Below are 431,659 nucleotides of genomic sequence, written 5' to 3'. Positions count from 1 at the left end.
ATGGTTGGAACTCCAAGGCAGTAGGGCAAGGGAACCAAGAGAGTTCTGCCTGCTGAGAGGTCACCACTCGTGCACTTGTTGTTGTTCTTGAGTCACTAAGTCGTGTTCGACTCTTTGTGACCACATGGACTGCAGCACGCCAGGCCTCCCAGTCCCTCACTATCTCCCAGAGTTTACCTAAGTTCATGTTCATTGAATCGGTGATACCATCCAACCATCTCATCCTCTGTTGCCCTCTTTTCCTTCTGCCTTCAATCTTCCCCAAGATCAGGGTCTTTTCCAATGAGTTGGCTGTTCACATCAGGTGGCCCAAGTATTGGAGCTTCAGCTTCAGCATCAGTCTTTTCAATGAGTATTCAGGGTTGATTTTATTTTGGATTGACTAGTTTGATCTCCTTGCTGTCCAAGGGACTCTGAAGAGTCTTCTCCAACACCACAGTTCAAAAGCATCAATTCTTTGGCCATCTGCCTTCTTTATGGTCCAACTCTCACATCCATACATAACTACTGGAAAGACCATAGCTTTAACTATACAGACTTCTGTCGGCAGAGAGATGTCTTTGCTTCTTAATACACTGTCTAGATCCCTGGGTCGGGAAGATCCCCTGGAGAAGGAAATGGCAACCCACTCCAGTACTCTTGTCTGGAAAATCCCATGGACTAAGAAGCCTAGTAGGCTACAGTCCATGGGGTCTCAAAGAGTCGGACACAACTGAGTGATTTCACTTTCAGGTTTCTCATGGGCTTCCGTGATGGCTCAGAAAGTAAAGAATATGCCCACAATGTGGAAGAACTTGGGTTGGGTAGATCCCCCAGAGAAAGGAATGGCAACCTACTTCAGTATTCTTACCTGGAGAATTCCATGCACAGAGGAACCTGGTGAGCTACAGTCTGTGGAGTCGCAAACAGCTGGACATGACCGAGAGACTCATACACACACACACACACACACACACACACACACACGGTTTGTCATAGCTTTCCATCCAAGAATCAACTGTCTTCTAATTTCATGCCTGTAGTCATCATCTGCAGTGATTTTAGACCCAAGAAGAGAAAATCTATTGCTGTTTCCACCTTTTCCCCTTCTATTTGCCATGAAGTGATGGAACTGGATATTCATTTTTTTAATATTGAGTTTTTAAGATGACTTTTTCACTCTCCTCTTTCACCCTCATCAAAAGGCTCTTTAGTTCCTCTTCACTTTCTGCCATTAATGTGGTATCATCTGTATATCTGAGGTTGTTGATATTTCTCCTGGTAATCTTGATTCCAGCTTATAAATCATCCAACCCAGCATTTACCATGATGTACTCTGCATAGATGTTAAATAAACGGGGTCACAATATACAGCCTTGTTGTATTCCTTTCTCAGTTTTGAACCAGTCAGTTGTTTCATATAGTTTATTCCACTTATTTATTTGCATACAATTTGCATATGGCCAACAGTTGGGTGACATGTTGTCCAACATCTGAATGGCCCCCACCCGCCTCCTTTCTGTTTATACCCCTTCCCTCCAGTAAGCTTTACTCAGATGCAGAGCTCTCTCTCACATCCTCAGGGGCCAACCTTGCCCTTCCCCAGACCCTCTGCTCCCTGATCTCTCAGACTCAGGCCACCCCATGTTTATAAACATTAGCCTTTCCCCTCACCTCCTTCGGCTTTCCTATAAATACCCTAGCTCTGAGTTTTGGATACCTCCCAGGAGGTAATGAGATAAGGGGCCAGCTGAGGAATCAGTCAGCAGCTCTGGGAGGAGCTTTCTGGTAGCGTGAGCCTCTGGGGATGGCAGGGTTCCTCCTTCAGAGTAGCCAAGGACTTGTGGATTTTAATAGATTTAATAGGATTTAATAGATGTACTTGCTACCTTTGTGTCTGAGGTGTGCGTAGAAGGTTATAATCACCCCAGGGCTTTGTCCTGTCTGGCTCATTAATTCAGACCCATCTTTGTTCAGGGTTTGCCAGACAAAGAATTTCCTTCACCTAGAATCCTGCTTTCTGTAGACCAAAAAGGAAGACAAGCTGTGTCCAGGGTTGAGAGAGGGAAATGAAAAGAGGGGCATCCCAAGGAGTTCCCTGGTGGCCCAGGAGTTATGATTTAGGCATTCACTATGGTGGCCCAGGTTCAATCCCTGGTCAAGGAGCTGAGACCCCACAAACCAAAGAGCATAAACAAAAAGTAAGAGAGGCAGTCCAAAAAACCAGACTGCTTATCAAAAACCACAGAAGATCAAGTTCTTTTGTCCCCTTACAGTGAGACTGGCCCCTCCAAGCTCTCCAAGATTAGAAATCAGGAGTTACTATGCTGTTCTCCATTACTGTGAAAAACAGCATCTCACCTACACATCCTGATGCTTCTCCCTCTAGAGGGTCCTGAGCATTGACAATTGCTGGAACAGAAGATACTATACTGTCTGGACAGATAGGCCTGCAGGGACACAACATGGGACCAGATCTGCTGGTATCGGGGTTTTCTCTTCTCTCCATCCTCTGCCTTTGGGGAATTGCTTCACTTATCCTGAGACCTGGCACCCCAAGAAAGACCCCAACAGATGGAGTCAAATCTAGTCATTGAACAGTGGTCTGAAGTGAAGTGGAAAGTCCTCCAAGATCACATAGCCAGTCAACACTGGAGTTGGGACCCAGACTATCTACTCTGGGAATCTCTCCTTGCTCCTCAGGTGAGTCTCCATGCTCATCTGGAAGGATCAATAAGGAGATACTCCCTGAGGCCAGGGATGCTGAATGCAGGACCAAACCCAGTTGGGAAGGCACTTGTTCCAGCCTGAATCCTTGATTTCTCTCTGGATTCAAGGATTCCCTTTTTCATGGGAAGAGCTCTGGCCCACAGCACCCTGGGCAGAGGTTAGTATTCTTGAGCCTAGAGGAGACATCCAGAAATAGATGGGAGAGTGTCACATTTCTGAGCAGCTGTGTGGGAGAGATACAAGAGCTGTGGGATTTGACAGTATAAAAAAGAAACCTGCCCTCCCCTCCCCTGGTGACTGTCACTGGAGACCAACACCAGCTTCCAAGTGCCGGAGAAAGTCTAGGTAAGGGGCACACTACCCTCCTTCTGGGTACTGGGCAAAAGCTCTTTCTGAAACAGGAGCTTTGGGGTGTTAGTGGTAGAGTCATAGCAATCATTAGGAAAACTTTCAGGAAACTTTTTATCTTTGTCTGTTCATGTTGCTATAACAAAAATACAACAGAGCGGGCAACTTATCAACAACAAACATCCATTTTTAATAGTTCTGGAGACTGGAGGCTGAAAGTTTGAGATCTGGGTGCCACCCTGGTAAGATGAAGGCATTTTCCTGGTTCATAGCCAGTACCTCCCCACTGGTCCTCACAGGTTGGAAGCTGCTAGGGAGCTCTGTGGGGTCTTTTATTACAAGAACAAAATTCCAGTCATTAGGCCTAATGAACTAATGAACTGATGATTTCCCCATGACTCACCTTCTAATCGGAGAAGGCAATGGCACCCCACTCCAGTACTCTTGCCTGGAAAACCCCATGGATGGAGGAGCCTGGTAGGCTGCAGTCCATGGGGTCGCTAAGAGTCGGACATGACTGAGCGACTTCACTTTCACTTTCATGCATTGGAGAAGGAAATGGCAATCCACTCCAGTGTTCTTGCCTGGAGAATCCCAGGGATGGGGGAGCCTGGTGGGCTGCCATCTATGGGGTCGTACAGAGTTGGACACGACTGAAGCGACTTAGCAGCAGCAGCAGCAGCACCCTCTAATACCATCACATCAGGCATTCGGGTTCCAGCATTTGAATTTTGTGGAGATACATTCACACTTTTGCACATTGGATGGAGAACTTTGGGATACTTAGGGAGGTTTGAGACCATTGGGTGATTTGGAGGTTTCTAGGAAGGAATTTCGGAGAAGGCAATGACACCCCACTCCAGTACTCTTGCCTGGAAAATACCATGGATGGAGGAGCCTGGTAGGCTGCAGTCCATGGGGTCACTAAGAGTTGGACACGACTGAGCGACTTCACTTTCACTTTTCACTTTCATGCATTGGAGAAAGAAATGGCAGCCCACTCCAGTGTTCTTGCCTGGAGAATCCCAGGGATGGGGGAGCCTGGTGGGCTGCCCTCTATGGGGTCGCACAGAGTTGGACACGACTGAAGTGACTTAGCAGCAGCAGCAGCAGGAAGGAATTTGGAACTACATCCACAGTATAGAATGTTCATCACAGGCCTGGATGAGGGGAAACCAACAAGAGAAGTGCCCTGAGCAGGATGACAGGAAGGACAGAAGGACAGCATCTGGGAGAGGAAAAGGGGTTGCCAGTGCCTCCACTTCCTGGCCTCCCAGGCCCTCCCCAACACTCTGACCCCCACACCAAACATGAAATTTTATGTCACCACAGTGTAGCATCCCCCGACACCCTGGTTGGAGACATGGCTTCTAGGTCTGGGTCTGAAACCACCTTCTTGCTTCTCCAGGCTCTTCAAAGCCTCCCTTCTTCATATAGAGGTCACATGTTCCCAGGACTCCTAAGTGGCAGGCCCTGAACTTTCAGATCCTTGTTTCTAAGAGCCAGAACCCCGAAGAGGCCAAGAGCAGAGTCTGCCAGGAGAGCAGAGAGAAGTCCCCTTTGGAGAGTGAGTCTGCTTGCCCTCCTGCTAGAGAGAGAAGAAAAGGTAGTGAATGGTCAGCAGGGCCAGGGGAAGTCAAAGCAAGGAAGGAGGGGCAGAAGGGTGACTCACTTGACACAGACTCGCATCTCGGCCTCTTCCTCCCTGCAACAGACAGCACAGTGAGGCCTCCCACAGTGAGGCCTCCATGTAGACAAACCCTCACACCGCAAACTTCCCTTCCCACCAAGCCCTGGCAAAGCCACGTCCCAACTCAATCCAGCTTTCCCTTCCAAATACACTTCTGACTTCCATTCCTCCTCCTTCTGCCAAGAAATCTTCCCCGTTTGCCTTTCCATCCCTGCCCCACCCTGGCCCCAATCACTTGGTCCCTGCCTCAGCACTGGGGAATAGCACACGTGTGTCCTGTCAGCCCCACCGCACCCAGGGCCTCCTGAGATCTGAAGCCGCACTCCTGCCACTTTCCTCTGCTTAGCGTCCTCCTTAACCAGGTATTTTGGTCTATTAGACTGTATAGCAGAAGAAAATTTTGAGGACATTTAGAGAATCATCTGAGAATATTCACACATGCAGTGAACACCATAGGGCTTTATCTGAGTGGCTGAACCTGAGACACAAAGAAAATAACTTCAGCTAATTTCTGGCCTTCAACTTCCCCATTAATCACATGGGTCTCTTGAAAGGCCCTGGACATTTAAATCAACCAGGGATCTCCTGCCAGTCTTGCTTCCCTCATGCACGGCTCACCACCCAGATAGGTGCAGTTAAAGTGGGTGCAGATGTGATTAATGCTGGAGAGAGTCACCAGGCTGTGGGTTTCATTCTGGAAGAAATCAGTAACCACGAAGACTTCATGTGGGGGGGATCAGCACCTCACGCTCCTTAGGAAAGACAGACAGGTCCTGGATCGGGGTCCCAAAGCAAGTCCTTAGGGAGAAGAAGGTGGTATTACCAAAACTGTAGGCCACCGCCTCATTCAGGGAGCTGGAGGCAAACTGGCCAACCGGATAGAGTCTCACAGCCTTTTGGGTTCAAAGCGAATTGTGTGCACACCATGGAACACCACTGCCCAGGTTCCCTGCTGCAGCCCCCACTACCCCACAGCAGCTGCAGGGCCTGGATCAGGTAGAAATGCAGGGCCTTGAAGTGGAACTGGTTCATGTAGGACTCCCAGGAGACACCGCCAGTCCTCATAGCCTCGTTCAGCTTCTGGTGCAAAGTGTTGGATGAGTTGGTATAGAGCACAATGGTGATTCCATGCTGGCTTTTGAAGCTCGGAGGCAGGCTGAGCCCTGGACTTTTTTGCTCCCAGTACTTCCCAGCTGTCACCCAGGCATCCCACAGCCAGGTATGGTGGACCATCTCCCTCTGTAGCAGATGGACTGCCACCTCCTCCATCTCTTCCGAGCAGCCCACACAGGAATCATCAAAGGTGTCTGGAGCCAGATCCAGGTCCTTGGAGGTAACACCCTGGGCATATGGAGAAAAGAAAGAGAGGAGCCACACAGGAAAGCATGTAAATTCAGGGTACTGAACAGAGGTCCTGTGGGCAGATCAGTTCAGAAATACAAAATCTCATTTCTATGCTCAAATATCTAGAGTGTGAAATTTGTCAAGAGTTCAAAAACTTAAATAATAGGCACTGAAGTCAGACAGATATGGGTTCAATCCTGAATTCTCCAGCTACTGACTGTGAGATCTTGGGCAAGTCTCTTAACTTTTCTGGGCTTCAGGTTCTCCCCCTATACACTGAGAATACTTCCAACCTCATAGAGTTATTGTCAGGACCGTGTATAGATCCTCTTTGTTTACTAACTAAGAGGAGTCATCTATCATTAGAGAGGTTCCTGCACTTGGGACGTGGGGCTGGATGACGTCCAAGCACCTTTCTGGCTCTGAGACTCACTGAGCAGATAACATACAAATATACAATCAATCTCCAATGACCTGATCCCATGCCCAGCCTCTGACTCTTTCCCTCTCCCACACAGGTGTGTAGACACCACACCAGGTCCCTGTCAGCTCTGAGACTCAGTCCTCTCCTGCTCTGGAAGCCTGCATCCTCCAACCTGGGGTGGGAGTGGGGAGGAGGTCAAGCTCTAGTCTGGGAGGGGTTACAGGAGGGTTGTACACAGGTAACCCTAAGGAGAGTGTGTCGACTGGGCCACGGGTGGGAGATGGGAAGTGATAGGAGAAAGCTGGGGGCTGTCCCGAGGGAGGAGGGAAAGAAGGAAGGGAGGGTCACAGGATCAGTGGCTGGAGGTGGGGTTCTGGGAGATGGACTGGGAACTTGGGGCTCCCTGCAGTGATCCTGAGAGGAAGAGGGTTCAGAGGATGACATCCTAGAGAAGCATCCCTGGGAGGGATCTTTGAGGAGTCAGGCCCCAGGTTCCCTGCCTCCACAAGTGTTCCCTTTGCTGCAGCAGAAGGCTCTCCCCAGTTACCTGCCCATGGCTGCCGAGGGTGTGGAGGCTGAGGCAGCTTAGGTGATCAGCAGAGCCGCCAGCATTATCCTCAGAGACACTTGGAGAGTGAGATCCAGCTAAGGGTGGGACCAGCGATGGTGGCGTCTCAGTTTTGCTGAGATGGTGACAGAGACTTGGAGCCTTTCTTCTCTGGTGTGAGGGGTCCCTGGCCCAGGACTTGGCTGGACAGGGCACGGGCAGGTCCAAGAGCGTGTCTAAGTGAGTGGGTGTGGTTGGATTATAACATTCCAACACCTCCACCCCAGCACCTTAGTCTCTGTTCCCGGTCACCTGGTTCCTGGAGGGCTTAGAGCCACCTGCACAGGAATGATAAAGGCGGGGGTGGGGATTGAGGGGGGGAGGGGATTTAGCTTTACTCAAGTGGCAACCCACTCCAGTATTTTTGCCTGGAGAATCTCGTGGGCAGAGGAGTCTGGTGGGCTGCTATCCATGGGGTCGCACAGAGTTGGTCACGACTGAAGCGACTTAGCATGCATGCATGCATTGGAGAAGGAAATGGCAACCCACTCCAGTGTTCTTGCCTGGAGAATCCCAGGGACGGAGGAGCCTGGTGGGCTGCCGTCTATGGGGTCGCACAGAGTCGGACACGACTGAAGTGACTTAGCAGCAGCAAAAGTCAGGAGGGGCCTGAAGTCAGAGACCCAACTGGAGGTGGCCCAGGCCTATTAGAAGGAAGAGTCAGCTCTAACCCTAGGATGGAACTGTTTCTTTGACTTGCTTTTTGTTGCTTCAGTTTTTATAATTATACATGAAATCCTGCCTCAGAGAACCCTGCTCTTCAGTTTGACTATTAAAGTACCTCTGTTCAGCTCACAGGAAAATAATCTAACCCCTATGCCAGTGAATGGCTGCAAAAAAAGAAGAGATTAACATATCCTTTCCACAGGCTAGGCATTTCCTCCGAGATGTTTTGTAAAACTAAGGACTCTTTTTACTTTACTTCTGCCCAGCCTCTCCCTCTCTGTTTTGCCTTTTTACTTTATTCCTCACCTCTCTTTCTCTGCCCTAGAAAAAAAACCTCGCAATACAGACCCCTATAAGATAGTTAGTTGAGACATTAGTCTGCCACTTTCTTGGTCAGCTGCCTTTCCACATAAAGTCGTATTCCTTGTCTCAGCACTTCCTTTCTCAGTTTATTGAGCTGCTGGGTGGCTAGCAGAGCGACCTTGGATTTGGTAATAGGCCAAGAACAGGAAGGAGCACTGAAAGTTCTGGGTGGCAGGCCCTGATGTCTGCTCAGGAGCTGCAGTGTCTCCAGTCCCCTGTGTCCCGCAGATCTACAAAGTCCATGGCTAACTATAGCCCCCCACCCAGGCAGTAACCAGATACCTCCCTTCCCTAATGACAGACACCCTGTGGGAGCAGAGCTGAGAACTATAACTCCCCTTCCCTTGGACTGTGAGGTGTTTCTCCAGGACCTTCTTTGTCTCCTAGCAAGACCAAGGCTAGAGCAAGAGAATTGTGAAATGTGTTTTTCCCTTGGGTGGCCTGTGACCGCTGTGGCCCAGCCTCCACACCATAAGTATGAAGGGACCAAGAGAGTTATACCTGCTGAGAGTTCACCTCTTGTGTGCTCCTTGATTTGCATACAATTTGCATATGGTCAACTCCTTGGGTCACATGTACTCCAGCATTGGAGAGGCCCCCACACTTCTCCTTTCTCTTTAAGCCCTTTCCCTTCAGTAAGCCTTGCCCAGATGCAGAGCTCTCTCTCACATCCTCAGGGGCCAGCCTCGCCCCTCCACAGACCCTCAGTCTCCTGACTCTCAGACTCAGGTGACCTATGTTTATAAACACTAGCCTTTCCCCTCACCTCCCTGGGCTTGCCTATAAATACCCTAGCTCTGTGTTTTGGATGCCCCCTGGGAGGTAAAGGCAGAAGGGACCAGTGAGGAATCAGTCAGCAGCTCCGGGAAGAGCTTTCCAGCAACATGAGCTTCTGGGGTGGCAGGGTTCCTCTTTCAGAGTGGCCAAGGACCTGGGGGTCCAGAAACCAGGATTTAAGAGATGTGCCTGCTACCTGCTGTGTCTGAGAAGGGCACAGAAGGTTAAACTCACCCCAGGGACTTGTCCTGGTCTGGCTCATTAATTTAGCCTTATCTTTGTTCCCCACCCCCTTAGGTTGCCAGACAAATAAAAAATTTCACCTAGAATCCAATTTTCCAGAAATTCTTCCTGTAGATCAAAAAGGAGGAAAAACTGTCCAGGCTTAGAGGAGGGTAGGGATGGAGGTGAAAAGAGGCATATTCCAGGGAGTTCCCTGGTGCCATAGTAGTCAGGATTTCAGGCTTTCAACTGCTATGGCCTAGGTTCAGTCCCTGGTTAGGGAAATGAAATCCCACAAACCATAAAGCATGATAAAACAAAGAAGAAGAAGAGAGGTAGTCCCAAAACCGGACTGCTTGTCAGGCAAACACAACAAATCCAGACGAGTTCTTTCATCCCCTTCTAATTTAGACTGGCTTCCCCAAAGCACTCCAAGATTAGAAAATCAGGAGTCACTCTGCTCTTCTCCATTATTGTGAAAAAACAGCAACTCATCTACATATCCTGCCTGCCTCTCCCCCTAGAGGGTCCTGAGCATTGACAATTGCTGGAACAGAAAATACTATACTGTCTGGACAGATAGGCCTGCAGGGACACAACACAGGACCAGGTCTGCTGGTATCAGGGTTTTCTCCTCTCTCCATCCTCTGGCTTTGGGGAATTGCTTCACTTATCCTGAGACCTGGCACCCCAAGAAAGACCCCAAGAGATGGAGTCAAATCTAGTCATTGAACAGTGGTCTACAGTCAAGTGGAAAGTCCTCCAAGATCACATGACCTGTCAGCACTGGAGCTAGGACTCAGATTCTCTACCCAGAAATCTCTACTTACTCCTCAGGTGAGTCTCCATCACCTGCAAGGATCAATAAGGAGATACTCCCTGAGGTCAGGGATGCTGAATGCAGGAGCAAACCCAATTAGGAGACAGCTGGATCTTTGATTTCTCTCTGGGTTCAGAGATTCGTTTTTCATGGGAAGAGCTCTGGCCCAGAGCACCCTGGGCAGAGGCTAGTTTCCTGAGCCTAGAAGAGATATCCAGAAATAGACGGGAGAGTGTCACATTTCTGAGCAGCTGTGTGGGAAAGGTACAAGGGGTGGTATAAAAGAGAAACTTGCCCTCCCCCTCCCCTGGAGGCTGTCACTGGAGACCAACACCAGCTCCCAAGCCCCGGAGAAAGTCTAGGTAAGGGGCACACTACCCTCCTCCTGGGTACTGAGCAAGAAAAGCTGCTTCTGAAATGCAAAATTTGGAGTGTTATTGGGAGAGTTATAGCAATCATTAAGAAAAGGTTCAAGAAATCTTTTGTCTGTTCAGACTGCTATAACAAAAATACCACAGACAGGGTATCTTATCAACAACAAACATATATATCAAAGAGTTCTGGAGGGAGGGTGAAAGTCTGAGATCAGGGTGGTAGCCTGGTCAGATGAGGGCTGTATTCCTGGTCACTTCCCCACTGGGCCCTCACAAGTTGAAAAAGTTAGCGAGCTCGGTGGGGTGTCTTTTATAAGAATAGCAATACCAGTCATGAGGGCTCATGAACAATGAACTAATGATCTCTCAAAGGCCCCACCTTCTAATACCATCACATCAGGCATTAGGGGTCCAGCCTGTGAATTTTGGGGAGACACAAACATGCAGACCATTGCATATTTGACAAAGAGGTCTGAGATACTAAGGGAGGCTGAGGCCATTGGGAAACTTGGAGACTTCTAGGGAGGGATTTGGAGTCACAGGCCCAGTAGGGCTTCCTGGGTGGTGCTGGTGGTAAAAATCCCTCTGCCAATGCAGGAGACCCAAGGTCATGGGTTAAATCCCTGCATTAGGAACATCCCCTGGAGTAGGAAATGGCAACCCGCTCCAGTATTCTTGCCTGGAAAATTCCATGGACAGAGAAGCCTGACAGGCTATAATCTATGGGGTTACAAAGAGTTGGACAGGACTGAGCAACTACGCACAGATTTACGTCATAGTTTTAATGCTTTTGGCCCCAAAACCATTTTGAAACTTCTAGGGAGTTCACACAAAACAAGATTAAAGTAAACTAGAAAACACTCCCAGTAGGGGATGTTCATCATGGGCCTGGATGAAGGGAAACCGACAAGAGAGGTGTCCTGAGCAGGATGACAGGAAGGACAGAAGGGCAGCAGCTGGGAGAAGAAAAGGAGTTGCCAGTGCCTCCACTTCCTGACCTTCCAGGGCCTCTCCACCACTCTGGCCCCACACCATGACCCCAAAACTTGTCCCTAAGCCATCAATCCACATGCTCTGCAGGGGTCTCCATTATTAGAGATACCCAGAAAGCCTCTCAGACTTGCAGCAAACATGCCAGGAGGCCTCATGTGTGCCTGGCCTTGGGCTGAGTCCCAGGGACACAGAGTGGGTCATATCCAGTCCTGCTGTCAAGGAACTCACAGCTCAGGAGGGGAGGCAGACTCGGAAGGCAGCACAGTGTGATTAGCACAGTGACAGAGGAAAGCGCAGGGTGATTCAGGAGGCCGGAGGAGTCAGAGGGCTTCCTGGAGGAGGTGGCCCCTGAGCTACTCCTTGAAGAGTGGGTAGCAGGAGAAGGGCAGCCCCAGCACGTGGAGGGAAGCAGCAGTGCCTCATCTGGGACTTTGTGCTGTGCCATCCATGTGAAGCAAGGGTGGAAGGGCATGAGGCTGAAGAGGTCTGGGAGGGCCAGGTCACAGAGGGCTTCAAACGCCAGCACTCTGTCCTGAGGGTAAGAGGGAAGTTTTGTTTTGTTATATTGCCTTTTTTTTTTTTCTTTCTTGTAGTGTTCTCATCCCTTCCCTCATAATTTTCATGTCTGTATTTTGAGATGTTTCTCCCAGAGAGGTTTAGCACAGAGGATTCTGAAGCAAGTGAGGAACATGACCAGCTGTGCTTCAGACTCATTGTTCTCCCTGCGCCAGGGGAGCCTGGAATTGCAGGGCTGACAGTGGAGGCAGGGAGACCAGGGAGGAGGCAGGAGCTGACTGGAGCCTTGGTGGGGGGAAAGGGAAAGGAAGGGGAAAGGGAAGGACCATCAAAGATGAACTCATACTGTGCACAGCACTACTTGGTAACCAATTTAGTGTTCGACGAGTGAATGGAAAGTCACAGAAAGTAACCTTCTTGGGTGACTGGATGAATAACAAGGATGGTGGATAACATGACACTTTTCTGATGGAAAATTCAGAGGAACTACCTTGAGCTGGATGAAGCCCAAAGAGAAATTCATCACAAGGATCCCACGGTATTTCTCGCTACCCAAAGGCCAGAAGTGGAAACCCAAGGAAGTGCCTCACTCTGCCTGTGCTTTGGCTTCAAGCCACTCTCTTTGCTCCTCAGCACTCCCTTCTTCTTTCCCCAGGGACCTCATCTCTCCCTGACTTCAGCACACCTGTGATTCTCAAATGTCTCCTGTTGTCCATTCTGCACCTTCTCAGACATTGGCCCCTGGAGAGTCCACACAGGACAAACTGAACTGACCCCCAAACCTGATCATTTATTCGGTACATTTTTCAATTGATCATCTACTATGTGTTGAGATGAGCAAGATGAGATTTCAAAGTGTAGTCTGCTTTGCTCTGTATTTCCAGCTTAGAGCATGGGAACCTGAGTGTGAGCCTTGATTTCCCCCATCTCATCTCCTAAACCTCATCAGATACCATGTCCAGTAAATTCTACATCGTAAGGCAGGGTCCACTCTCACTGCCAATACCTTAGTCAGGCCACATGATTCAGTGTCCTCGGTCTGACTTCATAATTCTCCTTCCCTATTCCAAGCCTCTGAAATCTTTTATTTCTGTGTTTCTGCAGGACAGAGACAGGACAATGGAGGGGCAGTGGGAGATACAGTTGGCTTCATGTTTTCACTGCATGACCATTTTGCTGTGGGCCACAAAATCTCAGCGGCATGCAAACATTTATTCTCATGCTCCTGGGTCTTCAGGTTGACTGTAGATGGCCTAAAGTGAGCTTGGATGGGCAGCTCTGCCTCAGGCTGCCAGCCTGCCTCAGCTGGCTGCCTTCTTGCTGTGGGCTGGGCCCACATCTGCTCCTCTGGGGCCCAGGCTGGAGGAACAGTTCTGGGCTATGTTCTGATGGTCTCTGACCCAAAAAGAAGGTTTTCTCTCTGGTTTGGGTTCCCTCCAAAGCAGACCTAGAGGCAAGGACTTGGGTGTAGTGATCTTATTTGCAAGGTGGTCTCAGGAAGTACAAATAAAGGAGTGGCAAAGTGAGACAGAGAAGAGAGACAAGTGCCCCTGCAAAAAGTGTGTGACCACTGTGGTCAACTGTGTCTCTCTGGGGACCCTCTGTGGACCAGGGAATCTGACGTTCCACCCTCATTGAGTGAGATTTGTTCCTGGGAACATTAAATCTCCTGCACTTTGGGGCTGCCCTGAGCAAGCCCTCAAGGTGATGCAGAAAGGCTTGGACACAGGAATATATGGAGCACTAGGAGTGGGAAGCTGTCAGATGCTTGAGAATTATTCATTGCTCCTGTATTTCATCCTGAAGATGAGCTGAGGTGATACTGTGAATCAGCAGTGGCAGGCATCCATCTATTATTAATAATATAAAATCCCAGGAAGGACTCCGAGTGTCTCACTTAGGTCATGTGTCCAAATGTGAACCAATCACAATGACCAGGGCATTAGAGCACCAGTTTGGGGTCATGTATTCCCCTCATGAGGGTACACAGTTAGGAAAGCCCCCAGTGAACACATGGACTGAATTTTCCTCAAGAAGAGGCTTTATTATAGAAGTTCAGGTTTATTGGGTGGATTCCAAAAGACCACAAGAGTTCAAGTAGCTTTTTGCTGCTATATACTCTGCCCATTCGCATTCTATCCTGGAACTAGGGAGCAGTATTTCATACTTTAGTCCCCATTGTGATGCCATTTTCAATTCTATCTACTCCATATCTCCTCTAAACAGCTCATCACTTAAACCCACTCCTGGTGCAAATGTGTCTCCATCAGGCTCTTTGGCTTCTTGTAACATACATCACATGCTACTTGAAATTCCTCACTCCAGCTCCGTCTCCACCTTAAAAGAGTTTAAAGAAGTAGGGATATGGGTTTTGCTTTTGCTTTGTGATCACAATTTTATCCTCAGCTCCTGGCACATTATAGGATGCTCAAGAATTTTCTGTTGAGAGGCTTCCTTGGTGGCTCAGTGATAAAGGATCCACCTGCCAATGCAGAAGACACAGTTTTGATCCCTGATCTGGGAAGATTCTTGATCCCTGATCGTATGGTGCACAAGGCAACTAAGCCCGTGCACCACAACTCCTGAACCTGTGCTCTGGAGGCTGGGTACGGCAACTACTGAAGCCCTAGTGCCCTAGAGCCCATGCTCCACAACAAGAAAAGTGACTGCAGTGAGAGGCCTGAATAGCATAACTAGAGAGTAACCCCTGCTCGCCGTGAGGAGAGAAGAGCCCCTGTAGCAATGAAGACCCAGCGCAGCCAAATATAACCTAATAAATTATTATTATTTCTTTAAGAATTTTGTTGAATGAATGAGTAAGCAGGTTTTGAGGGAGGGAAGATAAGGAGTTCAGTTTGGAACATGTTAAATTTGATTAAAAAAAAAAAAAAAAAAACAACCTGCTGTTAACTCCCTTGCCCAGAGAGTCTAACACCTCAATTTAAACTGTGAATTGGCAGTATTAAGATCTTAGACTGGGAAACATAAAATTATAGCCACAGAACATTCCCATGTCCTAGGGTCATTGATCTATCAAAATTTAGGCCCCACCAAAACTCCAATACTTTGGCCACCTCATGCAACGAGTTGACTCACTGGAAAAGAGTCTGATGCTGGGAAAGATTGGGGGTGGGAGGAGAAGGGGACGAAAGAGAATGAGATGGCTGGATGGCATCACTGACTTGATGGACATGAGTTTGAGTGAACTCCGGGAGTTGGTGATGGACAGGGAGGCCTGGCGTGCTGTGATTCATGGGGTCGCAAAGAGTCGGACACGACTGAGCGACTGAACTGAACTGAACTGAACTGAAGAGCCAGAGGGGATCAGGGAGCAGGGATGCTTAACCTAAGCAAGACTAGAATGGGTGCACATCCACCCTGAGAGTTGTGTAAGGTCTATGTGAACGCACACAGATCCATCTTCTGAGAAGTTTCAGTTTTCATCAGATTTCCAAAGATAAAAAAGCACTAACTATATTATGGTTGGGATAAAAGAAGGAAAACAGAAATACCTGAGAATCTGCTGATATGCGCCTAGAGTATCTCTGCCAGGATGACAGGAAGTGGGAACACTGGTACCTCTGGGGAGAGGGGATGGGGTTGAGGAATCAGAGAGGACATTTCACTGCATGCCTTGTGGACTACAAATTATGAAAAAAGAAAATGTACTGCCTTTTGGAAACTTAAAAATATTAAAAAATAAAGCTATGGGGGTTCCCTGGCAGTCCAGTGCTTAGGACTCTGCAGTTTCACTGCTGAGGGCCTGGGGTTCCATCCCAAATTGGGGAATTTACCTCTTGGCTCACTAGCAGGATGAATCATAACGTTATTTTTCTTCTGGCCACACCTCACGGCTTGTGTGTGTGTGCTTAGACACACACACACACAAGCCGTGAGGTGTTCAGTTCAGTCGCTCAGTCGTGTCTGACTCTGCGACCCCAAGGACTGCAGCATGCCAGGCTCCCCCCAAAAATAACACTACAATTCATCTTGTTAGTGAGCCAAGAGGTAAATTAGAAACTAGATACCATTCGCGCCCACCAGTTCAATGGAAATTAAGAGATTCATAATGGCCAGTGTTGGCAAAGACTTAAAGAAAAGGGCACTTTTGTCCACTGTTGGTGGGAGGTGAAGAAGGACATTTTGGATGGCAACTTGGCAGTGGCTACCTAAAGGAACACTATTGAGATCCTTTAAATATCACCTTGGTATCTTTCCTTTAAAAATATGCAGACAAGTAGACAAGGATTTATATACACAACTGATCACTGCAATATCACGTGTGATATCAAAGACTGAGGAAAAAACACTAAGTGCCCGTCAATAAGGAAATGGTTAAATAAATTATGGACTAACTCTACTGTGAAATTCCGTGCTGCCATTATAACGAACAAGGTAGATATGCATGTATGACATGGAAGGAAGTTTATGGTACATTATTTCCTGGGAAAATGTTGTAGAATGTGTATGTATAAGCATGTTTCCTTTTTTTTTTTTTGAAAAAAGTGACAATAAGAAACCAAAAATAGGCTGCACAGAGAAAACTATGTGTGTATATATACTTAAATATTGTATTATTTGTATATACATCAATAAAGGTCATGAAGGGTCCCACTACCAGGGAAACAGCAGGCCTGGGTAATAGTGAGAAGGGGACATGGAGGGAGAAGAGGAAATGGGGCCTTGGGCGCTGTGACTCATTCATATACAACGAGCAAGCGTTACTTGGTAATAAACAGAAATGAACAAGCACCACCAACTTGGAAACTGTTCCGATCTTGACCCAAAGCTGGAACACCTTCCTGGAGCCCTGCTCTGAGCCTGTCCCTGGGGTCCTGCTGTGGCCTCACCAGCTGACCACTGCTGGATCTGCCCTGTTCCAGCATCAGGTCCCCATGAGGGGAAGCCCGGACCTCTCACTGTGAAAGCTGAGCTCCTTCAAGACTGACCCCAAGCTTTCCAACATTCCCACCCTGCACCTGCCACATTAGAAAAAGTGTCTTTCACTCTTTACATCATGAGAGTTCCTGCCTCAGTACTTTTCCTGTTCCCATTCCTGACGCCCCTAACATCTTTCCCTCTCCAGACTCCAGTTTTTTCTCTCCCACCTCCATAGACTGAAGCCTTATTCTCCTCTTTATCCCGTAAGACCTTAGTCACATGCTGCCTCCTCCAGGAAGTTTTGTATGTTCCTTCCAGCAAGAAGGGTCCTCTCTTCTGAGCCTCCATTTCTATGCTGTGACCCTGTGTCAAGCAGTGTAAGTGACCCAGACCAGGTATCAATTCATGTTTTTTGTTTGTTTGTTTATGTATTTAGGCTGCGCTGGTCTTACTCGCGGCACCCAGGGTCCTCCACCTTCACTGTGGCAGGTGGGATCTTTTTAGTTGCAGCACGTGAACTCTCAGTTGCAGCAGGTGGGATCTAGTTCCCTGACCAAGGATCAAACCTGGATCCCCTACATTGGGAGAGTGGAGTCTTAGCCACTGGACCACCAGGAAGTCCCAATTAGTGTTTATTGAACTGTACAGATTCTCTCTTTCCAGGTGAGGAAACTGAGGCCCAGAGAGTGACTTGACCAGGATCATCTCCAACATGCAGAGCCCTGCCATGATGTCTCTGTTGCTTGTGTCCATGGGCCTCATGGAAGCACTTCAGGTATGGTCATCCTCTGCTGTCCCCATCCCCCAGCTGCTGGCTTCTGAACTCTGCCGGATGCTTCCTTTGGGGATGGCTCAGTCTGAGGGGACAGCCCTGGAGCCCAGTCTCAGGGCATCCACTGCTGGTAGTTCCCAATTCCCCTCCCCTCCAGGGCTTCCCTTGTGGCTCAGCTGGTAAACAATCTGCCTACAGTGTGGGAGACCTGGGTTTGAAAGATCGCCTGGAGAAGGGAAAGGCTACCCCCTCCAGTATTCTGGCCTGGAGAAGTCCATGGACTGTATACTCCATTGGGTCTCAAAGAGCTGGACACCACTGAGCAACTTTCACTTCATTCCCCTCCAAGTGTGTTTGGGGCTCTTCATCTCTCTCAGCTCAGTGGAGGTGGGAGCTGAAAAACAGGGCTCCTGTTCTCCTGGGGCCTAACCTCTCAATCCTTGCTGCTCTCCGTCTCACAGGCCCAGAGCCACCCTGTTATACGAAGAGACCTCCTCACTCGAGAAATGCCCCTAGACATGGCCCTGGCCTCCTTTGATGACCAGTATGCTGGCTGTGCCACAGCCATGAGGGCTGCTCTCCCGGAACTCAACCGCACAGAGTTCCAGGCCAACAAAGTGTACGCTGATGGCTGGGCGCAGGCAAGCAGCCAGTGGCGGGAGCGCCAGGCCTGGGGGCCTGAGTGGGGTGTCAGCCCTACCCGTCTGCTTGCCCCCCTGGGCTTCCGAGAAGAGCACGGGGTGGCCCTCCTGGCTTACACAGCCAACAGCCCCTTGCACAAGGAATTCAACGCGGCTGTGCGTGAGGCGGGTCGCTCCCGGGCCCACTACCTCCAGCACTTCTCCTTCAAGACACTTCATTTCCTGCTGACTGAAGCCCTGCAGCTGCTGAGCAGCGGCCAGCGTCCACCCCAGTGCCACCAGGTGTTCCGAGGGGTGCAGGGCCTGCGCTTCCGGCCAGCGGGGCCCGGAGCCACCGTCAGGCTGGGGGGCTTTGCCTCCGCGTCCCTGCAGAATGCTGCAGCCCAGCACTTTGGGGAAGACACCTTCTTTGGCATCTGGACATGCCTTGGGGCCCCAATCAAGGGCTACTCCTTCTTCCCTGGGGAGGAGGAGGTGCTGATCCCTCCCTTTGAGACCTTCCAGGTGATCAACGCCAGCAGGCCAGCCCAGGGCCCCTCCCGCATCTACCTCCGAGCCCTGGGCAAGCGCAGCTCATACAACTGCGAGTACATCAAAGGTGAGCAGGGCACATGTCAGCAAGCAGAGGTGCACAAGGTGGGCTTCCTGGCCCATTTCCAGGGGACACAAACACAGATGTAAAAATCAGTGAGGAGGAACTCATTCTGTTCCCAGCCCCTCCACCCCTTCCATCCAAGGGGAGACATAACCTTCCTTACCTGGAGGTGTCTAAGCCAGAGTTGGCCTTGCCTGCTAGGAGACAGAAGAGGGTTTTCTGACCAGCACAGGTATTTTTGGCCATTTGAGGGCCAAACAGAATTGATCAGGCTTCTCTCTCAGCTGGAAGCTGCTGCCAGAAATGAGTGTGGGCCCCCATCCCTGTTTTCCGAGAGGAGTGTGTTTTCTTGACTAAGCAGAAAGCTTGGGCTATGTGTGTACTGGGTCAAGGTGACGGTGAGGTGGTGAGATAGCATTTGGGTGCCATGTCCCTAAGTACTAGTTTGGGCTCTGGCAGGTCTCGGGTGCTTTCCTCTCCACCATCCCAGGACAAGCCAGAGGAGTAATCATGAGGATGGGCCCAGGTCCTTAGTCATTGAAGGGGATGTGGGCTGCTGGCCCTGGTTAAGGGATGCCCAGGGGCTTGTGAGGTTGCTTTCCTAGTAAGAGGCAGGCTGTTGGCTGGATCCACCAACCATATCTCAAGTGGGAATAGGTCCATTGTGGCTTCAGATCCCACCGTGGACAGCATCACGAGCACACATGAGTTGATGGAAGGTGACGAAGACAGGCAAAGAACATAAACTAGCCCCTCTTTGGCTGGGACAAGACAAGGGAGAAGGAGCGGAGGGTGCGGCATGGAGGCAAAGTTACAGGTCAAGGGAGGGGAAGGAGAGCCCAGACCACCCTGGCTTTGAGGGCTGGGGCCTTCCTGGCCCCGCTGCTCATGGGTCTAGTCAAACCCAGGCGAGGGTGGTCCCAATGTTAGGAAGCAGAATTAGGGGAAAAGGCACCAGTTTCTCCGAGAGCTAGTCAGGGAGGTGCTCTGGGGTCCCTTTCGGTCCTGAGAGCTATTGAGCCTTTGATTCTTTGCTGTTTTCTTTCCTGCAGACAAGCAGTGCAAGTCTGAGCGCTGCCGTCTGGATAACTCGGGTAAGGGCCGCAGGCATCGGCGGGACTCTGTTTGGAGATGAGCTGACTGCCCTGGGTCTGGGTCTGAGTCCCTCTCCTGGGTGAACATCCCCCTCAAATGAAAAACAACCCTCTTTTGATTCAAAAAAAAAAATTAGACTTTCTTAAGCAGACACCTGTGGAGATTGCTAACCTTTCCCACAGGGTGTATACGTGGGATACGTAGGGTTGCTACCTGGTGAGCTGTCACACCTGCTCCCCTCCACCCTGGCCTGGGGCCGGCCCCTCCTTCACAGGAGGTCACTGATCAGACCCCAGAGAGCTCCAGGCTACACTGAGGTGACAGTGGGAAGGGCCACACCACAAAGTACTCCCCAGGCCTTCTCCTCCTTCTGCTGGGGAGCCCTCGGTCTATAACTGTGCTCAGAACTCCCTCAGACCGCCTCCCCAGGTCAAGGTCAGGTCATGGGTGCTGGAGACCTGGGCTCTAACCCATGCTCTGCCCCAACTCTGTAACCAATCTTTCCTGCTCTGGGCGTCAGTTTCCCTATCTGTATCATAAGCATATTGGACTCGATGGTCCCCAGATTCTCTGTGGCCATGACTCTTTCCTTGAACACCTGCCGGCCCAGGCTTGCCTGAGGTATCACCTCTCCAGCTGGGAACAGGCCATTCTCAGGGAAGAAATCACAGCTGCTCCTCACCCTGGGGTCCTGCCTCCTCCCTCGGGCTCTGGGAACAGTGGGCAGGAAGGAGCCTCAGCCTCCACTCTGCTCCCACCCTTCTCCATGACACAGTACCATTCAGGGTTCCGGGCACATGAGTCCTCACTGTGACCCGATGGTGCAGGTACTGGCATCACCCCTGTTCCCTGGATGAGAGCAGAGGCACAAGAGCTGAAGCAGCCGGCCCCACACATGGACCAGCAAGGGATGGGGCCCAGACAGCCTGGCCCTGGAGCCCAACCCTGAGCCGCCACACCAGGCTGGCCCCCACCTCACGTTATCCTTACTGCACAATAATCGACTGCAAGGAGGTGGGACAGGAAATACTGGCCTCATTACACAACCAAGCGAGAGACAGACGTGACTTGCTCCAGACGACAGAGTGAGTTAGTGGCAAAGTCAAGAGCAGCCAGGTCTCCAGCTTCCAATCCGGCTTGAGTTCTGATAATGTCATTTCAGGCACTGGGAAAGCTTAGGATTCCCACTCCCCACCCCCCACTCCCCTCCACCAGTGCCTCTCCCACCAGAGTGGGCAGACGAGAAAAGATCAGCATCACCAGATCCCACTCAGATCTCTATCGCACTTCATCCCAACCTGCAGCGCCAGTTGTCAACAGGAGGCTGGGGCACAGACTAATGACCTCTGGAAGGGAACTGGGACTCTCCTTGTCTCTTCATCTCTGTCTACCTTTCTCCCTAAATTCTTCCTCACTTTGTCCCTGAATCTCTCTGCCTCTGTTTTCCCTGCAGCTGTGGGTCAGAGCCCCCTTTCTGCAGTCCGGTCCCTTCTACTGCTGCTCTGGCTCCTTGTTGGGGAAGTCTTTCCAGAGAGTCCGGGCCTCCTCTAATCCATCAGCCACTGAACAGCTCTGCCTGTCGCCTCTGCCCAACATGAGGATGTCAGCCACATGCGTGCTCTGAGTGTGGCCAAGATCCGGGGTAACTCCATCTGCAGGAAACTCTGGGACCTTCTCTGGCGGCTGCCGGGCCTGCTAGCAGGAAGAAGAAAAGTGGGGACTGAGCCTCTCCCAGGGGTCTAGGAGTCAGATGCTGAATAGAGGTGGGGGGACTACAGGACAGGTAATCACTCACCTGGAGATAGATTATAGTAGTTCAGAGGTGGGGTGATTCGGGAGAAAAGTACTTGGCCGTGGTATTCACTGATGTTATTCAAATGCCTTCCATGGGCACCTGGACAGCTCCTCTTCGCTCTTCCCAGAAGCCTTCTCTGACCTCTCCTCCCTGCTAGATTAGGGGCCCTGCCTCTGGTCTCCCATCTCCAACTATGAGCTTCTGAGGGCAGGGACCATGTGCGAGGTATGCAGGTGGTACCGGAAAACACGTGGAAGTCAGAAAGGAATAAACACCTTGTGAATGGCTGGTCCCTGTCCTGCCCCTACCTTAGGCACCTTCAAGCTCTCTGGATGTCACTGTGTGACGCTCACACAGTGAGTACGCAGATGGACTGGACCTAAATCCAGAGAGGAGAGAGCAGGAAAACAGCAGAGAGACCTTTAGGGATCTCAATCAAATGCCAATCATTTTCTTGTCAGCAGAGATGTAATTTCCACTCCGATTCATGGGTCCTCAGGTCCCTAAGAGGCTGGATTACAAACTTGCACCACCAAGGGCCCTAAGGGTAAGACAGGACATGGAGGAGGTGCAAGGCACACAGTACTTTATTATGAGTTGGAGCTTTGGGGCCAAGTCCTCATGTGGCCTCCTGCTGTGGAAAGTGGACCAGGAACCCTGAGTCCCCAGTCACCTTTCCTGAGCCCCTAGACAGGGTCAGGTTAGACCAAGTCTCAGTAACAGCAGCGACAGAGGAAGGAAGAGAAGACAGGAAATGGGGCAGTGCTGTCATGCCTGCAAGCTCCCCACTGAAAGTGCCTAAGCTCAGCACTGAAGTTCAGTTCTGTCTCTCCCAAACTGCACTTTGATCTTGATCCTTCTCAGAGTTCCTCCTCTGCAGGAATCAGGGGAGCAGCAAGCTCTGATTTCCCTTAGAGCTTAGAGTGCAGAGGAGATGATGAATACTCCTGGTCCGGGAAGTTAGTGGTGCTGAAGAGAGGACGTCCCAGGCTTGAGGCCCAGTGGAGAGACGCCGGGTGGCCTGAGGGTTGACCACCACCTGGCCTGGCTGATCCATCCCCATCTGGAGGTGCTGTGGCTGCAGCAGACCCCCGGGTCTCACAGGGCCTGCATCAGCACCAGAAGGCTCATGACCAGAGCCATGGAGAAGAAGATGCCCAGGAAGAAACGATCCATGACACGGGCCAGGCGCTTCCAGTCCTCATGGCGGCGCTGGGCAGCCCGGTGGCTGTGGAAGGCGTTGGCGATGGTGGCCACGTGACGCAGTAGGGCTTCCTGACGGCACAGACACCGGGGCTCATGGCAGGGACCTGCTGGGGGGCCAGTGCCTCTGTCGGGAGGCTGCGGACTGGGCAATGACTCAGGTGGTCTAGACTGCCCACAGGGCTCCCCTCGTTCCCGCACACACAGGCCCCGTGCCAGGCGTCCTAGCAGGAGGGCCCGAGCCCAGGCTGGCACAGGACGGGCACTGGGACCACAGTAATGCAGGTTCATGATAAGGATGGTAAGCGCTGTGGAGAATGTGACCATGGTCATGGTGGCCATGTAGTACTTTCCTGCAAAAGGGAGAAATGGAACTGAGGCCCAAAACAAGAGCTCAGGGGGCCAGAGCTCCCCAGCTGCCTGAACACAAGGAGGAATGAGCTCATCCCCCATCAGGCTCTCAGGACCCTCGAAGTAAAATGGAAGAAAGTGGGAAGGAGGTAAGGGCCAAGAGCTCCCCTCCCACAGCCCCACGTCTGGTTCTCAGAAGCTTTCTGCTCCCTGGTTGATGCCCTCACTGCTAAAGCCTGGACTCACCCGCAGTCCCCTGAAAGTCACACCCTTAAATAGAACCACCATGACCTGGGCAAGATACAATAGAACCTTCCTGGTGGATTCCCAGGTGGCGCTAGTGGTAAAGAACCCCCTGCCAATGCTGGAGACATAAGAGACTCCCCTTCGATCCTGGGTCGGGAAGATTTCCAGGAGGATGGCATGGCAACCCACTCTAGTATTCTTGCCTGGAGAATCCCATGGAGAGAGAAGTCTGGCAGGCTACAGTCACACAGAGTCGGACACGACTGAAGTGACTTAGCATGCATGCACACAGGTCGGTGGTGCTGCTCCCCTGAGTTAATAAATGTCAAGTGTTCAAGAGAAAGCCTGGCATGTAGTGAGAACTTAAGACGTTTCGCCTATTATTCTAATACTGGGAAATGTCGATCATCCTCCAATAAGTCCTTGAGTAAAGACCAACTCCTGGACTTCCCAGGTGGCACAAGTGGATAAGAATCCACCTGCCAATGCAGAGGGCATGAGTTCCATCCCTGGTCCAGGAAGATTCCACATGCTGCCGAGCAACTAAGCCCGTGTGCCACAACTACTGAAATCTGCGTGCTCTAGGGCCCGCAAAAAAGAGTGGCCTCCACTTTCCGCAGCTAGAGAAAGCCCTCATGCACCAGTGAAGACCCAGCACAGCCATAAATAAATAAAATTAAAAAACCAAAAAAGACCAACTCCTTCCTCCGCCCCTACAAGTGGGGGAGGGCTATTTTCCCCAGAAGGGGCCTATCTCTTCCCCCTCTATCTCAGAACGAGGCCGGGCCCCAAGATGCTCAGCGGGGCCCCTCGGTTGACCCAGGCTGGTCCGGCTGCGGCCCCCGCACCTGTGGAGGGCCGCATACGCCAGCCCCCGGGGTCGGGGGCAACCTCCCCGCCAGCCCCTCCCTGGCCACCCTGGGGCCCCCGGAGCTCACCGATGAGCGGCACGCTCTCTGCCGGTGGCATGCTCTCGGCCAGGATCAGCTGGAAGACGGTGAGCGCCAGCAGCACGGTGACGCCCAGCGACACCTTCTCGCCCGAGTCCGCGGGCAGGTGGAAGGCGAGCGGCGCCAGCAGCGAGATGAGCACGCAGGGCAGCAGCAGGTTGCACACGTAGGCGGCGGCGCGGCGGCGCAGCAGCAGCGTGAAGGTCACGTCCGGGTAGGGCTCGGAGCAGCAGCCGTAGGTGAGCACGCGCCGCCGGGCCGGCATGCCCAGCACGCGCCACTCCACGTTCTCCACGAAGTCGGCCAGGCTGGCGGCGGCGCCGCGCGGCCTAACGTCCAGCTGGTGCCCGCCGTGCGTCCACGAGCCGAAGGTCAGGCCGCAGCGCTGCGCGTCGAACGGGAAGGCCGACACGTCCACGCGGCAGGAGCTGCGCGTGATGGCTGGCGAGTCCCAGCGCACGGCGCCGTCGTGCCGCAGGACCACGTTGGTGCTGGCCGAGGCCGGGGCCTGCGCGTCCGCCCTGTGGGCAGGGGTTGGGGGTGTGGGCTCCCTGAGGCGCCGCGGCGTTGGATGTCGGGGCTGACTCTTGGAGGGGGTGCGACTCCAACCCTCTGGGGGACTCACAGAGGGCCCTCTGTGTCTTTGGAGGCCTAATGGGGCCAGAGCCTGCAGGGCCCAGAACGAGACAGGTCTAGCCCTAAAGGGGACGCGGGGTGCAGGGTAACTTTTCCTGGGTGCCATCTGCAAAGCATCTGGAGGGGCCCTGGGCAAAATGTTTGGACTCAGGCCCAGAAGGGTGAAATGTGACATAAAGAGGTGCATGTGTCCCAGAACCCTGGCTGCGAGGGATATAGGAACTAATCCTGAACTGCACAGAGGGTTCCTGGGAGACATTCAGCCTGGGTTGGCTTGGGGGTGCTATCAAGGGACTGTGAGGTCCCTCCAGTAGGTTGTTGCCATGAGCTGCGGTGTCAGGAAGGCCTCCTGCACCACACAGCCACCACTGCCAACTCCTTCCTGGCAGTTTAGACGGCTCCCAGGTCTATGCTTACTGGGCACCCTAGAGTCAGGTTTGGTGTGGAGGATGGGGAAATAAGTGCATCCCCAGAGCCAAGGGCATCTCTTGGGTGGAGGGGAGGGACCCGGGCAGATAGTACTTGTTATAGAGTACGATGTCCGGCCTCCACACGAGACTGCTGGGGATGCGGATGGCATCCAGACCACCATAGGTGTCAGGGTCCCATCGTAGGTAGGCGTCTGTCCACTCCTGTCGGATCCACAGGTACAGGGTCAGCACCTGATTTCGCTCATCCTAATTGGGGGCAGAGAGCGGGCATAGATGTGGACACATGTCTGTGCATACCCTGCTCTGTGTGTGCACACTCAACTGCAGAGCTCTGGTCAGCACGCCCAGACCCGACTTGCCCACACAGTCCAGTCCTCCCAGTCTTGCTGTGTGACCTTGGCAGGCCCTTCTCCTCTGGGCCTGAGTTTCCTCGGCAGTTACATGGGTGGTAATCTCTGCTAGTCAGGAACTCGAGTGTGCAAGTATTGGGCACATTGTGGATACCCAATGGTTAATAGCCAACAGTTGGTAGCTGTTATATTAATGTTTCCAGGAAAGAATTGTTTGGAGAGTAATCCTAGTCTCCCATACCCCATTCCTTTATTATTTTTTTTTAACCTCGCCACGCAGCATGCAGGATCTTAGTTTTCTGACCAGAGACAGAATCCATACTCTGCTGCAGTGGAAGCTTGGAGTTTAACCACTGAACCGCTAGGGAAGTTCCTCGTCCCCCATTCCTTTCCCATTCCTTCCTCCTCCAACCATTCCAGCACACACTGTGGTTGTACAGCAACGCACCATATCGATGATCTGGGACAGTGTCACCTCCAGGGTTACATTCAGGGCCTGTTCTGTGTCTGCCACAGGTCTCAGGGCACTTGTGTAGTTGGCAAAGAGGTCTCGGAACAGCTTGTGTGCCAGCCTGCCCTCGGCTCCCAAGCACTCTGGAGGACCAGTAAGAAGGGGTGTCCACAGAGGCCCCAGAGCAGGGGCCTCGGCTCACACCCTCTATTCTCCACAACACTGAGGCTCTGTCAGTGCCTTCACTGTCTAACTGTCCCTGTTCTCTGTCTCTAGTTCTTCCCGCCTGCCTCTGGGGACAGATGCTATGAGGCTGTAGTGTGAATAGTTACTGTCTTCTGAAGCAAGGCTGATGGATTTCTTCTCCACCTGCCCCTTCCTAAGGACCTGGATTCTGCCTGTCCCACCACAGATGCTGGAGGGGCCCCATTAGACCACAAGAGTCCCAGGCGCCACATAGCATGGGGGATGTTAGTTCCCGAACAGGGATCAAACCCATGGTCCCTGCACTGTGAGCGCTGTCTTAACCACTGGACCACCAGGGAAGCTCCTGAGAGATCAAGCTTTTAAAGAGACAAATTCGACTAGATCAGTAGCTGCTTGAAAGAAAGTGAAAGTGTTAGTTGCTCAGTCTTGTCCAACTCTTTGCGACCCCATGGACTGTAGCTTGCCAGGCTCCTCTGTCCGTGGGATTCTCCAGGCAAGAATACTGGAGTGGGTTGTCATTCCCTTCTCCAGGGGATCTATCTTCCCGACCCAGGAATAGAACCTGGGTCTCCTGCACTGCAGGCAGATTGTTTACTGTCTGAGCCATGGCTCCCCAGGCCTGCTAGATAAAGCCCCAACTCACCCTTCACGATCTGGTCTGCCTGGCTTTTCCCACCCTATCCCTGGGAGCGACCCCCCTCAACCGCTCCCACCCCAGCTAGGCAAGCCCCATCTTGCCCTCTTCAGCTCCCACTCTTCCGAACTTTTCAAATGGAGCTTTTTCCCAGCACAGGAATGAAGAGAGAGCACGTGGAGAGACATTTGGGGAGGATAGGAAGAACAGCAATGCCCACAGAAGCCAGGACCAGTCTACTGAGCTTCATACCTGGAAGGAGTGGGAGCAGGAGCAGAAGGCCCAGGCTGGAGACAGAGAGGCCAAGGCTGAGGTGGTGGCTCCCGGGGCCCATGGCCTTGCCACAGCCAGAGGAGGGGCAGATATCTGGGAGTGAGCCTCCTGGCCTGACCTGTGGCAACGCCAGGCCCTGCTGGCAAGGGTGGCGTGGACAGTCCCTGGAAGTCAGAAGGAAGACTGGGATCTCTGTTGGGTCCAGTTAACCTCCAGGGAGCCCTGCAGCCCTTCCAGCTACCTCACCCTCCTATTTGTACCTGCCCTGGAATTTAAGTACGTAGGCCTTGGCATCTACTGTTTCTCCTTCTCTGCTGGTCTTTGCCTCTTCTGGCCTCTGCCCTGTTCTCTGCCCGCTCACCCGTCTATTTCTTGCTCTCCATCCCTCTGTAACTCTTTCTTGGTCTCTGCCTCCCTGACCCTGGTCTTCCTCTTTGCACTTTCTCTTCTTTTCTCCTACCTCTGTTTCAGCCTCCTGGACTTCCTTAAGGCCTTCCCCTCACCTGACTGGGTGAGCCTGGTGCATTCTTAGCAGTACAGGGGGCCGGGACTCTGTCCCTCCGAGGCATAGGACAGCAGGCCCGGCCCCCTTTTCCTTTTATTAGCTTAATTACAGAGTTGGGACACCTGTGTCCATGGGAACAGAGCAACTGAAACTGACACCTCAGGTCACTGGGACCTGAATTATTCAAATTCTGTAAGGTAGCACTCAGGTGTAGCTCAGGCCCAACTTGGGGGGGTTGGAGATTCCAGGGTCAGAATCTGCAGGAGACTGGGGCTTAAAGGTGTGAGCGGACAGGGCCTGTGGATGGCAACTGTCCCCACAGCTCTGTCATCTTTGCTGAGTTCTTTTTTTTAAAAAAAAATTTACTTCTTTATCTGACTGCACCCAAGTCTTAGTTGAGGCATGCAAGATCTTTCTTAGTTGTGGCATGTCAAATCTAATTCCCTGGCCAGGGATCAAATCTCATGGACAGAGGAGACTGGTGGGCTACAGTCCATGGGGTCACAAAGTCAGGCACCACTGAGTGGCTTTAAAAATAACACAGAAGTATATGTAATATGATCTAAGAAATGAGGATTGAAAAATGAAAGAGCAAGTGGACTATCAAGAATGAACAGTATTCAAGAATGAGCAGGTAGATTTCTCTTCCCATTCTGTCTAGTTTCTCTGAGACTCCAATTAAATATATATTTAATTAATTTAATTTTTATTAATTTATTTAAATTAATATATTAGACACAGATGAAGAGGCAATTAATGAATTCAGAGACAGATGAAGAAATTACCAAAATACAACACAGGGAGACAAAAAGAAAATGAGTTTAGGAAACAGGAAAGAATCTGAAAGAATGTGTTAAATATATATTTAATTGGAGTCTCAGAGGAACTAGAAAGCATGGGGAGACCCAACACTAAAGAAATGAGAGATGAGAGGAGAAAGAGAGGAATCAAAATCGAAACAAACAGAAAACAAATAATAAAGTGTTTAAGTCGGCTTCCCTGATATCTCAGTTGGTTAAGAATCCACCTGCAATGCAGGAGACCCCAGTTCGATTCCTGGCTTGGAAAGATCCACTGGAGAAGGGATAGGCTACCCACTCCAGTATTCCTGGGCTTCCCTTGTGGCTCTGCTGGTAAAGAATCCTTCTGCAATGCAGGAGACCTGGGTTTGATCCCTGGGTTGGGAAGATCCCCTGGACAAGAGAAAGGCTGGCTACCCACTCCAGTATTCTGGCCTAGAGAATTCCATGGGGTCCATGGGGTCACAAAGAGTCTGACACGACTGAGCGACTTTCACTTCACAAATTTAAAGTCAACTTACCAATATTTACATTAAAGTAAATGGCCTAAATACACTAATTAAAAGGCAGGGGTTGTAACACCATTAAGAGAATGAAAATACAAGCTAGAGATTGGAAGAAAATATTTACAAATCACATCGTCAACAAAGGACTTGTATCCAGAACCTGTAAAAATTTCTCAAAACTGAACAATAATAAACTATATCAGATTTTAAAATGAGCAAGAAATTTAAAAACAACACAAGAACACACACAAAAGAAAAAAAACTGGGCAAAGAAATTTGGGCATTTAAACAAAAGATAAGAACTGCCGATAAACACATGAAAAGTGGACATAATTATATATTAGAGACATTCAAATTAAAATATCAGTTGAGATACTCCATATTTATTAGAATAGCTTAAATAAAAATATTAACTATGCCAATTGCTGGAGAGGTTGTGAAGCTACTGCAACTTTCATATATGGGTTGTGAGAATGCAAAAATGGCGCAGCCACACTGGAAAAAGGTCTGGCAGTTTACTGGAATGTTATGCATATCTTAGCCATATGACCCAGGAATCCAATGCTTAGAGAAGTAACAACTTTTATGGTCACACAAAGTTCATGCATGAATGTTTATAGCAGCTCTATTCATAATTGCCAAACCTATAAACAAACAAAATGTTCTTCAGTGAGTGAGTGGATAAAAAACTGGTAAAGCCAAACAATGGAATATTTAGTATTCATTGCTAAGAAGAAATGAGCTATTAAGCTATGAAAAGACATGGAGGAACCTTAAATGCATGTTATTAAGTGAAAGAAGACAGTTTGAAAGAGCTGCATCCTATATGATTCCAACTATATGACATTCTGAAAAAGGCAAAACTATGAAGATAGTAGGAAGTTCAGTAGTTGGCAGGAGTTTCAGGAGACTATGGGAGAAGACTCAACAGAAAACAGAATTTTTAGGGCAGTGAAAAGACTTTATACTCTCTATATGGTAAACACTTTCTATACCATAATGATGGATACATGTCTTTATACATCTTTCTAAACCCATAGAACTGACAACACTAAGCATCATCACATGTAAAGTACACTATGCACTTTGACTAATGAAGATGTATCAATGTAGGTTCATCAAATGTAACAAAATGCTACTGGGGGAAACTATGCATGTGCTGGGGCAATGGGTTTATGGAAAATCTCTGTGCTTTCCACTCAATTTTGCTGTGAATCCAAAACTGCTCTAAAAATAATAAAATCTTAATAAAAAATTTTTTTAAAAAAGGGATGAAGTACTGATTTATGCTATCAGATGGGGATTCCCTGGTGGCTCAGTGGTAAAGAATCTACCTGCCAGTGAAGGAGACTCAGGTTTGATCCCTGGGTTGGGAAGATCCCGTGGAGAAGGAAATGGCAACCCACTCCAGTTTTCTTTCTTGCCTGGGAAATACCATGGACAGAGGAGCCTGGTGGGCTACAGTCCGTGGGGGTCACAAGAGTTGGATATGACATAGAGACTAAACAACAACAACATAATACAGATGAACCCTGAAAACATACTAAGTGAAAGAATCAGATATTGTATGAGTCCATTTACATTACATTGTATAAAACAAAACTATAGTTTAGGAGAACATGTTGCCAGGAATAAGGGATAGGAAGAGGGTCACTGTAAAGAGATAGGAAAAGGGAGATTTGAGGGGTAATGAAACATTTTGTATACTGATTGTGGGGTGTTATACAAATGTGTATGTGTTAAAATTAACAATTGCACACCAAGTGAATCTTCTCATATAATAATTTAGAAAATAGTTTGTACATAATTAATAAAATCCAGGGTTATTGTACTTGCCAAAGGGGAGACAATGAGAGTTCCCTGGGAGTCCGGTGTTTAGGACTCCATGTTTCCAGTGCAAGGGGCACAGGTTTGATCCCTGGTAGGGCCAAAACAACTGGAAGAAGCACAAGCTGGAATCAAGATTGCCGGGAGAAATATCAATAACCTCAGATATGCAGATGACACCACTCTTATGGCAGAAAGTGAAGAGGAACTAAAAAGCCTCTTGATGAAAGTGAAGAGAAAAAAAAAAGAAACTAAAAAAAAAAAAGAGAGAGTGGCTGAGATGTGGGAACCCTTATTCCTGATTCCAGATTTTTGGACTGGAATGTACTCCAGTGAGTCCGGTTCTCATTGTAGTACAGCGGTCCACCACTCTGCGCCTTTACTGTGGTGTGGGGGCTGTGAGAGCCTGCTCAGTCTGTCCATGGAACTTGAAGGGCTTAATTACGATTCTGGAGGTTGTGATGTTGAATAAAAAGCATATTAATAAAAAGTGAAAGAGGAGAGTGAGAAGGTTGGCTTGAAGCTCAACATTCAGAAACAAAGATCATGGCATCTGGTCCCATCACTTCATGGGAAATAGATGGGGAAACAGTGGAAACAGTGTCAGACTTTATTTTGGGGGGCTCCAAAATCACTGCAGATCCTGATTGCAGCCATGAAATTAAAAGACGCTTACTCCTTGGAAGGAAAGTTATGACCAACCTAGATAGTGTATTAAAAAGCAGAGACGTTACTCTGCCAACAAAGGTCCATCTAGTCAAGGCTATGGTTTTTCCAGTGGTCATGTATGGATGTGAGAGTTGGACTGTGAAGAAAGCTGATCGCCGAAGAATTGATGCTTTTGAACTGTGGTGCTGGAGAAGACTCTTGAGAGTCCCTTGGACTGCAAGGAGATCCAACCAGTCTATTCTAAAGGAGATCAATCCTGGGTGTTCATTGGAAGGACTGATGCTAAAGCTGAAACTCCAATACTTTGGCCACCTCATGCAACGAGTTGACTCCCTGGAAAAGACTCTGATGCTGGGAGGGATTGGGGGCGGGAGGAGAAGGGGACGACCGAGAATGAGATGGCGGGATGGCATCACCGACTCGATGGACATGAGTTTGAGTGAACTCTGGGAGTTGGTGATGGACAGGGAGGCCTGGCGTGCTGTGATTCATGGGGTTGCAAAGAGTCGGACACGACTGAGCGACTGAACTGAACTGAGGGCCAAAACAAAAACAAAGGTGGACAACATGACACAAGAGTGAGTGGTAGATGTGTGGGGTAAAAGATGCATTCTTCTTTCTGTACCATTTTCATCAGCAGTTATTCAACCTTTTGGGGGCACAAGGTTGTCTTACACTCAAATTACACTTAAAAATAACATTTTGCAGCAGAATACCTTTAGAGCAAAATAAAGGCTAAATTCAAGAGTGCTTCAAAACACTTGGAAATAGCACCTGCATAAATTAACTGAATCAGTTATAGAAAAATTGGTATGTTTACCTGAAAAAAAAAGTTGAAATATTTCTTATATATAATGTTTAGGGGTGAAAATGTTAGTTTGAAAAAACAATTATAAAAATTGGTAATTTTTTAAAAGCCATGATGAAAAAAAAAGAAAAAACACCTTAATGATAAGTGATTTAAGCCTCTATTTTGAAAATACTGGGCTTCCCTGATAGCTCAGTTGGTCAAGAATCCATCTGCAATGCACGAGACCCTGGTTCGATTCCTGGGTCGGGAAGATTCACTGGAGAAGGGATAGGCTACCCTATCCAGTATTCTTGGGCTTACCTTGTGGCTCAGCTGGTCAAGAATTCACCTGCAATGTGAGAGACCTGGGTTTGATCCCTGAGTTGGCAAGACACCCTGGAGAAGGGAAAGGCAACCCACTCCAGTATTCTGGCCTGGATAATTCCATTCCTGTATAGTCCATGGGTTTGCAAAAAGTCAGACATGACTGAGCCACTTTCACTTTTAAAAATACTGAATCATATATAAAAAGGAATGTGCCATAATTAATTTTGGCATGATTATTAGGTGGAAGCTTGATGGAAACGTTATAAAGGATAAATGAGGCTGATAACAACTGAATCAACAATCTTAACATCACTAAAAGTGGGACAACGAGACAGTGTCTTCCCAAGTGATGAAAAACAGCACCACTAATGAGGACCGTGAGTCTAATCAAGTCTCTAGATCTAACCAGTGGTATGTAGCAAGTAAGGGAGGTAGAGGCACAGTCAGTCAAATCTAGAAGCCCTGGCCCTCTATACTAAAGGACGAACATCTCAGGTACTGCATCAAATAAAGGGCATTTTAAAAAGAGAGAGAATTTATCAACCAAATGTGGGCCCTGTTTAGATCCTGATTCAATTAAATCAACTGTAATAAAATTTTACTTCTGAGACAACTGGGAAAGTTTGAAAATGAGGATATTAGTTAATATTCAAGAATTATTGTTAATTGTATTAGGTATAACAATGGTATTATATTTATAAAAATTTATGGTAGGAATGCTTTTGTATTGATGAAATGATGATCTCCCTTAGAAATCCCATCGGGGTGGGTAGAAATAAGAAGGGGGTAAAGATCAAGATTAAATTAAGACATCACTTTACTTTTGTATGGGTGAAAATTTCTACAGTAAGATTTTTTAAAAAACCCTTAGGAAAGCAGGAGAAATGAATTTTTAAAGCACAAGTTAATATATTACAATATAGAACTCCAGTAAAACCATTAAGTCTGACAACTGGTTCTTTAAGAGACAACAAATAAAAAAATCTGAAATTTTCTAGAAATACAAAGTAACAAAATGAGTCAAACACCTAAAAATTACGTTGGCTCTGATGATGCCTGATCTCCGGGCTTCTGTTAACATTATTTTGGCATTATTCCAGCATTGTGTGGAGGAAATACTTATTTTGCACATTGTATGAGTTTGTGAATTCTACAGCTTTCTGTTGGGTGTTGAAACAACTAATTCTTATTTTTATATTTTTGAGAAATTAAAAAATTTAAATGTATATTTCAATGTAGTTTGAAATATAGAAGACTGTTCATCTTTTTAAAAATTTTTTTATTTTTTGCTGTGCTGGGTCTCTGATGCTGCCGCGAGCTGGGTTACTCTCTAGCGGTGGTGCGTGGGCTTTTCATTGTGGTGGCTTCTCCTTGTGTCGGCTTGTCTTGTGGAGCATGGGCTCTGCGGCACTCGGGTTTCGGTGGTTGCAGCTCTGGGGCTCTAGTACACAGGCTCAATAGTTGTGGCGCATACACTTAGTTGCTCTGTGGCATGTGGGATCTTCCCAGATCAGGGATTGAACCTGTGTCTCCTGTACTGGGAGACACCAGTACCACCGAGTCACCAGGGAAGCACTGTTCATCTTTATCATGCACTTTGAACTGCGAGCCTATTCTCTGTGATGCAGTATAGCTGCAATGATAAATATTTGAGATTTTTTTTTTTTAAAGGAAAAACCTGTCCTGCGGATGGTGATTGCAGCCATGAAATTAAAAGATGCTTGCTCCTTGGAAGGAAAGTTATGACCAACCTAGAAAGCATATTAAAAAAGCAGAGACATTACTTTGCCAACAAAGGTCCATCTAGTCAAGGCTATGGTTTTTCTGGTAGTCATGTATGGATGTGAGAGTTGGACTATAAAGCAAGCTGAGCACTGAAGAATTGATGCTTTTGAACTGTGGTGTTTGACAAGACTCTTGAGAGTCCCGTGGATTGCAAGGAGACCCAACCAGTCCATCCTAAAGGAGATCAGTCCTGGGTGTTCATTGGAGGGACTGATGTTGAAGCTGAAATTCCAATACTTTGGCCACCTGATGCGAAGAGCTGACTCATTTGAAAAGACCCTGATGCTGGGAAAGATTGAGGGCAGGAGGAGAAGGGGAGGACAGAGGATGAGACGGCTAGATGGCATCACCGACTTGATGGACATGGGTTTGGGTGGACTCCAGGAGTTGGTGATGGAGAGGGAGGTCTGGCGTGCTGCTGTTCATGGGGTCACAAAGAGTCGGATACGACTGAGCTGAACTGAAGAGGAAATACTGCCCATATTCACGGTTCTTAACACTTCTAAAGGCTAACCACTTTTATAGTATTGCCTTTTCACAAAACACCGCTGGTGAGGAAACGGAACAAATCCTTAGAAGGGCAGCAGTGCTCTGTGACTCACTTGCTCAGGTTCAGTCAGTGACGGAGGGAGATTCCCAGCTGAGTAACCCTTGTCCTCAGGGACCCAAGGGAAAGGGAAACCCCAGCTACCAGGAAGATCTACTCAGTTTTCTCATCTCCTCAGCGTCCCAGAAATCTCTGGCCTAATCCTAACTGGAAATTGCTCAATAAGAGAACCAACCCACCAGCCTACTTACTACTCATCAGCCTCATTTGGTCCCTCTCAAGAACAGCCCTGTGAAGCAGCATATCAGGATCATTATCTCCTTTACACAGTGGAAACTGAGGTGAAATGGCAAGGTTTAAAAAACCCCAGAGCAGAAGAGCAAAGAGGCTTTGAATACTAAGTATATTCCACTTGGCAATTTGAAACCCTGCCCCACCCCCCACTGGGAGTCCAAACACATATAAATAAATGTACAGCAGTCAGGATTCATCAATCTCAAACCCCTCACACCCAAATTGACCCTTATAAACCTGGCCTTTGATCTAGTCTGCAACTATTCTCCCATTAACCCACGCCAGTCTCCCCCTTTAGACTGCAAATTAAACAAGGCCATCATAAAGCTCCTTGGGACAACAAGGCTCAAAAACACCAAAGAAAGCCAATACCAGGTATGCTATAAACATTTCATTTTATTTTTTTTAAGAAAGTAGCTTCAGAAAAAGAGGAAAATAATCTAGATCGTTTATATATATATATATATACTTTTTAATAAAAACCTTTACATAATCTTCATGCATAAAGACCCAGGCATGGCTATGTTGTCCGTGATAGCCCACACACCAGCAGTCTCCAGTGGTTACCTGGGGCTCCCCATAGCTGGTTACAGTGTAGCGAAGGCCCTCTGCCTGTCCCTGAAGCTCAGCTTCCTGCCTGCCTCAGTGAGGGCTTTACCTTCTGCGACTGTAGATGGAGGGTGGGAAATGCTTTGGGCTGGAATGGGAGGGAAAGAGGGCTACCCGATCTACCATGTTTCATTGAAACTCCAGGCAAATCCAGGCAAGAGGCCTTGCCAGATGACTGAAAACCAGGCACCAAAATGAGTTCTGGGAGTTTCCCAGAGACAGGGAGTATGAGACCAAGGGCTCCTGCACAGCTAGTTCTGGTGTTCACGGAACATTCAAGGCAGGAAGAACAATCAAGCCTTGAAGCCCCACGGCTCCATAGCAGGCACTCACTTCTACCTTAAATGAGTCAGAAAGACCCTGTTCTGCTTCCTCAGTTCAACCCTCTCCTGATTCCAAGTCATGCAAAGCATCAATCTACTCCAGAGACAGATTCTCTTCCTTCTGTGGATAGTTCACTTGTTAAGGAAGGTGCTAGGTCCACACATTTGTCCCAGCACCTGCCTCACTCCTTCTAAAGAGTTCGAGGATAAAAGAGCAGTAGGAGCAGGGTAGCAGGTTGGCATTGAGAGTCACAAGATTCAGAATGGCTGAGGGAGGAAAAGGATTCCCTGGTTCTTTGAGGAATTCTGCCAAAGGTGCTTTATTGACCATTTCTAAAATGGAAAAAAACAAGAATGGCTCTTGAGGATGGTAAAAACAGACTTGGCTCCTTTTTTGGGGGTTCCAAAAGCCCTTATGCTATGTTTAGTAGTAAGAAAGCCCTGAACAACTGGAAGTTGCTGCTTGGGCAGCAGGAAAGGAGGGGAGATTCCACAGCCAAGCCAGAGAACGGCAAACAGGGCAGTCAACTCGATGCAGGAGCCCTCTGTGTGGTGAGTGTGAACAAGCATGTGAGTGTGGTGGGAGGAGCCCAGGGCTCACTGGCTCCCGACAGTCAGTTCCCGCAGGTAGGACTGTGTGAGGCTGCGCAGTTCCTCCAAGGCATAGTCCTCAGGCATGGGGAGCCGGCCAATGTGGGGAGCCAACAGGCGCAAAGGGACTCGCTGAGGGTCTGGCGTTGAGTCGGAGGTTGCATCAGGGGCATGCTGAAGGCTCAGTACCACCCGCAGCAGGTTGGCTACACGTTTGGCCATGTCTGGAGAAAAGAGCAGAGTGAGCACCAAACGAAGGGGTGAGGCAGGGATATAATAATCACAAAGACAGGCAGTGAGCAGGCAGGCAGGGAGAGGAGGCGAGAGGCTGACCTGACTGAGCCAGGCGGTCCTTGGCATTGTAACACTGGATTTGCTCTATCCTGTTGCACAGTGAGGTCACTTTGGTATGCAACTGCTCGAGTTCATAACCTGAGCAATCCACCTACAAAGAAGCAGGGAAACCAATTAGGCCAAAAGGAACTCACATCACTCCAATCCTATCCATAGACTGGCTATGCAACCCTCTGAAACGAGAGTGAGGTGAGGGAAGGGAAAACCCAAGAAGCTGGCTGGCAATGTCATGTTCCCACCATCTAGCCTAGTTGTTGAAGATAAGACAGGATCTTAGCAATACACAACAGGAAAGCAATATAGTGTATAGGGCCTAGGACTGGGCAAGCTGTGAAATCACCATTCATGAACCATGTAATTAGCAAGCTTCAACATAGCACCAAAAATCTATATAAATCTGGGTCAGAGACATGGTATTGACTTAAGAGCACAACAGTGAGAGGTGGAGCCCAAACTAGCACTTAATTTAGGTCTTCTGACTCCAACTAAGAATTAGCACTTGATTATTAATGTAGATATCAACAGGAACTGTGACTTTGTTATCAACAGAAATCACTTCCTTTCCTATTACATTACAGTTGTTTAGTCGCTAAGTCGTGCCTGACTTCTCTGACCCCATGGACTGTAGCCCACCAGGCTCCTCTATCCATGGGATTTCCCAGGCAAGAATACTGGAGTGGGTTGCCATTTCCTCCTAGAGGGGATCTTCCCAACCCAGGGATCAAACCCACATCTCCTGCACTGGCGGGCGCACCATGGGCTTCCCTGGTATTACAGCTGTTGGTAATCTTTAAGTATTTCAAAATTACAGTGCTAGAGCTTCTTATTTAGGATGTTAATAAAGCACTTATTACATAGCACAAGTTTTTAATATTTTGATAATTCTATCTTAATATAATTGCTTTATTTTGTAATCCTATATATTTATATCTTAGGTGTTTAAAAATATTAGAGATCCATCCATAGGTGCCACCAGAATGCCCCCATAACACTTTCAATTTAAAACATACCAAATATTATGTGAAAAATTATCTACGCTAAATCTCTGATCTTTACTGGATCTCTCAACCCAAAGCTTCTCCCTTAAAACTAGTGGAAAAGGGGAGGACAAGGGGAGGGGACTGACTAAGGACAAGTCTTTGGCATGTCCACTACACACTACTGAGCAATAAGCCACAAAAAAATGTTTCAAGTTTTGATAGAGCTGTCATAATAGCTACATCAAATCTGCTTCATCAAAACACCCCTCCTGCACTGACAGTGCTCTGTCTGTCAGTGAGTTTTTCAAGTTTTTGCTCAAGCCTTTGGCTGTCTCGCTGGCTTTATGGGCCAGGGAAAAAAAACTAGGCCATGGTTTAAGGAGCCCAGGTACCTGCTGTATATGACGGAGCATTTCAATGACCCGAATGTAGTCCAGGTAAACAAGCCCAGATGTTTCCCAGTCCTGGATTAGGCCACTGCGCTCCAGAGGTGCCAGGTCTTCCAAGAACCCCTTCAGGTAGTCATAGTTCTCGTTAATAATGGCATCTGAAGAAACAAAATATTGACCGAAACTGTACAGAGGAAGGAGATGGCAGAAATCCAAGACAGGATGAAAAGGAAAATTATGTTGGGTCAGACTTGAGAATTACAGTAGATATTTCAAAATTCTCTTAAAGAAATTGTAAAGAATTTCTGGTTTCAGTTTCCCATATAGCTATCTCTGGTGTTGCTGAATGAAACTCTCTAAACAATAAGCTTAACACAGTTACATCAAGAATATTCCTGGCAGATGGGGATTTAACAGATATTGCTGTTGACCTCTGCCCCTCACCCTCACTAAGCATCTTTTGCACAGGGAGCTTTTACAAAGTGTGATCTGATTCAAGTCTGCCATGCTCTGTACTGATCACTGTCCCTGGTTTGACTCATCATGGGCTCAGATGTTTGAAGAACTGGGGGTGATTCCAGGAGACACAGACCCTAGTCCGAAGAACTCACCAGAAGCTAAGTGCCGGATGACGAGTTTGTGGCACCTATTCCAGTGTCCTGCTTTAAATAAATAGAGGGCCTCCAAGTGCTTGTCGGATTCCATGTGTGCTCGCACTGCTTTGGCCTCATGAATCCATTCAGCGGGCACACAAAGTTTCTCAGTCAGGAAAGTCTCCTTAGCCCAAGATTCAGGGGTCTCCAACAGCTGGCAGTGCCGGGTAAGCAGCTCTCGAACAGCCTTCTCCCGCGTGCTATAAGAGGAAACATCAGCTGGGAAAAATCTCATCCTTACCGATGGAGAAGGCTGCTTCAGATGGCTCAAAGTGGCCCCTGAGGCAGTCTCCGAAACTGCAGGTGCTGACCCATAGAGGACCATCTCAAGCTTCACTTAAGGTGACATACCAGCATTAATTTTTAAAATGAAATAAAACAGAAGCACATTGTATTTTCATGGTCAAATCAGTCTGAGGATGAATACTCTTGGGAAGGTTGTCCACTGCCCCCTAAAGGCTTTGTCCTCACTGGCCCCTTTCTCTTTTCTAACTGTACTGGAATATAGTTGATGTTGTACAATGTTTGGTGTACAGCAAAATGATTCAGTTATACATGCACATATGTTCATTCTTTTTTAATTTTTCTCATATAGGTCATCACAGAATATTGAGCAGAGTTCAGTGTACTATACGGCAGGTCCTTGTTGCTTATCCATCTTATATACAGTAGAGTGTATGTGTGTGTTCATCCCAGCAGGCTCATTTCTTTGTTTCCTTTCTAGTAACAGGAGATAAAGGATGAGATAAGGGAATTCTGGACCCACCGAGCAATCCTCTGCAGTTCATTCCCAACCTCCTCTCTGCCCTTTGTCCCACATGGTCAGTGTAAGTAAACAAAGTTGATAGTTCTACAACGTAAAGTCCCTTCCAGGTCTTGTTTTTTCCCTTATAGCCATCAGCCTTCCTAATTCATTTTCTCTTCAGTCCTAGACTTAGGCTAAACTCACTCTTTCTGCTCTTAAATCCACTTAAAGAGATTTCTTCTTTGGGCCAAAGGATATCTCATTTTAATTTCAGATCAAAGCTATTCTCATCTTAGATTCTTTTGCCAACGCCTAGGCTTTTTAAGAACTCCCAGTCTCAGGACAACTGCCTCCTTTTCTCCTCCTCTTTAGGAAACAGGATCTGCTTCCCCACAGTCAGTCATCAATCATCCTGTCAGCCAGCCTTCTACCATGTGAAATTCTCCAAAAGTATATTTAAATAAACTCAGAGGGCAATTCTGGGATCATTTTGCCTCCTGGTAAGGAGGAAGAGGAAAGAGAAATTCCTTAAAGGGAAGGTTTTTCTGGATGCTTTATATTTTTATTTTTAATTTCATAGTCACCTTTGAACAGAGATTAGCAATATTATGATTTTGCAGATTAAAAAACTGAGGCCTAGAGACTATCTTGACTCTAAGTCAAAAATGAGTAAGCTTTACCCTAGGTCAAAGTGAGTACATGGTGGAGCCAGAATTTAGAAAGACCGGACTACAAAACAACAACTTTCCATGCCCTACGGCATGACAGATAGTATAGTACAATGATTAAGAGCACAGACTCTGAGTACCTTGAGCTGAAAGCCTCACTCTGCCATTTACTAGCTATGTGATCTTGAACAAAAGTTATCTAATCTCGCTATGCCTTGAGCTGCTCATCTATAAACAGACAATAAGAATGTCTATCTCACAGGTTCATTATCACCATTAAACAAGTTAATATATTTAAAGTACTTACAACAGAATATAAAGATATATAAAAGCATTATATAAATTATATAACAAAGCATTGTGTTAAGTGGTTTTGTTCTTAGTAATATGCCATGCCGCTACCAATAACAAAAAACCTCCGGCTTTACACAGTTCACAGCAGGGAGTAAAGGTGTTTCTCTGGTTTTCATTCAGGACGGAGAACCAAAACATTAAGCATCTGGGCAAGATTGTATTGGTAAATAGGTAAACACAACACTATCAAACTTGAGGAATGGATGGCAAGGGAAGGGAGAAAGCCAGTGGACAGAGACAAAGAAGGGGCACTCCTTGCCAACCTTTACAGATCCACTGAAGCAACGCAGCCAGCATTATTTCTGCATAATTCTAAACATACAACATTCAAGGAATTTGTGCCTAAGTTAATGGGATTTTTCCACCCAGGTATATCCTTCCTTTCCACTTAATTATTTCCCATACCAATTTAATAGGTGTTTAGACTTGATTCCTTTGTTGCCCTGTTGGGCGAGAGGCACCCAGTACATCTGATGGCTTCTCACTCACCTTGAGTTGTCAATGTGCAGGAGGACAAAGATGGCCCACTCCCAAAGGCCCTCACTCTCCAGTTGGCCAGCATAACTGGCCTGCAACACACCCTCACACTGCTCTGAGAGATGGGTATAGTTAAGAGCCCGCAGCACCTCCCACAAGTGCCAGCTTAGGCGATAGTCCAAAGGATCCGCAGTTATGCTTCGAGGCTCCAGCAGCTGGTTGAGGTCATAATGTCTGCAAAGCAGAATGTGCTGAGTTACCAAACCCACCTGCACTGGATAGGTTAACTCTTTCAGCCATAGCTTAGAAAACAATAAAGGCAAGTACCCTAGAGCAGAAGCATCATAAGCCTTACAGTCTTCCTCCTCTAGGTTTAGCCAGATTACAGATCCTACCAAAAACCAAGGAACTTCCCTTCTTAGGCTCCCCTAAGTCTGCTGGTATTTCTTTGGTCTATTTTTACCATCCTGGTCCAGGAAGTCTTCACAACTTTCACCCTTTCATTAATTATAGTGTCTTTTCCTCAACCATTTAAAAAAGTTTAAGTTTCCTTAGCATCTTTCACATTGTTCTACTATCTGAAGTTGCTGAAGTGCTACTTCACCTGTTATCTGAACACCTGACTAGTCTTAGTGATGGTTATGATGGTTATTTCCTTCCTTTTGCTTACAGTTGGTATTATTCTTTATATAGAAATCCAAGTACCCAAGGTTTGAAAGTCTCCCCAAGGCTTTTGCTTTTTCTTCTGCAAGGGGCCCAGGGATCTCAATGATTCTGGACCAGTCTGTGTGTGATGTCCTTAACTTCCAAATCCCAGACCGTAAGAACAGTAAGAATGAAGATCCCACACCCATAAGCTTCAAAGATCTGGGCGTTGGTTTACCAACCAAAGTGTTTCCGTTTCACCTAAGATCCCAGACAGTTTACAAGTACCTACACCTCGCCAAGTAATGAGTAGTTTTTCTTGCCCAGTACTGTCAAACTGAACTTTGTGTGACAATGGAAATGTTCTATAATCTGCTTTGACCAATAAGATAGCCACTAACCATGTGTGGCTATTAAACACTTGAAATATGGCTAGTGCGAATGAGTAATTAAACTAAGAAGGATTTACTATCTCAGTCTGGCTTTGGTTTCTGTTTCTGGCACATTGAGATAGATGCTTTTCTTCCTCTTTTCTTTTTTGACAGTAAAAGAGGTGACATACAATAACTATATTTAGAATGTAGTACAATTTTTCCAAGTTCAAACACATATATACACCTGTGAAACTACCACCAAGCTCAAGATAACAAGCCAACCCATCACCTCCAAAAGGTTCCAGAAGCCCCTCTGTGACTCCTCTCTCCTGCCTATCCCTACACCTACTCTTCCCAGGCAACAACTGATTCCTCTATCATTATAGATTAGTTTGCATTTTACAGTTTTATATAAATTGAAATAAAACAGTAGGTATAATTTGGGGAAGAAGTTTTTTTGTCTCATCTCTTCAAAACTAAGTAAAAGTACTTTATAATTCGCCATGCTGTTGTGTGTTATCAACAGTTACTGGTGAGATAGTATTCCATTGTAGAGATGTACCACAATTGGCTTATCTAATCACCTACTGATGGAAATTTGGGCTGTTTTCTGTTTTGAACCTTTACAAATAAAACTGCTATCAACACATACATAGACATTGCTCTCAGGTAAATACGTAGGAGTAGAATGACAGAATCATACGTATGTAGGTGTATGTTCAACTTTTTTTTAGCTGCCAAGCTCTTTCCCCAAGTGCCAGTATTATTTACATTTTTCCCCAGCAGTATTGAGAATTTCAATTGCTCCACATCCATGATGACATTTGCTAAAGGTCTTTTAAAAATTCTAACCATTCTAACTGATGGGTAGTGGCATCGCATGACAGCTTTAATTTGCATGTCCCTGATGTCTACTGATGTTAAACAACTTTTCAAGGGCTTGACATGTAGATCTTCTTTGGTGAAGCATCTTTGAAATATTTTCCCATTTTTAAATTGGACTGTTCTCTTATTATTGAGTTCAAAGAGTTCTTTACATGTTCTGGATTAAAGTTCTTTATCAGATATATGAATTGCAAATATATTCTCCCAATCTGTGGCTTGCCTTTTCAATCTCTTACAGACATTAAAAAAGAATAAGGACAAGTTACAAATAACTTTGTGCCAATAAATCTGGTGACTTTGGTGAAACAGAAAAATTCCTTAGGAAAAACAAATGAACAAAACTGACTCAAGAAAAAAACTATTACAACATAAAAAAGAGCTATTAGATACCTCCATTAAAGTGGGCAGGGGAGCAAAAGATTTCAACAGACATTTTAGGAAGAAAATGTTAAATAAACACATGAAAAAATGGTTGCCATCATTAGGTATTATGGAAATGCAAATTAAAACTCAATTTTAGTTATGTGTATTTTACCACAATAAGAGTCTATTATTCTAGAATTAGTATAGTTAATTTAAAAGAAAGTATGTAAAGAACTGAAGTGAGATGTGAGCTACTACTTCTGACTGGAGAAAACTGCTCAGTGTTTCTGACGTAAGGTAAAAAGACAGCTCTGAGATAGTTTAAATTATTTGATTAGATATAATAACATGTTAATATATTAATTTCTTATTAAGCACACAAAAATGAGACACCACTATATGCACACTAAAATGATAAAAGTTTTAAAAGCCAATAATAACAAATTTTGAGGAGGATTTGGAGCAATTACAGATCTTGATGGGACTTTTAGATACAAGTGGTCACAGCAGCTTTATTCTTAATATCTTAAGACAAAAAAAACTGTTCACTAACGAATGAATAAAAATTAAATTTCTGATATACATATTAACATGGATAAATCTCAAAATCACCATGTTGGGTTAAAAAAAAAGCAGGCACAAAAGATAACAAAAGTAATTACAAAAGATTAGCAAAAGTAATCGACAATAATGAAAAGTCAGTAGTTGTCTGGGGTGTGGACTGACTGCAAAGGGACATGAGGGAACTTTTGGAGGGTAACGTAAATGCTATCCAGATAGTAACGGTAGTTACATTATATTAAAAAAATATCAAACCACATACTTTATTATCAATATATATAAACTGTATCTCATTGAAGTTGATTAAAATTTTGCTTTTTAAAAATTTTTATTAAAATATAATTGTTTTAAAATGTAAATTTTTAGATTTCTAATTCTAGTTCCCATGATCTTTGAACTCCATTACTGTTTTATTTTGTGATTAATATAATCTTATGTCTTATGGCAATTTAATCACATATAAAAGGGAAAGAACTCCCTAAGGTTCATGGAGCCCTCAAGTGATTATATCACATGATTTACCTGTCACTGTAGAGTTTTAGAAGGTGAAAGCAGACATCTTGAAGAGGTCTCTGTGAGTCTTGCTCCTCCTCTACCACATATCCAGAGCCCTCCAGGTATGAGGGAAGTGGACAGCGGGCATATCTGTCGCCCTCAGAGGTATTCTGAAGTTAAGAATTTGATAAAACAATACATCAGCTGCAAGTGTGTTTCACTAGATGATACTATGTCTCAGTTACTCAGACATGTATTAAGAATGATGTGACATCCGCTAAAGGAGTGTTTCAAGGATTTTAAACTTCATTACACTCAGTTTTTTTTTTAGTGTTCTTTTTTCCCTGACAAATAATTCTGGCAAATGATATCAAAGACAATAAAAATTAACAGTAAGAAAAGAACCAAATAATGGCACTAAAAACATTAAGAATACTTTAACCTCCAAATAGACAAGGAATATGAAATATTAATATAATGATATGTAGAGGCAAATTTCAGATGTGTTAATTTGGGGCTATACTAAACATAAGGTCAGGCTGTAGCTCAGGGAATTCCTGAAGGAATAAAACAGCATTAGGAATGAAGAAAAACCCTCTGATGTTGGTGCAGGAAAACAGTAGTAAGAAAATAAATTATGGGCTTCCCTGATGGTCCAGTGGTTAAGGGTCTGTCTTGCAAGGCAGAAGTCACTGGTTCAATCCCTGGTCCAAGAAGATCCCACATGGCAAGAGGCAGCTGAGCCCATGTGTCACAACTACTGAAGCTCACATGCCTTAGAGCCTGTGTTCCACAAGAGAAGCCACCGCAATGAGAAGCCCGCACACTGCAACTAAGGAGTAGCCTCCACTCGCCCAACTAGAGAAAGCCTGAGTGAAGCAACAAAGACCCAGCGTAGCAAAAAATAATAAAATCACTTAAAAAAAGAGAGTAAATTGTGGAAACTCATTGTATTAAGCAAAACAGAAGCAGATATTTGAAGAAATTTCCCATCAGATTTCCGGTGTCCATTTCAATTTTACAGTAATTTCAAAAAAGTAGTTAGAAAAAAGTATTGTGAAGTGTGATTTGATGGGTTTTTTTTTTCCTCTGGATTACTTTTCTAGTAAAACCAGAACTCCTACCAGGACTCGTGCTTAGTTCTACTGGATACATGTACCTGAAATGCTTCTTCATACATGCTGAGCGCCTTGGAAATGGAAGCTGTTGGTGGAAGCAAATACCAAAGATGGACAGCCAGGGAGCGTTTCCAATCCAACTGGGAGCACACATTGATTTGCTTCTGCTCTGAGAGCTGCCACACCTGCAGGAGGCAAAATCACCACCACAGGTCTATATTATATGTTACCTTGTTACTGCCCAGGCCTGCACGCTGCTAACTTATTCAAGTTGCATTTTAAATGATTTAAATAGCAGTGTTAACGGCCAAGATATAAACTACACAGTTCCCTGGTGGCAGGTGACTGGGTAGACTCAATAGGGGGCACTTAGACAGTAAGTGTGCTGAGAAGTGATGAGAACCACTCACTGCCCACAGTGGCCAACTTTTTAAGATGTGAATAAATTCTGATCAGTGAATATGTTTCTGGAAATTGATGGCAAGCAAAACAGGTAGGCAGCAAGAAAACTGGCTTAAAGTCATTATGACACATCACACATAAAATGAAAGAGAAGTGGCTATTAAAAAAAGAGAGGCCAAACAACATGAAAAAGTATCCATATTCAGTAAGTTTCCAAGAAAAGTTGCAGAACTGTTTATAATTCTATTTGAATATATACAAGTATAAATGTGCATGCATATATGTCAGAATATACTTAAAATATGTTTAGAAAGACAGATAACGAATTATGTTGTTTATCACTATGATAGGGGATATGGCAAATTTTAACATTTTAATTTCTATACAACCAGTATTTTCTTCCCCCACAATGTACATACTGTACCTTTCTAATTTGAAAATATTTCTGCTCAAAGTTAAATACAAGTTGCTTAGTTATAGGTAACAATGTGCAACTTAAAAGATAGCTCTTTGCCTTAACTTCAGGCAATTCTGAATCTATGAGAAAATTTATGTGAGTTCACAAGAAAAGAGGAAAATACCGGTTTTCCAGCCAAGAGGGCAAAGATGCGCAGTCTCTCCTCCTGGATGAAGCAGTCAGCCTGGAGTTGATGCCAATCCACCAGCTGCATAGTAAGCAGCTCACGGACTGACTGGCTGCCAACCAATTGGGATAAAAGAAGAGCAAGACGATGATCACCTACAAGAGAAACAGAAGTTCTCTGGTGATGCTGAGAATTTATAGACTTGGAAAAACACTTAGGGGCATTATCTTATTTCTTCTGGCCCCCAGAAACACCTCTGACTGCTTTTGGCAGTCGTGCTGAAAGACTGAGTAGAAAAGTTTTGACTAGGGTAGAAAATCTTCAAAGTAGCTTAACCTAGTTACATACAGACTGTATAGTACACAGAGAATTAGACAATAAATTAAGAGAATAATTTTTTGTTTCATCCCTAACTGACCTCCTTAAAGTCAATGCTCCTTTTCCTTGTCCTTTTGTTTTTGGATATGGGTCAGTGCTTACATGACTAAAGTACTGTCCTGCCCAGAAACTAAGGCTCTCATCACAAAGCGTTTCCTTCACACACTAGAGACACCTGGAGGAAAGAAATCATGCGTCAGGAACACATCTGGAAATGTGTTAATACGTTGAGCCGTCTCCCTGATTACCTGTATGCAAGTAACCAAAACATGACTGGACTATGATTCACACAGTAAATGTTGCAGCCCATTTGACCATGAGCGGCTAGTATTCTAAATGAATCACAATAAAGGAAAAAAGGTTATTTCTGTGTATCTACTGGACAAATTCTGAGAAGAAACTGGTATATCATATCTTGATTCAATCACTAAGGTCATCTATCTTGGCTCTGATCAACCAATTTAGCTTCCGCCATTCACATGGACTTTCCTTAATGACAAGAACATGTACTTGAACAAATGGAAGGAGTTTAGAAAACTTCAAGTTGATTTTATGTATGGTGTGATGTAAGGATCTAAATTCATCTTTTGAAGTGAACATTCAACTATTCCAATATTATTTGTTGAAAAGATTGTCCTTTTCACATTTAAACTATCTTGGCACTTTTGGCAAAACTCAACTGATTGTAAGAACAAGAGTTTTATATTTGGATTCTCATTTCTGTTCCATTGATGTGAATGTTCATCCTTATACTGATTTCACATTGCTGTGACTGCTGTCCCCAATCTTAGGGTGAAATCATCCCGTCTTTTCAACATTAAGTATGATGTCAGATGCAGTTAGATTTGCTTTGATATCAGGACAATAACGTTGCCATAGGTGAGGTAAAAAGTGCTCCCTCCTATTTTCTGGAACAGTTGTAGAATATTGGTATTCTTTCTTTCATCTTGAAGCAATGTACGGCTTGCAGTGTCTTAGTTCCCTGACCAAGGACTGAACCTGGGCCCTTGGCAGTGAGAGCCTGGAGTCCTAACCACTGGACTGACAGGGAATTCCTTCGTATTCTTTCTTCTTTTAAAAGCTTAAGTGTATTCACCAGGGAAGACATCTGGGCCTGAGCTTTTCTAAGTGAAGATTGCAAATTACTAATTAAACTTCTTACAGATGTATTTAGATTTTCTACTTTTTCTTGAGTTTCGATAATTATACCTTCCTAGGAATTTTCAATTTCATCCAAGTTGTTGCATTTGTTGACACAGAATTTCTCATAGTATTTCCTTTTCTGTAGTAGTGATGGTCACCCTTTCATTCCTATTTTTGGCAATGTATCTTTCCTCTTTTTTTCACTGTCAGTGTAGTTAAAAGATTTATAAACTTTCTTGATCTTTTCAAAAAACTAATTTTGGTTTTTATCAATTCCTCTACTGTTTCTATGTTTTCATTATCACTGAATTCTGTTCTAATCTTTAATATTTCCTCCTTCTTCTACCTTTGGGTTTAGTTTTCTCTTCTTTTGCTAATTCCTCAACATAGAAGCTTAGATTATTAATTTGAGGAGTCTCTTAAGTAATGCTTCTTATTGACAGTGTTTTAAGTATTCTATATTCTTGACTTTGTTTAGTTAGTTCTCTACCAATTATTGAAAGTGGAGGTAGGAAGTGAAACAAAAGTTTTTAATAAGCTGAAACATAGTGCCTTGTCAAAAGCTTAATCTTAGGGTAAGAAAAAAAGGGGGAGGAAAAGTAGAGTTTGTGAATGAATAAATCTAAGGACCTGACTTCCAGCAATCCTCTTCTACTCACGTCTATGTGTTATCTCTTAAATGGTTTATAATCTTTATAACTTAATAGAAGGTCAATCCTGAAGATGAGTTTTCATTGTATAAATGTATGATGACTACCTAAGCCACAAGTTGAAAATAAACCCAGTTGATGGCTCCAATTAGTTGGCTTCAGTAAACAAGGTTTCAATAAAGTTTGATCAAGGATTTAATTATATACATATTAAACTGAACTATGTCATACTTTAATCCTATCAAGATTTTAATCTAGACATTTAGTAACTACTTGCTGAATGCCTCTCACTAATTAATGTGGAACTACACACACACATATATGTATGAGAAGTCCAAAAATTAAACTTCTATATGTTTATTTGAATGAAATAAGTGAATCAGTGCAAGACATATATGTTTAAGAAGTTCAGTAGGGGGACCTAAATGTCGAAAGAAATCTGCTAACATGGCACATTTTATGTATGAAAGAATATTAAGAAGTATTTGACTACAATATCTATATAACATTTGCAATGTATTACATGAAAAAAAAACAGAATGCAAAAAAATATATATAACAGGATACTATCTTAAAATAATACACGCATATGTTGCTCTGTATGCACATATTTATATATACTCTCTATATATTACAAAGTAAACATTTTAAATACAAACTGCACATTGAAATGTTTGCAGTGAATAGTAGTAAAGGATTTAGGTGATTTTGGTTTACTACTCTGTGCTTATCTGCATTTTCTACTTTTACTGCAAATGCATGTATAGCATATAAAATTAAAATAACTTTAATTAAAATTTAAGATTATAAAAGGAAAACCAGAAGGCACAGTTCCTATCTATTTTGGAGAAACCAGCAATCTTGCTGGGAAGTTTATACTTAATATTCAGGTTAGAAGAAAAGGGCAAACCCACAGTTAAGGGGTAGGGACAGTGAACAGGAAGTAGGCAGAAGTGCAGAGGACTGTATGTCCTACCTGACTGCTGGGCCAGGGAGCAGGCCTCACTGATTCTCTTGCCTGTGAGGTAGCTGAAGACAGCCTCCATAGGGTTGTCTTTTCGCGTCAAAGAGACTTCTTCCTCAATTTGAGGTGAGGCAGTATTAGAGAGCCAGCGAGAAAAAGCTCTCCTTCGCTCCAGAATCTGAATGTATTCACTGGGCTCATCCAGCTGGCTATCAAGCTCCTTCAGGTGGCCCCACAGAGCTTCGCATAATGTCCATGTTAGGCTCCAGTGCTTCACAACTAAGAAATGGACAGAAAAACAATGCAATGACACAAAGTCATACAATAACTACAGAGAGGGGATCACTTTAATTATGGCATTAAAAATACATCAGTTAATGAATACCCCCAACAACAGAGTTGCTTTCTCTGTCTGCATCTCACTCAGCTGTGTCTTACAAGCTCCAGAGGTGTGTGGTAGAACTGCCTGCTTACTCCATGCTCCCATGGTACTTACAAACAAATCTAACTCTATGCTCCTTTAAACATACTGTTCTGTTCTGTTCTGTTCAGTCGCTCAGTCGTGTCCGACTCTTTGCGACCCCGTGGACTGTAGCCTACCAGGCTTCTCCATCCATGGGATTCTCCAGGCAATAATACTGGAGTGGGTTACCTAATTACGGCTAATATAGTCTCAAACGATGGAGAAAAATCCTCTGATTTGATCAAATTTTGTTCACAAATGATTAATTAAGAAATAGACAGTGCTCTAAGAACTTGTGATGGATTAATCTCTGCTAAAGCCTAACAATTTAGCGAGCCTAAATGATACTGTTCAAATGTCCTCAAGAGTAAACCAACTCTATCTACACAATATAACTACGATAGCTACCATCTTCATTTCACAGATGAGGAAACTGAGATATGGAACTTTAAGTGACTTGCTCAAAATTACAGGCAAAATGTAACAGAGCCAGGATTCAAATTCAAGTAATTGGAGTCTAATTCTTAATCACTATGCTATACTGCCCATGGTGAAGGAAAACAAAAAGGGAGCACTGTTTACCACTTTATGCTATTCACAAGTATGCACTGGGATGATGACTCACATATTTGAAGAGACGAGACAACTGAAGCAAATACAAAGAAATGAACATAAGCAAGCTCCAAAATGTGTGGTACGGAACATTCTAAAATAGTACAAATTTTGCAATAAAAGTGATGTGAACTGATGTGTGAAACATGTAATTTTTCTACATGTTAAATTTTTCTAATTTTCCTTGAAATTAAGTGTCCAAATTAGAAAAGCCCTTAATCAAAGTACGGGTTCAGAAAGACATGGTCACAATCATTATAGAAAGGTAATAGTGAGAAAGGTCAGGGAGAGAAGTCATAATCACCAAAGTTGTTGGGAAGAACAAGTGGGACTTGAATTAGACACAGAAGAATGAGTAGGACTTAGGTAGGAACTCTATGTTCTCTGGGTGGGGTAAGAGATCTAATTTCATAAATTCATACATTACAGTTCCTCTAAAGTGATGATAAAGAAACGATAGGATTTCTCCCTGCTTGAGATTCTGTTCATCACAACTCAACTACAGATTAAGTCCAAGCTCAGGCATCCACCCACTGCACTGGCATGAGGAAATACATCCAGGTATGAACGTATGGTGCTATTACTGTTCCTGGGACATCAAAGGTTAGACGCATAGCCCATACTCACTTTGTGGTTCCAATAAATCTCCTGATGCTTCCTTAATCCAATCTGCATAGTCATGGATGACAGCAACTCCCGGATTGGGGACAATAAGAGGACACAGCTCATCCACGTGAACAGTGCTATGTTTTAATTTAAGCTCCAGAGATGTCTGGTATAATTGCAGGTCTTTGTCCAGCTTCTTTTGCCTCAAACTAAGTTTTTCCAAGTGAACTTTGAATGGAGACTCAGTTAGGCTACAAGGGCAAATAACAAATAAGACAGAAAATAAAGACAGATGGCAGAATGTTCCTACAATAAAATCTTTCTTTTTATAGAATTACAATATTGGATACAAACATCCCACTGTGACTTTAAAGAAATTCTGCTTCCTAATATCAAACTATAAAGGATTATCCACAGTTTATACATTTACCTTATTAGGTCAAAGATACAGAGAAGGTGCTTTATTGAGAATATACCTTATATGTGAAGAAATTACAAATATCTTAAATGAGAAAATGGAAAAATGACTAATGCGATAAAAAGGATGAAAACTCAAGGAATGCTACAGCAATTAGCTTTGGGTCTGTTATCTTTTCCAACTGAAGTTTAACCATTAGGTAAGAATTAATATATCCTTCATACCTTGATGATACAAATGGAGTTATTAATGGCAAGTTATTAACAGTTATCATTAGGTAAGTATTACATAATTTTTAATTTAGCCAATAAAACTGTGCTAAGAATATATCTAGAAAATCACAAAGTGGAGCCCCGACTTTGTGTCTCCTGGTGATGAAAAGCTTTTGTTCACCTACCACATTGCCATTCTCAAAAACATAAGGAAATGTGACTCACGATTTAACAGCTACTGGATTAGGCAGGAATCCATATTCCATACAGTCAGCAATCTGATGATTTTCCAGTTCCAGAGAACCACTCAGCTGTTCTCCACTATTAGCGAGTGTCCAGTTGGGGCCCCAACCAACCCGAAATGATCGTCCCATAAATAGGGCCATGTCCATAAGGAGCTTCCCCTTTCCATAGGTGACAGACTTTTTAAGAGGGACTAGGCCTGGTTGTCTGCGTGTACCCACTGTTTTCAATGGAAACTCAGGGGCTGGGCTGGGCACCGTAAACACAGAAGTCAGGGGTGGAGGGACAGACCAAGGGGATGTGGACGGGATATTCATCAACGACGACGTTCTGGGAGTACGACATTCTTGTAAAGAGGCACTTGGTGAAAGAAAAGTTCCACTTGTAAATTTTGATTGTAGTAACCCACTTACTAAAATAAGGAGGAAAAAAAGACTATTAGAAAATACAGCCTATTGATTCTTGAACAATAACAACCAGCAAGGCTGAAATTATAATTTTATTAAACTATCAATAATTAAATCAGATATAGATGACTAGAAGCATGTTATATCAGACTGCAGAAATAATTTTCACATGGGAAATCAAGACAGGAATTCTAATGATGATGTCAACAACAACACTACTGCTAGTATTTAAAATCTATCTAGCACTTATCTGAAGCAGACTCTATATAATCCATTTGTATACACTGTTTCATTTCATCCTTCAATAACTTTAAATGAAGAACATTGCAGTCCTCATTTTACAGATGAGAAAACTGGGCTCAGTTAAGTGACTTGTCCAAATCTACAAAGCTACTAAGTGGCAGTACTGACAGATAAACCCAGGTAAATCTGACACCAATGCTCATGCCCTTATCAAAATGCAAATATTTCCTCTTTAGTCAATATAATAAAAGTTGGCAAGATCAAAACTCAAAATTCCTACCACTCCAGCGCTCAATGCTAGAATTAAGAAACCAAACCCACTGAGATATCTTCTAATTGCATATATGCCTTTCAGGAGGATAGTTTTTGTTACTTTTGCCTGCTTTTCAATTTTATTTACTTCCTGTCTAAAGCAAGGAAATCGCTGATTGAAGTATGAGATTTTCATGTAGTGTTCATCATGGAAAAGCTTATAAACGTTTAACTGATGTTTCATTAAAGCATTTTTTAAAGGAAAGTTAATAAGGGTACTCAAAAGAATTGAAAAACAGTTTTTAAGGCAACATAACATATCCCTTCCTGGTAGGTCCTCTGGCTCTCAAAATGTTTTGAAATTATACCTGCTTAACTCTTTTATTGATATCAATACTCTAGCTCCAATCCCACATAATTATAAGTCCACTAGAAGAGATAAGAAAAGCTTTAAAATAGAACAGGAAATTGCTTTCCTGGAAATTCGGCAAATTTCAGGGGAAAGCAAAAATCTGAAAAGTTTTGTACATGACAGGAAACAACATTTGCCCCTAGAAAACAATAAGGATAGTGTTAGAATTGCACAAAGAGTAGAGTACAGAACAACTTGTTGATTCTTCTAAGGTCTGATAAAAATTAGGAGAACTGAGCTTACTATCTAAGGCACACTCATAAGCAAGCAAATAAAAACAAACCCCTAAACAAAACACAAACGCTTTTTTTTCCCATACAACTTTTGCATCTGCACCCATGATCATAGTTTGGAGTTGTTTGCTACAGAAGTTGACTCAGCTTAGAAGAAATGTGAAAAGCCAGACTTTACAGCCTTCTTGTAAAAGAGCATCTTTTACAGTACCTAATGAATGAGGTTTTGATGAGTGAGTTGCTGAGATGGGGAGCCTGGGAGAACATATTTCTTGAGAAGTATCTGCTTTAGAAGGAAGGCGAGTGATGCGCTGATCCAGGACCGCATCTACATCTTCTTCATCAGCAAGCAGTGATGCTTTCATGATCTAAAAAAGCAATATCTATAGAATGAATGTGCTCCCCCAAATCCAAAGGCCATAAAAGAAAAACGCAGCTTACAACAACCAATTAAAAAGCTCTGCCTCAGGTCAAGTCCAGAGCTAGTACATTTGTGTGACTAACTCTGTTACACTGTATGTACCTGAAGGACAGAAGTTATATAAAACTGGCACACAGCAGCAGCTTACCTATTTGCTGAATGAATTTTAAAGTCAAATATAAGCCAAAGGCTAAATTCATAATATGACAAAAGGCATAGGCAAGGAGAAATTGAGACAGCTTAAAGAAACTTGTAATTACAATTAAAAAAACCAAAACACTTCTGTGGAGCACTTTCCAGAGCCTCAAAACCTCTCTGTAAATGAAGTTCATATTTTATAGAGAAAAATCAGTGCTCACAGATGTTAAACGGCTTGCCTAAAGTCACACAGTAATAGTTACAAAACTGGGCCTAGAATCTAGGTTTTCTGAATCTCAAGATAGCCTTCCTTCCACCAATGGCAAAATGACGCCTGAACATGGGCCATATTCCTGTTTTTTTCTCATTCCAGTGACCGTTCAATGCCCTTAAGGGACTAATGAAAGAAAACGCCTGGTATTAAGAAAGGAAGATGAATACTAGTTTGGGTTCTTATAATAAGGGTGGGTTAGGACTTCACCTGTAACACATGTGGATTAATTCCCAGTGAAGATGCAATGTGTGTTGAGGCGGACACGGGTTCCTGATCCTCAGGCACGCTCTCTTCTAACATGGATTCCGAAACTGGCTCCTGGGTGATATCTACCATGTCACTGTCCAGTTCCACAACCCTCCCTAACTGCTCCACCTCTGGGCTCTGGCTCTGTAGACAGCAGAAAGATCAGGGAAGCAGCATTAAATGATACCAGATAGACACAGAGCTTCTAGACCATATTTACTTTATTCAAAATATGATATAACAACATTAGATTCTGCCCATTCTATCATAATGTAAGGTAATATATTTGCTAGAGTATTGAAGAACAATTTCCCCAAAACTCCTCTATTATTACTTGGGATCCAAATGAAGATTCATGGAATTACCCTTTCATAATATTATGGTCTGGAGCCTGGACCTAAGCCAGCACACATACTGAAAAAATAGTCAACCTGAGACTATGATTATGCCTTACTTGATTTAGTTAGCAACTATAATTTTCTGATTTATACAGAGTTACCATGACCTCACAGTGCCTTGCAGCCAGACGCCATGGGGAAGATAGAATAAAAGACACAAATATCAAAGTCTCTAGTACCTTTGCATTTTCTTAAAAGCATTTAGAAATAAATTTCTAGTTATCACAAACACAATTTTGGGCCTGGAATTTATTTTTTGGGAGGCTGAACCCTAAGGTTAGCTCCACCTGTGCAGTATCACATGGAATATTGTATCAGATGAAGAATGTGTTTCCCAAAAGAAAAAACAAAGTACTACTAGGAACAATTTTAATCTGGGAATAGTTCTTTTAGGTGTTTTAAATGTGTCAAGAGTTAGATTTACAATTATTAGGGAGTTTTAAAGATATAGTCATGATTAACAGTCTATGGTTTAAAAAGGTAAACATTTATAAAGCTGAAACATACTGTAAAATTGGCTCAATGCAAATTCACATTAAATATGTCCTAAACTCACACATGATCTGGTAAAATGTTAACAAATGGCTATGCTAATTTATGAAACATTCTCAAAGCTAAAAGTTGTTCTACCTATTTTTCTTTCATAATATATCATCTGTAGATTACTAACCTTCCACAATTTCTGGTTTGTCTTTCATGAGTGGCCTGTTTCACAGTAAACTTCAAATGGATCCAATTATACAATAGGTGGTTATAAAAAAGTTTCGTGATTTCTTTGAACCAAGAAATGACCATTAGTGTAACTTTTTAAACTTTATCTTCAATAGTATATTATCTATTACTCCCCTGAAATCCTTTAACAAACATCCTTACTAAAAGAATGACTACTGCCATCTATAACTGTAGAAATGTTGAGGTGCTGGATATGTAGTGAATTGTTACTTAAGTTGTGAACAATCCCTAAAGACTGCTCTAACAAAACTGGAGGCTAAATGGTTAAAAGACAAAAGTGATATATATATTTAAACCTATTGGGGAGGCTACAGGCAAGATACTTTGATGCTTTAAAATTCTAAAAAAAAAAAAAAAGAAATTGAAAACCCTGGTGACGATCCTCCCATTATTAATTACAGGAATTAGAAGAACATTCCAATGCCCCCCTGGAATGTTCATTTTTAACCAATTCACTTTAAAGAAAGTTATAAGATTCCCCATCCTCTGTCAAAATGTCAGGGTACTCTTTTCTGTTGGGCTCCCATAATACCTTGTCTATACCTATTTCACACAATGTATGTTATAATTTCATGTATATATTATTTTTGTCCCACCAGATTGTAAACGCTTGAAAGCAGATATAGCCTACTATTTTCTGTATCTAACACTAACCACATTGTTAAATTCACCACATTTACTTATTTAATGCAGTGCCTGCCACACAGGAGCAAAGGCTAGTAACTATGAAAGGATAAGGAGCAAGTATAGATGAGAGGAGAGGGAGGAGGAGGAGAGTTTCAATTTACTATACTATTCAACAAAGGACTAATAGTAACGAAAAGGTGCTCATTTAGAACACTTTTAGAAGCAAACTGGTAGGATTTTATCAAAGTCTGGAGACTGAGGGACTCAAGACTATCTTTAAGAATGCTATGCAATCAAGGTTTTATTTGCTTCATCCTCATGCACTGACTTCAAAACTAGTATCATCTAGTAAGTAGATGGGGGAAGTGAATTACTGTTAAACTATGAGGACCTGGTAAACTCCTAGAACCCTCATGTGTGAATTTTAAGTATACCTAAGTAACTACAATAAACTACCCCAAAAGACGTTATTTTCTGAGAAATCTTTGGAGATCAGGTTCTTCTTCAGAGCCAGCCCTAGAAAGAAAAGCAGACTAATAAAAAACTGGTGACACAGAAGAAACTGAGTAAGGAAAGAAGGGTGTAGGGGTGAGGAGTTGAGAGGCCCATTACAAATACTAAGTAAATAGACAATATCTCGTAAAATGACTTTCTTTAGATATATGGAAGGTGAGGTTTCAGGACTGAAACCTTTAAAGTTTTTAGAAACTTCCACTCTTCAACAGGATAAATTTAGATAGCTGCCACTTCATTTCCTTTTTTTTAAGTAAATACAAGATAAAACATAATTTTCTTCTGAATTCTAATCCTTTTTTTCCCTTTAAACAGTTTTTACAGTTATTTGAATGTGCTTATCGAGAGAACAATGCTAAGTTCTGAGCAAGTCCACTAGTGTGCCTTGACGGGACTGAACACAAGTTATACTGCAGTATAAGGCTGAGGTAAAAAGCTACATGTCTCTCTACCTCAGTGCTAAAGATCTGGAGCCTTCTGACAGTTTTGAAACCAGGCTGCACATATCTCAATTACCTGGGGGAAAACATTTAAGATATAAATATGCCTGAGCCCCAATGCCAGACACATGGAATCAAAGTTCTCCAAGGTACTTATGCAATCAGCTGAACTCTGCATTTCAGATCAGCGTTTTAGAACAAATGCTCCAACTACCCAACAAATGTTTCTACAACTGACCTAATTCATCTGTGGTTAAGGTTTTTCTGCCTTTTCTCTAACTTAATAGAAGGGGAGTTCTCTGGTGGTCTAATGTTTAGGGTCTGTTTTCTGGTTGCTTAGATTCACCTGCTTTTTTAGGAACAAAGCAGGATTTAAGAATGAACTGCAAAGAGGGGACTGAGGAGATTATATAATAGATAGTAGGATACATGTAATCATTAAACAAAACTATGTATCTTCCTAATGCCTTACTGAAGGCCCAACCCTTGCCCCAAGTCAGAGAAAAATAGCTATAACAGACCTAAAGAACACAGTATCACAGAAATCAATCTCTTTAGGGAGCCGGGTGACAGTCATCTTGTTGCTGGGATGAGAAGACTGCTGTTTCCAGTTTATTCAGATGGCTCAGGTTATTTTCCTCATGCCAAGTAAAAGGTAGCTTCTGTTGCTAATAACTTGAAAACTGCGCAGCCACTGGCATTTCTCCTATCATGATGCAGGTCACTAGGCATTAGGACAAAAAAGTTCTCCAGAGCTCCCTGTTTCTCCTCTAACACATTAGCCCAAATATCTAAACAAGTCTACCCATTTCTCCCTTCTGCATTCAAAAGGAGGACCATCCACTTCCTCAATCAAATGAGATTATCTGAAAAAGACACCTACTCACAATATTCTCTTTGCCCATCTTGATCCTTACCACCTCCCTTAATCCTAGAACCTTGTTCTCCTGAAATTTTCTGGTGCTCAGTTTTTAAGACTCTTACCTACTGCAGTGCCATCACAAGATTTTATAGTTATTTACTATTTGCATTCTGGAAATTAAAGAGCCTAAAAATCACTGATGGCCAACACTGTATAAATTGGATCTGTCCACAAGATGAAGCTTTTCTTTTTCAACTGTATCTTTAGGACCCTACATATTACTTTTATTGGGAGAAAAGAGGGTTATCTGATTCTTATCCTAAGAAATACATACATTGTAAGATTAAAAACCATGTTGTACCATGCATTATACAAAGCATATGATTCAGACAAAATGAATATGGGTAACTGGAAAATCAAGTTCATTTACAGCATTTTTTTAGTTCGGAAGAGATGTACTCTAAATAGAGGGATATTCTAAATGCTATAATTATAAACATAAGAGTCAACATATTTCCCATTTCCCACTGATACCATATCCTCCCCCTCCCCCATACACGCAAACATGAACATATATACACAAAAATCTCAAGAAAGTTGCCTCCCAAAAAATTATTTAATCAATCATAAAAATCACACATTTCAGCAGCCATAAGAATTGTAGCGTGGAAAATTCCAAAGATCCTGCTTTTAGCAGCTGAGAGGTAGAGGGTGCTTTACATAGAAATTTTGCATCAAATTCTCTTCTTTGAAGGAATATGGCAGCAGAGGAAAAAAAATGTTATAACTTGATTGAATATAAACAACATCCAAATGAAAGTAAAACTCATTTTTATGAGTCAGCAAAGAAACTACCTGATATTTAAATTACAAACCTTTCCTTACAAGGACAAAAGGTTTATATTGGCTTAACAATACCGAAAGAGTATGATACAAGTAATTACAATAAATAATGCAGCCCCTACTCTCCCCAAGCCAAGTAATTCACTTATATTGTAAAGCTTATGCATTTTCATAAAGATTATGTATTGTTAAAATACAAATATTAAGAGATTACCTGAAGTATAAGCAAACACCTTGAGAAAAATGGAGTTAAAAATCCTTGCAGAAAGCTAACTGAACTTTTAAAAAATCATGGAGGTAACAAGATTAAACTGCACATTAGGTAGTCAACAAAAGTAGGATTTACTTTGCATTAACCCACACAAGCAAAATACTATCTTAAATTGATCACTGAGCACAGAATTCAGCAAGTCCAAATGAAAAGAGAGGGAGGTGTTTAAGAATGACAATCTGTAGAAGGAATGATCCAAACAGCAAAATTCTTTAAATCTCTCAAGTAAACACCAGATGCTAGTACCACCTCATGCCCTCCCCCTTGTACTTCTCTTAACGTGACTGCCAATACATTTGTACTCTTCAAAGTTCGAGGGGTCATAGAACAGCTCTGTACTAGCTGAATGACTTGCTTTCAACTTCTGTATCATGGACTCCATTCAAACTCATTGTCCCGTCTCTACCTGGGGTGGAGGTGCTGGTTTGCCATTAAGAGCCATCTGGAATGGGGTGGCCTGGCCTGCAGGAGGTAAAGGGGCAGTCTTCAACTTCTTTGTACTAGTTTTGGATGGCCGTTCCTCCTCCTCTTCATCAGAATCCTGAAGACCATACTTAGAAAAATGAGAGACCTAAGGAGGAGAAGAATCCAACAAAATCAATTTCAAAACTGTTATATTCAGAAAGGCTGCAATCTCGCAGAATTAGCTTTAAAAAAAGAATAATGGAGAGGGAGATCAAAGTATTTAAAGCACAGTTAAATGTCACCTAACCACATTTTATTGTTTCTCTAAGATTTAGATGGTGTCTGGTAGGTGAACTAGTTGCTCATATAATTATCAACATTAATGCAGAAAAAAATATCCCAAAGAGCCATTACTATTTTTACATATATATACTGCCCAATTGTTCTCAACCTACACAAAGGCCTTCAACAAGCTAAATAATCCAACTGGTCCAGAAGAATCCACTGGACTAAACTAGCAAGGAATGGAGCAAGTCAACTTCTACACCCTAGAAATCTTTAAAAAAAGAACAATTATTTGGGAAGAACTGATTTATCAAGAGACAAAAATTCTGCCTGATATCCCCAAATTAGAAAAACCACACCAAAGAAGTGTATCTAAGTAGTCATAAGACTGGATGTAGAATTTTAATCATGTGCTCATGAAGTTTATTAATAGCTCTGTATTGCTCTGGGGTTTAATGAGATGTGTAATTTGAAGTAAAGTACGGTGTATCTTTAAATCAATCTTTACATCTTTTTCTAATCTGTAAAAGCAATTTAATAAAAGATCTCTTCTAACTCTAACTTTTTTGTCAGTTTATCAGAACTATGTAACTTATATACTATACACCGTTTATAATTTCTAACTACAGTTTATGAGAACAAGGTTAAACAACTATACCTTAAACACCCAAGAACCCGTTTCAGGACGGTACTCTTTGAACTGAGCTCCCTGTTTCCTTGAAACTGCTTCCAATCTTCCCTCATAGTTGATATCAGCAAGTCGATCTGGGCTCTTTATTAAACAACGAGATGTTTTATCTGTTGGCCAAACTCCATCCAATGTAACTTCAGCCTTTCTGTAATGTACAATCAAGTAAAATGTAAATGTTTCATATTTATGACCAGAAAGCCAAGTAACATCTATATATACAGCAAAAAAAGTACCTGTGTTCCTTTGAATTATTCCACAGATGTTTCATAAACCTGAGTCTTGGCTCCAAACGTAGTTAGCCTTAAGAGTAAGGAATTACCCTCATATCAACTAGCTAAATATCTGGTTCAAGAGCGTCAAACTCCACTTATTTCAAACTACCATGGCACATCAATTATTTACAATTTGATTTTAATAACTCTTAAGCCATATATCCTTGACCAAGTCTAGGGCCAAGACCTAAATCTTACTGAAGGTCTTATACTAAATACTGTACTCTGTGAAAACAACAGTAATAATAGCAGCAACTACCACTAATGACAAAAGCTTGCAGAATGAGATATGAGGAGCATCACAGTATTAACATTAACCATTAAATGAGTGTGAATTGATAATAGTAATGGTAATGTATTCCTTCTAATAGCAACATCTGAGATTAAGGACTGTGCCCTTATTCATTCAGTATGCCTTGCATCTAGTACAGTGATTACCACATAAAAACAGATAAGTTTTAACATTATTTTCTATTGCGGTAAGAAGGTATAATATATCACTATTCTACTACTCCTATGAATCTGACACTCTAGATGCCTCAAATCATGTGACTCTCAGTAATTTTCTTTCTGCAGCTGGTTTAAATCACTAGCATAATGTCCTGAAGGTTCATCCATTCTGCAGCATGTGAAAGTTTCCTTCCTTTTTAAGACTAATATTCCATGGTGTGTATATACATTTTGTTTATTCATGGACACTTGGGTTTCTTGTATCTCTTGACTATTATCAATAGTGCTGCGGTGAATATGGGTATGTATATTTTTCAAGACTCTGTTTTCAACTGCTTTGGATACATACCCAGAAGTGGAAATGCTGGATCACTCCTAATTTCTGAGGAACCATATACTCTTTCAAAACAGCTGCACCACATTTTATATTCTCACCAAAATACACAAAGGTTCCAGTTTCTCCATACTCTTGCAAAAATGTTATTTTTCTTTTAAATTAACCTCCTAATGGGTTATCATCAATGTTGAGCATCTTTTTATATGCTTTGTCTATCATATTGTATATCCAAGTCCTCTGACCATTTTTAATTGCTTTTTTTAAAAATTGTTTTTTAAATAGTTCCTCATATTCTGGATATTAATCCTCACACTAGAGACATGGTTTGCTGACTTTTCATTCTGTTGATTGAGTTCTTTGATGTACAGAAGTTTTAAATTTTGATGTGAAAGTCAAGTTGCTCAGTCATGTCTGACTCTTTGTGACCCCATGGACTGTAGCCTACCATGGGATTATCCAGGCAAGAGTACTGGACTGGGTTGCCATTTCCTTCTCCAGAGGATCTTCCTGACCCAGGGATTGAACCTGGGTCTCCCGCATTGTAGGCAGATGCTTTACCGTCTGAGCCACCAGAGAAGCCCTAAAAATTTTGATGTAGTCTATTTTCTCTATTTGCTGTCTATGCATTTAGTATCATAGACAGGAATCTTGTCAAATATAGTGTGAAACATATTTACCTTTTTTTTTTTAATATAGTTTTAAGTCTTACGCTTTAGGTCTTTGATCAATTTTGAATTAATTTTTATTTATGGCGTAAGGTAATCATCCAATTTCATTCTTCTGTTATGGATATCCAGTTCTCCCAAAACTATTTGTTGAAGAAACTGTTCTTTCCCCATTGCATGGTCTTGACAACTCTTCAACATTTAACCATCTATGTGAGGTCTCCTGTGTGGGCTCTCTAATATGTGGGGGCTCTCTGTTCTGTTCCATATACGTCTGTCTTTATGACAGTAACATACTGTTTCAGTTACTGTACCTTTGTTTTCAAGTCAGAAAGTCTGATTCCTCCAGCTTTGTTGTTTTTTAAGGGTAATTTGACTGCTCATGGTACCATTGAGATTCTTCACATTTTAGGATCATTTTTCCTATTTCTGCAAATGCTGCAGATGGGGTTTTGATAGGGATTGCATTAAGTCAGTAGGCTGCTTAGGGTAGCATGGATATCTTAACAATTGTAGGTTCTACAATCCATGAACATGGTATATCTTTTCATTTATTTGCCTTCTTTCTCTTAACAATGTTTTGTAATTTTCAGTGTACAAATTTTTTGCCTCTTTGGTTTATTTCTAAAGTATCTTATTCTTTGTGATGCCAATATAAACAAAAATGTTTTCATAACTACCTTTTCAGATTGTCAATGTACAGAAACTCAACTGATTTTATTGTGTTGATTTTGCATCTTGCTATATTTGTTCATTAGCTGTAAGTTATTTTGTGTAGAATTTTTAGGCTTTCTACATGTAAGATCACATCATCTGTAAAGAGAGATAACGTCTCTTTCCAATTTGAATATTTTAAATCTTTATCTTAACTGCTTTGGTTAAGACTTACAGTATTATGTTGAATGCTGGTGGCATTACTGTCTTATTCCTGATCTCACAGGAAAAGCTCTCAGTCTTTAACTACAGAAGATTCCCTGGAGAAGGAAATGGCAATCTACTTTAGTATTCTTGCCTGGAGAATTCCATAGGCAGAGAAGCCTGGTGGGCTACAACCCATGGGCAGGAAACAACTGAGTGACTAACACGTTCTCTTCTTTTTATGATGTTCACTGAGGAAAGAAGAGAAACAAAAGGCAAAGAAGAAAGGGAAAGATATACCCAACTGAATGCAGAGTTCCAGAGAACAGTGATGAGATGAGGACTTCTTCAATGAACAATACAAAGAAATAGAGGAAAACAATAGAATGGGAAAGACTAGAGATCTCTTCAAGAAAATTAGAGATACCAAGGGAACATTTCATGCAAGGATGAGCACAATAAAAGACAGAAACGAAATATACAAGCAGCTCCTGCAGCTCAATTCCAGAAAAATAAATGACCCAATCAAAAAATGGGCCAAAGAACTAAACAGACATTTCTTCAAAGAAGACATAACCATGGCTAACAAACACATGAAAAAATGCTCAACATCCCTCATAATCAGAGAGATGCAAATCAAAACCACAATGAGATACCATTTCACACCAGTCAGAACGGCTGCTATCCAAAAGTCTACATGCAATAAATGCTGGAGAGGATGTGGAGAGAAAGGAACCGTCTTACACTGTTGGTGGGAATGCAAACTAGTACAGCCACTACGGAGAACAGTGTGGAGATTCCTCAAAAAACTGGAAATAGAACTGCCATATGATCCAGCAATCGCACTTCTGGGCACACACACTGAGGAAACCAGAATTGAAAGAGACATGTACTCCAATGTTCATTGCAGCACTGTTTATAATAGCCAGGACATGGAAGCAACCTAGATGTCCATATGCAGACGAATGGATAAGAAAGCTTTGGTACGTATACACAATGGAGTATTATTCAGCCATTAAAAAGAATACATTTGAATCAGTTCTAATGAGGTGGATGAAACTGGAGCCTATTATGCAGAGTGAAGTAAGCCAGAAAGAAAAACACCAATACAGTATACTAACGCATATATATGGAATTTAGAAAGATGCAAATGATAACCCTGTATACAAGATAGCAAAAGAGACACAGATGTATAGAACAGTCTTTGGGACTCTGTGGGAGAGGGTGAGAGTGGGATGATTTGGGAGAATGGCACTGAAACACGTATGTTGTCATATGTGAAACAAATCACTAGTTCAGGGTCGATGCATGTTATAGGATGCTCGGGGCTGGCATGCGGGGATGACCCAGAGGGAGGATAAAGGGAGGAGGGAGGTGGGAGGGGGGTTCAGGAGGGGGAACTTATGTAAACCCGGGGCGAATTCATGTCAATATATGGCAAAACCAACCAATATAATATTGTAAAATAATTTGCCTCCAATAAAAAATAAATTACAAAAAGAAAAAAAGACAGAAACGGCAAGAACCTAAAAGAACAGAAGAGATTAAGAAGAGGTGGCAAGAATACAAAGAACTCTACAAAAAAGATCTTAGTGATTCAGATAACTAAGATGGTGGAGTCATTAACCTAGAGCCAGACATCCTAGAGTGTGAAGTCAAGTGGGCCTTAGGAAGCATTACTACGAACAAAGCTAGTGGAGGTGATGTAATTCTAGCTGAGCTTTTAAAATTCTAAAAGATGATGCTGTTAAAGTGCTATACTCAATATGTCAGCAAATTTGGAAAACTCAGCTAGTGGCCCAGGATTGGAAGAAGATTAGTTTTTATTCCAATCACAGAGATAGGCAATGCCAAAAAATGTTCACACTACCATACAATTGTGCTCATTTCACATGGTTATGCTCAAAATTCTTCAAGCTAGGCTTCAGCAGCACTTGATCTGAGAATTTTCAGATGTACAAGCTGGATTTAGAAAAGGCAGAGGAACCAGCAATCAAATTGCCAACATCCACTGAAAAAGCAAGAGAGTTCCAGAAAAACATCTATTTCTGCATCATTGACTATGCTAAAGCCTTTGACTGTGTAGATCACTACAAACTGGAAAATTCTTAAGAGATGGGAATACCGGACCACCTTATCTGCCACCTGAGAAACATATATATATGTCAAGAAGCAACAGTTAGAGCTGGACAGGAACTAATAGATTGTTCAAACTTGGGAAAAGAGTATGTCAAGGCTGTATACTGTCACCCTGCTTATTTAACTTATATGTGGAGTAAGTACATCATGCAAAATGCTCGGCTAGACGAATTTCAAGCTGGACTCAAGACTGCTGGGAGAAAAATCAACAACCTCTGATATACAGATGATACCACTCTAATGGCAGAAAACAAAGAGGAACTAAAGAGCCTCTTCATGAAGGTAAAAGAGAAGAATGAAAATGCTGGCTTAAAACTCAACATTCAAAAAGCTAAGATCATGGCATCCGGTCCCAGCATTTCATGGCAAACAGACGGGGAAAAAGGGGAAACAGTGGCAGATTTTATTTTGTTTGGCTCCAAACACACTGTGGACGGTGACTGCAGCCACAAAATTAAGACACCTGCTCCCTGAAAGAAAAGCTATGACAAACCTAGGCAGCGTATTAAAAAAGCAGAGCCATCACTTTGCTGACAAAGGTCCATATAGTCAAAGCTAAGGTTTTTCCAGGAGTCACCATGTATGGATGTGAGAGTTGGACCTAAGGAAGGCTGAGCGCTGAAGAATTGATGCTTCTGAATTGTAGTGCTGGAGAAGCCTCTTGAGACCCTTGCACAACAAGGAGATCAAACTAGTCAATATAAAGGAAATCAACCCTGAATATTCATTGGAAGGACTGAAGCTCCAATACTTTGGCCACCTGATGTGAAGAGAAAAATCACTGGAAAAATAACCTAATGCTGGGAAAGACTGAAGGCAGGAAGAAAAGGAAGGGACAGAGAATGAGAAGGTTGGATGGCATCACTCAACTCAATGTGAAAGACAGGGAAGCCTGACGTGCTACAATGAGGTCGCAAAGAGTAGGACGTGACTTAGCGACTGAACAAGAACAAATGATGTCCACTGTGGGTTTTTCTAACATGGCTTTTATTATGCTTAGTAGTTTCCTTCTAACTCTATTTTCTATCATGAATAGTGCTAAATCTTGTCTAGTGCTTTTTCTGCATCAACAGTGATGATCATGTGGCTTTCTTTTTTTGTCCTGTCAATGTGATGCATTACATTCATCAATTTTTATATGTTAAGCCATCTGTGCATTTCAGAAACAAATTCTATTTGGTCATGGAGTGTAATCCAGTTGATGCACCACTGAATTCTGTTTGATAGTTATTTTGTTGAGGGCATTTACATTAATATATATTAAACATATTGGTCTGTAGTCTTCTTTTCTTACAGTACCTTTATTTAGCTTTGGACTCAGGGAAATGTTTCCCTCACAGAATTAGTTAGAAATGCTCCCTCTTCTATTTTGGGGAAGAGTTTAAAGAAGAATTTATACCAGTTCTCCACAAATGTTTGGTAAACTTCACCAGTGAAGCCATCTGGTCCAGGGCTTTGGTGGAGCTGGAGGAGCAGGGGATATTGATTATTAATTCAATTTCCTTATTAGTTTCAGGGTTCTTCAGATCTTCTGTTTCTTCCTGGTTCAATCTCAGTGGGTTGTGAACATAAAGGATTTTAACTATGGCTCTCTGACCTGGCCTGCATTAGAAGCTAGTATCTCACACTAAAGATACAGAACAAGAGTTAAGTACAATCACAGCAGAAACAAGGGGAAAAAAATACTATTACAGGACTTTTCTGGTGGCACACTGGAAAAGAATCCACCTGCCAATGCAGGGGACATGAGTTCGATCACTGGTCCAAGAAGATTCCACATGCCATGGAGCAACTAGAGCACCGCAATTACTGAGCCGACATGCCACAATTACTGAAGCCTGTGTGCTCTAAGGCTCACAAGCCACAATTACTGAGCCCACGTGCCACAACTACTGAAGCCCATGCACCTAGAGCCTGTGTTCTGCAACACAGAAGCCACCACAATGAGAAGTCGATGCACCGCAGTGAAGAGTAGCCCCCAATCACTGCAAGAAAAGAAAGCCCGCGTGCAGCAATGAAGACCCAGTGCAACCAAAAATAAAATAATTAAAAAAAGAAGAAAAATACTACTAAAAAGTATTTTCCAAAAGGTTTTGTAAACAATTGGATCTGATAATATTAGGGAAAGGAGTCAAAAAAGTAAAAGTGTAGCATTTCTTTATCACTTATACTTTTTATTGCTTTGGCTTCACTGGGTCTCTGTTGCTGCACACAGGCTTTCTCTAACTGTGGTGAGCGGGAGCTACTCTCTAGTTGCAGTGTGCAGGCCTCTCATTGTGGTCCCTTCTCTTGTGGAGTATGAGTTCTGGATGCACGGCCTTCAGTAATTGTGGCTCATGGGCTCTAGAGCACAGGCTCAGTAGTCGTGGCACATGGGCTTAGTTGCCAAGCACCATGAGGGATCTTAGTTTCCGGACCAGGTATCAAACCTGTGTCCCCTGCATTAGCATGCAGATTCTTAACCTCTGGACCACCAGGAAGTCCCATATCGTTTATATATTTAAGTGAAAGCACAGAAATAATAATCATATACAGTAATCACATAGTGAATAAGTCTAAGAGACAAGTTGCAGGAAAATGTATATAATATTAATACACCTGTGTTAACACAGAAAAATTGTGATTTAGCTGATTAGCTGTTAAATATATAAATAAATTCATACCTATTTAGTCCTTCACCCACAGGTGGTTTTTGGTTATCATCTAAGTAGACAATCACTTCTTTCCTTCGGATATGTACAATGTCATCTAAATTTAGATTTGTCAAATTCACATCTCCTTCAAAATAGATTGAACCATAACCTATAAATCAAAGCAAAGAGTTAGAAACTCGTCCTATATAGAGGGCAAATACCCACTTTATACTTCCAGTGAAGGAGAAAGCAGCTTTAAACATTAATCAATATTTTAAATCACCCAGCAATTCCTTGAATGAATTATTTCATCTGTAATATTAGAAGGTGACATCGAATACACTGTTACCTGGCCTAACATGCATTTTTACAGTACTTATGTTATCCTCAAAGAAGCCTTTTAAAATCTCTTCCCAAGTATCTGTATGCACGCGTGCATGCGTGTTAAGCTGTTTTAGTGTGTCTGACTCTGTGTGACCCTATGGACAATAGCCTGCCAGGCTCCTCTGTCCATGGGATTCTCCAGGTAAGAATACTGGAGTGGGTTGCCATGTCCTCCCTCCAGGGAATCTTTCCAACCCAGGGATCAAACCCGCCTCTCTGAGAACTCCTGCACTGGGGGATGGGTTCTTTACCACTAGTACCACCTGGGAAGCCCTAAGTATCTGTATGGCTCCTATATAAGCAACCCTTGGCACCTAGCCTACAGTATGAATTAAAATACTTGAGCTCTTCTTTTAATACAATACAGAAAGATGAGATCTTTCTTCCCCAAGAAAATTTTATCTGTAATAACAACAATATGAAACAACTTAATTATTACCCATCTCATTAATTCTCTCAGTATTTGTTGTTTACAGTATTTTAATTGTAGAAAATTGCTCCCAAAAAGAAAAAAAAAGAAAATTGCAATGAGCCAAATATTTGCCAAACAGTATTAAAAAGTTTTAGTCTTTTTATTACTTGTTAATCAAAGTGTCCATTCAGGCCAAGGTGGTCCAAATGTAGGTAAAACACAAATTTAGCTATCAAGCACTTCCTTCCCTTAATTACAAAGACAAGGTACAGATTTCTGGCTTATACACTGCTAACTCCTAAATTCAGACTCACCTTTACGACCAATAGTGAAGTCAGAGACAATGCACTCTCCTTTTTCATTGGTAATTTTAGCAAGATCGTCCATGGATGGAATAGTATAGTAGCCAACCTTGGTGAGAATGATGCCTATGACAAAAAAAACCAAAAATATAGTACTAGTTGTGACTGACATCAGTTAGAGGAATTTTTAGCAATATTTATTTCACTTTTTCATTGTAAAAAAATTTTTAGAGTGGATAATTTAAAAAATTACCTGATATAATCAGTAAATACATTACTATATAAAAAGAAAATATATAGGAATAAAGCACTTTTTCCAAACTGGTTTTCTTTTCTGCTCACCCCTGACCCCAGATGATTTTTTTAAGAAACACTATTCCTAAGAGAAACCAAATATTTAAAAAAAAAAACAAGTATTTAAAAAAACTTACTTACATGGTTAAGTAAGTTTGGAGAATATACGTGTGACAGTATATTACACATTCTTAAAACTCACGGAAATCAAGATGAAAAATCCTGCATGAGAAAGTCATGCAGACAAATGGAAACTTAAAGGTCTACATTAATGTTATTTTAGAAGGTACTAACTAGGTAGTCCCTTGTACCGCAAGAAGATCCAACCAGTCCATTCTAAGGGAGATCGATCCTGGGTGTTCATTGGAAGGACTGATGCTAAAGCTGAAACTGCAATACTTTGGCCACCTCATGCGACGAGTTGACTCACTGGAAAAGACTCTGATGCTGGGAAAGGTTGGGGGCGGGAGGAGAAGGGGACGACCGAGAATGAGATGGCGGGATGGCATCACCGACTCTGTGGACATGAGTTTGAGTGAACTCCGGGAATTGGTGATGGACAGGGAGGCCTGGCGTGCTGTGATTCATGGGGTCGCAGAGAGTCGGACACGACTGAGCGACTGAATTGAACGAGGTAGACAGCAGAAGAAATTGAAGAAAATACAGCATGAGTATGCTTGCTCTAACCACTCCTGTTCCATTAACAGGCAGAGATCAGGCTAACTTGCTTTCTGAGAAAGGCCCATACAAGTGTTTAAGGCCCATATAAGATTAAATTAGTCTCTAGCAATGCCCACTCAATATGCTTAAGTTTTAGAGGGTTGTTACAGTGTTCTTGATACTGGAATTCTAAATTGGGAGGCAACAAAGGAGGTCAGTGAAAAAACTAGAAACAACCTAAAAAAATCTTGACTGAGCATTTAAGATGTAGTATCATAATGAACTCATGTAGGTGTCTAAATACAAACAGAGATAACACAGGACTCTTAATGTTAAAGAATAAAGTTGTTTCTTTAGTGTACCATGTAACCAGAAGATATATACAAAGGCAATAAGATAATCAGACACAGAAGAAGTTTATAGACACATTAATATATACTGCAAAATAATCCCAAAAGTTCACTAAGAGAATGGAGAAACTAAATTTGTCATATTTATATAATGCAATGCTGCTGCTGTGAAGTCGCTTCAGTCATGTCCGACTCTGTGCGACCCCACGGACAGCAGCCCACCAGGCTCCCCCATCCCCGGGATTCTCCAGGCAAGAACACTGGAGTGGGTTGCAATTTCCTTCTCCAATGCGTGAAACTGAAAAGTGAAACTGAGGTCGAAAAGTCGTGTCCGACTGAGTGACCCCATGGACTGCAGCCTACCAGGCTCCTCCATCCATGGGATTTTCTAGGCAAGAGTACTGGAGTGGCTTGCCATTGCCTTCTCCGAATGCAATGCTACATGGTAATAAAAAAGAACCAAATGCTGATAAATATACATCATGGATAAAATCTCCTAAGAAAATGCACCTGCCAATGCAGGGGACACAGGTTTGATCCCTGGTCTGGGAAGATCCCACATGCTTCAGGGCAACTAAGCCTGTGCACCACAGCTACTGTGTGCCACAACTACTGAAGCCAGCATGCCTTAGAGCCTGTGCTCTCCAGCAAGAGAAGCACCACAATGAGAAGCCTGTGCAGCCACCACAACTAGAGAGTATCCCCAGCTTGCTGCAACTAGAGAAAGCCCGTGTGCAACAAGACCCAGTGCAGCCAAAAATAAGCAAATAATTAAATTAAAAAATATATATATTAAAAAAAAAAACAACAGGAAAGGGAATTCCCTGGCAATCCAGTGGTTAGGATTCTGTGCTGTCACTGCTGAGGGCAGGGTTAGATCCCTGCTTGGGGAACGAAAATCCTACAAGTCGTGTGTCGTGGCCAAAACTTAAAAAAAAAAAAGAACTAGGAAGAACTGATCTACGTGACAGAAACCAGACTATGGTTGATTTCTGGAGATGGGAACACAAAGGAACTTTCCAGGGTTAAAGAAATATTCTCTCTTGAGTGTATGTGTTTGTATATATGTGTGTATATATATGTCTAAATTTGTTGAAATGAACACTTAAGACCTATATACTTCATTATATGTAAACTGTATCTCAGTTAAAAGGGGAAGGGAAAATGTAATATTGTCAAAACCCAAATGAGGTAAGTCAGCAGAGAAAAAAGGCAAACTTTAAGCATCCCATCAAGATACTTCAATCTTATAGTTTATGCTATGTCACAGATTAGTTGGCATAAACTAGTCAGTTCATTGTTGGGGACAAAAAAGAAAAACACAGAACTGAAGTGATAATAACAAAACAACCACTAACATTTGAATGCCTACTCTAGTCTGGCATTATGGTCTGTATACTTTAATTCAAATCTCAAAAATCGCGTAAGTAATTACTGCTATAATTTTAATTAGAAAAATGAATAGGCAATCTATGTGAATTTATGAAGCCAGAAAAAGTTATAAGGATAGTCCCTCTTGCTACAAAACTTGGAGTATTTAAAATATAACAGGATAATTAACGAAATGAATTTTGACTACTCCAAAGGTACAAAACGATGTGAATTCCAAATCAACCAAAGCCTTATTGACAAATGTTCAAATGTTAACTTTCATAAAAATGCAATAAAAAATATTTAGAAGTTCAGATAGCTAACTTCTATTATGATGAAAATATGGGATCAATAAGAGGTCTCAAATGACTGGTAAGAGATCTGAATCTGACCTGCCGGATGTATATGGTAAGTATTATTTTCGATTTCTTCTCGGTCATCCTGCAGTGACTCCTCATGAAAAGAGGTCTCTTCACTGCTTCCTTCCAGTCCATTTCTCAAGGCAGCACGCATGTTTAATGCAACGATGGTATCATCTACACTGCTGCTGTTATGTTTATTTCCAGCACTTTCTGGGGTTTGAGGAATGGGTTTGGCAATAGGGTTAGTATAAAAACGTGACACAAGAGAATCATCTTCTCCATCCTGCTGATGATTCTCATCCACTGGTTTGCTCAGAAAACTGAATCTGAAAAGGGAGAAAGTAAACAAATACTATTTTAGCCCCTGTAGTAAAATAGCAACAATCAATCATTACTAGGCCTTCATTAAGTATCTGACACTGTTCTATGTAATTCCATGTATTAAAAATTCACTTAATACTTACGGTAATCCTATAAAATAGGCTGCTATCATTCTTTGTATTTTACAGAAAACTCAGACACAGAAAAATAATCTGTCAAGGTCACAAAGCTGTAAGCGCTAGAATTAGCACTATAACCCATGAAGACTGCAGATTCCATGACTTTAACTGATCTATTTTAATGAATAAATGAATCTGAGTATCACAATTTTTAGCTTAAAGAGGGGAGGGAGTATCTACTATGTGGGGGTCAAATAATCAATAGAGAATTTCATAATATAAAACTGAAAAAATTTTAATTTTTAATATTATAATCAATAGAGTATTAGAAAATGCTTCATTATTGAAAAATCAAACTAAAATTTTATCCAAAGAGGAAAAAATAGGAGTGCAAAGATATATATACAAGGATTTTTCACTGAAGCGTTACTTTGAATACAGGAACAACAAAATAATCTAAATATCCTCTAAAATAGAGAACTGACTGAATTATCTTACATTCATAATAATGGTTATAGAGTCACTTAAAAAGAGGCAGGTCAGCCATACCATGTTGACAGCCATGTTGATAGTAAATGGCTACAGAATATCATTTCATTCATAATCACTATAATATTTAAGAATATATTCAATAAATAAATTTCTAAACCATTAGAAAATATGCTGAACTACTAAGGATTACTGTATATATTTGTACTTTCTCCTTTATATATTTCTATACTGCTTTGAGGGGGGAGTTGGTTACAGTTGTTGTATATCACTTTAATAATTATCACAAACAAAACCTTATTTTAAGAGGGGTAGGGGAGTCACATGCATGCTAACCCTGTCGAAAACGACATACATGGATACCAAAAAAGTTTTGCAGAACTGAATCAGAAAAAAAATAATTTCAGTGTCTATAGTACTTAAGAGGTAAATATATGACATAACTTCTAGTTGCTCATATGCCGTTGTACTTCCAACTTCGTAAAATTTCTTGAATGAATAAATACTAAGCTCAGAATCTCTTCTAAATGAGAACAAGGCTCTCGACCAGAAATAACCCAAAAAAGCATTCAGTTTACCTCTCTCCATTTTCTGGATAATCAGATGGTGAAGCCAGATCTTCTGAATCACGATTAACAGGAGAGAACAGACTGCTATTGTTAAGGTTTTTCAAAACCAACTTCTTAATGCTCTTCCTATAAACAGAGACCAAAAGAAAAAAAAAAAGAACTCAGGCACACAAAATTACACTAAAGACTATCTTAAAACTTCAAGTGGGAAAGGGAACTCTTATTCAACTCATGTGCATTTAACACTGGCTTAACAAGTTCAGTACACCAACTCAGCTCATAAATAAATAACCAGAACATAAGGTCTCAACTATATTACACTTTTGGTGTTTAGAAGAATAAGCTAATTAAGCACATCAAAACCAAGTAAGAAATACGCTTCAACTCCATAAGAATTTGTCTAGACACTAGTTTACTCCCTACACTGTCATGCATTTCAATTATTTTTCTACATGCCTTTTTTCTCTTTAAAAAACATTAAAAAATTTTTTTTGGCACTCAGGATTTATGACTGCTCCTGCATAGAACTTGGCATGTTGTTTTGAAAGAAGACTGTTATTTGACTCTTTTGCAATCCCATGGACTAGAGCCCACTAGGCTCCTCTGTCCATGGGATTTGCCAGGCAATAATACGGGAGTGGGTTGCCATTTCCTTCTCCAGGGGATCTTCCCGACCCAGGGATCAAACCCATGTCTCCTGTGTTGGCAGGTGGATTCTTTACCACTGAACCACCAGGGAAGCCACTGAAGGAAGATATGTTTAAATAAGAAAGGTTTCTTTAAAAAAAGACAAGAAAGAGGGGTAAAAACCTCTGCTATCCAATGATGTAAATGACCATGAATATCTAAAACATTCAAGTTTGTGTACAATAGGTTTTACTTAAAACAAGAACCTCTATAGTATACCAGCTTTAAGTAGAAAAAACATATAAAATGATCTTAATCAACCTCCATTTTAAAAGTCACTGAATTAACTAATACACTCCATTCCCTCTTTTTAAAGAAAAAAACCAACCATTGGGAATTCCCTGGGGGTCCAGTGATTACACTCTGAGCTTCCAGTGCATGGATTCAATCTCTGGTTGAGGCACTAGCTCCAGCATGCTGTGTGGTGTGGCCGAAAAAAAAACACATTGTGGTGTTTGTTCCTTACTTAGGTATGCTAAGTATACTCCTCAATGTAATGGTGCTATTAAATAAATATTAAGTAAGCCAATGAAAGAGGCAATTGACAACAAAAAATTATTACTTTCATGAAAAATAAAACTTGCCCTTCTATTGATGGTAGACTAAGTAACGAGGACTAATTCTCCTAGGGGGGATCACCAGAAAACTCAGAATTCTTTCCAGGCATGAAGAGTCAACAAGATGGTAAAAAAATGACAGTACCAGTAATTTGAGGGGACACTGGCACAGGGAGGTGTCCTGTACTTGGGGTTGCTTTTCTCCTGGAGACTTTTCTGATTCCAAGGGCAAGGCTAAGAGGCTGATGGTGAGCTTGACCAGTCTTGTGGGACTAAAAAGGCAGAGACTAGAATCTAGAGCCACCAAGGGAGTGAGGCATAGTGGATGTCACTGATTTTGTGTTGGGACCTGGAAACTCTCTACCCCTGCAGTTAAGAGAGAACTAAAAATGAAAAGCACAAGGTGTGAAGCTCAGCGTTCACTCATCTCAGTAAGCACCTGTCATTAAAAAACTCTTAAGATCAATATCAGCTTCCTTGAACTCATTACTGTCAGTTTTCTTCAAAGAAGATAAATGTCCAATAAGCACATAAGATATGCAACATCATAAAGGGGATGCAAATTACAAGGATGAGGTACCACTTCACCCCCACTAGGATGACTGTTATAAGCTGACAGACAAACCAGAAAACAAGTGCTGACAAGGGTATGGAGAAAATGAAAACAATGTGCATTGCTGGAGGTAATGGTACAGCTGCTGTGGAAAACAGTTTGGCAGTTCTTTAAAGGGTTAAGTATAGGGGCTTCCCTGGTGGTCCGGTGGTTAAGAATCTGCTTTGCAATGCAAGGGACACGGGTTCAATAACTGGTCGGGGAAGATGCCACATGCCACAGAGCAATTAAGTCTGTGCACCACAACTACTAAAGCCCAAGAACACTAGAGCCTACGGTCTGCAACAAGAAAAGCCACTGCATTAAGAAGCCTGAGTACCACAACCAAAGGGTAGTCGCCAATCTTCCCAACTAGAGAAACCCTGCTCACAGCAACAAAGACTCAGTGCAGCCAATAAATAAATAAATTCTATTAAAAAAAAAGGGGGGGTTAAGTACAGAATTAATGTATAACCAAACAATTTCAGTCGTAGGTATATAACCAAGAGAACTGAAACCAGGGACTCTGTACTTGTACATCAACCTTCACAGCAGCACTACTCACACAGCTAAAAGGTGGAAACAACCCAAATGTCCATCAATAGATGGAACGGATAAACAAAATGTGGGATAATCATGGGGTGGAACATTATTCAGCCTTAAAAAAGAATGAAGTTTTGATACATGCTACAACTCAAAAGTGAAAAAAAGTAAAGAACCTTTAAAATATTATGCCAAGTAAAATAATCCAAACATGAAAATTCTGCATGATTCCCTGCACATGTGGTATCTAAAATAGGCAAATTCTTACAGATAGAAAATAATATAGAGGTTAAAAGGGACTAGAGGAAGAAGAAATTAGAGAATTATTGCATGGCAGTAAGTTCTGGAAATACTAGTGGTGGTAGTTATACATTATAAATATACTTAACATCACTGAATTGTACTTGACAGAACCCATATTTTACCATTTAAACCATTTTCATGTATATCTTACCACAATAAAAATTAGTAAGTAAAATAACAAAAAAGACCACAAAAATCTCCATGTTAAGCATTTATACTCTTAAATAACTCAAGACTCAAAAAACTATGAAAATCAGAAAGCATTTATCATATAATTATTATTTGAATGTTAAGAGTACTTCATATCAAAACTTGTAGAGTATAAACAGAGCTGAACTATTAATAAAAGGGAAACTTATATTTCTAAAGCATGTATTTGGAAAGAAGCAAAGTGAAAAAAGTGAGCATTGATTTAAACAAAGGACACAAAACAAATACCATAAAAAGGGGGGGTTAAAAATAAAATTGAACATTAGTGAAAATATGATAAATTAAAATTAATGAAAAAGGAACACAGACTAGAGAGCATCAGTAATGCCAGAAGGTTAGGTCTTTGAAATGTTAAATGAAACTGGCAGAACCCTGACCACACTGCTACAATGAGAAGGCACAAACCACCACGTCAGGAACGAGCAGAGACATTCCTACAGATTCCACTAAGATAAAAAAGAGAGAAAGGATATTTTTAAACAATTTTATGCCAATAAGTTTGGAATTTTAATGAGCTGAAATGAATATTGTAAGAACTTGTCAAAAGTGACACAAAAAATGAAAAAGCTTAAGTTCTATAAAGTCAACAATTAAAATGAAACACCTTACTGCAAACAGTATCTTCACTAGTATCCAACATTTAATGGGGGAAAGGAGAAGCCTATCTTACACCAAGCCTCCCAGAAAAGAGGAAATGATCCAATTTGTTTGTGAGGTCAGCATAACTTTTATACCAAAACTGGGTCAGAAAATTATAAGAAAGGAGCACCCAAGTCAATTTAAATCAGAAACACAGAAGGCAAAAAAAAAAAAATCCTGGAAAAAATTTTACACAGTGAATCCTACAAGCAAGTTACTAAACACTATCAAGAACTTTGGAAAGGAATTAGGAGCCAACATGAAAGGGTTCCTGTTGGCCAAAGAAAAAACAACCTGATCAGCACAGAAAATAACAGCTGCAATGGACAGAAATGTAACAAACAGGGGTGAAGGAGGTGGGGAGAGTGAAGAAGATGGTTTAATTAAATGCTTCACATGAAGAACACGTGACTAGAAAGCAAGGAACTTAAACACAGAATATAAAAACAGTGTCAGGCAAATAGGGGGCTAACTTAGTAAATACAAAACAGAATACCATTCGGTCAGGTCATGTTTCAAATAAACACTGACAAGAAAGCACGAAAATAAAATTCTGTTTGAAAAAAATATATGTGTATTTAAAACCATAAACATATCAAAACACTCCCCCGCCTGACAGTTCTCCGAATCCATCTTCAGTTTAAACAACACATCCTCAGACAAGCTTTCCTTCATTATTCTATACTGGTTTCTCCTACAGTGGCAATCTCTACTTCCTTCTGTAACCTTTCTCTCTTCTCCCAGAGACTGTGACAGAGGAATGTGTCTGGTTCACAGCTGTATCTCCAGAGCCCATCACACTTGAACATAGTAGTTTGTGATAAATGTCTGCTGAATAAAGGAATGAACAGAGGTATTAAAGAATATTTCTAATTCTCTCATTCAGAATAAAGAAAATTAATGGCTTGTTCTATAGAAAATTTCCTCTGACTAGGATGTAAAGGCAAAAGAAAAGGCACAACACCAGTAAGGTTCTCACACTTGTCAAGCTATCAAATTCATCTTGCACAGCAAACTGAGTACAGTGCTAGTGCTGGCCATCAGAATTTTCTGCCATCTACATTTTTCACAGAACTAGAACAAAAAATTTCACAATTCATACGGAAACACAAAAGACCCCGAACAGCCAAAGTAGTCTTCAGTTCAGTTCAGTTCAGTTCAGTCGCTCAGTCGTGTCCGACTCTCCGCGACCCCATGAATCACAGCACGCCAGGCCTCCCTGTCCATCACCAACTCCCGGAGTACACTCAAACTCATGTCCACAGAGTCGGTGATGCCATCCAGCCATCTCATTCTCCGTCGTCCCCTTCTCCTCCCGCCCCCAACCTTTCCCAGCATCAGAGTCTTTTCCAGTGAGTCAACTCGTCGCATGAGGTGGCCAAAGTATTGCAGTTTCAGCTTTAGCATCAGTCCCTCCAATGAACATCCAGGATTGATCTCCTTTAGAATGGACTGGTTGGATCTCCTTGCAGTATAAGGGACTCTCAAGAGTCTTCTCCAACACCACAGTTCAAAAGCATCGATTCTTCGGCGATCAGCCTTCTTCACAGTCCAACTCTCACATCCATACATGACCACGGGAAAAACCATTGCCTTGACTAGACGGACCTTGGTTGGCAAAGTAATGTCTCTGCTTTTTAATATACTATCAAGGTTGGTCATAACTTTCCTTCCAAGGAGCAAGTGTCTTTTAATTTCATGGCTGCAATCAGCATCTGCAGTGATTTTCTGCTTCATTGACTATGCCAAAGCCTTTGACTGTGTGGATCACAATAAACTGTGGAACATTCTGAAAGAGATGGGAATCCCAGACCACCTGACCTGCCTCTTGAGAAACCTGTATGCAGGTCAGGAAGCAACAGTTAGAACTGGACATGGAACAACAGACTGGTTCCAAATAGGAAAAGGTGTACGTCAAGGTTGTATATTGTCACCTTGCTTATTTAACTTACATGCAGAGTACATCATGAGGAACGCTGGGCTGGAAGAAGCACAAGCTGGGATCAAGATTGCTGGGAGAAATATCAATAACCTCAGATATGCAGATGACACCACCCTTAGGGCAGAAAGTGAAGAGGAACTCAAAAGCCTCTTGATGAAAGTGAAAGAGGAGAGTGAAAAGGTTGGTTTGAAGCTCAACATTCAGAAAACAAAGATCATGGCATCTGAACTCAAAAGCCTCTTGATGAAAGTGAAAGAGGAGAGTGAAAAGGTTGGTTTGAAGCTCAACATTCAGAAAACAAAGATCATGGCATCTGGTCCCATCACTTCATGGGAAATAGATGGAAAAAAAAGTAGTCTTAAGAAAGAAGAATGGAGCTGGAGGAATCAACCTTCCTGACTACAGATTATACTACAAAGCTATAGTCATCAAGACACTATGTTACTGGCACAAAAACAGAAATATAGACCAATGGAACAAGTTAAAAAGCCCAGAAATAAACCCATGCATCTATGGGTACCTTATTTTTGACAAAGGAGGCAAGAATACACAATGGGGCAAAGATAGCCTCTTATGGTACTTGGAAAACTGGACAGCTACATGTACAATAATGAAATTAGAATACTTCTTAACACCATACACAAAGATAAACTCAAAATGGACCCGAAATAAGACCAGAAACTATAAAACTCTTAGAGGAAAACAGACGGAACACTCGATGACATATATCAAAGCAAGATTCTCTATGACCCACCTCCTAGAGTAAATAAAAAATAAAATAAATAAATAAAATAAAGCAAATAGATGGGGAAACAGTGCAAAGAGTGGCAGACTTTATTTTGGGGGCTCCAAAATCACTGCAGATGGTGACTGCAGCCATGAAATTAAAAGACACTTACTCCTTGCAAGCAAAGTCATGACCAAACTAGAGAGCATATTAAAAAGCAGACATTACTTTGCCAACAAAGGTCTGTCTCATCAAGGCTATGGTTTTTCCAGTGGTCATGTATGGATGTGAGAGTTGGACTATAAAAAAAAGCTGAGCACTGAAGAATTGATGCTTTTGAACTGTAGCGTTGGAGACTTTTGAGAGTCCCTTGGACTGCAAAGAGATCCAACCAGTCCATCCTAAAGGAAATCAGTCCTGAATATTCACTGGAAGGACTGATGCTGAAGCTGAAACTCCAATACTCTGACCACCTGATGTGAAGACTCTTAATTCTGGGAAAGACTGAAGGCAGGAGAAGAAGGGGATGACAGAGGATGAGATGGTTGGATGGTAACACCGCCGTGATGGACATGAGTTTGAGTAGCCTCTGGAAGCTGGTGATGGACAGGGAAGCTTAGGATGCTGAAGTCCATGGGGTTGCAAAGAATCAGACATGACTGAGCAAGTGAACCGAACTGAACTGAAACAGTGAAGATGTGCTTACAGAAGTAATGGAAGGTCAGTTCTTAGAGGGCCTTATATACCATTATAAGCAACTTGGCTTTTATAGGTTGAAGTATGAACCACTCACTACTGAGTTTTGGACAGAAGAATGACATGGTCTGATTTACATTTTAAAAGAATCACTATTAACTGTATTTCAGAACAGAATGCAAAGAAACAAGGATAAAAGCAGAAAGATTAGTTAGGAGAATATTGTAATATTCAATCAAGAGATGATGGTGCCCTGGATTAAGGTAATTAGTGGCAGTGAATGTGGTATGAATTGGTCAGATTCTGGATAATTTTTAAGGGTAGAACAAAGATGTGCTGAAGGCTTAGATGTCAGGTGTACGATAAAAATCAATGATGATTCCAAAAATTTTGGCCTGAGCAACTAGAGTGATAGAAAAGGAATTATGTGCAATAGGAAGGGCTTTGGGTGGAACAGCTTTGAAGGAGATGATCAGGAGTTCATTCAATTTTGGACACATTAATTTTGAAACAAATGTAAGTGGAGATGTTGAGTATAACTGGATATTGGATATAAGACTCTGAAGTTTGGGAGAGGTCCAGGCTGGAGATAAATGTTTGAGAATTAGATTATAGATATTAAATCACTTTGGAACTGAATAAAGATAATGAGATCAAGAGTTGAGTCTAGGAATCAGGAAGAAGAGGGAGGAACCAGCAAGGGAGACAGGAGGAGCAACTAGTAAAGTAGGAGTAAAACTAGAAATATGACTGCAGCCGTGAAATTAAAAGACTTGCTCCTTGGAAGAAAAGCTATGACAAATCTAGACAGCATATTAAAAAGCAGAAACATTACTTTCCAGACAAAAGTCCATATAGTTAAAGTTATGGTTTTTCCAGTAGTCATGTACAGATGTGAGAGCTGTACCATAAAGAAGGCTGAGCATGGAAAAATTGATGCTTTCGAACTGTGGTGTTGGAGAAGACTTCAGAGAGTCCCCTAGACTGCAAGAAGATCAGTCCTGAATATTCACTGCAGGACTGATACTGAAGCTGAAGCTCCAAAACTTTGACCACCTAATGCAAAGAGCCAACTCACTTGAAAAGACCCTGATGCTGGGAAAGACAGAAGGCAGGAGAAGGATAGGACAGAGGAGGAGATGGTTGGATGGCCTCACCCACTCAATGGACAGATGTTTCAGCAAGTTCTGGGAGACGGTAAACGACAGGGAAGCCTAGTGTGCTGCAGTCCATGGGGTCACAAAGGGTAGGACACGACTTAGCAACTGAACAACAACAACAAAACTAGAGAAGTAAATCAAGGAGACGTGACAGGTGAACCGTGTACTTCTGATACATTAAGACTGTTACCACCACCACAGAAGCAGAAACCAAGAAGGGGATATGGTGTTAACAGCAAAATGTCTGCCTTTCCACTCCAATTCCCTCTATTTGTATATCATACTTGTAGATTATAAGACTTGGTGATACTGCCCTGAAAGTCACTGATCTGATGATTGGACTAAACAAGGTGAACCTAAGCCCTTTTTATCTACTCTGTACCAAACAATGTGTTAAATGCTGGGGACATAAATAAGAATAATACACACAGTCTCTGCCTTCAAAATAATCCAATGATATTCTAAGAAATGTATAAAATTGGGCTTTCTGTTTCTTAAGTAGCAGCCCACTATACTCTTATGGGGACAAAAAGGAGTGATAATTTTTCATACTTTCTTAAGACTCATAGACAAAGAACTACAAGAGATTAACTCTTATTTTACCCACAAAGTCTTTAAAAAAAAAAAAAACGCTTTATGATTACAAAAGTACTTGGTGTTTGAAAAAAGCCTGTGTGTGTGTATGTATATGTGTACATTACTTCTAGAAAAATAAACTTTGAAATGAAATGCCCTAAAATTACATCTCCAGATGGTAACTATTGTTAATACTTTGGTATGTATTTTTCTTCAGTTTTTCCCCCTATGTATACATACCAACACTCTGCTAAGGCATGTGTGTATACTTTATAATTTTCAATATTTACCAACTCTTCTATATACTTTCCTGTGTTCTGTGTAATTATTATTATTTAATATCTGTATTACGAGAATTGAAACAAATGTGTGTGTGTATGTATATATTATATATATATATATATGTATATTACAGAAAGAGAGAGGTTTTTTCTTAACGAGTTTGGCCAATCTGAGTTGTAAAAAAAATAATATATTCTCGAATGGAGAGAGTAGCATGTAAACATATACACTATCATATGTAAAACATAAACTCACTTGGGCATGAACGCTCCATTGGCTAAGGATGGTTCATCGTCATCCAGTCCATCAAAAAGATGTGACTTGGCTGTGCCTGTTGTTTGTAAAGCCTTCGGTCGGACTCTGGTGGCAGGGCGGGGTGTCAGTTTATAATGAGTAGGTGTAGTGAGAGCCTTCTGGGCTGCTGGATTTGTTGGTTTCAATCTCTGAAAAACAATTCAAGTTTAATTCAAGTATGGTACTGGCCCTAAAAACCAGAAGACTAGCTTTCACATCTTATCTCTGCCATTCACCAGCTAGATACCTCTTGGAGTCTCAGCTCCCAGAACACAAGGGTTTCTCACCCAACTTTGTATGAATGTGTGCATGCTAATTAAACTGCCTTTATTTCTCTACAACTGATTTTCATTCATCTAACCAGCCCCATTTCAAATGGGTTTGACTTGTTTCAAAACTTAATCGAGATTTTCCATTTGAAGTGCTTCACAAATCAAAATGTCTTAACAGAACATATTAATATACCTTGTGCATTTCTCTTCATCTTATAAAAGAAAAGAAAAGCTTGCAATTGTTTTGCTTTCTAAAACAAAGATGACAATATTTATGTTCATTTTAAGAAAATATAACATCAAAATTCTAAGCTTAATTATTTTTATTAAATTATTGCTTATTATTTAATGAAATAAAACATCTTCAAGAAAAACTGAGACACAGCCATAAACAACTTTTATGCAATATTAATCACTGAAAAATGTACAGACATTAACTTAAAGAAACCCTTTGCCTCCTAATTTCTCTCTTTATCTCTTGGCAAGCATGAATCTACTGTGTATTCTAGACATTTTATATAAATGGAATCATTGTCTTTATGTTTCGCCTAACTTAGCATTGTTTTCAAGATTCATTCACACTGTAGCATGTATTGTTAGTTCATTCCATTTTATGTGTGAAATGATATTCCATCATATAGATATACAACATTGTGTTTATCCATTCATCAGCTGATGCACTCTATTACTGCATATACTAAACTAAAGCTGGGTAAATTTAATAATGTACAAGTCTGATCGTCCTCATTAGATAGCAAGCTCTGAGAGAAAATATTCTTGTTTATTTTCATTAGGTACCTTCAGTGCCGAACACAATGACTAGTCAGACATAAATGACTAAATAATATTGTATACTGAGCAACTTATTTTAATTCTCAACACTGAACAGAATTACTATTGCCATTTTACAGATGAAATTCAGAGAGGCAAAAAGAGATGCCCAACATTTCACAGACTGTAAGTGGTAAAATAAGGATTAAATGGACCAAACACTACTTTTAATGCCACACCACAGTGAGCAGGAGATCATTTCTAGAGCCTACGAGACTAAGACAATGCTATGTAGAAATCAGGAGAAAAAAATTTTGATTGACCATTTAAGACATGATGTTAAAAAAAAAGAAAGACATTATGATGCTAGAGAAATCAGCCTCCAAGAACCTTAGTTTGCTCAACTATAAGAGTATAATATCTGATTTATTTCAGGGCTCAGCCTTAAAAAGCCTCAGCCTTCACCTCAGTCTAACACTCATTTTCACTGTCATGCTGCCTTCCAGATACAAAAATAATTTAGTTTTTTTGTACCCCTGGCCTACTGAAAAGCATAAAATAACCCAACACAAGATTGTAAAGCAATTGTCCGCCAATCAAAATTAAGTTAAAAAAAAATTACACCTAAGTTTTCCTATTCTGCAAACTGATTTTATTGAAACTTCCTTAAATTTACCTCTTCTTTCTTCTTAGGGTCTGACATGGGATTCCGGAAGAGAGGAGAGTCTCCGAAAGGTGAGTATGTCAGACTATTGATGTGCTGTTGGAGAACAGCCTGCTGGGCAGCAGAAGCATTTGGATCTGTCAAAGCTTTGTAAAAAAGGAAAGAAAAGGCAAGACGTCAGTCCGAGGATCCAGTGCCTTAAATCAAGAGACTCCCCTCAAGACTCCCTTTAAAATGTTCAGACTAACTCAGTAGCATTACTGGTAGAGAGCTGAGGAGCAAACTGTGAAGAAAATCAAACAATCTAAAACATCAAAGATATGAGGAGCATTTCACAAAAGACAACACATAAAATTTTACTGTATTCGTTATTGTTAATAATCAAAGAAATGTAAACCACAACAAACTTGAAGACATTTTTATCTACTTCATTATCAATGGCAAAGCTGTATAAAAAGGGATACAGTATGACTTTCAGCACACTGCAAATTGGTTTAATTGGTCTAAAAGAAACAATGACAGTACATAGAGCAAGTATTGCTTTTATATTTTTTAACCTAATAATTTCAATCATGGAAATTTAACCCAAAGACTGAATTAAACTAGAAAGAAAATAAAGAAATGTTTGCAAGTGTTCACCGAACATTATCTGCAATAGTCAAGACTTGGAAACAACCTATGTCCGACACTAAGTTAACACTTGCAAAAATCATGATTCATCAACATGATGGATTAAGTAGATATTAAAAATGACAATGTGGGAATAAGTTATCTTTGATTTAATAAGTAAAAAATTCCAGAATAAAAAATATTAAGTACATTGAGAACATAGAGGAAGAAAAGTAGCAAACAAAAGTGAAAATGGCTATATTTTGTCCTTATATGAGACAGGAACAACGATCTACAATTGTACACAGTAAAAAGAAACGAGCAACAAGCAGTCCCACAACTATTTGCACTGCACCTTGACTGATGAAGAAACTTCTTTGCGAGATAAATATTTCAAAACCAAATACTGATAAAAAATAAAATCAGTGATTTCATTTTTAGGCATAAAATACGTTTTTCTTTATAAACATTTAAAATAAGGCTAAACCCAAAATATGATAAAATAATTAATATAAAGGGGGTACCATAAACAAAAAGATTTTGGAAAATTTAAAACAGGGGGGAGAAAGACAAGAGTAGCACCACCAGCAAACCTAGAACAGAAAATTAAAGTAAAATTAATGAAAAGGAGGTAGATCCACCTTTGTCAAATTGAGCCTTTCTTAAAAGTGGATGTATTCACTCAATACTAAAACACTGTATGTTGATGTATAAGGAGAGAGTACAAATTTGCTCAGGAGTGTAAAACCCAGGGGAGATGGCATTTGAAGATCATAAATTGTCTGTGCTCAGAAAGTTCCTAAATCCAATTTCAGACTACTGCTGAGAAAAATATATAGGAAGTAGCTTTTGATACACAGGGCCGCACAATAACATGATGCATGATGTTTTTCTATGGACTACACAGCAAGAATGAAGAAAGTCTGAATACTTTTATTAAAGAACTCTAATATTCACTAATCAGTTTGTCACCTGACAATCAATTATGTATTAAAATAAAATAAAAAAAACACTGATCAGGACCAGCATTTAACAAGTATAGGTCACCTTTCCTGGGCATGCTCAAATAAAAACTTCCTCAGCTAATCCAAACATAATTAGGAATGTGTGCAAGGATGTCTTTATTTCTGTATGATTAAATATAAAATCCACTCTATGTTAACTAGATTATTTCAAAAACAGAAAAGAGAGCTGATTAGTTAGCAAAAATAAGAGAACAAGCAAACATAAGCATGAGTGAAGCTACCATTGATTGATGTTACAGTTCTGGTCATAAAAGTTGAAAACATGTCAAAAAATCACATCATGATCAAATGATTAGAGACAGAAGGATTAAAAATCAAGTTTTCTGAGAACAGAAGAAATTAATACTTTAATTGAAAGAAAGGCAATAGGGTTACCACAAAGAAACTGTAGGAGACTGATCTTGTTTGGGTTTAAGAGGTTAAAAGTAGAACCCCTCTAGGCTCCTCTGTCCATGGGATTTCCCAGCAAGAATACTTAAGTAGGTTGCCATTTCCCACTCTAAAAGTAGAACCACTGAGTTGAAACTCTAAAAAGGCAGGTTTTGGTTTCTAAACAACCGGAACAATGTACTGGACTGACATGTAAAGAAGCCACCACAGCTGAGGCTTTTAAGTAAGAGACTCCAACAAGCTCTAAAGCACCTTTCAGATCCTGTGATGCAAAGATGTGCATTCTAAATCAATATACCTACATTTAAATGGGCAGTAACACTACTATATGTAACTACAATATCAAATTCATGTCAGGAACTTTTAACTGGCTTAGGGAAAAGATGGTAATTAAAAAAACAATCAAAAGCTGTCTAAGTAAAAATAGCAGGTTATGATATTTGTGCTACCTCTTACCGAAATAAAAACTAAGGAAAAGAAATAAAACTTAAATATCTTTTATGATAAAACTTATTTTAATCTTCACACAGAAATTAAGAGTTCTAATTAACCTCTAGGACCTCCACAGACCTAATTAAAATCTATGGTTAAAACAAAGTAAATTATTTACATAACACATAATGACAAAGAATATGAAGGTGTAAATGAACAGATAAGAAAACATAACAAATGTCTAGGGAAAGAAGTGGACACAGTGATAAAGCAGAAGAAAGTAAACTGTATCTCGGATAATAGTCAAAAGGGGGACTTTCTACTTTAATCCCAGAAAGCTTAGTGATTTAAGAATACTACATTTGAGAAAGTGAGACTGTGAAAAAATTATCAATACAAAGTATACATACAAAACAACTACTCTACCGTGTCATCTTCCTAATCAGAGTTTTAAAGAAAAATTGCATCTAAGAACAGGATGCTTAAAAGAAGGAACTTTCAGAGAATGAGAAAAACAATAAAAATCCAAAAAGATGATTTAGAAGATAATAAAAAACCTTGTAGAAAGTAGAAACAAGAGTTTAAAAAAAAATCAAACATTAGGACAGAAAAGGTCTGTGAATTCTCTGGCAGTCCAGTGGTTAGGACTCAGCATCCTCACTACTGGGACCCTCGTTTGAAATGTGGTTGGGGAACTAAGATGCCACAAGACTCACAGTGTGGCCAAAAAATAGAAAAGGGATAAGCAAATCACAGAAACTTCAGAACAAAGAGACAATCCTAAATGTTTGTGGGGGTGGGGGAAAAGAGTTTCAGAAAGGCATGAAACTTACCAGTAACGGTTAACATAAGAAATACAATCAAAGTTCTAAGGGTGAATTACTTTCACACCAGAATTTCATAGTAAGTGTGTGGAACAAATGAAGATGCTTTCAGAACTGTAAGCAGTCAAAGTTTATCTTTCACATAACTTTAACTTGTCACATTCCAGAAAATTTAGGAAATAAAGAGAAAAAACCTATATCCCAGACCTATCAGTTTCCAGTGAGTAGACTTGAAGGGAATATCCCAGAGTAATGCTGAAGGCCTAGGGAGTGAACAGAGTTCATACTGCTGCAGGACAGAGAGATCAAAGAATGAGGTAAAAGAATTCTGATACCACCCTTAAGAATTTGGACTAATGTAAGGTGATATGGGCAGGTAACACAAGGGACGGAGAAGGCAATGGCAAGCCACTCCAGTACTATTGCTTAGAAAATCCCATGGATGGAGGAGCCTGGTGGTCTGCAGTCCATGGGGTCGCTAAGGGTCGGACACGACTGAGCAACTTCACTTTCACTTTTTACTTTCACACATTGGAGAAGGAAATGGCAACCCACTCCAGGGTTCTTGCCTGGAGAATCCCAGGGACGGGGGAGCCTGGTGGGCTTCCGTCTATGGGGTCACACAGAGTCGGACACGACTGAAGTGACTTAGCAGCAGCAGCAGCAACACAAGGGAAAAAAAATAATTAGAAGTTCCAGGAGAGAGAAATAGCTGTATGAGAACAACTTATGTGGCTAAGTAGCACAATGTTTTCACAGTTATAATAAAATGCTGTGTTCCTTTACAACTTTTATTCTTTCCCCCCAAAAAAGAAGACTTGTAAGCATTAGGAGAAAGTACTTTATTAATATAAAAATATAAACAGGGCAAAGAAATGAGAGAAAAAGAAGGGTAAGGAAGGGTACTATTAGCCTTACTTGATCACGGAGACTCAAGAAATACTATTTCCTAGTTGACAGAGTAAGAAAAGTATGTAAGGACATGGCTTAAATTTGCAAAGGCATCCCAAAATGTGAAACATGAGGATTCTATCTCTCCTTCATCCATCTCAGTTACTCTGTATCTGCCGGGTGATATCAGTTTTTTATTTTTGGTAAAATATAATTTTCTTTAAAATAAGGTATTTAAGGGACTTCCCTGATGGTCCAGTGGTTAAGACTCTGAGCTTCCAACTCTAGGGATGCAGGTTCAATCCCTGATCAGGGAACTAAGATCCCACATTCCACACTGTGTGGCCAAGAAAATTAAAAAAAAAAGAAACAAAAGGAAATGGAAATTAAAAAAAAAAACCACCAAGATGTGTAAGTCACAAAGTAAGTTAATTTTAAGCTAGAAATAATAAGTGGCAGGCAGACATCACAAAAACTGGGAAGGGATATTCAAATGAATGAAATATGAAAAACTTCAATAGATAAAACTTAAGGAATTCAGTACACATAGATATACTGGGAGAAGTGAATAAAGAACAGAGGTGATCAGTGAGTTACATTCTCATCTATCATTAAAAAGTTAAATATATGTAGACTTAAGCAAAATACAGCAATATAAACACATCACTTACAGATATGAACTTATTTATACAGCAGATCAATTAAAAGCTGCAATAAAAGTGGTTTCTTTGGGGGCGTAAGCCTAGAAGTAAGGAAGCGGGCAACACCAGGATCTATTGTTAAGTCATTCCACACTACATGATTGTTTAATGACATGTATGTATGTACCACTTAAGGAAGGACAGAATAGGGTAGTGTGAAAATTCTAGTCAGCAAGTTAAGTATTAGCAAGAAACAAACCAAGAAAAGCCTTCTAAAGTGACTGACACTTACCTACTGGGGCCTGGGGGGCTCCAAAGCCCAAAGTGGCTGTCGTTGTATTAAATCCAGGGGCCCCAAAGGCTCCTGTACCAAGGGGCCCTCCAAGCTTAGGTTGGTTGTTCCCAAACAAAGATGCCTGTCCAGCACCAAGAGCTATGGAGACAAGAGGAAAGAAAAGCGCCACAGAGGATCCTTTGAATGTTATGTCAGAGGTCAGTTACTTAAAAATATAATACATTTGGAAACTTCATAATAAACGCTCATTTCAACAAAAAAAGCTAATACAGTAAATGCTACCTATATCCCAGGCACTGTGCTGAGATAGATATGTCAGAGGCAAAATACTTAACCTCTCTGTGCTTCAGCTTCCTCAACTATAACATGAGATAATACATAGCTTAGATATTTATCCTAAGATTAAAATAATACACACATATTAAACATTTAGGAATCTGGTAGAGACTAACATCCATTAAACATTAGCTACTATCATCTCATTTAACCTTTACAAATCTGAAGTAGGAACTATTATCCCTATTTTACAGAAGAGAAAATGGAAGGTTTAATAAATTAGTTCAAAGTCACAAATGTAGTAAGTGGTAAAATCAGAGTTCAAATCTCAATGCATCTGACAATCAGCCAGGGCTCTTAACTGCTGCTGTATAGTAAAAACAGATTTGTAAAGAATTTTAAAATTGTCATTTCTCCTTAAATTTCAGCATCTGCAAATCAAAACACTCAACTGAACCAATTAAAGCCTAATGAATCGTGTTTATGAACTCTGTTGTTGGTAGTGATTTCTTTAAAGTGTAAAATGGGAAGAATTCAGTTTTATAATAAGCTACTGGCATAAATTAAAGGTATTTTTCCACTAGCCTGCCACTCTCAAAAAAATTACAGTTACTGGCAATTTGGAAGATCTGAAGTTCCTTTCAACATATCAATGCTTCCTGACAGAGATATGGTTTACCAGGAAAATCACTTCAAACATATATACTAGGGATATCAAAAATATTGAATGGAAACTGCTGTGAGATGCAACCAGCAAAAAGGACAGGCAGTTTATACTCAGAGAAGCATACAATATAAATTAATGAGGGTGACTCTAAAACGGACAAAACATTCCCTAACTGTTCAACCTCATTAATAACGTTAAGAAGATAACAATACAGCAATGGGATTATTTCATCTTAAAAAACCCAGTTTTGAAACAGGGAATAAGACTTAACCCATTAGAAATTTGTGAAAATCTGAAGAAAAACTAAAAATATATTATTCCTTCAAAGGACATAGCTTACAGCAAACATTTCAGGATTCTTCCCCCCCACCCCAGATAACAAACACCTCCTAACCCCTAAATAAAAGCTTAGATAAAACCTGAATATATAAAACGGATCAAAATTTCTGTTCTGGATGGGCGTGTATTTGCATTAGCCCTGAAGGAAGAAGAATCAGGAAACAGTCTCAAAATCACTGTTATTTCAGTAAAGCTTATAAAATAATAAAAATGCATAATAAAAGGACTTACACAAGTTGAGGGATATGCTGATGTGATGTCAATTTATGAAATGTGTCATATTCATGATTTATTGTAGGAATCATAAAGAAGATATACTGGGGGCACCATGGTAACATGCTCTTAAAAACTCCAAGTATGCTCAAGGAATAAGTAAAAATATTTTCCTTTGAGACCTTCGAATGAATGTCAGAATGTAATTATATATATCAGAATGTCAGAACACATTAGTTTTGCGTAGATTATTCTGTATATCTTAGTCTAACAAACTTTACTAAATCCCACATAGCAGGAGAGTGGGTTTGATCCCTGGGTCGGGAAGATCCCCTGGAGAAGGTAATGGCAACCCACTCCACTATTCTTGCCTGGAGAATTCTATGGATAGAGGAGCCTGGCAGGCTATACTCCATGGGTCGTAAATGGTCAGACACAACTGAGTGACTAAGACACACACACCCCCTTAAACTTATCACTACTTCATGGAAAATATTAAAAACTAAAACTCCTTAGTAATATTACTAAGCAATTACCAAGAAAATGGCATACTGCTCATATCCTTGTGAAACAGTTACTATCCCTGTGAAACAAGAAACTGACCCACCCACAATTTAATGAGTGTTCCTTAATCTGAGCACACTGGAAGAAAAAAAAAATTCAAGTCAAAGAATACTATAACATTTTATATTGATTGGTCACTTAAATCTAAGTGTACAAAAAATTTATGTATTTGTACATTTAAGGTTTCTATAGCCTACTAGTCATGAAGTACCCAAAGGCCTATGTTACATGAAAATGTACTTGAGGCATGAGTTTGAATCTCTATCACTCAAAGCAAGAAGCTATATAAGAATACCCATTTAGCTAGTTGAGTTCAGTTGCTCAGTCGTGTCCAACTCTTTGCAACCCCATGGACTGCAGCATGCCAGGCTTCCCTGTCCATCACCATCTCCTGGTGTTTGCTCAAACTCATGTCCATCAGGTCGGTGATGCCATCCAACCATCTTGCCTTCTGTCATCCCCTTCTCCTCCTGCCTTCAATCTTTCCAAGCATCAGGGTCTTTTCCAAGGAGTCAGTTCTTCACATCAGGTGGCCAAAGTATTGGAGTTTCAGCTTCAGTATCAGTCCTTCCAATGAATATTCAGGACTGATTTCCTTTAGGATGGACTGGTTGGATCTCCTTGCAGTCCAAGGGACTCTCAAGAGTCTTCTCCAATACCACAGTTCAAAAGCATCAATTCTTCAGTGCTCACCTTTATAGTCCAACTCTCATATCCATACATGACTACTGGAAAAACCACAGCTTTGACTACACAGACCTTTGTCAGCAAAGTAATGTCTCTGCTTTTTAATATGCTATCTAGGTTGATCATAGCTTTTCTTCCAAGGAGCAATCGTCTTTTAATTTCATGGCTGCAGTCACCATCTGCAGTGATTTTGGAGCCCCCCAAAATAAAGTCTCTCGCTGTTTCCATTGTTTCCCCATCTATTAGCCATGAAGCGACGGGACAGGATGCCATGACTTAGTTTTTTAAATGTTGAGTTTTAAACCAACTGTTTCTCTCTCCTCTTTCACTTTCATCAAAAGGCTCTTTAGTTCTTCACTTTCTGCCATAAGGGTGGTGTCATCTGCATATCTGAGGTTATTGATATTTCTCCCGGTAAGCTTGATTCCAGTTTGCACTTCATCCAGCCCAGCATTTCGCATGATGTACTCAGTATATAAGTTAAATAAGCAGGGTGACAATATACAACCTTAACGTACTCCTTTCCCAATTGGGAACCAGTCTGTTGTTCCATGTCCAGTTTTAACTGTTGTTTCCTGACCTGCATACAGGTTTCTCAGGAGGCAGGTAAGGTGGTCTGGTATTCCCATCTCTTTAAGAATTTTCCACAATTTATTGTGATCCACATAGTCAAAGGCTTAATATTTCCTTCAAACAAGGGAAATGTTGGTAAAGAACATTTCCAACTGCTGATATGATAGCTGACAAGCTCAGCTGTTAAAGAATCTGCCTGTAATGCAGGAGACCCCAGTTCGATTCCTGTGTTGGGAAGATCCGCTGGAGAAGGGATAGGCTACCCACTCCAGTATTCTGGCCTGGAGAATTACATGAACTATATATAGTCCATGGGGTTGCAATGAGTCAGACACAACTGAGTAATTTTCACTTTCCCTAAAACATAGTCCAAAGCTACAATGTTATTCTAATTCTGATATCATGCAATGCAGAATTCACTAATGAGGATACACATATCTAATAGTATCTAGACACATTCCTCTCAAAGACAAAGGCCTGCTTTAGCAGATGTAACCATCAAAGAATTTCAATAGTGTGTACTCAGTGATCACAATTCTCGTTTCCCTGTATCATCTATTGGTGCTATGATTAGGGGTGTAAAGTTCTTTGTTGACTGTATTTGGTTTTCAGTTTCTATGGGCAAGGCATCAACTAGGACTATGTAACAGCAATGAAAATGAGATTCACTGTCTGTGAGGCTCAACTATTCAAGGAAAACCAAATATATTCAAACAAACAAAAAGACTGAGATATTACATTACTGTGGAACAGAAGACAACAGCATCAAGAAAAGACTTATAGACCACTTTATAATCTTGTACTACAGAATAAGTACTGCAAATCATAGTCTGCAAGACCCAGAAACCAAAGTGGAGAGAATGACAACTTTTGACCACATAAAAATAAAACTGGTACATTAAGATACCATAAACAAAATTAAATGATAAAGACAGAGTGGAAATATCTGATAACAGACATTGGAGTAGCACCTGACCCAAGCTTAGGTTTACAGTTGATAAACTTGAGTCAAAACTACCTTGAAACAGCCCACACCAAAGCTAATCTTCCTCTGGGATTAGACAAGAACACTGATGTCAGAAGTTATATTCTGCTTAAGAAACACATTGTACAAAAACCCACAGATTTTTAGTTTTCATTTCTTGCAAAATATGTTTTGGAATTTGAGTAAGCTCAAAAGCTCAAAAAGTTTTCCATACAACCAAAAAGATTTAATATCCATAATATATAAAACATTATCAAAAGTAAACAAAGATCAAATATAAATAGAGAACTGAAAGATGCAAACAGCCAGTAAACATACACAAAGGTATCCCTCACTGGTAATCAGCGCAGTGCAAATCAGAACTACCACCTTTCACTATCATTCACACAAAGGTGAAGAAAACAAACAATATGGAAAGGGTATGAAACAGGGAGCATTTTTATAAAATATGAGCAAAAATGCAAACTGGCATTCTTTGTGGAAGGCAAATTAAGATTAGCAAGACTGACCAAAATTCAAAAATATGTGTATCTTCTGACAATTCCCAATTCAACCCTAGAGTAACACTACCATACACAAAATTATATAACAAAGATGTTCACTACTGCACTGCTAATAAAATGATTCAAATGGCCATCAATAGGAGAAAAGTTAAACAAATTATGGTATATGTAAGTACTCATGTGTTATGTGTGTGTGTGTGTGTATATGTACACAATGGAACACTTAATAGTTATTTTTAATGAAATGAGTTAGATCTACATATACCAACCCAAAGAAAAAATACATGCCCAAAATGTCATGGGAAATGAAAAAAAAAAAAATGAAACAAAGAATACAGAATAAGGAAGCTGCTTTCAGTTTGAAACATTTTTGACCACAGCACATAATATGAAACACACTAAGACCCAAAACACACACATATATAAAACTAAAACTTAAATCAATATTTAACCTTGCAACATACAATGATTTTTTAATTCTAGTTCATTTTAAAGAATGTTGGTTGCAATGAACTACATTAATATTATATCACCTGATATATCTTAGCCTTTGGTTTAAAAAAAACTGGTGTAGGACATGGCTTCCTTTCAAGAATATCACAAAAATTCTCTATATAAAACACATACAGCATACAAACATACATTTGTGTATATACATATATGAAAAGTGTATACAAAGAAGTCTGACAATATACATGCCAAACTTTCAATAGCTGTTACTTCACTACTGGGAAGTGTGGGCTTTTCATGTTACTCCTGTTACTGACTTTTCAAGGCCTTATATCTTTTATTTTAAAAAGAAAACAAAGGGAAACAGTTCAGAGTGTACAAAATGAGGTTCTATTAAAAAGGATATGACAGATAACTGGATAATAGAAGCAGAGACCACAGAAATAAATGATTTGCAACTAAATGACTCACTCATGGTCAGATGAATTAGGAAAGTAGACAAACCTATAAGCACTTACTCATTTTTATAACCATCACCCTCTCCAACTGTTTAAAACAGCTGGGCACGTAGAAGGAACAACGTCTTCAAAGGCGTTGAAAAATAATTACCAATGGCAGGAATGGAGACAAAGGTTTGACATTTTAGGTCTATAACAAAGTGAGAAGAATGGAAAAGCATGCAAAGACCTTGCAAAACCTCAATCTATATGTTAATTATTTCAGCATGTGCTCTTACTGCTGCATTATTATTAGGGTAATAAAGCTTACTTAACAGTTCAGGGACTCAGGAACTTGTCATCATACTGACAGGTCTCACATTAAGTACTGAAAATCCCAGGGAGACCAGGACTATCAGAGAACATTTTGTAGAAAAGGAATGAATACACAGCTTCTAAGATAAATAAGTCAGTGTTTTAAAGCCTGGTAAAGCATATGGGAATGTTTTATAAATCCGTTTGTGAAAATGAAAATCTGTTGGCCTCTTATTTTCATACATATGATGAAACTGAAGTCTTAAGTTCCAGCAGTTAGAAAGCCAAGTTGTATCACTTGCTAAATCTCACGGTACAATTCCTTACCTGTTCCAAATCCTGCACCAAGTCCAGTTCCCAGAGTGCCAGGTCCTGGTTTACTTCCAAAAATACTATTCCCACTGGTATTTGTGCCGAATCCTAGAAGGACAAAAGAGTGAGTAGACTGTACTTTAACACAATTCTCAATTTCCTGTACAAGGGAATTTAAAACAAAGCAGTCTGACCGTAAGTTTTGCATCCTTTCATTTTTTGACATCTAGAAATCCTAAATGGCAGGCTAATTTAACTTAAAATTTTTTTTTGATAACCATAAATAGACCCCACAGTCTTCCTATTTACTTAATTATATTTTAGACTTAATTCAGTATAGGATAATACCCAATATTAAAGCAAAGTGATTGTGCTTGAGCTTGGGGAACATTCCCAAAGCCTCCATTGTTCTTTTTAAATTTAGTTAATTTATTTGGCTGCCTCAGGTCTCAGATGTAGCTTGTCATGTGGGATTCTTAGTTACCTGACTACAGATCAAATCCACATCCCTGGACCACGAGAAAAGTCCTCTCAAAGCCTCCATTCTATGTTTCATGCTTAATTAAAAGAAGAAGAAAAATAATCCCCTCAAATTTTCACTGAAAAATAAGACAGTCAACCGAGACACTTCACTGAACCTAAAGATTCTCGCTAAGTGAAGATTACCTATAAAAATCTCTACAGTAGGCTTTGTTTTGAACAGATGGACCTTGTATGGATAGTAATGTGTGGCTGTAATCACACATTGAGAAACTTTAATGGTGTCAAATTCAATTAGCTTATAGGAGCAAGCAAAGACTCAGCTAGCTAACAGTAAAAAAAGATAACGAATAATATCTATGAATAACTTTGAGTTGAATTATTTCATTATCAGAGGTGATGGAGAGGTAAACAAAACCATCCTTTCACTGTGACCCATTGTTGGTAGAAAATCCTGTGATTCCCTTCTAAAATCCACAGGTCTCCCCACAAAGACACGTACATATCACACTACTGCTGCTATTATCTCTCTTTTGTTCACATATGTCCACACTTTCTGTGTTCCTTTTGGAGCTAAACATCAACAAAACAGCTAATGAACATACCATTAATTTATTTTGATAAGAGGGGAAAAACTAACCACTGGCCAGCAAATTCTGTTTGTGAAACATTTGAAGTCTTCTATAAAGATATCATGGAAGTGAACAAGTTAAAAACATTAGAATAAAGTGTTTTGGAATATATATCAGTGTCACCAACTAAGAATATTTTACTGTGTCATGCCAGTTTTGAATTTACATCTAAATTAAAAATGCAAAGAAAAAAGTTTAATTAAACAGTTAAAAACATACTTCTAATGTCATTTAAAAATCTAAGCAAGTAATCTGACATACTTCCAATATATTTAACTCATGCATTCACTAAATCTTTTCAATTGTCTTAATAGCTATGCCACAAAAATGGAGTACTGCCTGCTCAAGCACAATCAATTTTCTTTAAAGAAAAACAGAACAAAACAAAAATGTACTGGAGATGTTCCGTACAGAATATGTACTGGAATACATAAATACAAAAATGTACAGAATATGTACTGGAGATGTTCTTTGTTTTTCTGAGTAAAAATTTTACCAAAAAAGATCTTCTAGTCCCATAAACAGCAGAAAAAAAGATACTCGTGAACTACCTCAAACCCACAGGAGGGAAATAAGTCCCAACTTACACTGTTTATACCACACATTTCCACAGATTCTCACTGACAAAGGTTTATCAACTCAGTTATTTCAAAACAACTTTAAGTTAAAATTAAGAACAATTAATCAACAATCAGTTAATTTACAACAGAAGAGCCAAGAATATACAATGGAGAAAGGACAGTCTCTTCAATCAATGGCACTAGGAAAACTGGACAACCGCACGTAAAAGAATAAAACTGGACCATTATCTTACACCATAAACAAAATGGATTAAAGCCCTGAACACAAGATTGAAATCATAAAATTCCCAGAAGGAAGCATAGGGGGTAAGTTCCTCTATATCTGATTTGGTCCTGATTTTTGGATCTAACACTAAAAGCAAAAGCAACAAAAGAAAAATAAATAAGTGGTACTATAACTGAAAAGCTTCTGCACAGCAAAGGAAACCACAACAAAATGAAAAGGCAATCTACTGAATGGGAGAAAATATTTGCACATCATATATATGATATGTGGCTAAAATTCAAACTACATAAAGAATTCACACAACGTAATGGCAAAAAACAATTAAAAAAATGCAATGAGGACAGGAACAGACGTCTTTCTAAATACTATATACAGAAGACCAACAGGTACATGAAAAGATGCTTAACATAGCTAATCACCAGTGAAATCCAAATTAAAGCCAATGACATCAGCTCACCGTTGTCAAAACTACTACTACCTAAAAAGACAACAAATAGTAAGTGCTGGTGAGAATGTGGAGAAAAGGGGGACCCTTCCTACAACGTTGGTGCGAATGTATGGTGCGGCCATGATGGAAAACAGTATAGTATGGTAGGTCCTCAAAAAATTAAAAATAGAACTACCATACAGTTCAGCAATTCCACTCCTGGGTATATACCCAAAGAAAATGAAAACACTAATTTGAAAAGAAATATGTACCTCAATATTCACAGCAGCATTATTTACTATAGCCAAGATACGGAAGCAACCTAAATGCACATCGATAGATGAATGGGTAAAGAAAACATGGTATATATGTGTAATAAAATATTGTTTAGCCACAAAATACAACGAAAACTTTGCATCTGTGTAACATGGAGAGAACTTATGGACATAATGCTAGGTGAATTAAGAAAGGCAAAGAAAATCAAATATAGATAAGTGACAGAAGACAAAGACAAGTGTTCTCACTTATTTTTGGAATCTTAAAAAACAAAATCACCACCAACAAAAATAAGCTCACTAACACAGAGAACAGATCAGTGGTTGTCAAAGGCAGAGGATGGGTGATAGGCAAAATGGGTGAAGGAGAGTCAAAAGGGGCAAACTTAGAGCTATAAAATAACTCCTGGGATTTTAAGGCATAGCGTGCTGACTATAGTTAAAAATACTGCACTGCATATCTGAAAGTTGCTAACAGAGTAGATATATATGGTTTTTCCAGTGGTCATGTATGGATGTGAGAGATGGACTATGAAGAAAGCTGAGCGCCGAAGAATTGATGCTTTTATTTATTTTTTAATTGATGCTTTTAAACTGTGGTGTTGGAGAAGACTTTTGAGAGTCCCCTGGACTGCAGGGAGATTAAACCATCCTAAAGGAGCCCTGGATTTCCTAAAGGAAATCAGTCCTGAATATTCATTGGAAGGACTGATGCTGAAGCTGAACCTCCAATACTTTGGCCACCTGATGTGAAGAACTGACTCCCTGGAAAAGTCCCGATGCTGGGAAAGACTCAGGGCGGGAGGAGAAGGAGATGACAGAGTATGAGATGGTTGGATGGCATCACCGACTCAATGGACATGAGTCTGAGTAAACTCTGGGAGTTGGTGATGGACAGGGAGGCCTGGCGTGCTTCAGTTCACGGAGTTGCAAAGAGCCGGAGACGACTGAGCAACTGAACTGAACTGAAGAAGTAGGAGATCTTAGAATTTTCATCACGAGAAAAAAAAATTTCTACCGATGATAGACATTACTCAGACTTATTGTGGTAAACATTTCACAATATATACAAATATTTGACTATTTACATTAAGCATCTGAAATATAATGTAATGACAATTATGTACCAATTTTTTAAAAAGCTTAAAAAAAAAAAACAGATGTTTATGTACAAATAGCTCAAACCTTACCCATGTAGCATGAATAACCAATAATTTACTCAAAGCTCCAGGAGCTGGTGATGGACAGGGAGGCCTTGCATGCTGCAGTTCATGGGATCGCAAAGGGTTGGACACAACTGAGCAACTGAACTGAACACTCAAAAGATCAATACACAAAAGACCTTCAACCTCTCTAAACTGTTGCTCACCAGTGCTGACATCCTGCCTGTAATTTCTCTCCTAAAACAATTCTATTCTATCCCTTTCATTCAGAAACCGACATTGTCATATACTCAATCTTAAACTAGTCCTTGTTAGGAATAATTACTAAAAAAAGGAACAGATGACTCTAAAGAATGACTTAAGGGTGTGGTAACATCAATTGTAGCAAGTATTTCAACCTTTTAAACTCTGGATTTATCATTACCATAATGAAACACAATCCCGTACTGGGTAACATGCTACTAACAATGATATAACAATGCTACAAATCTTCGTGCAACCTTATTCCATTTCCAGATTTGTTATATGTTATTATGCTTCCAAATCAGAAGAATATCTCTGCCCACAACATCAAACTGACAGCTTCCCAAGACAAAAGGAATATCAAAGAAAGTCTCACCTAGATCTGGATCCCTCTACAGTGGTAATGGAATGATTAAGTTCACCCAAAACAAAATCTGTCACCCTGTAATCTGTATTCCTTGGGAGTCTTTCCTCTCAGGGCTTATTCATTAATAAACTCTTAGTGGACATCTACTCTATGCCAGGTACTAGGTCAGCATTAAGGATTAAAAAAAAAAAAAGGACAATTCAGCACGCAAGTTAGTGAGGCACATCAAATAAAGATGAGAGTTTTCATTTCCAAATCAAGTAGTCTACACAAATACCTTGTCAGATAGAAAATATATTTAAATCTGAACATCAAGTGTGCTACCAAAAAAACATGCATTTTCAAAGGGAACAAAATTACCTCTTAAGGGGGAGAAAAAAATCATAGATATAAAATAGTTTATGCAGTTGGGATGGGAGGGAGGTTCAAGAGGGAGGGCATATATAGTTACAACTGATTCAAGTTGTTGTATGGCAGAAACCAACACAACACTGTAAAGCAACTATCCTCAATTAAAAACGGTTTATGGTCTTCCAAAGAGCCACAGTACATAAACAAATTACGCAGAATATACGTGGTATTAAGATTTCATGAGGTGAGAAGATGATTAATAAGGGGGAAAAAGGTCTACAAAGGATCCCTGGGGAAAAGGGAGTGACAGTGATTTAAAAAGGCTGAAAAACACTGATTTAACCCTTAAGTATCTTTTTCATCTTATTTCATAGATAAGAAACAAATACACAAAACTGATATCCATGCTAACCAAGTCCACTGGCTCAAGACCATTCTTTCATATAGTACAGACAAAAAGGTAGAATGTCTATAGGTAGAATGATAAACATTACTAGGAGTGAATGAACAACTTCACTCTTCACACTTCACTTTATAACAATGAAAGGGGTTATGAAAATCAAATCAAATATTAATACATTAATTTAAGAACTGGTACCTGACAAAGATTTATCCCCTTCACATAGCTCCTCTTTCTATGAAAACATATACCATTCCAATGGATATTTAACACAGCCTCTTTTTCCAGTACATGATCATTTAAAAAACTCACTGAAAAAATTTAACTGCTGACTTAAGGCAAATAACCATATGTTTCTACTCATCTCCCACTAGATATCCAGAGTCTAATGTTATGTCTGGTACGTGAAATACTTTAAAGAAGTATTTCAATCACTATTTCCTTTGTTAATGAAATGAACTTTCCATAACTGATTTATTTTGATTCACTCAAAATATGGTGAATCTGTTTGAAAACTTACTTAGGTAGTTATAGTTAAAATAATAATGTTTCTATTAAACAAATTAAAAAATTTCCAGCACATCTCTGAAGAGTAGATAAGGTTTGTTTTTCTGTCATTCAATCTTACCTGCTATTGTCCAATTTTTTTTCCAAAGCATATGTATTCAAAATAAAACATTTTTGCCAACTATAGGAAAACTACTGAACAATCCCTCAAATCAGAAGGGCTTCAACTTTCAGTAAGAATCATTAAATCTCAAAAAACAACAAAACACAAAACAACAACAAAAAGTTTAAAAAGGAATCATCAAATCTCATCTGTTCACTACCTCCCTGTGTGAAAGAACTTGGTCTAAAACAATGTGTTATCTCAACTAAAGGTGCTTCACTTTTTGTTTCTCAATTATTGATGAGGTAATCCAACAAAAATGCTTTCTTATTTTGAAAATAATCTACCTCCATTAGAGGACCAACATTCTGCAAGATACCTCTACTGCATCCATTAAACATTCCATTTTATCCAAAGCAGGGAGTCAAAAGAATATAAATTAGTTAAGGCAATTTATATCTCTTCTAGGCATCTTAACCCAAGTCCTTGAGTTTAAACTTTTCCCTCTGGTAATCTCCTACCAAGCCAGAGCTTACCTGCGAATTTTAAAATATTCCCAATAATATGAATCAGGAGAATGATGTGTGGTATAGTCAGTGTAACTTTAAGAGAGTCAAACCTGCTTTTTGTATGTACCAAAATTGGAAGTGTTTGTATTGGTTCCTAAAGTCAGGGTTGGTTTGTTACCAAAGAGCCCGCCACTGGTTGTACCAAATGAAGGAGCACTGGTTGTGCTGGTTCCAAACGTAGTAAGCTTGTTATTTCCAAACAGGGTCTAAAAAGAACATAATACAGGAAAATTTTAAGTAGTATGTAAGACATACTCTAAACAGTAAATAGATAAATCAGGTATACTGGACTGGGTGTGTGGTAAGGGAGAGAAGATGTCATAATTTTTATGAAAAAGGTATGAAGAGGGATGAATAACGGCTCTCAGAAAAACATCTAATCTGAGCAAGATTAACAAAACAGAATGCTCCTAGCCTGAGAAGTTAATGATAACACCTCACCAAACGAAGTATTTCAATGAGACAAAAAAATAAATAACAAAGCAATCAAATTATTTTTTACCTGGTAACAAAAATGTTACCATGTATTGAATACGCCAGCAGAAAGTTACAGTAAAAAATTTAAACAAGCTGCAATATGGATGAACCTTGAAAACATTTTGCTAAGTAAAAGAAATCAGTCACCAAAGATGTGATTCCATTTACATGAAATATACAGAATAGGTAAATACATATACAGCTGATCTGAACTGACTGGGGGAAAAAGAGAAGTGACTATTAATGGGGATGACGTTTCTTTTTTAGGGTGACAAATATGTTCTAAAATTGACTATGAATAGTTGCACAATCTGTGAATAAGCTAGAAACCACAGAATTTTAAACTTCAAAAGGGTGAATTGTACGGCAAGTGGATTACACCCCAATAAAGTTGTTTAAAAAAATAAGAACTTTCTGAAGCATTTTTTAAAGATAATCTTCTCAGTTTCTCACCTCAAATAAGATATAACAGATTTCAATCTCCATGAAAACTACCACATGATTTGGTGATTAAAAAAAAAAAAAAAAAAAACCTAGAGTCCAAAGCCTTTTATAATGGACACATAATACAGACACCTGCTGCTGCTGCTGCTGCTAAGTCACTTCAGTCGTGTCCGACTCTGTGTGACCCCATAGACGGAAGCCCACCAGGCTCCCCCGTCCCTGGGATTCTCCAGGCAAGAACACTGGAGTGGGTTGCCATTTCCTTCTCCAATGTGTGAAAGTGGAAAGTGAAAAGTGAAAGTGAAGTCGCTCAGTCGTGTCCGACCCTTAGCGACCCCACGGACTGCAGCCTACCAGGCTCCTCCATCCATGGGATTTTCTAGGCAATAGTACTGGAGTGGCTTGCCATTGCCTTCTCCGAATACAGACACCTAGTTTCTTTAAAAGGTATTTACTATTGTTTTTTAAGTCAAGTGTACTCCTAAATAGTAATGTCTTCCTTAAATGACGTAACAAGAAAAAAAAAAATTCAGTTAAGCCTCCAGCAGCATGAAAACCTTAAGAATAAAATTTCAGTAACTTGATCAACACCAAAAATATATAATTAACAAATATGATACCAACTTATCACCCAAAACAGAAGGTAGAAACAGAATTTAAAATGATCTGATTTTAAGGGCTAAAGAATCTCAACTTAGACTCAACAATTTAACCAACGGGAATGTTTAGTTCAGAAGAGACAAGTTTCAAAAAGAACCTAGTTTCTGAAAATAAACCAATTATAAAGTTACCTATTTTTTGGTACTAAATAGCTTTCAGTTACTATCAGTATCAAATCATACAATATTACTCCCCCAAAATACTCGAAAGACAGATTTTGCTTTTCTTAAATTCAGCATTCTTTTTTATTTTGTGGGGTTTTTTTGTTTTTTGGCTGTGCCATGTGGCTTATGGGATCTTAGTTCTACAACAAGGGATTGGAATCCCCGGGCAGTGAAACAGAGTCTTAACCACTGGACCACCAGGAAATTCCCAAAAGACAAATCTAGAGGCTTTAAATACATTTTCAAATTACAGCGAACTGTAAAAACCTACCGAACCAACAGCACCAAATCCAGTATTGGTCTGCCCAAAGAGACTAGCTCCTGTTCCAAATGCTGTCCCAGTGCTGGTGTTTGTAGCTGTCCCAAAAAGACCTCCTGGTTGTGAGGCTTGGGTTACTCCAAATAGACCCTGAAAAAGGTGATCTAGATTACAAGATATCCTAAAATAGTCAGTTGTCTTTAGAATATTAATAATAGTTGCCATTTTTCCAAGTTTATATGACAGATATATAGAAGCCTCATTACTTAGCTCTGCAAATAAGACCTGTTTCCTTACCATGGTGTTGGTGCTTGGCTGTCCCAGTGTACTGGTATTACCAAAGGAAAAACCAGTGGTCTGGGTGGTTGTGGGCTGGGCAAATGGTTTGCTAAAGAGGCTGGTAGTTTGATTCTGCTGGCCAAAGAGACCACCGGGATTTGTTCCAAATCCAGTTGTACCTTTCAAGAAAAAATAAATGGGAAGGTTGGGGGGCTGGGCAGAATGCTAATCCTCACAGTATCTAGTTTCTGCCAATAGTCTACTGATTACATACCTAAATTACACTACATTCATTTACTACTCAAACTGGATAACCACTTCATTTTTCATCCTCCACCTAATTCCAGATTAGGTTCAGACTAATTCCTACAATAATACTCTGATCTTAAGAACCCAGTCTGGGCTAAGTAATCTTTCTTTGTGAGCTGACAGATTTTTGTCTCTTTTACAAAGATAACACACTACACTTAAAATGTATGTGGGTACTTTAACCTTGTTGGAGTAAGTTTTTCTTCAGAACCGGGGCTTTATCTTTATAGCAATGTATCGAGCATAGGATACAACACAATAGTAGCATTTAATGAATATGTGGCTAATTTAAATCAAAGAATACTAAAATGGAAAAGAATACAAATGCCACTTAAATATGTATTCATTTGTATATGTATCTCTATAGAAGAATATCTGCTTGTTTCTACAGAAGCAAACTGGTGGCTAGAGGTAAAAAAAGGATGTTTGGTGATGTACTTTTTGTATTTTTTAAATTTTGTATCATATATATGTATTACTTTCCCCAAAGTAATACTTTTATAAAGTAATTTAGTAACCATCCTAGAATTCCCTCTTTCATATCCCACATCAAATCAATCCATAAATAAATCTTGTCAGCTGTACATTCAAACTTGTTTCAGAATCTGACATTTTTACCAATCACCACAGCACCCTTCTCTTCAAGTCACCACCACCTTTCATGTAGATAGGGCAACAGCTTTTCTAACTGACTTGTTTCCACCCTTGCCCCCATTCAACATGCTTAATACAGCAGCCTTCAGAATGATCTTTTATTCATAATCATATGCTTTACCTGAACCCTCTAATAGCTTCCAGAATCAATCATTCAAATCTTGACAATGGCCTACAAAGCCCTATGAAGTTCCTTACATCCTCCAGTATTTCCCCTTGTCCTCTCCTATTTGGCAAAAACTCAGGATTTTTAGACTTCTAGTTTCCTCTGGCTGGAATTCCCCCAGAAATCTGTATAGCTTTATCTTTCGTCTTCAGACAGGTCACTGATCAAACTTCACCTATCAGTGAAGCCCTTCTTAACCATATACACTTAATACTATTATTTCTCCCCGCCCATACAGACATATCAGGTATTTTCTATTCTTCAGGACCCCTGAATCATTTTTCTCCATAGCACTTAAACACAAAAATGACAATTATGTATTACTTTTAGTTGTGCATCTCTCCTCAAAAGGGCCCAATATGATGTCAAGTGCTTACTAGTTCCAAAGGCTGTTTTGTTCTGACCGTATGCAAAGCCTGAATTTGTTGTGGAAGAGCTGAAGAGTCCTGTTGCACTGGAGGTGGCTGGAGAAGACCCAAACAAGCCAGTCGTGGTACCTGCTCCCACCTGATTCTGTGGGCCTTTCCGGTTGGCCTGATAATCCTCTAAACGAAGCTCCTAGAGTACGGGGAAACATTTTCCAAATATATACACAGTCAAAAAAATTACTTAGGCGACTAAAGACTCGAATTTAGTATTCAATTTCTATGTTCAAAAGGAACCATGATTTAAAAAACAGAAAACTATGGAATGGTTAACTTATTATAATTATAGAAAAATATTTTCAGTAGCGTATAATGGACATTAAAATCCATACCATAATTACCATGAAAACTACAGGCCAAACAAGCAACCACATCTTAATTTCAATTTTCTTTTATAGACAATACTACTTTCATTTAGACAATAATCCTATCTACTTACAGCCCAAATGTGAAGATTAGCTGATTAAAAGATGGAGGATACTGAGAAATTCAGAAAATTTAGGAAAAGAAGCAACAAAGTTTAACAGTTCTGTCTCACAAGTAAGTGGGTTTCTGTACACTTCAAAGAAGCAAGCACAATTTGGGATGCAGAAGACAATCAGAGATGGCAGTTAAAATGTACAACAAACAATTACACAGCCATAATGAACCACCTCATGCAACATGGATAAACCTCACAATCTTGACAGACACACTTAAGAGCACACAAGATCCCATTTATATAAAGTTAAAAAATGGGCAAAACATGGGCAGTCAGGATAGTGGTTACCTCTGGGAGGGGAGGACTGTGACTTCTGGCAGGGCCAAAGGGGACATTAGGGATGCTGGCAATGATTTATGTCTTGATTTGGAGCCTGATTACATGGACGTATTCACTTAGTAAAACTTACTGTGCTACATACTTATGAATTTGCATGAGTCTACTAAAAACACACGCATGTGCATACATTGCCCAGAGCAGTATGAGGAACCAATCAGAGCAGACTATTAGTAAACTATACTGGTACATACAAGCTGAATATCATCCTTGTTTAAAATAACCAATAAATAATATATTAATTAAAAAAAAACTGGTTAGTTTTTTACATAAATCCTAAAACATAATCAGAAACATTTTAAAAAGCTGCTCCCTAATAGAATCAAAAGGTTAGGGTGATACTCTGTAATGCATTTTACTGACCTCTAGTGACTTGCTTTCATATTCTTTCATAGCAGTAATACACTGGTGCTTGGTACTGATGTTAGTGCTAACTCCAGCTTTAACCATAGTATCAGTACCAGTTGGAGGCTGCAAAGGAAGATAAAAGTAACTCTGAAAGTCCAAAGCAAATGTTTAAGTTCAAGCTTTATAACCCTACTCTCCCAGACACAATTCTTCAACTACTGAACTCTGTAACCAGTCCCCTAGGTCTTTTACTGAACAAGACAGTTTTAACAGTGCTTGATTAAATACATTTCTAATCTCACCTTTTATTAAGGTTATTGCATAAGTCAATCTCAGTAACCATTATCAAAAATTCAGAGAATTAAAACAAACAAACAAAAAAACAACTCAGAGATTAATCCCATAACCAAGCCATCCAATTATCTACTAAAATATACTTAATAATATATGCATAAGGAAAGCTTTATCCAATTTACCCAATATATACATTTAACCTCTATTTCTGAGTTTTAACTCCTATTCTGCTCTGAAGTGTCTGCTTTATGACTATCGTTGCATTTAAGAAATATGGAAGCCTGGTTTTTCCTCCTATAAGCTTATGAGGCAAAGGTACTAGTAACTAAAGATTCCTACTTGTAATGTCAGTTTTCTCAATTACTGTACTTTCCAAGAAACAACAGACAATATTTTTCACTATCATTTACATTTAAGTTTAAATTCAAGATTCTAACTTCAGCAATATGAATTAACTACTTTGCCTAAGAAATTATTTATCTTCTGGAGTAAATTTTAACAAGTTTTTCCAATCCCTATTTTTGCCAGAGATTTCCATTAGGCTAACTGCACTGCCAGCCTATCTTAAGAATCTCCCAAGCAATCACATCAAGTGGTATCTTGCATCAAGTGGTAGTCCATAGATTTTCATAAGCAAAATCTTTCATTCTCTCTATCCAAATTTTCTCTAAAAAGCTGAAGAAAACACTAAACTCTATTGCCTCAATCTGCCATTTCACCAACCAAAATTTTGTTTCTAATTGGCACATAGAATACTGAGATATACCATACAGCTCCTTAAAGAGTCCTTTCAGTGATTTTTACAGTTTGCCCCATCATTCTTTATTTCTATAAAGAAATGTTTGACCATTCAAAGGTCAATTATGAACACTGTAAATACAAGTTGAATCTTGTACTAGCTTTTTCCCGTTTTTTAGCCATGGCATGGTTTGCAGAATCTCAGTTCCCTGACCAGGGACTAAACCCAGGCTGACAGTGAAAACCTGGAATCCTAACCACTAAGCCATCAGGGAACTCCTGATGCTAGCTACTTTAATCAACCTTATAAATACAAATTTAATTGGTTTGATTATAATTCAAATATAAACTATAACCTAGATATATGTTTCATGATTTTCCCTGTCTTGTTGTTTAGTTGCTAAGTTATACCAGACTCTTTTGGGACCCAAGGACTGTTGCCCGTCAGGCTCCTCTGTCCATGGGATTTACAAGTATTACCAGATACCGTTCTTAACACATTTCAGGAAGAGCGAGACTAACCTATGCATAACAGGAAAGAGAGGAAATTTTATAATTCATCCTGCAAAAAAATATACAGGAGACAAAAATACTCCACAAAGACTGGAAAATACTTACGTTAAACTTAATAGTAGTCCCAGTAGGAGCAGCTGTAAAACTACTTGGCCCAAAGAGAGAGCCAGATGTGCTACCAAAAGGATTAGAGGTGGTATTTGTAGTTCCAAAAAGTCCCCCACTGCTGGTACTTGTCCCAAAATCTATAAATTAGAAAGAAAAATGGGACAGTAACAGTAAAGAATTTAAGAATCTGTAAGCTATCTTGGAATTGGGCTGTGGCATTAGAGCAGCATTACTTTCAAATCTCTCAAGCAAGTACCTTCAAATGGATATTGCACGCGTGCACACACACACACACATACAGTTAGTTCTAGGCTCAAAACTCTGAAGTAGAACAAAATCTGACTCTTTTAGTCAGCTAAGTGTCCATAAAGTCCTTCTTGGGCATACTCACACAACAAGCTGAAAGAAACAGTACTCTTGTTTCATCAAATATTTTATCTCATTTCTCTTGGTAAGACCATACGCTGAATGAACTTGTCTTCCTGACAATGTCTTATCACAACAGTGAAACATAGAAATGGTCCAATTAGGGTAATCAAACATAGGTTAATACAAAATTTCACCCAGAAAAATAATTTAGAAAAATCAGTAGGCATGTTGATCATTTACAGAGGTAAATCTACTTTTCCAAAAAGCTGAGTTTTAAGTAATTACATAACAGAGAATGTAACTGCTATCTAAATATATTTTTCTAAATATAAAATACTACTTCTAAAGAAATTACACATGGTATCAGAAATAGCAGTAAGCAATACAAAGTTATCTGCCAATACAATAACACCCTAATACCAAGTTAAGGGGAATGGGATTTCTCACAAGCAGTCAACTATTTCTTTTCTAAAAACATGTCCTAAAACATAGTTTAAAGTAAACAGGCACATCTCTTTTGAATGAGTATTTTAGAATGCATTTTATACCATCATGGTTAAATATTTCAACATCCCCTCAAACAACTTTCCCTTTATAAAATAATGACACCTGATTAACTTATTCTGCCATATTAGTGGTAGAATGGCATCAACTCACAGGGCACACCTGTGCAACTAGCAGCGTTTCTGCCTCAAAGAACTGTGTAACGTATCCCTGGGCCGCATTTAGACTTAAAGAGAAAGAAGCCACCAATTAAACAAATTGGCCATGGCTCGGACACCACTGAGCGACTGAACTGAAGGAATGGAGACATAACTATGTCACATCCAGTACTTATCATTTCTGCATTAGTCTCTTCAAACCAGAAGTGAAACAAAGGAAGAAGGTGCCCCTGCTGTATATTATGGTTGACTACACACATTTTCCTTGAAATTCTTCCTTCTTGATACCTATGAAGTACTCTGACCTGGCCTTTCATCTTATTCTCTGGTCATTCTGTATCAGGTGCCTCTTCCTCTGCATATTCCTTAAATACCAGTCTTCCTCAGACTTCCATTCTTGGAGAGATGTACATAACCCCTTCCTTTCCAGCCTATTAAAACTTTTCAATACATTTTGAAGTTTTCCTCTCCCCATGTTTTTGCTGTCTGGTGAGAAAAGGGGGTAGATGAACACAGGAAAAAGGAGAAGAGAGAACACATTCAATAAGAAAATCAAACTGTTAGAGGCAGAAGTCCAAAGATTTACTACTTACTCCCAAAGCCTGTTGGCTTATTTTGTGCAAAGGCATTGTTTTGGGATGAGAAGAGGCTGGTTCCTGTGCTTGCAGTTCCAAACAAGCTATTTGATGTTCCCGTTGATGTGCCAAATCCAAAGCCAGTGCTTGTGGAGGTAGCTGGCTGGCTAAATGAATTGGTACCAAATAAGCCTCCTGGAGAGATACGGTGGGGGGGGGGGGGGGGTTGCGGGGAAGAGTTACACAGATTGGAGTCACTAAATGAAATCCTATACCAGCTATGAATAAACCAATTATATTCCAAATAAAATCCCTTATTCCAAATAGAATCCCTACCTGGTTTTGTCTGTGAATTTCCAAACAGGCCTCCAGTATTGTTACTAGAACCAAATGCCGATGTTCCAAATGCCCCTCCACTAGTAGTGCCAAATCCAGTATCTGATAAAGCAAATTCCAGAAACAAAATAAAATCTAAACCAGGTCAATGTTTAAAAGTTTCCTGGTCTGAAAATTAGTAACAAATTATAACTTTCTGATAAAAGAGCCAATTAATAACAATAAGTACATTCTACCAAGGATCAGAAAACCAAGAACATTCAAAATTTATTTCTACTTTTTAGAAAATTTTAACAAGATTTTATCCTGGTCATTTTTCAAGTTATTATAAAGATTAAAGTATAAATTAATTCCTACCTACAACTACTGGAGTGGATTTGTTCCTAATAACAGCTTAAATTTTTACTCCTTCATTTGTTATTTTTTAAAACTTACTCTGCCCAAATGTTGAAGTTGTGCCAAAGCCACCAGTGCCACCCCCAAAGGGTGTTCCAAATGACTTATTAAACATCTTCAAAATCTTCAGAAAACTGGAAAGAAGAAAAAATTATCACTTTTTAAAGACCATAAAATGCAGTGGAATTTTTTTCAGAAAATGTATCATTCTACAAGTTTAACTAGGCCTATTCAAACTGTAACACAATGTTCAATATCCTAAAATTCTATATGATAAAACAGACTTTGTAAAACTGAGCTAAATTGAATCAGTACCATAATGTGCAATTAAACCTTGTATCGCACCCACAACCATCCCTTTAAAACAATGTCTTCTGACCTTTTAAAAACTTAAGCCCCCCTTTAATAAAGACATCAGGTCTACTATGCACTATTTTGGTATTCCCCATGTAGGAAGTTATGCAGAATACTCCTTAAAAATTACAATGACACTCTGCTATCCCAATCTGAGAAGTAAATTTTTTGTCAGGCTTTATTTTCAATAGTTTGCACTGTAAAAAGTTCTTCCCTGTATTTTTTGGTATATAAATATTGTAATATTGTTCTTCAAACTATGTACACCCCCTCCTCCCATCTCTAAACCTGAGAGATTCTGGTGCCCTGACATTCAGAGATTACTTCTGAACACTATTCTCTATGGTCCCCTGCTACTTCTGGGAATATTACAGAAAACTTTTGGTCAAAACCTCCATTCCACATGAATGAGCCCCCTAAAATATCCAAACTGTGCACATGGTCACTTAATGCACTCAAAGTTTTTTCCCCCCTAGATTTGAATGAAAACAAGGTAAAGGTACATTTTTACAAAAAAGTAAACACTTCCCGCCCCGGTCAATAAATTTTCCTTAAATTTAAAACATCTGCTACCACTTACCTGCCAGCAGACAAGAAAATAATGAGTAAAAGTCAAACTGAAAGTCATACAGCCGTGTCCCACTCTGTGAGACCCCATGGACTATGAAGTCCATGGAATTCTCCAGGCCAGAATACCAGAGTGGATAGCCTTTCCCTTCTCCAGGGGATCTTCCCAACCCAGGGATCAAACCCAGGTCTCCCACACTGCAGGCAGATTCTTTACCAGCTGAGCCACAAGGGAAGCCTTAAGTAAACTCTTTTAATACTAAAACTCAGAAAATAGACAATCATGCTCATTTAGATTGTGACAGGTATTACGGCCTTTCTATTATTTACACATAATAAAACACTTTTTTTCTTCTAGTAAAATCATATGTCTCATTCATATAATAGGATTAAATGTAACATGCTGAGGTGTGCCCACAATGTTTGAGTCCCATTAGCACTTTGGTATTCCAACACCCCCAACACTGTGTGCAACATTGGAAAAGATGAAATAAACACTTTTACAGAAAGCAGCGTTCTGCCCCCCTCCCATATTTCCCTAAAAAAAAAATTTCCAACACTTACTTCTTTATCCCAACACCCAGGAATTTAATAACTTCTTCAGTTAAACAGAGTTCACTGAAACCAGTAGTTCAAGAGGGCGACATCAGAATTAGATGCAAGTTTTTCTAACTACAACCCCTTATACCCCATTCCAGAAGTCAGAAACCAAAATGCCCAGGATTAGGATGGAGGCATTTGTATTCTGAAAGCCTCCTCAAATGATTCTAATGCATTTCCTTGGAACTGGGGGCTGTATTTCAAGTATTCCATCATTTCTCCTTCAGTAGTAAGATGTAGTTGAATTTTCCTGACTTTTCAATCTACCAGGTGTCACAAAGTGATGAACTGGACCTTTACCGTATCAATTGGTGACTCGCCCTTTCAGGGGAAATAATTCTTGGAAGTACTAAACAGTTCATTCAGAACTGACAGTTGTGCTGGGGTCAGATGTCTGGACCAATTCATTTTGATTGTTCTCTCTCTCATACTGCAGTCTTGGGTCACAGGCCCTACAGACAAAGGAAATTCACTTTCCTTTATCTGGCTGACTAAAATTTTTCACCCATCACCAACCAATAAGGCAAAAACTGAGTTCTAATACCATTATCATGCTAAATCTGCCATTCATTTTCTTATTCAACCCTATAAACAGCAATCTATTCATGTAAATCTGATATCCTCCACAGAGCAGACATGTCAGGACTCAAATCCTCATATAGAAGATTTCTATCAGTCCGGGTTTCAGTGGTACTAGGTTCTACAGACCAAATCCACAACTTCTAATGATCAAAATTTGATTTCTAGTAGTCTTATCCTAATATACAAACCTAGCATCACACATATACTCCACAAAAGAATTTTAAGTAGTAGTAAAATATCCTGAGAAATATATCACAGTTTATAAGCTCTTACAGGTTATCTCAACAACCCTAAAAGGTGGGGTTATGCCTCATCACCTGTATTTTACAGATGAGGGAACAGGATCAGGTGTTCAACAAGTTTCCCCAAGGTCAAAGAAGGGATAAGCAGTAGCACCCCAGTTTAACCTCCGACTTCCCATGGACACCCTCAATCCTAGGATGGAAGATACTAAGCAACAAGCAAGAACATGTGCAGTATATTAAGAAAATTCATCTGTTCCAGACTCAAGAAAAAGGCCAATACAGTTTAGACTCTTGGAAAAAAGGCTTCTCACTCAAGCTCAGCCTGTCTTTATGGTTCTGGCAAGGATGAGCTTGGCTTACTCTCAAGTCTGATCATACTGGGATTCTTAGTGTTTTTTAAAAAATTATCCCCATGGAAGCAAACCAAGATTTTACAAACAGCCTCATTATTTTTATCATGATTGCTAGAAATTAAAGAATAGCTATTAAACCCTTTGCACTTCAAATAAATCAATTTCCTGACTCTGCTATGAAATGTCAGTGACTCAGTAAAAAATGCCCCCTCTCCCCTCTAACCCTTGCCCCTACCAAACAATCTACTAATTCACTCTTCAAAATCTAGCTCAGGGACTTTCCTGGTGGCCCAGTGGCTAAGACTGCTCCCAATGCAGGGGGTCCAGGTCTGATCCCTGGTCAGGGAACTAGATCCCACATGCCGCCCTCGCACCACAACTAGAGAAGCCTGCACGCCACAACGAAGACCCAGAGCAGCCTAGATAAATAAATAAATAAAAATGTTTTTTTAAAAAATAAAAAACACCTAGCTCAAATGTCATCTCTTCTAGAAGCTCTTCTTAACTCCCGTTACTAATTAGTCACTCCTTTGGGCTTCCATAGCACAGTATGATTTATTTACACGTATCTGTCTTCACTCTCTCTACCATGAACCCTGTGATAACACCAACTACACAGATCTCCCTTGAGGACTGAAGGATTTGTTGTCCCAGCTGCTGAGACGTACTACCAAAAGACGGCTTTCAGCTGTCGGTCCTCTTCAGAACTGCCTCTAATGAAGACAGTTGCCTCACCAAGGGTCAGATCCTCTTCAGAGGACCTTTGTCAGCAAAGTGATGTCTCTGCTCTTTAACATGCTCTCAAGGTCTGTCATAGCTCTTCAGGGGACAGACCATATCTAAAAGCCAGATATCTTTGTTCCAGCTTAGGATAACTCTGAAGGGTGATTTCAGCTTCATAGCCTACATGGATTGGCTGAGGCCTTCATTAAGATACTATCACAACTCAGTTTCTCCCTCAGCCCATTCTACTTCCTTCACTTCTTTCCCACAAGTGGTGATCCCAAGTGCACTCTCTAATAAAACTCATGCAGGATTATTTCCAATTCAGAGTCTGCTTCCCGAAGACGTCAACCTCTCAACCTCCCGCAACACAACCTGCAACACACAATGAACTCCAGGATAGGAACAGTACCATTTGTTTACTATCCCAGAACCTAACAAGCAGTCTGAAACACAGTTGTTCTCATTTTCTAAATTAAAGGCAATCACCACGAATGTGCTTTTAAAACTCAGTCTGAATGATCAAGTTACTTTAGAAGTAATTTCTAACTTAAAAATAAAATTATGCTAGATTAATTCTCACAATGAAAGGAAGCTGTGAAAGGAAAGATTCTTGGTAGAATTTTTCATCCAATTCTAATTAGGATTTTTCATCTAATGAGGTTGCTAAAAATAAGAGGTCATAAAATGGCAGGATACAACCAGCAGACACTTCTTTGGCCTGTATATATATACATATATATGTATATGTGGGTGTGTGTGTATATATATATATATATAGTATATTATACATACACATATGTATTTTAAAATGTTTATGTATATGTATATATTATCTTAAACTAGCTGATAACATTTAAAATAGGGATATATTATCATTGTCATGTGGCAGTGGATGAGAGGGGAGTTTGGGAGAGAATGGATAGATGTGTATGTATGGCTGAGTCCCTTTGCTGTTCACCTGAAACTATCACAACACTGTTAATCGGCTACACACAATACAGAATGTTTTTGGTGTTAAAAAAAAATTAAAATATTGCAAAAACAAGAATGGGTTATTTGTGTACCTCTCCTGTCTGGCCTTAACACCAAGCTCAGTTTCCCTCATATGATAAACACATAATGTACTTGTCAGTTTATTATGTAATGATGTCATCAACCTTAAATTACTCAACTAAAGTAGTGAATCAGGGCACTCAGCTAAGTATGTACCCAGGATATGGTGTATCAACAATAAGGCATCATCAAAACATTTGAACAAAGTTACCCTAAAAGAATTATTTCAAGTAAAAGATATTCAACAAAAGAAAGGAAGTTGCAAAAAGATAAAACTGGCAGATTCTTTATGTAAAATAGAAAAGATAAATTATTTATAGATACAAATATACATATAAAAGACTAGTAAAACACATGAAGGTGGTTACCTCTGGAGAGAGGAAGGGATATAAGACATGGGGCAGAGAATTCAGAGGATCCAAACTTTTCAGTAATGTTTACTTCCTCTATTAACAATAACAAATGACCTACAGGATGCAGATATTTACATTAACTCTATTTCCATTTAAAAAATCTATTCAAAAAAAGAAAAAGAAGTAATCCAAGTGACTGAATGGTGTGGAACTTCTAAATTCATTCAGGTTTAAAGGCAAAGCACATATTCAAGTCTTTATCCTTTCAAATATATTAACCTGTGCCAAACTGAAATCCTCCTAGAATAAATACTAGCTAAAATTTTACTTCTTACTGTGTCCCAAGCACTGTGCTAAGTGTGTTTTTTTAACGAATTATCTCTTATAAACATCCCCCAAAATCCAATGAAATAGGTGTTTTTAATCCCTATTTTACAAATGGCGAAACTGAGACAGAAATAACTTGCCCCAAATCACAAAGCTATTATTAACTCCAAAAGCTATGTTCTGAGAGTCCACAGAGTCCAGACTGCCTTAAGAAAGAATACTGACAACTAAAGGGAAATGACTTTGCACTCACTACAAATAGGGAACCTGTGAGACCAAAACTTGGCAGTATTGATCCAGCATCATTAGAAGAAAGAGACACTTCTCTGGCAAATATAGGAGATCTAGTCACCAGGAAGGTAATCTCTATGAATCAACAATTTAGAAGATATTGCCATGATTTGAATGAACTTTCCTACAAAGATGAACCACTTCTCTTACGGATGAACTGACTTATTTTCATTGCAATTCTTCTCTTTTTGGTATATAAGACATACTTAGAAAGAATAAATTAAAATGCAATAGTACTATATGGAAAGAAGCAATGTCCTTAAATTTACTGTTCTCTATGTTCAATCTTCTAAGTGATAATTCAGACTGTCAGATACAAGAAAGAGGTAGCCTTAATAACAGATAACAGTAGTCCAGTATTCCCCACTGTCCCAACTAAAGCTCAATTAACTGATGTTCAATTTTTGTGAACTTTGTGCACTCTGGGTTCAACAACAAAACTGTTTTCTTCCAGAAAAGTGGTGGACAGACCCTGAAACATGGTAACACCCAGTCAACTGCCAACTTTAAGTGCTATCTGAATGACTAAGCAAGTTTGCTGCTCTCTGACAACAGAAAATTACACAAATGGGAAGTAATTTTTTCTTTCCACTTCATTGAGTTCCTTTGTATCAAACTCAGTAAAGAGCAAAAACATTGTTAGTTAGATAAATGGACTAGTATAGTACTTTAGTTTACAAAGTACTTTTTCATACAGTCTCTCATCTTCACAGAAGTCTAAAAGACAGAAATTATCATCCACAGAAAACTGAAGTGAATGACATAATTTTTGCCTTGGGTGGGAGAGGAGGGATGGGAGTTGGTAAGAACTTCAGGTAAAAGAGTGGCTTATCCTTTTTTTTAAGAGTGGCTTATTCTTAACCACCTAATAACATATCCCAGCAAAACCACCCACTATTCTCTTGTTTTACAGTCTCCTTCTTGTGCCTGATCCCCAGATCAAGCCATACCCTTTGCTGTTGTTGTTTTTAGTCACTCAGTCTTGTCTGACTCTTTTGTGACCCCATGGACTGTAGCCCATCAGGCTCCTCTGTCCAGGGGATTTCCCAGGCAAGAATACTGTAGTGGCTTGCCATTTCCTTCTCCATACTTTTTTTTTTATAACATTCATTTTCTCTCTAAAAACTATGTCCCCTTCTCTTTCTAAAAATTGCTACTCAAGCCTCATCTGCCTCAACATGACAGTCCCAGATTACACCCTTCAGACTCCTATCAGTATAAAAATACTTCCCCTCTCCAACCCTGATTACATAAACTAATGCCTCCCAGCTGTTTGTAGTTATGGAATATATTTGCTGTCATACCATAAGCTTGAGTGTGTAAGCTGTTTGCTACCCTAGTAAAAAGTATCGTGATTTCCCTCAATTTCTCCCATTAGTGTGTAAAATTAATTTAAAATAATCCAGAGTACCTAATATAGCTCCTTCCTCATAGTTCTGAGTAGCATTTTTCACCCCCTTAAAACTCATTTTACAAATGGAAGTAGTGAAGCGTCCATTCGTCTTAGAGACAAATCTGTATTTAAAACTCTCTGCCATTTAGTCAGAAGGCAATGGCAAACCACTCCAGTACTCTTGCCTAGAAAATCCCATGGATGGAGGAGCCTGGTGGGCTGCAGTCCGTGGGGTCGCTAAGTGTCGGATACGACTGAGCGACTTCACTTTCACTTTTCACTTTCACACACTGGAGAAGGAAATGGTAACCCACTCCAGTGTTCTTGCCTGGAGAATCCCAGGGACGGGGGAGCCTGGTGGGCTTCCGTCTATGGGGTCACACAGAGTTGGACATGACTGAAGTGACTTAGCAGCAGCAGCAGCCATTTAGTATGTTTGCAATTCTCTGTGAATCTAAAATTAAGTCAAAATAAAAAGGTAAAGAAGGAACAAAAACCGCTGCTACTTGCTACTCGGTAATTGTAGTTATGATATTCAACCTCAGATCTCAATTTCTATACCTTAACGATAGGGATTATACAGCCTATGCCAAAGGATTGTTGGGAGAACAAAGATGCCTCAAACTAGAGCTCCTCAAGAGCAGATTTCAGTCTAGTTTTACAATATTTTAAATTAGAAAATCAATCACGCTAAACTTTGATCAGTGCCAAGCCAGAACTCCATACATAATATGACTTATTTCCCAATACTGCTGGTGTCACCTACTGACCATTTAAAACAACCATGAAGCACTACAGCAAAAATTAAAACAATTACCTCCCCAAACAATATACTAAGGACACTGATTATTCATTCACTTCTGCTCATCTCACATTTGCAGCCTCATTTCTAACTACTCACATTAATATATAAGTTGTATGTATTTATGTTTGGTCATACTGGGTCTTTGTTGCTGCCCAAGAGTTTTCTCTAGTTGCAGTGTACAGGGGCTACTCTTCTCATTGCAGTGGTTTCTCTTGTTGCAGAGCTACAGAGCATGGGCTCTACATATATGGGCTCAGTGGCTGTGGCTAAGGGTCTAGTTGCTACAAAGCATGTGGAATTTTCCTGGACCAAGGATCGAATCCAGTGTCCCCTGCACTGGCAGGTGGATTCTTAACCACTGGATCACCAGGGAAATCCTCACATCTTTTTAATTTACAAAACCATTTGCCTATTTCTTAAGCTTATTCCATCTAGCAAGAAGGTTAGGTGTGCAGATACTAGTAATCTTTGTGTAAAAGAAGTACATGGAAGTAGTCTAAACAAAGGTGTGAAGTGATGAGCAATTCTGATACATACTCATGAAGGATGAACTATTTTCTTCCTGAACAGGCTAATTCAGGCAATTATATTCCCCTTGATCAGAAGTGCCGTTCATAAAACAGACAGCACAAAAGCTGTTCTGGTGAAGTAAAGAGGGATGGGGACACAACAGAACCTCATCAGTGAACACTTTCAAAGAAGCTTATGGCTGTATGAACCAAGCGTGAAAAATCACTGTCTTAGATTAGTGGTTCTCAAGGCTCCTAGAAGTCCCCAAAACCTTTTTCAGGGGGCCCATGAAGTAAAAGCTATTTTTATAATAATCCTAACACATTATTTGTCTTTTTGAAAAAACTGCTGGGATGTCCCTAGTTGTTCAGTGCTAATAATGCAGGGGGTGCAAATTCGATCCCTGGACATTGAATTAAAATCCCACATGCCCCATGGCCAAAAGATTAAAAAAACTATATATTAAAAAACAAAAACTGTGCTGACCTCTGCACCTAACGGTATATAAAACTGCTAGAACGGAACACAAAACAATAGCCCCAAACTGTAGAGTCACTGGATTCTTCACTGCCACTCACTCACAGCACACATAAAAACCTACTTTCTTGAATGTCCTTGATAGAGCAGTAAATTATTGACTGTATTAACTCAACATTTCAGGGCACATCGTTTCAATATTGTGTACAATTATTCTGGGGGATGAAGTGGGAAATACTCAAAAGCACTTCTACATGTTGAACTAGAAGGGCTGCCTCAACGAAAAACAGTTGGGTGATTACTTGTGAATACAAAGTGGAACCAACAGATTTTTCTTCATGGAACACCATTTTCACTTCAAAGAATAAATGACAAACTATGTTTACTTAGATTTGAAGCAAAAATTGGAACCTTGAAAACCTGTGTATGCCACTACGAGCTTGTTAGTGTCCCAATTTTTAAAAGACTTACCTAATGAAATGTGTGGCAATATAAGCAAACGTAAATATGTCAACATTTGGAAGAGCTGCATGACTCAGTGAATCGATGATTCCCTTGTTGTTGTTTAGTCCCTAAGTCATGTCTGACTCTTTTGCAATTCCATGGACTGTAGCCTGCCAGTCTCCTCTGTCCATGAGATTTTCCAGGTAAGAATACTGGAGTGGGTTGCCATTTCCTTCTCCAGGGAACCTTCTTGACCCAGGGATTGAACCCGCTGTCTCCTGCATTGGCAGGATTCTTTACCACTGAGCCACCTGGGAAGCCCAATGATTCCTAATGACCAATATATGATGTCATAAAATCATGCTCGGGTAAACACCCATTCAAAGTGCAAGACAGACCAATGAATTTTAATGTAAACATTGTACAAAAGTTCAGGTTTGAGTGTAGTGTCAAAGGAGAAATCTACAATTATGTGAAAATTGTAGAAGTTATTAAAGCACTTTTTCCAGGACTTCCCTGATGGTCCAATGGTTAAGACTCCACACTCCCAGTGTAGGTGGCACAGGTTCAATCCCTGGTCAGGGAGCTAAGATTCCACATGCTGCCCAGTGCAGCCAATAAATAAATAAAATAATAAATCATTCCTCCCTTTTCCAATTACTATGTACCTGTATGAGGCTGGATTTTCTTCATATACGTCAACTAAAATAACTACCAACCATCTGAATGCATAAAATCTGCAAACTCAGTGGTCTTCTGTTAAGTCAGACATTAAAAAGATTTGCAAAAATGCAAAACAATGCTACTTCATCACTAAATTTTTTATTTTCATAAAGTTGTTATTTATATTAGCAAAATATTTAAATCAATCAATCTTTTCAAAATTGGTCTGTTTCTAGTAAATATTAAGCCACATAAACAGAAGCTGTTCAGAGTCTGCAATGATTCTTAAAAATATAAAGGAGTCCCAAGACCTCAAACTTGAACTGTTAAAGCCCCCTTCTAACCGTCTGACTCCAGTTTCACATCTTCCAACTCACCCTACTACCTCCGAGCTTCACTCTTAGGACCAGATATAGCATCCCATTTCAAGTACAAGCTCTTTTGCCTTCTTCCACAAAAAATGAAATAAATATCGCTCTATTTACCCAATGACCTATCCCCTTTCAAACAGGACTCTAATTTCTCCTATCTCAGAGAAAGGGAGGCTACCACAGCCAAGAAAGGAGGAACTAATGAAAGCAACTCTAGTACTCTTTTTAGCTTCCCATCCCACATTTTGACAATTTAAGGGTTTACAAGGATATCTTAACCAAATGCAACTTATTAGCTGACTCCACAAACACAGACAAAGTATGATAAAGGTAAGACTTTTTTATTGAAATATTGGGAACGTTCTCTGTAGATCAGCAGTCTCACTGAGGGGCAGTTTTGTCTCCCAAGTAACATTTGACAATGTTTGAAGACATTCTTGATTGTTAAATTTTGGGGAGGGGGTATTACAATTATCTAATCGGTAAAATACAATACATAAATGAAAAATACTTAGGTTCAATTCTAAACACACAGAATGTGCCAAATTTTCAAGAAATGTTGTTTATAAACTTTGTCTCTAATACCTATCGTTAAATCTCTAAATTTCTTATTCCCTTAAGCTTTGAACAGATTGCATAACAGATTACGGATGTGATCTTTATTTACTGGAAATTTAACATCAGTATTACTACCCCTTACTTCCTAAGGTTACTTGCTACTATAAAAATATCACAACGAAGTAACATTTCCAAGCTATGAATTTGGTTCCCTAAAAGATGTACTTGTTATTAGCGGTCAAGGAGCAAGTGGACATGAATAGTCAGGTATCAAAGTACAACATAACACACAAATGGTATGGGTCCTCTTATCTGGGCCTGGTATTTCTGGAGTACACAAATACCTAGCCTCTTTACAGACTATTTTTAGGTTTAACTCCTCCAATTTGTTTCTCCATTCAGGCAAGCACACTTACTGAGGGCCTACTATGTGAAAAACAAACTGAATACAAGACAAAACATTTTTTACCAGTCTAATAAAAAGACACAGCTGAAATACAAAATGACTGATCTCATAAACAGAAGTATCAAATAAGTGTTATAGAAGGCTGCAGGGGAAAGAATGCCAGGAGAGGCTTCCCAAAAGAGAAAATGACACAGAAAACACACCCTGTTCACCTCTTAGTATTAAGACTACAGTTCTCTTCTGCTCTTATACACTACATTTCTCAATTTTTGCTTCGTCATCAAAACAAGAAGAAAGTGAGGAGTCAAAAAATAAATTTATCAAAAGTATTTCCCAGGACTTCCTTCCTGTCCAACTTCTGGTTTGTTTTCTATATATCCAAACTTCAACAAGTTCCAAACACACCATCTATCATAACAAGTGTTTCTTTCTGAATTTATAAAACTATCACAGGGAATGATCACTGCTCTCTTCTTTCTTCCATAGCTGCTTCTCCCAAAATAGTTTAATTTCCTCACCTTATTCTATTAGTTTTCAAATTCGGTAAGAGAGGAGTTATGAGTCCCAAGATACAAGAAGTACCAAATGACTGCTATGTATCTTTCTAAGTCTTGTTTATATTTCCTGTTTTCTATTTCAACTCTACTGTAGCTCACTAACTGGACCCTTTCTTCTGAATCCTCAGCAGCTGACACAAATAAAAATTTCTGACCTAGATCAGGAAACTAGCCACTGATATGTAGCCTTATCAATTCATTCCCAATACATGATACCCCTGATGTTCTTCAATTTTTAACTTTAGTTCTCATGGTCTAGGCTAGGGTTCCACTAACGAAGCCTTTGCCTTACGGTGAACTGGGCGGGTAGTAACCAAATCGGAAACGATATTGAAAACTAGGTTTCTGCTTCCAACTACTCAATGTCACCATCTTAACCCCTCCACTTTTCTGAAGGGAATCCTCGGTAATGGGGGGCTAGAACGCCCAGAGAGGGCGGTATAGTAGAAAAATTTCCGGCACTTTCTAGTACTGTTTCTTCTCCGGGCCTCAGTTTCTCCACCTATGAAACTTGCACGTGATATGGGGTAGGGGAATTGACTTAATTTCCAAGGTCCTTATGGCTAGAGTAAGTAATCCAGAAGCCTCATCGTGTTTCTCGTCTAGCTTTATGTGGGACACGTGGGAGAACAAAAAGTAAGGTTTTACTCCATTAAACGACCTTAATTCTCAGATACAGTTTTAATAAGCTCACAAACTCCCGACCCACTCACCCTCCCCTGGGGTTGCAAATTTCCCCTTGGAGAAGCCAAAGCAAATAAAGGCCAATCCCACACGATGATCAGGGAAGTGCTGAGGAAACCGCCCCTCAGGGTTTCCCACCTAATCCCACCTCAGGGCCTGCCCAACTAACCACTGACGGGCAAATGAATGAGTACAACCTGCTAGAGAAACGCTCACTCAAGGGAGGCTTCAACCCGAGACCCCCGGGCCCAGAACCCACAGAGAGCGATACCTCAGAGCCTGAAGGGCCGCCAGGCCTCGAGGCCCGTAGGTCGCGGACCCCGCCCCCTCCCTCAGGGCAGAAGGTGCGCGCTAGGGCGCGAGACTCGGGCGCGGAGAGGGCCTGGGACGCCCCGCGCACCCGCCCTCCCAGAGTGGAGGAGGAGCCTGCCGGTCTCCGGCCTCCACCACGCCGGCTCCCGACTTACCGCGGTGCGGTGGGGGAGGGGATGTGTCAGAGTGAGGGCCTAGGCCGGACCACCACCCGCCGCTCAAGAGAGCAGCGCGCGGCAGCCACGAAACCGTCGCCGCCGCCGCCGCCGCCGCCACAGCCGCCGCCACCACCGATACCGACCGCCGCTCCGGGCGCAGCGCGTAGAGGGCCAGACTGCGTCACACGCCGCCCGCCGTCAGAGGCTCGCTGCGAGCGCTCCGCCCTCGCAGTCTGCGCATTGGCAGACGCCGCCGCCACTCTACATCCGCCCAGTTAGTCATTGGACCACGGGTCTTTTGAAACCGAACGTGACGGCTGTCTTTGGGAGACTGGAGAGGGGGAAGAGGCGGGACCGAAGGAATTAGGGGAAGGAAAGAGGAGGGGCGGTAAGGAGGGGAATGGAGTGCCGCCCCTCGTCGCTGCTGTTGGCTGGGAGAGAGTAGTGACGTCACACAGGGCCCCTCGAAGTGGGCTGGTGAGTGGCTACATCGGGCGGAGGGTGGCATAAGGGTGATGACGCTATGCCGAGGCTCCGCCCCTTCTTTGGAGCGTAGACACCCAGACTGCTGAGACTCGGGCCAATCAGAGTGAAGCTCCAGGATGGCATGGTAACTGTTCTACCCTTCCTTTGCCTCAGTCCGCGGGTGGTCATGGGAAAGTTCTCCTGTCGTCCGACCTTCATTTCCTGCCCAGACCACGTGCGGAGCTGGAGGGTCAGCCTAGGAGGTCTATCTGCGTAGCTCGCCTGCACCTGCTCCAAGGCCTCCAAACCTGGCCTTCTTGTTTCCTGACCCATACCAGCCCAACCTAACCTCTCCCTCTCTGAATCCGTAGAATAGACATTGGGAGGTTAGTGATGCCCTAAGGGAATGGCTCAGCTTAGGGTTTGGTACGAATTACAATTCTTGGGACTTCTTTCCCACCTGCAGTTTAGGAACCCCTAAAGTTCTAATTTAAATGTTTCCACCTCCTCTGGGATACTTTTGTGGATTAGTCTGTCCCAGCGAGTTGGGGTGCTGCTTGGGCAGGCCTCTGTTTCAGCTTTGTTTCTTTGTATTGTGTTACTTACTTTCTTAGGGTTAGGGTGGGGCTCTTGGAGGTTAGAGCTTCATTTTCAAATTGGTGTTTCTTCCCCCCAGGGTCTAGCCCAGAGCAGGAGACAGATTATCTCAAAGGGGTGAGTTGAACCTGTTCTGGAAACTAGATCTAGTGACTAAATGGAAAGTGAAAGTGAAAGTCGCTCAGTCTGACACTTTGCGACCCCATGGACTATACAGTCCATAGAATTCTCCAGTCCGAAATATTGGAGTGGGTAGCTCTTTCACTTCTCCAGAGGATCTTCCCAACCCAGGGATCAGACCCATGTCTCCCGTATTGCAGGGGACTCTTTACCAGCTGAACCACAAGGGAAGCCCCAAGTGACTAAAGGTTCCACACAAAATAACTGTGCTCAGAAAGCAGAACCTATTAGGATTACCACTCCACCGCCCCCTCCTCCTGGGACATTACTACAAGATTGAAATGAGCTCTGCCCAAAACATGGATAAAGCTAAATTGCAGGTTTTCAGTGGTGGCAAGGGATTCCGTTCCGTTCCGTTCCATCGCTCAGTCGTGTCCGACTTTTTGCGACCCCGTGAACTGTAGCCTACCAGGCTTCTCCGTCCATGGGATTCTCCAGGCAAGAATACTGGAGTGGGTTACCGTTTCCTTCTCCAGGGGATCTTCCCGACCCAGGGATTAGAGATACTTAAAAAGTGGAGTAGTTGTAAAGATAAGATAATGGGTGGGAGAAACCTAGTACATTGTAGTTGTTCAGTAGATTCCTGAAGGAAGAAAAAAGTAAATATATGGATGATCAAATAGTAAAGCTAAACTTCTGACTCCAGACACCTTCCCCTAACTCCTCCATCAAAGTATTACTCCTTTCCCTTCACCCTCCCTTGCCTGTGCTCAGCATCAGAAAGTCATTAGGTTTCCCTGGAAGGTTACAGCAACTTCCTCACTGCCCTCCTGAATCTTTGATTGCTCACTTTCCAATCCTAACCCAATTCTGTTTAAGCCTCTTCTCTACTTACTTATTTTGATGACCCTGAGGCCAGGTTCACTTTAAATGTTTGATGCAGAAATGAGTGAATTACTTTCTTAAGTAGAAGTATGGGATTTTTGAGTCAGAGAACCCTGCCTTTAAATCTGAGCCCAGCCGTGTATTAGCTGTATGAACTTGGGGAAATTTCTTAACCCTTCTGAACCTCAGTTTTCTTGTCGGTAAAATGGCGATAATAAACTTGCCTTACAGAGCTGTGAGAATTAAATGAAGTAAGGCATATGGTACACCGGTACCCTCAATAAATAGTAGGTATTATTTGTATTCTTTAAAAAGCTTAAGAAACTCCCATTCTAAGACATGGACTCTGACACAGACAGGAAGCTCAGAGATGTGCCTTATATGAGTGAGTATTTCAGTCCAGGTGTGCAGAAGCTGAGCCTCTTAAGTAGTGTATACTTACTGGAAGATTGGAAGAGGAGACATTGGACAAGAAGTGCTCCAGAAGGAATTTACTATCACTGTGGTAATTTCTAAGTAGAAGAACCTCTTGTTACCTACTACGCTGGTAGGCGTGTGGCCCACAGGCTCATCATTCCAAGGGACTTCTGCCCCAGGAAGGACTTCTTTGTGGGCCAAGGCTTCCTGGGTCCACATACTCTTACTCTGCCTAATTCTGATAACACTCCTTTTGATTGTCATCATCTTCCTTCTTCCCCTGTAAAGCCAAGGAGTTTGGCGCATGTTCACAAAAGTTTGCTGAGCCAGGTTTTGTCCTGAGTATCAGGAGCTCAGAGATGTCCCCTGCTCAACATTGCACTGACCAAGAGAGACAAAGCTAAGTAAAATCCATTCTATTCTAGGAGCTCTCAGTCTTTTTTACACACATCCTGAGAACTGACTCTGTGCAGCTCTCCAGGAGGGAGACAGACCTGTAAGGACTAAAGAATCATGAAAGAGCAAGAGACTTTCTTCCAGTGAGATGATTCTCCATTTCTTATATGGTACACTGGAAAGAGCAGCACAGTTAGAGTCAAACAGATGTAAGTTCAGGTCCTAGATCTGCCACTTTTTAGATCTTGTACCAATTATTTAATTATTCTATACCCCGGTTTCCTTGTTTATAAAGTGGGCACAACAATTATCAAATCTGATCATAGAATTTGCAAAGGATTGGGCCCCTGTGTGGCACATAGTAAGCATACAGTAAATGTGATTTCCTTTTTGTTTTCCTATAACTTGATAAGGAGGGGTGATGTTTATAAATGACATATAACTACATTTATCAATATATAAATCTTTTGTGAATATCTTTGATTTTTAACTAGAGCATTTAATCAATTGCATTTAATGAATTTACTGGTATATTTATGATTTTATCTAACATTTTAGACTTTCTGTTTCCTCCAGATGTTCTGTTTCTCTTCTTTTTAAAATATATTTTTAAAATTTTTGTTTCTTTGGTAAGAATAACTGCCATTTACTGAGGCCCAGCTCTTTGCCAGATTTTTAAATTGAAATATAATTTTCATAATATAGCATTCACCAATTTGAAGTGTACAATTCAGAGGTTTTTAGTATATTTGCAAGGCTGTGCAATCACCACCACTATATAATTCCAAAACATTTTAATAATCCCAAAAAGAAACCCCAGACCCATTAGCAATAATGTCCCATCTCCCTTTCCTACCAGCTCCTGGCAATTTACTAATCTTCTTTCTGTCTCAATGGATTTATCTATTCTGGACATTTTATATAAATGGAATCATAAAATCCATGGCCTTTGTGTCTGATTTCTTTCACTTAGCATAATGTTTTCAAGGTTCATCCAAGTTTTAGCATACATCAGTACTTCATTCCTTTTTATAAGTAGGATAATATTCCATTTTATGAATAAACCATATTTTGTTTATGCATTCATGAGTTGTTTCCACCATAAATAATGATTATTCCACTATGAATAATACTGCTGTGGACATTCTTGGACAAGTTTCTTGTGGACATGTGTTTTTAATTCTCTTATGTTTATCAGTTCAGTTCAGTTCAGTCGCTCAGTCGTGTCCGACTCTCCGCGACCCCATGAATCACAGCACGCCAGGCCTCCCTGTCCATCACCAACTCCCGGAGTTCACTCAAACTCATGTCCATCAAGTCGGTGATGCCATCCAGCCATCTCATTCTCGGTCGTCCCCTTCTCCTCCCGCCCCCAACCCTTCCCAGCATCAGAGACTTTTCCAGTGAATCAACTCGTCGCATGAGGTGGCCAAAGTATTGCAGTTTATACCTAGGAGTAAATTTGCTATAGGGTCATATAGTAACTCTATGTTTAACTTACAGAGCTGCCAAACTGTTTTCCAAGTGGCTGTACCATTTTACATTCCCACCAATGAAGTATGAGGGTTTTAATCTCTCCGCATCTTTTCCAATACTTGTAATTTTCTTTTTTTCTTCCTTTTTTTAAATCATAGCAATGCTAGAGGGTGTGAAATGGCATCTCACTGTGGGGTTTTCTTAATACATTTCCCTAATGACTAATGATGTTGACCATCTTTTCATGTGTTTATTGGCTATTTAAATCTCCTTTCTTGCAGTCTTGGATTATTTCATTTTTCTTCCTGCATCAGTTTGGAAACTAAATTATTTTTCTATTATTTTAGTGATAGCCTTAGAAGTTACCTCATGCATTTCTAACTTACTAAGGTGTCATGCTAATCAATACCTTTATAGGAAGGGTAGACTTTGCTGAGACAAGGAAAAGATGAATTCCAGGCCAGATGAACAGGGAGAACAGAGATGTAGGACCAGAAAAGAGCCCAGTGTATCCATGGGTGCAAACTGGGACTTCGTCTTAGAAGTGATAGGAGCCAAAGAATGTTCTGCAGAACATTGAAGATGTAATTGCTATCTGAGGCAGAGTGGAGTTAGAGCAAGATGGGTGAGCATAGGGTGAGTAGTTTAAAGCCATCCAAGAAAGATGTCTCTGCCCTGAAAAAATTTCTAAGAACAAAGAACACTCCTCTTCAACCCAGGAAGACTTTCCTGAGGCTGCCTAGGAGGCAGGGCAGAGTTTGGCCTGATGTGGCCAGATGCTTTCACACTGCCTCTGTCTCTGCCACTTCACCTAGCTCCAAGCCATGCTCCCTCTGCCTCCACCCTCTATCCCCAACAGTCATTCTTCAGTGGCCTTTCTTGCAGTTCCTAAATCTCTTCTTGATATATCTAAATTCTGCCCATCCTTCAAAATCCAGTTCAATGAAACCAATCCAGCAAATGTTTTCTGTGCTCCTACTGTATGCCTGTCCCGAACTGAGCTGAGAGATTCAGAAATAAATGAAATAGATGGAGGTTCTGTCCTTAAATGAGCTCCCAGGAAGATGGAGGGAATAAGCAGCAAGTTATTTTGCTTTATCGTGGTCAGAGCCCTAATAAGGGTGTGATGAAAAGTCATCAGAGACTGCCTGTGGAGTGGGCAGATCATGGGGATAGGGAGAGATAAGGAGAAAGTTAAGTAGAGTTAAAGTTAAGAGTTAAGTGTAAGAGGTGAGTACAGTTAAAATATGTGGTTGCTGGAACAGAGGAGGACCAGATTATGAAAGATGTTGAATACTGCACTAAGGAGCTTGCTCTAGATCCTAAAGGGCATGTGTATGTGCATGCTAAGTCACTTCAGTTGTGTCCGACTCTTTGTGACTCTATAGACTATAGCCCACCAGGCTTCTCTGTCCATGGGATTCTCCGGGCAAGAATACTGGAGTGGGTTGCCATGCTCTCCTCCAGGGGATCTTCCAGACCCAGGGATTGAACCTGCATCTCTTATGTCTCCTGCATTGGCAGGCAGGTTCTTTACTACTAGTGACATCTGGGAAGCCCCCAAAGCAATGAGGATTTACTAATTTGCTGCAGGGGCCAGATGTGATCAGCTCTGTGTCATTAAAAGAGCCAATGTGACTGTAAAGGGGAAGATGATGGAGAGGTCGGAGGGTAGTGAATGAGATAGCCTACAGGGAGCATTCCTTGACAACTACAACCCACATTCACTTCCCCTGTTCTGCACCCCCTGCCCCCCCCCCCAGCTCTGCACCACCTCATGCTCCGGAAAACAAATTCTCAGACAGCTTGGACTATCTGGTATGCGTATGTGCAAAGGGGATTGGAGCAGTGATCATGGCTAAGACCTTAAAGATGGTGGTGGTGTTTCAGGCACAGGTCTCTTTGGGGTATGTCTAGGCACCAGGTAAACCAACTGGGAGGTCAGGCAACACTGGAAAGCTTCAACAGCAGCAGCTATTTGGGCAATGGACAAATGCCAGTTCAGCAAACACAGTGCCTCCTGAGTGAGGGTAAGACTAGATACTTAGATGCTTATTCAACTTCTTTGTAAAATGGCTTTCATCAAACTTAGCTCACCAGATTATTAAGCATATCAACTAAGAGAATGCATATGAAATCCCTGGCACATAGTAAGAACTTATCTTTTTCTTCCACTTTTCTGCATATAAATCAAGTAGGAGTCAGTTATTCAAACTGACAGTGGAGGAAACAGATTCAGACAGGATCAGTGACTGCTGAGGTCAGACAATTCAGAAAAGGCTCAATCAAGACAAGTTCCTGCTGTAGCTGACACATTTAGCTGTAGTTAACATGGTATATTAAGTACCTTCCACATACCTGGCATGTATGTTATCTAATTCTTACAACAGCCCTATAATGTGGATATTCCTAAAACCATTTTAGAGATGAGGAAACTGAGACTCCAGACTGTATGATTGGGGAATCGCCTGAATCACCAGATAATTAAAGGCCAATTAGAGTGCCTCAAGTTTCAGGCATTAGAGGTAGTCTAGAGGCGGGGAGAAAGGACCCAGCCCCAGGGAATAGTACTTAGAGCCAAAGGAACAGATAAGGGGTTAAGACAGGAAGCAAGGGCCAGGAGCAGGCATGTGTGGGTTGGAGCTAGACAAAGAGGATGACAGGAAGCCCCAAGGAAGAAAACCTAAATCGTTTTCAAAACTAAATAGGAGTGGTTCTTTCAGTAAAGTTTTAGTAATTGCTCACTTGCCCTGGGACCTTAAAGGACAGGGTTGGGGAGAATTCAAGTCAAGAAAAGTAGTTTTTAATAAGACACCTTCCTTGTAGATTTGAAGCCCCCAGGGGTGAGCAGGATATCTCTGGGTCCCCCACCATTGCTCAGCTCAGGGCTTGCCACAGAAAGGGCCTAGGCTGAGTAAATGAACAAGAGTGAATGCACACAAAAGGGCCCTGGAAAGTTAATCAAACCTGGGCCTCTGTTTCCCCTTCTACGAAGTGATGATGATAGCTTCCTTGTGGGATTAACAGTATATAGTGATTAAGGGCAGAGAAGGCAGTGGTAACCCACTCCAGTACTCTTGCCTGGAAAATCCCATGGACAGAGGAGCCTGGTAGGCTGCAGTCCATGGGGTCACAAAGAGTCGGATACGACTGAGTGACTTCACTTTCACTTTTCACTTTCATGCATTGAAGGAAATGGCAACCCACTCCAGTGTTCTTGCCTGGAGAATCCCAGGGACAGGAGAGCCTGGTGGGCTGCTGTCTATGGGGTTGCACAGTGTCAGACATGACTGAAGCGACTTAGCAGCAGCAGCAGCAGCAGTGATTAAGGGAATACCCTTAGGTGCTAGACTGAGTCCTGGTCCTGACACTTGCTAGCTGTGCGATTAGGTAACTTGGCTTCTCTGTTTTCCATTGGTGAAATGGAGATATTAATAGTATCTACCACATAGGGCTTTTATGAGGATTAAATGGGATAACACATAAAATATAGAAGAGTGCTTGGGACACAAGAGGTGCTCAAAATGTGTGGGTTTACATGGGAACGATGTGATGGAAACAGTGTCTACCTCAGGCGTCCCGCACCGCTGCTTGTGCTCAGACAACCCCACATTGTAACTAGAGGAGGGGTTGCTGGCCCCTTCAACCTTTTTCCCCTGTTGAGGTAGGATGGTCTTTATAAAGGTAGCCACGAGTCCCCCTCAGGGGTCCGTCAGGATGGGGAAGGAAGCCTGACTGGGGGCTGGTTTCTGGGGATCAGCCCTGACTGTGAAGGAAAGGGACTGGGCAAAGGAAGGAGATCAGCTCTCTGTCTTATGACAGATGTGACCAGGCGCCCTCTCCTGATCAAGGGCAGGAATAGCTCTGGCCCAGAGTTTCGGGGGTGGGCCCCACGGGATCTCACTCCTTACTATATGCTCTTCCCTTTGCTGAAATGCCCCGATTGGGTTCTGTGGAGTAAAGTTTAGGGGAGGGGTTCCGAGGCTGGGGCCAAACTGGTTTAGTGTTTTAAAAGGGCGAAGCTGGATAATTCGTCTAGATTGGGGTGAGAGGTAAATAGACACCGGGGTCAGGAAATGAGAGAATTCTGGGCCTTCCTGAATTAACTGTATGTTCTTTCAACAGGTGATGGAACGCTGCTGAGAGGTAAGGTGACAAGGTGGCTTATCCAGCGTGTCAAACCCAGTTGTCCGAGGCTCTTCCGGCTGCCCCCACGCAGCCGGAATTAGTGGGGCAGACCAGGGCTGGATCGGCATGGCATGAGGGGACGCCAGATTAAGGGGGGCAGCTCTGGGTCCTGGACCGCCGAAGCGGGGAGGGGCCAGCAGAGCAATTGGGCTCAGTTTCCTTGCCAAGTTCCGCCTCGAGCGCGCCGGCCCCGCCCCCGCCGTTCCCGCTCCGCCCCGCCCCCTGCCGCTCGCCCCCCGGGCCGGGCCTGGGTTTGCCCCCCGTGCTCCCGGCTCCCGGCCTGCGCCGGCGCGGCCTCTTCGCCGCCGCAGCCTGGGTGAGTATGGGGATGGGTGTTCCGGGCTGCCGGGCAGCCCCACTTAGGGGAGCTCGGTCACGCGGTCTGGCCTCCGCAGGGCCCGGCCCCAGGCTGTGGGGGTCCCGCCGCCTGCCCAGGAACCGCTGCTCTCCTCTCCTGGCTGGCTGAGCTGACCCCTTTCCCCTCTGCTCCCCGACATGGGCCCGATGTGCCGGAGTGAGCTCTCCCCGCTTCACTCCGCAGCGACTTCTGGTCCAGATTCTACCAGGAGGGAGGTGCGGGGTGCTTTGCAACCCCATGGATGAGTTTCAAATCCCAGCTCTGCCAGTCATTAGCCTATGACCTTGAGCGAGTGTTAACCTCCTTGAGCCTCACTTTCCTCTTCTGTAAAATGGAAATATACAGGCTATAGTGCCTACCTCGTAGAGTTATATTGTGAGGATTGAAAGAAACAATGTATATCTAGTTCTGAGCAGGGTGTCTAGTACTCATCCAATAAGTGTGGATTTTGGACTGGATCCTGAAAAGGTGTTTGGGGATCTCTGGAAATAAACTAGGGATACTCCTGAGTTCTTGCCGGGAGAATCCCAGGGACGGGGAAGCCTGGTGGGCTTCCGTCTGTGGGGTTGCACAGAGTCGGACACGACTGAAGTGACTTAGCACTCCTGAGAAAGCAGTTTTCAATGAAGTGGTACCTGTGTAGAGGTTAGGGTTGACTGGGGCTGAACAGCTGCCCTTCAGATAGGGAGCTCCCTGTCCTGAGGCCTGGGAGAGTAGAATGACCCAGTTGGTATGGACTTATTAGTAATCCACATCACACAATCCCATGTTGTATAACTGTGAAAACAGGCCCAGAGTGGTTAGGTGACTTGCCCAAGGTCACACAGCTAAAAGGGAGGTTTGGTATACCTCCAAGAAATGGAACAGACTATTCCTGAAACCTTATCATCCCCTGCCTTAGGCAGTGCCTATTCATTCCCTGAGGATCTACTCTTCAGTTTGGGGGTCCCAGTGATTCCTGAGTGATCCAGAGCAGCTGGCTTCAGGCAGGGATGTTGGAAAGGGGCACTAGTACCATTACAACCACAGAATTTGGATTTGGGCTGGGTGGGGAAGGTCTTTGGGGATGATCCAAACAGTGTCAGAATGTGCTTGATTTGGGAGGGCCACCAGAGCCACTTCCACCACTCCCTGGGAAGCATCTGACCCCCCGGAAGTACTGGAGCTTAAGCAGTTGGGTCAGGCTGCCTGACTGAGCCTGGCAGAGAGGTGGGTGGAGGAAGATGGATGAGAGGCATATCCACCTAGCATTTTCCAGATTCCAGGAGGAGGCTGGCCTCCAGGAGGTCAGGGTTCTTCCTGAGGGCGGGGCCAGGCAGAGCTGGGGCTTGATCTCCAGGCCAGGCCCTGGAGTCCAGAAGGGCGGGCTCTTTGTTTATCTGAGTCAGCCATAGTTTGGCAACAGGATGCCTAGGTTCTGAGGATGGTTTTCCCTCAGGCTCAGCATGTCGTTTTGAGACTGGACCTTCCTCTCTCTGTGTCTTGGTTTCTCTGTCTTTAAAATGGGAACAGGGCTAACTCATCTATATAGGATTTGGTTTTTTTTTTAGCTTTTTTCCTCCTAGGGACAGTTTCCCCTTCTCTTTCCCCTCCTAACCTGACCCTTCTGCCCAGAGCTCTGGCCCAGGGAGGAGGGGATCAAGGAAGGCCAGAGTGCAGTGTGTGATGTTGAGTGCCATGTCTTCTCACTGCTGGCTCTTCCTTCTATTTGCTGTGTGACCCTGAGCAGGGTCCTGCCAGTCTCTTGGCCACAATGTCCTCTCCTATGCCCTGGGGTTGGGGCTGGACTAGGATTGCTGGTGTATACTTGGCTGGTAGTATAAGGCCTGACCCTAGATATCCTCAGCTCATTGGAGGGGGGCAGACCTCAGACCTCACCTGGTTTCTGGAGGAGAGTGGACAGGCCCCTGGGGACTGGGAAGCCTCCAGAAGCTGACCAGGCAGCTCTCTTCAGCAAACAGCAAGCCTAGGCTAGCACCAGGCCTGATGCTGCAAAGTCTTTCAGTCTCAAAACACGTGAGGCAGTGGGTGGGGACAGGCAGGGGGTTGGTGTTCTGTTGGCTTCCATGGAGTCCTTGCCACTGTGGACTGCGGTGCAGGCACACAGAGCACACAGAGCCTGGGAAGGGACTGAAGGTGCAGAAAGGTCCTGAGCCAATGGATGAAGCAGCGAGAGCCGATGGGAAGCCCTGAAACATGGAGGCTCCAAGGTCTGGGGGAGGAGATGCGCCATTCTGACCACTAGGAGGTTTTAGGATTGGTTCCTGAAACAAGAGAGACTAGTTCAACCAGCTCCTGTCAAGCCAGGCATAGGGATGAAAAGTTTTCCTGACTTACTCAGGCTTCATCTTAGCATAGATTTGGTTCATTCTTTCCTCTGAAATGGAGGGTGAATGTTCTCATGGGAGTCTGGGTCCATCTTCCTCGTCCTGGGCAGTAGCTGTCCAAGCTTAGGGGCTCGGTGGCTTCCTTCTCAGATTCCCCCCACCCCACAGCTAAGCTGAGGACTGAGCACAAAGGCTGGCTTCCCCACTGAGTACCAGCCTCACTACCTTGGGCCCTGACAGCACACCACTCCATCCCCAGGTCTGACAAGATGTACCAGGTCCCACTGCCGCTGGACCGGGATGGGACCCTGGTCCGGCTCCGCTTCACCCTGGTGGCCCTGGTCACGGTCTGCTGTCCACTTGTCGCCTTCCTCTTCTGCATCCTCTGGTCCCTGCTCTTCCACTTCAAGGAGACTACGGCCACACACTGTGGGGTAGGGTTTGTTGCGGGGGGTGGGTGCTTTGATACCTTGTATTCAGGCCTAATCAGATCTGTTTTGAATCCTGAATCTCTTGTAACAGAATTAGCCATCACACATTACTGGGCTGCTGGGGGGTACCTGCAAATGGAGGTCCCAAGGACTAGTCTCCCTCCACCTTTCAGGGAGGTCATTGGGGGCCAGGGTCCCTAAAGTTGGGCAGCTCCAGAACCCAGAACCCAATCCTTCCTTCACAGAGGGGCAGATTCAGCAGCCCCAGGGTTTTCTGGATGGTAGAGTATAAGACTGGGGTAGAGGGCACGTGGGGCTTCTTAGTGTGGCTCTGTTGTGGGCTGTGCCTGTCTCTATGGGAATGTGATTATGTAAGTGTGTGTGTTAACTGTGAGGGACATGACTATAATGGCTTTGATTGGGGTCTGTGTGTGAGAGAGACTATATCTGTTCCTGTCTGACTGGGGACCTGATTATATGTGTATACATGGGTTTTCTGGGGTAGGTTCCATGACCTCTGAGGTTCCCTAGGTGGCCATATACCCTCTTGGATAGGGATATGGGATGTTGGGCTAGGAAGAAAGTTGTGAGGTCTTTCTCTGTAGATTATTGGAGTAAATGGGGAAGACCTCTGTGAACCTTTATTATCTTCCTAGTTCATCCGCTGACTCTGTATTACTTGAGACTCAGGGACAGCCTCACTTTCCCCATGTCTAAAATGGGGTTGAGAATTCCTGTTCTCCTCCTTCTCAGGGTTAGTGTAGAACTCCAGGTAGAGGAGATGGGAAGATGGTCTGGGAAATATGAAGCGTGAGGAGCAGAAGGAGGAAGAGGAAAAGGAGACTGTCAAGTTGGAAGACAGGGCAGGAGAGAAAGTTAGCCAAGGGTCTCTAAGTGGGAAAGAGGACATGAACCCTTGGACTTGCCTCACAGAGAGCTCAGAACACCCCCAAATAGCTGAGCTTCCCACCTTCGTATAAAGAGCATCTGCTCGAGAATATGGGGTACAACCCCGACTGGGATCTGATTAGCAGGTGTGAGGGTCCACTTCATTTGTTCGTATGTCTTGAAGTTTTTCTTCTTCTTGATTTGTCAGTGGTTGGATGTGGGCCTTGAGTTGGCAGCCAGTCTGGTGAGACTTAGAACTTGGAGCCATCAGAAAGAACAGGACTGGAAGAAAAAGGGATGACCAGTTGATCTGAAGCAGAGGATCAGAAAGGATTCATCCAACAGCCTCTCCTGACCTGGGTCTCACTTTAGATAATGCATCCAATATTCATTTACCCTGGCCAACTCCTCTTCATCTTGCAAAACCCTTCTCAGGTGTCTTTTCTTTCAGAAAGGCTTCTCTAGCCTCCATGGGGCAAGGTTAATCACTCCTTCCTCTGAGTGCTCATAGAACTCGTGTTCTCTTATACTGTTCTGTCACACTATATTTGTGTCTCTCTTTCCTATTAGGCTGGGAGCTCCTTGAAGGTGGGCATTGCGTCTGAATCAGAAAATATTTGTTGAATAAATGGATAGGACCCCTGCCTCCCACCCCAACACACAGCAGCCCATTGCCCTGGGAAAAGGAAGGCATGATATAATGCAGTCATAGTCCATAGAGGAAATTATAATATTTTTATGGCAAATGGAGTTAGATGGAATAGGCTGTTTGCTCTGGTCCTTGTGGCAGACTCCAAGGGATAATGGGATCAATAACCTCAGCATACTTATAACCCATTCTCAGCATACTCCTTGGGGAGCTAAGGCATAGGTAGCTGCTGGAAGGGTACTTGGCCTCTCTTGGGCAGGACTAGGCCTAGGGATCCCAGGGGTATTTTGTCCCTACTCCCTGGGAGTACTGTGATGGATCCACATGGAGATTTTCATATATGATCTGGATTTCTCACCCAGATACTAAAGAAGTATCTTTAGTCTGTAATTAGATGATTTTGCCTCTGCTTGCACGTCCCCAGTGATGGGGGGGCTTCTCTCCTTTCCAGGCAGCCGATTCCAAGGAGACTTAGTAACTAACAAATAGCAAGCTCTTTCTTACAGTGAGCACACCCTTTCTTTCTGGTGGGTGTCTGCCCTAGCTCTGGCTCTGCTTTGAGACCCTTGGAGCTACTTTTTCCACCTAGCTTCCAGACAGCCCTGCAGAGATGGGAAGGCAGTAATGCAGGGTCCCTTGAGTTTTTTCTTTTTAGGTAGCATGGTTCCGAGTCCGTCAGGCAATCCTTATAAGACATATGCCCCTGGGCTTAGCCCAGTTGATCTCTATTCTCTTCGAGGCCCTGATCTGGGCACAGGACTTCCTATGGCCTGAACAGTGCAGCCCCAAACAGGACTGTTCTATTCCTGTTACTGGTTGTTAGACCTCTGTGAATGCAGCCTGCGTTGCCACTAGCTGTTTCTGCACAGGTGTAGGCTGGACACTGATACCTCGTGTTCAGCCCCCTCCAGATCTCTTTTGGATAATATTATTATTCCTGAATCTATTGTTTAAGATTAGCTAGCTCTCTGATGGGGCCCAGCAGACATATTCAGTCCTGCTCCAACACAAAGGGGCTAAATCCTATTCTGCTTTCTCCCTTTCCCTTCCCAGAAACCTGCTTACATCCCTGGACCCTACCCTCAGAAAAGTCCCCACCCCCATCTCTGGCAAAGGGATCTGCTGTGGGCTGACCTTGGCAGCTATCACTTCTTACCTTTGCAGAGTGTTCTGGGATTTATGACACGGCCTTGTTGGTCCTGGGAAGGCTGTGTGCCTCAGCAGACGTGGAGATCTGGGCACTGTGGGCGGGAGGCAGGCCCTAGGGAACTGGGGGTGGGACCCTGAAGTCTTAGAGCAGTCTCAGTCTGGCTGGAGCCCTCAACCCAAGCCCCGGATCCTTCAGCACCCAGTGTGAGTGTAGCTTCATGCGCCTACCCCCTACCCCAGTTCCCCGAAACTGAGCTGGTCTAGTGTGGACTGGGGGTCCCTTAATGGAGGGAGGTCTGATTCCCGTGGGGAGATTTGGTTCTAGGCCTTTTAATCCAAAGCCATCTCCATCTGCCCCCCAGAAGGAAGCCCAGCTTGAAGGGTCATGGTGGTCAAGGGGAGTCAGGGAGGGCATTCTCTGTCCAGGAGGAGAAGGGAGCAGAAAAAACCCACCCCCTCAGTCTGGGTCTCTGTTTCCTGGGTCTGGCCCAGCACGGCAGGCTCAACCTGAGCAGAGAAGAATCCCATGACCCCCAGATTCCTGAAAACCTGGAATTGGGTGACATGGTCTTCTCAGAGAGGAAGGAGATAGAACTCTGGACCACCGGAGAGACCCTGGTATCTTGGGGGTCAGGGTACTGCTGGCCTGAGGCTTGGATCATTCTGAGCCTGGGGGTGGGATGGCTGATAGCCTGTGGTCCCATTGAATAGGTTCTGGGCCCTCCCATTGTTCCTAGTTGAACTTGGGTGAAGAGCAGGAATGTGGTCAGACAGGGTCAGTAGGAGAGCTTGGGCCACCCTGAGCCAAGGGTCCTTTGTCTGGGTTACTTGGCCTGAAGAAGGCCTTGGCTTGGAGACTTAAGCTGTCATGTGGCAAGAGGCCTTAGTCCTAATGTTTGATCCTTGCATAGTTCTGGGCCTTGGTCTTCCCTTCTGTGATATGGGAATAATAATAATAAGCCTTCCATCCTCTGACCCTTTTCCTGAGTGGTTATGAGGGTCATAGGAATGAGGCAGGCCATCAGAACCTCCATGTCCAGGCCACTGGAAGCCTCGATTCTCCAGACTCTTCCAGAGGTGAACCTGCCAGACCAGTGTGCCAAGGGGACTCCTATGAGCTGACCCTGCCTCTCTACTGCCCTGCCCCTTCCCCTGTACCTCCTCGTCTGCACTTTTCTTTTTCCTTTATGCCCTTCCTACTCTTTTGACTCTACCTCTTCCCTGTCCTCTGAGGAGCTCGCTCTAGACAATGCCCCACTTTCCCAGGCCCAGGTACCCCCAGCAGGCCCCAGGTTGTGTCCCTTGCCCTGCCTGAGCACCCCTCCCTACAGGATGTTCTCTGCGGCCTCCCAGCCCCTGGACCCCGATGGGCCTGTGTTCCGGCTCCGCTTCAAAGCCATGGTCTCATGGGTCATCACTTTCCCTGTGTTCGGCTTCTTCTTCTGCGTCATCTGGTCTCTGGTGTTCCACTTTGAGTACACGGTGGCCACTGACTGTGGGGTGAGTGCCAGGCTCCCCAGCGCCTGGGTCAGGACCAGTTCAAGAGATGGCACTAAGGGTCAATGTCAGAGTCAGAGAGAAGGCAGAGGGTGAGAGGTGAGGGGGATGAAAAAGGATGGCTGGGGCGGCAGTGGGGGGGAGTCAGGGGGTGTGTTCTCGGGGGAGAGAGAATCAGGGAAAGTAGAGTCACCGTCCTCCAAGAGTAGAAGTGGACTGTAGAGGGTGCAAGGTGGCAGAAGGGGAGGCGGGGGAAGGGAAGAGAGAGGGAACAGGCAGGAGAGATCTCAAGAGGGAGAAGAGGGCTGAAGAAAGACCGGACTGGAAAGGAAGCCAGGACTGTGGGCTAAGATGAGGCCAGGAGTGAGGAGAAGTAGCGAGTGGCTCTAGCCCAGACCAGAGGTCTGACCTGAGAAGACCCCAGCCCTGCCCTGGGTTCTTCTAGCTTGGTTTCTCCTCTGGCAGTCTCAGGCCCCACAACCTGTATCCTCAGAGCTCTGCCAGCTGGAAACCTAGAAGGAGCCCCTGCTTCTAAGAGCAGTCCACCAAGCCTTTCCTGAGGGCCCAGAGGGACGCAGGTTCTGTATCAGGGGCATGGAGTTGAACATGGACTTGCCCTTAGCATCTGTGCAGGAGACAGACTTAGGCACAGATGTTCCCAGCACTGTGAGATGAGATTCCTTCTGTGATAAAAGGAGCACAGAGATGGTGGGTTCAGAAGCTCTTCACCCAGTTCAGAAATCAGAGACTTCCTTCCTGGTGGGGGTGGCGTGGGTGGGAATTGTTGCTGTGGGGATGAAGAAGGATTTTCATGAGTGCCAGGTTGACAACTTTTGATTTTATCCAGGGGACAATGGGGAGCTTTGGAAAGATTTTAAGCAGGAAAGGGACATGATCAGATTTGAGGTTTAGAAGACCATTCTGGCTCCTGCGTGCAGAATAGATTTAAGGGCAGCAGGGCAAGAGCAGGGTACAGGGGTTTAGTTCATGGTACAGGAGGTTCCAGAGCTGAGATGGGGACTATGAGGTTAGAGAAGAGGGGATGGAGTTCAGAGAAGAGTAGCAGGTAAGTTCAGGTAGGAATGGGAGCTGTGAACATATAGCGGTTAGTACTCTGTGTTGTGATAGGAATAGGAGTTTTTATCCAGTTGGCAAGGGATGAGGAGAAGGATGGGTGGTAGGAAATAAAGAAAAGTCATCCACAAAAGTCAGGGGACTTTTATCTGAGGCCAAAAGAATGAATCTCTAATGGTGAAACATGAGATGCTATGATAAGGAAGTTTTTGGACCCCCTCCCTTTATACCGTGTGAATTTCTGATTTGCTGCCCTGCCATGGATCCACTGAGCCATGTCCTCCAAGCCAAAGGGTTTCTACTCTTGGGGAAAGGAATTGTGCTCCCATCTCTCAGTACTCTTAGCCCTGGACTTTTTGGGGAAGGGGATTTGGGTACTGTGTACCTGGGCTCTGATAGCTCCTATGTTGCTTGTTGCTAGCATAGTTGGTGAGTGGGGAACGTTAGTACTTGGGATGGCAGGGGTGAATATGAGTATCTATACCTGATTATGTGTGTGTGTGTGAGTTTGAGTGAGTTGATGAGGGAGGCAGTTCTTACTCTTTGAATGCTGTGCCCACCTCTAACCTGGGAGGAGCTTGCGAGGATGGGACGAGTAGCCACAGGTCCCTAATTCTCTAATCCTCCTGAGGCATCCCCCCAAACTCTGTGTCATCTCTACCCTTTACCTATTTCCCAGCATCAGTCAGGGCTCTGGGCCCTTGAGTGCTCTGGGCTCTCCCAGCCAAGCCTTAGATGTTGGTACAGTTCTCCTTAAAGAAGCTGAGGTTGGGGCAGGAGTTTTCAGAATGAATATTCTAGGAAGTGAAGACAACACTCCCACTAACCCTACACAGGGGACCTACCCAGAGAAGCAGGAAAATCAAGTGAAGAGGCTTTGAGGTCTCAGAAGTGTCCAGTCCAGATATGACTCCCACCTGTCACTCAGAAGCTGGCCTTCCCATGGTCAGTAGCCACATAGATCACACCTTTTTTTTGCAGGCTTTTCAGGAAAATTTGTCTTCTGAAAACCATTGCTTATACTCACTGCAGATGCCTTGCATACATTATATTTAGTATTCACCATCACCCTGCAAGGCAGGTGATATCCCTATTTTGCCAATGAGGAAGTTAAAGCTCAGAGAGGTAAAGTGACTTGTTCAAGGTCACCCTGCTAAGAAAGGCAGAGCTGGGATGCACACCCATTGCCTCCAAGCTGCCTCATCACTGAATATCTGAGACTGATCTTGAGCTTTGGTATCTCAAGCTGTACCTTGAGAGCATCACCCTCTCTCTGAAAGCTCTGCATTCAGCTGCCTTTGACAGTGCTGGGGGGGAAATCCACCTCCTTTACTGTGAAGGCTTGAGAAGGCTCTGGTTGGTCCCGACCCAGGCCCTCCCTGGCCCTGTGAGCTGCTTCCATCATTGCCTGCCTTCCCAGCCACTCTGGGATCCATTCAGCATCCCCACTGGCAGACAGGAAGGGATCATTCAGAAATCCATCTCTGAAGACTAGTCCTGCTATCATCACAGCAGGGTCATTCCCTCTCTGGGTTTCTGGGCTCTGGTACTGCTCTGGCTCTTGTTGAAGGTCTAAGAGAGTCCACAGAAAGTGTGGGCAACAGACTGGTAACTTCCATAGTTATGGAATCCTTTAGAAATGCAGATTTTCAGATTCCAGACCTTCTGCATTCTCACACAATCCCAGATGAGTCGTATGCATATTACAGCTTGAGGTGTACTGCTCTAGGCACTGGAGTCTAAGAGATCCTCCTCCATTCAAGGTCTTCCTGTTCCCATCAAAACTACTGTTTGCCTACCCCTCATTCTCTCACTTTCTCATATAAACAACACACCAGCCCTTGCAGTTGTGTGATATTATCTCCTCTTTCCTCAGCTTTAAAGAATGACATTTCAGTTACTTAAGAAATGAGGAATTCCAGGCTTTGAGAAAAATGGATGAGAGATATACATAAGAACAGGGTCATTTTCTTAGACTACACTAGGTTAGGAACACCTGCTTTCTTCAGCATGATCAGAATGGAGGTATTCTTCTGGCCCAGCTCCTTTGGGATCTCCCAGCACCCTCTATTGCCTTGCTACCCCTGACCAGAAGAACAAGTGAACTGAAAGCAGTCAGGAAAGGCTCAGTTAGGAAGTGAATCCAGCTCTGTCCCAAGGAGGCTCAGATGTTTCCGTCCTTGGGACCGAATCTGGGATGCTGGGCTCATGGACCCTCCCATAGTTCCTTATCCAGGTCACAGCCCAGTGCTGTGGGCTCAGAGAACATCTGAACCTGGCTGTAGCTTTCCCAGCCATCTGTAGGGAGATGGAGACGGTCCCACTCTGCACCCGCACGAACCCCAGGTTGGCTGGGGAGTCAGAGGCAGGCACAGGAGGGTCTGGGACCTGGAAGGGGAGGTCTCCCTGGAGAGCTGTGAAGCTCTGAAGGAGGACTTCCCGGAGGGAGGGGACTGGAGCAGAACCTTCTGTGTGTCAAGGTGATTATCGGGAGAGAAAGATCTCAAGGTGGGCAGGGCATCAGGGGGTCAGCGCCCAGATGGGTCACAACTCCCTAGGTGCCCAATTACCTGCCGTCGGTGAGCTCGGCCATCGGCGGAGAGGTGCCCCAGCGCTACGTGTGGCGCTTCTGCATCGGTCTGCACTCGGCGCCCCGCTTCTTGGTGGCCTTCGCCTACTGGAACCACTACCTCAGCTGCACCTCCCCGTGTGCCGGCTACCGCCCACTTTGCCGCCTCAACTTCGGCCTCAATGTCGTGGAGAACATCGCACTGCTAGTGCTCACCTATGTCTCCTCTTCAGAGGACTTCAGTGGGTGTCCAGACAAGGGAAGAAGGAGCGGGGAAGGGTTCGGGGAAGGGATGTCCTTGCCTCCTCCCTGCCCGGGACCTCCCGACATGGGGCTTTGGGTGCTCCCTGCAGTGCGTGCTCCCAACCCTCCTCTCTCCCTCCAGCTATCCATGAAAATGCTTTCATTGTGTTCATCGCCTCATCCCTCAGTCACATGCTCCTCACCTGCATCCTCTGGCGGCTGACCAAGAAGCACACAGTAAGTCAAGAGGTACGGTCTACCCCTAGTCGGGCTCCAGGCGGCCCAGAGGACAATCAAGGACACTCGTCCTCAGGATGTGGGTAACGGTGAGGTGGAAACTGGAGTTCTGTGGTGAACTGGGGCTAGGGCTGGACTTGGGGACGGGGGAGGGTGATGGGTCAGAATCTGGGGTGGTTTGGGTAGTGTGAGGACCTGGAGAACATTTCTAATAGAGATGGAGGCTCCATTTGGGAGTAGAGGGAGGCGCAGCACCTAGGCTGCAGCAGGTTAGGAGCACCGAGTTCTGGTCTGTGGCCTGTAATCGTTCCAGTCTCTCCCCCCGCCACTCCCCCCGCCACTTCTCTTCTCCCCACAGTTTCTGGAGGTGTTGGGTTGGTAGATAACTCCAGGTAACTTACTCTGTCCCCCTGAAATGTGAGGGACCCACTGCCTCATTGGCCTCATTACACCCCCAAATGCAGGGCTATGAAATGCCCATCATTCCTGCTGCCCATGCCTGTGTCCCCTTCCATGACCAAGGATGGTAAGACTCAGCCCAGGAGTTGGGGCCAAGAGGGGAGACTGTCCACACACATCTAACAAGCTGCAGAATGATCACAGAGCTCATCCCCTAGGACCGCAAGTCCTACAACTGGAAACAGCGGCTCTTCATCATCAACTTCATCTCCTTCTTCACGGCTCTGGCTGTCTACTTTCGTCACAACATGTACTGTGAGGCTGGAGGTGAGACCAGGCGAGGATTCCTGGGTGGTCACAGTGGCTCTGGGATGGCTGTGATGCTTCCTGTGTCATGTGTGATAGGGCAATGATCTTGGGGACTGCCTACCATTGTGTTCCAGACTTTGTGTAGTGATGCGGTGGTGGTGGTAATCTAGCCAGAGGCCGCTGGAGGGTAGAGAAGGAAGCTGATCAGGCCCTGTTCCTTGTGTCCTTGCCACAGTATACACCATTTTTGCCATCCTGGAGTACACGGTCGTCCTGACAAACATGGCATTCCACATGACAGCGTGGTGGGACTTCGGGAACAAGGAGCTACTCATTACCTCCCAGCCTGAGGAAAAACGATTCTAAACCCTTCTCTCCTGCTGGGGAGGAGGCCCACTGCCCAGAAACTAGGAGCAAGATACCACTCTGGCCTTCCCTCACCCTCTGTGTCTTCTCTGAGCCCTACTGAAACTAGGGGAGAGGGGAAGGAGGGAGGAAGGGCCCAGGACAAGGTTTCACCCAGCCCTGCTGGGTTCTTCTTCCCCCACTCCACGTGTAGGCACAGAGGCCTTTAAGCAGCACCACTTGTACCTGAGAAGCCCCAAGAAGCTGAGCTGGCAGGAGAGCTCCACCATCTGGTGCTAAAAAAAGTCCTGAGGTTCATAACCACCATCCGGTTCTTGGCCTTTACATAGCCACCTCTCGCTGAGGTCAGGGACCACTGAGCAGTGGCTGCTACCAGAAAACCACAGCCATTTCTCCCCATGGGGTCATTCACTCGACTCGTGCTAATCATATGCTCTGCACACTCAGGCCTGTGACCACAGGCCCTCACTGTTTGCCCAGGTGTCCTAGTCCTGACTTCACCTCTGATTTGGTGTGTACCCTTCCCTAGCTGTGCCTCCACATGTCCATGTGGATGAAGCGGAGGTGCAGTGGGGTAGGGGGGCTGTATGATTTCCGAGGGCTCTGCCATTCTGCTTCTCCCTGTGGAGGTGGTAGTGAAGTAGTGAGTCACTCAGTCGTGTCCGACTCTTGCGACCCCATGGACTGTAGCCTGCAAGGTTCCTCTGTCCATGGGATTCTCCAGGCAAGAATACTGGAGTGGGTTGCCATGAGGTGGTATTCTGTACCTAAAGGCTGACCTCCAGAAAAAGCCCTGGCACAGCATGTATTTCCCTTCCCTCATGAAATTGCTGACTTAAGACTCTTCCCTTCTGGCAAAGGTGCCAGGTAGAGGGGTCAGAGGCACAGATTCCTACCCCGAAACGGGCTCTCCGGTGTTCTCCCAACCTCCCTCCTGCCTCAGGCCCTGTGCTGTTTGGGTTGTACATTTTATTTCAAAGGGAAATAAATTTTTTTTGTCAACAGTCTGGGCTAGGCCTGTTTGGAGGCTCATCTGTTTAATGGAACTGAGGTGGGGAACAGGCTCCAGGACGGAGGGAATAGTCTATGAGTGGTATCATTCCATGTGGCATCCCTCCCCACCCCACCCCCGCCAAACACACTTAGGCCTTAGTCTCTCCTACAGTCTAAGCCGATTTTGATGAGCAGGAGTGACTTTCTCTGTAGTGACTCCACGTTTGGAAGCTGTGATACCTGGGAAAGCCTTAGGTTGAGGCAAAGGCCTGAGTGCTAGCCCCAACTCTGTCAGTAAAGCTTTGTCCCCGTGGGGGTATAAGGGGACAGTTCTCAGGTGCATGACTGTGAGAGCACCTACCTGCAGGCTGATGACTCAACCTCTCCCTTTCTGAGCCTTAGATAAGGAAGTTATTCCTCTTGCTTTGCATCCGACTACTGCAGAATCTGTGGCTGGGCCCCAGGACAAGACTGGGGCCCCTCCAAGGGAGCCCATAGCTTTGTTAGGGAAATTGGGGGGTGGGGGGACCACAATGAAGTCTATTGTCCCCTGTCCCCTCTTGCAGGAAACAAAAGGCTCCCAGTCTCTGGGGAGCCCTAGCCCATGCTTGGTCCCTGCCCAACCCCCAATGCCCAGCACACAGGGAGGAGCCAGGGCCATTGGAGACAGGAGGTTTTATTGATGCTGATGGGGGTAGGAGGGGCCCCCAGGAGCCCGGAGGGAGTGGGGGTGGGGCTGAATCAGTCAGCAGATGCTAAGGCTTGGGCACATGAGGGTAGGTTAGGGCACATTCATCTTAGGATTCTGTGGCTCCTTCTCTGGGGCAGGGAGAGCGCATCATGAGGGCGGAGCAATCGAAGAGCAGCGAGGGAGAGGTTAGGGATGGCAGAGCGCTCCTAACCTGAGAGAAGGCACCACAATAGGCAGCAACATCTGGTCAGTAGGGGGAAGTGGGGAGGGGGCACCTGGTTGGCTTCTTGGGGAGGGGCCCGTCCTCGGCCTGGGTGAGCTCTCAAGAATACCTGGTCTTCCCAAGCAGAGTGGGGCAGGGCCCAATGCCCCTCTCCCTGTGGGCCTCCTTCAGGAGAAAAAGGCACTCAGGGAGCCCCATTGGCAAGGGGTGCCAGAATTAGTCCTTAAGGCACAGCTGGGGGCAGACAAGGCGCCAAGGCACAAAGGCACAACTGGTTGTGGGGGGGGCAGGGGCAGCCTCCAAGCTGAGTGCCAGGGTCACAAGAGGACACAGGACCGCCCACGCTTGACAGGCGTGGGGTTGAGCACAGCCCGGACAGCCTCAGCAAACACTTCCTTGACGCCGTCCTGCTGCAGGGCCGAGCACTCGAGGTAGCGCACGGCGTGGATCTGCTTGGCCAGTGCCTGGCCCTGCTGCGGCGTGATGGGCGCCTGGCCCTGCTCCTTCAGGCGCCGCAGGGTGTCAGGCTGGGCTCTCAGGTCCTTCTTGGTGCCCACCAGAAGGATGGGCACATCAGGGCAGTGGTGGCACACCTCTGGATGCCACTTGTGCCGCACATTCTCATAGGAGGGTGGGCTGGCAATGGAGAAACAGATGACAAACACGTTGGTCTGAGGGTAGGAGAGTGTGCGGAGGCGGTCGTACTCCTCCTGGCCCGCTGTGTCCCACAGGTTCAGGTTCACCGTGCGTCCGTCCACTGCACTCTGGGCGCTGTAATTGTCGAACACTGTGGGGATGTACTCCTTGGGGAAGGCGTTGGTTGTGTAGCAGATGAGCAGGCATGTCTTGCCCACGGCTCCATCGCCCACCACCACACACTTGATGCTCTGCATCGTGGGTGCAGCTGGAGGCTGTGCCTCCTTCCTGTTCTGGGCCCCTCTGGATGCAGTGACCTATGGACAGACGAGAGGGATACTCTCGGTTAGGGAGTCCTGGGAAGAAAGGATGGGGGCATACAGAGGGGAACCAGCTCCAGTTCTCTTAACCTGACACCATCCTGCAATCCCATCAAGAGAGACCACAGACAGACAGACACAAAATGGGAGACAGGTCCTGAGACCAAGCAAGGATGCTCAAGAATAAGGAGGCTGGCACTAATGTGCAATATATTATGTGAAGCTAAGTTCTGATGCCAGACTGACTAAGGTCAAAATCTGGTTCTGTTATCTCCTAGCTTTATGACATATTACTTAACCTCTCTATGTCTCATTTTCCTAATCTGTAAAATGGGGATGAAATAATACCTACTTCATTGGGTTGTTGTGAGGATTATATACATTAACACATGTAAAGCATTTAGTACAGGGTCTGGTCATAATAAGCATTCAATAAGTATTAGCTACTTTTATTTTTTCTCCAGGAAGTTCTGACACAAAAGGACGGTGCACACGTGTAAGGATCTACTAGACCCTCTATCAGGTATGCACCCCTCCCACTGAGTAGACTGGAGAGGGCTTCTGGCACCGGTCACTCTGAGATGCAGCCACAGGTGGAGCCTCCCATCTCAGGGCCCACCAGCCCTAGAGCACTGACGCTTCAGTTCCAAATATGACATCTTGGCTACTGACTGCAAACCGAAATGTGTAATGACAAACCTGTTGAGTAAGGGCCACAATTCTCTAGGCAGCTGCCCTATCTCAAACTAGGGTGCCCTGGGAATGGTGAAAAGGAGGGAGAGCTTACCCCATCATTCTTGGAAGCATGGGAAACCCTATCTGGCCACACAGAGCCAGGCTGGCGACTCGGTGCAGGGGAACACTGGAGATAGAGCCAAGGCTGGGATTTGGTCTGGAATCTGGGTGTGCAATGATGAGCGAGGCAGAGGCTGGGGGTCCCAGACATCTGCATCTTCTCTCAAGGGGGGCTAAAGCCCAGTCAAGAGGGATGAACAGAAGAATAGGACAAAAATTTGATTTTCCCCTTAATCTTCTATCCTTTTCCTGAGACCATGGCCTGTGCCTCTGAAGAATCTGAGGGGCTTCTGGACTTTTGGGCACTGAACACAGTGTTATTAAGTACTATCACTGAGAAGACATGCTGGTATCAGACTGGTCAGGGATTCTAATCGCAGATCCAACAACTAGTCAAATATGATTCTCAGGCAACATATTTAAGTTTCCTAAGCCTCAAATTTTCTCATCTGTAAGATGGGGACAGAGCTGGTGAGAGTATAAAATAAGCTAACATGTAGAGCGTGTTTGGCATGAGGCGTGGCACACAGGAAGTGGCAAATAAGTCAGCTGCTGTAATTATCTGTGGGGTAAGTTTGAGAGGAGTCCCCGTTCCAACCATCACCTGGTCACCTCTGCAGCTCACAGGGCCTTGAGGTGAGGAACTGCTCTTCCGAATTCTGGAACAGAACAGAGCTTCCGGAAACCCTGTGATTATTTATACTGCTGTGGCAAGGGTAGTCCTCTAATTGACTACTTCCTCTCAGCCACGGGGGACTTTTTCTGGCTAGTATGTGACTTCCTTTCCCTGCAGCTCTCTCACAACCAGGTCCCTGCTCCCTGGGAGGGGACAGCTCTGTGTATGACAGTATGACACACCCAGTTCTCTCAGCCATCTCCTGCTCCACCCAAGCGCTATCATCCCTGGCCCATCTTCTCCATTTCACTTCATACACAGCAAAACCGGACCCTGGTCTGCCAACCCTTATCCTCCAACCTGTCTCCTCAACTATTGGTCCCAAAGCCTCAAAAATTAAATTTGGAGGGGGCAGGGGGACTCCACCACTGGAAAGTAGAAAAGGAATTCTGGTGGTGTGGAACCTGAATAGAATCCAGGGCTTGGTCCCTCCCAGCTCCCCCTCCCAGGCCCCAGCTTCCCCTGGGACCAGCTGGGAGGGAAGTGAGTTCATTCTATGAGGCTGCCTCTCTGGCTTACAGTAAAAATATTTCCATCTTATTTGCATGAATAAATGTGTGTTCAACCTCAGGAGAGTGGATAGAGGGCCTCAAGGGTAAGGGTCCAGAAAGAAGACAAGGACCCTCTACGGCACTTGAGAATTTGGACTGGAAGTCAAGAGAACTCAGCCAAGTCCGAGCCCCAGGGCTGCTCTGCTGCCAACTCACTGCAACCAAGCAAGAGGCACTTACCCTCTCTGGGCCTCAATTTCCCAATCTGTGAAATGGAGAGAAAAAAGCCTGTGCAGGGATACTAAGTGGATGAGATGAGACATTAGGGAGCCTGGGGGCAGGGGACAAGATGATGGAGATAGGAAAGGCCCCTGGGAGCACAGGGTGGGGGTGGGAAGGTTGAGTCAGTCAGCAAATGCCTAAGACCTTGGAACCTGAGCCCAAGTCAGGGCACTCTCATGTTCTCAGGATTCTGTGGCTTCTTCCTCGGGGGAGAAGAGACAGCATCTTGGGGAGGGGGGTGTTGGTGCCATTCCTCGTGTCCACTGGAAGGTTGAGGAGAACCCAGCATCTCGAAGAGCAGGTGCTCTCTAGGCCTGTAAATCTTTAGCTGCACACAAAGCAGGGGAGTGGGCATGGCTGTGTGACCAGGAACTCCTCCCCTCGAGCCCAGCACTGGGCTGGCCCAGGCAGGAAGGCAAGCAGGGGACTCTGGCCGACAGTCACAAGGCCTGAGAGACCAGAAGTACAGCTGGCTCCAGGCAGCTTTCTAGGGAGGGGTTATCAACCAGCAATCAGTAAATCAGCCCTCAAAGGAGCGAGGAGGGAGCAGGAAGCTTCCGGGCTGCTGAGGGAACAGGGACTGACACCGGAAAAGGATCACGAGGGAGGTAGTGTCCAGAAACAGGCAGGGCAGAGGCAGTATAACATAGGGCCAAGGGCACCAGATCCCTGACTGACCTCCTGGGATCACCTGCTGACTCTACCCCTTGATTAAAAGCCCTCTACGGTACAACCCTTTACAGATCACATGGTATTACATTTTTTCAACCTTCTAACAACTCATTGGTACTATTCATACTTACAGATGAGGAAATAAACCCAGAGCAGTTAAAATAACTCAATATCACACAGCTAGTCAGCACAGGACCCAACATAGACCCCCCCCCTTTTTTTAAACACAGACCCCAATTTTGCAATCCAAAGCCCTGTGTTTTCCTCAGTGTGTCACAGAGCCTCCAAGTGACCCTTACCAGCTGACTTTGTGACCTTAAGCCAATAACTCACTTCCCTTCCTGGAACCTCAGTTTCTTCATTTGTATGACAGGCATGATAAAACTCACCCTCCCTGTCTCAAAGGGCAGCAGTAAGGATTCCAAGCACAGGGATGAACATGCTTTATAAACTTGGAAGTGGGCTGCACAGAGAAGGTGGCAAAGACAAAGCCTTTCATACCAAGAGGCTGGAATCACTGAGTACACAGGTGCTTGAGAGGTGGCGGCAGCTCAATTCTCCCCATTCAGGGATAGTTCAGACCCTTATCCCCTCTCCCAGGGCAACTCTTTTCTCTGACACCTATGGCCTGAACTGGGTCAAATAAGTTCCCATAGCTCATTTAAGGAGGGTGCATGCTCAAAAGGTAGGATCCAGCCTATAACATGCAAGATAAAGGAACAGTTAATGCTGTAGGAGGCCAGACAAGGACAATGGCCTGCCTAGGGTTGGGGGATCACTGTAACTTATTCACTAGGTCACTTAAAAAAAAAAAAAAGAACTTTTGTTTAGTATGTAAATAAATGTTTGCAGATGAGTATAGTCTTAGCCATATTATAATGACTTGTTCTGGCTTTCTATTCCCGGCTTAATTCAGATCATGCCTGGTCCCTCATCTTGGCTTTCAGAGTTCTTCATAATCTGGCAAAGGTTTTGGAGTCAGATAAAGAATCCGCTTGCAACGCAAGAGACACAGGAGACTTGGGTTCGGCCCCTGGGTCAAGATCCCCTGGAGAAGTTAATGGCAACTGCTCCAGTATTCTTGCCTGGAGAATTACTTGGATAGAGGGGCTGGGCAGGCTGCAGTCCAAGGGGTCACAAAGAGTTGGACACAACTGAGTGACTGAGCACTTTACACATTCCACAGAGCTGGGTTTACATCCTAGTTCTGCCATGATGAGCTAGGGAATAGTATCAACCTTATAAGGCTGTTATATGGATGAAGTGCGTTGATACACAATGTGTATGTACTAAGCAGGTACTCTGAAGTGGGAGTTCCCTGCTCCAGAGGGGTCTTCACTGTCCTATGTAAACAGTCCAGGATCATTCTGGCCTCTGAACTTTTCCTATTGTTCTTCTCTCTGCTGCCACTCCTTCTCCCCTCTCAAATCTTCCTGACTCAAGGCCTAGCTTAAGTCTCATGGTCCCATGAGGCTACTGAATTCTCCTTTCTTTGAACTTCCACAGTATGGCCACCCTTGTAACCCTTCTTTGGCTGAGTCACTCTCCTGCTGCAGTAGTCACATACAAGTTCCTTAGCTTGTGGATGCCCTCCTGACCAATACTGAAGCTTGACCTCCTCAACTCCCCCACCAAAAAGCTAAGTACAGGCTTCTGATCTGCTTGCTTCTGTTTCAGTTACTGAGATCTGCATAAACAGGTCAGAAGCCCAGAACTGGACTGACACCTCCATAGTCCAGACTGCAGTGCTGAATCTTACTGGACAGGGGTGACAGCCAAAAGCTTTGACTGGGATAGGCAAGAATCTTTCCTCCCAGTACCAGTTTGACCTGGCTCCTGCAGGGAGCCACAGTCCAAGGGGCTCAGTCTATCAGAGCATAGTCCCCAGAGCCTAGCCTGTATCCAGTGGGGCCTGGTCTTGGGGTGTGGCCCAGGCAGGCCCAGAATGGGGGAGGGAAAGGAAGTAGCGTATTGCCAGATTGCCAGAACTCTGTGGCAGTTGTAGCAGGGGAAGTGTCCCAACTGGGAGTGGGGGAGGGGAGGAATAGGCCCTAAGAGCCGGGGGAGTATGAAGGCAGTGGGAACTTACTGGAGCCTTCTAATCTGCCTCCCTGACACGGGAGATCCCCTCCTGCAGTCCTCCCTGAAACTCATCCTAACTATAATTCATCACTCGGGGTATTCTGATCCTAGGCTGTGGCCACATCACTCAGATCCTCTCCATAAGCAGCCTCCACGTTCTCTTCCGTAAAACACATCAAGTAGCCATATTCACTGTCCTGGTGGGAATCCAGCATTTCTCCCCCATTTCCGCCCTCAGTCCACCACTCAGCAACTCAGAAGACTCCAACTGCCTCAAAGGATCCCCTAATTTGTCCTCCAGAGCCAAGCACCACTGCCACCTCCTCCAGGGAAGTTTCTTTGTAAACCACCCAAGTCACAAATGACTTATCCCATCCAAACTCTGGGTCCTGATTTTCTCACAGGTGCATTCTATCTCAGTCACGTGGAAGCTTATCTGAATCTCTTGTCACTAGACAGGGAGGACCTAGAGGGTAAGGTCCTGGCCATGTCTTCCTGGGCACGCAGTGGCTGTCAGTAAATAGCTGAATGAACTCAATCTGTCCTTCATGTCTTTGCACATAGGAGTTCCTCTTCCTGGAATTCTGCTCCCCTTCCACTGTCACCCCACTCCACAGCCTCTTAGTCCTTCAGGGCCTGGTTCCATTCCCCAGCTTCTCAAGGACACCATCCCTTCTTCTGCCCCACCTCCCCCAGTACTGTTATTTAGGTTCATTGTGCTGAACTAACGCGAGCTTCATGAGGAGGGAAGTCTGTCCTGCCTACTTCTACAAGCCCAGCAGAGAGCTGAGCAAAAGCTGCAGACTGACACACACCTCCTCTCTCATCAATTCAGACTTTGATTCTGGGAAGAAGGAAGAGCCTCCAGGCCCAGGAGACACCAAACAAGGGTAACTAACTTCCTCCCCTTGAGGAGTATGCTTTAGGGTAACTGAGGGAGTGCCCTGCCCCTCAGCTGGAAGAGTGAGAGGGGTTGGAGCAGGCATAGCTCTAGTCCAGTGGAGATGAGGAAGATGGGTAGGAAAAGTGGTACTGATGAGGCTAAGGGCTGGGAATATCTGAAACCCAGGGCTGGTCAAAGATGAGGTCAGGGTCACGGTCATGGTCAGTGTTAGAAACAGCTTCAGAAGTTCTGCCAGTCTGTCTGTTTGTTTGAAGGGGGGAGTAGGAGAGGGATGGTACGAAGAGGCTCAAAGGGGCTGCAGCTGGGCTAGCAGGAGGAAGCTGGGGGAGACATGAGGTCAGCATGGGGCTGGGACCAAGCCAAGGGCTGAGTCTTGCTTTTTCTTCCCCTTCTCCCATCAGCAGGGACAGAACCCGAGACAGCCTAGTTCCCAGCCTTTAAAAAAAAAAAAAAAATTCACGCTGGAGAATTCTCCACCTCTTGCCATTCTCCACCCTTTAGCCCCCGTGGAGGATCCTGCACACTGCACACAGAGTAGGAGATGGACGGAGTTGAATCTACCCACTAGGGATCGGGGAGGAGGAGGGTACAAGACAGCTATAGCTGGGAGGGCTGTGGGAGGCTGGGACCCTTTCACTCAGTCCCAGCTCCTCCCCTTCTCCTCCTGGTGCCTGAGCACCTGGGGTGCTCCACACACAGCCAGCCCCAGGGCCAGTGCAGCAGGCTGGGGGAGCTAAGGAGGCTGTCCCCCTCCCCCACCAGGCAGCACAGAGGAAGGCTGAACATTTGCTTCCTCCTCCTTCCTCCTCCCCACTAACAGCAGCTCAGCAGTCCTGGGGCCCCACGGAAGGCCCGTGAAGTGGCACTTCCTTTGCCTCTGCTCATTTCACACGATGCTGTACAGAAGTGCCATCCTCCCAATCCTGCCTCCCCACCTGAAAATACCCACAGAGACCCAGGGCTGCCCAATCACTTCAACACCGCCCCAGACCTGAGGGGGTTTCCACAAGGGAAAAAAACATCAGGGAGGAAACTCCGGCATCTAGTTTCCACTGTTAGTGGGGCAGAGCTGGAGTCGGGCATCGGGTACTCCCCCATGTTGCTGTCCCCTGGCAAAGCCCCTGACTCTCTGGCCTCTTCTCTTGTGCTTTGGGGAAAGGGGCCACACACCCAGACAGCTACTTAGACCTGTTCAAGGTGGGGTCCAGAGTCGGGGGCACTGCTCTGAGGAGCCTCTTGAGGGAAGGAGAGTCAGAGCTATCAGTATTCCGTATGTTCTTTGGAGCTATTGATAGGCAACTCCTTACTTCTGAAGCTGAGCCACAAAAGAGAAAGCTGATGAGAGTTATACACAGGATTGCGAGCAAATCCAGGACAAGGACCTGGGTCTCCTGACCTCCAGCCTGGGAATGGGCCGATGGCTCTGACCTCATTCAGGATGACCCTACCATGGTTTATCCCTTCAGGAAATGGGTCAAAGGAGCCAGGTCGACATCTGAGCCTGTTTTGCTTCCAGGCCCTCATGCCTAGCCAGTGCTGGGACATCCGTGATTAAGAACTGACATTACTGGACCAGCTGAGGAGAGCCTTCTCTAGGCTTGAGCTCTGGGGGAGATGCCCTACCCCCATGACATGAGGACAAAAGAGGAAGCTGGACCCTGGACAGGAAAACCAATCTGTTCTGACGAGGCAGCCCAGGCTTTATCTTTGGTTTCCCTCTTCACGGAACCCTATGAGCCTCACTGTATATACACAGTGTATACTCACAGGTATACACTGTGTATGCAGGAGGGGTCTTTAGTCTGGGGCCCCATCTTCTTTTCAGCTGCTCAGCTACCTGCATTCTAGTATCTTCCCAACTGTCCCACTACAGCCACAACCTCTCAAATCTTCCTGCTCATGAACCCCTAAAAACTTACACCAGTCACTTCAGCTGCCATAACATCTTGCCAGAAACAACTCTCCGTACCCTAGACTCTCAACCAGGATCTTGGCCTGAGTCACTTCTCTTCATGTCAAGACCCTGACCATAGTTTTTTTAGCCAAGACCTCAATGGCAGCCTCCTATAGCAGGTACATATTCCTCACCCCCACCCTCTGCAAAATATTTCCCCACTTAGATTCCTCCCACCTTGGTTATATTTTTCCGGTGGTGACTTTCATGTAATTAGTTCAAACTTCAGTGGGGCCAGGTCTTGTCTGGGAGAACCCCTGTTTCATCCATCCTATCTTTACTCTTATAATCCTGTTGGTTGCTCAGTTATCTAAGTACTGGTTTGATACGTGGGAAGTCAGGACTCCTGGGCGGTTTTTTAACTGAGCCCTGATGCTGGGAAATTCCTTGCATATATGTCCTCCCCTGAGCTGGGATTTTTATGTAGGTCCCTGGGACTTCCTGCTGGGGCCAAACCTCTATACCTCCCAGAATGTCAGTAGGACAGACAGGAGTGCGGAGGAAGAAACAATCATGGGAACAAGACAATTGTGAGAAGGGAAGGAGACATAATGGGGTACAGGAATGGTCCTTAAACCTAGCTGTGCTTGGGAATCCCACAAAAGTAGCACTTGCTCTCCTCTACTTCTCTTCTTCTAGTGGAGAGAAATGATTAAGAGTAGACCTGAGAAGGCAGAGGGAAGCAGGATCTCTCAGCATGCATCCCAAAGGCTTGAGAAAGGAGCTCTAGAATGGGGACAGCAAGGCTTACAAACAGCCAGGCTGGATTTCAGTTAGACTCCGAAGAAATTCCCGAAAGAGAGGGAATAGGCTCTTAGGTGAGAGGGGGAGTATTAAGAATGCCTGAGGAAGAGGGTTAAGCAGAACTCTAGAGAGCTTCCTGGTCACCAAGGCCTTGATGCAGCCTAGGGCACATGGGAATCTGGCCTGGGCAGGCCCTGGAAGCAGCAGGAAAGAGCAGGCAGACACCTTTGCCTCATACCCCTCTTTTTTTCCTCAACTGGAACTAAGACATTTAAGATTGGAGTTAAACCAGCCATAGTCTTCCCTCTTGAACCCTGCACTTTCCTTCCATCACACCTAGCTGACCCGGTCCCCTTCTCCCCACCAGGCAGTGCTGGAACCAGTGAGCAGTGGAGTCAGGGACCTTTAGGCTGTCCCCCAGGCTCCAGGCCTGGGCTTTTGACCAAGCACCTAAGGGTCTGGTGCTTGGCCTCTATTTCCCATGGCCTCTCTCACCAGCCCTATTCAATACTGTGTCACTCTACCCTGATACTCCGAATGCTATAGACTGCTTCCTCCTACCTAACCACAACCTCACCCACTGCAGGTTCCCTTCATTCTGCTGGCTGAGGGCAGTTATTTTGTCTCCAAAAGATAAAGATTTGTACGTGCAGACACTCGCACACAAATACACATCGACAGAGGTTTTCCAAACCCTTCATCACTTTTATCAAGGGGAGGCTGCAGCCCGCCTCTCTAAACTAGGGTGGTCTGAAAGGTTCCCCAAAGCTGGAGATTTGTTACTGAAAGGGAAGGAGAAGACAGGGATCCATCAAAGTGAGGGCAGACAGAAGAATCAAGAGAGTGGATATGTGTGCAGGAGCCAGAAGCTGGGCAAGGAAGGGAGCAGGGAGGCCACAGGGAGAGGACAAGGATGGACAGAGAAGCAGGGCAGGGGAGAGGTTAGGGGCCAGGCGTGACTGTGTGTTTGGGGAAAAAGCAACTGAAGAGGATGAGAAAAGACGGTGAGAGAGGGTTCGAGGGTAGAGTCTGAAGAAGGAATAGAGGAAGACAGAATGAGAACCTGTAGAATTCAGGGACTAACAACGGCGGGGAGGGAAGACTAGGAGCTGGCTCCTCATCGTTTTCCAAGGCTAGAGTCTTTGTGGCCTTCCAGAAGCCCTATTCTCTCCATCTCCTAAAGACAGTCCTGCTCTCAGTGAGGCCCTCTCGCTAAGGAAGATCAGCACCTCCGAGTAACAAACAGACCTTCCACTTCTGTAACAGGGGAAGACCTGGTTCCTTTCCTTCCTCCGTCTACCCCGCCAAAGAGCAGTGCCAGGCATCGGCCAGCTAGGCACAGCCGATGTTTGCTCACTACAATAATTGTTTCTCCATTCCAGGGATGGAGAGGTTATACTTCACACAGAAACACACAGAGAGAAGCACTGGGGTCGGCCGGGGCTCCCCCACCCTCCTGAGCACAGAGGACCCTTGGGCTGCAGTCTGGACCCGCCTCGATCTTACAGGGAAGGAGCTCCTTCTCCGCAGCCCAGGGCTTCAGAGGCAATAGACAGCCTCTCTACCTCACAAGTGTCACAACTGCCAAAACAGTTCTCTAGCCCAGGGGCCCCTTCCCCTCAACACACTTCAGAACAGCCCTCCCGCAACTCCTGGGGGCACCCCATCTCTGAGTCCCATCTCCCTGCTCTGAGCTCTTCCCCTCAGAGACTTTTCTCTCGGAACGGGAGCCCCTCCGACCTCGGGAGTCCCTGGCGGCTCCCGGGGGCCGGTGCCGCCGCCATCGGTACAGGAACCCCCACCCTCCCGGAGCCGTCGCCGGCTCGCAGTGGCCCGTGCCCGTCCCCGCCCCGCCCGGCCGGCCGCGCCCGCCCAACTTGGAGCGAGCCGAGCACCTCCCGCCGCGGCCTCCCGAAGCCACACTTCCCGGGCCTGCGCTCGCGTCCAGTCCCGGGCCGGCCGGGCCCCCTTTCCCCGGACCCTCAGCCCGCCGGCCGGTGCCGGGCCTCACCTGGTGCCCTCCCCGCGGCGGGGGAGCTGGGGGCGGCGGCAGCGGCGCGGGGCTCGAGAAGGAAGTGAGAGCGGGAGGCCGGAGGAAGTGGGGGGGGCGGGCCGCCGGCGGGGCGGGGCGCGGAGCGGGCGGGGCCGGGGCGGGGCCCGACCAGGAAGTCCGCGGGCCGGCGCCCCCCGCCCCGGGCGGCCCCCGGCCGGTCGGGCCGGCCGGGTGCTGGGCTCCCTCGCCCCAGCCCCTTCTGAGGCCCTTAGGTCAGGGCGCCCAAGGTCAGTCCTCCCAGTCTCCTTGCCACCCTCACCCCAGCAGAGGCCCTAGCCTGGGCGCTTGGGTTTTGTCCCCTTCTCACCGTATCTCGCCCCCACCCACCCCTGCGCGAAGATGCTGAGAACGGGCGCCCCCAGGCCTGGTGCCTTCAGTCAAGCCTGGGATCAAGCGATGGCCCAGGCTGGGATGTGGCCAGAATGGGTCCGGCTGGGACAGTCCCCACCCCTGCCCCGAGCCCCGGGGGAGCGCGGGGTGGCGGTGATTCAGCAGTGGGAAGGCCCCAGACCCCTGGGAAGGGTGCGGAGACTGGGGGAAGGGGAGCTGGCGTCAGCACCCGGGGAAAGACAAGATCAGCAGAGGCGCAGGCGGAGCCGCGGGCCCCAAAAACAGGATGTCGTGTCGTCGTTCCGCACCCGGCGGCTCCGCGCGCCTGGGCTCCGGGGAAGAGGCGGAGCGAGGCCAGGACGTGGGGCTCCCCTCGCCCCCTCTTCTCGCTGGGGCGCGCAATTGCTTGGGACAGAAGGGCCGCACCCAGTCCTGAATCCTGCCGGGCCCCTGGGGACGAGCGGGTGGGCGGACTCGTGGGCGCCCTCTGGTGCTTCTGCTCCTCCTAGGCCTTGCGCGTGGAGCTCAGACTTGAGAAAATATTCTTCGTCCAACACAAACTTTCTGAGTGCCTACCACGTGGAGGGCTGCGTGCTAGGTGCTGTGGAGGGAAACAGAGACGTTAAGGAAAGGCTCCTTGTCTCCAAGAGGCTTTCCAGAGAAAGAGGAAGAACAACTCCTAGAATAAACTGTTCAACTTTTCTGAGCCTCCATTCTATCTTTGGCAATATAGAATAACATCCCCTTCATCCTGTAGTTGTGAAGATGCGAATGGATGTAAAAGGCCTGCTGCCAGTGGCAGGCTCACAGTAAACACTCAACAAATGCTTTTTTTCCTCTTTTAAAAAATCATGTTAATGTAAGAATGAGTTCCCAAAACACAACGTGCCTGCCCACATCTTTGGGTCTTTGTGCATTGTATTCCTTCCGCCTAACTTCTGTATTGACTGTCAGGCAAAACAGACTGAGCCTTTCACAATCTGTCCTTAATGGACCACTGCCTCCAAAAAGACACAGACACAGACACACACACACACACACGCCACCTCTGCCTTGCACTTGGTAGTCTCTCCCAGTGCTGTCTAGTCGAAATGTGAGCCACATATGTAACTTAAAATTTTCTAGTGCTGACATTTTTATAAAAAGTAAAAAGAAGAAATTTCCTGGGGGTTCAGTAGTTAGGACTCCACCCTTCCATTGCAGGGGGCACCTGTTCAATCCCTGGTCAGGGAACTAAGACCCCACCAGCTGTAAGTCCTTCCCCCAATTAAATTAAAAAGAAACAGGTAAATTTTAATTTTACTAATATATTTTTCTTAGCCCAACATATGCAAAATATTGTCATTCAACTTCAACATGTAATCAGTATAAAAATTATTGATTATGAAAATGAATAGGCTATTTTACATTCTTTTTGTGTGCTAAGTCTTTGAAATCTAGTGTATGTTTTACACTTAGAGTACATCTGAATTTTAGCTAGATACATTTCAAATGCTTGATGGTACATGTAGCTAGTGGGCATGGGAACAGAGATGTTAAAGTCTCCATTAGATTCAGGCTGGTAAATGCCTGAGTGGATGAATTCATACTCCATGACTTTTTCTTCTCAAGCATCCTCAGAACCTCCAGGCAGAATTTGGGTCTCTCTCCTCCCTCTCCACAACACTTGGGACATACTCCTCTCTGTGGAGGAGAAGAAACCAAGAAAGACAAGGGAAAAATCTGATTTCCCTCCATATTCTAATGGGAGCCCATGGCTGGTGCTTGGCATCTGATGATGACGGAAGCATTGTGAGTTCCCATTAAAGACAGGGTTCAGTGGAGGACCACATAATAAAATGGCTTTCATGAAGCCATTAAAAATTGTGTCCTAGAACAAAGGTTTCTGAACTGTGTTTCTAAAGTTCTCTTCCTAGGACTTGAGGGTGGGAAAATAGTGGGGCTCTGGCCTTCCTTCCCTTCAACTAGAATTGGTTTGCTTTTATCTAACTTATATACTAGTGTTCTGAATAAAAGTCTCATTAAAAAAGAAAGTTTTCTGCAAAAATATTTGAAAGTCAATTTTAGAAGCATAGCGGTATGGATTGGCAGCCTGGGATGACTGCATTTCCTAAGGCATTGGTCTTGTTCATGCCTGGTCCTGGTTCAGCTTGCTTAGGTGGGAGAACCTGACTTGGCCATGAGAATGTCACGATCTAATGGGATCCGGGACTGCTACATATCAAGCTAATCCCAGACAAGGAAAGGGCCCTGGGCTAGTCTTCAGAAGAACTGAAGTCTAGTCCTGGCTCAGTCAGACTGGCTTGTGAGACTTTAGACGAGGTCTTGCCTTACTCTGGGTCCCAGAATCCTCCACTGGAAAGCAAGGAGTTGAACCAAGATGATACGTTTGAGCTGTGACCTTCTATGATACGTTCTTTAAAATAGTCATTAAGTAATTAAGGTTTATGCATGTAACATATTGCTCATACTTCTTTAATACCATTTAGGTCATCTTGCTTTGTGCTCCAGTTAATTGTATCTGTGTCTAATGTCTGCCTTCTCCACTAAATATATGTCCTTTGAGTTTGTGTTTGATTCATCTCAGTGTCCACCCACTGGGCCTGGCATAGACAGGCCTGAGCACACATTTGCCTTCAGTATATTGTGGAACAAAACTGCCTTAATAACACATAACTAATATGTATGGAAGCGTCAGAGGCCAGGTGAGTTGAGGCTACTTTTATGGCATGGGTTTAGGAAGGGCCAATAAGGCCAGAGGAGAGGGAGACAGGTAGACAGGTGGAGTGTCTACAAAGGCTTCTTGGAGGAAGAAGATGAGACAAAGGGGGTGGGAAGAGGGCACAGCCCCAGACAGGCTGTTTCTCTCGTTTGCTTTCCCTGAATAGGTGAATCCTTGGTAGACAGTGTACATTTGTGTTCACAAGCAGCTGAGAGAAAAGGTCACTGAGCTAGGACATTTAGAAGTGAGACAACATATGAAAGGACTTGGTGAGGTTGGATAGAGAGGTTAGAGACAGGTTCTGGAGGCAAACGGTCCCGGATTCAAATCCTGGTTGTACCACTTACCTTGTGGTGTTTGACAAGTCACATGACCTCTCTTATTCATTCCTTAAACACATATTTATTGAAAACCTCTGGGCCAGGTATAGTGTCACATGCCAGTGGTGCAGTGGTGAAAACAAAAAGACAAGCCCCTATCCTGATGTAACTAGCGAGGAAGATAAATCTTAAACAGGTAATGATTCAAAAGTACAGAGTGCTGTAACAGTATATGATAGAGCCATTTAGTTTCATTTTAAAATCGGAATGACAATACTGTGTACTTTGTGGGATTATGAGGATTCAGTGAAATAAGTAAGTCAAGAGTCTAGCAGATTGCCCAGGGTACAATGAATAAACATTAATTTCTCCATTCACTCATGTTGTTTTCAAGTTATTCCCCCTGCTAATTTTTCCTTCTTTCTCAAGGTCAAATGCTAAAGCTGACTCAGTTCCCCTAAAAGCACAAGATGGAGACAGAAAGGAGGAGAAAGGCCCTCACTGGTCTCACCCCTGCCCTGATGTTTTCCAAATGGGTCTTTCCAGCCTGGTCCTCCCTGAGTTCCAGCTGCTATAGCCCACCAGTGGCACATAGGATCTTCTGCTCAGTCCTAGTCCCAGCCTCTTCAAGCTAACCCTAAGTCTGAAAGTCTTAGTCGCTCAGTCGTGTCCAGCTCTTTGCGACACGTGGACTGTAGCCCACCAGGCTCCTCTGTTCGTGGGATTCTTCAGGCAAGAATACTTGAGTGGGTAGTCATTCCCTTCTCTAGGGGATCTTCCTGACTCAGGTCTCCTGCTTTGTAGGTTCATACTTTACAGTCTGAGACAACATATCTGAGCTCTTTTTCTCTGATGTGGCTCCAGGGACTCAACTGTCTTGATTCCCTGTTCTTCCCTTTCTCAACCTGCCTGAGTAGAAATGGGAGTCTCCCCCTCTTTACTCTTCTTATTGCTACCGCCAACCAGTCCATTCTAAAGGAGATCAATCCTGGGTGTTCATTGGAAGGACTGATGCTAAAGCTGAAACTCCAATACTTTGGCCACCTCATGCGACGAGTTGACTCACTGGAAAAGAGTCTGATGCTGGGAGGGACTGGGGGTGGGAGGAGACGGGGACGACAGAGAATGAGATGGCTGGATGGCATCACCGACTCGATGGACATGAGTTTGAGTGAACTCCGGGAGTTGGTGATGGACAGGGAGGCCTGACGTGCTGTGATTCATGGGGTCGCAAAGAGTCGGACACGACTGAGCGACTGAACTGAACTGAAAGATAAACACAATGTCTCATTTCATGAAATGAGAACATGATGGACAGAACAGGAGATAGCAGAAAGAACAAATGGGAAGTGGCAAATGAAACAAATTTCTGGAGTCGTATCCTCTGATCCATTGTATCCTCTGATCCATTGTTCTTGATTCCCTCTAAGGAAATAACTGGATGGGGGGAGGGGGGAACTAAGCACATGCCCAATCCTTCAGGAGTGTCCTTCCTCTCAGACAGGCAGTACAATAGTTGTCCTGTTTGCCTCCAGGACACCTTTGCTTCTTTGAGATTCTCCAAACCTGGTGGTACCCCGGTCATCTGGCATACTCCCCTCTGGGAAATTCTTTCTTCTTCAGCCCTGGTATGTTCCAGGAGTGGCTCAGCTCGCCCAGAGTCATGCAGCAGAGCCAGGATGTGAATCTAGGCAGTGTGACTCCAGACACCTTCCTCTTCCCTCAGTGCTTGTACACAGCCTCTCTGACTGCTGTAGGCAGTTCCTTGTGTAATTCTGTGTTCCTTCACCTGCCCCATATCAATTTCTCTCAAGACATTATCAACAAGTTCTAATTACTCTTCATCTATATATTTCCCCTAAAAACGGAGCTCTTTGTGGGTAGGAACTGTGTTGTTACAAACAAGGGTTCAGTAGATGTTAAATGAATGAATGAACATTGGCATTAAGAGTCTAGGACCGCTTCTCAAAGGGAGATGATTCTCTTTGTGAAGCTGGCCTGGAAATAATTGTTAGAAGCCAAGATTTCTTTCCTCATTCCCTACTCAGCCAGACTTTGGGCAGCTTCTTAGTGATAGCTGTACTTGCCATTTTTGGACACCAGGGAGCAGCACTGATAGATAATACAGCCTAAACTTAACGGATTCCTAAACTTTTCTGAGCACATTTTGGACTCTTTAGCACACTTCTACTGAAGAGTCTCACTTTCCAGATGAAAGCTATTGGTAATCAGAAACCCTCTGGTATAGAGAAAGGACAGCTAAGCTACTATAAAGAACACACATCATTCAATCATTCATTTTTATGAGTACCAGCTCTGTACTGAGTACAGTCCTAGCCTGAGAGTATACAATGGTAAATGAAGTCTTTGATGAGCTCAGAAGCTAATGGAGAAGACAGATACTTACTGCTGCTGCTGCTAAGTCACTTCAGTCGTGTCCGACTCTGTGTGACCCCATAGACGGAAGCCCACCAGGCTCCCCCGTCCCTGGGATTCTCCAGGCAAGAACACTGGAGTGGGTTGCCATTTCCTTCTCCAATGTGTGAAAGTGAAAAGTGAAAGTGAAGTCGCTCAGTCGTGTCCGACCCTTAGCAACCCCATGGACTACAGCCTACCAGGCTCCTCCATCCATGGGATTTTCTAGGCAATAGTACTGGAGTGGCTTGCCATTGCCTTCTCCGACAGGTACTTACTAGATAATCATAATTTAGCTATTTAAGTACCCTAAGGTATAGCAGAAGACTGGAGAGACAAGGTAAGTCAAGGACGGATTCAAAAGAAGGAAGGTGACTTTTGAGCTGATTTTATTATTTTTTGACAAATCATAGCTTTTAGTTCATGCTATACTGTCACCAGTGGTCAAGGCATGGCTGATTTATACCACTTGAACTGAGAATTGAAGGGTGGGGAGGAAATCCCAAAGGAGAAAGAGAACATGATAAAATTCATCTTCTTAGGTTTAGTTTCTTCATCAGTAGAATAAGTGTAGCCTCTGACTTATCTAGCAGAGGTCTTGTGAGGGAGAGATAGGATAATAGATGTGAAAGCTCTTGCAAATAGTGGAATAGAGGCATAAAAATTGTTAATTAGTTTGATTTAGCCAACATCTGCCGAATGTAGAGTGATGCAAGGGAGATAATCTTGGCATATGGTAAAGGCTTGGTATATAGGTTTTAAGAAAACACTGAGGGGACTTCTCTGATGGTCCAGTGGTTAAGAATCTGCTTTCCAAAACAGGGGACTCGTATTTGATCCCTGGCTGGGAAACTAAGCCTGTGTGCTGCAACTAGAGAAGCCCTCACACACCTTAACTAGAGAAAACCCACATGTGGCAGCGAAGACCCAGTGCAGCCAAAAAACCCAACATTAAAAAAAAAAGACACAGATGAAAAAACAAAGCAAAACCAATCTCTTGGTTTCCTCCTGAGACTCACAATGTGGTGAGGGGCTCTTATGGAGGCTGCACTTACATGAGAACACAATGTAAGGTCAATTGAGGTGAGAGTCAAAGCTTCTGATCCAGGAAGATCCATGAGGTCTCAGGTTTTTCCTACCTTGCTGTGCGGTGCTTAGTCACACTGCACTCTTCGCAATCCCATGGACTATAGCCTGCCAGGCTCCTCTGTCCACAGGGATTCTCCAAGCAAGGATACTGGAGTGGGTTGCCATTCCCTTCTCTAGGAGATCTTCCCAACCCAGGGACTGAACACAGGTCTCCTACATGGCTGGTGGATTTTTTACCAATTGAGCTACCAGGGAAGTCCTTTCCTACCTTATAGAATATTAAAGCTGAACTGGATCAATAACCTGGTACCTACCCATCCTATAGTTGGGGAGACTGAAATCCAGAGGGAAACTAGTTTTTCTGATGTCACATCATGATCTGGGAGTCAGAGATGAGACAAGAATGTTTCTCCCGTTGTTCAGGCCATGGTTTTTGCTTTCAGACACCATTTATTTTTAATTGTGGTAAAATGCACATAACATGAAATTTACATTTTAAGTGTGTTAAGTACATTCATATTGTTTGGCAATCAATTTCCAGAGCTCTTTTCATCCTGCAAAATGGAAACTATATCTTAAACAACAATTCCCTATTGTCCCTTCCCCTCAGCCCTAGTGACCACTATCCTACTTTCTGTGTCTATGAATTTCACTACTCTAGGAAACTTATATCACTGGTGGTAAAGAACTTGCCTGCCAATGCAGGAGATGTAAGAGATGCAGGTTCAAGCCCTGAGTCAGTAAAAAAGATCCCCTTGAGGAGGCATGGCAACCCACTCCAGTGTTCTTGTCTGGAGAATCCCATGAACAGAGGAACCTGGTGGGCTACAGTCCATAAAGTCTCAAAGAGTCGGACACGCCTGAAGTGACTTAGCATGAGGCACGAGGAACCTTATATAAGTGGAATCATATAGTATTTGTCCTTCTGTGACTAGCTTATTTCACTTAGCATAATGTCCTTAAGGTTCACTCGTGTTGTAGCATATAGAATTTTCTTCCTTTTTAAAGCTGAATAATAGTCCATTGCATATATATATATATATATAGTCATTAATTTATGGAAATTTGCTTGTGTTGCTCCCACCTTTCAGGTATTGTGAATAGTGCTGCTATGAAAATGAATGTACAAATATCTCTTTGGGACCCTGCTTTCAATTTCTTTTGGCATATGCCCAGAAGTGGAATTGCTGCAGCATATGGTAATTCTATTTTTAGTTCCCAGACACCATTTTAGCCTCACAGGAAGTGCAACAGGCTCTGAGAGTCTCAAGGTCTTGGTGTGAACTGGTAATAGACTCTTGCTTCCTGCCTCCAAGACCCCAGCTCTTTGTACCAAATGGGTTTTGCACCCATACCCCCAAAGAAACCACATGGTAGCTAAGAGAAATGATGCACTTGAATTTAAAAGAGTTGTATTAAGCTTGATTTACTTTCCTCTTTTCTTTTGTGTTCTCTTAGACAAATGAGTGCACAGGCAGGTGGACTGGCTCCGGGAGAAATTACAAACTTATAGTCTGAGATCAATTTAGGCTGCAGATATGCTTTATGTGGCCTATAAATGGTTTCATACCTTTAGAGGGCTGTATCATTTTTTTGTCTTTAATATTTTTTTAATTTAATTTTTATTTTATATCGGTGTATAACTGACTTACAATGTTGTGTTCATTTCAGGTGTACAGCAAAGTGTACATATATACTTTGTTCAGTTGTACATACACATATAGCCATTCTTTTTCAGATTCTTTTCCCATAAAGGTTATTACAGAATATTTTTTTTACAAGGGGCTCACCAGTTTTCCCAGCTCAATATCTCTCATAATCAGAGAAATGCAAATCAAAACCACAATGAGACACCATTTCACACCAGTCAGAATGGCTGCTATCCAAAAGTCTACATGCAATAAATGCTGGAGAGGGTGTGGAGAAAAGGGAACCCTCTTACACTGTTGGTGGGAATGCAAACTAGTACAGCCACTATGGAGAACAATGTGGAGATTCCTCAAAAAATTGGAAATAGAACTGCCATATGATCCAGCAATCGCACTCCTGGGCATACACACCGAGGAAACCAGAATTGAAAGAGACACATGTACTCCAATGTTCATTGCAGCACTGTTTATAATAGCCAGGACATGGAAGCAATCTAGATGTCCATCTGCAGATGAATGGATAAGAAAGCTTTGGTACATATACACAACGGAGTATTTTTCAGCCATCAAAAAGAATGCCTTTGAATCAGTTTTAATGAGGTGGATGAAACTGGAGCCTATTATACAGAGTGAAGTAAGCCAGAAAGAAAAATATCAATACAGTATACTAACGCATATATATGGAATTTAGAAAGATGGTAACCTTAACCCTGTATGGTGGTGGTGGTGGTGGTTCCGTCGCTCAGTCGCGTCCGACTCTCTGCGACCCCGTGGACTGTAGCCTACCAGGCTTCTCCGTCCATGGGATTCTCCAGGCAAGAATACTGGAATGGGTTACCATTTCCTTCTCCAGGGGATCTTCCCAACCCAGGGATCGAACCCGGGTCTCCGGCATTGGAGGGAGACGCCTTAACCTCTGAGCCACCAGGGAAGCCCTATACGAGACTGCAAAAGAGACATAGGTATATAGAACAGTCTTTGGAACTCTGTGGGAGAGGGTGAAGGTGGGATGATTGGGGAGAATGGCATTGTAGCATGTATATTATCATATGTGACCAGTCCAGGTTCGACGCATGATACAGGATGCTTGGGGCTGGTGCACAGGGATGACCTGGAGGGAGGATATGGGGAAGAGGGAGGTGGGAGGGGGGTTCAAGAAAGGGAACACATGTACACCCGGGGCGGAATGGTGTCAGTGTATGGCAAAACCAACCAATATATCGATGTAAGGTAATTTGCCTCCAATTAAAAAAAAAAATTTCCTCTGAAAAAAAAAATTTTTTTTATAAATTTTAAAAAATAATTTAAAAAATTTATTTTTGACTGTGCTGGGTATTCATTACTGCGCAGGCTTTTTTTTCTAGTTGTAGAGAGTGGGGGCTACTCTCCAGTTGTAGTACGCAGGCTTCTCATTGCAGTGGCTTCTCTTGTTGCTGAGCTTGGGCTCTAGGGCCGGCTCAGTAATTGCAATTTTGGGCTCTAGAGCATGTGTATTTGTGACTCAGTCATGTCAGACTCTTTGTGATCCCATGGACTGTAGCCTGCAAGGCTCCTCTGTCTATGGGCTTCTCCAGGCAAGAATACTGGAGTGAGTTGCCATTTCCTACTCCAGAGAATCTTTCCCACCCAGGGATCAAACTTGAACCTCCTGCATTGACGGTCAGATTCTTTACCATTCTATTCCATCGCTCAGTTGTGTCCGACTCTTTGCAACCCTGTGGACTGTAGCCTACCAGGCTTCTCTGTCCATGGGATTCTCCAGGCAACAATACTGGAGTGGGTTATCGTTTCCTTCTCCAGGGCATCTTCCCAACCCAGGGATCGAACCCGGGTCTCCTGCATTGGAGGCAGACGCTTTAACCTCTGAGCCACCAGGGAAGCCTCCTTTACCATTGAGTCGGTAGTTATAGAAGGTTGAGTAGAGTTCCCTGTGTTATACACAGGTCCTTGTTGATAAAGGGGCTATATCAATTAAAAGTCCAGACTTCCATCTTCTCTTAAAGATGATCCAGCAATACTGAGTCCATCTTCCTGCCTGCTGCCAGGGTGCCTCAGTCCCTACCGCTCCTTATTACTCTCATCTACTTCTTTCAATAATATTAGCTATTTTCCCACTTTTCTGTTTGAGTTTAAGGCTCTGAGACTATCAGGGGCTTATCTTCTGTTAGGGCAAGTTTTCCAACATACAGTTGATACTCAATAAATATTTGTACAATCAAATGAATTAACTTATGTCAACCAGCCTTTGTGAGCACTTACTGTGACTGGATGGCCATTTCCCAGAGATGAATAAAGCACAGGCCCTAACCTCTGTAAAGTCATAATCCTGCGGGGTGGTGGAAGACAGATATGTGTAAAGTCCAATTATGGACTTGAGGTGGCTGAGTAGGAGTTTCTGGAGAAGATCTTAAACTGTATCTTTCAAAAAATATATATTTATTCATTTATTTGCCTGTGCTGGGTCTTGGATGCAGCATGTGGGATCTTCTATTTTTGTCACAGCACACAGGATCTTTAAGTTGCAGAATGTGGAATCTAGTTCCCTTACCAGGGATCAAACCCAGGCCCCCTGCCTTGGGAGTGCAGGGTCTCAGCCACTGGACCACCTGGGAAGTCCCTTGAATTGTATCTGGAAGAATGAGAAGTCAGCCATGTGAGGGAGTTGATAGGGTGCCCTGGAGGGGAAGAGAGTGTTTTAGGTAGAAGCCACAGTAGCTAGGAGGGCTGGGAGGTGGCTGAGATTCCATGTGCTTGAGGAACTTAAGACCAGTGTGATTGAAGTTTAATAAGAGAGTGGGGAGAGTGGTAGTAGATGACGTCGGAGGTGTATTTTTATATTAACAGTCTAACTCTTAAGCCCGGCAGCTGTTGGGCAAATCCGTGTTCCCGATCTTCAGAGGGCTTGCTCAGAACAGGTAGCTGGCTTAGCACTGTCAGGGGAGGGCTGGGGCCTAATCCCTTCTCCTGCCGCCGGTGCCAAGGACAGGGCAGGGCACAGAGCAGGTTTCAGTAAAGATCTGCTGACAGCACACTTGAGAAGAGAACAGGAAGTGCAGGCTCTGTTGAGGGAGGCCCAGACGCTTCTCCCTCTTTATAGGGGCGCTCGTTCTCAAGTCGCTAACACCCTCAAGCCACACACAGAGCTGGGAGAGTGAGATGCAGGGAGGAACCTACTCGGGCCCTACCGGCAAAAACCTCAGAGGGGAGGGGGTTGGGGGACGGATAGGAAAACGGGTTGAGAGTTAGGGAGGGCATCCTACTTAGGCTGGATGGCGAGGGCGGGAGAGGAGGTCAGGAAGGCAGATATGGGGCCCTTTGGCCATTTAGGAATGTGTGGGGCAATTTTACCTGTAGTGGTTTGGACGCTTCGTTTTGTTTTCTGGCATCATTCCTTCTGAAAACACTAGCAGGCCCCAATGGGCCTCCCCTCGCGGCGGGTAATCGCTCTAATTCCCCAGCCCTCTGCAAAGGGGCAGGGCCTCCCAACGAGCTCGGATCCGGGCCGCAGCACCTAGCTTTGCCCGCCAGGGGCCGCTGCACAGGGGTGACTAAGCGCGCGGGTTCCTAAGCTGCAGAGAGGCGGAAGCCGATTGGCTGCGGGGCGCGGCGAAAGGGGCGGAGCCTGGGATGCCGGCCGGGAATAGGGGGCTGGGAACGCGCCCCCGGCTGAACCGGGCCGGGTCGTTGTCGCCTCGGGCAGTACCGGGCGGCAGTCGTAGTGTCCAGGCCCTCTGCCCTGCCCGGCTGTAGAACTGAGGCGAGTGGATCGGCACCGAGGCCCGGAGACCCGGGCTACTGTCATCGCCGCCGCCGCCCCAGGCCTGGGTTACCTGAGCGACTTGCGTGTCAGGGCCCGCCAGCCCGTCCGTTTGCGGGCGGTTAGCACGGGAGAGACTCTAGTGGGCGAAAGGGAGGCTTGGGACCCGACCCTTGGCTGGGGAGAGGGATCCTAGCGGAGACTAGCGCGGGCCGGGAGAGCCCTCCGGGGTCTGCGGGCGCCGGGCGGCTGCCTACAGCAGGTTATTCCGGGATAAGCCCGGCGCTGGGGCGGGCCCGGGCTTCGCTGGGGGCCGGGCGGCGCGGGGCGGGCCTGCGGGAGAGCACGCCCCCGCCCGCCCCGGGCCCGCCCCGCGCCTCCCGCCCGCACGCCCGCGAGCCTCTATCCCGGGCCTGGCCCGTGCGCGTCCGCCTGCTGAACCTGGGCACCGCCGGCCGGGGCACGGGACTGGGCGGGATCGCTGACCTCGGCCTTGGAGGCCTGGGATCCCCGAGCCGCCCGCGCCCGCCGGGGCCTGGGAGTCGCACGCCCTCCCCGAACCTGCGCTGCTCGCGGATCCCCGGCGGGGCGAAGCCAAGTGCCCCCTTCTTCTCCTCCTTTCTCTCCCTCCCCCACTCCGGTGCCCGCGGGAGGTCCCGCCCGCTCACCCCCTCCCCAAGGGGTGTAGCCGGCTGCGGAGCGGACAGCGGCTCCGCGGCCACCTTGTGTCCAAACTCTCCGGAAGCGGCCCGAGCTGACAGGGCACTCAGGCCGTCTCAGCTCCAGCGGACCCACAGTTGGGCCGGAGACGCCGGCCTTCCTCTGGCTCCCAAACTTGGAGCACTTGACCTTTGGCTGTCGGAGGAGGCAGACTCGCGGGTGGCTGGACAGCTGCGGCATCTCGAGGGCATCTTGCCTGGGGTTCCAGGACCGAGCTCCCGACTTTGCCTCTGAGATCCTGAAGTGTCTCCATCAGGCGCATGTTGACTGAGACCTGGAGTCATGGATGTGTGCGCTCGTCTTGCCCTGTGGCTCCTTTGGGGGCTCCTCCTGCATCATGGCCAGAGCCTCAGCCAAAGCCACAGCGAGAAGGCGGCAGGCTCGGGGGCCAATTCTGAGGAGTCCACTGCAGCAGGTAAGGCCTTGCCACGGGGAAGAACTGAGTTGCCCAAGTGGGGAAGTTTGAACAGTCGGTTTCTACACTTGCGATTGATGAAGGACCCACTCATGGCACTGCCAGTTCTTAGGAGTCCAGGGAGTTCTTTCCGTTCAGGAGCTACTGCTGATGTCTTTGTCTCTTGAACAACTTTCTTCATCCCTCAAGATGTCTTTTGTTGGCAGAGAAAGGCGGTTTGCTTCTGGCGCACCTTGGCCTTTCAGATCAGCAAGTCAAGACCCTGTTTCAGGACTACTTGTCTGGAATAATGGCCTGGGCAGATGATAAGTCTATTGCTCTTGGCCAGTTTCAGCACTTGGCAGTACAGGGGAGGTTGAGGCTACTTGGACTGGGCAGGGAAAGTCAGGACTGAGCCAGCTTTATTACTCTGTAAATTAGTATTGAGGTGTGCCTTTCTATTTCAGTGATCGTGGGAACCCGATTTCCTCCCTGCCCTTAGGTAATCTGCTGTCTCCTAGCTGTGCCCATTTGAAATATCAAAGAAGTTCCTTAGATGGAATGCTGTTTACCACTAGGGAGTTAAATGGACTTTTCTTGACATAGGCATGATATAATTCCTGGGACCACTTGTTGACTTACTCTGTTTCTTCTGACTGATGATGGTAGGAGTTCTGCGATATTTTTGATCTGTCCTGGTTTTTCCTGTGTACTCATCGAGCCTTGTCAAAAAAGTAGAAGCCCTGGTGCTCTGCTGCAAGTAAAAAAAAAAAGCACTTTTAAAATTCAGTTGTTTTACACAAGGCTTAGAAGAAATCCAGTTTTTTACCCTCATGTCTCTCACCCTGTCACTGGGATCTGCCCAAAGCAGTGGGCTGCAGAGTAAGGAGAGTTTATAGCTGGGTTCTTTCTATGGGTGGGCAAGCTCAAGTGAGGGGTCGCCTCAGTGAAGACCCATTGATATAAGGGGGAAAAGGAAGTGTCATGGTGGCCAGGAAGTTTCATGGATGGATTCCTGGGCTGGCTTTGTGGTAGACCCTTTCTTTGGTAATCCCCCTTTAAGTTCCTTGACTGGGCTGGGTGTGATTATAGGTACCCCAAGGGTTGACTTACAAGTGAGGCCAGAAGTTGCCTTTATGTATAAGCATGGCACCTAGGATGTGGCTTTGAAGATAGGACCTCTTTGCATATTAATCCTGTTTCTCCACACATCGGCTCCTTGGCCCCTGAAACTAACTGAAAGCTTGGTTCTCATTGGGCTATGAAGGGGAAGACTAGTAGGCCGATGTAGGTCAAACTGTGAAGAAGACCTGAGGAGCATTTCTGCTTTCCCAGTGACATCCCTGTTTGTAACTAATAATATGTTCCTTTTCCACCGTAAAATATGAGTGCCTGATATAAAATGAATATATATATATATTTTTTTTGGTCAGTGAGGAAGAGTTCTGTATTTTAGACATGTGCTACAAGGGATGAAGTTTTGAATTTAATCACTAGCTAGCTGTCAGGAAGATTTGTGTGTTTGCGTATGCCACAGGCAAGAGGCATTCCTCATCTCTCATAACCACCCCCCGAATGAAGCTTACAGAGACAGCCCTCCACACAATGTATTTTAGAGGCCTGGTGGTGTTGATTATACTAAAGCTTCTCTTTTGGTTTTTTTCTTCCTCTCAGTTCAGAAATTACTTTCTGTTGTCACAATAATATTGAATCCCAGGCAGGAAATCTTAGAGACCCAGGTGCTGGGAACGGCTATGGTTTGTGGTAAACTGGAGGCCCCAGCACTGTCGTTCTGGTAGGTTGTCCCTTTGCGCCTGTCTGGGACTTTGTCTCCGACTCAGATAGGAACTTGTTTTTGCAGAGAGATAGTCTGGGCTCATGGACTGGATTTGGTGAGGAGCTTTTTACACAGCCTTTCGATTCCCTTGTATCCTCAGAACACAGGAGTTTTACTTAGCCTTAAAACAGCCACTTTTCTAAGTCAGATTCAACATATCTAGTCAATTTGTATGTTTTCTAAAGTTTGTATGTTACAACCACACAGCTATTTTTCCCCACAAAAGTCTTGCAAATGCTCAATTAGAATGTGGGGCAGGTGGTATTATCCCCGTTTTTATTGTTGAAGAAACTGGGTCCTATACTCAGTTTTCTAATCTTAAGACCTAGCCTTCTTCCGACTTCGCAGGCCCTGCCCTGTTAAAGGAGCACTAAACAAGGGCAAGAGAATGTTAGTTTCGTCCTGGTGAGTTAGTGGGCCCTAGTGAAAGATCCAATAAAAGGGCTGTATTTTTCTCCTCTGGAGGTTCTTCTGCAGGGGCCAGAAAATTGCACTTTTTGTCTTCTTGGATGTATATGCCTATCATAAAGGTCTGACTCTCTAGGGAAGGCAGTGCTCTGCTAGGAGAACTTACTGAACTGTAGAGAGGCCATTCCCGTCATCTCTGACTCTTCGGTGTCTATATACCCGGCTGTGCTAAATCACTTTTTCAGTAAAGATCTGTGCTTGATGGTGGTGCTGCTCTGGGGCTGGCACTTGTGAAACTGGCCTGAAATTGATGCTTGGAACCTCCCTTAGTCACTGGACTCCTTGTCTCTAGAAACTCAAAATGTTTCCTGCAGAATGTGTGTGAGGGGTCCCATGTGAGTCTGGAGTTGTGACTGCCAGTGTTGGTTGAGGGCCTCTACTCAGGAACTGTGGTTTGACTCAGCAGAGCTAGAACAGGGCCTTGGAGGAAAGGCATCTAGGCAGTCTACGGAGTGCAGGTTGGCTTCTCAATCAACTGCTAATGGAGTGGGAGGCCAGAGTCCTGCCTACCCACCCAGCTAGCTGCTGCTGCCTCCAAGGCTATAAATGGCCTGGCCATCTTGGTGGCTATGCTAATTTTAGCTGAGGGTAGCTCCCGGAACTGGATTGGGGCCAAGAGCAGGTGGGTGGGGCTTGGCTGAGACTAATATTGGGGGATGGGCAGAGGGTCACTCTAATCCTAGGGCAGCTAGGACATCATCTACACCCACACCTCAGCTTTGACAGTCATCCTTAACTAGGTTAATTTATTTAGCAAACATTGGCCAGTGCCAGTTCATGTGCTCTTTGTTCAGCAAATATTTGAGTGTCTGCTCTGGGCCAGGCTCTGTGTTTGGTGTTAGGAGTTTATTTATTTAAATGTTTGTTTGTTTGCTTATTTATTTACCTGACTGCGCTGGGTCTTAGTTGTGGCATGTGGTGGGATCTTTGATCTTTGTTGGGGCGTGTGCCATCTTTAGTTGCTGTATTCGAGCTCTTAGTTGCAGTATGCAAACTCTCAGTTGTGGCATGTAGGATCTAGTTCCCTGACCAGGGGTGGAACCCTGGTCCCCTGCATTGGGAGTCTTAGCCACTGGACCACCAGGGAAGTTCTGGTGTTGGGATGAACAAAACGGACATGTTCTCTGGCCTCATGGAGTTTGCAGTCTAGTGGGGAGATAGAAAATAAATAAATAAACGTAGTATCTTGTGGTAAGTCCTGTGGAAGAAAACATGGAGTGCTGTTGCAGAGAATGAGAGGAGGAGAGAGAGCTAGCTAAAGTAGGAACCTAGTGCCTGGTAAGACATTAATAACATCACCAACATCAACAGTAATAGCAACTGACATTTTTTAGTGCTTACTGTGTGGCAGGCACTATTCCAAACATTTTATTTCTTTTAATTCTTAAAACCATTCTGTGTGCTTGGTATTATCTCTGTTTTATAAGTAAGGAAATGAAATCATAAAGAGGTCAAGTAACTTGTCCAAGGTTGTGCAGATAGTAGGGAATAGAGCCAGAATTTGAACACTGGCAGTCTGACTCTTCTCCCCACCTCCACCTCAGCCACTAGGTTATACACTCTTTCAAAACTTCGTGAGAAAGGCTATAGTAGAGGTGTGATATATATATATATACAAAAGACTCTGTGGGAAGCCCAGAGGAGCAAGTGACTAACCCTGCCTGGGAGAGCTGGGGGAGGCTTCTCAGTTTCCTCCCTAATTTTTCTCAGATCTTGAGGAGATAAAAAGTGGTTGCCTAACTCAAAAGTTTAGAGGTGGAAACATCAGTTAGTTCAACTTATTTTTTACATGTGAGGAAACTGATGTCCAGAGGGGCATTACACAGAAATTCCATAGTGGGTTATTAGTAGAACTAGACAAAGACATTTGAGTCAGGGACCCAGGCTTAATCAGTTATTCACACCGCAAGTCCAATCGGAAGGAACCTAGGGCTACAGAGAAGTCTAGTTTGGGAGTGGGGGTGGGGATATATATTTAGAGAATATTAAATACAACATAATACACAGGTTTAATGAAACAAGCAGGGAAGACATTGTAGGCTAAGGATTAAAAGCGCTCTGCGTGGGCTGAGCTAGGCTAAGGTGGCTGGGGAGGGCTTCCTGGAAGGAGGGGTTGGGCGGAGGCAAAAGAGAACCTGGTGGGGAGTAGTCTGACTTGGGGATTGTTGGAGGAAAGGAGGTATTGTAAAGGTCTGGATCACCAGTGTGAGCACACGGGGTCTCTTTGGCGGCTGAACAATAACTGGGCAGAGTTGCTTCATAGTTGGCCAACTACCTCACGTGGAGGCCAGTAGACAGGAAGATTGCAGTCACGTGTGATCTGTGGCAGGTCTGATAACTTCTATAATTTTGAAGTAATGATGATCATGTATAATATTTGGAGATGTCTTCACCAATATGATGTGGCATGGGAATGTCTGTAATTTCTGTTGGTGACAAAATCGTAGGTGGTGCTAATAATATTGTGGTTGGTTTTAATATATAATTGAAGGAAATGCTAACTTTCAGTAAGAGAATACTGAAAATAAGATATAATTTCTTTCCCATTCAAATTCAAAAGCCCTTCTGAATTCTTCTCATGGTCTCCTTAGGAATGTGGAGCCTTCATCCTAAGAACTCCTGTTCTCTGACAAGAAGGGGATGAGGTCTTACGGGGAGGGTTTCCTAGGTCTCCAAAGGACTTGGCTTTGAGCCCCAAGGGGCCCTTCATTTCCTGCTGAGTGGCTTTGAGATACAGTCCTGAGTGACTGCATGGGCATACTGTGGTATACTACCCTTTGTGAGAAATGATTCTCCAGGAAACCCTGTAGCTCTGACTGTCACACTTTTTGGGAGAGAGAAAGAACAAACTGGGTCTCCAACAGAGCTTTCTTTTTTTGGTTACTGCTAATTAAAAAAAAAAAATTATGATCTATGAAGATATACAACTAAATATAAAGAATAATGCATTGAATACCCATGTGCTACAACACAGTTTAAGAAGTCAACTAATAATGGTACAGAGCTTTCTTTATTACCTCTGGATACTAGATATAAAATTCTAATGTAACACATGGCACATTGTACAGATGTTTGCTCTCTTGCAAGTGTACGCTCTTTGTGGAAGAAGGGAGGAGGGGTTGTACTTTGTCTATCTCTGTTTTTATTGGGCCCAACCTAAAACCTCTATTAAAACTTTAGAAAAGCTGGAATCAGGGCCTGTTTGAATAGATTGCATTTTCTCTCTTCCTTTCAAACCTTTTCGTATATCTTGGTACCCTTTCTGGGCTTTTCCTCACCACTTGGAGGTGTTGCTCACCCAGAGTACTCTGTATTTTCATCAAAGCTCAGATCTGTTTTCCCTTTTCAATGTATCGTTTTATGTTATCCTTAAGTTTGAAAGTAGGTAGAGCTGTTTTTATTATTATGCCTGTTTTTTTTTTTTTTTGACTGCGCCACACAGCAGGCAGGATCTTAGTTCCCTGACCAGGAATTGAACCCATGCTCCCTGCAGTGGAAGCATGGAGTCCTACCACTGGACCATCAGGGAATTCCCATTAAGCCTATTTTAAAGGTGAAGGATTTATAGCTGAGAAAATTGTGTTGTTGGTCACATAGCTAAAAAGTGACAGGCTCAGAACCCTAACTCTGGGGATCAGTGTATCTAGCCCTTGTTGTTTTTATCAAAACACTTTATCTGTCAATGTATCCTTAACCAGTCTGGCTTGCAGAGCTTAACCTCAATGATCTGGCCATCCTGTGCTTAGTCGCTCAGTCGTGTTTGACTCTTTGTGACCCCATGGACTTTTGCCTGTTAGGCTCCTCTGTCCATGGGGATTCTCCAGGCAAGAATACTAGAGTGGGTTGCCATGCCCTCCTCCAGGGGATCGAACCCAGGTCTTCTGCATTGCAGGCAGATTCTTCATCATCTGAGCCACCAGGGAAGCCCCGGTCTGGCCTTAGCTATGTTAACAGAGGGGTTTGAATAGTCTAGTCACCTATCACAAAGTGCTGCTCTGGAGAATGGTGGAGTCTATAATCTGATCAATCATGCTACCCTGTTGGAGTTTTCTGTGTATGTGCCCGGCCTCCTTGATATAAACTCCTCAAGGGTTAGGACAAAAAACTTATAGCAAAAGGCTGCTGTTGCTGCTGCTAAGTCGCTTCAGTCGTGTCCAATTCTTAGCGACCCTGGGGACTGCAGCCCACCAGGCTCCTCTGTCCATGGGATTTTCCAGGTAAGAGTACTGGAGTGGGGTGCCATTGCCTTCTCCGCTAGCAAAAGGCTAGGCATGTGGTATACTTTACATATTGTAGAGGTTGTAAAACTGAATTGGCGGGGATTTATTGTCTGGTTCTGTTTCTACTGTAGGTTACTAGGCACTTGCTTAGAAATTGAAAAGATTTTCCTTTGAAAGGGTTAGATAAAGTTGTAGAAATAAACTTTACTTCTTTAGAAAGTTCACTGCTCACTTTTTCGGAATTCCCTGATGGTTCACTGATTAGGACTTGGCACTTTCACTGGCGGGGTCTGGATTCAGTCCCTAGTTCTGATCTCTGGTCGGGGATCTAAGATCCCTCAAGCTGTACGGTGAGGCAAAACAAACGAACAAAAAGAATTTCTCATTTTTTGCTTTTGTTAAAAAAGTCATTCAGATCAGTTTGAGTGCAACAGCCTCACTTCACTTGGAAGAAGTTTGTCTAGGATTTTAAAGAAACCAGACTTTTGTTGTTGCAGCCCTTACCAAGAGAATGCAGTTAAAAGTAGCTGGAAACTATCTGATTCCAGAAAGGACTTATGTGTAATGGGGAGGAGAAAGTGGGGAATTGAGTGGGTGGGCCTGGGTAGAAGCGTAGATGAGATGATTAACTTTGGTTGTCAGAAGGATCTAAATTGGCCATAGTCAACAGACTTAAATATCTGGATCTAGGGGAGCTTCAGAGTTCCAGCTCTGTGGGCCTTGTAGAAGGTAAGTCACTTCACCTGTCTCAGCCTTAGTTTTTTTCATTTGTAGAAAGGGCAAAACCTTAAGGAATAGATTTGTAGTGAGGATCAATTGAGATAACATGTGATGAAAGGGCTTTATAAACTCTAAAGTACTGCACAATTAGGGATAGTTGGGTACACTCACCTCAGGTTTGGAGAAGGCAATGGCAACCCACTCCATTACTCTTGCCTGGAAAATCCCAGGGACGGGGCTGCCGGCTGTGGGGTCACACAGAGTCGGACATGACTGAAGCGACTTAGCAGCAGCAGCACCTCAGGTTTATGAGCCTGAAAAGTCTTGGTCAGAACCTGAGTGTTTTATGGTTGTTGTTCGGTCGCTTAAGTCGTGTCCGACTCTTTGCGACCCCATTGTCTGCAGCACTTCAGGCTTCCCTGTCCTTCAGTATCTCCCAGAGTTTGTTCAGATTCATGTCTACTGATGCTATCTAACCATCTCATCTTCTGCTGCCCCCTTCTTCTTTTGCCTTTAGTCTTTTCCAGCATCAGGGTCTTTTCCAATGAGTCGACTCTTTGCATTAGGTGGCCGGAGTGTTGGAGCTTCAGCTCCTTTTGGTGGCACCTTTCTAATGGAAGTTACTTCTCTGAACCTGCTGCAGTTCATATTTTACTTCAGGTGTACCCTCCAGATTTATATGGATTCTGGGAGTGGACAAATTAGACCGTTAACTCAAGGCTTACTCTAGGCCACAGGAACGCTGTTGATAATGTCTGGGTGCTAGTATTTCACTTCATTTCCGGCCTATACCCCCTTCCTTTTACCGGCTGTAACCACTTCCCTAGCCCCACCTGCAGACTTGAAATGGCTGACCAGATTGGCCTAGTCCCTACCTGTGTTGATGCATAACAAATTATCCCCAAATGTAGAGGCTTAAAATAGTCAACATTTATTAGATTCAATTTCTGTGGGTTGGGAATCTGAGTGCTGTTTAGCCGGGTGCCTCTGGCTCAAGGTCTCTCATGAGGCTGTAGTCAGGTTGTTGGGCTGGAGCTGAAGGCTCATTGCAGGGAGAGTATTTGCTTTCAAGCTCATTTATGTTGTTGGTAGGCCTTGGGCCCTTGCCTCATGGGCCTTGGCACTGGGCTGCCTCATGACATGATAGTTAGCTTTCCCTAGGACAAGTGATGTAAGAGGGAGTGCCCACTGTGGAAGCTGTAGTCTTTTCATCACCTAATCTTGCAATTGATGTGCCACAACTTCTACCATATTCTGTATGTTAGTAGCAAGTCAGTAAGTCTAGCGTGAACTCAAGGTGAAAGTGAAAGTTTAGTTTGTGACCCCATGGATTGTAGACTTCCAGGCTTCTCCGTCCACAGGATTTTCCAGGCAAGAGTACTGGAGTGGGTTGCCATTTCCTTCTCCAGAGGATCTTCCCAACCCAGGGATCGAACCCAGGTCTCCCATATTGTAGGCAGACACTTAACGTCTGAGCCACCAGGGAAGTCCCTTGCTAGAGTTAAGTCCTCGCTTAAGCTTAAATACGCCCTTCTACTCCCAAGGGATTATACAATGGCGTGAATACCAAGAGGGTAGGGATCACTGGGGGCCATCATAGAGGATGCCTGTGACATCATTCTAGGGCCATGATCTTGGGAACATGATCTTGGCTTCTGGGTGCTGAGTCCTCTGAACTTTTCTCTGACTTCTTTTGCCTGCTCCTTAGAGTCTTGTGGAGTCTTTCTATACTTCCTTTGGTGGTATGTCTGTTTGGTTCATGTATGACTTCATTGCTTTGACATGTAGAGTTGACATGGCCCTTCTGTCTGTATTCCTTCCTTGTTTTAAACCCAGTTCTAAACTAGATTTTTATTCTAGGTTCTAGCCATGTCTCCCAACTCCTTGTTTGGTACGTTCAGTTCTGGAGCTCATTGTATAGCCACTGACCTTGGAGCTTTCACTTTCCCAATTTGACTTCGGAGAGCTAGACATATTAGTGCCATTGAACTGGGACTTACACAGTGACAGCTGAAAAACTTACTCTGACCTTTTGGGTTGTTGGTGTTGGGTGCCAGGACTTCACATCCTAATATGTCAGAGTTGGCAGGGCTTTTAAGTACCATTGCTCCTAAATTCCTCAACTGACATATGACAGGAACAGATTTGCCCAAGGTCTCAGTTGGGGCTGTAATCTAATTTTGTCTGATTATCATTCACATGCTGTTCTCACTCTGTGGTGGAGCCTCTTTACCCTAATGCAGCTGGTTTGGGTTGTTAGGTCTGAGACCCATACAGAGGAGGAGCAGAAAGCAGTTCACAATACTGTATAGTGTTCACAGAAATTGCACTGGGCAGAATTGGGGGTATGTCAAGTCAGCGCTGCTTCTGAGGAGCTTCCCTGCCTGGCTCGGGAGCTTTTATGTGAGGCACAGCAAAAGAAGCTCAGTAATACCTGTGGCATATGGTGACTAATAACTGCATTCTACACTCCACTGGCAATCTGAGTTCAAAGCAAGGAGAGATCTGTTTGTTGGGATGTACAGAGCAGACTTCCTGAAGGAGGTGGGTCAGAGTGCTGCACCAAGATTGTCACCATTGTTTGGCTCAGCTGGTTGCATGATATATAGATTTGGGACCTCCACAGGCAGGGTAAATTATCTAAAGCCCTGTGGGGTTGCTCGTGATCACCTGGAAAGTGCCAAGGGGGTGCTTTCTGAGCACTGAGAATTTGACAAAAGTCATGCCTCTTTTGGCACAACTTGCTAAGGCAGGTGAGACTTGAATAGGGATGGCTGTGGTCCTGTCGTGTTGATCAGAGTGCAGCAGATTTATGTCAATGAGAGGCCTGCAAGGAAAAACCTGAAATGAGTCAACAGCACTGTACTTTTGTTTTCTGCTGGGGAGTTTGGACTGGAGATGGTGTGGGCTGTAAAACCCCTCTGGGGTGGTAGTTTCCTTCTGGGCCCAGACTGCTTGCCCACTTCGTCTTCCTCTGTTCCTCTCTCATTCTGGCCTAGTGAGATTTTTCCTTTGTCCTGGTCTGCAGAACGCACCTTATCCTGCTTCTCTTTTGTCTTTATTTACAGATATCATTTTTCTGCCTCCCAGAGTGTCCTCCCCTCTCCTCCCTAACCTCTCAGTCGTCTGTGAAGTGTTCCCTGCCATCTCTGGACTCCAGTAGCACTTGCTATCTACAACAAACACTCTGTGTGCGCTTCTCACCCTGCTGATGCCACTTAAAACAAGAGATAGCCTGATGTGGAATCAAGAGCGCTGGGCATGACTCGAGTCCTTACTGGCATCACAACCCAAACTTGAGTCTCCTCCCTTGAAAATGGGATTAAAATTTGTATGAAGTGGTTGTATAGCTTTTAAAGCCTTTTTTGTTTGTTTGTTTGTTTTTTGCATATTTTCTTCTCTCTTGAGGGTAAGAGCTGTGTCTATTTTTTTTAACCATAGCACCCATCCTTAGTATCTATCACAGCATGGATCAGAGGGTTATGTGCCTAGTAGATATCTGTTGAATAAATGGATGAATGATAATGAGTTGATCTTGGGACCAAATAGTCATGGAGGGAGAGTGCCAAGTAAATTGATATCAGTTCCTAGGAAAAACTTCGATGAGGGTGCTTTGAGGTAAGGGGTAGAGTTCACGTGGGCCCTTTCTGAGAAGTTCTGTAGGCATTCAGTGTTCTTCTACTGCCTGCTACTTCATCCCTATTTATTGAGTACCTACTGAAGCTGCACTTGGAGATAGTTATCAGTCACACTGACAGCTCAGGGGGGTGGGTCCCCTTGACTCTGGCTGGCAGTTTCTATTTGCCACAGCACTGGCTGCCCTGAGACAGTGGCTGTCGTAGGAGTGGAGCAGGGCTGAGCTCCTGGAGGCCTGATATGAGACCTGAGGCAGGGCTTCCTTGGGCCCTGCTGCTGTCTGCCTGCGGTTCCATGGACCCTGTGGGTTTACCACAGAGCAAGCGTGAGGCAGCCGAATGAACAGAACTACTCTCCTTAGCCTGTCCTGTGGGATGGAGAAGGGAGGCTTCTTTCATATTGGGCTTGTTGTGCAGTAGGGAGGTAGGATAGTCTGGTGAAGATCACTGGTGTTTTAAATGTTGTCTCTGATTCTGAGAACTCCCTGGGCCTCAGAGAACTCCAGCCTGAGCAGACATCACACCAGCTTTCCTTCAGGACACCGGGGAGGCGCCTCTAGGGAGAACTGGTAAAGGAGCAAAGGCCTAAGAGAGCCAGCTGTGCTGTCAGCATGGCCCAACCCAGATGAACCTGTCCCTTTCTCTGTGAGCCACGTTTACAGAGCTCCTGGCTGCCTTGTATTGAGTTCTGGCCACAGTAATGACCAGAAATCTCACTGGCTGGCAGGCCTGAGGCAGGCAGGCAGGCTTCCAAATCTCATATGCTTCTGATTTTCTCCAGTGAGATTCAGTAGCTCTGCTCCTGATTGGCCTCTCTCGGTTATCTCAGGGCTCTCATGAAGCTCTCAGAACTCTCATCACCACTGTGTATGTTAAAACAAATGTGCTAGTGTTTTCCAAGTTCCCAGAGCCAGCGTCTAGAATGCAGAGACCAGGGGAGCTGGGTGCACTTCAGGTATAACACATACACAGGTTAGAAAGCAGCTTGTGTCTGTGTGTGTACCTGGGTATTCAGACTTCAGGTCTTATTTCAAGAAACCTTTGCTGACAAGGGCAAAGTTCGCTGGAGCTCATATTGCGTATCACTAAAGAGATAAGGGTGTAATTAAGACAACTCAAATAACTTCAATGATAAGAATGGAGATGATAGCTACCATTTATTGAGCACCTGTTGTAGGCACTGGGGTGGGTACTTTACATATGTGCAACAGTCCTTAAAGGTGGGCATTTTTCTCATTGTGTAGATGGGGAAACTGTAACTCTGAGAATTTAAGTAATTTTCACAAGATGACTAAGCCAGGATTTAAATTTTAGGTTTTTCTGACCCAAAGGCCAATGCTGTTTCTGTTTTTGTTTAATAACTGTAGGAGAGAAGGAGATACCTATATGAATTTTAGTGGAGATGTGCATTTGGATTAAAAAGTATACAGCTTATCAGACCATTAGTGGCATTAGTTTGTTCTGTCACCTAAGTGGCCTGGAATAAACTGGGATTAGAATTTGTAGGAGATGGGAGAGGAGTGAGAAAGTGCATTCACTTATACATTCTATATGGGAGCCTCACACTGGTGAAGAGTATAGCTCAGAGTGCTATGTATTCAGTCTCTAGCCTCCAAAAGTAGCATTATGGTTGAGCTCTTGTGGATATAAGCTTTGGGATAGGGTCTCTGTGTGTGTGTATATATATATATATATATATATAATTCTTCACCTCTTCAGTTAATGTTTAATATGTGTCTTATACCCTGCCTGGGAAGAGGATTAAGTATAATAGGGAAGTTAGATGTGTACCGTTGTTTTTCTTTATCCTAATAAGAGTGCCTCTTTATTGAGCACATACTCTATACCAGGACTGGGTTAAATACTTTCACATACATGATCTTGTTTAATCCTCACAATGGGTCTCCCATTTTATAGCTTATCACGTAAGGCAATCTAGGTTCAGTAACCTATGGTCCTGTTGGAAAATGGGATCACCTCCACCAGGAGAGGTCAGGGTTGCTGTATGGAGGAGGAAGCGGCGGGTCTTCAGGTACTCCAGGCAGAAATGGAATGTTTCCTCTGGCTGGGAAGCATTCCACCCAGAGGAAGTGTCATGAATAAAGTCATGGAGTGGGACAAAGTGAAGAGCCTTTGGGACATTAGCTAGTCCAGGTTGGCTAGAGAGTAGCACTTATGAAGGAGAGTACTATAAAATAAGGCAAAAAAAAAAAAAAAAGACTGAGGAATGATAATGGAGAACCTCAATGTCAGGCTAAAGAGTTCAGACTTGACTGTGTAGGCACTAAGTAGTCCTTGCAGGTGTTGAGTAGAGGAAAGACATGACGTGAGTTTTGCTTTGAATGAGTTTTCTGATGCCCAAAGAAGTCAAGGGGTTTGTCTAAGGTCACACAGGAACTACTTGGTGGATTCTAAGTCTGAGAATCCAGATCTCTTGCTTTTACCTGTTAAGCTTCCTAACAAAGCTGGGCCTTTACTGCAAGAAAATCAGAGACTTGAAGATAGGGAAACCTGGATTTAGCAACAGGCTTTGCCATTTTCCATTTGTGAGACCTTAAACAGGTTGCTCTTTCTCTGAGCCTTAGTTTCCAAATTTGCAGTAAAGAGAGTATTAATCTCTATGTCATAGAGACAATGGAAGATAAGGCACTTTATAAAACCCTCAGGTGCTGTGTGAGGGTGTTATTCTAGGATTTTGACTTGGTTTAGAGCCATGTGTATAGTGAGTATTTTGGCCCAGTGAGAGCAAACTTTAAACTCGCAGTTTTTTGTGGAAGGTCTTTCATTTTAGGCTTCCTCGGCAACTAACTTACGGGGCTTTCAGATCTGGGAACCTGCTAAGTTTTCCCACAGTCACACATCTCTAATCTTCTAGTGTGAAATGAAGTTGCAGAAGAAACATTAAGTGATTTATATCCTTTCAGGTGTTCTTGGCTTGAGAGAAGGTGATTATTATCCCTCTTCCCCAGGCTCTTCTACCAGCCTTCAGCTTCTACCATCCTTCAAGGTCCGTGGGGGCAGAGTGCTAGCTGACTTTAGGCTATGTTTTGAGGGAAAACTCCTGCTAGACTAGAGTAAGCCCTGGCTTGGGACCGAGGTGCCCAGGTGCATCTGTTGGTCAAAGCTAGTGCCTGGAGTCCTCTTGTGGTCATCTTTTTGGTTAGCACACATGTTCCTGAGTCCTCTTGAAATGGGGAAGAGGCTGCTTGTGTATCATCAGGTAACAGGTCTGGTCTGTGATTGTGTCCACTCATTGTCATAGGAGCAGGCCTGAAACTGGCCATCTTGTCTGATGTTTCGTCATACACCTTCTCAAGGTTTTCTGATTAATAAAATTCCTGTTTACTGTTTTGTAGCTTCTGTCTTAAAGCATTTTTTCCCCACTGTTTTTCTTGAACCTTTTTTTCGTTTTCTTCCCTCTTTCTAGATTAGTCCTCTTGAATCTTCATGGCTTTCTTTATGAAAAATCTAGTTTACTAAAAAAGAACACTAGACTAGGAATTTGCTTGGGCTGTGATACTGTTGACCTTTTTGGGCCTCAGTTTCCCCATGCCTGGTCTTTGGGGGAATAACAGAACCTATCTCACAAGGTCAGTGCATGCAGATTTTATAAGATAATGTGAGAAGTGTTTAGTCTTATACAAATGTGAGTAATTTATTATCATTAGTTTTCCTTTTCTGAATTATCTGATCATGTATACAGTTCTCTGGTTTTCCCCCTCTTTTTACTACCTTATGTCTCCTAGGTTCTCACTTTTCCTTAAAACCTTGCTTTTTAACTCTTAATGATGATCAGAAAAGTATGGCCACACCTGGTATGGTTGTAAGGCAGAGGGCTGAGCCTTAGGGAAAGTGACATTTATTGGTTTTTGAGTATAGCATCTTATCATTAACTTGAACAAGACTCTTTATCCCTCTGTGCCTCAGTTTTTACATTTGCCCCCTGTGTACCGTGCAGCTTGATTCTTGTGAGCTTTAAGTCATTTTCGTTTTGGAGAATCCCCCTTTAAAATACAAGTGTTACTGGATTGAGGGTACCCTTGAAGTGAGAATCTGGGGTGGAGGATAGAGCCTTCAAGAGGGCAGTTCTTAGTTTACTAATGCAAGAAAGGTGTCAAGGGCTCAGGCGTATTTGATGCTGCCTCTCTTACAGCCCACACCTGGCTTCTCTTCCTAAGCTGAGCTTGTGCCTGTGCTTTCAGCCAGAAGTCAGAGGTAGGTGAGGCCTGATTCCCCCAGGAATTCAGTGATAAAAATTAGGGCACTTGAGCAGATCTAATTGGCTGAACTGAGTGAAGGTCAGAGGCTTTCCCTGGGGGCTCCTTTTAATCTCCTGTGGTTATAGACTTTTCAGGTTGGACTAATTAAAATGTTGGCAGCTGGACTCAATACTTTCCTTGCATTAGGTCCTGCTCCAGCCTCCTGGAGTACCAAATGTTGGCATGGGGTTGTCTTTCCTGGGGAACTGAGGAGTGGGTTTTCATGTCTTCATCTAATGAAAGGCGTGATGATGTAATAATATTTGTCCAGAATGGGATACCACACATTTCATGGTGGAGAGAGATGTAGGCTGAGACCTGGATCCAGGTATGCCTGGATTTGCTACTCTCCAGACCTCCAAAGTGCTCTTTCAGGTCAGCTGTCTGTTCTGTTAGCCCCCAGTGTGCTTTGCTCTGTTAGCTGGCAAGTAATTCCCATAGCACTGGGGTAGTCTTCCCTTTCATGCATTCCTGTTCTAACCAGAAAAAGGGATATGGATATTTATTAAGTCCTGCCATGTGCCAGGTCAGGGGTGGTGTTTCACACAGCTGTCTCTTGAGATATGGCCGTATCTTTTCATAATGCCCATTTTATAGATGAGAAAATACTCATAAAAGGAAAATAATTTGTTTGATTGTCATTACAGCCTGTAAGCAGCTGAACCAGAATTCAAACCCATGTCTCTCTCAAAGCCTCTAGTTACCTTCCTAAGGCAGCACAATTTCATATCCTATCTTTCTTTTAAAAAGTAATTAATTAATTAGGCTGTGATGGAGCTTCATTGTGTCACGTGGGATCTTTCCTGTGTGGCAGGGGCTTAGTTGTGGTAGGCAGGCTTAGTTGCTCCATGGCTATGGGATCTTAGTTTCCCAACCAGGGTTCGAACCCGTGTCCCCAGCATTGCAAGGCAGATTCTTAACCACTAGACCACCAGGGAAGTCCCTCCTATCTTTCTAAACTGAGCAAATTTCTTGCCTCTGGAAAGTCTTATCCAATTCCTACAGCCAGAATTATTTTCTTTCCAGAGCACTCTGCCCTTCACTCTATTCTGGCTGATACCCAGTGAGGCATGGATATACTTCTCTCACTTGACTGCTCCCACTCCTGCAAGGTATGGTACTCAGGATGTGTTCACCAAAAACCCAAAGGAAGTTGTGTTGAAATTTCAGTCATTCTGACAGACTGGTAAAGGGGAGGCTTGGGGCGTAGTCTTGGCTCATTCCCACAGAAAGTCAGGTCTCTCTCTTCTTGGTTTGCCCCAGTGTGCTGTGTTATTCTGGAGACAGTAGGGCCTTCTAGACAAGATGCTTTTTGGGTTCCCAAGGAGCAGGCATCTCTTAATTCAGGTCCCTTTCCGTGGTGTCTGGCTTTATAGTTTCTTTCTTATAGTCTCCCTGTGATTAATAAGAGTTAGAGCAGTGCTCCCTGGAGTACCGTGGTGTGACAGAGCCCTTGGCCTGGCTGTGGTTGCTGGAATATTCCTGCTGACTGCGGATACTTGGGTTCGTTTTGCAAAGAGCAGGCTAAGTTACTAACCCTGTATTTGGGTCTTATGGTTTCTGCAGCCTTTGCCTACTGGTCTGCCTCATTTCATAGGATAAAGACTTTCTTAAAGAAGGCAAGCCTGTGAAGGCATTTTTATAAGTTGAATTATCTTTCTCTTGACTTGAAACACATTATAAAAGTACTTTTGTGCCTTTTTCTGTGCATGTAACGTATATATTTAGTGTTTAACATCAAACGTTTGTTCTTTTGGGAATAAATGGCAAATTAGAACATAACAAAGCATAAACACCTTTAACAGGAAAAAGTAATAAAATATTAATGATAATCAAAATAAATTCCAAAATAAATAGGCTGAAACACAGTGTTCTTTGTTCTGTTTAGATGCAATGGGAAATCTGAAATAGCATAATCAAACGGAATGATGTAGATCATGACATGACACCATTTTATTGCTCCACTATTAAGAATAGATATGAGATGTCCTTAGGCCAAGGGGAGAAGAATGCATTCTGGGACTAGAGAGAACTGTTCCAGGACTAGGGTTCGTTCCACTACTCATTTGTGTCTAAGGACACAAGTAACTAGTCAATACTTTCTGCGTGCCTGTTTCCATGTTAAATGAAAGCAATACCTACGTTGTTTAATTTTATGAGGATTAAATAAGACAATGTATGTAAAGTGTTTTGTAAACCCTCAAGTACTGTTGTAGTCATACTCAGTGGGTGCCTGCTGCTGCTGCTAAGTCGCTTCAGTCGTGTCCGACTCTGTGTGACCCCATAGATGGAAGCCCACCAGGCTCCCCCGTCCCTGGGATTCTCCAGGCAAGAACACTGGAGTGGGTTGCCATTGCCTTCTCCAATGTGTGAAAGTGAAAAGTGAAAGTGAAGTCGCTCAGTCGTGTCCGACCCATAGCGACCCCAGGGACTGCAGCCTACCAGGCTCCTCTGTCCATGGGATTCTCCAGGCAAGAGTACTGGAGTGGGGTAGTGGGTGCCTGGGTATGTGCTAAGTGATTTCAGTCGTGTCTTATTCTTTGCAACCCTGTGGACCGTGGCCCACCAGGCTCCTCTGTCCATGGGATTCTCTGGGTGACAATACTGGAGTGGGTTGCCATTCCTTCCTTCAGAGGAATCTTCCTGATCCAGGCATGGAACTTGCTTCTCTTATGTCTCCTGCATTGGCGGGCAGATTCTTTACCATTAGCACCGCCTGGGAAGATGTATACTCAGTGGGTGACTGGAGCCAATTTGCTAGCACTACCAGAAAGCTTTTGGTTTAAGATGTGGCTTCCCGGGTGGCTCAGACGATAAGGAATCTGCCTGCAATGTGAGAGACCTGGGTTCGATCCCTGAGGTGGGAAGATACCCTGGAGGAGGGCATGGCAACCCACTCCAGTATTCTCACGTGGAGAATCCCCATGGACAGAGGAGCCTGGTGGGCTGCAGTCCCTGGGGTCTCAAAGAGTCGGACATGACTGAGCAACTAAGCACAGCACATGGCTTAAACCTGTGACATAGATGGGAAGAAGAGTGCTGAGTTGATGAATAAGTCATTGCATGCTGTTTGGGCAGCACCTTAGAGGAATTCCTGTGAGGTGAGGGGAGCGGCCACACTCATCCCTTCCTTCTGTATCTGTTGAGTCCTGCCTGGTGGAGGAGAAACAAATACAGATGTGTCCCTATTAAATGTGTGGTATGCTAAATACAGAGGATTCTTGGCTTAGGAATGAAAGCACCTTAAAAACAGGAGTTTTTGTCAGTTTTATACCCTGCTATGTTTTTACTCAAGAGTGGTGCTTGGCACATAGTAGGCTCTCAGTAAATATTTGTGGAAAGAAAGGCTGAGTTTTGGAATCAGACAGACTGGGTTAATACGTGGGCTGTGCCCTTCATCAGCCCCTTCCCTGAGCAAATTGCTTAATCTCTCTGATGCTCAGTTTCCTCCTTTCTCAAATGGGACTAGGATCAGCTCTCATGGAGGAGTTTTGGGGGAATTTTATTTATTTTTTTTAAGTAAAAGTTTTAAAACTTTTGTGCAAGTCCTAGTAACTGCTCAGTGGAAGGTAGTTCCCTTTGATTTCCCTTCCTGGTTTGCAAAGTATAATGGGAGCAGGGAGGATGAAGCAGATCTGCTCAGGGAGTCTGGCTAATGACTTCACAGGTTTGACCTCACCGTGTCTTTCTAATGTGTGAGATTAGAGTTTTTGGTATTATTTCCCCACAAATGGAAGTCCTTGGGATTGAGCAGGAGTGTTGGAATGAATATGCTTTGCTTCTGTGTTTCCCATGGTCTTGGTGGGAGGACTGGCTCTTGTCTTTCAAGGCAAGGTAATGTTTGCATTTCTGGTTTGTGCAGAGGCTGTTTCCAGAAAGAGTAGTTTACCCTGGGGAGTCTGGACTCACCTGATTTGGATTAGGCTCACCCCCCACCACACACACACCCCCTCAGTTATTGTTAGTTATAGCCTTTGAAAGGTGCCCTCGGCTTGACTTCTGTTCCGGATCAGTTATAAATTCTCACAGAACTTGGAGCAGAGTGTGTTTGCATGAGTTAATCAGGTATTTACGAGTTGACCTTTGCTAGTAAAAACCTAATTTTCCCTTATGCCTGAGTGACTCCGGTAGGCTGAGGGCCTCGTTCTGAGACATTCCTGGAACTGTTGGACGCTGCCGCAGGTTTCCCTGCCCTTTTCCTACGTGCACAAGACCAGTGGGGTCTATTTGCCCTTCAGCAAGGGTGGTCAGCACCTCTCCCTTTTAGCCTGTGACACTGGACATATCACTGTCCTTTTCTTTTATCGACATTTAGACTTCAGAGCTTTCTCTTCTGGTTTAATTTCTTGGAGGATGAATAAGCAAGGAGGAATTGTCTGGCCATCAGACAACTGACTTGAAGCCACTTGGCAAGAAGTGGGTGAAGAACATGTTTCCGGACAGGGGTAGTCAGGCATTGGGTAATTTAGGGCTAGTTTGGAGGTTAAGTGGACCTGCCTTTTAGAATAGAGTTTGTAGGTGCTCTGGCTGTGTCCTCAGTGCCCTCCTTGGGGACCTGAGCATTGCCACAAGGGAGATCTCACATGTGAGCTTGAGGAAAGGAGATGGAGGGAAGAAAAGGAACTTTGCTGAGCTGTTGCTTTATGCTAGGTGCTTTAGAACAACTATTTCCTTTAATTTTTACAGCAACCTGGTGAAGATAACAGGTGAAGTCCCTAGAATTTCAGCAGCTTTCCCAAGGTCACAGAGCTAGTGAATGATAATGGTAATTTGTTGTATGTTAAGATGCCACATACCAAGTTTCTTTTTTTAAGTACTTTATATTTAGCACTCACCACCATCCTATAAAAGATTATTATTACTTCTGCATTACAAATGAGGAAACAGGGAATTAGAGAACTTTGGTTACTTGATAAAGATCACTCATCTAGCAATAGCGGCACAGGGACTTGAATCCAAAATTCTGTGATTTTGGAGAATTCCCTGGTGGTCCATTGGTTAGGACTCTGTGCTCTAGTTGTCAAGGGCCCTGGTTCAGTCCTTGATCAGGGAACTAAGATCCCATAAGCGGCATGACTGAAACAAAACAACCCCCTCCCTACCACCAATAATTCTGTGATTATAAAGCTTGTTCTTTGATGTCCATGTCACTGTAGCTAGAAGAGTAGGATTCAAATACAGAGTCATAAGAGCAAGGTTCATGTCTTATTCCATCTCTGCATCCTTATAATCTATAATGCGCCTATCATATTATTAGCACTCAGTAAATGTTTGCCATGAAATCCAGCTCTGCTCTCCCCCGTTATCCCTGGTTGCTGATTACATCCTGCCCCAGCATCTTGGCCTGGCTGTCTTCTCTCCAGTCTGGCCTTACCTTCCCTGCCCATTGTGGTGGCCCTGACCTCCTAGCACACAGCGTCTGAACCACCTCTGTTGCTCTCTTGCTTCTTCACCCCTCTTTGCCTGGCTCTTGATTTTTGCTGCCACCATTTGTTCTCCAGCCCCCTTCAATTCTGTCTGTTCTTTTCTCTGACTAATCCCAGACTAGCCCTATCCAAACTATAATCTTCTAAATCTGTGCCATATCATTTGGTGCCTAATTAACTATGCTGTTTCACCTTCTAATTGTTTCATGGACATTAATCTTCTCTCCAGCTAGCTTGTGATAATCATATTATAATGACCCCTCAGATTAATTGGTGCTTCACACTTTTCAAAGCACTTTCCTATTTAAGACTTGTTTTTTTTTTTTTTTTTTGATTGTCATGTCAATAGCAAACCTGTGAAATTTGATGAAAGGAATTTGTTATTTCTAGATTATAGCAGAAAAAACAAATGCAAAGAAGGCAGATGACTTCCCAAGGTCACATAACTAATTAGGGGCAGAACTGAGACTAGGTCTTTGGTCTGCTGATTTCTGGCTTGGTGTTTTGTGCCTTCCACATTTGCGTTTCTCCCTGGCATTTCTCCTTCTACCTTCAAGGGCCATCCAAGGAAGAATATCTATGTTTAGGTTTTTAGAAGGCTTGATTGGCGACCTGGGGAATGGTGGAGTGGGCTAGATAGCAATCTCAGGTACTTCTTGCTAGTGTCAGTACCCTGGGTTGCTACTGCCTAAGAGAGATTCTGCCCCAGAGCTACTAGGATTAATGTTAAACTGAAAAGCATTTATTTATTTTGAGTGGCCAGAGCATTTTCTCATGGACAACCAGGAAATAGTTGGGGTGGGATGTGTGATGCTGGCCAGTTTTGTGTCCTGCAATGGCATGAACTTTGGAAGCGTGCAGACCCTGAGTTTAAAATCTGGCTTTGCCATTGTTTATTAGCCTCGTGACCCCAGGCAAAACATTAATCTGTTTGAGCCTTGAAAGTGAAGTCACTCAGTCATGTCTGACTCTGCGATCCCATGGACTGTATGTAGCCTACGAGGCTCCTCCGTCCATGGGATTTTCCGGGCATGAGTACTGGAGTGGGTTGCCATTTCTTTCTCCAGGGGATCTTTCCAACCCAGGGATCGAACCCAGGTCTCCCGCATTGCAAGCAGATGCTTTTATCATCTGAGCCATGAGGGAAGCTTTGTATGAGCCTTAGGGCTGTTGTGAGAATATAATTAAAGGCCACATAGTGGCCCTTAAGAAAAGAAGTATTTGTTGGTGGCTTTTGGCTCAGATGGTAAAGCATCTGCCTACAATGAGGGAGACCCGGGTTCAATCCCTGGGTTGGGAAGATTTCCTGGAGAAGGAAATAGCAACCCACTCCAGTATTCTTGCCTGGAAAATTCCATAGACGGAGGAGCCTGGTAGGCTACAGTCCATGGGGTCGCAAAGAGTCAGATATGACTGAGCGACTTCACTTTCTTTCACTTTATTGTCAATATAGCTATAAATATAAAGCATGATGAGCCTGGGGAAGATGTGCTCATGACCCTTGCAGGTTACTCCTCATGGCTTGAGTTCCAGGCTTCAGTGATGATATGCCTGCTACACTGTAGCCTTTTGGCTGACAGGGCTGAGCTTGAATGCTGAGCCCAAAGTCTCCAGTGCCTCCTGAGGGCAATAAAAACAGCTTGTGGATAGATAGGGGATGGCTTCAGGGTCGGACTTTGGGAGTTAAATCTTTGTTGCTTTTCTGAAAGACTTTGGCATTAGAATGGTTGCTTTGGAAAAGTTGAGAAACCCACTTGTTATTGAGAGATTTTTGTTATTTCTGAAACCAGATTTTGTTCCAAAATTATTTGTTAAATACTTCTCTATTCTTCTTGAACTCCTGTCCCTACCCCAAAGGAAAGAAACCAAATTCATATTGTTGTGTGATGCCTGTGTCTTTGGTCTCCCTGGCCACCCAGCTTCTAGCTCTTCTCAGAGATAGCACAACTCCAAACTGCTGCAAGAGAGGTCATTCAGCCCCTTGCCCCCTGCTCCACCCATGCCTGATTTGTACTGTAGGAGAAACAGAATAGGTACACATGGACCTTATTTATAAGGAAGTTTGCTTTCTCTTGGCTTCCCTGATAGCTCAGTTGGTAAAGAATCCACCTGCAATGCAGGAGAGCCCGGTTTGATTCCTGGATCGGGAAGATCTGCTTTCTCACTGGGGACTTTCAACGGCTTGATACAGGGAATAACTAGAAAATGAGAACAAGGGAACATAACTCATTGCTAAAATGGCAGGTTTGTATGGCTGTAGGATCGGGGGGAAGGCTTCCTGGAAGGGCAGGAAGGGGCAGTTGGATATAGAAACAGTTGCTTCTGAGTTTTTCCTTTTAGAATATGATGCCATGAGCCATTCATCTTTTTCTTAAAATTGAGATGAAATTCACATAACATAAAATTAACCATTTGCATATGCAATTCAGTGATATTTAGTACATTCACAGTGTTTTATAACTACCATGTCTATCTGGTTCCAAACCATGTTCATAACCCCACAGGAAACCCATACCCATGAAGTAGTTGCTCCTGTTTCTCCCTCTCCCCTCCCCTTGCAGTCACCAATCTGTGTTATGTCTCTATGTATTTATCCCTCTTCTGGACATTTTGTATAAATGAAGTCATATTTCTGACTTTTTGTGTTTGGCTTCTTTTACTGTAGTGTAATATTTTGGAAGTTCATCCATGTTGTAGTATGCAGAATGAAGCAGTGCTTCATCCCTTTCTATGGGTAGCTAATATTCCATTGTATGTATATACCACAATTTATTTACTCATCTGTTGTTAGACATTTGGGCTGCTTCCACCTTTTGACTGTTGTAAGTAGTGCTGCTAAAAACGTGTGTACACGTACTTGTTTGAGTGCCTATTTTCAGTTCTTTTGGGTATACACTAGGAGTAGAATTGTTGGGTCATATGATAATTCTATGTTTAAGTTTTTGAGGAACTGCCAAACTATTTTCCATTGTGGCTGAACCACTTTATACTCCCACCAGCATTATACAGGGGTCCATTTTCTCTTCATTCTCACCAACATTTGTTGATTTCTGTTTTTTTTTTTTTTTTAATTATCATCCTAGTGGGTATGAAATGGTATCTCATTATGGTTTTGATTTGTGTTTCCCCGATGACTAATGATTTTGAACATCTTTTCCTATATTTGTATATTTGGTATATCACTTAGGGAGAAATTTTTATCCATTTTAAAGATGGGTTTTGTCTTTTTGTTATTGAATTGTGTTATGGTTAACTTTATGTGTGAACTTGCTTAGGCTAAGGGATGCCTAGATAACTGATAAAACATTATTTCTGGGTGTATTTGTGAGGGTATCTTTGGAATCTATGAGCAGTTGCATCAGTAGACTGATTAAAGAAGATCACCCTTGGGACGTCCCTGGTAATTCAGTGGCTAAGACTCTGTGCTCCCAAATGTAGGGGGCATGAGTTTGATCCCTGGTCAGGGAACTAGATCCCACATGCCACAGCTAAGACCTGGCACAGACAAATAAATAAATATATATTTAAAATAAAATCACCATTAGCGGTGCTGGTGGGCATAATCTAGTCCATGGAGGGTCTGAATAGAACAGAGAGGAGGAGGGTGAGTTTATTCTTACTATTTGAGCTGATACATCCGTTTTCTCCTGTGCGCATATGACGGAGCTCCTGGCTTTTGGATTCAGACTGGGGCTTATACCATCACTGCTCGTACTCCCTCAACCCCCTCCCATTCTCAGGCCTTTTGACTTGGTCTGAATTATACTACCAGCTTCCTGGTTCTCAAGATTACCGGTGGCAGAGCATGGGAATTTTTGACCTCCATGATTGTGTGAGTCAATTCCCATAATAAATCTCTTATATATGTATCTACATATATGCTTATCCTATTGGTTCTGTTTCTCTGGAGAACTCTAATATAAAATTTTGGATACTAGATCTTTTATAAAAATATTATTTGGGGGAAAACCTTCCTTGACCTAAAAATCACTCACTGATAATAGACACAGAAAACAAACATATAGTTACCAAAGGGGAAAGATGGGGAGAAAGATAAATTGGGAATTTGGGGTTAACAGATACATACTACTATACATAAAATAGATAAATAACAAGGACTTACTATATAGCATAGGGAACTACGTTCGATATCTTATAATAATCTATTATGGAGAAGAATATGAAAAAGATATATATATATATATCAATTTGCTATATACCTGAAACATTGTAAATCACCACAACTTCTGAAAAAATAATCACTCACTGATCTTTCAATATTCGTAGATCTTTCATGTCTTTTCAGCCTATGCTTATGTTTTTCCTTTTGTCTCGAATATCCCTCCCTCCTTCTCTGGTGACTGAAATGATAATTGTTCTTCTAGCTTCAGGTCAAATGTCACCTCCCCTGTGACGCTCTCCCAGGCCCTTTTTTCTTCTTCCAGTAGTTAGATGCCTTCTGTGAAAATTGCTATAATGTACACTTTTTCATTGTCTGCTTCAAACCACTAGATTGTATTTTGAGAGTCAGAGATTGCATTCTGATTGCTTTCTGTCCTTATCACCTAGCATATGCCTGGTATATCAGTTCAGTTCAGTTCAGTCGCTCAGTCGTGTCCGACTCTCCGCGACCCCATGAATCACAGCACGCCAGGCCTCCCTGTCCATCACCAACTCCCGGAGTACACTCAAACTCATGTCCACAGAGTCGGTGATGCCATCCAGCCATCTCATTCTCCGTCGTCCCCTTCTCCTCCCGCCCCCAACCTTTCCCAGCATCAGAGTCTTTTCCAGTGAGTCAACTCGTCGCATGAGGTGGCCAAAGTATTGCAGTTTCAGCTTTAGCATCAGTCCCTCCAATGAACATCCAGGATTGATCTCCTTTAGAATGGACTGGTTGGATCTCCTTGCAGTATAAGGGACTCTCAAGAGTCTTCTCCAACACCACAGTTCAAAGGCATCGATTCTTCGGCGATCAGCCTTCTTCACAGTCCAACTCTCACAACCATACATGACCACGGGAAAAACCATTGCCTTGACTAGACGGACCTTGGTTGGCAAAGTAATGTCTCTGCTTTTTAATATACTATCAAGGTTGGTCATAACTTTCCTTCCAAGGAGCAAGCGTCTTTTAATTTCATGGCTGCAATCAGCATCTGCAGTGATTTTGGAGCCCAAAAAAACAAAGTCTGACACTGTTTCCACTGTTTTTCCATCTATTTCCCATGAAGTGATGGGACCAGATGCCATGATCTTTGTTTTCTGAATGTTGAGCTTCAAACCAACCTTTTCACTCTCCTCTTTCACTTTCATCAAGAGGCTTTTGAGTTCCTCTTCACTTTCTGCCATAAGGGTAGTGTCATCTGCATATCTGAGGTTATTGATATTTCTCCCAGCAATCTTGACTCCAGCTTGTGCTTCTTCCAGCCCAGCGTTCCTCATGATGTACTCTGCATATAAGTTAAATAAGCAAGGTGACAATATACAACCTTGACGTACACCTTTTCCTATTTGGAACCAGTCTGTTGTTCCATGTCCAGTTCTAACTGTTGCTTCCTGACCTGCATACAGGTTTCTCAAGAGGCAGGTCAGGTGGTCTGGTATGCCCATCTCTTTCAGAATGTTCCACAGTTTATTGTGATCCACACAGTCAAAGGCTTTGGCATAGTCAATGAAGCAGAAATAGATGTTTTTCTGAAACTCTCTTGCTTTCTCCATGATCCAGCGGATGTTGGCAATTTGATCTCTGGTGCCTCTGCCTTTTCTAAAACCTGCTTGAACATCTGGGAGTTCACGGTTTACATATTGCTGAAGCCTGGCTTGGAGAATTTTGAGCATGACTTTGCTAGCGTGTGAGATGAGGGCAATTGTCCGGTAGTTTGAGCATTCTTTGGCATTGCCTTTCTTTGGGATTGGAATGAAGACTGACCTCTTCCAGTCCTGTGGCCACTGCTGAGTTTTCCAAATCTGCTGGCATATTGAGTGCAGCACTTTCACAGCATCATCTTTCAAGACTTGTAATAGCTCAACTGGAATTCCATCACCTCCACTAGCTTTGTTAGTAGTGATGCTTTCTAAGGCCCACTTGACTTCACATTCCAAGATGTCTGGCTCTAGGTCAGTGATCACGTTATCGTGACTATCTTGGTCGGGAAGATCTTTTTTGTACAGTTCTTCTGTGTATTCTTGCCACCTCTTCTTAATATCTTCTGCTTCTGTTAGGTCCATACCATTTCTGTCCTTTATCGAGCCCATCTTTGCATGAAATGTTCCCTTGGAATCTCTAATTTTCTTGAAGAGGTCTCTTGTTTTTCCTATTCTGTTGTTTTCCTCTATTTCTTTGCATTGATCACTGAGGAAGTCTTTCTTATCTCTCCTTGCTATTCTTTGGAACTCTGCATTCAGATGCTTATATCTTTCCTTTTCTCCTTTGCTTTTCGCTTCTCTTCTTTTCACAGCTATTTGTAAGGCCTCCTCAGACAGCCATTTCGCTCTTTTGCATTTCTTTTCCATGGGGATGGTCTTGTTCCCTGTCTCCTGTACAATGTCACGAACCTCCATCCAGAGTTCATCAGGCACTCTATCTATCAGATCTAGTCCCTTAAATCTATTTCTCACTTCCACTGTATAATCATAAGGGATTTGATTGAGGTCATATCTGAATGGTCTAGTGGTTTTCCCTACTTTCTTCAATTTCAGTCTGAACTTCGCAATAAGGAGTTCATGATCTGAGCCACAGTCAGCTCCTGGTCTTGTTTTTGCTAACTGTATACAGCTTCTCCATCTTTGGCTACAAAGAATATAATCAATCTGATTTCGGTGTTGACCATCTGGTGATGTCCATGTGTAGAGTCTTCTCTTGTGTTGTTGGAAGAGGGTGTTTGCTATGACCAGTGAATTCTCTTGACAAAACTCTATTAGCCTGGTATATAGTGGATGTTAATAAATGCTGAATGAAATGAACATTGACTGGCATTTGAGTGTAGACTATAGACTTAGCAGAAATGGTGTAGAGGGGATCAGTTGGGGATGCATGAGAATTATTCATTCATGTAATAAATATTAAGGCATTACTGTGTGCCAGGAACTCTGCTAGGCACTTGATATATAATAGAAATAAGAATAATAGTCCCTGTTGTCTTATAGTCAAATAGGAAGATAGAAAATAAATGAGTAGACATGTAACATAATTTCAGGTAGTAATAAGTTCTAGAAAACAAAATAAAGGTGCAAAGGCTTACAGTGATGAGGGTACTATTTTAGGTAGAGTGGTCATAGAAAGCCTCTCATTGCATGGCTCTTTAAGTCAATTCACTGGGGTCTGGACCAAAAATCAGAGGATCTGGGTTCTTCTTCTGTCTCTGTACCTTTGTGACTTAGCATAATTACTTACATTTCAAGGTTGGAGTTTCCTTGTGTATAAAAGGTGGGCAGAAATCCCTGTCTTGGGATTATGGGGAGAATTCAGTGAGCTAATGGGCGTTGAAAGTTAATGGACACTTTCTTAAGTGGTGATAGCCTAATGCTTGGCTCTTCCTTTCCTGAGTCAAGAGAATGAGTGAGTGATGTGGGAGCCAGCCAGGTGTTTTCAGCACCTTGAAGACCAAGGGACTGGCTTACAGTAGAAACTGCTTTGTCACCTTATTCAGAACACTGGCTGATGAAGCCCTCATTCAGGGGCTGGATTGTTGTTCAGTCGCTTAGCCGTGCCTGACTCTTTGCACCCCCATGAACTGCGGCACGCCAGGCCTCCCTGTCCTTCACCATCTCCCAGAGCTTGCTCAAACTCATGTCCATTGAGTCGGTGATGCCATCCAACCATCTTGTTCTCTGTCGTCTCCTTCTCCTCCTGCCTTCAGTCTTTCACAGCATCAGGGTCTTTCCCAATGAGTCAGTTCTTCGAATCAGCTGGTCAAAGTACTGGAGCTTCAGCCTTAGCATCAGTCCTTCCTATGAATATTCAAGACTTATTTCCTTTAGGATTGACTGGTTTGATTGCCTCGAAGTCCAAGGGACTCTCAAGAATATTCTCCAACACCACAGTTCTCACCACACTGAGAGTGAAACCCATACTCCAAGTGGGGCTCTATGTAAGTTGGCAAAATGCTGGAGAGGGTGTGGAGAGAATGGTTGGTGAGAATGTACCTTGGTACAGCCTCTGTGGAGAACAATATGCAAGTTCCTTAAAAAACTAAAAATAGAGCTATCATATGACCCTGCAATCCCACTCCTGGACAAAAACATGGTCTGAAAGGATACATACCCCGCTATGTTCATTGCAGCACTGTTTACAATAGCCAAGACATGGAAACAACCTAAATGTCCATCAGCAGATGAATGGATAAAGAAGATGTGGTACATACATACAATGGCGTATCACTCAGCCATTAGAAAGAATGAAATAATGCCATTTGCAACAACATGAATGGGCATAGAGATTGTCATACTGAGTGAAGTGAATTAGAGAAGGAAAAATATTGTATGACATCCCATACCTGTGGAATGAAGAAGAAATGATATAAGTGAACTTATTTACAAAACAGAAACACTCACAGACTTAGAGAATGAACTTATAGTTGCAGTGAGGTATAGGCGGAAGTGATAGGACGTTTGGGATCAACATGTACACACTGCTATATTTAAAATGGATAATACACAAGGACATACTGTATAGCTCATGGAACTCTGCTCAATGTTATGTGGCAACCTGGATGGGAGGGGAATTTGGGGAAAAGTGGATATGTGTGTATGTATGGCTGAGTTCCTTTGCTATACACCTGAACTATCACAACATTGTTAATAGGCTAAACGCCTATACAAAATAAAGTCATTAAAAAAATAAAAAAGAGAATAGCTTAGAAAATTTGAAGTGTGTTTAGCTCAGCCCCCAGGAATAAAAATGTCATTATTCTCCAGTGCGGTGCTTGTGTTCTTTCTCTTTTTCTTTTACTCTTGCTCTGTCTCATTTTGACCTTATTTCCTGCTATGTCTGAATCCAACAAAAGGGAGTTATAGTGATCAATGGGCTTCCCAGGTGGCGCTAGTGGTAAAGAACACACCTGTCAATGCAGGAGATGTAAGAGACACAGGTTTGATCCCTGGGTCGGGAAGATCCCCTGGAGGAGAGCATGGCAACCCACTCCAGTATTCTTGCCTGGAGAATTCCATGGACAGAGGAGCCTGGTGGGCTACAGTCCATAGGGTTGCAAAGAGTCAGACATGACTGCAAAGACTTAACACGCATGTCCACACAGTGATCGGCAGTCCTCCAGAAACATTTAGATTGAACTGCTTGCTTTGAGTTCAGCTTTTTGCTGTACTTTGGGCCACAGAAGAGACTGAAACATGGTCTCTATTATTGTTTGGGGGGAATGGGCAAATCAGAAAATTTCTTAACTAGTTGGAGAGCAACTGAATATAAAACATAAAAGGAGAGAATAGTGTGGACTGGAGTAATTTAAGACGACTTTCTGAAGGAGATGGTGCTTGAATAGGCCTTAAGTATAGAATGAATAGATTTAGATTAGTGGTTCTTTTTCATGCTTCTTTAATGAAGTCTTCTCCCACCCCCATATCCTGATATGACTTTTCTTTTGATGTCCCTTAGCTCTTTTTTGGACTTCATTTGTGCCATTAACACATGTTATTATAAGCATTGGGGTGTATTGCAGCGGTTAAAAAGACAGACTTTGGAGTCAGACTTTGTGGATTTAAATCATGGCTCTATTTACTAGCTGTGTGACTTTAGGCAAGTTATTTAACTCTTAAAAGCCTTGATTTCCCCATCTACAAAGTGGGAATGATACTTACATAAGGTTGTTTTGATGATTAAAAGAGATAATCTCTGTATAGGTCTTGGTGCAGTGTCTGATCCCTTGTAAACATCTATTAAATATTAGCTGTAATTGTTCTAATTATTTTATTCTAGATCAGCACTGTTCAGTAGAACTTTCTGTAATGATCGGAATGTTCTATATCTTTACTGTCCAATATAGTAGCCACTAGCTAAGATAGTAGCCACTGGGCTTCTGCAGGTGTGCTGACCATGGAAGGTCCTGACAGTGAGAAAGGCAGAAGAGTGAGTTAAAGTGTTTTAAAAGGTAATTTCGCCCATCTCTAGTTGAGCATAGAATTACCATATGAACCGGCAATTCCACTTATAGGTATATACTCTTGAGAACTGAAAACATGTGTATATAAAAACTTTTACACAAATGTTCATAGTAGCATTATTCGTAATAGCTAAAAAGTGGAGACAACTCAGGTGTTCATCAACTGATGAATAAAGAAGATGTGATATATCCATATCAGTTCAGTTCAGTTGCTCAGTTGTGTCCGACTCTTTGTGACCCCATGAATCACAGCATGCCAGGCCCCCCTGTCCATCACCAACTCCCGGAGTTCACTCAAACTCATGTCCATCAAGTTGGTGATGCCATCCAGCCATATAATTGAATATTATTCAACTGTAAGATGGAATGACGTACTGATACATGCTACAATGTGGATGAACCCTGAAAACATTATGCTTGGTGAAAAGGTCACATATTATATGATCCATCTAAATGAAATGCCCAAGATAGGTATCTATATCTATGTCTATATATATTTAGAGAGAGAGAAAGAAAACAGAGTGGGCTAGAGGGTAGGCAGAATGGGGAGTGACTGCTAGTGGATATGGGGTTTCTTTTGGGGGTGATAAAAATGTTCTGAAATTAGATTGTGGTAATGGCTTCACAACTTCTGTGAGTATACTGAAAACCGCTGAATTATGTACTTTAAGTGGATGAATTGTGTCTAAACAAAAACTTAGATAATTTGGTTGTGCTAAAAACTGTTGGTTTTAACACAGTTGTAAAAAGTTATAATTTATTTTCTTTTCTGATTGGAAGTTTCCCCCCTGGACCTCAGCCCACCAAGGTGAGGACTTAGGGGCCTGTTCCCAGTTTGAGATGTGAGCCTGAACAGGATTATAGGCATGGGCTCACCAGTGGGTGGCTGGAGGGTGCAGCATAGTCCTGCTTTGGTTCAAGGGGACTTTTCCTGCCTTTGGCTGGGATGGGCACGGATGAGTCACCCTCTGTAGCGTGAGGGATGTGGGATGTGAAGAAGGAGCCGTCATCTCCTTTCTAATGACATCCTGAGTGTCACATAGTGGTAGGCCAAATATAGGTGCCGAACCATTTGGCCTGAATTCTTTATGGAGAATTCCCTGGGAACCAGCTGAGGACATGGAGAAAGAGAGATAATCTCAGCCTGTGGGAAAGGTGAAACCAGGTGAGAAGTGCCAGTGACAGATCCACTTTTCACCTTTTCACAGATGATCCACTGAAAGCTCAAGGGAAGTTGATTTTCTTTTTCTTCACGTGGTAAACAGCTATTGGTGGATTACCCTGTGGCTGGTCCATGGGTCTTGTGCTCAAGGAGTTCCCAAACACACCCAGGAGATGAAACAGACAGCTCAGATGTCAAGAAGCTTCCAGGGAATGGTTCAGACAGGATTGTGCACAGCCAAAGGAGGGAGAGATGGCTGTGAGGTTGGTAATAAGAGAGTAAGTCTGAACCTAGGGCCCCAGGAGGGTAGCATGTTCTGGGTGGGGACTGCAGGGAGAGTAAGGCAGGTACATTCTTGTCCTTACACTTCCTGTCCTGTTTGTTACACTTCCTGTTCATTTTTGCGCTACAACAAACAGGCCTTTGTGCTCCTGATCTGTGCTGGGCAAAACTGGAGACACTGGCGTTATGAGAGCTGAGCCCTGTCTCTAGAAGTGCTTACTGTGTTGGAGGAGACAGACCTGGAGACAGTTAATTCTAATGGCATGGATCATGGTGTGTAATAGACAGGGATGGACTTGGTGTGTAAGGCTGCAGGCTGACTGACTCTGACTTGGGATTAGGTAAGAAAGTGAAAAAAAGTGAAAGTGAAGTCGCTCAGTCGTGTCCGACTCTTTGCGAAGGCTACCCTTAAATAAGCCCTGAGACAGGCCTTGGTGGAGAATCTTCTTACTATCATTGCCAAAAGATGAAGTAGAGGTACAGAATTCTTCTCTTTTTTTTGGGTGTAGGCTGCCTTAGAGGTCTTTCATTTGCTCTCAGATTTGACAAAAGAATAGAGGATCTGTGTTCGGGAAAAGCTCTCTGTCTCCCTGCCACCCCTTCAGGCAGTGCTGAGCTGACTGCAGAAGGCCCTTGTCTGTCCTGCACTTGTTCCATTGCTGTTTTGGAAAGATGAAGCTTGAGAGGTGCCAGAGCTATGCCAGTTGCTATGGGGCCGGAAACAGGTGAGGCTTCTAGCCCTGTTGAGTTTAGGAGTAAGGGGTTTGTCGTCTTCAGCCAACTTAAGGCCTGCCTTTGCAGTGAAACTGGATAAGTAGTCCACACAGCTTGTTTTTCATTTGGGGCTATTTTCAGCCCTGGAGCCCAGCAAGGTAGAATGATTGAGATGCTTTTGTGGGGTTCAGGCTTTTGCTAGACCCTATTTGCCAGGATATGGGCCCAGCCATTTCCCAGGAGATAGCTTTTCTAAACAAGTAGTGCTAAAAGGAAGGAGGCTTTCCTTCCTTCTCAATGGGGAGCATAGGAAATGTGACGGTGGGTGTTCAGTTTAATATTCCAACCCAGGTTCTCCATGGAGATGTAGTGTAGTTTGGAACATTGCCATATGGTGTCTCAAGCAGTTTTGAGGAACTCTTCTGGATCCTTCTTATATTTTTCTGGTTACTTCGATGGCCCAGCTCTGCTATGGGAGGAGCTCTGTACATGTGTAGACCTGCTGCTGGCCAGGGACTTGATCTCTTCTGTGTCTGCATGTCTGTAAGGCTAGCTGAGCAGATGGCTTGGCCTTGCTGTACTGGCAAGTGACCCATCAGTGGTCTGTGTCCAGTAATCTTCTTGGGAGTTCCCTATTTAGTGAGTGCTTACTGGGTCCAGGCAGCTATCGTGGGTACCATGCTAGATGCTGATGTTCCATCAAAGAAGCCTCAGATAAGATCATCGTCTTACTCTTGAGGCTTAACACAGTACTCAACACTTAAATAAATACTTGTGGTTTAATAGATGTTGGGTTTTCTTTTCTTTTCTTTTTTAAATAGGAACTCAGAAGGGGTATGAGAAGGGAGCTAGCAGTTGAATGCCTACTGTGTTCAGGTACTGTGTTAAGACGTACTGTGTTTCAGACGTTTACTTCTTTCCTTAACTTTCCTTTACTTTTTTCCTTAACTTTTTATTTTGTAATGGAGTATAGCTGATTAACAATGTTGTAATAGTGTCAGGTGAACAGAGAACCAACTCAGCCAAATGTATACATATTGATTTCCCCCCAAACTCCCCTCCCATCTAGGTTGCCATATAACATTGAGCAGAGTTCCATGTGCTATACAGTAGGTCCTTGTTGGTTACCCATTTTAAAAATTGCAGTTGGGTACATGTCTATCCCAACTCCCTAACTACCCTTCCCCTCACCCTTCCCTCTCCCTACTCCCTAGCAACCATGTTTGTTCTCTAAGCACAATTTACTTTATTTATTTTTTAATTGAATTTACAGAATTTTGTTGTTTTCTGTCAAATGTCAAGACATTTACTTTTTTAAAAACAATTTTCCGAGATCATTATTGTTGTCAGTATCTTACAGATGAACAACTGAGAGGCTAAATTACTAGGCCAAGCTAACTTTCTCTTAGCCTCATCTAGCCTCTTTCTTCGGAGAAGGCAATGGCAAGCCACTCCAGTACTCTTGCCTAGAAAATCCCATGGATGGAGGAGCCTGGTAGGCTGCAGTCCGTGGGGTCGCTAAGGGTCGGACACGACTGAGTGATTTCACTTTCACTTTTCACTTTCACACATTGGAGAAGGAAATGGCAACCCACTCCAGTGTTCTTGCCTGGAGAATCCCAGGGACGGGGGAGCCTGGTGGGCTTCCATCTATGGGGTCACACAGAGTCGGACACGACTGAAGTGACTTAGCAGCAGCAGCCTCTTTCTTGATGATCTGGCCTCTTATCCTGGCAGATGCCTAATAGGATACAAGTGCCTTGTTTTTAGTATTGTGTGGGTGAGTGGGGCTAGTCTGGGCCTTTTCTAGGTGAACATCTGTATCCTGGACTAGATGTTGCTGGTATAGATAAAGATAATAGTGTGTAATCTTGAGGAATGACCATCTAATGGGAGAGATAGGTAGATATTATAGGGTGGTAGGTGTTAAAGGAATTATAGAAGTACAGAGGGACCCTTTTACTTTGTGAGGGATGCTGTGAGCAGGGACTTTTACTCTGAGGCCTTCTGTACCTGTTTTTGTTTGTTTGTTTGTTTTTACCTACAGCTCTTCCCTTACCACCTGTTCAGTTCAGTTCAGTTCAGTCGCTCAGTCGTATCCAACTCCTTGCAATGCCATGGACTGCAGCACGCCAGGCTTCTCTGTCCATTACCAACTCCCGGAGTTTATACAAACTCATGTCCATTAAGTGGGTGATGCCATCCAACCATCTCATCCTTTGTCGTCCCCTTCTCCTCCTGCCTTCAGTCTTTCCCAGCGTCAAGGTCTTTTCAAATGAGTCAGTTCTTTACATCAGGTAGCCAAAGTATTGGAGTTTCAGCTTCAATATCAGTCCTTCCAAAGAACACCCAGGACTGATCTCCTTTAGGATGGACTGGTTGGATCTCCTTGCAGTCTGAGGGACTCTCAAAAGTCTTCTCCAACACCACAGTTCAAAAGCATCAATTCTTCGGTGTTTAGCTTTCTTTATAGTCCAGCTCTCACATCCATACATGATTACTGGAAAAACCATAGCTTTGACTAGATGGACCTTTGTTGGCAAAGTAATGTCTCAGGTTTTTAATATGCTGTCTAGGTTGGTCATAACTTTCCTTCCAAGCAGTAAGTGTCTTTTAATTTCATGGCTGCAGTCACCACCTGCAGTGATTTTGGAGCCCGAAAAAATAAAGTCAGCCACTGTTTCCCCTGCTTCTCCATTTATTTGCCATGAAGTGATGGGACTGGATGGCATGATCTTTGTTTTCTGAATGTTGAGCTTCAAGCCAATTTTTTCACTCTCCTCTTCCACTTTCATCAAGAGGCTCTTTAGTTTTTCATTTTCTGCCCTAAGGGTGGTGTCATCTGCATATCTGAGGTTATTGATATTTCTCCTGGCAATCTTGATTCCAGTTTGTGCTTCATCCAGCCCAGCGTTTCTCATGATGTCCTCTGCATATAAGTTAAATAAGCAGGGTGACAATATACAGCCTTGACGTACTCCTTTTCCTATTTGGAACCAGTCTGTTGTTCCATGTCCAGTTCTAACTGTTGCTTCCTGACCTGCATACAGAGTTCTCAAGACCATCTCAGTTTCGCGAGTTTTACCTTGTCGTCGAGACTTAATCCTTGAGACTAGGTGCAGGTGCTTTTTTTTTTTTTTTAACCTTTTTGCTTCTCAATATCTGACCTGGGCTGTGTCAGTTAATTGTCTCCAGACCTCAGTTGCATATCTGTAAAGTGAGACTAATGATAGCTGGGTATATTACAGTCTGAAAGCAGGGGCCAGTCCAGGTGGTGATATTTGGAGGTCTACCTACTTTCCAATTCTGTGATCTTATCCTTCTAGTCCTAATATAGGGTGGGGCATCCAGCAGGCTCTGAATTTGGTTTGTCACAGAGACTGCTGAGAGTGTTTTATAGCACTTCAAAAGCCTAAGACTTTTCTCCATCACCCCTGTTAGTCCCAGCAACACTGACAGAAGCTCTTGATTTCTCTTTGGACTGAGTCAGACTTTCTAGCCTGACAGTTAAGATTTGACTTAGATTTTAAGCACAAGGGGATATTGTATTTAAGTGCGTTTTCTCTTGTAGTTTCCTTCATTATCATCTTGGTCAACATAGGTGATGGTTTCTTTATTTTGCTTCTGAAAGTCATGGCTTAGGCAATGGGGATTGGGACCCCATAGGACTTTAGCCTCTCCAGGCTTTGGGTTGGAAGTCTAAAGCTCCATGAAATACTCTGCACAATACCCACTTGAGCTCTAAACTTGTATTAATATAATAAAATACACAACTTTGTTAAGATTTGGGGAGGGGGTCTCAAGGGGCCTCGGGGGATGTCACAGGAACTCCGAGTGATAGTTAAGTCCACCATTAATCAAACAAAAGTTAATGATAATATTGATAATAAAAACAATACTGTTAATGCTATGATAAAAATCAAATGTATATTGAGTATGTATGTGTTAGATATAATTCTGCACTTACCTTGTTCTCACAATAGTCAGTGAGGTAGATATTGTTATTCTCATTTTATAAATGATGAATCTAAGATCACATATCTAGTAATTGGTGTAATTGGGTTGTTGTTTAGTCGCTAAGTCCTGTATGACTCTTTTGTGATCCCATGGACTGTAGTCTGCCAGGCTCCTCTGTCCATGAGATTTCTCAGGCAGGAATACTGGGATGGGTTGCCATTTCCTTCTCCAGGGGATCTTCTCAACCCAGGGAATGAACCTGCATCTCTTACATTGGCAGGAGAATTCTTTACCGCTGAGCCACCAGGGAAGCCTGGTGGAATTGGGACTCAACCTAATTGGAAATTTCATGTTCTAATTCCAAAGTCTATGTTGCTGTTTCCCCAGTGATATGGATATATGCTTATATTCTGTGGGCCAGGCTGCCTCTTTGGGAGGAAGGATGTGGTTACAGGCTGTCTCTTCCTTAGTACCTGGGTTATTTATTTTCAATGCCCACTGAGTGGCAGGCACTGTTTAGATACCAGGGGCACTGATTTTACTAATTCATAGTTTTATTCAATAAAAAGTTGGTATATCATAAAGTTAAGAGCATTGAACTAGATCCAGAATCCTGGCTCCACTTCTTAATAGCTTTGTGACCTTGGACAAGTTATTCAACTTCTTTTAAATGGATTAATATGCTTAAAGCTCTTCAAACAGTGCCTGGCACAGAGTAAGTGGTCAATATATGTTCAGTTCAGTCGCTCAGTTGTGTCCGACTCTTTGCGACCCCATGAATCACAGCACGCCAGGTCTCCCTGTCCATCACCAACTCCCGGAGTTCACTCAAACTCATGTCCATCGAGTGGGTGATGCCATCCAGCCATCTCATTCTCTGTTATCCCCTTCTCCTCCCGCCCCCAATCCCTCCCAGCATCAGAGTCTTTTCCAGGGAGTCAACTCGTCGCATGAGGTGGCCAAAGTATTGGAGTTTCAGCTTTAGCATCAGTCCTTCCAATGAACACCCAGGATTGATCTCCTTTAGAATGGACTGGTTGGATCTCCTTGCAGTCCAAGGGACTCTCAAGAGTCTTCTCCAACACCACAGTTCAAAAGCATCAATTCTTCGGCGATCAGCTTTCTTCACAGTCCAACTCTCACATCCATACATGACCACGGGAAAAACCATAGCCTTGACTAGACGGACCTTTGTTGGCAAAGTAATGTCTCTGCTTTTTAATATGCTATCTAGGTTGGTCATAACTTTCCTTCCAAGGAGTAAGCATCTTTTAATTTCATGGCTGCAATCAGTATCTGCAGTGATTTTGGAGCCCAAAAAATGAAGTCTGACATTGTTTCCACTGTTTCCCCATGTATTTCCCATGAAGTGATGGGACCAGATGCCATGATCTTTGTTTTCTGAATGTTGAACTTCAAGCCAACCTTTTCACTCTCCTCTTTCACTTTCATCAAGAGGTTTTTTGGTTCCTCTTCACTTTCTGCCATAAGGGTGGTGTCATCTTCATATTAATATTTCTCCTGGCAATCTTGATTCCAGCTTGTGCTTCTTCCAGCCCAGCGTTCCTCATGATGTACTCTGCATATAAGCTAAATAAGCAAGGTGACAATATACAGCCTTGACGTACTCCTTTTCCTATTTGGAACCAGTCTGTTGTTCCATGTCCAGTTCTAACTGTTGCTTCCTGACCTGCATACAAGTTTCTCAAAAGGCAGGTCAGGTGGTCTGGTATTCTCATCTCTTTCAGAATGGTTCACATTTTATTGTGATCCACACAGTCAAAAGCTTTGGCATAGCCAATGAAGCAGAAATAGATGTTTTTCTGGAACTCTCTTGCTTTCTCCATGATCCAGCGGATGTTGGCAATTTGATCTCTGGTGCCTCTGTCTTTTCTAAAACCTGCTTGAACATCTGGAAGTTCATGGTTCACATATTGCTGAAGCCTGGCTTGAAGAATTTTGAGCATGACTTTACTAGTGTGTGAGATGAGTGCAATTGTGCGGTAGTTTGAGCATTCTTTGGCATTGCCTTTCTTTGGGATTGGAATGAAGACTGACCTTTGCCAGTCCTGTGGCCACCGCTGAGTTTTCCAAATTTGCTGGTGTATTGAGTGCAGCACTTTCACAGCATCATCTTTCAGGATTTGAAATAGCTCAGCTGGAATTCCATCACCTCCACTAGCTTTGTTCGTAGTGATGCTTTCTAAGGCCCACTTCACATTCCACACACACCTGGCTCTAGGTGAGTGATCACGCCATTGTGATTATCTTGGTCGTGAAGATCTTTTTTGTACAGTTCTTCTGTGTATTCTTGCCTCCTCTTCTTAATATCTTCTGCTTCTGTTCTGTCCATACCATTTCTGTCCTTTATCGAGCCCATCTTTGCATGAAATGTTCCCTTGGTATCTCTAATTTTCTTGAAGAGGTCTCTTGTTTTTCCTATTCTGTTGTTTTCCTCTATTTCTTTGCATTGATTGCTGAGGAAGGCTTTCTTATCTCTCCTTGCTATTCTTTGGAACTCTGCATTCAGATGCTTATATTTGTCCTTTTGTCCTTTGCTTTTCGCTTTTCTTCTTTTCACAGCTATTTGTAAGGCCTCCTCAGACAGCCATTTTGCTTTTTTGCATTTCTTTTCCATGGGGATGGTCTTGGTCCCTGTGTCCTGTACAATGTCACGAACCTCTGTCCAGAGTTCATCAGGCACTCTATCTATCAGATCTAGTCCCTTAAATCTATTTCTCACTTCCACTGTATAATCATAATGGATTTGATTTAGGTCATACCTGAATGGTCTAGTGATTTTCCCTACTTTCTTCAATTTCAGTCTGAACTTGGCAATAAGGAGTTCATGATCTGAGCCACAGTCAGCTCCTGGTCTTGTTTTTGCTAACTGTATAGAGCGTCTCCATCTTTGGCTGCAAAGAATATAATCAGTCTGATCTTGGTGTTGACCATCTGGTGATGTCCCTGTGTAGAGTCTTCTCTTGTGTTGTTGGAAGAGGGTGTTTGCTATGACCAGTGCGTTCTCTTGGCAAAACTCTATTAGCCTTTGCCCTGCTTCATTCCGTGCTACAAGGCCAAATTTTCCTGTTACTCCAGGTGTTTCTTGACTTCCTACTTTTGCATTCCAATCCCCTATAATGAAAAAGACATCTTTTTTGGGTGTTAGTTCTAAAAGGTCTTGTAGGTCTTCAGAGAACCATTCAACTTCGGCTTCTTCAGCGTTACTGGTTGGGGCATAGGCTTGGATTACTGTAATATTGAGTCGTTTGCCTTGGAAACGAACAGAAATCATTCTGTCGTTTTTGAGATTGCATCCAAGTACTGCATTTCGGACTTTTTGTTGACCATGATGGCTACTCCATTTCTTCTAAGGGATTCCTGCCCACAGTAGTAGATATAATGGTCATCTGCATTAAATTCACCCATTCCAGTCCATTTTAGTTCACTGATTCCTAGAATGTCTACGTTCACTCTTGCCATCTCCTGTTTGACCACTTCCAATTTGCCTTGATTCATCGACACATTGAAATCATAATCACATAAAACTAGTTGATCTGATCACATGGACCACAGCCCTGTCTAACTCAATGAAACTAAGCCATGCTGTGTGGGGCCACCCAAGACGGGCGGGTCATGGTGGAGAGGTCTGACAGAATGTGGTCCACTGGAGAAGGGAATGGCAAACCACTTAAGTATACTTGCCTTGAGAACCCCTTGAACAGTATGAAAAGGCAAAATGATAGGATACTGAATGAGGAATTTCCCCGGTCGGTAGGTACCCAGTATGCTACTGGAGATCAGTGGAGAAATAACTCCAGAAAGAATGAAGGGATGGAGCCAAAGCAAAACCAATACCCAGTTGTGGATGTGACTGGTGATAGAAGCAAGGTCCGATGCTGTAAAGAGAAATATTGCATAGGAACCTGGAATGTTAGGTCCATGAATCAAGGCAAATTGGAAGTGGTCAATATATGTTAGCTGTTAATAATATGATTTCTAAATTGAGGGCTAATAAACGTATCAAGCTGTGGGAATACAGTGGTAAACTGATCATCTCAATCCTGTCCTTAAAGAATTTGTAGTCTAGTGAGGAAGATAGATTTTTAAACAAATGTTTAGAAATACACTGAGTGCTCCAAAGAAGTGTAAGGTGTGGTGGGTTCCTGTACAGAGGGGCCTAATACCAACTGGGGACTCAGGATTCTGAGTCATGAGTAGGGGAACAGCACAAGCTGTGGGGCCTGACACCCTGGGTCCAAATCCTGGCTGTGCCATTATTTAACTGTGCTACTTTGGGCAAGTTATGAGATTTAATTAGCTTGTGCCTTTTATCTGAATATGAGGAAAATAATAGTATCTATCTCACAAGGTGTTACGAGGATTGGTAAGTGATATTTGCAAAGTGCTTATGGCAGTGCCTGGCACATAAGTACTCTGTGTATATGTTAAATAGATACATTTATGGGCTTTCCTGCTGGCTCAGATGGTAAAGAATCCACCTGCAATGAGGGAGACGTGGGTTCCATCCCTGGGTTGGGAGGATCCCCTGGAGAAGGGAACATCTACCCATTCTGGCCTGGAGAATTCCATGGACTGTATAGTCTACGGGATCACAAAGTGACTTTCACACAGGTAGTGCTAGTGGTAAAAATCTGCCTGCCAATACAGGAGATGTAAGATGAGGGTTCCATCCCTGGAGGAGGGCATGGCAACCTACTCCAGTATTCTTGCCTGGAGAATCCCAAGGACAGAGGAGCCTGGCGGGCTACAGTTCATGGGGTCACTAAGAGTTGGATATGACTGAAGCAACTTAGCACACACATACACACATACATTTCCGCTTTTTAGAGCATAAATCTTGGCATTCCTTTCTAAAAAACCCTTTATTAACTTGTCCTACCTTGTAGGTCAAAGTCCAAGTTCTTTACTGTGGTATACAGTAGGATGGTGATATTTTCCTGGAATAGTCCTTGTTTACAGCTCTTTTTCTGGTTCTCTTTTCTTTCAGAAGTGAACCTGTTTAGATCATAAATTATGTGGCCACCCCATATGAAGCTTTCCATGATCTGACCCCTTGGTATTGTTCTAGTCTCATCTTTTGACATTGCTCTGCTAACACCTTATCAAAGTGTTTCTGTGAGTTACTTGTCATTCCTGAAAGACATTCTTTTTTTTTTTCCCTTTTCTTCAGTTCTGAGCCTTTGCATATGCTGTTCCCTCTATCTGGAATGACCTATTTCTTTCACCTCCAATTTTCTTGTGCTCCCACTGCCCTCCTGGTATACCTACTCATTCTTCATGGTATACTTCAATTATCTTCCCTGTGAAGACTTGGCCTTGCATTCCAATCTTGGTTGTTGTTTTCTCTTCTGTACCAATACTGTAATTAGTATAGCTCTCCATTATGATTCTAATCACCATTGGACTGCAGATGTTTACTTTTATTTCCTTCTACCAGATTTTGAGTTGCTAGAGGGCAGGGACCAATTTTTTTATTTCTTTAATTTGAAAGAATATTTCACTATTCTTTATTTCATTAAAAAATGAAGTTATTGCATACATACAATAAAATGAATGAAATGCTTGATGAATTTTTACATATGTGTATCCAACCAGTCCATTCTAAAGGAAATCAGTCCTGGGTGTTCATTGGAAGGACTGATGCTAAAGCTGAAACTCCAGTACTTTGGCCACTTCATGCGATGAGTTGACTCCCTGAAAAAGACTCTGATGCTGGGAGGGATTGGGGGCGGGAGGAGAAGGGGACGACAGAGAATGAGATGGCTGGATGGCATCACCCACTCGATGGACATGAGTTTGAGTGAACTCCGGGAGTTGGTGATGGACAGGGAGGCCTGGCGTGCTGTGATTCATGGGGTCGCAAAGAGTCGGACACGACTGAGCGACTGAACTCAACTGAACTGATACCCATTTAACTACCAGCCAGATCAAGAGCCTGGTGGGCTGCCGTCTATGGGGTCACACAGAGTTGGACACGACTGAAGTGACTTAGCAGCAGCAGCAGATCAAGATACAGATACACTTCTGCAGCTTCAGAGTTTAGCATAGAGGCTAGCAAACAGCCTGTGTACGGTAGCTGATAATAAATATTTTAGGCTTGATGGGCCATACGGTTTTTGTTGAAGTGGCAGGTTGTTGGAGGAAAGCAGTCACAGACAATATGCAAATAATCATGCATGGCTGTGTTCCAGTAAAATTTTATTCTAAAAAACAGGTGTTCGGCCAGGTTGGCCTGAGGGCCACAGTTTGCTCATTTCTTATCTAGCATAAGTACCCAAGGATAAAATAGAAACTCAGTAAATGTCTGTTGAATTGTAGATAAAGACCTTGATCTCCAAAACCCTTTTCTTGATTTTCCAGTAGCGGACCAGTTTGTATCTCCAGAGTAGGGCTGTGCTTTGAGAGGTATTTCTTGAGACAGGTTGCCTTTCCCAAGTTGTTCATATTCATCAGGGATTAAAAATGTCATCCCTTCCAGCACAATTTTGGTGACCTGTGGTCTATGGAAATTGGAGATCCATGAAACAGTAAAGGGTTTATTTGTGTGAATCCCTCATAATTCCTTGAAGCTGTGAACTGTTTCTTATTTGTTTTGTCCTTAGGGCCCAGCTAGCATAAGGTCTTAGACAGAGATGCTTATTAAATATTTGTTTTTTAACCAATGAATGAATTTAAGTTGCTTTCAGTATGTCAGTAGCCTAATGGAAATTGTATACGTGCGTACAATTTAAGCGTCTGCTTGTTTCAATTGTGCCAGTGCTGTGTGGCAACACTAGTTTCCTCATGCTGATTGGTACTTTGAGTGGCAGTTGATGGCATCATAGGACATAAACCTGTCCAGTGAGTGAATGACCTTGGACACAAGTACAGAGCCAAAATAAGCAACTGGTAGCTGGGCCCTGTGCTTGAAGGCCTACATGTTTACTTTCACTTTCTTGCTCGTTTAGCATCAAAGCCAGGATAGAGAGATGTGTGATTTCACAATATTGTTATGAAGTTCTGGTAATTGTAGATGGTTGGTTAAAGCCTGAACCAGCATTTTGAAAAGAAAAAGTAGTGATAATAAATACAGCTGGGAATGTTGAATTATTTCTCAATAAATGTGCTTTGTTTATATAGACAGAGTCATTCAAAACATGAGCTATGAAAGGAAAATGAAGTGTTGATAAAAAGAATGGGTCCTATTATTTCTGAGTCAAGAACAGGCATCTAAACCCTGTCGTTAACACTAAACTTTTTCCCCTAATGGTTGACCTTCATCACAGCATGTTTTACCTATTGTTTTCATTTGGGACTTGTAGTTTAAAGACCTAGATCCAAAGTTCAAGGTAAATTTTCAGTGATCTCTAGGACACTTTCCCATTACCTGCCCGCCCCCCAGCTCCCAAACACACACACACTAAAGCTGGTCAGGCACACAGAGATTGCCCACCCAGTGGCCCTTACTTCCCACTGCCTCCCATGTCTTAACAGAATTTCTGTGTATTTTCTGAGGATTGGAAGGGATTGGCGTGAAGATTAAGGTGGGGTGGGGGTTGAGGAACTTTACTGTCAAGAAAAAAAGGCAAATTCTCTCCCTAGTGGTCCTAGAAATAATGATACATATGTATGATAAGAATATAAAGGATTTCAATCTCTTATTTTCTTTGATCCTCATTACTAGCCCTGTTTGCACAAGGGTAAGATGCGGCTCAGAGGGTACTTTCTCTAAGGTGTCACACTGCTGTTAAGGCAGCAGAGCCAAGATGTGACACCAGGCTGTCTTACCCAGGTATCCGTGTTCCTTATAATGCAGGAGTGGTTTTGAAACTGTTTCAAGGTGTCATAGGGTTTCTCAGAGGTGCCTCAGGAATTACCTGAGGGAGAGGTGAGTCATGAAGAGAGCTCTGGACTTTTCTTACATATCACAACTGTAACTCTACTCAGCTTATTTTTTAACTTAAAAAAACACATTTTTTATTATGGAAAAATTTGAACATGTCTAAAACTAGAGAGGCAGTATAATGAACCCCGATGCGTCTGTTACTCTCCATATACAATTACATACTCATGGCTAATCTTATCACTCTTGTTTCATTTTATTCTCCCACCCCCTTGGATTATTTTGAAGTAAATTCAAGACATATCATTTCATTCACAAACATTTTAGTGAAAAAATAAGCAAAATATTGGGTTAGCCCAATATCATTGTTATGCTTAAGAATATAACAATAATCACTAATGTCATCAACCGGTGTTTAAATTTTTCATGACTCAAAAATTTTTTTTTTAAATTGGTTGATTCATATTAGTATCCAAAGAAGTTCTACACATTGACTCATCTAAATCCTGAGTCTCATCTAATCCATAACCTTCCCCCTCTTTCTTTTCTTTTCCTTACAACTTTATATTAAAGAAACTGAGCCATTTGTCCTGAAGAGTTTCCCACTTTTCGGATTTTGCTGATTCTCTCTCTTGTCGTTATGCAGTCACTAAGTTGTGTCCGAATCTTTGCAACCCCATGAACTGCAGCACTCCAGGCTTCCCTGTCCTTCACCATCTTCCAGAGCTTGCTCAAACTTGTGGCCATTGAGTCAGTGATGCAGTCCAACCATCTCCTCCTCTGTTACCCCCTTCTCCTCTTGCCCATCAGTCTTTCCCAGCATCAGAGTCTTTTCCAGTGAGTTGACAGTTTGCAGCAGGTGGCCAAAGTATTGGAGCTTCAGTTTCAGCATTAGTCCCTCCAGTGAATATTCAGGGTTGATTTCCTTCAGGATTGACTGGTTTGATCTGCTTGCTGTTCAAGGGACTCCTGAGAGTCTTTTCCAGCACCACAATTCGAAAGCATTAATTCTTCGGTGCTCAGCCTTCTTTATGGCATTTAATATGTCCCTAAGCCCTCTATATTGTCTATAAATTTATTTATTTATTTTTTTTACATCTATACAGCACATTTTATTTATCCATTCAGTCTTAGCTCAAAATTGTTAACAAAAATAGGTAGTGGGTCAGATTTAACCCAAATGGGGTGTGGGGGCTATGGGGAGTAATCATTTGCTGATTTATTCAATAACTCATCCTAGCTTTGTTTCACTGACTGAACTTTGACACAATACATATTCAATGCCAACTATGTGTCAGATCTCTGCCAGGGAAAGAAAATGCAAAGATAAATGTAACGGAGCCTCTGTCCTCAAAAGGTCTACATACATTCAATAGTTTCCTGTAATAGAAATTTAACAAGTAGTTGCCTGTCATCTGCTATACACATAGCATGATGTTGTGAGAAACTTAGTCCTTAAATCTTTCCCAGCCTTTTTGGGAGATAGGACATGGCCATATTAGTTACCTATTGCTATGCAACAAGTTATCCAAAACTAAGCAACTTAGAAAAACACACATTTATTATCTTACAGTTTCTGTGGATCAGGAATTCATTCATAGTTTAACTGGGTACTCTGGCCTAGGGTCACACAACTGAAATCAAAGGTGTTAGTTAACTGCCTTCTCACCTCGAAGCTCAACTGGGAAAGAATCTGTTCCCAGGCTCACTCAGGCTGTTAGCAGAATTCATTAACTTTTCAGTGGTTCTAGGAGTGAAGGTACCAGCTTCTTGCTTAGCATCTGGAGGCCTCTCTCAGCTCTTAAAGGCTACCCTGAACTCCATGCCTCCAAGCATGACTGCTTATTTCCTCAATGATAGCAATGGAGAAGGCAATGGCAAGCCACTCCAGTACTATTGCCTAGAAAATCCCATGGATGGAGGAGCCTGGTAGGCTGCAGTCCGTGGGGTCGCTAAGGGTCGGACACGACTGAGCGACTTCACTTTCACTTTTCACCTTCACACATTGGAGAAGGAAATGGCAACCCACTCCAGTGTTCTTGCCTGGAGAATCCCAGGGACGGGGGAGCCTGGTGGGCTTCCATCTATGGGGTCGCACAGAGTCGGACACGACTGAAGTGACTCAGCAGCAGCAGCAGCAGCATAATCAAGGGAGTAACATCCCATTGCTTGCATGTATGTGCATGCTCAGTCGTGTCTGACTGTTTGCGACCCCAAGGACTGTAGCTCACTAGGATCCCCAGTCCGGGATTTTCCAGGCAAGAATACTGGAATGGGTTGCCATTTCCTACTCCAGGTATAAATTTAGTATTTGAATCTTAAGGCTTGATCAGATTCAGAATCAATAATTTCCTTCCTTCTTTCTTCTCTCTTTCCTTTTTTTGAAAATATGTTTATTTTCAAATATCTGATTTTCTATTTGTAATGTTAAGATTGAGGAAGAGTTCACTTTATCTATTCATTAAAATATTCCCTATCAGCTTTTTGTCAGTGATTTTAGGAGCCATTGATGGTTACTTTATCAGCAGAGACATTACTTAACCAACAAAGGTCCGTCTAGTCAAGGCTATGGTTTTTCCAGTGGTCATATATGGATGTGAGAGTTGGACTGTGAAGAAAGCTGAGCGCAGAAGAATTGATGCTTTTGAACTGTGGTGTTGGAGAAGACTCTTGAGAGTCCCTTGGCCTGCAAGGAGATCCCACCAGTCCATCCTAAAGGAGATCAGTCCTGGGTGTTCATTGGAAGGACTGATGCTGAAGCTGAAACTCCAATACTTTGGCCACCTGACGTGAAGAGCTGACTCATTGGAAAAGACCCTGATGCTGGGAGAGATTGGGGGCAGGAGGAGAAGGGACAACAGAGGATGAGATGGCTGGATGGCATCACCGACTCGATGGACATGAGTTTGGGTAAACTCTGGGAGTTGGTGATGGACAGGGAGGCCTGGCATGCTGTGATTCATGGGGTCGCAGAGTCAGACATGACTGAGCGGCTGAACTGAACTTAACTGATGTTTCTGCCTAGATCCATTACTTTATTAGAGACCTAATTAGATGTAGATATTGAAACTTCTAATCGGGTTTAATTTGAACTGCATTTGAAAAATACATTGTTTGAAACAATGTTTAAATTTTGTTTAAAAATAGTTTGAAGACTATCTGTTTGTAGTTGTTCTCTAAAAGCACCAGTTAGGACAGGAACTAGGAGCTATGAAATGAGGACAGTGACTGTAACTAATTTGTAAGACTTTTTAAACTTCTTCACTTGCTCATGTGTGTTGTTTTTGACCTATAGTCTTTCCCAACCCAGCAGTTAAACCCTTAACAACAAAAAGGGCCTGTACATTTTAACTATTGAAGTATGAGATAAATGGAGTGACAGTTTAAACCTAGACCCTGGCTTGGGGTAGGAAGGACGGGGCAGAGTTAGAGTTCTGCCTTAATAAGCAAAAAGTGAAAGTGAAAGTGTTAGTTGCTCATTGTGTCCGTCTCTTTGCAACCCCATGGACTGTAACCCACCAGGCTCCTCTGTCTATGGGATTCTCAAGGCAAGAATACTGGAGTGGGTTACTATTTCCTTCTCCAGGGGATCTTCCTGACCCAGGGATTGAACCTGGGTCTCCTGCATTGCAGGCAGATTCTTTACCATCTGAGCCCCCAGGCAAAGGAAGCAGTTAAGTCCCTGGCGCCCGTGAAGCCTGAGGAGCTTGCAAAACGGCCTTGGGTGCATCTAAGATGAAATACTCCTAGCTGAGAATGGGAAGACTGAACCCTTTATCCTTAGCTCTTTATTCCACAGCATGAGGGGACTCCCTCATCTGTCCAGAGGGCCTGGCTGGCCAAGCCTCAGTTGTGTCACATCTGACATGTTTCAGAGCCAGAGTCCTGGTAGCTGTGTTTAGGGCTGACTCTTAGGCATTCTAAACTGATAACCTCAGGACAACCTGAGGGCTCCCTATTTTGGCTTTGTTCTAAGGAAGGCCAAGGGCATGAACCTCTTAGCAAAAACTATGGCTGATCCTTAGCTGGCAATACCTTGTCACTCTGGCTAACGAGAAGACTTTCGGTGAAGCACTTGGTGTTCTCTAGCCTTTGCAGAGGTCACCGGCAGACAAGGCAGGGGAGTAAGGCCTTAATTAGCTAGGGACTGCTGGAGCAAAGCCATTTGGCAGTCTTACCTCAGCTCCTCAGTGGGACTGGCTCCTTCCCCTAGTGACAGTGCAAATGTACTCTCCTTTTTTAGTTTTTGATCTCTGAGAGATCACTCTTCTTCTGTGAGCTTCAAGACATTTGTGTGCAGGGTGGTTCAAGGCTGATTAAAAGTCGGATAGGTGGTATGACAAAAATTCCTTCCATCTGTGCAGGGCTTTTAAACCACTGAAGCACATTTTATTTCATTTGTTCCAGACCAATAGTTCTGTGTTTTGCAGATGAGAAAATTGAAGCCCAGAAAGGAGAAGTAACAAAAATTATAGCTAATTAGATTCTGGATTCCCAGACTGGTGTTCTTTCTACCGATATATGTAGGACAAGGAGAAAGGAGGAGGATGGTAAATGAAATTGAGTGACTTTTATTGATATGTGTGAGGCACTATATAAGGTGCTTGGCTTAGTTTTCTCAGAAAGTTTTATGGTGAAAAATGTTACCACTCTGAATCCCAGAGTGGTTAAGTGACAGTTAAGATCATACAGCTAAGAAGGAGTGTGCCTGGATTCAGATCTGTTTGACCTTGAAGTCTGTGTCTATCATTAAACTATATTCCTTGACAGTTGTTTATTCTAAAGGCATTACTGAGCTGCAAATGCAGTGCTGGGTATGAAGGATATGAGGAAGCTTACGTTTTGCTGATCTCTGCCTTCATGGAACTCAATTTGGTGACGCTCACTGCTCTGATAGAGGGGATGGGGACAAAGGGGTAGATAGAGAGGTGGGGGCAGTGGGCACCAGAGGACCCCTCATTTTTGGTGGGATAGGAAGGCTTCCGGGAGAAGTTGGTACCTTAGTCTCGTGATGAAGGACATGAGCCCTGGGGTTGATCTGCCTGGGTCCCATCACTTGCTAATAATACTTTGGGTAAGTTACTTAACCTCTCTGAGCTTACTTCCTGACCTCTAACTTGGAGATAATCATATTATCCATGTCATAGGGCTGTTGTGATGCTTACGATGCGATAACCCATGTCAAGCATTTAACAGATTGCCTGCCTACAATGCAGGAGACCTAGGTTCGATCCCTGGTTTGGGAAGATCCCCTGGAGAAGGGAACAGCTACCCCCTCCAGTATTCTGGCCTGGAGAATACAGTCGCAAAGAGTCAGACATGACTGAGCGACTTTTACTTTCTGACACACAATAAACTATCATTATTTGTCAGCCATTATAATTCTCATTGTCTAAGATGTGTTTTGGAGAAGGCAATGGCAAGCCACTGCAGTACTCTTGCCTAGAAAATCCCATGGATGGAGGAGCCTGGTAGGCTGCAGTCCCTGGGGTTGCTATGGGTCGGACACGACTGAGCAACTTCACTTTCACACATTGGAGAAGGAAATGGAAACCCACTCCAGTGTTCTTGCCTGGAAAATCCCAGGGACGGGGGAGCCTGGTGGGCTTCCGTCTATGGGGTCACACAGAGTCGGACACGACTGAAGTGACTTAGCAGCAGCAGCAGCAAGATGTGTTTTTCCAATCATCAACTTGTGGGGACAAATGAAACCAGGCTGTCTTAGGACCTCTTATTGTCAATGGAGTGGGGCTTTATTTAGGTGATTTCAAAGATTTCTTTCTTAAAATTCTGTCAAAGTAAAAACTGCCTGGTCTGTTTCCCGGAGGGCAACTGGCAAGTAACTTTGTATCTGGCAACAACCTGACCTCGTTTGTACTCCCTGAAGCCATCTCTGGTTGGCCCCTGTAAGTGCCATATACCTGAAAAAGACCCCTCTTTTCTGCTATCTCTTCATTGGATAGTCTGGAAGCTGGCCTCCTATAGAAACTGGTCTTTCCCCCTAGAGCTGATGTCCTTCATCTCTAGACCCGCCAAGGTACCAACTTCTCTGGGAAGCCTTACCTAACAGCTTCCCCTGCCACAGTGATTAGGGTCCCCCTGAGCTCCCATTACCCCCATCCTTCTCTCTATCCCTGTTTTCCTAGTCCCTCCATCATAGTAGTGAGCGTCACCTAATTATGAGTTCCATGAAAGCAGAGATTGCTAAAGCTTATGCTTCCTTGTATCCCTTGTACCTAACATTTCACCTGAAACTCAATGAAGATTTTTTAGAATGAACAGCTGTCAAGAAATATAGTATAATGATGGCTTATAATAATGACACAGGCTTTAAAGTCAAACAGACTTAGATCTGAATCTAGGCTAATCTTCCTACAAATTTATTGTGATGGAGAAAGTAATGTAGTTTTAGTAGTCCAAGTGGTCTAGGGATTCTCTCCTACTGTAGGATCCTGTCCACTTTGGGTAACGGTGGAGTAACAGCACCTTTATATATTTTACAGTGTACTCTTTTAAAATAAGTGTTCTTTAGAGCATCACTGTCATATGAAAAGACAATAAGTATTAGTCTTTAAAAGACCTTTGAGGTCAAGTTTGGAAAAGCTGGGAGTCTGTAATATGGTAAGAAAAGATATGCAGAGTTTTGTACATTTAAAAAAAATTGAAGTGTAAATAATTCTACATTAAAAAAAAGAAACTCAATTTCATTTCCTTTGTTTATTTAATTTTCCGGCTGTGCTGGGCCTCTTTTGCTGTGTGCAGGCTTTCTCTTGTTGTGCAGAGCGGGGGCTGCTCTCTAGTTGCGGTGCATGGGCTTCTCATTGTGGTGGCTTCTGTTGTTGTGGAGCACAGACTCTAGGCACACAGGCTTCGGTAGTTTAGTTGCTCTTCTGCATGTGGAATCTTCCTGGACCAGGGATTGAACCCATGTCCCCTGCACTGGCAGGTGGATTCTTATCCACTGTACTACCAGGGAAGTCCTAATTCTACATGTTTTGATCATGGAATCGCCGCTCCATCTTTGATAGTTCATAAAATGCCAGTGTTCCGTGACACACACGAGGTAAAATGAGCGCAAAGTGGCTCCCTAATTTTCTGTTAGCTGGGCTTGAAGAGGTAGAATGGTATATTGTCCTTTGACTGGCAGAGTACCTCCAGGACGCCCCTTTTCATAGACTGAGGGATTGTTATAGAAAGCTAGAGATCTTGGTTAATCCACAAGTCCCTGGTTATGTCCCTGACTCAATGGTAGGAGATTTAGCTAGTAAAGCCTCTGTAGTTGGCCTTGCTTGCAGCTTCTAGAGGGGGAGGTCAGCACTCTACTCTGAGGAAATAATATTGAGTTCAGTCAGAGAACTATCTGTATTCTGTCTTGTTAATTACAGCTGGTCGAGAAGTGGGTTGGGTAGGCAGGGGTTGCATTCAATATTTCAGTCTTATGGAGTTCTGGGTTCCAGTTTCACTTTGCTTTAAGTGAGGTACTTCTACCGTCTCAACCTTGGTTTCCTTATTTATTTATTTTAACTTTACATTATTGTATTGATTTTGCCATACATTGACATGAATCTGCCCCGGGTGTACATGTGTCCCCCATCTTGAACCCCCCTCCCACCTCCCTCCCCATCCCATCCCTCTGGTTCATCCCAGTACACTAGCCCCGAGCATCCTGTATCATGCATCGAATCTGGACTGGCGATTCGTTTCACATATGATAATATACATGTTTCAGTGCCATTCTCCCAAATCATCCCACCCCCGCCCTCTCCCACAGAGTCCAAAAGACTGTTCTATACGTATATCTGTGTCTCTTTTGCTGTCTCATATACAGGGTTATCGTTACCATCTTTCTAAATTCCATATATATGCGTTAGTATACTGTATTGGTGTTTTTCTTTCTGGCTTACTTCACTCTGTATAATAGGCTCCAGTTTCATCCACCTCATTAGAACTGATTCAAATGTATTCTTTTTAATGGCTGAGTAAGACACTTACTCCTTGGAAGGAAAGTTATGACCAACCTTGATAGTATATTAAAAAGCAGAGACATTACTTTGCCAACAAAGGTCTGTCTAGTCAAGGCTATGGTTTTTCCCATGGTCATGTGTGAATGTGAGAGTTGGACTGTGAAGAAAGCTGATCGCTGAAGAATTGATGCTTTTGAACTGTGGTGTTGGAGAAGACTCTTGAGAGTCCCTTGGACTGCAAGGAGATCCAACCAGTCCATTCTAAAGGAGATCAATCCTGGGTGTTCATTGGAAGGACTGATGCTGAAGCTGAAACTCCAATACTTTGGCCACCTCATGCGACGAGTTGACTCACTGGAAAAGACTGATGCTGGGAAAGGTTGGGGGCGGGAGGAGAAGGGGACGACAGAGAATGAGATGGCTGTATGGCATCACCGACTTGATGGACATGAGTTTGAGTGAACTCCGGGAGTTGGTGATGGACAGGGAGACCTGGCGTGCTGTGATTCATGGGGTCGTGCAGAGTCGGACATGACTGAGTGACTGAACTGAACTGAACTGAATACTCCATTGTGTAAATGTACCACAGCTTTCTTATCCATTCGTCTGTAGATGGACATCTAGGTTGCTTCCATGTCCTGGCTATTATAAACAGTGCTGTGATGAACATTGGAGTACATGTGTCTCTTTCAATTCTGGTTTCCTCGGTGGTTTCCTTATTTAAAGATGCAGAAGTTGTGTTAGATTGATTACATTCAATATATATTTATTAAACATTTACTGTGATCCAGTCATTGTTCTAGGGTGATGGGAATGTAGTGATGGGAAAGCAGACCCTGCCTCAGGAACTTAATCTAGTAGAGATGATTACATTATATGAGTATGGAAGTGTGTGTTATAGATTAAGATTTTAGTAGTCGAGGGAAGGCAGACATTTGTATGAGTCACTGTAGTCTAGGTGGCTTCCTGGAGATGGTGTGACTTAGTCTCCAAAAATGTAAAGCTTTTGTATTGCAGAAGTTCAGGGAGGCATTTGGATGTGCAGGTGACCTGAGTGCAGGTAGGAGTGAATAGCCAGTGCTCAGGAGAAGGTGATATCCTGTACTACTCTTAGCCGTGGCATCTCCCATGGGCATTCTGCTGAGGGGACTTGTTTCCGGGGCAGTTGAAGATATCACTGCCAGAGAGAACTTGCAGCTAAGGACAGAGGGAGGGGCTGGGCAGAAGTGGATTGTTATTGTGGGTAGGAGGAAAGGATCATAACTGATGAAGTCAGAAGTTAAAAGGAGAGGGAACCAGGGAGTTGAAGAACATGAAATGGGTCAGGGTAACAGTTCATGTCTCAGGCTATGAATGACAGAGGACTTGAAACCTGAAAATGTATATATATAATTTCTTTCCATGTGTCAAGCACTGTTAGCATTTTTAATGCTAAGCTTATTTAATATTTAATTCTTTTTTCATTATTTAATTCTTAGTAGTATGTCTAATCTTTATATTCAATACCAGCTCTAAGAGGGTAGGTACTATTATTTTCCTGTTTTAAAGGTGAGAAAACTGAGACCTGGAGAATTTAAATAATTTGCTCAAACTCATATGGTTGATAAATGATGAAGTTAAGATTCATGCTTGGGTGATATTTTTTCCAGTCTGCTCTTTAAACATTTTTTTTTAAATATTTATTTATTATTTATTTGCCTGCATCGGTCTTAGTTGTGGCACATGGGATCCCCGATCTTCGTTGTCTGTGGGATCTTTAGTTGCATCTCAGCTGCGACATGTGAACTCTTAGTTGCGGCATGTGGGATGTAGTTTCCTGATCAGGGATCAGACCTGGGCCCCCTGCATTGGGAGCGAGGAGTCATAATCACTGGACCACCAAGGAAGTCCCCAGAGTCCTTGCTCTTAATCACCATGTTACACAGTTTTAGGCCATCATATATCACACAGTGAGAAGCCACCATACATTTCTGGCTAGTGAGGTAACTTTTTGTAGGTGGTGTAGTGCAGGGCAATTTCCTAAGGAAGCTTGGAATTGAAGGCAAAAAAACTTGTCACAGTTGTAATAATTGTCTCAGTTGCTTCTGAAGGTGTAGAAAGATGGTATTTCACAAATTACTTTCTGAGATGGATCAGGTAGTTCCCGGTGCTACCTCTAATTTCAGCCCATTTTAGAAACCATTTTCCAAATAATTTTAATCTGTAGGAATCTCTCCTGTCCCCTGCCTATTCCAGGCAGAGGGGCCCCAGGAATCAGATCAGGAATACCTCTTCTGGAGTCAAGAGTTCAAGCAGCATCTGGAAGCATTTGCAAGAGGGGAAGTTGAAGACTTCCTGTTGACATCAGAGTTTGCTCTCCTGATATGGGGGGGGGGGATCCCCTGTTATAATTGATAGTGAACCTGATTGCTATTTTTTTTTTTTTAAGATTTTGATTGATTTATTTGGCTGTTCTGGGTCTTTGTTGCTGTGCAGACTTTCTCTAGTTGCAGCAAGTGAGGGCTACTCTCTAGTTATGATGTGTGGGCTTCTCATTGCCGTGGCTTCTCTTATGCACCTTCTCTAGGCACACAGCTTCAGTAGTTGTAGCTCTTGGGCTCTAGAGCACAGTCTCAGTACTTGTGGCACGTGGGTTTAGTTGCTCCATGGCATGTGGGATCTTGCCTGACCAGGGATCAAACCCATGTCTCCTGCATTCGTAGGTAGATTCTTTACCACTGAGCTACCAGGGAAGCCCCCTGATTGCTCATCTTGAGATACTGGGCAAGTGTGCTGAGTTACAGAGATGTGACATGATCCTTGTCTTTGAGCCATCCACAAATTACTGAGAAGAAGATAAGCGCATAAGAAAGTACAATTAATATAGTATCACAAGTGCTGCAATAGAGGGACGTAGAAAAACTTACTAAGAGAGAAAGGAAGGAGGGTCTAAATGCTTGGCAAAGAAGGAGTTAGCGTAGGCTTCAGAGAGATTCAATCTGGGTCTTTAAGAGTGACCAGAATTGTGCCTGGCAGAGAGGGTCCTGGAATGCATTCTGTGCATTGTAAATGTGGAAGTGCATTCATATTCAGGGAATGGCGAGTTGTTCATCGTGCTGGACTGCTTGGGAGGAAATCTGAATGGTGAAGACCTTAAATCCTATCGGAGTTGAGCTTTCCTGTAGATATTTAAGATGGAGAATGTCATGGTCAGAGTGGTGTTTTAGAACATCTCTGACGCCTATGCTTAGGAGGATTAGAATGGATTGATTAAACCAGAGGCAGGGAAACCAGCCAGAAGACTGTTGCAGTATCAAATGATGAGGTTGGAACCAAGGCAGCAGTCATGGGTGTTGATTTAAATTGTGTGACTAAAGGAAGAAATGTTAGATATCTGGGTATTGTGTGTTCAGTCGCTTCAGTCATGTCTGGCTGTTTGTTGACCCTAGGGAATGTACCCCATCAGGCTCCTCTGTCCATGGGATTCTCCAGACAAAAATAGTGGGGTGGGTTGCCATGCCAGGGGAATCTTCCTGAACCAGGGGTTGAACCTGTGTCTCTTACATCTCCTGCATTGGCAGGTGGGTTCTTTACCACTAGTGCCACTTGGGAAGCACTGTGATGCTATTAACACATGAAATACAGGCTGGAGAGCTGGTTTAGGGAAGTTAATGAAAAAGCTGGCTTAAAACTCAACACACTAAAACTCTACAACTAAAAAGCCTCTTGATGAAAGTGAAAGAGGAGAGTGAAAAGGTTGGCTTGAAGCTCAACATTCAGAAAACAAAGATCATGGCATCTGGTCCCATCACTTCATGGGAAATACATGGGGAAATAGTGGAAATAGTGTCAGACTTTATTTTTTGGGGCTCCAAAATCACTGCAGATGCTGATTGCAGCCATGCAATTAAAAGACGCTTACTCCTTGGAAGGAAAGTTATGACCAACCTTGATAGCATATTAAAAAGCAGAGACATTACTTTGCCAACAAAGGTCTGTCTAGTCAAGGCTATGGTTTTTCCAGTGGTCATGTATGGATGTGAGAGTTGGACTGTGAAGAAAGCTGATCGCCGAAGAATTGATGCTTTTGAACTGTGGTGTTGGAGAAGACTCTTGAGAGTCCCTTGGACTGCAAGGAGATCAATCCTGGGTGTTCATTGGAAGGACTGATGCTGAAACTGAAACTCCAGTACTTTGGCCACCTCATGCGATGAGTTGACTCACTGGAAAAGACTCTGATGCTGGGAAGGATTGGGGGCGGGAGGAGACGGGGATGACAGAGAACGAGATGGCTGGATGGCATCACCAGCTCGATGGACATGAGTTTGAGTGAACTCCGGGAGTTGGTGATGGACAGGGAGGCCTGGCGTGCTGTGATTCATGGGGTTGCAAAGAATCGGACACGACTTAGTGACTGAACTGAACTGAACTGAAAACTCAACATTCAAAAAACTAAGATCATCGCATCCAGTGTCATCACCTCATGGCAAATAGGTGGGGAAACAATGGAAATAGTGACAGACTTTCTTTTCTTGCACTCCAAAATCACTGCATATGGTGACTGCAGCCATGAAATTAAAAGACACTTTCCTTGGAAGAAAAGCTATGACAAACATAGACAGCATATTAAAAAGCCGAGACATTACTTGCCGACAAAGGTCCATCTAGTCAAAGCTGTGGTTTTCCAGTAGTCATGATGAATGTGAGAGTTGGACCATAAAGAAAGCTGAGTGCCAAAGAATTGATGCTTTTGAACTGTGGTGTTGGAGAAGACTCTTGAGAGTCCCTTGGACTGCAAGGAGATCCAACCAGTCCATCCTAAAGGAAATCAACCCTGAATATTCATTGGAAGGACTGATGCTGCAGCTGAAACTCCAATACTTTGGCCACCTGATGTGAAGAACTGACTCCTTGGAAAAGACCTTGATGCTGGGAAAGACTGAAGGCAGGAGGAGAAAGGGAATGACAGAGAATGAGATGGTTGGATGGCATCACCGACTTGATGGACATGAGTTTGAGCAAGCTCCAGGAGTTGGTGAAGGACAGGGAAGCCTGGCATGCTGCAGTCCATGGGGTTGCAAAGAGTTGGACACAACTGAGTGATTAAACTGAACTGAACTGAATGTTAATTTTGAGATGCTCATGGGTGACATTCAGGAGAATTCCCTGGTGGCTCAGATGATAAAGACTCTGCCTGCAATGCAGGAGACCCATGTTCGATCCCTGGGTCGGGAAGGTCCCTTGGAGAAGGAAATGGCAGCCAGTCCAGTATTTTTGCCTGGAGAATTCCATGGACAGAGGATCCTGGAAGGCTATAGTCCAAGGGTTCACGAAGAGTCAGACAGGACTGAGTGACTGTCTAGCACTCACTTGGGAAGATAGGAGTTTTGGAGTTCCTGAGAGGGGTAAGATTGATCGTAGATATAGGAAGGATGACTTCTAAGTGAGAACGGGAACCAGAGGAACAGTTGAAATTGCTTGAGTAAAACCCAAAAAATGGGAATGAAAGGGGACTGCGGGTAGGCCTCAGAGGAACTCTGATATGTGTAGCCAGAAAAGTTGGGAAAGGCGTCTGAGGAGGAGCAGAGAGGTAGGAGAAAGTATCGTCTGGGAAGCCAGGAATGAGAAGAGTTTGTAAAAGGAAGTGAGTGTTTATTGGAGCTGAGAACAAGTGGGGTGAGCCCTGAAACGGGGTTGCTGGGTCATTGGTGACTGGGTGAGGGCAGTTTCAGTGAAGGAGTAGAGACAGAAGCTAGATTGCTGTGGCTTAGGGAGTGAATGTGAGGTGAGGATCTAGAGGCAGCAAGCACAGACTTCTCTTTTGAGAAATGTAGTGGTAAGAGAAAGAAGGAAAGAGAGTAATATTTTGAAGAGGAACCAGGGGAGACAGGCTCAAAGATTTTGTTTTTTTCAGAGTTGGGGAGTGGAATGGGGACCTGAGCTGGTATAGGTTGCGGGACAAGACATAGAGGAAGGTGGTCAAGTAAAGGTGCTGTGGCTCTCTGAATGCTCCGTATTGTTGTGGGATCCCTAAACTGTGGTGCTTCGCTGAAGCCTGCAGTCACTAGAAGGAGTGTAGGGTAGACAAGAGAGACCTTGACATTCATAACAATTAATGATAGCACCATGTATTGAGTAACCTCTGTATGCAAGGCATTTTTCTAGATATATCTAAACAGTAGATGCAATTCTAACACCACAACTCCTAGAAATTAAGTATTGTTGCCATTTTGCAGAGGCGGAAACAGATAAGTTGAGCATACAATTAGTGGTGGAGCCAAAGTTTCAGCCCAGGCTTGTGAAACTGCAGGATGTGTTCTTTCTACTCCACAGTGCTGTCTTTTCTGTTAGTAACTCAATGCTGAGACTCTGAGGAGGGCTGGAAGGGAGAGTAGGGATGGATGGGCCGGAGGGACAAAGGTAGGGTTCAGAAAGAAAGTGAAAGTAAAAGTCACTCAGTCATGTCCAACTCTTTGTGACCCCATGGACTATACAGTCCATGGAATTCTCTAGGCCAGAATACTGAAGTGGGTAGCCTTTCCCTTCTCCAAGGGATCTTCAGTCTTATGGAGTTCCAAACCAGAAATCGAACCGGGGTCTCCTTCATTGCAGGTGGATTCTTTACCAACTGAGCTATCAGGGAAGCCAGGGTTCAGAAGTTGATCCTAACTTGGAAGGAACACAACTTAATCTCTGAATGAAGAAGAAAGATCTTGGTCTGGCCTTGCCCTGCCTTCTTTCTGCTTAGCCAGTGGCTTCAGTGACTGCAGGCTTTCACTCTCTTTTTCTCCATCTTTCTGTAACTTCCTACCAGAGCCTCTGAGGTCCCAGCTGCTGCCTGTTATTGATGGTTTATAGAGAAAAAAAAATACCACCTCTAAGCCCAAAGGGCTTATCCTTTCCAACAAGCTACCTGAGAGGAATTAGTGAGCCGTAGGATGGCGCTGTCTTTGGCACAGGGCAGTCTTCTTCCTGAAGTACTTCTATTTGAAATGAATAAGTTTGGATTGGTGGAAGGATCAAAACAATGAAAATTAGAAGATTTGATTTCCAGCCTAAGTGATTGCCCTGGTTACCTTGGGCAAGTCGCCTCCTCCATGTTTATTTACTTGACATAAGGTAGGGACTGTTTTACTCAGCCCTGTATCCCACATACCTGGTATATGGCCTGACTGAGGTGGTGTCCTAAGTAAGTTTATTGTGAAATAAGTTAATTTGCTCCTTTGTTGAATGAGGGAATTGGACCTTTTAATTTCTAAAAGTCATTCAATTCTAAGTGTATAGTTCTATGAAGATTGATATGCTTTAATTATAGATTAATAAGTACAGTCATTTATTTAGCATTTGCTTTTTGCCCAGGCACTGTGTGAGGTGCTTTACATATTTATTTTATTTAGATGATTTTTTAAATTTAAAACTTTTGTTTGGTCCTTTAGAACTATTATGGATCCTTGGGCAATAAACTCATGAGGACAGTATCTATGCCTGTTTACTACTGTTTAACTCTAGTGCTAAGCACAGTGCTGAGCATGTGATGAGTACTCAGCGAGTATTTGTTGAACAAATGAATGAACAGATGTAATATTATTGCAACAATCGTGTAACATAGCTAGTATTAGCCCCATCTTACAGATAAGAAAATTGAGGTTCACAAGTCATGGAACTAGTAGGTGGCTAAGATGGAGGATGGAGGATTCAAACCCAATTCTAACTCTAAAATTGGTGCCTTTACCACTTAACACCACAGTGCTTTCACTTATCTTCTATTTTATTTGAAAATTTGAAAGGAAGGAAGGGAATTGAGGGCTTGGAGGTGGGGTTAGAGGTTGGGCACTGAAGTTTAAATATTCATGGTAAGAGTTGACAAGTATTTCAAGCACCTTAAGAAAACAAAGAGGCTATAATAGCAGTTACTATTCACTGGGTAATTCATTTATTGAGTAATGAGTAAATGGCAATTAAAAACCACTTTAACAATTTTAATTATCATCTGTTAACTGATGATTATCAAATTTGTGTGTCTAGTGCAGATGTTTCCTCTGAACTTTAACCTTGCATATCCAGTCCCTTAATTGACATTCTGGATGTCTAACTGGCATTTTAATTTAACAGGTTCACACTTAACATTCACTCTTGTCAGCAGATCCTATTGGTTCTACTTTTAAAATACATCAACAGTTAGATACTTTTTAGTGCCTCTGCTCCTACCACCTTGATCCAAGCTACCATTGTCTGTTGCCTGGAGAAATAATAGCCTCTTGATTGGTTTCCTGCTTCTGCCCTTGCCTGCCTACAGTTCAGAGCAGCCAGAGCAATCCTTTCAAACGTAAATCCAGTCATATAGATCAGCATCCTTTAGAGGTTTCCCATATCTCTTGGAGAACAAGCCAAAGTCCTTAGAGTGACCAGGCTCCAGTTACCTGGCTTATCCTCCTCTCCACCTGCTTGCCCTGCCCCATTGGCTTCCTCACTCTCTTTTGAGCAAGGCAGGTATGATTGTGCCTCCTTGGCATTTGTTCTCCCCTCTTTCCCCTCTGTATTCCTCAGTCATTCTATTAAAAAATAGCAAACCCTCCCCTATAGCACACCTTAATCTCTATTCTCATTAATTTTTCTCTATAGCGTTTATCATTTTCTAAACATATTTGTTTGTCAGGTCCTTTACTTTGCCCCCTGCTCCCTGTCAGTTCCATAAGAACAGTTATTTTTGTTCATTGCTGAATCCTCAGTGACTGACACATGACATATGCTTAGTAAATATTTGTTAAATGAAATATTCTGGGTCAGGTACACAGGTAGATGCTTTATATATATTTGTTTAATTTTCTTCACAACAATCCTGCAAAATATTCCCATTTTACAAATGAGGAAAGTTATGTGCCTAGGATTGCATGGCTAGAAAGTTGAAAGCCTAGATCTGTTCCACTTAAAACATTGCCAAACTCAAGTAAAATATTTTAGGAGAATGGAGTCTAAATATTATTTCTTTGCTTCTGAATGGAGTGTTTAAACCATAGGCCTAGAAACCAGAAGAAAGGCAAAGACTGAATGCCCAAATTGGGCATTGTTCATTCACTCAAATGGAAGCACACTGATACTTGTGATGCTGCTGCAGTTAGAAGCCTAAGGTACCTGGAAAAAGGCCTTTGTGTGAGGTCTTCCTGTGTACCACTTTGACACACTTTTGGCTTGTATATGCAGAAAATCAGAAGAGTTTTATGATAATTTGAAAAATTTTCTCCCCTACTCCCTGGGAAAGGCCTTCTTTCCCTATTTTGGAATAGCATTAAGGTTATTTTGGGCTTATTGCTTCATATCACTTTTCTTTCCTGAGGTTTAATGTCATCCAGGGTCAAAGTGCAAATCATCTTCAGGGTGTCCTGTAGTGTGACTTTCTTTGTGGTATGGTGACTGAGAAGGCCTAGATCAGAGCTGTTCCCAAAGTAAGATGAGACTGTAGTCAGAGCTATCTCCAGGGTCAAATGTGTCTGGGTTCACATGCCATCCTAATAGAGGTACATCATTCTTTCAGAAAGGAGTGTGAAGGAGAATGGGACCAGGAGCCAACCCCTCAGCTGACTGGGATATAGTGTATCTCTCTCCTAAGTCTCAGGTACCAGTAACTTTTCTCCCAAATTTTAAAAAATTGTGATAAAATACACATAAGATTTACCATCTTAATCATGAAGTGCATAGTTCAGAAGTATTAAATACATTCATAATGTTGTGTGATTACCATCATCACCATCCCTATAGCTCTTTTCTTCTTGTAAAACAGAAACTCTGTACCCATTTCAATAGTAACTCCCCATTCCCATTTCTCCCCAGGCCTGCAACCACCATTCTGCTTCCCGTCTGATTTTGACAATGTACTCTGAGGCCTACATATCAATAACTTTGAACCTAGTGAAGCTCTGGGCTTATAGGAGGCTCAGACAGAGGGAGCAGAAGTGGATTATTCAGGGTAAAGTTCTTCTTAGTAATATGACAGAAGTAGAAGAGGAGGAGGTAGAGAAACGTCATCCTGTGGTATGATATGAGCAGTGATGTAGCCAGAGAACAGTGAAGAGCAAAGTGTGGCTCAGAGTGGTCCCCAGGGTAAAATGAGACTGTGAGCAGTGCTGTTCCCAGGAAATAATGAAAATAGGATGAGAATTTTCCTCAGGGTAGGATAAGCAGACGGGGGAAAGTGTATGGGGGTGACAATACCATTACCAGGGTGAGAGAAGGAAAAGAGCATGTGGGAGCAGTTCCAGGTACCAAGGGAAACATAATGAGAGGGAAAGGATTTTAGGCAACATGTTTAGATTAGGGGAGGGAACAAGCAGATGCCAGGTTGTAGAGAGCTTTATGTGTCGTATTCAGGGTTTGAAACTTCCTTGGGCAAAGCAGAGCCACTGAAAAGTTTTAAGAGACAGACAGGGTAAAATTTGCTTCTGGTCAATATGACCTATGTTCCCAGTGGAGGTCAGGTCAGGAAAGGCTAGAAGAGAGGATGGCAGCCACAGGACTCCAGGCAGGTGTGGGTAGAGCCTGACCTCAGTGAAATCACAGAGGCTTTCCTGGACCTCATCCAAAACTAAGAACTTCAGTGGCTGCACAACATTGGGAATATACTGGAATATACTATATGCCACTGAACTGTTCACTTAAAAATGTTACTGTTACAAAACTAAGAACCTCATCCTGCCTCAGTCTTTGTAGGACTTGGCCTGATGTTCTATGACTGATTTTTTTTTTTCTGTAAGGGTTCGTCCTGGTGGTGGTCCTGGGGAGTCCAGGTTGGAACTAGGCATAGCAGGAGGGATTTGAGTACAATCCCTGATCTCTCTTTCTCTTTTGATTTATTTTTGTCTGGGCTGTCTTCACTGCTGCTGTGCGGGCTTTCCTCTAGTTGCAGCAACTGGGGGCTGCCCTTCCTCGTGGTGTGAGGTCTTATTGCAGCTGCTCTAGAGCACAGGCTCTAGGCTCACAGGCTTCAATAGTTTCAGTGTGTGGGCTCAATAGTCCTGGTTTCTGGGCTCTTAATAGTTGTGGCACCAGGCTTAGTTGCTCCTCAGCATGTGGGATCTTCCTGGACCAGGGATTGAACCCGTGTCTCCTGCAGTGGCAGGCAGGTTCTTTACTGCTGAGCCACCAAGGAAGCCCCATGTTCTCTTTTTGTCCATCCTTCCTACTGGCTGCCATAGTCATCTGTCTTTTATGTTTGTTTGTTTTTACTTTATTTATTATTATTTTTTTTTACATTTCACTGAAAATATTTTATTGGCCTTTTGGATAGAAACGGGAATTTATTTGCCAGGAAGGATGATCCCATCATACTTCTGCTGGAACCAGCGCATGACCTCCTCTTTGCTGATTCTGTGTTTGACCCCAGTGCAGCCTGTCCTGCGCTTCTTGTCTGTGATACTGAAACCTGGCCTACCCAGCACCACGTAGAAGTCCAGGCTGTAGATACCGATGCTTGGGTCATACTTGATTCCTAGATCGATGTGTTCTTGGATCCCAAAGCCAAAGTTTCCGGTATCTGAGAAGTTATTTTTTCTTAACTCGTACTCTCGCACCTTTAGACCTTTCTCCAGGATTTCTTCTGCCTTGGCCCCACGGACGGTACAGTGGACGGCAATCTTTTCATTTCTCCTGATGCCGAAGGATCTGACAGTGTATCTAGCTTTGGAGAACCCTGGGGTCTGGCCCGTGAGCTGCTCCAGCACCTTGGCTGCCCTGGTCAGCCTGTCTCCGCTCTCCCCGACGCAGATGTTGAGGCAGAGCTTGCGGATGCGAAGTTCCCGCATGGGGTTCTCCTTCTCACCTTGATCCTGCGCCATGACGGGAAACAGGAAGAGAGGGTGAGGTTTCCACCCCAGGGCTTGTTTTTACTTTAAAAACAAATTTACTTACCTGTTTGGCTGCACTGGGTGTTTGTTGTGTCATGCAAAAGTCTTTGTTGCAGCCTGTGGGATCTAGTTCCCTCACCAGAGATAGAACCCAGGCCCCCTGCATTGGGAGCACAGAGTCTTAGCCACTGAACCACTGGAAAAGTTCCCATAGTCATGTTTCTAACAAGTTATCTAACCCCTGCCTTTCTCTGCTAAGAAATCTCTGTTGCTTTCCCATTCTCTGCATATTATAAAATCCAGCCTTTGATGGAATCTGGTTTCATGACATTCCATGATATGACTCCTGCGTATTTTCTTGTAAATATCTTGCTTGTTTTTATTCATGCTTTACTCATTCATCTTGCTTGAATATCTTCCTGCCGTTTCTATCTGGTAAACTCATCCTTCTATACTATCCTCCAGTGTTACCACTGTTTTGAAGCCTTCTCTGTTCTCCCATCATAGACAGACAGTCCCTTCCAGTGTTATTCTTCCATTAAGTTGATTATTTCTCTCTGTTAATTATCTCACCGCCTTGTCATTGCCACATAGATTGGGAGTTTTTCAAACACAGGTGCCCTACAGGTTTTTTTTTCTGTGCTCCTGTGACAGTACTGCCCAGAGACAGCTCTCATCGTTTCTTTCTTTTTTTAAAAAAGGAGTGTTTATTTCTAGACCATAGAAATTGTTGGCCTTACTTAGCCCTAATTTCTCCTTCCCAGGTGATCGTCTGAATTCTCTCATGTATTGTCAATGCATTTATTGAGGTGAAAGTCACATAAACATAAAATTAATCATTTTAAATTGAGCGATTCAGTGCCATTTGGTGCTTCTACAGTGTTGTATACAACAACCACCTCTGTCTAGTTCTGAAACAGTTCCATCACTCCACAGTAAAACACCTCACCAGTTAGCAGTTTCTCCTCATTTCTCCCTCCCCCGGCAGCTATCAGTCTGCATTTTTGTCTTGATGGGTTTACTTATTCTGGATGTTTTATATAGAGTCATACGATATGTGGCCTTTTATTTCTGGCTGCTTTGCGTGCATGTGTGCTCAATCAGTCACTCAGTTGTGTCTGACTCTTTGTGACCTCATGGACTGTAGCCTACCAGGCTCCTCTGTCCATGAGATTTCCCAGGCAAGAATACTGGAGTGGATTGCCATTTTCTTTTCCAGGCGATCTTCCCAACCCAGGGACCTAACCATGTCTCTTGCATCTCCTGCACTGGCAGGTGGATTCTTTACCACTGCGCCACCTGGGAAGCCCCCTGACTTCTTTAACTTAGCATAAAATTTTGTAGCATGGATCAGCATGTCATTCTTTTTTTTTTCTTTTTAAAGTTTTTTGTTATTGTTGTGGTAAAATATATAGTGTACAATTAGCGATTTTAACCATTTTAAAGTGTATAACTCTGTTGCAATAATTACATTCACACTGTTGTGCAACCATCATCACTATCTATTTGCAAAACTTTTTCATCATCCCAGACAGAAACTCTTTACCCATTAAGCAATAACTCCCCATTTTCCCCTCCTCCTAGATATTGTTAGATTCTAATCTACTTTCTGTCTCCATGAATTTGTCTATTCTAGATATTTCATATAAGTGGAATCATACAATTTATATCCTTTTGTGTCTGGCTTTATTTCCTTAAGAATAATGTTTATAAGGTTCTTCCATGTTGTAGTATGTACCAGAACAATTTTTTCCTTTATATGGCTGGAAAATGCCACAACTTGTCTATCCATACATCTGGTGATGGATGCTTTGGTTGTTTCCACTTTTTGGCTATTGTGAATAGTGCTGCTGTGGACATGCATGTACATGTACTTGTATGAGTACCAGTTTTCAACTCTTCTGGCTATATACCTTGGAGTAGAATTGTGGAGTTACATGGTAATATATGTTTAACTTCTTGAGAGACTGCCAAAACTATTTTCCATAGCAACTGCACCATTTCACATTCCTATCAGCAAATATAAGGGTTCCATTTCTTTATATCTTTGCCAACACTTGCTATTTTTTGGTTTATTTGTTTTAATTACAGCTATCTTAATGGGTGTGAAGTGACATTTTATTGTGGTTTTCATTTGCATTTCCCTAATGCTAATAATGTTGAGCATCTTTTCATGTACTTGTTGGCTGTGTATATGTCTTGTTTGGAGCAGTGTCTGTTCAGGTCCTTTATTTGTTTAAAATTAGGTTGTCTGTCTTTTTGTGGTTGAATTGTTAGAATTTTTTATATATTCTGGATACTAGACCCTCATCAAATACATGGTTTGTAAATATTCCTTCCCCTTCTGTAGATTGATTTTTCACTTTCTTAATAATGTTCTTTGATGCACAGTAGTTTTTAATTTTTATGGAGTCATATTTATCTATTTTTTCTTCTGTTGCTCATGCCTTTTATATCATATTTAAGAATCCAATGCCAAATCTAAGGCAGTGAAGATTATTCCTGTTTTCCTGTTTTCTTCTAAGAGTTTTATGGGTTTATCTCTTGGGTTGTTGATCCACTTTGAATTAATTTTTGCCTATAGTGTAAGCCTAATGTACTTTTAAACTCTGAATGTATGCTTTTGGGGTTTTTCTAGTCAGTAATGATTTTTGGATCTTCAGATTCCAATAGTTACAGAAATTGTATTAGTTGCTGTTAGCTGAGTTGCAGCTTCTCTTATCATAGGTATAACTTAGGAGTCATTTCTTCTTCCTTAGATAAGGTCTATCTACTGATACGCATTTGATAGTTGAAGGGCTACTTTGAGAGTAAGGCTACTGACTTTGTGTTGCCAGTCAGTTGAGTGACACACCCTTATGTGTGGACAGTGGGATGCTGTGCTATGAACTTGTCTGTATCTCAGGCTATGTGGAAAGCAGCAGGGTGAGGCCTTACTGGAACAAAGCAAAGTTGGCAGGGGTCAGGGGAACAATGCTGTCAGGTGGCAAGTCTGTACTGAGCCTGGTCAGGTTCCCAGCCTTGTGCATGACTCGCTGAGAACTATGCAAAGCAGTAATGAGGAATAAAAAGGTATAATTTGGAGACAGAAGCCTTGATTTCAAATTCGATGACTGCAGGTCATCCTCTCTCTGGGCCTCAGTGTCTTCAAGGTGAATGCCGACCTCACTGGGTGGTTTTGTTTTTGGAGATCAGGTAAGGTTATCAATGGAAACTGTAAAATCCCATGTAATTTTGGGAATGTAATGTGAAATCAAGGAGAAGAGTAAGTCTACTGGGAGCATTTTTTTTTTCTTTTTTAAAAATTCTTTTCCCAACTGTGATTTATAGTAAAGGTTTGAGGTTTATTGACCAAATGGAGGTTTTTCAATATTTTTTTGCAAATAATTTTAAATTTGTTGTGACTCTTTTGAAAGTGACAGAAAGACAATTCATGCTGACTTATAAGAGGGACTTAAGACTGAAGTAACTAAAAAGCCATTTACTTTTAGACACAGCAAGATCCAGGGACTTGAATGATGTCATTTGGACCTAATCTCTCTCCTCTTGGCTTGGCTTTTCTTTGTTTTGGTCTTAGGCAGGCTCCACCCATGTAGTGGCAAAGATAGTTATCAGCCTTGGGTATGTAATCTACCAGCTAAGCAACCACTTTTGGAAAGATAATACCTCTTTCCTGATGGTGCTGGCAGTCCTAGGTGTGATTTTGGCTTGAGTCATTTGCCCACCCTAAAGTATTACTGTGGCTGGAAGAATGCTGGACTTTCATTAGCCAACAGTTATATTATACTCATGGAACCCAGGGATCAGGGTCAGCTCCTCTGGAGTCATGTGAACTGAGAGCAGGGGAGGGATGGTTCCCTCAGGGAAGATCAAGGTGCATGTACTTACAGAGGGCAAGGGCTTTCCTAGTAGCTCAGACGGTAAAGCGTCTGCCTACAATGCGGGATACCCGGGTTCGATCCCTGGGTCGGAAAGATCCCCTGGAGAAGGAAATGGCAATCCACTCCAGTAATCTTGCCTGGAAAATCCCATGGACCAAGGAGCCTGCTAGGCTACAGTCCATGGGGTCGCAAAGAGTTGGACACGACTCAGCAACTTCAGTTTCAGGGAGGTGGGGAAATAATTAAATCAGCAAAATTCACAGATGTCTGCTTCATAATTGAGCCATTAAAGTTTTGTTTTTTTTTAAATGCTTTTAATGTTTAAAACTCAACAAAGTAGAGCTGCTCTGCTTGAAGAAGTCAATCATATCAAGATACCTTAGTGGGAGGAGGGATCTGCAGAGCATAATTTGAAAACTGCTAGACAATTTGTCCAACAAATACTTGTTTGAGATGTGATATTTTCTGAATCCTTTCTTCCTTTCTGGCTTTTTTGTAGAAGAGATTGTATTTTTCTTCAAATCTTGGAGAGTATAGACTTCCCTGGTCGTTCAATGGTAAAGAATACACCTGCCAATGCAGGAGATATGAGTTCCATCCCTGATCCTGGAAGATCCCACATGCTGCGGGGCAGCTAAGCCCATGGGCCAGAACTACTGAGCCCACATTCTCTAGAGCCTGAGTGCTGCAACAAGAGAAGCCCGTGCACTGCAACTCGAGTGTAGCTCCTGCTCGCCACAACTAGGGAAAGCCCACATACAGCAATGAAGACCCAGAGCAGCCAAAAAAAATTAAAATTAAAAAGAAAATCTGAGAGAGTGAGGTTAGTAGCAGAGCCAATCACTGCTGGGGGTTGAAGATGCCAAGGACCTTGCTTAACCTGGACACCAAACTGTACTTTTTTGGTTTTTTAAGCCATGAGCCTTTCAAATGTGAACAGGGACTCCTGGAAAACAGGAGGAAGTGGCTTCATAATGTATTGGTTAATGTGAGTGATGAAATATATTTGTATCCTCAGCATTTTGCAAGGACTCAGGGTGCTAGAATGTATGGTGCCGTGAGCTGGATTCTGTATTGGAAATTGTGTGAGGGGGGAAAGCAGCCCCTCATCCGCCAGCCAGGTCATCAGGCAGCCAACAACTGACCTTTTTTAATGTGCTAAAATTCATGTAACATAAAATTTGCCATTCTAAAGTATACAATTTAGTGGATTTAAACATTTTTGTGCAACATCTCACTATGTAATTCCAGAACACTTTCATCATCCCTATTAAACAGTCACTCTGGAGTCCCTGGCAACCACTAATCTACTTCCCACCTCTGTGGATTTGCCTGTTCTAGACATTTCATGTAAATGGAATCATGTCTAGCTTCACTTAGTGTAATGTTAGCATATATTTACCTAATTATTTTCTTATGATACTTTTTAGAAGTAGAATTATCCCACAGACCTATCCTCAAAGTATAATTGGGATGGACATACTCAACAGTTGGAGTAGCACCCACATCAGATCCTTGACCTATCAAATAAGAGCTAAGTGGAGAAGGCCAAGTGGAAGCTTTTGAAACTGTTGCTTTCTCCTCTGGCCAAGATGGTGAATCAAAAGCAGTATTACATTCTGTGAGGGTTGATGGAGATTAGTACTACCATTAAGGATATTATGAATACAGGGGTGTTGGTGTCTCTTATGTCTACATTTAATTAAGTAGTCTGCCCACTTCGCAAAACTGGATGGATTCTGGCGACCCTCAACTTTAGTAAATTTCATTTAGTAGACTCAATTATGACTGCTGGATAGATATGGTATCTTTCCTAAAGCAGATCAGTTTGGTATGTGGGTATTGATTTGGTGAATGTGTTCTTTTCTATCTCAGTTGGAAAAAAGACCAAAAACAGTTTGTATTCATGTGGTACAGATATCATTACACCTTCATAGTTTTGCTGAAGGCTATGTAAACATTTCCAAACTTTTCCTTTTTTCATAATATAGTCAGAAGAGACTTGGACCATTTGGCCATCTCATAGAACATCACTTTGATCTATTACTTTGACAGCATCACGCTAAGCACACAGCATGCGTAAGAGGAGATTAGCTCACAGAGGCCTTGGTAAGATACATGTCCTCCACAGTGGGTAAGTGGGTACTGCCACATTCTTTGCCAAAGTCAGTGTATTTTGTTTTTAAATATGTCCACAGATTGTTTAATACTCGTCCCATCAAGAGGTAGAACCTAATTCTTCTCTTTTAACTCAGCTAGACCCAAGTAACTCAATTCTAACAAGTAGAATAAAGTGAAAGTGATGCTGTATGAACAACAAAAGAACAACAGAAAGAGTCCAAAATGCAGTACTTTGGTGCAGTCTCAAAAACAACAGAATGATCTCTGTTCTTTCCCAAGGAAAGCCATTCAATATCACAGTAATCCAAGTCTGTGCCCCAACCAGTAATGCTGAAGAAGCTGAAGTTGAATGGTTCTATGAAGACCTACAAGACCGTCTAGAACTAGCACCCAAAAAAGATGTCCTTTTCATCATGGGGGACTGGAATGCAAAAGCAGGTCAAGAGATACCTGGAGTAACAGGCAAATTTGGCCTTGGAGAACAAAATGAAGTAGGGCAAAGGCTAACAGAGTTTTGCCAAGAGAACACACTGGTCATAGCAAACACCCTCTTCCAACAACACAAGAGAAGACTCTACACATGAATTTCACCAGATGATCAATACTGAAATCAGACTGATTATATTCTTTGCAGTCGAATATGGAGAAGCTCTGTACAGTCAGCAAAAATAAGACCTGGAGCTGACTGTGGCTTAGATCATGAACTGCTGCTGCTGCTAAGTTGCTTCAGTTGTGTCCGACTCTGTGCAACCCCATAGGCGACAGCCCACCAGGCTCCCCTGTTCCTTGGATTCTCCAGGCAAGAATACTGGAGTGGGTTGTCATTTCCTTCTCCAGTGCATGAAAGTGAAAAGTGAAAGTGAAGTTGCTCAGTCGTGTCTGACTCTTAGCGACCCCATGGACTGCAGCCTACTAGGTTCTTCTGTCCATGGGATTTTCCAAGCAAGAGTACTGGAGTGGGGTGCCATTGCCTTCTCCTTAATTTAAAGCAGAGATGCTCAAAGTATGGTCCCCTGATCATGAACTCCTTATTGCCAAATTCAGACTTAAGTTGAAGAAAGTAGGGAAAACCACTAGCCCATTCAGGTATGATCTAAATCAAATCCCTTAGGATTATACAGTGGATGTGACAAATAGATTCAAGGGATTAGATCTGATAGACAGAGTGCCTGAAGAACTATGGATGGAGGTTCGTGACATTGTACAGGAGGCAGTGATCAAGACCATCCCCAAGAAAAAGAAATACAAAAAGGCAAAATGGTTGTCTGACGAGGCCTTACAAGTAGCTGAGAAAAGAATAGACACTAAAGGCAGAGGAGAAAAGGAAAGATATACCCATTTGAATGCAGAGTTCCAAAGAATAGCAAGGAGAGATAAGAAAGCCTTCCTCAGTGATCAACGCAAAGAAATAGAGGAAAACAATAGAATGGGAAGACAAGATCTCTTCAAGAAAATTAGAGATACCAAGGGAACATTTCATGCAAAGATGGGCACAAAAAAGGACAGAAATGATATGAGCCTAATAGAAGCATAAGATATTAAGAAGAGGTGGCAAGAATACACAGAAAAACTACACAAAAAAGATTTTAATGACCCAGATAACCACAATGGTATGATCACTCACCTCAAGCCAGACATCCTGGAATGCAAAGTCAAGTGGGCCTTAGGAAGCATCACTATGAACAAAGCTTGTGGAGGTGATGGAATGCCAGTTGAGCTATTTCAAATCCTAAAAGATGATGCTGTAAAAGTGCTGCACTCAATATGTCAGCAAATTTGGAAAACTCAGCAGTGGCCACAGGACTGGAAAAGGTCAGTTTTCATTCCAATCCATAAGAAAGGCAATATGCCAAAGAATGTTCAAATTACCGCACAGTTGCACTCATCTCACATGCTAGCAAAGTAATGCTCAAAATTCTCCAAGCCAGGCTTCAGCAGTACGTGAACCGAGACATTCCAGATGTTCAACCTGGATTTAGAAAAGGCAGAGGCACCAGAGATCAAATTGCCAACGTCCACTGGACCATCGAAAAAGCGAGAGAATACCAGCAAAACATCTACTTCTGCTTTATTGATTACACCAAAGCCTTTGACTGTGTAGATCATAACAAACTGTGGAAAATTCTGAAATAGATGGGGATACCAAACCACCTGACCTGCCTCCTGAGAAGTCTGTATGCAGGTCAAGAAGCAACAGTTAGAACTGGACATGGAACAACAGACTGGTTCCAAATCGGGAAAGAAGTACGTTAAGGCTGTATATTGTCACCCTGCTTATTTAACTTACATGCAGAGTACATCATGCAAAATGCCAGGCTGGATGAAGCACAAGCTGGAATCAAGATTGCCAGAAGAAATATCAATAACCTCAGATATGCAGATGACACCACCCTTATGGCAGAAAGTGAAGAAGAAGTAAAGAGCCTCTTGATGAAAGTGAAAGAGGAGAGTGAAAAAGCTGGCCTAAAACTTAACATTAAAAAAATGAAGATCATGGCATCTGGTCCCATCACTTCATGGCAAATAGATGGGGAAACAGTGGAAGCCGTGAGAGACTTTATTTTTTGGGGCTCCAAAATCATTGCAGATGGTGATTGCAGCCATGAAATTAAAAGACGCTTACTCCTTGGAAGAAAAGTTATGACCAACCTAGACAGCATATTAAAAAGCAGAGATATTACTTTGCCAACAAAGGTCCATCTAGTCACAGCTATGGTCTGTTCAAGTAGTCATGTATGGATGTGAGAGTTGGACCATAAAGGAAGCTAAGCACTGAACAATTGATGCTTTTGAACTGTGGTGTTGGAAAAGACTCTTGTCAGAGTCCCTTGGACTGCAAGGAGATCCAACCAGTCCATCCTAAAAGATTTCCTAAAGGAAATCAGTCCTGAATATTCATTGGAAGGACTGATGCTGAAACTGAAAATCTAATACTTTGGCCATCTGTTGTGAAGAACTGACTCCTTGGAAAAGACCCTGATGCTGGGAAAGATTGAAGGCAGGAGGAGAAGGGGATGGCAGAGGATGAGATGGTTGGATGGCGTCTCTAACTCGATAGATGTGCGTTTGAGCAAGTTCCGGGAATTGGTGATGGACAGGGAAGCCTGGCGTGCTGAGTCCATGAGGTTGTAAAGGGGTGGACATGACTAAACAACTGAACTGCACTGAACTGATGTATGACTTCAATGACTAGGTCATAAAAGGTACTACCGTTTGTTTGTCTCAGTGTCTCTTGGAGCACTAACTCTGGTAGAAGTCCACTCATGTATTGTGAGCACACTGAAGCAGGCTATGCAACTGCCCACTTGGAGAAGAACTAAGGCTTCCTGACCACACCCAGCACTGATTTGCTAGGAGTATGAGTGAACCATCTTTTTTTTTAAAATTTTTATTGGAGTATAGTTGATTTGTAATGTTGTGTTAATTTCTGCTGTACAGCAAAGTGAATCAGTTATACGTATACCCCCCTTCTTTTAAGATTCTTTCCCTACATAGGTCATTATAGAGTACTGAGTTGAGTTCCCTGTGGTATACAGTAGTTCCGTATTTGTTATCTAGTAGTATGTATTCTTGCCTGGAGAATCCCAGGGACAGGGGAGCCTGGTGGGCTTCCATCTGTGGGGTCACACAGAGTCGGACACGACTGAAGTGACTTAGCAGCAGCAGCAGCAGCAGTATGTATATGTCAGTCCTAATCTCCCAATATTTCCCTCATTCCCATTTATACCCTGGTAAGTATAAGTTTGTTTTCTACATCAGTGATTTGATTTCTGTTTTGTAAATATGTTCATTTGTACCATTTTTTATATTCCATATATAAACAATATCATATATTTGTCTTTCACTTCACTTAGTATGATAATCCCTAGGTCCTTCCCCATTGCGGCAAACGGCATTATTTCATCCTCTTTTATGACTGAGTAATATTCCACTGTATAGATGTATTGTATCTGCTTTGTCCATTCCTCTGTTGATGAACATTTAGGTTGCTTCCATGTCTTGGCTATTGTAAACAGTGCTTCAGTGAGTGTTGGGGTGCATGTATCCTTTAGGATTATGGTTTTCTCTGGATATTTGCCTAGGAGTGAGATTGCTGGATTATATGTAGTTCTATTTTTAAGTTTTTTAAGGAACCTCCATACTTTACTCCATAGCAGTTGTACCAATTTACATTCCCATGAACAGTGTAGAAGGATTTCTTTTGCTCCACACCCTCTCCAGCATTTCTTGTTTGTAGACTTTTTGACGATGACCATTCTGACCAGTGTGAGGTAATACCTCACTGTGGTTTTGAGTTGCATTTTTCTTATATTTAGTGGTGTTGAGCATCTTTTCATGTGCTTTTTGGCAATCTATATGTCTTCTTTGGAAAAATATTAATTTTGGTCTGCCCATTTTTTGATTAGCTTGTTTGTTTCTTTGACATAGAGCTGTATGAGCTGTTTGTGTATTTTAGAGATTAATCCCATGTGGGTTGCATCATTTGCAAATATTTGCTCCCATTCTGTGGGTTGTCTTTTCATTTTGTTTATAGTTTCCTTTGCTGTGCAGTAGCTTTTAACTAGGTTCCATTTGTTTATTTTTGTTTTTATTTCCATTACTGTGGGAGGTGGATACAAAATGATATTGCTGCTCTTTATGCTAAAGAGTGTTCTTCCTATGTTTTCCTCTGAGAGTTTTATAGTGTTCAGCCTTACATTTAGGTCTTTGATCCATTTTGAGTTTGTTTTTGTGTATGTTGTTAGAGAGTGTTCTAATTTCTTTCTTTCTTTCTTTTTTTAAATGTGTAACTGTCCAGTTTCCCCAGCACCACTTATTGAAGAGACTTTTTCTCCATTGATATTCTTGCTTCAATGTAATGGGTTAGTTGACCATAGGTGTGTAGGTTTATCTCTGTGCTTTCTGTCTTGTTCCATTGATCTGTATTTCTATTTTTGTGCCAGTATCATACTGTTTTGATTACTGTAGCTTTGTAGTATAGTCTGAAGTCAGGGTGTCTGATTCCTCCAACTCTGTTTTTCTTTCTCAGAATTGCTTTGGCTATTTGGAGATCTTTTGTGCTTCCATATAAATTTTAGAATTTTTTTGTTCTAGTTCTATGAAAAATGCCATTGGTAATTTGATCAGTTCAGTTCAGTCGCTCAGTTGTGTCCGACTCTCCGCGACCCCATGGATCACAGCACGCCAGGCCTCCCTGTCCATCACCAACTCCCGGAGTTCACTCAAACTCATGTCCACAGAGTCGGTGATGCCATCCAGCCATCTCATTCTCTGTCATCCCCTTCTCCTCCCGTCCCCAAACTTTCCCAGCATCAGAGTCTTTTCCATTGAGTCAACTCGTCGCATGAGGTGGCCAAAGTATTGGAGTTTCAGCTTTAGCATCAGTCCTTCCAGTGAACACCCAGGATTGATCTCCTTTAGAATGGACTGGTTGGATTTCCCTGCAGTACAGGGACTCTCAAGAGTCTTCTCCAACACCACAGTTCAAAAGCATCAATTCTTCGGCGATCAGTTTTCTTCACAGTCCAACTCTCACATCCATACATGACCACGGGAAAAACCATAGCCTTGACTAGATGGACCTTTGTTGGCAAAGAAATGTCTCTGCCTTTTAATATACTATCGAGGTTGGTCATAACTTTCCTTCCAAGGAGTAAGCGTCTTTTAATTTCATGGCTGCAATCAGTATCTGCAGTGATTTTGGAGCCCCCCAAAATAAAGTCTGACACTGTTTCCACTGTTTTTCCATCTATTTCCCATGAAGTGATGGGAATATAAATCAAAGGTTGTATTTAGAAACCTTTTATAAGGTTTTTCATTGAGAAGAATTGAGCTCGAAGTCCAGCAAAGACTATCTTGTGTGAATAATACTATCAGCAGCTGTGATTAGAGAATCTGCAGGCCAAACAAAGCCTTGCTTAGATGCTTCATCTGTTCTTGTCCTGTGTGGATAACCATCTCTCTTCCAATAAGAGTTTGTATCTAAGTAAATCAAGAATGGAACCGTAGAGTGGAGGTTATAGGTCTGTGCCTTCCTGCCATTCTGTAGCCCACCAGAAGCACTGCAGTGAGCAAGACACCACCTAACAGGCTTCATTAAGTGAGGATTTACTTTGGGGAGTTGACAAAAAGATGGAGTCACGCTACCTTTTTCAAATTCTGGACTCCTTGTTTTATTAGTTGTGTATTCTTAAGCATGCTTATTTTAAACTCTCTGTGTCATTTCTCTTATGTTAAATAGGAGAATGGTATCCAATATATATGGTTGTTATGAAAAATTAGTTAATCCATATAAAGTGCTTAGGATAGTATCTGCACATATGAAGTGCTCAATGAATATTTGTTAGTATTTCACTTTTTGAAGGTTCAGATTTTGTTAGTACACTGAGAATATTTACCTCTTCAAGCAGACTCTTTTAACTAAGTTCATGAGGCTAATTATATAAAAACCTCAAGAATGCCTGTGATATGGTTTGTTGGTATGACCAGTGCGTTTTTACTGTTGGATGGTGAACATGGAATCTAGATTTGGGGCTTTAGTTAGATGAATCCAGTGTTTTGTGTATAATGCCAAGGTAGCTAAAATGAATGTTTATTACCTCTTCCTGTATTTAAGAATTTCTCCACTTAAAATGTTAGACATTTACTTTCAGCCTCTTTTGTAGTTCACCATAGGGACTTCCCTGTTGGCTCAGATGGTAAAGTGTCTGCCTACAATGTGGGAGACCCGGGTTCGATCCCTGGGTCTGGAAGATCCTCTGGAGAAGGAAATGGCAACCCACTCCAGTACTCTTGCCTGGAAAATCCCGTGGACGGAGGAGCCTGGTAGTCTACAATCCATGGGGTCGCAAAGAGTTAGATACAGCTGAGTGATTAAACTTTCAACTTTCAGAGGTTCTTTTGGTCTGCTCCGCTCACCATGGACTGACTCTGAAGTGCTGGTGGTGCAGGGAAGCAGGGACTGCGGTGGTGGTGGTGGTGTGTGTAGCAGGATTGAGATTCTGGGGCAGCAGTGGAGTGGTGTTGCAGGCTGGATCATAGTGGCCAGGGACAGTGGACGTTGGCAGTGGAGGCAGAGGTGTCCTGACCAGACTAGTTCTGCTTCCTGTTTTTAGGTATTATTTTTGACATCCATTCCTGGGTTTTCCACTTCTCCAGGTGAGTGGGATGTTCTTAAAATGGTGTTTTTTTTTTTTTTTTCTGCTTAGACTATGCAGAATTAGTTTTAGTTGTTGAATTTACCAGCTAAGTTTTTCCTGCAACTAAGGACTCTGGCTGATACTGATCCAAGCTGATGCATTCATCTCATACCTGATGCATTCATATCACAGTAGGGATGGAAAGCAACTGGAATGTTTTAACTTCATTGGCTCCCTCTCTCTTTTTTTTGGTTTTTCTCTCTTTTTCACAGTGTTAGGGTCACTATTCCCAGGGTCTACGGTTGTGCCTGGTATATAAGAGATGCTCAGTAAAACAGTGAAATGAGTGAGTATTGGGTTCATTCTGCCAGTGAACCTATTTGTATATTGGCTGGTATGTGTATTTGTGACTCTGCTATTTCTCAGCTTCCACAGCTATCCAAAGCTCCCTGATGAAGTACAGACTTTTTCTTTAGGTGTATTAATACATATGTAACCCTCCATAACAGTTTCATTTTACTGGCTTGGGGGCTGTTTTATCTTTTAAACTCATTTGGCTTATCTGTGCTCTGTGGACTTTTTAGTTTAGCCTTGGGATGCATGATTATCTGTGATTGTGTGTTGCATGTATGTATGTGTGTAGAGCATACACAAAGTGCTGACAAGGACTTAAATCCTTTCCTGGCATTTTGGAAGCCATAATTTCCTGAGTCTTCCTTATGAGGTTTTTTGTGGAGTAAAGAAAAGACCATACGCCCACAGACAGTTCTGTATATGTGTGTATTTAAATCTAATAACTTGATGACTTTAAGTAGGTAAGTTTTCTGCAGATGTCCTGCTTTTCCACTGATGATGGTGTGAGATTGGGAAAGGCAAAAAATACAGGTCCCTTAACTCCCTTATCTGTTCTCTCTTCTTTTTCCTTTGTTCCAGGTCTTCTCTTGAAGAAACTGTAAGGGAACTGACAGTTTGCACCCACATTCTGGTTGTTTGCTTATATTCACTGAGACCCTCCTTGGGGGCCATAGGATAAGGCCCTTCTGATGCTGGACTTGAGAGGTTGAGGTGGCCTGTTCTCTGTTCCTAAGGGTTCCTTCCTGGTGGAGTGGCTTAGGCTGGTGGCAGAGGGCAGTATACCAGAGATCCTTCTCTCTCCATCTCTAGAACACAGTGTTGTAGACTTTGTGTTCTCACAAATCAGGGCTGGGACTTTGTGAGTAAGCTCATCAAGAGGCAGGATCATCTGGCCTTCCCTTCTTGAGTTTCAGATGTATTCAAAAGAAATAAGCCTAGAGGGTGGTGACTTGTCCAAGGTGACGCAGTCAGGGCTCAAGTGAGCATCTAAATATATTCTCAAGGGCAAACCAAAGTCCTGTGAACACTGAGCCCCATCTTAGGTCTCCTGTAACATAAAGCTAGCAGGGTTGGGGAGGGTGAATGATTTATTCTGCAGTTTCCTTCCCTGAATCGTATGAAGGGTCAACACCTTAGTTCTTATTGCTCTGGTTTGCTCCACACTTCACTGCAGAGTGGACCCCATTCTGCAGTCTTTGGTCTGGAACACACCCCAGTCCTAAGTTGCCTGTCTTGGTCCATAGGTTACCAAGTTTATAGACAACAATCCTGTGCCTCTGTAGACAGGTGACGGTGATTAATAGAGCTCAAGTTCTGGGAGAGTCTCAGCTCTTCCCCTACCTCCCCACTCCCAGCAGCCTGCCTGCTTGTAATTTCCTCAGTGCTCAGACAGCTCGAGAGAGAATGGAAACAGGGCAATATGCCCATCCCCTTTTAGGAGGTAAGGCAGGCCCAATTATTTATGAGTAACCTCTGGCCTTGTGGGTCTCTGTGCTATATTAGGTCAAGTGAAAGTGCTCAGTACTTAGGAGGAAATAATAGCCTTCTGCCCTAAGTAGGACTTTTTTTTTTTAAAAAGTAAACCTATGTTGGACCCTCACTGTATGAAATACACTGAACTAGGCCCTTTGAATGTGTTATCTCAACCTTCTCTACAACCTTGTGAGATAGGCATTATTATTTTTTTTTTCCAAATATTTATCTGTTTATTTGACTGCATCGTGGAATCTCTTGTTGCAACGCATGGACTGTCTAGTTGTGGCATGAGTGCTTAGTACCTGTGGCGCTAGCTTAGTTGCTCCATGGCATGTGGGATCTTGGTTCCCCAATCAGGGATCAAACCTGCATCCCCTGCATTGCAAGGCAGATTCTTAACCACTGGACCACCAGAGAAGTCCCTATTTTTGTTATTTTATAGAAGAGATTACTAGAACTCCTCTATAAAATTGACTAAGTAACCTACTGTCACACAGCTAGACAACACTTGAATCTAGGCCTTCTGATCTTGTTTTTCCTAAATTACAGTAAAGTTTACAACTTTCTTTAGTAAATTATCCTTGGGGGCACCTGTATTATTGAATGAGCCCATTTGGCTCAGAGAAATGGGGGTAAACCTGAAGGGAGGGGGAGAAGCCCTGTCAGTCTGCGAGCATCAGAGGGAACTCAGTGGTTGGCTATAGCAGGATGGCACCTAGCATAGGCCTGTGTGCCCTTAGTGAACTTGAGTCAGATAGTGGCTGTCCTGTAGGCTAATAAACCATATTCCTTAGCTTGGCATTTAAGGTACTCCAAGATCGACGAAGAATTGATGCTTTTGAACTGTAGTGTTGGAGAAGACTCTTGAGAGTCCCTTGGACTGCAAGGAGATCCAACCAGTCCATTCTAAAGGAGATCAATCCTGGCTGTTCACTGGAAGGACTGATGCTAAAGCTGAAACTCCAATACTTTGGCCACCTCATGCAAAGAGTTGACTCCCTGGAAAAGACTCTGTTGCTGGGAGGGATTGGGGGCGGGAGGAGAAGGGGACGACAGAGAGTGAGATGGCGGGATGGCATCACCGACTCGATGGACATGAGTTTGAGTGAACTCTGGGAGTTGGTGATGGACAGGGAGGCCTGGCGTGCTGTGGTTCATGGGGTCACAAAGAGTCGGACACAACTGAGCGACTGAACTGAACTGAACTGAAGGTGAGATTTCTGCTTTATAACTCCTTTAAAAACATTAGAAACAAATATGTTTTAAAAATGTTTGGCTGCATGGGCTTTTCTCTATTAGTGGCGACTGAGAGCTACTCTCTAGTTGTGGTGTTCATGTTTCTCATTGTGGTGGCTTCTCTTGGAGCACGGACTCTAGGGCGCACAGGCTTCAGCTGTTGTGGCATGTGGGCTCAGTAGTTGTGGCTCCTGGTTTCTAGAGCACAGGCTTGGTAGTTGTGGCATGTGGGCTTAGTTGCTGCTTGACATGTGGGATCCTCCTGTATCAGAGATCAAATGCAAGCCTCCTGCATTGGCAAGGGGACTCTTTACCACTGAGCTACCAGGGAAGTCCCATAACTCCTACTTTATCTCTTCTTACTACTTCCTGTGACACAAACTGTTCTTTTTCCTATTGTTTATCAAATCTGCTGTCATCTTCGACGTATTTGTAGGCTCTATTAAGATTCGAGTCAAGAAGTAAACTTTGACAGCTTAGGGCTGAGTAGACAGTTTTGAATCCCCAATCACTCCAGAGTCATTTTGTACTGGAGCTCTCTCATTCCTTCATTCATGTGTTCAGTCATTCTAACATTGGGCTTTCCCTCTGTGCCAGGTACTGCACTAGGCCCTGGGAATCAGCATAATGAACAAGACAGAGGTGGTTCCTGCTCTGCTAGAGCTTACAGTGTAGCAGAGAAGGCAAAAATGAAGCAGATAATCACAGTGAAGTCTGATGACTTATGCAGTGGAAAATAGGGCATGTGATGAGAGGGTACACATTGCAGGGGAACTTAATATTGTTTAGGGGGTCGGAAAAGACCTCAACACTACCTTAGTAGTTGACATTTAAATTGAGACCTGAAAATTGAGAAAAAATACCTAAGTAATGGGGCTCAGAAAGGCAAATTCTAGGCCACAAGTAGAATATATGCAGAGACTCAGAGGCCAGTGATAGGGAGAAGGCCGCATCCATGTTGGTTCCTTCATTAAGCAATCATTTACAGCTGGTGGCTTATGTTGTGCACTGTGCTAGTGTCTGGGGACATACAAAACAATCAGACATGGTCTCTACCTGCCCTGGAGACACTCAGGTGTGGTGGCGTTACTCCTTGGTAACCAGGGTGCTAAGGTCATCCTAGGTCTTGGAGTCAGTCTCCTGGGTCTCATGTGACAAGACTTAACACCTTTAGTGGCAGTGCCTGCCCTTGAGTATTTGACCCACCTGTCAAGCGAAGAGGATGTAGACCTCAGCTGCAAACTTGTAGCATTTGCTTTCATCCCTGGCTTCACACTTACCAGATCCTTGGTTAATCTGTGTTCATCTACAGACTCGAGGTTGATGGAGGTCAAGAAATTGGCTTTTACCCCAGCCGGAGCATATAAGAGGCTTTCTGGCTAAGATGGAGTTACAATGGTTGTCAGGGTTCTGTGTCCCTGGTGCCTTGTATTTATTAGCTGACTTGATTGTGTGGTCTCAGGCCCATCCATTGTCTTGATTGCATCTTTGGTAGTGTTTTACCTCTGATTTTCTGAGCTGTGGCTCCGCTTATGGACAGAAGTCTCAGTAGCTAGCTGCCTTGGATTGTGCATTGCCTTACTTCAGGGTGTACTGTTTATATAGACTGTGTTGTGAATGGGTCACCCCTCCCTAATTGTGTCCCAGTGCTTTGTTGTGGCTAGGTAAGGGGAAGAGAGTTATTTAAATTCTGACTGTGTGCCTCGGGCTAGTGGTTTATATTCTTTACTTCCTTTGATAATCTCAGTAATTCTCTGAGGTAAATGCATTGTTCTTCTTGTTTACAGATGAGAAAGTTCTCTAGTGAGTGGTGCCTTGGGATTAGAGCTTGGGTCTGACTGAAGTCCGTGCTTCTCTCCCTCTCCCAGCTGTTTCCCAGCGTGGTCATAGACTTCAGGTCTTGTGTGTCATCTTGTTTCCATGGCTTCCTTGGCCTTGTCTGATTTGACTTATCTGTCTGGCCGCCCTGTGTCAGTAATCTAACGATCCTCAGCCTGGCTGAGGCTCAGGAATGTGTCCTGCTTCAGAGATGCTCTAGAGTCATTTTTTTCCCATCTAAAATTTATTTTTGTGTTTAGCAGGAGGCAACGATATAATTGTAGCTAGTCATTTTAAAGGATAAGTCAGCTCTGGTTTTGTTGGGCGGCCTTTCTCACTCCAGCTCCCATAGCGTTCTCAGTAGGACAGAGGCTGGGGATGGCTCACTGAAGATGAGTTTGGGTGAAAAAGGCATTAGATCTGGGCTTGGGTGATGGGATGAGATTCCTTCAGCCTTTCTGAGTTGCATGGCTGTTAGGGTTGGTTGGCTCTTTGTAAATTAGAATTTAATGTCCCTTTGAGCGGTTCTTGTTTTTCCCTTTTAGGAGAGGACATGCCTCTTCCCTTGGGGTGTCTGGAGCTGCTGACCTTAGAGTGGGAAGGGCTTTTCCTTCCTGGAGTTGTCAGGGGTGTGTGTGGTGTGGGAGAGGGCTGTGTCAGGCAGAGTCTGGGGAAGGCGGGAGGGGAGTGGTGGTGTGTATTCACTGCTTCACTTGCTTTTCTGTACTCTTTCCTTCCTTCCTTACTCTTGGCACTCTGCAGTCCTGTTTGAGAAGCAGGATCTCAGTAACAGAAGGCCTCTGGACTCACCTTGCTTGTGCTCCAACTCCCCCAGACTGCTTGCAGGTCCTGAATTCTGTTCCCTCTGTCCTTTCCATCCCTAGAAAAGAGGGAAGATGTCCTTTGTGTCTTCTCTGCTCCATGTTTGCCTCCTCATCATTTCAAGACTCAGTTTATATACACTGGGTCTCTGTTGTGGCGTGTGGGCTTCTCCAGCTATTGCGCTTGGACTCTCTAGTTGTGGTGTGCAGGCTTAGTTGCTCTGCAGCGTGTGGAATCTTAGTGCCCTGACTAGGAATCAAACCAGCATCCCCTGCATTGAAAGGCAGATTCTTGACCACTGGACCACCAGGGGAGTCCCTGAAGACTCAGTTTAGACGTTACCTCTCCAGTGACTTGCCTTTAAGTGCTTCTCTCTGTGGAGGTAGGCACCCCTACTTTTGTGCCCCCATGGCACTCTGTACAGGCCTCCGTTGCACCGTGTTCCTCACTGCTTCCCTGTCCACATCTTGAGCCTCTTAAGAGCAAGAGTCTGAGTTGGTTTCATCTCTCTTTAGCAGGCACAGGGCCAGGGGGAGACTAGAATATCAAGAAATTTGAACTGAATTACATTGATGCCTGAATTAGATGGCTGTACAACTATCCTGTGTACCTGTATAAACTAAAAAAGGATTCTCTTGCATAATTCACTGTATTGTGTTATCTTCTAGGCCCCATAGTCTTTCAAACATGCACTGCAGTAGCTGAGTTCCAGAGAGAACAGTGTCATGCTCTATAGATGTTATCTTTGCCTGCTTTGCCCTTCACCTTACAGTGTTCTTCTAGGCCCCTGGGCCTGATCCAGGGAATGAATAGGGAGGAAATGCCAGAAATGAGCCACTCTTGGCATCCTGAATCCTTAATTTGCAGGTTTGGTCTTGCGGGGCAGTGCAAGGTGAGAAAATGGAAATGAACCTGTTCCCTGTAATAGCAGCTGAACTGGTCACCATCACTGTTGCTGCAGCAGTCACAGCCCTAAGGCACTCACTCCCCTTACTGTCTTCTGGGTCTGAGACAATCAGTTCTTCTACATTAGCTCACTTGGCTCACCCTGCGATTTCTCACAGGACTGAGAGCCTGAAACAAGTCCTATTACACTTGTTTTTCTACCATCATCAGGCCACAGACTGAGGTTGTTTATTCCTATCCTTTCATTTTATAGGGGATGAAATTGAAGTTCACAGTGACATGTGACTGGCTCATGGTCATGTGACTAGTAAGTGTCAGTTGAGGCTAGACACCAGTCATCCAGCTCCCTGCAGAGTGTTCTCTTCCCTGTGCCTCATTGCCTCGAATATCAGTTTCCTCTTTCTATTTGTAATTCCTGTAGATTGTGAACTTGGTGGGGGTGAGGGAGCCAGGAAACTTGATATCTTTTCCTTCTGTCACTCCCTCCTCCTGCACAGGCTGGGCGGAGAAGACATTCAGGGAAGATGTGGCGAAGCACTGAACAGAAAACTAAATTGGCCCAGGAAGACCTCATGGGCTAAGCCAGAGGGAGACTAAAGAAAGAAGATGACTCCCAGTTTCACTGGAATATCTTTGGTTTTGGTGATGATTCCTGTGGTTTGGCTTTCCTAGTGTTAAACGCAACCTTGGCTGGAGCATGGGAGAGATGTGGTTTGTAACCCTGGTGTTTTATCTGGTGAAAGCCAGATCTGTAATGAAACTTCTGGGAGAATACCACATCTCAGCCCCTGAGGATGCCTTCAGGTTTTCAGGCCCCTCCCTTGCTCTCCAGTAGCAATCATAGGACATAGAGATGAGGTGCAGCCTTGCTGGCTCCATTACAAGTAGCTAACATTGCTTGAGTGCTTGCTGTGATTTAGGGAACTGTTTTAGGGATTTCAAAAATTCTCTTAATCCTCACAATCCTCCCTGAGTAGTTACTACAATTTTTTCGAGCCTTTTAAATTGACTTTATTGAGATATTGTTTACATAGAGTAAAATGCACTCATTTTAAGTGTTCAGTTTGAGTTTTGATAAATATATGCTGCTAAGTCACTTCAGTCGTGTCCGACTCTGTGCGACCCCATAGACGGCAGCCCACCAGGCTCCCCCGTCCCTGGGATTCTCCAGGCAAGAACACTGGAGTGGGTTGCCATTTCCTTCTCCAATGCGTGAAAGTGAAAAGTGAAAGTGAAGGCACTCAGTCGTGTCCGAACCTTAGCGACCCCACGGACTGCAGCCTAGCAGGCTCCTCCATCCATGGGATTTTCCAGGCAAGAGTACTGGAGTGGCTTGCCATTGCCTTCTCAGTTTGATAAATATATACACCTCTGTAAAAATATATATATCTTCCCTGCAATCAAGGTACAGAGTGCTTCCATCAGTGGGTACTATTATTGTCTTCATTCTACAAGGAGGAATCTGAGATACAGAGGACTTAAAGGATTTATTCAAGGTCTCATGGCTTGTGATAAAATCAGGATTTGAACCCAGGCTGTCTGACTCCAGAGCCCATGGTCTTAACTGCTGTGCTATTCTGCCTTCCAGCTCTTCTTTTGCGGTCCAGCCATTGCCTGTCTTGCCCTGCTGCATTAAGTAATTAAGTGCATTAAGTGCACTCCTTAAGTGCATTAAGGAGTAAGATGACATAGGCTTAACGTCTAAGCCCTAAAGGGGTCTTGAGGAGCATGAAGCCCGGAGGTAGGCAGTGGGGAGGGATGAGACAGCTATAAGTACCCCTAGAATCTCAAGACCAAAGTGGGCAGAACTACTATGCTCAGCCTTTGCCTCTCCAGGCCTATGAAGAATGGGGTGGACTAGGGAGCCTGCTAACAAGGGTGTAATATAATGTCTGAAAAAGGGCCTGGCTCCAAGGCTTACAGAACAAGATATAGAAATATAGATGATAAGACACAGTAGTCTCATATGCTCTGAGACTGCTGTCTGTGGTAGGCTACAGCAAAAGGCACTGGGCACTATAAGGGCAACATAGACAGGCCAGAGTATATGTAAAGGAGGTGAGATGGAGAGGGGCCTTGAAGTCTAGTGCTTTGAAGAGGAGTTGAAGGAGCCAGGTTTGGAATTCCTGGAGAAAATGTAATCATTGTCTTCCTGTCCTTGAAAGGCTGTTCTTTGGAAGATAAAAAAAAAATACCTTATTTTTCTGTGTGGCTCCAGAAGGCATAACTACACCCTTTTGGGTGGACCAGTGTAGCATACTTTGGAAAAATTAAAGTGCAGTGAATATGAAATACCTCATCAGCTTGTCATTTGCTTGAAGTACAAATAAGGTCAAATGTCTTTCCAATATGAAGATTAATTTCTTGAATGACTGACATTATCAGGAAATTTAGTATGTTTCTCTTGGGGCTTTTTGTCCCCCCTCTTTCTGTTTGTAAAACTATGCAAGAAATCTAAGAGGTCAGGCTTAGTTCCAGATAGAGGACTGGAGAATTGTATTGTTCTGGTTGTGGGCCCCATATTTTAGCTTCTGCTGATGATAACACAGTGTGGCTTTTAAAAACGGACTTTGCATGGAATGTTGTTTCCTTATTTAGTGTAGCCGTGAGGACTTGGTTCTGCGTAAGTGACAGTGGTTCTTTGAGGAAGGATGATGGTTCTCCTTGAGTGTCACTTGGCCTGGGCTCTGCGGTGCTTGACGCCTCTAAGTCATGTCCATATGTACTATCCACTGGAGAAGGGAGCCCGTTCAGTCTCTAGTTGGCTGGGTCTTGAAGTGTTTCATAGCCAGCCTTCTTCCATGATCATTTGGGTTATGGTATTGAGTTTGGAACACCCATTCGAACTTTCTCTTTCCTCAGGAGTGAGTACTTACTATAGGCTGTTACTGCCTCTTCCTTCCTTTAACTTGACTTAAAATCTCAGTCAGTCTGAGAAATTCTAATAGTATTGAACCTCAAAGGAAAGGTGGTCATGGTTTCAGTCTTTGTTCCTGGGGGCATTTGAACCCTGTGTATATTCGTATTCATTTTCCCCAGTTTTGCATACCAAAGGGTATTGGGAATGGTCTTTGCCAAGTCACAGATCCTGTTGCATCCTTTTCCTCAAAGGTGACGTGTGCCTACTTGCCTTGTATTTATCTAGTTGCTGCTGCTGAGTCGCTTCAGCCATGTCCGACTCTGTGCAATCCCATAGACGGCAGGCCACCAGGCTCCGCTGTCCCTGGGATTCTCCAGGCAAGAACACTGGAGTGGATTGCCATTGCCTTCTCCAATGTGTGAAAGTGAAAAGTGAAAGTGAAGTCGTTCAGTCGTGTCCAACTCTTAGCAACCCCATGGACTGCAGCCTACCAGGTTCCTCCATCCGTGGAGTTTTCCAGGCAAGAGTACTGGAGTGGGGTGCTATTGCCTTCTCCGATTTATCTAGTTAATGGGGGCTAAAAAAGCCCCTCAGGCACAGTGATGTGCCCCAAGATGACTTGATGTTTCTAAGACAGAGAGGGGCTGATAACTTTTAAAATGGCCATTTTTCTGTAACTAAAGTAGTTTGAATTGTTGTTTAATCCAGGCCTTAATACACATAGAAGATTTTTTTTTTTTAAATACTGTAACTCCTGGTCACTGGAGTGGGCCACACAGAGATAGGAGTGCTTTGACATTACAGCTGTTAAACAGACTAGCAGCCTGGGGCCACTGTGAGGAAATGCTGAATTCCTTAATATGATAAGACCACCATCCAGAATGAGTAAGGTTAGCATTAGAAGATGTAAGAAGGGGCAGCTGGACCATGTCATCTGAGCCTCGATCTTGAAACCCTTTCGTCCATGGAAGGACTCTTACTAAACATCTGTGCTGTTAATACCACCATACTAGCTTCAGGAAGTTACTGCTTTCCTTTTATGTTTAGGTCCAAGTTGAGTATAGGAACTTTTTTTTTACACTATCATGTAACTGAGTCCTACACAAAATTTAGACGACAATTTTTTATAGACTCAGACATGGCAATAGAACTCTAAACATAATTATTGAAACTAGAGAGTCTGGCTTATAAAATGTGGTTTGATATCTGAGGCTTTCAGAAGATTGGTAGTGCCATCACAGTTATCTGGTGATGGGATGGAAGAAAGATGAGAAATGGATGTGGGTTAGGAGGCATTTCATCTGAAAAGCACTTCTAGCTCTGAGATTCTATGAGTCTTCTAGGCTTTTCAGTCCTGCAAATTCTAGAACTGACTTTGTGCAGTGATTCCTGGAAATCTTATGGGCCCAACAGGGGGTCAGTAAAGTGGGTGATATGATGCAGTTGAGGCTATCACTGACCTCACTTCTCCGTTGTCCCCTCAGCTGCTCTCCCCTTAAGCCAGAGAAATGCAGATATGAAATAGAGCCTCTTGTGTTTTGTGTGGGGCTTCCCCAGTGGCTCAGTGGTAAAGAATCTGCCTGCAATGCAGGAGCCACAGGAGACACAGGTTTGATCCCTGGATTGGGAAGACCCCCTGGAGTAGGAAATGGCAACCGACTCCAATATTCTTGCTTGTAAAGTTCCGTGAGCAGAGGAGCCTGGTGGGCTACAGTCCATGGGGCTGCGAAGAGTCGGACACAACTGAGCGACTGAGCCACCATGTTATGTATGCTTTATACAGTTAAAAAAACCCATAGCCTTGTATTTTGTCCATGATGTTGCTCTGTCCTTTTCTCATTTGACCCCTTACACAGCTTGTGAAATGGGCAAGAAAGTGCTCATTCAACTCTTTTTCAATTCAGTTCAGTTGCTTAGTCGTGTCCCAATCTTTGCGACCCCATGGACCGCAGCATGCCAGGCCTCCCTGTCCATCACCAACTCCTGGAGTCTACCCAAACTCATATCCATTGAGTCGGTGATACCATCCAACCATCTATCCTCTGTTGTCCCCTTCTTCTCTTGCCCTCAATCTTTCCCAGCATCAGGGTCTTTTCAAATGAGTCAGCTCTTCACATCAGGTGGACAAACTATTGGAGTTTCAGCTTCAACATCAGTCCTCCCAATGAACACTCAGGACTGATCTCCTTTAGGATGGACTGGTTGGATCTCCTTGCAGTCCAAAGGACTCTCAAAAGTCTTCTCCAATACCATAGTTCAAAAGCATCAATTCTTTGGAGCTCAGCTTTCTTTATAGTCAAACTCTCACATCCATACATGACTACTGGTAAAACCATAGCCTTGACTAGACAGACCTTTGTTGACAAAGTAATGTCTCTGCTGTTTAATATGCTGTCTAGCTTGGTCATAACTTTCCTTTCAAGGAGTAAGCGTCTTTTAATTTCATGGCTGCAGTCACCATCTGCAGTGATTTTGGAGCCCCCCAAAATAAAGTCAGCCACTGTTTCCACTGTTTCCCCATCTATTTCCCATGAAGTGATGGGACCAGATGCCATGATCTTTGTTTTCTGAATGTTGAGCTTCAAGCCAACTTTTTCACTCTCTTCTTTTACTTTCATCAAGAGACTTTTTAGTTCCTCTTCACTTTCTGCCATAATGGTGGTGTCATCTGCATATCTGAGGTTATTGATATTTCTCCTGGCAATCATGGTTTCAGCTTGTGCTTCGTCCAACCCAGCGTTTCTCGTGATGTACTCTGCATATAAGTTAAATAAGCAGGGTGAAAATATACAGCCTTGATGTACTCCTTTTCCTATTTGTAACCAGTCTGTTGTTCCATGTCCAGTTCTGACTGTTGTTTCCTGACCTGCATACAGGTTCCTCAAGAGGCAGGTCAGGTGGTCTGGTATTCCCATCTCTTTCAGAATTTTCCACAGTTTATTGTGATCCACACAGTCAAAGGCTTTGACATAGTCAACGAAGCAGAAATAAATGTTTTTCTGGAACTCTCTTGCTTTTTTGGTGATCCAGCAGATGTTGGCAATTTGATTTCTGGTTCCTCTGCCTTTTCTAAATCTTGAAGATCTGGAAGTTCACAGTTCATGTATTGCTGAAGCCTGGCTTGGAGAATTTTGAGCATTACTTTACTGGCATTTGAGATGAGTGCAATTGCGTGGTAGTTTGAGCATTCTTTGGCATTGCCTTTCTTTGGGATGGAAATGAAAACTGACCTTTCTAGTCCTTGTGGCCACTGCTGAGTTTTCCAAATTTGCTGACATATTGAGTGCAGCACTTTCACAACATCATCTTTTAGGATTTGAAATAGCTTAGCTGGAATTCCATCACCTCCACTAGCTTTGTTCGTAGTGATGCTTCCTAAGGTCCACTTGACTTCATATTCCAGGATCTCTGGCTCTAGGTGAGTGATCACACCATTATGATTATCTGGGTTGTGAAGATCTTTTTTGTAAACTCTTTTTTAAACTCTTTTAGAGGTGAAGAAATTGAGGTCCAAAAAAGTTAAGCAACTTGCTTGTCTGAATTACAATGCTAGATGACTGTTATCCTTAGTACTTTTAATACATATTGTTGAATAAATGAATGAAGCAAAACTGGAGCCTACATTCTGTTTGCTTGGCCAGTATTTTGCTACTGTATTATTCTGAGCCCTCTGGGTGCTTTCTGTGGGCAACTTTAGGACTGGCTGGGTTTTGCTGCCCTTTCCTTTGGAATTCCCTCATTCCATAGCTGAAGCTGTGTGCACTCGTTGGAAAGCATCATCCCAATTGTGTTCCCTACAAAGTGGGAAGGGAAAAACACTCCACCCACCGTGATTCTTTTTTTGTTACTTGTTTTCTGGGATCTTCATGTTATTGGTGACAAGAGTGACTCATAGACTTCACTATGTGATTTTCTTGGTTAAGGGAACTTTTTCCTTAGCTCTAGAAGAAATTAATTAATAGTTACGTGTGATTAAGGCACAGGTGTTCAGCAACTTTACCCAGTACACAAGAGTCCTCTCTTCTAGCTAAGGTCAGATACATTACTTTGGTTTGGTAAAATTTTGTAGCCACTTTGTGCTTAGCTATGTGTTAGGTACTGTAGGAGAAGTCCTTGGGGTAAGAGGCTCAGAGTTAAGCTTTAGAGATAAGGCACATCTATAAACAAGAAAATAATGTGAGACAGTTTTTAATAAAATATGAAAATCAAATTGTATACCTATAAATATTTAAACATGGAGAACAAGTCATAAGGGGCTTAGATGGTATACTGTGTAGAAAGAGTGTGTGCTTTAGTATTGTGGCTCATTGACAAGTTAACCCTCTGAACTATTAATACTTTTCTCTTTTCTGTGATATGGGCATAGTAATAGCAGTCTTATAATGTTGTGAAGATCAAATGATGTTTAATGAGTCTAAAGTACCTGCATTCAGTTCAGTTCAGTTCAGTTGCTCAGTCGTGTCCGACTCTTTGCAACCCCATGAATCACAGCACACCAGGCCTCCCTCTCCATCACCAACTCCCGGAGTTCACTCAAACCCATGTCCATCGAGTCGGTGATGCCATCCAGCCATCTCATTCTCTGTCGTCCCCGTCTCCTCCTGCCCCCAGTCCCTCCCAGCATCAGTCTTTTCCAGTGAGTCAACTCTTCGCATGAGGTGGCCAAAGTATTGGAGTTTCAGCTTTAGCATCAGTCCTTCCAATGAACACCCAGGATTGATCTCCTTTAGAATGGACTGGTTGGATCTCCTTGCAGTCCAAGGGACTCTCGAGTCTTCTCCAACACCACAGTTCAAAAGCATCAATTCTTCAGCAATCAGCTTTCTTCACAGTCCAACTCTCACCTGCATAATGTCTGATATATGGTGGTCATACAACCAGTGGTAATTCCCTCCTCCCCCTTTCCAGGAGCCTTCCTAGAGGAGCTAAGCCTGAAAGGTTGATTTGGATTTGGGGGCAGGAAAGAGTGGAAGAAGGGTGATGGGAAAAGGAGGAATGGGAATGGTCAGGTCCCGTGAATATATCAGTCTGGTGGGAGTGGAGGGCACATGAGAGAAGCAGTGAGGAGTAACGCTAAAGAAACAGAAGTTTAGGCTTTATTTAAAGGAGATGTTATCATGGGAAGGGAAGGTGTTTTTTTTTTTTTTTTTTGGAGCTCTGTATACTGGTGTGTATATATGTATAGAAAAGCCCTTTTTATACTCTGCAGTGTAGTATAGTAGCTAGGAGTTTGGGTTCTGGAGCCAGACTCAGTTCAGTTCAGTCACTCAGTCGTGTCCGACTCTTTGTGACCCCATGAATCACAGCATGCCAGGCCTATCTGTCTCTAAATGCTACCACTTAGTTTACTTCTCTGTGCCTTAGTTTCTTGATCTGAAAACTGAAGGTGATAATAATGATACCTTGTAAGGTTGTTGTGATGAATGAGATAAAAAGTAAAAACTGCTAGAATAGTAATTGTCACATAGTACTACATACATGTTAGCTGCTATAATTATTGTTGTTTGTTGTTGTTTTAGTTGCTAAGTTGTATCCGACTCTTTGCAACCCCATGAACCCTAGTAGCCTGGCAGTCTGCCAGTATCCTCTGTCCATGGGATTTCTCAGGCAAGAATACTGGAGTGGGTTACCATTTCCTTCTCCAATAATTATTGTAAGTATTCTTTAAATGAAAGAAAACTTTTTGAACTTTGATAATTAAAAAAAAGGCTGATCTATTAACTGAGGGGTTGGCATCTGTACTTTGAAGACCTCTGTTCTAGTTAATGAAGAGTCATTAGTGTGGTGAACCTGCAAAAGTGGTGATAAACAAGATCTGATTGGAGGTGCAGGCTGAAGAAGAGAGAGGAGAATTGGCAGTGGGCTTGGAATGTGGAGCTTGGGCTTGGGTTTTAGGGTGTGTCCACATGAAATCATCTAGGATAATAGATTTGTTGCATTTGGAGGCAATTCTTGGTGGAGTTAGGCAGTGAAGTGTAGGCCTTGGGCAGCCTTGTCAAAGAACTTGAGTTCTGGTGAGGGAGATGCACAGTACCCACAGTAAACAGTGTTGCCATAGGAAAAACATGACTGCACATTTTTTTGAGTAAGTAAATGTCCAAATAAAATAGGGTGATTGAGGACTGTAGGAAACTGGAAGGTGTCCCCAGAGGACACAGTAGGTGGATTGGGCTTGAAGGTTGGTTAGGGTATGATTACTGGGAACTTCAGGGAGGTGAGAATGGATATAGAATATGATCAAGTTAGTAGCCAAACTGGGACCCAGTTTCTCTATTCCAGAGCAGCGCTCCTTAACTAGCCACTTGTTTGTAGACTGTGTATGGTGATCTCATCATGTGAACTGCAAAAGTAGCTCCCATTTTCCGAGAAGTGTGGTCTGTGGTGCTCAGATGGCACATTGCTAGCTTCTTTGCAGATTTTCAAGTCCCACAAGGGCCAGGCTGAACTGGCATTCTGTGGGGCTGGGGTGGGGTATGGAAAAGGAGTAGTTACTCTTTTTCCATTTGGATAGGGCTTCAGGAAAGGGTCTGAGAACCTGATCCCTCCCCCACCCCATGCTTTTTTTCCAGTGCTGCCTGTGCTGTGTGCCCAGGCTGGGCCTTGCTGGAACATGGGTTTGGTGATGGGGCGGTAGGGTGGCAGGGACTACTGAATTTGGAGCTTCCCTTGAATGAACTGTGGTTTGGTATGAGTTGTTTGCTTTGCTCTGTGTTTGTGCAGCACTTAAAGGACTTTTATACTCATCCTTGGCTTGCTCAAGGTTAAATCACTAAAGGTTGCATTTGAATGGAACAATTTCTCATATTGGCTGGCTTTAAGTTTTAAGTCTTAAGACCATTAATGGTGGTTTCCACCAGCAGAGCTCTTTGTGAGATAAGGTGGCTCTGGTTTCTGTGGGAGGCTGTGTGCAAGGCAGGAAGAAGTGTGTGAGGGCAAGATAGAGAAACCTCTTGCAGAGTCTCAAGCTTATGCTCAGAGCTTTGCATCTGTTTGCGTGCAGGGTAGAGCTTGGGCCATTACAGAGTTTGATGAGCTTTACCTGAAGGAGATGCCCCAGAAGGGTAATATAGTTTTTGAAGCAACCAGGGCTATAGCGTATTCCTTTTATCCCAAGGCAACACCTCTGCTAGGAACCTAGGCCACGCTGCACGGCTTGGCAGAGTCCTAACCACTGGATCTCCAGGGAATTCCCAACCTAGGACTCTTTAGTTTGTCCTTAGAGACCTCTCCAGTCCTGTCTGTGCAGGACTCAAGCATCCAGCATTCCAGCATCCAGATGTTCCATATTCTCTAAGGCCAAGTCAATGGCCAATCATTCTTCTCTGGGAAGCCTTTCCCTGCCCCTGAAAGGAGAATTTCTCATCTTGCTTCCACAGAACTTGGTATTTCCCTTGATTTTAGCCCTTTTTTTTTTAATATCCTGATTGCCTGCTGTCTCCACTAGAAGGTAAGGTTTTGTTCTTGTTTTTCTGGTAAATCTATTGATTGTTTTTTTAATAGAAAAAGATTATTTACTGCTGAACATAACTCTTTCCAAAAGGAACCTCAGGACAACTCAAGTTTCTAAAAAATTTTTTGAAATAGGTGAAAAAATATATCAAATAACAAACATACCTTTCCTTCATGCTTCCTTTCTGTGTAACGCACATAGTTATATTACTAAGACTTGAAGAACACAAATTATCACTTGTTTATATAAAACTCACATAAGCATTAGAAGCAAATGAGTTAGTAAAAAGATGGCTTTGTCTACAACAATGGAGTATAAACTAAAACTTATGCTTTTTGAAGGCAGAAGTTGTTGTTGGTGTGTGTGTGTGTCTAGCACCTGAGTTGTATAAGAGGTAAACATCAATAATGAAGAATGAAGCAATGAATGATTTAAGATTTTTCGATGGATTTTTAGTTCTTTTCCTTATTAAAAGCTCAAGACCTCAGCTGCATTGATCTTGATTGGGCGTTAGGCTGGGGCTAAATTTGATGTCTCCTGTGCAGACTTAAGAATCATTTGAAATGTTCTCCCCTAATAGGGCATTTCTCCCTGGCCTTTCCTTTTTCAGTGTTTCTCTCTTTTCTTTAATTGCTGTTTAAACATCTGCATGCTGAGGATGAACTGATGGAGGAGAATGTTTCCCTGAGGACATGGTGTCTAATAAGCAGTCAAGGCTCTGTGGTTGATTAACTCACTGGTTGAATCACTGGCTTTGAGGCATCAAGGGAGGGAGCATGGGTATATGTAAGGAGAGTCTGAGAACTCTGTGCGCAGGTGCAGTGGGTGGTGGAGGGAATGCAGTGATAGGAGTGATGGTAAGATGAAAAGAGAATGTTCAGAGAAGTCTAGAGTTTTAATTTTTTTTTTTCTTGTTTTAATTTTATTTATTTATTTGCATTACAATAGTTTAATATGAACAATCAGAACTAATTAACAGTATAACAATATTTTACAACTGAAATAATTAAAATAAACTATAAAATTACTACATAAAACAGGTCTGATCTAGCTTATTTACTTTCTATAATCTCTTCAGTGCTGCAAAACCATTTATTTATTTATTTTTTTTTTCATGTTTTAATAAACACTTCGTCTTTTTGTATTGCTTTTTTTTTCATCACAATAATAGAAATATAACATCATATATCACTGTAAAACACATTTCCACATAAATGCTGATAAGCACAAAATATTTTTCATCATTTACATTTTAACTGTAATAATATATGGCAGAATTAAAGCTGCATCCATCATGAGTCTAACTCACCTTGCTGTAATGAATTTTTAAATGTAATGGTTTCTGTCGCAAAGTAAAATCATACATAATGTCTAGTGACACAGTACGCTGGTGGATGGGTGGATTTGGAAAATGGAAATGCAACTTCATTTTTAATTAGATTTATAAACTTCACCACCTCCACCTCCAGCCAGCTTCCCAACCCTCCCTCCCACCACCATTATTTATTTATTTATTTTTTTAAAATGAGGCTTTTAATTAATGTTTGACAGAGCTGATTCAGGTTGAATAGACTAAATTTCTTTAAACAAACTTACTTATACTCCAGAGTCCTTTAAAAACTTAATAGCATTTATACATTGAAGGTATTTGATTTTCTTGTAACTAGCACTTCAAATGCAACAAGCATTTGAAGCAACAAGCATTTGACCCAACAAGTAAAACTTTCTACAGTTCATAACTTTTATAAATAAAATAAATTAAATGTACAGTGAATAAATTCTCTGAAATATTTCAATATTTCTGCAGGTTTAGTAACATCGTAAAATACATTTCAACTAAAATTCACAAATCTAAAAACCAGTTAGGCATTTTTAGGCGTTTTAAGTTGGAAATGAAGACCAATGTTACATCGTAATATGCCAATTACAAATAGCACTTCAAATAGCAAATACTACAGTTTGTCCCAAACTTTAAAAACTATTCATGAACTCCACACTGAACTATTGATGGCTATGAGAATTGTTTCCTAGCCTTTTTGAAAATTTCAACCCATTTATGTTTAAGGTAATTATTGATAAGTACGATCCCGTAGCCATTTTCTTTATTACTTTGGGTTCAAGTTTATACACTCTTTCTGTGTTTCCTGTCTAGAGAAGATCCTTTAGCATTTGTTGGAGAGCTGGTTTGGTGATGCTGAATTCCCTCAGCTTTTGCTTGTCTGTAAAGCTTTTGATTTCTCCTTCATATTTGAATGAGATCCTTGCTGGGTATAGTAATCTGGGCTGTAGGGTATTTTCTTTCATCACTTTAAGTATGTCTTGCCACTCCCTTCTGGCCTGAAGAGTTTCTGTTGAAAGATCAGCTGTTATCCTTATGGGAATCCCCTTATGTGTTATTTGCTGCTTTTCCCTTGCTGCTTTTAATATTTGTTCTTTGTGTTTGATCTTTGTTAATTTGATTAATATGTGTCTTGGAGTATTTCGCCTTGGGTTTATCCTGTTGGGGACTCTCTGGGTTTCTTGGACTTGGGTGATTATTTCTTTCCCTATTTTAGGGAAGTTTTCAACTATTATCTCCTCAAGTATTCTCTCATGGTCTTTCTTTTTGTCTTCTTCTTCTGGGACTCCTATGATTCGAATGTTGGAGCGTTTAACATTGTCCCAGAGGGCTCTAATATTGTCCTCATTTCTTTTAATTCGTTTTTCTTTTTTCCTCTCTGTTTCATTTATTTCTATAATTTTATCTTCTAGTTCGCTAATCCTGTCTTCTGCCTCTGTTATTCTATTGTTTGTTCCCTCCAGAGTGTTTCTGATCTCATCTATTGCATTATTCATTGTATATTGACTCTTTTTTATTTCTTCTAAGTCCTTATTAAATCTTTCTTGCAACTTCTCAATCCTTTTCTCCAGGTTATTTATCTGTAACTCCATTTTGCTTTCAAGATTTTGAATCATTTTCACCATCAAAATTTGAAATTCTTTATCAGGTAGATTCCCTATATCTTCTTCTTTTGTTTGTGTTGGTGGGCAATTATCTTGTTCCTTTACTTGCTGGGTATTTCTCTGCCTCTTCATCTTGCTTATATTGCTTTGCTTGGGGTGGCCTTTCCCTCTTCTTGCAGTTTGTGGAGTTCTCTTTATTATGTAGTTTCTTCGCTGTGTGTGGGGTTGGACGGGTGACTTGTCCGGGTTCCCTGGTTAGGGAGGCATGTGTCAGTGTTCTGGTGGGTGGAGCTTGATTTCTTCTCTTTCCTTTAGAAGACAATGGCTGCTTTTCTGGGAGCCTGATGTCCTCTGCCAGTATTCAGAAGTTGTTCTGTGGACTTTACTCCGCATTCAAATGTTCTTTTGATGAATTTGTGGGGAAGAAAGTGGTCTCGCCGTCTTATCCCTCCGCCATCTTGTTCCTTCCTCCCCAGAACACTGGATTCTTATATTCCACTTGATCGTGGAGTACCTCTTCCCAGCTGCTCCAGCAAGGCGCAGCCGCTGTACCTTACCTTGGACAAGGGGTATCTCCTCAAGGCCGCCCCTCCTGCTTTGAATGTGGATCAGCTCCTCTCGGCCCTCCGGTGCCCAAGCAGCCACCGCCTCCTGGACGTGGTACAGCTCCTCTCGGCCACCGCCCTAACCCTGGGTGTGGGGCAGCTCCTCTCAGCCACGATTCTGCACGTGGTCGGTTGCGCCGGGAGCCGGGCGTCTCTCGCGTCTGCGCCGCCGGGAGCCGGGCGTCTCTCGCGTCTGCGCCGCCGGGAGCCGGGCGTCTCTCGCGTCTGCGCCGCCGGGAGCCGGGCGTCTCTCGCGTCTGCGCCGCCGGGAGCCGGGCGTCTCTCGCGTCTGCGCCGCCGGGAGCCGGGCGTCTCTCGCGTCTGCGCCGCCGGGAGCCGGGCGTCTCTCGCGTCTGCGCCGCCGGGAGCCGGGCGTCTCTCGCGTCTGCGCCGCCGGGAGCCGGGCGTCTCTCGCGTCTGCGCCGCCGGGAGCCGGGCGTCTCTCGCGTCTGCGCCGCCGGGAGCCGGGCGTCTCTCGCGTCAAGTCTAGAGTTTTAAACTCTTCCTCAGTACCGTCAGTTGGATTTTCCTGATCTAGAGTCAGAGGAGGTTAGTAGAAAGAGCAGAAGTCAAGAGACTTGACTTTCTTCTGCCGCCAGCTCGTATCTAGGACAAATTGCTGCTACTCTATTGTTCTCATTTTTCTTATTTGTCAAGTGGGATTTGGGAATCTCTGCCCTGCCTGATTCCCTTGACTGTAGGGAGGATTGGTGAGATGTTGGATGAGAAAGCTCTGCAGAACAGAGGTGCCCTTATCAGAGCAGGAGAAAAGTATAATGTCTGTGGTCACCGTTGCATCTTTTCTCACCAGAGTCTTCTTGTCTCTGGAGGAAACAGCTATTGTAGCCCAGTTCTTGATGTTCAGGTTTCTCTGACCTTTCTGTGCTCTCCAGCCTCTTGATAGTCATTCTTCATTTCAGTTGTCCCAGCAAGGCCCTCCATTGCCTCTGACCTCCCTCTATCAGAGCCCTAACCAAGGTGCCTTGGCATTGCCTATTTGGAAGTGGCTATTAAGAGTATAGGCTCTAAATAGGGAACCCTCCTACACTGTTGGTGGGAATGTAAATTGGTGCAGCCACTATGAAAAACAGTATGGAGGTTCCTGAAAAAACTAAAAATAGAGTTGCCATATGATCCAGCAGTCTCATTCCTGGGAATATATCCAAACAAAACTATACTTCAAAAAGATACATGCACCCCTATGTTCATAGCAGCACAATACACAATAGTCAAGACATGAAAACAACCTAATTGTCCATCAAAAGATCAATGGATGAAGAAGATGTGGTACAATGGAACACTCCTCAACCATAAAAGGAATGAAATAATGCCATTTACAGCAACATAGATGGACCTAGTGGAGAAGGAAATGGCAACCCACTCCAGTGTTCTTGCCTGGAGAATCCCAGGGATGGGGGAGCCTGGTGGGCTTCCATCTATGGGGTCACACAGAGTCGGACACGACTGAAGTGACTTAGCAGCAGCAGCAGATGGACCTAGAGATTATTATACTAAGTTACGTAAGTCAGAAAAAGATAAACATCATATGATATCACTTATATGTGGAATATAAAGTAGGATATAAATGAACTTATTTACAAAACAGACTGACTGACGGATGGCTTGGAAGTTTGGGATTAGCAGAGACAAACTATTATATACAGAATGGATAAACAATGAGGTTCTTCTGTATAGCACAGGGAACTAGTATATTCAATATCCTGTGATAAACCATAATTGAAAAAAATATGTAAAAGAACATATATATATACCTGAATCACATTGCTGTAAAGTAGAAATGAACACAGCATTGTAAATCAACTATACTTGATAAATTAAAAAAAAAAAAGAGTATGAGCTCTAGAGTCAAGCTGCCTGGGTTTGAATCCTTACTTTTACAACTTACTTGCTGTGTGCTCTTAAGCAAGTTACTCAGTCTCTTTGTGCCTTATTTTCCTATCTGTACATGAGAATAATAGTAATGATGTCGGAATTCCATGGTGGTCCAGTGGTTGAGACTCAGTGCTTTCTGTGGCTGGGTTTAATCCTTGGTAGGGGAATAATGATCCTGCAAGCCATGCAGCACAACCAAAAACAAAAAAAAAACAAACAAAAACAAAACCGTAACCACCTCACTAAGTTCTTGTGTAAATTAAATGCAGCAGTATACGTGGAGAGCTTAGAATAGCACTTGCCATATTAGTAAGCATTCAAAATTGTTGTGTTGTTACAATAATTACTTAACTCTCCAGTCTCTGATTGGAACGCCAGTAGGCCAGGAGCGTATCTGTTTCCTCACTGTATCCCATAGGATTGGAACAGCAGACATTTGCTAAGAATTTCTGGAAGGAGAGTTTAAGTGCGAATACTGGATTCCCTGGTGGCCAGGCGGTAAAGAATCCACCTGCAGTGCAGGAGATGTGGGTTCAATCCCTGGGTCAGGAAGATCCCCTTGAGTGGGAAATGACAACCCGATCCAGAATTCCTGCCTGGGAAATCCCATGGACGGGGAAGGCTGTTGGGCTACAGTCCATGGGGTTGCAAAGAGTTGGACACAACTGAGCAACAACAATTTGATTTGCCATATATAGTACTAACTTTGTGACTGTGACCAAGAGACTTGTCTTCTCTAAGCCCTAGTTTCCACGTCTGTTAAATGGCAGTCATGGTCCTTGTCATGCAGGGCTGATGTGAAGATCGAATATATATGAACTGCTAGGAATTGGGTAAATATAGTTCCCTCCATACCCATGAGCTGTGTAGAATGGGGGCCTAGGAATCTGCCAATTACTATTGTACCCCTTCGTGGCCTGCTGAACCGAGGACTGCTCCTGCAGTGATGTTTTCTGGATATTTTGACTTAGGACAGAAGAAGGAAGCATTACCTTGGGATTTCCCTTAGCGTTTCCGGCCTTTTCTGTCTGTTTTCCCTGATTGTTCTCCTTTGGATTCTAAGTTCCTAGAATAGCCCGAATATTTTTCTACCTCTTAGTTTCCCGAAGTCTTAAGCAACCAGACCACTTTTATTTTGGCTCCTCTAAGCTTACTCTGTTTGGCCCTTGTCATTCTTCATTAGCTATTAGTATGTCCTGCTTATTTTCAGTTTCCTGACATGTATTTTTTTCAAGGCCAAAATAGCACCCAAATCATCTGAGGCAGATCCCTTTATCTTGCTCACTCTAACTAGTGGGAAGCACACTGGCCTGTGAGGTAGAAGACCCGAGTTCCAGTGCTGGCTGTGACACAAGTCTAGCTGTATGACTTTGGGCAAGGCTCTTTCCCTCTCTGGGGCTCAGACACCTCATCGTTAAAGTGAAGGATTTGAACGAAGTAAGTGATTTCTAAGGATCTTTAAATTCTATGGTGTGAGTTTGGTCAAGTCATTTTTCTTTTTGGGGTAGTCTTAGCTTCCTCATCTGTAAAACTAAGTGGGTTGGCCTGAATAATTTATAGTCAATTCTAGGTCTTAGTCTTTCTTTTTTTTTCTGCCTGTATTACTTTCTAGAGCATTTCTGTGACAGTTAACAGCTGTGGACAGGAAACGCTTGAACACTTCTAACTTGGCAAAGATTGCTACTCCCTCTGAACCTCATCCCAGCCCATTTCCTGTGTTTACAACGTTTGGGTTTTTCGCTTAGTGACAGGCCTGACAGGTCATACTCCAGTTCTGTCTCCATGGCCTGGTGCAGGGTAGACCAAAGTGAGTACTAATTTGGAAGTTGAGAGACAGGATTTCAGTCTCCACTCAGCTGTGTGACCTTAGGCAAATGACCTTGCCTCTTAGGGTTCAGTATCTTTGTCTGTAAAACCAAAGAATTTAACTAGTGAGTCTTTCTGGCTCTGATATTATAGGATATGGATATTTGCCTCCTTCTTTTAATTCCCCCGAAGCACCCTTTGTTTAGCCTGTTTTTTCCACATCCTCCACCCTGGAAGGGACCCTGGGGAGCTCCCTTCACATTTCCCATGTGAGATAAAATAAGAGTAAGAAAGAAAGTCAAACCGGTATCTCAGGCCCAAACTGGCAGCAAAAAGGAGTTGAGGTGGAAGGCTGGTGTGACTGAATTGCCTAACAAGCCAGCTGTATGGTGGGTAACCAAGTGGGCACCAATATGTGTTTATTCTTATCAAGACTCTGTAGATAGATAATATCCCAGTTCCACCCCTCCTTTCACCGTTTATGTGACTTGAGTAGATGATGTAGTGTATCTGGACCTCAGTTTCCTCATCTTATATTGGGGATAATAAAGGTATCAATTCGTGGAATAATAAAAGAGACACCATATGTAGAAGTCGCAGCATAGTTCCTGTCTTGTTCAGCCTCCTTTTCTCCCTTAGGTAGTTATAATGTCCTTAATTCTGTTCTTGCGGAAATAGTGGTAGGACTCTCAAGTCGCACTCCAGAGGAGCTCACAGGCCACCTGGGATATAATTCAATTATGAGCAGAAGAAACCTTATGAGGTGATGCCTTGCCCAGACTGGGCTCAGTGCTCTGACCTGGAGTGGTTCAAGAAGCTTTCATGATGGAGATGGACTTTCCCTGGGCCTTGAAGGGCCAGCAAGCCTTCAATGTGAAGAGCTGGGGGGAGAGTATGGTAGCTACCCACCTACATCCTCTGTCAAGCTGGAGCTTTGGATAGGTCAGTTTCACATACATCTCTTCCTTCTCCCATTCAGCTAGGTAGTTATTATTTAAGAGATTTATTTTTAAGTTCTTAAGAGAAAAAAAAATTTAAGGCAGTAAGAAGATATAACATTTATCTAGGCCAAACTAGTTTTACTTTAATCAGTGGGCAAGGTAAAGTTTGCTTGCATAATTTTAAATACTTAGAACATTGTGGTTTTTATGCCACATTTTACAGATGAAGAAACTGCCTCCAAAAGGTTGAGCAACTTTTTCAGGTCAGTGTTAATAAGTTACAATGACAAGTCAAAGGAGCTCTTCATGATAATTTATCATAGTCAAAGCCGGGTTAGGAGATATGTATAATTTAGCAGTTCTCAGTTCTGTGTGTTCACCCAAGTTTTCAGTAATCTGTAATAGTGCTTATTTTTCTGAGATGGCCATCTTATTCCTGGCTTGCACCCTATATTCACCTCTTGCTTTTAGTAGAAGTTTCCAGTTCTCTAGATCTCCAGTTCTACTGTTGACTTAAATTCTACCTCCTTACCTAAACTTAGAACCCTTAATTTTTTTTCCCAAATATTGATCAAGCACATACTATATGTTATATATACCTAGAGATGGATGCAAATACTGGTGTCTGTTTGGATCTTTTAGTGTAGTAATTAGACAATTAGACAAAAACCACTTGATAGTAATCAAACGCTATGTGCCATGTATGCTTTATTGGAAGTATTATACTTTAGATGTAGTAACTCACTTAATTTGCACAACTTTATGAGGTAGGTACATATTATTTTCTACTTGTTTTAAGATAATGAAATGAGAAGTCTTCCCTGGTTGTCCAGTGGTTAGGACTCTGTGCTTCCACTGCAGGGTCCTGGGTGTGTTTCCTTGTTGGGGAACTAGGTAGGATTTCCACAAGCTGTTCACTGCAACCAAAAAAAAAAAAAACAAAAACAGTGAAAATGAAATGAGGCATCAAGAGGTTGTCATTGATCTAAGTGTGATGGAGGGCAGCACAGGGGATACGAGAACACAAGAGGGGCTCTAATCTAACCCTGGGAGATGCAGTACAGAGACCCGTTAGAGGAACTGGAAAAAGCCTGAACAGAATCATGAAATTTGAGTAGGAGTTAGTCAGGTGAAGAATGGGGCAAGGATATTGCAGGCAGAGGGTACATCATGTACAAAGCTGCAAAGTGAGTCTCCTTTTTTGTTTTATTTATGGAATTGAAAGTGGTTTAGTGTAGTGGGAGCGTGGGTGTGTGTGAGTGAGTGGTGAGGGATAAGGCTAGAGAACTTGGTTAGGGACCACCTCTTGAAGAACCTTGTATGGTTTGTTATTTTATATTCATTATATGAGCCATAGGTTTCCATTGGTTTCCAGTCTTGGGGATTTGAAGACCTGTAAAGGTCCTTGAGGAGTGTCTTGTGAATCCATGTTATTTCTACAGTCATTTTTCAGTTGGGGGTTACTAAAAGTACAGCTATTATTTATGGAGCTTTTTTGAATTACTCATTAAAAAAAAAGCTAGGAATCACAGTTTTAGGAATTTGGGAGTACTGCAAAGAATTTTTTTAATTAAAATTTTTGTTGAGATAATTATAGATTTGCCATTTTAAGAAATAATATAGGGAGATCACTGGGAAACTTTGTGCAACTTCCCCCACAGTAACATTTTGATAAACTGTAGTACAATATCACAACCAGAATATTGACATTGGCACAACCCACTGATCTTGTTCAGATTTCCTCAGTTTTACATGTACTTGTATGCGTGTTTGTGTGTACCAAGTTCCAGTCCAATACCATAAGGATTATTCGTATTGTTGTTCTAGTTTTTCTTTTTTTAACTGCTCACATGGCTTGTGAGATCTTAGTTTCCCAAGTGGGGATGGAACCTGGGCCCTTGACAGTTAATGCACTGAGTCCTAACCACCGAACCAACAGAGTTCCTTCATGTTGTCCTTCTATAATCACACCCTTCCCTCCCATTCCCTTCCATGTCCCTAATCCCTCTACTCTTCATTTCTAAAATTCTGTCCTTTAAAAAATGTTACATAAATAGAATCATGAGTTTGTAACCTTTTGGAATTGGCTCTTTTTACTCAGCATAATTCCCTGGGACTTCACCCAAGTAGTTATGTGAATCATTCCTTCATTCCTGTTTATTGCTGAGTAGTATGTAAGTACTAGAGTGTTACCGAATGAAGGACATATAGACCTATTCCAGTTTTTGGCTATTACATGTAAAGCTTCTGTGAATATTTGTGTATAGGTTTTTATGGTAACCTATAAGTGATTTTATTCAAGATTGTGGTCTAGTCAGATCTGAATTTTATAAAAATTATACTGACTGCTTTGGTGGAGGTTGAGTTTAAGCGAAACTATAGCAGAGATGGAGAAATCAGTGAGGAAGCTACTGTAGTAACCCATGCAAGACTCATCGAGCCCTGAGCTCTGTTCTCTGTGATGGAATGTGCTTTGCCAGAGAGGCCTTTCCTCAGAAATCGCATCAGGCTTGTGCACATGAGGGATCAGGGTCAGGGAGCCTGGACTGTGAGGAGGCTCAGGTACGCCTCGTTGCTCATAGTCCCTGTTCAGAGGAACTACTCTGCTACCATAGCTGAGAACTGCATAGGGTGAGGAAGGGCTGTGAACCTGATTCTTGGAATGATCCTTCAGACTTCCAGGTTTTTCAGTAGGTGTTCTTGATTATCTTCTCTTAAGAAAATAGGAAGGGGGGGTCAGTTAGCTTACTCGTATTGTCCAAGTGGTCGATTACATGGGGCAGAAAGATGGTGAGAAGCTCTGTCCTAGTCCTGGTCTCTTTTGGAGCCTAGGAATGTGTTCTCTGGTAAGCCAGCCAGCAATGGGTCTGGGAGACTTGAGGATGACCTCTTATTGCTATGGAAACTGGAATACACATTGTTTTTACCCCACGCCATGGTGTGCCTTGCTCCTCAGTGTTTATATCTTCAAGGCATTTATCACTGTGCTCTTGGGGCTGCTGTGATAAGCACTGATTGTTGGGAGCCAGCTCCACTTCTGAACCTGAGGGTGTAATCCTAGAGGATCTACTAATAGGCTGGACATCTGCCCTGGGCACTGTGCAGAGTCCCTATCTGGGCAGGTCCTTGGAACCTACTCCATCATTGTTAGAAAACTCTTCCTAGCAGAACACTCTTTTGAGTTGTTTGTAATTATTTTTTTGGCCATCTCAGACTCTGACAAGTACTGGCCAGGACACAGGAATGTTTGGGTCAGGCTCCAGGTCAGAGAATTTGGGGTGGCTTTTGAACAAGTGTGTGTTGAATTTCTCTGGGACTGTCATACTTCTTGGCTCAGATACCTTTAGAATGTAAAGAGTGTAAAGACCTGTGGTGTTTAGGACCCCAGAGCTGAGAAAGCAGATCTTCCAAATCTGTCCACAGCTTTCAGTCGTCACTAGGCCAGGTGCTGTGTTGTCCAGCCCTGGGCCAGAAACAAGGGATGCCAGAAAAATCAGACTCCTCTTGCTGTAGTTGGGAACATCAGACTAACAGGTAAAAAGCAAAGACTAGAGAACTGACAAATGAATGATTGACATTTTAATAGCGGTTTACTGTTTTTAAAGAACTTTACTGATTTTTCAGACAAGAAAATTAATCCTTAGGAGTAGTCAGAGTATAGGAAAGTTGAATTCAAAGACCTCCGTCTACCACTTCTGTTATTCAGTATTTATTTTAATAATTTAGGGTAGGAATGGAGGGGACCCAGGCGTATACACTGGGAGTCAGAACAACAGGAAGGCTCCTGCACCAGAAGCCTCAGTTATTGAGGTCATGGCCTGCTTGGTGGGGTCTAACTTTGAGGATTAGCCATCTTATTCTGGAAAGAGGCTTCTTGTTAGATCAAAATTTGAAGAAAAGAATACTGGGAGGAGGAAGATGGTAGAAATGGGACACAAAGGGGTGACTGAGTGCCCTCCTAGTGTCTTTTAAACTTTGTTTCTAAGTCCTAGTAGAGAAGGGGCCTTTGGCCAGTGCTGGGCAATGAAGAAGTTAAGGCAAACCCAGGAAGTTCTATTTTACTCTTCTTAGGGAGTGGCACAAGCTCAATTAGGGGTTCTGTGATTGCCCTTAATAGACAAAAAGAACCCGATGGAACCCATCCTGCCCACCCCCCACCCCCTGCTTTGTTGGCCTTGGAGAGTAAGAGTTAGTAGTTCTAAGAAGCCCTGTTACAAAGGCCCCTCTTGGTCTATCAGCCGTAATCTTGCTACATACATGGCATAGAAGTTGGTGAGGGCTCTCCCACTAGTCAGAATGGCTCTCATTAAAAAGATGACAAATAAAAAATGCTGGAAATGGTATGGAGAAAAGGAAACCCTCCTACACTGTGAGCGGGAATGTAAGTTGATGCCGTCACTATGGAGAACAGTATGGTGGTTCTTGAAAAAACTAAAATAGAGTTATCATGTGACCCAGCAATCTCACTCCTGGGTGTATATCTAGGAAAAAGCTATAATTCAAAAAGATACACGCACTTTTAGCAATAGCCAAGGTATGGGAACAACCTAAATGTCCATTGACAGATGAATGGATAGAGACGATGTGGTATCCATATGCAATGGAGTACTACTCAGCCATAAAAAGAATGAAGTAATGCCATTTGCAGCAACCTGGATGGACTAGAGGGTATCACACTAAGTGAAGTAAGTCATAAAGAGAAAGACCAATACCATCTGACATCACTTCTATGTGGAATCTAAAATATGACACTCATGAACTTATCTATGAAACAGAAACAGACTCACAGACATAGAGAACAGACTTGTATGCGTCAAGGGGAAGGTGGGTAGGGGATGGATAGATTGGGAATTTGGGATTAGCAGATTCAAACTATTATATATAGGATGGCTAACCACTGAGGTCCTGTTGTAAAGCACAGGGAACTATATTCAATATCCTGTGTTAAACCATCAAATTATGTATATATATAAAATCATAATTTTATACATAAAATTATATGTGTCTGTACATATATATATATATACACAGCTGAATTACTTTGCTATACAGCAGAAATCAAAACAACATTGTAAATCAACTATATGTCAATGAAATAAATTAAAAAAAGAAGTTAGTGAATCTTCTAATCTGGTTCTGACACTGCTTTGCCAGCCCACCTAGGGCAGAACAAACCCATTTCATGGCCTCAGTTTCCTACTCTAGTTGTAAAGTGAGCAGTGGCCCTTAATACCCACCAAAGCTCTTCTAACTCTGCCATGTAGAGTTAGAGTATGATGAGGGATCCCATTATCTGTTTCACCTGTTCTTTGCCAGGAGCTTTTGCACGACTGGCAAAAAAACCCCCTTTGACTTGGAATCTTTTAATAAATCAAATTGTGTGAGATGCTGTGCTCCTTGCTCTTGGGTTGCTTTGCTTGGATAGCCTTTGCTTCTACCCCCACTGTCTTCTACCTGTTGTTCAGGCTGTGCTGTCTCCTGTCACTCTGGTCTCTTGACCCTGTACCATATTCTACTTTGTGTCTTTGTAACACATGAATTATGGTCATTCTAGTACTTTCTGTGAGCAAGAACTGTATTTATTCATCTCTGATTTTTCTCCTTTGTGTAGCAAATTCTTTTGGGTATTTATTTGCTTATTCAGCAGATGTTTATTGAAGCCCAGCTTTTGTACTAGGTGCTAGAAGCTAGGATTCAGCCATGAAGATAGCCATGATTCCTGAAGCAATGGCACTTACAGTGTAGTGAGGAAGACAAATATTTAGCAAAGTATCACATAATCACGATTGTGAAAAATGTTAGACATGAAAAATATAGAGTACTTTGGGGAATATCTAATGTGGGCTTAAACTAGTTTGGGAAAGAAGATAAATCAAAGAAGATTCTTGGAAGAAGGAAATGTTTAAGCTGAGATTAGCAGTATGAGTCAGAATGTGCAGGTTAAGAAAGAGAAAAGCCTTTCATATAAAAGGAATTCTAGGTGGTTTTTAACCTGGGCTAGACATTAGCATCATCAAATAAAAGAGTATATGAAGCAACTGGACTGGTGTCTCATCCTTGTGCTTACTGATGGGAGTATAAAGTGATATGACTGCTTTGGAAAACAGTTTGTCAGTTACTTAAAAAGGTAAGCATGCCCTTGTTGTGTAACCCAGCAGTTTAAGTGGAACTTAAAGAAAAGAAAGCACCTCATTTTCACTCAAGAAAAATGAAAACAAGTGTCCACACAAAGATTTATACACTAATATTAATAGCACTTTATTTGTAACAGCTAGAAATAGGTTAATGGATAAGCAAGTGTATATCCATTCAATGAAATCCTACTCAGCAATAAATTGGAGCAAACTACTGATTCATGTGATAGCAGGGTTGAATCTTAAATCACATTGAACAAAAGCCAAACACAAAAGGCTACAGAGTTATGATTACATTTATTTGAAGTTCTAGAACAGGCAAGTGAAAGTCTCTGTCGTGTCCAACTCTTTGCAACCCCATAGACTGTAGCCAGCCAGGCTCCTCGGTCCATGGAATTCTCCAGGCCAGAATACTGGAGTGGGTAGCCGTTCCCTCCTCCAGGGGATCTTCCCAACCCAGGGATCGAACCCAGGTCTCCCACATTGCAGGCAGATTCTTTACTGTTTGAGCCACCAGGGAAGCCCAGAACAGGCTAAACTAATTTCTAATGATAGAAATCAGATCCGTGACTGTGTGGGGAAGAGGATGAAGGTTGAAACTGAGGAACTGAGTGGGAGCATTTTGTGACAGTGGAAGTGTTCTAGATCTTAAACAGGTTAGTGTTACATGAGTGTTTATGTTTGTCAAACACATTGAACTGTTTACACTTAAAATTTGGGACATTTTATTGTGTGCAACTGTACCCTGAAAATACCCATGCTCCATTTTAATAAATGTCAACAAAAAGGTAAAACTTCCCTATGATGTTGAAAGTCAGAATAGTGATTACCACTGTGGGGTCATGGTGGTACTGATTGGAGAGGGGCAAGGGGAGGGAGTCTTCCTAGAGTGTTAGGAATGCTCTATATCTTGATTTTTGTGGAAGGTTAAAGGATATATATATATTATATATAATTATATAAATATAAATTTATATAATTATAAACTTATACATAATATATACATATTAATTGATCCTTATATTTTTAAAATTTAGTGATTGATGGATTTATGGCTGCATTGGGTCTTTGTTGCTGTTCATGGGCTTTCTCTAGTTGAAGCAAGCCGGGGCTGCTCTCTAGTTGCCGTGCCCAGGCTTCTCATTGTGGTGGCTTCTCTTGTTGTGGAATATGGGCTCTACAGCGCTGGCTCAGCAGTGGTGGTGCAGAGACTCAGTTGCCCTGCAGCATGTGGGATCTTCCTGGAAGAGTGACTGAACTTGTGTCCCTTGCCTTGGCAGGTGGATTCTTAACCACTGGACCATCAGGGAAGTCTGGTCCTTAGGTTTATTTGTGCACTTTACTTTATGTGTGTTATTTCTATTTATTTTTTAAGTATTTATTTATTTGGCTGTGTCAAGTCTTAGTTGTGGTGCGTGGGATCTTTCGTTGCAGTGCGCAGATTCTCTAATTGTGGCACGCAGACTTAGCTGCTCTGTGGCATGTAGAATCCTCTCGGACCAGGGATCGAACCTGAGTTCTCCACATTGCAAGGTGGATTCTTAACCAACAGACCACCAAGGAAGTCCCCTGTGTGTGTTATTTCTTAATTAAAGAAGAAAAAGGAAAAAACCCTGCCCCTAAACCCATACCTCGGTCTCAACCGTAGAGATACTGGGGCCTTGGTGTCAGCAGTTTAAGAGCTCATTAAGTGATTCTAATACGCTGCCAGAGCTGAGAATCCCTGTGCTGTGTAGAAAGGAGAGAAGAAACTTGACCCATCAAAGAAGGGTTACACGAAGCAGGAGAAGTTGCTGAACATGAGACCAGAAAGGTAGCAGGTGACAGATTGTTCTGGGCCTGGCAGATCACAGTAGGGAAGTTGAACTTTATCTTAAGAATAATGAAAAGCGTTTGAAGGGTTGTAGGAAGTGAGAGGACTTGTGCAGATGTGCAGCTGGTATGCACTAGCACTGCCTATAGCCAGCATTCCTCTTGACTGCTAATTAAGTATTTAGAATATTTCTGCTGAGAGTGCTATGTGGGGAATGAGGTTTGAAATAGTTGAGGAATCTTGAACTGGGTTTGGTGACTGAATGAATGTGTGGAGTGAGGGAGTGAGAGGTTAAGGTTTCTGACACAAACAACTGGTGAAGTAGGAAGTTTGGGGGAAAGGGAATGAGTTGAGGTTTAGACATTATGAGTTGAAGTGCCTCTTGGACATCCACACGGAGATGTTTAGTAGGTAGCTGGAGTCTGGGTTTCTGTGGGCCAAAAGTGAAACTTGAACCAGAAACATCATTTTGTTTTTTGGGAGTTGGTAATACCTAGTAATTTCTTCAAATGGTAGTTGAAGCTATGAGGAGAAATAAGAAGAGAGTGCAGTATGAGAAGAGACTAGAACTAAACCCAAATTCTTTGAAACTCCAACGTTTAATAGTCAGGTAGAAAGGAGAAGTCTGTACATGAAGAAAGGCCAAGATTCATTCATTTGTTCATTCATACGTGCAGCAAATCTACATTGAATACCTAATATGTGCCAGGCACTGTATGAGTCCCTGAGGATACTGCAGCGTACAAAAAAAGTCCCTGCTTGTGAACCTTACATCTATTGGAGGGAGACAGACAATAAGCAAATCAGTGAACAAATGTATCATGTGAGATACATGTGAGATACACTTGTAGTAGGTGCTACATTCAGTTCAGTTCAGTTGCATTCGACTCTTTGCGACCCCAGGGACTGCAACACGCCAGGCCTCTGTGTCCATCACCAACTCCCGGAGCTTGCTCAAACCCATGTCCATAGAGTCAGTGATGCCATCCAACATCTCATCCTCTGTCGTCCCCTTCTCCTCCTGCCTTCAATCTTTCCCAGCATTAGGGTCTTTTCCAAGAAATCAGTTCTTCTCATCAGGTGGCCAAAGTATTAGAGTTTCAGCTTCAGCATTAGTCCTTCCAAGGAATATTCAGGACTGGTTTCCTTTAGGATTGACTGGTTTGATCTTGCAGTCCAAGGGACTCTCAAGAGTCTTCTCCAGATTCTTGGGTTCTTTTGAACACTACAGTTCAAAAACATCAGTTCTTTGGTGCTCAGCTTTCTTCGTAGTCCAACTCTCACATCTATACACGACTACTAGAAAAACCATAGCTTTGACTAGATGGACCTTTGTCAGCAAAGTAATGTCTCTGTTTTTTAATATGCTGTCTAGGTTGGTCATAATTTTCTTCCAAGGAGCTAGCATCACTTAATTTCATGGCTGCAGTCACCATCTGCAGTGATTTTGGAGCCAAAGAAAAATAAAGTCTCTCACATTGACACATCATAATACCCAAAGTTCTTGGTTTACCCTAGGGTTCACTCTTGATGCTATATAGGTTATTTTTGATGTGTTCTCTCTTGGAGGAGAAATGAGCATGGTCAGAAGCCTTTTGGGTTAACGTTGCTTGGTTAGCTGAAACTGGTACCAGCTTTTTCCAGAAGGAAAGCTCTTCTCAATTCCTGCCTCCTGCTGAGAAGAGCTGGGCCTCTTCATGAATATGAGGATGTGATGTTCTAATTGGGGCTTGCCAGGTGGCTCAGTGGTAAAGAATCCGCCTGCCAATGCAGGAGACACAGGAGATGTGGGTTCAGTCTCTGGGTTGGGAAGATCCCCTGGAGGAGGAAATGGCAATCCACTCCAGTATTCTTGCCTAGAAAATTCCAGGAACAGAGGAGCCTGGTGGGCTACAGTCCACAGGGTTGCAAAGAGTCAGAGACAACTGAGCAACTGAGCATGATGTTCTAACAGGGACAGGGACATCCCTCAGGTAGGCTGGGTTTTACACAGCCCAGGAGTCTGACGCCTCTTTCCTCTGTGGTTAGGCCTGCTATGTACTGTATTCCAGGGGGGACCTTTCATGCCAGTTCCAGGTCCCAAGACAGTTCCCCTTCTCAGCCTTTACATTTTTGTCTAGATGGTCCTCTGCTCTCCTTCCAGTCCTATCCTCATTCTAAGTTCCAGGCTGTTTTACCTCTGCAACCTCATGGTCTTAATCAAATCTGAACGTCTTCTCAGGGTTCATGCTCTCAGTCTTACACTCTTTTGAGCCCTTTCTAAGGGTAAGTGTGGATTCTGATCCCATCAGAGTCACTGCAGAGCCTGAGTGAAGGGGGAGAAATTATTTTTAGAGTTGAAGCCCCTGTTTGTAAAATTTAGTCATTCCCAGATTCTCCTCAGCTTCCAGCCAAGTGCAGAGGAACAGTCTGATCAGTGTCCTTCTCTCTCTCTGCTGTCTTCTGACGGCTGTTTCTCACTTCTTTCCCTCTGAAGGCTCTGGTTTGCGTGCCTTCAGATATGTGTTCTCTGGGGATGAGTTAGTGTTTATGATGAGACATGAAAGTGGCTGGGAGAGGGAGAGGCATTAGGTGGATACTGGATATTGATGATGGGAATTGGGAGGCTACACTCAAGAATTCTCCTGTCTTTTGGGGAGATATGGTTTGTTATGAATCCATTCATTCAAGCATTCATTCATTCAGCCAGCATTTACTGATTTCATACTTGACAAGGTGGTTTATTAGGATAGTGCCATACTGGGCCCTGGGGGATAGAGTGAGTCAAATTTAGTCCTTGCCCTTTTCTGGCTGTGGCATGCGAACAACTCAGAGCATGCGAATTAATATAACAGAGTTAGGTACAGAGTGCTTGGAGCACAGAGCAGTAGATGATTAGGCCTGTCTAGAGAACAGAGCTATGGCAAGCCACTCCAGTACTCTTTGCCTAGAAAATCCCATGGATGGAGGAGCCTGGTAGGCTGCAGTCCGTGGGGTCGCTAAGGGTCGGACACGACTGAGCGACTTCACTTTCACTTTTCACTTTCACACATTGGAGAAGGAAATGGCAACCCACTCCAGTGTTCTTGCCTGGAGAATCCCAGGGAGGTGGAAGCCTGGTGGGCTTCCATCTATGGGGTCACACAGGGTCGGACACGACTGAAGTGACTCAGCAGCAGCAGCAGCAGCAGAGAACAGAGCGGAGCTCTGATGTGAGGGAAAGGTCTTTGTCACTTTGTCTGCCCGTGGCTCACAAAGTGTGGTCTGCAGACCACTGGGGGCCACCAGGGTCTTTCGGGGGGTCCAGAAGGTCAAAGCCATCTTAATAATAATACTAAGATACTATTTGCTTTCCCCATCCTGTGTACATTTGCACTGTTGGTGCAGAAGAACTTAGTAGGTAAAATTGCTGGCATCTTAACAGGAATCAAGACTGTAACAAAATTGTGCCAGTAATCATTGCATCCCTCCGCTCCATGCACTGTCAGATTTTTAAAGTTTTTAATAGAGAATTAAAAATTTTTATAATTTTATTGAATTGTCTCTGCAGTATTCTGTGTGATACAACAGGAAGTACACTTTAAGCACTTATGCTGCATATCGAAGCCTGATGTTTATCTCAAGGAAATGCATTTGTGCAGTTGAGCCGAACTACCTCACTTTTTCAGGGAACACTGTTTTTACTTGAAAGAATAACTGACAAATCGCAATTACTGAGACCTGTGTTTTTGGCAGACATTTTCTTGAAAATGAATGAAGCAAGTTGCTACTTTAAGAATAACTGGTAGTATTTGTTGCCAGTGATAAACTTCCAGCTTTTAATTGAAAATAAAAGTTTCAGAAAACTTGTATCTGCCACAGTAAGCTTGACAGCTTCCCTAGATTTACAGCTTTTTTTTTTTATAATTGTGATTATTTTGATATTGTATAAATGAACTGTGTCAAATTTGGAAACTCTGCTTAACTCGTTGAATCACTAGTTTCCAAATGATTATATGTTGTTTCAGAATCACCCACGGATAAAAGATCCATTCACAGTGCAAGATAGATGATGGATTTTACTGTGACAGAGTACAAAAAGTTCACCTGTATAGTTTCAGATTTCACATTGTAACCTTTAACAAACCTACTACTTGTTGAAGTTTTGGTGAAGTATCAGAGAAGACTGACCACAATTATCTGAAAGATTATTAAAATACTCCTGCTTTTCCAACTGCATATCCATGTTTTGATTGAAGGCAAAACAACACACTGAATGCAGAAATAGATACAATAAGGCTGTAACAGCTGTTTCTATCAAGCCAGACATTTATAAGGAGATTTATAAAAACGTGTAACAGTCCCACTCTGCTTATGAATTTTTTTGCAGAAAACAATTATTTTTTCATAAAATATGCTTCTATAACATATATGGGTTTATATTTTAATTTCTAATATAGTAAATATCAATCAGTTTGGGGATTTTCAGTTTTTAAGTGTAAAAAGGGGTCCTTTGGAGCCCAAAAAAATAAAATCTGACACTGTTTCCCCATCTATTTCCCATGAAGTGATGGGACCAGATGCCATGATCTTTGTTTTCTGAATGTTGAGCTTCAAGCCAACCTTTTCACTCTCCTCTTTCACTTTCATCAAGAGTCTTTTGAGTTCCTCTTCACTTTCTGCCATAAGGGTGGTGTCATCTGTATATCTGACGTTATTGATATTTCTCCCGACAATCTTGATTCCAGCTTGTGCTTCTTCCAGCCCAGCGTTCCTCATGATGTACTCTGCATAGAAGTTAAATAAGCAGGGTGACAATATACAACCTTGACGTACTCCTTTTCCTATTTGGAACCAGTCTGTTGTTCCTTGTCCAGTTCTAACTGTTGCTTCCTGACCTGCATACAGATTTCTCAAGAGGCAGGTCAGGTGGTCTGGTATTCCCATTTTTGGGCTCCAAAATCACTGCAGATGCTGATTGCAGCCAGGAAATTAAAAGACGCTTACTCCTTGGAAGGAAAGTTATGACCAACCTAGAACATATTAAAAAGCAGAGACATATTTTGCCAACAAAGGTCCGTCTAGTGAAGGCTATGGTTTTTCCCGTAGGCTATGGTTTTTCCCGTGGTCATGTATGGATGTGAGAGTTGCACTGTGAAGAAAGCTGATCTCCAAAGAATTGATGCTTTTGAACCGTGGTGCTGGAGAAGACTCTTGAGAGTCCCTTGTACTGCAAGGAAATCCAACCAGTCCATTCTAAAGGAGATCAGTCCTGGGTGTTCATTGGAAGGACACATGCTAAAGCTGAAACTCCAATACTTTGGCCACCTCATGCGATGAGTTGACTCACTGGAAAAGATTCTGATGCTGGGAGGGATTGGGGGCGGGAGGAGAAGGGGACGACCGAGAATGAGATGGTTGGATGGCATCACTGACTCGATGGACATGATTTTGTGTGAACTCCGGGAGTTGGTGATGGACAGGGAGGCCTGGCGTGCTGTGATTCATGGGGTCACAAAGAGTCGGATATGACTGAGTGACTGAACTGAACTGAACTGAAGATTAAAAAAGTTAAACTTGGTCCTGTGCTCTTCTCTCTACCTAAAATTCTCTTTTCTGCCTCCAAAAATCCCTTAAATGATGTGGAACTAGTATTTAGTTATTCATTCAAAAAACATTTGTTGAACATCTATCAAGAACCTGGCTTTTTCTTGCTGCTGGGTTCATGGTCCCAAGCCATTATGGGGAAGATGGGTTAAACAATTGTAACACTGTATGTGAAAGAGGAGACTGAAAAAGCTGGCTTAAAACTAATTTAAAAAACTAAGATCATGGCATCCGGTCCTATCACTCCTGGCAAATAGATGGAGAAACCATGGAAACAGTGACAGACTTTATTTTCTTGGCCTCTAAAATCACTGTGGATGGTGACTGTAGCCATGGAATTAAAAGATGCTCCTTGGAAGAAAAGCTCTGACCAACCTAGACAGCATATTAAAAAGCAGAGACATTACTTTGCTGATAAAGGTCCATATAGTAAAAGCTCTGGTTTTTCCAGTAGTCATGTATGGATGTGAGAGCTGGACCATAAAGAAAGCTGAGTGCTGAAGAATTGATGCTTTTGAACTGCGGTTCTGGAGAAGACTCTTGAGAGTTCCTTGGACTGCACGGAGATCCAACCAGTCAGTCCTGAAGGAAATCAGTCCTGAATATTCATCGGCAGGACTGATGCTGAAACGGAAGCTCCAGTACTTTGGCCACCTGAGGCAAAGAACCTTGGAAAAGACCTGATGCTGGGAAAGATTGAAGGCAGGAGGAGAAGGGGATGACAGAGGATGAGATGGTTGGATGGCATCACCAACTCAATGGACATGAATTTGAGCAAACTCTGGGAGATGGTGAAGGACAGGGAAGCCTGGCATGCTGTAGTCCATGGGGTCGCAAAGAGTTTGACAGGACTGATCGGCTGAACAACGACAACACTGTGTGATACACGTTACCAGTGATAGACATGTAAATACTGGGGGAAGACAGGCTATTGTCAGACACTCACTTGCCATCTCACCTAGGAACATTCTTTTGAGCAATTTGATTGGACTGTACTTCCTTTATTTGGCTCTTTATGGTCCATAGAGGGAAAGTGGCTGAAGTTAGCAAAAGATGGGAACTGTTCACTTGCCAGTCTGGCAGGAAAGAAGGAGATAACAAATGTATTAAGTGTCAATTTCATGTAAGCCCTCTGCTAAGTGCTTTAACAATTGTTATCTTACCTAATTCTCACAAAAACCGTATGCAACAGAATTAATTATCCTTATTTTGAAAGTGAGATATTGGAGGCTGGGAAAAGTTAAACAACTTGTCCAATATCATATGGTTGTAACTGATGAAGCCAGAATTTTGACATATGTATTTTGACTCCAAGGGCAGGGCTCTTGCACTGTAGTAATAATGTGTTGCTAAATGTGTGGAGTTTTAAAGGTAATTTCCAGATGGGTTGTGAAACCTTGCCAGGTTGGAATGTGTTACGAAAGATAGTAAAGATCTCAGGAAGGAGAGAGAGAGAGCATAGACAATGCTCCATTGAAGGGATTTTTTGTGAATTTTGTCTGACATGATTTTTCTGGACAGGATTCTATGGCAGTATAGGGCATCAAGACTTTGTATTCCCTTATCCTCAATTCCTTTTATCTTTCTGAGTGCCAGATGATTCCAGAAGCAAAAGTCACCTGTCTATCTGATCAGGTTACAAACTAGAGCCTGATGTTTGAAGCCCAAACTTGTTGGACCTGTTGTAGGCCAATCAGGCCCAGCCTGGAGACCCCAGTCCCTAGAGCATGGTAAACTATTTCCATTATTTTTAAAAGCCTAATAGAACTGCTTTACTTCAGATAATCCTGTGTGTGGATACAGGCTAGTTAAAAGATTTGATTTCTTTGTTTTGGGTGAAAAATCTGTTGATCCAGTGTGTTTCAGTTGTACTACCTAGGGAGCTCTAGAAATGATGTCAGCAAAGTATGGTCCAAGGTCCAAATCCAGCCCACTATCTGTTTTTGTAAATAAAGTTTTATTGAAGCACAGTTGAGTTCTCTTACTCATATTTTGTCTTTGGCTGCTTTTGTGTTCAATGACAGAGTTACATAGCTGCAACAGAGACTGTATGGCCCATAAATCCTGAGTTGTTTACTGTCTGGACTTTTACCGAAGAGGTTGTTGACTCCTAGCGTAACCTCAATTCTTTCTATTATGGCACTTAGCACTTGGTATTTTAATTGCCTATTTCCCCCACTTTTTTTTCTTTCAAATCTAATATATTATGTTTTGAGGCATTTCATACCCACAGTATAGTGGAAAAGACAGGCATGAGCACATATAATTTAAATATGAGTCAATAAATGCTGTAATAAAATCATGTACAGCAACACTGTGAGGCTCACCCAAGCTGGTCCTGGCAGAGTCCCTCGCTTTTATAACTGAGCTCCTTGAGAGCGAAGATGAAGTCTGCTTCATCTCTTCATCCCCTGGGATGATTATAGACCCTGACATATAAACAGTATTCAATAAATGTTGTTTGAATGGGCATATCATATGCTGATCAAAAAAGCTCTTTTAGGCAATTATATATGCCTTTGAATACAGGAATAAGGGAAGGAAGGTGTTATGTTGGTTATGCTAATCTCAGTGCTGTGTGCTTCATCTCCGAACTAGTCATTACTTACTGCAGTTTGTTTGGGATAAGTAGTGGATAGGAGTCCATGAATGAAGCAGTCGTGTTAAGAGCTCTTGTTGGTGAGGAAATTAGAAACAGTGCCTTAATTTGGGGCTATTTTCTACTCTTTTCCCTCAGTATCCACCACACCTTTACTCCACCTTCCATTTCCTGCTCCAGCTTGCCAGGACAGAGGTAGAGGAACATAGGGTCTATGGAGGTACTTATTTCTTTTGTATGCATACTATTTATCTTACTTTTTTCTTTTATAAAGCCATTTTTTCAGTGTGGTTCTTATCAGCATTACCATCTGTGGCTTCCAGAAGATACAACTAACTTAAAGCTATCTGGTTACCTTGGTGTGAAGGCAGGCAGGTGAAGTGCTGGCCTGGGAGTCAGTAGACCTGGGCTCTTGTGCCTCTGTAGTGGCTTTTGAGTTGGGATACATCCGTTAACATCTGTGAGCTTCAATATTCAACACATTTTTATTGAGTTACATCTGAGACTTAAAAAATTTAATATTTATACCCCTTCTCATTTTGAAAAGGATTTGAGTGACTAGCAAGTGATAGAGAGGTGACCTGTCCGATCTTGTCTCTGTTTCTGACCAGCAGATAAGTAAATGGTTAGACGGATGAGAGCATTTCGGGTCTCTGATCGGGGCTTTCTGGAAGGCTTCACAGCCACAGCTTCTTCACCTTGTTCTTGCTTCCTCTTCTGTGACTACTTCTATTTGGGAAATCAGGATCTTTCTTCCATCTTCTTTGGGGATGATTTGAAGAGTATTTTGCCTAGAAAGTAGTCATCAAGATCAAGGTCAAAAGAAAAGAGGAATTTTACACTCTAGGAATTGAAAGAAGTGCCAAAAACTTTAGTTACAATGTCTTTTTCAAATAGTGAACTTGAAGCCTGAAGAAGGGAAGTGATCTCCTTAGAGTCACATTATAGAGCTACAGCTAGATTCCAGGCTCTTTCTGCTAGGCGTTTTCCAGGTTCATGAGAGGATTAGGTGTCATGAAATGGACTGGGTGGTTTTGTTGCTGTGTGACTGTATGGTGGTGGGCAGAGGAAGCGTCTCTCCACACCGGCCATGCGGCTGTGTCAGGTATGCTCAGGACCTTAGATGTCTAACAGGTAGACAGCTGAAGGCTGTCTCGGAGAAGGCATAAGATGTGAAGGGTTTTCCTAGTTAGCCTGTGACTGGCTATGTATGTATGTATTATGTATGTGTATGTATGTATGTATTATGTATGTGGGCAGTGACAAAGTGGACAAAGAGGAAAACTGTGTAGCACTCTGGCATCGGGACAAATGGGCTGTTTTCCTATTTCTAGAAAGATTGTATTAATTCACATTTATTTGTTGTTTCTTTTGAATATGTATTTCTTTGATTACTAGTGAGACCTTTTCCTGTGTTCATTGATTATTTGTATTCTCTCTCACTTGTATTTTTTTTTCTTGTTATTTATTCATATTCTTTGTGTAGATCCCAGTGTATTCCTAGTCCTATGCTTGACTTCCCTGCCAAGAAACTATTAGGATAATAAAGAATTGTTCCTAAATTGGGAAGACAGTTGATAAGAAACACTCTTCTCGCTGTTAAGTGGAGTCAGGTGTTAGAATCTAGGGACAGTGAGACAGGTGGGTAATAAAACTGGGCGGCAGCCCCCTGTAACATCGTCTCTTGCTTTCCCTGTACAGAGTTTTGCCGGATCGACAAGCCCCTGTGCCACAGTGAGGATGAGAAGCTCAGCTTTGATGCAGTCCGCAGCATCCACAAGCTGATGGATGATGATGCCAATGGTGACGTGGATGTGGAAGAAAGTGATGAGGTGAGCTCCCTCACACTGCGTGGCTCTCTTCTCTTCCTGTGCAAACAGTTCCTGAAGCTGTCTAGACAGACTTTTCCCTGGGGAGAGGTGTTCTTGCTATTGGCTTGTTCTCTAGGGTTGCATCCCTACCAGGGAAGGTGATTCTCAGCAGAGCAGCCTCGAGGAGCTGGCCTATCAGAGAGCAGGCCTTACCTCTGTCTGTGTCTGGACCGGGCCCCGTCTGCCTACCAGCTGGAAGCACAACACTGACGAGCTGTGCTGTTTGAGAGGGAGAGGGAACCCTGAGGCTGGTCTGTACAGTTTGCCTGCATCCTTATTGTACTCCTGTTGTAGGTGGAGGGCTCCCATCTGTCCTAACTCTGTGTTCAACCCTGTGCTGGCATGTGGAGGAGAAGGCAAGGCAGTCAGATTTGCCCTTTGGAAACTTATACTCTGTTTGTGAAAAAGAGACAGAGGTTCCTAGAAAGGTAATTCTGAATTCCAGGCTGCAAGTGCTAGAAGTCAGTTGAGTGGTCCAGACAGCAAGAGTGAGAGGAATCTCTGGATGGAAGAGCTCTGTTATTTTTTCACCTTTGGGCATTACTACAACTCCAGTTCCACAGAGCCCAGAGTACAAAGTCATCATGTGTGAGAAGATTTAAAACTTTCAGTTGTTTTTGGGCTCAACTTGAGCCAGCACTTTGGTGAAGCTGCCAAGTTATGCCAAATCTCTAGTAGTGATATGGTGTATATCTCGAGGGAGGTGGTAATTCTGGTCTCTCCTTCGTGCTGGTTAGTCCACTTTTAAATTTTGAATTCAGTTTTGGATTTCACCTTGTCAGAAACATCTTGAAGCAGTGAAAGCCTGCACAGAGGAGTGACATGACTGATGAGGGCTGTGGAAACCATGAAATGGAGAGCATTCAGTACAATTCAGTGTCTATAATTATCTATTAAATATGTGCCAGGCACTGTTCTAGACGTGGGGAATGTGACGGTAAATACATATAATTACATAGCGATACATCCATCCTTGTATAATTTACAATCTAATGAAGAAACTTTAACCTGGAAAAGAAAAGATTCAGATAATATAATTCCTATCTTCAAATGAAATAGAAGTGGAGGAATCAGGCTTGAAGATGATAATGGTTAGCAATGAAATTCTTACTCTATGCCAGGCACCGTGTTAAGCTCTTTGCATAGTTACTCTTTTAAGTTTATTAACAGCCTTATGGAGTTGGTATTATCGTCAAGGACTGGAACTTTGGAAAGGTTAAGCATTTCATTCAAGGACACACTGAGGATGAGCACAGATCTGATTTCAAAGCCTATGCTGTTAAGTACTGCTGTATTGTGTCTCTTATTCTAAGGGCAGAACCAGGACCACTGTGGGGAAAGTAAAATATAGGCATATTCTTCTGGAGTAAAGAATCGCCTAACAGTGCTATCTTGTCATAATAGAGGCTTCCTTGGTAGGTAGATAGTGAACTCCCTGTCACTAAAGATTGGCAAGTAGAACACAAACCTCCACTGACTGGTCTACCGAGGGGATCCTTGTATCAGGTTGAACTAGATAATGTCTAATGAGAGGAGAAAAATGGACTTCCTAGAGGAAACGTCAGAGAAGGCAATGGCAACCCACTCCAGTACTCTTGCCTGGAAAATCCCATGGACAGAGGAGCCTGGTAGGCCGCAGTCCATGGGGTTGCTAGGAGACTGAGTGACTTCACTTTCACTTTTCACTTTCATGTATTGGAGAAGGAAATGGCAACCCACTCCAGTGTTCTTGCCTGGAGAATCCCAGGGACAGGGGAGCCTGGTGGGCTGCCGTCTATGGGGTCACACAGAGTCGGACACGACTGAAGCGACGCAGCAGCAGCAGAGGAAACGTAGAATTGGGATAGAGTGGAAAGGGATGGGCAGCCTGAGCAGTAGGAAGGAGTGTGAGCAGAGATGTGGAGGCAGGAAGAAGCATGGTTGGTAGGTTTGGTCGGACAGAGTACTGTGGTAGAAAACCACAGGACGAAGACCTGAGAAGGAAAGGGGGCCAGGCAACAGGCTGAGACACGTATACGATCTGGCAGCTGTAGGTTTTTAAGGACAACAGCCAAGATGAACATATCTGAGCTTTTGGTCACATCTCGAAGTGTCACTGACTTTCAAAGGACCCAAATTTTATTTGTCTGTGCTGGGAATAGTGCCATGTTCCCGGTGGTGAGAGAGGCTGAGAGGTTTCCTGAGGTCTCTCCGAGGACCTGGCCACCCGACTGGGAGGTGCGTGGCCCCACAGTCAAGGTGATGTGTTCCGAGATGCACACATTCCTGGATATCTTTGTCATCTGCTCCTCTTTCTTTTTTCACTTTACGCTGAATTACTTTGTCAATGAGGGGAGGAAGAAAATGTTCTTTTTAGAGGAATGTACCACAACAAAAAGCTCATCAGCACAAACTGTTCTAAAATAACACAAAAGCTGTCACCCTGCTCTTCCCTGTGCCAGTGGTGAGCTGTTCTTTTTCAGCGGAGCTTCTGCCTGCCTGGGCTTCTTCATCTGCTCTCCCTGCAGTCTCGGGCCTCTGGTGGGCAAAGGGGCCTGCCAGTCTGGGTTTCTCATGGTCAGTTATAAGCTACTTCCTTTTTGAAACAGATAGTCGTGGTAGCAAAGTCTATGTGTTTAAGACAATCTCAACATATACGGAGTTCAGGATCTAACTATACCTATTGGGTGGACAGCTCAGAGCTTGGAACATTGGTTTATGGACTCCGAGACAGCAGAGATGAAACCCTGGTTGTGCTGGTGATCAAGGACCTGAGATTTTTATGACCCATTTAACAGAGCTGCTGATTACCCAAGGAGCCTAGTAGCAGTCTACAAGGATACTATATTCAGGCCTCATTTATTCAGCCTCGTATCAGTAAGTTTTTCAGATAACTGAACTATAACCTGATTTCTAGATATTTAAAAATTTTAGCCATTCTTGAGATCAGGTCTCCTTCTTACAGACTATTGTGAACAGTCTTCACTTTCTTTGGATAGTTCGGAGCAGGTCTGCACAGCCTCTTGCACTGTTACTCTAGTGCCCGCATTCCCGTATGCATTGAGGTGATCTCTTTTTATAGTTTCCTGTCTCTTCTTTGATTCATTCTCATTTCTAATTGTTCTATCTCTGCTGCTGCTGCTGCTGCTAAGTCACTTCAGTCGTGTCCGACTCTGTGTGACCCCATAGACGGAAGCCCACCAGGCTCCCCCGTCCCTGGGATTCTCCAGGCTATGAGCTATGAAATTAAACTTATAGTACACTGACATTCAGCCACCATTTTACAGAAAATATGTAGTCATTTGTGTGGAGGAAGCCAGTTTGGCTTCTCAAGCGCCATCCTTGCTTGCTTTTATCCTAGACAAGGATTGAGGGACCTTCAGATGGGTAAGATGGCACTGTTGACACTGGTGTCCTCCTTGTAAGGCTGATAGGGAGTTCTCGCAGGCTGGCAGGGTGGGATTTCATGACCTGTGTTCTACTGAGACCTCTGGTGGAGACACTGCCTTTGGGCAAAGGATTTGCAGCCATGGTATGGCACTTCAGCCTGTCCTGACAGTCTGAGGTGTGTAGACAAGAGCCTTGCTAAAAACACTGGCCCCTTGACTGGACCAGACAGTTTGAGGGCAGTTTTATTTTCTTCTGTGGCGCCTATATAGAAAATAAAGGACATTTGTTTAGCCATTAAACAATTCTTATTGTCATATGGATGATAAACAAGCATATGAAAACATACTCAATATTGTTAACCACTAAGGGAAGTACAAATTAAAACCACAATGAGATATCACTACACACCTCTTTTCAGTTCCGTTCAGTTCAGTTCAGTCGCTCAGTCGTGTCCGACTCTCTGTGACCCCATGAATCACAGCACGCCAGGCCTCCCTGTCCATCACCAACTCCTGGAGTTCACTCAAAAACCCATGTCCACAGAGTCGGTGATGCCATCCAGCCGTCTCATTCTCAGTCGTCCCCTTCTCCTCCCGCCCCCAACCTTTCCCAGCATCAGAGTCTTTTCCAGTGAGTCAACTCGTCGCATGAGGTGGCCAAAGTATTGCAGTTTCAGCTTTAGCATCAGTCCTTCCAATGAACACCCAGGATCGATCTCCCTTAGAATGGACTGGTTGGATCTCCTTGCGGTACAAGGGACTCTCAAGAGTCTTCTCCAACACCACAGTTCAAAAGCATCAATTCTTTGGCGATCAGCTTTCTTCACAGTCCAACTCTCACATCCATACATGACCACGGGAAAAACCATAGCCTTGACTAGACGGACCTTTGTTGGCAAAGTAATGTCTCTACTTTTTAATATATTATCAAGGTTGGTCATAACTTTCCTTCCAAGGAGTAAGCGTCTTTTAATTTCATGGCTGCAATCAGCATCCGCAGGGTGGCTGAAATTAAAAAGTGGTCAACACCAAGTACCATGTGATGAGGAAGAGTCACTTGAACTCTTACAGAGATTTTTATAAAGCTGAACAACATAATTTAATACATGTCTCAGCATTTCTACTTCTAGGTATTTACCCCATAGATAAATGAAAGTTTATATTTGTACCAAAACCTGTACACAAATGTTTTAGCAGCTTTACTCATTATCACCAAAGATTGGACACAAATCAGATGTCATTCAATATGTGAATGGAGAAAACAAACTTTGGAAAACTACTTAGCAGTAGAAGAAGTGAACTGCTGATGCACACAGCATAGAGGAATCTCAAAGGCATTATGCCGAGGGAAGGAAGCCATCTCGAATAGTTACATACTGTTAATATATGATAACATCTAATGACTTTCTGGGAAACTATAGAAATGGAGGCCAGATCAGTGGATACCTGGGATAAGGGATATGGGGTGGGTTTGATTATGAAGGGACAGCATGAGGGAATTTTTTTGGTAATAGAATTGTCCTGTGTCTGTGTTGTGGGGCAGTTATAAGAACTTACATATATACTAAAACTCATAAGAAGATATTCTGCCTCCCCCCCACTACAGTTAATTTAATCATATGTTAATTAAGAAAAGTGTTCCTAGCATACCAATGACACACAATTCAAGCTCAATGAATGCTAATTATTGCTGCTTTTCTGTTTTCTCTATACTTCCAGGAAAGCTACCTACATCTGACACTTGTATTTTAATGTTTGTGTGTGTAATGACTGACTAATATCACTGTAGCAAGCATGCTGTTAGACTGGGGTGGTAGTCTTACACAAGGGTGTGATCACACATTTTGGGGAGGTGAAGATATATAGGTTAGTAAGAGCCTGGGAAGCTGTAATGCCACAGGACTGGAAAAGGTAAGTTTTCATTCCAATCCAAAAGAAAGACAATGCCAAAGAATGTTCAAACTACTGCATAATTGCACTCATTTCACACATGAGTAAAGTAATGCTGAAAATTCTCCAAACTAGGCTTCAACAGTACATGAACCAAGAAATTCCAGATATTCAAGCTGGATTTAGAAAAGGCAGAGGAACCAGAGAGCAAATTGCCAACATCTGTTGGATCATAGAAAAAGCAAGAGAATTCCAGAAACACATCTACTTCTGCTTCATTGACTACGCTAAAGCCTCTGACTGTGTGGATCACGACAAACTGGATGGGAATACCAGACCACCTTACCTGCCTCCTGAGAAACCTGTATGCAGTTCAAGAAGCAACAGTTAGAACCAGACATGGAACAACGGACTGGTTCCAAATTGGGAAAGGAGTACATCAAGGCTGTATACTGTCACCTTGCTTATTTAACTTATATGCAGAGTACATCATGCGAAATGCCAGGCTGGATGAAACTCAAGCTGAAATCAAGATTGCCAGGAGAAATATCAATAACCTCAGATACGCTGATGAGACCACCCTTATGGCAGAAAGTGAAGAGAAACTAGAGAGTCTCTTGATGAAAGTGAAAGAGGAGAGTGAAAAAGCTGGTTTAAAACTCAGCATTCAAAAAAGTAAGGTCATAGCATCCAGTCCCATCACTTCGTGGCAAATAGATGGGTAAACAATGGAAACAGTGAGAGACTTTATTTTCTTGGGCTCAAAAATCACTGCAGATGGTGACTGCAGCCATGAAATTAAAAGAATGTTGCTCCTTAGAAGAAAAACTATGACCAATCTAGACAGCATATTAAAAAGAAGAGACATTGGTTTGCTGACAAAGGTCCATATAGTCAAAGCTATGGTTTGTTCCAGTATTCATGTATGGATGTGAGAGTTGGACCATAAAGAAAGCTGACTGCCAAAGAATTGATGCTTTTGAACTGTGGTGTTGGAGAAGACTCTTGAGAGTTCCTTGGACTGCAGGGAGATCCAACCAGTCCATCCTAGAGGAAATCAGCCCTGAATATTCATTGGGAGGACTGATAATGAAACTGAAGCTCCAATACTTTGGCCACCTGATTCGAAGAACTGACTCATTGGAAAAGACGCTGATGATGGTAAAGATTGAAGGCTGGAGAAGGGGAATGACAGAGGATGAGATGGTTGGATGGCATTGCCGACTCAGTGGACAAGCGTTTGAGCAAGCTCTGGGAGTTGGTGAAGGACAGGGAAGCCTGGTGTGCTGCAGTCCATGGGGTCTCAGAGAGTCAGACACGATTGAGTGACTGAACTGAACTGGGAAGTTGCAGAATATACTTAAGCTTCCGTTAGTGCCTGTTGTGTCTGCTGTAGGGTATAGCATGGGGTTAAGGGCTTGTGCTGCAGAGTCACACAGACTTAGGTTTAAACCTGGCTCTCCCTTTACCAGGAGAAGGCAATGGCACCCCACTCCAGTACTCTTGCCTGGAAAATCCCATGGACAGAGGAGCCTGGTAGGCTGCAGTCCATGGGGTCGCTAAGAGTCAGACACGACTGAGCGACTTCACTTTCACTTTTCACTTTCATGCATTGGAGAAGGCAATGGCAACCTACTCCAGTGTTCTTGCCTGGAGAATCCCAGGGACGGGGGAGCCTGGTGGGCTGCTGTCTATGGGGTCGCCCAGAGTCAGACATGACTGAAGCAACTTAGCAGAAGCAGCTCCCTTTATCATCTGTGGAAACTTTGAGAAGTTAATCTCTTTAAGCATCAGTTTCCTCAGTAGAAGTGGAGTGATGTTAGTCACCTCATGAAGTTATAGCAAAGATTAAATGAAATAATGTACATAGGGACTTCCCTGGTGATCCAATGGCTAAGACTGCATGCTGCCAATGCAGGGGGCCCAGGTTTGATCGCTGGTCAGGGACTAGGTCCCACATGCTGCAACTAAAGGTCCCACATGCTGCACCCAAAGATCCCTCATGCTGCAAGAAGGATCAAAGGTCCTGTGTGCTGTAACTGAGACCCAGCACAGCCGAATAAATGAAGATTAAAAGAGAAATAGTGCATATAAAACACTTAGTGCAATGCCTGGCATATAGAAGAGTCTCCATGAGTTTTTGTTGTTATCTTCAGAAAGAGCATGCATTTTGATACAGATAGGCCTGTGTTCAAAATTTGGTTTTGCCTCTTATTGGCTATGTGACAAATAGGCAAATCACTTCACCTCTTTGAGCCTCAGTTATTCAGCTATTAATATTTGAAGAGGGCGACTCTCTGCATGGTTGTTGTAAGAAGTTAATGTATGCAAAGCACCAAGCACAAAGGCTGGCATATGATAGGTTCCAAAGTCATGTTTTATCCCTCCCTCAACATGATGATACAGATAGTGAGGGCTAGCCTGTATTGTCGGAGAAGGCAATGGCAAGCCACTCCAGTACTCTTGCCTAGAAAATCCCATGGATGGAGGAGCCTGGTAGGCTGCAGTCCGTGGGGTCGCTATGGGTCGGACATGACTGAGCGACTTCACTTTCACTTTTCACTTTCACACATTGGAGAAGGAAATGGCAACCCACTCCAGTGTTCTTGCCTGGAGAATCCCAGGGATGGGGGAGCCTGGTGGGCTTCTGTCTATGGGGTCACACAGAGTCGGACACGACTGAAGTGACTTAGCAGCAGCAGCAGCAGCAGCCTGTATTGTAAGAATTCCAAATCAGTTCCCTCATCATCCCAGGGCACCAATGCATTCAACTCTGGGAGCCACCCCCAGCAGCTTGGCCGACGTGCCGAGAGCCAGGCCACTGCAGGAGGTAGTTCATCCAAGTGGCTGATGTTAAGGGAAGCGGGGAGTGATAGAGCAGGGACACATGTTTCTAGGGGCCACAGCTTCTCTGTCAGCTCACTCAGCCTCCTGCCTATGCCTTTATTTTTTGAAAAGGTCTAGGTGAGAACTTGTAATTTCCTCCTACCTATTTGGAAAGCTAGAGGATTTGGAACAAGGCTGTGTTGTGGTAGGGTCATCAGATCTCCTTGACTCCAGCAGGATGAAAGTTGACTTGCTCCTTACCTGTTTTAAATTGTTCTATCAAGAGGCATGCCAGGTCCTCGGAGGCTGTGAGAGTTGGGGAAGAATGGACTCTGGCCCCAGGTGGAACCAGGCCTGGGTGAACTAAACCCTAAGAGGGGCAACTGGCAGTTCCACTTGCAGATAGCCAGAGGATCAGTAGGAATGAACTAGAGGGGCAGTGGTCCATAAGGCCCTGTGTGCTTCTAGCACAGAGCCAGTGCTGTAGCCAGTATGCGCTAATTTGGATGAAGTTAAGTAGCTGCATTATGCTCATAAGTTATCATCATGACTAATAGTAATTGTTCCCTCCTCAGGCTTGGGACCTCATTTCTTTGTATCTGGGTAGCTGTGTACTCTTCTCAGTATTCCCTTGCCTCTAGTTTCTCCTCCACCAGCACATGTCCATGCTGTCAGTGATCTTCCTAAGGTACATTTGAGTTTCCTTATATTTTTCTAACCAGTGACTGAAGCCAGGCCATGGCAATAAAAGCACTGAGTCCTAACCACCGGACCCCCAGGGAATTTCCCAGCCTTAGACACATCTACCACTCTGATCTGACACTTGTCTTTCTTTGGGTCATAGTCATTCTGTGTTTATTCCAGGTGCCTTTGCTCAGATAGTTCTCCTTTCTGGGAATTAAGTTCTCATATCCCTTTCTGGTTCTGTCTGTTTCAGTCTTAGATGTCCTCTGGAATACCCCTGGCTCACTTTTCGTGAACCTTCCCTGACTTTCTCACCCCTCTGATCTCTCTCATCTCAGTATGAACTCCTGCAGTGCAGTCTCCATCGCTCATTTAGCACTTTATTAGAGTGACTTGCTTTGTACCCTGATGATTTTGATTGTATTATTGCCTAAAAATTTGCCTTTTGCACTACTACTGGAATTTCTAGAGCACCGCTCTGAACCTTAGTCTACCTTGTGAAGGGAGTAGGGTGGAAAAGGAGCACTCATAGAATGTACCAAGTCCTCTGCCGGCTGAGTACATAAACGGTTTCATTTACTTCTCAACCACTCTAAGAGCTAGGTTTTATTAACTCTGTATAGAGATGATGAAATGATAGGAGAGTGGCCTGCCTTCACTTACTAAACTAAGTTCTGACGTGCCTATCAGTGCTCCTGCAGTCTGACTTTAGCTCACCTGACTAGTCCTTGTTACCCTGCTCTCTCTTACTCTATGCTGCAGCCATCTCAAACATGCTCCTAGTATCACTATGCCTTTGCTCCAGATAAATCCTCACCTGGGCATCACTCTGCCTCCCAGTTTTGCCTGTGAGAATTCTACTTGTCCACCAAGGCCTAGATCAGGATTTTTCAGCTGCAAGCATTATTCACATTTTGGGCCAGATTGTAGGATATTTAGCACCACCCCTACACACTGGCTGCTAATAGCAGCCACCATGTTCCCAACCCCATCAAATTGTGATAACCCAAAAGTTTTTTTTATCACCAATTGTCAATTGGCTTCTCAGGTGGTGCAGTGGTAAAGAATCTGCCTGCCAGTGCAGGAGACGAGAGAGACGAGGGTTCAATCTCTGGGTTGGAAAGATCCCCTGGAGGAGGAAATGGCAACCTGCTTCAGTATTCTTGCCTGGAAATTTTCCATGGGCAGAGAGGCCTGGTGGGCTGCAGTCTGTGCACATATCAGTTGCCCTGGGGGAATAGAATTTCTCCCAGTTGAGAACTACTGGCCCTAGATTAAATGTTTTCTCCAAGAAATCCTATTTGTTCTCCTACATTGGGAAGTAATCCTTCCTCTCCCATGCTCCAGAGTACTGGGTGTGAAGCCCTCATCTGGCATATTGCTCTGCTCTATATTGTAATTAGTTGGGTTCATCTGTCTGTCCTACCAGATTGTGAGTGCCTCCAATAATAGGAACCTGGTCTCATCCATCACTGCTTCTCCCCCAGTGCTTGTCGCAGGGCCTTACACACAAAGGTGATGAGTTGTGTATTTTTTATTTGAAAGCAAAGATCCTATCTTATTGCTGTGTGCTCCTTAAATTGTTCCTCTGGGGCAAGTGAGAATATAGAGTTAGCTGGTCAGTGATGTGGGGGACAGGGTGCTTCTGACTTGGGAGTTCCTGGCCAGGATAGCAGCTAAGGCAATGGTGGGCTGTGTCTAGGGGTTGCTAGGGTCTGGGTTCCAGCCGTGTTTGGGACCCCTTCCTTGCCCCTCTGCCCTGTTCTGTGAATCACATACAGAATCTGAATGGAGATAAAATCACTATAGTCAAAACATTAGGACAGACTTAGAGAAAGACATACAAGAGGTGTATTGTTTAAGAAAAGAAGACACTGAGACTGCTGAAAGGCTGTGTGACTAAGCAAAGAAATGCACAGGCACTGGAGCAAGAAAAATTAGGGTTTTAGGTGTACTTTCACCAATTAATAGTTGTATGACCTTGGAAAGTTCTCTGTAAGCTTACGTTTCCTAGATGTCAAATAGGGATAGTAATCCTTACCTTGAAAGATTATGGCAAAGATGAAATGACCTCGTGTATAGAGAGTCCCCAGCCTGTGGTTTAGTTGCCAGCAGTTGTATTACTACTTTTTCTACTCCTACATGGCTGTGATGGTGCTGGGTACTTCACTCACATGATCTTTACAAGAAACCTCTACTGTGGGGTAGATAGTAATTTTTCCATACAACTGGTAAGGAAACTGAGACTGAAGTAGCTCATAGTTATCTATTTTTTAGGGTTATTACAACTCAGATCTGCCTCAGGCTGATGAAAGTATTTCAGACTTGTGATCGTACACCTCTGTGATTTTGCTAAATACACTTGAGTTGTATACAAAGTTGGTAGTGAATTATAACTCAGTGAAGATGCTAAAAAAGTAAAAGTGTCACTACATTGGTTGAAGTAGTGGTCACCTCCAACTTGCCTTTCTCTAGCCCAACCCATAAGAATCCCTAGGGCTCTATAAAAAAACACATTGAAAACCCTGTTGACTTCTATCTTTATTTCTTCCTCTCCTTACTTTGACAGATATGCAGAGGTGCTTCCAAGTCCAAATCACCATGGTTTCTGGAAGCAGAGATCCCTGGTTAGCTAGCTGAAAGCTAAGTTGCCTCTCTTTCTAGGCAGGTGTGGATGGCTTTGAGGACACCAGACTGAAGAGCCTTTGGGAGAATTCCTTTCCCTCTTCCTCCCGCCCTCCATCCCTTCATTTCTCTTTTTTGGTAGTTGTTCTAGGGAAGCTAAGGGAGAACCCTGGTAATAATTCCCTCTCACCCACAGATCAGGGACCCGAATCAAATTCTAGCCCCTTATCATATGGAACTCCATAAGGGGAGATGTCAAAGGCAGCTGGCTAATTATCCCCAGTTTTATTTTTCCTGGGTTTGCCTTGTCCTCAGGGCCTTCCTCTAATTTCTACTGCTTCTACCATGCTGCCCCTCAGAAGCAGAGTTCTCCCCTGAACCCAGTCCTGAAAATGGATTTTCCTTGCTTCCTCTTGGAACAATTTTGACAGCCTGAAGGTGTTTTTTTTTTTTTTTTTTAAGTTTACTACATGTAAAGTAGGGCAGAAGAAAATAACTACACACAGTTATTCAAATAACGTCAGCATAAGTTTTGATGTATACCTTTCTGTTACTGCAATTATTCTTCTTTGACCTAAAGTACTGTTATAGTATGGAGGCACCCCGTGGGTTTTTTGCCTTCTAGTTCCCTGCCTATCTCCTGGTGCAGTCACCATCTTATCTCCTGCCTTGTGGAACATGCTGACCCCTGCCCTTAATTCGGACAGAGCACAAACTGAAGTCTGCTCGAGCCCTTTCGACAGAACGGAGATGATCAATAAGTGAATGGTATCATTCGTCAGGTGAAACCTGCTCTTTTGGCTAGGGAAAGGACCTATCCTCATTTTCCTTGTAAATACCTACTTAATGGACGGCTGTAGCATTCAGTTACCAGGGCTGGCTCACAGTCAGCTTCCAGGCTGCAACCCCACTGAGTCCAAATTCTGTGACCTTGCTCTAACTTTTATGAGGGCTTCTTGGTGTTTTTGTGGGTTTCTTAGAGTATTTGGAAATTGACTTTTAAAAAGCCTGAACATGAACTTTGGAGTCTGACCTGAATTCAAATGCAAGCTTGCCAGTGTACTAGCTGTATGACCAAGTAATTTGGAGGCTCACTTGCCTCATCTGTAGAATAGAATAGAGGTGAAAATAAGATACCCTTTGCCATTCTTAAGCCCTTAGGCTAATGGGAGAGGCAGATATGTAAACTGGCAATGACAACATCACGTCTTCAGGTCTGTAATGGTGGCGTGCACAGGAGACTGTGGGAATTTCAAGAGGAATAGGGGTGAGGTGTTGAAGAAGACTCTTGAGAGTCGTTGAGGAAGACTCTTGAGAGTCCCTTGTACCGCAAGGAGATCCAACCAGTCCATTCTAAGGGAGATCGATCCTGGGTGTTCATTGGAAGGACTGATGCTAAAGCTGAAACTGCAATACTTTGGCCACCTGATGCGACGAGTTGACTCACTGGAAAAGACTCTGATGCTGGGAAAGGTTGGGTGCAGGAGGAGAAGGGGATGACCAAGAATGAGATGGCTGGATGGCATCACCGACTCTGTGGACATGAGTTTGAGTGAACTCTGGGAGTTGGTGATGGACAGGGAGGCCTGGCGTGCTGTGATTCATGGGGTTGCAGAGAGGCAGACACGACTGAGCGACTGAACTGAACTGAATCTAACATGTGCTGGTGTAGCAGAAGACACATTGTCAGCCAGCACTCAGGGAAGGGTAGCTGTTGCTAGACAAGCTGAGCTACACATCCGAGGGAGTAGGCATTGTTTGCAATCTGTCCCAGCGCCTTAGCCAGATACAGGGTGAAGCAGCAGCTCCCCCAGATGGCTTCGCTCATGTTTCCAGGAAAACCCAGACGGTGGTTTGCTTTGATAGATAGGGAAATTCTTTCTCACCAAGCAGACTGTTGTTTTCCTTCCTTCCCTCTTTGTTGGTGAGTCTGCTTTGTCTGTTCGGGATGGCAGTCCTATGAATGGCAGGGGTTAGTTGTAAGGCTTCTCTTTGTGTGTCTGTATACGTGTATATGTCTGTTTGTGCCATTGTGTTTATGTCTTTGTGTGTGTGTATACATCATTTTGTGCCTTTCTGTAGTTGTATGTGTCTTTTTGCATTTAGATGTGTCTGTGTGCATAAGAAGTGGAGAAGGGGAGGAACACTGAGCCAAGGAAGGAGCTGAGAGAAGACACATAAACCAGGTCAAAGGTGAAGCAAAAGATTAGGAGAGAAAGGTGAGGGTGCAGTGCAGTGTGCAGGACTTGGGGGTAAACACAGAGCCAGAAGTATAATCAGGGACCCAAAGATGCTGTTAGTCCAGGCAGGATCTGGGCCCTGTAACATGGTAGTAGAATGCGAGGGTAGTCTATGGCCAAAAATGGTCAAGCCAGAAGAGAGAGAAAAGTTCTGTTTCAGGTATTAAGTAAGCTTCTGGATCTTTCTGTCTTCGGAGGAGTTGGCCACTGGCTTCCAAGGTCCTGCTCGTCTTCATACCTGACTGCTGTTTGCTTGTCTGTGTTTATGTTGATGCCAGCCTCTCTGTGCATGTCTGCATCTATGTGTGCATCGTATTCAGTGTACCTAATTGCATCAGAAGCAACTTGTTTCCAGTGCAGTGTCTCATTCACGTGAGGACCCAGGATCGTACCGCCCCCTTTATTTGTTCTTGTGTTTCCCACCCTTTTTCTCGGTCTTCCTTCTCTAGACATATTTACTGTCTGCTCTGTGCTGGATGCTGATATGCAAAGACTAATGAGGAAGACAACTTTTCTACCTGCAGAGAGCTCACATATTAGTGAGGCAGAAAGACTGTGTGTTCCATCCTAGTAGGTATTGTGGTGAGAGATGAGCACTGCATGATCTGTAAACACAGAATAGGGAATTTAACCCAGTCTAGGATGCCAGGATGGAGAAGGCAATGGCACCCCACTCCAATACTCTTGCCTGGAAAATCCCATGGACTGAGGAGCCTGGTGGGCTGCAGTCCATGGGGTCGCTAAGAGTCGGACATGACTGAGCGACTTCACTTTCACTTTTCACTTTCATGCATTGGAGAAGGAAATGGCAACCCACTTCAGTGTTCTTGCCTGGAGAATCCCAGGGACAGGGGAGCCTGGTGGGCTGCCGTCTGTGGGGTCTCATAGAGTCAGACACGACTGAAGCAACTTAGCAGCAGTAGCAGCAGCAGGATGCCAGGAAAGATGACTCAGAAGAGATGATGCCTGAGATGAATAGGAGTTAACCTAGGGATGAGAAGGGTATAGCAAGTGAAGGAATGAGTATGATGTCCTTAGGGATCTGTGACTCATTGGTTCTTTTACTGTGAGCATAGAAAGTAATGGTGGGGCAGGGAGGGAGAGGCTGAAAATGTGGTTGGAGACGCAGGCATGAGCCAGCCAGATTCTAGCCATACTGAGAAACTTGGATTTCATCCCAAAGATGATGAGCTTGAAGGAGTTTAAACAGAGATGGCTCTAATTCTGACTGAAGGTATGTCAGGAGCAGGCCTTGCTGAGCAGGTAAAACTGGAACTTGGTCTTTTAAAGGAGAGCAGGGTTTACTAATGAAGAAAGAAGGAGGAGCATTCCAGGAAAGAAGAACTTTGTGAGTAAAGGCAGGAGGCAAATAAAACGGACACTTCCTTCAAGAAGGAAGGTGTCTAGAGAAGAGTCTCTTCATCTACAAGATAGTGATACTAGTAATATCAATATATCCCTTTGATTGCTGGCATAAGGCTCAAATAAGATAATGGATGTAAAGAAGCATTTGTAAATCATAATGCAGTGTGAACATTTCAATAGTGGTAGTTATTACCCAGCTTGTCCTCTTCTCCCTCAGTGCCCAGCAGCATCAGGCCCTGGCAGGTGTAGGTCAGGTAGGCATGCACCTCAGCAACATGGCATGACTGGTGAGAACTAGGCCCTTTGTCACCTAGCAGTCCTGCATCTCGAGGAGGAAGGGCTGAGATTAGAAGTTGCTGGAACTCAGAGGCTGAGTGCTGGTTCACTCAGGATACATCATTTCTCACAGTATGAGCCAAGCGACCCAGCTTCAGAGTAGTCAAACATTCATGAAGCACTTTCTACATGTAGGAAGTATGAGGGACTGTGCCTTCCATGATCTCATTGTCTCCCCATTGTAACTGTGAGGTTGTCTACATTTTACAGGCTTAAAGTGATGTGGTGAGTAAGTGGTTCAGATGGGATTCGAGTCTGTATCTGTTAGATTTTTTTCCCATATGTCCCTTCACAAGCCTTCTGATATCTCTGGGTGGTGAGCAAGCTCCCTGATTAGTTCAGTGGAAAACTGAGGTCTCAGGCAGTGTGGGGTTGAGAGGATTGGAGAAGTGTTTCTCTGGGATTGAACCATAGCCCTTTCCTCCACAAAGGACAGTAGTTCTTGCCTTCAAGGACTGACTTTCCGCCTTATATCTGACTCATCCAGGTACTTTTCAGCATGATTAATCCCTGTGTCCTCAGATCCCAGCATAGGACATGACACGTGTTCACTGCTCAGTTAATGCTGGTTGGGCAAATGAATGATCAAATGCCTCTTAATAGAGGCTTCCTGTCTTTACTCCTCCCTTCTGCCTTCTCTTATGGTACCATCATGCTCTAATATGAGATTTTGTTCTTAAGGATTTCTTTTTTTAATATTGCTCATTGACACATAAGCTTACATTCTCCCTCTTAGAATTGATTAAGAGCCAGAGTGTTCTTAAAAAGGGGACATGAGTTTGCCTTACTCTTTTATATTCTCTGTTCCCAAGCCTTTTCCTCTATCTACTCAGTGCCCAACGGTGATTGGCCATTATAAGGAACACATGGTGAGCCCTAAACTCTTAAGTTGGTATAAGTTGGTGTACTACTTTGGAAATGGGGTCCAGGAGGTTTTCCTGCTGTTGAGTGCTTGGCTGGGTTTGTATTTCCCAGGGTCTTGGAAAGCCATGCATAGGGGTGGTAGTGTTGTGGGGAGAAAACTGAAAAGGAAGTAAAAATTGACTCTTGTTCATGGGAATTGTTAAGGGAGAGAAATTTCTTTAGTACTTGAAGCCATAATGGAGGGAGAACTAGGTGAATTTAGTCCAGGGACATCTCTATGACCCCCTTCCTGGTTTTTATAACATTTGCAAACTAAGAATAGCTTTTCCATTTTTTGAATAGTTAGGGGAAAACATCCATGGAAGAATTTTATGACAGGTGAAATCTATATGAAATTCAGATTTCGGTGTCCATAAGTAAAGATTCATTGGCACAGGACCACTCTTACTCATTTACATCTTGTCCCTGGCTACTTTCATGGAAGAAAAGAGTTGAGTAGTTGAAACTGAGACTGTATGACTCACCAAGTCTAAAATATTTACTGTCTGATCCTTTACAAGAAAGTTTGCCTGGCCGCTGGTTGAATCTATCATTTTTTAAAAATCAGCTTTATTGGGGTATAATTCACATACTGTACTCATTTAAAATATATAATTTAATGGTTATTAATATATTCACAGATATATGCAACTATCACCAGAGTCCATTTTTGAACATTTTTGTCACCTCAGAGAAAAAACTAGTACACATTGGCTATTGTCCTCCTGCCCTCCTGTTCCCCTAATCTTAATGTGTTTTCTATCTCTGAAGATTTGCTTATTCTAGACATTTCATATTTGAGTCATGTAATATGTGGTTCTTTGTGACTGGCTTATTTCACTTAATATAATGTTTTCCAGGTTCACCCATGTTGTAGCATATATCAGAACTCCATTCCTTTTTATGGCTGAATAATATTCTATTGTGTGGACATGCTACATTTTGCTATTCACTCATCAGTTGATGGACGTTTGAGTTGTTTCTACCTTTTGGCTGTTTTGAATAGTTCTGCCATGGTACAGTTTTCTGTGGACAGATTTTCACTTTTATTTAAAATTTTAAAAAGCTTTGTATTATTATTATTTTGGCCATGCCTTACAACTTCTGGGATCTTAGTTCCCCGCAGAGGGATAGAACCCAGGCTGTGACAGTGAAAGCACCCGGTGAACAGATGTTTTTATTTCTCTTCAATGTATACTTAGGAGTAGAATTGCTGGGTCTAGGTCATATAGTAATTCTATGTTTACCCTTTGAGGAACTACCAGACTTTTTCCAGAGTGTCACTGAATGTTGTTACATTCATGTCAGCAGTGCATGAGGGTTCTAATTTCTCCATATCCTCACTAACACTTGTTTTTATCTGATTTTTAAAATTATAGCTATCCTAGTGGATATGAAATAATATCTCATTATGGTTTTGATTTGCATTCCCTTGGTGATTAATTTTGCCAAGCATTTTTTCATATTCTTATTGATCATTTGTATATCTTCTTTTGAGAAATTTTTAAAAAAATTTATTTCATATTGGGCATAGTTGATTAAAAATTTTGTGTTAGTTTCAGGTATACAGCAAACTGAGTTAAATATATACATGTGTCTATTGTTTTTCAAATTCTTTTCTTATTTAGGTTATTACATAATACTGAGCAGAGTTTTTTATGCTATACTGTAGGTCCTTGTTGGTTATCTATTTTAAATATAGCTATGTGTGCATGCCAATCCCAGACTCCCAATCTATCCCCCACCAAGCCTTCTCATCTGGTAACTGTAAGTTCATTCTCTAAGTCTGTGAGTCTGTTTCTGTTTGTTAATAACTTCACTTATGTAATTTTTTTTAGATTGTGCATATAAATGATATCATATGGTATTTGTCTTTCTCTGTCTGACTTACTTCATTCAGTATTGAAGATGATAATCTTCAGGTCCATCCATGTTTTATTCATATCCTTTTCCCAGTTTTTAATTGGGTTATTTGTCTTTGTATTACTTAATTGTAAAAATTCTTTTTACATTCTAGATACAAGTCTCTTATCCTTATGAGATACATCATCTGCAAATATTTACCCCGTTCTAAGGTTAACTGTTCACTTTCATGATAGTGTCTTTTGAGGCACAAAAATTTTAAACTTCAGTGAAGTCCAGTTTAATTTTTTTTAAATTGTTGTATGCTTTTGATGTCATATCTAAGAATCCATTGCCAAATCCAAGATCGTGGTGATTTACCCTGATCTTTTCTTCTAAGAATTTTAAAGGCATCTGAAGCTTGCCATGACCCAAACTAGGTTCTACATATCACCTCATCCAAAACCTGCTCTTTCCCCAACTTCATCATCTCAGTTGAAGGCAACTCCATTGTTTCCATTGCCTGGGCCAAAAAATACTATGAATCATCCATTAATTCCTCTCACATACCATATCCATTGATAAATCCAATGGGTTCTACCTTCAGAATGTGTCCAAAATTTATTCATTTCTCACCACTACTCCCCTGCAGGCACTGAGATGCAACAGCCTTCTAACAAATCACCATGTCTATAATCTATTCTCAGTGTAGCAGCCAGAGAGCTTTAAAAAAATGTAAACGAGATCATTTCACTCCTCTGCTCAAAGCACTGTTGTGGCCTCATTTCTCCTTTAGTGTGAAAGCTGAAGTTAACACAAGAGTCGGCAAGGCCCTATGTGACCTGACTCCCACTTATCATTAGGATCTCCTCCTCTTTATATAGCTCCCTTAGTGTTTTACTCCAGTCACAATCCATGCTATTTCTCAAACATTCCTCCCCACCCCCGCCCCCATCTTAGGGCCTTGGTTCTAACTCTTACCTCTGTCTGGAATATTCTTCCCCCAGATATCCTCTTTGATAAGTTCCTCATGTTTCCAAATATTTTGTATTTTCTCATTCTTCTTATTAGTGAGGTCTTTCCCAGACTATGCTACTTAATAATGAAATCTGCAAGTATACCCCATTTCTAGTAACTCGGTCATTGTTATACTTTTTTATATATGTTATATGTATATATACATACTTTTTTATATAACATTATACATTAGACTTTTTTTTTGTTTGCTTGTTTTTATTTTTAAGGACGTAATCCCCTTCTGAATTATATCATTTAATCCAAAAGGGCAAGGGAACTGTTTTGTTTACTGCTAAGTCCCTGGTATCTAGAACAGTGCCTGATTCAGTGCTGCTCATTATATATTAATAGTGCCTGCTCAGTATATATTAAGTGAATGAATGAATTTATTTAAAAAATGTTTTTTTTAATGTGGATTCAAATTACTATCTGGCGTCCCTTACTTACCTTAAGATCTTCCTTTAAGACTTTTTATAAGGTATGTCATCTAGCAATGAATTTTTCAGTGTTTGTTTTTCTTTATTATGCCTTTGCTTTTCAAAGATAGTTTTTCTGAATCAGGATTCCTGGTTGACAGTTTTTTCTCTCAACACTTTAAACTTGCAATCCCACTGCCTGCTAGCATCAATTGTTTTTTCTTTTTTTTTTTTAGCTTTTTATTTTGTATTGGAGTATAACTGATTAGCAATGTTGGGATCATTGCAGGTGGACAGCAAAAGGACTCAGCCATACATATATATGTATCTAGCTCCCCCAAACTCCCCTCTCATCCAGGCCGCCACATAACATTGAGCAGAACTTGTGCTGTACAGTAGGTCCTTGTTGGTTATCCATTTTAAATATAGCAGAGTGTACCTGTCCATCCCAAACTCCCTAACTATCCCTTTCCCTTATCCTTCCCCCCTGGGAATCATAAATTTGTTCTCTAAGTCTGTGAATGTGTTTCATAAATAAGTTCATTTGTATTATTGCTTTTTAGATTCTGCATATAAGGGATGTAATACAGTATTTCTCCTTCTCTGTCTGATTTACTTCACTCAGTATGACGATCTCTAAGTCCATCCATCTTGCTACAAATGAGTTATTTCATTCTTTTTAATGACTGAGTAATACTCCATTGTATATATGTACCATATCTTTTTTGTCCATTTCTCTGTCAGTGGACATTTCGGTTGTTAACATGTATTGACTATTGTAAACAGTGCTGCAGTGAACACTGGGGTGCATGTATCCTTTTGGACCACGTTTTTTCTCTGGATGTATGGCATCTGTTGTTTTTGATGAGACATAGGCTGTTGATTTTATTTAACTTCCTTGATGTGTAATGAATTTTTTTTTTTTTTGTGCTGCTTTTAAGATTTTCTCTTTGCCTTTGGCTTTTAGCATTTTCTGTGATGTGTCTGTTTGTGAATCTCTTTGCATTTATCCTATTCTCTTAGAAGTTTGTTGAACTTTCTGGATGACTAGATTAATGCTTTTCAATAAACTTGGAAAATTCTCAGGTGTTATTTTTTTGTATTGAGTTGGCCAAAAAGTTTGGTTTTCCTGTGCTATGGAAAAACCCTAATTTTTTTCCCTGTTGCTTTCTCTTCATCCTCTCCTTTTTCTTTTGGCCATGTTCTGTGGCTTTTAGGATCTCATTTTCCAGATGAGGGATTGAACCCAGGCCACAGCAGTGAAAGCGCAGAATCCTAACCATTAGGCCACCAGGGAACTCCCATCCTCACCTTTTGATCCTTCCATTTTGCATGTGAGCAAAGTGATATTCCACATTCTTCTGAAACTGTTCGTTTTTCTCATCCTTTTTTCCTGTCTGTTTTTTTGGATTGTGTAATAGTCTGTTTTAGTCCATCATCAAATTTGCTACTCCTGTCTTTTGCTGGTTCAGAGCTGCTGTTGAGCTCTTCTTCTGAAATTTTCATTTTAGTTGTTGTATTTTTCAACTCCACAGCATCCCTTTGGTTCTTTTTTGTAATTTCTATCTGTTAATATTCCTTATTTAATGTGACATTGTCATCACACATTCCCTTACTTCTTTACTTATGGTTTCCTTTTGTCTTTGAACATATTTATCGTGGTTACTTTGAAGCCTTTTTCTGTTAAGTTTGAAATTGGTTGCTCTCACAATTTCTGTTGTGTGCTTTTTTTCTGGTGTATGGGTCACACTTCCTTGTTATTTTGCATGCCATATATATATACATATATATATGGGATGGGGGAGGAAGAGAGAGATATCTATATATGTGTGTGTGTGTGTGTATATACACACACGGGGTCCTCAGGTAGTGCTAGTGGCAAAGAACCTTCCTGCCAGTGTAGGAGACATAAGAAATGTGGGTTCAATTCCTGGGTTGATAAGATCCCTTGGAGGAGGGCACAGCAACACACTCCAGTATTCTTGCCTGGAGAATCCCATGGACAGAGGAGCCTGGCAGGCTATAGTCCATGGGATTGCAAAGAGTCGGACACGATTGAAGCAACTTAGCTTGCACACAAACACACACATATAAATACATGCACAATATATACGTTGTTAGAAAGTGGATTTTTTGATAGTATACTGTGGCAACTCTGGCTACAACTCCCAACTCCTCTGAGGCTTATTATTATTTACTTGTTTATTTGTTTGGTGACTAGAAAGATTATTTCAGTGGTCTATTCCCACCACCTCTTTATGGTGTGAAGCCTCTGATGTTGCTTCTCAGAGGGTGCAGCCTTGGATATGCCCGCAGTCACCTTTGAATGACAGTGGTTTTGGCAGGCCTGTCTTTGACTTTGTCTTTTCCTGGCCACACTCAGCTGTTAAGTGCTGTTAGTTGTCATTTGATTATTACTCTATTGCTTTCAACAATGCCCTGGGGCAAAAGTTTTCTCCACAGATTGATCCAGTCATATCAGAGCTCCTTTGAAAGGATAGTTCCTGAGATCAGTGTTTGAGATTTGTTCCTACTCCAGAGGGGCTCCCCCCAGTTGTCTCTATTCCTTGTTCTCATCAGCAAATTCTTTAGCCTACAGTTTAACCTGTATCTCTAATGAATCCACCCATCTCCTCTCATTTGCCTATCACCACAATTTTCATTGTTTTTCAGAGAGCCCTTAGTACTGAACTTCTTCACATTCTGTTGCAAATAAAATAATTTCCTTTGGGGAGAGGTTAAAAGCTCTCTGTTTAAACCCTGTTTTTCCCACCAGGCAAAATCTCTGAGCTATGGTTCTGGAGTTGAAGGTCAGTTGATAATGGCTTCTCTTTGACACCCCCACCTTAGTAGCCGAGCATTTGATGGAAGGGTGCCAGTACTCTTCTTGGCTTACCTCTCCCAGAGTATAATTGCTGTCTTATAAGCTAGGAAAATAGCAGTCAATGACCCAGTATTCTTTGTGGCTCTGCATCGAAGGTGAAGTCCCTGCCCCATAAGTGGGACCTAGGTGGAAATAGGGAGGCCCACTTCTTGACTGGATTCACCTAGAACTTAGCTTTCAGTTCAGTTCAGTTCAGTCGCTCAGTCGTGTCCAACTCTTTGCGACCCCATGAATCACAGCACGCCAGGCCTCCCTGTCCATCACCAACTCCCAGAGTTCACTCAAACTCATGTCCATCGAGTCGGTGATGCCATCCAGCCATCTCATTCTCTGTCATCCCCGTCTCCTCCACCCCTGATCCCTCCTAGCATCAGAGTCTTTTCCAGTGAGTCAACTCGTCACATGAGGTAGCCAAAGTATTGGAGTTTCAGCTTTAGCATCAGTCCTTCCAGTGAACACCCAGGATTGATCTCCTTTAGAATGGACTGGTTGGATCTCCTTGCAGTCCAAGAGACTCTCAAGAGTCTTCTCCAGCACCACAGTTCAAAAGCATCAATTCTTCGGCGATCAGCTTTCTTCACAGTCCAACTCTCACATCCATACATGACCATGGGAAAAACCATAGCCTTGACTAGACGGACCTTTGTTGGCAAAGTAATGTCTCTGCTTTTTAACATGTTATCTAGGTTGGTCATAACTTTCCGTCCAAGGAGTAAGCGTCTTTTAATTTCCTGGTTGCAATCAGCATCTGCAGTGATTTTGGAGCCCAAAAATGGGAATCCCAGACCACCTGACCTGCCTCTTGAGAAACCTGTATGCAGGTCAGGAAGCAACAGTCAGAACTGGACATGGAACAACAGACTGGTTCCAAATAGGAAAAGGAGTACGTCAAGGTTGTATATTGTCACCCTGCTTATTTAACTTATATGCAGAGTACATCATGAGGAACGCTGGGCTGGAAGAAGCACAAGCTGGAATCAAGATTGCTGGGAGAAATATCAATAACCTCAGATATGCAGATGACACCACCCTTATGGCAGAAAGTGAAGAGGAACTAAAAAGCCTCTTGATGAAAGTGAAAGAGGAGAGTGCGAAGTTTGACTTGAAGCTCAACATTCAGAAAACAAAGATCATGGCATCTGATCCCATCACTTCATGGGAAATAGATGGGGAAACAGTGGAAACAGTGTCAGACTTTATTTTTTTGGGGTCCAAAATCACTGCAGATGCTGATTGCAGCCAGGAAATTAAAAGACGCTTACTCCTTGGAAGGAAAGTTATGACCAACCTAGATAGCATATTAAAAAGCAGAGACATTACTTTGCCAACCAAGGCTTAGCTTTAGCAACAGGTAACTGAAGATGGGAGGAGACATGCTGCCATCTGCTTCTCTTAGGCAGATAGCCCTCCAATTGGGAGCCTGGGGAAGAGGGAGCCTTCTGTTCTTGGCTGCACCAGTTTGGAATGGAGTTTCTGTTTTACTGATTTGAAAGTGGGGAGGAAGAGAGAGAGCAAGTGTTAATTAAAATACTACAGACTGTCACTCTTCTTCCTGAGTTTTAGTAGATCTTGAGCAAATGTTTCTTCATTTGCTGTATGCCCTAGGATCATTTGTAGAGACTTTAAATGATTGCTGTTAGAAAGTAATTTTTGCCACTTTTACTGGAGAGTGGGTCTGTGGAGCTCCTTACACTGTCAAGCCAAAAGTCCCCTCTAACTCATCAGTTTTTAAAAATATTCTTACCCATAGCACATTCTGTACCATGCTGTGTATTCATCCTATGTAAATATAGCAGTGGTGGTTTAGTTGCTAAGTTGTGTTCAACTCTCACGACCTCATGGACTGTAGCCCTCTAGGCTCCTCTGTCCATGGGATTTCCCAGGCAAGAATACTGGAGTGAGTTGCAATTTCCTTCTCCAGGGGATCTTCCTAACCCAGGGATCAAATCCAGGTAATCCTGCATTTCAGGCAGTCTGTTGCATTGCAGGCTGATTCTTTACCCACTGAGCCACCAGGGAAGCCCAAATATAGCAGAATTGATCCCAATTAAGAAGATAATCCTTTCTCTCTGGGAAAATATTTTTCGTGATTCATCTTCATCCCCCTCTTATAAGAATCCCCAGGCAGTAGTCCTTGGCTTGTTTTTGGATACTTTGGTCCTGATAGTTTTCAAGACTGGAGATGTTAAATTTATTTGTCTTTATCATTCTGGCCAGGTACTTAGCATGTTGCAACTTTAGATACTACCTCTAAGGTTTGATCTGCATCATATGATGAGTGTCATGGCCTGAGGGCATCAAGGAGAATTCCATGACAAGGACTAAACTATATTATTGACCTCAGAGAGATTCTCTGTACCTGCATGTGTGCTGGGTACTAGATATATGGAAGTAAAAGGAAAGGTGAAGTTGCTGCCTAGAAGATGTTCCTCTGTTTGTGGAAATAGCTATGTAAACAGATAAGGGTATAAAAAGAATAAGTGGATATTATGATGGAGTCACAGAAGAGGAAGAGTTAAATTAGTTTTACCCATGTACAGAGTTGCTAATGTGTCATTTGAATCTGAAAAGATGATTTGGAATGATTAGGAGAAGGAGAGTGTTTTAGCTAAGGGAATAGTATGTGCAAAGACGTGAGACCTGCCAAGAGCCTGGTACTTTCAGGGAACTTCAGGTATTTCATTATCACTGGGGATGGGAAGAAGTGACAGTTGATATGGCAAATGAGGCAGGTAGGGTCTTGCCAAAGTTGTGAAATTTCTATTTTAAATGGAGTTAAAGCTTTCAAAGTAAGAATCATTGAATAGAATAGAAAGGGCCTTTGAAGGCAATAGATTATTACAGTGCCTTGCCTATTGCTGATTGCTTGGCACATGGTCTTGACATATTGAATAGCAAGCACTTAGGAACTATCTGTCTTCTACCTCTTCTGTATCTTCTTTACCTGTGAGAGATCAGCATCATTGTAATAGTAGGCTCCAAGATTAAATGTTCTTAATATCCTTATATTCCTCTTCAGTCAGTTCAGTTCAGTTGCTCAGTCGTGTCCGACTCTTTGCAACCTCATGAATCGCAGCATGCCAGGCCTCCCTCTCCATCACCAACTCCCGGAGTTTACCCAAACTCATGTCCATCGAATCGGTGATGCCATCCAGCCATCTCACTCTCTGTCGTCCCCTTCTCCTCCTGCCCCCAATCCCTCCCAGCATCAGAGTCTTTTCCAGTGAGTCAACTCGTTGCATGAGGTGGCCAAAGTATTGGAGTTTCAGCTTTAGCATCAGTCCTTCCAATGAACACCCAGAACTGATCTCCTTTAGGATGGATTGGTTGGATCTCCTTGCAGTCCAAGGGACTCTTGAGTCTTCTCCAACACCACAGCTCAAAAGCATCAATTCTTCGGTGTTCAGCTTTCTTCACAGTCCAACTCTCACATCCATACATGACCACTGGAAAAACCATAGCCTTGACTAGATGGACCTTTGTTGGCAAAGTAATGTCTCTGCTTTTTAATATGTTATCTAGGTTGGTCATAACTTTCCGTCCAAGGAGTAAGCGTCTTTTAATTTGTATTAATATTTAGTGGAGCTCAGTTTATACATATTAAAGCTTATTTTGTGCCAGGTACTATTCTAAGTTCTTTATGTGAATTAATACATTTATAATACCGGCTCCAGAACCAAGCTTGAAACCATCATGTTATTTTGAACCCAAGCCAGTATAAATCCCCTGGCTCCTAGAGGAATATCTTTGTTTTAGATTGGCTGACACTTTGGGGACCCTTTTCTTTCTTCTGTACAGTGGACATAATATGCATTGACTACCTATTGTAAACTAAGCATTCTTCTGGGTCTTGTAGGGCAAGCTCAAGTGATAGACGCTCATTCAGTTATTTAATAACCACATACCCTGCTCTGTGCCAGGCTCTGTGCCTGGAGATTGGCTTACAGAGCTGAATTACTTATTTATTTAGGTGTTCCAGAGAATTTGCAAGGTGCTAGATAAAGAGATAAATGACAAAGTATGGTTTCTATAGTTGAGTTGCTTAGGGGGAGTAAAAGGGGAGTAATTAAACAGCAATTATGGTATAATGGGATAAGTACTGTCATAGATGTGTGACCTTGAGAACTAAGAGAACAAATAGGATAGGGCAATTAACTTGCTTGGGAGAGATCTGGAAAACTTCACAGAAGCAGATACTTTTTCTCCAGCAGATGGAAGAAGAGATATATATTAAATGGAACACCTTGTGTAAAAGCTTAGAAGTATAAAGGAGCATGGTTTGTTCAAGGAACCTAAAGTGGCTTGATGTATCTAGAGCAAATGTTGGCAGACTTTTTCTATAAATGGCCAGATAATCAATATTTTAGGCTTTACTGTCCATATAGTCTCTGTCACAACAACTCAGTTCTGCCTTTGAAGCATGAAAGCAACTGTGGACAGTGCGTAAATGAATGACATATCTGTATTCCAATAAAACTTTATTTACAAAAACAAGCAGCAAGATGGATTTGGCCCACGACTGTAGTTTCCCGACCCCTGGCCTGGAGTGTAGATGTCTGGTAGGGAGGGAGAATGGCCAGGAAACTGGTTGAGAAGTTACTCTATGGGCCAGATTGGAACAGGCCTTGAATGTAAGCCCAAGAAGCTAGGGCTTTACCCTGGAGGTTATGGTGAGTCATGGGGTTTTAAGTAGGTATGTTGGTTAGATTTATACTTTACAAATCTCATTTTGGTGAGTAGTATGGTAGCTAGACTGGCAGGAGTAAGACTAGATGTACAAAGGTGAGTGAGAAATGACTGTCTTCTCCCTTACTTTGAGCAATAGCTTCTGGTCTCACTGAGAACAGATACTTCACCCCCGACATGTTCACGTCCCAGCAATCAGTACCAATGGTGTGCAGAGCTGTTGCAGCTAAAATGTGGGTCCTTGCTAGATATTCAAGTGGTAAACAAGAGTTGGGAAGCTTCTCAGATCTGAGGTATGTGTGTTGTGGGTTATTGACATTGTATGTATGGAGAAGTGAGAGGGCAGGTGGTGTGGTGTGGTTTGGGAAACATGGAGGGTGAGCAGTGGGAAACAAGGTGAAAAGGGAAGGAGGAGTAATTGCTTCCAGGGAAGAACCCAGGAGGCCTGCCTGATTCCTGCACCCAAAGATGTGCTGCTCCTCTTCCAGCTTTACCTCAGTGAATTCTGTTTCCTGATGAAGCTGGGTGGACCTATTTTGTTGGGAATTCTGGAGAGATGTCTCCCCTCCTGTCTGCTCTCACCCATACCCCTTCACTACTGCTTCACTTGGGATGGGGTTGCATGCTTTATGCCACTGCCAGGGAAATCACTTTTCTGAGCTCACAGAACTAAATATACCTAGTGACAACTGGTCCCTTGGCTCTTCAGAGAGCTGCTGAGCTGCAGCTCTAGCCAGTGCTGTGTTCCCCCTGGTGAGGTGGGACTCTCACAGAGCCTCTCAGACCTTCCTAACAGAAGAGCTGCTTGTTCTGAGTCTGAGATAGTAAATCTTTGTTGTGGGAGCTGAGAGTTGCCTCTTTGGTTTTGTTTTTGCCTTTTTGTTGCTTTTAAACTTTGTCTTAAATTAGACTTTACCTTTTAGCTGAATGTGGGACAGTTCAGAGTGATAGGGGATAATGCCTGCTACAAGTATATTGGACGTCAGAGTTCTGGTTCTACACAACATTTTCCAATGCTGTGTTTATAGCTAGCTAACTGGGACTGTCTATCAAAGGGTATACAGTTTGGTAGGGGAGATGGACCCATAACAAGACTGAAGAAGGTATATGCAGGGGCCGTGGGAGCACAGAAGTATCAGCTTTGATCAAGAAGCCCTCATTATCTTCCTCTGTACCCACTCCCCCACCTCTAAGCGGTCCCAACTGAGACATCATATTGTTTGATATGGACAGTTAATTTTTTCTTAATTTTTAGTAAATTTTAAACAAAGGCATCTTTATAAAATTTTGCATTATAATATTAATTTTTAATGAGCAATCTACATAAAAACAATGTGCTTGCTATGCAAGCAGTCTTATGACAAGTCCCTTAGCCACTACCTTCCCTTCCCATCAAACTGCAGCTGTTTGCTTCTCCTAAATAAAATTTCAGTTGTCACTGGAATTCACTGTTCCTAGACCTTTAGGTTGTTTTTTTAAAGGGAGTTGGACTTTTTGGGTGAAATTTGATTTTTTAAGTATAGTTTCAATTTATAAAATGCTTTGTGGGCTATTAAAATACATGTGCAAAGGCAGTTTATGATTTCTGCAAACGTGACTTATTTAATCCTTTCCACACTCAAGTGAGAGGGATAATTAGCCCTCATTTTGAGGGGAAAACAGGTTCAGAGATGCTGACTCGCTTGCGCCAATGTCACACAGGAAATGGTCTGTTTCTGTAGGTTCTGACTCTTTATATTTACTGTACACTCCTTTCCTTTCCTTAAGATTTGATGGTGGCAGCCCCACTTCTTTGTTCTCTAGAGAGGTTCCACTCAGCATCTGGCCCTTCCTTTAGGTATAGCTTCCATCAGCCTACGTTCGTCACTTGACCCCCTCTTCCTGCACAGCTCCTCTGTGTCCACTTGGCATCAGGTGAAGTAACTCAAAAACTGGGGGCTAGAATAACCTAGAGTCTCAGTCACTCACTTGTCTGATTCCTGGGCTGGAAGACTCAGACATCTGGGCCTGCTCAGGCATCGCTAACTCTCTATAGTCTCTGCAAATGACCTCTCCAGAATGGCAGATTCAGGGTGGCCAGGCTTCTTACATGTTGGCTCAGTGCTCTCAAGGCGTGTGTCCCAAGAGGGAGTGAGCCAGGTAGACTTTATACTGCCTTTTCTAACCTCGCCTGGGAAGTCATTCAACATCATTGCTGCCATGTTCTGTTTTTCAGAAGATGAGTCACTAATGTCAGTCTGTGTTCAAGGGCAGAGTTCAACTTTTGGGGGGGATTGTCAAAGACTTGGGAACATATTTTAAAATCTTCACAGCAAGTAATTTAATCTCTTTAAACTTAATGTTTTGAGGCAAAATTTGGGGGCAAATTGTGTTCTTGTAGAGTATTACTGTTCTCATTTGTAAAATAGGTATGATATAATCCATTGGTTGTGAAGATTAAATGAGAACATAGAAGCTCTTGGAATGTTGCTTAGTGTATAAATAAGTGCTCAAAAGTTGTTAATTCCTCTTCCTTTTTGCATGATTAAATAATATGAGGAAGGAATTTCTTATTTTATATTTTTTTCTTGACTGAAACATGTAACAAAGAAGAAAAGGCAGTCTGGTTGGCAAGTAGGACATTCCCATGGAAGGACACATAGATGATGTGATACACTTGTACATCTGGCAGATGGGATGTGCTGTGACCTGTGAGGAGATCTTAGTGGGGTGGCACCCAGCTGTCTCTTGTGACTTGTGTGCTTTTCCCTTGCAGTTCCTGAGGGAAGACCTCAATTACCATGACCCAACAGTGAAACACAGCACCTTCCATGGTGAGGATAAGCTCATCAGCGTGGAGGACCTGTGGAAGGCATGGAAGTCTTCAGAAGGTAATTAATAGCTTGGTTGTCAATCCTAGTTCCTGGAAGGTTTAGAGAAGAGAGAAGAAGATGGGTAGCAATTTGGCTATAAAAGGACATGAGTAAAAATGCTTAGTAAAGAGCAAACTACTGAAATGGTTCTACATCCAGTCACTGAAAAGAGACTGTATCGAGACTGAATAACACTGAGTAGAGTCACTCTGCTGAGAATGGGGAAAGATGCTCCAAAGAGAGTTGGGTTTGTTCTTTCGTAGAATTCTTATTGAAAACCATCCTATTTCCCTACCCCTCTCTTCACCAGCCCCCCACATCCCCCAGAAGAATCCCCCAGCTTTGGCTGCTTCATCTCCAGAGACAGGGAGCCTATTGGCTTTTTGAAGCAGCCCTTTTCTTCTGAAGATCCCCACTTGGTCCTGGCTCTGCTGAGTCCTGGATGATTCAAAGGTTGGGTCAAAGTACAGTTAACACTCTCTATTGAGTCTTCTCTTCCAGGTAAAGTAGACCTAGTTAGAAGAAAGCATTTTTTTTTCCCCCATCCTACTCTTCATCTTAGTCTCCTTCATGTGGACACTCTCATTAATGTCTTTCTTAGATCATGGCTCCTAGAGTTGGACACAGAACCACAGGTGTAATTTGATTAGCACAGGGATGCCCTGTGTGTCTGTTAATGCAGTCTGATTAGCTACTGTTATCTTCAGCAGTCATATCACTCTTCAGACTCATGTTGAACTTATTAAAGCTTTAGCTCTTTAGATTCTTTTCTTGTGTAAGACTGCTAAACTATGATTGTATGCTCAGTCTCTCAGTCGTGTCTGACTCTTTATGACCCCATGGACGGTAGCTTGCCAGGCTCCTCTGACCATGGAATTTTCTAAGCAAGAATACTGGAGTAGGTTGCTATGCCCTTCTCCAGGGCATCTTCCTGACCCAGGAATTGAACTCGCATTTCTTGCATCTCCTTTATTGGCAGGTGGATTCTTTGCTCCTGGGCCACTTGAGAAACCCCACTAAACTAAGAGTACCTTTTCTTTGGGGAGCGGTTGTTTTTCCTAGAGCATTTGCTTCAGAATTCCAAATGAAAAAGCATATCTAACTGTGTGAGAATTGACAGGGAAGGGAAAAAAAGTGCTTTAGCCTCCTTTCCATTTGTGTCTGTGGCTAGAGTGTCCTTTGATATGAACAAGAATGGAAGCAATCTCTCCCTTGGCTCTCTGAGGGTAGGTCTTGGTGCTAAAAAGAATTAAACGTAAGGGACCACCAGGGTCCCTGGTTTTTCAGATGAGGAACCTTAGGCCTAGATTTATAAAGTTATTTGTTCATTGTATTTAGTAAATAGTGGAGTCAGGACTTAGACCTGGGCCTTCTGCTCTCTAGGCCAGTGTTTTTCCATACCACCTTGGTTGAAAGCACTGATCTGGCTGTAGAGAAGATCAGTTTTGGTAGGAATGAGGCAGTTTCTATTTTTGTTTAAATTCTTACCTAGGATTATGGAATTTCAGTTCTGGAAGGGGTCATCTATAATGTAGATGGAAAACATTAGATTTAAACAATAAAAGCTAGATGCTAATCCTGATTGTAGGCTGGACAGGCTGATACTTCCTATTAACTCTATTTTTTTAAAAGTCAGCTTAGAAGAATCATAACTTAGCTATATACATAGCTTACTGGAAATCATTAGAAGTTGAGTTCCTTGGGGTGTTTTTGTTTAATAGCTCATGAGCAACTCAGGCTGTCTACTGATAAGAGATCAAGCACAGAAATGATCTTTGGAATGGTATCAGCACCGCCAGGAAAACTCTTCTAACACTACCATTTAATTTTAGTTTTCTTCTTTTTCTGTAATAACTTGAGGCCATGGCGCCTGGGTTTTAAGAGTGGATGTCATAAGTAAGAACTTAGAATGAAAGATGGCAGGGAGAACATTCCTGGCCTTTTCTGAAAGCCACAGAGAAGAACTGGGAAGGAAAAGTGACCAAGAGAGTGCAGAAACAGAGGGACTAAATCATAATATTAGAAAACAACTCAAGGCAATTTTCTGGTAAGGACTTTATTTCTGGACTTAGCAACTAATTGGAACACTTCCAAACATGTTCTAAATGACAGGATGATGGAAGATGGTGGAGTGAGTTTTTAAGAGTTGGTACCCATCACTGATGATCAGAGAAAAATGTTTCAATGCAGTGATGTTGCTCACAGCTAAGCTAGAAATGATACATACATACAATTTTTGGATTTGCTCACCATGTGTCATGCCTGATGGTTTGACAAACTAAAAGTGAGAATCTTATGTACTGTTTCTCCAAACAATTTGTTTCATTATTCCAAGTAAAGCTCCTAATTTCTCTGGAGTTACAATTTCCAGGGCTACAAAAAGCATGTACTATTTTGGCACTGGCTCAAACTTGCTGGTCTGGGTTTTGCTAGATGATGTAGTTATCAGCAGTGGTCATTTCTATTCAGAACATTAGCTGACTAATGTCAGTACCATCTATGTGATTAGTGTTGTTAACATTTTCTGACTAATGTTGGAGCCAGTCTTTTCTCTGTATTTAGATTTAAGCCAAAAAGCCTGATAATTTCTACATTAGCCAGCTCTGAACTTTAATAATAAAAACAGCAGTAACAACTAAAAAACTGATATTTAACATGTGCTAGGAATTCCAGTTGAGCTATTTCAAATCCTGAAAGATGATGCTGTGAAAGTGCAGCACTCAATATGCCAGCAAATTTGGAAAACTCAGCAGTGGCCACGGGACTGGAAAAGGTCAGTCTTCATTCCAATCCCAAAGAAAGGCAATGCCAAAGAATGCTCAAACTACCGCACAATTGCACTCATTTCACACGCTAGTATGCTCAAAATTCTCCAAGCCAGGCTTCAGCAATACAAAAACTATGAACTTCCAGATGTGCAAGCTGGTTTTGGAAGAGTCAGAGGAACCAGAGATCAAAGTGCCGACATCTGCTGGATCATTGAAAAAGCAAGAGAGTTCCAAAAAACATCTTCTTCTGCTTTATTGACTATGCCAAAGCCTTTGACTGTGTGGATCACAATAAACTGTGGAAAATTCTGAAAGAGATGGGAATACCAGACCACCTGACCTGCCTCTTGAGAAACCTGTATGCAGGACAGGAAGCAACAGTTGGAACTGGACATGGAACAACAGACTGGTTCCGAATAGGAAAAGGAGTATGTCAAGGCTGTATATTGTCATCCTGCTTATTTAACTTATATGCATAGTACATCATGAGAAATGCTGGGCTGGAAGAAGCACAAGCTGGGATCAAGATTGCCGGGAGAAATATCAATAACCTCAGATATGCAGATGACACCACCCTTGTGGCAGAAAGTGAAGAGGAACTAAAGAGCCTCTTGATGAAAGTGAAAGAGGAGAGTGAAAAAGTTGGCTTAAAGCTCAACATTCAGAAAACTATCATGCATCTGGTCCCATCACTTCATGGGAAATAGATGGGGAAACAGTGGAAACAATATCAGATTTTATTTTTTTGGGCTCCAAGATCACTGCAGATGCTGATTTCAGCCATGAAATTAAAAGACTCTTACTCCTTGGAAGGAAAGTTATGATCAACCTAGATAGCGTATTAAAAAGCAGAGACATTACTTTGTCAACAAAGGTCCATCTAGTCAAGGCTATGGTTTTTCCAGTGGTCATGTATGGATGTGAGAGTTGGACTGTGAAGAAAGCTGAGCACTGGAGAATTGATGCTTTTGAACTGTAGTGTTGGAGAAGACTCTTGAGAGTCCCTTGGACTGCAAGGAGATCCCACCAGTCCATCCTAAAGGAGATCAGTCCTGGGTGTTCATTGGAAGGACTGATGCTAAAGCTGAAACTCCAATACTTTGGCCACCTCATGCAATGAGTTGACTCACTGGAAAAGACTTTGATGCTGGGAGGGATTGGGAGCAGGAGGAGAAGGGGACCACAGAGGATGAGATGACTGTATGGCATCACCGACCCGATGCATATGAGTTTGAGTGAACTCCGGGAGTTGGTGATGGAGAGGGAGGCCTGGTGTGCTGCGATTCATGGGGTCGCAAAGAGTCGGACATGACTGAGTGACTGAACTGAACTGAACTGATAATATAAGCATGATTGATTGACCACATGATTGAATTCAATCTCCAGCTCCCTGTTCCTCCCCTAAGGTTGGGCTGATATCACTTGGTTCAAAGTCCCAATCCTTTAGTCACATGGTTGATATTTCTGGTGAGCAGCCCCCATCCAGAGTTCTCTTATTAGCATGAACTCAAGCGTGATCCAGGGCCCTCCACAAATAACAAAGATACTCCTATCATCAAGGGAATTGACCTTAAGATTAAAAAACAGCCAAATTCTTTATTATACACAATTAAGTCATTAAGTAAGGGAGAACTGAACTAGTAGGGCTGAGGAAGAGTTGAGAACAAGGGCAACTCCAGGGATCCCAGCAGCCAGGACTGGGGAATTGGTGTCTTCTACCTGGTAACTCTCATATGACTCAGCTATATGAGGTGTCTTTGTTCAAGAGTCAGATATGGTGGAGGGAGAATCAGGTTGGCATAGTTTGGATCACAGATTTATGTATGATAGTGATAGTGAGAGAGTGTGTGTGTGTGTGTTGTGGGGTGGTGCTGGAGGGTGCTGTAAATTCGAATCCCTTTAAGATCCTTGAGGTAAGGGGAGTGGCAGTTCTTCAATGGAAGAGAAGCTGAGTGAATTTTGTAGAATCTTTGAGAAATAGAATTGTTGTTTGTTTGAGCCAGTGAAAACAGTAACTATGCCCTTTGTAGTGAGGGTAGGCATTGACCCAAGAGAATTACCTTCTAAAGCGTGGCTTCCATTCTTTAAACAAAGTGTGCTGTTTTACTGTTTCTTCTCCCCTTTCCTGAACATGAGGTTTAAAAGGATGTTGTCTGTTGAAAAAAGCATATTTTGTAATAATTTCTTAATTCATTTTTATGGATCAAAAGCACCTTAACTATCAAGTTTGATTCTAACTAAGGAATATGATTCCAGATAAAAGCAAAAGAACTTGGTATTCTGGTATCACTCAGAACTTTGTCTTGAGAGGGTGTTTGTTTTCTACTAGGCTTTTGGAAATAAGAAAATAAGCTGACTGTCCTCCTGTTCTATCTGTGCTCTTCATTGTAGGACAGGATTTTTTACAGGAGCAGTAGAGCAATATTGGAGAACCAGAAGGGTTTCTGGAAGAAAACTCAGCAGAACTGGCCTCTCTGTTGACATAACACAGGGGACCAGGTGGCATTGGCATTTAGCATAAACCTTTTCAGAAGTCAGATCAATATAAAAGAGCAGACATCCCCTTTTTGCTTTTACATAAACCTGACAAGAGATCTATTTATTCTGTCCTTTTAGCTATTTAAAAATTACTTTGCTAAGTGAATCTTCAAGTCATTTAGTTAAATTCCTCAACCATTAGTTGTTTGTTGCTACATTTTTTGGGGAAAAAAGATACACTTGGCTTTTTCTTTCTCTTATATTCTTTCAGGTATAAATATAAAATGACTGTGATAAGTTAAATCACTGCATCAATGCTGGTTGTATTTTGTTATCTAAAAAAAAATGAACAAACCACAGTCATTTTCTATTTATATTAATAACCACTTGAGGGTTAAAATGTCCTACTTGTATCCCCATTTGATAAAGGAAACTGAGCATCTCTCACCTGTTTTTGTTTCCAAGTCCAGAGGATTCTACCTCTTTAATATATTTCATGTGCATTTCCTATGATACTGTTTTCATTCAACTACCTCTTCTGAAGGAGATTTATTGAGTTGTAATTGACAATAAAATAAGGTATAGTTAAAGTGTACAGTTTTTAAAGTTTTGACACATATGTACAACTGTGAAACCATCACCACAATCAAGATGGTGAATATATTCATGACCCCTACAATTTTTCTCACAGTCCTTTGTGATCTCTCCCTTCCTACCTCTCAGACAACTACTGATCTTCTTTCAGTCATTATAGGCTTGTTTGCATTTTATAGAATTTTCCATACATGGAGTCATATAATAGGTATTTAAATATGTACTTCTTTCACTTAGCGTAGTTGTTTTGAGATTCACTCATGTTGTTGCATATATAAATATTTTATTTTTATTGCTAAATAGTATAACAGTCCATTGTCTAAATATACCACAATTTATTTATCCATTCACCTACTGATAGACATTTGAGTTATATCCAGTTTTCGCTTCTTATAAATAAAGCTTCTGTGAACATTCACATATAAGTTTTTCTATGGACATATATTTTCTTTTCTTTTAGGTAAGTATCTAGGAGTGAAATGGCTAGATCATTTGGTAGGTATGTATTTATAAAAAGCTGTCAGATTGTCTTCAAAATAGTTGTATCATTATACATTCCCACCAGTAGTGTATGACTTGCAGTTCTTCCACATCCTTGCTAGCACTTGGTATGATCAGTCTTTCTTTTTTCTTTTTTTTAATATTTATTTATTTGGCTGTGCTGGGTCTTAATTGCGGCACATGGGATCTTTAGCTGAAGTATGCGAACTCTTAGTTGCAGCATGCGAACTGTTGGTTGCGGCATGTGGGATCCAGTTCCTTGACCAGGGATTGAACCCTGGGCCCCCTACCATAAGAGCTTGGAGTCTTAGCCTCTGGACCACCAGGGAAGTCCCTGGTCAGTCTTTTAAATTTTAGCTATTCTAACAGTATAGTGTTGTCTTATAGTGATTTTATTTTGCATTTTCCTGATGATTAATGATATTGGGCATCTTTTCATGTGCTAAAGTTGCCATTCGCATATCTTCTTTGGTGAATTATCTGTCCAAATTGTATGTCTATATTTTAATTGGCTTGTGGGTTTGTTTGTTTTTTTTATTGTTGAGGTTTCAGAGTCCTTTATATATTCTGGATATAAATCCTTTATGAAAAAAAAAATCCTTTATAAGATGTATTCTTTGTAAAGATTTTCTCCAGTCTATGGTTTGTCTTATCATCCTCTTAACAGTATCTTTTAAAGAGCAGAGAGTTTTACTTTTTCTGAACTTCAATTTATCAGTAAGTTCTTTTATGGATCATGCTTTTGGTGTCATTTGTAAGAAATTTTGGCTTAACCCACACTTATGCAAGCATTTTCTACTATATTTCTTTCTAGAAATTTTATAGTTTTAGGTTTTACATTTAGGCTTCTGATCTGTTTTGTAGTAATTTTTATATATGGTGTTAAGTATGGATTTTAGTTATTTCTGTGCTTATGGATGTCCTAGTTCTAGAACCATTTGTTGAAAATTCTGTCTTTTCTCCACTGTGTTGCCTTGCACTTTTTGTAAAAAATCAGTTGTCCATATAAGTGTAGGTTTACTTATGGACTCTGTTCTGTCTACAGATCTATTTGTCATTATGTCAGTACCATGATATTTTTATTACAATAGTCTTATAGTAATTCTTTCAGTCAGAAAGTGTTAGCCCTCCAACTTTGTTTTTCTTTTTCAAAATTGTTTTGGCTGTTTGTCCTCAATTCAGCTTGTCAATTTCTAAAAAAAAAAAAAAATTTTATCTGTAGATCAGTTTGTAAGAGCTGACATCTTAACAACATTTAGTTTTCTAACCTATGGACAGAGTATATTGCTACATTTGTTTAGGAGGTACATTTTCTCTCACTATATTTTTTAAAATTAATGAATTAATTTGGTTGTGCTGGGTCTTAGTTGTGGCATGTGGGATCTAGTTCCCTGATCAAGAATTGAATCTGGGCCCCCTATATTGGGAGCTCGGAATCTTAGCCATTAGACCACCAGGGAAGTCTGTCTCAGGATCAGTTTTCAGGATACAAATCTTTCATATCTTTTGTTGGATTTATTTCTAAGTATTTTACAGGTTTTGATTGTATTGTGAGTAGTATTTTTTAAATTGTGGTAAAATATACATGACATAAATTTTACTATTGTGTGTGTGTGTGCTCAGTCACTCAGTCATGTCTGACTCTTTGCGACCCCTTAGACTGTAGCTTCCCAGGGCTCATCTGTCCATGAAATTTTCTAGGCAGGAATACTGGAATGGGTTGCCATTTCCTACTCCAGGGGATCTTCCCAACCCAGGGATCAAACCCCTGTCTCTTGTGTCTCCTTCACTGGCAGGCAGAGTCTTTACCATTGTGCCACTTGGCCACCCCCAATTTTACTATTAAGTGATGTTAAAAATGTAATTTTTGATTGTTGCTTTATAAGAAAAACATAATTGATTTTCTGTATTGATCTTGTGCTCTGCAATCTTGTTAAACTCACTTACTAGTAGGATGCCATCAGATTTTCAAAGTAGACAGTTGTATCTTCTAGTAAAGAAAGTTTAATTTTTTTCTTTTCCAACCTGGATACCTTTTAAAAATATTTTTTCTTATCTGATTGCCCTGGTTAGTATCTCCAGTATCGTGTTGAAGAGAAGCAGTAAGAGCAGACATCTTCATCTTGTTTCTCATATTAAAGGGAAATCATTTAGTCTTTCACCATTAAATATAACATTAAATATAATGCTAAGTTGTGTCCGACTCTTGCGACCCCATGGACTGTAGCCTGCCAGGCTCCTGTGTCCATGGGATTCTCCGGGCAAGAATACTGGAGTGGGTTGCCATTTCCTTTTCCAGGGTATCTTCCCGACCCAAGAATCGAACCTGGGTCTCCTGCATTGCAGGCAGATACTTTACCAACTTAGCTACAAAGGAAGCCCTCAAATATAACATTAGCTCTTGTTCTTTGTTTGTTTGTTTGTTTTTGTTTTCCATAAAAGCCTTTCGTCAGATCAAGGAAGCTACCTTCTATTCCTAGTTTGCTGAGAACTTTGATCAGGGATGGATGTTGGATTTTCTTTCTAAATTTTCTTTATTTTATTTTTGGTTGTTCTGGGTCTTGGTTGCTGAATAGGCTTTTCTGTAGTTGTGGTGAGTGGGAGCTCCAGTCTAGTTGTGGTTCGTGGGCTTCTCATTGCGATGGATTCTCTTGTTGAGGAACATGGCTCTAGGGCTCGAGGGCTTCAGTAGTTGTGGCATGTGGGCTCAGTAGTTGTGGCTCCCAGGCTGTAGAGCACAAGCTCAGTAGTTGTGGTGCATGGGCTTAGTTGCCCCGCAGCATGTGAAATCTTTCTGGATCAGGGATGTAACCCGCATCTCCTACATTGGCAGGCAGATTCTTTACCACTGAGCCACCAAGGAAGTCCTGGATGTTGGATTTTATCCAGTGAGTTTTCAGAGTTGATTGCCTGGTTTTTCTGCTTTTGTTTGCTAATATGATAAATTGACTGATTTTTCCATGTTAAACTAGTTATATTCTTGGGATAAACCCCACTTGGTCATTTTCTAAATATATGGTTGGATTTTACTTGTTAAAAATTTATTATTTTTATTTTTCTATTAAAATGTTTAAATTGAGATATAGTTGATTTACAGTATTTTATTAGTTTCAGGCATACAGCATAGCAATTTTGTATTTTTTTTACGGATTGTCTCCATTAAAAGCTAATATTTCGTATTTGCTAAAACTTTGTTTCAAACTTGTGGACCTTTTTTAGGGGTTTATGGATATTGGTTTGTCATTTTCTTGTTTTATCAGGATAATGCTGGCCTCATAAAATGAGGACTTCATGCAGAATTGGTGTATTTTTCCTTGAATATTTGGTAGAGTTCACAAGTAAAGCAATTTGAGCCTGGTGTTTTCCTTGTGGAAAGGTTTTCTGTTTTCTTTTTTAAACTACAGTATCAATTTCTTTAATTGGTTGTTCAGTCGCTCAGTTATGTCCGACTCTTTGCAACCCCATGGACTGCAGCACATCAGGCTTCCCTGTTCACTAACTCCTGGAGTTTGCTCAGACTCATATCCATTGAGTCGATGATACCATCCATCCTTCTCATCCTCTATTGCATCCTTCTCCTCCTGCCCTTAATCTTTCCCAGCATCAGGGTCTTTTCCAATGACTCAGCTCTTTGCATCAGGTGACCAAAGTATTGTGTTGGAGCTTCAGCTTTAGCATCAGTCCTTCCAATGAACATTCAGGACTGATTTCCTTTATAACTGACTGGTTTGATCTCCTTGCAGTCCAAGGGACTCTCAAGAGTCTTCTCCAGCACCACAGTTTGAAAGCATGCTTCTTTATGGTTCAACTTTCGTATCTGCACACAAGTACTAGAAAAACCGTACTTTTGGCTATACAGACCTTTGTCGGCAAAGTGATGTCTCTGCTTTCTAATACACTGTCTAGGTTTGTCAGAGCTTTTCTTCCAAGGAGCAAGAGTCTTTTAATTCCATGGCTGTAGTCACTGTCCACAGTGCTTTTGGAGCCCGAGAAAATAAAGTCTGTCCTGTTTCCACTTTTTCCCCATCTGTTTGCTATGAAGTGATGGGACCAGACGCTGTGATCTTAGTCTTTTGAATGTTGAGTTTTTAAAGCAGTGTTTTCACTCTTCTCTTTCACCTTTATCAAGAGGCTTTTTAGTTCTGTTCACTTTCTGCCTTTAGAGTGGTGTCATCTGCATATCTGAGGTTGTTGATATTTCTCCTGGAAGGCTTGACTCCAGCTTGAGCTTCATCCAGCCTGGCATTTCACATAATGTAGTCTGCATATAAGTTAAATAAACAGGGTGACAATATATAGCCTTGACATACTCCTTTCCCAATTTTGAACCAATCTGTTGATCCATGTCTAGTTCTAACTGTTGCTTCTTGACCTGCATACAGGTTTCTCAGGAGGAAGGTGAGGTGGTCTGGTATTCCCATCTCTTTAAGAATTTCCCACAGTTTGTTGTGATTCACACAGTCAAGATTTTAGCGTAGCCAATGAAGCACAAAAGTAGATATTTTTGTGGAATTGTCTTGCTTTTTCTATGCTCCAATGGATGTTGGCAATTTGATCTCTGGTTCCTCTGCCTTTTCTAAATCCAACTTGTACATCTGGAAGTTCTTGGTTACCTGCCTTTTTATTTCCCCACCAGAATGCTTGAGGACATTATCTTACATGATTCCATATTTTTTAGAAAAATATATGTATCTGGCTGCTTTGGGTCTTTGTCATGACATACGGGAGTTCGTTGTGCCATGTGAGGTGTTTCGTTGTGGTGCACAGGTTCTCTAGTTGTGGCACATGGGCTCAGTAGTTGCGGTGTGCAGGCTTAGTTGTTCTGTGGCATGTGGGATCTTACTTCCCTGACCAGGGATAGAACCTGAGTGCCCTGCATTCCAAAGCAGATTGTTAACCATTGGACCACCAGGGAAGTCCCTGTATGATTCCATTCCCTAAAGATATGATTCCATATTTTAACACACAGCACAGGAGCTGGCCCAGAGCAGAGATGGAGAAGACAGGTGTCTGCCTTTGTGTGATCTTATACAAGTTATTTGACTCATTCAACTTTCCAAACTTTAGGTTCCCTTAATATTCTGCAGCCATGCTGCTAGTCTTTCTCTAATCTGGTCTCTGCTAGCCAAGTAGCTTCCTTTTGGATGGTGTTCACTAGTATGTTCTTTTGGAGACTGGCAGAGCTTGATTTTTGCCAGGTAGCCTAGTGGGTCTATCACATGAGTCCTAGGTGAAAGGGCCAGGTTCTTTTTGCAATAATGGTTTCAGGCTTGGTATTGATACCATGTTAGAAAACTAACACGGTATCTGCCTCATTCTAAGCTCAGATGGCAAACTGCTAGTGAAAGCCAGAAGGAAACCACTTAGAGAAAAATCACAAGTCTAGGCTACAAACTGTCTTCAGGGAGGGCCCCTTTGGTGAGATTCTGTAGGTGTTTTGGAATGCCGTCTCCTGAGTAGCCAGATAAGAATCTAGGCTTTGTGATGCCTTTTCTGACTCACTCTGGCAGTCACTCCTTCCTGTGTGCTCCCACATCATCCCATACATTGCTCTTACCTAGCACTTGTCACACTGTATTATATTCATTTAATTTCCTGTATGTCTCCTTCTCTAGAAAAGAGCCCTTGATGATGGAGATCATTCAGACCCATCTCTGTATCTTGTAACCAACCAGGAATCTATTAGAGTAGAAGCCAGTGAAAGCTTAGTGAATGAATGAATCAAGGGTGATAATAATAGCTAATTTTTTTTTAGCACTTACTGTATGCTAGGAACTTCTCATATCTTCACTACACTCTTATGATGTAGGAACTCTGATTCTCACCATTTTATAGGTGACAGGATGAGGTTGAAAAAAGTTAAGTAACTTGTCCATGACCTTACATCTAGTCAGTAGCAGATCTCAAATTCAATCCAAATCACTTGGTTACAGAGTCCAAATCCTTAACCGTGGTGCTGGAGGTGACCAAAAGGTTGACCAAAGGCTAACTGAGTAACTAAGTAAGTGACTAACAGTTGTGTGAAAGAGAGGCAGAGAAGGTACTGGTAACCCTTCTGCCAGACATAGTTCTTCTGGGTTGTGAGTTTGAAACTACAAAGGTGAGTGAGAGCTCTATCTGGAGGCACCCCTGGTCCATCAGGGGAAAAACATTATGATTCTGGGGCCCATTTCTTACTGCTTATTCTTTCTGTGACAAGAAAAAGGATTGGCCAAAACCAGAGATCTGTTCTGGCATATCCCTGGAGGTATTGCTCATGTGCTAACGAGTAATACTTACTCTTCCATCTGCCTGAAATGCCCTTCCCTCAAGCATCTACATGGCCCAAAGACCAGTGGTTTCCAACTGCACAAGACAATCAACTGGGGTCAACAGGAGAATATAATAGTGTATATTTATATTACATTTATTTTTATCTCATTCTTTAAGTTTTATATATTTTTACAATATACCTAATGTCAGTATATATATCTAATTTATAAATATATATTCATATATGGTAATGGTGCTTGAATTTTTTTACATGTAGATTATGTCATTAAAAATGTTGGAGACTACAAAGTTAGTCACCTTGTGCGTCTCTTTTATGAAGGACTTATGTGTTGCTGAAAACTCCAGGGGTTGGCCTTCTCTGATTCTTTGTAATATTGTCTTTTTGCCCAGAGATGTAGTCTTTGATGTCCTTAGGAGCCAAATGGACAGAGGCTTAAAGGGATGAGAGAATCATGACTTTAGAAGACTGTCTCTTGCTTGCATGTCCTCCTGGGATTTGGTCATGTGAATCACTTGGCATCTCTCTCGGTACTAAGCTCTCCTGGTCAAGTTCTATCTCCCCTTACTGATAGCCACAGCTCTCTGTACTTGGTGTTGCCTTCTTCCTCACTTTGGGTCAGGAATTCTTCCCATTTTCTCTTTTAGAATGAGAAAGCAGAACAAGATTTTTAGCTTTTAGGCACTTGGACCTTAGGAACAAGGTCCTGACATCCCGCCTTGACTGAGTGGTGAGATATCATGCTGGGACACAGGGCTGCTCTCTCACAAGGACACAGCTCACTCTGGCTTACTTTGTGCAGACTGCAGTGATTCTGAGTGGGCAACACCGTACTGCCAAGACTCACCTAGGTAGGGCATCTGCCAGATAACAGAATAATATGTGGGCGCATAGCGCAGAAAACAACTGCCTTGAGGTTTGTCCTAACATGTTGGAGTCTCTGTCCTTTTCCACAAAGTTTAGCTCTGTAGAGACTGTCTATCCCCATTGGAAGTCTCCTTATAGACCTTCTGCCATGTGTTTAGAGCAGTGGTTCTCAGCTGGGGGCAGTTTTGTTCCCCAGAGTACATTTGGCAGTATCTGGAGACAGTTTTGATTGTTATGATTGGCAGCATGCTACTGGCATCTGGTGGGTAGATGCCAGGGTTGTTAAATGTCGTACAGTGCATAGGGCAGCCCCCTACAACAAAGAATTAACCTGTCCAAAAGGTCAGTGCTGCAGAGACTGAGAAACCCTGGCCTAGACTGACTCCTGCTTGTCTCCACTGCAGTGTAGGGCACAAGCAGAGGAGTTCCTGCCTGCCAAGGGTCTATGCTCGGGCCTGTATCAGGGTGTCTTCCCTGTAGACAAAAGGCTCTTGTGGCACTGCTGGCCTGGGACCTTTCAAGCAACAAGACATGACGTGACCTTTCTACTCCATACGTCATGCTGGGTGAGGCCAAGCTCCTTTGACAATACAGGCAGGAGTGTGTTCCCTGCACTTTGCAGGTTGACGCTTGTCTGTCCACCTAACATCTTGTGCCACTCTGCTAGGTCTTCATTACCTAACACTATGGATGATAGCAAGTGATCATGTTTACAATGTATGTGGAGATATATTCATTTTCAGGAATAAAAGGCCAGTCCGTTGTACTTTCCTCAACATGTCTTTAATGCCTGTTCTTTCATCCCTCCTTTCCTAAGCCCTATGATTTGAGCATATCTCTTGGAAATTAATCTCTCTCTTCCCTCCAGTGTATTCCAGTTTGGAAATCAGAAATTCAACCAGGCAATGACTAAGCAGTCTCCACCTAAGCCTCCAGGACCTTGTTTTCTAGGATGCAGTTGAGTGCACTAGATCTGCCTCATTTCCTCTCTGAACCTTTCCTGTGCCTCTGCAAATGGTCTAAGCTACCTCCAAAATCTCTTGGCTTTAGAACTTTTCTCCTGAGCCCCAGCGGTGTTTTGGGGACATAGAGAGATTAGAGTATTTTTGTCTTCCACTGTTTTGTTCTTTCTGAGTGTCTGCTTTATACCATGTGCTAGGCTCCACTGTGGGGGAGGAGAAGGATAAAGGGATAGAGCCCAGACTTGTAACTTCTCTAGTTTATATAGAGTGGCAGAAGCAACCTGAGATCTGAGGTGTGCCTACCAGGGGAATACCAGTAGCATCACTGACTCAGTAGACATGAGCAAACTCTGGGAGACACTGAAGGACAGGGAAGCCTGGAGTGCTGCAGTCCAAGGGGTCACAAAGTGTCGGACATGACTGAGTGACTGAACAGCAACAATCAGAAGAATGCTGATTTTTGGTCAAGCGTTTAAGAAGTTAACCTCCACCTGAGCTGTATGTTTGTCTGGGAAGATTGTTGTTGCTGTTTGGTGGCACACATTCAGAACATTTCTGGAATGCCTCATTTAGGATAGTTATTTTTTGAGTAAATTCTTATTGATGCCACTGTATAAAAAGCGCTATTTTAGAGACAAAGGGGGTGAGCAAAACTGAAAAGGACATGGTCCCTGCCTTCAATTTCTCCTGACCATTAAGGGGAAATTAGAAAGCATTCTCATGCAGGACAGTTTTGGGGAAAGATACAGATCTTAAAAGAGGATGGTAATAAATCTCACCATTTCATTCTGCTTCAAAACTTTTTTGGCTTCTTGCTGCTCACAGCAGTAGTTTTCAAACTTGAGGAATGTACAAATTCCTTTTAAGGCAAATCATTTATCTTGGGCCTGCAAAGCTGGTTTTATTTAATAGCATTCAAATATGTACAAACATAAAGTTTAAGTTGCTATATAAAATTTGTGTACAAATATAAACAAACAAAAACATACTGATACTTTAAGTAAAAGCACATTTCAAATCCAATAAAATGACACATTTTTGCCGAAACCCAACTGCTCCCACCCAAGGTTCTTTAAGTTCAGCATGGCTGTATTACTGGGTACTATATGGTGACTCAGTCTTCCCACTATTTTTCTCTATTCAAGCTCATATGAAACTTGTTTTATATAATGCATCATGATTTAATTTGACCTTTACTTGGCTTGAACATATTCCTTGCGGATTAAGTCCCCGTCTATTCCTTTATTGTTGATTCTTGACAAAACATGGAGATAAATTTGTTATCTCTGTGGCTAAATACCACACAACTATTAAAAATATTTTTAAACTATTATTTTTATGGTTTCAATTAAAAAAAAATCATAGTCTTATAATATTGAGGAAATGATTAGGTACAGTGGTCCATGTATGGTAATGATGTGATTTGCCACATTATGAACGGTCACTCAATAATTGTTTCAGTTATAATTGACTCCTATTGTGAGAGACAATCTTTTCAACCTGATATAAGCAAAAGGGGAAATTTATTTTTTGCACAGAACTGAAAAATATACGAATAGGGCTATCTATAAGTTTGATCTCATTCAGAGCTTAAATGATGTCATCCGGATCCATCTCTTGGCTCAGAAATGTATGAAGCTTTCCTGCAGTGTCAGGGAGAATATATGTATGTGTGTATATATATCCTCCATATATATTCTTATATAAATTAAAGAATGTTATATACATATAATGTTTATGACATAATGGCCAGGGCAAGTCATGAAGCCAGACTGCTTGAGTTCAATATTTACCAGTTCCTGGCTGGATAATTTTGGGAAAGATACATAACCTTTTTGTGCCTCAGTTTCTTCACCTGTGAAATAGGGATAAAGTGGTATATATCCTTTACATGGTTGTCGAAAAGATTAGTGAGCTAATATATGTGAAGTGCTTAGCGCAGTTCCTGTTATAAAGTAAGTGCTATCTAAATGATGGATTCTATTAGTATCATTTTATTATTATTATAAAAATATATAATGTAATATGAAGTGAAGTCACTCAGTTGTGTCCGATTCTTTGTGACCCCATGGACTGTAGCCTGCCAGGCTCCTCTGTCCATGGGATTTTCCAGGCAAGAATACGGGAGTGGGTTGCCATTTCCTTCTCCAGGGTATCTTCCCAACCCAGGGATCAAACCTGGGTCTCCCACGTTGTAGGCAGATGCTTTTACTGTCTGAGCCACCAGGGAAGTCATGATATAGTAATTCAGGATTATTTTATCCCAGATACACCAGGATAGTACAAGAAAAAATCCATTCCCTATCAGTTCAGTTCAGTTACTCAGTTGTGTCCGACTCTTTGTGACCCCATTGACTGCAGCATGCAAGGCTTCCCTGTCCATCACCAACTCCCAGAGCTTGCTCAAACTCATGTCCATTGAGTAGATGATGCCATCCAACCATCTCATCCTGTATCGTCCCCTTCTCCTCCAGCCTTCAATCTTTCCCAACATCAGGGTCTTTTCCAATGAGTTAATTCTTCACACCAGGTGGCCAAAGCATTGGAGCTTCAGCTTCAGCATCAGTCCTTCCAGTGAATATTCAGGGTGGATTTCCTTTAGGATGGACTGATTTCATCTCCTTGCAGTCCAAGGGACTCTCAAGAGTCTTCTCCAGCACCACAGTTCAAAAGCATCAACTCTTTGGCGATCAGCTTTCTTCACAGTGCAACTTTCACATCCATGCATGATTACTGGAAAAACTATAGCTTTTACTAGACAGACCTTTGTCGGCAAAGTAATGTCTCTGCTTTTTAATATGCTGTCTAGCTTGGTCATTGGTCATAGCTTTTCTTCCAAGGAACAAGTGTCTTTTAATTTCATTGCTGCAGTCACCATCAGCAGAGATTTTGAAGCCCAAGAAAACAAAAAGTACTGTATGTATTCCTTTCATAGTTAGGATTTTATGGGAGAAAGCACATAAACGTGGCGAATGTTAAGGTCACTGTGACTATGACAGTAAGTTGCAAGCTTTGCTTGCATTCTGGAATCATGGCTTTACTTATCTCTTCCTGCAGTATACAACTGGACCGTGGATGAGGTGGTGCAGTGGCTGATCACATATGTGGAGCTGCCTCAGTATGAGGAGACCTTCCGGAAGCTGCAGCTCAGTGGCCATGCCATGCCGAGGTCAGGAGGGGAGTGGGTTTTCTCACTTGGGGTGTAGGGAATGGGCTGGGGTTGGCCTGCCTCAGGTTGCTCTCACGTGTTAAATGAAGTTTCACTCCTTTCAGGGCATAATTTGTAGACTTCTCACATTTACTGTGCACTTGCTATAAAGCATAATGGGCACTTCACATCTGTTCTCTTATTTAATATTTCTATCAATCCTGGGAAGAGTACTAATGGCTGCCATTTATTGAGTACTTAGTACATGCCAGGCACTCTACTCAATACTTTATATACAGTATCATTTAATTCTTAGATCAGTCCTGTAAGGTAGGTATTATTGTGTCTAGGTGATAAACCTGGCTAAGTAACTTTTCCAAGGTCACATGGATAGTTAGAGGCGAAACTGTGATTTGAACCTAGATCTGGGTAGACTTCAAAGCCTGTGCTGCTTCTCTTTTCTTCTGCTGGCCCCAGCAGCTGTCTCTTTCATTGCCTGGGGCCCTGGGGCCCTGGGGCTCCTTTAACTTCCCATGAATTACCCATATACAGTTTATCTACTCTAAAAAAAATGGTGCAGAGATGGGAGCCAACCAGCATTGGCCCCAGCCTCCTCTCTGGAATGACTGTTCCAACAACTGTTATGTCCTAACTCTGCCTCTCTTACAGATACAGCATGCTGGGACTTGGGGTGGTGTGGGGAAGGGCTAGAGTAGTGCCTGGACTTCTTGTTATGTCAGCTAGTGCCATATGCCATCCAGTGATTAATCCATTTACTTATTCATTCAATCAATATTTACTGGGTACCTGTTCTGTGCCAAGCACTTGTGCTGGGTGCTGGGAATAAAGATGGCAACAAGTTGCCCTTGCCCTCAAAGGGCTTACTGTCTGGTAAGTGCTCATTATGTGTAATCTGTCATCTTATTATGTAGGTACATCTCTGGTTATGAGCTTCAGCAAAGGGAAAAGGGGAAGGTGAAGCTGTTGGAATGTCCACACATTGCAGCCTCCAGCCATAGAGCTACCAGGCACTGCTGTCCAGGCTTAGTTGAGCTGGCTGGTCCCTCCTCTGCTGCCCACAGCCTCTTCTTCATGGTTTCTCCCTACTCTGGAGAGAGTAATAATCTTAATTTTTGTACATCCCTTTATAGAGTTTCTTTCCTACCTGTTATTTCAGTTGATTCCCACTCTTCTGGGAGGAAGGAATTATTATCCCAACTTTTGGGCAAGCAAACTGAATTTCAAATATTTTATGATTTATCAAAGCCAGTAAGTTGCAGAGCTGGGATTTGAACATGGGTCGGCCTGGTTCTAAATGCCCTGCCTTTTTCACTGCACCTTGCTCTTGCCACATGGAGTTGAAAATAGGCGTCCTGGAAATACTCAGTGTAGTTCCATTTAGCAACACTTTACCAAGCATACCCTGTGCCATGCTCTCTCCTGGGCCCTGAGGACAAAGAAACACATTAGACCCCACATTTGCCTTGAGGAACTCCATGTTTAGTGGAAGAGACAGACAATTAAACAGATGATTACCATGAAGCTCCAGGATTTAGGTTCTTTCTCATGGAAATAGCAGTATTACCTTGTGGGTCCCTGACCCGATCCATCTTGAAGAATGTCAATGGCTTGGATTAAACTGGAAAACATAGATGAGGAATCAGTTCTCAGGTCGTGAGCTCACTTGACCTTCTGTGACTAGGCTTAGATCTGAAGCCAGGCTGGGCACAGGGGCAGAGGCAGCCAAACTGTGGTACCTCAGTGACAGTAGGAAGCGTGGAGCCTTCAGAACAGGGAGTGTGGGGTGGAGTGGGGGTGTTTTTCTAGGCCTATCACTAGGCAGCATGGTATAATGGGATGAATCTAGCAGATTTGGGTTGAATCCTGCCTTTGCCACTTACTTGCTGTGTGACTTTGGGCAAATTACTTATCACTAAGTCTCAGTTTTCTTATCTGTAAAGTGGAGCTAATAAAAGAACTGGGTTCCTAAAGTGTGGGGACTAAATGAGGTATTGTATGTTAAGTGTCAGAATAGTATGAGATACACAGCTGCTTAATAAATGTTAGTTTTTCTTTCTCATTTCTCGTTGCTTAGAAATTCATAGGTGTCTTTGACAAATAGACTATAGAAAAGGTGATACTTACATTGATCAGTTAGATGAAGGCCAGTACACTTGTTAGAAGTGCTCTAAAGAGAGCCCCAAGAACTCCCACGTTTGCAGGAAGCATCTGATTTACTTAAGTTTACACAGAAGGAAACTGAGGCCCCAGGGAAGAGATTAAGCAGCTTATGTCAGATAAGTGAATCATTGATGGATCTGGGGCCAGAAGCTGGATCTCCTGACCATCCCCACCCCTACCCCACCCTCACCCAAATCAGGGTATCTCCCTGCCTGTTTTATAGATGGGCTTGGTTGCTTCCCAGGACTAGAGAAAGAAGTAACTATGCCTGCATGCCCAGGCAGGAGTATAAATGACACACTGATGTCAGAAGCTTCTCTTTATCTAGGGAAACAAAGCTATGAATCAGAAAAGAGCACAAACCATAGTATAGTAGATCATGCTCACTTGTGGGACCCAGACCAGTGGTTTTCAACCTTTCATGTCTTATACTCCTCTCCCTTCTATATCCACTAAATTCAAGCAGAAGAGAAACAAAGTCCAGTTTTTCCTATACCATTTCCTTGTTTATAGGTCCTCTCATTAAGTTATTATTAACAGTATGATTGAAGAATATAAAAAATATAGTAATGTGATTGGGAGTCAATTACTATTACTCAAATACAAGATGACAAGACTAATGCATTGCTCTTTGTCATCTGATTTATATTTAATGACAGTTAGGATCAGTTAATTCAGAAGCCCTCAGAATCCCTGGGTCATGTGGCGTAACATTTTGACCTGGGCTGGACAGGAGAATGCATTTACAGTTGGTGGGAGTGTGGAGACAGGTGTTTGGTGGATAATCCCTGGGAGGAGAAGCACAACAGAAAATTTACAGTTGAGTATGGGAATGGTCACAGATAGTTAATCCTTAGAAAATATGATATTCAGGAGATGATGGACATGGGGAGAAAGGTGAACGAATTCTTGGTGAATGTTGTGTGCTCTCTTTACTGCTTGTTGAGATCCGCTGGTGTAGACTCCGTATACTGGAGTGCAGAGGGCAGCAAGCACCAGGAGCTGGAAGTCATGGACGTGTTCCTGAAGGAGGTGGGTCATCCTACCAGGATCCTTCCTGCTTTGTCGGCAGGGAACTGAGCCCCTACTCTTTGCCCCCACAGGCTCGCTGTAACCAATACCACCATGACAGGGACTGTGTTGAAGATGACAGACCGGAGCCATCGGCAGAAGCTGCAGCTGAAGGCCCTGGACACGGTGCTCTTTGGGCCTCCTCTCTGTGAGTCCTGGGGAGAGGGAAGGCTGCTGGTGTGCCATGGACTGCAAGCCTGGGTTGAGGTCCTGGGCCTGCCCCAAAGGGATAAAATGAATGTTCTAGAGAGGTACATTAGAAGGTTGAAGAAGGCATTCTATAAAAGAGGTGGCATGTGACCTCTGCCTTTAAAGATGGGTAGGGCTTTATTGCATGGAGGAGGCAGGAGAAGGCAGTCTAGGTGGAGAAAACAACCTGAGTGAGAATACAGATACTAAATATGAATGCTCAGGGATAACAACCTGAAGGGGACTGAGTGCCGTCTAGCTGTTCCTGCTGTCACTGTGGACATGCAGAGGCCGTGGACTGACTGCTGAACATTTCGTGTCCTTGAACAACCAAACAGGGCTAAACAAGCTTTCACAAAGCAACAGAGATACACTCAGACTAGGGCAGGTTGGTCTCTTTAGCCCAGGGTCAGTTGAGGGGATTAAGTGCTTCAGCTCCTGAACATCTGTGAGGTGGGAATGATCAACCTTGCCATCCTTTTTTATTCTAAGTGAACTCAATACAGAGTAGTAAGATTTCTTAGAAGTTTCACCTTGACCAGAAGGCTCTTAGGCCTACTCTGTGTCCTTTGGGAGCTGTTGGCACTAGCCTGACCCCAGCAGAGGATGCCAGCAGCAGGATACTGTGAAGCCCAACACCAGTCCAGAGAAGCCGCCGGCAGGCAGGGTCAGCGGCAGTGTGACATTTCCCTGTCTATGCATTTGGCTTGACAAGTGCCCAAGCTGATGTCTCAATAAAGGTGGATAGGTCCATACTTTTTTGGTTTAAAAAAGCTTTAATAGACTTTATTTTTATTTTATTACTTTTTAAGATTTATTTATTTTAGTTTTCGGCCACAGGGCTTGTGGGATCTTAGTTTCCCAACCAGGGATCAAACTCAGGCCCACAGTAGTGAAAGCCTGAGTCCTAACCACCAAGAAATTTCCTTTTTTTATTTTTTAATTTAAAACATTAAAAAAATTTTTTTTTCTCTTTTAGCCATGCTGCATGGCATGTGTGGAGAAGGCAATGGCAAGCCACTCCAGTACTCTTGCCTAGAAAATCCCACGGATAGAGGAGCCTGGTAGGCTGTAGTCCGTGGGGTCGCTAAGGGTCGGACACGACTGAGCGACTTCACTTTCACTTTTCACTTTCACACATTGGAGAAGGAAATGGCAACCCACTCCAGTGTTCTTGCCTGGAGAATCCCAGGGACGGGGGAGCCTGGTGGGCCTCCGTCTATGGGGTCACACAGAGTCGGACACGACTGAAGTGACTTAGCAGCAGCAGCAGCAGCATGGCATGTGGGATTCTAGTTCCCTTACCGGGGGCTGAACCCATGCCACTGCAGTGGAAGCACAGAGTCTTAACCACTGGACCGCTGGGGAAGTCCCTAGCCTTTATTTTTTTGAGTAGATTTAGGTTCACATCAAAATTGAGTGGAAGGTACAGAGATTTTCCATATACTTCTATCCCCATACATGCATAACCTTCCCCATTAAAAACATCCTCATGACAGTGGTACATTTGTAACAACTGCTGAACCTGCACCAACATAGCTTTATCACCCAGAGTTCATAGTTTACATTAAGATTCACTCTTGGTGTTGTGCAGTCTATGGGTTTGGACAAATGTATAATGACTTGTATCCGCCTGTGTGGTGTCAGACAGAATGGTTTTTCACTGCCCAAAAGATCCTCTGTGCTCCACCTGTTTATCCTTCTTTCTTCCTCAACCCCTGGCAATCACTGATTTTTTTTTTACCTCTCCATAGTTTTGTCTTCTTCAGAAGGTCAATACCTTTTGTAAGCGTGAAACAGAGCAACATGGGAGACCATTTTTGTCTGCTTTGTTGCCTTTTTTGGTCCTGTTCTATGTGCTTAATCACTCAGTCGCGTCCGACTCTTTGTGACCCTATGGGCTGTAGCCCACCAGGCCTCTCTGTCTATGAGGATTCTCCAGGCAAGAATACTGGAGCGGGTTGCCATGCCCTCCTCCAGGGGATCTTCCCAGCCCAGGGATCGAACCCAGCTCTCCTGCATCACAGGCAGATTCTTTACTGTGTAAGCCACTAGGGAAGCCTTTTTGGTCCTAGGACACATTTTTTTTCTTATCATTCATTTATAAGTTTTGAAGAAATGACACAATGAAGGCTCTACTCTTAATGTGAGGCCCACCCTCTGTACTGAGCAATGGCCTTTTATTCATCCACCAACATTTTTAAAGCACCTACTGTGCACCACTAAATGACAGAGTCTGTTCTCTTAAGAAGTTCCATCTAAATGAAGATTGGCATGTCAACAAATTCAATAAATGGTCAACAGATATGGTGGTATAACAGTTGTGTAAGTCATTCCATAGTTCAGGTGGGAGCACAGAGTAGGGAGGAGTTTTCAGTTGGAGACCAAGAAGTTTTATGGAGAGGATCACTCTTGAACTGACTCTTGAAAAATGGGAAGTGGCCTTATTAAACTTTCTTTATTAACAGCCTATCCCCCTCTCTTTGTATACACCAGCAGAAACGTTTATACCAGAAGAATCAAACCCAGCAGTGGAAGCTAGGTTATTTTTTCAGAGGCTCTCCCTTGTCACCCTGCAGTTAGGGGAGGCCTTTGGCAGCCTGAAATCTTCTTTAGTCTTCTGAGATATACTAATAGACTATTAACACAGCTAGTGCTAGCGGTAAAGAACCCACCCGCCAGTGCAGGAGACTTAAGACATAAGAGATGTGGGTTTGATTCCTGGTTCAGGAAGATCCCCTGGAAAAGGAAATGGCAACCCACTTCAGTATTCTTGCCTGGAGAATCCCATGGACAGAGGAGCCTGGTGGGCTAAAGTCCATAGGGCTGCAAAGAGTCAGACACAACTGAAGCAACTTAGCACGCACACGATCTGTATCGAAATAGTACTTAACATATCTGAAAGGGTGTGTTAAAAACAGGTTAAAAAGTAAAAATTTCAAATGGAAAAATCACATTTTTCTCAAGTGCACATGGAACCTTCTCCAGGATAGATCACATTCTGGGCCATAAATCTAGCCTTGGTAAATTCAAAAAAATTGAAATCATTCCAAGCATCTTTTCTGACCACAATGCAGTAAGATTAGATGTCACGCCAGTCAGAATGGCTGCTATACAAAAGTCTACAAGCAATAAATGCTGGAGAGGGTTTAGAGAAAAGGGAACCCTCTTACACTGTTGGTGGGAATGCAAACTTGTACAGCCACTGTGGAGAACAGTGTGGAGATTCCTTAAAAAACTGGAAATAGAACCATATGACCCAGCAATCCCACTGCTGGGTATACACACCAAGGAAACCAGAATTGAAAGAGACACGTGTACCCCATGTTCATTGCAGCACTGTTTATAATAGCCAGGACATGGCAGCAACCTAGATGCCCATCAGTAGACGAATGGATAAGAAAGCTGTGGTACATATGTACAATGGAATATTATTCAGCACTTAAAAAGAATACATTTGAATCAGTTCTAAGGAGGTGGATGAAACTGGACCCTATTATACAGAGTGAAATAAGCCAGAAAGAAAAACACAAATACAATATACTAACACATATATATGGAATTTAGAAAGATGGTAATGATAACCCTGTATGCGAGACAGCAAAAGAGACACAGATGTATAGAACAGTCTTTTGGACTCTGTGGGAGAGGGCGAGGGTGGGATGATTTGGGAGAATGGCATGGAAACATGTATATTATCATATGTGAAACGAATCGCCAGTCCAGGTTCGATGTGTGATATAGGGTGCTCAGGGCTGGTGCACTGGGGTGATCCAGAGGGATGGGATGGGGAGGGAGGTGGGAGGGGGGTTCAGGATGGGGAACACATGTACATGCATGGTGGATTCATGTCAATGTATGGCAAAACCAATACAATATTGTAAAGTAATTAGCATCCAATTAAATAAAAAAAAAGAAAAATCAGCTAGGTCTAGAGAGCATGAGAATCAGAATCCTGGGTACATGGTCCTGGGTCCTGGAGGTCAGAGCCAGCAAAGGGAGCCCCAGTGAATTGGGTTAGGCTGATACCAGGACAGGAGCTTCTTCTCCTAGACTTATTTCATTTAGCCTCTAGATTGCCTGTGACCTAATCTAAAGGAGGTGAGAGGTCAGCAGAAAACTGTTTCTGAGGTAGGCAGAGCAGAGGTACTAGAGTTAAGATACTTCATATCCACTAGGATAGCTACAAAAAAGTGAAAACAGAGGGAAGAACAGAAAGTAAGTGTTGGCAGGGATGGGGAGAAATTAGAACACGTGTAACTTTCTAGTGATAATGAGAAAGGTTCAGCTGCTTTAGAAAATAGTCTCATTGTTCCTCAAAAAGTTAAGCATAGTTATATAGCTCAGCAATTCCATACCTAGGAATGTACCCCAAAATTGAAAACAGGTACTGAAACAAGTACATGTACATAGCAGCATTATTCACAATAGCTGAGGTGGATACAACCCATATATACCTTGATGGATGAATGGATAAATAGTTGTAGTGTATAAACACAATGAAGTATAACTCAACCATAAAAAGAAGTGAAGTTCTGATTACATGCTACAAGAACATGCTTTGTATGATTCCATTTATATGCAATATTCAGAATAGATAAATCCATAGGGATCAAATTAAGATTGGTGGCTGACAGAAGCTAGAGTGAGTGGGATATGGGAAGTGGCTGGTAATGAGTATGGGATTTCTTTTGGGGTAATGATTAAGGTTCTAAAATTAATTGTGCAGATGGTTGCACAACCTTGTAAATACACTAAAATCACAGAATTGTTTAATTTAAAAGAATGAATTTTAGACTATGTGGATTATATCTCTCATCGTCATCATCATCATTATTACAACTTGATTTTTTATAACCTTTAGACTTTGGTTTAGAGAACTTCTTATAAACCGAGGGAAGCACCTTGGTCTCTTTTCAAAATTGCCACTCACTGTGAGACCACCTGATCTGCCTCTTGAGAAACCTGTATGCAGGTCAGGAAGCAGCAGTTAAAACTGGACATGGAACAACAGACTGTTTCCAAATAGGAAAAGGAGTACATCAAGGTTGTATATTGTCACCCTGCTTATTTAACTTATATGCAGAGTACATCATGAGAAACGCTGGGCTGGAAGAAGCACAAGCTGGAATCAAGATTGCCGGAAGAAATATCAATACCCTCAGATATGTGGATGACATCACCCTTATGGTAGAAAGTGAAGAAGAACAAAAAAGCCTCTTGATGAAAGTGAAAGAGGAGAGTGAAAAAGTTGGCTTAAAGCTCAACATTCAGAAAACGAAGATCATGGCATCTGGTCCCATCACTTCATGGGAAATAGATGGGGAAACAGTGGACACAGTGTCAGACTTTCTTTTTTGGGGCTCCAAAATCACTGCAGATGCTGATTGCAGCCATGAAATTAAAAGATGCTTACTCCTTAGAAGGAAAGTTATGATCAACCTAGATAGCATATTAAAAAACAGAGATATTACTTTGCCAACAAAGGTCCGTCTGGTCAAGGCTATGGTTTTTCCAGTGGTCGTGTATGTATGTGAGAGTTGGATTGTGAAGAAAACCGAGCACTGAAGAATTGATGCTTTTGAACTGTAGTGTTGGAGAAGACTCTTGAGAGTCCTTGGACTGCAAGGAGATCCAACCAGTCCATCCTAAAGGAGATCAGTCCTGGGTTTTCATTGGAAGGACTGATGCTAAGGCTGAAACTCCAATACTTTGGCCACCTCATGCAAAGAGTTTACTCATTGGAAAAGACTGATGCTGAGAGGGATTGGGGGCAGGAGGAGAAGGAGACGACAGAGGATGAGATGGCTGGATGGCATCACCGACTCATGGACATGAGGTTGCGTGAACTCTGGGAGTTGGTGATGGAGAGGGAGGCCTGGCGTGCTGTGATTCATGGGGTTGCAAAGAGTCAGACACGACTGAACGACTGAACTGAACTGTGTGACCTTGTGTACGTTGTTTTTCTCAGTATATATTTGCTGATTTGTATCATGAAACAACTGAACTGAAGGATCCTTATGACTCCTTTCAGCTGTGAAACATTCCATGATACTGGGGAGAAACCCTTTGGTTGATAAGGATTCTGTGTAAAAGATAGGCCTGTTCTTTTCCCCTACTACCTATATCCTATACTTTTAGGTCTTCTGTGTTCAGCCCTTGTCTTATCGTGTGACCTTTGGCAGTTCACTTCTCCTGCCTAGATTTGGCTTCCTTCATCTGTGAAATGGTTTTGGTCATTAAGGCTCTTACTGACTCTCTCATTCAAGAACTCAGATAGAACTGGTGTCCTCCTGGGAGCTAAGATGAATCCAGCAGGTGTCCTGATGGCAGAGATTGTTTTTTATACTTTCATGCTGATACTTCTTGAAGAAAAATTTAGAAAATTGCCAGCTGGAACCTAAGGAAGATACTAGGAAGCTCTTTGCCAGGAGACTTCTGCAAGAGTGGGCCGCCCCTGGTGGGTGTCTGCAGAGAATCCCTTGACCTGTGTGCCCTACATTCTGTTTTCCCATTAGCACATGGACTAAAACCCCTAGTCAGTGCTCTTCCCTGTCCAGCACCCATGCAGGATTTAGAGTGATGGCCTGTGCTAGCTTGATATGGGTTCTGCATCCAGGGTGAGCTGTTAAGGCTGTGGTCTCAGGCCTCCCCACTGACTTGCAGTGAACACCTCCTGAGCACCTGGACTGGCTTCAGTTGTCAGTTGTGGCTACCTTGCCCAGGCTTAATGAAATCCCACTGCCGGTCTGAGGCTTGAGAAATTGCAAATCACAGTTTTGTTTATAGTAGCTGGGGGGTCTGCTGAGTGAGTGGATCCATCTGTCCACAGCAGCCTCAGAGCTTGGGAAGAGGGAAGGAGGATCAGACTGGCTCAGCCTGGAGTCCTGACCATGGAAGACAGCTTGGCCCTCCCTGCGTGGGCCACAGAGCAGCACAGGTGTTTCCCGTCTTTTCTGCCAGCAGAGCTGGCTCTAGGCTGGCCCAGCCGGGGCTCTCCTGACGGTGCCGGTGGCCAGGTGTCAGGTGTGCTCTGAGACACAGAGGCCCAAAGACAGTGTTCAGTTTGGGGTCTCAGCTGATCTCTCGTTATGGCAGCAAATGATTCACTGAGGGAGAAACTGAGGCTCAAATGAGGCGAGTTTTCAACAGCAGAGCCATGACTCAAACCTCGGTTTTTAGCTCATATTTCAGCTCTCTTTTCTACTATATTATCCTATCCTTCACTTTTGTTAGAGGAGACAAGATGTAAGAGTCCCAGCTTTGAAATCAAACAGACTGGCTCTATCACTCAGTCACTTGGTGACCTTGGGCGCATTCCTAAGGTTCTCTGTGTCCCAGTTTCTCATAAGTGGTAGCTGCAGTTGTCAGTGTGTATCACTGTCTTGGGCTCGGGGCTGGGTGCCCTTTGTGCTGCTAGGAGTACTGAGAAAGGTGCAGAAAGAGGCCTGCACAGTAATCATGGGGGTTGGGGGGACTTGTGAAGAGGAAAAGACAAAGACTGCACCTTGTCTTCCTTCCACAGTGACTCAGTGAGCAGGAGGGGCTGCCTGTCTGGCACAGCTTGCTCTGTTCTTAACCGCTTTCTCCTTTTTGTTATGTTCCTTCTCTAGGATGCCTTTCCAGCCTCTTCCTGGGCATGCTCAACCCTTCCCTTTTACTTTCCACTTTCCTCTGGGGATCCACAGCCCTTTGTACCTGCTTTTCTGTTTGTTATTTCAGATTTCCCTCTCTTTTATTGAAAGTATAATCGATTATACTAGTACGATATTGTGTTAGTTTCAGGAGCACAGAAAAGTAATTGTATCTGCTTTCTGTATAACAATCTGTTTTCCTGTCTGTTACTCTTTGAACTGGAAACTCCTTGAGGGTAGACACAGCTTTGTTCATCTGTCATTGCCACTCAGCGTAAGGCCCAGCAAGGAGGAGGTGGAAGTTACACAGAAGGAGGCTGGGCCTCTCCAGAGCTACAGGCTTGGGGGAGGTAGGGGAAGAGTCTGGCTCAGCTTCACTGTGGGGAGAATTGCTCCCTGTGTAGTGTCTGTGCACAGATGGGGCAGCTAAGGCATTTTTGGAGGGGCTACATTCAGAAGAAAAGAGGGCCCAGAAATAGTTCTTACAGGTTAAACATTCACCTCAGCATAGAAGGCTGTGTAAATGACAAAAGAAATTCCTAGCACATACTGTGGCAGTCAGGGGTGAGTATCTGTATCTGTCAGGCACAGGGGGCTGTGGGCAGTAGAGAAGCAGACAGAATACATGAGGAGAGGGGATTCCAGAACGTGATAATTACTGGAGCCTCACATTCTCACCCTGAAAACTGGCACCCTGAAAATTCTCACTATCACTCTGCACTCTGTTCACATGTCAGCATCTCATTTGTTTACACCCTTCTTCTTTGCCTCAAGCCTGATTGTGTTAACAGTTGACCTCATTTTGCTGAAATCTATTTGTAGCACTCAGGCTGGGAATTTTGCCACCCTCTGGCTCCACAGGCCCTAACCAGCTTCCCTGGGTTAGTTCTGTTCATCTCGCCGGCCATGTCTGCTCTCATGCAACCTCCGTAGTTTCTCCGTGGCTGTGTTCACTGGTGACAGGTGGGTTCTGAGAGCTGAGTTCCGGTAGAGGCTCTGAGGACAGCTCGCCAGACTTTTCTTTAATTATTTTAATTGGGAATAATTACTTTACAATATTGTGATGTTTTTTGCCATGCATCAACATGAATCAGCCATAGGCATACATGTGTCCCCTCCTCCTGAACCCCCCTCCCTCCTCCTTCCCCATCCTATCCCTCCAGGTTGTCACAGAGCATCGGCTCTGGGTTCTCGTCATCATACATCAAACTCCCACTTTGCTAGACTCTTCTTGTTCCCAGGAGCTGATATTTGCCTTCTGTATGCACTTTATATCGTAACTCCCCTTTCCTGCTAGAACCTCCCTGTCTTCTTCCTTTTTACCTCCTTTCCACCTTTGCTAAGTGCCTGCTCTGGTCAGGCTGTATGCTAAGTGTGAGGCTACAGAGATAAATAAGTCTTGTGCCCTGGTCCTGAGGAACCCACAGTGACTGACATTAAAGCCGAAAAGCACACAGGGCAATCCATGAGAAAATACATGTTTTTGGCTGTCCAGTGAGTGGATTGGTCAGGGAATCTTAGTCCAGAGAGGAAGGAATGGGCAGGTCTCTGTAAACTGTGGTGGGCTGGGAAGGTGGTAGGAATTGAAGAATGGAACTCGGATTATGATAGGAAGAAGAACATCATGAATAAGGCACATACTAGATTCTTAGTTTCCCTATTTCTCCTTCTTTTTTCCTGACACAGTAGTTTATGGATTTTTTATTAGTCAGGGTTCTCCAGAGAAACAGAACCAATAAGATTATATATATTCATATATGAGGAGATTTATTATGAATATTGATTCACACTATCTTGGAGGCCAAGAAGTCCCACAGTCTTCCGTATATGAGCTGGAACCCAGGAAAGGTGGGGTTATAATTCAGTCTGAGTCTGCAGGCTGAGGACCAGGGGAGCTGATGGTGTGAATCCCTGTGAGTCTGAAGACCAAGAGCCGGGAGTGCTGATGTAGGTGGACAGAGGAAAATCGATGTGTAAACTCAAGCTGGAGAGCATATTTGCCCTTCTTCTGCCTTTTGGTTCTGTTCAGACCCTTAGTGCCCTGTGGACAATTGGTTGATGCCCAGTCTCATTAATGAAGATGACCTTCTTAACTCAGTCTACTGATTCAGATATTAATCTCATATGAAGACAACTCCACAGACACACCAGGAATAATTCTTTACCATCTACCCAGACACCCCTGAGCCCAGTCAAGGTGACACATAGAGTTAACCATTAGGGATTCCCTTAGAACTCAAAATTCTCCAAGCCAGGCTTCAACAGTATGTGAACTGTGAACTTCCAGATGTTCAAGCTGAATTTAGAAAAGGCATAGGAACCAGAGATCAAATTGCCAACATTCATTGGATCATCAAAAAAGCAAGAGAGTTCCAGAAAAATACCTACTTTTGCTTTATTGACTATGCCAAAGCCTTTGACTATGTGGACTACAACAAACTCTGGAAGATTCTTAAAGAGATTGGAATACCAGACCACCTGACCTGCCTCTTGAGAAATCTGTATGCAGGTCAGGAAGCAACAGTTAGAACTGGACATGGAACAACAGACTAGTTCCAAATCGGGAAAGGAGTACATTAAGGCTGTATATTGTCACCCTGCTTATTTAACTTATATGCAGAGTACATCATGGGAAACGCTGGGCTGGAAGAAGCACAAGCTAGAATCAAGATTGCCGGGAGAAATATCAATAACCTCAGATATGCAGATGACACCACCCTTATGGCAGAAAGCGAAGAAGAGCTAAAGAGCCTCTTGATGAAAGTGAAAGAGGAGAGTGAAAAAGTTGACTTGAAGCTCAACATTCAGAAAACGAAGATCATGGCATCTGGTCCCATCACTTCATGGCAAATAGATGGGGAAACAGTGGAAGCAGTGAGAGACTTCATTTTTGGGGGCTTCAGAGTCACTGCAGATGGTGACTGCAGCCATGAAGTTAAAAAACGCTTGCTCCTTGAAAGAAAAGTTATGACCAACCTAGACAGCATATTAAAAAACAGAGACGTTACTTTGCCAACAAATGTCCATCTTGTCAAAGCTATGGTTTTTCTAGTCATATATGGATATGAGAGTTGGACTATAAAGAAAGCTGAGAGCCGAAGAATTGATGCTTTTGAACTATGGTGTTGGAGAAGACTCTTGAGAGTCCCTTGGACTGCAAGGAGAGCCAACCAGTCCATCCTAAAGGAAATCAGTCCTGAATATTCATTGGAAGAGCTGATGCTGAAGCTCCAATACTTTGGCCACCTGATGTGAAGAACTGACTCATCTGAAAAGACCCTGATGTTGGGAAAGATCGAAGGCAGGAGGAGAAGGGGATGACAGAGGATGAGATGGTTGGATGACATCACCGACTCAATAGACATGAGTGTGAGTAAACTCTGGGAGTTGGTGATGGACAGGGAGGCCTGGCGTGCTGCAGTCCATGGGGTCACAAAGAGTCAGACGCGACTGAGTGACTGGTCTGAAATGAACTAGGACTGTGGACCCCACTGAAGGGAACTGACAGTTCTCACATCTATGTCTCTGAACACCTCAGAGTACTTTCATTTACAACTAGGGGTTTAATCTTTTAGCAGTTCTGTGATAATGCATTTTACAGCTGAGGAAGCTGAGACCGAGATGGGGGAAGTGAATTTCATAGCAAACTGGGGGAGAGGCAAGGATAGAACTCAAACTTCGTAATACTTCATGCAAGATGCTTCCTTTGTTGAAATAAGAATTTCTCTACACGAGACCTTATTTTTAACCTTAAAGGCCTGGCCATTCAGCCTTTGGATCTTCACTGTCTGATGGCAGTGACACAGTCAGCTCCCAGCAGGTTGAGGGGGGAAACTTAGGCCATGGAATTCCTATAGTTGCACTCGGGCTAGATCAGGGGATATAGGTGTCTCCTGGTAAGACATGTTTGCATGTAATAAAGCAGAAACAATACCTGTTACATGAGTATGAGAAAGTGGGGTGTAGCAGAAAGACCATGCAGTCAAACAAATCTGGATTTGAATTCTAGCTCTGTCACTTTTCATGGACTCTGACAAGTCAGTGCCTCTATGGAACCTCACTTTTCTTGTCTACAACATGGGAATACTCTACTGTATAGATGTGAGAATTTGAAATGTTAATGTAAATACCTGATACATTTTATGATTTCTCTATTTCCCTTTTTTTAAAAAAATTCCTTCTTATGTGGATTAAAGAGAGGGAAATATCACACTTAAGGCTTTTCAGTGAAGATTCAACCCCACAAATATTTATTGAGTGGCTTCTATGTGCTGGTCAGTGCTGTGCTTGCTGCTGGCCTACAGAGAAGTGATGATCAGTAGGGGCCACAGAGCAAATCAACCAGATTAGACTCATTTTCTTCTCACCAAGCTTGGTAGCCCACAGGCTGTTGACAGGCAACATGTGAGTTTCAGCTATGCATCTGACAAGGCAGAAGGATATAGGGGATGAATGCTTATGTCTTTAAGTGGAATCAAAACTCGCTGAAGAGATCCAGAGGGTACTGATAGGTGGAACAGTATTACCTTAGAAGAGGAGGTGATGGATAGATCCTGTCCTTGTCCCTGGGTATTGAATATTTTTATTCATGAACTGGATGAGAATATGAAGCTGGAAAAAAATAGGATCTTGTTTCAAATTGATCTGGACAAGGTAGAATAAGGAACTGAGTAGAATTGATTGGTGCCTGATCTGTATGCCCACCTCAAGGACTTTGAAGTGTTGGAGGCAATAGGTGGAGGGAGCTAGTCGCATGAAGAATTGTTGGAACATAGTACCTTTGACTTTGGATAGGAATGTTGGGGATGTTGGAGGTGAGAAACCCTGGGAATCAAAGATGAAAAGTCCTTAATAAACAGGGGAGACAAAGAGTACCCTAGCCTGTGGTGGAGGCTGGATAGGAGGTAGGTGTGTTCTAAAAAGGAAGGCAACTCACTATACTGCAGAGATATTGCTTCTTGTGATCTAAGGACAGGGGAGTGGGGACGTGAGCGTGGCTGCAAGTGCAGACCTGCCAGGAAGCTGGAGGGTGGTTGCTGGAGGGCCCTCAGTTGCTCTGAGAAGGTGTTAGTCACTCAGTCATGTCCAACTCTTTGAGACCTCTTGGACTGTAGCTCACCAGTCTCCTCTGTCCATGGGATTCTCCAGGCAAGAATCCTGGAGTGGGTTGTCATTCCCTTCTGCAGGGGATCTTCTTGACCCAGGGATTGGACCTGGTCTCCTGCATTGCAGGGAGATTCTTTGCCATCTGAGCCACCAAGGAAGCCACCAGTTGCTCTGTATAGTCTGGCATAGACATGTGAAGGACATGGCTACACCCTGGACCTAGTAACTCCCCTCCCGTGGATGGAAATAGCATGTGCTAATCTGTCCTTGATTTCACACCATCCCCATGTCCTATTGCTCAGCCTTTCAATGAGGAGCTATGAATATAACCCTTTTTGTCAAAGTGGGCGTCAGCCTCATGAGGTGGAATTTCAGCTATGTGTATCTTTTCCTGCTGTCTGTCTAGACCCTGCCCCAACTTCGTGGCTCCACTGGGTCCTTTTGGGTCCCCCTCAGCCCCTTACTGGGCAGTGAGATCCTGTCAGTCCCCCCCGCCCCTTCCCCAACACCAGGTGACCCACTGAGCACAGGAGGTCGTTACCTCTTTCCCCCTGTCTGGGGCTTTTCTTGGCCATTGCTGCTCTGTTTCTAGTGGAGTCCAGTGCAGGCAGCGCATACAATGGCAGCTTCTCTCCCTCCTGGTTTCTCTCTCAGTCTTCTGTGCTGTGGCCCAGAGCCTAGGTCTGGCACACTGGGGACCAGTCTCAGGCTCCAGGACTGCCCCTCTTCTGGTCAGCTCAGTTCTTGGGACATGGCATTTGTTCTTATCTTCTGATGTTATTCCTTGTTTAGCTTTTCAGTTTTGCTCTCTCCAGAGCAAAGCATTGCTTTGAACTCCAGCTGGTTCACCAATAGCTGCCAGGTGTTCTCTGGAGGTAGACCTGTCCCTCTGTTCCTGGACATCGTGAGGCTCTTCCCATTCTACCTGGTCTCTGGTTGAACCACAGCCTAGATAGAAATGCACTCTGTAGATGAGACTAGCAGACCTCTATATGATCTAGTCTTTGTATCTTGCACCTAGAATAGCCTCATGGTCTGGGAGACCCAGCTCCTGCAGTAACCTCAGCCCCACAGCCAGTCCTCAGGCTCTAGTGACTTTGCTTGTACCCTTACCAGCCACCCCACTTCTGCCTACTGTAGTATCCTAGTGTTTCTTACCCTGTAGGGTAGAAGCCACTGCATCTGGGCACATGGGGCCACCTCAGCCCAGAATGGCTGGGATGTACTGAGAAGGCACTAGTTTTCTTCACTGCACATTAGGGAAGTGTGATCCAGTGAGCTTCTTGTATTGCTCTAAAGCTTCTCATCCTTTCCAAACTAGGCCTTGAGTTAGCAGAGAAATAAGCAGAGTGTGGCGAGTGTGTGTCTAAGAAGAGAAACCAATTCCTCCTGAGTGGGAAGGCTTTGTGGAGGAGGGGACACATGGAGTGTGCGAGGCTGAGCAGGCAGCGGGCACCCTGACTCACTGTGCCCTTCCTCTCCGGCAGTGACCCGCCATAACCACCTCAAGGACTTCATGCTGGTGGTGTCTATCGTTATTGGTGTGGGTGGCTGCTGGTTTGCCTATATCCAGAACCGTTACTCCAAGGAGCACATGAAGAAGATGATGAAGGACCTGGAGGGCTTACACCGAGCCGAGCAGAGTCTGCATGACCTTCAGGAAAGGTAAGGCCCTGTCCCTGCCCCCTGACCCTGGTGCTGCCCCCTCTTGGGAGCCTCCAGTTTCCACCTGAGATGTGGGCCGTCAGGCTCCTGAGACCCTGCTGACATGGTGGCCCAGGCTGTGTCATCCTCCCAAACCTGCGTTGGAGCCTAGGTTCCTGCCATTCCAGTCACACAGGCAAGTATTCCTCCCCAGAGCAGAAGCTTATTTCTATCCTTTCATCCCCGGAGCTTCAGAGGGAGAAGTATGGAGCTGCTGGAAAGTCTTGAGCTTCCCTGGTTGGATGGCTTGTGTGGGCTCATTCCATCCTCCATCCCACCTCTTGACTGCTTCCTTTTCCATTGAAGTAGACATAATTAACTGTCCTTCCCTGTTTCCCAAAGAAACCTCACAAACCTGTCTTCCTGATACCTTTCATGCTGTCTTATATGGCGTCTAAATCTCATGAGTACTCACTTGTATGTGTGCTGTGCTCAGTCTGACTCTTTGCAGCCCATGGACTGTAACCTGCCAGACTCCTCTGCCCATGGAAACTTCCAGGCAAGAATTCTGGAATGGGGTGCCATTTGCTACTCCAGGGGATCTTCCCAACCCAGGGATTGAACCCATGTCTCTTGCATCTCCTGTGTTGGCAGGCGGATTCTTTACCACTAGCACCACCTGGGAAGCACCCACTGTTTTATGACTGGGTAAATCCCTTTCCTTTCTGGGACATATTTCCTCATTAGTAATGTAAAGGAGTTGAACTAGGAGCATACCAGGACATTTTAGCTCTGATAGTCTGAGGTTCTGTTTGAATAAAGCATGGCTTAGAAACTATTGTAGAAGATCTAGCTGTGAAGGGAAGGTGACAGTCAGCCAACCGACCTAAGTACTTCCTGACATCTGGGAACCAGGTCTGTGTGGGGAATTGGAAGGAAGTTACTGCTCCTGGGCCACAGAGCACACACTTAAGAAGGAGCAGTGACTCAGTGCCAGTCTATGGGAAGAGAGCTCCAAGGACTGGAATGGCACAGAGGCAGGAGATGAGTGGATGTGGAGTCTGAGGAGGTGTCCTTGAAAGATGGGTAGGAAAGATTAACCTGGTAGTTGTGGTTGAGTGTATAGAGTGAGGCCAGATCCCTGGTACCTTCAGACTCACATGGAAAAGTTAGTAGGATGCAAAAGGCAATAGAGAATCAATGTGGGTATTTGACTTTTTTGCTTTGTTTTGGTTTTAAGAAAAGGAGAGGCCTACTTCAGGAGTTTTTGTCAGAAAATGATTCTGACAGCCTAGGGACTCCTGTTGGGGAGTCTTTGCAAGAATCCACGTAAAAGGAAGTAAAGTCTGTGTCTTTTCTGTTATTTTTAAATGATAGATACTATTTGCTTTGGAAGGATGGGGAAATGGTTTCTTAAGAACTGGATATTGTTAAGTACATTTAAGCATTATTGTTTGTAATCACCACAACCCTCTTAGGTAGGTATTGTTATCCCAGTTTTAGAGTTGAAGAAATGAAGCCTCGGAGAGGGTGAGTGTCAGTAAGTAGTAAGTTAGGAATTTCTTTAACCACAGGGCGCTGCTTCAGTAAAGGCAGCCCTAGCAGATTCATTTCCATGGGCTTTTAGGAGGCAAGAGGAGTTTTATCTTTGAGCTGATTCCTGGCTACTTTGCTGAGCCCCTTGTTCCTGGGCCCTTTTCCAACTGGGGGCTAAATGCTGCTATGTGGGCAGTCCCCATTCTTCATTTGTCTGAAAAACATGTACTGTTTTCATTCCAAAGGCAAAGAATCTAGGCAGGAGGCATTCCAAGTTTGGGGATAAAACTAAACTCCCAGTCCTCCCTGCTCCCCAAGGCCTCCAGAGCTAACTGGCCACTGTGGCATTTTGAGAAACGAATGCACTCCCCTCCCAACCCAAGACAGGCTTGCACCTGTGCACACACATTTCCTCCTCTAACACAGGGGCCCATGTGCCTCTTTGTGCCTCCTTACTTTGGCAGGCTTACACTGCCCGTCACCAAAGAACTTTTTCCAGAGTTCCTGATGCTTTAGGTGAATAAATGTAATGCTCCATGTGCATTCCAGTTAGGATTTCACTGGGTTTCAAGATAATTCTTTGAGGCAGGCAGGAATTTTGAGTCCCACTTAAAAAGGAAGAAACAGGCCTGGTCCAGGAAACAGACTTGTCCACAGTCACACAGCTGTGTAGAGCCAAGCTGTGGTCAGACTGCCTGCTTTTCTTACTTGTGATGGTAACTGATTGCCGCCTTCAAGATGCTCAGTCTTCTGTGAAGGAGACCAGGTGGGCCCAGGCTTGATTGTACATTTATTAGCTCATTTCTTCACCCAGTAGTATTTATTGATCTTCATCTCTATTACATCCCAAGTGGGTCAGTTTTGATTCTACTTTAAAGGAACTGCCTTTTGTATGAAGACAGGCATATCATAGACTTTTCAGAAGAGGCTGTTTTCAGAGAGGATAGTATTTCAGTGAAGAATTGAATCCCTAATTGCAAGCAGTTGAGTCATGGGAGAGTACAATAAAGGAGGATATTCAGGGCAAGATTGTGCTGGAAATGGCGCCCCTGACTTGTTTTAGCTGTGCACATAGCGCCACCTGCTGAGTGCCTTGCTGCTGCTGCTGCTAAGTCGCTTCGTCGTGTCCGACTCTTTGCAACCCTATAGACCGTAGCCCACCAGGCTCCCCCGTCCCTGGGATTCTCCAGGCAAGAATACTGGAGTGGGTTGCCATTTCCTTCTCCAATGCATGAAAATTAAAAGTGAAAGTGAAGTCGCTCAGTCGTGTCCAGTTCCTAGTGACCCCATGGGCTGCAGCCTACCAGGCTCCTCCGTCCATGGGATTCTCCAGGCAAGAGTACTGGAGTGAGTTGCCATTCCCTTGACGAGGTTCAATTCCTTTTCATTCTAGGGACAAAGTGCGCAGAAGACAATTTGTCAGCAGAAAACTTGCAGCTTAGGCATTTTCCCTCTTCCCTCCTTACTTGTCACCACATCTTTTGAGGCTTCAGTGATTGACAAATCTGGACTTGGGATTTTTTTTAGAGGTTCAGTTCTGTTTCTGCCTCTTCCATTTACCTGCTTAATTAACTCAGTGGTCAGTGCTCTTTTCTGTGGTCCCTACTTGTTCTGCAGCCTGTCCTCTCTCTTTTGTACCTCAAGTCTAAGCCATATATCACTTGTTTTCTTTCTCTTCCTTTCCCCTCTTATCCTATAACATAGTGGTTCCTACTAAGGTAGGAAGACCTGACAGTAGCTAAGTCCTTTCCCTTTTCCAGAGGGCCCAGCTAATGCTTATTCTTCCTCCTGGGTCTAACCCAGGCCTCACCTTCCCCTACTCCTTTCAGGCAGAGTTGATCACCCCATCCTTTGGGCCTACCCAACACTTCATTTCTCTGTTATAGGACTTATCACACTGTGTGCACCTATCTGTTTACTTGTCTGTATTGGACTCGGCCATGAGCACCTCAGTGGCAGGGACAGTCTTCTCACTCACCTCCATATGTCTTGGAGTCACACAGGGCTTGGCATTTAGCAGACACCTTAAAGTATTAGGTGAAGGAATGGGTGAGTGAATGAATGAATGAACTTAGATATGTAGTGCAAAGAAGGGGAAGAAGGAAGGAAGCTTAGCTGGATGGATGAAGGATTTTGTCAGTAAACAGAGGGAATGTGTGGGTGGGTCCAAGGGCATATTTTCATTGTAAGTGATGCCCTTGAGAAGGAATGTGCTTAGGAAGGGAACTTAAGTTTGGGGCATGAGGAGCTCCCCCAAATCCTGCCCAGCCCCTTTGGCATGAATTTCATGTTTCTGTGCTTTTGGGATTTAGGTAGTCAGGAGTCCAAGAGGTACAGCTCAGTAGTTCCCTTCTCATCTTCCTTAAATCTCCCCATGACCATCACCCCCAGCATATTTCACCATCAGGCTTTCCCTGGGTCTTTGGTCTAGGTTGCAGGGTATTCTACGTTGATTGCACCTTCCAGATACCTTGGTATAAGGGTAGTAACTGTGAAATTTGAACACATAAAGATTAGAATTCTGGTCTCAATTCTGTCTGCCATTTGTTCCCTTTCCTAAGCCTTTGTGTCCATACCTGTCCCAGGCTGATAATTGTACAATATATCATTATCTGCAGGGAGGACAAATGTGGAAGACCTTGTAAACTAGCAGTTGTTATGATCTGAGTATGTGAGACATCTTGTTGTTGTTCAATCAGTAAGTCATGCCTGACTCTTTGCGACCCCATGGACTGCAGCACACCAGGCTCTCTTGTCCTACACTGTCTCCCTGATACCTTAGAAGGAAGGATTCAGATACCCTGGAACCTTGGCTTCACAGCCTTTGTTACCGGCAGCAGAATGATGGTCCACATAAGTAGGGTAATGACACAGTTTCTGTTGGTCCTGAGCTGCCTCACCAGGGCCAGCCAGGTGTCAGAGGAGGGAGAATATATTCTGAGTGCTGGAGGCGTCGTCTTCCTCTTGGATGCCATGCCTCATGGCAGGTTGGCTGGCGCCACCCTGCCTGGCCTGCTCCAGCTCCCCGCGTTGTCTCCAGGCTGCACAAAGCCCAGGAGGAGCACCGTACAGTGGAGGTGGAGAAGGTGCACCTGGAGAAGAAGCTGCGCGACGAGATCAACCTTGCCAAGCAGGAAGCCCAGAGGCTGAAGGAGCTGCGGGAGGGAACGGAGAATGAGCGGAGCCGCCAGAAATACGCCGAGGAGGAGCTGGAGCAGGTAGGAGAGGGGCTGGGGTCAAAGGGCAGGAGCCAAAGATCTGGCCAAGAGTAATGGAAAGGTTGCAAAAATGATCACTGCGGTTGTGAAAGCACAGTGAATAACAGGTGATAAGTTATTCTGTCCCTTTTTAGTTGAGGTATTTACATATACAGATCATAAGTATACAGCATGCTTTACATATGCATGTACCTGTGTAACCACCATCCACATTAAGGTACCGAATCTTGTTAGCACTCAGAGGGCTCACTTCTGCTTCCCCTTTCTCCCTGTCAATACTCCACCCAAAAGGTAACTACAGTCGTAACCTCTAAACCAGATTAGTTTCACCTGATTTTTAACATCATGTAAATAGCATTATACAGTATGTATTCTTTTGTGTTTGGTTTCTTTCATTGAACATTATATCTGTGAGAGGCAACCGTGTTATTGCATGTAGTGATAATTAGTTTATTTCTATTGCTGAGTATTAATCCATTGTATGGATATACTATAAATAATTTATCCATTCTCCTATTGATAGAGATTTGGGTTTGCAAGTTTGTTTTTTTTTATTAAACTTCTTTGTGGGCATCACTTATTTCTTCTGGATGTGTGGCAGGGCATTCATATATTTAGTTTTAAGAAACTGGCGATTTTCCAAAATGATTGCACCAGTCTGTACTGCCACTAGCGACAGTGTGAGAGTTCTCGTTGAGCTGCAGCCTCAGTATTTTTAGGCATTTTCATTTTATACATTATGATATGGATGTAATGGTATCTTACTGTGATTTTAATTTTAATTTTCCTATTGCCCAATACTATTGAATACCTTTTAATAAATTTATTGATGACTTTATATGGGAATCTTCTAATTAAAGAAATTGGGATTCAGTTAAAAACATTTCCTAACTTCCATTGTGATTTCTTTTTGACCCATGGTTATTTAAAAGTGTGTTGCCTAATTGTCAAACACTTGGGGACTTTTCTGTTTATCTTTCTCATTGATTTCCAGTTTAACTTTGCTGTGTTCAAAGAACATGTGCTTTGACCACAGGTTCCAGTCCTTTCAAATATGTTGAAACTTGGATGATGTAAGCAGACTACAGAAAACAACTAAAAGGCAAAGAATGTCAGACTGGATAAAAAACAAAACCCAACTATATGCTGTTTACAACAGACATGCTTTAGAAATAAGGATACAAAATGGTTAAAAGTAAAAAGATGAGAAAAGATATTAATATATAATAAACACTATGGAAAATAAAGTAGGGGTAGCTATGTTAATGTCAGACAAAATAGACTTAGAGAAAAAAGCATTACTAGAGACAAAAATGGACATTTCATCTAAGATAAATGTGTGAATTAAAGAGTAATATATAACAACCTTTAATTTGGATACACCTAATAATATAGTTTAAAATATATGTGTGTATATATATATATGTGTGTGTGTGTGTGTATGTGTATAAAGGAAAAGTTCTGTTCTGTTCTGTTCTGTTCAGTCGCTCAGTCGTGTCCGACTCTTTGCGACCCCGTGGGCTGTAGCCTACCAGGCTTAAAGACTAAAAGGATAATAGGCAAATTTCATAATCAAAGTTAGAGATTTTTAGCATCCCTCTCCCAATAATAAGCATCCAAAAGTATCAGTAAGGATATAAAAATTTAAACATGATTGATCAATTTGACCTCATTGCTGCATATAGAGCATTTTACCCAACAACTGCAGAATACACATTCAGTGTAGTGTTTACATGTTGCTTCTGCTCAATTCTAGCCTCTCCTTCTGGGTATCCAGTATTTATGTTAGACCTTTTAACTCTATTACATCTGTCTCTTATGCTTAGTTCTGTTCTTTTTTTCCTCCCTCCGTGCTTTGGTTTGGTTATATTATATTAATCTGTCTTTGAGTTCCCTAATCCTGTATTTTGCCAAGAACATTGCGGTATTTAGCTCCTACAGTAGAATCCTACTCTCAGATAATGTATTTTTCTAGAATGCCCGTTTTACTGTTTTGTTGATTCTGTTCCCTGTCCAGAAGTTTCCCATATTTTTCTTTAACATTTTAGTCATAGTTGTCTTGACAGGTAACTCCTAACATCTGGATCATTTGTGGGACTGCTTGTTTTTCCTCTTGATTATTACTTCTATTTGCCTGCCTCTTCTCATGTCTAGTAATTTAGTAAATGCTGGATAGTGTGCATAAAGAATAATAGAGGCCACAGTTGATTTTCATCTTCTGTCAGATATAGGGTTTAGTTAGGTATGCTGGGTGAGGATCTGGTCATCTCAAGCCCACGAGAGACTGAAATGTGTCCGAACTGGGTTGTAGTTTAAGTAACAGTTGGTCCAAGCCTCATTTGTCCCTGTTTCTCAGGCATTCCGCTTCCTGACTTTGTATTGAGATCTGGTGAATTTATTTCTCCCCAGTCCTGAATGACTTTGAAATTCATTTCTGCCCCTTGGACATTTTTAAGTTAGCTCTTTGGCCTCCTACTCCTCATAACTTTAAAGTTTTGCAGCTCTCTTGAGGAGAGGACTGGCTGTGTGCTTGAGGCAGATCCCTTCTTCCTTGCAGTGCCTTGTCTCCTAAGCACTGTGACATTATGGGAGATTTTATTCCACTCTTTGGCCTAGCTACCTATTCTCTTGCACAGCCCCAGAGTGCAGTAAATGCTCAATAAAGAAAATGGATGTGTCTGTCTCTATCTTTTTACCTGTGAACCCCCTGTTCCCTGTTTTGTAATTGTTTCTCTCATTACACAATTTTTGAGCGTGTTTGACCAGCTCTTTCATGTGCCTCCTCAACTGTCATACTTCCTTCTACTTGCTCTCTCTTCTCTCTCCATTCTCCCTTTAGCTGATCCCACTCCTTCAGCTGCTTTCAATGTAGAACTTGATCCTACATTCCAGACTCAGTGTATTAGTCGCTAAGGTAGCTGTTCCTCATTTTAAATCTGTAAGGCCAGGAGTGGGCTATTTTGTAGTTTCCTTTTCAAGGAACAAAAACCCAGTGAAGCTTGGTCCTGTCATGGGCTCTCAGAGCAATGAAGGTGTTTTGTCCTTAGCTAAGGCCCTCCTGATCTATATTAGGCTCAGGGGAGGACCTCAGACCTGCTGTGGGATACTTCCCCATGGGTTAAAGTTGGACATTAGACTGCCAATCCCCTTTCTCTGGGATTCTGAACAGTGAAAAGTCAGTGTTCAGATGGGGGAACTGGGAATTGTTTATTCTGGTAGCCTGGGTGAGATAGAAGGAATTCAGCATATATAATGGGTTCTGTATGTACAGTACTTTCCAGACCTTTCATATTTTAGTGCTTTGTGGCCATCTGCTTCATTTTATGCTCCTTGCTGAGAAGTCAGTGAGGAGATGTCTGCTTATACATTGGTCCTTTCTGATCTTGGCCTCTGTTGGCAATACCCATGTTAGATGTAAGCTTGCTTGTTGTTTTCTTGCCTTGTAGAGTGTGCCCATTACAGCCTACCCACCCTGATCAGTGAGGGAATCACAAAGTCTCTGGGCTACGGGAGCCTTTGGAGAGTGTTCAGGCCAGTTGCCCCCTTGAGTAGCAATCGTTTTGAAGGTCTTTCTGACATGAGCTCTTTCCGTACCTCTCAGGATGGGGAGCTCACTCTCCCCTGAGATCATCACTTTGCTTACAGTTTGGATTTGCCTGAACAAGGCCTTACACCAAGCGAGGTATGCTTTAGGAAGCACATGGTCACACAGTCAGTTGAGTGACAGACCAGGGACCAGGTCAGATTTCTAGACTCCCACCTAAGTGCTTTTCTTGCCACATTGTGAGGGCTTGGGTCCAAGAATAGACCCAGCTCTCAGAAAGAAGAGGATTCACTGACTGACCTGTACCTCATGAGAACAGGGAAAATTGCTGAGATTGACTGTGTGACCAGGAGAAGTGACTAATATGTGAGAAAAGAATCCTCTAGTCTGGCAGCAATAAATAAATAAAAGAAAAAAAAGTCTCCATTTGACTTCTGTTTGACACTACTAAATATGTTGACCTTGAGTAGGTTACTTTCCTTCTCCAAGCTTGGTTTCTTATATATAAAATACAGAAAATAATCCTTGCCCTTTCTCCCTTTTGTGAGAGTGGTGAAGCTTAGATGAGATGGAAGAAAAGAAGGCTGATGTATCATATGGAGGCACTGGAGAGGGCCTTGGTAATAGTAAGGACTCATATCCTCTGGGCTCACAGGTACGGGAGGCCTTGCGGAAAGCAGAGAAGGAGCTGGAATCGCATAGCTCGTGGTATGCCCCGGAGGCCCTGCAGAAGTGGCTGCAGCTGACGCATGAGGTGGAGGTGCAGTACTACAACATCAAGAAGCAAAACGCCGAGAAGCAGCTGCTGGTGGCCAAGGAGGGGGTGAGCCTGCCCTCCTGCTGCACTCTTCTCTCCTCCTTGCCCCACCCCCTTCACATGCCCTGTTTCCTCCTCTCTGCCTCTCTGGATCCCTCTGTTGGACAAAGAGACATCCTGGTGTTGGGTTTTGTTTCTTTTCCTGATGCACAGTTTCTAACAATGTCCTCAAGATTCTGGAGAAGGGAACGAGGGTACAGGGCTACTCCCACCTGCCTTCTGGGAAAGATGAAGTGGAGGCCGGTAGAGGGAAGCCTCTGCTGGCCCCAGACTGACACAGGGACTGACTCCCCCTGGAGTCAGGATCCCTCGGCTCCTCTCATTTCTGTTTTCTTTCTTACCCTACTCTTCCCTCTCCTGTTGGCTTCCATTTTTCTTTCCCATATTCTCTTCCTTTTTCTCATGCTGCCTAAACTGTGCTAGGAGGAGGGGGAGCCAGCCACACAATAACGTTTTTCATTTTTCCAACCTCTACTCCCTACTGTTTTTAAGCTGAGGGCCTCATCTTTGCAGGCTGAGAAGATAAAAAAGAAGAGAAACACACTCTTTGGCACCTTCCACGTGGCCCACAGCTCTTCCCTGGATGACGTGGATCACAAAATCTTAACAGCTAAGTAAGTCACACCTGCTGCCCAGCTCTGGCGATGTCTATCCCATCCTCAGAGTTGGAGGGTGTCCAGGGCCTCCAGTCCCGATTCTGTTTCTTCACTGGAAGAGGTACAGCTCTGGTCTCCTGCCTCAGCCCTTAATTACCTCCCACACTGCTCTTAAGTCTATGATTTAAATATGCTTCTTACATACACATACTGCCCCCCACCCTGCAACTTGTTCCTCTGAGAAGATGCCTCCTTTCTCCTGGGGCTTAGGCCCAGCCCATGCCTTCCATTTTCTTTCTTCTCTCTTCAGGCAAGCTCTGAGTGAGGTGACAGCAGCGCTGAGGGAGCGCCTGCACCGCTGGCAACAGATTGAGATCCTCTGTGGCTTCCAGATTGTCAATAACCCTGGCATCCATTCCCTGGTGGCTGCCCTCAACATAGACCCCAGCTGGATGGGTAGTACGCGCCCCAACCCCGCCCACTTCATCATGACTGACGACGTGGATGACATGGATGAGGAGATTGTGTCACCCTTGTCCATGCAGTGTAGGTGACCTCTTGGGTAGGGGTGAGGGAAGGAGGCTTTGATGTGCAGATTGAGAAGTCTGCCGGTCTCTGCTGTGCTTAAGCTAGATATGGGGCAGAAGCCAAGATGGTTTAACTCATTACCTTGGTTCATAAAGCACAACCTGCATCAAGGTATTCCTTTATAGTTGTCCTGTTAGTGGTTTTCCCTTGCTGTATGCTCCATCTGCCCTATGGGTCTATTGTGTTAAGTGTGTCTCCCTTACTCTTTGTGGTTTTTTAATCCTTTTATTCTCCTTCCCCCCCTTCCGTTCCTATCTACCTTTATAAAAATAACCTCCTTTAGTGATTCATAACATAAAAATGGCATTCATTTTGACTGTTGCTTTTATTTGTTTTAATTTTATATTCCTTATTTTTAATTGCTAAGTAGATAAGTGATGTCTCTTTCTGTCTTTTCACGTGAGGTCCCAGGAAGCAATAGTCCCTTACCGTGATAAAGCCCCCAATCCTCCAAGCCAGAAAGACATTCTTGTCCAGGAGGGATCTCCTGCACAGGCATGTCCGGCTTTCCACCTGAACTCAGCCATCCTCGCCCCCCCACCTCTGTCTCGGGTCTTCCCTCTCCCTGTTCTCCCTGCAAGTGGCGAGAGCTGAGTAGAGCAGAGTCGAGGGAGACAGCACTCTGTGGGAATTCTTCAGTGAAGGAAGGGACACACCCCCTACTGACCCGCTAAATTTTTCTCTGGATCAGAGTCTCTTTTAGATAAACAGAATAGACTTTTATGGAAAAGCTCTTGTCCTGGGCCCATATCCCATGTGTGCAGGGGGGGATGGTGGAAAGCCGGGCTGGGTTAGGGGCTCACTTTGAGATAGCCAGATCTTTAATCAGGCTGGATGTTTTTGTAAGTTTCTTCAGCCATAGTTTGCCTCTGGCCAAGCCTCTTCTTTCTGTGGACTGATGCCTTGCAAGGCTTTCTTCAAAGGCCCAACAAGGTTAAGGTCACTAGCAGGTAGAACTTGATTTTGACATATTGCTCTAAAGACTTCTGTGTTCTCCGGGTTGGGAGGGACCTTCATGAGCTCTGAGCCACTCCCCCTTTGCCCCCGGCCCTTCCCTTACCCCATGGGGGCAGGGTGAAGCCCTCGGTGAATCCGATTCTCTTCACCTTTTGGCCTGGTTGTTGGACCCTAGATGCTGCCTGGCTGATGGGGCGTAGGTTCAGTGACCGCTCTCTCTGCTCAGCATCCGCCGGCTCGGACGATCAGTCCCTCTGGAAATACCCGGGTTTGAGGAGCCCCTTTGGGGCTTTTGTTTTTTCCGACTTTGGGGACTAAACCAGCACTCCCACCCCATGGGCCCCTTCTGCCTGCATCACTCCCCTGCCTGTTCCCTCTGTTTCCTCACTGCAGCCCCTACTAACTTCAGGGAAGGGTTCGGGGGTGAGAAGAATCAGCCTGCTCAGCTGAGGCCTGGAGAGGGAACAGCCGTGGTGATGGGAGGCTTCGGCTTCTCCTTTCAGCCCAGCTCCACTGATGTCCCAGTGGCCCTTCATCTATCTGGGCTGAGATGGAAAGAAAAAATGAGAGTGTCTCCTCCTCCTCCTTTCTCTTTCTCTGCTTCCCCTTCCATCTCTCTTTCTTCATCCCTATTCCACGTTTCCTCTTCCCCTTAAACCTCCCTTTCATGTCCTGAAAGCCACCAACCATTTAGAGGCTCTACCTCGCTAGCTCTCCATCACCATGGAACTGTGCTCTCTTCTTGGTAGCCCTTCCAAGGCTTCTGCCATCCGTGTAACCTGGCCCTTTCTCCCATCTTTAGGGAGAAGGCAGGGAGGCCCATCTATCAGGGCAGAGGAGGAAAAAACAAAGGTGTGAATTCCATTTTCAACTGGAGCTGGCAGTGAGCCCAAGAGGGATGCTCTAGCACGTCTCTAAGTTACCTGGTACCCATATACCCCTTCTCTGGGCATGGTGGCCACCATCTTCTAAGAGCCTGATTTGAAGCATTGATCCAAGAGCTGGTTCTTTGTTGTGTAAATGCTTATTAGAGGAAGATTGGAAAGTAAAAAGAGTAAATATGGGCTTTAAAAGGCACCTGTAGTTCCCACCATATTTGAGCAGTCTTTTGTTTGTGAATTTTAAGTAATTTTTTATGTAGTCAAGATAATGATAACCACTGTCATTTTACTGAGTGCCATGAACGGTGTCAGGTACTTTAAAAATATTATCTTGAAGCCTCACGACAATTCTGCAGGATTTTATAAATTAGGAATTAAAATAGGGAAGTAAGTTACTCAAGGTCACAGCTAGAAATAGAAAGACCTGGTTTCAAACTCTTGTCTTTTGTATTCTGTTGCTCAAGGTATTCCTTGTACACGAAAATCTGTATCCTTTTGTTTCCCCTGAGCATTTTAATAGGCCTTTTTCTGTGTTTTAAAAGTCTTCTCAAACAGTCCTTTTATTTTTGGCCGTACTGCAAGTCTTATGGGATCTTAGTTTCCCAGGGGTTGAACCTGAGTCCTGGCAGTGAAAGTGTCATGTCCTAACCACTGGACCACCAGGGAATTCCCATAAGTAGCATTTTTAATAGCTGTATAACCTTCCAGTAACTGGATGTGTTAGCGTTTTCCTGTCGTTCCACCTTTATTTTTGCTTTCATATGATTATTAATAAAGGTGTGATGAACATGTTTATGTATAAATCCTTTTCTGAATTGTGAATATTTCCCGACTTTGGCTTTCAAAAAAGGCTGGTTCTTTGTGCCCTCCCGGACCTTGTCCCAAACCCCTGTCCTACCCTGTCCTGCCTGTGTCCTCCCACTAACTGCCTTACCGTCTCCCTTCCTAGTAATGTTGGTCCTAGGTCTCCTTCCATTGGAATTGCCATTGAAGTTGACCTGGGCACCTCATTTTCAACTGGCCCCTCCTTTAGGATCCCTGGTGGGAGGTTCTTGGGAGGAGGTGCCCCCTTCTCCAGACTGGGGACCGAAGACCCAGAGTGGTCTCCAGCAAGCATCTCTCCACGGGCAAACTTGCTTCCCGGCCAGCCCAGGGCAGGTGGCCCTTCCTCACACTCTCTTCTCTCTCCCTGCAGCTCCCAGCCTGCAAAGCAGCGTCCGGCAGCGCCTGACGGAGCCGCAGCATGGCCTAGGGTCTCAGAGGTTGGTAGAGGGCGAGGCTGGCCACTTCTTGACAAGCCGGGTCTCTCTGCGGCGAATGCGCAGCCTTTCATCTGGACAGTCTTTCAGTTCTGAAGGCCTCGGGACCAGTGCTCCACCTGCCTCTGCTTCTTCTTCCTGCTCCTCTGCCGCCACCACCACCACCACCACCACCACCACCACTGCCACCACCACCACCTCCATCACCACCGTCCATGTCCACCCTGTCTATTACCACCACAGCACTTCCTATTTCCTTCAGATGGAGCCCTACCCTGACCCACCCCCTTCTGACAGCACCGCTGTGATGCCTTGGCACTCAGAGAGCTTGGGGTATCAGCTGTCTCTCTTCTTTCCCCTTCTTCCTGTCCGTGCCTCTCTGCTGCCTTTACCTTGGCCTTTGCCTGCTGGCTGCTACTTGGGGGGCTGTGGGGGCTCTGCAGTGGGGTACCTTCTCCTTGTCTTGTTTTTGCCCAGCCTGGGACCCCTCCTTGAGGTCAGCCTGATGCCCTACACCTTTCTTCCCTTCTCTCCTCGGGGTTTGCTGACTCTAAAAATGAGTAACAGACCCCCTCCCTCACGGTCCTATAGCACTTTGACCTAAACTTTCACATCCATTATCTCAGTGGAGTCCTCACTTCTTTTATCCCCTCAGCAAACATTTATGGATACCTACTCTCTGCCAGACTGCTGGGCATGGGAATTCGTAGATGATAAGATACAATCTCAGCTATCAGGAATTATGGTCTGGTCTGGGAGAGGTACATAAATGATTCTGGAACAGGTGATAAGTGCTATGGGGGTGCTGAAGTGGGAATGACTAACCGTGTGATCCTGGGTGGAACGCTTCACAAAAGAGATGACATTTGTGCCAACACCCTGTGTGCAGGAAAAGGAGATTGGGTGTTCTAGGCAGAGGGAACACAAATATAGGCTTGGACGTTCACGAGAATCTGATCTATGTGTGGTTAGAACACTGGCGTGTGTTGATGGGACAGGGTAGCAAAGGAGGCTAGAATGATGCAGGGCTCTGAAAGGCTAGGAGCTTTGGCCATCACCCTTTAAGAGATGGAGAAATGCAAAGGGGCTTCTAGAAGGAAGTGAATTGGTCATATTTGCATTTTAGAAATAACATTTTATAGCCTGTATAAAGGAAAGAATGGGGAGACTAGAGGAACTTGGAAGTCACTGCAATAGGCCACCAGGGGAGGTAATGAGGTTTGGGGGTAAAAACAAGAGTATTAATTTGGTAACTGACTTTGAGGGGTGGAGGAGAAGGAGGCATCTAGGATGATGCCCAGGTTTCTAGCTTGGGTGACAGGAAAACTGTAGTACCCTTCATAAAATTACTCTTCAGAAGGGAGGAGGAAACAGATTTAAGGATTTTGGACAAGCTAGGTTTATGTCAGGCAGGCATAAAAACACTCCTGTTCAGAGAAGGAGTTAAGATTCTGCAGGTTGACTAATTTCCCCAGGTCCCAAAGTGAATTAGGAGCAGAACACAGACTGGGACTTGGCTCTCCATTCCAGGATGCTCTGTGTTACGTCTGTGCTTCCACAAGGTCTCAGTAAGTGAACTGTGTAAGAACCAATGACAGGCTTTCTCCCACAGCCTGGTCTGGCAGCTGCAGGGACTTGCCCTGCTCACACCTCAAGATGACAGGCTATGGTACGAGATAGTAGCCTTGACCCTGCCTGAACACACTTAGAGGACCCTCAGAAAGACCTTCAGAAAGCACCTGTCATCTCTGAAGTTGTGACCACAGTTTAGTCCTGGCCTCTGAGCTGCAACTTACCCTGTTGCTTCCTTTTGTTCCTATGTCACTCTGGATACCAGTCTTTCTAGCTCTGCCCCTTGGACCTCTGGATGGTTATCCTTGAAGTCTGTTCCTTTCTCTTTCACAAAAGGACAGCCTTTCCTAGTGTTATCACTCAGCAGATTTGCTCATTTTCATCCTCATCCTCATTTTCATCCAGAAGCCTAGGCAGGGAGACTGCCCTTCCCAGTGTAGATGGACAGGATCAGAGTGGTTTGGGGGTACTAGAGGATCCCGTGAATCTCATGCTCAAAGGCCCAGGCTGAGGGCAGTTGGGGGGGGGAAGGGGAGGAGTACCTGCATCCACCTGGCCTATTCACTGCTGAATTTTCTTTCGCACCATGCATCAGAGGATCATCTCTAAGGGCAAACAGGCTCTCTAGTAAGGTTAGTAGCTTGGGACGGGAGCCCAAGGCAGCTCAGCCTTTGGGGAGGGACACCACCGACCTGAATTGTCTCAGAGATTCAGGGAGGGAAAGTGAGCTTGCTCAGTGGGCCCTTTCCCTCACATGTCCACCCAGGCTTCCTCCTAGGTTCTTTTCTTGCTTTGGAAGTCTCAGCTTTTGTTGATGATGGAGTCATGGAGGGCTGGGAATCATGACCAAGTCGGGCAGTAGACCAGGAGGACTGAGTCTGAGTGGACTCCAACCTCTTGACCTCTCTTCCTTCCTTGGCATTGAAAAGGCAGTCTCCTAGAATCCTCACCTCCTCAGTCTAGAAGGTCCCTTGTCCCAGTGTGACTGCTCCCCAGAATTTCCTTGGCACCTTGCTCAGTGGTTCATATCTGTGTGGAAAAGGCAGGATATGGAGAGGATCATCTTGGGACTTAGAGAAACAAGGACACATTTAGATAGAAGAAAGGGCACCATCAGAAATATGAAAGCAAATGGGAGACACTTGGTAAAATACTAGAGTAGGTGGCTGGAACAGTGTTTGGAATGGAAGTTGAAGCTGAGATTGTTCTCTGCTGTTCCATGTCCCCGGAAGGTACTGGCCCACAGAGTGGCTGCTCGGTTAATTGTTTCCTACTGAGAATTAAACCTATAATAACTATTAGCCAGCCTCCTGCTTTTGCCTGGTTTTGGAGCCTGGTTCCCTCCCTAATTTTTTACCCACAGCCTTCTCCTTTCTAGGTCCTGCTATGCTGTCCTCTCCCCTCCCACTCATGACCCATGGATATTTAAACATTTCCCTTAGCCCTCTCCTCTGCCTCTGCCATGGGGTCTAGGGCCTCTGGGAAAGTGGAAGGATTAAAGGATTTGCAGGGGACCCCTGTATCTATCTTTTTGTCCATAAGGTAGGAGGGGTGGCATCCAGAATTAGTTCATGGTCTTCTTAGGAATAGCCAGCCCTTTAAAGGGTCTCAACTATGCTGGACCACCTCTGTGTGCATGTCCAGTGTGCAGTGCCATGTCCCCATAGCTCAGCCTTGCAAAGAAGCCTCTTGTGAGTGACCCATGGAAGGGTTTCCTGCTTGACTGGCCTCATCATTTTCATTCCCACAATACTTTCTACATTTTCAAGTGCTTTGCCAACATACTTGGGCCTCTAAACAGTCTTGCAAAATAATTTAATTGATGTTATCTTCATTTGGCCAAAATTGAGGACCAGCAAGTTTATATGACTTGTCCAAGGTCACACAGCAAGTCTCAGGCAGAGGTGGAAATTGAAATAGACCTTAGGACTTCCAGTGGGCAGCTCTTCTGAACCACTGCTCCTTAAAGGCCAACATCCTGTCTTTCTGCACCTCCATACATTCTCCCTGTCAGCAGAACTCTGAAAAAGACCCCAGTCTTCCTACTGCCAGCCAACTTGGAACTCCAAAACACTTCTCTGTGACCTTCTTTGAATCCAGAAAGAGGGTTGGAAGAGGCAGCATCTTGGCCTTTCAGGGCAGTGAGGGATTGTTTGCAAGGCTGTTCTAGTCTTTTTCTCCCCAGTCCGGGTCAGGCCCACTGACTGCATGTTTCCCTGTTCCTCGGGGCCTGGCCCAGACTGGATGTGTCCCCAGGTGGGACAGGAGTTATGTATATTAGCTTAGGGTTGAGTCCTAAGAAGTCTAACCAGCTCTGGAAGCAGAGATTTTGCTGAGGAGGATGCCTGTAGCACTGAAGCCTATGGCTGCATTGGTTTAAGGCCTGGCTCTTCATCAGGGGTGGGGGCCGGACCTTAGAAAGTCCTTAGCCAGAGAGTTAATGGTATAATGACATTTGTTTTTGCTTTTTATCTCTCTTTTCTCTCCATCACTTTTCCCTCTTTTTTTTCTTTCCCTTGGTCCTCTGTATTTCTACCTGCTTCTCCTTTTGCTCCCCATGTCCCTCCCCCATATTACCCTTTTCTCCTTACCTCTTCTCCAATCTATCCCTATTCCTTATTCCCTATTCCTACCTCCTCTCTTGTGCCGTGTCAACTTCCCTCTGTTTCCCATTCTTCCCTCTTTCTCACCTGCTGGTCACCCTGTTTGCTCTCTCCTGCCCTTCTCTCCATCCCCATTTTCCTACCTGGCTCGTGTCATCTCACATGGTCTCTCTTTGCTCTTCAAATCCCCCCTGCCCCCACCCTCTGTGTCCTTTTCTTCCTCTCTGACCTGTCTTGCAGGGATTTGACCCATTCCGATTCGGAGTCCTCCCTCCACATGAGTGACCGCCAGCGTCTGGCCCCCAAGCCTCCTCAGATGATCCGTGCTGCAGATGAGGCTCTCGGTGCCATGACCTCCAACGGCAGCCACCGGCTGATTGAGGGGGCCCACCCCGGCTCTCTGGTGGAGAAACTGCCTGACAGCCCTGCCCTGGCCAAGAAAGCACTGCTGGCGCTGAACCACGGGCTGGACAAAGCCCACAGCCTGATGGAGCTGAGCTCTCCGGCCCTACCTAGCAGTTCTCCACATTTGGATTCTTCCCGTTCTCACAGCCCAAGCCCCCCAGACCCAGACACGCCATCTCCAGCCGGGGACAGCCGGGCCCTCCAGGCTAGCCGAAATACACGTATCCCCCACCTGGCTGGCAAGAAGGCCGCGGCTGAGGAGGATAATGGCTCCATTGGCGAGGAGACAGACTCCAGCCCAGGCCGGAAGAAGTTTCCCCTCAAAATCTTTAAGAAACCTCTTAGGAGGTAGGCAGGATGGGGATGGCAGTGGTGGGACAACTTGTCCTTCCCTGGCCTTCTGCCTCCCCTCCCCTCCCTTCCAAGATACCTGGCCCCCAGCACAGGGCCTGGGAGGGGCTGGCTCCGGGGCCTGGGCACTGTACATACCTGCCTCCCACATGCTTGGGTCCTTCAACATTATTTATTAACTGACCACCATGGCCTGCCTCCTCCCAAACATGGGCTGCTGCTGTCACTCCCTCTCCACTCCAGTGCATGTCTTAGTTGCTGTCCCCTCAGCTCCCAGCACCACCTCTGGGGTTCAGCTTCCGTGTCTCTGCTGTCCCAGCTTTGAGGTTTGGTTTCTTGTTACTCTCTGTCTCCTGCTTTCAGGCTTATCCCTCCCACCACTCCCCAACTTCCCCTAGCAGCTAGCAGGGGAGAAAGGGGGAGTAACTTCTGACACCTGTGCTTCAGATCTCTTCCACCCCCTGCACCCCCCACCCTGCCACTGACGATGGTTCTCTTTGCCCCAGACTGGGGCCTAGGACCTAATATTTGAGGTTTGTTCTCTGGAAGTGTGGTGGGCCAGAGGTAACCTCGGCTTGGAGCTTACTAGGACTCCAGGGGTCCACGGGGGAGTAAAACCAATTCCCAGAGAACAAGTCACTAGAGTTTTGAAGAGAGGCTAGGCTCAGGGATAGATTGGAAGCAATTTCTAGTCTGAGGATGAGTAGGAGCCAGAGATGTGGGCTACAAGGCAGTCACCTTTTCTGTCTTCTCTCACCCACACCTGTTTCTCTCTTATCCCCACTGCCCCACGCTGCAGGAGGGTTTGTCTGTAAGAGATGCTGCCCAAATGCTCCCCAAGCATCATTACTCCTAAGGCTCAGGACAGTTGGCTCCCCAACCATAGGAGCCTTGGCTATGATAGAAGGCTCTAATGGGGCCCCGATGTTGGGCAGAGTGTTGTCACATTTGAACCAAAAGACATTTTAAAATTGAAAAATGAAATCTCCTGAACTTCCCAAGTGCCTGCACCACATACTCCCCCTGTCAGACCCATGTTCATGTTACTGCATAGCTTGGGCCAGAGGCTCAAGGACACAGCCGGTTTAGGGACGGGGGTGTCTGAGGAAGCTGGTGTAAGTCAAGGTGGCTGTGTGACCGCTTCCCCCTCACCCTTCCCACCCTCTAGACAACTCTCTCCCTTACCTGTTTTTGCTATGGCTGTAAAGGTATTTTCCCTCTGCCCCACTCCCTGCCATCTTTACTCTGGGATCCTATTTTGGGCCTGGGGTGGGGGCACCTGGGGCTGGTCTTAGGAGGTTCTAGGCTGCAGACTGCCTTGTACCCCCTGGACAACCTCACATGGGTTTTTCTGTGTTATTTCATAAGACTCTCTGAAGTCCAATAAAGCATGTAGGAGATTTTAACCTCTCTGGCCTTGACTCTCATTGTGTTCTCTGTGCTCTTTGTGGCGTAGCAGACAGGATGAAGGGACATTTCTCTTCTGCCAGGGGAAAATGAAACTCTAATACACTTACCCAAAACTCTCTGGTGGGGTTACCAGATGAAATACAGGATACTCAGTTACATTTGAATATTAGACAAATAACTTTTAAAAATGTAATTATGTCCTATGAAATGTTGCAGATAAATTTTTTTTAGCTTAACCTGGCAACCGTACTTCTAGGCTATTTGATTCTGTCTATCACATAGCTTCACTGATCACCTATGACTTTTAGAATTACAGGCATATCTCATTTTATTGCACTTTGCAAGTATGGCACTTTTTACAAATTGAAGATTTGTGGCAAGGGAGTCTTATTTTTTTCCCAACAGCATTTACTCGCTTCATGTTTCTGTGTCACATTTGGTAATTCTTGCAGTAGTTCAAACCCTCCACCTGCAAAAATATTACCAGTGCTGACGGCTCAGATGGTGGTTAATGTTTTTTTAGCAGTAATGTGTTTTTTATTAAGCTGTGCATTTTTTTTAGACAATGCTATTGCACACATAAAAGACTACAGTATAGTGTAAACATAACTTTTATATGCACTGGAAAACCAAAATTTTCGTGACTTGCTTTATCATGATATTTGTTATATTGCAGTGGTCTGGAACTGAAACCATTCGGTGTCATTTCAGGGGGCTCTGAGGAACTCCTGGTTCTTCATGTCTCAGTGCAGAAAGAACTCAGCAAGAGGCAAAGTGATACATAAGAGGTGATTTATTAGAATAGGTTGCTTGTGAGCCTTACAAGCAGGCTGGTGGGAGGGGGTGCCGTGCCCCAAGAAATTACTGGGCTACAGTTTTATAATCAAAGGAAAGGTGAGGAGGAGGAGAACTCTTTTTGTCTTTCTTGAGTAGACATCATTAGCTCCTCCTCCAAGTTGAGCAGGGGAGTGTTTTCCTACAGTCAAGCTAGGTCCATAATTTTTTTTTTTTTAATGTGTGCAGAGAGCATGTCCTAGGGATCATTAAGTTACTGAGCTCATAGGGCAGGATGTCCGGCTCATGCCATCATTGTTTTATTGTTTGGGGACATGTCTCATGCTTGTATTGCTCATCAAGTCTGCTTTCTTGAGTAATCATTAACTTCTAGGGGTCTCCCATAATTATTCTATTTACAATACCCTAGTAGGATTAACTAATTACCTATTTTGTCCCTTTACCCTGTCCCTATGAGAACCAAATCACCAGTATCTTTGAAGTATTGCTATGCCTCACAGGAACCTTGGGATCACCTTGACGGCAATAAGGAACCAATGAAAGGTTTTACAGTGGAGATGCCACATGAGAGTTCATAAAAATTAGTTTGCCTAACCCAAAGCTGAAGGTTCTACACCAGACTTGTGAGTCATGTCTCACCTATGCTTACTCCCCACGTTCGGTCACCAAGTCCTGTCCATTCTACCTCCCCAAGGCCTTACTGCTGACCCTATCTCTGCCACCACCCACTTGATAATTCTAAAAGCAAACGGATTATAACCTTGCCCCGCTCAAACTCTGCCAAAGCTCGCTCCCATTTCTATCAGGATAAAATCCAAAGGCCCTTCCTTGGCATAACAAGGCTCTCTCCCAACCGGACTCAGGCCCACCTAAGAAGGGCCCCGGGCCTCCCAGCCTCCGTCTACGTATCTCTGGCTAGAGCACACCTGAGACGACAGTCTTGGGTTATCATAATGTAACAACCGTCAAGACAAGAAAAAACGGATGGTTGGAGTTTTGCTATTTCCAATACACTCGAACCTTTTTGACTCTGCAGCAACTGCCGGCGAGAGGGGCGGGGCAAGACCTGGCGGGCTGGGCCCCGGATTCCGCTGCGCCCACATCCAACATGGCGGCGGGATATTTGCGTTCCCGCCAGGCGCATTCACTCCCAACGCTGCTGTAGGAGAAGCGCCATCTCCTCGGCCCTGCCCACACTCAATATGGCGGCTGTGGAGCCAGGCCGACTCTTTGCTACGCTAGAGCACCGACGCTGGCTGCGTCGCGTGACGTCACTGGAGCTTGGTCGCGCTGCTTTTGCGTCGCGGCTGGCGGGAGCGGGAAGCGGATTCGGATTGCCTTCCTCTGCTCTGTGGAGGAAAGTGCTCTCTGGTCCTAATTCCAGGCCCTGCACCCAAGCAAACCTTCGAGCCTGACTCTCCGTGCTCGGCCACCTTCTCGATCACACCGGAGCCTCAGAGGCTGCAGTCTCGTGTCGCATCCCTCAGCGCCTCAGTTACTAGCTGCGATGCATGTGGTCAAGCGAGGTGAGAGGCCGGGGAGGGGGCGGCGGGTGAGGGACGCGGGCTGCCGCCGCCCAGCAGTTAGCCGCGCCCGCCTGCTTCTGCCGCTTCCCGCGCTACGGGCAGCGGTTTCCCGCCCTGTCTGCTGCTCGGCCTCCTGCCCTTTCGTCAGTCTGTCCCCAACCCCGCTCTGAGCTTCAGTCTGCGCCCCTCGGCTCTGTCATCCAGCCGCATTTCTAAAGAGTAGTAACACCTTTCCCTTAGCGAGTTGTAACTGTGCGCCCAGCACTTCCCAGTCGGTACTTTATTCCTCTCCGCGAGCCCCTGAGGTACGGGTTATTAGCTCCGTTCCGCGCAGAGAGAGGCTTCAGGACTGCACGGTCACCCAGTTAGATGCTGGTGATGCCGGACTTCGAACCGGTAGCCAGCAACAGTTTTATTGTTGGTCGCAACAATAAAAAAAAAGCTTGGTCACCTGTCCTAGCCTAGGCGCCGGGGAAGTTAGGTAATCAGGGGCTCTGCATTCTACACGGGCACCTACTGGCTTCCTGATCTCTTTTTGTGGGGTGAAAAAGTCAGTCTCAGACACAGACATCTCCACAGAGTTGTCGCTCGGTGTTTCCGTTGTTGGGAAGAGTAGCCCCAGAAGAGTTTGGGATCGGAACTAGTTGGCTTTACCTTTGATAGGAAGAGATAGGGAATTAGAGTAGGGTGTCCAAGACATCTTCTGACAGGGTGGGGACCGGGAAGAGCCAGGGACTTGTGTTCTTCCTCGACACATTTTCCGTTAGACTTGCTGAGGACTTCCTTTCTGTCAGTCCTTTGCTTGATTCTGTGAAATTAATTTTAAGAGGAGACAGACTTGCCTCAGGAAAAGGTTTATAATCATGTTGGAAAAACAAGAACAAAGCATACTTTAACAGAGAACCATATGGGACAGATAGGAACAAGTTTTGAGTCTACTCAGTATGCCTCTGTTAAAGCATTAAAGTTATTTCAAAATTGTAGGCACTTAGTAAATACTGGTTGACTGCCTGTTTTGTACACTAGGTTGTTAGTGTTTCAAAGATGGAGACTTTTTGCCCAAAGTTAGTGCTGAACTTGCCCGTGAATTAATAGATGCTCCAAAAGTGGGTGAGATAATTATTAGGTTGGTGCAGAACTAATTGCGGTTTTATATTTTTGAACTTTGCTGTTTGGTATTGGAATACATTCTTAAATAAATGTGGTTATGTTTTACATCATTTTAATGCGTATTTCTCACTTTGTGCTTTTTTTTGCTGAGGATTATTTGCTGTTTATATATTTATTTTAGACTATAGAAATTATGTTAGACAAAAAGTAAATTTGAGCGATTTGAGTTCAAAATGGGTTATAAAGGAGCAAAGACAGCTTGCAATGTCAACAACACATTTGGCCCAGGAACTGCTAAGAATATACAGTGCAGTGGTGGTTAAAGAAGTTTTGCAAAGATGAGTGTAGTAGCCAGCCTTTGGAAGTTGATGACAATTGAGAGCCATCATTGAAGCTGATCCTCTTAGACAACCACTTAAGAAGATGCTGAAGAACTCAAAGTCGACCATTCTGTGGTCCGTTGGCATTTGAAGCAAATTGAAAAGGTGTAAAAGCTTGATAAGTGGATGCCTCATGAGCTGACCAAAAATTTAAAAAAATCATTTGAAGTGTTGTCTTCTCTTATTCTACGCAACAATGACCATTTCTCGATCCGACTGTGAAATGTGATGAAAAGTGGATTTTATATGGCAACTGGTGATGACCAGCTCAGTGGTTGAACAGAGAAGAAGCGCCAAAGCCAAACTTGCACCAGAAAATGGTCATGGTCACTATTGGGTGATCTGCTGCTGATCTGGTGCACTGTAGCTTTCTGAATCTTGGTGAAACCATTACATCTGAGAAGTATGCTCAGCAAATCGATGAGATGCACCGAAAACTGCAGTGCCTACAGCTGGCATTGGTCAACAGAGTGGGCCCAATTCTTCTCCACTACAATGCCCTACTGCACGTCACACAACCAACACTTCAGAAGTTGAATGAATGGGGCTCCGAAGCTTTGCCTTATCCACCATTTTTACCTGACCTCTCGCCAACTGACTACCACTTCTTAAAGCATCTCGACAGCTTTTTTCAGGCAAAACACTTCCACGACCTGAGGAGGCAGAAAATGCTTTCCAAGAGTTCGTCAAATCCTGAAGCACAGATTTTTACACTACAGGAATAAAGGAACTTATTTCTCATTAGCAAAAATGTGTTGATTGTAATGGTTCCTATTTTGATTAATAAAGGTGTGTTTGAGCATAGTTATAATGATTTAAAATTTACAGTCCGAAGCTTCAATTACTTTTGTACCAAACTAATACTTTAAAATATAGAATATGATGAATGTTGTAAGTAGGAAGGTAGCTGATTTGGTTGTAACTAGGTCGTTTACAGCCTAGAGATAGAGTTATGGCCCTTCTTGTCGTTAGTATCTTTGAAATATCTTTCTCTACATTTCTCTGCTGCTGCTGCTAAGTCGCTTCAGTAGTGTCCGACTCTGTGCGACCCCGTAGACAGCAGCCCACCAGGCTTTGCTGTCCCTGGGATTCTCCGGATTCTCTAGGCAAGAATACTGGAGTGGGTTGCCATTTCCTTCTCCATTGCATGAAAGTGAAAAGTGAAAGTGAAGTTGCTCAGTTGTGTCCGACTCGTAGCGACCCCATGGACTGCAGCCTACCAGGCTCCTCCGTCCATGGGATTTTCCAGGCATGGTACTGGAGTGGGGTACCATTGCCTTCTCCCTACATTTCTCTAGTCTCCCATTTTAGCTGTTGAGACCAAAGACCGAAACACATAGTGCACTTTTGTTGGTTGATTCCTGTGAGAGGGGACGATTCAGTTTTTTTAGACCTTTAGAAAAAGATATGGAAGGATGAGAAGCTCTTAAGATACATGTGTAACAGATGAATCAAAAACTTGTGGTCATAAATCTCTGGAGTGGGTAACACCTCTGTGTTGCATTTTTAACCTTTTCAGTCCACTTTCAAATACTATGGTTTAAAAAGTACTACCTGCAACAAAAGGCAGGTCTTATTTTGTTTCTCATTCCCTCAGAGAACATAATTTGATCCAGACTGCCAGTAACATTCAGCAAGTCTTGTTCATATACAAAGTTGTACTTAGATTTATTTTATTTTTGATCTTTAATTTGTTTAGGGTATTCTTTCTTCCCTTTATTTTTGGGATGATAGTATAGAAGCAGACTAACACATGCAGTGTTTGCTAATTGTAGTGTAATTATTCAGTAGGGCAACTGCAGTAAACTTAAAATACTTACTGATTGTAGTAATGTCTTGCCAAGCACCATGAGGTAAATAGCAGAGGGAGAAGGCATCTCCATCTTCTGTGATCTTAGGGCTGTTAGGGATATAGGAATAATCTATATGAAAAGTGTTAGATAACAGAAGGGAATAGTAGATGAATTTTTCTTATCTGCTATCTTGTTATTCTTGGTGGGACAGCATCATATTGCTCAAGGAGGTTAAGATTAAAAGTTGAGAACCATTGGAATAAATGCAATGCAGCCGAGTTGTAAAATGTGTTTTGGAATTCAGTATAGTGTTTTCCAAACTTTGGGTTGTAACCCACAAAAATTATTTTCCATTATGACTGAGTACACACATGTTTATATAAGTATTTACATAAAACTGAAACAAAGTTTGCAAAATAATACTTTCTAAAGCATCTATTTGCACTCTGATAACCAAGGTCCGTCTAGTCAAGGCAATGGTTTTTCCCGTGGTCATGTATGGATGTGAGAGTTGGACTGTGAAGAAAGCTGATCGCCGAAGAATCGATGCTTTTGAACTGTGGTGTTGGAGAAGACTCTTGAGAGTCCCTTATACTGCAGGGAGATCCAACCAGTCCATTCTAAAGGAGATCAGTCCTGGGTGTTCATTGGAAGGACTGATGCTGAAGCTGAAACTGCAATACTTTGGCCACCTCATGCGGCGAGTTGACTCACTGGAAAAGACTCTGATGCTGGGAAAGGTTGGGGGCTGGAGGAGAAGGGGACGACCGAGAATGAGATGGCTGGATGGCATCACCAACTCTGTGGACATGAGTTTGAGTGAACTCCGGGAGTTGGTGATGGACAGGGAGGCCTGGCGTGCTGTGATTCATGGGGTCGCGGAGAGTCGGACACGACTGAGCGACTGAACTGAACTGAACTGAATCTCTTCTATTCCAGATCCTCTCTCTCCTGCACCACCCTTCCTCTCCCTTCTTCCCTCCGGTCCTTTCTAATTCTCTTTACAGCCCACTGTATTATTTTACAGATCTGTGTGGCTTCTGTGCTCGGCACTGAGGTTATAGTGGTGAGTAGGCAGAAATAGTTCTGGCTTTCAAAGATCTTACAGTCAATTGAGAAAAATAGACAAAAACATTAACATAATATGATCAGTAGTCTAATGTAAAATACAGGGTATAGCAGCCCATTCATTCAATTATTCAGAAAGTATTTACAGTCGTTCCCCCGTATCCATGGGGCATTTGGTTCCAGGACCTGTTGTGGATACCAAAATCCGTGTATGCTCAAGTCTCATGGTCATCCCTCAGTCTCTGGATTCTTCATGTGCAAATTCCAGTTCAGCATCCAGGGCTTCAACCAACCGCAGATCGTACACTGTTTATCAATGTGGAACCCATGGATTCAGAGGACTGACTATATTCAACATCTCTTATGCTGGGAACTGTGTTAGGTACTACAGATTCAGCAGTGAACAAAACAAGCTAAATTCCTTTTCTCACTGGAGTTTACATTTCTGGTGTGAGTGACAGTAGTTAAATGTATACAAGAAACAAGAATGAGTTAATTCCAGATAGTGGTTTGTGAGATGGTGGTGGTAAAACAGGGTAATGTGATAAAGATGAATGAGAAGGTAACCTTGGATTGGATCCTCAGGTAGGAAAGTGACATTTCAGCTGAGCTCTGAATAATACTAAGAGTCAGCTTGTGAAGATATGTGAGCTGAACTTTGTAGGTTGAGGGAACAGAAAGTTCATATGTTGCAGAGAGGCATATACTTGGTCTTACAGTAATAGCAAAGTCTTCCTGAAGAGAGGAATTTAAAAAGACAGCTTATACCCAAGAGGAAATCAGACAATTAGTGTTCAAGAGGATTTCACAGGAGGAAGAGGGCAGTGTGAGTTACAGTGTTTGGGGCAGGTTTCATGGATGTGGTGAGAGTTGGAGAGTCAGTAGGAGTTAGATGTGTGGAAAGGTGGAAGAAGGACTTTTGAGCAGAGTAAGGTATAATCAGTAAGGTATATGGATGTGGGAATGGGAGGTCTTATTGGGATGTGGGATATTTCACAAGGATCAGTAGAGGAGATGTGGGACCAAATTAAGGCCTTGTTTGAGAGAAGAGGATAATGTAAGCAGGGATTAGTGATATGATTAAATCAGCTTATGGGTTGAAAAAAAATGATCAAGTGAAATGATAGGCTAGAGAACAGTGGATCACTGATCCTTTAGCCCTTTAGTGTGCCTTCTCTTCCCAGTGTGAATTTAGAGAGTTGCTTTTGTACTTTTTGTCAGTTTCCTGATTAATTTGACAGCTGCAGATTTTCAGTTTTCTAATACTGCCTTGTGGTCACCTATCTGCCTAACCAGTTAGTAGAGCATTAAGGTTCAGTCCTGGTGTGTGCCAGCTTATTTACTGTATTCCAGAGTTAAACAATGCATATGTGAGTCTGGTTAGAAAAGGAGATCACAATGGTAATCAGAAAGAGAAGGGCTATCTTAGTTAATGTATTAGTGTTTAAGAAAAACTAACTTCTTTTATTGATGATGGGTTACTAGCAGTGTCTTATTGTTCATTATTCTTTATCAGACATTTGAGAAAGTCCTTGGGCCAGCCAGACTTTTTGTTAGGAAGAAGAAAGAGCTATAGAATATAAGTCCAAATCATGAAAGGACTATATAAGGTCCATATGTATGTGCTTCCATATCCCCAAAATAAAAAATAAGAGGTTGCCTGTGGAAGATTGTTCTGAGTTACACGAGGAAAGAAGTACTTCTTTACATGGTAGGAAGTAAATTCAAGTCATTAATTACTCTCAGTTCAGTTTAGTTCAGTCACTCAGTCGTGTCCTACTCTTTGCGACCCCATGAATCACAGCACGCCAGACCTCCCTATCCATCACCAACTCCCGGAGTTCACTCAAACTCATGTCCATCAAGTCGGTGATGCCATCCAGCCATCTCATTCTCTGTCGTCCCCTTCTCCTCACGCCCCCAGTCTCTCCCAGCATCAGAGTCTTTCCAGTGAGTCAGCTTGTCGCATGAGGTGGCCAAAGTATTGGAGTTTCAGCTTTAGCATCAGTCCTTCCAATGAAAACCCAGGACTGATCTCCTTTAGGATGGACTGGTTGGATCTCCTTGCAGTCCAAGGGACTCTCAAGAGTCTTCTCCAGCACCACAGTTCAAAATAATCAATTCTTCAGTGCTCAGCTTTCTTCACAGTCCAACTCTCACATCTATACATGACCACTGGAAAAACCATAGCCTTGACTCGACGGACCTCTGTTGGAAAAGTAATGTCTCTGCTTTTTAATATGCTATCTAGGTTGGTCATAACTTTCCTTCCAAGGAGTAAACGTCTTTTAATTTCATGGCTGCAGTCAGCATCTGCAGTGATTTTGGAGCCCCCCAAAATAAAGTCTGACACTGTTTCCACTGTTTCCCCATCTATTTCCCATGAAGTGATGGGACCAGATGCCATGATCTTTGTTTTCTGAATGTTGAGCTTCAAGCCAACCTTTTCACTCTCCTCTTTCACTTTCATCAAGAGGCTTTTTGGTTCCTCTTCACTTTCTGCCATAAGGGTGGTGTCATCTGCATATCTGAGGTTATTGATATTTCTCCCGGCAATCTTGATTCCAGCTTGTGCTTCTTCCAGCCCAGTGTTCCTCATAATGTACTCTGCATATAAGCTAAATAAGAGGGGTAACAATATGCAATCTTGACGTACTCCTTTTCCTATTTGGAACCAGTCTGTTGTTCCATGTCCAGTTCTAACTGTTGCTTCCTGACCTGCATACAGGTTTCTCAAGAGGCAGGTCAGGTGGTCTGGGATTCCCATCTCTTTCGGAATTTTCCACAGTTTATTCTGATCCACACAGTCAAAGGCTTTGGCATAGTCAATGAAGCAGAAATAGATGTTTTTCTGGAACTCTCTTGCTTTCTCCATGATCCAGTGGATGTTGGCAATTTGATCTCTGGTGCCTCTGCCTTTTCTAAAGCCTGCTCGAACATCTGGAAGTTCACGGTTCACATATTGCTGAAGCCTGGCTTGGAGAATTTTGAGCATGACTTTACTAGAGTGTGAGATGCGTGCAATTGTGCGGTAGTTTGAGCATTCTTTGGCATTGCCTTTCTTTGGGATTGGAATGAAGACTGACCTTTTCCAGTCCTGTGGCCACTGCTGAGTTTTCCAAATTTGCTGGCATATGGAGTGCAGCACTTTGACAGCATCATCTTTCAGGATTTGAAATAGCTCAACTTGAATTCCATCACCTCCACTAGCTTTGTTCGTAGTGATGCTTTCTAAGGCCCACTTGACTTCACATTCCAAGATGTCTGGCTCTAGGTGAGTGATCACACCGTTGTGATTATCTTGGTCTAGGAGAGTACGTATGCCGTATTTATCATGAATGTGTTAGGATGGAGACAGGTTTATAAATCATTTAGCATTCAATAGTTATTTGAGTACCTGCTATGTGCTAGGCCTTGAACTTTGATCTGGGCACTGGGGAATAAATACATTGATAAATAAATCACAACAAAGTCTTTTTCCTTTTGGAAATTATATTCTAGTGAAAGAGTCATAAACAAATACATAGGTAAAATATAGAGCATGTCAGATGATCAGAAGTGCTCTGGAGAAAAATAAACCATAGAAGGAGGGTAAGAGAGGCACAGCTGTGTTTGGGGCACTGCAATTTAAAATAGAGTGATTGGGGAAAACCTTATTGAGAAGTTGGCATTGAGCAAAGATCTAATAGAGGTATACATAGTAAGCAGTCAAGGTTGCCAGGGTCAGGTGTAGAATAGGAGGTGACGTGGGGGAGGGGGCTCACAGGGCACTTTATATAGGATTCTGTGGACTATTGTAATGATTTTGACTCTGATTCTGAAACAGATGATAGACCACTTTTGGGAGGGGAGTAATGACATGATTTCGACTTAAGTTTTAAAGAATAGTTAAGGGTTGGGGGGAACAAATCATTTGGGAAATTTATTGCAAGAATCCATCTGATATGCAATGTAAGGGAAGACTCAGTATAGAATCTCTCCTTTTTGAAGATATAAAAATAATCTCTCAATGAATCTCTTGGGGGTCTGAGTCATTTATCTACAAAATAGCATTTCGTTTTGGCCAGTTTAAAAAGTTTACATGCTGATTATGTTTGATTCTTTGGCATTGCTGTCTTAGTAAGTGCTAATACGAATTGTATGGTTTGATTCTTTAGATGGCCGCCAAGAGCGAGTTATGTTCGACAAAATTACATCCCGAATCCAGAAGCTTTGTTATGGACTCAATATGGACTTTGTTGATCCTGTAAGTAAATAGGATTTATATCTTGGATTGCTTGTTTCATGTGATTCCATTTACTTGTCTCTTATCTCTTCCCCTTCACTTTCTTGCTATATATACATATTTTGGTTTGGTATTCTCTTACAGCCTTGGATGTAAAATGTGAATTTATTGTTTAAAATTTTTTTCATTCTGGGAATTCCCTGGCGATCCAGTGATTAGAACTCTGGGCTTTCACTGTTGTGGCCCAGGTTCAGTCCCTGGTTGGGGAACTAAGATCCCACAGGACATGTGGCATGGCAATAAAACAAAACAAAAAGACAACAAGCAAACAAAAAACTCACTTTTTCCCCTAATATTTGGTCTGTGCTGTGAATTCTGACTTCTCAGAGAACTATAAAGCTGAGATAAGAGGAAAACTTGGCATTAACATTTCAGTTAGGGGCTTCTTTGAGTAAATTATTTTATTCATAAGTGCAAAAATCTATAGTAAAACTTGTTTGAAATTGTGGTCATTTGGGTATAAATTGGTTTGAAATTTGCTTTTTTTGTTATCCATATGGAAAGGATACATTAAAGTAATATAGAGTTCACAGCCAACCTTTAAATTCAGGAGAGCCTTAAGCAAGTTGCTCTGCTTTTCTCCTCAGCTTCTATAGCTCCTCTGCTCTAGACCTGCAGCATCCCTTATCTAGACTGCTGTCCACAGTGGTCTCTAAAGTGCCCTTCAGGTCTTCCTCACCTTCCATCTTCCAGTCCATATTCCACATGACTTTCAAAATGATCTTACTAAATAGAGTCTCTAATAATCTTTTTCTTAAAACCCATATTGCCCTATCCTTATTTAGATATTTTGTCTATATTACTACCCTGAATAGTCATTGGAAGGAGTGATGCTGACACTGAAGCTCCAATACTTTGACCACTTGATTCGAAGAGCTGACTCATTGGAAAAGACCCTGATTCTGGGAAAGGTTGAGGGCAGGAGGAGATGAGGGTAACAAATGATGAGATTGTTGGATGGCGTCACTGACTCAGTGAACATGAGTTTGAGCAAACTCTGGGAGATGGTGAAGGACAGGGAAGTCTGGCATGCTGCAGTTCATGGGGTCGCAAAGAGTCGGATATGACTTAGCAACTGAACAACATCTGTATTACTGTAGCACTTGCCTTGGCCTCATTGCATTAACCACCAAGTATAGCATTTAACTATATGTTCCTGTCCTCCCCCAGAATTGTTGGGGAGGCCTGTATCTTGTTCTCGTGATATCCACAATGTTTCACACATACATAATTAGATGCTTGATAAATATTGAATTGACCAAATGGTCAAAAGAAAAGAATTTTATACAGCTTTAAGATATATTTATTATCATTTCCCTTTTACATTTAGAATACTACATTTCCCTTTTAGAATATTAGAGTTGGAACAAACCTGAGAGATCATCTTATTTTATCTCCTTTGTTTTATAGATAAGAAAGGTTCAAAGAGAAGGGGGGTGGCTTGTACAAGTGAGTGAGAGTGTAGGAAGAAGAATATTGGTACCTTGACTCCTAGGTGTTCTGTTGCAACTTGCATGCATTTCAGAGTGTGAGGGTGCTGGAGCCAACATGAGCATTCTAGGGTAGATGAACAAATCTGCATGCTTTAAATCTGGAGTGGTTATTAGCACATGGACGTTGTTTTATTCTGAGTTCTGATTACTTGCCTTGTAGCACCAGAAAGTACTGAACATGACTTACCTGCTGAGAAGAAGGTGATCAGGAGAAACTTGAATTTAGGTCTAACATGTAATTGGGATAAATTTTACACTAGTAATTACACTTTTCTTTTGAGAGGGGCATGGTTTGGTCAACTGGGAAATGGCATTCATTTTCTGTTGGATTAATCTTTTTTTTTTCCTTTGCGGCCACACAGCTTGTGCGGCCTTAGTTCCCATCAGGGACTGAACCCGTGCAATGGAAGCTCAGCGTCCCAACCACTGGACATTCAGGGAATTAGCTAATCTGTTTTTTTTTTTTTTAAGATTTAGTAAATACATACATATATACAACTTAGATTGGTGCGCTGCAGTCCATGGGGTTGCAAAGAGTTGGACACAACTGGGCGACTGAACAGCAGCAACATACATACAGCTTAGAATTTGTCTTTCTTGACTTGCGCATTGTGTATTTTAAAAAGGGGTGCCTCTTACGGTGTGGTCTTGAAAACAGTGAAATGTAGTGAGGTTGAATGGGATATATATGGAGCCAGAAGACTTGGACATTAAAAACCTTGGGCAAGTGCCAGTAAGCTGATTCCTCATGTAACATGGTGACAATTATAATACCCATCTCACAGGTAATTGTGAAATATCAGAAGATTATGAAAGTTGAGATATTTTGTGAAGTGTTAAAGAAGTGAAGTGAAGTGAAAGGCATTCAGTCGTGTCTGACTCTGCGACACCACAGACTGTAGCCTGCCAGGCTTCTTTGTCCATGGAATTCTCCAGGCAAGAATACTGGAATCGGTTGCCATGCCTTTCTCCAGAGGATCTTCCTGACCCAGGGATGGAACCTGCATTGCAGGCAAATTCTTTACTGTCTGAGCTACCAGGGAACCCATTCACACCAGGGAGGTGTTAAAGAGTAGCCGTTAAATTATCTAACGGCTCAGCCCCAGTTCTAACTTACACTTTCACCTCCTTTCACTAGACTGATTAAAGTTTGATTTGTTTGCTTTCCTGTACTTGTCCTTAGGAATAATTGGGGGAAAATAGGTAAGTATATGGCCTAAACCATGATTACATACAGAAAATTTGAATGAAAGATGGGAAAATACTTATAGAAAAATTGGTCTGTTTTCAGCTGTTTCCCTATGTGTCTGTTAATCTTTGTAAAGCTCTACTTAGATTTTAAAACTAACTTCCTTCTTTTCTTCACTGCTTCCTCCCTTGCCCACTTCCTGCCTCTCTCCCCTTTCTCTCTCCCTCCCCCCTCCCTCCCTCTTTCCTTCTTTCTTTGAACGCTTCATTGTATATGTAGTATGCATTTTCTAGCAGCTCTATGGAGAAGGCAATGGCAAGCCACTCCAGTACTCTTGCCTAGAAAATCCCATGGATGGAGGAGCCTGGTAGGCTGCAGTCCATGTGGTCGCTACGAGTCTGACATGACTGAGCGACTTCACTTTCACTTTTCACTTTCACACATTGGAGAAGGAAATGGCAACCCACTCCAGTGTTCTTGCCTGGAGAATCCCAGGGACGGGGGAGCCTGGTGGGCTGACGTCTATGGGGTCACACAGAGTCGGACACGACTGAGGTGACTTAGCAGCAGTAGCAGCAGCTCTATTCACTTATGAAGTCTCATTACTAAATTTTCCACAGTGTATAATTCTGAAAGATGATTTTTCATAAAAGGAAATTGTCTTTTATTTTGATATAAATTTGATTGTTTTCTTCATTGCTCTTTTAAGGAAGATGGTGGTTCTTGGAAAAGCACAAGTAATTCTTAGCTTTGCTTTTATAGGCTCAGATCACCATGAAAGTAATCCAAGGCTTATACAGTGGGGTCACTACTGTGGAACTGGATACTTTGGCTGCTGAGACAGCCGCAACCTTGACTACTAAGCACCCTGACTATGCCATCCTGGCAGCAAGGATTGCCGTCTCTAACTTGCACAAAGAAACCAAGAAAGTATTCAGTGGTGAGTCTAGAAGAAAAAGGAAGAATTTAGTATTCTCAGAAAATGTATAAGTGTACTAGAATGAAACCTTGAGTATCAAAAGTTATATCTTGTTTAAAAAAGCAAAGTGTGCAAATTGGTGGCAGAAGGAGACTAGAACTTCTGTTTCTCCATGTTGCTTATCTGCTGCATGGAAGGGTCAATGAAAATTTTTCTTTATCTTTTTGTTCTCTATTTTTTTGTTTTATGAAGCCCCTCCTTAGATGCTTGGTGGTGGCGTGGTTGAAAAAAATTATTGATAATTCCTAGGTTAAACAAAATGTTACAATCAGTCTTTTGTCACCATGAGTCATCACTCCCATTTTACAGCTGGCAAAAGAAGGTTAATTAATTTGTTAAGTATATAGTGATATGTAAGAAGTCAACTGGTAGACTGAGAGTAGAAATCTTTTGGCTCTCAATTCCAAATCTTTTATGTGGGACTTTAAACATTATATCTCCCTCTTCAGTAGATTTGTAAGAGTAAAGATATCAGATCTTCCAAAATTGATCTATGGATTCAAGTCAGTGTCAGATTGCCAGCTTTGTATGTGTCTGTATTATATGTAAATGCAGAGGACCAAATATTTGCTATGATGTCTGAAAGAGAGAGAACTTATTACTCAATGTGCATTTATAGAAGTAAAATCCTTGAGATGATAGATTTTGAATTTTAAGTTCAGTTTCTGTTTTGTTAGGATAAAAGAAAGCTTGAGATTATAATTTATGCTTTTCTTTATTTTCATCTAATAAATCCTTAATGGAGTAAGGTGTTAGAATCGTCTGGCAGTCTTTTTCAAGCTATAAGAGCATATGCTCACTCCAGCTCTGGAAAGTTATTTAAGGGTTTCCTTATTTTACTTACACAAGTTTCCGTGTATATTTATATAACATGTATTTGTCCATTGAGACAAATTGTACTGAGACAATTGTACTGTCTTTGCTAGGTACTTAGGTGAGTTGGGATGAAAAAACAGTTGAGAACCACAGTTTTAAATTGTTAACCTGAAGATTAAATTTGCTGTAAAGTGATTTTGGTATTTTAATTTTCTGTTGTTTTGTTTTTAGATGTAATGGAAGACCTCTTCAACTATATAAACCCACACAATGGCAAACACTCTCCCATGGTGGCCAAGTCAACATTGGATATTGTTTTGGCAAATAAAGATGTATGTTTAATGCTTTTCTGGTGAAAAATTTTTTATAGGTTTTTTTTTTTAAGGCAATGAACACATTTTTAAAAATTTAAACACTATGATAAGAGATAGAGGTAAAAAATAATTCTCCTTCTCTGAATCCTAGTTTTCTTGTCTAGAAAGAATAGTACTTTGTCATTTTAAAATGTATTTTTCCAGAATTGTTCTATAACACATGGTGTATGTACATTTATTTTTCCTTTTAGTGGTAATGTACTGTGCATACTATTCTTTCTAATATTTTTTTACTTACAGGTGTATCTTAAGATAGTTCTTTATTAGCATTTATGAATTTACCGTATTCTAACACCTGCATAGTATTCCATCCTATAGCCATATCATCATTATATATATATATGTAAGACTTGCCTAGTGATGAATATTTGTTTTCCATTTATCGCTGCAGTCAGTATTCTCATATAGTAATGAGTTGCTCATAGATGAATATATTGGTGAGGTAAATCCCTTAAGTGGAATTGCTGAGCCAAAAAGTATGTGCATTCAAAATTTTGGTAGACATTGCCAAAATGACTTCCAAAAAGGTTGCTCAGGTAAAATTTTGGAAGATCTTGCTCAGCAACTTAAAAATTATCCATTTGTGTTTCAATTCCTTTCTTAATTACATCCCAGGGGACAGAGGGAAAGATGGGTAGATCCATCCAGCCCTTTTGCACGCAGAATTTATTTATCGTGCATATCTGCACAGATTAGAAATCAATTTTAACTGTAGGTAATAGAGTGATTAGTTGGCTATCTCTAAATACGTATCTGATGTTAAAGAGACTGAGAGAAAACTGAGTGAGTTGTTTGTGTATGTGTGTGTATAATCTTGAAGACAGGTGAGAAACAAAAATAAATGACATCAAAAACCTGTATCTAAAATATAAATTTTGATAATTAAGTATCTCAATTCTCCATTAATCATTCTAAGCCCCTACCTGCCTTTGGCAATAAAGATGCCCTTAAAAGTTTAAGAGAAAGTGAGGAGTTTTGTATAGATTTTTCTAGTCCTTGGACATGGATCCTTATATGGAAACACTGATAGTGTTTTGAAAAATTGGCTCTATGTTCCTCTACCCAAAATGATTATTTGTACCTAACTGCTTTGTTTCCTTTAAATGGCTTTATAGCCTACAAAAACTCTGTAACAATGGCCAGTTCTGCTTTAAAACATCACTGTCACAGCAATATTTTGTTTAAAACCTGTTAAAGGACTATGGATTTGATTAGCCTTAGAATTAATGTAATTGTTTATCATATATTATGTGCAGTTTAAAATGGGAAATAAAGATATATATTAGTATTTATATGGCTCCAACACTTTTGGATTAATAGCTAACCTAAAAACATGTTTTAGGATGATAATATAGTTCCTTTTATGCTCATATTCTTTCCCTTTTTAGAGATACTGTAAACACAAAAGGGAAGGTTTGGAAAGTCACATTTATGTTTTTACTTATGTACAACTTACATGTTTTCTTCTAGTCTTTTACTGTATGTGTTTTTAAACCTAGTTAGGATACTCAATTTATATAATTTTTTTCCTTAACATTAGGTATGGATTTCTATTCTACAACAATAATACTTAGGGTTATCTCTTGTATCCTGTATCAAGTTTAGTTCTGAAATCAGGGCTGAAAGGTAACAAATTTTGTGAAAATAAGTCTAATTATCTGAATTACGGGTTTTTTTTTTTTTAAAACCTTCACCAGCGCCTGAATTCTGCAATTATCTATGACCGAGATTTCTCTTATAATTACTTTGGCTTTAAGGTAAGTAATGGGTTTCAAATAAGTGGGAATTCCTTCTTCAATTAGGAAATGCAGGTTTTTGTTTATGTTTTAGTGATATAATTATAAAGGTAGTGATTTGTTGGGAGTTGGGGTGGTCCTGAGGGATTAGTGGGGTTAGGGTAGTGGTGATTGTTTGAATTAAGCAAAGATAGCTTACTCATCGGAGAAGGCAATGGCAAGCCACTCCAGTACTCTTGCCTAGAAAATCCCATGGATGGAAGAGCCTGGTAGGCTGCAGTCCGTGGGGTCGCTGGGGGTTGGACACGACTGAGCGACTTCACTTTCGCTTTTCACTTTCACACATTGGAGAAGGAAGTGGCAACCCACTCCAGTGTTCTTGCCTGGAGAATCCCAGGGACGGGGGAGCCTGGTGGGCTTCCGTCTATGGGGTCACACAGAGTCGGACACGACTGAAGTGACTTAGCAGCAGCAGCAGCAGCAGCAGCTTATTCATTGGAGAAGGCAATGGCAAGCCACTCGAGTACTCTTGCCTAGAAAATCCCATGGATGGAGGAGCCTGGTAGGCTGCAGTCCATGCTAAGAGTCGGACATGACTGAGCGACTTCACTTTCACTTTTCACTTTCACACATTGGAGAAGGAAATTGCAACCCACTCCAGTGTTCTTGCCTGGAGAATCCCAGGGACGGGGCAGCCTGGTGGGCTTCTGTCTATGGGGTCACACAGAGTCGGACACGACTGAAGTGACTTAGCAGCATCAGCAGCAGCAGCTTATTCATTTGCAGTTTTCACATTTTCCAAATACTATTTCTGGATACCTGTGGAGTTATGCAGGTAATTTGCCAGAATGATTCAATATTATTCTGTTTATGCAACAACTATTTATTGAATTCCTACTATGTGCTAAGTGGTTTTCTAGGTACTTTTGTGTTGATAAACAGTGTTATGTAGTGATTGAGAATGTGGATGCTGATGTCAGACCACCTAGGTTCAAATCACTGCTTCATTTCTTATTAGCAAGGTACTTAATCACTTTGTCCTTCAGTTTTCTCATCTTTACAATGGGGATAATAATAAAATTTCAATATCAAATGCTCTTGAAGTGCGTGTGTGTATGTCACTTTGATCAGTACCTAGCCTGTTATAAGCATTTTATAAATGTTGATGATGTGAACCATTATGATATAATGAATACCACAACTTCTGCTATTAACATTATACATATTAATGTAGAGTTGGCTTTTTCTAGAAATTTTCAGGCATTCTTTTCTGAAAAAAATAGTCAATTGATAATGTTCTCAGCTAAAGCTAGTAAATCTAAATATGATGTTCTTGTCATTTAAGATTATTTTAAAAACTGAGTAGATTTAAATAGTTGCATATTGTGAATGATATATCTACTATGTCTTTAAAAACTATGCTCTGGAAGTTTTTCGGTTGTTTTGCTTTTTCTAGACACTGGAGCGGTCCTATTTGTTGAAGATCAATGGGAAGGGTGAGACATGAATGTGTTTGTGTGTTATATTTTCTGTTCATTATATTGAAAATAGAACTTTAAGCTATTTGTCTTAACATTTCTATTTAAACTCTTAAGTAAACTTTAAACTTTAGGTTTAGTTTATGAATAATCTTGCTGCTTATTGGTATAAATTTTTTTAAATTGTCTTTTGTTGTTCCTTTTTTTAGACTCAAGTACATATCTCAGCCTAGTTTTCATGTGAAAAATTTCTCTTGTTTTTAGTGGCTGAAAGACCACAACACATGTTGATGAGGGTATCTGTGGGGATTCACAAAGAAGATATTGATGCTGCTATTGAAACATACAACCTTCTTTCTGAGAAGTGGTTTACCCATGCCTCTCCCACTCTCTTCAATGCTGGCACCAACCGCCCACAACTTTCTAGGTATGTGTCATCTATAGGCACTTTTAACATTCTAAAACGCTTTTGACTAGGGTAATAAACCTTCACCTGAAGAAACTAGACAGTTCATCACATAAAAATTAATTTGATAAACATTTAATCATTAAATGAGATTTAGTTTCTAAAAAACTCTCTTATTGCATTGTTGTAAACGAATTGACGAGAGACAAATGCCAGTAGTGAGATTTTAAGCTTGTTTCTGGTGATGGTTGTACAACTCTGTAAATGTACTAAAACCCATCAGTTGTACACTTTAAATGGGAAATTGTATGCTTTGTGAATTATATTTCAATAAAGTATTTTCTGATAATAATTAGAGGATTCTAATAGGAGTCTGTATGAGAGTATGGTGTTTTGGGTTAGGGAGGTGAAAGTAGAGATTGAGAGAAGTAGACTGATTTCAAGAGATTTGGGAGGTAAAATTGATAGGATTGGTGATTTGAATATGAGTCAAGAGTGGTTCCTGAGTTTACTGGTAAAGTAACAGGATTTATTTTGGTGTCATTTTCTGAGAAAGGAAACACCGGAACAGAATCCATTCATTTATTAAAAATTGAAAAAGCTAATACACCCTAAGCAAGTTGGGCTATCCCAGGAATTCAAGGATATGCTCACATCAGAAAGTGCTTAATGTAATTCATTGACCTGACATTTTATATCATTTAGTACTTTCATTAAAAAAATAGCAAAATAGATGTAGAAAATAACTTCCTTTCTTTGGTAAAAGATATCCACTAAAAACTTAGGTCTGTTGGACCTCTGTTTTTAGCATTGTAGTGGAGGCCTGAGCCAGCATTGTAATTGCAAGATAAGAAAAAAAATGGTTGGAAATGAGGGAATGAAACTAATGATTCCTCAAGAGCATCTACAGACAAGTTATTAGATGTAAAAGGATTTCAGCAGAATGTGTGTGTGTGTGTGTGTATGTTAATTGCTCAGTTGTGTCCGACTCTTTGCAACCCCGTGGACTATGGCCTGCCAGGCTCTTCTGTCCATGGAATTCTCCAGGCAAGAATATTGGAGTGGGTAGCCATTCCCTTCTCCAGGGGATCTTCCTGACCCAGGGATCAAACCTGGGTCTCCCACATTACAGGCATATTCTTTACCATCTGAGACACCAGGGAACCCCTTCAGTAGAATATATGGATATAAATTCAACATAAATTAATTGAATTTTTGTACTTTAGCTGTTAGAAGATTTAAGGAGCTTCCCTGGTGACTCAGTGGTGAAGAATTCACCTGCCAATGCAGAGGACGTGGGTTCAGTCCCTGTATTGGGAAGATATCCTGAAGAAGGATGTGGCAGCCCATTCTAGTGTTCTTGCCTGTGTAATCCCATGGACAGAGGAGCCTGGTGGGCTACAGTCCATGGGGTTGCAAAAGAGTTGGACATAGCAACTAAAAAACAAAACCAAAAAAAGATTTAAAATTTAAAATGTATAATACTGGAAGGTACTCAGGAATAAATCTAATGAAAGGTGTGTAAGGCTTTTAAGGAAAAAATTCTAAAATGTAATTGAAGGATATTATAAAACAAATTGAGTGATCAGATATTCATAAATGGATTTAATATTATAACAATGTCAGTTTTTCCCAAGTTAATCTACAGATTCAGTGTAATTCCAGTCAGAATTTCAACATGCTGATTCTAAAATGTATATGGAGAAGCAAATGGCTAAGAATAATCTAGTGCTGCTCAAATACACCAGATCCTAATCCCTGAAATTTATAAATGTTACCTTATAAGGAAAAATAGTCTTTCAGGTATGATTAAGAAAGATTTTTTTTTTTAAATCACAATAATGCTTTTAATTATTTAGCTTCTTAGAGTATCCACATAACAGAAACTGACAAATCCACGTTGTTATTTAGTCAGTTGTTTCTGACTCTTTTGCAAATCCATGGACTGTGGTCCACCAAGCTTCTCTGTCCATGGTATTTTCCAGGCAAGAATATTGGAGTGGGTTGTCATTTTCCGCCTCCAAGAAAGATCTTGACATAGAGAGATTATCCCAAATTATTCAGATGGGCCCTGAATCTAATAAAAAATATTCTTATAAGACAGAGGCTAAGGGAAATATAAGACATACAGAAGAAAAGAAGGCAATGTGTAGATAGAGACAGAAATTGGAGTGAGGTTGCTGTAAGCAGAGGAGCCCAGAAGGTGGCTCCTCTAGGAATGTTCTCCACTAGAGCCTCTGGAGGAATGTTCTTGTTTTTGGCCCAGTGAAATGGATGCTGAACTTCTTACCTCCTAAACTGTAAGAGAATTAATTTCTATTTTAAGCCACCAAGTTAGTGGCACTTGTTAGGGCAGCCATAGGAAATTAATATAAATAGCAAGATACTTTTGAAGAAAAAGTCCTGCTAGATTCAAGACTACTATAAAGCTTTGTTTATCTATCCTAGAGTAAATACTCTACTTTGTGGATTATATGAAAACTTGATGAATAACAGATGTCATTGCATAAAACAGTGCTAGGAAAATCAGTTATCCTAAAGGGAAATGTATAATTAGATTTCCTTTCTTCTTGTCACATACAGAAATAAATTCAAGAGAAAAATATAAATATGAAAGTAAAATCTTTTAGAAGAATATGTAGAGAAAATAAATATTTTCCTATATTTTCCTCCCCATTTTTTTAATAGGAATTTCAAACATTCAGAAAAATGTGGAGAAAAGGAGTGAACTCCATTCATACACCCACTTATGCTTAGATTTTAAAAATTACTAAAAAATAAAAAAATAAAAATTACTGATATTTTGTCATATACATGCCTTTTTTATTTTTGTCTTTAAAAACAAAAATATTGTTGGCTAAGTCATTTGACTGTGAGTTGCAGACATCATAATTCTCAACCTACATCTTGATAAAATATATATGACCTCAGAGGAGTGAAAGGTTTCTTAAAATAGATATAATAAGCAAACAACATAAAGGAAAAATAGACTACATTAAAATTTTAAACTTTGGCAAACCAAATACAGTGAAAAAGGTTTCAGACTGTGAGAGGAAACTTGCAATGTATGTTAACTGTTGAAAGATTATAAGAAAAAGACACAAAACCAAATAGAAACATGGGCTAATTTGTAGAAGAAACTGATTGGCTGATAAACATGTGAGATGATGATAAACTTTGCTTTTAATTAAGAAAGTGAAAGTTAACATCATAATGAGATATTTCATACCCAACAGATTGATACAAGTTAAAAGGCTGATGAACTAAGTATTGGTAAGCATGTGGGCATGTTCATGTATTGATTGATAGAGTATCCTTACCCATTCACTTTGGAGAATCTTTAGTAAAGTGGAACACGTGCATATCTTTTGACTCAGAAATTCCTTTCCTAGGTTTACACCCTATAGACAATCCTTAGACATAAACACAAGGAGATATGTTAAAAAACTTCCACAGGAGCATTGTTTAGAATAGCAAACAAGTTGGAAATAATCTGAATGTCCACCAGCAGGCAAATGGACAAATATATTGGTATATTCATACAATGGAATACCTTACAGCAATGAAAATAAACTAGTCCTATATGTATCAGTAGGAATGACTCTCTAAAACAATACTGAGTTAAATAAAAGTGGGTTGCACAGTGATAATATGAAACCAGAAATTGTTTTAAAATGTGGAACATATGTAAATACTAAAGGAACGTAGAAAGCATGGAAACAGCATACATTTGTTTTATATATATATATATATATATTAGGTTATATTTATAGTATCAAATTTCTTGAGGCAGATGGTAAGTACAAAGTATATGTTATAAATTCTCTATTATTTCTGAATGTCTGAATATTCAGTACAAAAAGTCGAAAGATAAAGTCTATTTGTTTGGATGAATATTAAAGTTGGTAAAAGGAATCATTGGTAGAATAAGGGTCCTGGAGTAGGAGGATGAGATCCAAATCACAGGTAGAAGGATTGTCTTCAAAAAGACTATAAGGGAGCTAAATTTTAATGGTTGTGTCAAATTTGGTTCATTATTGGATTGATGGGTTTTTTTTTTCATAAATGTTTAATTTTTCTTGGCTTGAAAAGATGTTAAGTATGCTTAGGAATTTACATCAGAAAATGTTATAATGGCATATTTGTAATCTGGTGAATAGGTAAGCTAATATTTTTACCTATCCCTAAGACTTTCATGTAGGCTCAGCATCTAGGGTAGATGGCAAGGTGATTTTAAAACAATGTATGCTGATATGTTTTATTGTGTCATATCCAGTGAAGGTTTTGGTTCTTTTTCCTTCTAAAAACATCTAAAAAAAATTTTTTTCCCTTCTAAAAAAAATTTGTAAGTTTTAGATCGTTTATTTGCCTAACTTACTCTCTTTGAATTACATAGTTGTTTTTTGACTCTCCTTCATTTCCTTGCTGAGTTGTGACTTTTTCCCCCTGTAGCTGTTTCCTTTTGAGTATGAAAGATGATAGCATTGAAGGCATTTATGACACTCTAAAGCAGTGTGCATTGATTTCCAAGTCCGCTGGCGGAATTGGTGTTGCTGTGAGTTGTATTCGAGCTACTGGCAGCTACATTGCTGGGGTAAGCTTCTGTTGTGTGACTAAAAATATGTGGGTTAGAGGGATTCAAGTCCATAAACAGCCAGGGTTGTGGTTGAGAGGGCATTTGTGGGAGCGTGGGAGAACTGGATCTCTGTTAGTTACTAACTGGCTGTGCAACTTAGAATGAGTGATTTCACTACTTCTATCTTATTAGAGGTTGATTAGATGGACTCTAGAGCACAGAGTCGGACACGACTGAAGCGACTTAGCAGCAGCAGCAGGGTCCTTTTTAGCTCAGATTTTGGAATTCTGATTTACTTTAGCAATAATAATAATATTAATAGCTTTTATTATTCATTGCTTACTATATGCTAAATGTTGTAAAAGTTTTATGTGAATTACTACAACCTTTTGAGATAGATAGATATTACAAACACAGTAAACTTTACTCCTTACAGTAACTTTGTGAGTATAGCCACTGTTGTCTTCATTTTACAAATGAGGAAGCTGAAGCTTACAAAGTTAAATTACTTCCAGAGATTCGTCATTTAATATGTGATAGAGCCAGGATTCAAGCTTAATCATTAATACTTTATGAGGTAAATTTCAGTTCTTTTTGTTCACTATTCACTAGGAGTCAAGATCATGGTTTTGGGTGAAATCTTAAAAATAATGCAAATGGATGTGTATGCACGACAGAAACAGACTCACAAATAAAGAAGACAGACTTGTGGTTACCAAATGGTCAGGGAAGCAGGGAGTGACAAATTAGGGATATGGCATTAACTGATATATAAACTACTATATATAAAATATTTAAGCAGCAAGGATCTACTGTATAGAATAGGGAATCATACCCATTATATTATAATAACGTATGCTGCTGCTGAGTCACTTCAGTCGTGTCCGACTCTGTGTGACCCCTTAGACGGAAGCCCACCAGGCTCCCCCGTCCCTGGGATTCTCCAGGCAAGAACACTGGAGTGGGTTGCCATTTCCTTCTCCAATAATAACGTATAATGGAGTATAATACGCTGAAATCACATTCAGTATAAAATACTGAATCACTATGCTGTATACCTGAAACTAATAACAATATTGTAAATCAGCCATACTTCAATTTAAAAAACAAAAGAAAAGTAATGATTTTGAGTAAGACGTGGATTTAAATCCTGTCTCTACTAATTACTAGTAGTGTGGCCTAGTACAAGTTAATTTACTTCTCTGAGTTTGTTTCCTCCTCTATAAGGTGAAGAAAATATCTCACCCTATGGAAAGAGAGTCCAGAAGAAAAACATTCTGTTATGTGGTGTTCATTATCTTTCTAGGCTGCTTAAAGGCTTGCCTTGGGTTAGAATGATTATTTTTAAAATTTGATAGGTATCTCATCTTCATTCTAGAATTTATTTATTGGAGAATCTCCATTTGCCTTATTGTCTTGATTTATCCACTGCATATAATTCTTACTATAAATCGCCTTGAATTCTTTTGGGAAAAATATACTGTAGTAGGGTTTTTACTCTACCCAAAGTATTTCATTATATGATGACCTTTTGAAAGTATGGGGGTTTAAATTCAACTATCCTGATTTTGGATTCGTTTGACTTATAGTTGTTATTTCTCATCGTAAGCTAGAGATGCCATGAAATAATGTTGGACATATTTGTAATTTATTCTACAGTTTTATGTTGGGCATTATGTCTTCAAAGCAGAGGTAGAGATGAGCAGATGAAGCTAGACTGGGAGAGAGTAATTTGCCTGCTGTTGAGCCATCTTCTTTTCTTTGCTGACCCCCACTTGCTCCTCCAGATGCCTTTATCCTGTTTCTTTTTCAGACTAATGGCAATTCCAATGGTCTTGTACCGATGCTGAGAGTATATAACAACACAGCTCGATATGTGGATCAAGGTGGAAACAAGGTATGCTTTGTGATTGAAAGTCCTAGAAATCAGAACTGAAAATCTCATATAAGCTAAGATAGCTCACTGTGTATGTTTCTAACAACTCTTTTTTTCCACTTTTATGATCAATTTAATGTGTATAATTTTTACTTATTTTAAAGTATAGACACTTGAAGTATACAGTTTGATGATTATATACTTGTGTTATCACACCATTCAAGCCATAGAACATATCCACACCAATATGTTTCCTTGTGTACCTTTGTATTAATCATCCATCATTCCTACATTTACATACTTTATCCTTGGCTCCGGGCAGCCAATGATCTAGTCAGCTTTCTTACAAGACAGTTTATTTGCAAAGAATTTCTAAAGTAGTGACTCATATTGATACCTTGGAGGAGGGCATGGCAACCCACTCCAGCATTCTTGCCTGGAGAATCCCCATAGACGTAGGAGTCTGGCAGGCTATAGTCCATGGGGTCGCAAAGAGTTGGACACATCTGAGCGATTAAGCACATATTGATACCTAACCTTGAAAAAGGGTTGTAATATGTTTTCTGGTTTTTATTAAAAAAAAGAAAAAAAAGAAAAACTTGGCCTGTTTTATAGAGGGAAAATAGAGAGTATTGGGTCATTTTTCCAATGTTATCAGTAGGATACTTTGCAGCCATCTAGCCTATCTAATGGAATCTGTGAGGACCTTGATAAGACATACCACCTTTTTGTGATCTTTAATAAAAGCACAACTTATTATCAAAGTTAAAGCAATTTTTTGGGCTTTACATACACGTCACAGAGTGTAAAGTGAGCTGCATGACAGCTGAAGAGGAAGTTTCATCTCTAGTTCACTGTGTCACTTTGGATAAATTATTTAGTCTTTCTTGTTCTATATTTTCTTTGTGTTAATTGTTCTTTTTTACACCTAGGATTGTAAGAAAAATACTACTACTTTATATCTTTATAGTACTTTTATTTGTATTACCTCATGTAATTCATTAATTGTAGTGAAGATCCAAGAAGATATTATTGAAGTGCTTTGGAAAATAAGAAGTTCCTTTATTTCATTCTGATTCTGAAAAGAATGATGATTTATTTACCCATAGCGACCTGGGGCATTTGCTATTTACCTGGAACCTTGGCATTTAGACATCTTTGAGTTCCTTGATTTAAAGAAGAACACAGGAAAGGAAGAGCAGCGTGCCAGGGACCTTTTCTTTGCCCTTTGGATTCCAGATCTCTTCATGAAGCGAGTGGAGACTAATCAGGTGAGAGATAGGTACTTGTTAGTAATAACAACTTGATTCATATGAGTTTTCTCCTCAGTCATCTTAAATCATGCTTTGAAGAATCTACCTTTATGTTTTGCAACAGCAAGGCATGCTGAGCCAAGAGATGCCCTTCTCGCCTTCTTGGATTTTTATTTTCTAAAGCAGATGCTCTAATGCTTGAGGAGTCATGAACAAATAGACAAAACTAGATGCTTGGACTTGAGCCTAATTATTATTTCTGAAGCAGAATTTTAAGACAGTCTATGGTGGCCACCCTCTCTCCCTTGCAGTATTCATAATGGACCATGTATTATTGGTTATTTGAAGTTTCTTATGGTTGGTACTCTTCTTCCCTTTGCAGGACTGGTCTTTGATGTGTCCAAATGAGTGTCCTGGTCTGGATGAGGTCTGGGGAGAAGAATTTGAGAAGTTATATGAAAGGTATGGTAAAAATACAAAAGTAGTAATGTTTTAACCTTGTTTCTTTTATTTATAGGATGTAAATTTCAAAACTATGTCAATCATTCGCCAGTTTCTAGGATTCTTCAGAAGCATCTAGAAGAAAATGTGAAGTAATTTTGTTTTAGTATGTTTTCTTCCTGAATTTTCACCAAAATTTTGGTTTGTCTTTCTTAAAACTTTGGAGGGACTTCCCTGGGTGTCCAGTGGTTAAGACTCGACTCTACCACTGCAGGGGCCACAGATTTGATCCCCAGTTGGGGAACTAAGATCCAGCATGCTGTGTGGCGTGGCCAAAAATATTACTCATGACAAACCTACCCCCAGCCCCCTGGCCAGGATGCCCAGGTAGGGGAACACCCCCAATGGCAGTGGCTGGACAGGAAGTACGGAAGGAAGGGAGGAGGGCAGTGAGGGGGTGGGGGGCGATGAGGGCCCTGACAGACGCAGAGGGTGTCTGGAGTACAGACATCGAGCAGAGCTTCCAGAGGGCCACGGCCACTTACCTACCCTGTAGCCAGCGGAAAATCCTATTCAATGGAGTCAAGTTGTATGGTTGTGATAAACTGATTGTCTGCAACATCAAACTAAGAACATGGAAGACCTAAACTCGCAAACAGTCTCTAGTCATGTCCAGGCTTTGGCCCAAGGGAAATCTGGGGAAATCCAGTTAATGCTCAAGGCGCTGAATGTGGACCAGATTTCCAAGGACAAGGCTTTCCAGATAATGACTACTGTGTCCTTTGCCTCGCTCATCTCAGCACCTTCCCTGTAGGCCAGACTGGGTCCCACCAGTCCTCAGGCTTCCCAAGCCTTCTCACCCCTTGCTTTGCCCCCACCTGCCACATCACCCCAGTCTGGTAGGCTTGGGCTCTGGGCACTGCTTTGGTCACAGCACCTGTTTGTACACATCAGCCTGCGCTGCCCCAACCCTGCCTCGAGAGTGTAGACGTCTGATAGATCTATGACAAATTCCCTGAAAAAAGAGGGGCTATAGGAGCTGTATGACTGTGGGACCACCCACACTTTCTTCCTGGTCAGGTTCTGGGTGGACCTGACCTAGGGCCCAAGTGGTGAGGAGGTGGGGCCGCCGGCGGCAGCAGTGGCTTCTGTGGAGAGAGCAGCCAGTATAAGAGCCTGGACCACATGTCCCTCGCCTGTTCCTTCAAGGTGTACTCCTTTGGCAAGCAGGTGGTGGAGAAGGTGGAGACGGAACATGCCCTGCTGGAGGATGGGAGGTTTGTGTACCACATGTTGCACTCACCCATGTGCAAGCACCTGGTGAATTTTCTGCATGAGCTGCGGCAGCTGCTGGAGCGCCATGTGATGAACAGCATCCTGGAGAACTTCACCATCCTCTGGGTGGTGACAATCAGAGACACCTAGAAACTGCTGCTCTGCACCGCTTTCACTAGTGAGCGGGGTGCCCAGCACCACATTTACCGCCTGGTTAGGACTGAAAGGGGACCCCAGAAGTGGCTCATCCCCAGAATACCCTCCTCTCAGGAAGGACCTCCAGCTTTCCTCTTACTTGGGGAGGGGCTGCTCCTTAAAAACTGGGTTGTGAGTTGAATGTGCTGGGACTGTGAGGAAAGGATGGATCCTGACGTTGGAACCTCACAGAGGTGTCTGAAAGGACAGATCACTCCAGAGCGTTAGACACAGGGTGAACAGAAGTGTGACAACCCTTGGGACACCACTGGTTCTGTCTCTGACAGGCACCCCCCCTTTTCTGTTTTGGATGTTTTGGAGGGCCCCAGTTACACATTGGCTTGTCCCAGTCTGTTGTTAAGCACCCTCCCTCTTCCCAACCTGCCTCTCCTTCCACCCGCATCCCAGCACCCTGATAATTGAATATTGGAAATTAGCCCTTTCTGTGTAAGAGCAGAACAGGTGGTCCCTGGAAATATTTCTTTTTTAATATAGGAAAAGATAATTATTAAAAAACAGAACAAAAATCTTTGGGACATGTAAACAGGTGTTCAAGTTAAATCATATTTTAATAGATCTTCTGAAAAATTAATGCAGAGTTATTTAGCAGGGTTATTAATTTGCTTTGTTATAAAGTACATTTGCTAAAGCAAGTTATGCTTTTGTATTGTACACAGGAATTGAGAGCAACTGGGATGCAGGTGTCAAAAGTTCATTCAGTAATAGCACCAGAGTACTGCTGTAGCACGATGGCACTATTTAACCACTTCAGTCTTTGTTCCTTTTTATTATGGAAGGTATTACTGATTTAGTGGGTCTGGCTTTAGCCATAGTAAAATGTGTATCATATTCCTAATTTTTTTCCCTTAGCAAAACTTAGTAAAAATTTAAGAGTTTTCAATATTTTATATTTTGGTGTTTCTCTTCATGTTGTCTGCAATAAAGATTTTTTTAGGGAATATTAAAATAATACTAGCTTTGCCTTTCAGGTATGAGAAAGAAGGTCGTGTCCGCAAAGTTATAAAAGCTCAGCAGCTTTGGTATGCCATCATTGAGTCTCAGACAGAGACAGGTACCCCGTACATGCTCTACAAAGATTCCTGTAATCGGAAGAGCAACCAGCAGAACTTGGGAACCATCAAATGCAGCAACCTATGCACAGAAATAGTGGAGTATACCAGCAAAGATGAGGTAGGTAGAAAAACTTCTGCCTCAGGTACTGAGAGAAGAATCTGAGGAGTTTGTGAATTGTTTGTGAATCTCTCGCTTGATTTCCCTTGAGTTGAGTGAAGGGAGTGTTCATAGCTTGCTGTAAGCAGAAGGGCACTGAAATAGATTATAAAGGAAGGAAACGGTGTGATGTGTGCCCTTAAAAATCTTTTAGTCTGAGCCATATAGAAAAGATTGTCGACTTTTTCTCACACACACATTGTTGTAATCTTTTCTTGAGAAAAATAGCAATACATAATTATTTAGGTTAGAGTTAGGACAAACACAGTAACGTGTTAGAGTGTGCATTCAATTTAAAGTATGGAAGCATGAGAGTCCTTACAGTGAATGCGAGACAGAATTCTCATCTCAAATCTTTAAGGCCATTCACAGAAGAGGCAAGGCTGGAAATGGGATATAGATTTGGTTATTTTAAAAAAGAAGTTTATGAAAAAGCTTTCTATTTGGGAAGACCTGCCGGTATGACAGATCAGAGACAGGGATAGGTTTTGTGCAGTGAGTGGAATGTAAGTTTATTGTGATGGAGCAGATACATTAAAGTTTGGTGTATAGAGGGATGGCTGTGGTTGAGGGAAGAGAGAAAGTATGTGAAAGCTGGCATATTTGAAAGCCCTTGTAGATTTCTGAAAGGAAAATAGCATTGCTACGATGGGAAGGATAGCTCTTGATTCTGATTATAGAATGGCTTAGTGTGAGAAGCAGTTGGAAGTTATTTTATAGAGATTGTTGCGTTAGTCAGGTGACAGACTATGTGGATATTGGATGTAAGCTATGAAAATGAGGAGGAAGGAACAGATCCTGAATTCTAGGACCTAAAAACATGACAGATGAAAAGTCAAAGAAAATGGTAAGTGAGTGAAACATACTACTGAGCTTGCAGTTTGAGTGAACTCCGGGAGTTGGTGATGGACAGGGAGGCTTGGCGTGCTGTGATTCATGGGGTCGCGGAGAGTCGGACGCGACTGAATGACTGAACTGAACTGAACTGAACTGACCACCAGGCATGTGTAAGATACTGGACTAGGTACTCTGAGATATAAATGAATGTGGCTCAGTCTCTGCCCTCTAGAAACTTACAATTCAGTTGGAGGAAATTGACATATACTTAAATTGTTATATAAGATAGACTGTGTTACAGAGAATAAAATGGCCTTTTTTAAAAACAAAAAATCAGATCATACCATTCTCTGCACAGTACTTATCTTTGACTTTCCAACCCATACAGAGTTTGTTCATTTTTTAAAAATTGAGATATAAGTCACGTACCATAAATTTCACTCTTCTAAAGGATACAATTCCATGATTTTTTATTAGTATATTCATAAGATTGTACAACTATCACTTATAACTAATTCTAGAACATTGTCATCACCCCAGAAAGAAACCTTGTACCTGTTAGCATTCACTCTCTGTTCCCCTCTTCACCCAGCGCCGGGCAACACTGATATATTTTATGTCTGGATTTGTCTATTGTGGGCATTCCGTATGAATGGAATCATGTAATATTGGACCTTTTGTGTCAGTTGTCCATGCTGTAGGATGTATCATTACCTCATTTCTGTCCTTATAATGCCCTGTGAGATGGTACACAACTGAGTATTCCACCTCATCTGTTCTTATTTTTCCCCTTGCTCACTGTGCTCCAACCCTACTAGTTTCACTGCCATTTCTCGAACATATCAAGCATACTCCTGCTGCAGGAGTTTTGAGTGGTAAAATGCTCTTTTCCCTAGAGAGCCATGTGACTTGCTTTCTAACTTCTTCAGTTCTTTCTTCATATATCACATTTTCAGTGGTGTCTCCCTTGATGACTCTATTTAAAAATGGCACTCCTTCCATCCTTAGCCCCAATTTCCTGCCTTATTTTTCTCCCTTGCATTTATCAGGCTTATGTGATTTGAGCTATGTTTTAAAAATGGGTACTTTGTCACCATATGTAGAATTGATTAGGTATGAAGGGCATGAGGGAGTCTAGATGAGAGGAGTTGGGAGTTTGGATTGGGATAGTCATAATCAAAATGGTGAAGGAAGTATATTCATTCAGTATTATTAAGCATTTGATATATGCCAGGTGTGGTGGTGCTAGTCCTGAAAATGTAAGGATAAAAAAGATATGCTTGCTAACCTGAAAAAGCTCACCACTTAGTGTAGTAAGAGTCACCTAAAGAGCTTTTTTAAAATTCAAACTTGGAGCCGTTGTTATGGGCTGTTGGAGTCTCAATGAGGATGAGGTAGACATGTGTAATTTGGAATCTTTTTACAGTGATAGAAATGTTCTGTGTTGGGTGGCTACTGAGTACTTGAAATATAACTAGTGCAATTAAGAAACAATTTTAAGTTTCATGTAGTTTTTATTTAGTGGCTGTTGTATTAGACAGTGCACATCTACTGACATACATAGAAAGTTACAGCACAGTGTGACATACATCTGGTAATGGAGCCTGGTACTATGGAGCATATGGTTCTTCCCGCATCTTAACCTGTTTCACTGGTGCATGTAAGAGTTCACACATGTGAACAGGTAGTTGGATTTAGAAATGAACAGGTGAATGGGGAAGAGGAAGCAGTTAAAGATAGAAACTAAAACTTTAATGTCAATAAGTGTTAGAGGTTTACAGGGTAGTGTCATTGAAATAAAAATCATGTGATTCTTGACCCTTTTTCTTCAAATTCTAGGTTGCAGTCTGTAACTTGGCTTCCCTGGCCCTGAATATGTATGTCACATCAGAACACACATATGACTTTACAAAGCTGGCTGAAGTCACCAAAGTCATTGTCCGAAACTTGAATAAAATTATTGATATTAACTACTACCCTGTCCCAGAGGTATGATTTCTCTGCTTATTGGTAATAATTGAAATCCAAGGTGGAAGGAGTTTATCATAGTCTTCTAGTCATCATGTAAATGGTTATCATTGGAATGGTTTGAGAAAACTGAGATAGAGAGTGTATGTCGTTTGGTACAGAGTGTTGGTTTTACTGTTCATTAATGTCATCTCTTTCTTTTCTAAATCTGTTGGCACAAAGGCAAGCTTGTCGAATAAACGCCATCGCCCCATTGGAATTGGGGTACAAGGTCTGGCAGATGCTTTTATTCTGATGAGGTACCCTTTTGAGAGTCCAGAGGCCCAGTTATTGAATAAGCAGATCTTTGAAACCATTTATTATGGAGCCTTGGAAGCCAGCTGTGACCTAGCCAAGGAGTATGGCCCATATGAAACCTATGAGGGCTCTCCAGTCAGCAAAGGAGTAAGTATACGGATGAAATTTCTCTTTGCTTGTGAGTTCCTGTAGTAGGCTTAATGGTAGCACTCAAAAATATGTTCACATCCTAATGTCTGGAACCTCTGACTGTTAAATTATTTGGTTTAAAAAGGGTCTTTGCAGATGTAATTGAGGAGCTTATCCTGGGTTATCCAGGTGGGCCCTAAATCCAGTGACAGTTGTCCTTACAAGAGATACAAAGAAGGAGCAACCCAACCATAGAGGCAGAGGTTGGAGAGATGTAGCCACAGCCCAGGAGAATTGAAGCCACTCGAAGCTGGGAGCGGCAAAGAACAGACTCTCCTCTAGAGCCTGGGGAGGGAGGGGGCCTTCCCAACATACTGAGTTTGGGCTTCCAGCCTCCACGACTGCAAGAGAATAAATTTTTGTTATTTTAAGCCACTAAAGTTGTAATTTGTTACACCAGACATCTGAAGCTAATATAGTTTTTTTGTTCTCTGGAGTAAAAAGTATATTCTACTTTAATCTCTTTTATTTAAAACTAATTATTTTTGAAAGATGTAGGAAGAATGCTGAGTTAGTGTTTTGTTTTCTTTTTGGATGGGTGGAGAAGGAAGCGGTGCCATGCATGGCTTGCAGGATCTTAGTTCCCTGACCAGGGATCCTGAGCCCACAGTAGTGAAAACACTGAATCTTAACTACTAGATCACCAGGGAACTCCCAGGTATTAGTTTTCTATAACTAAATTTAGCAGATTAAAGCAACATACATTCAGTATCAATTTCCATGGGTCAGGAGTGCAGACTTGGGTTAGCTTAATCTCTGGGTCTCTCAAAGTCAAGATGTCAGTAGAGGCTGTGGTCTCATCTCAGGCACAGTCCTCCTCCATGCTCACCTGGTTGTTCATTTCCTTGCAGTTCTAGAGCTCGTGGCATCTTGCTTCTTCAAAGCCAGTAGGAGGGAGAGTCCCTCATTTTAAGAAGAGCCCAGTCCAGTCACCATTTTGGGCATTTTCATTTCTCAGGTCAGGGCCACCCAGGATAATCTCCCTTTTTGCTAAAAAATTAAACTGATTCTCAACCTTAATTGCATCTGCAGAAACCCTTCACATTTGTCACAATTGTGTGAGTGAAATCCATCGTGTTTCCAGGTCCTGTATATACTGAAGAGGAGGAGAGTATGAGGGCCTATTCCCCAGGAGGTGGGAACCTGAGTGCTGTCCTAGCATTCTGCCATACCACTGCCTTTGTCCCCAGTAGGATGATTCTCTTCCCTGTAAAATAAGATGTTGGATTTAGTTCTCACAGTTCCTACTGATATTTAGGAACTCTACATTGTTTGAAAATCGGTGTTAATTAACTAAGTAGATAATATTTAGAGATAGGATAGATCAAGGCTGTAAAGAAAGATGAAGGTAGAGGGTAGAGTAATTCTTTTATTGTACAAAAAGAGAATACATTTCAGCAACACGCTTTCATTTGTTAAAATTTCCTGGTTTGTAGAGATGATATGGGTCTTCTGAGAGGACTCAGCAGGGATAAGGGGAAGAGGTAAGCCTTAATCAGCCTGCCTTGAATCAATATGACTATATAGCAATTTGTCTAGGAAAATCTCTGGGCCCTATACTCCTTACAAGACAGCATTTGGTGGGATATGGGGACATGGCAGTTAGTTATTTGCTTGGTTGTTGTCATAGTTTCAGATGATCATTGTATCATCAATTTGGGTTGTTTGTTCCTTAGATCCTTCAGTATGATATGTGGAATGTTACTCCTACAGACCTGTGGGACTGGAACCTTCTTAAGGAGAAGATTGCAAAGTAAGTAGAGATGTAAAGTAGCTTTGAAGTGAGGAGTGTTCAGGTTTTCATCCTGGCTCTTTCAAACTTAGGTATGTTATTTTAGCTTCTGAAATTCATCTTTTTCTCTTTTAAATGGGACTAAAAGGACCTATCTATAGAACTGTTATTGTGAAAATACTTCCTAGGACAATGTATGTACAGTCACCTGCAATGAAAGCATTGTAATACCTGGTAGGTATTATTAGTTGATCTTGTTTTAGGGGCTTAATTAGTCAGAACAGGTAATTCTTTTTCTCATTAGGCATTCATATTTCCAAGTGTCATTGCTTTTTAAGTGTTTTCCACTTTTATTTATTGCTTAATTACATTGGGCACATAAATGGCTTTCACTGAATTGATTATCATAGGAGTACATTAGGGAATTTAAAGAGCTTTTGGAGGGTTTAATATATTAAACTGTTGGAAAGAAAAATGTAAAAATTGACTCCGTAGGCCTTTTCAGTTAAACATAAGAAATTTGAGTGCAGGCAGAATGTTTTGCTGAGTCAATAATGAAACAAGTTGCTTTTGCTTTCTATCATGACCGTCTGACATGTCCAGGTTAATGAATATACATAGTGTTTAATGTTTGCAGAAAGAAGCAGTAGCTTTAAAATGCTCTTTAAAAATACCTGTTTACCTTCAGATTGTTTCATTGCTCAAATAACATATGTTAAACAATTTAGAAACACATACAAGTGAAAAGGGAGTAAAATGAAAATTATCCCAATACCACCTCCCCCTAAAAAACCTGTTTGTATTTTTTTGTCTGTCATCCTCAGACTTTCTTCTGGGTTTGTATATATATGTGTGTATTTACATGCAAATTCAGTTTTTACAAAAATGCCCCTGAACTCTGTTTTTTACTTTGTTTTTTTCTCAAAATACTGTAGTTTAAATGTCTTTTATGTATAACATTTTAAAGTTTCAAAATTAAAATAAAAATGTCAACATAAATACACATTCATTGTTAATAAAGTTCAAGTACAGAAATAAAATAAAAACTAAAAGCCCTTTTTTTTTACCTTTTCTGCCAACCACTTGTCCTACAAAACAAACAAAAAACCAACTTGTTTATTTTCTCAGCGATCACCAGCATGAATGGTATATATTTTTCTAGACCTTTTTCAGTTCGTTTGCAGATGTGATCAAACTTGACACATTCTGAGACTTTTTATTTAGTGATTTATTTTGGAGATCTTTCTCTTTTAGTACATGCAAATCTACGTAATGTTTTTAGTGATTACAGATGATTCCATAAGTTTGGATGTATGTGACTTTTCAAAACATTTTCCTGTCTGTGGACAGGAAACCACTGTCCACTTTACTGAGGGAGTAAAGACATGGAGCTAGTTGGTGGTTTACTTGGTGCCTCACAACTGGAAAGTGACACAGAGAAGTTTAAATTTCAGTTGTACACACTCCATTAGGATATGAGGCTCTGTGCTAAGTACTGTATGAATCTAGAGGTATGTAGCAAAGGCAAGCTCTTTGTGCTTGAGAAACTAAGTAAGGTAAGACATGTATACAAAGAAAATGTACGTAAAGGTACAGGTCATAAAAAATATTTGCAGTACAAGTACTTGTATTTGACAGTTTTACTTAGTGTTGTCTGCCTGGTCAGGAAAGATGTTTTAGCATAGGTATCTCTTCAGCTGAGGTTTTTATTATTACTATTTTATTAGTACTATTATTGTTAATTTATTTTGACTGTGCTGGTTCTTCATTGAGGCACGTGGGCTTAGCTGCCCTGAGGCATGTAGGATCTTAGTTTCTCAACCAGAGATCAAACACACATCTCCTGCATTGGAAGACAGATTCTTAACCACTGGACCACCAGGGAAGTCCCTAGGTTAAGCTTTGAAAGATGTGCTTAGCACAGTTTGAAGATTTTCAGAGCTCAGATACTACATTTTTAAGTACTCTCTTTGGCATTGAATAGAGTCAAAAGGTATTAGCATTATTATAGGAACTTTAGGTGATAGAGGAAGTCAGGAATATTATACTTTGAGTGTCATTTTCTCTATTCATTATCCTATTCAGTATAATGAAGAGTTGTGGTGATAGATGTTTGGGTCTTATCACTTTCACATCTAAGTTTCCTTAAAGAGCCTAGCACCGTGATCACATAGTCTCTTAGAAAAGAGTGAGGGTTAAATGAGTGTACCTGAAACAGGTGGGGACTCTCCCAACAGCCATTTGAGTGTTTCCTTGGGCAAGATGGTGTTTCAAGTGCTGTGATTCCTAAGTGGCATAAGTCATGGCATGATAAAGGTTGTCAGCAGTAAAAGTTGTGCTAATTCTGCTTAGTAATCAGTCATTCATTTAGGAGAGGGGCATACTGTAGAGTTGCATCCCTGTAGGGGTTAAATGCAAATGTCAGCATGTGAGTGTAGTGCGTGTATGGTATTACGGCAACTGGTTTACTACGATGATTAAAGTAGCTGTCTTCCTGACAGACAGTAGCATAAGGACCAGCATCTAATAATCTCCTTTTCTTCAGGTATGGTATAAGAAACAGTTTACTTATTGCCCCGATGCCTACTGCTTCAACTGCTCAGATATTGGGAAATAATGAGTCAATTGAACCTTATACCAGTAACATCTACACTCGCAGAGTCTTGTCAGGAGAATTTCAGGTGAGAAGATTACAACCAGACCTACGGGAAAGTCTTTTAGCCTGATGTTAGGAGTAAATGCTACTCATATTTAGGATGCCCCTCTATTTTAGAATAGGGGCAGAGTTTTGATAAAGTGAGCTGTCATCTCTAATATTATTTATGTTATTTCAGCATATAATAGACATTTTATAAATATCTGTCAAAAGAATGAAGGATTGAAGGTTGAGTATGAAAGCAACTTGTTGATATTAGAGTTCATGGAAAAGACTCTGATGCTGGGAGCAATTGGGGGTAGGAAGAGGCGGGGACAACAGAGAATGAGGTGGCTGGATGGCATCACTGATTCGGTGGACATGAGTTTGAGTGAACTCCGGTAGTTAGTGATGAACAGGGAGGTCTGGCGTGCTGTGGTTCATGGGGTCGCTAAGAGTCGGACACGACTGAGTGACTGAACTGAACTGAAATGTGTAACCAGTCTTTAATCATGTAGTATGTGTCATATACTACACGGTACTACCTGTGCTAAACTATAACACATATACTGTCGCCTCAGATGCTTAAGTTGATGACACTCCAGATGTATAGAGGTATCTTTTAAGATAGTGGTTCTCAGCCTTGGTTACAAATTAGAATTTCTGATGGGAAGGACCAGTGCGTTTTTTTTTTTTTTTTGAGGTTCGCAAGTAATTCTCATGTGCAGGTTGAGAACCACTAATTTAAAAGATATTTATTTGTGAATTTACAAATATTCTGAAGTAAATTTCTGTAAGGTTTGGGTTGGGTACATTTATAATTTTCTCAAGTATTTATTGTGTCCGTACTTAAAACAAGAAAAGAATCATTCTACATACCCAGCTTAGGCAGTTAGCTCCTTTCACTTTTGCAAGTACCTTATGTTATGTTTTGAATAACAGGTATCAGGATTTTAGAGGAATATAGCTTTCATGTGATGGGATATGTCACTCAGTTTCATAAAAAATAGAATTTACCAAGCAATCTAATCTTAAACAAGTCTGTAATCCTCTTCAGGCCCTGCTGTTGTTTATTCCTTCACATTTTTTCTCCTTTTCCTTTCAGATTGTAAATCCTCACTTACTGAAAGATCTTACTGAGCGGGGCTTGTGGAATGAAGAGATGAAAAATCAGATTATTGCATGCAATGGCTCCATCCAGGTACAAAATGACCAAAAAAAAAAAAAGTGTGCTCTTCTAGAGCTAAGTTGAACATTGGTACCTTCTTGATTATCCCAGGCAATACAGAGAAAGAATGGCTGTTCACTCTGGTCATATATCTAGGCCTTACCCTCTGTTGTTTGTGCAGCACTATAAAGCAATGGTTCCCAACTTCTCTGCACATTAGAATACATCAAAGAGCTATTAAAGCTGAAGCTTAGGTTGTTCCCATACCAATTAAATGTCAGGGAATGAGAGTTCAGGCATCAGTATTTTTTAAAGACTCTCTAGATAATTCCAGAGTTCATCAGAGTTTGGAGACCAGTGATATAAAGCCTGAAATTAGAGTCAAACTTAATTGAAAAGTTTGATGGAGATTGAAGACTGATAGTTCAAAAGACAGAGCCACAAATAGTGTTTAACAATAAAATATTTGCAATTGAGAATCAAGAAGCATTTATTTGTAGATAGAGGCCACTTATTAGATATTGGTCTGCTCAGCAACACGGATAAAGATTCCTGTAACACTTATGTATTTGCTGATGGAAACGGTAGCATTAGCCAGTCTATGTTTTGAAGCACGCTAACCGTACACCTAAGAAATAAGAAAGCCTTATTTCTATTGACTTCGAGTGGAGTTTGTGGAGTCCTACCATATTTAAAGGGTTTTTGTCTCATTGCTTCCTTGGGTCATGTTTCTGTGAATTACAGCCCTGAGTTTTTGTATTTTCTGCAAAACTCAAAGGTCATTTATTGCTTAGCTTTGATCTGTCCTTCCTTTAATAAGTGCCTCTAAAACAGTGAATGTTTTGGCCATTAACCAATTAAAAATGAATCTTACATAACTACCACCAGATTGATATTTTGTTGGTTAGATGGGATTTTATTGGACTTTGTAAGCTGGATGTGAGTAGTCTTAGGAAACTTGGTAAGGATCATACTGTATTAAATGGAATGGCTAGGATCAGATCTGACTGGAAGTAGAATCACGGCCAGACCCTGGGGTCATTGTTCTATTAATTATACTGCTTTCTTCAACCAGAGTACAATAGCATCTGCTTTACCTTCTTCAGAGCATACCAGAAATTCCTGATGACCTGAAGCAGCTTTATAAGACTGTGTGGGAAATCTCTCAGAAAACTGTACTCAAGATGGCTGCCGAGAGAGGCGCTTTCATTGATCAAAGCCAGTCTTTGAACATACATATTGCTGAGCCTAACTATGGCAAACTCACTAGTATGCACTTCTACGGCTGGAAACAGGTTGGTGGAGGAAGTCAACCTACTTGGAATGTTTTAGAATTGGAACAGAGTTTTATATTCTAGCTACCTATTAAATATTGCCACCTGGAAGTTCTTTCACTTGAAGTCCAATATGTTAAAACTAATGCATGGGTTTATACTAGATTAAGTTCTCACTTTGAATTTTCTTATTTTGGGTGGGATTATTTTATTCGAAGCTTGAACCCTCATAGGAGTTATCTGTGATCCTTCCTTTACTTCCCATGTAGTCATTCACCGTGTGTGCTGTTGGTTGCTCCTTTGTACTGTTTCTTGAATGCCTTTCTTTCTATTCCATCACCACCATCACCTTTATTCTTAAGTTCTTACCTGATCTCTTTGCTTCTGGTATCTTTACTCTAGGTCAGGTAGTGTCCTGCTACTATTCCTAAAATAAAACTATACATCAACCTACTATTCAAAAATATCCATTGTTTCCCAGCTTTAAAACAGGATAAAAGCCAATCATTTAGCTAGTCACTGCCAACTATAAAGACCTGTGAGTCTATAATGTATTCTTTTTTTAAAAAAAGAATATTTATTTATTTGACTTGCATGGGGTCTTAGTTGTGGCATGCAGGTTCTTTTTTGGGGCACGCAGACCCTCTAGTTATAGTGCTTGGACTCTGGAGTGTGAGGGCTCAGTAGTTGTGGTGCCAGGCTTAGTTGCTGTGCAGCATGTAGGATCTTAGTTCCCTAACCGGGGTCAAACCCGTGTCTCCTGCATTGTGAGGCAGATTCTTAACCACTGAACCATCAGGGAAGTCCCTATAATGTATTCTTGTTCCCTAACGATATTCTACGTATTTATATAGGATTATAATTTTATCCTTTTATTTAACAAACTTTTATTGAACTTATATTGTATTCCAGGACTGGGGGTACTGAATAAAAGGTGATGGTTCTTGTCCATGAAATAGTCGTCATCTCTTCTTATACAGAGAAATGGTCTAGACCTCTAAATAGTTATAATCTAAAGCAGACATATTTTCTTAGGTACACTTGGAAGTCTTACACATAAACAAACAAAAAAAAAGACTAGAGAACAAAAATATTTGACATTTTGAAAGAGATAAGCTTGTTTTAGTGGTGAAAAGGATAGCGTGTACTATCTTATCTCCTTCTCTCTCTCTCAGCGGTTTTGAGAAGGCTTCTTGTGCTATGTATGTGCCATGCCTAGTCACTCAGTCATGTCCGACTCTTTGCGACCCCATGCACTGCAGCCCAGCAGGCTTCTTTGTCCATGGAATTCTCCAGGCAAGAATACTGGAGTGGGTAGCCTTTCCCTTCTCCAGGGGATCTTCCCGACCCAGGGATCGAACCCAGGTCTCCCACATTGCAGGCGGATTCTTTACCATCTGAGCCACCAGGGAAGCCCAAATTAAAAAACAGCTGGGGCTTCCTGCTGCTGCTGCTAAGTCACTTCAGTCGTGTCCGACTCTGTGTGACCCCATAGACGGAAGCCCACCAGGCTCCCCTGTCCCTGGGATTTTCCAGGCAAGAACACTGGAGTGGGTTGCCATTTCCTTCTCCAGTGTGTCCTAGAGGAGATATAATTCCAAATTTAGAAAGCAGTTTGATCTGGTCTATGGAAATGTATTTTAAACACTGGTCTTGAATGTTTAATGTTCTCACAGCTTCTCCTAATTAGTTGTACTTACTTCTCTTTTAGGGTTTGAAGACTGGGATGTATTATTTAAGGACAAGACCAGCTGCTAATCCAATCCAGTTCACTCTGAATAAAGAAAAGCTGAAAGATAAGGAGAAGGTATCGAAAGAAGAAGAGAAGGAGAGGAACACAGCAGCCATGGTGTGCTCTTTGGAGAACAGAGATGAATGTCTGATGTGTGGGTCCTGAGGAAGGGCCTAGAAGAGACCCGCACTTCTTCAGTAGCCAAGCTACTTCTTGAGCATAGATAGGTGCAGTAGGTTTGCTTGAAGTGGTAAGGCTTTGCTGGACTTTTTGCAGCAAAAAGATCAATTGGTTTAAAGTACTGTTTCTATATAAGTGTGAAAGTAATGATTTTTTTAAATTGATATATTGGGACTCAAAGTAGATTTTTTAGGAATGCAAAAGAAGTCATTTTGCAAATAGGGAGTGATTAAGTAGGGTTTTTATCACCCATCTGGTACCCCTTTTCTGGTGACTTCAGTTTTGGTAAGGAAACTGGTGTGTGCATAGAAGCAAAATGAGTCATAGCCTGTGAGAAGTGCTGATGGGGCCTTTATCTGGGTAAGGTCTTAATAGGTCATTCAGAAATAAAGATAATAAACATTTCTAAATGACTGTGTGAGACTAATTTTGTCACTTATTTTCTTCCAAAGGTCAAATTTGTAAAAGCATTTTTTGTTCTTTGAGAGTTCAGGGAAAAAAATTAAGACAAATTACTTAGATACCATGTAGAATTCTGATTTTAATATGTGCCTTTTTCCTCTTTTTAAAAAACTGGTAAAATAAGCATAACTAAATGTTACCATTTTACCCATTTTAAATTATACAGTTTAGTTACATTAAGTATATATACAAAGTACAGCCATCACCACTACTTCCAGAACTTTTTCATCATCCCAAACAGAAAGTTTATATATAAAACAATGAATTCCCAATCCCCTTCTCCTATCATTGCCTGGTAACTTCTATTCTACTTTCTATCTCTAAATTTGCTTATTCTAGGTATCTCAAGTAGAAGGGATCTTAATATGTGTCCTTTTCTATCTGGCTTATTTCACTTAGCATAATGTTTTCAAGGTTCATTTATGTATCACATATCAGAATTTCCTATCTTTTTAAGGTTGAGTAATACTCATTGTGTGTATATATATACACACACACACACACACACTCCATTTTGTTTATCCATTCATCTCTTAATGGACATTTGGGTTGTTTCCACCTTTTGGCTATTGTGAATAATGCTGCTGTTAACATTGATGCACAAGTGTCTGTTTGAATTCCTGCTTTCAATTCTTTTGGATATGTACTAGAAGTTCAGTGATTGGAATATATGCTAATCTTCTGTTTAACTGTACTAATGACTTTTGACAGTTTGATTATAATGTGTCTTGGTGTGGGTCCCTGAATTTATCCTAACTGGGGTTTATTGAGCTGCTTGGTATAATAGATTCACATCTTTTGTTAAATTGGGGATGTTTTCAGCCATTATTGGCTTAAGATAATGATTTTGCCCCTTCCCTCTTTTCCTTCTGGGACTTCTGTGTTGCATTTATCAGTCCACTTTATTCGTGTCTCAACAGGTCCTTTAGGCTTTGTTCACTTTGCTTCATCCTATTTTTAACTCTAGTCTCAGTTGTCTTATCTTCCAGTTCATTTATTCTTTCTTCTTCGTCAACTTCGCTGTTGAGCCCCTCTAGTGAAATTTTCATTTCACTTATTGCTCTTTGCAGCTCTAGAATGTCTGATTCCTTTTAATTATTTCTGTGTCTTTGTTGATAGTCTGATTCTGTTCCTACATTGTTTTCCTTTAGCTCTTTAGTTTTTAAGACAGTTGTTTTAATGTCTGTCTAGAAAGTCTGATGGCTGAGCTTTCTCTGGAGTGATTTTTGTGTTTATCTTGTTCCTTTGAATGGTGTATGTTTTCCTGTTTCTTTATAATGCTTGTGATTTTTGTTGTTGAAACATTCTGAGATGTTTCCAAAATGTTTTTGCAGTGAAGTCTGCTCTTCAGAGTATGTTCAGTTAATGTTCTGACAGCTTTCCTTGGTCTTTGCAGATTGGCTCTGTGCTAGGACACTCTCATACTTCTCTAGGCTTGCTCTGAGCCTAAGCAATGTGATGGTTGATTTTATGTGTCAACTGGCTAGGCCATAGTATCTAGATATTTGATCAAACACTGAATAGATCTATGAAGGTATTTCTTTAGATGAAATTAGCATTTAAATTCATTGACTTTGAGTAAATCACATTATCCTCCAAAATGTGGGTGGTCTCATCCAATCAGTCCTTAAGAGGAAGAAGACTGTGGTCTCCTGAGAAAGAAGGACTTCTGCCTCCTGACTGCCACTGGACTGATCTGCAATATCTGCTCTTCTCTGGGTCCCCATCCTGTTGGCTTACTTCGCCAATTTTGGATTTCCCAGTTCTACAATTTTATATATGTGTATATAGGGGGTGGGAGAGATATGGTTGACCATTGAACAACATGAGTTTTAAGTGCATGAACCCACTTATATTTGGATTTCTTCAGTAAGTATGACAGTACTGTACAATCTGTGTTTGGTTGAAGCTGGATGTGGAACCATGGATGTATCATGGGCTTAAACATCCATGGATTTTCATATCCTTACTGTGTCCTAGAACCAATCCTTTCATTGTTCAAGGGTCTAGGGAATATATAGATAAGATAGTATATGTGTGCATATACTAAGTATATAGTATAAGGTGTATATACATACACCTTATTTTCTCTGGAGAATGAGAACCCTGACTAATAAAGGTTTTGATCCTGAAAATGGTTCTGTTGGAATGGAATCCTAAGGATGAATTTCCTGAATTGGTTGTCTAATTTGATGAGATTTAGGCATGACTTCAGTAGTGAAGAGAGCTCTGATAGCCCATGGGGTGATGTGGCAATAGAGATACGCAGAATACCATCACTGGATATTCCTAATCAAATATAAGAGGCAAGGGTCTGGGTTACCATGTATGTGTTCTGCCTCGGATATATCAGCTCTCCAGCCCAGTATCATAATTTATAGTTCATCTTGATCACTTTTCCTTTCCACGGTACCTTACGCTGCTCCATTACACTGAGGTACAGGTTGGACCTAGTGAGCAAAAAGAAGCAGCTCCTATAGACTTACCAGTACGACGTTTGTGTATCAGAGAGTAAGAAATAAGTCTGACAAAAATTAAGGCACCTATATCAGTGAAATTTCTAGGGGTCGGTGGTATGAGGGATGTTGAGATATTCCTTCCATGGTGAGGGATAAATTGTTCTGACTTTTAAAACCAAAAGAGAGGCATAAAGCCTAGTGGTCCTTTTTGGATTTTGGAGGCAAAATGGTGACATACTCCTCCTTTGGGTGTGTTATTTTGACCCATTTACTGTATGACCCTAAAAGCTGCTAGTTTTGAGTGTGACTTAGAGCAAAGAAGGCTCTGCAACGTGTTCAGCCTGTCATGCAGCCTACTCAAGTGTCAGTAGCCGTCCTCTTTCGATCCCTTGAGAGAGACCGCTTTTGGCTGCTGCTTACTGTACCTCAAGACTGCTTAACTAAAGACCATCAAGTTCCTGTGCAACCTGAGCTGCTATCACAAACCGGGTATTATCTGCCCTCTAAATCTAAAATTGGCATGCATAGTAGCATCAGCAAACGGAAGTTCTGTATCTAAGCCTGGGCTCAAGCAGAACCTGGATGCACAACTAATCTACTGAAGAAGTGGCCCAAATGCCCATGGTTCTGCTTCTCTCCCAGCCTGCACCATGGCCTCATGGGACATTCCATATAATCAGTTGACAGAGGAAGAGAAAACGGGTGGTTTACAGATGGTTCTGCACAGTACAGGACACCTCTTTTGGGGACATCCCTAAAGGACACTCCATTCCATAGATGACAGTTATGGAGATCTTTCAAATAGAGGTGACTTAGATAAATTACACTGGCTACTATGGGAAGAGTGTCCTGACCAATGGGTTTGGGTCAAGCTCAAGTACAGATTAAGGCCTAGTCTGGCCTTTGGATGAAATTGGATCCCAAGAGAAGACCTAGTTTGGGTGTCTCTCAGACTGCTGGGCCCCCTGGCTGGACTTGAACTGTTTGGGCTAGACTGGACACCTGGGATAGGCCTGACCTATGTGCCTGTGTCAGATGGGGATATCAGGCAGAGCCTCACGTGTTTGGAACTGCCTGAACTCGAATCCAGCCTGTGTGCTTGCATTAGACTGGACCTAGGCATCAAAACTGACCTGGATATTTGTTCAGACTGGGCTTCATGTCAAGTCTTATACCGTATTTGGGACAGATTGGGCACCAGGGAAACGTCTGTTCTGTATTACTTATTTCAAACTGTGTGTTCAGGGCAAATGATCCTCTGCATGACTTTAACTTCCAGTGGAACTCCATATATCCAGGTATTTATTGGGGACTTTCTCAGGAGTCAGGGAAAAAAGGACAGAGAAACAAAACTAACAGGGATAAATAGGGGGAAACAATTTTATTATTGGATTGAAAACAGCATTCTAAGGATTCAAAAAGGAATAGTTAACAGTGAACCCGCTGTTGAGCCTGTAATCTCAGGAAATTCCAGCCTGTCCCTCAGTACTGCCTGTTTATCTCTTTTTCCCAGAGGTCACAGCCCCAATCTCTCATACTGAGGAAGTTCACCCTGCCAGTTTCGCTTTCACTCTTGTGTTTTGTAGCCTCTTTGGCTTCTCCCTAACTTCCCGGGCTAGTTCCTTTCCACAGAGCATCTTTTCTATATGTTGCCGGATCTCTCTGGTCCTCACCCCATAAATGACTGGATTCAAGGTTCCTGGGAGCAGCAAATAGATGGCACTGAGGAGGTTCTGGACATCCTGAGACACAGTCTTGGCTACTCGGAAAACGATGGAAGTGGAGAGACCAGAGAGGTAGATGGTGAGGATGACCAGTAAGTGGGAGCCGCACGTGTGCAAGGCCTTGGCTCGGGCTCCCCCGGAAGATATCTGGAAGGCAGTGTAGATGATGCGGGTGTAGGAGGTCCCCAGCAAGGCTAGATCAAAGCTCACAGTGGCCAACCGCATTGCCAGCCCCAAATGGTTGTTGAAGGTCAAGTCTCCACAAGCTATACTCAGCAGTGCGATGTACTCGCAGGTGAAATGTCGGATCACCACTGTCCGGCAAAATTGAGCTCGTGAGGTTAGCACCACCAAGGGCACTGCCACTCCCAGGCTCCGTGTCAGGGCAAAAAAGGCCAGCACACCCAGCAAACGGGAGGTCATCAGGTCACTGTAGCGGAGTGGGTGGCAGATGGCCACATAGCGGTCTAGGGCCATGGCCAGCAGGAGGTTGTAGTCCAAAAGGAGAGTGAAGTAGATGAAGAACATCTGGGCCAGGCAGCCATGCAGTGATATGGGGTTAGCATAATGCACAAAGCCTTCCAGCATTTTGGGCATCACCGCTGTAGCAGCACTGATGTTAACAGCCAGGAGCAGGGCAATGAGCACGTACATGGGCTGGTGCAGGCTCCGCTGGGCTGCCACTGTGTGGATGACCAGGGCGTTGGCAGAGATGATGGTCACATAGAGGAAAGTAAGAGGCAGAACCAGCAAGGGCCTCCACTCTGACAATCCAGGAAAGCCCACCAGGAAGAAGTTGGTGTAGGAAATGTTGAAGGTGCTGGTATTTCCATCCTTACCCATTGGCTTTGGCCCTGGGCTGGCCCCAGAAGTGGGGATCAGAGACTGTTAGAACAAAACGGTCAGTGGAAGAAAGCCGATTTCTATTGCTATTTTGGGGCCTAAGGGGTTTGTGAGGAAGATCCACCTCTTCATATATCTATGGCCATATCTATGGCCACTCTGGGGGAACAGACAGGTATTGTGTCAGGTGTAATGGGAGCTACAAAGATGAAAAAGACGTTCTTTGTCTTCAGGGAGCTCTTAGTTTATGTACGTGAGGTATAAACTTACAAGATGCTGTTTATCAGGACTTCCCTGGTGGTACAGTGGCTGAGACAGCTCCCAATACAGGAGGCCCAGGTTTGATCTCTGGTCTGGGAACTAGATCCCATATACCACAACTAAATAAAATACATTTTTAAAAAAGGTACTCTTTCTGTGATATTCCTGATATTCGATTGCTGAGTAAAAAGGTTCGGAGGGAAGTAGGTATGGTGTAGGAGAGAAGAAAAAGGAGTGATGGCTCAGAGGCACTAAAAAGGATGAAGAAGATCCTTGATTAGGAGGAAGAAAAGTATATGAGGAATCTTTGGTCTAAGAAACCTGGGAAGGACCAAGTAGGGGTTTTTGGGAGTGAGGAAAGTACCAGGCTCATCTATCCATGGGATTCTCTAGGCAAGAATACTGGAGTGGGTTGCCATGCCCATCTCCAGGGGATCTTTCCAACCCAGGGATCGAACCCACATCTCTTAACGTCTCCTGCGTTGGCAAGCAGGTTCTTTACCACTAGCACCACCTGCGAAGCCCTCACATTTGGTCTAAGAAACCTGGGAATGACCGTGTAGGGGTTTATTGGAGTGAAGAACCAGTGAGGAATGATGGTCTCACTTTTGGGCCTGGGGTACACTCTGTGTCAAGGATAGAGGAAGCTGCTGAGCAGAACTTCTGTCTTCTTAGACACAAAGCACAGGCCACAAAGACTTGTCTCTTCCTAAGACCCTCTCGACTGGCTGAGGGGCCTCTTGCCTGGGCTTGCCCCCAGGGGATAATGCTTGCTTTCCTTTCAGAATGTGAGTTCTGGGAGAGCTGGAGTAACAGCACACTTCTGTCGTGTTCTCTGGAGCTCCAAGCACAGAGCCACCATAGGCACAGGGGAGGTGTTGGAACATTGCTTGTTGAGTAGGTGAATGAGGAAAAAGGAGAAGGTGCTAAGAAGCTAGTCAGCTGGGCTCTGAAGAGCAGCAGTTTCAAAGCTTTGGCCTGGTTTTTGCATAATTAGGATATTAAAAGACGTGTGATTCAGTACTGGGCCCACATCTACCCAGATTCTTAGGGAATCTTAGGGAGCACCATTTGGTGGTGGTAGGTGTGATGATAAGAGGAATTAACACTGATACACATAAAAATAGCTGACACCTATTGGACATTTACCTTATGTCAGGTAGCATTCTAAATGCTTTCACGTACTAATTTTTTCAATCTTCTTAATTTTACTGAAAAAGAAAGTGAGGCACAGAGAGATTAAATCTAGTTCTACAGCTGTTAAACGGCAGACCTGGATTTGATGTCAGACAGACTCCGGAGTGCATGCTCTTAACGACGTCAGGATGATCGACTTATCCTGCTGTGGCTGAGGCATTCCTGGTGTTAGAGCTGAACATGTGGGGTCCCAGGAAAGTTTTCAGGCAAACCAGGCAGTTGATCATTTTACTATTCTCAATCGTAACCTTGAAGATTAGAGAAGCCTCATAAATTGTAGGGCTTCCCTGGTGGCTCAGTGTTAAAGAATCCACCTGCCAATGCAGGAGACACAAGAGACTTGGGTTTGATCCCTGTGTCAGGAAGATCCTCTGGAGTAGGAAATGACAACCCACTCCACTATTCTTCCTTGGGTAATCCCATGGACAGAGGAGTCTGGTGGGTATAGTCCATTGCGTCACAAGTCGGACATGACTTAGTGACTAAACAACAATAACAACATAACTTATAGAGCAGCCAGAAAGAAACACTTTTCCTTCTTAGAGGTTTGAATGTAGTGTCTCTAAAAATCAGTATTTATACTGGTGTTACTATAGCCACCTTCTGAATACTCAGAAGAGTACAGAGGAACAAACATCCCTTAAGTTCACAGGGAGCCCTTTATAGGCAGTAGATTTGGAATTCCAGGGCCCACCCTGGAATGTGTTTTTGGAACTCTTAGAGCATTGTTTTAGACAGAATAACTCAGATTTTGGGAAATGGACTTCTGTTGTGGTTAGGCCAGACAACCCTTGTGGGGAGGTGGTAAAAATTCCTTAGGGGAGTTCTGTTGAAGATGGTCCAGTGGGGTGGAATTGAGAATCTGAGAGCGAAGGAGGTGAGAGATGACCTGTGATAGAATAAAGGGCTGAGGAGGAAAATGCGACCTGGAGGAGCAACGGCCAAGAAGATGTTCAGGGACCTGTGCTCCTTCTTCCCAAATGCCCCAGGGTGGTCCCTTAAGGGGGAGAAAAAGCTGGCATGGGCTGCCCACAAACCTCTCACCTTTTACAAGGGTGGTCTATCTCCATCATGTGAACTGTAATTTGCTCTCCTGTTTTGTATTTTAAGATTACTTAAGTAAACTAATAAAAGAGCTTCTTTGACACTGGGCCCCAAAGCAACCAGTAAAGGAAAGATAGAATAACAACCTCCTCAAGGAGGGGCAGAAGGGATGAAAAAGACGAGGAGGTCAGTTTTTTACTGTCTAATGAAGGTCATAAAAGAGATATTTTTAGAGAGAGATAAATCAGACTTAAGAACCAACTGGAAGTGGAGAGAGACAGAGGAGTCAACAATAATGATGGGTTTCTTTCTTTTTTTTCAGCTATGATGACTACATTGAAGCCGCTAAAACCCGAGGAAGGAGCAACAGGTTTGGGGTGTTGGGAGGTACAGTTAATAAACACATTCAGATGTTGTGAAAACTCACAAATGAAGAGATGTCCAGTTGTCAACAACTGGAAACGAGAGTGGAGTGCTCAGATGAAGGATTGAAACTAGAGGTGGGGATGATAATTTTATTCAGGGCATGAGAGAGAATCCTGAGGGGCGGACAGAGTAAGTGGTGTCAGTGAAGGAGACAGAAAGAGTAGAGGGATGGAGTGAGAGCCAGGAGCAAACGGGATTCTGGAAACCGAGGAGGAAAGGTTCTGCTGCCTTGGAGGCTTCACGGTAAAGAATAGCTCAGTCAATAAAGAATCTGCCTGCAATGCAAGAGACCCCAGACTGATTCCTGAGTTGGGAAGGTCTGCTGGAGAAGGGATAAGCTACCCACTCCAGTATTCTTGGGCTTCCCTTGTGGTTCACCTGGTAAAGAATCTGCCTGCAATGCGGGAGACCTGGGTTCGATCCCTGGGTTGGGAAGATCACCTGGAGAAGGGAAAAGCTACCCACTCCAGTATTCAGGCCTGGAGAATTCCATGGACTGTATAGTCCATGGGGTTGCAAACGGTTGGACACGACCGTGGTCTTCCCTCCTAGTTCAGTTGGTAAAAAATCTGTTTGTAATGCAGGAATCTGCTTGAGATGCAGGAGACTGGGGTTTAATCCCTGGGTCCAGAAGATCCCCTGGAGAATTAAATGGCAACCTACTCCAGTATTCTTGCCTGGAGAATCCCATGGCCAGAGTAGCCTGGTGGGCTACACTCCATGGGGCCGCAAGAGTTAGACACGACTTAGGGACTAAACCACCACACGGAGGCAAAAGACCAACACGGCTAAATCGCCCTGCAAGGCTTCTTGTTCTGAGTGGCAGGGGGGGAACAGGTTAGAGGGCTGAGGAGGCCAGACATCATGTGCTATCAGCAGAAAGACGCATGCTCCCCTGCTGTGAGAGTCAACACTGCAGACGAGAGCTCCTTGAGCTGCCCTCCCCGCACGTGGGCTCCTGTGCTCGCCTTTCTCCCTCCTCTGTTCCCAGTAAGAGTCCCACTAAAAGAGGTGGCTCTCTTTTCTCTCCCCACTCCGTCTTATTTTTTCCTGCACCATGCAGCTTGTGGGATCTTAGTTCCCCTATCGAGGATTGAACCCAAGCCCTCTGCACTGTGAGCATGGAGTCTTAACCACTGACCCTCCAGGGAAGTCCCTCTCCTCTCTTTTGTCCACAGGGTATCTTCCACTTCTCCGCTTCACACCCCTTGAATATGGAGTTCAAGTCTGTCTGGTGAAAATAAACTCTTCCCTAACTTCATTCAGCCCTCAAGCTTCCAATCTTTCTCCTCACCACTGAAGCCAAAGCCCTGGACATGCTTTTATCATGCAGTAATTGCCGACTTGAGGATCAGGCTCGCCACTAGACTGAAGGTGTTGCTGGGGGGGTGGGGGCAACCGTGTCTTACTCCTCTCTCCTGTATGCTCCAGTGCCCGGCATAGAGCCCACTGCAGAATATTTGCTCAGTAAGTGCTGTTTTGCAAGAAAACCTAATGCACCGAGGAATTTTAATAAACATTCTCATGTGTGACTAACTTAGAGAAGCCCTTTGAGGCTGAATGAATAAATGAGTGAGTGAGTGAGTGAGTGAGTGAAGTCGCTCAGTCGTGTCCGACTCTTTGCGACCCCATGGACTGTAGCCTACCAGGCTTCTCTGTCCATGGGATTCTCCAGGCAAGAATACTGGAGTGGGTTACCATTTCCTTCTCCAGGGGATCTTCCCGACCCAGGGATCGAACCCGGGTCTCCCACATTGGAGGCAGACGCTTTAACCTCTGAGCCACCAGAGTGAGTGAATGAAAAACAAACCCCACCAAGGCTCAGAGATTCCCAGTGATTTGCTCAGGCTTACGCAGCAAGAAGAGCCAGGCCTCAGATCTAGGTCTTCTTGGACTCTTCTGTACCACAGTTCTTCCCTCGCGTCCACACACGAGATAGCACTGGACAGGCTCCACGCAGTCTTAGCCTCAGCAACAATACTCTGAGTTAGAATTTATGGAGTACTTGTGCACACTGGGCATGGTTCCAAAGGCTTTTCCATTTGGTATCTCTAATATTCAAAGCAACCCTAAGAGAGGGATACTATTTATTAACCCAGTTTACAGATGAAAATACTGAGGCTCAAAGACAATAACTAATTTTCTTAAAGTATCATAGATGTTAAATGAGCTGGGATGTGATGTAGGTTTGCCAGTGGTGAAGCTCAATGCCAATCTCAGGCTTACCTGCCTCAAATCCCCCATAAGTCCCCTGTCTTCTCACACCCAACCTCACTGTGGCAGCCTGTAGAACACTCCTGTTGGGTGGTGGCCTGCTATGGCTTTGGTCTCACCTCTGAAAAGGTAAGGCCTGAGGTCTGTGCCCAACTCCAAGGCACTGCTCTGTGAGGCTGGTCAGGGCCGGGGGCTGGCGCAAGTGGATGGATAAGTAGACCTGTGGCTCCAGGGGATTCCCAGTGGAGGACAA

General features: G+C 42.9%; 8 protein-coding genes and 2 pseudogenes across 32 annotated transcripts; 4 read left to right on the top strand and 6 right to left on the bottom strand.

The window, feature by feature from the left end:
* The first annotated feature begins 2,929 nt into the window (after nucleotides 1-2,929).
* Nucleotides 2,930-24,211, top strand: ART1 (ADP-ribosyltransferase 1). 3 transcript variants are annotated; one of them, XM_055423556.2, is made up of 5 exons: nucleotides 2,930-3,054; nucleotides 17,398-17,509; nucleotides 17,968-18,745; nucleotides 19,795-19,836; nucleotides 21,291-24,211. In XM_055423556.2, the coding sequence occupies exons 2-5, from the start codon at nucleotides 17,447-17,449 to the stop codon at nucleotides 21,386-21,388; spliced, it is 981 nt and encodes a 326-aa protein (XP_055279531.2). In that variant the 5' UTR covers nucleotides 2,930-3,054; nucleotides 17,398-17,446; the 3' UTR covers nucleotides 21,389-24,211. The 3 variants fall into 3 exon arrangements, with proteins under 3 accessions (XP_055279531.2, XP_055279532.2, XP_088699275.1); XM_055423557.2 differs by lacking the exon at nucleotides 2,930-3,054 and adding an exon at nucleotides 7,453-10,332; XM_088843149.1 differs by lacking the exon at nucleotides 2,930-3,054 and adding an exon at nucleotides 10,346-11,875.
* Nucleotides 5,252-7,127, bottom strand: LOC129554616 (ecto-ADP-ribosyltransferase 5-like; annotated as a pseudogene).
* CHRNA10 (cholinergic receptor nicotinic alpha 10 subunit) lies at nucleotides 22,731-27,983 on the bottom strand. The gene is made up of 5 exons (XM_055423560.2): nucleotides 27,344-27,983; nucleotides 26,248-26,393; nucleotides 25,541-25,695; nucleotides 24,371-24,903; nucleotides 22,731-23,188 (listed from the first exon to the last, which is right to left on the bottom strand). The coding sequence occupies exons 1-5, from the start codon at nucleotides 27,423-27,425 to the stop codon at nucleotides 22,731-22,733; spliced, it is 1,374 nt and encodes a 457-aa protein (XP_055279535.2). The 5' UTR covers nucleotides 27,426-27,983.
* A 7,879-nt stretch (nucleotides 27,984-35,862) lies between these two features.
* NUP98 (nucleoporin 98 and 96 precursor) lies at nucleotides 35,863-124,958 on the bottom strand. Of its 7 annotated transcripts, none has more exons than XM_055423553.2 (33): nucleotides 124,800-124,957; nucleotides 112,053-112,147; nucleotides 111,618-111,719; nucleotides 111,300-111,476; nucleotides 109,673-109,812; nucleotides 108,038-108,145; nucleotides 106,810-106,990; nucleotides 105,322-105,482; nucleotides 105,037-105,174; nucleotides 103,088-103,226; nucleotides 96,712-96,804; nucleotides 90,373-90,513; nucleotides 85,281-85,414; nucleotides 83,523-83,710; nucleotides 74,363-74,479; nucleotides 72,886-73,181; nucleotides 69,831-69,944; nucleotides 68,751-68,889; nucleotides 61,334-61,511; nucleotides 60,392-60,556; nucleotides 55,261-55,443; nucleotides 54,432-54,588; nucleotides 52,656-53,085; nucleotides 51,822-52,051; nucleotides 50,132-50,398; nucleotides 46,982-47,139; nucleotides 46,040-46,183; nucleotides 44,908-45,050; nucleotides 41,570-41,791; nucleotides 39,272-39,513; nucleotides 38,664-38,818; nucleotides 37,271-37,382; nucleotides 35,863-37,161 (listed from the first exon to the last, which is right to left on the bottom strand). In XM_055423553.2, exons 2-33 carry the CDS (start codon nucleotides 112,126-112,128, stop codon nucleotides 36,944-36,946), a joined length of 5,448 nt encoding a protein of 1,815 aa, XP_055279528.2. In that variant the 5' UTR covers nucleotides 112,129-112,147; nucleotides 124,800-124,957; the 3' UTR covers nucleotides 35,863-36,943. The 7 variants fall into 7 exon arrangements, with proteins under 7 accessions (XP_055279528.2, XP_055279529.2, XP_055279530.2 ...); XM_055423554.2 differs by having other exon boundaries at nucleotides 103,139-103,226; XM_055423555.2 differs by having other exon boundaries at nucleotides 103,163-103,226.
* Nucleotides 124,959-125,222: 264 nt separating this feature from the next.
* PGAP2 (post-GPI attachment to proteins 2) lies at nucleotides 125,223-146,846 on the top strand. Of its 14 annotated transcripts, none has more exons than XM_055423539.2 (9): nucleotides 125,223-125,279; nucleotides 125,944-125,981; nucleotides 133,284-133,304; nucleotides 136,291-136,465; nucleotides 140,480-140,648; nucleotides 144,278-144,530; nucleotides 144,674-144,780; nucleotides 145,386-145,494; nucleotides 145,712-146,846. In XM_055423539.2, exons 4-9 carry the CDS (start codon nucleotides 136,332-136,334, stop codon nucleotides 145,840-145,842), a joined length of 903 nt encoding a protein of 300 aa, XP_055279514.1. In that variant the 5' UTR covers nucleotides 125,223-125,279; nucleotides 125,944-125,981; nucleotides 133,284-133,304; nucleotides 136,291-136,331; the 3' UTR covers nucleotides 145,843-146,846. The 14 variants fall into 14 exon arrangements, with proteins under 14 accessions (XP_055279514.1, XP_055279517.1, XP_055279513.1 ...); XM_055423538.2 differs by lacking the exon at nucleotides 125,223-125,279 and adding an exon at nucleotides 125,351-125,412; XM_055423542.2 differs by lacking the exon at nucleotides 125,944-125,981 and having other exon boundaries at nucleotides 125,264-125,279.
* A 647-nt stretch (nucleotides 146,847-147,493) lies between these two features.
* RHOG (ras homolog family member G) lies at nucleotides 147,494-159,457 on the bottom strand. Its single transcript, XM_055423552.2, has 2 exons — nucleotides 159,317-159,457; nucleotides 147,494-148,702 (listed from the first exon to the last, which is right to left on the bottom strand). The coding sequence occupies exon 2, from the start codon at nucleotides 148,640-148,642 to the stop codon at nucleotides 148,067-148,069; it is 576 nt and encodes a 191-aa protein (XP_055279527.1). The 5' UTR covers nucleotides 148,643-148,702; nucleotides 159,317-159,457; the 3' UTR covers nucleotides 147,494-148,066.
* A 12,605-nt stretch (nucleotides 159,458-172,062) lies between these two features.
* On the top strand, nucleotides 172,063-378,486 carry STIM1 (stromal interaction molecule 1). 4 transcript variants are annotated; one of them, XM_088843135.1, is made up of 13 exons: nucleotides 172,063-172,775; nucleotides 293,236-293,366; nucleotides 323,243-323,357; nucleotides 340,838-340,949; nucleotides 344,213-344,328; nucleotides 358,597-358,774; nucleotides 363,330-363,507; nucleotides 367,707-367,874; nucleotides 368,382-368,482; nucleotides 368,775-369,010; nucleotides 370,185-370,277; nucleotides 372,086-372,482; nucleotides 376,565-378,486. In XM_088843135.1, the coding sequence occupies exons 1-13, from the start codon at nucleotides 172,643-172,645 to the stop codon at nucleotides 377,079-377,081; spliced, it is 2,475 nt and encodes an 824-aa protein (XP_088699261.1). In that variant the 5' UTR covers nucleotides 172,063-172,642; the 3' UTR covers nucleotides 377,082-378,486. The 4 variants fall into 4 exon arrangements, with proteins under 4 accessions (XP_088699261.1, XP_055279501.2, XP_055279502.2 ...); XM_055423527.2 differs by having other exon boundaries at nucleotides 172,068-172,775; nucleotides 372,086-372,152; XM_055423526.2 differs by lacking the exon at nucleotides 370,185-370,277 and having other exon boundaries at nucleotides 172,065-172,775.
* Nucleotides 236,606-237,167, bottom strand: LOC129554608 (large ribosomal subunit protein uL5 pseudogene; annotated as a pseudogene).
* A 2,080-nt stretch (nucleotides 378,487-380,566) lies between the features above and the next one.
* RRM1 (ribonucleotide reductase catalytic subunit M1) lies at nucleotides 380,567-421,199 on the top strand. The gene is made up of 19 exons (XM_055423525.2): nucleotides 380,567-380,811; nucleotides 389,320-389,408; nucleotides 392,892-393,069; nucleotides 394,156-394,256; nucleotides 395,996-396,055; nucleotides 397,491-397,530; nucleotides 397,777-397,939; nucleotides 402,371-402,512; nucleotides 404,308-404,391; nucleotides 405,480-405,641; nucleotides 406,006-406,085; nucleotides 408,524-408,725; nucleotides 411,441-411,590; nucleotides 411,792-412,013; nucleotides 413,732-413,808; nucleotides 416,333-416,468; nucleotides 417,528-417,623; nucleotides 418,697-418,885; nucleotides 420,576-421,199. Exons 1-19 carry the CDS (start codon nucleotides 380,793-380,795, stop codon nucleotides 420,759-420,761), a joined length of 2,376 nt encoding a protein of 791 aa, XP_055279500.1. The 5' UTR covers nucleotides 380,567-380,792; the 3' UTR covers nucleotides 420,762-421,199.
* Nucleotides 421,200-425,244: 4,045 nt separating this feature from the next.
* Nucleotides 425,245-426,264, bottom strand: LOC129553654 (olfactory receptor 52Z1-like). Its single transcript, XM_055422427.2, has one exon. The coding sequence runs from the start codon at nucleotides 426,262-426,264 to the stop codon at nucleotides 425,245-425,247; it is 1,020 nt and encodes a 339-aa protein (XP_055278402.2).
* Nucleotides 426,265-431,659: the final 5,395 nt, after the last annotated feature.

The sequence above is a fragment of the Moschus berezovskii genome, chromosome 14, assembly GCF_049115385.1.
Source record: "Moschus berezovskii isolate FMDL1 chromosome 14, NW_MosBer_1.0, whole genome shotgun sequence".
Taxonomy (NCBI): domain Eukaryota; kingdom Metazoa; phylum Chordata; class Mammalia; order Artiodactyla; family Moschidae; genus Moschus; species Moschus berezovskii.
The sequence above is the reverse complement of the archived record's forward strand: the minus strand, read 5'-3'. Positions and strand labels throughout refer to the sequence as shown.

Bases quoted from the DNA above. Each gene is read 5' to 3' on its own strand.
- ART1 (XM_055423556.2), top strand. From the start codon at position 17,447: ATGCAGAGCCCTGCCATGATGTCTCTGTTGCTTGTGTCCATGGGCCTC. The intron at 17,510-17,967 runs GTATGGTCATCC...TCCGTCTCACAG, and splicing joins GCCTCATGGAAGCACTTCAG to GCCCAGAGCCACCCTGTTAT. The intron at 19,837-21,290 runs GTAAGGGCCGCA...TTTTCCCTGCAG, and splicing joins CTGCCGTCTGGATAACTCGG to CTGTGGGTCAGAGCCCCCTT.
- CHRNA10 (XM_055423560.2), bottom strand. From the start codon at position 27,425: ATGGGCCCCGGGAGCCACCACCTCAGCCTTGGCCTCTCTGTCTCCAGC. The intron at 25,696-26,247 runs GTGCGTTGCTGT...GCCCCCAATTAG, and splicing joins TGTCCCAGATCATCGATATG to GATGAGCGAAATCAGGTGCT. The intron at 24,904-25,540 runs GTACTATCTGCC...CCCTGCCCACAG, and splicing joins GACATCGTACTCTATAACAA to GGCGGACGCGCAGGCCCCGG.
- NUP98 (XM_055423553.2), bottom strand. From the start codon at position 112,128: ATGTTTAATAAGTCATTTGGAACACCCTTTGGGGGTGGCACTGGTGGC. The intron at 109,813-111,299 runs GTAAGTAGTAAA...TCTAATTTATAG, and splicing joins TAAGCCAACAGGCTTTGGGA to ATTTTGGGACAAGTACCAGC. The intron at 45,051-46,039 runs GTACATGTATCC...TCTTAACTTCAG, and splicing joins TGTATGAAGAAGCATTTCAG to AATACCTCTGAGGGCGACAG.
- PGAP2 (XM_088843144.1), top strand. From the start codon at position 133,418: ATGAGGGGACGCCAGATTAAGGGGGGCAGCTCTGGGTCCTGGACCGCC. The intron at 133,663-136,290 runs GTGAGTATGGGG...CTCCATCCCCAG, and splicing joins TCTTCGCCGCCGCAGCCTGG to GTCTGACAAGATGTACCAGG. The intron at 140,649-144,277 runs GTGAGTGCCAGG...ACAACTCCCTAG, and splicing joins CGGTGGCCACTGACTGTGGG to GTGCCCAATTACCTGCCGTC.
- RHOG (XM_055423552.2), bottom strand. From the start codon at position 148,642: ATGCAGAGCATCAAGTGTGTGGTGGTGGGCGATGGAGCCGTGGGCAAG.
- STIM1 (XM_088843135.1), top strand. From the start codon at position 172,643: ATGGATGTGTGCGCTCGTCTTGCCCTGTGGCTCCTTTGGGGGCTCCTC. The intron at 293,367-323,242 runs GTGAGCTCCCTC...TTTCCCTTGCAG, and splicing joins ATGTGGAAGAAAGTGATGAG to TTCCTGAGGGAAGACCTCAA. The intron at 369,011-370,184 runs GTAGGTGACCTC...GTTGGACCCTAG, and splicing joins GTCACCCTTGTCCATGCAGT to ATGCTGCCTGGCTGATGGGG.
- RRM1 (XM_055423525.2), top strand. The intron at 389,409-392,891 runs GTAAGTAAATAG...TTGCTTTTATAG, and splicing joins ATATGGACTTTGTTGATCCT to GCTCAGATCACCATGAAAGT. The intron at 394,257-395,995 runs GTATGTTTAATG...AACCTTCACCAG, and splicing joins TTGTTTTGGCAAATAAAGAT to CGCCTGAATTCTGCAATTAT.
- LOC129553654 (XM_055422427.2), bottom strand. From the start codon at position 426,264: ATGGGTAAGGATGGAAATACCAGCACCTTCAACATTTCCTACACCAAC.